The sequence below is a fragment of the Acromyrmex echinatior genome, chromosome 3 (assembly GCF_024713525.1).
Source record: "Acromyrmex echinatior isolate Ae372 chromosome 3, ASM2471352v2, whole genome shotgun sequence".
In the NCBI taxonomy this organism is placed as follows: domain Eukaryota; kingdom Metazoa; phylum Arthropoda; class Insecta; order Hymenoptera; family Formicidae; genus Acromyrmex; species Acromyrmex echinatior.
Genome location: NC_141854.1, coordinates 21,366,902 through 21,777,415, shown reverse-complemented (window position 1 = coordinate 21,777,415; position 410,514 = coordinate 21,366,902). Strand labels below are relative to the sequence as shown.

General features: G+C 30.0%; 5 protein-coding genes, 5 long non-coding RNA genes and 1 pseudogene across 16 annotated transcripts; 4 read left to right on the top strand and 7 right to left on the bottom strand.

Annotated features, from left to right (window-relative positions):
* Positions 1-31,131: 31,131 nt before the first annotated feature.
* LOC147910351 (uncharacterized) lies at positions 31,132-36,289 on the bottom strand. The gene is made up of 4 exons (XM_087404431.1): positions 34,778-36,289; positions 32,038-34,631; positions 31,536-31,986; positions 31,132-31,473 (listed from the first exon to the last, which is right to left on the bottom strand). The coding sequence occupies exons 1-4, from the start codon at positions 36,287-36,289 to the stop codon at positions 31,132-31,134; spliced, it is 4,899 nt and encodes a 1,632-aa protein (XP_087260557.1).
* A 13,222-nt stretch (positions 36,290-49,511) lies between these two features.
* On the top strand, positions 49,512-342,340 carry LOC105153748 (uncharacterized). Its single transcript, XM_011068775.2, has 13 exons — positions 49,512-52,775; positions 64,333-64,383; positions 162,571-162,630; positions 311,194-311,325; positions 325,176-325,385; positions 326,945-327,205; positions 331,487-331,603; positions 331,728-331,841; positions 332,041-332,184; positions 337,863-338,065; positions 339,045-339,196; positions 339,275-339,347; positions 340,191-342,340. The coding sequence occupies exons 1-13, from the start codon at positions 49,635-49,637 to the stop codon at positions 340,210-340,212; spliced, it is 4,680 nt and encodes a 1,559-aa protein (XP_011067077.2). The 5' UTR covers positions 49,512-49,634; the 3' UTR covers positions 340,213-342,340.
* On the bottom strand, positions 93,448-108,313 carry LOC147910350 (uncharacterized). The gene is made up of 2 exons (XR_015544650.1): positions 101,658-108,313; positions 93,448-101,513 (listed from the first exon to the last, which is right to left on the bottom strand). It is a non-coding gene; the product is annotated as an uncharacterized LOC147910350 (long non-coding RNA).
* LOC147910349 (uncharacterized) lies at positions 136,469-142,889 on the top strand. Its single transcript, XR_015544654.1, has 2 exons — positions 136,469-140,467; positions 141,047-142,889. It is a non-coding gene; the product is annotated as an uncharacterized LOC147910349 (long non-coding RNA).
* LOC105153747 (uncharacterized) lies at positions 148,119-155,840 on the bottom strand (annotated as a pseudogene). Its single transcript, XR_015544648.1, has 4 exons — positions 154,739-155,840; positions 151,011-151,128; positions 150,390-150,599; positions 148,119-149,664 (listed from the first exon to the last, which is right to left on the bottom strand). The product of XR_015544648.1 is annotated as an uncharacterized LOC105153747 (transcript).
* Positions 180,948-207,652, bottom strand: LOC147910348 (uncharacterized). Its single transcript, XR_015544655.1, has 2 exons — positions 187,824-207,652; positions 180,948-187,743 (listed from the first exon to the last, which is right to left on the bottom strand). It is a non-coding gene; the product is annotated as an uncharacterized LOC147910348 (long non-coding RNA).
* LOC147910347 (uncharacterized) lies at positions 208,317-231,528 on the top strand. Its single transcript, XR_015544647.1, has 3 exons — positions 208,317-211,721; positions 211,843-225,168; positions 226,182-231,528. It is a non-coding gene; the product is annotated as an uncharacterized LOC147910347 (long non-coding RNA).
* On the top strand, positions 285,913-294,295 carry LOC147910346 (uncharacterized). The gene is made up of 2 exons (XR_015544652.1): positions 285,913-286,464; positions 286,572-294,295. It is a non-coding gene; the product is annotated as an uncharacterized LOC147910346 (long non-coding RNA).
* Positions 342,341-346,064: 3,724 nt separating the features above from the next.
* Positions 346,065-369,648, bottom strand: LOC105153749 (uncharacterized). 4 transcript variants are annotated; one of them, XM_011068776.2, is made up of 29 exons: positions 367,136-369,648; positions 365,450-365,956; positions 364,266-364,577; positions 363,894-364,065; positions 363,541-363,801; positions 361,302-361,904; positions 360,801-361,115; positions 359,270-359,419; positions 358,745-358,924; positions 357,526-357,951; positions 356,603-356,694; positions 356,370-356,518; positions 355,858-355,968; positions 355,060-355,404; positions 354,605-354,819; positions 353,678-353,790; positions 353,459-353,600; positions 353,242-353,342; positions 352,702-352,877; positions 351,669-351,955; positions 350,244-350,451; positions 349,891-350,074; positions 349,616-349,828; positions 349,200-349,325; positions 348,694-348,858; positions 348,396-348,545; positions 347,039-347,270; positions 346,784-346,963; positions 346,065-346,432 (listed from the first exon to the last, which is right to left on the bottom strand). In XM_011068776.2, the coding sequence occupies exons 1-29, from the start codon at positions 367,202-367,204 to the stop codon at positions 346,296-346,298; spliced, it is 6,321 nt and encodes a 2,106-aa protein (XP_011067078.1). In that variant the 5' UTR covers positions 367,205-369,648; the 3' UTR covers positions 346,065-346,295. The 4 variants fall into 4 exon arrangements, with proteins under 4 accessions (XP_011067078.1, XP_011067079.1, XP_011067080.1 ...); XM_011068777.2 differs by having other exon boundaries at positions 348,694-348,855; XM_011068778.2 differs by lacking the exons at positions 358,745-358,924; positions 359,270-359,419 and having other exon boundaries at positions 367,136-369,642.
* A 3,803-nt stretch (positions 369,649-373,451) lies between these two features.
* On the bottom strand, positions 373,452-374,951 carry LOC105153752 (putative chitinase 10). The gene is made up of 2 exons (XM_011068782.2): positions 374,791-374,951; positions 373,452-373,751 (listed from the first exon to the last, which is right to left on the bottom strand). The coding sequence occupies exons 1-2, from the start codon at positions 374,869-374,871 to the stop codon at positions 373,590-373,592; spliced, it is 243 nt and encodes an 80-aa protein (XP_011067084.1). The 5' UTR covers positions 374,872-374,951; the 3' UTR covers positions 373,452-373,589.
* Positions 374,952-377,371: 2,420 nt separating this feature from the next.
* On the bottom strand, positions 377,372-382,872 carry LOC105153751 (cytochrome c oxidase assembly protein COX18, mitochondrial). Of its 3 annotated transcripts, none has more exons than XM_087404830.1 (7): positions 382,806-382,872; positions 380,759-380,838; positions 378,595-378,736; positions 378,139-378,282; positions 377,940-378,061; positions 377,712-377,828; positions 377,372-377,619 (listed from the first exon to the last, which is right to left on the bottom strand). In XM_087404830.1, exons 1-7 carry the CDS (start codon positions 382,849-382,851, stop codon positions 377,422-377,424), a joined length of 849 nt encoding a protein of 282 aa, XP_087260956.1. In that variant the 5' UTR covers positions 382,852-382,872; the 3' UTR covers positions 377,372-377,421. The 3 variants fall into 3 exon arrangements, with proteins under 3 accessions (XP_087260956.1, XP_087260955.1, XP_011067082.1); XM_087404829.1 differs by lacking the exon at positions 382,806-382,872 and adding an exon at positions 381,236-381,678 and having other exon boundaries at positions 380,759-380,978; XM_011068780.2 differs by lacking the exon at positions 382,806-382,872 and having other exon boundaries at positions 380,759-381,681.
* Between the last annotated feature and the right edge of the window lie 27,642 nt (positions 382,873-410,514).

Below are 410,514 nucleotides of genomic sequence, written 5' to 3'. Positions count from 1 at the left end.
CGCCGGGGTTTCGTCGAACTTTCCTCGAACCAGCGGGTCGAACTGATCAAACCGGTCGTTTGGCCGGGTATGTAGTTCGAAATCTATGGCCGTGCGGGAAACCCGGGCCCCTGCGGACTGATTTGTGCCGCGTCAAGACGATTCCGTGTTTAGCTCGTTGTGATCGGCGCTCACGATCAGCAGCACGTTTCTACCAAAGTGCACCACGTGGCTACCATCGAACGTGGCGATCCTATCGCAACGCAACACACCTGGAATCTCAAGGTTGGGTAGTGGCCGTGTCGCATGTTTCATCTAGGATTTACGCAAAGACCTGTCCGCTGAAATATGAAAACGGACGAAAGACCTTACGGTTAAAGTTTGCTACGGGATTGTGGCTATTCTCGAGCTTGAACATCGACGAAGTGGAACAGGCATCCGCGTTAAGGGAAACTTGATCAAAGCGTGTCACTTTTGGACAGCGGAGAATTTACGCTCGAGGGACGGTGTGGATGGACAAATTTCTTGCATGACCAATCTCGTTAACAAAGAAAATTGTTGCCATAAAGAACGTCACATGATTCTTTGGACGATCTTGTCAATGACGTTCGGAAGCGATCGGATTAAAGTTTGAATTTATTCCTAGCGAAGAGTGATTGGATGTCGAATTCAAGGGACGGATATAACGCAAATGTTCAATTGTTCAGCATCGGTTGTGGTTAATAGTTAAGTGTGTGTTATTGGAGTTACGTATTGGAATTCACTGAAGCGAATTTTATGTGTCATCGGAAGTAAGTGGATCTACTAGATGATGATGCAAGAAGCCTTGTGAAGTGAGATATAAGATCAGCAGATTTTGTGAAGTGACTGCAAAAATAAGCGTCAGTGTTAGTGAGTCGAATTTCGACCGATAGGTCTGTCTTGTTCAGTTTCTAGGATAATCGTCAGAGATCGCATATGTCGACCTATTTTGGATTACCCTGTATAAACGTCGTGGATTCGCGCCCTTCGTCGGTACAATGAGCACGTGAATCGTCCCTTAAAGTGAGAATCGATCGGACCGCTTACGTACGAAACTTCGTGGACTGGTAAGTTCACGAAGAGGTCCGCGAAAACTCGTCGTAAAGACAAACGTAAATGGGTCTTACTAATCATACTCATTTCTCAAGAACTCAACGCGATAAAAAGGAGAGTAATTTTTAAGAAGTTTCTGTCTAAAGATTACATTGCTAGCTTATGTTATTCTGAATCAAAATGTTCGTAAAATTTGGTTAATGTTCGCAAATTTTAAATATAAATTACGTCAAACTTTTCCATCTTTCTCTAAAAAGGGTTTGAAGATATTCTCATAGAGACAGAATTAAATATTTTTGAAAGATACTTGATAAGTTGACAGCTGAAAAAATGAATAAGTTATAGGGATTCAAGAGAAGAAATTTTTGATAGTTTGAGAAGGTGACTGTATTAATTGATATCTCGTCAATCTGTGTCACTTTTTGATGAAGAGAAAACATTGTTTGCCACTCATCACTGGTCGATCATTATTAATGATGTTAGTCGTCGGTATTGTTATCTGCCACGTAATAGAGGCTTGATTAAATTTAATACTTATATCATTTATAGGATATTTTGGATATATGTTATTAATAAGTAACATTATATGGAGAAAATTTAAAAATTTTATCTATATACTAATCGTAAATTAATGAGATTTATTTTTTGCTTAACGTTGTTCTTAATTATTGCTATGTAGAAATGGAATTATAAATATATAATTGATACTTCTCTAACGGCTTTTTGCTAATTTCAATAATTTTGACATTTATAAATTTATGTCGTGTTTGAAAATGCCTTAATACTGTTTATATTACTTTAAATAATTATAAATTTTATTTAAATTGAAATAAAAATTTAATTATTATATATTACAATTTAATAATAATTTATTATAATAAATAGTTTTAAATAGTAATAAAAAATAATTGCATAACTTAATCTCTAGAAGAGATTTAATTACAAGAAACCTGTCAGAATTGTCTGGAACCAATTCGATTTTTTTTTGAATTATGTTAAACAAAAATCTAAGAAATACATTTTTTTATATTGTGGCTCAATTTGAAAAAGCCCCTTAAAACTTAATCGGGATATTTTTAAGACAGGGTTTAAAATATCTAAATACACAATTATCAAGTTTGTAAAAAATATAAAATAAAAAAATATAAAATTATAAAAGTTTTGTCTAAAATATGTTTCTGTGTATCTCATTTCTCATTTCGTTAACAATTAATTTGAATCAAATATAGCTTTTAAGAGATCGTTTCACCCTTAAATTTCCCAAATTGAACCAATATAAAAAAATACATGTCTCTTAGATTTTTGTGTTTAATGTATTGCAAGGTTGGCAACCCAATAGGACAGTTATGACAGACTTCTCATAAGTACAAATGTAAAAAACTTACCATAAATTTTAAATTTTAATGTTTAAAGCGTTTTATATTATTAGGTGTTGGAATTAATTCGTAGCGTTTTACAAGTGATGGGAAGTACTTTCATTAATGTATTTTTTAATGCTCATGTGAAATAAATAACATTCTTTCATTAAAAAACGCTACGAATTAATTCCAACACCTAATATAAAGATATTATTTATTATTTATTATGATATTATTTGTCATATAGAAAAATAGTATTATTGTTACAAATAAATTAATTATTGAAAATATTGTGGCAATTATCAGTACTATCAGTACTATAATAGTCATACTCTCGCATATAATATAATACTTAAACTCAATTTCGGGTATTGAGCTTTACGTATCTCAAGTGGGGCTGAGAAAGCTCTTGTTTAGCATGGAACCACCTTCGCAAGTATTGACGCGTTTAATTAACCACTCGCTAGGATACCGTGAGCAGTATTGACTTGCAGAGTTCCATCTCCATGATAGAAGAACGTAAACGTATATGAAGAGTTTTCTTTTATAAATAAATAATTTAAATCGATATAGTGCTGTTTCAGAGAATACTGATAACGAAAACGATAATCCGGTGACAGTTCCTACGAAAATGTATAAGATTACTGCGAACTCGGAAATGTAAGAAAGAAAGTTACGCATGTTTGCGGATTCATCCTTGTTCGTTTGAATACTTTTCTCAAGTTGTCTGAATTATTTTACGCAAAACGCCACAAGGATTATGGAGGTATGAATTTTGATGAGACATGTGTAGAATGTACAGGGTTTTGAGGAAAATATTGAGAAAGTGCTAACTGTGGAGAATGGGAGAAAAATGTGGAACAACTATTTTTTGTTTGTTTTTATATAGTCAATGATAAGTATTTTGGAGATACACTAATGACTTGCAAATGAGACCATAGAGTTATCGTTTCATTAAATTTAATAGATTTTTATATATATATGTACAGTAGTAGTTAAAAATATTTCGATGATACTAAAATTCTTGGTTTTCAAATAAAAGGATTTTTAAGCAAAGGAAATTTATTAGTAAATTAAAAATTATATATCCATTTTAATATATTTTAATATAATCTTTTCTATGAAATAAATTTTATATGTCTCGAAAATTTGAAGAATAACTATTTTTCTATTGTAACCATTTGCCAGTGTTGCCAATTGAAATATTTCTATAAGTTACTTTCGAGCGTACTTATATATGTATACATATCATATTTCTGCAAGAAAAATGACACAAACAAAAAATACTACCATGTTTCAAGAAATCTTCAAGAGAGAGAAAAAAATTACGTATTTAAAAAATTAATTATTTATTAAACATAAGTTAATTTGTCAAAATTAATAACAAAATGCTTGTCTCAAGTTCTCTAGAAGTAATGTAAATAATTTTGTTACGTTTTTATACTATTCTTATATACAAACTACTCTTACATATATATGAGTAGTTTATATATATATATATATACACACACACATACACACACACACACACACACACACACACACACACACACACAAAACCATTTTTCTTTAGGAAGTATTTAAATTCAACTTGTATCATTTTTCTGATTGAAGGCCGATATACTTAGAACATAATTTGCACATAATACAGAAATTTTAATTAATTTTTTTTGAGGAATGCGATATTTCTTAAATAATTATTTTTATTTGAATTAAAATAGTATTACACGTATAACGGAGAAAAATGATTTAATAATACATAATATTAAATATTTATAAACGTTAAAAAAGCATCTATATTCGATTTAAATAAATCGAATTTTAATTATCCATTTATACTTACAGAAATACGCTTATAGTAAAATTTGCTTTGTTTAATTAGTCAATTTAAATTATTTTAGGTTTACGATTACGCTGAATGCCGTCGAGAAATAACAACAATAAAGAATTAAATATTGTTAAGATAAAAATTATATTTAATGATATATAATTAATATATTGAACAAAACAATTACTGGATAAAAATTTTGCGCTGTGTAAAATAATTAAATAAACGAATGACAACGGAAAAACATAGATTAAATTTAAAACATGCATGCATTAATATATTATTTATAGAATATTTCACTATGGATTAATGCATACATACATGTGTATGTGTATGTGTGCGTGCGCGCGTGGACGTGCATGCGTGCGACATATATACATATGTACATTGTATATACAACGCACATATGTGTGTGTGTGTGTGTGTGTGTGTGTGTGTGTGTGTGTGTGTGTGATTTGTATATATAAGGTGTAAATAAATACGTGTCAAATATTCGAGGAACGTATTTCCATGCACTAAATTAAAATAAATAAAGTTTATATAAACAGGTCCAAAATTCTCATTTTTTGGGATAAGAGGAATTTAATTTAATTTTATTTTATTTAACTATACTAAATAATTAGTAGGACAAGCTAGTAATGAACATTTAAACATTTTTGAACATTTGAATATTTGCACACTTTAAATATTTTATTACAAGAATGATTCAAAACGCAATTCTTTTAATAGCATTATAGCTTTCAACCTTACACGTATGCATGTGTACAATATCGTTAATAATAAAAATAATTAGATAAAAATCAGAATAATGTTAATTATATCGCTTCTGGTATTTAATGTCCAAAAATACTTAAATGTTTATTAGCTATTACATTAGTTATTCAATACTGTTAACAATATAATTTTTCTCAAAAAACTTAACATTTCTAGATCCATGTTTATATGAACTGTTTTAAATATGAGGGGAAAATATAAACGTTTTTAAAATATTTGATACTTACTTATTTACACCCTGACAGATTGAGAAAAAGAGGGGAGAGAAAAAAGAGATAGAAAGAAAGAAAAGATGGTCGTATCGTTTGGTTTATCGATCGTTTATTTCGAATGTATGTGAACGTTCGTGCGAAGCGCTTTATTTGAAATCGTCGCGTGTCGTACGGCCTCGGAAAGATTTGCGCTACTATTTGAACGGGGCGGGGCCACTGGATGTATTCGCGACAGAAAGGAGCATCCGCACCTTTAATTAAAGCCGTTCGCGCTCGAAGACGTCATTGGCGAAATTGATTATCTGTAATTAGGGCTTGACGTGAGGTTCTCTCTTGCACGGCATAGCTGCTGGGCTCACAACAGCAACGACTCGACAGCCTGTATCGGAAGTCGACGTCAATAAGCCTCAGCGCAGCCACGCTGCCATACACAGGCGATCAGGCGGATTACAATGGCCGGCCTCACAAAAAGCGATAGCGAAATAGAAACGTAGAAATCGGATGTGGCAGCCCGGTTATACGGTTGCGAATATTCCAATGTCGTTACATCTGTTCTATGAATACGATCACAAAAAATTCAGTGATTTCATATCATCGATATAACGAATACTGTTAGATAAAGTTTCACTTTCGAGATGAACTTGCATTATTTTTTTGGCTATTAAGCAAATTTTCATTATACCATGTACTACTACATATAATTCTATTTAATTTTGTTACATAAATATTTATGAACAAGATAGTTCTGTATTTTAATTATACTAATTAAATTATATGTATAACTAATGATTTATTAAAAAGAAATACTTAAATGTGCAACATAGTTTTACTGGAATAAATAAGTAGTTTTGCAAGAAAATTTGTTTATTCTTTGAATTAAACTGGAGAATTATTGATTTAATATATTATGTATGAGTTTTTATCGGTTAGGCCGCGTTGATATAACAGCTAAAGAGAAATAACGAGATTTATATCAGCTAATAGTTATCATCAATTTATCGACTTCAAGCATCGTGGTTGGTGTGCGTTCGATATTGAATTTGCAAGAGAGGCTTTTTACTGGGTTTAATTTCGTTGATATTACTATATCTCGGCACTGCCGTCGATCGTAACGAGAGCATTCATACTCTGAAAGTCCAAGAAAATAATGAAAGTATGAGAGATGTGATTGTTTTTTGACCGGAAATACACACGACATGAATCCAGAGATAAACTGTTTACAGATGGCTTAGGACATATCTGCATATTCTGTCAATGTATCATAATGTTCAGAAGGAGAAATAACACGTTTTTATCAACATAACTGTAAATTGGGAATAACATCTGATAAAAAGACGATTTGTGTAAATTCGATATTTGTGTAAGTTCTTAAATTGACTTTGATTGCATTTCCTAAATACATTGTATCTTACATTAAATCAACGAGATTTAAATATTTTAATTGCATGTATTTGTAATATATAATACAAAAAGTTGTTAGAAAATATTGATATTGCAATAACATTAAAATGTATTTTTCTTTGACAAAACATGTATATTTAATAAAAATAATTGATTAGAAGCAATACATTTCAACATTCCAGTCGTCCATAAAAATAACATAACATCAGCATTGTAATTTTGCACTGAATATAAATGTAAGTAACATAATAGCGTTATTATACACTGTTAGAAATGTTCTTAAATTTTATTAACTTTTAAGTTACACAATTTGAATTTAATTTTATGATATTACATTTTTTATATAAATTTAATGTATTTAACTAAAAAGTATATTTGTGTACATGTACATAAATTTTACTGTATTTTTCATGAAAATTTATGAAATTTAATGTATACTTTCATTTCATTTAAGTAATTACTGTAATTTAATTTTCAGTTAAATCATTCATTACTTTTAATTTCATGTAAAGGAAGCTCATGTTTACATTTCTAACAGTGTATGAGGAACGAAAGTACATCTTTCTTACGCCGTTATTTTATCATTTTTTTGTTATAATAACAATTTGGTAATGATGTTGCAAATTTTTTATGACGCAGTAATGGTAAAACTAGAGTTGGATGAGTTAAACGTTACTTGTAATGGATTGGAGAAGTCACTTATTAAATATATATATTATTAAAAAAAAATAACTTTTTATTTGCAACATAGTTACTTTTATTTATTACATGTTAAATTACGAAAAAAATAACTTATCGATGCGTTACAAGTTACTTATTATTATTTTTTTAGTAAATAATGACAATTATGACATGTTACTTTTTAAAGTGACTTTCTTAATCTTAACACAATCTTTAGTTATATTTTTTTTATTGAATATAAAATTATAATATTAATGTTATGTTACTTTTAATTGTGTCAACTGGGATATAAATTATCTTGAGTGATTTAGTTTTTTTTATATAGTTTATATTACATAAATGCAATAAACACATTATATTTTTAGTACTTTCTTTCAAATGTTTTTTTTCTGAAATAAAATATTCTAATTTATTAAATTATTTTATAGATGGATATTATGCAGCCTCGAAATTAAGTTACAGTGATTCTAAATGGGCGCATTTATAATGATATAAGAAAGGAAGATGGTACTTTCTTGAAAAAAGTTTTTATGACGTAATGGCATATCTACATTCGACTTATACACATTTTAAATCGAAAAGGAGCACTGTTTCAAATTAGTTAGAAACACAGCTGTCTCTCTCTGAAATGAGATGAGATACGATGTTGCGTTGCAAAGACTGTCTGGAAAACATATTATTTCTCCATTTACTCATGTCGTTGCATTCTCCGTTTTCTATGACCTTCCAGAAACATTACGAAGTTTCGTTCTATCCCACATGTCCGGAACATTTCCAACACGTTTCACAGAATTTCGGTTATAATATTACACACAGTTGCTTGACCTGCAAATGAAATTTACTGCCACGAACGCAGTAACAAACACCTCTCAAAGCTTATGTAAAATCCTTCTCGATCTTTCAAAAACGCGTGATGATATATATGCAAAAATTCGGCCACAGTTTTCATGTAAAAATGCTCTTTTCCTTTATAATATTCGTTTGAAATTCTTTGCGGCTGTATTTGAAATTATTGTAGGATTGAAAAAATTGTCATTTCTTCCATTGCTTATTATTTTTCTCACATTATTGCTCACGTTGATAATTATAGTACAATACAAGTATATAAAGAGAATCTTTTCAGGTTTATTATATGTATATACACATATATATATATAATACACATAAATATGCACACTTATAGCTAATTGAAGGGTTTCCACAAAATGAAAGTCTATTTTTAAATCTATCTTATAGTGCTAAATTGATTTCTATTAGTAGTATCATGTCGTGAACAATTTTGTTCTGAGAATTGAGACTAAAACAGAAAACGGAAAATATATGTAAGAATTTGTACAAAATATTTTTACTGCGAGCAATTTATCAAATTTTGTAAATAAGAAGTGAAAAAATTATTGCTTTAAATAATTTCGTCTTTTTTATCTTTGTCATTATTAATTACAAAAAAGATAAATGTAAAATAGAAAAATGAGATAAATAGGTAGAAACAAGTCTAGAGGCTTTTTTATTTCTTTTAAAACGAATCCTTAAAATAAATCAAAGCCTATTAAGACTTTGTTCTTATACTTATTATATATTCGAAAAAAACTATACCTACACCCAATTTGAAGATAAGAAGTTTTTCTCGTTTCTTGAAAATTTAATTTTTTGGTCTTATTTTGTAAAAAAACTCCTCAATTTCTAAAGTATATTGTTTCCCGATGTTTTTTTTTGCGTGAATAATTGAAAACTACTCGTCTTCCGAAATGTACTTGGGCGCAATAGAAAGAAATATTACGTGTTAAGATATTTAGAATAGAAAATAACTAATCTTTACATAAAAATTGTAAATATTCGTGTTTGTACATATTGTAAAATCTTTTCTACTATTTCTTATTCCCTGTACTTACGTACTCACAAGGATTCAATTAGAAGACAAGACTCTAACGATTTAATGTATTCCATGTTCAATGTAGCGTGTAAATGAAGTTAACCATTCGTGAAAGATGGCGTAGTTGAATAGACCCCACGTAACTTAATTGGAAAAATGGCGCAAAATAAAGAAGATGATCGTAAGTTGATTGTACATTGAAACGTACACTGAAATGAAAGTTTACAGATTCAAATATGTATGTAAGGAAGATTGCCAGAAACTTATAATTAGCTATGTTCATTATTTTGAGAATGTTTGAAACAAATTTCAGAATATTAAATCGCGAGCCTGGATCTAGAAGAAAAAGCTTTACATACCCTGAAACAGAAAAACAGATTGTTCAGAAGAAATTTTAATTTATCTTTGCATGTGTGATGTGGCAAAAAAGTAAGTATAAAATAGGTTCAAGTATATAAAATGAGATGTTTGTGGTACACCTATTTTTTTCGTCATATCGTGCTAAGATAAATTGGAATTTATTCTGAATAATTAAATAATTGACTGTTTCTCTGTCTAAAGGCATGCACAGCTTTTTATTCCTGATCCAGGCCTATAAATATCAATAGTTTGATATTTTGAAAATAGTTTGATATTTTAAGACATCTGAAACAGTGATCAATTGTAGCTTTATGGCAATCTTTTTACAAACATATCTGGATATCTTCATCAATCGTGTGTGTGCAATTAATTTACAAATATCTTCTTCACTTTGCGCTATTTTTCCAATTAACTCTATTCTACCACGCTATCTTTCACGTATACCTATTAGTTAATGTGCCAAATATTCTATATACATTTGAAAAAGTATTATAAGCATTTTCTGCATATGGATTTTTTTGAGCTTTAGTCTTTCAATATTATTCCTTGTCTTTCCGATTACTTTCTCATTATAGAAGAATGCTGTGCCGAGTGTATGTTATATCGTGCGAGAAGAAAGTGGGATTTGTAGATTTTTATATTTCGTTTCTCTGTTCAAGTTTCTTCCAGATAAGACTTTTTCTATTTATTTGTAGTTGGGGGTCAATATAAAATGCTTTTACATGATAATTATTCTTTTCACATAGAATTTTACTTAGGCATTATTTAATATACGTATAAATAAAAAATAGATTAATATTTTAACATTATTAAAATTAATTTGTTACCTTTACTATAAAAAACAATTTATATAAACTAGCTAAAACATATTATATAAATAAATTTTTTAACATAAATATGTCAAGCTTACACTCTAATCAACAACATTTGTTTTATATTACATTTTTAATGATTTACTTGAAATTTAAAAGTATCGTATCTAGCTCGTAAAATAGCTTTGCTGCTAGATTATTATAATGATGCAGCATCCATCTTACATGACCATAAAGAGACGAAAATTGACACGAAATTTTTACTCCAACGCGCGAGTTGATTCATTTGCTAAAGTAGGTACATTTAATTTTAATGAGTAATTTATTCGAATGTTCGGAATTCTCTTTAATGCATTGCAGTTTTATTGAAATGTTAATACGAGGCAACGTATGCTTCCATCGAAATTTACTCGGAAATTGTGAATAAACTGTTATAAGCACGTTATTCTATTTGAAATCTACATATATATATATATATATATATCAGTATGTAATACATATGTGTATAAATCAAGAAACATCGAAATGTTATACAAGCAGAGAGAGATTATTTAACAAGCATCCTTCTCGGGCGTTTGCAAATTGTCACACGTTGTTATCATGTATTTACTGCATGTTGGTACAAAGTTAGTAAAAATCATACATAATATCACATTCGTTTTGATTTTGCAAATGATTACTTCGTTTTATTTTACGCGCATATACATTTAATGTTTTTTCGCAAAAGTGGAGAATGTCCACTCTTCGTCTCGTTTACGTCGTACCATCGCTTGTTCAATAGTAGCAGTTTCAGCTTGTGCTGCTTGTGCTGTTATATATTTAAACAAACGCATTACGAACGTATACTTTTTGTACTTATGAGACATACTAAAGGATACACGTGTTTCACGTACGTTTTGAAATCTGAAAAATTCGGGAAAATGGCGATTTGTATCCTACTTCGATTATTCGCGATATATCCGGAGTTGTGGAGCGGAAAGCGCCTCATCGATCACTCATCCCGCGGGAAGTCTTACAGAAATGTATACGTACACTCTGGTGTATGCTTTGCCAACTGGCATCTACTAGCGTTGATGTATGCGTTCCATTCCTTCTTACTTGATTCACATTGCTATTATTGATATTCGCAAAGGACGACAATGTTCAACCCTCGTGAAAGCAAATGATTACTTCATTTTATTTTATAATATATACATTTTATGTTTATTTTTATATTTAATCACTTTTGCGATATTTATTTGCGCTTGTTAACTCTATTTGATGACTGTGATATGGATACGACACCAACGTTATCAGACTATCTTAAATTTACTAGAATACCCGATCTACTATACGTTTACGGTGGAAGTTTTAAACCGGTCAGTTATCCTGAAATGGAGACACAAGCGGACAGTTGGGATCGATGTTCAGTATTAAACGCCACATAATGTGTAACTTTTTTCAGCGCAATTTATCATTAAATTTACATTTTATTACAATTAATAAAATATATCAAAAGAATTTATTTTAGAAATTGTATATTTATGGACTGTTTATATTAATTTACAATAAAAATTTAGAAATTGCGAAGATATTTTTTTGTTACCGCAATTTCTTATGATCCTGAAATATTATCAATGCTGCACAGGAACTATTCCATCTCAAGTTTTGAAATAGAATATCTTCAAAGTAAGAGGAAAAAGTATATCTTAAAGTAAAGAAGAAAAGTACATTCCAGAAGAAAAATCTCTCTGTCTAGAAGAAAGATAATTTGATTATATGAAACCAAAAGTGGTTTTTCTTTAAAATTTTTTCTTTCTCTCTTATATATTGTAAAATACTTAAGATTTCTGGAGTTTGAAATAAATTATACGTTTTATGCGGTTTTAAAATGCGGTATAAAAATATGTAATATATTAGTTTGCAAAATCAACTTACGTAATGCAATATCACGAATTTATGATATTATGTTGCATTTATATTTGCGAATATGTAAAAATATATCGCGAGCTGTATTTGTATTTACTTTATAAAAAAAATGATGGAAAATTGTTATTTTTCATACGATGTAAAAGATTGAATTCTGATTTGTTTAGTAACTTTGTCAATATCTATGATATCGTGTTTATACGATTTGATTTTTCTTTAATTACATATGTCGTAATTGTAGATTGTGTTAAGCTTTTCTTCTTACGCATGAATAGAAAAATCAGACAATAAAGATTTCCGAGGAAGTGTTTCATCGTGTAGCAGCATTTAGTACACATTGACGTAGGTATAGTATATACTTATATATAATAGTAGAGTATCGATGTTATTCCTTTCGCATCCCTATCGACGGAATGAGATGCTTTCGTCATAAATTAGCCGAGTTCGATGTAGTGAGAGACATTTTGACGTTGCGACACTTTATTTGGCACATTATTCGCGCGGTATTGTGGTTTTGCTAGATGTTATGACGAATATGTCACTATTAATTGCTAATAATTGATTTATTGTGCATTAGACAATGCTCTTTCTGTTTTAATTAGTTACTCTGATTGAGTTAATTGATTTAATTAATCAGCTACTAGTTCTCGCACAATGAACTGAATTCAATCGGAGTATCGTCGGTTATTATATTCATATTCGATAGTTAATTATTGTGTTTTATTAAAAGCAAGGAAAAAAATGATTAACGATTTTAGTAAAACGTACGTCTTGATTTTTTTACATATGTATATATATATATATATCTTTAAAAAGTTATTTACAATAATTTAATTAATAATTTAACTTTATTCTTAAACTTGTGTGTTATTTAAAGAGCATGTATTACATTTTATATTTTGATTCATATTTTGAAATTACGTTTGTCTACATTATAAGTTATCCATTTTGTTACAATGTATTATTGTATGTAAATAATATTAAGAAAGTCTTTCCAGTAATTAACAAACTTCTATTAATTAATAGTAAATCAATATAGTCACTAAAACAAGAATTATTGTTTGATAATTACGAATATATATACATATATATAAATATAGGACCAGCGTTTATCGTGCCAGTGTGGAATCGTGAAGCACTCCACACCCAAAATTTAGAGGTTTAGTGTGGAAATCTGCACCCAGAAATCCAAGAATTGGATTAAAAATCAATTATGATATAAAAGCAACTAAACAATTTACCCAACTTGATCGTACTATCCAGAAAATAACGAAGAACATAAATATTTTTGAAGCAATGAATGAATTCATTGGCAGGAATTGACGGAGAGCGATACAGAATTTGCAATTGAGAACGACATTACAGATTACAAAGAAAATAAATGAAAAATAATAAAAGATCATCATTTTGTAGTTTGATCATCTATTTTGCCCTCTCTCTTTCAGTCAAAATTTCTATCCACGGGCAAGCCGCATCTGATAATGTATACTCAAATATATAATATATATTTATTCGCAAACAATACAAACCACTTTATCAACCAATATTTTTTTCGGGTGGGTTTACTTTTTCAAATAAATGATATTATTATTTTGTGTGCTGTGTGATAATTGATTTATTTTATAAAATATATATGTAGAGGTGTGTGTGTGTGTGTGTGTGTGTATGTGTGTGTGTATTAGATTGCCAAGGAAAAAAAAATTTTTTTTAAATTGGTCACTTAACTCAAAAGCTTCCGTTTCATGCCAAAAGAACACCCCTAAATTTTTATCAAAAAATATTAAGATTTAGAGATCGCTAGCAAACAATTTTTAAATCAAAATTTTGATTTTTTCATTAATGTTTAATTTGATGCAAAAATAGCTTAATCCGGATTTCAAATGTGATACTTTATGTTTTTTTAATAGTGGCCGATTAAAAAAAATTTTTTTTCCTTGGCAGTCTAATATATATATATATTTACATATAATAATAATGGAGAATATTTCAAATACTTTTTGGAACATATTATTTTCTAAATAAATCATTAAATGTTCAAACGCTTAAATTTACAATCAGTGTAATTAAATTGAACGTGACAACACAGAGGATTTCCAATTCCTCATACCTGATTTCCAAGCTTTTTCCATCATGTCAATCAAATTCGGTTAAAAATTAAATTAAAATGCACTCTCACTCGCGATCTGTAAAATTAAATGAAGTGCACGTAGAGTACGCGGTATCTAGTCTCGCTTGATATACATTTCGTGAACGCCGTAAACGGGATGTTTTATCACAATCCGACGTACTTCAACGTAAAACGAACACGCGCGCCGATTAGGATATTATCACTATGAAGCCGCATCATACCACGCTATGCTCGCATCACTGAATTACTCGGTTTACGTAGTAGCTTTACGTAATGCTTTTGTAGAGTTACTCTACCTATAAATTAACGATATAGCGAGAGAAACGTCGTGCATCGATGAAGAGTACTTTTGCACCGCGATATTTTATCATCGGAATTCGGGTCTGGTCGAACGCTGGCTGGCCAGGCGTGAGTTGTCATTGCCGCGGAAGTAATTGACAAGTTAATTACGCCGTTGTCGCGGCACATTGCGGGGAAAAAAAGAGGACAGGTGAAAGTGTAATTGTTGACTGCTTGATTAAAGCCTATTTGTAATTATGGAAAGATCTGGCTATTTATTTAGCCGCGATAAATATTAAGGAACGCTTTTTTACCGTTCCGCATATATTATTGCAAGGAAAGATATACATTATTTTAAATATAATATAGTGGAAGAAAAATGCACGAATACTTGCAAGATATTCGTAATTTTATTTTTCTATCAATGACAGAAATTATAAATAAAACGTAAAATAAATATGCCAAAATTACACATGTATGCATATAAATATATATTATTTGCTTGTACGCAACAATAAACAAGTACAAATAAAACAGCGCAATTTTGTTTATTATATTAGCGTAATAATATTATGTGTACTTTTAAGCTTAATTTTTGTTCAATTTACATTAGCATTGCATAGTAGTAAATCAGCGTTAACGCAAATATTTACAATTGTTTACATGTGACAATATGAGTGTAATTATTATAATTTATTTATTATAATTTTACAGATTATTTCCGCTTTTGCACGTGATGCATTTAATAAAATAATCATATAGGTTGCGGTTACAGTCTTTAGTAATTAATAAACAATGGAAAAGCATCATAAATGGTTACATTATAAAAAACATATTTGTGCGTCAATGTGTTTGATTTTTTCCAAATATAAGCGAAGTTTTTTGCAGGTCTTATAAAATTATAAAAACAAAATATCAATATATATCAATCCATTTTTCAAGAAAAACATTTTGTCGCGGGAGTATTTCTTCAGCTTTGTCTGTTACTGCGTAATAGAACAAGATAATGATTAGAATAATAAGGCGAAATAATAAAACTTGTAAAATTTAACGATAACATAAAATAGAATACACATAAAGTTAAATATACGTATATGACTATTGAGTGTGATCTCAAAGGTATTTTTCATCTACATTGCCAATATAGATACATTATAACTTTTGTATTTTTAAGCACGACACAAGACCATTTTTCTCTTTAACTGTTTTCTAGACCATTAGCTTTACAATCGGCGCCTTTTTTTTGCGAATCGAGTCATGTCGCGATGTAAGTTCGATAAATTCAAGCCGGAGGCGCCGGCAATATCGATGGGTTTCACGTTTTGCTCCTGGTGGATAAGCGACGGTTGCGATTAAGCGAGAGTTACGTATGCGAATTCGCCGATCTGATGCGATTCAATTTGCCAGACAATCTGCAGGAACGTCTGTTCTGTTTATTCTAGAATAATGTCCGATCCGTGCAGAAAGTTCGCCTGCTTCCTCTCGTGTCTAATTAATTATTTCTAAATATAGTTATCTGTTGTGGTCATAATTTTTTAAACAGGCATTCGTAAACATTTTGATCAAGTATGTGGTACAAGACATAACTCTGCTTTTTAAGAAGGGATTTACGTCCTAGAAAAATTTTATATTTTAAAATTTATGGATTTTCGTTTGAGGAAGAAACACACATGATATCGTTTCTTTATAATCATTCCTCCCAATAATACAACTCGAAAAACGTGATTTTTGAAATAGTATTATGAATGATTAAATAAATATTAAATACCTTATTAATAATAAAAAAATGAACTTATTTCATAAAAAATCATCAAAATTATCATAATTCTAAAAAGATGATTAAAAAATCATTAAAATAATTACAACTAAAAAAAGGATTGTTTTTAAGATTTATAAAACAAATATGACAAAAATGACAAAAATTTTTGTTTTAAGAATATATTTATATCGATATTATTTGATTAGTCAATAATTTTTTGTCAAATTGAAAGATAGTTTTCTTCTTTTTTTGGGAAACTTAATTTTTTGTGTCATTTTTAAGGGAGCTATATATGAATGACTTCTGTATTAGCTTTTGATAGAGATTTTGATTGTCAATATGAGTGGATCGATTTATATTGTGACGTGTATGGCATATAAAGGATGAAACGAGGGCATAGTCGGTTTAACTAAACGAGAATAGCATAGATTCGTGCACAGCTTTCGTGACTTGATTCGTAAAACATTTTGTCAAAACAACAACAACTTGACCGAATGAGAATCTCGATGAGAACGATAGGTTACGAAAAAAATTTCATCAAACGCTAATGAAAACATCAAAAACGACCGATGCACAAATAACATTCGTGCCACTTCAGTAATTGGCACATTCTTACTTGTTCTCGCACTTTCAGAGAATTAATTGTTTGTAATTTGTGAATATTTTTTTAGAAATGGAAAAACGAAAGCGAAAAAGAGTGAAAAGAGAAAACAACAGAAAAACATTTCTTGATCGAGAGAGATTCTCGCTTAGTTTTTCAACGTTAATTAACTTCAGCTCGTTTTTGCTGTAACGCATAATTTTTTATTCTCCAATATTGAGATACATGAATACTTCAGTTTTAATTAAGGTGGTCATATTATAATTTTTAGATATATTAAATATTAAAATGTGGATAATATGATAATTTATTGAAATATTTTCTATTTTTGCATACGTATAAAATAAAATTAAAAACCTATTCGTATTATTGTATTGAAAAACCGTATATTTTTATTTTTGGTAAATAAATAAATAATTTTAAATTTTAAATTTTCAAAGATACAGAGGCGGGAAAAGAAAATATCAAAATTAAAATCTATTATATCTATATGATATATATATATATATATATATATGTATATGTGTATATTTAAATATATATTTTTTAGACACGTAATCTTAGCATTGCGATAGTAACTATTAACAAGTGAATAAAACATTGACGTAAATTTCACATCTTGTCCAAGTTATATCTAAAATGACTTCTATCAAAACAAATACATTTTAGAATCAGACAAGCTTTGTCATGTTTAGTTTCGAGGAAATACTGGTTACAGTATGTTGCAAACAAGAGTGTACCATTTTGAAAGTGCAACGCATGTCAGTCGTTATCATTAAATGATCATGTCGGCATAGTCAGATGGCAAATGCGATTTCTCTGCTGCTCCGGCAGTAATAGATGTCGGTATAAACTTCCGATGAACTACTTCTGGACCTCTAGTTTCGCGGACAGAATCGTCTCAGGTTCATAATATATGCAATGGTTATGACTGCTCACGAAATATAGTCAGTGCATCCCAGTTGAATAATATCGCAATGTTGACCTGCAGTTGTCTTGCAGAACAGCTTGGCTATAATAAAATTGGTTTTGTATATACGCAATGTTATTGTATTCCAAATTAAATGTAAATGGTGCAGGCAGTTGAGGATTAAATGTTTTAGTGAAACTTCTTTCTGAAACCACAAGAGTACAGAAACTATTTATGTTCATGACACTTCCATGATCTAAGGTTTATGTCAGATGTGCTTTATTTTGTAAAATCGGTGTTGTAAAAATTAATTGCTGTAATTGAATTTATCTTCCTCTCTCTCCTTCTCTCTTTTTCTCTTTTATTGTGTATATAAGAAATCTTTATACAATTGTAGATATGATTTATCTTTTTAATTTTTTGGAAATATGAAAGTTGCTATGATAAACAAAATTTTATTATTCTGCATTATATGAAAAAATAATTAAATATAGTAAAAATAGTTAACGAATGAAATTTTAATATAAAATATGTGTATGCTACCAATGATATATTTGGAGTTGGAGTTTCATTTAGAGCTGGCATTTTATTTCTCTATTACGGAATATATTTATAATAAAAGTCATTGATGTATGTCTCACAGAAAAATTAAAATATTATGTACGATATGTAATGAAAAAAAGTAAAATTATATGCATTCAATTTATTCACAAACTTATATTATATACATGTACTATATACATAAACTCTAAGTATGTTGATGTTGCAATTAATTTTTCTCAAGAATTTTTTAATTTTGCTAGATATAAGATAATATTAATTTATTATCATTTTTTTTAGCTTATGTCACCCTAAAACTACCTACTACTACTTTCAAATGCTATTTGCAGAATGTGGCATTAACGACACAAACGAGCTATTCGCGTAGAATTTCTGAAGATACATCTGTCGCGAGATTGTGGGCACACCAGCACACTGAAAATTGGCATTAAGCTGTCCATGCATCAAATTCTGTCTACAGAATTGAGCTTGACTCGACATGAATACCAAGTAGACGTGGTCCAGCTACGAAACGGTCAAAGACGGATGTTCGCACGCATTCGTCGTGAATTCCAGGTTTCCCATTTCCCATTCCATCTTAGAATTTCGAGGAAATTCTCTACCTGTCTGTCATACAGAACTATCTATTATTGCACTCTGAAATTTTCGCGTTTTAATAGCAATATTGTAATTTAATAGATTTTCCTATCGTGAATTTTTTCCTTGATAATCTGTCTATTATTGCTCTCTGAAATTTTTGCGTTTCATGAGCTACCTCAGTTCAATAGACCTTTCTAGCGTCGATTTTTTCCAATCAATCTGTCAATCGCGATTCTATTATATTTCATAATACAATACAGTGTACAATACATTATATGTACATATATACATACATATATTACATATATGTATACATACATACATAAATTGTACATCCGACATTCGCTCATACAGATGGTTATGGGATATATTAGTTTTGCAACTATTAATCTAAATTTTGCGTAAGTTAAAAATTAATAATTAACATTGATGCACTTAACATTGATGTTTTTAAATAATCATATTTCATGAACTTGAGGGTGATTTTATTGTGATACAAAGTAAGGTAAAACTGAAAATGCTGCCGTCGCACAAAAATCGCATCGCGTGTTTTCTCGACAAGATAATAAGGACTATATATAATTACACATGTGACGCTACATAAATAATTCATAATATCACGTGTATAATTTATTATCACTAGACTATACTGCATCGTTTAACATCTATGTCATGTTTAATTTGAGTGAATATCGATTCACTTAAATTATTAAACTAAATATTTTATTATAATGAAGCATTTAAACAGTCAAAAGAAATGTCTTTTTTTTTAAAGTTAAAGATTACGTTAATTTTTAATTTGATTTGATGGTAATAATACGAATATACTGATGAGAAAAAATAAAAAAGATGGAACACACACACACACACACACACACACACGCGCGCGCGCGCGCGCGCGAGCGTGTGTGTGTGTGTGTGTGTGTGTGTGTATATATATATATATACATATATGCATCACGTTATAAATGTTTTCAGATCTTTTTTTTCAACATTGATTAAAAATCGTTTGGAATTATTTGGAACATATTCATCGATCGCACCGTTGTGATATATCAAAGTAAAAATATTTTTCGCGTTGATGGGTTTTTCTTTTCGTTACTTCTATTTTTCTGTGCCTCTTTATATTCGCAGCCTTTTGTCTTAAGTCAAAAGTATAGCCGCGCTTTTATGATACAGACAGAGAAAAATTTGTTGTACCAATGTAAAATACTCTCTGGATGAGCTTTTATATACATTTCATCTGAAATTCAGTTCTCATTTCTCTATAAGACAGTTGTACATGAACGTGTCACATATCAGACACATAAGAATAATCACAAGATTAAGATACAAATAACAAGATTAATCATTTTTTATCCTTTAGCCATGTTTAATATGAATGAATATCGATTTATCTGATTAAATGTTCTAATATAATGACTAATGAAACAAGCAATCGAAAGAATGATTTTTAATTTTGTATTTATCAGCACGAAGCTTTTAAATCTATTAGGTATTCATTAGATTAACAAGTGCAAATTTTATAAAAGTGATAAGTTGTATTTCAATAACATAATCCGTATTAGTACGGAATACAAACAATTATCTAAAAATTCTGACGAACGTGAAAAGTTCGAATGGCGTTAATGCATTTGATCGTACACAGTCGAATTATTTTGCGAAAAGTAAATATTTTCCTAGCGATTCGTTTCCATTCAAACGTGTACGTTTTGAGTCCATAGAGATTTAACTTCAGATCTAACCAAATTTTTAACGTATACTTTTTATCTTATTCGAAAATATCAATGTGATGATGTCGTTTTTCTCTAACCACAAAATTGCATTTTTGTGTTTATAGTTTATAGATTATTATTATAAATATTACGATGCAACACATAAATGTTATTTTTAACCAAAAATTACACTAATATAAAAATGTTTTCATGGAAATTTTATATGAAATATTCTTTATAGCTTATTAGCACATTTCTTTATTAGTGTATGATTTCAAAGAATATATTAAGAATTTTAGAATATTATAAGAATTATATACATATAATTATTTAACTGATATATTACCAATATTACCAAATGTATATTCTACCTTTGATCACATTATTTAGCTGTAATTTACGCGTGTATTCTTGTTTTGAGAATACGAGTCAGGAAACATTGACAATTATGATTCATAGAATTGATGAGGTCGTGAGATAGATTATTGGCAACAAGGGTAGTATAATTAGTCCAATGCTGCTTCGTGTCTCGCTCGACCCTATTGTTCTAGCAATGCGATCTTCCATTCTAATCGCATATTCTATCGCGAACATCTATGTCGTTTGCTAATAAATATACAGGAACACGACGCGATGCGACGCAACGTGATACGATTCGATGCGATATGATGCGATTCGGGGGTAACAGTTGCAGGCTGTAGATGTAAGCTACTGGATTCACGATTAACGACCGGCGATGTATCGTGGCGCAAATATCGCATCTGCTAGGTGGAGATTCTATTAGCGAAACGCCGCGTCGCTAGTTAGAAGCAAGGGCTTAAGGCAGAATAATGCACTTATGCAGACACGATTAAGTCCGCCGACTGATTACTTCGAGTTTAAAGGTAGCAATTAATGCAACGCTCACTTTTAGCGAGTAATAATATCGCAAACAGAAATATAATTTTGGAACAATGTTGTTCTACAAGATACGTTAAAAATATTTTACATATAATATAGATAGATATCTATTAAAATAATCGGACTTTATATGGCCTATAAGCTTTGCGATTTAAAAAAAAATTTTTGCTGACAATGAATTGAAAACTGATCGTCAGATTCAAAGAGCAAATATTTTTGAATACATAAAAAAATATCGAATGTTTTCATTTAATACACAATATCAAATTTTATTATCACTATTGTTATATTACTATTGTTATAACACTATTGTTGCAACACAAATATTAATTTTTATTATTAAGTAAAATATTTTAAGAACATTTGCAATAAAATTATTTACAAGTTTTAATATGTTATTTATCAAGATCTTTTTAAGATCCCTAAGCATCAAATTATTAAATTGTTAGTTAATTTAATTTGATATTACTACAGTAGTTCAATCGGATTTGCATCAAGACCAAAAATTATTTTGGCGCACAGTTTAAGGGATTACATATGTAGTATATAAATTCACACCCGCGAATTACCTTAGCACTTAAAATCCAGATCCATTAAAGACTTGATTTCATACTGGCTGTGTAATCACATTTACTGAAGAAACTCTTTGTTTAAATATCAAATTGTTCTACGTATCGCATTTATAGTATTTTCAAAATGAATAAAAAAAATTTATTATGTTTATTTTATTCTTGAATGGAATAAAAACGAAAAACTTTCTTTTTACGTTCTTATTCAACTCTCATAAATTACATTTTAAAGTCAAGACAAGATAATCTACTTTAATCTTCATTTTTATTACCTTAACAAAAGTTTTAGAAAAATTGTTTTAGAAGTTTGTGTAAATGTAATTTAAAATGCATATACTTTTACTGTAATATTACATATTAATTATATATTAAAAGTACAATATTTATTACAGAATTTGCAATCATATGTTATTATTTGTATTTATTAAGTTAGTAAAAATTATTATAACCATTAATTAAACTGTAATAACTTTAGAAATATCTGCAACAATCGATTTAGCATTATGACGGAGACTAGAAGATTCTCATTTAATAATTCGCATATTACAAATTAGGTAACACATTAATGTATGACTGTTAGTTATGACCCGCTTGGATGGGTCACGACCGTGATTGGGACTGGTGAATTTATGTCCTACAATTTATCACGTTGTGCAAACATCTGTTTAATATCATCCGCATACGTCAACCGTCGACAAATTATTTCCCTCGAGTCGCACGGATTATTCGCGAAATCAAATTCTATATCCTGAAGTTTAATGCGGTGCTCACAAAACTCGTGACTTCGTTAAGAGCGAGTTTGAAAAACAATTGTAATAGTTATATAAATAGTTCGCATTTAGCACTTTCTAGTGCTGTTGATTTAATAAAGTTCTTTTGGTTAGAATTTATTTTTACTGTTGTTTTCGAAAGATTTATTTTACTACCCTCGCATTTCGCTTTATTCTTCTCATTTTTAAATGCAATATTATCATATTAATTATATTTTTAGCAAATAGTGTTTTTAACAATTATTTTAAAAACATGATGATAGTGAACAACTGTTATTTTATGAAAGCTCAAGTATTTATAATTACGAATATCCGATACTCTTATGCCATATTAATTTCACATTACATTACTATTATCTGTTCATAAATGAGTTCATATTAATATAATAGTAGATACCAAATTTAACGAACTATGCAATGTAATTATCATTGAATTTAGTATGGTCAGCGTCTAATTCGATGATGAGCTACTAATCAATATAAAGATTAAAATGTTAATTTGAATTTCTACATTCTAGTTCTCTACGTTCTACTCCTACATTCTGGTTTTCTTACTCACTGTATAAAAGATATCATTTCGGAGTTACGAGTTGGTATGAACGCAATACGCATTAAAATCTAAAGAAATTCCATTTTTAAGGAATTTAAAGAAATTACATTACATTTCTAAGGAATAATTTTCAAATGCGATTATCATAACGCTTTCCTTCTATTTTTGATAATTCTGGGACATTTAAAAAAAAGGGGAATACATACTTTTTTGTTAAAATTTCAATATTTGACGCTTCTATCTGAAAACAAAACTGACGTCAGAAATAAAACTTTTTTTTAGATGATCGACGTAGTGGAGCAAGCGATCGCCGAGAGTGATAATATACTCGATAGACACTGCTCCGCATGTAACACCGCGGGGGATTGAACCTTGCTCACGCGCGCTGTCCTCTCTAACCCCCTTTGAATCTGCATGAAATTAACGCGAAGTTTACCGACCGAACCCTACCCGGTCCGTAGACAAAGTTTCCGAAGAGCTTACGGGGTTGCGAGGATAAGGGCGACTCTGATGTTAACGTGTGCACATGTACATATATAATCATGTACATATATGTATATGTGCACTAAGAGCTAAATGTAGAAGTGCAATAATCTTGTTAGAGAGTATGTTAAATTCGAGAAGTCATAAAGCATCGTCATATTGAACTCTGATTGAGCCACAAATTGCTGAGATGCGGAATCGTTGAACTTAGAAAGTGGCGAACATCCGTAGACACACATATGACTATAATTCCATCCGTAGATCTGTTTTACAATTGTTAAATAATTTCCGTCCTAAGTAAATTTTAACTCATATCTATCTTATTATTTCGTAAATTCGAACAATATTAAGTTTTTGTTTGTCGTAAAGTTGCAAATTTCAGGATTATTTAATGAAAGAATTTTGTTAATTATGTCGAATTTTGTTAATCATTCCGAATCGAATCAATTCGATTTTGTGAACCTCATAAATACGTCAAGGAATTTTATTCTAGTTGAACATTTTATCGAGTTTTGTAGTAAAAACAAACGATGCAGACTACGTTTGTATTAATTTCCCATCTTCATTTTCATAAATCTGCATGAAATTATTGAATATGTTTGATAAAGGAAGATAAATTTCTCATGGGGGACTTCTCGTGTACGCTAAATATAATGAGAGGCGCGGTGTCCAAGCTTTATTTTATATTATCATTGACTAACTTCTCAAAAAGAGAATAAAATTTCTTTCTAGAAAGTTATAACTTAATTAATTGAATGTAAGCTTGTCTTCGATAATCCGTTTCTATCTAGAATAACAAAAGTATCATTATTGAATATTTAATGAATTTATGAGGTGTAACTTAGGAAACATTATTCTAGTTGCCATTAGCATTGTTTAAGAAAGCGTTTAAATTACAATTATTCTGACGCACATGAATACACATTTAAATCGTTCACACATCGTTTATTTAAATCGTCAACACATGCATTTATTGCATATTCATACAAAATTAATGGAATGTTTTACTTGGAATGTTAATTTCGGTTATTGTGTAACATACTTTGCCAATAAAACTGTAGAAGGGATACCTTTAATATATCTTTCTATGGTTACACTGTACTTTGTAGTTATAAAGGCTTGCAATTACAGCTATTGACTTGTTTTTTTTAATTTTGTTATCACGTTATATATTATTACTTTTAATTTTTATACTTATATTTTTATTTTATTATCGATATTTTTATATTTGAAATAATTAATTATTTGCCGTTCTATTATAATATATTTGCTGCATGCTCACACGTTACGAAAAATCATAAATTTCCATTCAGATAATTTTTTATTCTGACATAGTTTACATTAAAGCGTCTCCAAACAATATGGCCAATGTACAGGGTGCTGTACCAAAATCCGAACAAATCAAACAATTTCTTTAAACAAAATGTTTTTAATAAAAAATTAAATATTACAAAAAATCGTTTTACATGACGCTTGGGGGATCCTTGTAGAACACAATTATTCGATATATCCTCCATTAGCTTGAATGATGGCCTCTATTCTTGGTCTGAAGTTCGCACGCACGCTATAATGTAGCGCATGCCGAAATATGCTGCCTTAATAGCGGTCCTTAATGACGTCACATTGGGATGCCGAGACTTGTTTATGACCCTTTCAACTACGCTCCATACGTAGTAGGGATTTAAATCTGGGCTGTTGGGAAGCCAGAATGGGAGCCGAGGCGAACAACTCGGCTTGTCCTGACAGTCTCAGAGATACAGCAGCACCTGTTGTATCTTTAATGTATACGATTTGTATCGAAAGTCCTTCTCGGCAATTTCGATGCATTATTGGTTTGCTTACATCACAATCGACGCTAATTTTCGCAACGATTGCCCTGGGTCATCTGAAATTAGCGCTTGAGCTCTTTCAATGACTGCGGGGGTCTTTGTGGTGCGTCCTTTCGAGTGACTCTTTCTTGCTGGCATACTGGAATCTTCGTTGGAAACGAAGTTCTGTTCTAAAGCCATATATTTTGCCCCAACGTCATAAACGATTGATCTCGGATATCCAAAGAACCGAATTATTTCCATTGCTGAGCGCCCAGTGCAAAGATTTTCGATGATCATGGCTCTTCGATTATACGCCGCACTTGGTTTCAATATCGCGGCTATTTTGAGAATATGACTGTTTACTAGAAGCATCAGGCTTTCTTGGACGCCAACAACCTCTGGCACAATATAGCGGAAAATTTGAATTGAAATTTGTCCAGATTTTGATGACGCACTCTGTATAGACTAACTTTGTACATTTGTTAAATATTGATAATTCAATATAGATAATTATATATGTCATGTGTATGATATTTGCTAATGTTGGCATATCTTCTGGAGGCACCTTTATATAATAGAGATAACGTTAGAATAATAATTCTAATTGTTTTGTTTTTTGATCCAGAAACAAGCTTTTTATTTATAAGAATTATCTGTTTGACATGAGTATTTCTCTCTCTCTTTCTTTCTCTCTTTTCCTCACTAAGGTACAGTTCTACAACTCACGGATAACTTTTAACCGAGAAAATAATTCTAGAATTGAAAAGAAATGAGAAATAAGTTGAATCTTGGTTTAGAGTTAACCGTGAGTTGTGGAACTAAGCCTGAATAAATTATAAGATTGTTGTTTGCATGTATAATCCATTGCATATTAAAAATTTTTTCTGCAATAACATAAATTTGTTACGAATTTTTAATATTTAAATATTAAGTACTCCATGAAATTTCACACGGAAAATCTTATATTTGTGGGTACACTTATCTTCATTGCGATTAAGATTTTGTAAAGATAAAATGTATAATTTTCAAACAAACATGCTGATTAATTATCTATATATATATATACACACACACACACACACACACACACACACACACACACATATATATAATGTTAATTAGTTACTAATTAGATAGCACGTTGTAGATATCATACCTGCAATGCTAAAAGCGTGAAGAGGATGAGTAAGTGGAATTACTAGTATATTAATTCCTTTATATACGATATACAATCATCGTGCACATTCATGTTTTGGATAGTGTGGCATATAATGGAATTCAATTTTAACAACATGGAAACATATTTCGAAATCCCACGTGACCGCGACAATAGCATTAATATCTTTTGAATAATTACATGTCATGAATTATTAAATTATTGATTAATATTATTAAACAAGCTTGATATAGAAATTACATTTTCTGATCTTTAAAATTAAATTTCTAGGTTTAATCTGATTTTATTTTTTAAATTATGTTCTTTTATACATTAATATTTGATTAGTTTTCCTTCTAGTTTTATTTCTAAATTTTCTATTTAAATAAAATTCTTTATGAAGAATTAAAATTTCGAAAGTTGTTTAATTGGTGAATTCTTTTTTAAATACTTCACATATGCGGATATACACATATATCTATCCTATAAATGCATTACAAGGTAATGAAAATGTCAAATGTCATTCTGTCAAATTGTTTCACCTTGTTGATCGCAATTGTCAGAAACATGCCTTTATGCTTGCCTCTCTATAGCTCGATGCACATAATCGTTTTAGATCATTGTATTAGGTACAGTGCCAATGCCAGCATATAATCTAATATTGTGTTGAACTGGAATGCTTTGACGTATTATAGCTTCGTTAAAAATATCAAGATTTATTTTATCAATGCGTGAGACTTAATATGTCAAATTAATCATTGATCGAATAAACTGTGTTGTGAAGCGATCAATTGGTTATTTTACTGATTAAATGTTCGATAATTCGCTTTGTAACACAATCAAAATGATTTATAAATTACAGTGTTATTGATGATAAAAATTCTTCAACATATTTAATAATTTTAAATATAATTATTGTGATTAATTTTAATTATTGCATCATTAAGTTTCTTTATATCTTTCTCAGACATAAGAAAGTATCGTGACATAAGAGAATAATATTAAATTGTAATATAAATTACGATATTTGTTTACATTGTGAAATTTAACGTTAACATTATGTAAATTAATTAATGTTATTAATATTTGTGTTCTCATAATATGTAAATTAATTAATATTTTTATTGCGCAGTGCGCAACAAAAAAAAAGGAAATTTATTGATTTGAGAAGGTGGATGAAATGCAAACTAAATCTGTCTGCTAAAACGTGCGTTAATGCAATTTGCTTCAAATTTCTGGTTTTCCGATGCATCTGACAGCAAGCGCGATGTGGGATGGTGAGCCACCTTGTACATTAATGTAACGGTAGAGAGCGTACATTGCGGTGCAGTAAATAGACCATGTAAATGGCGAAATTGTATCACAAGCGTGAACATACGAAGTGCATATCGGCCAGAGAATTTCGAAAATGTTCAGATATTATTCACTTTAATGCGGTCATTGATTTTCAATTAATTTTTCTTAAGAAGTTTTATAATGATGTTTTTATATTCATTAATAAAACATCATCTCCTAGTTTTTTTAATGTCCCAAAAGAATGAAAAAGATAAAATTTTCTTTAAAAAGCTTTTTTAGATCTCATGAATTTTAGATATATCTTTAATCATCTTCAACAAATTGTTTTCGTGTTTAGGTAGGATTTGCACGTTTGTAACTGCACATCTTAATGTGTTTTCTCCGCAAGCAACCCGAGGCAGAATTTCCAAGTAGTACTACTGTTCAAGCTAGTGTGTAGATTCGGATTCCACGGCAGTGTCTACATTACAATTATGTTGCATCTATGACCGCGTTATAAGATAGATGTTTACGATTTTAGTATTATGCAGTATCATAATAGTAAAAACCATGAATTGTCATGAGAGATTTTAATCATTTGTAACACGTTTACAATGTTAAAAATCAAGCATTTGTTTCTGTTTTTCCATAGAGTTATGAAGACATTCAATTGTACAATTTAAATATGTACAGTTGTTAATTTGTTAAACTAGATAAAAATATATAATTTAGATTTTTATTTATAAAGAAAAATGTCTAATACCTACATATTGATATGTGTATTGTATTGGATGTATAGTTTCCTATAGCGCACAAAAAAAGCAAAACAAAATTTATTCAAAATACTTGTAAATGATATAATTTTTATATTTTATGATAGAAAAAAAATATAAACGTATACATATGTATATATATATATAGCTGGATAGACTGCTATTTTATTTCTATTAAAAGTGACTAAAAATATTTAATGTTTTTGTAACTTATTTTGAATAACGTTAAATTTTCTCTTCTCATAGAAGTTTGATATTTTTGACATAAAACCATTTTATATTTTTCTGTTAAAATTATGCTTTTTAAAAAATTTTTTATATATTTTAAATAATATTTTTAGTTTACTTTCTCGGATCACTGTTTTTGCTTATTCTTCGGCAATAATGAATACGTCAGAAGCGTTACTAAATTGTTTCATATCTTGTCAAATTTTTGCATAATGTTTGCGTGGTAAAGAAAAAAGAAAGTTATTTATTGAACCAGTAGCACTCTATTTTTACTTTCCTTATTTATACTGATTAGTTACGATACACGAAAACTTAATTTCTGTATACGTAGTTATTTTTTATTAAATTCATGTTTTTATTTTGTAATATGATAGTGCTGCTAATGAATGTTTCGCCAGCGAAACTACTGTTTATGTGTAAAAATTTTTTTAGACATGGTTAATGTATCCATTACGTTATACTTGCATTCGTTCTTGACTGCGATCACTATTATATTTTAAATATATCTTTGTTAAAATATGTCGTAATATATAACAAAATATCCCCTAAAAATCCCCCCAAAAATATAGTATATATATATATATATATATATATATATATTAGGTGTTGGAATTAATTCGTAGCGTTTTTAAATGAAAGAATGTTATTTATTTCACATGAGCATTAAAAAATACATTAATGAAAGTACTTCCCATCACTTGTAAAACGCTACGAATTAATTCCAACACCTAATATATATATATATATGTGCGAGAATGCACCGCGCGGAAAGATTCGAGTGAGAGAACGGCACAAGGTGATGTGATGCACGACAGTGAAGAGAACTCCGTTTCGTTTAATTTAACAAAAGAATTTTCTTTAATATAATCAGTTACAGAGTCAAAAAATATAATTAATTAAAATTAGATTAACAAACTTCAAATGCGGTCACCCTTTCCAAAATTGTATTTGGAATCGCGGTGATGGAAAATCTCGGCGATTTTCTCGGAAAGAGTCGTTTTATCGCGTTTTTACTAAGCGGTTAGCACGGCGATTTTACGAAGCGGTATAGCGAGACTATGATTCTAAGAACTCGAAGAACTTTTAGAAATAAAAACTCTGAGCAGTCTAAGAATTCTACGCGGTGTAGACGGTATAAGCGGTGTAGACTATTTCCGCAATCTGCGCAATCTGCCTTTAGAACCGGCGAGATCGAAGCATTTATTACTTCCGGTCCGGGCTTTCTTCTTGGGAGAAATCCAATTAAATTTTGCCACAATCGTAATTATCACGTGGCATTGGTTGTACAAAATTGATTGGCGCTTTCGATTCTTTTCTAGCGACGTTCAACGTAACAGTCATGCGCGACAGAAAATCCGTACGCGGGATTGGTGACAGCGCGTGACGTATTCGTCGGAGCGCGGCGCTCGCGTGCGCGAATCGAATTGTTCTAGAACTTTCGATGGTCCGTTGCCGGTGCCTGTTTGCGTGTACCGAATTGTTTTGAAAGACTACAGAACAATGAATCTCTGACTTTGATGAGGCTTAAAGTCAGGCTCGAGATGAAATCACGAGCTCGCCTTGTGCGTGCGTTCAATAACAATTACTGTCGGTCGACCGAAGGAATTCTTACCTTTTTTTTGAATTACCGATCTCAAACATCCCGCCCGCCTCGTCATCTCCGTGACGATATATGTATAAGGTTACGCATAGAGATTACAAAAAAAGCAGTAAACGCGAAAATAAAACAAGCGATACAATGCAATGAATTCGTGGAAGAACTTGAGCCGTAAACGAGAGTTATCTGATAAATAACATTGACGAAATGATTCACGAAAGTACACGCGATCAATTCAAGCTCTTCTTTACATTTGATGCACTGGAGTGCGAGATAAACGCGTTAGCCTCGTCTGGCAATAAAACTAATTTGATCAAAGGACGAGTTAATTCAGATGAGGCGGTTTTGACTGTGACCACCCGCACTACGCCGTCGTCTCCAGGATGTAGCTGCGTGATTCGCGCCAGAGGCCACTTATTTGGTGGTGAGAGCTCGGAGCGAATGATGCATAGCGATCCAAGGCGTGGTGGCAAAGCGTCCTTGGTCCATTTCGGTCTGGTAGCCAGAGCTGTAAGTACTCGCGTGACCATCTCTGCCAGAAGTGGTCTCGCATTCGCTGAATAAGTTGCCACCTGGAAAGAAAATTTTCCCTCTTGTCCGACAAGGACGGCTCAGGAATGGCCAGCAGTGGTGCCCCAATGAGCAGGTGACCCGGTGTCAGAGCCGTGAGGTCGTCGGAGTCGTCCGAAAGTGCATACATGGGCCTTGAGTTCAGGCATGCTTCCACTTGTGCGAGCAGGGTGCTCATTTCCTCGAAGGTGAGCCTGGTTTCGCCGATGGCTCGGCGCAGGTGATACTTAGCCGATTTCACGGCTGCCTCCCAGAGACCACCAAAATGAGGTGCCGAAGGAGGATTGAAATGCCACCGGATCCCCTCCGATGTAGCTACGTGTGCGATCTTTTGTCCTTCTGCCGAGGAGGCTCGAAGCATTTCTCGAAGTTGCCGATCGGCGCCCAAAAAATTGGTGCCGCAATCCGAATAAATGTCTGAGCACAGTCCTCGGCGAGATGTGAATCGACGGAGAGCAGCCAGGAAGGCGTCGGTGGTGTACGCTGAAACAGCCTCGAGATGAACGGCCTTGGAGCTAAAACAAACAAATACGGCGATGAACGCTTTGTGAGCGCTGTGCCCACGCCCTTTGCTCGTCCTGATGAAAATAGGCCCGGCGTAGTCGATGCCCACGTGAAGAAATGGTCGCGCTGGCGTCACTCTTCCTGGAGGAAGGTTTCCCATCTTTGGTTGCGGAGTGGCAGCCCTCCACCGTGTGCATGTCACGCACTGATGCAGCCATCGCTTGACCACCGCTCGGCCTTGTGGAATCCAGAACCGGAGGCGTAGCAATCCCAGGGTCATCTGGACTCCTCCGTGGAGAGTACGGCGATGGTAGGCTTCCACCAGCAGGCGAGTGAGCCATGACCCTGGAGGCACGATGATCGGATGTCGCTCGTCGAACGACAGCGCTGCGTGCTTGAGACGCCCTCCAACTCGCAGAATTCCGTGCTCGTCCATGCACGGGCTGAGGGTTCGCAGATGGCTGGATCTGGCAAGGTCGCGCTTGTCTTCGAGAGCTGCTCTCTCCTCTTGGTAATGCCGTGACTGCGCTATGCGTATCCACCTGATGAGCGCCGCGTCGAGTTCAGCTGGGAGAAGCGCCGACCCGTTGTGCTGACCGTTCACAGAGCCGACCGCGCGACCGCGGTGACGCCAACGCACGCACCAGGAAGTCGCTCTGAGCAGCTGGTGAAGCGACGAGAATCTGAGCAGTTCTTCCGGATCGAGGTTGCTCCTGACGACTGCTGCGAGTGTTGCGGCCCGCCGCTCTGGTACGTCCTTGATGGGCTCGAGGTTGACGCTTGGCCATAGCGACGAATTCCCGCTCAACCAGGCGGGGCCCGTCCACCATAAGGAATGGCTGAGGAGCTCACTTGGTGTCAGACCCCGAGAGGCGCAGTCGGCAGGGTTGTCCTTGCCCGGGACGTGACGCCATTGAGCCTCTGGAAGCTGCTGCTGGATTCGTGTCACCCTGTTGGCCACGTACGTTTTCCAGCGCGAGGCATGACCTCGAATCCAGTGGAGCGTGACCTTGGAGTCGGACCACAGGATCACTGGCGTTGTCGCCAGGTTTAGCACAGAGCGCGTGTGCACGAGCACGCTTGTAAGCAAGGCGGCGGCGCAGAGTTCGAGTCGCGGGAGAGAAACGAGCTTGATCGGCGCGACCTTGCTTTTGGCGGTCAACAACAGAGTCTTCGTTTGGTTGTTTGCGGTGATACGGAGGTACACCACGGCGGCGTAACCTCTTTCGGACGCGTCCGCGAAGCCGTGCAGTTCGAGTTGAGAGCTCGTGTCGCCGGTGCCGAGCCAGCGGCCGACTCTGATCTTCTCAAGCAGTGGAAGTTCTTCCCAGAGCCGCTTCCACTTTCCAGCGATGGTTGACGGCAATGGTGTGTCCCACTCTAGCTGCTGTAGCCAGGCCGATTGAATCAAAATTTTAGCTTGAATGGTTACTGGAGCCAGCCATCCGAGCGGGTCGAAGAGTCGAGCGGTCTCCGACAGCAGACTTCTCTTGGTGAACGTGACGACGGTGCGAGGAGGGACGGAGAAGGCGAATTCGTCTCTAGTTGGATACCAGCGCAATCCCAGCGTGGAGTGGTTCTCTAGGTCCCACGACCGCGAGTCTCTGGTGAGACAGTACTCAGGCGGAATGTCGCGAAGAAGTTCCTGACAGTTGGCGGCCCACTTTCGGAGAGGGAACCCGCCCGCCATGCAGAGGTTGCGTAGCTCGACTTGGAGCGCGATAGCGTCGTCTTTATCGTGCGCTCCGGTTACGATATCGTCGACGTAGCAGTCGTGTCGTAAAGCACTCGCGCCTCGAGGGAAACGCGGTCCGTCGTCATCGGCGAGCTGACGCAGCGTGCGAATGGCGAGAAATGGCGCGCAAGCGAGACCGTAAGTGACAGTTTTTAATGTGAACTCGCGTACAGGCTCATCAACGCGGTGTCGCCACAGGATGCACTGATGTCTATGGTCGTCGGGATGCACAAGAATTTGCCGATACATCTTCTCGATGTCGGCCACTAGCGCGTATCGGTGCCATCGCCACCGCAAAAGCACGTTCGCGAGGGGTGGCAGCAGGTTAGCCCCAACTAATAGATGCGTATTGAGCGACTCACCAGACCTTGTACGCTGCGATCCGTTGAAGACGACTCTGAGCTTAGTCGTGGTGCTGGACTCACGAAGGACACCGTGATGCGGAAGGTAGCACCGATCTTCGCTGGAATTCGGAGGTTCTGGCGCCAATTCCATGTGCCCTTGGTCCTCGTAGTCCTTCAGGAAGGCTCGGTAGAGATCGCCGAATCGTGCGTCTCTCTCGCAGCGTCGCTCCATGGCGACTAAAAGTCGTTGCGCAGGTCTTCGCGTCTCAACTAGCGTCGTCGGCGGAGATGCAAAAGGTAGTCGCACTATGTATCTTCCTTCGGCAGTGCGTTGGTGCTGCAGCGCGAAGATGTCCTCGCATTGCTGCTCCTTTGGCGTGAGAGCGACGGGAGCGGGCACTTCTCGCTCCTGCTCCCAGAAGCGGTGCACAAGGTCGGCCAACTCGTGATCTGCTGTGCACTGAAGCGAGTGGCGTTGTGCTGAGTTGTTTACTCGGTCGCAACCTCCCGATAAGATCCAGCCGAGCAGCGTCTTTTGAGCGATAGGCGCTTGGGGGCCTCCCTTGCGGAGACCATCCTGGAGAATGATTGAGCATACTTCCGCTCCAAAAAGCAACTCAATAGCGTCGTTTGCTGTGTAGTCGGGATCAGCCAGTTGGAGCCCCTTTAGATGTGGCCACTCAGTTCTGATCCTTGCGTGAGAGCCTTGATAAAGCGACAGACGTGGCAGAACAAGGCTCCGACGGTGAAGTCGGTCCCTGTTGTTAATGAGGTCACCTTGAGTGTCACCTTTCCCCTGCTGGGCCCGGAGCTTTTGCCGCTGATGCCGATGACCTCGATTGAGGATCGAGAGCGTGGCAAGCGTAGGCGTTGGACCAGAGCCTCGGAAATTAGAGAAATTTCCGAACCTTGATCGATGAGCACGCGTGTGGTGTGCTGATTGCCGTGACGATCAGCGATGGAAACTCGCGCCGTTGCGAGCAAAATGGCCTTGTGGTTGTTGTCGCGTCGCACCGCAGACAGTGAGCTGACTTCTTGAGGTTTCGGTGAAGCGTACGCGTCGTGTAACATGGAGTGGTGACGAGACTTGCACGTAGCACACGTCTTCGTCGAATGGCACTTCGCGAAAGCATGAGAGCCGAGACAGTTAAAGCACAGCCTGTGAGTTTCGGCGACGGCCTTGCGGTCGGCCGCGGATTTCTTCTTGAATTCTTCACACGCCATCACGTGGTGCTTACTCTTGCATAGAACGCATTGAGAAGACTCGGTGTGTTTCTTGACGTGATGCGACTTGGCGGATCGCGACGGGTTGTCGGAGACCTTGAGCGATTGTGGTTTGGCGGCTGTGAGAGTAAGTGCTCGTTGGTTTATGAAGTTCATTAGCTCTTTAAGAGTGGGCATGTCGCTCGAGGCGCGTGAGAGTGACTCCCACTCCAGGCGAGTTTTTGGATCGAAGAGCTCGACGGCAAGATGAGTTAGTAGATCGAAGCCATGAGAGTTGATAGGCCTATCAATGTTCTCCTGGCCGTTGACTACCCTGGTCAAGGCGTTGAAGACGCGGTTGAGCTCCTCCGCACTTTCGCTCTTCATCTTAGCCACGGCGGTAAACTTGGAGAAATTGGAGCGAGATAACTCTCTCTTATTTTCATACCGCTCGTTTAGCAGCTCCCATGCGCGTGGATAGTTGTCTTCGGTCATCGCTAATGGTTGAATCAGTTCCTTGGCAGGACCCTCCAGACAAGTTTTCAGGTAATGAAATTTTTCGATTGCTGAGATTGATGAATTGGTTCCGACAATAGATTGGAAGAGGTCTCGGAATGTAGGCCAGTCTTCGAATGCGCCAGAGAAAGAACTAATCTTGAGGCGAGGCAGCGACGGTTTTCCGGAAGACACATTACTTTCTGTTTTGGAAACTGAACTCGGTTCCTTCGCCATGAGTTTCGTCCGGTACTCGTCCAGCAGACTTTGCTGCTGCACGTACGTGATTTCGGCGGAATCGGCAAATTGAGACGTATTGTACTCACTCTGATCGAAGGCTTCCTTGTAATGTGCTCGAATAAGCTCGTGGTGCCTTTCAAATTTCGTCCACAGCTGGTCGAGAAGCGTCGAGCGGATTTCGACAGCGCGGAGGGTGATGTTGGCCGTCCCCATTTTCTTTAAATTGGTCACTGACCTGGCCATGCGACTATGGATATCACTCTGGGCGGTCAGCAAGGCGGTTATTTCGTCACTCATGATTTCACCTGCGAATTCTTCTTTCTCTGATTTTCTTGATAATGCGCGCACTGGACGCGATACACTCGACACTGCGGATGCCGGCTAGAATCCGGCTCGAAGGACCAGAAAATGTGCGAGAATGCACCGCGCGGAAAGATTCGAGTGAGAGAACGGCACAAGGTGATGTGATGCACGACAGTGAAGAGAACTCCGTTTCGTTTAATTTAACAAAAGAATTTTCTTTAATATAATCAGTTACAGAGTCAAAAAAATATAATTAATTAAAATTAGATTAACAAACTTCAAATGCGGTCACCCTTTCCAAAATTGTATTTGGAATCGCGGTGATGGAAAATCTCGGCGATTTTCTCGGAAAGAGTCGTTTTATCGCGTTTTTACTAAGCGGTTAGCACGGCGATTTTACGAAGCGGTATAGCGAGACTATGATTCTAAGAACTCGAAGAACTTTTAGAAATAAAAACTCTGAGCAGTCTAAGAATTCTACGCGGTGTAGACGGTATAAGCGGTGTAGACTATTTCCGCAATCTGCGCAATCTGCCTTTAGAACCGGCGAGATCGAAGCATTTATTACTTCCGGTCCGGGCTTTCTTCTTGGGAGAAATCCAATTAAATTTTGCCACAATCGTAATTATCACGTGGCATTGGTTGTACAAAATTGATTGGCGCTTTCGATTCTTTTCTAGCGACGTTCAACGTAACAGTCATGCGCGACAGAAAATCCGTACGCGGGATTGGTGACAGCGCGTGACGTATTCGTCGGAGCGCGGCGCTCGCGTGCGCGAATCGAATTGTTCTAGAACTTTCGATGGTCCGTTGCCGGTGCCTGTTTGCGTGTACCGAATTGTTTTGAAAGACTACAGAACAATGAATCTCTGACTTTGATGAGGCTCAAAGTCAGGCTCGAGATGAAATCACGAGCTCGCCTTGTGCGTGCGTTCAATAACAATTACTGTCGGTCGACCGAAGGAATTCTTACCTTTTTTTTGAATTACCGATCTCAAACATCCTATATAAATGTTTAAAAGTTGCTGCAATAATACGTATAAATTATATCTCATATTGCCATAAAGAACAATTCATCGAATCGTTTATTACAGTTTGCACAGCTTTAATATCACCGCGTTTGTAATTCGTTACCGAAAAATAAACACACAAAGTTCAATTGAAAAATTCTACTTTTGCAATTCTACTACTGGATGGCAATTACATCACCGACTGTTTGCGATATTTTCTCGAGCTCGTTATTTTCTCTGTAATCCCGAGAAGTTCACATACAAACTGGGCAAATTTTCCAGCTGTGCTAATCTTGGCATTTCTTAATGAATCTATTCGTGGTTTATTCCATGTGCTGCAATGGGAGATCCTTTTCGATTCGCTTGTTTATTTGTCTTCGGGCTCCACGTATTTTCGTGAAAGCACCTTGCCAATATTCTTATTCATGAACCATCCGAGCTGTGCCCGGGATATTGTCAGAATTTACTTATTTCTAAAATGTTTTTGAAGGATTATAAATGCGATTGTTCATTTGTATGTTGAAGATGGTGTCAAACGACCTTTGTGATTCGCATATCGAAAGTTTTGAATGGTATTAACCGATTCTTATCGAAAAATTACGTAAATGTAATTGTGCTATACCTATTGGCTTGTAAAGAGCACAATCATGAATTAACTGGTTGAATATTTAAATAATTCTAACAAAGGATCGATTGTTTAGAATCGATTTGATTCTTTACAAATTTAAGAGATATATTTTTTTATATATGTCAATTTTGAGGTTTAACGGGTAAAAGACTTTTCATAACTCTTATATATGGTTCCAAGAAACAATATTGTATTTTCATAAATAATAAGAAAAACATTTTATATAGAAATTTTATATGTGTTTAAATACGTATTTTTATACTTATTCTATATATATTAAATACGTATTTTTAAATTTTCCAAAAATCTAATATTTAATCAAAACACTGCCCTTATTAGTTCTATGAAATTATACTTTTTCAATTAATTTCAAAAATTATATATGAAATAGTGTAAAAATATTAAAAATAATGTTTTATATTAACGATTTTGTTTATTAACAATTATTTTTCAATTATTTTTCAATTTATTAAGAATTATTTTATATACATTTATTTATAAAAACATCAGGACATCTATTTTTTATCTTTATATAAATAAATGAAGCTTTTTATCTTTCTTGAAAAGGAATAATTCAATAACATTTGTGAGATATATTATAGTATTAATGTAATTTATATCTATAATATGAATATATATTTATTATTATGAATATATATTTATTAAGCTAAGTATAGCATTTTCTGAAACAACAATAAATCAGAAAAAAGTTTCCATAACGCTATTGCCATAGATAATTTAATACATTATGGCTTCAGGCAACCTTCGAGTAATATGCTCATTACATGCAATCTTATATGTAGATATTATATTTCGAGATATATTATACAGAAGAAAATAATACGTAAGAGAAGAAAAATTTTCAAACAGTTTGCAAATGAAATTGCATATTGTATCAATAAATTTAATTAAATTTGTAGATATAATTATTTTTTGTAATTCAATGGCAATATTTTTATTACTTTTTCTTGCACGATTTTTTTCAATTTCTTTTAAGCATCCGCGGAATAAAAAATTAATAGCAACATTATATCAATATTATAATTTCCCATTCAATAAATACAATATGATATATGTTGTTACAGTTACACTATTAGAAAATTGTGGCATTGATGTAACGTTACTATTAATTTATGTTTTCTGTAAATACTTAAATGTTTTATTTGATATTTAATTTTAACATTTTTATTTAGGAACAGAATACAAGAGAATAAGAGTTTACGAAAATGCGTTTAATATATTAACAATTTATGTTTCTTTCTTCAAAATTCTCTTGTTTCTTTCTCCCTCTTTTTTAACGAGTATATTTCAAGATGTGAAAAAAGTCTAAACAAGAAACTCACATACATCTCATGTATAATAGCTCAAGTTGAAACTTATGTGAAGGTATAATCAAGAATCCACCCACGTCTTTATGCAGTTTTTATTACAGCAGGTAGTTGCTGGCAGCTCTGTGTGGTTGGTGTTGAGCCGCGCGTTACGCTATTTTTATTATTCTTTCGTAACATGCACCACTTGTAGAAGAAATCGAACGCAATTATGGTATTCATGTATGCTAATCGTAAACATTAAGCCTGCTTAAGTATTGGCGCATCGATGGTCGATTGATATCGATCCGTCGCTCAAAATAAATTGTAGTGCGTACGCGGCTCTGAAGATTTGTAACTCCGGAAGGTAAATCGAATATAAACGATCATGAGATAAATGCGAATAATTGTGTTCATATAAGCTTAAATTAAAGTTTCGCAATAATATATATGTACTGTCGCCATTGTCGCTGCCACTGCCGCCGCCACTGCCATCGTATGATGCCGCGATTCGCTCTGTACTTTTTTAATCACGACCGCGTTTGGAATTCCGGACGCGGGGCTGAAAGGAAAATCGACGACTTCATTCCGCCGCATGGCCATCCGTAAATTTTGCCGGGGGGCCCTGCAATTTATCGTTCGATTCATTCGCTGTGGGATTCCGGAGCGTTGTATAACCGCGGATATAAATAAAATGTGCCGCAGTAACGGAAAGAAATTTTCATTGTAATCTATAAAGGGCAAAAATTGCTCCGTCAATATCGCAACTACGGAATTAACCTTTGTAACACGTTTGTTTTTGTGAATTTCGCTGTTATTAACTTTGCTGTACGGGCAAGTGCTAGTTTTTGTTGCTATGTGGCTATCATGGTGTGCTGGAACTGATGATATTAACACAATCATATTCAAATTTGAACATACAAATTTAATTGATTAAATCGGCGCGTGCAAATAAAGGGAACATATATATGTATGATCGAAACATAACGGAAATCGCGTTGGCTAGCTATTCATGTCCAGTAATATGTCTTGTAATTCGAAAATGTACAATATTTTGTTCTAATTTTGAAATGCAATGTATTACAATTTGATGAATGTTTATATTAATGCAAATTGATGAACAAATATAAACGCAAACAATATAGAATTTTATTTGTGTGTGTGTTTAAAAATTAAGGCATTTTTTCAACGCCTTAAATTTCTATAGTTTTTTTTCTTAATTGTTATGTGATTATCACATACATACATATATGTATATACAGAGTGTGGATCATTTTAATGTCATCCCTAAAATCATTTTTATTTTTGATTTTAGAAAAAAATGGAACGGTTTCGAGAGAGACATATTTTGGTCATATTGTTTTTCTTTTATAGATAGATAATATCAAAAGATATGAAAGTCTCCTCCACTTTTAAAAATGGAATTGTATGATTTTTTTACATAGTATAAAATTTTTAAGGTAGAAATATAATATAAAGAAATCAATAGCTTATAAGATATTTTATATTTTATATTAAAATGTGCCAGAATTAAAATATAAAATATGTCGTAAACTATTAGTTTTTTGATATCTTTATCTTAATACTTTTATGTGCAGAATAATTAAAGGAATCATACTGTATAAAAGAAATCATAATACCATTTAAAAAAGTGGAAGTGACTTTTATATCTTTGTGGTACTTTTATATAGAAGAAAAAGGGCATGACTAAAATACATCCCCTTCAAAACCGTTCTACTTTTGTCTAAAACATTCTTTCTAAAATCAAAAATTAAAAAGTTGTTGAGCTGGAACATTAAAATGGCCTACCTTGTTATATATATATATATATATATATATATACACACACACACACACGTGCCTCTTCTAAAATGAATGAACTAAGAGAATAGTATTTAACATTTTAATATTCATAATTCACTAAAAAGGAAGTTTATAGGAATAATATTATTCGTAAAAGTGAAAGCAACTGTACTGTTATGTATATATATATATAGTACTGTATGTACACATGACAGAATTGGAAGATATTGAGAACTATATTACTTTTGAATTTTGTAATTATTATAGTGTTAAAAAAAGATTAAAATTATCTATCAATATTAAATTTTTTGGATGTATAATTAATTATATTACATTATATTGCATGATTATTTGAATATTATTATTTGAATATTGTTTCTGAAAAAAAAAATATAGAATAGATTTTAGGCAATGTTTTTCGAACCTATAGATGTTGTTCTTCTATTGCGTGCGATTCTCTTGAATAATTCTCTTGAAATTGTATTACGAACTAGTATATTTATTAGATTAGATCGTAATACCAGGATTTAAATGTAAACGATTCTATAAAAACGGTACTACAGATAATATCGATTTATTCTCTTTTTTATGGTGTAATTATGCGATGTAATCCACAACAAGACGTATGGAAAGATAAATTAGACAAGCACGATATACGTGTGCATACGTGTTCGTGACGGAGAAAACTCAGCTAGACGAGAAGGGTGGCGGGTTATATTTTATTCGGCGGTCTCACAGAATACACGTCTGCTTGAGGCACAGCTCACGTATCTCGGTACCAGCTCGACGGATTTAAGCCGGTGTTACGACGATTCAGAAATAGTTCCCATTCTTGTTCGTAATTATATTTTGTTTCACTGTCATGGAGAGCATATCCATACGGGGACATTTTTCCATGTCGGACAAAAACGAAGAAAGAGGAATACATTTCTTATTGTAAATCTAATTTTTAAGTTTTTATGTCGGACATCGCAATAATTAATAGTAAAAAATACATCAATAATGGTCTTTAATACGTTCTACTTTTTTTTCATATATCTGAAAATTTTATATTGATAAATTCGATTATAGATATAATTGTCCATTTTGCGATGTATGTATATATTAGCATTCTAACTATGTTATTTTTTAAATTTACAAAATTTGACATTACTACTTTGCAAGCAACCCAAATCTTGATAAAATTATGATTATTGGATAATTATGTACAATAGTAATAATGCCACATCAATAGGCCCTTGTGTACAAGGTATCCTGTGATTCGTAATGGATCGATCACTCTTGAATCAGTTTGTTCACTGCATGGACTGACATTAATTAAAAGTTGCGGAAAATACAAATATCGACTGTTCGTACGGTACGAAATGAAACATCACTGTTCGTTTCATATTAAGTGACAACATGTTCATCATCAAAATCAAAGTGACATTTTTGAGTATTATAGTCTTCTTAATGGATTTCTCGTTGCATTCTTTTTGTTGATATAAAAAAACGATTGCAATTAACTATAAGTCGATTAAACGTACAGTGAATTAAATTTAAAAAATTGTTAAATTACAAGGTACTTTAATAATAATTCTGTACCAAAGAATAAAGTAATATTGTATTTTTTACAATATTTATTACGCTTTCGTCATGGGACTTGCATTTGAAATTTTAATTAGCATTTTATTTTTATGCGACACGGAATAAGTTCTTTTAGCTTTTATTTTTTATTTTAATAGTTTTTATTATAAACTTACAGGCGTTTTTTGGAAAATTATAAAAAATATTAATCTATTCTAAAGATACAATTTTGTTTTTTATATAAAATTAACATTGTTTTCGCTTACTATTTTTCTTCTTTACACGTTCACCAGTAGAAGGGCATCCTTTGCTCAACGAAGGGTTTTACAGTCTCCATGCGCACACTTCATATATTACCGCCCCCTGGGAGTGCTTAGCATCAGACCGGTAATTTTTCCAAGTTCTAGAATCCTCTCAGTAGTGCTTTTGGTGAAATTTTTGCGTCAACTCGTGTAATAATATACACAATTGTTGGCAAAGACTTAAGAATAGAAAATGTTACTTTTTATTTCATAGACTCGTAATGTATTATATACATATATCCGAAAATGATTTTTAACAATGAAATTTTTTATAAAGTTTTAGTTTTATCTGCATCTAACATGTATTTAACAAAAAAATTTGTTTTGTTTTAAAAATATTTTATTTATTTATTAAAAATAACTTATTAAAAATAATTAAAAATAAAATAAAATTGTTATTATTTCATATTTTTTTCTTAGAACCGGGTTAAAATTAGCTATCTCTACGAATAACGTGAAACAATGATATATATCATTTTAATAAATCTGACAAGTTTTACTACAATATGATCGTGTCTATTCAGATACATTAAATAATACGCAAAACCATATCTTAATTTAACACACATAGGAACGCATATAATCTATTGTTAGATTATAATTAAACAGTGACAGCAGGTTGGAGAAATAATGCTACCATCCATCTTCCTTAATTTTCCATAGTGACAGCGGAACAAGACAGTTCCAGCGGCTGAGCTTCCGTTCGCCCAGAGGGAGCGAGTTTCTGAGTTTGGAACCAAGTTAGTGCAGAAAACTTTTGACGCCTTTGATAAATATGGAAATTAGAAAATCTTGGGTTAACTAGGGTTGTCTAAAAGAAAAGAAAAATACATATTAAAGATGGAGAGTATGGTATGCGGTTTTACATCACAAAATTTTAAATAAATGCTTTGCTTATTTCGCACATAAATTGTCCTCTTATAATTTATATTTATACACACATACGCGCGCGCGCGCACACACACACACACACACACACACACACACATATGTGTGTATTTAATAATTATCTACATAACGTTCATTTAATATTTAAAATTTACTAAAATTTATTCACTTATATATAAAAAATGATATAATAAACAGAATTAAGAATCTGAAGCGTGACAAAATATATATATATATATAATATAATATATGCAGGCACAGAGAGGAAAGAAAGTTATGCTTCTTGAAAAAGATTTATTATGAAACATCAATTTTTATACGAATTTAGAAATGGCATTGTGATTAATTTTAATCGTTTAAGTTTGAAACAATCCGAAAAATTTTTTTTCTAGAATATTTCATTACCGCGTTTGTTGTTTTGTTTTACAAGTGAAGTATGTTTTGTATATGTGAGATAAGATGATGTGAGATACATTACCTCTGGTTCTGTCTGGCTCTATCGCCTGGTAACTCTCTAAATATGTCTTTTCGCGACTAGGTCGAGATTATATTTAGAAGTCAGTAGACAGAAGAATTTAGTTTTGGCTCGCTCGTGAACATCAAATAGACGTCAATGACCCATTCAACCTATCGACTAACAGTGCTATTTTCGATACTTTTTCACATCTCATAGAAATTAACATTGTTCGGACCATGTCTGCGATTTTCAAACCAAATCGGTTCTTCGCTGCTGAATACGATAATTAGTCGCCCACCAATCGCATTGTTTCGAGGATTCAATTAACCTGAGCGAAATGAAGTCTGAGAATGTGATCGACTTTATACAAGGATATAAACTTTCGTATTTAGGTTAGAGATCTAGACTGACGAAAACTTGAAATTAATCGATGTAAGCAGAAGGGAAAATAGCTGCGAGAGAAAATGCCAATGGGCGAGAATATCAAGCACAAGTTGCAAAAGTTTTTTAATTATTGACGCATATTTTGCTTTTATTCGATTTTTTTTTAATTCAGCTATTTCTAAGTTGCATAAATTAATTTCTTAGCTGTTTTAGCAGATTATTGGTTTTGTTAACAATATTATAGAACTTGCTGAAACGTAAGAAGAGAATCAGAAATAGATTAAAATATACAAAACATGATTTGACAGAATAGCATGTTTTCTATTTATATATAAAAAAATAGTATATAAAAATAGTATAAAAAGAATTAGTATGCAATATATGTATATATATTTACTTATAGACACTCTCGAAAAACAAAAAAAATTCAATTCAAAGATATAGAATTCGCATAAGAATAACATTTTAATATCCACGTGGATGCTGAGAAAAATTGTTATTTTCTAGGTCATTAAAAATGGCCAAAAACCTTATTTTTTGTATCTTCAGATTAGAATATTTTAAAGATTTGACAATATTTTTGAAACCATATTCATAATTAGCGTATCAAAATCTACCAGAAACAATTTTAAGGCTAAAATAATGCCGGCCAGTGTTATTTATATTATTAAATTAAATACATTTTTAATTTTTAAATCTAAATTATATATATCAAATATATCAATGTATTATTAGATTGAATTTAAAAATTTATTAGATAGTTTAGATAATTGTGAGTCGGTCAATTGTTTGTGTTTCTCTGAATATATCAATATTCGATCTGATTTGGTAATTTGATTTGGATGTAAAGTTAGTTTTAGAGTTTGACCATTATTCTTAGGTGTTGATTTGAAACTGATGAATGTGATCTACATCGTAATCTAACGTCATGCAATACTAACCATTTCACCGGGATGGAAGATCCATAGGTATTGCAGTTCTTGCACATATATTTTCAAATTTTCATTAATATATAGAATTACAAAATTTTTTTTATAGCAACGTAAAATTTGAATTATTTACGAATATTAAAAGTATTAGATAGCGATGTGTAACAAGCATGTGAAAAGTTTTCAATATACGTTTTTGCGTATATAAAGTTAAATTAGATTTTATTTATAACATTTTTTTATGAATAAAATAAAATAAATATTCTTTGTTCAGTGCTTAATTCCGAGTTACGTTTAAATTGAATTTGTATTACAAAAAGGGAATATAATCAAACAGAAATCGAAAATAGATTCTGCGTTAAAAAGTAGTAATAAAAATTATATGATTTTATAATATTTTAACAGTACGACTGATGTATAAAATATGTAACAATTTATTAAATTAGCTTATCAAATAATTCATAAATAATAAAATAACTTTATGAAGTAAACTGTCTATACATATAATTTTATATAATACTAACTAAATGCAATCATTGAAATAATAATTCGTATTAACTGCGGCAGAAAGAATGCTGTTGTCTTATTTCGTATGTATTATAATTTATATGAACGAGTAAATTGACGATGTAAATAATAAAGTCTTACATATCGTATATTTTACGCTTAACGTGAAACGATTTATGTGACAATACGTATTTTCTGACAATACGTATTTAATCTGTAATTCGAGACAAAGAACGATTACTATACTGACGAGTAACTCAGTGAAAATGGTGTTTCCATAATAGTTCGACATTGTGTGACAAATATTACCAACATTAGATGAACATTATTTGAATCAACTTGTGAAGTTTGTTTCTTTGCATTTTTTGATTTATTTAAAATTACTATTTTATTTTTTATATATACAATTCATATATACAATTAATTTATACAATGTATACAATTACGTGTATATGTATATAATATACCATTTTATATATATATATATATATATATATATAAAATCAGTTATTAGTATTTATATACTAATACAAAACATAATTAATTTTTTTTAGTGAGAAAACCTCTGAAATAATACAAAAGCATTGCTTATTTTTCTTTATACTAAAGTTGCAAGAGGTAGATGGTAACTTCTGAACTTTTATATGCGCGCCAACGAGAATAATTCAGTTCACATGCGCTCGATTTTTCACGTAAGCACACAACTGCACATATGGCTCTATATATATAATAGTTGAAATATTAAAGATCTATGGTATACAAATATTTCGAGAGAATATAAACGTATAAATATAGATTTGCTGCAATTCTACTTCACAAACACTTAAATTTTGATGTACTAGTAGCGTAATGTAAGCTAATATAAAGATGTACTGATGTACTCGTAATATGTGCTTTGTGTATTTGCAGAAGAAAAAGTAGAACAGGGTAGAAATATGCAAAAAAGAGTGAGAAAAACATAATTTTACATTTACATATAATAACAAATTATAAAGTGCGATATTATTTTCTAGATATATTTGCATTTTATAAGCTATGCTTTCTCTTATTGTTAGTCATGTCTAGAGTAATTGTATTTATCTTTTCTGGAGTACATATACGTGTACAAAGAAAAAGTATATGAGTTTGTAATATAAAATAAAATGTAATTGTATTCAAAGTGTTGCTCAATTACAAGAAAGTGAGGAAGACAGGAAAAGAATGCTAAACTAATATTTAATCAGAATAGAACAAAACAGAAAAAATGTTATTACTTAATGATAACCATATTGATTTTGGCCGTCAAGAGAAAACAATTATTGTTTATATAAAGAAAGTATTATGGTGTTTATATAAAAGAATGTGTGTGTGTGTGTGTGTGTGTGTGTGTGTGTGTGTGTGTGTGTGTGTGTGTGTGGCGTATGTGCTAATTATTTGAAGAATATAGCATAATTTCTATATTTTATAATTTCTATTGAAAATCTAGTGTTATTCATTTCTTGGAACAGTTAAAAAATAGTAAGTAAGTTCAAAAAACATTATCTTTGTACATGCCAATTATTTTGTACATCTTTTGAAATTATTTTTCAAAGAGGAAAAAGGCAGTTAAACTGCATTTCTCAAATTTTTAATACTTGAATTATTAATTCTCAACGTACCAAAAATACGCGAAATATAGATGAAAGATTATTTCATTACTTTACTTCTAAAAAGTAATTCTAGTATTAAATGTAAAGCACAAGTTGTATGTACAACATTATTGATTATTTAATATAAGCTGACTGAGAGTAAAGGAATTTTCAGCACTTTACTGTTACTAATATTTTATCGGTTAGCTGCAAGCCGATGAGAACTTTTCATCGCCGCTATTTCCTGAGAACTAACTTTCTGGCAGTGAAAGATGGCTTTGTTCGTAGAAAATACGATGATCACGAGACGCTTGGGAAATCGAGGAAACAATTTTCTGCTTTTTTTGGAATAAAATAAATCGTAGAATAGAATACCGACGTAATTAAACCTTCTGTGTCATCATTAAAAAAATTTTAAGTTCAGATTTTGAGTTACAATCTCGATTAATTATGTAATAGCTATGAATTATAAATAGTACTCAAATAAAATTATAAATTTTTGGTTAATAATAGTTAACCACAATAATAGTTAAACACATACACAATGACATATTTTTTTAATAAATTTGTATTCTGAATTAGAAAAGTATTACTCTCCTTTTTATGTAAAAAAATGATCAATAACATAATACATTTTAAAACAAGAGAGCTTCTATGTCTTTTATATTAGTGAGGGCAAAAATCCACGACAAGGAGCATTGAAAAGCCTCCGATGCATTTTAAAATTATATATTTTCAGATAAGTTGGATGGAAGCAAAGTTGGTGCAAAAATATGTGAAAACTGGACAGACATGCAAACTTTATTATTAGTGACAACGGGTACATTAATGAAACGATATTTTCATAAAGTTGATAGGATCGGGACATTTTCCTCTTCCTTGTTAAGTTAACAGCTAATTGTGATCTAGATCACCACGAACAAAAACAAGAAGTTTGCTCCTAGAAAGTTTGAAAGAAAATCAAGACAACTCAATCAAAAGATGTACAGAGGAGTATGGAGGAAAGATCAAAGCGAAATAATCGTCGTATATAACGTTTGGAAAAATTTACATATAGCTACAGTATTCTCAATCAATATCGAGATAATCAAAAGTCTACGTTTAAAAAAATATTAGAAATATATCTCACAAATATAGATAGAACTGTATATATACGCGTCTTAAATCGAGATGAAGATCATCACTGTTGGAAGAATGAGCTGTTTTAGACTGCTATCCTGAAAAGTACTCTTATAACTGAGATTGAAAAGTACTCTTATAAGTGAGATTGAAAAAAAGAAGATAAATATGTAACGACACTGTTCGAAGCAAATATTTACGAAAGAGTACGTGAAAAAACAAGAAAGAGAAATGTCTTACCACTGCAATCTCATTTTGTCGTAGAAAGGCAAAACGAGCGAATTAACAATTACAGCAAAGAATATTAGTAGATTTGGCGATTTTCTCTCTCCTCGATTATTTCTTATTAGCCTATCTGTACATATAACATCATATGTATATATATATATATATGTGTGTATATATATATATATATATATATATATATGTACATAAATACATTAATTACCTCTAAACTATTATTTTATGGAACAAAAATAAACCAGAATACATAATTCTTAAAGAATTAATTAATAACTACCTCGCTTCTTTTGTAAGCGATAGACGAATAATTCTATAACTGATATCTTGAAAAATAAGGAACAAAAATTCAAAATAAAAAAAAAACAAAAATTTTCCAAAAAATTGGAAATATTGTTTCCAAAAAATTGGAAATATTGTCTCTGCCTCAAATCAAATTAGTGCAAGTAAAAAGGCATAAAAACTGCAGTGGCAGCGTTCAAACTAGCGTTTAGATCTTTTCAGCAACGTCATTCACTAAATCGTCACAGTGTGCGGATTGGGGCGAATCCTCGGCTACATCGGCGGACGACCGTCGGTGGGGGCCACCAGCATGTCGCAGTCCGGGTCAGGTGGACTGAACGACGCTCAAGGACAGAGCCAAGCTGGACAAACAATGGACAGTCAACAGACAACTTGCCAGAACGGTCGTGCTGAGCCACTTGCTGACACCATAAAGCAGGATTTATCTAACGGTTTTGAGAATCGAACGATGGATTACGAGAGATTTACCCAAGAAAGGACACAACATACTTCAGTTACTGGGCAAGTTCAGGATCAACAGCCACAGTCGGTTTCACAACAGCAGCAGCAGCAACATCAACTAGCGCATCCGATAGCACAGTATCCGTCAGGAAGAAGGCAATCCGTAGGATTACCGGAAGATAAACATCCTTCAACGGGTCAACTACCGCCCCCACAATATGCTCAAGATAAAAGCAACGCGGATAGAACTCAGCACGTGTCTCAAACCAGCACTCAGACAGTACCAGTGCAAGTGCAACCGCAGTTTGCACCTGATTATGATCAAAATCAATATCCACAGATACGAGGGCAATTTGAGAGGGGGTCACAAATCTATCCGCAAACGCAATATTCCGATAGAGCTGGTTACGTAACAAGAGATGTCACTTATCGTGATCCGAATCTTTATAGTCAGAGTGGTACAACGAATCCAATGTTCACTGGACAGGGTCAATACGTAACGGTTCAACATGGCTCACAGATACCTTCGCAATCTGCTAGTCCGCAGCCACCTTATTATTCGGGTGTAGTCGTGCCACAGCCACCGACTGGTTATGCTCAATTCGGTACTCAGCCACAATATTCTTATAGTCAATATCCGCAAACGGTCATAAACGCTGTACCGTACAATCCACACTCCGGTATCTATCCGGCTCAGCAATATCCTGGCCAACAATCGCCGAATCCACAGAGATTTTCGCAAGAAATCGGCCAGTATCAGACGCAACCGATCATTCAGCCAATCGCCCAAAACGTGACCCATGGAATCGCTATCCAGACGACGGAGCGACCTTGCCGAGGACCGAAACCGATGGTGCCGCCTCGTGGCAATTCTAAAATCACCACTCATGATCCTGGACATAGAAAGTCTGCTAGCGTTGACGTACCAGCATTACAAAAAGCAAAGTATGAGTCAAACCCAACTGCTCAACAGGATTCGATTCATCGTAGCGATGGCGCCATTATTGTAACGGGCACATCAACCGGTCCAGACGGTTCGGATAGAAGATACTTAACCACGATTAATCAAAATCCTAGGACAAGACAGGATGGTTTATACGTGGATACTAATGGTGATCAGCCAGGGAGAGAGAAACTAGTCGATACAATTGCCACCGAATGTGGTTTATACGTTTCCAGATCGGAACATAGGAAATCTGTATCTGTCGATGTGACTACTAGCTTTCAAAGACGTAACGATACGATAACTTTTACATTTCCTGGTGATGGTAATCAAGAGATTATGTCTGGAAGAAAAACTACGACTGTAGTAGATGCAAAGAGAATCGAGACTAATCAAATGTTCCCCGCTGAACAAAGAAGATTGGATGCGAGTCTGCGTGTATCACCAATGGCGTTTGATTCGAGACAAGAAAACAGGAAGAGCATAGGAACTGATAGAAAATCCGAATGGGGCAATGTGAGTCCGAATCAAAGAAATGTCATCCCCCCAGAGAATAGACGCTCGGATTATTTTGAGGAGCACCGAAGATCACCTATGAATTTAGAAGGCAAAAGAATGGAGGATGTAAGGAGATCGCCTATGCCGTTCATGCCAATTCGTGAAACGTCTGTTGATCGTGCTGGACAGAAAAGTCCTTCTTTTGTTAGCCAAAACTTTGAGAAAACTAGACAAGAGTTAGCAATCTGGGCAGAGCAACGTCAACGGCAAGAACATGAAAGAAACATAATACAAGGTCCAATATTTACGACAAGTCCTCGTTCTCGTAACCCGTCAGAGGAAAGAAGAGATATCAGATCAATTCATCCTCCGGATGATCGCAAAGAATCTAGAATGTCTCAATCGGCCTTTCAACCTCTTCCTAATATTAGTCAAAGCACTATAATGGAGCAACGTCGACATCTAAGACATGTTAGCGCCGATCTGACAAAACATATGGAACTCTCGAGAAAAGATTTTGACGAGCAACCTATTACAGGTTCTGTAGTAAATCTTGGCTCGGTAGTCAGTACTGCTTCATCACAGAGAGCTAGTCCGAATCTTTGCCATCAATACCCAGCTCTCAGCGAAGCGAAATTGGACACAAAAGCCATGTTAACTGTAGTAACTGATTTTGGCGAGTCGACTACCAGCAAACCAATTGATCAAATAGATCATATAATTCACAGTCACCGTAAAAGTCATAATACCTCATCTAACTTGCTCACTCATAGTAAGAGCCAAATGGAAAGCTTACAGAATACATTAGAGAATCAGAGTGAGAAAACAGACTCTCTTCACGCTCAACAACAACAATTACAGAATCAACAGAGTCTCGATTTAATCTCTGAAAAGCTAAGCCAGTTTGAGCGTCAGCAGAGTGATCTTCAAGCTAAGTTGCAATGTCTTCAGAATCAGAATCAGATTTTGGACAAAGTGGCGCAATTTCAGCATCAACAGAGCGATCTCCAAGCTCGATTTCAAAGTTTACAGAATCAAAGTCAATTGAATGATAAAGTTCATAAAATACCTAGCGATTTTGTGCAACTACCGTTGACAAGCGATACCCATCAGGTTCAAGCGAATCCTCTTTCGAATAATCAAGAACAGTCATCAGATAAATCTTGCTCAACTCATCAACCAGCACATGGTCTTCACCAGACGCTTCTAACTACGTACTCACAGAACACCACTCTTCAAGCCTGCCAATCGTCTGTATGCGAGAAACTGACGTCTCGCGTACAACATGACATTTCCGATTCGAATTCCATTCAGATTCCAAACATGTCGCAAATGCCGTTACCATGCCTTCCGCAATTCGATCGTGCCGACGTGTCGCGTACTTCGTTTTCCCAGTTTCACCGACTTCAGTGCCAGATCGAGAGCCACGAGAGTGCTTCAACGACGAGTGCCAGTCTACCTGCTAGCTCCTTTACTGGTACACTAAAGAAGATACCACCGGAGAAACCACCACGGACGTCCTTGATAGTGCAGTCACCAGAAGCCGAGGTAACATTTAAAAATTAGAAATACTTCTATTTGTGTTAACTGTTAAAAACAAAAATTTTTTCAATCTACACGTTCATTATTTTATATTTTATATTAAGCGAGTAATCATGATTTGCTAATTGCAATCACAAATTCTAATCGAAGTGTAAATAGCAATCCACTTTAACGTTTGTAATCTCTTTTGTAGTTAGATTCAAAGTCTTTATGCGAATTTTGTTTGGATGTGTGTTCACGCACGCGGCAAAAACTTTCTTTATACTATCTAGAATGTTGGAGAATATAAGCTCGGCTTGTGGCTGAAGAGATTGCGGCGAGTTGATGACAACGGATGGTGGAAGATAGAGATCTCCACTTGCAGTTTTTGTCGAGCCAGCCAAGTGGAATAAACTTGTTAGATATCAGATCTGATGTTGTCTTTGAAAACTTCGTTACGAGTCCTATGTATTTTTCACTCCATTTTCCATGTCTGGTTTGTAATCTTGACGTTTTTCACAACTATGAAACTCACCAGCATCATCTGACAGTATTGTTATTCGATCAATCACAAATATTGAATAGCGAATGTTACATTTCCTTGTTTTGGATAAATTGACAAAATGGTAAATGGACATATAAGTTCTTTTTAGTTTTTGAGTGACTGCTTGCTGATAAAAAAATAAGATTATCTTACTTTTACAGTGAACAGAAAAAAAGTTATTTAAAAATAACGTAAATAAATCAGATACATGTTCAATAAATCAATAATAGCTATTATTGATAATATATGATAATATGATATATATATATATATCTTTATAAACCTAGATATTAATCGCAATTGAATACTTAATTACGAATAAGATTTTTATTGATTGTTACTGTACAAAATAATAGTTCTTTTCTAAATAGAATAAAAAAAATATGTTTAGAGAACAAATTGATTTTTGTATATAACATAAAGACAAAAATATTATTACTTTGTATATAAACAAATGACATTAAAATTAGTTAGAACAATTATATTATATTTTGTGCATTAATTGTAATTTGTTCCTCTGTTAAAATATAAGTGACTATATTATATTAATTAACAATGGCATGTACAATGACAATAGACATAGTACATCCATAAATGTATCTTAGAATTGTCGTTTGATTATATTTTTTTCTCACATTTGCTTTCTTTAGTAGTGAGTAATTATTTACAAGAAAATGCATACTACAGAAATGATATGTAGAGTCCCAAGAAACAATTTCATGTTTTGAATGATGTTATTTTAAGTATAAAAGAAAAGCTTTTTTTAAAGAAATATATCTGTAATATCTGTTTTATAAAAATATTTTATAAAAAAGAATAGATAAACATATATATATATTCTATATATATAATAAAATTGAATTACTATAGTGAATTGATTTCACATATATGAAAAACTTCAATATTTACGAAAATATATCTTTTGCTTCAAATCGCAAGCTAGACAATAAGAAATTAAAAAGAATTCATGTTTCTAATTGTTACTGTTGTAAAAAATTGTCTTATTTAGCACCTGTAAATTATTATAAAATTGTAATATGTTGCCACACATCATTAACACTTATTTCTTTTCTTTGTACTTTTACTCGATTAAGTAAATTGCAACAAAATTTATTAATAAATAATATGCAATGACAATATTGATTTCTGTTACTGAATTGTTTATTAATAATGCAAACAAATTTATAATTCTGAGATTCTAACACGTTTGCAAATGGATACTCATTTTTTTTTCAGGTAATATCGAGGACGTATGTATGCGCGTGTCGAGGTATTCTCTCTCTATCGAATTCCTTCCATACCTTCATTTCTATCTAACATTCCACCATACCCGTAGCCTCCTTCTATGTGTAGGATGTCAGTGCTCCCTGCTTTCGACCAACGAATGGAAATTCTATACGGTTTGATACATTCATCTCTCGACCAAGCTCGATTCTATGAAAGCATCGTTATCGAGGAGCAGGCTTTTCAAAAATCATTTCTTCCAGGAATTTATTTACACAGACTCGTTTCACATTCGCTGACATATAAATCTGGTTTTACAATTGTCGAATAACATAGACTCATATGTTTGAGTATTTCAATATATTTTTACGAAATCATGTAAAATTGCAATAATATACTCAGTTATCGAGATATTATACTCAGATATTATACTCAATAATATACTCAATTATCGAAATATTTATTATAAAATATTTATTCTTGATTATTTTCTTACACATTAAAACCATTAACTATAATGCAATTTTTTAAAATAAATAATAAAGGAACAATTAGGAGAGAGTGAGAAAATTGCGAATACGGAATAAACGTGTGCAAATAATACATTGTAATAGTATGTGATAGATAATCTTTTATTTCTTGCATCCAACAATAATCTCATATGTATTCAGTATCACACTATAATACGTGATTGTGAAACGTATTATATGCTATTTAAGATAAATATTATTATATGTTTTCGATGTTCTTGATGCAAGAGACGTATGGGACACTTAAGTGAATACTTAAAGGAAAGGTTAAATAAAATTGACAATTATTTATCAATTATACAAGTCTTTAATCTTATAAAAGCTTATTTTATAACTTTTATAGCTAAATAAGCTTTAAACTACAATAATTAACATTCATATAATATTAAGGGGATCCTAAAATTGTCTATTAGCGATTAAATCATATAATTTTTGTTTATGAATTACTTTTTTTCTCTTTTATTGATTCGAAAATTGTTTTTCAAGATTAAAGTACGAGTACACGTATTAATACGTGTCTGTGAAATGGGATTTCTATGAGAACAACAAAAAATTTCAAAATTGAGATCTTCTTTATCATTCTTAGTCTAATATCTGTCACGTGACATTTGCTTCATATAAAAGCTGCGCAATATGTATTTACGAAATAGTAGTCCGTAGACTACATATAATAGTGCACGAAGAAACAACATCTCTCTTTAGGATCCTTTTAATAACATAAATTATAATTTTTAAACAAAAAACAAAACCTCTACCGCATTTTTCTTGCGCGCGACGGATAATTCTGAACCGAGCTTTGCTTTTTTTTTATTTTTGTTTAAAAAGTTATAGTTTATATTCATAATATTTGAATGTTAATTATTGTAGTTTAAAGTTAAATAAGTGAAGTATTTTCTTTAAATAAAGACTTCTTATGTGCAATTGATTAATAGAAATTATCAATTTCATTTAATTTGTCCTTTAGGTATTAATTCTATTGAACCGTTTATACATTTTATTTTTAATTGTTAAAATGATGATGAAATTTATTTACATAAAATATAAAAATTTATTTATAAATTATTTTGTAAGCGGGATTGATTCAATAAAGAAAAGAAGATTCTTGATGAAGAAAAAATATTTCGTTTCAGGAATGTGATGATTTACTAGACTTTAATTGCATCAAAGTTAAATCGGACAAAATTATTTTAAATACCCCGCCTTAAACTTGTACTTTTTAAATCAAAGATCAAATTAAGTGAAGAAGTACTATGATCAACGGTTTATCATTAATTAAATATAAATTGTTTGTCATTAATTAAATATAAATGGAGTTAAATATAAATAGACACTTCGCATGTCGTGTATATCAATGATGAAACGATTGCAGAAATAAAATAGTGTTTAGAATGTTAAAGATAAAAGGATGAAAAAATCGAAAATAGACAATGAACTTTCCCGTACATAAAAACTGAAAGCTTCGATATCTCTTTTATAACATACTTCCCTTTACGATAGTATTATACGGGACTTTATAAGCACCTACGAACTGGTTAACACGTATTCTCTGTGTTTCTCTGCTCGTGATTAAAAAAATCGGGGACAAGCGCAGCGGATTGTTAAATTACATGACTTTAAAGTATGTCAGCCACGTATAACAATTACAGTACCGCGATTGTATCCTAATACCTTTGTTCTGAAAATACTATTCCTCGAATATAGAAAAGCATACAATTGAAAAACTATGTGGCATAAATCAAATAAGATCAATGCACTTGAAAATTATTGAAATTTCTTAAAAATTAAACTTGCACAAAAATCTTGGCCTAACAGTCACCCAATAATCAAAATGTATTCTTGTACTGTGCGCGACCATAGAGTTTTCTGACATCCTGAACATGTGATGTATTATTATATATTATTCGAACGAAACAAATAGAAATTTTGATGAAAGTCAAACTTTGTCCTGATAGATCATGTTGTCGTCAATTTTGCCAACGAGCGTGTATAATATTTGTAAACTCCTTTTTGTTTAAATTTTACCTTCCAATTTTTGTTTCTATTACGTGATCAGTCTTGTTGTGCTTTTGTTTCGCCGGGGTGATCGCTACACCAATCGGTTGTGCGAGCTTTTACAATTCTGTAGTTACTCGTTAGCGAAGTTTTCGCGAAATTCCGAGCGTAACTTTTCATCGCCACTTAGCGCAGTGCTTATAAATTGAGACAAACGATCCCGGTTTATTTGTGCCATCAGGTATTTACAAGGATCATTCGTGCGTGCGTGCGTGCGTGCGTGCGCGCGAGTGTGTGTATGTGTGAGAGGAGGAGAAAGTGAAAGAGAGAAAAGTATACTTTTTATTCTACATATCTGTGGCAGAACATTTTAACTATAATTATTTTATTCCGATCTCAGATTATAAAATCGTGTGTATACGGATTTGGCTTGAATTTCTTCTCTACGCAATTTCACGGACGGCCATGCAAATAATCCTCATCATAATTCATGATGATCCGATATAAATGTGTCCTTATTTTTTAACCACAATTCGCTCTCTCTCCCCTTCTCTCTCTCCCTCTTTCCTTTCCCCTCTTCTCTCTCTCTCTCTATTTCTCAATATTGTGATGATTTTACTTTCTTCTTCTTCCTCTTCTTACATTAGGCCTCTGGTCTGTATTACACTTCTCTTATATGCACGCTGAGTATTCAATTGCCATGAGTATATAGGACCTACAGTTTTTAATGTTAGTTCCAAACAGTGGAGATGTTTCTGTAGGCAGGTTTTCGAGAGATATTTCTGTAGGCAAGGATGCTTTTGGAAGGTTGCCGGGAGGAGACACGAGCGTAAATATTTTGGTTCCTACGGGGGTTGAACCCGGGATCTCTGGTATGATAGACCAATGTGCTGTCTACCATGCCACGCTCGTGCTCTTTTATTTTAATATGTGCAGTATTTTGAAACGCGTATACGCATGACTAACGACAATTTTACGAGAAATACCTCGTAATCGTTGTACTAAAACTCTTTGCTTCATAACTCCATTTCAATGACCTTTAAAAAATTGTCATCGAAAAACTGCAAAATCTCTAGTAAGATCAAATATCACCGAAATCCTAGTTTTCAATTCATCGTCATTTGAATCAAGAAACATGAGTCTACATTAGTACATACAAAAGCTCGTTACGTAAAAGTATTACGGATGAGAATTAAGCAGATTTAATGCGACATATATACAGGGATGAAACTTGGTTTACGTACGAAGTAAAAGAGAAAGTAATAATACTATGAAATTCTTGTACGAGATTTATTTTCCTTTGAACTTTATTTTTTGATTACAAATTTTTCAAAATTTAATTAAATATGGAACGAATAATTATTGACTAAAAATATAATTTTATAGTCTTTTTTTAGTAATTTTCTTTTTAAATAATTTATTTACTAATAATTAAAAATACAAGATAATTGTAATGCAAGTGCAATATATACTCTTGTGCAATGAAAACCGAATAGTATTATCAGTCGAAAATTTAGTCGAAAATACGCAAAACAAATAAATCGATTTGTGCTTACATCAATATTATTACAATTGATGAAACGCAATTTAATGTTGTGAAACAATAATGCAGAAATTATAAAGCAATAGTATGTATCTGTGTATTTGTTATATTGAAAATTTAAATAATGAAGAACTGCAGCAAATTTCAGAATTGTATCGTCAGAAAAGTGCCGCGAATGTAATATTATTATTAATATTGTTACTGCTAGTATTGGTTATTATAAATTATCGTTATTGATATGATCAAAATGTTTCCGGTTATTATGCTAAGCAGGAAATATAAAATACGTGATCCTGTGAGTTAATTTATTCATACATTTGAAAACATACATGCAGATTGACACATTATTATTACATTCAACAAATTGCAGATGTTTTACAATCAGCACGTAATGATAAAATATCATGTTTTTTGTCAGTCTTGTATTATTGCAATCAGCATTGATCTTTCGCATTTTCCAACTAATTTGTTTTCTGCGTACGCTCTTGGGAAATCGACGATATCGCCAGAAACGAGTGGTATAACGAAAACACTAATTACAATTGCGGAACCACAAGTCCGAAACAGTAGCTTAGCAGGTGCAATCGCGAGCATTGAAGCGCGTAATGGATTAATCAGGAAATTTGATCAAAACTAGGGTCAAGTCGATTCAGAGAATAATTAACCATGCATTTATTGTCTTTCGTGTTCAATAATAATCATCCTCATTTCCTTGATTGCCTTTCAAAATTTTTAATTCTCGTAAGTTTTCTTTACTATTGCAAGAAGTGAAATGTATATATATGTATATATACACACACATATATTGTATGTTAATATACAATATATAGCGATATACGAGTAGATGAAGCAAATAAACTGGAGTTATAGTTTCATTGTTGGTTTAAATCGTGTAGTTTAAATAGTGGCATATATTTAATCGAGAATTTATTGCTTTTCTGTCATTGCACAACGCATAATTTAATGAAATTTTCAGTTATTATATAGAGTTCTGTCTTAATTTTCAGAAAAAAGTCTATTTTCAAGAAAATTATCATTTATTAATGTTTATAATAATTATAATTTATTAGTTCATTGCGAAATTCTGTCTCTGATATATATATATATATATATATATATATATATTAAAATATAAAATTTAATTATGTTATCATTTCATATTAAATTACATTTTTTAAATAAAAAAACTACAAATTAAAATATTCTATTAGAGAGAACAAAATGTGCAGAATATGTGATAGAGCGAATCACATTAAGCTCGACGAATTGATATTAAACAGAATATGAGTGTACGTGAATGCGTTTCTCTTGTCTAGAATCAAATATCATCTGCTTTCTGTAGTCGCCTAAAGCGTTCGCTGTAACTGAATAATTATCCGAATGGCACATCGGAGACGTCAGAGGCTTCCTCCGCGAAATGGAATTCCCGTTTCCTTTGTACGTGACCCGCCGATGGATTTTCCCGAGCGATACCCAGAGCTCTCGTGCCACATTTCATTCTGATTGATTTGTTTTCAATTCGAATGCTGCTGGCTCTGGTTCAAGGCTGAATTAATCCTAGTAACGATATAGTCTAACCAATTCTTGTCTGTCAACCAATCGGTAATGGATTTTACTTGCGGCTAATGTCGAAGAAATGTACGCTGATAAGACTTCGTTAAATAAATTTATTGTTGATGAACAGAGAGAATGGTATGTACGTATAAAGATATTAAAGGTATTAATCATGCTTGTAATAGAATTAAAACATCTGTTCTATACTACGTAACAATCATTTGATTCTGATTATTTCTAGTATCTTAAATAAATGATGACAGTGATTGTTGCCTTTCTCTCTTTCTCTCTTTCAAGAATTTTTTTAAATATACTGTAAAAAATAAAATGTTAAAATTAACATTAAAATTAACAAAAATGTTAATTTTAAATTTTTGCACAGCTTAGAAAGTCCATTATACTTAAGTTAAAATTAATATTTTATTTTTTACAGTGTATTTATGTTAAAATATAGTAACAATATATTTTTTTAACCACTTTATGTACATTTTCCTATTTCATTTATAACATTTTATAATTATATATTCTTAATTATATTTTTAAATATTGTCATTATTTGTTTAATTTACTTGCTCTCCAAAATTATTAAATATATCTAACCTGTACATTATTTTTCTATGAAATATAGTATGTTGGATTAAGTTCGCTATTAAATATATCGGTAAAAAGGCATTTCGCGCAAAGTTGTCACGTAATCTGGAACGTGTTCAAATAGAAAATAATTATACGGCATATCAGGTATCGGCAGGTCGACTTAATGCCATTACGAGTTAATAGACCGCAATGCCGATAAATTCGCCGGTAAACGCCCGTCGAAACTTCTTGTACGAGTCAGAGACTGGTAAGTGAGCAGAAAAAGTCAACGGAACTCGAGTTGCAAGATGGTGTTTGGCTTCGTCAAAGTTCCTGTCTTATTGTGTGTCTTCTTTTTGTTTCTTCACGGTTTTATCTTTTTTTTTTATTTCTTCTATGACGGTTTTGTGATGCTTTCGACATTAATCGTATCTCGACCATAGATTTCTATTTTATGCTATTAAACTGCTAAACTCTTTCGAAAAAGTAACTTCAATTTTGATATACGCATGCGTAATCTGTGACGCACATTTGTACATGCGTACATATACGCATCTTGATAAGCTAATATACTTAATCTAATATATTTAATCAATGGGCGAGTTCAAGCCAGCAAAGCGACTAGGCATGCTTGTCGAGCGAATGAGCATGATTCTTTTACCTCTGTATTTAACCAAACGTGTTTAATTGCTCGGCGAATAGACCTAATCCTCGATCCCCATGTCGATTCCCTTGTCATTTCTCACTGGGAATTGCTTTGCCAATTTGAACTCGCTATTTAACAGTATTAAGATCTCCAAGCAAGCAAGAAATTACGTCAGGAAACCATGATTAACCACTCAATTTCAAATTTTTAAGGTGACGATATTCTTGAAACTTCATTCATACGTAGAAGAACGCTAGTAAATTTCAATAGGTCTTGAAATAATTTTGGAAGCAGCACTATGTGTGCTCACTAGATAGCCATGGACAGAATTTAAGATTACATTTGCCCATGAGATTACATTTACCATATGGAGTGCGTTCTTCATGGGAAGATGCTAACAGCGCTGTTTATGTCATTCTATCTTCATCATTCATTAAACATGAAACAAGGAAAGAATGACATAAATAATGCTAATAACGTTTCTCAGAACGTATCCATGCGACCATGGTGCGCAGGATGTAGCTGTTGCGTTCTTCCGGATTAATATTTGACGCATGCGCAGAAACGCTATATATTAGGCACTCATTTTTTATAAGCTTGTATTAAGGAGTTAGCATTCTAATAGTATATTCATGCAGGGTGTTTAATTTATAAGTGCAACATTCATGGGTAGATAGAGCGGACTATAAATTGAATTGAAAAGTTTTCTATCATTTTGCAATTTTTTCAACAATTAACGAGATATTAATTTCTAAAGATCATTGAATAAGTGTGTATTCATCCGGCAAATTCTATCGTCAAATGCAAGCGCGCGGCATGATAGGATTGTTGAGCACAAAGAGACATTTTTTTCGCTGCTCATGCGTTGTCGATTGTTATAAACATTTTTCCGCATGCCTAGCAACTTATGACGGTCTTGCCGCGCGTTTATATTTGACGGTAGGACGTACTGTTAAGTAATTTTTAGAAATTAATATCTTCTTAAATATTGCAAAAATCGCAAAAACTGCAAAATGAACTTTTGATTCAGTTTTATTCGTTCTACTTATTCATAAATGGGATTACCTAATATTGTCAAACACCCCGAATAAAAGTCTGTTATCTCGGTAGTCAAGTAAACAGGAAAAGAAAAGCAAATAGTAGGGAACATTAGAGAACGAGAGTAAGTTAAAAAATAGGTTAAGAAAATTGGACGATTCAATTATTTGAAGTAGGTCGAGCTATTTCAAATTTTATATTCGCAATGGAAAACTTGGAGCAGTTACGAATGTTATAATGGTAGTCAACGACATTGCCAAATTTATCATCATCAATAGGAGGATTACATCGAAGCATGCCAAGTTTAATTCTTTTCATTTGAAAATTTCATCGTATACATATTTTTCACTTCGAAAAGTTAAGACTCGTAAGTTTGATTAAGTATGTAATTTTTACGATGGAACAGCTACACGAGCGTGGATCAGGAAGATTCAAATTATCCTTGCGTTTAATGCGAGACGAAGCTAGGCGAATATTTGGCTGTGTAATTTGTGCTCGTCGGTCGCTTATTACGTGATAAAATGTAAATGACGGTTTAAATTGGGCAGCGGTTCCAAGTGGAAATGTAACCAGAGAAATGCTCAAGTCCGGTTCCGTCGGCGTCCTCAGTTTACGAGGCAATTTTCGAGATTCAGAGCGACCGGCAAAATCCGTGAGCGTCGCAGCTATAAGGGTGTCGCAATTGTCGCGGTTTCGTCGTCTGCAATTGCGGGTCCAAAGAGTAAGGCCCCGCCATTCATGCCATACTGCATTGGGTAGTCGTAGCAATTGGACTAATTACCAAGCGCAATTATCCGGAATTAATCGAGATAAACCGCTTAATTATCAAGTCTCGTATAATGCTCGTTTGTTTCTCTGTATCTGTTAGCCGATTTTGGACAAGTGAAATGCCGTTAAATGCGCGCTAATTATCATTAACGTGGCATCGAAGCGTCAAAACTGACGAGGCAAAATGTCTCCGTTTCTGCCCTGAACACTGTAGGAAGTTGCAATTTAAAGATATTTAAATGTAAATCCGACGTAATCAACGTATCCAGTATGAATTATGTTCGGAATTTTTTGAAAGACGTACAAAAATGTTTCAGTAAATATCAAATTCTTGAATACTAATATTTTAGACTTATAAGTCCGTGCATAGACTTTTCTTTTTAATTAGAGCATATCTTCTTAATACAAAATAGATATATATAGAGATATATATGCTACAGTTTTACAAAAGTTAAATTGTACACATTTTATTTTTTATTATATAGAAATAAAACGCGCAAAAAACCACAAGAGAACAAAAACCGAGGAATAAATGCTTTGTGAATATCTATAAAAAAGATGAAACAATAAGTTACAAATATAACGACAATCAGTATAAAAATGCATATCGATTCCGAAAATATTTTAATTGATATCGGAATATATAGTGAGTGTGATGGTTTAATTAATTCGCCGCGAGATACGTGATTCTGTTTTGGACATTTCGTCATTTTACCAAGATAAGTTCTTAACGGAAAGTTATTTCGCCCGGCTCATTCCATCGTACGGTATCATTCATGATGTGGTTGCGACACGAAAGAAGCGACCACGTTCCGGCAAGCCAATTAAGATTTACGAATTTCAAGCAATGACGGGCATCCATGACGATACCGTTTGGACCGACGTTTCGCCATGAATTTATCGTTTTATCGTTTGTACTGTCGTATCAGCCGCGGCGATACCGTGCAAAAGGCCGCTTCGACGTATCCGAAGCGGATTTATTTGCACCCGGAAATAGCCATGAGTTTGTATTTTGATGGCGTATTATACGACAATAATTTATCGCGGTCTACTTCTTCACTTTCAGGATTAAAAGTATCTATCGACATGGCATGAACAATATGATTTATCGAATTTAACATCGATTATTATAAATTTATTGTCTTTCTGTACAGTTTCATTTTTTCTTGCAGAGTAATCGCAGCCAACCAGCCATTGGACTGAAACAGACGCCGAAAGCGCGGGTAAGTGTTTGTATACTTTTTATATATAATGTATGATTATTTCTTGCTTGAATCTATATCCATATTTACTATAAAAATTTATGTTATTTTTGTTGCCCAATATATTATTTTATGTTGTAACATATAGTAAATTTTGATATACTTACATGCGTAATACATACTATATCATATTCGTTATTACAATTAATTCTGCGCTTTTAAGAAAATTTCTATAAAAGTATATCAGGAAAGCAAATAATAAACCTGACTGTAGAAACAACAGTACAAACCTAATCTAATAGAAATTACTGTACACATTGTAGAATTTTCCACAGCAAACCTTTTACAAAATCTAAGTTAACTAGGGTATATTAATCATACGAATAAGCAGTTATTGAATAATACATATTGAGTTCAGCGATAAACGTAACTACATATTACGTGAAAACTTAAGTTAAAATTTAACCTCCATTGCTTATTTCATGGTCTATTTTTTTACGTGATAAAGAAATAGAAAATAGGGTGTATTTATCTATCTGAGATATATTATTATGAGAGAAATATTAAAGTAGGGTACATCTGATGGCACGTATACTTCAATTTAAAAAGAAAAATTAAATTAATGAAGTGTATATACTATATTTTCAGAGTTACACATTTTGTAGATTATTGTATTTAATTAATTATTTCTATTATTGTTGAAATAATAATATTGATAATAATACGAATCTATTTTTTTATGACAGTAATCAACTATGAATGAAAAAAATCTATTTTCTCCCCCCGCCCTCTCTTTCTCTTTTTCTTGTTATAGATTTTTTTTGTTCATTACTCTTTCTCTTATGTATTTTTTCACCTTCTCAACTCGTCCCATTCCGTCAGTCAAATGAAAGTCGAAGGACTTGGAAAAAGGGAACGCTGGGAATGCACGGTAATGTCGACGGAACGACATGAAATCGCGCAGTGCAATTTCGTGAGATTGCTCGCGGAGGCAACTTGCCGGGAGGACTATCTTCGTGAAAAAGAGGTTCTTGGAAGGGCACGAGGATGCGCGTATTTTTTTTTTTGCATGATTTTAAGGTGTATTTTGTTAAAAAAATAAATACGTAATAGTAGAACTTTGTAGATGAGTTCTAAATATTGTTTATATAATATTTATATTATTTTCTCTTTCGATAAAAAAATTTTTTATATGAGTGTATACGTATAAAATATATATACGTGCTTAATGAGCTGAATAACTTTGCATTAGAATACCTTTGCATTAGAATACCTTTTCAAAAATTCAACTATTTTCGGGATATAAGCCAAAATAAGTCAGATCATCATCGATATGAAAATACAAATAAAAAATACTCCTTCCCATTAAAAAAAATTTTTTTATTGATAGTATGATAACCTAACCTAACTTAACCAAAGATATTTAAAGTTACTCAAGGTTATTAAAATATGTCCCCTCTCGTTATTCTACAATTTTGATTACACTTGAATTGTGATTACACTTTATGAGCTTGGATTGATGCATCAATCGACTGCATCTCATCAATTAGTAATTATCATGGATTGAGGGCTTGATCCTGTAGTTTAATTTGACTTGGTAGGATAAGATTGTGCCCTCGAGGTTATATCATCGGCATACATAAGGCGTCTCTGAATGTATATATATATATATATATATATATATATATATATATATATATATATATATATATATATATATATACGATAACATAAAGATGCTAAAATATTTGAAATATTTTCGGATTTTTACGTATTTATGCAACCTGCATCATAATTTACAAAAAAATATTTTCTATAGAAATAAAATAATTTACATTAATATTAGGTAATATTGTCTAAATCAAAGATTTTATAAATTATTTAATACATTTGATTTATTATAGTTATATAGTTATTTCATATTGCTTATAATTTGTTGGAAAATTTAATTTTTTATATTGAAGTTGTAATTTAAATTTTTCTAAATTTATAATTTTTTAATGTACGTATATTTGTAACGTTAAATAATTGTATGCAAATATAACACAAATCCTAAAATATTTTATATAGATGATGAATAAATATAAAGGTTTGAAATAAATTATTTTGTTTCTTCGTCGTAAATGTAAACATCTTACAAGATTATTATATTTTAAAGGATCGTATATATGAGAAATACAACCTATAGAAATCAATGCTTTAAACAGTTATTATTTTTAATGTCATTTGGTCGTTCTTGCTCAAGCAGTTATAAAACATTATTTACAATTAATCGGAATTGCAATGTACTGTCTTATCTTTTTACAGCTGTACAAATTTACAATACAATAATAGTAAAAAATACGATCTCTTCCATTTGCTTTTGTATTCTTTTTTATAATCGAAAAATATTGAAACAGATTGAATAATTTAACTTCTTTTACAACACTGATATTTATATTATGTTTATAATGATACAAAACATAAATCAATGGAAAAACAAGAAATTAATTTATATTGTAGAAACATATAAATATTAAAATATTATATTATTTCCATATAGCTTTTTAAATCTATTGTATAATAAAATTATAAAATCACAACTTATACATGTATACATATAATTCTATTAATTTGTTTATATGAAAAGCTTAAACATTTTTTATACATATATATATATATTAGCGAGTGATTAAAAACTTATAAGTAAATAAAAAAATAATAATATTTTTCACTTTATGAGATATTTTATCATTTTTTAGGTAAAGATTCGAACAGAAGAAAAGATATGTTTGTTGAAATTAAGTTAAAGTTTTGTACAGCTTCTATACAAAATGCGTAATAGAAAATAAACGTGTGCAATAAAAATAACTTACAAAAATGTACCTAAAACGTCGCTTCATATATAACTATGTTTTCCCAATTTTCTACAATTTTTGTAACGCTCTGACGTACTATTTTCTTCGATTTCACGTCAGAAAGTTGAAAACTATCACAATACACTTTATTTATATCTTATAATATTTTATATAAACATTATTTTATATAAACAAATAAACCGTGAGAGAGAGAGAGAGAGAGAGAGAGAGAGAGAAAGAGACATTTCTCATAGATGTCTTATCGATCAATCAGATTTATAATTACACACATTTAAAAACATTATAATAATGACATTAAGATAAAGTCATTTAAAAAACATTCAAATCTTTGTCTTATCTGAAATAATATTTATCACGGTATTGACCGTTAATGATTTAATATTAGTGAATTAAGTTAATGAATTAATCGACATTGAAAGTTTCTTATTAATAAATTCTATAGCATATTTCTATATATTTAATAATTGAAAAAATATTATCTTAAAAAACTTTATTTATGCGAATAATAAATAAAAAATTATATTATTTGAATTGTCCTCATTCTTCAACGGTTTGTTTAACAAACCTCGCGGAATGTAAGATTGTTATGTTTATAATCTCAAACGACGTAAAGTATAGGATAGGATAGTCCGAGAGATAAACCGTGGAAATTAAGAACAACGGCAGTTAAACGCATACTCACTACTAACTGTAGTTTCGCTAACACGTTCTCGTATTTTTCGTATGATGCGCGTCGCAGCCTGTCGCAGTATTTTTTCCCAGATGACAACGGCTGACATTCTCGAGCCGTCCAGCATGTTTCATGATCTCGTAAATTTATTTCGTTCTATTCTCTGACATTTACCGAGATGCGCTTGACTCAGCTCGTTATGTTCAAATCTCAAAAGCGATTCAGCTCGTTAGTTCGAGATTTTCCAATCTAGGATAGCTTATCTTATTTCTTATTATTGAGAAAGAAGTTAATTTTTTTTTAATACATCTTTATAAAATATTTTGTAGAATATATCTTTATTTTTCCTAAAATTATGTATAAAATAAGAGATGCACCGGATATTCGACTAGTATCTGGTTTCCGGCAATATATATATGCCTCTGAAATTTTATATTGAAATGAATATATTTTTTAGAAATGTAACAGTAATAATAAGTTTTCAAGATATTCACACCATGATGCGCATTATTTTAATATAAAATTTCGGCCGCAAATATTGCCGGAAATCAGATACTAGCCAGATATTCGATGTGCATTCCTATATAATATATATTATATAAAATATTCTATACGTTCTATATATTTTTATTTAAAATTCTTTGATTAATGTAAAGAAACTGAATGATTTAATAGCTACGTTCAGCAGAAAAAGCAGCTTTGCAACTGTTGTAAAATTCTTTAATATGATTAACTTTGCTCATAGTATTTCACTGGATCTAAATGTACAAATCAATCATATTCAAGAATTTTACAATAATTGCAAAGCCGCTATTTCTGCTAAACGCAGCCAATCTTACAATTAATTAAAATTCTTTGGACATTTATTTATAAATTTTTATTATTCAGTTTTATTTATTTATAAATTTTTATTATTCAGTTTTATATTGTAATGGACTTAATTTCAAAGTATAATTCTTACATTTTTAATTTTATATATATAATTATATTATAATAATAAATATAATAATTTGTTATTATTTTATTTATGCGAAAATTTGTTGTTGGTACAGATATTTATACATGAAAAAAGATATGGGAAGCTTTAGACATCGTGTATATATTTAATCTAAAAATATATCTGAAGTCTCTACAAGAAATACTACGAGGTTTTTGCATTTTCTTGTGTCTCTTTTCCTTGCTCCGTATTTTTCTTCTTTTGCGTCGACAGAACTCCACGTTCTACTTTCTCGTTATTAGATCTCTTTTCTGCTTCTAATGTATCTCGTGACGAGATGCAATGATTTGTCGTATACATCAGTGCTTATAATGATTAGTGTTTGTTATGTTTTCTCTTATTAGATTCCGTATCTTCTACAGTTAAATAGCATACTGTGCATCGTATATTTCTTGGTAACGTAATAAATTAGTTGGTTTGCTAATTACAATTACAAATGACTAGGTGATCTTTTCGCAACCTCACTGAGTGTCGCTATAATGGTTTTGCCCCTCCAATAATTTACCCTCCTCTCAAAGTACTTACTCTCTTCTTCTATATGCACTCATTCTACATATATACTCCATCACCTCATAATATGCAGGTAGCCAAGTATGTAGAATATAATTTTACAGTGTTAGAATCGATTGAGTTTCCTATATTATGTTCAAGCTTGTTATACTTGGTCATCGTTCGCACGCAGAGTCACGACTAGAAGGGAACTTTGAAACTGTGAATTTAATCTGGCTGTGCGGTACATCGATCGTCAGAGCTAAGGTGATCGAAACGTTTCTCGAATGTTTACATAGAGCTGCATTCTGGCAAGTCATATGTATTCTCGACACGTGAAATTCGTAGTATCCGTAGAAGACACAACGTTGTGGAAATCACGGATTGTATTTTGTGTTTGGTTCGAAATTCAGCGAATACATACACAAATCAAAGTTATTTCTTCGCTCGTATTTCGAGATAAAGTCGTTGACGGTAATTGTTGTTTGTCTCAGGAAATGTCAAATAAACGAGTTCTGTTACGAACCTTTTAAACTAGTGTTTTCTTTAATTACATTGCTATAAAGTAGGTAAAAATATAACTTTTGATACGGAAATTGATATATGTATATTAGTTAATTAAAGTTCGAAAAGACTATAATATAGTATATATGCAAGTACATATATAGTGTATATTATAATAGTAATTCAAGACTAAATTATTTAAAGCAATGAAGACCCAGCTTTGACTGTAATAGGCATTTTAAATTTCTATTATTGATTGTGTTTCTCACATATGCGGTTTAAAATAAAGATTCTTAATATTGTTTAGTTAATTAACTTGTAATTTACACATATATATTAAACAACGATATCATATTTTCATAGATCAAGTATATCGTGAAACTATTTGTTAAATTTTTATTAGAGTTTGTAATTAAGCTGTAATTCTTTAATTTCTTTTTTCAATATTACACAAATTATAACAATTACATAATTATAACAATTACTCAAATTATTTATGAAACACAATTTCTCACATTACACAAATTATAACAATTGCACAAATTATTTATTAGAAATATTTATTACCTATGATTAGTGATTTATTTCAACTTATTTCATAAGAACTCTTCAGAATAATTCATTTACGAGAAATCTCGTTACTTTTTAGCAATGATGCATGCCATTTTATTATCAGAATAAAATATCCATATAAACAAATGTTGAATTATGTTTGTTTTTGTTTCTTTCGGCTGCAACAGCTATGAGAGAGAGAAACATTCAACAAACTTAGCTTCTTACTTCATCCTACCGATGAGAGTTACTAAAACGAGCTCGTAGGAATATATTCTTTAGCAGGATTTTTTCTGGTGCAAACTCTACAGTATTCATCTTTGTGAATCTGTTTGCACTACAAACAATATCTATCACAGTTTTCCCGACACAGCAATTTGCAGAATAAAATTTGTTCTGTTTACAGAAATTTGTTTTATAGTATAGAGAATATAAAATCGGTCATCTATCTATTCTATATCTTTGCATTTATACGTGTATTAAAATAGAAACAATTTATTTATTATAACTTTTAAAACAACTAATTATACTGTAATTGAACTTTTTACAAGAGATTGCGCAATAAGAGATTTGCTAATAAGCGATGTGTTAAAAGCAATTTTACTGAGATAAACTTTCATTATTTACTTGAAAGTAGCTAACTTTTCAGCTAACTATTTGCTGTTTTATTTCATTCTATATTTATATTTAAACTTTGCCATGAGAAAACATACGTCGGTTTCCGTTAACTTGTCTGATCTTTCTATTCTAGATGACAAGAACTTTAAGAAACGAATGTGCGATCTCTTCCTTCCGTGGCGCATTCATTTTGTAACATGCTCGTTCCTTTCGTTGTATTTTACGGAGTAGCCCCAGCTGCCGGCCGAAGGAAAGGCCGATAAATCTCAACCTGCAACGGCAGAGACCGTTGTAATAAACCACCAGAGCGACGAAAGCCGTCGGCACTAGCTCCGTTTCCCTTTGCGGGTATTAGGGATGCAAAAACGTATATTTCAAAATTCACGAAACGTTGCTCAAGTTAGAGCACAACACTAGTCGTGTTTCTCGAAACTGTGGAATCTCGCACGACATAAAGAAAACTTCGGAAATACGTTGTACAAACTGAAACTTCTTTCTTGACCGTAGCTAGTAAGATCCTGTGCTTTGGAGAGAAAAATACTTTCCGATTACAAGAATTAAAAAACTTTTTCATTAGTTGAAAACTCTACTATTAATAAAGATCATGGACTTTATTATCAATTCCGTATTGCGGATCCAAATCCATAAAACTCTATTTGTATTGCAATTTTATTCTTACACAATCAAAAAACTCACATGGGTAAAATATAAACAAAGCTTTCGTACACTTTCATCAAGATATATTGTTTAATGCTTCTGTTTGCTTTATACGTGTCCTATATTTTCGTTGTTGAATATATCCAATAAAACATACCTACAATTGAATTTTATCTCGATTTACCGTGAAAAACTTTGTTATGATTGAGAAAAAAATGTATCTTTCTATTCATTTAGTGCTGTAACTAATTGAAAGATATTTTAAAGATAAATATTAAAACAAATTAAAATGATCAGCAACAAGGATTTTCTTCTTTTCTTTTTATTTTTCTTCTATATAATTATTTATAAAAATAATAGTTCGTTTAAAAACATATTCAACACCAAATGAGAAATCTTTTTGAAAACTTTATGTGTTTAGAGGAGATAAAAGAGAAACTATATATAGATTTATAATAAATTCTTTCACGACGTACAATTTAGCTCTTATTCCAGTTCGACGATCACCTCCTTTATCGAAGGATTAAATATTTTCTTCTTACGAAGAAATTCCCAGCCGTCTTTTGTACGCCATCTTTGTTGCTCCTCCTCGAGACGTTTCCTGATCCTCGAATTCCCGGTTTTTGTTTTGCCACTTTCCGAGTTTAGATCCGCGTTTTCGTTTCCGCTGTTCTATTTCTCACTTCTTATTCTTTGTTCATTGGATATTGTCTTCTTTTTCTAGCTACTACTCTTTCATTGCTTTTTCATGAAGGAAGAATTCAAATAGTATCGATTCTTCGATTCTACCGAATAGTCTTCCTAGATAGTCGAGGTTTACGTTAGAGCGATAGGCATGTTTAAATTTTCATTTAAACGAATGCAATCATTTTTATGATTCGTTATTTCACATCAACGTTATTTAACTTTCAACATTATTCTAACGTAATTTATATATTTTACGATTATAAAATTTGTTACTTGTCAATGATTTTCAAATTGTGTATAAAATTGCTTCTATTGCCCGTTTTTCTAAATTTTCTTTAAGATTTAATTTATAAATGTAAAATTAGTTTCAAAAGAAAATGGCAAACTGCAGTGATACATTAAATTAATATAAAATAGTTTTTAAATCAATCAAAGCGCAGCTGAATGGAAAACACTAATTGCATCGGCTTATGGTAACTACATTTAAATGCACAAGTATTTCTTGAATACTCAAAATAATCCATTTTGCTATGAATTATTGCATAATTTATGATTGCTTTCTAAAGTTTAAAAATAATATTAATTAAAATATTAGAAAAAATATCTTTGATTAAAATTTGAAATCTGGAAAATTCATGTATATGTGTATGTGTCTTTAGTTAAAAAGAAGAAATTTTTGTTACAATATTTTAGTTCAATATTGCAAGAAAAATTGGATAGCACCTAAATAATATCAAAAGATTTGCAAAACTTTAAGAAATTATACTCATGTTATTGAAATTCATTTAAAATGTAATAACTGTGTGTATGTTTCTGTAGGAATACAGTTTTACTTCCGATTTATATTTGTCAAATTGTTTAACATAAATTTTATACATAGATAATAGCAGAATCATTAGACGGCGAAGGGAATTTTTGTCGAATTTTCAGGAATGTCTTTTATACGACCAATTTTCACATAAATGGAAGCTCCAGATGGTCCATAGCAATACAAACAAATAGCAAGAATTGTTTCTCGCGCAGCTTGCAAGTGTCTTCGAATAGACGTATAGCAGTAAAAGGTCTGCAATAAAAACAATCTTATAGCCATTTTTAGATGCGAATAGATTACGCAAAGGAGAATGATATTTCAATTAATGGGTAGTTGTTGATACAAAAAAGTATTTCTACTTCTATTCTTGCAGTTGATGTCTCTGATATTATTTAATATTATAATTTTAAATATAATTTTCTATATATGCATCTAAAAAGTGTACATGTTAAATAGTTAGTTGATTGTCAATGTTGTTTTACTCTATGCGTGAGAGGAATATATCAAAATTATAATGTTTATATATTTTAGTTTTTCAATAATGTTTCCCTCGATTTTATTTTGAAAATTCCAATATTTTATTTACGCTCTACCGCGTATGAGCGCGTTATTGGTTTCATACAAGTACATATATATAAAACGCGCTCGATTTTAACAGGAAAGCAACAAAATCGGAATTCTATGAGTGGGGCCATAAATTTTTGAATTAATAAATAAGGGCTATGACAATGTTGATTGTGATCGCGGATGACAAGGTGCAGTACATCTAGATTATAAACTATCATCACTCGACATAACTTAACTAGTCGTAGATGCACTAGCTGACTAGCGTGAAGTGACTGCGGTTAAGAACCGACCTCGTCTTGATGGAAAGCATGCTGCGACAATGAATATCCGTTGTGATGTGTGAGAAATGAACAATAATGTTCAAAATAAATTTCACGAGATTGCTTTATGATTCAAATGCATCAAGTATTTAATAAATGCAGTCAGATTTTGACGTAAACAATTTCATTTCAGAGCTTACTATATTATTTTTAACTAGCTGCTTATTTTAACGACATCTAATCCTAATCAAGAAACTTTCATAGATGCGGCAACAATTAAAGACTTAGAAATTTTTGTTTCTTTACTGTCTAAATTTATTTAACTAATAGTTATTGTCAGTCGTAAATAAAATATTTTACAAGTGTTAATTATTATCTTTTAATTATTATTAACAATTATAATTTTTATTTTACGTTGTATTCTGTTTCTCTTTTAAATTAATTGAAATTTTTAGTCTTATTTTAATGTAATTTAATAATTAATGCATTTATGATCCTTAACTATGAAACGGTTATTGCGTACAATAAAAATTCTTTTTTTATTAATAACTTTTTAATGAATAACAAACGGCAGAAAAGGTTAATGATCTTGACCTTCTTGAGGGTCAAAATTTCTATCAGTTATTCATTTCCATCACTCACGCCTTCGTATACTGGGCACTAAAGATCACGCATACCTCTGCGCTTGTTTACGTTGCGATGAAAAGTTAAGAGGCTTGGATGTTGGCTTTCCAGCCGCGTCGAATAATCAACTTTGCTGACCTAGAAAGTCAAAAGGGCTTTGCCGTTTTCCCTCACTGATGGGTTCCGTCTTATCCTCTTCGTAGCTTTCTCGAGAATATACTTCTTTTTCTGTCTGTCATTTCTCGTTTATTCGCACGTTTTCTCAATATCGTTGCTTATTTTCGTCCGTCTCCCCATTTTCAGCTTTGCAGCGTCTCTGTACTCACCGGAACAGCACAGTATCAGGATCCAGAGCGTAGATATGGTAGTATAGATAGTTAAAATCGCGCGCACGGGCAGTGACTGAAAACTTCAATATTTCGGTTCTTGCACCGAGAAAAGGAGACCGGAAACGAGTGAAAGATATCGGCAGATGTTAAGAGATCGTATAAATAGAATGGAATTGAAGGTCGTGGAATACTTTTGGTAGTGCAACGTGGAGAGATGTTGTGTAGCTTTTCAAAGTCATCTAAGTTATGATATCGTACATCGATTACTTTCGTTCGAACTATCATTCCAAGAAAACGAGTCAAGTATATTTACTTTTCAAGAATATTAATTGCTTCTTCTTATAAAATATTATCGATATGTCAAATAATGTTCTATGTTTAAAAAATTTTCTTGTTCGTCAATAAAAAATTTATATTGATTGTTAGTATTTTCTCAAATATATTAACGATCATGAAAATTACTATTGGTTATACTTATTAAATTATTGTCTTTTTATTGGACAAGTACTAATTATAAGAAGAGCAATTTCTAAATCTGCAATTGAATTTATAATATGCACGTGGCGCAAAAATTAATGAAGAAATTTCTTTCCCTTCGTCATTTTCAACGCTTTAAATATTGTAAAAGGACCATTAATACTACTAGCTTAGTTATCATTGTACCATCTCTTACCACCATTAGTGGACTTCTGTTTTCATTCAACTTTTATGTAAGCATCTGTCCTTTCTTTCATCCTTTTAGTATTCTCTATCTTTCTTCTTTTCTTCTAGAGGCAAGTTCCATTTCACTCTTCGATTCTTTGACTTAATTATCCAAGTAGTAATTTTTCATGCTAATTTATTTGCATTTAACAAAGTGGAAATGGTGTCGATAATGAATGTAAGGAATTATTCTGACTGATTAATAATTAATAAGTCAAACTTGGATAGATTTACAATTGTGAGAATTGCATTTAAAGAACGATATGAAAGGTATACAAATAACAGTATTAATAATACAATAATACAAATATTAGAGAAATCAATGGTATTAATACTGTAATAAAAATGTTTTGTATAAATTGTATTATCTTGAAACAAGTAAGTTCTAGTTGACATCAATTAAAAGTAACTTAGCATCTATGTTATAATTTTGCACTCAGTATAACTGTTACGAAACATAATGTAAGTATTATATTACATTTATACTGTTGAGTGCGAAATTATAACATAGGTGTTATAAATCGTTATGTATGTGTTATTTTCAATTGACTGAAACTGATGTTGACTAGAATTATTTATATTTTTATTTACACATTAAGATCGCAACGCGAACGTTGATCATAATCGGATTTATACGTAGAAGTAAGAGTGGTTTTTCTCGTAAAGATCAGCTTATCGAATATCTATGACTATTTTATTGGCGTGAGGAATATATCGAACATTATTGGCATTCAGCGAATATTGGAATAAAAGAAAGTAAATTTTTCACAGAAAAACCGTCTGTAAACCTTTAAGTCAGAAAAACCTTTAAGAATTTAATCGTTCTCCTCGTCTCTGTCGCGTTCATAGACATCACTAGGGATTTATAGTCCGGACTTTTCCGGACTAAAACGGGTTTCGTGCATTACCTGGCACGATAGACGAGGAGCACGAAGTCAAGGGTCCCGAGCTTAAATCGAGTTTACTCCAATATCGAATTTCGCTGGAAGCAAAGTCTCCGGTGTATTGTCTTGAAAAACCGGAGACACAATATCGCTAGAGTTACTGGTTGAAGGTATTATATAGTTCACATTTACTTTACAAGAGCCAGCGAAATTTTGTCACCGTTTGATGAGAACAACGATCACATCAATCGAATTTTCAAGTCGAGTTATTTTATAACATTCACCTTATCATTCGTACATTTATAATTTACGTATAGCATAAAAGTTTAAAGGGCATATAAAATTATAATTTATTGCAATATCGGATAAAATGAGATGCAGGGTGGATAAATTTTGACAACATAATTTTGTTAACGCAATCTACAATCACATTACATTTAACACGAAGTTGAGTAGTTGGCAAAAGTTACGATAGCTTGCGTCTTTTCATTTAGTTTGCAATAATTTAAAGTTTATGTATTGTTGAAAAGAGGAACAAAAAGAACCAAATTTACATTTAATTTTATTAGAGACAAATTCATATATGAAGAAAACGAGATTCTTTATGTTCTTTATGATATTGCCATCTCGTGACTGAAAATAAAGCTGCAGCATACACACGAATACATCTGCGTTTTGCTAACGATTGTAGAGAGCAGGAATCTTCTGTATCGACATCCAATGCATTTTCTGCTATAGATGCTTCAAGGTTAGAAATACGAGCTTACTTGTGCCGATAATTCAGTTCTCTAAATCATTGTATGTGTATATATGATTGTTTTAAATTAAAAATCATAATTAGAAATGTCGGATATGTCACACATTGATCTCTTGAACGTTTAATATTGTTACTAATTTGATTAAAATTTTAATAAACATAATTTTCTTATAATTCTGAATATTTTATTTGTAGTTTTTATTTAGTGGGAGATCTGTTGTGTCTCAAAGTACTTTTAAATTTTACAAGGTACTTTACCACTTAACTCACACCGAGTTAAATAATATTCAATTAGATAGAATTGAGAATTAGGTGGACATAAAATTGTTTCAAGCATATATAGTTCTTTTAATACATTGTTTTAATACGATTATTACATTGTTTATTTCTTTGTCACTCACCTTATCATTATACATATCATTTTCGAATCTAAATATATAAATTATATTCTTTGATGTATGATAGGATCATGTATTTATTATTAACGGAGGGATATTTTATTCTTAAATCCAAATCTCCTATTGTGTGACTCCTTAAAGCAAGGATATCGTTATATTATCGTTGCAGGTTTCATATTATATTGATAATAAAAAGCTACACAACAATATATAACAATATATAACACTGTTGTTAAAATCACAAAATAAAGATCTAAAATAATATAATCTTGGACATCAGTTTTGTGTTAAATATTATTATACGATATTATTAGCATTGTGCGCTACGTATATAACATAGAAGGAATAAAGATTTATTTTAAACGTATAAATATACACACAATGAGTTTACATATGTTATTCTTATCTCAATACAATACGTCAATGTTATTTAATTCAAGGGAGGAAAGTAGAAATTATTGATTTAATATTAATATTGTTTTATTTTTAATTGCTTAAAATTGCAATTAAGCATGTGAAAAATATTTTTGTATTGTTAGAAATCTTTTTTAAAAAGATATGTTTGTTCATGCAATTATTATTATATAAGTCTTTATCGTAAATAAAGTACATAAGGAAAACGTTGGAATATTATTACTTTTATTCTACTATTATAAACGTTGTAAAGATGTAAAACGCAAAAATGATTAATGCGTACCTCCCGATTCTTGTAGATGTAGATTATTCGAAACACGCAACGTAGTCACGTCAACCAAAGTAGAAACTGAAACTGTGTGATGCTTATCTCTCTCCTACATCTATTATGCGCATATATTTAAAACTATCTTGCTATGTTTATTCTTCTTCGCATAAGAAGGTATAATCGTCCATTTTCCTGTGCTTGTCCTTGAGCTTTGGTCTTGAAATAGTTTCTAGTCGTATATAGCGCAAAAAAACTTTTTGAGGTAATTAAAAATTCACTCTCGTGTTCTTATTGGTTATAAATTTGAAAAATAAATAAAAAAAGATAAAACTTTATTTTAAATAAATTAGATTTTGATGCCTATAATATGTTTTGTATTACAGTAATCATTTTATTCATTTTATTATTACAGTTCTCTGCTATTTATTGATTAAAACTAGGATTCATATGAAGCGAAATATGTGAAATTCGAATTATGTAAACTGAATGCGTTACTTTGCAAACATAACAATATTCGAGTAAGAAAACAAGAAATTTCAAAATAATTCCGTATTCATATGTTCTTTTTCCAAATAATTATTTCATTCTTTTGTAGATAGATGTTCTAATTTAATATAAAACAAGAAAAATAAAAAATCTAATTGCAAATGTAACATTTCAAATATTTGCATATTCTAATCATTAAAAAATAAAATATTAAAATCTTTAATAATTTTATGTCTTAGCATTCTTTCGTTCGTATATATATTCCGTTATTCATACATATTATTCCAATATTATTTTATTCTTTTGTGTTAAAATAAAATTCCTTTATTAATTGCATATGAAAACGAGATAGAAAAAAAAATATATATATATATATATATATATATATGTATTGATATTTTATAAAAATCTGATAAATAACGATTTATAATACGTACGCACATAAAAATATTTTCTTTGTACAAATCATATATTATTATTTACGTTTTACGAATATGTGTTGAATACATATTTTGATGGATAATGGAATTTTCATAATAAATGTAGCAGAATATTTTAAAACTGAATTTGATTGAGTTTGAAATAAAATGCGAGTTATACGATACATTTGATATATTAATAAATTTCCAATTAACAATTATACGTGTAATAAAAGCACACTTCAATATAGTATTTAAATATCTTTTTTCGTGTAATCTTATCTGACATGTATGAATATTACACGTTTCCTCATGTAAAATGGTAAAAGATAACGTTTACCATATTCTATAATAAACAAGAGAAATGAATTAAAAAGGAAGAAGACATAGATAGAGAGAGAGAGAGAGAGAGAGGAATTTACGTTCGAGTATTCGTCGTATGTATTATATGTACGTTTGGTTTGGAGCAGGAGCGTTTGGAGCGGAATAGCGGATGCCCCGCTCTGGCCGCGCCGCAGGCAGGCAGAGTGAGGGAGACGGAGGAGGTGGGGCGCGCCGCGCCGCGCCGCGCGTGGGGCTGCGCTGCGCGGGTCACGGCTGTCACTTGTCAGTCCGTCTCGAGCGCTCGCGTCGTGAGATTCGTCTTATTCCGTTCTTATTCGTATCGTCCTCTTCTACGTTCGTCCGCTTCTACGAGCGCATATCTTTGAAAATTCACATTAATGTCACGCCCGTGGAACCTTGGGAAAGCCGCGCCGCCGCGATTTGTCGCGGTCTACGTCATACGGCTACGTCGATTCTCGCGCGATTCCCACTTTTCGTTTGGTGCGGTATAATCACCTGTCTCGACGCGCGCGCGCGCGCGCGCGCTCGCGCGCACGTTACGTGGCTGGCTTCGTATGTGTGTGCGTGCGTGTATGTGTGTGTGTTTGTGCGTGTATCCGTTAATGTGTCGTGTTTCGGTCTCAAATCCCTTGGAAATTCGTAGCCTATTCGTCTTGTCGGCTGCTTATCAATAAGTGCGTGTAGTGAGAGAGGAGCGTGTTGTTCTGCGTGTCCTTTGGATTACTGGAAGCGCATTCAGCGAGAAGTTGTCATTTGAATTCGCAACGCTCGAAAACGCAGGTACGATTCGTTCGAGAAGATAATGGTTGAATTTCTCGTTATTGATACTTAATGCAAAATGAGAGCGCAGTGGATAAAACGAAATTTTATTTTGACGAAGCGCGAGTCACTGCTCCGAAATGGAGTTGTGTTGCTTTTTCTCTCTCTTTCTCTCGTGTTCCCTCGCGTCTCGTCGTGCACGCCTTGCGCTTCGATGATCGTGAGAGTCGCGCGCGTTTTAAAGCGAGCACGTTGCATCGAAACGTTATTTTATACGATTTTATTTGACGATTTTCACAATCATTGCATTCGTTCAGAACGTTCTGTTTCGATAAATACAGGTCAATGCCATTTGTTTCTGCGAATCTCGTCGCCCAGTTTTAACTGCGGTATTTCACGTGTCGATACTTTTATGTTTTCTTTCTGATATCATCGACGAAAAAAATGTCGATACTTGTTAAACGATTTTTATAAAATATATTGTACTAACTGTAACTTTCATCTACCCATGTGACTCACGCGTTTCTGTAATTGTCAGTCATACATAATAAGTTTGCAATGCATTTTTAAAAATTATAACTGATGCTTTTATTATTTTTGTATTATCGCATTGTTTAGAATTTGATATTTGTATGTATTATCATAACTCTGATATTTATGATACTTTTTAATAAATTTATTGGCACTTTTATGAATTACATGATCTATATTATATCGAAATATGCCGATATTTTTTTGAAGGAAAACAAATATATCTTATTTAAGAAATTTTTGTTAATCTATCGCGCATTTCATTTTGCATTGCGTATAATGTTTAGTCTCAAGATTTTTCGACACAATCGTGATTCTATTCTTATAGTTATATATTACGAATCCAACATATCTTTAAAAAAAAAAAGTTGCTATATTTTACGATTATTATTTGCGATAAACTTTTAATTCGATACACGTCGAAGCTCCCGATACGAATTCTCGTTAAAAATTTATATTTTTTACAGATATTTTTTAATAATATATTTTTGACAATATCTGTACAAATTTGAAGATTATGTACGTGTAATAATTAAGCTGCATTTGTTTAATATTCATATGATGAGATTTTTTACGATTTCGTGAAATTATTTTTTGCGATTATGGAGCTTCGGCGAAATCGACGATTTCTTCTTGGCTCACATATCTTGGCAAACGCACACGCCTAGAAAGTACGACGTCATAGTACACACTACACATGCGACTCGCGTATCACTCGCAGATCGCGCGCACCTGTTGTTTCGTTCTTTCGCGCTTATACGCGTCTCAACTCTCAACTTCAACTTCGAGCGTCGCGATTGAGGTAGACCCAATGGCTGCGCGTAAATTATACGGGCATGCCTGCGCGCGCGAGCACATTACTCGTTTAGTCGTTAAGTATGTTCTTTTAACATTCGCGAGCCATGTGAAGGACGGGGAAAGACGGGATCCATCACGAGCAACGATGACCTAAATGCAACGAACGGCCGTCAGCGCGTTCTTCGCGAACGCTTCGAATGCCATACTTTTTTGACGAGTCTATAGATTAATCGGCTGGAAATTGCAAAACTTGCGAATGCAGATATATCCTTGAAACGCTTTTTACATTGTCATTGTTACGATAAAAAATGATCGAGATATGGAAAATGACTTTCTACGAGGTAATACATACCTAAGTAATATCGAATAGTGAGGAAAACTTGTATTTATTTTAAGAAAGTTATGCGATTTATGGATTAACCTTGTGTTTCTCTTGATTGTTAAATGCTAACATTATAGTTTACCTTATCAGGGCGAGTTCATCAGATTGCTTCTCTGATGAAGTGAGCTGCAATAATCATGAAATGTATTTAACGGTGTATCAAGATTAACTCAAATCGAATGAACTCAAATCGAATAATTTCTTTGAAGAAGAAATCTCAAAAATATTATTTAATTACTTTTTAGATATTTTTCATAAAATTTGTTCGATTGTACAAAACAGTAAACATATTGAATTAATTGAGAGACAATAATAAACAAGTTGAAAAAAGTCATTGATGGCAAAAAAACATTATTGAGAAAATCGGAATATTTGCGTGAGAGATTATCATTAAGTATTCGTTTACGCTGCTTCATAATGAAAGTGAATGGACATAATTGGAAATTTTTATTTTAATTACTTATTCTCGTATATTTATTTTGTTAATTGCCTTGGTCAATTATGAGTACGTTTAATTAATCGATAGATAAAATTTATTTATAATTGAAATGTTAAATACCATGTGCATATCGCTTCCTTATTTCAAAAGTGACAACTTAAATAATTAGTTTCCTAGGAAAAGGAAAATACTATTTTTATCTTGACAAAAAAATATACAAAATATACTTGACAGAAAATTATTGATTAATCAAATAATTTGACAAAAAGAATATATTCTTATGAAATGTTGTTTTATTTTTGTTTTGTTTCACAGCTCTTAAAAAACCTGCACTCTTTTTGAATTTTGTAACGATTTCTTTCAAAATGAAGTTAAATTATTTTACTTTTGATAATTAATAGAATAATGTTTACTTAACTCATTCATGACACGAAAATCATGCATTTTGAGTTGTATCAGTTTTGAAGTATAAGAGAGCGATAGAATCTTAATTGTCATAGTCATGACGGTGCCGCACCGGTCGCTATCTGAACGTGCTTTTCGGAGCGGATGTAGCGTCATTTGTCGGTATATAATTGTAGTTAATTATCTTGTAATTTTTTTATGGTATGACAAATGATTCGCGTGATCATTAAAGGCGGAGTTCACGCGTTCATTGTAAACACGTCACTTGGAGAAAGCTTGAAATTGCGCTATTCAACGTACGTTTTTGTAAAGTCATTGTACAGAAAAACTCATTATTTTCTTATTGATTTTTTCATCTTTTATACATATTTCCTAAAAATAATTTTATTTATTTTTAATGTTTATAGGTAATTTGATTATATTTCTTGTTCGCAACGGTGACTAATGTAGCAATTCAAATCATCTTCGTGTTGCGAAATCGTCCATCGAACAATCGTTGTCAATTGAAATGTAATTTATGGTTCAAGACTTAACGAATGTGTTGAAAGAGAAAGTGAATTGCCATTCACTGTCCGTTCACTTTTAATATAAAGCAACGGAAGTGGTAATTTGTCATACGAATGTTCAAATCAATTGTTTTTCCAACGGTTTTTTGTCGTCAATGAATTTTTTTAATCTATCTTTTTATCGATTAATTAAATATATTAATTGTTTTGTATAATCAAACAGCTTTTCATGAAAAATTATTTTTAAAAGATGAGAAAGATGATTACGTCGTTGACACGCGGCGTGTGCGTATGCCAGTTATGTATAATATAATATTATTATACATAGATATTTGAAAAGAATTAAATAGATAATGTAGCTATGGAATTAAAATAGAATAAATTACAGACATCTCGTGCGAATAAGTTAACAATTACATAATTATTAATCCAATTTATATGTACGATATATATATATATATATATGTATATATATATATATATATATATATACACATATATACGATTTAATAGTTATATTTCATGAATTACTTAATTTATATTAAGTGCAAAAGAATTACTTCAAATTTTATTTTATTTGACGTGAAATAAAAAAAGTATAATATAATATATTATTTTATATTAAATTTTTATAAAATATTAAAATATAAACCTTACGTGTAAATTAAATTTACTATTACTTGTTTGATTAATTAAAATACATTATTTTGCGAGCTTTTGTGAGCTTTATTCTTTCTACAATTTTCTTTTGTTATCGAAAATTATCAAATGCATTTTAATAATAACCAAGATATGCTACCGTTATGAAACATTCTAACCAAAGCAGATGTCATCGGCTACTATATACATATGATTCATTTGCGATAACATAACGATGCGAAATGAAATGAAAGTGCACTCTACTCTTATTATTCTTTGTATCGCATTAGCGTAGCTTGATTTTTAAAATCGTATATTTTTCGATACTTTACGGAGCATTTTATTGTCGGATCGGCAAAAAAAATTTACGCTGATATTCGTGTCGAAAATTGCCAGTTACGTTCTTTTTCTGGGCAAGACCGCAGCGGCGAAAAAATAACGGGTGTAATTTCCCCGTGATGTGTGCCACGCTTCCTCTTTTTGGATGGCGAGAACGAAATGGCTCGAAGCATTTACCAGCCACGGATATCCGGGTGCAGCGCCTGGATGTCTGTGTACGGTGAGCATAATTAATAATTTTGGAGTGCGCCGTATGGCTGGGCAAGCAGTCCTTCATTTTTTTCTTCCGCACTACTTTTGTTCGTTGAATAATCGCCTAGCGCGTCAAGGTAGAGTTCGAAATCACCTGGCCGAATCGCGCTGTGTGGGGTTAATCGTTAGACAACCCGTATTGTAACTCCCATCTGTTCGTATCCCTTTTAAATTCAGCCATTTCAATCCCCTGTCCCCTCTCTCTGTCTGCTTATCGATTTAAATCAACCTTTGAGAAACGCTGTACTAGATTTCCATCGTTGCTCTTGTTCTTGTCGCACTGTGTGTTTAAACTATTTCAACTGTATTATACACATATATATATATATATATATATGTATATATATAATTTGTATTTATGATATATGCGTATATTTACGCATACATATATTATTATTATATATATTGTTTTATTTTGTAAGAATTACATTTTTCGTTCAAGCTTTCACACCTGCAATTTTTACAAAATTTTCTATAAATATGCCAGAGCTATATCAATCAAATAGATAATAGTTATCTATTATTATTGGCATACTATCTTCATCATGTTCAAATCGAAACATGATTTCCAATACGCCAAAACTTGGGAAGGATAACCAAAAAGTTTTCATTTAAACGTACGATCGTTGTATGCATAGTAATAACCAATCGAACGGGTCAAGCGAAATATATGTGTAATATATGTGTATACACACGTGATAGTAGTCATAATATTCGATATTGTTTTTAGTTTTCTCTCACGCAATACGATAGAGGTGTATTTGAATTTATCTGAGCATCATTCGGTACAGAAATGGGATGGAATACAGACATGCAGAAAATTAATTAAACTCCTTTTTGGCATCCTATCGTGTATCCTTTGAGGATCAATTTGATCAATAGTGAAGAAAATCTGTCATATGCAGATTTGTGTCTTTGAACTCAATAACTGCATTAAAAGCACATGAAAATTTCGATACATTCTTTTTATCGTAAAATTATGTAGTAAAGATATTCGTGGAATTAATTCTACATTATTGCAGACGAAAATGTAAGCTGCTTATTTTGAAAAGTAATGAAAACTTAATATTATGTAACTTTAATGAAAATTGAATATAAAATACTTAATATGTACTCGTGGTTTTACGAATTTTCTGAAAAATTATAAATCTGTTCCGCAATAAATGACTAATACACATTTACAAATATATGTATTGTAAAGTATGTGAAATTGCGAGAGAGAAATTTTAGTGGTTTATATTAAAATTATGAAAATTTAATGTTTCTCATTAATTTTATCAAAGAATGTTCGAATAAATAATACATATTAATATTAATTTCACGATTTATTATTAACGAGATTATTAAGTACTAAATTTATTCAGAATAATTATGTATTATCATTAAAATCGAATAATTGATAGTTCTTTTCTGCTTGGTCATTGCTATCACATATCATGTTGTCTATGTTGTATCCATTTTCCATTGTACTCGTATTGCTTTTATATTACGCGATATGTCACTCGAATCTTTTGATTAACTAAAGTTAAGATTACATTGATACTTACGTATACGATTTTACGATCATCATTTACCTGCAGTGTGTTGCGTCATACGCAACAAAGTAGTTACACTGTAAAAAAATTACATGTAAAATTACATTATAACAATTATAATGAGTAATTTCAAGATCACTATTAATGTATATTTATCTGTATTTAAAGTAAAGTCACAACTTATAAATTACGTAATTTTTACACATATTATTTATGTAATTTTACATACTTTTTTTACAGTGTATAAAACGCTGACGAGTCTACACACAGACACTCGGTGTAGAATATTTTCCTGAAATATTTATGCCAGCTAATAGAATAGGGACAATTCGTATTTTTTTATTAAAAAAGTAAAAAAAATTATAAAAAGCAATAATATAAATATCTCGTTTGATTATTTTACTTAGTTTGCCTAAAATGATAATAACTTATATCATGCAAGTATTAGATATATTGCAAGTTAACTGTGATTAATGACTGTAGAATTAAGTCTATACATTTTGATTCTATTTGACACGTCTGCCTTGCTGTCCCCTCCCCTATATTAAGTAGGGGTGGGGGAGGGGGAGAGGAGAGGCCAGCTAGATGTCCATTTGACTCATAATTAGATTGATGAAGAATCGTACGATTGGTATCATCCGCATATAATATATTGCTGTACTGAGAACAAGCGAGATTTGTTTTCTCAAAAGATTGCAGCGCATAGTACAATCATGAGCGTTTAGGTTTATGCAATTCATAGAAGCTGGCCTTAATAATCGAGGCTATCTATGAATATCTCGTGCGTGTAAGAGACAGATCAAGGTCAACTCCATTTGCGATCGAACGCGGTGGTTATTAGGCCTCAGATATTTTTTAATATTCGTTTATATACACACATATGAGTGTGTATGTGTGATCGTCAGTCTGTTTCGTCACTTATATATATATATATATATATATATTTTTTTTTTACATGATCTATTCTTGTACATATCGCTTTCTCAATTCACTTTACGCTATGTTTTCTTATCACGTGTTGGAATCGTTGACTTGTCTTTTATCTCTATTGTTTCAATACAGCTATGTTAACGTGAAATAACGTATATTTGTTCAATAGTGGATGTTTCTGTCAAAACCAAAGGTTAAAAACCTTGATATCTCAATACTCTTTGCAGATCAATAACCTTTCTGGGCGTCTTGCAAGTTTCAATATACATTCGTGCCTTGATTCGCGCAAAAATGTAGTTGGCTAGTTATAAATCTTCTTTCATGTAAGAATGATATTATAAGGAATTTTCTTTTACGTTAGTAAGAAACTGAATGTAATTCTTTCTTTTTATTGTACATATATTATGTAAAATAAGTAGACGCTATCTATTCTAAATAAGTAAATTATAGGCATTTTTTAATTACAAAAATTATTGAAAATTATTTTTTCAAAGAAACCATAATTAAAAAAGCAGGCTTCCCGAGACTCTGTTTTATGAATAAGAAAATATTCATATGTTTATATTTCTTAATATTTATAATAATAATATTTTTATTCTTTATCGATATCTTTTATCAAAATAGATGAAGCTATGTATTAATCAAGTAAGCGTTATAAATGCTTAATGTAATATTACAGATTGATAATGTATATTCGATTCGCTGTTTGCATCATCCGTCTTCACACGCAACCTCGTCGTGATCGGATCGCTTTGAACCATGATGCGGATGTATGTGCGGGTCTACAGAGTGGTAATTTGTTTGTAATTTAGTAAGGCAGTGTGGTCGAAGTTTGGTGCAGAGAATGTAGCACAGCACTAATTCGTCACTGCCGTTGGGTACTGGTTTCGAGAAGCCCTTTCATGGGGCGCAAAACCGACCCAACCAGTGGTACAGTTTGATCAGAAAAGAGCATGCATGGCATTTTACTGTCGATAAACCTTGAAATATAAAGTGGAATATAAAATTTTTGTGATATAAAATTATATGACGTTTATCGTTATATTTTATATTAGTTTCAAAAATTATCTAATAATTCTTCAAGGAATTCCTATTATTCGATAAATATTATTTGTACTATATTTTATTTGTTCTATATTTTATTTGTTCGTCTCTTTTTAGTAAATAATTCATATATTTATTAATATTGGATTTATGCGTATTTGCTGTGTGAAAATATTTGTGTTAAAGCCACATAAGTTTTTTATATATAGCTTTCTTTAATCTTTTGAAGTACTGTGTTACAATTTGTTTGTTGTAATACTTATTATAAATGATTTTCTTATGGTATATATTTGTATCACACTTGCTCAAGTAAATTGATTCTTTATCTAGTAAATCTTACCATGCTAAAAAAAATCTTATAAATATTTACGGGTTAATAATTAACAAGCTGTGAAAATGATTTTACCATATTTCGTTCTTAGAGATAATTTTTTATCATATTTATTATGAAAGCAGGACGGATTTTTCGCTTAATAAATGACATAATATGAATAGCTATTTGCACACATTTATCCGTACTGACGTTACATCATTCACGCAATATAACGCTTAGAGGGATTACGCAACGCTATGGAGCCACATGTTAAATTTACGGAAGAAAAAGAGTATGTTGCGGATATCGCTACGTGCGTGCTGTAAAGCGATGTTAAAAGCGAGATTATAAAGCGGCGACCCAACCGAAGCATACAATGAAACAAAGTACCTCGATGAAAATTTTAATAATTGAACCAAAATGTCACATACTCGACATTATAAAGCAAATTTATAATGCATGCAAATCATTAAAATCTCAAACTCGCATGACATTCGCTGAATGAAAAGCAACAGAGAATAATTACTCTATGTTCGACATTCGATTGTTAATTGTGACAAAAAAAAATTTTAGGGGCGTACTGTTCATTTGAAATTTGTTCAAAACTATATGCTTGGTCCAGTTATTTTATTAGTTTTCAGATTACATATTGAGACGAGTAAGAATATGTAACTTTAATTTGGTGAAATTTTTGTGCAAGTTGCGTAATAAATGTAAATGTCAGGTACGAAACGTTGGCGAATATGCTTGTATACACAAATTATCGAATAATATCGTACACTCATGATATGTCGTGATTGTATCGTTACACGAATTGTACTAAAAATATCTTTAAAAATAATATAATTAAATGATACAGTTAGGATGATAATTAAGTTTTCTAGATGAAAATGTTATTAAACGAAACGAGAACTTTCCTTGCTGTATTAAGAATTTTTTAAATAGAATTTTTTATAGATATATAAAATTGTAAATTTTGCGTTTATGTTAATTTACATTTTAAAACATTTTTTAAATAAAATTTTTTAATTAAAACTTTGCTATTTGAGAAAAATGGGCTTATTTAGGATTAAACTGAGTAATTAAAAAAATATATATTTGAGTCATACATAGTATAACGATATAAATTATATGAAATTAAAAAATCTTTTTTGCAATATAGATTTTGTTTTTGATAAAGAAATTTTGTGACGATGAGTACTCCTAAGAATTATTGAATGATGAGTAATATGAAAAAATATTATAGTTTGCAATAACGTTTGATTAATGTATTCAATATATGTATATTATTAAAGTATTCCAAACTGATTTGATGTATCAAAATACGGAGAATTTAAGAAAAGAATGAAGGATTTGGCCAATTACTACACGAATCAGATCAATATGCTGGAAGTCCTTTGTTTCACGAAATCTCTTTTATAGTAGTTTCTTCTTCGGCCCACCAGCTATGTTTTACTCTCCTTTTATTCTTTTTGCTTTCACGTCGAAATCATAACTTGTTCCTTTTGTGTTAAGATATCTATCCTTACAAATCGTCCTTTTCTACCTGGGCTCCGAACTTCGTTAGAGGTACATTCAATATAAAAGGAAACAATTGTGTAGTTTTACGGAATGATTTTGTCGGATAATTTAAGTTACATGTGTACACATTTTTTATTAATTTTTATTATTTTAAGGAAGAAATATTTTTTATTTTTTATTTCATTTTTATATCATAATTATATTTTGTGTGTGTGTGTGTGTGTGTGTGTGTGTGTATAGCTCTCTCAGAAACACAGATGTAATTGCTATGTATACATATACATAAATTACATCATTTACATCTATGTTATGTAGCATTTTTATTCATAGTTTGCTGAGATTATATGTATATGCTGTTCATTGTAATAGTCCGCATGGCTTTTGGGAGATTTCTGATAATTTAAAAAAAGTTTGAAACATGAATTACATATTCAAATGTTTCACATAAGTTATAACTTGCAATTAAAAAATTGAAAAAAAATTTTAATAAAAAGTTAAGGTCATCTTGAATTTCTTAAATAGCATCAACATGCATTTTTAAAAATATTGTATTAATACGGTTTTTAAGATAAATTCAACACTATCTGGAATGTCACTTTTGTTGACGCTTTCTTGATTTAGTATTAAATTTGCAGTATTATTTTAAATAGCAATATTTAATAAGCTCTGACTAGAAATGTAAATATTGAAAGCTGTCTAGGAACTATTTTTGCATTATAAACATACTACCTATCATAATATTCGTAAAAAGAATGATAATTATGTAAGTAAAATGGTATTTACGTAAGCAAATATTTTAATTGTTTGCTTTCTTTTGTAACACAAAGTTCTTTTTTTAAAAAATTACTATAGCCGAGCTATAATAATTATTATGTGTTTACAATGTGAAAATAATTCCTAGACAGCTCTCAATATTTATGTTTATATTTCTAGTCACAGCTTATAAGTATTGTTCTTTAAAATAATGCTGTAAACTTAATAAATTAAATATCAATAAAATCAATAAAAAAAATAAAATTTTCGACAGTGTATTGAATTTGTCTCAAAGTCATCTACAAAGTTGTAAAAAATTTGCACGGTGCTATTTAAAAAATTTCAAAAAGATAATCTTAATTTTTTATAAAAAAAGTTTTATTTCAAATTTTTGTATTGCAAGTAACTAAAGTAGACGAATAATATATTTCAATCTTTTTTTTAATTATGGAAGCGTCCCAAAAATTATGCGAATTATAAAACTTTATTCCTTACGGTTCCCTGTATATCAATTTTATTAATTATTTTACTAATTGTTGATCTTATCGAGATAATTTCTATGCAACTCTTGGTTTACGTCAGTTATTATACAATTTTTCACACCTTTAGACGCGTTGTTAATACAGGAATGCATTCATCCTGTGCTTCCGTAATGATTAATTTTGATGGTGTAAAAGAACGATTGTTTTGAAAACGAGCCTCATCGTTTCATATTCTTCGCGTTACAACGTATTTTCCGGGTGCCGCGGGAAATTTATCTGATTGCAGTATCGTTTTACTCTGAAGGAAGCACGGCTCGTCGGCGTAAATCGTAAAATTAATCGTAAAATTAATCAGTCGGTGGAATTCCTAGATGAAGCTGGTGTTTCTAGCTGCCATCCAATTAATGTGCGTACTAATAAGATGTTTCTGTTTTCCGTTTACGATGACTAAAGCATATACATTTCTTAGATATTTCTTAATACTACAATTTGATCGTACACAACGTACTTTATTTAGGATTAATTCTCAACCAGTTTTCAACTTATCACTGTGTGTTTATCACATGTGTTCATCTTTCATGATCAAATTATATTTGTTAATTTTAATTTTAAATAGAAATGTATTTTTTTTCTATATTAGTTTCTTGATTTTTTTAAAGTTCTCTTATTATCACTGTATTCTATAATCATGCGACTTACAGTGATTATATAAAACAAAAATAAAATTTTTTGTGAAAATCATTGTAAAAGTCATCGATAAAGAACTTCTTTTCACATTGTAACAAGAAAGTCGCTTGAAGTTTTGCCCAATCTACTTCTAGTGGTTTGAAGAAAGAGAAGTAGCTCGGTGAACTGGAACGATTTAATTAGTCGTTTAACGAGGTCCCTTTGGCTTTCTCCTGAGAACGCGAGTAGAAATCCTTACAGAGTAATCGTTGAGTGGACTGTGCGCGAGTTTTACGATTCTCCAGAAACTGCCGTTCCTTTAGTTTGTATGTCCGCCAAGATAGACAAACGCTCGAATCTTGCTGTGTGAGCCAAATAGAGAGAGACACGATATCTATTTTTGGAGCACTTGTTCGTTACGCTACAACTTGCACGAGCATGTATGCACAACATTTACGTGTTTGCCATCGTGATTCGTTACTCCGCATACATTGGGGATCGGCAACCTCTGGAAGCGCATAAGATTATTTATAATACCAGTCACTTTGGCGCGCCGCTTCATTTTAAGTCTTGCCCGAGATATTCGATTATTATCGATCATGTGCAATTAACTGACTGTTCTTAAATGTCTGTTCGAGACCGTCGGTCTCAATTTGGCATCGCTTTCTTTTTTCATTTCCTGTTATTTTGTTTCTTTGTTGAAACTCGATATCTTGATAGAATTATTGTATCATAACGGTATTTGAATCGATTTTTGATTTTAACCGATTTACGTTTGCAACGGCTAATAAAGAGCCATTATAAATTTGATAATAGTTATATTTTAGAATATTATGCTTTATTTTTTATTCTCAATTACATGTTAAAAAAAATGTAAAAAATTCACAAGTCTTAAAAGAAAATATTTTGATCGTTTGATAAGCATTCTTTTCAAGATTAAAAACATCAAATTCTGTATAAGTAAGGCTATTAATTGTAAGTAAGGTTGTCTCTTGTACATTATTATCATTTTTATATTTCTATTAATAATTTTATAATGTGTTTATAAGTTTCATAATACACTGAGGTGAACATTTTCATATTATACATTAACTTTAAATAGTAAATACAATCATAAGTATAAAGTACTCTTAATTTATTGCAATTTCTTGAAAAAGGTTGTGATAAAAGCCAAAGGAAAATTAACACAATATTAAAATTATTATGAAAATAAATAGTGTTTTCTAATAAAACTTTTTAAATTTGTTTTTTCGTTAGATATAGAACATTTACATTTTATGGAGATGTTTTATATTTATGGGCAAGAGCAGGCAAGACTATATAATATAATATTTTACAAAAAGACAAAAGAACAAATAATTCAAATAAAGAGAAAAGAATATAAAAATTTCGGCCTTCTTCTTTCAAGGCCAATTGTATGTGAACGCGCTTAGTCTCGTGCAAGTTTCACGCGTGAATAAACGACAGCTGCGTAGGAGAACTATGCCAACTGCCAACTATTATGTAAGACGTCATGACTCTTTCGTTTATTTCTTCTGTTTCTCATATTTTTTTGTCTCTTTTGTTGCTGATCTTTTTTGCATAGTCGCGTGTGTCCCTGTTGTGATATTTTAGATAGAATATTCACACCTAAAATATGTTTTCTCATTGAAGAAGACAAGAGTAAAAAAATTTATCTAAATGAATGAGAGCTTTTTTCAAGTAAACAAATAAGATACATAATTGTAAAAATAATTATACATGTTTTATTCCGATTGAAAATAATTTTCAAAAAAAGGTTGACAGTTTAGTGTAATACAGTTTATATAAAATTTTTAATTTTTTTACGCAGTTATCTTCTGAAGATAAAAAACTCATGTTTGTATACTATCGATTAATAGGATAAAATAATATATAAAAACAATAGATAAAATAGGTAAAAATAATAATAACGAAACTCAACATGAAATTTGACGAGTTTTTATTGTTCATCAGAGTTTTATGAGTTATCATCTACGTGAGTGTTTGAAAAAAAAACGTATGAAAAAACGTATTTTTAGAATTTTGATGTCTATTCCGTTCCGAACTTCATTCTATTCTATATAATATGTGAAAATAACTTGTTTATGAATTCGGTTACGTGACTCAGTATTACTAACTTAGTATTACTGGTTTCTTTTATGATATATATCATGTTTATTAGGCAATATAAGATGTTAAGATCTCGAATTGCTTTGGCTGTTCAACAGTTAAGCTGATGGTATTTTAATTAACAATTTTTTAATTAAAAATAATTAAATTCTAGTTCAAAATTTGTAATAATATTTCTGTTTTTAGGAAGATCTCAATTAAAATTCTTATTTAATTTCAGATTTTTTTATCAGTTAAAGGATTAAAGAAATAAATAGATAAGAAGTTAAGTTCTTATTTTTTTTTAACAGAAACTCCTTGTATTATATTGCACAATGATTGAAGAATCCTAATATTAGATATTTAATTTTCTTTTAAGTCTATTTATGATGAATGTAAAAAATATTTGTACAGGGGAGATTTTTGTAAAAAAAGCCATATTTGTAAAATATAAAAATTAACGAATAAGTATTAGTTAGTAATTTATTAACAATAAATACAATGGATAGTATGTTTCTTAAAATTATATATTATAAACAAAGAAATAATAATTTAAATATATATCCTATAGATTATCTTATATTGTAGAATTATACATATTATTTTGCAAAAAGTATTTGTACACTTTTTTAATTTGGATACTAATTCAATATACAATATTTTGTAAAGGTTATATCATTGGTACTAATCATTCATAATTGGTGAAATAAATTCCTATTCTTTTCGAAGATCGGTTTTAAATCTTCTCGATTAGAACATAATATATTTCAATTGTTGTCTTTTTAAATAAAATAATTTTGAGAACTGTACAATCTGTTCTGTTCGTCATTAATAAATTATTAATTAATGTTTACTCTTTTTTTTTTCTAAAAATAAGATTTAAAAAAAATAATATTTTCTCTGTTACTATTAATATTTTCTCTCGAATACATTTACTATATTTAGATTAAGCGTAATTGTAATAGTAGTTCTTTTGATTGTTTTACGAATTTTCTGTTTTCTTTTATATTATATTTTTTTTATTTGAGTCGATGCTATAACTCGAATACAAGTTCATTGCCAAGAACCACCAGTCATCCAATTTTTCCTTGCATGTAGGAGAATTGTTGCTTCTACGTAGGAAGGTACGAATGGTAGTTGTGCTTCTTTCCTCTGCTGTTCTCTAAGAGTATCGACCGCGTCTATACACGCCCACTTCTAGTTCCTAGATATTATAGAGGTTGTTTACCGTTGCGAATTGTTCTCCGTTTTGCCTTTTTGCCAGATCGTGACCAGATCTTGTCAACATTACCTCACAATTCTGATTGCTCAAAATAGTTTTGTTTTACAGTAAAAGTTAAAAATATAAAAAAATTTATGTTATAACAATATATATAATATATATAAGATGTATAATATATAATATATAAGATATATAATACATGTAAGATATAAAGATCATAAAGTTAACGTTTTTGTATAATTACAGGAAGTGTTTCTTACTATTGGTATTATGTGAAATTTTTTAATGCTACTTTTATTATACACACACACACACACACACAATATTTATATTATATATAAATTGAAAATATTTGAATCGTATAGTATAGATGTAGATCTTTAATCTTAAATATTTCTTTTATGCTTATTATTCATTCGACATTTCGTATTGTTGGCCATATTGTGATCATATTTACCTATCATGCACCTAGGAAATGAACAGAGGAACTACCGGTTTTAACCACTAACTCGTCTGTTCGCTCTGCTTGACGATTCCTTGCCCCGTGGGCGCACTTAATCGGATCTCAAATCTAACAATGTGTTGTATGCATGTGTGCACGCACACGAGCATAGGCGAGCGAGACAGATCGTTAGGGAACATGTCGCGCAAACTGGTTTTTGATCAAACGATCGGACCAGTCTAGTAAACTAAAAGAAAACCCTGATCTTTATATGTATAAGCTCTAAGAAGTAGAACGATAGGTCAGCTTGTCTAGAATTTTCATGTTTTTCTCGAGAAATTTTTTAGTTTTACTTCTACAATGTCCAATGTTCCCTCATTTTTTCTTTTGCTCTTTTGTTTTGTCATTTTGTCTGAAGCACTCATTTTCTGCAACCAGGAAGTTGCTTTTTCTCGCAGGATGGAAATGCCATAAGTTTTAATGGATATGATTATCTCGAGTTCTATAACCGTCTGAATTTTAAAGTTTGATTTTTTTTTGTTTTTTTTTGTTTTTTTGTGTCGTTTTAAAGAATGCCAAGGAGTTTTTTTCCAAAAAATACCATAATAATATTAAAAAAAACATATGCGATGTTTTTTTAAATATTATTATGATATTTTTTGTGACGTGTACATCGCGAATTAAAATATGTACAATATATATTTCACAATTTTTATTGCTTTGATGATTTTTTCGCTTATAGGTGCAGATAATATAAATATGGTCCGTAGTATTTTTGATTTTTTTGAGTATCATAAAAGTTAGGAATCAGATATGAGAATCAAATAGAACATTTTCTGAGTACGCTAGGTCGAACCATATATATTATTTACGTAGGTCTCTATGGCACTCTATGGCGAGACCGTCTTTTCTTGCCGATGCAATGTAGCGACACTCATTTTTATTTCTTTATATAATAGAAACGAATCTTCTCTCTTGTGCTTTACTTTGACCCTTACAACAGAATAAAACGTAGATATACGATGTAATAAACAAAGAAAAGATAGAAACAAGTTTATACGACAATGACGTAACTAAAAACGTTGGGAATAAGTTAACTTGTAAGTTTCAAGTTCTTCTCGTATAATTTTCTTTTTAAGATAATTAAATTGATATTTCTGAACTTAAAAATACCTATCAAAATAAGTATTGAGGAAAGACCCAACTATGTTAGGAAAGTAAAAGAAAATTTAAATAATACGTACAATTTGTTGCAAAATTTACATGAGAAAGATATCTATTTTTTATTAAAAAAAAAATTAAAATATATACAGAAACATATATGGCTGCGATAAATAATCTTTACTAATGTAAAACAAATGTCACAACTAATTAAAAAAATCTTCCCAAAAAATTAATTTTATCTTCTTAAATCTTGGAGAGGCTTAAACAGTGATACATGTTCAACTTGTGTAACTACAAGACATTAACATAATAAACAAACTTGTGAACTTTTCTTATCGAGCCATGTCAATCATAGACAAGTAACGAGACGAGATGAAATTAACGGAACCGGCAAGCGTATTATCGATCGCAAAGCGTCTCTCTTCCTTTATCGTGTCATGCATTCACGAGACGGCCATCTTCGCTCCTGATGCATGTTTACACTCTTATCGCGCGAGAACATAGTAACATTCGTGAACAAAGCTTGTAGCTGTATCCGTGACCATGTAGATTTAAAAAAGAAAGAGAGAGACAAAGACTATGACAGTCTGAGGGTTGTCAAAGTGGAAGAAATGTCGAGGAGAAAGAAGTAGTGCATTTGTGAACATCACGTATGTGCGCACAAAAGCCGTTACATGAAGGCGAGGATACTGCTCTTTTTTTATACAAAGAACCAATCTGCGTCCATCCGACGACGGGCAGAAGCTGAATATCTCTATGCTAGTCGTGCAACGAGCTTTTCGCGTTACTATGAAAGCCCGAGAGCGGATGAAACGCCAAGTGAAAGTAAGCTTTGACCGCAAATGCAAGATATTGTGTCACGCCATTTTGTTGGCGGACGATTTACGTGCATATGTACATATGTATATCGTGAATATTTTGAAATAATTGTATAGCACATGTTACTACAATCCACACGTAAAAAAAATATTTTTCTGTTATAAATATAGTAATGCCAATTAGGTATACCTTGTCTAATTATTATCAATTATATCATTAATTTAATATCATCTAAGAATCTTTATATATGTATATAAATATTATATCATAAGATTTTATGTAATTATAAATGAATTATTATTCTTTAAAAATTGAATTTTTTTTAGGAATATAATAAAGTCAACTCTTTTATAACGTGTTACACTATTTTGCAAAAATACATACTTATTTAGTGGAATTAAAAAAAAATGATCGAAATTTTCTAAATATAAAAATGTAAATTATAACACGTATAGTGATAACTTTAAAAATTTTATACTATTTTATATTACTAAATTTTATTAATAAATAAATTATTGATCGTTTGTTATGATATATTATTTATTTGGATATACTTCATAATACTGATAATAGTTTATTCTTTTTCATGTGAAACAGGAGCATGGAATTTAGTTTTTTTTATGTTTTCCATTTTTTCTTTTTACTTAATTCTTTTTTTGCGCAAAATCAAGAAAGTCTTGTGTCAAACGGAATATATCGGAATATGTCGGAAATCTATTGTAATTTGAATGAGAATGCAAAGCGGGATCTTAAACGGTGGAAACTAGCGAATTTATTTGTAGGAAGCTTCCGGCCGATGGGATGCAATGTTAAATTGTTTCCAGAAACTTGTTCATAAAACCAGGATTAAAATTTGGATTAAAATTTTTTGACGACTTTGTCACAACCATGATTTTTTGCAAAAGTATAATTATCCAATAGTAACGGGTTTGTTGTAAATTGAAGACTTTGTGTATTTTTTAATATAATACAGTACAGGAATGTTATGTAATTTCCTTTATGAGAGACTTTTGGTATTTGATGCGTAAAAACGATGATTAAAAGTTATAGATATTATTAACTTTACATAAGTTTATTTAAAATTTGTATATATTTTTTATTTAAAATATTAGTTTTATTTAAAATAATAAATTAATAAAATATGAACTATTCTATCAAATATTATAAAAAATTACTTAATAATTTTTGCATAATAAATGTATTAAAATTATGAATTTAATGTCGACTTATAAACTTATTGTGTTTAAAGTTATTAAATTTAATTTTTATTTGTTTTATGTAATATTCTTATCACGGTCATATAATTCTTTTTATCAACCTTTGAGATTACATCCCTTATCGTGCCGAAATTTTTATAAGAGAGATGACTCATCTCTACGATCGATTATCTCAACGTGAGAACATGGTCAAGAAAATGCTATCTAAACCCACGCCTTGTTTCCTGTTCTATGCACAATATTTACTTGTGAACCAGAAAAAATATCGACATTAGGAATAAGAGAAAAAACACGATAATTGTTCTTTTAAGAAAATCTCTCTTGTTTGAGTCGTAATAATTCGACTATACAGTCAGAAGAATATTTTTCTTTTGTTATGCAATCTATTTTTCGTAATGGATTAACTATGAATTGCATGCGAGTTTTTATAATCGCAATAATACTTTTTTGAATATTGGCACTTTTATTTTACGTGATTAAATTCTATTAATTCCATATTGCGTTCTGGATAATTATTGATAACAGTTTACTCTTTTTCGTGTGAAAGTGATAAAAGATATAAATCATTTGTGAATCTGTACATTAAAATTTTCTCTCTCTCTCTCTCTCTCTCTCTCTCTGTCACAGGAAGTAAATATATTTGTTTTACTGCGTTACTAAGCAATTTTGTTTCTGTCAAGCCACTGAATACGTGCGTATTTCAAAAACATGAAAGGAATAGCAAGAGCGTATGGGTATTCACCTCTCGTTGCACTGTTTTTGGAACATTTCGAAGCTCCGAATATGACGAGCGTGGAAAATCATCGAAAGCGTTTCGTCGCTAACAGGAGTCGTCGAGGATTTTACCGAGTTGTGTGGACGAACGGGAGGGAGTTTGGTCCGGAACGAGAGAGGAGAGGCCGGGTTGCGAAGGGGATGTACAAAGGGGTAAAAGCGGGCAGGGGTAGAAGTGAGATCGATACCGCAGGAGAAGTCTGGCGATTCCCGCCATTTCATCACAACTCGCGCGATTACATATCATTGCTGACAGCAATTATTAGCATTGTTGTTTTTGAAAGAAAATATTAAAAATTAGTTTTTCAAATAGCCGCCATAATTAAGGGTTCGTTTTTTTTTATTTCTAATTTTATTTACTAAAGTTGTTTGAAAGGTAATTAATTTTCTGTTTTTTTTTTAATTAAGTAGTAGGATTGACAGTGTGTTATAGATAAAATAATAAAGTTAATTACCTATAAATAAAATTATATTGATGTTGAAGTAACTGATTATAAATTGGTTACGTAAATGTCATATTATCAGATTTTTATGTAAGCTATTGTATTGTGAATATTATCTTCCTTGCATATTTTTCTTGATTCGTTTCATAATTATAAGTTTTCTTCGGAAAAATTTAAAATTTAAAAAATCTATCTTCAATTTTTTAAAGAGTGAATATAAAAACGAATTATTGATTAATAGTAACAATTTATAGACATAAGATTATATGGATAGATACGATTACATATTGTCAATGCATATTTTATTAGTAAATTGTTTGCATTTCATTATAAATGTAAAGAATTTTTAAGAAAACTTTAAGAGAGAGAGAGAGAGAGAGAGAGAGAGAGAGAGAGAGAGAGAGAGAGACAGAGAGAGAGCTCTTTACTCCATTTTTCTAAGAGAAGTATTTTATTTCTTTTTAGATGTTTTATATGTAGTCTAGTGGTTTAATAAATCATTTATCCCATTATTCCGAGTGTATCGTTGCATCCGATCTCAACTCAGAACCGATAGCGAGCAGCGACAAGCAGGATATTGAATTTCTCTTGGAGATTATATCCCTTTCTCGAGAAAATATCGTACTCTTGTATCTACTCGACCACTTATTTTAAGAAAAACGGTAGTTCTTTTCATGTTGATAATTTAGGTGAAAGAATCTGACATGGCTGTTCAATATATGAGTATTATAATTTACTTAATGTGCAAGTATAAGTATCCGTATTACGGGAAGAGCATAGGAGTTAAGCTGTAATTCTTCTTTATAAGAAATGTTTGGTATCTTTTCAACTCGCAATATTTTGAAAATTTATAAGTTATGAATATACAACTAAAGTTTGTAAACTCCATGAAATAAATGAATCTACCTAATATATTCAGTTGCAAGTATAAAATTCGCGAATTATCTGTGCTAGTTTATGAATATATTATAGTAAAACTTCACCCATGCTGTTTCTCAAATAATCTTACATCAAAATGCATCTAATTATACATAGAAAACAAACTGCGAGCTGTTCTTTGAATAGTTCCAGATTATTTTAAATAATAAAAGGATATACATATTATACATCGTGATGTATGATGTATATATGTATAAATAAATGTATCTATTTAAAAATTTAAACGAAATTCTGCAAATATTATATTAGATACTGTTAATATCTTATGATTAGTTATTATTGATATTGGTGTTTATATTTAACATATAAAAAGTAAATGAAAAATAAAAGAACTTGTTTCTTCTAAGAATTTCTTAATCACTTAATTTTTATTATACAATAATAAAATATTTATTATTAATTTTAAAACATTAGTCATAACGCAATATATACCTACATTTAAAATGTATTAGGTGTTGGAATTAATTCGTAGCGTTTTTAATGAAAGAATGTTATTTATTTCACATGAGCATTAAAAAATACATTAATGAAAGTACTTCCCATCACTTGTAAAACGCTACGAATTAATTCCAACACCTAATATATCTACAGCTAAAATTTAATGGTACTATGTGTCTCGAAATATTACAAATATATTTTGAGACATAGTATCATCAAATTTTAGCTTTTTATAAACCGTGTCATGAAAAAATACGTAAAAAAAAAAAATAAATTGTCTGTGTGCATGATCGAATCTAATGAAAGCATTTTCGGAGATGTGTATATGTCAATGTGGTCGATACTCACGAATAATACGAAAGCTCGGATGAATGACGAGCTCTCGTATTATGCATGATGACTATGGCGGCTTGATAGAGTGTCACCCCTCTCGGAATAGAGTCTATGGCGTGGATTCATCCATCAAACCCATCGCCGACAAACAGTATTCTGCTGAGCGATCAGGAACGTTCGGCGGATGATCGTGCTGCCGGTTTGTAGACGCTCCTCCCACATCACGATCTATCTACATAATTCATGAATCTCTTCGGAAACGCCCAGAGCGATACTCTCCGCGGTGGGTCGCGTAATTTCGGAGAGTACGGTGCTTTATCAAAGTGCAGCCTTCTTGGAAAATGTTCAGTGGATAGTCGTCGCGATTCACTTCGATCGAAGGAAAATCTGCGGCATCGATCATCTTCAATAGCTTACCCGTTTTCATCGTATCATCACGTGCACTTCTTGCAACTTTTTGTTACTGAGTATTCATCTTGGAAAGGAAATTTCATTTTCTTGCTAATATGTGCGTATATATTAGAAGATTGTAAATGGAAATAAAGATCAAGTAAAGGTCACTATTATTTATGTAATTCCACTTTTGTTATCCATTTCGCTGCTCTCGATTTATTTATTTGTTTATAAAAACGTATTAGTTTCTGAAGTTTTCTTACAAGAAAAAAAATTTATGCTGTGAATATTCGTGTGAGTAATGTGAATTCTAATCATCGTTTTCTTTCTATCTGTTGGAAGATTTATAAAGCGGCAAGGAAAAAAATCGTGCAATTATCAAAATTATCAGGATCATATAATTACAAATATAATTACGATCACTTACTTAGATTCGATAATATGGAAAATTTAATGATTATGCTGATAGAAATGTTATTAAAGCTGCAATATTATGAAAAAATTAAATGTTCCATAATTTAAGGAAAGTTAATATTCTTAATTAAAATTTTTGTATTATTTATCGTGTTGATTGTTACATTTTTACGATCAAAATTATTGTATTAGGTGTTGGAATTAATTCGTAGCGTTTTTTAATGAAAGAATGTTATTTATTTCACATGAGCATTAAAAAATACATTAATGAAAGTACTTCCCATCACTTGTAAAACGCTACGAATTAATTCCAACACCTAATAATATTTTATGAGAAAATTAATTTAATTTTCAATTAGAAATTTATATAATTTTACAACATTCTACGTATAATTTTTGTAAGAAATAAAAAGAAATAAGTGTAAAGTTATATTATTAATTTCTATATTATTAATTTGCTATAGATTTATGATTATTGTAGTTAGAATTATTATTTTTAAATAAATATTTTGCAATACTAAGCCATTTATTTAATAAGCGGTTTGTTAATGCACATTATTATTATCGATCAAAATTATTATGACATTTTAACAAGTGCAACCGACTGTGGTTGCATAATGGTTTTCAGACAAACGATTCAATAATCAAAATAATTGTATAAATAATTAGTTGACGTTATTTATCTACATGTAATATACTTAATTATCAATCTATTGGCATTCATATAATATAAACATTTTAAAAGTATGTTGACAATTTTATAGTTATCAAAAATATTTTTAGCGAATAATTTTGATGGTTTAACACGTTTAATCACGATATAAATTTTTTTGAATCAGTTATTGACTGCATTGTTTTTAATACTCACCATCAATAATGATTCAATAATTATAATCATGATTACATTTTTACAACACTTAGAGTCGAAAATTTGAATTTACATATAAAACTTGAACTTACATATAAAATCGAAATTGAAAAGAGATTATTATTCGATAACTTGCAGCATCGATTCATGAGCATTTTTAAAAAGAGATTATTATTCGATAACTTGCAGTATTCGATTCATGAGCATTTTTTAAAGAAAAATGGACGATTCATTTCATAACATATCGACATTAATAGGAATAGCCTCGAATGTTTGTCTAATAATGATCTCGAAATGCGTCATCCATTTACCGGGGTGGCAATTTAATCGGTAAACATCTCGCAAACTGGTTCTAGCGAGCATTCATCTCGATTCATTAATAGGAAACTGTGTTTAATTACTTTGCGCCATTGCACGGATAAACATGGCTCCAGAGGTTCATACTTACGCGCGTCGTTCAATTTCGATTATCGATTAATTTGTTTGACGAGTTCTATTGTGTTCAATAACAATTTGTATGTAACAGTCAACTGAAATAATTATACAGCTAGTTCGATTCGAGTGCTATATTTAACTTATAATCGAGCTTAAAACGAAGTCAATTTCTTTATATGATATGAAAATGTGATACGATACCTATAACGTACGGCACATTAAACAAATTTAATTTAAATATTAGAATTGTAAAAAATTTTTTAAAAATTGATTAAAATTTTATTTATTTATTTTTTAAATATACATGTATTCTTTTCTAAAATATTTATGAAAGATATTTAGATATACAGTAAATATAACATACAGATATTTACACAATATGACAATAATAGACACAATATGATATACAGTATATTTTGTAATAATATCTATCTTTTTATACGAAGATTTAAAATTGCTAACATAATCATGAATTAAAATTGGTATATATATATATCGGTATATTATATACCGAAAAGAAATTTTAGTTTTATTCATATATCTAATACTGTCTACGTACTATTTTATATAATCATAATATTTATAATTTCTTAAGTACTAAATCAGAAATAAAGTTCAAAACATTTTGAAATATCTATACGAATGTAATGTGTGAATATGTAGTATATCATCATTGAACAATGAATGATTTTGTTAGTATATGAACATGTAAAAGAAGAACCAGTGAACTCGAATGTAGAAAAAGCAAAAGTTCTAGAAACATTTTAGACAACAGTAAATTATAGCTTATGGATTACGTCAGGTCCGACATCGACAAAAAATAAGCCTTGAGAATAGAACATTGTATGACTGTATCTTTTTACACGTCATATTATGTATATATGTACGATACACATAGATGTTATTGTAGTGAAATTTTTTAAATAATAATATGTAAAAAGTTTATTTAATTTAAATCATGTGATTATACTTTATATCTATGTGAATCTTATAGAGAGAAATAAAGTCAATATAAACGAGCAGAAAACGGTGCTTTTTTAAATTAGTATTATGAATTTTATGTAAATATACTATATGGAACGTTTCGTCTATCATTCCTCCTCATCATTCATCAGCTGCAAAAATTGAATTAATATATATTCAAAAATACAAATAAAATCCGAATTTATATAATTTTGTCGGTAACGCAACATATGATATTTCCTACGTCATCATTTAGAATTAATGTATCAGGAATAGAGTAAATTAATATTCTGTGTCGGTAATAAACTATAGTCCTATAGATGTAAAAGTGGTAATTTGTTGCATTGACCGTATGTAAGGAATCAATTAAATATGATAATATAAAAATATAGGAGTGTGTGTGTCAATTAAATCACTTTTATGATTACAACATCGCTATGTTTTATTATCGACACATAATATTTATTTATCGTATTGTTATATCATATTAATTCTTAATGATAGCGTAGGAAGTATCATGTTATGTGTTTATGACAAAACTAAATTCGTAATTTTATTCGTATTTTATATATTTGTATTTTATGACATCCTCATCAGCTGCAAAAATTAAATTAATATGAATTAATTTTATTTTTGCGGTTGATGAGGACCTTGTTAAGTCAAACGTTCTGCACGATATATTTGTATAAAATACATAATATTAATTAAAACAAGAACATCATTATTGCTCATTTATGTTTCTTTTTATTAATGTCATTTACAAACTACTGGCCATAACTTTATTTTGTATCTTATATTATTGCATTCTTTCATCTTTTAAGATCTTTGTAATGCAATTCACAAAATTGTTATTTGTATCATAAATAATAATACATATAATTACATTGGTAACAATTGCGCAAATTTATCGTAGTAACTATGAAGAATCAAGAAAGTTGTAAGAAATGAAAATGTAAAATAGTGTACGAGGGAGGAGATTATGTAGGATTAAATTTACATATTAATATATGTAATATAATTTTTTGTATTTTTATACGATGTTCTTTTTACTTGTATAACTTCTGCAGTATTTCTAGATTTGTATATGCGTACATGACATGTGAAAATCATAAAAATTGACATAAAGTATAAAATATAGTTGTACGACATGAGTTCGAAACGGATGAGACAAAAGTGAAGAAAAGTCAATAATTTTTATCCGCCAGTAAATCTACTTGCTACAAGTTCGTGATTACGACTACAAATGTTTCCTTCGTTAGCTTTTTTCACTGTTGCATATTATGTTGCATATTTTATTTATATTGATACGTTAACATGTATTTTCTTCAGCTAAACGCTCTTCCGTTCCTATGAAATATATTAGGTGTTGGAATTAATTCGTAGCGTTTTTAATGAAAGAATGTTATTTATTTCACATGAGCATTAAAAAATACATTAATGAAAGTACTTCCCATCACTCTCAAAACGCTACGAATTAATTCCAACACCTAATAGTTTATTTTGTTTTAATATCCAAAAGATTGCGTTAATGAGTAGACGCGTTACAAGTGCCATGAAAGTAGTGTTACTGATGTAGATATATATCATAGATGGTAATAGACACGACGTTTACATCTGCATAAAGGTGCACGCGCCAAGAGAATTAAATCGAAATTTGACGCGAATACTGATATTCGCGATATTTTGAGATTTGCTGATCTGTTGACGATATAAAATATTTATCTTATTTACAGGAAATATTGAAAATTTTTTTGATATGTAACTAATGGGTTTTTCGAAGTCTCTGATTTTTTCTTATTATCTTTCGAGGAATGAAATGCATGTCTAGACGGTCTAGAATCTGTGCCAAGTCTACTAAACTCTTGACCTGTTGCATACCTTTCTCCAGTTTGTAAAATTTATAGATCATCCAATCGGAAGAGTTCTTGTATTTTTCTTCTATGATTAAAATATTCTTTGAATTTTAATTTTTCATTCTTTCTTAGATTAATTCATTGAAGTCTAAAGCTGAGCGTATAAATAACGAGTATTTTACCTCCTTTAATCACAGAAAGGATGAATGCGCTTAGTCAACTTTCTTTGATATTTTTTGTCGTATGGCATGCGTCAAAATAATAATACTCTTCCAAAATCTTTTGACATATAATAAATTTTTATATTATTATTGTCATAACGTATACATATACCTACATATATATGTATATATAGGGTGTTGTATCTTATCAAGGAATAAATTGACCAAAATGGATATGGATTAATTCACAGTTCTCAATTAGGCAGACGTATTTCGGGGGATGTTTTTCCATTCTCCTCTGAATAATATAATGAGTCATTCAATGGGAAAACGATGGAAATCCGTCATGAACGCGTTAATGCGCAAACTGATTAAAAATACCACAATTTCGAAGGCTCTTTCCTTATCTTATTCTTGCCTAGATTAATATCCATTAGTTGAATTAAATCGTTTTTTGAATCACTTGTTGTATCCATCTTTGTTCTCAATTGTTTTCAATTTAGTAAAAAAAAAGATTATTAAACGATAATTTTTACATTATTATAATATTAGAGGAAAGGCTATTATGAAATACCGAGTTTATTTTGGGTAAATGCTAGAAATCTATGGGCAGAATTTAAAAAAATAATAGGTCTCATCGTTTTGAAGGAAATTTAATAAGCTTTAAGATAATGTTATGTAAAATTTAATTCAAATTTTATTTTTTTTATAAATTAAAGAAATGTAAAAAGTGAGCAAATCGCAAAGTCAAAAAATTGTGCTCTTAATATGAGATGTCCCGAGAAATCGATAATAAAACGCAAAGTATATCAGTATTACAATTAAAAAACTTTATTTAATGTTTCTAAAAAAACACAGCCAGTGCACGTGCAAAATGAATATGCGATTGTACCTAGTTGACTTGTCTTCAGATAGTTGGACCCAAGCATCGCAGAAATAGGCACTCGATGTTTATTTCGATTGTCCTTTTTGTTATTGTACAATAATATTTATACTTCAGCAACGATTTTTACTATGATATAGGAGCATGGGTTTCATATTAGAAATACCTTGGGTATCTCATATTACGATTTCCATACCTTACGTTTTACGATCATCAAATCTAACTTCTATAATTAAACAATTCAACATATCACATATTTTTCCATTAACGATCTTGCTCTATCACCACATGAAGAATTTATTGCCAAATATTTACTTATTATTATTTAATAATAAACAAGATTTAAAAGCTCATCTCAACGAAAGACATTCAAATTCTAAAATCTTTTTTTTGTAATGACTACAGGCACGATCTAATAATGAATTTTTCACTAAATAGTTTTCAATCCAAGAACAATAAATTCATGATGGAACTAATAGATAGATTAATTAGTTTAGCAGAAACGCCGTTATCTCATATTAGGCTTCTATCTTATAATAGAAGGCTTTCCTCTATATATAATATATAGAATTTTATAAAACTATATAGAAAATTATTATATTTTATATTATATAGAATATTATAAAATTATATTATATATATTTGATTGAATAAATCGAAAAGTTTCATTCTTTGAGATATAAATTGATGATAGTGAATATTGCGCATGGCTTCTATATAAATGGATGACTCGTTTGATGAGTCACGACTGTGTAGGGCGATCTTTCGAGTTAAGCTATGGGGAGATTGGCGAGGGTCATGTTACGAAGAACGTGTATTGCGAGACGATACTAGTGTTTGGAACGCCAAGGAAGTCTGATATGCAGTTTCTCGACTGATCCGAACAAAGCATAACGAGAATTAATGATAGTCGTTTTGATGTTTAATATTACTGTTATTTCTCTTGTTGTAATGGATATTTATTCATTATAGTAAGTCATTATGTGGATTTACTGAAATAAATAGTCATTTTTTGTCTTTTTATCGAAAATTAAATAATTATATAATTTATGAGAAACAAAAATTTGATAATTTTATAGCATTATTATGTATTTGATATGGAATTTTTATACGTTAATTGTTTTAATCTTGATTAAATGTCGCGATTGACATAATTTGTGTGATAGTATCAATTATTTTTAATTTAGATTAAGCTATAAATATTGGCAACGTTATGTTAGATGTTATCTGATACAATACAATTAATCGAGTAGTATTGCAATTGTGATGCTATAAGCTAATTTCAGTATATATATTTGTTTAATTGATAGTTGCACTTATGTTATTAACGAATTCGACTACCTCCTCTTCCCTTTTGTAGCTAGTATTATATATATATTTCTTCCTTTCTTTTGTCGTTGGACCACTTTACGAGGTGCAATCACACAAAAGATACGCATAAACGAATCAATACCGACAGCGGAAGTTCATGAAAATGAACCCCATAAAAGTCCATTACGTTAGATTGTATCGAACAAATTTTTGCATGCCAGTATTGACTTGTTACAATTCGGTAATTTTATACTTAATTTTATGCAAAATACTAATTTCTCATTGTACTAAATTTTATTTTTACCAATATATACAAAAAGACGAAATTATTGATAACATTACTTATTAATGTATAAATATTGAATGTCACAAATATCATCGATACGAAATTTTTTTTGACATAAATATTTACTAAAAGTTGATATTCTGGAAATTAATTTTTAGTTAAATTGTTGAAGCCGTTTTAAGATATATGTACCTACTAATTTTTTTGAGATCAATTTTACATTCGAAATTAAAATTAAAAATTTTTTTAAATTTAAATTTTACTTAAGAAAAAATTTGTGCCTTAAATTTCACACGGTGCCTTTTCTTTCTGTGCGTCACAGAGAGCTGTATTAGAGGGTGACTTGATCTAATTCTAGGATGCAAATTTGATTTTAATTCCGCAATGAATAATTCTTAATGATTGGTGTTCTTAAATTCTTAGGATAGCTACGTTGAAAATTTTAAAACATTCCAAGAATTCGCTTAACAGACTACGTGAAATTTCATATTTGATCAATATCTCATTGAGATTTCTCTTTATCTCGTTGCTCTTTCAGCAATGAATTTCGAAGATCATAACACCTATATTGCGGGAATTTATTTGTTTTAAATCATAGCTATTTTGTATTCTTGACTAAATTGTTGATAATTAAAAGCTATAGTCTATACTTTATTTTTAATAGTAATTATATTTTATAATATATTCAAATAAGTAAAAGTATAAAATTTATATATAAAATTATAGTTACTTTTTATTTTTTTTATTACGCAAGATTATCGAAATATCTATCAAAAAATCTATGATTTATTGTGAAATAAAAAGAAATAAAAGTTTGCGCGCTTGCATGCGGGATTACAAATGAGACGTTCTGTGATCTTTTTTTATACAATTGAAATATTTGTCGTCGCTTGATTGAAATTTCGTGTAAATACGGAAAATATAGGAAATAAAAAGCGAACGGCGGAGTAATGTAGACAGGTGAACCGAGGCTTTTGATCGAACATCGTGTTAGTCTTTTTTCGTCGGACGTTAATTAATGTTATGGTTCCACGATGACGTCGAGCTAGAGGCGGCTATAACCAGCGAAATTCCCTTTGTGACCGAAAGCCCGATATTGCGCGGCTTAATCACGCTTAAATACGCCGCTCTCCACCCTCGAATGGCTTCGGACGTCCTCTTGCTCATATAGCCTGTACCACATTGGTTTCTCTTGACTGGCTCGTGGTACTCTCATATCATTATTAACGAACCAATTAGCGCTTTCCATTAGCGGCAGGGCCAGACATGATATTTCTGTATACTCCATCGCAATGTATCTTTGCTGACAGAAAATAAACTTTCTCGGAGTTTCTTTAGATTTTCTATAGTATTAATTAATCATCAATCAGATTATAAGTCTTCTTTCTTATTATTTTTTCTAATTTGAAAAAATACATTATATTTTTATTTTGGATACTAAATCTAAGCATATTCAGGCCTATAACAGTCGAAGATCTTTCAATGCCTAAATAATTCATAGTGAATTATATACATACTATATATTATATATACATGCATATACTATATTTTGTAGTTTTTCGCAATTAAACTACTGAAAATAAGTTTGTAAGTCCGGAAAAATTTCGGTGCGCAGTTTGAATAACTACAAAATATGGTATATGCATGTACATATATAGTATATATATATATATATATATATATATATATATATATATATATATAATTATATTTAATTTCATGTCGATCTTAATAAAATCCTTTGTTATTGTTTTATATTTTGGGATATAATAATTGATTCATAGTAACGCTATTACAAATAATTACAATATAGTAATAGTTTGCACACTGTATTTTAGTGATATCGATCAATTTTTTTTTATTTTATCAAAATCTGACTACTATGTAGTAGATAATTAAAAAATTTTAATTGACCTTTGACATGAAAATAATTACTGAAGAACTGGAAAGGATACGGGCAATAGGAGTCAAGCGCAGAAGACGCAAATAATATACCTATGAAGTGTGAAACTTCTTTATTCACTAAAACGCGCTTACATCAAACAACTTTAAGATTATAATTAATTATCCAGCAAATATATTATAATTTTAAAGTTGTTTGATAAATTAGTTCTCCATATTCTATTTTATGATATTTCCTAATTTCTTTTTTTCTTTATCCTTTTTCTTTCACTCTTTTTGATTTTAATTCCGACATTTAAATTCTCGATGTAAGGGAACTCACCATGACAGGATAACTTTTATTCATAGTTTTTATACATGTTAGTTTATGCTGTCTTTAATGAAGGCTCAAAAGTGAGCCGAAACATGTAAGGCGCGTTTTAGTGAATAAAGAAGTTTCACACTTCATAGGTATATTATTTGTACGACGTTTTCTGTGCTTGACTCCTATTGTTCGTATCCTTTCTAGTTCTTTGATTATAAAGAGTCTTGGTTAGTTTGATTTGTTATACGAAAACAATTACTATTCTACATTTTAAATATAAGTATTATTCTCTAAAATAAAGTATGATGCAATTATTTCTAAATTTTACACTGAGGATGCATGAATAACATGAAATAGTTAATATAGATTCAATTTTTGCGATTTTTTTCGTTCGATATCGATTTCGTACAGCGATGTGTGTAAATGCGCGGATGCAATTGCAGTGAGCCATGAACGGAGAGTTCGTGGCATTGTGGTCGGCCGCTAAATCGTTTTCGACCGCTTCGACTGCTTGTGTGGTCGATCTCCACGCTCGTCAGATGTATTCGACGTATTTTCGAACGATTGCTGATTTTTGCGATATTTCAGTAAAATCCTATCGGAACATGCAATGGTAGCATTGTTGCATACAATTCCTTGATGAGATCTTGCTGCTGCGTTTCTAATGTTCTATAATATTCTATAATATCTTTTATTTTGATCTTTATTTAAATTAATTATGACAATATTGGTTCTTTTATTTTGACCTTTATTTAAATTAATAATGACAATAATAATAGTTAAACGGAAAATCTCCATAATTTTATGTGATATGCACTTCTAGTTGTTGTGCCACAACTTCAATAATGTTTAATCGCGCGCTATTCTGGAGTTTGCTTAATTAAGTTGCTTGATTAGTTTCGAGAGAGTTTTTACGCACGCGTGCAGCCTCATGAATTACGTATTGTATTCAGCGTTGATGTACGATGGCGTATTTACATATTTCGCGAAACTTCGAAATGCGTAGCGTAAGTAGCGGCAGTTGCAATTGTCTATCTAACTTTCCTTTTCGTGAAACTCATCTTCTAAAACTCGTCGAGATCTTCGTCTATTGTACTGTAAAGAACTTTACGTCGAATGGCGTACAGACATAAACGCGGATATAGCTTTCGTTCAAGGGCTTATTCTTTGGGTTTAATCCAACTTGCATTGTTCGAAGCTGTCTTAGAAAAAAACCTCTTGCAGTTCACTGTCCGCCGCAGATCGATTTTCTGTCAAGCCTTCCTATTTAGAAAAGTGTCCTGGAGTCTTCCGCGTAAATCCTGTTGTTTGCGAAATTTTTTTCCGTTTGTTAGCTTAATAAAGTATTATGCTCGTTATCATGCTTGCATTTCATGTATTCTTGGAAAATAGAATGAGATTTTTATGACGTTTTAAAGAATTATTAAGTTTCATTTCTCTTCGATAACATCGAATTTGTAATTGATATTATTTTAGGCGTTTTAATTATATTTTGAAAAAAATGTTATTATCTTTGCTATGATTTTTTATTTTCTTGTAATTTTGAATGCCGAATAATGCTTTTATAAAATATTTTAATTAAATTTTAAATTGATTTTTAATATTTGTAATTAAGAAACTTGGCTTCTCTCTCTCTTTCTGTAGTCTTTTTTTTATTGCTTTTTATATTTTATTTTAATTTTATTCTTTTTAATAATACATATAAAGAAGGTTAAAAAAGTGTCGATTTTCAAGTTACATCTAAACAAATGTTGAAAAATCATGATTTAGATCTTCAAAAAAGAGGAAATAACAATCAATGTTCGAGAAATTGTGAGAAAATTGATAGAAAAAATTTAATTGAATTTATTGATTCTTAATTTTGACTGTTTGTGACACTTTTATCAAATAAATATAGTGAAAAACTATATTTAAGTGAAAAGCTATTGTTAAGCTGATCATATTAAAGAGTCAGGAGATTTTTGTAATTGCGAAAGAATCTATACATAGTGAAAAAGTATGGAAACCCTAAAAATTCTCGAAAAATATGTAAGATACCGAAAAATATTTCGCATGAAACTGGAATGCTTTCGAGGAGGATGTATGTTTTTACGTTATTTTCTTTCTAGATAAAGAGCCAAAAAGATATAATGATCACATCCACTTTTTTAAATGGAATTATAAGCACAATAAGGAGATGAATTAATTGGTAAGAAAACACATAGTTAATTTAAAAAAATTATGATAAAATGGATAATTTTATAAATAAGCAACTATGTGTTTTTTATATGATTTATTCATCTCCTTATTCTGTTTATAAAAGTATTAAGATACGATTATCAAGAAATCAAATAATTTTCGAGATACAATATTTAATTGAGGAGTAAACCGTTAAGAGCATTACGGGCATTACTGGGCATTATTGGGCATTACTAGGTATTAGTGTACAAGATTTTGGTCAGCGGTTTACTCCTCGTATTTAATATTTTATGTCAATATATATGCTAAAATAGAGTATAAAATATCTCATAAACTATTGTTTTTTGATATATATCTACCTTAATACTTTTATATAAAAAATAATTAAAGGAATTATATTATGTAAAAAATCATATAATTTTGTTTAGAATATTTTTATTTGATAAAAGTAACACAAACATACAGTCAAAGCTGAGAATTAAGTTCATGTAAATCATTCTAACAATGTTTCCACCACTTCTCGGACAAATGTTATTTCCTGTTTTTTGAGGACTCAAATAATGATTTTTTTCTATACAGATGTAAATTGTGGGAGCGAAAGTTGACACTTTTTAATACTCTCTTTTATATAATTATGTTTTTTTCTTTATTTGAAAAAGTCATTCCTTTTTATGCAAAATTATAATTAAATTATACTGAATATGTATATTTTTATTAAACTGACTGGCGATATTTTGCTACTTCTTTATTCTTTGATTTGCTTTACTGGTTTATTAGGGATAGTTCAACATGCTTCAAGAAAACTTTTTTTTTCTGCAACACAATCAGTTGCTATATAAAATGAAAGATTGCATTTAAATTTTATTATTCATAGTTCTTTGGAAATTTTGTTTAAATGTTGGCGTAAAAAAATGTCTTACTATAGTATAAAGTTTGCGCTGCAATATATGCGATCAATTAACGCGTTCTTTCGCGATTAAAGAAATAAAACAACGTAGGAGAGAATGATTTAAGATCTCATTTGAATTTTCAGAGTTATTTCTTCTTTCATTCAGAAGAGCAAGCAAACCACTTCACAAAGGACAAATAAACTTTAATCAAGCTACCATTTACTTAAACGTTTTATTGATAATTTTTTGAATATTCTCTCTGTAATAAAGTAGAATAATTTCCTTCTCATTTCCTCTAATTTTATTCTCCACGTTAATTGATTTTACATAAAAAATAAAATGTTAATTTTAACTTAAAGACATATAGTGGACTTTTCAAGCATGCAAAAATGTTAAAATTAACACAAAAATATGTAATAGTTAGTTTTGAATACTTTTGTTATTTTAGAATATTTTTAATTAAGAAAGTAATCTCATTAGGAACACACATCGCTTATACTTAAGACATAATATACTTAAGACATGTATTTAAACGTTTAAAATAATAATTACCATATATAGGTATATAGTATATACAATAAATAACGTGATAATTTATTCCAAAGAAACATGTATATAAATTTTTTTATAACACGATCAAAATTAAATTAAGTATAAAAATTTATGGTAATTTTTATGAATTTATATGTATACATATACAGAGTGTCCCGCAATTTTTTGCCAAGCGCTTTTGTGTAGATATAAAACGGACTAAACTGAGTTGGAAAGTCCTCTATCATTTTGCAAATTTTTTAGTAATTAATATCTTAATTATTGCGAAAATTATAAAATGCTAGAGAACTTTTCAACTCAGTTTAATCCGCTCGATCTACATAAAGGCGCTTGATAAAAGATTCGGAACACCCTGTATATGTATACATATATAATAAATTCATAAAAATTACCTTAAATTTTTATACTTAATTTAATTTTGATCGTGTTATAAAAAAATTTGTATACACGTTTCTTTGGAATAAATTATCACACGTTATTTATTTATTTCCTCGTTTATTTATCCATTTTGGCAAGACTTGATGCGCGCATACGCGATTCCTGTGGGATCGATATCTCCGCCATTCCAGGCGCGTCACAACCGCGGCGAAAGTGTGAGTTTTCCAGGAAAATTGAAACACGAGACAAAACGAGACGTTGCAAATAAATTAAGGCAGGACTAATTAATTCTTCATTCCGTAGCAACTAACTAGTAATTGCAATCAACTTGAATACGAATATTTATCGAGATTAAAATTTGACATATTTTAACGTTTTCTGCAATACAAAGGAATTGTTCTGAATTATTGTAAATCGTTTCTTTCTTTGACACGAGTATATTCCGTGTCTAATTATACGGTATCTTGCTATCGATTATTAGCATGGTTTCGTATTTGACATACAGATTTAAGCTTGTGGGTAATGGCGTTGATTAAGCTAATTTCTGAGATACACGTTTAATACAATTCTATATATTCCATTATATATATATTTTATTATTTTATATTTTCCATTATATTATATATATATATATATATATATATATATATATATATATACACATACTTATAACAAGCGTTTTGTACTATTATGTTATTCTTGACACATAATTTTCTCACATTCATTCATCTAAATAATCTATTTATTGTATACTGTTAAATTAAAAAGAGCTTAAGTTTGAATGTATAATATTTTAGTGAAAATAACACATTTATAATAAATTTTACAAATTCTATATTTTAAATTATTTCTCTCTCTCTCTCTCTCTCTCTCTCTCTCTTTCCCTGCCTTTTCTATTAACATTTATTTATATTTTGTTATTATTTAATAAAGATTTACTTGACATAAATTATCTAAATATTTGTGATAAAGAGAAGCTAAAACGTACAAATTGATGCTTTTTAAAATTTCAGATATTATAATAAAAGTTCTTGCACAACGATTTCGCATGTACGCATATGCGCATATACATTTTATTATGTTTATTATAATAACGGAATATTTTATGTACGAGTACTAATATTTACATATACATATAATTTTGAATATTAATTATTTCTTATATTACATTTATAAATTTTGTTTAATCAATAGTGCAATATTAAACAAAATTTATGCTAAAATTTCTCGTTATTTGTTCCGATTTATTATATTGATGTAATACATATATAAGTATAACATCATGTATTTCTTAATTTTTGGAACGAAATTTGCAATGAGCAACGAGATAACGTTATCATTATTAATGGTTTTGCTTTTCTCTAGCGTTTCTTATATATCATAAGATCTTATCACGATATACTCTATATAAGGTAACTCAAGAAAGAAGAACTTCGGCTGATAGAAAATTACGAGCTACGTATTTTCCATTAGCAGTTTTGTTGTAAAATTTGTACATTAAATTTTCTAATTTTACAGACTGAGATAAAATTATTGAGATGTTAAATTTTAAAATTCTTAAATAAAATTTGATAATGTAAGTAATATCAAATACTTTGTTAATTTTTAATTTTAAAATCATTACAGATATTATGATTATCATCAATTTAGAATTTATATGTTTATAGAAATGATACAGTTACAAATTTAGAACGATGTATTTATCATAAAAATGGAAAAATATAATACTTGAAATGTACTTTTTTTTTAGATATTATTTCTAATTAAATATACTTTGATTAATAACATATAAGTATAACATTTACTTTATTTTTAGCTTTATTTTTTAGCAACAGTTAATCGAGATATGTAATTGTATTTGTTAAGATACGTAATTCGAATTCAAATTAATTGTCGACATCCATAATGTAGTTTTTTTTATTGATTTCTTAAGCGAAACAAATTGTTAGGTAGTCTTTCTCTCGGTCTCTCTTCTTTTCTCTGAATATACATTATTTTTCTTCTGCAGTATACTTTGTAAAGGATATCCGTAAACTTTTGTCTCTTTTATTGTTAATGTACGATCTATTTGTATTGCTTGCACTTTTTTCATTCGATATTTTCGCTTTCTTTCTTTACAACGGCCGAACATACATATATTTATCTGATTTTGAGTACATACAAAAATTTGGAGGATTTGAAGCAATCAACTTATTTTCACATTATCGTGTTCTCTTAAAATATAGCTATATTGATAATACAAATATTTTCTTAACAGATCTGTATTAGTTTTCATGTTCTCGATCTTCTCAAGCCTTAGATTGGAATGTTACTCTAGTCTCAAATGAAATATTTGAGATCGAAACTATATTTGCAATGTATATCTCCTTCTAATTAATTTTATTCCAATCGTAGCCAATGTTTAATTTGTTTAATACATAATAAAAATTTTAGAAATTATTTTCAATTTACAAATAATTAAATCGTGCATAAAACGATGTAGTTAATATATTATATTATTAATATACGTGTATTTAATATATGAATAACAATTTTTAATTAAATATATGTATATTCGGCCGTTGTTCATTTGTGAAGACTAAAATGGAACATTTTATTTAAATTATTTATGTTTTTCTGTAATGCTCTTTGTGCTGTGAAAAGGGTTTGGCAAATTCTGATTAAAATTGTGGCCGGAATAGCTGTGATACAGGAGTGTCACAGGAAACTGCCCGTATTGTATTCCTTCTACCAAGAGCGATTGGTGATTATGCTGTCGAGTCCTTGATCGACATGTCGGTCTCGATCGAATATCGGTGTAGGATATTGCGAATTCTCTCGCTTGATATCGGAATTGATTTCGAAATTAACAACAGCAGCTGGTCGCTTTGTTCTTTAGAGTGGCACACGATCGTAATTTAATTGCATGTTTTCGAGCGTGACGATACGGCCGATTGATTTCTCGCCAAAATGCCTCTGGGACCGACGATCTTTTGCGGCACTATCTACGTGATATTGAGTCTAACAACCCTTCCAAGTTTACATTTAGGGAGATTGGATAATACCTTTTGCGTTCGGATAATTTTTTTAAAGTTACATCTACGACATCGAAGTACCGCTACGATTATTATTAAAGGCATATGAATAGAACTCAGCCATTTTAAAATAGATCGAGGAAGATGTAGTATTATTCCATTGATTTGTGAATTAGAAACATACTCGATGTGCGTGTGCGTGTGCGCTCTCTCTCGCGAAATTGGAATGTCTCGCTCTTGCAAGATCATTGCAATTTTCATTGATATCATCTGAGCAACGAGCGTGAAGCCGGGCCTGTTTCCTGTCCGGAATCAACGGACCGATTTTGGTTAATCGTTATCAAGCATGTATGTACTTCGTTTCTCTTGAATTATTTTTTTCTGTCACGATGTTAGTTCATTATGTTGTTTTAGTTTTTAATGCTATGTGTAAATTCTTCTGTCAGGCAGATCATCAAGCAATAAGGCTACTTCAGATTTGTATCGCATCGTTTTTGGAATCAGTATAAAAGCGATAATTATTTGGTTGGATTTATTGTTTAGCCTGTATAGAAATTTGTATCAGATGTAGTAATCATCTACAATGAGGATATGTGAGAGACCAGCATATAAAATTACTGCCTAACTGCAGATATTATACTCTAGTTTCTATTCTCTAGTTTCTATCCTCTAGTTTCTACTTCTTTCACTTTGCTTGAAAGTATATAATATGCTTATTATATTTTTTATTTTTTATTCAAGAAAACGTTAATATTATCATTGTTAAATAGTTATCTACATAAGTATATTCTTTTCCTCAGTCTCACTTATACAAGAATTAACTCAATAACTGTACTTATTTATTTTTATGTTATTGGTGGATAAAACATGACTGAGATTAAGGTTGATTCCATTACTTCCGTTATGTTCACGTGAAATGGGTTAAGGCGTGCCGATTTGAAGTGTCTCAGGAGAAACGCAAGCGATAACAATCGTATGTGAAAGCAGGATTAACGTTTATGAAAAAAAATAAGGCCTATTTTGCGATTCTTTATACTTTCTAAACTTTGGACCAATTTTAGGCTCCAAGGGGATTTTAATGACAATGATTCAAACAAACGAAGCCGAAAAATCATTGAAAAAAATGTAACATTATGATATTATAATACGTAAAAAAGAGTTATCTTTGAATTGTGATGTATATTTACAAAATATTTATTTATTTGATTTTGTACCAGCTTTTTAATTAAAAGATATTATTTTATTAATTTATTTATATCTCATCTATCTTGTGTAAATATACATTAAAATAGTTGAGGTTTGTTTTAGAAAAAAGTATAATGCTAAGAAATATTATTAAAACTATACAAAGCTGAAAAGATATATTTTCTTTATTTTCTAATTTATCTGCTTTAAAAAAGTCATTGTATGTAAGAGATCTACAACATGTAATTACGTGTTCATAATTCCGGAATATAGGTCATATTTATTATAATTCTCGCCGCGAGACACTTATAATCAGTTGCTTTTTTGTTTTCTGTGACGCAAGTGGCATCTTTCTGTCGGAATGTTTCTCACCCTTGTGTTGTTTTATTTACGAAAAACTATAGCGGGATAACAGAATTGATATTCGCGTATTATGCGGTTTAAATGATAACACTAAAAATGACTAAAAATATTAAATAAGTTAATTTCTTTGCCCCTTTATCTTGTCTACTATCTCTTCGAGACGAGATTCTAATATCGGTATGTATATAAAAAAGTGACAGCTATTTATTGCATGATATTCTATGAATTCTGTAAGAAAATTAATAATTAACGATGCTGTGCAGATAATTATTCAAAAGTAAAATAGTTGATTTAGAAGTGTTGCTCTTCGGATAGTTGGTTTAAGATAATATTAAAAACAAAATGCTATTAGCATGAAAATTTGATTACTATAAAAGTCAACATAAAAGTCATCCCATATATTTTTTAAAAATAAAAAACTATTGAAAGCACTGAAATTAAAAATATGTATACTTATATAATATTTAAAAAAGTAGCTTATTTATAAAAGTAGTTTATTTATAAAAGTAGCTTATTTATTTTTGTTTAATTATATGGATGTAAATGACAACAAATTGTTTGTAATCTTGTCTTATTAATGAATGACAGACGACAAGTTTTACGCGTGCAAAATAGACTGTCAACTATCGATTGCATAGAAAGTTATAGATTTGTTAAACACGCACGGATTTAATAGTAGATGTTTCTTATACTAAAAAAAGCGATCTTGCAGTTATAGCGAAAATTATCTAAGTTATTTAATGATAAAAAGCTAAAATAGATAAATCTAGCAAGTACTGCGATATTGGATATGTATTGTATAATAATCTAATCATATAAATGACAGAGATAGAATTTAAATTTGTACTATAAATTTTATGCGTATGATACATAATTTTGTATCAGATACAAAAACAGCTATAATTCTAGTTGAAGCAATAAAAAATTTTTTGGCGTGTACATAGATTTTCATCCGACTTTTGTTACGTCCCATTGACTTGGTCAGCAGCGTAGAAATGTTAATATTCGTAGACATCGTCAGATCTCTCTGTGCACGTTTCGCTTACGAGGATTTTTCGTTATCACGGAAGCGATAATTATGATCTTTGACCGTGATAATTTATCACGGTAATTTGGTTGGTTTAACGCTGAGATCTATTAAATTAAGCTAACCAATGACGAAGAAGCGGCGATAACCGAGAATATTGTGATCGTTCAGGGAACGTATTGCTCCCGCAATTTGATGATTACTGTAAATTGCTGTAATTACAGCATTCGCTCGATTATTTATCATGACGATTTGCTGGCTACACGTTGAAAATGAAGTCTTTTATATCGTTGATTTTGATTGTTGATTATTTTTCTAAAAACCTTGAAAAAATGACCACCAATAATCAGCACGCTTAGCAAGTTTAGATTAGCAAAATGCCATGCTATTGTTTAATTTTACATAACTTGAAATATTGTACAGCCAAGTAAAATATTAAATAACGAGCAGTACATTCAATGATTCAACATATATATTCATTGTACGGTCAAATTTAAGAAGAATAAGGAAGTATGTATAGTTAAATTTTAAAATGTAACTTTTCGAATTGCTTGAAACTAAAAATACATTATAATGAATGCTGGCTATTGTGTATTGGCATATTAGCGCAATAGAGTAACTGATTAGTGAACAAATGATTCATAAATAATCATTAAAATTTGTTATCTAATAATAGCGAAGATATCAACAAAATCCATTATATCTACAAGAATCACAATCAATGAAACCATCCTCTTTTCTAATAATTAATTTTATGTAACCGATTTTATGATTGTAATTCTTTGCTTTTGGTATCAAATAAAATGATACCAAATGATGTCACGGTATTGAAAGTTAACAATACTTATATTAAAGAAAAATTAGAAGCAAAAACCGACAGTTATCGTTAGCGTATATTATTTACATATACAATTTTAATATTTTAAATTTTATTTACTCTATGCATTCTATGCATTTCTATTTTTATGTATATTTAATTAATCTCTACGAATGTTTCGGCTTTTTATCAAGCCATCCTTAGCGCGGTTGTACAATACAGTAAAGATAAGATATACTTCTAATGAACTAGGTAATTCTACACTTTAAAATTAAGTCTCATCTTGATAGTTATATGACTGATAAGATCAATTTTAAAAGTTATATTTAAAAATTATATTTAAACATTATATTTGATAATTGCTATTTGGTATAATGTTATAATTATGATGCGTGATATATTAAAAAAATAGAGAAAATTTTAAAAAAGTTACGAGATATAAGAAATGGAATAAAAACCAATAAATCTTGACGTTTTAATGAATTGCGTGTTTGTGATTATTAATCTATTCTATTTTATTTTCCATCTTGGTATTTATCATCTGTCTTGACATTTCAACCTAGAGGCATCTCCTACGATATGTTTTTTGATGGATTCTATGCAGTACACTTTGCCATATGCTAATTTACTCCCGATTATATATGTATATTGTAACATTAAAGATGTTTATCATCTATTATTATTATAGCATGACTGGAATGAATGATAGAAATTATGCAGTTGTTTATGCATTTTACTCTGATATCTTTGCTACAGTGAATGCAGGAGAATCATAAAAACGTTGAAATAAGCTTCCGTGCATTGCGATCACGTAGGTGCTGTTTGTACTCACTCCCCTGTTTACGCGATACGCTTGCACGCGCGTACATCGACTGGTAGTAATGTCGGGTCTACGCTTCGTTGCGGAAAAAGAAATAACATGTACAAAAAATAAACGTTCTTGTTTTAAAAATTTTTTCTTCGCTTGGTGTGCGAAAATGTTGACAAAAACTAATCTATAAGAATAAAATGTAATGCTTTTATTTTAGTATTTTTTTTTCTCTCGTACTTGTCATGCATAAATACGACGTATGTTTCAATGTAAATTCATAGTATCATAATATGAAATAAAAAAATGCATGACAAAGAATTTTTAAAAATAAGTCTGCAGTAAGAAAAAATCAACTAACATATAATCAACGTGTATGAAGCAAAAAGTAAATAGAAAAATCGTGTCATTGTGAATTTGCGTAGTAAAGACTTGAGAAAATATATCATTATAGGTGTAATTTTTTTAATGCTGACGAGAAAACATTATTAATCTTATGCATTCGAAAAAGTTGATGAATACTATAGCCGGTATTCGTAATCCATTCTTATATTTAAGATCATCTTAAGTACAGTCTTAAGATGTCATGAACCAATCAGAAAGCTACATTAGCACCTTAAGACATTATTTAAGAAGGTCTTAAAATAAGAATCTATGAATATCGGCCTATAAATATTATTATCTTTACTTTTATTATTAGTTTGAAAGATGTTTATTTTATAGAATAGAATATAAATTTTGGATGTAATTATTTACAATTAATAATATTTGTAACAAATATGAATGAATTGACTATAACAATGTTTGCATTTACATTTTCTGAGTTGAAATATCTCCATTTACAATTTTCGGACTCGTCAGTATGCAAGAACCTCTTCTTGATATTGTTCGTGATTATCTTAACTACCTCAAATGCATTACATCCCGTAGACGGTTGCTCAAATGCATTACTACGGCAATTTTCATCGCTTGTTCTTGACACCAATTATTTAACACATTTTAAATTATTTCTTTTATATTGTAGCGTATTATTATTTAAAAACGAATATGCTTTGTTTATTTTGCAGAATTCTTGTACTTATGTAATTAAATTACGTAAAATTTTATTTAATATTCTTTAATAACTTCTGTAGTGTTAATTAGTACGAGTACAATTTATTCTTTAATAATATATGTGAGACATACATAAATATATTTGTGATTACGTTATTTGTCTTTTAATATTTACTTTTCTGCAATTAGCTTTAACTAATTAATCTTTGGCGTTAACAGCACGAATTAACATCAACAAAAGATTAACACATCATTTATGAAACGAACTTTGCTCAAACAAGAGGTTCAGTTATAATTCATTGTTTTACAATTTCAAAGGCAAATAGCCTCTATATAAACTTTACTCAACTTTATTGTCCTTACACCTAGGTTTCCTAGTTTGAATGAGTTTCAAACAGTTTAGAATAGTTTGCGGTTTCTAAAATAATTGAATTTACAATGTAACACATACGTGTATGTACAAAACACACACACACACACACACACACACACAAATATAACGTGAAAATTATCACGTACTTACGATGCTAAAATATTACCATAATTTATAGTATAAATATATATATATATATATGTAAAATTCAGAACAATTAACTCGGGCGTTGATAACTTTAGCCGAGAGTTATAAAGGAGAAAATTGAAGAATAGAATAAAACATTCGAATAAAGATGAAACTGCGATTCAGACTTAAGATTAACCAAATTAATATGCAAACGAAAGATAGGCTTCTGATCCGACGGAAGTGTGACGATCAGCCTCGTTAACATTGCAAATTTTCTTCGCGATCTCTTTTTACATAGTTAATTTCACTTTGCAATGCAAATCTATCCCTTCGTATCCTTCTTGGCTTAATGCTCGAACGTCGAGATGAATTCGCAAAAACGGAAGAGCGAATCGCTGATAATGTCGGATAGAGTATTAATTATCAGAACATGTATTTACACCTCTAATTCAAAGTTAAATTTTTCATTCACCAATAAATACTTATACATTTGAAATTTAACACTGTTGTCATCAATATGTGTTATATAGTTTTATAGTTATGGATTTTTATAGTTATGCAATCAATAGTTTTATATATCATTGTGAAAAATATGGATCAAAAGGATAAACACATAATAAGTGTACATAATAGCACGACTGACATTTGCGTATACAAACATAATCGGCGATAATTATACATGTTAATTTATGAAACGAACGACTTAGTTTATACATTGTACGACGCAGATTAAAGAAATAATCGCAATCACATTATGTAATTCTAAATACACAGTTTAAACAGTCATTATCGTTAATGAGATTGGAATTCAGTCACCGTAGTCTATCTGATTAGTTGAATGTTACGTAGAATTTCTGCCTATGTGACACGGCAAACGATTGATGGATAAATAGTAGGTATTGCGCGCGCGCGTGAACAATTGCGCGTATGTTTTATTTATGTTGTTTTGACAATTTGTATCGATTGTGTCAAAATTTGAAGTAGTCTGAGAAATATAACGGTAATAAATTTTTACGATTTTTTAATTTTATTTTTAAATTTCTGAATAGAATTCGTTCAGAAATTACATCAATTTAATTCATTAACTTATATTGTTATTTATTTCTTTATATTTATTTCTTTATATTTCTTTCTTTATCCTTTTAATATGTATTATGTGCGATCATTTATTATATTTACTTGATTTAATCAATAAAATATATTACTGTTTAAATAAACGATGAATTGTTTTATAAGTGACGAAAAAATACAAATAACTAGCATGGTTGATTCCTAACGGAAGGGCAAAAGAGTGCATGTGCCTCTTCCCAAACTAGTAATTTTCGTCTTGCGAGCTGCTGTGCGATTTACACAAATCATAACTTCTAATCATTCAATTCACGTGGATAATAATAATTATTACAAATATCCATATACATATACATATAATGACAAAATTATTTGTAACAAACCTTTATTAACGATTCTTCATAATGGAGAAACATTCGTACATTTTTATAAATATCTTTATTGTTCACGTTTGCAACAGAATGATTTGAAAAAGTATTAGCGTCAATTAATCATAATGTAAAATCATATTTTACAATTTTTAAGTTTTTAAGTTGTTAATTGCAAAACTATCTTTTATATATACTTGTAACTTTTTTATTAACATCTGTATATTTATCATTTTTGAATGAATTTGTGTTAAGTTGTTTATATTTACCCAGACAAAGTACATTTTCAAAAAGGGGACATAAGACATTTTATAGATGTCTTGAGGATATCCTTATAATATCATGTTGAAAGACATCTTGATGACGTTTTCAGGATGTCCTATGCTCGTATTTTGAGCATATTGTTCTCTAGTATGACACTGTATTGATATCTTTTATTTTTTTTTAATTTATATGTATTGTATGATGGCAAATAAACCTAAAGTAAGTAAACATTATTTCCATGTGACATTGATGTTGACTATGAATATTTTTACAACTTCAGTGCAACATCACCAGCAGTTCTCTTATAATTCATTTAACATTTTACATGTCAGTTTGTGTTTATGTAAATTTTGTATTAATACACACCGTTAGAGATTTGCACACAATCTCTGTTTACATGTTCTTTATCAAAAGATCTCTCTTGGCGCACCATGCGTGAGCTCGTTTAACTCATGTTTACGTGACAAAAGTCAGTCGAGCAATTATGATTAAATCCTTCAAATGATGACGTCAACTACGATGTTGTGAGATAACATTTTGAGCGTGTTTTATGTTTTAATTAGTTTGCTAGAAACTAATTAATTGCTTCACGCCTATATGTTCAAGTCGCTCGTTCGTCTAATTTGATCGCATGAAATGTGTGATGCTGAGTTTTAATTGAATCTTTTACTCATTTAATCAATCAGACTTCGGAATCACTTAAATTCCTAAAATTGGTTTCGGCAAAGTGGCGAATAAATGTCAGTATTTATAGCAGAGTGAGAAGATTAAAATCACTTTGCAATTATTGTTCACTGAAATTCATTTACGGGAGTTAAAAAGATGAAAGGAGATTTTGTTAATTACTTTGGCCACGGAATTACAAAAAAAAGAATTTCACGACATTTTTGCACAGTGAATTTGTCTAATAGTGATTGTCCGTAAATTTCTTCGCAGATCTTCGTGACAAATGCGTTATCGTAATCCTTCATTGGCAATGACATCATAGCAATTAATTAGCTATTTAATATCTATCTCCACGAATAAATACATTTTACCCTTTTAGTAACATTTATTCTCTTCTATTTTTCTTCGGCCCTATAACTATGCCAGTTTTGTCAGAGCTAAAAATAAAGAGATCGCCGCTTCTACATAGCAATCGAGACGACGCGACGTCCGGCATGCAGACTGAGCACACCTCTGGACAACGACTTTGTTCCGTTTTCCACCTACCCAGATTCAATTAGCTTACTAATTGAGTTCATTATATACGTTCAATGAGCCGCGAAAATGAAGCTGGGCTATTCAATGTATAATATGGATGACTCTTGTTCTAATCTGTGAGAAGAATTGCTTTAAGTTTTATATATGATGATTATATATTGTCATATTAAAATCTTTATTTATTGAAATTTTGATTAAGTAGAATATTTGTAAGTATGTTTAATAAAAAAAAACGATCTTTTTGCATATTATAAAACTATTTAATTAAGTAGTTAATAATTGATCTTATTTATTTCGCACTATCAAAATAAAATCTGAAATTAGATTTCTACTTCAGTACGATTATCTACAGACTTATCATAAAATTATGTGTTTAGGATAATTTTTATTAATAATTTACATTAAAGAATTTCTTATTTAAATATTATTGATAACTTTTAGATTTTTTTTGATGCATTAAAACGCATTTTTTTTTTATTATAATAGCTTCGTTAATATATTTCTTTAATGCATATTATAACAAATTTATTAAGAAAGTGTATTAAGATTAAATATAGAAAAAGAGGTACTTCCTACATAATAATATATTTAATAATAGTTGCTTTCAAGTCTGTATCGTATTAATGATTAATATTTTTATATATTATAGAAACAGTCAAAGTGCATATATGTATACATATATCTTTGATTTAGAATCTCTCTATGTATACATATTCCTGCACCTTCGTTTATGTAAGCAGCTCAAGGATATAGAGACAATGCGATGTTTTTACGAATAGCTCTCGAAGTTCTTTAGGTTCTTTAGAGTGCATTGCAACTTTTGGTTGTATTTGCCACATTATTTTTTCATATTTTATCATTTATGCGTTAGGACAGAGAATAAATATGATTATTGCTATTAAACCTATATTTGCAATGCACATAGCTGTATTTTGCTAATTACTTGCTACAATTAAATATCTAATTCATATGATGTAAATTACTGCATTTTAGATAACTGTCTTTATATAGAATATCATAAGTGCAAATATGTATATAAATTATGAAATTTAAAATTTCTCATAACACAATTATAGATATTTTTTGATTAGGTTTATTTAATTATATTATTACTATTAAGTTAACAAATTTTGAATTTGTTTCATGCTGCTTTATTGATTCAGGTGAACGTTTTCGTGTCTATAAAAAGATATGTGATCGTTTATAATAATAATAATCGTACTTTTCAGTAATACGCAGTAAATTTGAATAATGTGTGTTTGTGAGAATTACTTTTGATATTAATTATCTGTTATAATTAGCTGTATGAGAAGAGACATAAGAAATTGTACAATCAGATATTCTGATACATTCATACGTTGTGCGTATACGTGGGCATGTCTAATTGTGAAAACAGAGAACAGTTCCACGAATAACCATTGCTTTCTGCAGACTTCCTGATGATGATTCCTTGTCCTTGACCTTGACGTATATTCGTCTTTGTACAAAATTACTCGGATTAAATGTTAGTATGAATAAAAGTGTTATTAGTAATAAAAATTAATATAACAATATATTAATGCGCTGTTACTTGTGTGACATATTTTTGATATAATCTTTAAAATAATTAATAATAACATATTTAGCGTATACATAGTAACACATTTTGCGTATTATATTGTTTTATTATTTTTTATTTTTAATAAAAAGGATTCTTATTAGTATCGATATTCTGTAAGGATTGGACTACTATTGGGCTTTATATTATCAATTGTCAACTATCGTTACACAAGAATTAACCATTGATATCTCTCTACAGAGAGATAAGGCTATCTGTATAAGAGTGTTCGTAATGCATTACCTTACGTTAAGTATTGAATCGTAAATTGGAACCTGTATATAATAATAAGCTTATATTAACGTACAAAGAAAATAACAATGTTTAACGTAATGTTATGTTTTTTTTTGTGCGTTGATGTATAAAGCTTACTGTTATGTACTGTTATATAAGCTTTAGTTTATATGTTCAGTTTACGTACTTAATGTAACGTAATGCGTTACAGACGTTCTTGTGCAGAGTCTTACATACGCATCGTCACCTCAGCTTGAAGAACTTTTTGTCGCTAGATGTTCGTTTGGTGCTGCTTTGCAAACATTTGTTTGTTTGAAATCGTCAATGCAGTTTACATTGCTGCTCTTACATATCCGAACTGGCAGACAGGGAATCTTCTTCCTCATCTTAGCGTTTCTAGCTAGTCTTAAAGAATGTACTTAAGAATGAAAACAGAAACGCATTTATAGCTCTGCACATTCATTTGTGCACGTCTTTCGTCGCACCCGAGATCGTTCTCCTTGAGATGTAATTCATGCAGAGGTGCATTTATCTATGCAAGCGCATGCAGAACGGCGCCGTACCGTGCATTGGAATAATGCATTTCTCGTATCATCGACCAGCAATGTTCCCCACTTTGTTCATGACCTACGTTACCAGGGAAGTTTTTGATTTATGTCGTAGCATGCTCGTTAGCTGATTATCGATCACGCGAGAAAGTATTGCTCGTTGTTGTATGATAAAATTGTAAAAGTATTGCATATCGTAAAGAAAATTTATATTGGCTTGTATCTATGAATAATAATTACACAAATATTGAAATATTAATAGATATTGAAATTAATATTAAATATAATAATAAATGTATTAAATATACGTACAATTGATAATGAGAGTCAACGAATTGCATTCTGTTCAACAATTTTAATAAATGAAGATTCATTTTTACGAAATTAATTTAATTAATTATATTGGACTTTATTTATTAATAAAACATGATTGCAAATGTTGTCAAAAGCAATAATTCGGCGTATATTAATGCTTTGACTAAAACTTTTAAAACCTATTACTATATTAGTTTGCTAATTTGTAAGTTATTTCAATTTAAATTTCAGTACACGGAAACGGAGGAATTACGTTAGCAATTGTTTGACTTGAGAGAAACTTTTATTGAATCACTTAAAAAAATCTCTGCACAGTACCTACTGAACAACTTTATCTTACAAGTCGATGCAGGTGCGTAGCGCCGCCAGTTCCGGGCAGGTTCAGTCAAGTTTGGTTAGTTCAGGTGGTCGAATGGTAGTGCGCACACCTTTTGGTATGCAAGTATAATTCTTTCACAATTCTATTCTTCACGAATCTGACAGAACATTAATATTTGTACGATTGGCGTTATAACAAACAGTCGTTATTGCGTGACGCACACTAAATCTTTCGAACATTCTCTCGATATTATAGAATTAAAAAATATATTTAATTTTGATCTTAAATATAATAATTTGCATCTTAGAGCACAATAAATATGAATGAAGTATAAATTATTCAATATCCGATTTTCGCACGAGGTGTCAATAATAATAAAAAAAATAACGAATACGAGAAAGAGATGTACATTCTTAGGAATGGATGACCACGAGATTCAATCCACGGTGGAGTCTATACTCGGGCCTGGTGTCAAGGTCGTGGACTGCGAGAAAAAGTCCTGCGTGAGAGAAGAGGAAGTTCTACTGATAAACGGTGTACCGATCCCTCTCGAGGGACCGGACGGAGTCGCTATACGAGAAGCCATGATAACCGGCCAGGTCCCACCGTGCGATCTTCTCAACCAGATTCTTGTCAAGGCTGGGATTCTAAGGTAGCATTGTGGATCTTTTCCTACTGTGCATATTGTATTTACTCGTATATTTACTCGTATTTTTCTTTCTTTTCGATCGAATAATATTCGAGAATTATCGTATATGAAAATATTGGTTTTTATAATTTTACGTTAATGTAAATGACAATTTTACCGTTTGACGTGTATCTTGTATTTTGATTTATTCGAGTTAATTAGAGATTATATTTTATTGTTATATTTATGTGGATGGTATATAATACGATATTGTATTATTTTAATTATATATTTTGATGTAAACACTTACTGTGATTTGTTCCTCGCAAATTCATATTTTATTCGAAGTGCACATTTCGTATAAAATCCACACTGCTATCTTGTAAATTGACGTGGTTGACGTCTAAAGGGCCCCAGTGCGACTCGAGACATCCTTAAGCGTAAAATCATCTATTGTGACGAAGGAAGAGGTCACCGTCGCTCGTGGCGGTAAAGTTGTTGACGAGAGAAGTCGCGAGACCAAGGAGAACAATTATTACGCGTCGTCGACCAGTGAGATATGGGAGCCGGTGGGAATCATCCATCGACCGAGAAACATTAAGCCATTTGACAGCTCCGACGACTCCAGGCCAAACTCGAACGCCAGTTCCGACCAAGGTTACACGACTAGCAGCAATCATGTCCTCAGAGAGCGAGGCGGTGCCTCCACTGCGGGATGTCCTATCTGCGAGGACAACGATCCTGAATGCACCAGGAGATGTCTTGGAGGGCTCACCGGTCTCGGGAAACAGAAAATTTCTGGTGTTCGGGCAACTACATCAGTGGTAAGCTAATTCTATCAAGTTTTAAAATCAGCACGTTTCAATGAGCACGAGAAAAATTCAACATTTGAGCATTATCTCAAGAACAATATGCAAAGATATTAGTTTGCAGAAATATAATCTTATTGTTTTAGTGAAGTATGATTAAATGACTCAAGATACACAAAGATATTAGTTTGCAGAAATATAATCTTATTGTTTTAGCGAAGTATGATTAAATGACTCTTTTTTAAAAAGTTTTTGATAAAATTTTAAATTTAATATTCAACGAGATGCGATTATTTACGAATTTGCGAAGTGATTAATTGCAAGGTTAATAAACTGGATTAGGCATCTCTCTTGCCTAATTTGGTAGATTCTTGGAGAGTAAGTAAATGGAAATAGAAAACAGCTCTTCTAAAACAGGTTACCACTTAAGTTGCCATATAGCTTAAGCTATGTCATTTTTATGTATCTCTGTCGCTGGTCAAAAATTAATATATTTGTTATATATATATTTTTTAAATTGTTATATATCGAATTTTTCATTTTTATTAATTCTTGACTTTCATTTATATAAACTTTTTATTCAATATTTACTTAATGGCTTTTCTTAAAAGCATAATTTCATGATTGCGTACAAGATACGTGGTAAAACGTAATTTTAAAGTAATAACCTCCATGCTATGAAAAAGTCAATGCACTCACTTGTCATCCGAGATACGCAGTGCGACAGGATCTTAACGACCCAAGTTTTTTCCCTTGTCGTCAAAGTGCAGAGGTGACTTGATGATGGGTAAGAGGTAGCTGGCTAGCAAAAAGTTAAGCTAGCTCGCATCTTAACGTTATCCCCGTCAATAAAACACCATGATTATGGACGTTTATATCTCATGATTCTGATAAATCTTGTTATCTACAAACGCAAACACAAAAAAATGGATAATAACATTTTTCACCTCGTTTAACACTTATTAAGCAGAATACGACATCTCGTGCCATTTCATAAATTTCATAAAAATATAAAAAAAGTAATTATAATTTTAGATATAATTTTAAATTCTAAATGAATACAAATTATCTAAACAATTAAGGATTAAAGAAATCGAGCTGCAGATCTATTGTGCTAATACTTAATAAAACTTGCTCTTTAAATTTCAATCGTTTCGATCATTTTATTATGATTCTCTTCAGTGATGTACATAACTTTCCAATTTGTATAAATGATAGAAACAATTATTAGTTTATCATTATATCATCTTGTTTAACGTCGTGAAATAGTTCTTTGTCCAAATCATAGATATTATGTGATTTTTATATTTTATATATACATCAGTAGAAAATTTTTTTTTAATATTATTTTATAGTGCTTTTAAATTAGTTCGTAATTTCGTTTAATATATAAGAATTGTTCCAAATAATGAAATATATTGAAATAATTACGCTCATAAATAAATATATGACATTTATATGAATAATTATTTGAAATTTGTATAAATAATTATATGAAATTTATATGAAGATTGCATGAAATTATTTAATTTTTAAATATTTTTCTTCAAAAGAGATTATATCTTTTTTAATTTACATAATAGGTTATGTATATTATAAAGACGATTGAATATATGATAAACTATTCTATTCTATATTAAACAAGGAATATCTTAAAATCAAACATTTATATTCTATTTATTATGTTTTGAAATAATTTATCGGTTTTTTTTTATGTACATATTTACTGAAAAGTATCTGTGTACTGTAGTCGAATAGTTGCATATATGTGGTAATATATCGGGATGTACAGCTAAGAATTCTCTCTGCCGCACCTTTTTAATTTACATAGAATTGATTTCTCTACTCCCTCTGTTATACTTTCTTAGGTAACTATTATGTACATACACGTATTATTTATAGAATAATACTCTTAAAGTTTTTTCTTATTAAAAAAATATATTTCGTAAATTTTAAAGTAAAAAGAATAGTTAAGTTTTATATTAAATTTTAACACTTAATGAAGCTAATTATCTAAAAAGTTAATTGTTACTATTTTGCTTTTTATTTATGTATCTTCTATTTCTTCATTCGGTAAGTAATCTATAAGCAGAAATTTTTGTTTGTGTATAGAAATCTACTTTACCATCTGCAGCTGTGTTGAAGTGCTGCAGATGGTATTGTACCGACTACTGATAGAATATTATTCATATTGATTATATCTGTCTCTTCTTTATCTTCAATGAATATGGTAGAAATTATATTTTTGGCAATTGTTAAAGATGGAATTATTTTTATTTACGTCTAAAAATTTTATTAAAAATTTTTCTTTTTATGCTTTATAAGAATATTTATGAGCGAATAAAGCTGACATGTTTCATCTAAGCTTTTTTTGGAGTAAAATATTATATCTATTTTATTTTAACTATTTTAAATGGAAGGAAAGCCCCCTATTATGAGATAGGCGCCTAATATGAGATAGCGGCATTTCTGCTAAACTAATAAACGCTATTTATTGGTTCCACCATGAATTTATTGCTCTTGGATTGAAAACTATTTAGTAGAAAATTCATTAGATCATGTCTGTAGTCATTGTAAAACAAGATTTTTTAGAATTTGTATGTCTTCAAGTTTCATTGAGATGAGCTTTTAAATCTTGTTTATTATTTAAAATAAACCAAATAATTTTATTATTTATAATAAATGTTTATTATTTAAATAAATATTTGGCAATAAATTCTTTATGTAGTGATAGAGTAAGGTCGTACTAATAGAAAAATACGGGATATATTGAATTGTTTAATTACAGAAGTTAGATTTGATGATCGTAAAGGCGTAGAAATTGTAATGAAATAATGAGTATTTCTAATATGAAATAACCATGCTCCTATGTTATAAAAAATTGCTAAAGTATAAATGTTGTTGTACAATAATAAAAAAGACAACCGGAATGAATGTCGAGTGCCTATTTCTGCTTGATTTCAACTACCTGAAGACGAGTTTTGGGTACAATCTATCGCATGCTCACTTTTTGCGCACTTTTGGCTGTGTTTGTTTGTATTTTAGAAACATTAAATAACATTTTTTTTAATTACAATACTGATATACTTTGCGTTTTACTATCGATTTCTCGAGGCATCTCATATTAGGAGCACAATTTTTTGACTTTGCGATTTGCTCATTTTTTACATTTTTTTAATTTAAAAAAAAATGGAATTTGAATTAAATTTTATATAACGTTATCTTAAAGCTTATTAAATTCCTTTCAAAAAATGATCTATTATTTTTTTAAATTCTGTCTATAGATTTCTAGCATTTACCGAAAATGAACTCATGATAAGGGCCTTTCCTCCCCTCCCTTCTCTCTCTCTCTCTCTCTCCTCCCCCCTCCCCCCATAATTTATATATTTATAATTTATATGTTTAAATTTATTGCTCTTCGTAACTAAACATTAAATTATTATTGAAATTAAAGCCAAACCCATTAATCCCAAATTAGAATATGTATTTTCATTTTAAATGTTTCTTTATATTTCTATCACTTTATTTTATACACACATACATGTAGATATATTATTTTCTATTTATTGAGTATACATAATATGTATATTTGTGTATCATATTATTATTGATTCTTTCAACGGCACGTCTTCACTAAGCAAACGCATCGTGAAAACTACAAGTGACAGTTCTCAAATTTCGAACTGTCAGAAACATGGCAATGTTTGAAACGTATCAGCCTTCTTGACGAGTTTATATAGGATTTTTGTTTATTTTTTAGGAACATATGATACATCCATTTCAATAACTTGACATTCCTTGGATTTCCTTTCGAAATATTTCCTCGACTTCATAATATACTACTACTTGAATCGATATGCATATTGATATTTATTTTAAATCGCATATTGGTCTTTATCTTAAAGTACATTCTAACATGATTACAAATAACATATGTGTGTGTGTGTGTGTGTGTGTGTGTGTGTGTGTGTGTGTGTGTGTGTGTAGCATATAAATATTCGTAATACATGTATTTTTATGTGCATTTCGGAATCCTTTATGAAGGCAGTTTAATATATCCTATATTTTTATATATATGTTTTTTGCATTAAACGTACAATTATATTGACTTTGACATTACGTTTGATCAGAGCATTATCGCAATGAAGAACATATAACAATGGCCTAGTTTTCACCGGAAGGTTTAAAACCGGATCAGAATATAAGAACCAACCAACTACAGTCGAGTATTCCCCTGTTACAGTCGAACGACAGGGGAATGCTCGACTGTAGTTGGTTGGTTCTTATATTCTGATCCAGATTAAATCCTCAGTGGGAACTAGGTCATTGTGTGATATTCTATAAATTTTGGCATTGTGTAATATTGTTGTCAACTTTTGGAAAATTTGCATGCATAATGCAAATGCCCCAAATTCTTTAGCCGCTATGCGAATGGATTTATGCGGTTTCGGGATAAGGTAAATCGGTAAACGTATATCGTTTGTTGCGCGATGAGCCAGCTTAGGCTATCGGCATGGCTATTAACGTTTACACGATCTTTATAGGCGCACACTGTCCATGATCAAGCGAATGGAAAATCATCGGTTGTCGGGCTTACGACGTCGATTATACCGATTGTCGGCGAATTTTCGCGCTGTTCGCTATCGGTGCAACGGCGTCATGGGATCACCTGCAACTGGGGGAGGGGGGGGGACAGGGGGGGTGGAGGGGGAAGGAAGGTGCAACGGGGACGTGCTAGCCTCCAATTGCCGGGACGTGCGGGAATGGGAATGAGAAAACCGATCGATAAATCCAATTAAATTTTGTTACGCCATCGTCAGTAGTAGCAGCAACAGCAACGACACGGCGTTGATGGTCACGATGGCCTGACATCAGCCAAATTGCATTTTATGCGCGAACATTGATCTGGAGTTCGCAAGATCATCTTTTGGCTATAAAGAATTGAATAAAAATTTTTTTCCTTATTCGATAGACCTGTCACTCGTAATATAATTTTACACGAATTTGCATTAAAAGTTCGTTTACTGCATGCATATTTTTATACAATATTTTGAGTTAATTCACTAGTATAATCTTATTTATTCATTCTCTTATTACATTTATTTCTATTTATTTTTACCATGAAATTGCACAACATATCAATGAGGTAGCAGTGTTACTGTATTATATTTTTATCGCCACTTATTTGCACATGAAAAGTGTATTTATTTTACTGCGTTGACGCTCTTGGATAATGAAAAATTTAAATTGAAAAGGCGATTTCACTCATGATGAGATTTCTTTTGAATGTCTTGTTGATTGATAAGTAGAGTCAGCAAATACAAATGAGTACATTATAAATGCGTCATAAGAATGTTAGCGAACATTGAATGTTGTTTACAAATGTCTCTATATCACGTCATTACTGCGACAAGCAATATGCTCACTTTACAATTGAACTATCTGATCATGAAAGAGTAGCCACAATAATAAGGCCATGTGGATTGTTCATTGTAATTGAATTTGAAATTACTATCGGCACATTATTTACTTTTTTGCATGTGTACGTTTGTCGATATCCGCTGTAATTATCTCGCTAACGTTATAGGCATTTGATAGCATTATTGCATTTGAATCATCAAAGTGTGGACAATCCGATGCTGTAATTTGATAATAGGTGATAATTGTATCCTACTTTATATTGTAAATTTATATATTTCCGCAATATTCTATGTCCATACGCGGATTAAATTTACGTGTATAAACATATTCTTATATTTTGCTGAACCACATGATCGATATGTTTGTGGTCTTTCTGGCACTGATTGATACCATTCGTACATTTGTTAAAGCAAATGAATCGGCAACTGAATCCATCTTGAGTATAGGTATCTTGCACGTCCGTTCGCAACCACCATCGGTCTGTCTGTCTACTCGTCTGTTCTCTTCGCACATTCTGACCACCCAGATTCCGTTTCTGTTGGACTATTAATACGCGTTTCCGCATCTAGCGCGTCTGAGAGTAACCAGAAACGCTAGCCAAACCTAGAAACCAGTGGCCGTTCGTGCTTTGTTCAAAAGGTGGAATTTTACACCTCGACCTCCCGTTTTCCTCGCGAACTCACCGACGGTGATCGACCGGCAATCGTACGGATACGGAATCTTTCCATCCGTCTCGCTGCCAAGTGAACTTTCAACTGTCAAGAGAAAGAAAAAGAGAAAGGAGAGAGCGCTTTCCTTTTCGATGTCACCGATGATTCTCTGAGATGGATGCCCGGAGACGGCTTCATTGTTGGAAATGAAGTGTGGCATCGTTGGTGTGAAATGACACAAATGGGTCATTGCAATTTTGATCGGTCTTTATAATCTTTAACTAATCTGATCCATTTATCCTCGATGCGTGAATCTTTTATCCACTTAATTAATAGACGCACCGTTGAGATAATTTCAAAATCTATTTTAATCTCAAAATATGAAATGTGAATGAAAAGTGCAAAAATTTTTATAATTTATTAGCAAAACCGTGTAAGTATATTATAAGGTAAAGTGGATCCATTTCTCGCGATAATATTTGTGTTTTTGAAGTATATTGATTATTTAAAGGTTGTGCTTGTATTATACTCCAGGAAAAAATATGATTATGCAATATAGCTGTAAGCATGTCACTGCAAAGAGATATTTTGATTGCCATCGTAAATTTTCATATTACTTTAAAGTTGAAACTGACGGAATAGTCTCGCTCTATTTGCATTCACACACACATACACACACACACACACACACACACACACACACGCGCGCGCGCGCGCGCGCATTTACATATACATAATAATATACATATAAAAAGTTATTTTATATTACTTTATTTAGTAAAATTATTTTCTTGTCATCGATAATATTTATAGATTTATAATATTAATTTAAACGTTTATATATAAAATAAATTAATTAAAAGTTATGTACTTAGAGAAAGTTATTGAGTAAAAAATTTGTGATATCTGATTTTGTTTAAGAAATATTTTTTATGAATTTTGAAATTTTGATGACTGCGCGATGACGAACGATGTATAGAATAAACATTTAATTGTATCTAAATTCAATACTTATTTACCGCCGTTTTTAACTTTTTCCGTCGATATCATAACTTTTGATTAAGTTTCAAACTTTATAAGTTTGCAGTGGAACGATATCATATAAAAGGTTATTTTCTTTACAATCCGGAAAAAATGAAAATTTAACAAAAAATATAGCATCATTTAAAAAAACGCTCGTTTCGTGATGTCGAGTGTTTCCCGCGTTAGAAATTGCATTCGATAGGCAACCACTATAAATCTTTCCCTTGAGAACTCGACGAGAGCCGTCTTGTTTCTTCCTCCGATGTCTTCTCCGCTTTTCCTCTATCGTCCCTTCCTCTTGTTTGTAGCTCTACTCGTGTTTCCTCGTCGAACGCTTTTCTAGCAAATAGCTGCACCAAGGGCCAGATTTATCGATATACTCTTACCGAACAACGGGCACTCGAGTTCTTATTTACACACAGCGAATGCACCTCGACGAAAGAAATATTCGGGACTAGGACGATCGATTGATCGAAATTAACGCAACGTACATTCCTGTTTTGTGCTTTATTGAGAAAATCAGCATGGAGAAAGGACAATGCGTTCAAGATACTTTACCTATGATGTACGGAATAATGATAGCATTTCTCACATGCTTGGTCGGTTATGCGTTATGGGTAAGTGTTAATTATAATGATCTCTTTTTCATCATGATATATAACATTTAGAATATCTTTAATAACATATATATGTTGATTAATTCATTATGATATTAAATTTTTCTCTCTTTTAACTCTACGTTTTTAATTAATAAATTAAATATGGATACTTAATGATTAAAAAATATGATGTGTTTATTTATTTATTGTTTTGTTTTAGAATTACTTTTTAGAATAATGCAAAATTTTTCTTTTGAATCTGTACATTTATTATGAAATAGAAGTATTGCTTATTAAGGATATATCTCTTTTGATCTCTCGCGAATAAATAATGTTCCTTTTTTTTTTATGCTGAAAGTATTTAATGTTATTATAGTAATATATACCACTTCAGAAGAACTAAGAAAGTTAATATACGCGAGTTTATCTCTTCAAACCATTTAGCATTGTTGCGATAATTCTAGTGGAAAAATGCTAATCTCCTCTGGGCAGTAAGTTCTGAGTAATCAACTTATTTTCAAAAGAGCAAAGAAGCAGGTTTTTGAAGAGAAACGTTTTCTTCCGACTGCACTCACAACGAGCGAATTTATTCGCGTAATTAACCAAGCTTAGCATTGTATTGTATGCAGATAAGGCATCATCAGAAGACGCTATTGCATAATCGAAAATAAACGATCCGCTATATACGACGCACGTGAACGATGCACGTTAACTCGTTGTTATTTCCGCGTTTGAAGGCAAAGCACAGTTCCGCTTATATTAGAGAAGTGAGAGCAGTGAGAACGGTAGTTGTCGTGGCACTCGATATCGTCGGCATTGTTTGCCGTAATCGTCGCTCGCAGGACGAACTATAATCCGCAGACCCGCATACATTTCGCATGGGTCGAATACCTGTTCGAGGACGCGCCGACTGCTAAATTATGGCCGCGTAATTAAGATGCGAGCCGATTGTTTCATACGGGGAGTCTAAGCGAATGGAGACGACGAGCTTAACTTAGCTCGTAATATGGACGCCGGAATATTAGCTTGGTTTGTACCTACGGTATTCACGATTGTGCAATTCGATACATCACAGACGAATTCCGCATATGTCATTGCGCAATATGTTTGTGGCAGCGGTAATGAAGACTATAATTTCCTAATTAAATGTTAAGGACATTTGAGAAATGTTTTCTCTCTCTCTCTCTCTCTCTATTGGAAAATATATATATATATATATATATATATATATATATACTATACATGTGTGTGGTGTGTAATCGAATGGAAAAAGAAATAAAAATTTATTGGCATATTATATTACTGTGCGATAATTTTACTTGTAGAAATGTTTCGTTGTATTCGGAGAGAATAAAATGTCACATATCTCTCAAAATAAATCAATTTTTGACGTTTGTAGATTGTTGTAGATTGTTGATACTTATGACAAAGATGACATTATGAAAATGACACCATATGATATGTATTAATTGCTACTTTAATGATATAATAATATAATATTACGGTCTACGTTATAGGAATCGATCGTTTGCCACATATAATTATAGATCGATATTAGCATTATCAGATGCATATGCAAGATATGATTATTATCGCTATTTGCCGCAGGTGTGCACATGGACAAATATGCAAAGCGTCTTGGTAATAGCTGATCCACATCAGATACACATGCAGAGTACAAGATACAGATGTGGATGTGTGTAAGACAGACGTAATTGATTTTTTTTTCCTAGAAATTTAATTGTGTTTAATATTTCTGTTTTCATTTTTTGGATTGAGGTTTTTTAATCAAAAGTAAAATATTTACGATTCATATTTTTAAATATTGAATATGATTATTTAATTTTTTTTATTTATGATACAAAATAAAATGATTTTGTTGAGGTATCTCTCTTCGTTCATCTTTGTTAGTGATGTTATTATTAGTCCGCTACATTACACACACACACACATACACACACACACACTATGGTTAAATGATGTTTAATTCTAATTGACCAATGCGCAACGTTATTCCGCGTCAGTCAACAAGTCATTCGCACGAGATTTGCGCCCTATGACCATTATAGACCATAATGCTACGAGAATAACAGGATGTTGTCGACGAGCGTAATATTTGTTTTTCTGAAGCCGATGCTACACCGCAGGAAAATGAGAAACGATCGTTTGCGGTGCAATTATTGCGTTAAAATGTAAAAGCGAGTTGTTAATGTCATGCACCAAGCTGTCATAATTGGCCTGCATGAACCAAGCCAGTAGTAGAACTCTTTTTATAAAAACCAGGCGCAATTGTATTTTATATTACACAAGACAAGCGCACATTTATGTGTTGTTTGTTTGCCTCTACTTTCGATATATATATACATAATTATGAACATATGCGTGATTCTAGAATGGACTTACCATTGTATCCCTGAATCATTGTATCAATTGTTATATCTACATGTTTCAAGATAAGTTACACTATTTAAAAAAAATCATATTGTTGGTTAAAGAGAATTCATTCTTTTTATTTATTTTTATCATGCATATTTAATATATTAAAATATTACACACACTCCACACACACAAACACACACACACTTTGCGTGCATGATATATTATTTGTTACTTAATTTAACGAGGAATAAATACTAGTGAGTTGAGAAATATGAAATAATATTAGTAAGTGAGGGATCAGACTTTTCCAACGAGTTCATGCTCATATTTCGCTGATCTGTTCAAAAGTGGCCGTTCTATTTCATCTTCAAGCTTTCAAGATCGATGCTTCCTATCTGTAAATAGAATACTCGTAAAAGCATTCAATTTTTATCTCTACTTATATATAGGTCTTCTGATTTTCGAAGCTCTCGGTATTTATTTCAGACATATAATATTGCTGACAATCTTTTATAAACGCAACATAGATTACATCTTCCTAGTGTATCCATTTTATTAACAATGATAGTAAAAATTATTATTAAATTATTAATAAGAACAAATAAAATTATCACAAAAATGTATCTACTAATTTTTATACGTGTCATTATACTAATTAATAATTTTCTAAATAACAAGTAAGAAATATTACATACAAAAAAATATTTTACATTTACTCAGGACACGTAATATTACTTCGCAAATATTCTTGTTATTTGTGATATGAATTCATGAGTTAGTTCAATGTCGTATAGACGCAATTGGCGAGGTGCGACGTAAAGCAGGAATGTCACCTACGTTTTGATATAGAAAACATATTTTGGAAGAAGCTGCTTCGGAAAAATATATCTTCAACTCCCTCTTTACGATTGAACTTTGACAGCAATGGAAATTTTATTTATTTTATAGTGTAACGTTAAACAATGATTTTTTCAGTTTTTCCACTGATACTCCTTTTTATTCTTTTTCTTCGTTTTGTAATAATTAATTTCGAATAATCTTAATAATTTCTTACATTTAAAATAGGCGCAAATTTTCTCATTTGATTTTGATAGCGCATGAATTAAAATATTTATCGGTATGAATATGTAAAACGAATATTTTAAATATATGATAAGTTTTTTTGCAATTTTATGTTATAGAATTGCAATTTTTTGCGTTATTTATATTTCTATTAAAAAAATATTTTAATGGAATAAATCATACTTCATGTATTTCATATTCTTTTCTGAGCAATATAATTTATTCTGAGCAATATTATTTCTCGAAATAAAATGAGGTAATTTTTCTTTCAAAGTTTGATGTTATTTGATTTTTTGCGGTACATCGGTTAGTGAAGATCTGTAAACATCCGTTAGTTACAAGTAAAACGTACAAGAACATCCGTGTAATTTTAATTGGAGAGCGTTCGCGTGATAGCAAGAACTTTCTGCGAAAAGACCTGTAGTTTTCTGCTATCTCAGAATCATCAATTGCTTTTTCACTCTTTTTATTTTGTCTTATCTTATTCATAGTCCGTTTTCTTGTTTTTAAAAAATAATTTTATCAAACATTATTTTCTCTTTGGCCGAAATGAACAATTAATTAATTTACATCTTTATTTTTTATAATTTAAATGTTATTCTCTCTTTAACCGTGACATGAGCAATAATAAATTTACATATCAAAACAACAATTTTACCCATATCATATTCTCTAATGTAATTAAATCGATCTATTATTATTCGATTGTTTTTTGTAGAGGAAGTAAATGAGTGTGGACTAAAACTGTAACTAATGAAATTATACACACACACACATGAATTAATATTGCCATGAAATCAATTATAACAATATTGATTTTTAATTGACAATAGAATACTTGAGTTCACTTGAAAGGTTGAATAGAAATAATATTGTCATACCTGCGTTAATATGTAACTTGCACAATTTAAACATTTTGAATTAATCGATTTTCATGCTGAAATAGTATAATTTTACATGTCAGAACCTGTAATACTACTCAATACTACCAATCGTGCAGCCGATCATTTTTGTTAGTTCACGTAAAAGCTCTGTCGTGACGTTTGCTCATTTGAAGCTGCAAATTTGTGCTTTTGAATAAAAGATGAATTGCGATCTAACATTTCAGACAATGTAGAATATAACCATTAATTTAATGTTCGCGAATTTATTCAGTATGATTTTTCTCTATTTTATTTATATCAAATAATTATGATCTTTTAACTTAAGAAAATTGTTTCTGTTTTTTTTTAATTTTTGCTATTTTTTGCTCTTAATATTTTGAAATTTTTGTGGGATAGTATTGTTATAATCTTCAATCATTAAAATTATTATCGGAGAACAATCTCATAATGACTTTTGATATTGACTTTTGTACATTATATAATTACATATCATCACTGCAAGTCACCAAAATATAAAATTAGTTTCGAACTTCGTATACCTATTACATGCTGGAATGAATGGTTTATCAGAAATTAAAACATTCAGAAATTTATTTGACGAGATCATTTAACATGAAGAATTTCTACATGCATTGCATTAATAGTTGTAATTGATTGTAAATTAGAAATGCTGCTGATGACAGAATAGAGTTTCTAATAATGATAGAAGATGATATTTAATGATTGATTTTTATATCATATATTTATGCATTTTATATTTTAATACTTTTATTTTACATTTTCACGAATATGACTATTGATAAAATAACAAAAATAATAACATCACTCTAAACCTTCATGTTAAAAAAATTCCTTAATACACACAATTATTTAAATAATAAAATATATTGTAACATGTTTATTATACAAGTTCAATTTTATTTTATAAAAAAAGTCTTTTTAAATTTATCTTTAAAATTTGTATATTTTTATTATCAATTTTGTATGTATGAGATTAAAATAATATAAAATAATCGAAAAGTAAATTATATTATAATTTTTAACATAACTGAAAAGTGTCAAATATTAAAAGAAATAAACAAAGCAATGAATTAACTGTATAGTTGTATTTTTAAATATTTGCTGATGCTTTTGTATATAGAGAAAAGCATAATAATGCAACAAAAATATTGGACATAACATAAAATAAGTATTATTTATGTAGTATTATTTGTATACAAATATTCAACAGTATAGTTGTATATGATAAAAATCTAACGATGTGCAGTTTGTCATGTATTTTTAACTTTGCGGATTTATTACCATGTCCGAGAATTTCTTTCCTATGGATGATTCCCTTTTTGGAGCTTATCCTAGTGGAATGTCATTTTATTTTCTACATATTTCTTCTCGACGACTTTTATGTTGCAACAAAGAATGTGACGAAAAAAGATATACGCAACCATAGAAAGAACAAGAGATATTATCAAACAACATGTCTATTTGTTCGATTAACGTGGGTACATAAATCAGGATTACATGATTATATGATGCGAAGTTCTAAATTAGGTATTACGATATCAGGATGCCGCAAATGTCAACATGCTGTTTTAATAGACTGATTATATTAATTTATGGTTATGCCTAGGAATTACTTTATCTCGTATTGAAAAATTTAATTAAATATGGAGCATAATAATTTTTTCTGATTAACTTTTTTTCCTCTTGCATTTTTAACAATATTATATGATTTTTTAGAAATCTTCTTACAATAAAAGTCGATACATGGTCAAATTTTAAAATAACAAATTTCTTAACGATATACATTACAACGCGAGATGTTCGCAGCTAATATTTTATATTTTAATCACATAACAATTAAATAAATAGATGTGTCGACTTTAAATTAGGTCATCTTCATTATTACACAATTATTTATTCAAATTCGCACATATAATATATTATTGCACAAAGAGTTCTCGCGTTATAACTTGTAAAAATGACAGGACAATGTTAACAATAAGTTATCTTTTCTAAGTAGAATCTTAAAAGAGAAAGTAGTCGAATATTGTATCGTATTATAGAGAAATTATCTATTATTAAATTCAGTCAATTACTCCTATCGCTCATCTTTTTTAGTTATTCCACATATAATTTCCAGATTCTAATGGAATGAATATTCTTACATTAATAATAATAAATTATAATTATAAGAAACTACAATAATATCATACCTATGTACAATAACTTTCGTGAGTCTTATCAGGATGTGGTGAACTTGTTGTAACGAATCAACTACTAAAGCCTGTATGTTAAACTCAAATCATGACAGTCTATTTATAAACAATTTCAATAGAAAAGCTGATGGAGAGGGTAACGCTGGAGTTACGTGGGAGAAGTTATATTAAGCAAAGGAAAATATACTTTGGGTAAACGCTCTGTATCATTTTGTATGTTAATAGCATTAATTTATTTTTTAATGGATATCATTTCAAACGTGAGTCTTTTTTGAAAACATGACTCTGAATTTAATAATGAAATATTCTCCCAATCAAATTCAATGTAATGTGGTATATAAAATAAGCTGTCTCGATTTTTGTGACGTTTCATATAGGCCAGATGAAAAGGAAAGTTAAAACAAAGATAAAGGAACATATAGCGAATATTAAGAACTCCAAAGATTTGCGCACAATAGTATCAGAGTATCAGTTAGAATATGGACATGAATTAGATTGGGAGAATATTTCATTATTAGATTCAGAGTCACATGTTTTCAAAAAAGACTCATGTCTGAATGATGATGCTTTAGTAGTTGATTCGTTATAACAAGTTCACCATGTCCTGATAAGACTCACGAAAGTTATTGTACATAGATATGATATTATTGTAGTTTCTTAATTATGATTTATTATTATTAATGTAAGAATATTCATTCCATTAGAATCTGGAAATTATATATGGAATAACTAAAAAGGATAGGTAGGAGCGGTAGGAGTAATTGACTGAATTTAACAATTTCTCAAGAGTATAATACGATACAATATTCGACTACCTTCTTTTTTAAGATTCTATTCAGAAAAGATAACTTGTTGTTAACGTTGTCCTGTTGGATTATTTTTACAAGTTATAACGCGAGACATCAAACTGTTTGTTACGATAATATATTATATGCGCGAATTTGAATAAGTAATTGTGTAATATTGAAGATGACCTAATTTGTGTGTGTGTGTGTGTGTGTGTGTGTGTGTGTGTGTGTGTGTGTGTGTGTGTGTGTGTGTGTGTGTGCGCAAAACACAATATTATTATTAGTTTTCCGCGTTAACAAAATTTGCACCTCTTAGAAGGGCTTGTAATCTCTAAGCGCTCCCCTCAGAAACGTCTACTTCCATGATTTTCTAATGACCTTTTTTTAACGTCGCAATTTTCCATGACAAAACCAGTGGAGTTGCAAAGACCACTTTTTCAAAGTAATATGTAATAGTACCGACTTCTTTTTTAAAACAATTATCCAAACTCTTTATTATTGTTACCGTCATGAAATACAATATTGCCTACGTCACACATTGTTTTTACAAAATAGTGTTGCGGGACTTTTGTTATTTTTAACGCAAGTTTCATTATCGTTATAACGTCATTGCGCTGCTTTTTTAAAATGAATTTTCATGATAAAAAAACTGCGTTACGGTATTATAACGATAACGAAATTTTCGTCAAGAATTACAGAATAGATTTGCTGGTGAAAGCCTGAAGCTTTGACCTTTTATTCATTTAACTACTATGATACGTGTGTGTTTAGGAACAGGGACAAGTTATTATAAAAGTATTGCTTAATCTTGGGTTTACATTTATTTTTAAATTGTCTCCAAGCGCCTCTGACATTTTGGTGTCCTAGGACTCAAGCCTCAAAAGCTCATAGGTTAACGCGATATGTAATAAACCAGCTGCTTATCTTGCTTTCATGATGAAAATTACCTGTACGGATATTATAATATATATATTATGGTTACACAGTATGGTGGCTCTTTATTAAATATTTTACCATTTTGTGTATTTTTAATAACTAAAAAAAAATTAACTGGTAGTTTTTAAGTGTACATACAAGAAAAAAATATATATACGTTAACTATGAACATATTGTACGTTTTATTATAATTTTTACATAAATGTCGATATATTAAAAATGCTACATGAAAAAGTCAATGCACTTTTAGTATATGAAAAGATATATGAAAAATTATTTTTTAAACATGATAAAATGAATTTAAAATATATGTTTGCACATGAGAGGAATATTATTATAAAAGAAAAATAATTAATACATTTATTATTTAACAAAGATATCTTTATTAAAATATCATTTTAAATATTAAAGATATCTTTAGTCAATTCTTAACGTGAACGAGTAAGAATTTAATTAAATCAATATGCCCATACTTTTAGTATTTTTAGATGATTATTATTTGACAGTTATGTTTAACAGAGTAATTATTCAAGTTCAATTTTAATTATTTTATTTTGAATAATGAAATGAAATAAGTACATATTAAAGAATATTTTTAAATACGGGATGAAGCATTTGAAATTCGTATACGACAGGACATTGGTATATCTATATCATCTTGCCAGATATACGATCGCAAAGCTTGTAAAAATCTCAAAAATAAGCCTTTATTAATATCAGCATTTGGATAATTATTCCAATAGTTGGGACTTGAATATCGGGAATAATAATTGTTTGGAACTTTTTCAGATCCCGCAAGTTTCTTATAGGGTTTGTCAGTCATTAATTTTTGAACTAGAGCTGTTTCCGAATTCCGACGATTTTGATGAATTAGTGGTCGATCCTTCGATTGGAAGATCCTTCAATCTCATTCAGCCTTGACCCTCTTTTCGTAGAAAAGCGTTTAGTTCTCGATATGTTATGTCCTCGATACATCAAGATGTCCTCGAAGAAATCTTTCGGAGGTAAGACGACGCTCACCAAACATATAGTGCTTTTCGTCTGTCTCCGTCTGTTCCTTATTTTTCTGATGCTTCGATCGTCGAGGTATATCCTTTAAAAATTCTATAGGTGGCGATGAAAGGTGGCTCATGCCCCATCTATCAGAATGAAATGATTTTTCGTGATTTCGTTTTTCTGTCACATCCTTTCCTCTCGCGTCATCTTTCTTTTCCTTGATCTTCCGCTCCAACGATTTCGCTATTATAGTCTTTTCGTTATCTTTTTTATTATTCTCATTGATTTCCTTGTCATTTTGAGAGAAAAGTTTGGAATCAGTTTTATGATTTAAATTCCTTCCAGTTTCTGAAAAAGTTTTAAGATTTTTATTCGTGCGACTGTTAGGGACATGTGAAGTTTTTCGTTTGTTGTAAAATTTGACTTTTCGGAATGCAAATGTACATTACCTTTTTTCTTGCTTTCCTGCATCAACGAATTTGTCATTTTCTTTTCATTTTCTTTATCATTGTTGTTGTTTTCTGAAAATTTCATAAAATTGTTATGCATACTTATATTATTTTTAAGAACATGTGAATTTTTGAATTGTTATGGGATCGATTCTTTAGGATATAAATTTTTTATGGAACTAGTACAATCTTCCTCAAGTTTGTTTTTCTTATAATCAGTAGATGAATTTTGTAAGAACGGATCTCTTTTTATGTCGGATATTTCGTAGTCCTTATGTCGTTGATGAATTGTTTTCCAAAGGAAGTTTTTTAGATAAATTTTTCATCTCTGTATTCCATTCGTTGCTTTTGAAATTTTTATTAGATGCTTCATCGATATTTGTAGCCGAGGATTGTTTTAAGTTTGGCCAAGAAAAGAAATGAAATCGATCGCTAGAAGAGCCTTTCACGTCCGCATTGTTTTGATCCATTAACGGATGCTGTATAAATGATTTTGAAGTGGTAGGATCAAGCTGTTACATATATTGTATACATGTATATATTTATAAGCTAATATATTTAATATATTTCCATACTTTTAATGTTATTTTTAGTGAGAGATGTATGTATATTTATATTTTATACAAATAAATTTATATATAATATTATGATGTTAATATTGATTAACATCATAATATGATTAATAATAACAGATTTAATAATTTTATTAAATGAATAATTATTTTATTAAACTTTAAAGATATTCTAGTAATTGACTTTAATTTAATTTTATAGATGTAACTTACATCTATATTTGCTTCTAATGTTTTGTTTTTTTTAAGTAACTTTATAGGAAGTTTTGATCTTTCTATATTTTCATATTTTTCGTTTTTTGAAAACATTGGTATCTATAACAAAATATACTTTTATTGGAAGAGTATTATGGTATACAAATTTATAATATATTAATAAAATATTAATAGTTTCTTTTTATTAACTCCCAGGTTAATTTACAATTTGTCGTAAGAGAATAAATAAATAAATTTGTTTAAGCTGTATAGACTTGTGGATATTTCCTCATATTGGTCCATATCCTTATTACCAAATTCAAGTTAAATATTAAAATTATTGTTGAATATTGAGAATTAATAATTTAATCATGATTTTTTTAAAGATTCTGTATTGATGTATAATAATGCCAAAACTGCTGGTTAATTTAATGGCTCTTCTAGAAAGAACAATTTTTGTGTGTCCTTATCAGGATCGATTCGTCGTTCGTAAGTTTTCCTGCTTTCGTAGTTTCTTCGACATTGTCGAGGGTAAGTTTCACGTTTCTTCTATACGTTGCCCATTTTTCTCTTTCCTGTCGGCTTATCTCCTGCATTTTCTTTATCCATGGATCCGTCGTCCTTTGTTCCGGATCCTCGGGTTTTGTAAATTCCATCCCCAGGTTTTTCTTTGTCAATTCTTCCCTGTTAAAACGGTTGGCTTCTTAACTTTATTTACAATAAGTTATTTCACGAATTTTATTACCTAAAAATTTATTTACCTATAAAAATATCTATTTATAGATAAATATGTATTTATAATTTAAATTTATAATTTAAACCTTTTTATTTGTAATTATTAATTTTGTAATTATTAATTTTGCAGATATATATTAACTTTTGATATTCTTTATATGAATGAGTATGATATTTTTTTAAATAACTTATATAATTCTTCATTTCTTAAAGAGATTGTTTATAATATTTTATAAATTTACTTATTGTTTACAAGTCTAAAGTGTGTATAAGACGTTTGATATAACAGAAACTAAAACAGGAACTTTATGAACATCCTGTATTATCAACGTAGTGACTGACTGCGGTTTACCGGAATACCTCGGGCCATAGTACTTGTCAGGTGGTTTCCAGTTGTAATTCGGTAACCGCTGAATATGGTTGTATATATTCCTCGGAACTGTGAGGTTCTTCTCGAACTGTCTTGAGTCGGTGTAATCTGCAAACAAGACTGACGCTGGGTATCTGGTTCTTAAAGACGAGACTTAATCACCACTTGGTTACATTTTGAACATATAATATGAAATAAACCGAAGTAGGTACTTGAAATCGAGGGTTCTTGTCAAAGAGTCATTTAATGTCTCTTACCATACATTATCGTCCCTGATTTTCTTGTTTATTAAACTTGTGGTTAAATCCTGGGGATATGTAGTTTTGTACTAAAGTAGCTACATCAACGATTATCAAAATCATTTTCTTAACAAATAGATAAATATGTACCTTTTACAGCAACCGTATTTTTCATTTGTAATTCATAATTATTTGTGCTCTGCGTGTGTGTTTTATATGTTATTTTAAAAATATTTATCAATGTCTTTTATAAAAGCATTTCTTTTGTCAAATATATTGTTTATTAATTCTCCTTTCCAATATTCTGCAAAGTTTATATTTCTGTTTGTTATCAATTTTATTTTTCTCATAAAATAATCTGTTCTTTTGATTATAATCTCGTCGTTGACTAAATATGACAGCAGTATAAAAAGATTATATGCACAGTAAAAGCGCATGAAGGTGATAAATGCTTGAAAAGAAATCGGTTTTGAATAACGCATATGAGTTCGTAACGTACAATGAAACAAGTCGCTTTGGTGACATAGTCTGAAGTTGCATGCTCTTGGCCACAATCGGTACAATTTAACGATATTTAATTGCTAGCGAGGCATGGACAGTAATTGAAAAAATAAAAACGTAGTAAAGCGTTACAGGAGTTATAGTCGTTTCTTGCGTGGAATCCATTTACCGCGCGATATTTACTTTTGATTCGTCAACTGTCAGACTACTAACTGTACTCGCGTACACGCCCATACGGATGCATGTGCTTGTCACCACGGCTATTTTCTACCATTTTCTTTTTCGTCTGTATATTTAGTTTTGCTGGGAAACTTTTTAGCAGTCGTTATCACTTTGACGTTATAAAAAATTTATCTTTAGATAATTAATTTCGACTAAAGATTCTACATTCGACAAAATCGAGATGTCGCGCTTAATTCTGAAAAACATATGATTTTATCATTATTATAGTTATTGTTATATTTTAAAAGAATACTGAAAATGTAAAAAATACAATAGAATTCACAAAAACATGATTAATAGCTGTCATTTTCTTTTAATTTTCAATAAAATTTAAACACAAAGTAATCTTTAAAATATCGAGTTTAATGTGTGCGTATGAATATATTTTAGATGTTAAATATATTTCTCTCAGATATGAAAAAAATAAAATAATTTATGAAACACAATTTATAGACGTTATTATCAAAATATTTTTAGCCAAAGAGAAGCGACACAGAAATTCATGACGCTAATAAAATGCATTAGTGCGAAATTCGTGCGATTTCGATTAACTTAGGAACAGAAAAGAAATTATGATTCACATTAATTCGCCAGTGGGCAGCACTTTTAGTAGAATTTAATTTATTTTGTGACGCATAGGATATTCCGCTACTGACGATGGAATTAGATTTTGGGTGCGCCAGCTTTTGTTGGGGAAAAAGCAACTTTACCCTTTGACGCTGGAGTACGACACGGAGTAAACTGTAATCTACGAAGTTAGCACCGTATTTTGAGCGGATCGATATAACGAGCAGAAAGTATCCGACAGCCTTTATCGCTGCACGGAGATTGCATTTGGCCACGACTTTTATGCGAAACGCTCTGCGACTTTAGCCGACGCGTTACGATCGCGATACGAACCGCGACAGAAATAGAAAATCGATGTTAACCATTTCGAACGGATTCAAGTTTATCTGCGAGATTGACGTCAGGGCTTAACCTAATTGTTCGAATAGATTTTCGCTGAATTCCAGTGAATATCAAATAAATGAGCTGTCTTTATCTCGTGACAAAGTTATTATTGTAGATAGAATAATAGTATAAGAGAGAGAGAAAGAGAGGGATGAAATTCTTATTTGATTCTACATCCTACATTTAACATTAATGTAATATTATATACATATAATATTATATATAATTCTAACTTCTTTGTCTCTCTTGCGATGATCGCGTATATTCTGATTTCTTTTGTTATGAGCTATTAATCAATTTGGTGTCAGTTTTTTCTTAAGAAAAAATTAGAGAAGACATCATCTTTTTTCCTATCACTGTCTAATATCTTATTATTAAATATATCTTATAACTACAATATATATAATCCATATAATTAAAATTTCACTTGTAAGTTCGTTTGAATGTGCGAGTAAAAATAAGATCTTATTGCCTCCATGTGATAAAATTTTATAATTCTAATTTCAAAATTTCATTCTAAATTCTAATTTCATTCTAAATTCTAATTTCATTAGCATGAACGCACGCATACACGCACACACACACACACACACACACACACACATATATATATATATATATATATATATATACATTGGTAACACGGATATACTAAGCGAAAAATAATTAAAGTCGTTTATTCACATAATAGAATTTTTTAACAATTTAATCTATAGTAATATTGTGAAAGCTAAAATGGTATAAAAAAATTAATGGAAACAAGCATTTGAAAAAAGAACGCTAAGAAGATATATTTAATTCATGGCACATTTGCCGGTGTCCGAGAGAATGGAATAAAGTGTAAACAGGCATGTACAATTTACCATTTAACCAATACGTTTCTCGATAATTACTCGTGTCTGTGAATAATCTGATTGAGACGCTAGCGTGAAAATGGCGATTTTCAACGGATTCAGACATAGCGAGATAAGAGTTAAATGAAATTATCACGAATCAGCATAATCTCGACAGCGTGCCGATTAATATACATATACATCCTTAGCCATATCAAATATGATTCGTTATGATAACGGTGACATCAAAGGAAAATTGAAAAAGATCGTAGGAATCTTGTTGTCAAGGTGAGAGACTTACAATTAGTCTCTTTCCGATCTTTTTCTTTTATAATTGCAATCGCGTTGGTCGATCCGCTGAAGCGGATAGAGATAAGGATTCCGTATTACATCAGTTATAGAACTCAAATTGATTTTTGTTTTTCTTGTTTGATTTGTCGTATCTTACATAATAAACTATGGTAATAGTGTAACAGTGTAACTTATTGTGGCATTTCCTAATAATTTCTTTCTGTATTCGTATATCTACAATACATTAACTTTGTTTGAAATCACACGGTCATGTCATTCAAGTTTTATAAAATATGTCTGTGTGGATGTACTTAAATTAAATTGCCTAAAAAATGTCTAAAATTTATCAAAATAATACTATAATTTTGTAATGTTTATAGATATATGTATATAGTATTTATTATATAAAATTATTGATAAATTTCCAGTGGTTTTAAGTGATTTGTTCAATGTTTCAAAAGTAATCATTTCAAAATAATATTTTTCTGAAAATTACGGAATTAAAAGTTTAGTAAATATTTTAAAAGTTATCTTCTTATGTAATTACAAAATTCATTGCTCCAAAATGTCAAATAAGATACAATGTTGACAGTATTATCGATTGTGATAGCGAAATAAGTGCAGTTTTTTATCGAATGTTTATTTGTAAAATTGTTATGTACAATAAAATCAGTTGCTTACTGTATGAATCCGAGACATGAATGGTAACAGAAGGCAGAAGACAAATGCCACAGGCACGAACAGGTGGCTACTGTGGCTGATGGCTATTTTGTCCGGTAGCATATGATATACACATCATGTATGTACATATACTGACCGATTGAAATGGAGATTTATTATCTATGAACGAATCCCGTTGCAGTAATTTTCCACCCATAATCATCCTAGAACTTTTCGAAGAAGGATTGACATATACTGATTAATCGCGATCTTTTTCAATTCAGAACATTGTAAGACCGTGATGACTACAAATATTAATAAAAAATAACGATAATTAATAAAAATTATTGTAAACACACATTTTCGAGAAAATGCTAATTCTTTTCAAAAACAGAAATAAATAATATAAGTAATACGAATTTTTTAAAATTTAAAATTTGTTTGTAACTCTATTTTTTTTATTAAGATTAGGTGTTCGCGCATATAATCTTATTATTATTAACTTATTGTGACAAGTAGCTTATACAATTTTAGAAAGGAGATGTGTGATATCTATCTTTGTTTACTACAGTGGGTCACACACATCATCAATCATAGTATTCATATCAATATGCTTTCGCAAATAACACGGAAAATCGAGAATGCCATGTCCGATTTCGATACGCGTGTCGCTTGATCGCACTTTATTCGTCTTAAGAAACTACGTGTTCAATCAAAGCAGCGTTCGTGGCCGATTAATTTTTACTTTTGTTTATTTAAATGAGACACTTTGTGAATCTGTATTATTTATTTTTGCAGATATTATCGAGACATCTATACATTAAATACATACCTATATGTATAAATCAATTCCAATTTTTTCTCTTTTATCGATATGGCTGATATTTGCTCGATCTCTGATATTTGAAAGGTAATAATAAAATATGGCATGATGGCAGAAACTAACCAGTTGAGACAAGTAAATACAATATCATGTAGATGTCAATTCCTTGAACGCAATTTTTATTTACCGAGACAGTTATATTTATGTTGTAACAATATCGTAACATTTATCAATTAAAGAAAGTTAATATTTCTAATATTGGATTGTTTAGAAAGTTCCGGTATTTTATTAGCTCAAAATATAGACATAATATCTTTGTATATATAATATCTTTGTCAAAAATGAAATTTAAAAATGAAAAAAGAGTTTTAAAGCTTGAAATTTCTATTTTTAAGCAACTATAATTCTTGAGTTTATGTGAATTTGATAATATTTTTACATATAGAAAATTACGAGGCTGAAAAAAGAATTTTTTCTTCTCGCTTTGTAGGTTGTCATGTACAAAAAAAATTTTTGAATTTATTGTGAAAACTTGAAGTTTTCTCTACAAAATCGTTTTTTTTTAAATAAAAATAATCCTATTTTTTTTATATCTTCGTTAAAAATTATCGCTTTTTTATTTAACGGTAACAAACAATTGTAGGAACATTTTTTAAAAACGAATTTTTGGGGAAAACTTTAAGCTTTTACGTCAGATTGTAATTTTGCAACAAATATATTCTAAGCTATACATAATTTTGAGTTAATAAAATATCGGGCAACTTTCTGAACAACCCATATATTGTAAGAATTAACTAATTTTATACTTTTTTTGCATACAAATATGAGATATTTGAAATAAATGTTTATCAAAAAATTTATATATCACAAAAGAATATCACTGCAAAATATAAGTTTGTTCTACTTATTAGATCAGAATTAGAATTCTTGATGTTAGAATTCTTCGATGAATTACATGAAGCAATTTGTGAAGTATTAGCTGGCAAAACTATATTGACATTAAATCTCTGAAATTTAATTTTCTTTCATTAATTTTTTACTCTTTGGATTATAAATACGGTTTAGTTAAAAAATCCCTTGTTATCCCTTGTTTCAATCAATACCGACGCATTGAACCAATACATTTGCCGTGATACCTACATTTTTTAACTTTCTGCTGTGATATCTGATCTGCTTGTTTAAAACAGTAGAATCTAATACCTTTTATGTTGAACATTTTATTGATCCATTTTTATTTAATATTATTATAATTTAAATTTTTATTAATTGGTAGGTTTTATCATGTTTCAAGCGAAAATTCTTGATTTTTGTCAAACAATTTTCTTTAATCGAGAAAGTACGTTTTGATTTAATCAGCTTATTCAAATTTATATTGAAATTTAAATTCTCATGTAAGTATTTTAAGCGGAGTTTATCAATTTTTGTTGATGTGATTTTCGTGATGGAAACTTATATTATAACTTATATAACTTATATAACTTATATAACGGATAATTTATAAATAGTATTATTTATACATAAATAAATATGGAAATTATGCGTGTGATTATCCCCTTACAATTATAATCTTTTCTTTCAAAATAATTCGAAGAAACCCCTTCAGATTTTTCGAAAAGATTTCGTGATGTCTTCGAAACAATAGTTGATATCGAATGAAATTTTCTTCTCTCTGATTTTTCTTTATTGAAATTTTAATAAACGTATATTTGATTTTGTAGATAAGTAATCGTTTTCTCTTCGGTGTTTCTCTCGCCTCAGTTAGATTCTCTTTTCCGGATTTATTCATAAAATTAACTTTTCTTTTGAATTAACATTTCTAATTTTTTTTTAAGTTTGTATGATCACAATTATTTATATTATAAATTGCATTGACATTAAAAGTTTCTTTGCCTATTTAGCGTTTGTATCTAATGAATTCTCATATTTTCTAAGCTGTCTTTTCCTGGATTCGTTTCTTTATTGGACGATGCCTTTTGACTTTCAAGAGAATTCCCTCGGTATCTCACATGGCAAGTCCATGTGAAATCATGCCTGTCACGACTCCGTTTCTTGTCTTTTGCTATCAGCTTTTCGATTTCGGTCGCATCCACCTCAATATCGATAACAATTTCCTTGAGTGAGTTTTTATGGACACGACAAACTCATAGCAATCTATTCCTGAACTTGATCATTTCGATTTTTGCAATTGTCTTTTGAATTTCGTTGATCAATGCTTATTCTTCGAAGCTACTTAAAAAAAATTTCATTATTGAGGTACGTCAAATCCATTGACGTTTTATTTGTCGATTCGATCAACATATACAAATTACTGAAATATAAATTTGTAGAATTTCATTATTATTATATTTATTATTGGAAGATCTTAAATAATATATATTAAAATCTTATGTCATATGTATAATATATATAAATATATGTATATTTTTACATATGTATATGTATATGTACAATATATATAATATATATAATATATATGAATATATGCATACATAGAAATATTACAAATTTTTTTTCTTATTTTTATCACGTAGAATTTTATATATAATCTAAGAATATGAAATAAACAATTTTATGAATAAATTTTTATTTTATTTATATTTTGTTCTAGAAAAATTTAGAAATTTATCTACGTTTTTTCCATAAAAAAATGACAGCTATAAATAATGATAATATAAAATATTCACACAAAATTATGACTTTATAACATATTTTAGGAAACTCATACATATATATATATATATATATATATATATATATACACACTCATATATACATTGTATATATGTATAAGTGTATAAATACTTATTTTTAAAATATTGTTAAACCGTAGAAATATGGTATAATAAAAACAATATCAAATTATCTATATACCTCTAATGAACCAAAGCGAGTTTGATACACTGATGTTAACAGTATAATTATTAATTTATTAGAAGAATAATGTTATAATAATAAAAAAATAATATATGATTAAATATACGCATACTATTATTCTTGAAATAACATTTGAATTATGAATATAAAAATGTATAATTTTTAAAAAATTTAAACGAAATGATATTAAAATAAAAATTTTATCCTCAATTTTACATGTCTAATTGTAAGTTACATTTTATTATAATTACACAATCCCATATAAATTATTATGTAAGTATAAGGCAAATAGAAACAATAAAAATCTTTCTTAGATTATTTTTATGAAATAAATTTAGTTTCGAGAATAAGCTGTCACAGTTTTTGTTTGATTATTTAGTACCGTCGAAGGAAAAGCTCCTTGCGCGTGAGGATAGCCAAGTAATTTTGCTGCCTCGATTTTTTAGTGAGATATTGGAAGTTTCTGCTGCTGCTGTCGGTGACACTCGATTTTGCGGAAGCAAACTTTCTATCTCCGCGATGCAGGAGACTGTAAATTTAAATTGGATTTCATTGTAATGACACTCATTGAGCCTAAATAAATTAAAAACACGTAGAGGATAGACTTTTAGTAATATAGTTAAACGAAAGATTAACGTATAATGGATCAGTATACAGTCACGCGTAGATAAATTTCTATTCATATTTTATGAAACAATCTGAAATTTTAAATATATAAGATTTCATAAAACATTTTATGCAAAATTATTTTATTTAATTTTCTTAAAAAGTAATAAGTGGAAAATCAATCAATTAATACAAATAAACGAAAAAGTAAAGGCCTATTTGTTCAAAGCGGATCTTGATGCTTCATTAATATCAGTATTATTAAATTGCTTGTTTATTTAATTTGTTTATAGTAAATTTATTTACAGTTTTTCAACATATTAATGTCTTTCTATTGTAGAATGCCTGATTGAGCATCAAATTATTCAAATTGCTTGTCAATTTAATTCATGATATTACTGCAGTAGTTTAATTGCGTTTATAAGTCCGAAAAATCAATTCGACGCGTAGACTTGTAATTTGTAGTCAAATGACTACAAATATGATATATATACATGTACATATAACAATTCAGATTGAATTATTTAAGCATTAAAGATCTAGCTTTGACTGTTATGGTCATTCTATTTTTTATTGTTGAATTTTCAAATGTACGGTCCAGTAAGATTCTTATTGTTTATTTAATTTGTGATATTACATACTTGATAATATTATATAATATACAATATATACATTTGTATATTGAATACAAATTTCAGTTATTCTTTTTGTATTTGATATATATAGTAGCATTATTATAGTTTTAATATGCTAAAACAATCGTCGAAACAATATTAATTTCCTGAAAATTATATCATACATGTCACGATTATTTGGTCGTTCGTGGTCGAATCATTTCGCAACGTTAATTTTGGCAAATTATTACATCCGATTCCATTAGACAATTTACGCATTTAACGCGCCACATATTTTACACGATTATCATTTACAAATTTTACCGTTGAACTGTATTGGCAACAAAACCGTCGACTGTTACTCGATCCACTCGCTTAATTTCAGATCAGCCGAGCTACAGTCAATATTTTATGAGGCTTAATGAAAACTGTCAACGTGACGACAGCTTTGATAAATAAAGCCAGTTTTTACACCCGACCGACGGTACTAGTGGACATTCTCTTCAAGTTTTAATGCATCGCCCGTTGCAACGAAATTAAATCGCTCATACGAAGTGAAGCTCTAAGTTTCTTCATGTATGTGTAAACTCGATATCCATATGTATACCTATATATTTATAGATTATATGATAAAGGGAAATATATATAACTATTTCTGCTGTACCCTCAAGAAAAAAAAAATCAGAAGTAACATAAAAAAAGTGGTACATGATTCTCTCTGAAAACACTTTTATACATCCATATGAATTAAGTATTTTTATTTAAAAAAATAATGTAAAATATAATCTAATTTGCAGCTTGATTGCCTGCATGTACTATATTCTTTACTTTGAGAACACAAATTCTGTTCAAAAATACAATTTTTCTGCTTTAAAAATATGAATTATCTGTTTTAAAACAAATTCTCTTTAAAAGTACAAATTATTTTCTTATTTAACTTAATCTTAATTTTATATTATATTATTTTATATGTATAAACCCGATATCCATATGTGTACCTATATATTTATAGATATATATTATAGATATACTGATAAAGGGAAATATTGTGCACTATTTCTGCTGTACTCTAAAGAAAAAAAAAAAAAAACAAAATTAGAAGTAACATAAAGAAAGAAATGATACAATAATTCTCTTTTAATAAACACTTTTCTACATCCATAAGGATTAAATATCCATTTCAAAAAATAATTTAAAATATAATTTAATTTACAGCTTGATTACCTGCGTATACTATATTCTTTACTTTGAAGACACAAATTCTGTTTAAAAATAAAAATTTTCTGCTTTAAAAACATGGATAGTTTTGAATTTAGATTCAGATTTGAATTTAGATTCGATTTAGTAAAATTACATTGAAATGACTATTGTATTTCATTTACAAGAAATAATAAAAATACGAATAGGAAATTAATGGAGAAGAAATTAAGTTTAAGTTAAGTTTTTTTCCTTCGGAGAAATAAAAAAGTTATTTCTTAATTTTCTTAATTTTAGTATTTTATAAAATCGGCAGATGGCATCAAAATCTATCTAAATTCAAAATCTATCTTATACAAGTTACACTTACAAGGAAAGACAGAGAAGTGTTCTTCTTTGATTTTAATATTTTGTAGTTTAAACTAAAATAAGGGACACGCAATGTTTTATACGTGGTTTAATCAATTATTCAAAAATTTGTGTAGCAACTATAGAAATTGCATTGAAAATTATGATACCAATTCTCTACTTGATGTAAAAAAAACTTTAAAGAAAGAAATATTTCATTGATTTATAACTTATATTTGATACAATATGAATAAGGATAAGTCCTACTCTTAAAAATCCTGAAATTTAAAATTGCGCCATTTTTGTTGAGTAAATTTTTGAACAAATTAAATTATTATTAATACAGTTTGTTATAAAAAAATTCTTCGATATTCCTTACAATATCATTTAGGTACATCGGATGACATTTTAAAAAATACCAAGATTTAATATTTTTGTCCAATTATCTACGCTTTGTCTTATGAGTTAATTATATATTGTATTGCGTTTTTTATTTATTCTGTTTAGATGCTACAATGTATCGGTTGAAGCCAGTTAATGGCCAGTCTGTAACTATTAAATGAGACATCATCTCTGAATTTATGAGATGTCGTGATTTTACGGTAATATTTTGTAATTTGCAGTTTTATGTGATCGCATTCCTGACAATTTCATGCAAATTGCAATATTTACCGTCAGTATCAGATAGTTATTCGTTAGCTACGTCTTATCCAACTACAATAGTTACAAGATTCTTAATCTAATTTATTACGATTACATATAAAAATTGAATAAAATAAAAATCATAAATTTATAAATTTTTAAAAGATTATTTGGTAAGCTATTAATGAGAAATTAAAAATAGTTGTGTGGACATAATTAGTTGACTATCGTATTAATTATCAACTGACATTTGCATGCTCATTAAAAAAATCTGAAAATAAAGATTTGCACAAAACTGAAATTATTTAGATATTATTTGTAATTATTAAAGTAAAAGTATTATAAAATAAAAACACAATTTAATCTAGATCAATGATTTTTGATAATTTATGCAATGTTAATCATGTAATTGCGTTTGCCAGTATTAACTAATTTTTGTTATTATGTTACAACTATTTTATCAGTTAAAATTTAATTATAACTATCTGATTTGATTTTGCATAAACGTATATTAATTGAATTTTATACATTTTTTTATTAATTACTATATTAATAGCTCATACATTATTACGAATATATTTCTAGCAATTATTTTTCTAATATTAATTCTTTTTTAATTTTCTAAAATATTGTTAGTAATCACATGAATATTTTAGTTGTTATAAACATCTGTACTATTCATACATTTTTCTTTAAATATCTTATTATGAAATTAAAGGATTAACAAACATTATGAATTCCTTTTTCAGCCAACCATTTTTGGAACAGTAGCCTCGGACTTGAACCCTAAAGATGGGAACAGCCGAAAGGTGAGTGTTACTTCCAAATATTTTTCTTTGTTATTTTAATGGTTGTATAATAACTATTATTTTAAGAGGAAACGATTTAAATAACGATAACGAGGATTGTTTCTATATCAGACGTCATTTAAAAAGAATCCCAATAAAAGAGATTTTCATTTTTTTACTCTGTATCATCCTGGGGAATCATCTTTTTGGCAGTAATGAGGAAAAATTGCTGTTAAGTCTCTGGCTCTGTTCCGCTAATCGTTCCGAATAGAGTGGCTGCTCTAATTAAAAGTAACAGCGCTACTAAGTGGTCTACCTTATCCAGTGGATCTCTCTCCACGAGGTTCTAACAATTAAACCTAGCAAATTTTCCTTTTTTTAGTCGCTTCGCTTATGTGGCATTTCTCATGATCGAGGAATCATGTATTTGTATAATATAATAAGCGCTTGCGCAACTATAATATGCCTCTATTAAAATATGCAAGTTGAACATTTAAAATTCATTGTCATAATAATAATTAATAGTATTCTAGCAATAATAGTATTCTAGAATTATTGCTACCTCTTTTATCTATAAATTTATTGACAAATTTCAAATTGATATTTTATTAAATTAATTTTAATATAACCAAATTTGAATGTTTGTCATCGTTTAAAAATGAATTATTTATTTGATGGAACAATGGGAGTATTTCATGAAAGAATAAATTTTTTGAAGAAGAGACTAAATATTTCTGTCATTTCTATATAATATATAATATCATTTATAACAAACGTTCTGCATATCGAATCTACTACGTTATAGTGTGCGTAATAAATGTTCATAAAGATGATAATATGATTATAATAAATGATTAATATAATTATAATAAATGAGTAATAATTTGTGTATATGTATATTATTACATCTCGCATGGTAATTATGTAAGTCCACTTTGGACAGTAATATTCAAATACAGTAATTATCAGATATAGCGAGATACTACTAATTCTCGGATATACTGGTTATACTTAATACTATGTTATTTATTAGATTAATTAGGTTTGTTTCACTAAATGTTAATCTTAGTGACTTTATTTTCTCTGATTGTTTGATTTTCCAAACGTATTCGAAATATCTGTTGTTAATATCATATATATATATATGTAACTTTAATAACATATAAATTTTATCATAAAAATCTTTTTAAAGCGTATATGCTATGTTCTTTTCTGTGTAAAAATGTTTAAGATTAAAAACGAAAAGGTAACGGTCTACAATAGCAATTTTCAATTATAAATCACAATTCCTAAACGACAGAAATAAAAATGCACTACTTAAATCAAAGTATTAATTAAGACATTAAGACCGCCTTCTAATTTCTATTCTATTACGCTGAAAATTATTATATATATCCATCGCTTCATTGTGAAGTACATATTAATCGCACCATTAAACATATTCTAGTACGACATGCCATATTTCTTTGAAACAAGCTACGAACATTTCGTGAGCTTCATTGGATGGAAATCATCCGAGATATTCAATTACAGCATTAAAGGCATGAATATATCTCGGGGCATTTGGAGATTACATGGCGTATGATGTACAATATTATAAAAAGTAGATTCGTAAAAAAATTGTTGCGCGCCAATTCTCTCACTGTGCACATCTTGCTACTGATGTAGCAAATCGTTTTGGATTTACATGTTCACATACTGTGATTACATCCACGACACAGTGATACACCATTACGATATGTTCGACGTGATGGAAGAGCAAGCACGTCAGTGGTCAGACGAGCGCACGCGGCACACCACGATTAATACGAAACTGCCAACTAATTTGGAATTTAGTTAACGCAACCGAGCGGTGTCACGTAGTGCGGAAAAATTTCCAATGAAAAAAAAGAAACGTGCGATTTACGCATGATACGTTTGAAAAAGTAATGCCGCTGTATTTTTGCTCGTTATTTAATTGTGCGTCCCTCGTGTTACCACGTGTGAACTCAATTTATTAGCGTACAGGGAATACTTTGGACTGCGTTGCACGTCACGGACGGGTAATTAATCGCAGCTTCTGTTAATGTACCTGTATTAATGTGCATGCCAATTAAATTCGGTGGTAGTGGTTCGACATACACACACACATGTGTGTATACAGCGAAATTAGGTATAAATCTACCATAAGTTATGGAACCCATGTAATTTTCAGTACACTTGCGAATGACTTAAGCAATACGAATCGATATTTCATTCGTCATGTGTGTTTTTGAATGTAGAAAATTATATTATGATAAAATATAATAAAAGTCAAAATACTTCAAATTAGATATGAATCTCACATTAGCAAAAATAAGGAAGATGTTTAACTCAGAATTTGAAATAAACTTTCTCTCTCTCTCTCTCTCTCACTCTCTATCTCTCACCCGATTAATCGTTCAATCTAATTGATCTATAGGATGCCATGTTGGACCATTTCAAGTCACTAACACTTTATTCTCATGTGATTGCAATTTTCTCTTTTGCGACCCATGCAGCGAATTTTCGTTGTCGACGATTCATCGTGCGCTGTTCAAAGCGCTTTTCACTCGCGGTTGCACTAGGGTCTCTCATGTCGCGAAAATCGCGTCAGTCGCGAGGGTTCTTTTATCCTTGCAGGTATAGGCATGAACGAGATTGTCGCGTGATGTTAGATGAAAATAAGAACGAGGAGAGTAGAACGAGAGAAGAACGGCGAGAAGGGATGAAAAGAAGAATAAAACGTGTGCCGAGTAAGGCAAGGAATTGAATGAAAGATTTCTGTCATGTTTACTGGCGGTAAATATTACTGATGGCAGAAAAGAAGTACCAGCGCTTGTTTGATCATGAATATAAATGTCTTTCTTACTTCGATATCAGATTCATGTACGATAGAGAAGCAGAAAATATATATACACAAGTTTTGTAATTGTAATGATGTTTGAACGATTAGTTTCGCCTTCTATAAAAGATAAAATATCAATTCTTTTTTGAACTTCTGATAAAGTGTTACATCTTGATCGTAAATATCGCTAATATTAAATATTTTTAGTTTGGTAAATGTCTGAATTGTATATTTACAACTAAAAAAGGTATAGACATCTAATAACATATTAGAAAGATGAAAGAGAGAGAGAGTAGGAATGTACTTTCTTCATTTCCTTTATATTATACTTGTACAATACTTTATACCATCTTCCATATGTTTCTCGTGATTTTTTACATTAATTTAACGAATTCGTCAAACTCTTTGACGAGAATAAACTCCCACAAAGTCAATTAGTCTTGTTTGACTGTAGGTAGTTATTAGTACTTTCAGCGGCACTTTGATATCCATGTAATTACGCAGTATGGGCTTATAGACGGAGCAATTTAGAACTTTAGAACGTTAGAAAGTCTTTTTAGTAAGTGCTATAAAGCATAGATGATTTAAAGCAAGTATATCTTTGTCAATTTAGTTATTCTACTATATTATAATATATCAAATTTATGAAACAAATTGTTACTTTACAATTATTATACTTTTCACATTTTGTAATTTTATAGATATTAAAAATACAATTTATTAAACTTATTACATAAATCCTTAAGTCAATAATATATAAAGTATTAAGAAATTGCAACGTTTATTACATATTATTAGGTGTTGGAATTAATTCGTAGCGTTTTACAAGTGATGGAAAGTACTTTCATTAATGTATTTTTTAATGCTCATGTGAAATAAATAACATTCTTTCATTAAAAAACGCTACGAATTAATTCCAACACCTAATATTATTCCATTATATTGATATTCATGATATTAAAAAATATCGTGACAATTAATAATAAATTCTTTACACAAATGAATTTTTTGCGGTAGCAATTTCTCGTATATTTAAATAGTTAAATGATTCAGGATGAGTTCATCTTCAAATTTGCATTATTTTAACGCCCGACAATCATAAATTAGAGGAAAATATAGAACTGGACAATGCTAGAAAGTTCAAGGCATTCTAAACGAAGATTCCGATCGTGTAAATGGATCATAAAAGACGCTATTGTCTACCGGGATACGTCTATTCCTGCAACCGCGCGACTGGCCAAGTTATCTTTATCTCTTCCGTCTGATAACGACTTGGTATGCTCTGGAATTAGAATGGTAAACGTTGGGAATGATAAAGTGAGCCTTTAACGCCATTAACGAAAAATATCCCTACGTGGCGTAGCAGCGGGTTACATCGTCGAATGGCATACGCGAACGACAACAATAGTACGATCCCATAATGTTAAGAGCCTTTATGATCTTAAGCGTAGAAATCGGATAAGCTGACATAAAGTAACGAGTTTCCTAAAGATCTCCTATGAATGGAATGCTTCTACGTCCGCTTACCAGCCGACTAAAAAGGATAAAGTGACGGAAATGTTGAAAATAACATTGTACTAGAATGATTAGTAATGATGATCACGATTAGCAAACGCTAATGATTAATGATACTACATATTAGATAAAATTAAAATGTCTTTATAAAATAGCATAGAAGTATCAAAATAAAAAATAGAAACCAAGAACTTTTTTTCATGCACTGTATATTTCATGCTTTTATCACGTAATAAACGGATGAATGAAAGATCGATGCATCGATATGTTCTTGGTGTTATCACGCGCGGACAATGGCCAGATTGGGTGAAAAAATATGCAGCTTGCTGGAATAGTCGTGTGCCTGTAAATTTTCGCGCTAGCGATATAAATTCGCGGGATGTCGAAAGCGGCGCAGTCTCGTTGGCTTTTGTGTGCCTCATCGATTTTTATTTAATCTTGACTGCCGTGAAAGAAATGCACACGTTGTTTTTTTTTTGCACGATTAAATCATTGCGCAAAAATTTGTCATCATTTTTGATTTTTACGTGCATATATATTTTTTTTATCCTGAGAAGATATTTTTTTTTAACCAAATCGAGGGGCATATGTATTTTTAAAAATAAAAAATATTGTAAACATGCATTTTTTGCGCATTTAAAGAAAATCGATTATGTCTTATCTTCGGGCATATTTGAGATATAGGTTGCTCGTTAAAACATTGAATTACCTTGCCTTTTAACGGCAGAAACGTACAATCCTCATAATCGATTGTGTGTTGACCCAGAATCATGAGAATGTTAGAAAATAACACAATATAAAATATATGAACGTACGACCGCGATCAGTTTTTGACTGGCTATCAGACAGTACAATCGATATTTCTCTTAACACACTCATACCATCGGATCAGCGCCAAATTCTTGTTTTGGATTCATTTCACGCTTGTGCGAACGAGAGACCGGAAGGTCGTTCGAACTTAATCGCACAAACATACGCCGGATAATTCAGCTTCTCTACGTTGTTACACGCACGATGCGACTGCAAGCGTATGATCATGGTGGCCCGATGACGATGGTTGCGCCGACCGGTTTGGCTACGAGAAACGAGATCGTGGGTATGGAGCGTCAATCACTGCGTTTGATATCATCATTGCCGGCGGCGACCTAGGCGCTAGCTGGCTCATAGATTACAATGCGCCGCACATATTGTACCGCCGATAGAGAACCGGAGAGAGGTCCATAGCGCGATGTTGCGTGTAGACTGTAGCGCGGGGCGACTGACCGGAATTGGATGAGAAAGGGGCAAAGAGGGATGTCTGTTCTCTGTGCGCATATTGTGCACGACACTAATAACGTGCGCTTCGTAGTGTCGCATGGCGTATACATAGCTGACAGGAAAGTTTTAGTTATTATCAGAAGGTAGCCCGATGCCTCGGCTCGGCATGACTCGAGCATGTTTCTCGATTGTCAGAGTATTGATCGACAAATTATGTTGTATATCCAAGAGTGACATGATAGCGGGATAAAGAAAAAAAAATGATAGAAGAAAAAGATCGATGAAACTGTATTTCCAAGCAAATCCGAGCAAATTATATTACACGTGCTTGCAAGCCTTTCATGCGTGCATGGCGAGCGCGATCATTTAACGGACGATTACCTACAGCCTCGTCATTGCGATACTCATTTGCAAGGCTCTTGATGAATCTCACCATGAGTCAAGCTCAAGTCCGATTATATTTCTTCTAATTCTAATTACTGTGATCTCTCAATTAACCGTTACAGCTCACAGAATTTTATGGAAAGTTCAAAAACTATATATCTATATATAATTTAATTCCTAACTCAATATTTTTCAAATACGTACATAAAAAAGATCATTTATTCAAAATACCACAATTTCAACAAATTTTTACATACGAATGGCTTAAGGAGAATATGAATGAAAAATTTATCTGTTAAAAAACTATTCAATTTAAGATTTAATGCCTTAATTTACGTTTGATTTTAAATTATTTCATTATTATTGGATTTTAGAATTTCGTATTTTTTGTGAATTAATTATTTTTGTTTATCTTATATAAAAATTGTTACTTCACTACTTTTTAGTACTTTTGAGCGTCTTTCGTTTTATTCTCTCTAATTTGACGAAACGCTTTGTTTTCAATAAATAATATCATTATCATACTTATCATCTTACATCTTTGTTATCATCAATATTAATAAATTTTAAAATATTTTAATTTCCGTCAAACAAATTTTCGAGAAAATTAATTCGCAAAACTTTTACGATATATGTAATCCTTCCTTGCTTTTCTTACGAACTAAAACGGTATTTATCTATGAAGAATTCGTAATGTCAGCACATAGCATCGTCCCATGGGAAAGATAGATTCCAACAACGATATAACTTCTCCGTTAGTCTATCCATCCGCTTTGAGAAACGAGCTTCCCCATCACGCGAGTAATTACGAATAACCAGTCTGGTCGTAGCAACAGCGGGACTCGAGGGTGGTATGAGTGAGTGATAAATCGAGCTTGACGGAGAGAGCGGTGTCATACGTTGCTCACTGGAGCGTTTGCTAGCTGCGAACGTGTGTGTTGCGTAGACATATGACACATTTATACGGACCGGAAGCGCTCGACCAGAACACAGTCGTCGTCGAAAGGTTATCGTTAGTCGCATGAGCTGACTGGTCGCGCATTTAACGCGACGAAATGCCGACGCAACGATCGGTAGAGTTTAACCCCAGCCACGAATGTGCTGCGCTCGATATCGTTGTTGTAACGATCTGTTAGAGCTTTTAGTCAATTTTAGTGCATCGTTAAAAGATACAGACGACACGCTGTGGCTGGTCACCACCAATGTGACTGTATTCTATGTGACCGTAACACACGTGACGATATGCAGGGCAGTTTTCTGCACGATGTAGTTTTTTTTTTTTTCAATTGATTTTGTAAGTTAATCGCTTCGAGTTAAAGCTTGAAGTTCGAAGCGAATTCTCTCTGCTAGCTATTCTTTCTTGTTGCAGAGCTTGTTGTACTGGTCTTGGGCGTTAGTCATCTCTTAAATCGTTTCAAGCTGTACGCTTTTTGCACAGCCATAGAAACTTTTGGCTGTATCGAGGACGTATAAAAGGCGTTACAAGTATCATCTCCGTCTTTTCATACGAAGAGCGAGTCTTCCACTTTCTGATCCTATTCTTCCAAGAATTCAATCGGATCGAAGATACTTCTAATCTCTTCCGGTCTTGATCTTTGACATTTATCTCAAGCTCGATAAAATTTTATTTTACGATTGTTCTGAACAATTAAAAAAAACTACATATGTGCAATTTCGTTTATTTATATTATTTTAAAATAATAAATTGGTAATAAATTGATAAATCATCACGTACGAAGATATCATCATTTCAACATTTAGTTCATCTAATATGCCAAGCAGTTGACATAGTAAAAAAAATTGTGCTACACAAGTGCGCAAGTAATTATTCCAGTGATACACCTTTATGCCACACATATTTTTACACATATAAAATACTTTGCAGCTTACTTCATTCACTAATTATTCAGTAATAACATTCAAAATTTATGTATTTATGCTGTATATTTACCTCACTTAAAATAAGCGAAAGAAACGTATTAAATTTTTGTTTTAAGAAAACATTAGGAATAGTTATGATAAACAATTAATTAATATTACTTGCTTTGGCAAATTGTTTATTAGATTATAAAATCACAATTTTTTACAAACTATTAATTATCGAATAATAATTTAAATATTAGATTTCATTATTTAAGAGATTCATTTATAGAACACATATGAATTTTGAAATATATTAGCATATTAAATTTTAGAAGAGAGTTTACATCTCATATCTATCTTAAGATCAAATAATTTTTATTTGATATTTTGTTAAAGACAGAAATAAAAGAACTCCATTCGTAGTTCGATAATTATAAAATACTAAAAATATATATTATAAATAGAAGTTTATGAGAATAATTCTCTCATTTGCTCTTTATGTAGGATATGAATGTAGGAAAGATTCGATATTTGTTCAATAAATCCGATAACTCTAAATGGATGAAAAATGGCTTGTTCCAATGATCATAAATTTAAAAATGACTCTTATCTCTTCTAGATTTTATAATTTTGTAACTTTTATTAATTCTATAATTATCTACATTTATTGTGACAAACAGACAAACCAATAATTTTTTATTATTTTTTTGTGCAAATCTTGTTTAAGAAAATGTAATTTGTTAAAAACAACTAGAGTTTTTCGTCCATTATTGTGCAAAACTATAGGACGGTTACTAATATTACATACAGGAAGGTTACTAATATTGTCATACTATTTTATTTCTACAACTTAATGTATATAAAAATTTTTAAAATTTTTTCATTTTGACGTAAAACATTCTTTGTTGATTTATCTGCATACTTTATGCTTCGCTTTATACTGTTTTGTAAGAAACGTGTAACGCGACAGTTTTTTTGAAGGTTTTTCCTATAAATTCAGAAGCACTTTTATTTTTAAATAAAATTTTATAAAGAAATTAAATAGAAAAATATAAATATTATTTTAGGAAACTACAAATTATTTAATTTTTACTAAGTCGAAAATTAAAAACTGATAGTTAGTTTCAAAAGAGGGCACATTTGTAAACATTATACAAGACATTTTCAAATATTTACATAAATGCAAAGATTTTAAGAAAAAGTAGCATTTATGCCATACATTTAAAATTTATTAATTGAATACATTTAATAAAGTTTATTAATGTTAATTAAATATTTAGTTTGCAAGAGAAGTAAATGAGTATCTCTTCAAAAGGCTTACATCGGCGACTTTCTTCTGATACTTTATCTTGCTTTTAAATTAGTATTTAAAAAATAGAATTATTCAGAATTATTCTTCGCAAGTCAAGATTTGGATTTGAAAGAGTTTCCTGTACGAATAAAAATAAGCCAATCTCATTTACCAAATCTATTCGCGGTATTCGAATCGCTTGACCATCGGCAGAGTCGCCAAAATCACATTTGCGGAAACGAACATCCGTACGATTCGTTTTATTCACACGTGATACGCGAACGGACGGAAGTTCCGTTCGCGAGTTCGTCGTTGGGCCGTAGAGAACACGAATGGTACACACCAAACCGTAGAGAACGCAATGGTACGCTAACTGTGTATCTGCCAAGCGTGCCGAGCAGCCCGTATCAACTGCATCCGCGATTCAAACGCGGGGTGCCACGCGCGTCCAGGTAATTTGTCACCACCACCACCGTCGCCATCGCCATCGCCATTGCCGTCGCCACTGCCGCTGCTGCTGCCGCTGCTGCTGCCGCTGCTGCTAACCCCGCGGCGATACGATGGTAGTGATACCGGTAGCCATTCGCCTGATGAGCTTAGATTAATTACTCATGTCTGGAATGCGCGTATGGTCAGGTGTTACAGCTTACGCACGACGCTCGCTAAATCATCGACTCGACGATTTTCAAAAGCTTGATTACGAGGAAAGAGAGATGATAAGATATCGTACACCATGTTCAAGACATTATGATTGTAATAATGTAGAAAAAGTTACGTGATTTTATTATATATCATTTATCTTTCTATAAACGTTTTTTTTTTTTACTAAAATTTGTATCGGTAACGTAAAAGAATTTAATCTTACTGACGTGATCCATTATTTAAAAAAATTTTGTTTAAATATTTGGAAAAGAATAAGTTAGAGTTAAATATTGCTTGAAGGGATTACGTATGCAAACTCAAAGCGTTTAATGAAATCTCAAAAATCAAGCTAGAAATGTTGCTCTTCTTTTTCTCTTTCTTTTCATTTTCTCTCTCTCTTTTTTTCTTTCTGTTTTTTTTCTCAGTCCATGTCACTAGTTAAACATCATCTAATTAAATTCTTTTAAATGGTCTAATTCCGTAAAACTGTTCAAATAAATACACCATGGGTAGTTACACATTGCGCATCTATCTCTTTTCTCGACGTCCTGTTTCATCCATCGTCAACTGCCCATGCTGCTGGTGGACACGGAAATTGCCCGATCTAATTTCCTCTCAAACGTGCTTCCACCTTCCAAAGCTTTTCAACGTGTCGCGGTACGAAACGGTTTTCCGTTGGGCCGATAAATAAAGACCGATTCGATGAGCGCTTGCTAACTATCGTTAAATGGTTGCCGGAATGCACTTCAGCGAACGATACCCTTTAACTAATACTATTTCTTATTGATTTTACATTGAGTTAAAAACTATGACATTTTTAGTTATAATTTTACAGCATTTTTGCCATTAAACATTGATACACGATCGCTTTTTTTATTATCAATAACGAAACGAGAACAAAATAGTCTTAAATTAAAAATATATCAGGAATTTCATAAGATTGAAAAATGGACTATATTTATATAATAGAATAATCTATCAGAAACTCTTTTTATTATTGAATTTTTTTGCAGATTCTCATTATAGTATTCTAAGCATGCTGATTATTAATATACAGTTGATCTATTGTATCATTACTTTTATAGATATTTGTACTTTTAATTGCACGTTTATTATATCATTTAACTGAATCTGATACATATGTCGGTTATTATGAATCATTACCGTGAAAATTTCTTGTATGTCTTTCGCTTCTGAAACAATAGCACAAAACTTTCGCTGAGAATTCGAAGTCAAAGTTTCATTGCAAGAACCAAGATCGAAGAGGCATCTCAGTTTCACTTCATTATTAACTTTACCCGGAGCAAAGTGACTAAACTCCATTGATCTTCGAAAGGTGTACCCGATACTCTTATATTTTCTAAGACCGTTTTGTAAAGACACAAAAAAGATTAGATTTATTTCATAAAAATTATAGTTCATCAAATGTTATTATACAATATTAATATTTTATATACAGTGGAAAATCGGAAAAAAATTTTTTATGCAAGGTGAAATTAAAGATTTCTTTATCATTTTCATTATTGCCTGTTTATACGCTTAATTTATAAGATTTTTCTAACAACTCCAATTTTACAATGACAATTGTTTCATAATTCATAAAAGCAAACACAATACGTCTTATGACAGAGGATATAGTATATATTTAGTATGTCTTATATAATATTATATATATATATATATATATATATAGAAATGTTTTATAGTTACATGAATAAAACAAATTTGCGACTGTTCTTTTGGTCTACTAGTTCTTTGTCTATTCTTGGACACGTGTGCTCTAGGTGATCGATCGAGTTTAAACACGATACCTATGAGTACTCATCCAAATGTACGCCCGCACGTCTACAAGATTAACTTGCTTTCAGACGCCATCAAATATTTATCGACTGGTTTTCCGAAGCACGGTATGGTGCAGTGAGTTCGTCATCCGCTTCGTCGTGCTTTACTCTTGACAGTCAAGACTTTGTTTTTGCAGGCGTTATCGTTCCATTTTTTTTATTCTAAACTCGCGCCGGTATGGCACCAAGTGGGAGGATCTGCTTCGTGGTTTCGTGGTGGTTTGCAACTTCGGAATGATGCATGACCGACTATTGGGAGAATGCAAATTGAAAACCAATATCCCTCAAACTACAAGGTATGAAGGCGTGTGGTACAAGCGTCGATGGTTGAACGGCAAGTAGAACTTTCGAAACAGAAGAAGAACTCTCCATGTATTTCTGCGTGTTCCCCAACGTCGAGAAGAATCTTTTGCGTCTACTTTTGCCTCCTCGCTTTTCGTCTCGTCTTCTTGAAGAAGATTAACAATTAAAAAATAAACTTGATTTTGTTTGAATCAAAGATACTAAATCAATTGGATTTATTAATTATTTGAACATAATTACGACTTGCGGAACGTTTGCTTATGTTTTTAAAAAAAAATAATATATGAGAGATTACTTTTTACATCACATATATCTAACTTTTATCATTAGAGTTAAGAGTTAAGAGAAAAGGAAACAAGCCATTTTCTATTGAGCACGTTTCGGAGCTCCATTTTTCTTGGGCAACCAATTAAAGGTTAATTCTTACTCGATCTTTTTCACAAAATTCTCTTTTTTGTAGCTAAAAATCTCTTTATTATGTCTTCAATTGTTTTTTATCTTGAAACTAAATAATTTTTTCATAAAATATTTTTCATGCACACTATCTACCTGTAATATTTGAGAGTGTGATATTTAACTTTTTTCTAGGAAGATCATATATTCACGAAGTTGTTTTGTTTGTAATTTTATTACGTACCGCAGAAACGTAATCAAAGTGTAAAGAGTCATCGATAGTTAGAACGAAAAGTTTTGAATCAAAAGCGAATTCGATTTGCTCTCAGTACCTAGAAAAATTCTTTCTTTTTAGTTCTTTTCTTTCGTTATTTCTCTTTCCCGTCATGTTTCTTCATACTCCTAGCTCGATCACGATTCTTCTTGTTTCATCATTACTACGAAAGAATATAAGTCAAATATAGATCAATTCGTAAAGAACAAATTCAATTAAAGAAAATACGTTATATTTTTTCCTCGCTGGCATAACTTTTATGCACCATGAAATTATTAAATTAGGAAAACGATGTAATTAGTTGATTTATGACTAGTAAAATATTTTATTTTACATTATTATGATATGTTAATAAACACACAGAAAATATTAATTTATATACTAAATAACGTTCTAACATATGAATTTGTTGTTGACATGCTAATTATACGGGATCGTAATATTTCAAACAATTAATCGATTTTTTTTCTAACAAAATGCAATAATAAAAATTATTTTTATTATTATTTTACAAAACGCCGTTATTTGTAACGTCGTTTCTTTGTTGATCGTTATTTTATAATAACGATTTAATAATGATATTGTGAATTTTTTATGACGGTAATGCTAACATTAGAGTTAGAAAAGTCAATTGTTATTCGTAACAAATAACGAGTAAAAAGTAACGCGTTACTTGCCAACCCTGCAATTTAATATAATTAATGAAATATGTACATTTCGTAATATAAATCATAGATTTACCTTGAATATTAGATTCAAAATGTAAGTAGCAATAATGTGCATACATGAATGATCTAGAACTAATTAGATAAAAAATTCAGAAATGTTAACGACTTTGCTAATTTGATAATTGTTTCTGCTAGTTCATTATCTGGCTTTTAACGAAATTATATTCTGGAATTTATTAATCGCAATTCGTTATTTCAAAGTTTCCTTTTTCTCTATAATTTATGTTGTATGACATATTTTTGGCTGAACAAATGATATAATTTATTTTACGAGGGTTTTATCGATCATCCCGCTTTACAAATTTCTTTTTCGTTGCACCATTTGGAAAGTTTATAATTGGTAAAATAATACTCTTGTGATTTTTGTAAAACAATATTTTACAAAAATATCTTTTTATATTCTCTTTTATAATATTATAAATTTTTGTAACTCGAATATATATTTATATGCACAAAAAGTTATTACCGCATATAAAAGTAGATTTTTTTCAATGTTTTTCTTGAATGTTGCATGCAGCGCATAGGTTATTTAAACAACTATTATTTTAATAAGTGATTAATAAACTTTTCTTCGATAGAGTTTTATCAGCGTCAGATTCTAGCGGTAGTCATTATGAAATACGAATAGTTAACTGCAAGATTGCGAATTATAGATAATACCTTTCGATTGATCTGTTCTAAGCGAAAATCAAAGAAGCAGATGGACAATGTAATAACATCATAATCAAATACAAGAGAGTTTTTGGCAAGGATACCCTTTGTTGTTGCAATTGTTTATCTCTTATCTCTTTTAACTTCCCGAGTGTGCCGTTTTTCCATGCATTAAAATAATCGACTCAAGTTCCGCCAACAGTTTGTGCCATTTCGAGAATTTCAAGAAATTCGAGTTCCGTTGTTCCTTACTTTCTTTATCATATCCTTTATACTTTATGCTATTTTCTTCGTCGTTTGTTATGCAATTATTACGCTTCGTTAAAAATTGAATAAGTTTAGAAAAAATATAGTACATGTTAAAAACAATGATAGAGTGAGAAACATTTTTATATAAATGAAAAATGACAATATTTATTTTGCGACAAAAAATATTGTCTTTCCAATGTTTTTTTTATTACGGTAAAGTATGCAAGGAATTCCACTTTGATTCAACTTTTAGTCGAACCTTCCAAAGACAAGTACAGAAATTCTAGCAAAGCTCTTCTAACCATGAACTTATTATATATCTTTCAATACTTTATTATATCTTAAATACTAAAAGATATGCAAAATAGAATAATTTTGTAATAGAATAATTTAATTTTTTATCTTTGTTCCTTAAATCGATTACACAGAATGAAGAGAACTAACGATAATGACAATAACGATCAAGACTCAAGAGATTGAAAACAATACCGCTCAATGAAAAAATGTCAATGAAAAAAATTTTAGCTTTCTATTTTGCTAAAACATTGCTTAACATAATATGTATTTTCAGTAATATTTTTGTGTGATGCGATAAATGAATACAGAGATCTTAAGATTACAATTTAATATTACTTTTATCTAATTTAATTTTATCTAATTTAATTTTATCTAATTCTCATTTTTTATTTTTGTGCAAATTTTATAGATATTATTTATACAAAAAGGCTATTAGATAAATATTGTTATTAGATAAATGTTATTGACTAAAATGTGTAAAAATAATATGATTAAACTGTGATTGTAAATTAATACAAGCAGTAGATTTTGGCGAAAAGATTTATATGGTTATTCGCTAGTTTCCACTTTGTTTCGCTATCTCGGTGCATTGGACGTGACGGTGAATCTAGACACAAAATTGCTCCGTTGCACTTTCGGAGGTTCACATTGAGCTTCAGAAATAATTTCATGCCAGAATACGAGTAACTTCTCCCGTTTTGCTGGCGTTTCGTACAAGTTTTGCAACTGTTCGCTGCGATGTACAGTGGATATTCCATGGTCTCGTACATAGTAGTTATGATAGAAATTAATCCAGACTAGCCAGGTTGTGTATGTATATGAAAACATATTTACCGTAGATAAATATTATATTTGTCTAATGTACGTTAATGAATATTTAAGTAGTCACGGTATACTTATAAAAATAGTATATGTAAAAATCAAAAAGGATTGGAAGGATAAAAAAATAACTATAAAGTCAACATTTATAATTGTGTTGTGTATAATATATATAAAATTTATTTTCTATAAAATAACATATGTAACAATTATTTGATTGCGATAAAATTTAAAAATTATTTAAGATTTCTTAATTTTGTGTGTGTGTGTGTGTGAGCGCGCGCATATATATATACATATAGTTAACTATGTAGTATATATATATATATGTATTGTATATATTTTTTATTTTGAACAACTTTCACATTTATGTTAGCATACTCGTGAATTGATTTAGTAATTGTCTGGGGGTATATAAGTATGTATATGAGAAAAACTTGAATACTTTAAAACAGGAAGACCTCTGGGATACATGAAGGAGGCGAATATAAAGTTTGGCAACGAATGGTTTCACAGAAATTTCAAATGCTCAATCTGATCTCAAGGGATAACAATCTCATCTCAGAGGTGCGAGTAACTTTGTCCATTTTGTCACCAGTTTGTGGAAGTTTCGTTACAATTTGTGGGAGACTATCAACTCCTTTCTCCCGCATCGACGAACCGTTGATAATTTTGCAATTTTCAAAAGCTCATGAAAATTTCTATTATTTTGAATTTAAACTTTTATTGATTATATTTATTGTTCATGATTAACGGATAAAGATGGAGGTCATCGTACACATAAAAAAGAGTAGGTAAAAACAAACAGTTATATTGATAATATAAATACAGCTATATTGATAATATTATCAAATTAATTCTAAAGTGATCAAATGAAATACAGCTCTGTTTTTCTGTGCTGTTTTTAGCTTTTTGCTGGAAAACATTGAATATTTTTATATAAGAATTTTTTTAAATTAAAAGATATTTAAAGTTCTTATACTTTTCCGTTTTTAATAAAATCTCCTTTTAAAAAAAGGTATTCTATTGTTCTTTATGTCTTATTAAATATGATATTATAGTGAAAAATATGAAAAGTGTTAATAATATTTAATTATTGAAATAAACATTTTCAATATTAATAAGTAATTTATTAAATTGTTTATTTTTAAAATGTTTTTTATTTTTTTATTTTAAAAAGTAATAAGAATAATATTTTTGAAGTACTTTTTCTACTAAAAATATTAAATAAGTGAAAAGTACAAGATTATTTACATTATATAGATTATTTATTTATATAGATTAGAAAATTATTTATACTTAGGTGAACCGAGTCATTTAAATTATATTTGTAAGACTCTAATTAGAAATTTTATTTATATATATATATATAATTTCTAACATATATTAGAGAATTAGTTCGAATTCGAATCGAATCGAATCACAGTGGATTCATTTTCGGATCTGAAAGATTCGAAACCGATAAGTTCGAAATTTCGAATCATCAGTGGTTTGATTTTAAATCACCTCTTGCTCTCTCTCCCTATCACTAATCTCCTGTCACCAATCTTGTATCAGTGCATATCGATCTTCGTGCATGCGCGTACGCTTATTCATCGCGTCAGTTATCATTGGACTCTATTAAATATTTTCATCTTTCTGATACGAATGCGCAGTCTATGGCCGTGTTTCGATATATACCAAAGACATAGAGAATGGACTGTGTGATCCGTGTGTCAAAATGATCGATAAAAGTAAGAAAGAGGGACCATGAAAGACGGTCATTTCTATCTCTTTCCATTCAGTGGTGTAATGGGAGAGAGAATGAGAGGGAGATTGGCCATTTTCCACAGTCCCTCTCTCTCATTATTGTCGACTAATTTTCAATATACAGATTACCAAAAAAATATGTTTTTAAATTTACAATATATTATTAATTTTTAAATTTTTTTACTTGTACATTAAAAATAAATTTTTTTAGCTTTTAATTTTTTTTAGCTGATGTCAGTGTGTAAAAATTTGATTTGATTTTATTCGTTTTTGATAAAAAAAAATTCGGTTCGATTCAGCGTAAAGATTTCAGATTCTAGAAGATTTCAGAGATTTTTATAGAAGATTTAAATTTTAATAACAAAATGTAAACATGTATTTTTCTTGGTTGCATATATAAATATATGCGCAGTGAGTAGTCATTTTTTGAAGATTAAATCTTTAAATGATTTTCAATATATAAAGATAAATTTCTATTCTGTTTACCCGCGGTTTTTTGTTTGTTTTTTGCAACTTAGAATCTCGCCCATAATAACATCATTTTACAACATGTTCCATACTCCAAGAAGGCATAGATAAAACTCGGCCAAACGTCGAGATGACGTGGATAAAATGCCAAAATTGTTTCGCTTAAGCCATCTTAAGTGAAGCAGCCGTCGTTTTCACGCGCACGAAGTAGCGTGGACTTATACGTGCGAAACTTTTCGCGCCAAAAGTAATACCGCGATGTTATATCACGAATTCTTGCCTCCCGGAGAAACGATATTTAACTTATGAATATTTGCCGACGTACGATATGAGGTTTGCGCTTTTCAAGCACTAAGTATGACAGCAGAAAGAGGAGGTAGATGGAAACGGTAGATGGAACGAGGAAAAAAGAGCAAAACTTATGTTTCCTGCAAAATACAAAAAAATTGAAATGAAAATATACGTACATATGTTTTGTATTAGATGCGTTTAGTTATCTTTAATACCAAAGACATATTGGTATTCAACAGGAGTGATGCTGTAAAATTATTAAAGTCTTATTTGTGTGCGTGTGCGTGTGCGTGCGTGCGTGCGGGTGTACATTGCTTTATTCTTAATATACATCAAATTTGTATACTCACGCATTAAGGATTTATTATATATATTTTCAAGAAACAATTATAGATTATTCTAAATCGCAGATTTAAAAGTAATACAAAAAATTTTTAACGGTATTTTTTTTATCTATGCTTTAATAAAAATGTGTGTGTGTGTGTGTGTGTGTGTGTGTGTGTGTGTGTGTGTGTGCGCGCAGTAATAAAAATGTAATAAAAATAATTATGACATATAAGAGTCGAGCGCCGAAATTGACATTGCAAATATAAGTATGAATTTTAATGCAATAAAATTTCCATTATATACGTCAAAACTTTCAAATTACATAAGTTAAATTTTCTAAATCGGTAACATGTTTTGGATACATTTTTAATAATACGTTTTTGCGATCTGAGGATGGCTCGTAGATGTAGCGAAACATATTATCGACTTGAAAACTTTAACTAATTTGCAAGTTTTAACGTATGTAATAAAATTTTATTACATACGCATTAAATTTTGTATTTATATTTGCACGAATTTGAATTTTGGCACTCAATTCGTATACGCCTTTATAAAAAATAATAACAAATAATAAAAACTACAAATGTTGTTCAACAAAAATAAAATATTATAAACACAATTTTATATGTATAGTTTATTTAAAAAATAAATCTTAGGTAAAACACATACACACACAATTGTAGAAATGAAAAATACGTCTTTAAATTTCTAAATAAAGATATGAAAAAACTTCTAAATAAAAAAAAATATATATATATATTGTACAGGGTGTCCTGAATTCGAAGATAATATTATTACAGCATGAAATTTCATGGAAAAGTAAGTTGAAAAGTCCTCTACCATTTTGCAATTTTCGCAATAGTTGACAAGATATTAATTATTAAATGTCATTGAATATTGATTTTCAATAATTTTTTACTCAAGTATTGTCAACTTTACAGAAAACAACAAGAGACAAAAATTGTTTATTTTTTTCTCGTAGAATTCTAAGAATTTTTTCAAAATTTTTTATTAATTTTTCAGTATTACATAGTATTACACAGTATTATTTATTTTCTAATTGGAAAATTGCGATAATTGTAAAATGGAGGACTTTTCGACTTAATTTTTTACATAATAATATTGTCTTTGAATTTCGGGACACCCTATATATATGTTTGTAAGTAACAAATAACACTAACAATAATAAAATATTTAAATATATGAAATCTATGTCTTCAATGTTGCATGGACTCTCCTATGAAATTGTATCAATAGCAATTATTTTAAAGTTTGAAGTCAATATATTTCAAGTTCTGATCCATTTCAATTTTCCTTTCAATTAACTATTTGCTTAACTGTGACAAGAATGCGAGTGCTAAAAGTGTTAGAAAAATATTTCGCAATTTGAAGAGAAAGTCATAATGGATGAAAGAACACGGCGCAGTAGAAAATCATGTCGCCGATTATCTCGAGCGGTTCTTTAAACCTGGTATGGCTCGCCATAATCCTTTCAACGCTGAAAATTTCCCCTACCATACCTATTTTAGCTTCTCCCTTCTTTATTCTTCTTTCCTTTTCTCTTTTTTGGCAACTTTTCTTACTAGCGCCCGACCGATATGATGCCGCGAACGAAAAGGGTCCTCCTTAATAGAGCTTTTCTTATTTCCTTGCACCCTCTCGCGTTCTCCATTCATCTTCAAATCCCCTCTTCTCTGTCGCCTTGCAACTTAACGGTTCGTTCTGCTTTTGTTTCTTTCGCCGGGCTTCTGAAAAATTTCACGCTGACTTTTGTGCTTGGAAGAAACTTGCGACGTAGTGGGAAGGACTTCTTAAAAAAACTCTGTAGGGCTCATTGGAGCTATCTCTATAGAATTTTTCATGAATACCTTGTTATATTAATAATTAATGTCTATAATAATCAATCTCTTTTCTTATTTTATTTATACATAATGATACTTACATTAAATAATTTATATATAGATATACTTATAGTTTAAATTTATTATTGCAAACAAGACCAGTAAATGCTTGTATATACATATAGATAAATCGAGTTATAATTTTATTAATCTGTTTATGATTATTGTTAAAAGTGAGCTACTTAGAAAGAACAACATACAATTATGATTAATTGATCAGTCATTTAATGTATACATTTTATACAATCAATTAAAAAGACATACTTGTATAAATTTTTTTTCTATTGTACTACACAGAAGTGATGTCACATAAATATTCTACCTTAGGTATTTCGGTTAATTTTGAGTAAAGTTCTTTATTAATAAAAGCAGCGTAAAAGTCCGCTATTGGACCTACTAACCATACCATATAACAATAATAAGCACTTATTGGACTACAGACATTTTGGACTAGATCCAAAATGGCGATTGAAATAGCCAATAGGAAAGTTATCAGCATTTCTGCTCAGATCAAAGAAATTCATTACTTTTATTATTATCGAGCTTTAGTTTTTAGAGTTTTAGCTCACTATAGATGACTGTAACTAGCTCTACTAAAGATATTTTAAAATTGAGTACGTCATTTGAAAGACATTTCAAACATGGACATTTCTAGAAATGATTTGACACTGGTTTCGTGTATTCGTAAACCATAACCGTACTTTTTAATATGATTGAAAATGGAAAATGATGATAAAGAGAATCTACTACTCTACTGCTTTAAAGAAAACGGCTGTTCGATTTATCTCAGAAACTTATTCTGAGTCTACTCCATTAGTTAAAATGTGTGAGTTTGGTATCGATGATTTAAAAGTGATGAAATTATTTGAAAGACAAAGAAACGTTCAGGTTAACCAAAAAAGTTCGAAGATGCCGAATTGTAGATATTGTTGGAATAACAACTTATCTCAAACGCTTGAAGAATTAGCTGAAGCATTAAATGTTGGTAAATCAATCGTTTCTGATCATTTACACGCAATAGGAAAGATTTAAAAAGAAGGTAAATGGGTTCCATATAAATTGTCTGAATTGGCTATTCAAAATCGTTTAACCATTTGCACTTCATTGCTTTCTCTAAAAAGAAGTAGTTTTTGTATCAAATAGTAACTGGCGATGAAAAATGGATCTATTATAATAATGCTAAACGTAAAAAATCGTGGGTAAATCCGGGCCAACCATCGACATTAATTCTAAAACGCAATATCTACGGAAGTAAGATTTTGTTATGCTTATAAGTTAAGATTCTTCTAATTAAATCTCACTTGTTAGACAAATGCGCAGATGCCAGCGCCGCTGTAAACGTAAGACCTTTCTTAAATGTCTTTGCATTTTGTTCCTTAAATTGTTTTATTGATTTTATAATTCAATTTAAAGTAAAACTATTATATATGTATTTCAGACAATTTTTTTCCATTATTTTTGTAATTATTATTAAATTAAGATAAAATAATTTAAGATATTGAACTTATGATGTCTGTAGTTCTTCAAAAATTTGATTGACATCAGTGAACTTTTTCAGTATTTAATGAAATACATGCGTGCGTATGCATGGATGCGTGCGTGCGTGCGTGCATGCGTGTGACAGTTTTGATATTCTATTAAAAGTCTGTGAAAAACGGCAAGTGTTCCTATAATCCATCAAGTATTATTACGTGAATACATTACATTTTTAACTCTCTCGTTCGACCGTTTTGACGTAATATCAATAATGGTTATCGTGCCACTGATATACAGATTGACCGAATGAAATTCATTTAAATCTTTTGTCAATAGAGGTATCAGAACTTGTATCAGACACGATTAACTCTCTGATATGCTATCAATTTTTACTTCTTCTGACTATTAATATAATTTAAAATAATATATGAATTTTTTATGTTGTACGCTACATAATTTTATTAATAAAAGGAATAAGAAAAGACTAAAGAATAAAGATCTTGTTAGATTATAACTTTAAAGTTATACATATAATAAAAGAATTCTAGCTAGATTAGATTCAATTTGTATTTAAATATTAATATTAAAGTATTAGTTTTAATTATTTAATTTTAATTTTATTAATAAAAAAATTTTATGAAATAATAATATATATAGATTTGATATAAAACATTGCATTATGAAATAAAATGTACAATATTTATATATTGAAAAGAATTAACATAATTTAAATTCAATTTTATATATAAATGTGAAATAAATATCTTTTTATAAATTAATAAGAAAATGATCGAATTATTTTTAAATAGCTTTACTTGGTTGTTTCATCACACTAAAATTTATGTACATCAATGAAACATAATAATTGTTAAATATTTTTAAGCATGTACAATTTCTGCAAAATTTTTTTCTTAGATCTAATTTTTTTTTATAAAATTGTTACTTTTTTTATTTGTTTTCGTGATCGCTAACGGTGTTTTTTTTTTGTATTATTGAAAGACATTCTATGCATCAAAGTTATACAATATAACACGTTTTTCGCTCTATTTAATCATCCATCTTTTTAAGTACCCACCAATTTCAAATATATAATTCAACACGTTAGTTAGTCGAGTAGTGTTGTTGCTCTACGGGCAATAAATGGTACATCCGCTGCGTCGGTACAACAGATAACAAGCTCCATTGCAATGAAGCAGATTCTCTACTGCAATGCACCTATACTCACAACTATATATACAGTTCTGTGTTCTCACGTGTATGATCACGGTGTGTTCGTGAGCGCATACGCGCGTATCCTTGTATAATGCAGACAGATAAACGGTTCGCAGTGCTGATCATGCCGACAGATCTGGAACCTAGCGAATGTCCTGGGGTATTGTTGATTGTGGGCAACGATCGGAAATGAACCGATCATCCGGTGCACGGCGAGCTCATCGTTTGGCCGTGACGTACCATGCCATTGATAGAAATCCAGTCCCTTGTTTTCTACCCGTCTCCTCGTTTAGTATGGCTCTTCGATTTCCTTCATGCTTTTTTCTTTTTCATTCCTTTTCCTTCTATCACCTGTGTTTCTTTTGTTTCTCAGGATAAGCTGATGCAGATTATACTTTAATGTATGTGAATTCTAATAACATAATCGATGTATCATAAATATTACGAGAGAAAATCTTGCTTTTATATATTATAAATATTGCACAAAATTAAGAATGTCGTCATTCTGATTAAATATTGATAAACCAATTGCAATTTTTTAAATAAAATTGCTGTAATATTTAGAGAAATATTGCATACATATTGCTATAACATTATGCAATATTTCAATAATTATTCTAGTTTTATTAATTGCTAACATATTATTGTGTGTATTTAGCATCATATTTTAAAATACATATGATAAAATTATGATAAAAAAATATTTAGGGGTCTAGAAAGCACATTCAAAAAAGGTTGAAATCTCCAGGAAAGTTGTTAACTCAATTTGTATACTCCTTTTTATAAGATTTTTGAATGTTTTTTTTTACGAGAAACGTAACCGCCCTTTCGTGGCGGCGTACTTATTTACTAAATTATAATATTGCAACAATATAATATTGCAATATTTTTTACAAAATATTAAAATTACAATATTTTGCAATATTACAATATTTCCAATAAAATATTAAAATTTCAATATTGCTGCAATTTTTGTAATATTGCACACTATTGAAATGTTGCTACAACAAAAATATTCGCGTTGTAGATAATTAGATATCATATATGAAACGTATATATTATATATTAAGATAAATCAAACATATTAATAAAATTTATAATATTTATAAATGTTTATCAAGCAATTAAAAAAAAAATATTTTTAATATGCGTCGAAAATTTTATTGGATGTATTTGTACTTGATGTAATCATTCTCGTATTTGATTGCAAATATAGTTCTGCCTGATATCTTTGCACACACACACACACAATAATAATTTATATATCTTACGGAACAATTAAAAAGAACAGTTTTTTTATCTTTCTTTTTTCGATATTTTGCATTAGTGTTCTTTATTAATGATAAAATTTTATTACACAAATTTATTATGCTGTATATTGTGCTATAATGTATGATGACATATAATGTAGTGCAATCTGAATATTTATTATAACTTATTTTACCATTCATCTTTATACAATAGTTTCGCTATTTGTCCATCTATAATCTATATGATAAGAAATGTAATCTTAAGCAATGTACTACAAGACAATACAGGTTAATGAAGCGATCATGCAGAATACTAGCGACCCATTCCTTTCGACCCACTATATCTTATTCAGAAAACCCTCTCTCTGGGTTTCTCTCCACTTATCTGTCCGCCTCATTCATCTCGTGGGACTGAGTGCAGTCTGAAACCGTCGACCTTCCATTACACCCACGAGCATAATCTTAATCTATTCACCGATAAATACAACTTTGAGGAATACTTCGCGGTGGAGTTTGTACCAGCCTTCGCGCGTTCCACGAGTATGCTTTAACCTTCGTTAATTTATCACAGCTGCGACGTTATTCTGTCTTGGTGTTGCTTATAGAAGCAGAACAGCATTTTATCTTTAATATTTGCCTTGCTAAAATCTGAAATGTTTCATGTTATTGCATGAAGCATACGGAATACTTGTAATAATTATTCACACATAGCAGGTTTTATTTGTAAAATACAGTAATTTAAAACAGAAGTTATAAAAGAGATGATTAATTAAGGTATATAATTTAAATTATTGCTTAAATATATTTTTAAAGCACAAGCGCAGCTCATTGACGACGCAACTGCACCGAGATCAAAAGCTTGCAATATTTTCCATCCAATTGTTCCTTTTTATCCGGGGAAGAAAATATCCGGCTAATAAAGTGATATCGACTCGTGACATTCTATTTCTTTTCATTCTGTTCGACTACTTTCGATACTGTTGGAACATTCGAGGAGAGGAGAAAAGAGAAATAATTCGCCCACGGCGAGCTTGGATAAAGAAAGTTCGATTGGAGGAGTAACCTCTTGTTCTCGTCGCCGTCCCACGGTTGGTCGGCGTAGCCGACGCTGCAGGGAAATAATAAACAAAAGTTTGCGTGAAACTTTGGTTTTAAAATGATATTAGCTGGCGGGTATCGGATACGAACCCGTTGCGGAGACGCGGAGTTTTCCGATGTACGAGTACAAAGTAATGATAAACTTTCGTACAAGTTTTTTCACCAACTGTTCGCGAATCCTGCCTGGTCTTTTTAAGTCTATCCTTTTCGTCTGTCTTTTCCTTCATCTTTGTTATTTCTTCTAGCTTGTATAATGTTTCCATATCCTTTTGTTTCCTTGTCTTTTTGATGTTCTCTTATTTGTACTCGATTTGCTGCAACAAATTTTATCAGTCATCATATTTAATATTATCAGGTTTTTCTAAAATTCGAAAATCTCTCTAAAGAGAGATGTATTTTCTTTTTACTGATAAAGTATTCTATTGAAGGTCTGAACTATATGAATGATCGATATGAATTACCGATAATCACTCAAGTTACTAAAGGTATTATAAACTTCTCCTTCTAAACTTCTCTTCCTTTTTCTTTTGCTATTTTAATTTTTTTATTGTTATTTTTCATATATTTTCTACTTCATCGTCTGATACTTCATTTTCTGATGAAATATATAAACTGGAAATTTTATTCTATTATATTTTTTCTTTTTTTTATTTAATATTTTATACGAATTCATGTAAGAAACAAAAGTTGCCATTGCCTAAGTTTTTTGAATCTCTCTATCTCAATAATAATATGAAAAATTCTATTAATAATGAAAACTATCGAGATAACAACTAAGGAAGAAACTTCGATGATCAGTCGATAACTTTAATACGACTACAACGAGATGTATGGAAAATGAATTTTCAAACTTTGTGATTGTATAAAGCGGTGATAAACTTTCAAGCGTACTTCTTTGTTAACTACATCTACGAATTCTATTGTATTTCACATCCATCTCTCATAATTGTCTTCATTTCTTTGTTTCTTGCTTTATTTATCATTATTTGGAACTTCTTTCGTAGTGATATAACGAAGTTTTTTCTAGTTTGACTTTACTGAAATTGATGTTTTCCAACTGGCGTTTTATCATGCTAACCTATTAAAGACTTCATCAAATAATATAAAACAAAAAAACACAGCCATTTACTGAAGTAATAATACAATTCTTTGTCAGGGGATATTAATTTTTTTACATATGATTTGAGTTATTAACAAATAAAAAAACATTGAATTTATGTGCCATAAGAGTTGTAATTTTTCACAATTTTTATTTAACTGAGCAATATCACTTTTTTTCTAGCATGAAAATGAAAATAAATTAACGTATTATTTTTTGTCAAATTATCTTCTATTATCTCAAATTATTTTATTATCTCAAAAAAGTGTAAACTTACTAAGAGGTTCTATTAGCAAAAATTTAATACTCCTTATTCGAAAAGTAACTAGCACAAAAAAAGTATGTATCACAATCGCTTTATTAAATTTATTTATACTTTAGGAGAGCAGAGAGCTTTTAGCTCTTGGAAATCTCACGGTGGTCAGTCCTTATAGGATTATTTTTACTGTATCCATTATTACTGTATCCGTACTGGATATTCGAGCGATTTTTCTTGCTAGGTTACTTCTCTCTCGAAATCCAATGGCTACTAAGCTTGCTGAATACATTGAATGTTAAACATTTTGTTGTACATGAAGCGTGCATAATATTGTAAAAATATAAAGCAAACCTTGAATAAATTGAACAAAATAAATAGAGACTCTCCAGAAAGTATAGTGGTAATAGATTATATAAATATGAGATTGAATAAATATGAAAATTAATGAAGCACTATATATAATTAACGAACGGAAATACAGTTAAGCTCTTTATTGCCGACGCGAGTCTCATATTTTATCACTGGCGTTTACGCTAACGAGATACCTCGACGACGACTATTCCAGACAAAATCCCGTCAGACTTTCAATCATTAGTCGTGCGTATTCGTCGGACGAATGTCGGCGACGTCGACAATATGTAATGAGTAATGTTCCTGGCACTTTGCTAATTGCATTGTATGGGTCGATAGCGGGTTCGTTTCCATCTCACATCGCACGACGTCGTTCCCGTGAAGAATCAGCGTTGCTGATATTGTTAACTTTTCAGTAATGTAAACGATATTTTCATTCGTTCGTGTAATACAGGCTACTTTTCACGATGTTCCAACGATATTTGAATGGTGGGCTTTTTTCATGGGGGATTTACACTTGTAAATACATAAATACAAGGCAGATACGGGCGATTAAACATCGACAATGAAGCTGATTCAAAAAATAGAACTACCACAGTGTGAGGTACGACGCAATTTCCATTTTGATACAAACATGATGTACATCAAATGAACTTTTGTAATTGTTTTGCTAATTGGACCGCGTCGATATACCATATAACGAATTGATCGTATCGAATTGTGGTACAGTATTTTTTTTGTTCATAGTTTGTAAAAGTAGTAGTTTCAACATTTGCTATCAATTGCTTTGTAATTTAAGTTGAAAGTTATTTCTTCTATCGAATTTATTTGCGCATTTATGCGCTTTTGCAAGGAATTTTCATAAAATTTTTAGTTTATTGAAATTTTAACTGATCAAAGCCGATTTTAGCACGGATTTTATCAATATAGTTATTCAAATAATAAGCTACAATAATATTAGTGGCTATAAGAAAGCATCTTAAACTTTATAAAATAATTCAAGAAGAACTCGGAAATTAATTATCATAGAATGGATTTTTCTCTCAATACGATTGCCAGATCATTGCCAATGTCTGATATGTTTTACTTTTGCGTTTATAATATTTTCACGTTATTTATTATTTTAGTTTCTGTAAATGGAATTACTTCACTAAGAAATACTAATTGCTCTTCGCAAGAAACTTATATACAATTAATTTATTCAGTCATTGTATCTTATTCCATTTTACGAAATGAATTTCTGCCAATAATCTATTAACAATAAGCGATAAAATGTGTTGTCAAAACGCGTTCGATCTTTATGTTAATCAATATGATCGACAATACTTGTTTTTCTCAAATGAAAACACTCAGAAAATGTAACTTTGCTCCGAAATTTCATCAAATATTGCGGGTTTTGTAAATATCGGGATAAAGTGAATGGCATGTAAAGGCAATATATACTCAAGGGCGCTACTAATTAAGAAACTTGAGTGATTAAACGTGGCTAGGTCGAAGATTGTCTCTGGAGGCGATCTCCCATGTGATCTGCTTTCGGTCTATCTAACCTATCGTGAACTCGTCCCAGATTCACGCGATCCGTTCGCTTATAATTTTGAATTACGATGTTCCGTGACGTTGCGGCCGCTACGTGACTGTGAAATTACCCATCATGAATCACCCTACGGCCCTCCTGCAATTCGCTAACTGCGTTCGAGCGTCGATTGGAATTATTCTGATCGATTTGTAGCGCGAAACTCATGGAGCGTCCATTACCAAGAGATTTCCGTCATGCTCTGACACTCTTGTGCCAGCGATATTTACGAACTCGATCATTTTCCTTCGAAATATATTTACGATTTTTATAAGTTATATTTTTTTATCATAATAAGGAAAAAATAATATCTTCCGAATTAGTATTTCGAAAAATTTCTATCACAAACTTCCGGCGATGAGAATTTTCGACGATTTAATTATTAAGAATTTCATGCGATTGTATGTACGTAGATAGACTTAGAAATTTGTCGTAACTCGAGCCACAGGTAAGTGGCCTCGGTAGCAATATAAGTTAAAGCCACTTTTAATATTAAAAGGTCTGTAAAATGATTATGAAGCTGGCTCCACTCGGTCACCGATTCCATTCTCCTTCCGCGGATCAGTTTCACGATCGTTCCCGAGAACAATCTAAAATTCAAAACGTTTCTAACTTGCATCGCAAAATCGTATTTTCTCTTTCGACGAGACCCTCGCAATCTTGAGACGATCGATTGCGGCTACGACCGTCAGATTTTGCACTCTCTTGAAGATACGTCGGCGTAACTTAAATTGCGACACCCAAAATTCTCTCAAGTCTCTGCCATTGCACCTCCAAACTTTTCATCGATCAGTCTTTCGTTCGATCCGTATATACGGCACGCCGCGCGGGAGCGATCATGTCGTCGGTACATAACGGATGGAATTGAATTCCTGAGAAGCGTGAAGCGACACGACGCGCGAGGCGAGGCGAGGCGAGGCGAGGCGAGGCGAGGCGAGGCGAGGCGAGGCGAGGCGTCGCGACGCAACGTCTTCGTGCGCGCGTTCTCGCGCAAAGTCTCTTCGCACCGCGTCACGACGCTCGAATAATATATCAAAGTAAGCTTATTGATCGCGCGCGGTCAAAATTGTGAAAGTTTCGCGGCTGCACCGAAACCCGGCCGTTCGCTCGTGTACACGTGCGTTACTTCACAGCGTGCGCGCACAACCACGTATGTACACCCACGTTTCTGATCGATAGTATATTTCTGACTGGCACACGAAACCGCTCGTCGACGTGAGACGTTCCACTTTTCTACGTTTCCCACCAGCGATTCCCTTACGCCCCAGCCATCCTTCTCGCCAGTTACCACCGAAATTTTCTATGTCGTCTCTTTTTCTCAGCGTTGGCTCACCGTCGTCGGTCGGCTCTCTCTCTCTCTCTCTCTTTCTCTCTTCAGTTATCCGTCTCTTTTTCTCTTTAAACGCGGAAAACTTTTCCGCGGCGAGCAGACTGGATTGAACCAATAGAAATGCGACCGATGTAAAAGATCGATGAGCCTCAAACTCGAGATGGACTGGCATAAAAAGGAAATTAGTAACGTCTCATTCGAGGCATTTAATTTCAAGGAAAGGCATCTTTCTTTGATTCCCGCTCTTTTAAGAATATTGTATTTTTTTCTCACTCAATAACGTTTGGTGCAATGATTAAATGAGTTTGTTTTACATCTTTCAGAGATATTTATAAATGAAAAGAAAAACGATCTCAAGTGTACGATGAATTTATTTATAAACGTTATGAATTATTTTAAGCGTGTGCTAGTCACGCTATTGGCTCTATCTTAATGGAGTTATCATCATCGATGGTTCATCATGTTCGTCGGCGCTAATAAATCGCAATGGCGCAAACGTGACAAGCCTGCAGCTAAGGCAGCTTCCTTGAGCCATCCATCCTGTTTGATTGGAAACTCTGGGGTCAATCGGCAATCTTTCCTTTGTTCGTCAATTCGTTGGTTAATCGACGGAGACATTAAGGACCATATTTCTGACCATATCTATCTCAACCAACTTCTCGATGAGATCGTGTTGTTAGCGATATCCCGATCGCGTACTCTTTAATTGTTTTGCTCGCCAGTTCTCGACCAGTGCAATAAACTTTGAGTAGTCGCGTCAAGTAGAGTATTTTCATGCTCCCTAGTATGTCGCGGTGTTTCTTTCATAGAACTAAATAAACTCGTCGTACGTGACAGGACTCGGCTATAAGTCCATCTTGCAAAAAGCTCGCACGAAGAACGGACGGTCTCCTCAACGAACCGACACACGAACAATATCCGGCACTTTGCGATGCGACGTAATTGCGACCTTACGTCAGGAAAACTAGCTTGCGACTCACAAGGATGACAATCGGACTTTAATTAAAAACCTTAGAAAAACCTATCCTTTTTCAAGAATTACAACTAAAATAATGATTAAAATTCAATGGCTTTTGTTGGGAATATTCTACAGAAAGCGTTTCTGAATTTATGTGATCAGTGATAAGTCAATCATACAATATCGTTACACCAATGTTGTTACACAGCATAGTAAAATTTTTATAAAAATCGATAACGAGGTCTGTTACCGGACGTGTTTCGAGATTGGGACAATCCAAAGTAGCCACAATACAGCGGTTGATTCATGATAGGTGGAGCAGGACATTGGTCTACCTGACGTAGATATATCGTACGGCCTACATTTGTACTCTGGGAATTACGTTTCTGTTCTGTTGGCTGCGTTTCCGAAATATGTGTTCAAATTTACGCGAATATGTATTCCGCATTGCTTTGAGATATTTGCGTGTACGTTTAATTCACTTGTGTGTGAAATATATGTACATATTTCCAAGTTTAATATTGCGAACTTTACATGCAATGTAAGATTGAACGGTTTTGATATATCGCATTATACATACACGTATACATATATGTATACGAAAAAAATTGATAAAAAGAATTGATAATTTGGTCAGCAAAAATTATTAAAAGGAGATCAAATCAGAGCAATTCAAGAAACGGCGCGGTAATTAGTGTGCGCTATTATATGAGTAAATTATACATCCAAATTGAACTACAAACTGATTGTTGTACTTATTTTCAAGCTACTTTCAGCAATGCTTTTAAATTTAAAAAATTATTATTCGTAGTCCGCACATAATGAAAATAGATCATGGTATGCAATACCAGTGAGCCTCTTTTATAGAGAAAAATGTAAAGTAACATACACTCGAATTCTAATAATAACAAAAAATGTTTTGAAAATTATTTCAATATTTGGATGAGATCTAGTTAATTTTAATTTCATGAGATCATCTTTGCTTTAGGAAAGTTTATCAATGTTATGAAATAAAAGATCAATTAAAAAGAAAAAAAGAAAAATCAAACAAGCAAAACAAAAAGAATAACTTGATATGTATTATTAAAAACGTAAGATTTAGTAATTTAGCAGTTACGAAGCTTAGTAGCAAACTCCTTTTTTTTACTCGTCTTTCCTTTTTACTCGTCTTTTTGAAAGTTCAAGAATCTGATCGATCTTTTAACGACGCAGATTTCAAGCTTCTGTATTCCGATTCGGGTATTAACGAAAGAATTGACAAGATGTAAATTTTTGTAATTTTTTTGTTGATCATTTACGATAAATAAATTATTTTTACAAAAAGTTAAAATTTTTATTAAATTTTTTTGGCAATTTTTAAGTTAAAATTTGAAATTATATTCAGAATTTATCTATGAATTTATAAAAAGAATTTTAATATAATAAAGTTATATTAAAAAGAATACAACGATGAAATTTCTTTATTCAAAATTTATTGCTTTTTCATTTTGATTATTCTGAATTATTAGGCGAGAAATGTAACTATGTAAATTAGATTTATTTGCCAACAATTTTAATTTTAATTACAAATGTTACATATCTTTTTAATGATTTTCCAATTGTTTACTATTAATGATTGTATTATTTTGAATGTTTTAATGATATAATCAACAAACTCTCCCCAAACAATTTTTCTCTATTGTCATGTAAATGTCTTAGAAATGGATGAACATAATTTTTTTACTTGGTAAAGGAAAAGGGGAGTAGAAAGATACATATAGTACAAAAATGCAGTATGCTCTTGTGCTCTCATAGAGTTTGTCTTTCACTGTATTTCTAATGCTTCTCCTCACTATCTTCAGAAGAGCATATCTTGTATGGTGGCTTTAATGTCACACTTTCCTATGAAAGGACAGGACTTCGTACACTTCTCTCTTTTTCGTTTCTTCTCACATTGTACGTTCTTTCCTTCACAACGATCTTCTTTCTTTTCAATTGGCTCGTCTCTTCTTTTTTTTCTTACAGGCCTTTCCTTATCTGAAAAGAAAACGCAACGTGGTTCTCCTTGGTATTTCTCCTTTTTCATCTTCTCCTATGTAGTCTTCCGCACTCATCCATCTCTCTCTTTCTTTCGATGCTTCTCTTTTCCCCCGTTCAACTATCTCCTCCTTTCGTAGACGCGCAGTGCAGTCGTGCTCTAAATCACGGGTCTGTTCTTGTTGGTCTTCCTCTATCTTCCTCCGGCTTCTCTCTGTCTTTTTCTTGAGAGAGGAAGAGAGAGAGAGAGAGGGGGGGGCGGGAGAGGGAGAGAGAGGTCCTGACGTTCTCTCCTGTAAGATCTCGCAGAATCGCAGGAAGGAGGACAAAGTAAAGGACGAAGGACGTGGCCAGGGGAAAGCGCAGATCTGTCCTACCTCAACGTTAACGATCTGCGTTACTCTATTCTTCCTCTTACCTCTTGCTACCCCTTGTCACACAAAGACAGTAAGGTGATTTTCAAAGTCCTTTGTCAAAGAGCTTACGCATACTTGTTCTGTCATATTCAATTCTTAGTTTTATCTGCACCATTTCCAAAAACTTTATTCTGAGCTATTCTTAAAAATTTTATTTTAGTGTAATGATTTTATGTATTATTCTCTTTTTGTATTATAATTCTTACAGATGAATACCGTATTTTACATGGCTTCATATTTTCTCACTAATTTGTCGTTCTTGAAAGCAAGCAACATGTAAGGCGATTTTCTCAACAGGCTTCTTGCCAAGGATTTTAGATGCTCTAGGGGATTCTCATGATTAATTACATCATTTTTGTATATTATTTGAATAAACAATTTAATTTAATGATAATTTTATCGGAATAGATTTCTTTTCATAAAGATTGTAATCAGATCAATATTAGTTTTCTTTCGAACTAGAGCGTTCATTAAACGATTCTTGTCGCTATCTTTTCCGCTGGTATAATTTTATTCAATAACGTTCACTTTTATCTTGAGTAAAGTATCATCGTCTAAAATTAATTTCTTAATTATACGCGTCGTATTTTATGAGTCTCGTTATGCATTGAATAAAACGGACCTCAAAGTTCGTATCGTTATGATAAATAGCTTAATTTTCATCATTAAATTTTTATAGTTTGCTGTATACACGTATAATTTATAAAAAGATCCTTAAAATATAATGAAGGCTTTTTCACGTGGTAGGGAAACCGTTTCAATAGTTTCCATGATTCCCATCAGATAGCTACGCAGTCGGTTTAAAAGATTAAAACGAGCCAGCAGTTGGCTAAAAGTTACGATGACGAGGTGACGCGAGAAAAGTTTAATGGAAAATGTCGTCCTGGCTGAAGGCTTCCTTTGCCACCATCTCTCGCCATCGAAACAGTCTGCGCGAGAAGTTAATTCGGCTCAGTGAATGGCCACTATCTCTTCCACCTTCGAGGGTGGTTAAGTCGTCGATGAGGTTGGGGATTTAACGATCCTACGTACTCGAACCTTCGACTTTCCGCTTATACCAGCCAGGTTCGATCGTACTGAACTGGCAGGATCAGTTTCAGACATTTGTACTATCTCGATATATACATAGATGAAAGAATCTTCACAATTAAAACCCTGTCGCCTTGTATATCATTCTTTGAAATTGCTTCGAAATTTTATTTGTACAATTTCAATAACACGAATATTTCATACAAACCATTGTTCTGAACTATGATAAACTTCAATATTCCAGTGATGAGTAAATTAGAAGTAATATGATTTTTTTAATGATCAGTATATATGTAAAAATTAAAATTATAGTAGTGCATTAATATACAAGTGTACATTAATATAATTCGAGTATACAATTTTTTAAATATCCCATCGGGACTCTTAATTATCTCGAGTAGTGTGCATCTTTTTTGACAATAACAATTAACAATAATTTTTATCACACATAATCAATTCCTTGGTATTTTCAGTTATTGATTGATGACATTGAAGAAGTGTAAGGAATAAGTTTCGCATTAGGATAATCAAAGACGGCAAATACAATTAATTAAGCTCGATTGCGCATCGTTTCGTTAAGTAATGTTACCTAATGAGTGAAATCATTAGCGGCATGAAACAAAGATCGGACAGGCTTGCTTCCAACCCTGTTCGAGATTTGCTATCCCATCATTTAGGACATAACACATTTATTTCCAAAATTATGTTCAATTACACTAGACTTAAAGTTTAACGTTAAGTTTTATTGATGTTTGACCATAAATCATTTACTTTGCCATTAGACGACGTCATCATTATATCACTCATTTAACTATTCTTGTGATAATTCAAATAATTAATGTTCAGTTTAAGCAGAAACACGATCCGAGGAAAAATACGACTGTTATATGAAATATTTTCTCAATGTTATAATACGGATAATTTTAGTAGATTATGAATCATTTTGTAACTTTTATCGTAAAAGTTCTTTTTTCTGCAGTTCTCATTTATAAACTGTAAATTAAATGTTGTAAGTTTTATAATTTCGTTTTTTATTCGTAAATTAATGTAATATTCAGTATGTACACAAATTTAATTTTACAGAATTAAATATACAGGCATGTACATTGTAAAATTTACATTTTTTAGTTTGCGTGAAATTGTAAAAATCGAGTTTTTCAACACAATAAAGATTGAAGCTACGAAGAGACTTCATCGCAAATTATGCCTTATCATTTTGAGAGGCATATAAAACTTTTACGATCTTTTTCTTCAGCATGCGCGCTCCAGAAGTCATTCAAGTAGGGGCACGGTTTTCGCATGACTTTAGAACGATTGCGGCTTCAGATAATGACAATATCGATCATAAATTGATGTTACGGTCTTAATCTTTTAAAGAACTTATTTTCAAGATTTAGATTATGACAAAAAAAATAATCTTTAACTGCCAATAATTGCAAAAAGAACAATTACATATATATATATTTGTATATTATATAATTAAACATTTACAAGTTATTATGGATAAATTAGTTTAGCCGACCATAAAATAATTTTTTAACTCACCACTAAACTGAATGATTATTAATTCGAATTTCGGTGAGTGACGTTTATGTTTATTTATATCCATTGTATATCCATTGTACTTTTACATTTTTTTAATTATACGACAACAAAGATTAGATTGTGACAAATTTACGACGATAAGGTACGATGTCAACGTCGAATGTCGTCAACGTGGATGATAGAAGAATTCATCAGGCGAGATCAGTTCGACATAGTTCCCCTTTGCTATATACTGTGGCAATCGAATTAATCTGCAACTTCCGTAAGTTATATCCATTGACAGGAAGAGACATTCAGATATACTAGGGACTGTCGGTACCAGATTTATAAACTTATATAGATTTTGTAGTGCAATTATTATTATTAAATTTGATTCAATATATGTAGACAATCGTATATAAGTTTTTTAATATTTCTTCTATGAAAAATCAAGTTCAATTTTTCATTTTATTATTTTGTTGTTTCATGAAATATTTCTTTCGTGGTATCTAAGAATTCTTTCCGAGTGTAGATAATTTTCTTGCATCCAATGTATTACGATTTCTTGAAACTATACGAGAATTTGCTTTGGAAATTCCGCGGCGTGTATCCAACCAGAACTCAACCGCGAATTACACGTTCAAAGAGCGATGGTTGATTCGAGCAACCTTCCGAAATTCCGAAACATCCTGTGATATAGAACTTCCGGTTAATATCCACCGGGCGTAATCTCCATTGAGAAACGTAGATATATTATGCAATGGATGAGGACGGATCACTTTACTACCTCCCGATTTCGTCATGTCACATATAAATCATTACGCGTTGTCTCTCCATAATAACGTAGACACTTCAATACTAGTTTTTAATCTTGATCTGACACAATTTCAATGAGAATTACACTAATAGTTGTTTTGGATTTCAATCTTTCTATATTATTATTTTGATACGTTTACGTTTTAAAACTTAGACATTTGCGTACAGTCATTTATAAAAAAAATTGGATATCTTTGTAAATTCTGTTTCAAATTTTGAGAGCAGGTTTTTTTATAAATTCGAAGATTTTATATACTTGAAAAGGAAATTGAATTAAATACAGTTTGTGAATTTTTATCATTAAATATTTTAGCAATTAAAACATAAATAAAGTTTCTAAATAAAAAAAGTCAATGCATTGAATTGAAAAGCGATCTTTTCCTTTTTTTTTATACTTTTTAAATAGAAATTCGTCAAAATTATTTAATTTTTCCACAGTCAACTCTAAATATGTTAGTACAATCCTTACTACAGTAGAAAGCTTTCTTAATATAGGTCATGCAAAATTAATTGACATAATGAGAAATGTGAAAATCGAGGTTCCGCACTCTAATATGTAATTCTAAAGTTAGCATAACTATCTAGACTTTTTTCTCCAAGGGCTCTCAGACTTGCAAAAACGCGATTAAAAATTTCTACAGCGATTCGTTTTCCAGCAGTGCGTTTGGAGAGTGTGCATTTGCACTGAGTACTCTTCGTTCGATTCGAAATTTATACCGAACAAATTTGCGGTTACATGGTCGAGGAAGTACGGTAACCAAGCAACCGATAGGCACGCACTCGATCCATGCTCGATTACATGATTTTCTCTTTCCCTCTCTATCTTTTTCTCTCTCCTTCTCTTTTCTTCCTCTCTCTCTCTCTCTCTCTCTCTCTCTCTCTCTCTCTCTCTCTCTCTCTCTCTCTCTCTCTCGGTTCTTTCTCTGTCTCGCAAGTGAAGCGTAGAGTTTACGATACAGTGCTTTTAGTGTCCGGTCTGCCAGCAATCACATTAGTCGTTCGGACCGTCCGTTGCCATATTTAACGGTTGGACCAAGTTCGAAAGCGACGGATGTCCAAATCGTTGAACCAATCACACCGTCTTTTCGCCCCCAAGCGAAGACCTTCCATCTACATGCAATTTTCGCTCTTCCAGGACACTATTTCTCATTCGACTCGACAATTCTAGGTTTCCTTCTTTCTCTTTCTGTTAATTGTCTCTGTATTGCGCATCTCGTAAATTTGCTCAGTAAAGTGTTCCATTGCTATATACCTCATGGACAAAGAGCAATTGTACTTCATTAATCAATATCAATTAATTTTAACAATTTGCAATTTGCAGTTCTCTTTTATTATAAATTCTTGAGATCGAAAACTTATGTAATTAATGGATGTTAATTATAATAGGAATGCAGTTTATTTACACATGTACATATATGTATTTATCGATTGATAAAATAAATAAAATATTTAAATTAAAATAGATGAACAATATGAAGCGACGTTAGACCGATATGAATAAATCAAATGTTAATTAAGAAAAAAGAATCCTATTTCGGTCGAAGCGGATCTCAGTGCTTAAATACATAGTTCTTGTAAGTAGAATATATATAATATTATTTGAGTTGTTTTATAATTGAATGTTTTATATTTGAATGTACATTCTGCAAGTTATTTATCATCTCATAAATTCTTTTTATCACATTTATATTTTTTATACAACTGTTTATTTCTTCAAGTAATTGAAAATCTAGTACTTATATTAGAAAAATGAAATACACATTGAAAACATCGAAATATTAATCACTTTCTCTACAGTACAAAAGTTGCAACAACAATACTGCAACATTGCAGCAATATTGCATATTGCAGCAATATTACAACATTATTGCAACGAAAATCTCGGTAAGGATTAGGTCTCTAAAGGTTTAGGACACTCGCACGAAATGCAAGAGATCCCGGTTCGACTTCCGGGCGAGATAATATTTTTCGCAATAAGAATGAATTATTTACAGATTTTAATATGTTATTCAACATTATTAAGATCGTTTCGAAGATGCGAATAAGCATCAAAAATTTGTTAAATTACTAGTCAATTTAACTCGTGATATTACTGCGGTAGTTTAGTAAAGTTAACAAGATCGAAAAATCATTTCGGTGCGCGTTTCTGGGGACTACATACGTAGTCCCCATATAAATTCACACAAGAATCATACAAGCATTTAAAATCCAGTTAGACCGTTTAAGGCTTCGATTTCTATAGTTTATGTTATCAAATATAAATTTAAATAAATTATGATTTCATTATTGAATACGTTTACGAATAAATTAAATTAATGAACTTAACGAAAAAAAAAATCTTGCTAATTGCAATATACTAATTTAAGTGAAATAATTATCTGTGTTCTTAAATTGCTGTAATGTATTATTTAGTTGTTCTGACATATTGGATAAACATTTTTTGATATAACGAAGTAGAAATTAAATAAATTAAACTGGGAATATGCTTAAATATGAAAAGATATTTTGTACGGAGATTACAATCATCCATTATTAAATCTAATATTATTTTGCCTTATGAAACTTTAATAACGTTAATTATATCAAATAAAATTAATTATATTGATATTATAAGATTTGAATATCTTGATATTAAAATTATCTCAATATTAAAAAACAAAAACTATTATGATGTCATTTTGCGATGTATTGGAAATATTATCTTTTAATTAAGTAGAATTTAATTTGAATATGAAGCGAAAGAAGTAGGAATTTATTGATCTCAAAAAAAATATTTAAAGTCAATACATTAGCAAGCGATAAGAAAGATAAGAATTGAAAAGAATAGGGAAATTCTTTTCATCGATTTGACTTACTCTCAATTTTTTCGATGTGATTATCTTTAATGTAGAATAGAATTTTATTATGAAAAGAAGATAAAAATTAGGATTTTTATTACATTTAAAGGTTTGCGCAGTGAAAATTAGCAATTAAAAAAAAAACAAACAGAAATTGTGACAAATACAAAATTATATTGTTTAATTTAAACAATATATTGTTTAATTTAAACATATTTCTATTTAAATATGTAAACTACTTTATTAAATAAATTAGATATGTAGAATAAGCCATGTGTCACGTAACTTTGTCTCCAGTTGAATAAATTGCGCAATTAAATACAACATAAATTATTTAATGAGGCCGATGGGCATCTCTCGTTGATGGAAAATGCATTCATAAGGTTAAATGTGATGGATGAATTTGGCGTTAAATGAATTCCGAAATTTTTATTATCTATTCTATACACATAAATATATTTAAGCTGTAATTTGAACTTTCAAATTAATGTACTTATGCTATTAATAAATAAACTTATATTGTTTTTAATAAATAAGTATAAAAAATTATATTGTTTTAATAAATAAATATAACAAATTATTAATAGAGTTTTCAACAAAGGAAATAAAGAAATGTAACCTTTGTTATATTTATTAAAAAATGTATCTTTATATTTAACAGATCACCTATGTATATATAAAAGATAAATCACATATGTATATATAAAATTAGAAACTTAAAAATGTAAAATTTAAAAATATTGTGTTTTCATAATATTTGATATAATATATACTTTGCGTTTTAAGGTAAACATCTTCTGTCACACAAACGCGTAATTTTATGCATTCGTCGACCGTATAATATTTTAACTGCGACAACGCTGGAAATATGATAATATGGAACTTTTGGTTGTACTGGACCATATGGTGGATATGCCTTAACTTTATAGAATAAATGAAATTTTTCTCTAGACTACAATATGTTGTGCAATGTAATGTTGCGACTTGCGACCACAAAAGCACCAACTGCCATTGTGAATTCCCGTCGCGAATCAAATGTTTGCTCTCTTATTCCCTTGGCTAGTCCTTTCCGCACACTTCCGACCTTTGCTTACCCTGACCTTCTACCTCTAATAGTACTGATAATGCAGTAGTAGTGAAAGCAGAAAAGGAATTTCTTTTTTCTACTTACACCGCATAACTAAGTGACTATTTTTATAGACGGCAATAATAATTATTTGACTTATATTTGAAAAAATGCACTTAAAAGCTCATTTCTTTTCTGCAACCACAAAGTAATCGACTTATTATAATTTATGTGGAAGACGCTATTGTATTTGCTAATAAGAATGATAAAAATACAAACGAAATAATCCAAATAGTTCCAAATAGATCCAAACTTTTTACATTTTTGCTACAGGGGAGATCGGGACTCATTAACACAAGAGGCAAGTTGGCATTGTGTTCATATTTTATGTAATAAGTTTCCGGTTATGTTATTTATGACGAAAGAAACAATGGAAAAAATCCCGCAAAGTATTTTTTTTATAACATAGGTACTTTTCCTTAAGTTTTATTAAAATCAAACAAGTATTACAATAGAAAAAGAGAAAAAATTGACTTAAGAGAGGACAAGCAAATCTTTGAGCATTTCATAATTTCGTTCTTCATCAATGTTCTTCGGCTTGAGAAAGTAAATCTAAATGATGTATTATTAGTTTAAAAAAGTTTCTGTTAGTATATAATACGTTATTTCCAGTAATGGTAATTTGTTATAATAAAATGATAAAAATTAAACGTTTGCAGGGATGAAGTACGTTGGTTTATATACAAGAAAAGGTTAGGTTGACTTACTGTACCGTATGTGTAAAATAATTTAAGATATCTACATAATTTTTATTAAGAAGTACATATTTACTATCTGATTTTTATTTCTATTATTTTTTTATTACGATTTTTCATTTAATATAATATATCGTAGAGGCAACTTACACCATAATGTATATCAATTTATTCCACATATCGGGACAAGTTGATTACAATGCAACATGTTTGTATTTAATTTATTGTTAAAAAATTATATAATGTATATAGAACCATTACTGGTATGAAGTGTTGAGAAAGATTCTCTTTATCTTATTAATATATTATAATCGTAATAATTAATTGTTTAAAACATCTAATACCAAAATTATGAAAACTGCCCACAAGTCCCAATCTCCCCTATTTGTGATTAAAGCTTATTATTATTATTAATAACTCTTTCCCCCTCCCTCCCTCCCTCCCTCCCTCTCTCTCTCTCTCTCTCTCTCTTTCTTTCTCTCTTTGTATATGCATGCGGTTACTTTAAATGATATGAATAACACTTATAAAATATACACTATACGTATAATAAAACTTTGTAAGCAAATTAGCACACAGAAAAGATTAAGAGATTAAGATTTAAAGAATAATTAATGAAAGAAATATGAAAAATGCGTTATCAAATCTCTAATCTATTCATTCTTATCAACTTGTATAGATATTAAAATGAGATAAATCTTATGAATATCATAAACGAGATCTTTTAACACACCGCTGTTTGAAAACGCGAGGTGGCTTCGCGGATGTGACTGCTGCCATAAATTCGCCGATAATGATCGCAGTACGTCTGTGTCCATGGGATCTACGGTTCGCTATGGGACCCATAAGTTATCCGTCGTCGTATAGACGCGCCGCATGCCGTTTCTGTATGCACAGTGATAATGTATACGCAGCACCTACATCTCATATAGAACAAATCTACGACGGATTTATGAAACGAAAACGAATCGAAATGTGTGAGTCATTGATGCACCTCAACCGAGATGAGTGCCGCAGATCTAACAGGAAGAATGTTCTTAAAGCACAGAAACTAAACAATTCTATGTCTCCTTATTGTAAAAGAATAATAGAATCTATTCTATTAACAAATTACTCAATTTAGAAAATATAAAAATATGCTTATTGGTTTATATATTAGGTGTTGGAATTAATTCGTAGCGTTTTACAAGTGATGGGAAGTACTTTCATTAATGTATTTTTTAATGCTCATGTGAAATAAATAACATTCTTTCATTAAAAAACGCTACGAATTAATTCCAACACCTAATATTTATAAAGAAGAAAAAACTAAATATAATGTTAAATATTGGATTTCTTGTTTGGCATATTAATTCCAACACCTAATATTTATAAAGAAGAAAAAACTAAATATAATGTTAAATATTGGATTTCTTGTTTGGCATATTATCTATTCAGCACGAATTTGATCACACAGATTTGATTATTATATGACATATAACGTAAATATACATTATTTATATATATTATATATATGTTGTGCAACAGTTATAATTTGCTGGGTATATATATTTTTATTACCAAACAAAGAAAAAAGTAAATTGACTACAATTTTTTTTATAATCTTATTTTAGTAAAAACACTGGAAAAATCGATGCAATGAATTATGATATATACATGTATATTAGACTGTCAAGGAAAAAAAATTTTTTTTTTTTAATCGGCCACTTAATTAAAAATTTCATGCCAAGGCTGTATTTCTTAAGACGTAAACGTATTTCTTATATCGTAGGGTTAAACTATTGCATCGTGTTTAGCAATTAAAAAACATACAGTACCACATTTGAAATCTAGATTAAGACATTTTTGCATCAAATTAAACATTAAGGAAATTCAGAACTTTGATTTAAAAATCGTTCACTATCTCTAAATCTTTTTTGATAAAAATGTAGGGGTTCTTTTGGCATAAAATAGAAGCTTTTGAGCTAAGTGGCCAATTAAAAAAAATTTTTTTTCCTTGACAGTCTATGTATATACGTATGTGTGTGTGTGTGTGTGTATATATATATATATATATATATATATATATATATATCTTTTAACAATATTTTATTGTTTTCTTATTGATTGTTTTCTTATATATGATTATTGTTATCTGTTTATATTGAAACACTCCTATGGTATGTGTTTAACGTGTATAATACAGTTTCTATTTAAAAAATCGTTTCTCAACATCTCTCCCGATACATCACTTTCAGATTTGCTTAATTAGTTTGAACGTTCCGAATGTGAAGAGAAAAACACATCAATTTTCGCATTATCTTTTTAGCGTACGTTGCATTTGCCGCGCAATTAAATCTGCTTACGCGCATTAAATTGCGGTGCAAATTGCGGTCGACATATTTTCTCATTCCACCAACATTCGAAACTCTTGATATTTCCGAGTGTAACTGTGATAAGTCAAAAGCTGAGTGACACACATATTATTCAAAGATTGTGTTATATATGTTATATATGTTGTATATACATAATGTGTAGCATATGATAAAGCATATAGAAAATTCCTATGTGTATAGAAAATGATTCTTTTAGAATTAAAAAATTTCCGCTTTCGCATCGATAACGAACGTCTCTTACACGTTTAATTAGATTCCGTTGACGATACTTTCAAAATTGAAAGATTATTGTAAATCTATTAAACTGATAAAGGCTCTCTTTTTTTGTCATTAATATTGTCTGAATGAAACGTATTTTAATTATTAAACTTGAATACTCATTAAAACTATTCTTTTATGCATAATTCATGCTAATAAATTAATGCATTATAAACTTGACATTCATGTTGATTTATTTCATAATTTATTGTTATTATTGCAAAAATATGAATTGATACACACATTTGATGACTCAATTAATCTTTATAAATATTGTAAATAATTTCTTATATTTTTATATTATACATTTTTATTTCTTATATTATACATAGATTATTATTTTGGTAAAAGGTTATCTGAAACCTCGAGAAGAGAGAGAGAGAGAGTCGAATATAATGTAATTTGATAGATTCTGAATATTGATGAATTTAATAATTTTTGTATTATTTCCTATTGTTGAAAGTTTTTGTACATTATCATTTTATATACGGATATACAAAAAAAAGCGACAACAAATGACATCAATATCATCTGTCTCAGTTACGGAATGAAATTGGTCAGCTTTTTCAAGATTATTTTATGAGAGAATATTTACTGGATATTGATTTGTACAATATAATTATTTTGACGAGTTTATATAATATATTAAAAAATACATATATACTTATATTGTAATTATATGTATATTCGATATATATTGTGAGACATTTTTTATTTAAAAAAAAATGCAAATGGGGATTAAATGTAAAGAAAAAAAATAAAAAAGTCTTTATGAAACAGAATATAAAAGGAAAATAGTTTTACCTTATAATCAAATAATTTAAAAAATAGAACTATAATGTTCAAAATGTATTAGTGTTTCCAGATCAACTCAAACCTATACTTACTGTTTACATGTAATTTTAACACATTTTAGTGCGTTAATTAAAAAAAATTCGTTGTTTATGATTAACATATACATGGCAAGAGATTATAATGTAATTATAATGATCGTTCGTAAATTTCCTTTTTTATATAAACTGTTTGCTATAGATTTTCCAGTTCAAACTACGATGGATACGAGAAGGTAATATACAGTATTCAATCTTTGGGACATTGATTAGGAAAATAAAATATTTATGAAAATTATTTTTACAATCTTGACGTACTTTGTCTAACATATATGAAGTTTCTTGTCACGTAATATTTATGATCATGACAATTTATGGAGTATACATGTATCAGCATGAGAATACAACGAATCTAAGTTGTGCAAGAGAGAGAGAGAGAGAGAGAGAGAGAGAGAGAGAGAGAGAATATTCTTTAGAATGAAATTTTATCCTGAAGAAGATAAAAGATTAAGAAGATAGTTCACAAAGTTTGTGAAATTATCTTCTTAAGCGCCTTGCAAGATGCTTTTCGAATGAATTCATGTATACCAAGAGTATTTTATAAGCAGCTATTGTATACTTTCTAGTTTTAGGACCTAATACATTTTTCTTGACGAATTGTTTTATGACGAATTAAAATATGATATACATATATATCGATATTGTTTAGAACTAATCTTTATTAACTTTATTTTCTGTTCTATTTTGTAAATATAGATAAACGTAATTTAAAATAAAAAAAAATAGATGATATATAATATACTATATATGTACATATAAAGAGATATTTTTATTATAAGTAAATTAAGCTATAAGTAAAGCCAAGTAAATTTGATATAACGATTTTAATATTAATACTAAACGCTTATTTTAATTTAATTAACATAGTTAATTAATTAACTATAGTTAATTGATATTAATTTATACATGATAAGTAATTAGTTAACTAACTTAATTACGGCTTAAAAGAACTGTTTATTACTATATATGTGTATATGTATGTGTGTGTATATACATATATATATATATATATATATATATATATATATGTGTGTGTGTGTGTGTATATAGCAACAAACGAAAAGCAGAGTGTACAACATACAATGCGTTATACCCATTGGAATCCACAACACAACTTCTAATTTATTGCAACAAGCTGTAATGTTAGCATCGCCTCTTAGGTAAGCGTAGGTCAGTAATTTCCAGGAATCGTGTTAGCTAGCTGCCCGCTTTTGCAGTCAAATTTCTCTCACGCCACTACTCGTCAACTCGAATTGTGAAATTGATTACATTGCTTCCTCGATAGAAACATCAGAATCCTTCCTCCAAATTGATGAGCATCTTCTTATTATCCTTAATCTTACTACTAGGAAGATATAAGTAACTACACTTACCTCTTTTACGGCATAAGTAGACAATATCTGCGATAATAATTATATCGTATTACATAACGTATTACAAATTGATCACGTGACTCTTTATATTACTGATTGGGTAACTTTCTGCTCGGGGTCGTAAATACTTGGCGCTTTTCTCTTACACATGTATTAGACTCTCTACTCCTATTACGCCTTATGTTTCTTAGTTTGAAATGTAATGAAGCATCATGGTAGTACTATGTAGTTCTTAAATAATTGAGAGTATAAAAGTACAATGATTGAATTTTTAAACGAGATAGTATGATTTATTAAAAGCTGATGCGATTTCGGCGACCTTATCCTATTTAAGAGTAATATTTAATCATGTATTAGACTGTTAATCATTTGCAAAATAATGTTATGAATATTGTTTATCGATACTTTAGCAGTCATTGATAGTACAATATTCTCTATTAACTATTTGCGTTAAAATACGAATAATGAAATAACAAAAGTTACATTACAAATTTTTACGCATTGTTAAATATTTTTTTCAAAGACAATCAATTTTGTACGAATAATTTTATTCGCATGTTAATTCGCACAAAAGACATTTCAAATAATTTCTCCTCTTTCAAATAATCTCTCTCTCTCTCTCTCTCTCTCTCTCTCGGGATACGTTATATACGTAATATTATATAAACATCATATAACAAATAAAAAAAACGAGTTTTAAGTTTACACAAAAATTGTTCCACACGTTTTCTCGTTAACAATTGCATAAAAAATAATATAGAGTAAATAGTAGATAAGGAACAATGTATATAACTCTGTAGTCGATTGATCGATTATCTTTGACATTTGCTATTTTTCTTCTCACACGTTGATTATGAATGGCTTTTCTGATGTGCATGTCAAGGGAGCGGGCGTCATGTGATTGGTTCCCTCGTATGGTTACGAAATCGCATTAACTCGGGGTTAATAACCGCGGATATCGCGGTCTCGGATCACCGGTCAATTATCCTAGTCTCGTCAACGAGCGTCGACGAATCACCGATGTCAGCGACGCAAAATTTTCATCCTCGGTTCATGTAGCTTTATCACAATTTTCCGCCACGTAAGAGCGGACCTTCACACGCAATTTTCCTTTATACAATCCTTTCACGAATTTTTTCTGTGACAATGTCATATTGACAATCCGGCATAGCTACATAAATTAACATAAAGTAGCAAGATTGCCATAATTATTCGATAATATGCCAATCTATTTTGGTAAACAATATTTTCTAAATATAAATTGATGTTAATATTTTTAATATTATTGATATTATTGCTCGGTATATTTCTCAATGTTTATTTGATCATGCATGAAATTAAACTTGTTTGATTCAATAAAGCTAATGATGCAAATTTAATGTATATACGTACATATTTTCTCGTGATTACAGATAAAAATTACCAATTACATTATTAATTTATTTACATATACAATAGTATTTACATGTATAATTTATTTACATATATATGTACATAGTTAGCTAAAATTAAATATTTGTGTGTTTAGATATACAAAAAACCTATATTCTTTTATTTTTGTGTCAATATCCTTTTTTTGTTTCAAAATATTTATGTTATCTGTTTACTCGCACCTTTACTTACGTAATTATTTATTATTGACAGTTAATTATATTGACTACTGTTATGATAACAAATTGACTATCGAAAATGTGAACATTCAGCGAAGAAATTATTGTTTCGATAATTCGTTACAAATAATGTAGGAGAAAACGGTAGGCAAGCAAAGGCTACGCTGCGATATCTATCTACTGTTGCAACATCTCACAATCAGTGCGTGCGCGCATCTATTGTAAGTAGAGCGATTTGAGATAGAGAGTAGAATAGAGAGAGAGAGAGAGAGAGAGAGAGGAAGGGGGGGGTGTAAACGACGGGCTGTTATTATGTGTTTGTTATGTTAATCGCTCTCTCGTGACAGACCCGTCGTGCCGTATAGGTCAACCGTTATGCTAACATGATGCCGAGAATGCACGTCGCGTGGCTACGAATTTGCACGAAGGACAGTAATACAAGATGGAGCACAACGAATATTAACCCATTGCTAGACATGTTGTATATGCATATGACTGAATTATTTTATGCATTTTTAATACTTTTCCAACATTTCTTAAATCCTATTACACAAAGTGTTATTCTTCTCTCCGACGAAATCGTTTTTTCTTCAATGATGGACCTATATAAAAACCTTCTATCGACTCATCAGGACTCGTTTTGTGTGATAAAAATCACTGAGAAATCAGTGATCATTTAACACCGCAACACACTGTGCTATTTTGCCAATCGTTGTTAATTATCCGCGATTTGCACCCCCAATGGCGGCCACTTAGAGGTGTACCACGCACCCCGGAACACCGAGGATCTCCGCTGGCTAGGCGAACGCCATGAAAAAATGCAGGTCATTGAACAAAGAGGGACGTACAGATCATCCCCAGCCACACGCGGGGGCGGGAGAAAGAGAGACACGAAGATAGTTATATGCGCGCAGGAGCGTAACGCAGGCGCGATGGGCCACAGCCCCATTGCCGAGGGTGGCAACCCTCCGGATGAGGTGGCCGCGAGACGCTCAGTCCCGTCTCGCTCTTCTCCGGAGAAAACTGAAAATTAACACCGGTCGTAGTCTTCGTGCGTACTGGCGGGAAAGACTATCTGTGCATATTCGTCGTGAGTGTACGAGCCCATTTCTTGCTTGTGTGAAATTTTTCTCTTGTTTCTCGATCGCTGAATAACATAATTCCTTCAAATCATAATTCTGTGGGAACTCTTTTTCTCGTGCGTATGTCGCAAATTGAGAGTATTCTGGTTTAAAATAATATTTCATACACGAAATTCTAGAAATCGTGATGGATGTTGAAAAGTGTCCAATGACGTTATTTCTATAAAATATCTTTGCACGCCATTTCCTTTGTTAGAACTGTCAGATAGGGTGAGAGCGAAGGATATAGAAACAAATAGACGAAGAAGAAAAAGACGAAGAAGGAATTAATAAACAAGTGAAGAGCAGAATAGTGATTTTTTCCGGTGAAGGTTGGTCTCCAGATCCACGATTATATATATATATATATATATATATATATATGTATATATAAATTAATTACATTGTTTCACCGATGGGATTTAATTTATCGAATGTCACTTTTGTTTGAAGTGTATTAAATAGTGATCAACAGTGACGAAAAAAATCTTTCTACTGTGTTTATTTTTATGTCAGAATTTATGTGATGAATGGTACAAATCCTAGCTTTTATCATGCAAGTATAATAACTTATATGCACGTATTTAAAAAATATCGCTGAAAGTATAAAATAAATTTGTGTTCTACGTAATAGAAAACGAATTTGGCGAATACAATGTCGATTAAAATTATTTCCACTATTTTTCTTTGGTGTGATTCCGCTGATTAAACATAATTTTACAAATTCAAGAAATTTATTTTGTTATATTTACATCTTGTTACATATTCTGAAGATGATGAAAATTTAGACAAAATTTTAATGAATTATAAACTTATAAAGATGCGATAGGTATATAACGCAATTTGAATAATTATTTAGTATATTATAGACGTTGTCAAAAATCTTGTTTGCAAGCTATTTTATGCTTAAATATTCATAATTGTATAACGGAATCGTTATACTTTAAATTTGCAATATATTTTATTATATTTGTAGTTGATTTGAACATAATAATAGCATTCCATGCCTCTATTGATAATTAACGTGTCACGAATAAAAAAAAATAATGTGATAAAAAAGCATTGTTTGTTATATTTTGAATAAAGTTTTTAAAATCACGGGAAACTAAACAAACGATTAAAATTATTATAATTATACACATGATACACAAAATAATGCACATATTATTATTATAATTATTATGCTGATAATGACAACAATGGATATTATTTATAAGTTTATTACATTTAGTTATACTTATAGATATTTTTCTATTTATACATGGTTTATCAATTCTTTCTTAGTGAAAACTTATTTAAGATCTAATATTAAATTTATTATTTAACAAATTTTAGTTTAATTTCTATTTCAAGATTCTAATTAGAATTATTAGTGGTTTCTCCAATTAAATTTTAGTTAAGAAAATGTCAGTTCTCCTAGTAGATTACGGAATTTGCAACTTGAAGGAAGTGTGCAGCTTTTGATGTACTCTATTATATGTTATGTTCAGTCGTATATTTAACTCTTACATAACGACAAACCTATGTTCTATATTTGAAGTTGAATTTACGTTAAATACATAGTTGCAGGTTGCATATCGATTTATTTCGTTTACATGCTTTTTAGTAATATTTTTATTAAAAATTGTACTTAAAGCATTATTTGGTCAATATAACAATTTATTTAACCAACTAGAAATCATCTATCAATTCTGTGCGTATCGCTAAACGAACAATATTATTTTACGATATTTTTGATAATTTAAAATACAATATACATTTTTGTATCAAAAATTGAAAATGAGAATTAAATTGTGATCGTGAGTTGCAAGAGCAATATTTTAATAAACTGTCATTGATTTTAAAAGTGACTTTGTTTTAACGAGATGTATTGTGTATAGTCGTTATCTCTTTGAACTTTCGTATCGATACGTGATGAAACTCTGGTCGATTTGGTGCACGATATCTTACAGCTGTCATTATCTTACGTTTCTCCCCGATTCCGACGAACACAAACGATGTTTTTCCGTCACATTTTATTAAGCATATTTATTGAGCATTCGCGTTTTGACAATGCTAAAAATTACACGATACTTCCAATCTTAGGTATTGTTTACACGTTACTTGATATGTAATCGATAATAATAACAATGCAATTATGGCAAGCGAGAAGAAAGTTTGCACGTGAAAAAAACAAAGAAGTGGAAGGAAAAAAATGATGGAAAGGATGAGAGAAGAGAGAGGCCGAGAAAGGAAAAGTCACGCGATGGCGAGGCTGCCATCGACTTAATCTCCAACAAGAGACCTCGAGAAGCAAGGAGTTAGTCCTGTTTGAAATGCAGCCGGCGCCCGTTGGCGAACAAACTCCCCCCCCCCCTCTCTCTCTCTCTCTCTCTCTCTCTCTCTCTCGCTTTCGCTCTCGCTCTCGCTCTCTTCCTTCATCTCCTTCTCTTTTTCTTACTTTATCATCAACAGTCACTGTCACTCCATCGGTTCTCATTCTAATAAATCCTTCCTTCCTTGTTGTTTCAGGAAATCAATGTACTGTTGAAACGACGAGTTGCTTCAACTTGTCTTGGATCTTATTTCTCTCTTTGTCTCTTTTTCTCTTTCTCTCGTTTACATTTGTCCACTTCTCATGTTGAATCTTTATCCCGCGCTTTTCATCCGTGCGTCTCTTTGTGACTTTCTTCTTAATAGATTATACATTTTAACATCATAACGCTACAGTCGCAGCAGCAATTGGTGACTGTGATTGTCTGCTTTAACGAATATCGATTGGTCTCCGGAAGCGAACGATATATTTTGGCCAATAATATCCGAATACTAAATTTCCAATTGTACGTCAAATTTTAATAATTCCTAAAAATATAATACTATATTACCGTCTTTTGCAAATCTTTAATTTGACATTTGAATTATAAATGTGATTAAGGAGTCAAAAACTAACTTTAAATGACCTATTTTTTTTCTCTACTTACAATACAAAGAATAATAGATAATAATAAGAAGCAAACGAATTTTATGCTAATATTTCATTTGTTAATTCGGATATTTATTTATAATCTTAAAAATTTTATCTTAAAAGTTTTATTTTTTCGATAGAAAATGTGCGGAATTTTAAATTAAATTTTTTATTGGAATATTTCCTCCGTTAGTATATTTCTCGAATATGTGGAATGTAAAATTATATTAGTCCAAAATAGGATGCTAAAATATAATCTCAAGGATAAAGGTAAATATATAATTACAAACGTGGTTTTTTAACATAAAAATAACAAAAAAAGAGCATAAAACTACAACAAGATGGTCTTTGTGATATTTAATATGTAATTAAATTTATAAATTATTTAGACAATGGCCACAATCTGGCCATCTTCAGTAAATTTACAAATATAGATGAAAAATGCAGAATTTACATAAATTTAACATTAAAATTCAACAGTCACAAATATAATAATAATAATCGCATATATATATAATAATAAACGCATTCTTTCTTCTTGTACGAGTATATCATAAAACGTGATTGCTGAGCCAATTATCATATTGCAAATTATTATATTTAGAACGAGAATTGCCAGATTTTAATTTAAAATAATTATAATGTCGTTAATATTTTCTAGTCAATTTTTTAAGAATTAATGAAAAATGAAAATTATATCTTTGTGAAACAAAAGAAAAAAATCTACTCAATGAAACGCAATAAATCGCGAGGATGTTAACTGTCATATTGTATAACAATTTGTCTTCGATTTACGGGACAGATTCACGTATGATGCTATCAGAAATTTGTATCCCCCTGACTCAGAATTGAGAGAGATTTGACGGATGTGTTATAATTCTATATGTGTACGCATGTAAGAGCAAGTCTGTTTTACGAGCTCGTTTAACGTTCACCATACATCGGCTCGGTATTCTGAATAAATTAGCATTAACATATAGCCACTCGTACTTGCGACGTAACCACCTTGCAACCCCAGATGTGACCCTCGCCTCGGCAGATCCCGGGAGACACCTACATGCTAAGGTATCTGACTTGATTCCGAAACTCAGCGAAGGAAATAGATTTATACGGGCAACTTTACAGGTTCTCTCAATGATTAATGATATTTCTATATTTTATCTGAAAATCGTCAGTCAAACGCGTGTCTGGAAAATTTTTTTATTTAAAAGATTAAAAAGTTTATTTTTTTTTGGCATTAGCTTAAACAATTTTGTGTCATATAATAAATTTTTTACAAGAATATTATTAAAAAATAATATTAGTTTATTATAGAAGGATAATTTTTATACATTTTTATCATTATAAATAATATAACCGTGTAAATTAATTTTTTGTATAAATAGAGAGAGAGAGAGAGAGAGAGAGAGAGAGAAAGAGAGAGAGACGTGTCCTCTCAATAATAATGTTAAATATAAAGAGAGACGAACAAAATATAATTACAATTTTTTTTAAAGTTATATTGACTAAATATTTATCTGCATATGTTTGAAGCACATTCGAAACTTTATTTAAATGGACATAACATATATAGATAAAAATAAAACCACGTATTTACAATTACCTATAAATCCAATTTACATAGATACTGAAATAATAATAGAATTTCCTATACAGTTTCATCGCCTTTGTTGAAGTTAAATCAAGCTGTACATGTATGACAAGAAGTATTAATTATTTTCTATATGATATAATATTAACAATTATAAGCTATAATTAAATATATGTCATGTTGTCTCTGCTATATTTAATCTCTATAAATTATTTAAAGCATATTAAAAGTTATATATAATTTGAAAAAATGTTCTAAAATTTTTGCTTCTCAATTTTTGCTCCTGCAATTCATGTTGCATTAAAAATTTTTTCTGATTGAATCGGCGAAATGTGTAGACCGTTATCATATTTTACTCTTATTTAATCTTTCCGGAAGTGAAACCAGCCACGTATTATCGAGCACCCGTTATCGACAACGTTATTTACTGCTTCAGCCAGTTTGTTTCCATTTAGCACTTCCCAATGCGATATGTAATACGTTAAAATAATACCAGAAAAATTATTTAAATTTAATTATTATATTTAACAAAAACGTTTTATCGTAAATAGGGTAGTAATTACATCTCTGTTACTAATTTAATCGAATTTGATTTTTTCAATAGAAATTTATTTTTACAATAAATTTCACGCGTACATTATATCTTTAATAATAAATTTGTTTAATAATAAACTTTTCAAAAGTTAGATATAATAAATAGTTGAAAAAATTGTAATTGAGAAAGAAAAGAAAAGAAACTATATCAAATGGTTTTGTATAAAGTAGCTTTGTGACATTTTTTTATATTTTATATTTGATATTTAAAATTTTCTAGATAATTTTTTTCAATAAAAAATTCAGTCTTGAGATACTTGTTTAACTTAAATACAAAAGAGTGATTGTATATCATTTGTTTTAATTAAACTCGCTATGCTACTTATTAATACCTTTGCATTATTATTGGTTTAGCAAGTACTGCATTATTAATCACTGAATGGAACTATTTTATTCTGGAAAATCATTCTTGTTGCGCGAAATGGAATTTGTTAAGTACTATCATCATAGTATAATAATAAGGCGCATAATACGATAGTGCAAAGAATGCGCACGTTATTAACGCGAAGATTACTAGCTCCGTTGTAAGGTCGCTATCGGGCGATTTTAGCGATTTTAGCGAAGTGCATAAAGGGCGGTAATGTAAAATACATAGAGAGGTGTATACCGCACGGCAACATTTATGACAAGAATCGATCGTTAAGGCACAGCTTCAGCGACTTTAATTAAAAGTACAGCGAGCTGTTCCGGGTTTAGGTCTACGCCACCTATAGTTTTATAATCTCGCGCGATGTATTTGCGATGCGTGCGCAGATAATGCGTACGATAAGGTGCAAATAATGCGGCCGCTCCTCGCAACTAAACGCGCGTAAACGCACGGCATGATTCGATAAAGCCAGCCTACCTCATAGCGCTCGGTTTTTACTATTTTTCCGTTTAACCGTGGCACTTTATCACGTCACGGACAGCGTTTTACTCTTATTCTACCATATTAATCTTTTTATTAAAGGCAGCTTTCGCGTGCAAATGTACATTTACGATGCAAAGGACGCGTTAGCGCCGATGAGTTTTTTCGCGCGGTTGCGTATATCTGCGAGTCATTTACGGTCAATACGCAATTATCATCAAGAGAACGTTAAAACAGATAAAAAAAAAATGGAAACGTGATGTGATTCGCGTGATACGCATACACAGTTATACGTAGCCTAACTTTACGGTGTTTCTCGATGATGCAATGCAGATGCCAATCTTTTGCTCGCATTTGAATTGTTCATTAAGGTAGACAATTGCGTCGAAGCACAGCTTCCTTTCTTTTTGCTCGTAATTCGGTTAATGCCGAGAAGGAGAAGCGCTCCGTACAAAGGACGCGTGTCGCTCGTTTCAGAGAGTGCATCTTCAAAATCCCATCTCACGATGAAAACATACTTTAAGACGGATAATTATCTCGATGGGTACCTTCCCTGTCCTCGTTGTGATTCACCGTAATTCCAAGACGCGCCAGATAAGCTCTACTTGCTTTACGGTTAAAGGACTGATACGGCTGGCGCGACACGATATCAAACCACTGCAAACGAGGCTGCATAGTGACAGTGCACGCTCTGCAGAGAAAGACTTTGACGGCATAAACCGCAAAGCACAATCTGCAGGGGCAACAGACCGACTGCCCACGTCGTTTTACAACGCGGCGCATTCAGCAGAATCGGCATCGAGTCAGTCGATACTACCTTTAACGACTTTTAACTTCAAAATAATTGTCAAGTTACATAAATCTTGACAAACGATGAGATACAACAATTGGTGCAGTCGCAATTTCCACGCAATTGTGAAACGATTTCTTCAATTGAATCTGAAAACTTTCCATTCAATATAATGATTTACGTGATTGACTTTTTTAATCATTTCTAATAATAATTCTATATAATAATGCGATTTTTTTCTGTTATATAAAGAATATTTCCTACAAGTGAATCATTTTCACATTGTAATAGAACAAAATTAATAAAACACTACAACATTCAGAAGAAAGTGTAGGAAATTGATTGAAAGTGCATTGGGATGAAAATTATAATTATGTATTTTTTATTAAATATGTGCGCCGCACGTGTTTGTATTATTCATCTTAATTAACTGACATGGATAATAAGTATCAGCGGTAATATTAAAAAGAGAAACTGTTTTAATAAATTATTTTATGTCTGTAACACAGAATATATTATTTTTGCAATTGCAAGAAACTCAATCGTGCAGAATAACATTGCATTCTGCCCGAGCCACTATAAATTTCCAATCTTCCCAAACATCTCGTGTAATCAGTTAAATCAAATATTGAAATGGTGGATCGAAGCGAATTATATAACGACATTATATTGATGCATGCGATTCCTAGGTATTCTCGTTACATATCGATAAATACGAACTGTGTTTGCGTATGCATATGTGTAATAGTGCGTGTGTTATCGTTTAGAAGGTAGAAGCTCTGTGGATACCCAAAATCGAACAAGCGGAGCTTTTACATTGGCAAAGGTATTACCGACTTACGGGATTACAAATGATTGTATAATTGCTATGATGCAGAAATGGTATGATGTTAAAAAATTTAATTAATTTGCTAAATGCTCGCGCAATGTAGAGTTTTCAGATAAACGGAAATTTGTATATTACTAAAGAGAATTAAAAAAATATCATATATTATTTATAAATTGCTTAACGATGATAAATAACGACACGTCAGACAAAATTTAATTAATAAAAACTCTGTGAGAGAGAAATATAAAGATATTTTATAATTGTACGTCATGTTTTCAGGCTGATTTTACAGATAATTTGAACATATGTATAATTATAATTTATGATATATAGAAACTAATGACGCGCAATGTAGAAAATTACATCTATGTTGAATTAATAGCGTTGGTTAATAATCCGCTTTACATTATAGTTAATCGATGCGATAATTCAATTTTTTTATTCAATGTAATGTTTTGCATACATTCAATTGTTTTATATATTTATATTGTTATACATATATAGGAGCTATATATTCGTAATAGTGATGCACGCACCTGCCTCCTTACGATTCTAGCTGTATTATACAAGTAGTTTACATATTTTGTAAGTCCCATAGCATATGCATGTATGGACAACTGCCTACATATCTTGGAATAGCTCCAAACTCTTCGAAAGCTGACTGATACATAAGCAACAAGTCTGTTCGTACGAATGGAAATTTCTTGATGCATCTTTTTGCATATACGAAAAAGAAAAATTGCATAGGAAAATTTAAACTCATCTTAAAAAAGAATTATATCTCTCTGTTTTTTTATATTATATTTAAAAAATTTTAATTGATTTTGTGTATGACGTATTTTTCGTGTTAAAATTTTCAAAAATGGATATAAGTACATATGTTACATATTTTAAATATGTGCCACGTATATTAATGATTTTAAAATTTTAGTGACATATTCGGTAATATTACGAGTATTATAGAATTTCATTGATTACGAAAAATGATAGTTTATGCGCATTACCAATATACGCAGATTTACTGGAAAGAGAATGAATTAATTTCATTTGCACAATATTTGAAATGAATCCGAGCAATAAAATTATTTGATAATTAATGTAAATTTAAATATTACGTATATACTTTTTATTTAATAACAGAATACATATCAAAATATTATAGCATAACACGCGTAAGGCAAAAGAATTTTATTAAATTTTTTAGTGAATTTTTTTTCATATATTACGCTATTGTATGACAAACAAACAGAGCCGAATAATTTATGACAGTAAAAAAACGCACAACTACACAAGATCATTAGATAAAAACAAGATACAGTGGCTAAATAAATAAATAAAATTGTTAAATAAATAAATAAAAAATAGAAATAAATAAATAAAAACCTAAATAAATAAATAAATAAACTGTAGTCGACACAGATATTGATGTGTAAGTAATTGTTTATTATTACAATTAGTAATGCATTTAATTAGCGCAAATATTTCATTGCCATAGTTTGAATCCTTTTTAGTGCGAATATTACAAATTTCAGAAAGATTTTACATCAATATTAATATTAATGTCACAATATCTCTTTTTCTCTTATGTTGGAACTCATGTGGTAAATAAATTTTTATAAGAAACTCATAACTATCGGTTGTTATTGTTGTTAACGATAAGCTCTAACTATAGAATAATAAAGGAAAGATTGGATCAAGAAGAAAGCTCGGTATAGCGCAGATTGATTTGATTGTTTTTTTTTAAATGTGATTATATCCTAGATATTAATCTCTCGTTTTGTTTTCTCTAATCAATGTTATTCCAATCAAATTCATCAGAATATACAATACAGTGTTTTGTAATTATAGACGTTTATGTTGTATTTCTGTTGATGTGGTTTCTATGTTCGGTAATTCGGTTTTTTAATAGTTTAGAAATATGTGCCTGACGTAAGATTACAATTTAAACAGTTAATTCTATAAAGGAAATTGGAGCATGAAAGTAAAGATATGTAGTATGTCTTTATGTATTTTGTACCTTGAGTTTGATAGTATCTGTAAAAGTCGAAGCTAATTAATTTTTATGGCTGTTTTGAATTTCTTCACAAAGTTCGATATAATACGGAATGATAAAAAAGAATTTTGTAAATTCTTCTAGATATATTCTAATGATATATATTAAGCTATTGAAATTTAAATTTGAATTTCTTTTTAATAATAGAAAAGATTTAAGAAGTAATCATTGTCTAACTAAATATTAATAATTAATCCACTCAAAATTCTTTTGATGAAATTCTTAATAGAATATTGTCAGTATTCTATCTGTTAAGTTGATATTATGCTTTTTATATTTAATTGGGTGGCAAGCACTAAAATTCAGTAATGATCTGAAAATGTTGATTTATATTCCAATAAAAAATTAAACATTTATCTCTTTTTATAGAAGAGTTAGATCTAAAAAAATTGAGAGTAATTAAATACACTTCTAATTGCAACAATATATGTACACTATTTATGCAACAACTATATCTGCATCAGCTATATCAGCTCTAATAAGCTTTTATATCGTTAATCATAGTCATTTCTCAGAGCCTTTATGTGTAACAGTGTAATTACCAAAAATGAAATATACGTTCATAAAGTCGTAACATCCATCGTGATATTTTATGAGCACTTTATTGTAGCTATTGATCGCGTGAAATCAAGTAGGTGTTGATTTATTCGATTATATTAACAAAACTCATATAAATAAATATATAGAGAGTAAATATTTAGTGCAATGAAAATCGATTGTTTGAGTATTACAGACTTTTATATTTAGACTAAATTCAGTAACGTTTTTAAGGCTGTTAAAATTTCGGTGCAAAGATAAAGTTAAGAGGAGGAATCTGGGCATTACTATTATTTCAAGGCAATTCTTATGTAATACAGATCTGCAATATTGCAACAAAAAATTCATAAATGTTTACCACACTCTGAGGCCTGCAGGAGCCGGTGATTTCATGGATCCCAGGTTTTTCCGGGGGTTGCAAGGGCTCGCGAAACTTGAGGCCCGTCGCGTTGGTATGTCGCACCAATTGCTCTGTTAAAAACGTCTCTGACTATATTTCAAAACATCTTCTCCAAAAAAAATTTTACTAATATGATATAATATACGTTATGGGTACTATATATTTTGAAACGAAAAGGAACATTTCGAAATATAGCCTTAGACTGCCGACTTCATCGCCATGTTTGAAGGCCCCATGTTCAAGTTCACGTATTCGGGTATATATATATAAATCACACGGACGATATCACACGGGCAATATCACAGAGACAATATCACGGACAATTCACAGACAATATCACATGATATGTTCACAGACAGGATGTATACATGTGCATACGTGAACTAAAACAAGAATAGTACGAAATCAGGTTTATTTCTTTTTATCACATGTGAGTCAACAATCTAAAAAGTTAAAAATCTATGTATTGAACTCAACAATATTTTTGTTAAAAAGGTATGCTTGCTGCTACATCATGTGTCATATATGTTTTGTGTGTGTGTGTGTGTGTGTGTGTGTGTATGTGTGTGTGTGTGTGTGTGTGTATATATATATGCATATAGATTACAATTACAGTTACACTTTCCTGTATTAATATGCAATCCGTTGAGCGTGTCCATCTTTCGTCGCAACAGAATTTCCACGTCGACGTAGCTGGAAATTTATTTTCCCTGGGGCAAGGAACGATATTGCGCCAACTTGGAGAAACCGTGCAAGAAGTCTTTGAAGTTTAATGCTGGAAACTCGAAAACATAATACGTTACCACTGGAGAAAATTCCACGGTTATTTCTATTCCTGGATCGATTTCTTTGCTATTACAGTTTTCTCACAAATTTTTCAAATTGTATGAAAGAGAGTCGACGGGTTTCGCGAAATATAAAATCACGCCAAGTGCAATGACTGCACGATTTCAAAAGCAACTTGTATTTATCGTTGGTAACTTATAACATATATAAAATTGAATTAGGAAAGTATAATAAAGTATAGGAAAGTATTAAGTATAATATGAAATTTTTCTGAATCTTTATTAATCAAAATTATTTAATTATTTAATTTTTGTACTAATCACTGTTACCATATAACAGTCAATATCTCGATATTGAAATGACATTGTGAAATTTTTATCATTGATTTTATCATCTATATATTTGTTAGGAAATCGCGCACACAATTATTGAGGTATCCTGCATACATAAACTCATGTAGTTTCGCACAGTTTCTCATACGCATATTATATGGTACGGGGAGGGAAGGTGAAAACTTGACAGACCCGTAACTAAAATTCACGATAAACGCAGCCGTCGCCGCTGTGTTTTATAACAACATGCGGTCCAACAGGCCAAAGGACGGAATATATTACGAAAGGAACGACATAGACGCATAGTTCGTCGCCATCTGTCGACATTTGCGGATACGGTCTGTAGGTGTGGAAGTTCTAAACTTTGTCATGTATGTGATATGATATTAATCTCGATTTTGCATTATTTATTACTTTACTGAATTTGTTAGGTCTGTTTAAGTAGACACTGAAGAATGTCGCATGCTCAATGCGAAAGTAATTTTCGACTCGTCGATTGGTGCTTTGGATAAATACACACTTTCTTAGTTTTCGAGTTAAATGTTCTTATGCACGAAAAAACTTAACAATTCAATGGTTTCATGATGCAGTTTGTGGAACCATTACAGTAAAATCGGAACAAACGTTCAAAATTACGAAATTATACTCACGTATATATTCGATATTTCCTATCTGGCTATTCAATGTGAAACAATGATATTACGCTTCATCAATGTATTTCATGCGAAAGCACACTGAAATTAGGAAAATCGCGAAATCGTGAATTCGCTTAATTTAATCTTTATAACTATCCATTCTATAGTATGATGATGCATGAAAACAAAAGAGTAGAAATTGTTTTACAAATTTTGAGGCGCAGAATATTAAAAATCGACAATTTAATTCGTTCATACAGTTGCGAACGCGGAAGAAATCTCTTCCATCACTCTATTTCAACAGCCAACCGATATATCTCTACTTCGATTACTTTCATTTTGAATCTGTACAGTTGGCCATGCAATCGTTACTATTGAATATTGCACGAAATTTATTGGAAAGAACATTTTCCATATAAAAATATATTCTCTACTTTCATAAATTATGAAAGAATTAAAATCGGTACATATCATTTCAGTAAATCTAATTTTCGGTGCAATATATACTGAAACATGTGTGTTTACATTAATTACTAGATTCTTACTATCATAAACAAATAATTTTTATATTTTTAATGTTAAAATCTTTAAATTATTAATATTCTATCAATTTCTAGTTCTGAAATATCTAAAAAAATAATAGTTTTTAACAATTTGCTGCTCAACGCTACAACAACGATAATAAATAATGAAATTTATCTTTATTTGCCAACACGATATTTACTTTTGAAATTTCTGTGAAATTTTGATATACAAACTATACACGTACACACACTAAGCCACGCGGAAATATTAGTTATCGATGTACTCCCGTCTCGTAACTGAATAAACTGGAAATCGATTTGATTGAGTCATGGTAGCCACTCAGTATATCCAGATATGCTGAGAAGACATCGACAGTTGACGGACTGGCCGCTGACGTAGCTCCTACTCTACAGAATATAGTTAGTTGCACCGGCCGTACATCTAATCTACTATTCAGCAATGGCGATCAATTACTGATTGATATTCTTTCTCTCAAAAGTTCTTGCATATTTTTAAATAACTGAGAATGGATTAAAAAAAAGTTCGTTGTTTCTGACTCAGTGCACTGAGAAAAAGGTCTGGTTTAAAATGGACGAATCAGACGCTTCTGATTATATCAATTAGAATTTCGCGATCAGTTATCTTAACTAGAATGCTAGTAGATTTTTCTCAGTGTGCAAATAACATAACAAATCGCAAATGTGCAAATGCACTGCAAATGTGTCCGTTGCAAATGCAAGAGGTGCAGAGCGAGGGAAGATTGCCTTGGCTATATTGGACAATAATATTCCAGAGTGTGCAATGGTCTCTATTGGAGGTGGGTGGAAGTAGCATTTCGATCTCTGTAACCTGCATTACTTCCTATCCGGAAACGGATGAACAGGCAGGCTACCAGCCAGCATCGTGTTTCCTTTCTGTGAGTGAGAAACTCTGTGTTCGAAATTGTAATCTTTCCACTCGCGGCGTGGATAGTCATATCTTCGGAAACTATGAACTTGGGATCGATTTAATTCCCAGATAAGCTGTAGTAGGGTCGTTATATTAGCGAGTACTGAGTTTCAAATTAATGTGATTCGCTTAATATTCAATATAATAAGTAATATTATGGAGATTGAATTTTATTTAAATTAAGTAAAACTTAATGATAAACTTGTTTTATGATTTGTGTTTATAGAATTTTTGGAAAAAAATTAAAATTATTCAAAACCTTTTGATAAAATTATAATCTATGCAAATAGAGAAAACAGCTATATTTTTAATTTATTATTGTCGTTTTTCTTTATTTGTATAAATAAAAAGAAATAAACAGTATTACAATATAACCAATAAAGACACTCTGTGAATAAATGCGTGTTCGCATAAGTATGACTGCGCAGCTTTTATTTTGAGCCGGATCCAATAAAATGCAAGAAGACAGGATCATATATATGTATGCACAAGTATACAAATGCCTAGCCATGCCCTTTTTGTGACTTCCCATTTCTTCTCATATCTTCTACTTCCTTCTTGTACCTTTTCCGATACGCGTGCGACTTCGGATGGCTAGGCATAGTGGGCATTTATGTATCCGTGTACACAACAATTTTACAAGTAGACATCTCTGGAAAATAGATAGGATATTTTCTTCTATTCGACCCTGACATTCAAATAGCGAATGATCACGTAACTTGTACATTGAGATCAAAGGTGCCGACACGAAGTGTCCCTACTGCTTATACTGTGATATTCATATATATTCTTTTATCTTCAATTATCTATTTTATCATTTAAATTTTATTATCTTATCAATTTTATCTCCAAATTTTTACGAACTTTTTTACAATATTAAAAGATTTGAAGACTCTGAAAGACCTGAAACCAATTACAATTTCAGATTTAATCTAACAAGAAATTGAAAGTACATAAAATATTTAAATTTCTTGCTTTAAGATGCTAGAATGACGCACGAAAGAGCACCATCGACATTCGTTATGCAAAGGTACTGGTCGGCGTCGTTGCTGAGATAGACATGAGAGAAGGCAGACTCAGAGAGCACGAAAGGGAGCAAGGAATGCGGTTGGTGGACTGCTTTGGACGCTAATGGCTTTTCCAACGCAAAGCGTTCATAGCCATGCTACGTACAGTCATCGGGAGTAATGTTAGTTATGTCAGCCCGGGACAAGCTGCAGAATTATACCCAGATCTAGAATTCTCCATTTCGTTTTCTCTCTCAGGCCCCAGGACACGCATATATGTGCGCGTGCGCACTCGTACACGCATACAATATTTTTCGAAAGCTCAAAGATCGCGATGACTTGTGCAATTAAATTATTATCGATCATATAAGGTTTTACCGTTTATTGTCAAGTGGATCATTGATTTTATTGACAAAATAAACGTTCATTAAATTATCGGCTTTATCGAAATTTTATATGTCAAACTATATGACATTGAAAAAGTGGACGACTATACAATATATCCGTGCCTTTCGAATTGAATGATCAAATAAATTACGAAACCAAGTCATTGTTCAAATTGTACACATTATTCAGCAGTGTCATTTAGATATGTTGAATGTTACCATATTACAATTATCTCTTTAATTAATGTAAGCAATTTATATCGAAAAACAATTAAATTATTTGGGACATAGTTATTATCGTCTTTTATAATTAATAGAAACAACAGTGTTTCTATAGATAAGGCCTTTTTGTTTCATGTACATGCGTTAAAGGTATTTAAAAAATCAAAATAAACCCTTCCCATTATAATGTTTGTGACTTTTACATAAATACAGTGCGTGTATGTAATGATGACTTACACATAATGTACATCACTTTATCTATCTTTCTCGTTCACGATGATGTAACCCATTGAGACTTTCGACGTGTTAGTGGAGGATGAAAGCATTCACGATAGACGATCAGACATCATATACAGGGTGAGTCACCTAAAGCCAGCCACCCAAATAACATCCACAATTTTGAAGATAGGAAGAAATGTTTTAGATTAAAGTAGAACGGTTTCAAGGGAGACGTGTTTTGGTCATGTTGTCTTTCTTCTAGGTGTCAAAAAGATATAAAGATCATCTCTACTTTTTTAAATATAATTTTGTAATTTATTTACGTAATATGATTCCTTTAATTATTCTGCATATATGAAAGTATTAAGGTAAAGATATTAAAAAACCAATAGTTTACGAGATATTTTATATTTTATTCTAACAAATATGTACGCAAAATGGATAATTTTTTAAATAAGCAGCTATGTGTTTTCTTTCCACTAATTGATTCATCTCATTCTGTTTATAAAAGTATCAAGGTATATAAGATTATAAAAAAATTAATAGTTTACGAGTCATTTAACATTTTGTGTTACAATAAAGTATAAAATATCTCGTAAACTATGGTTTTTTGATATCTCTACCATGTTATTCGGGTGGCCGGCCTTAGGTGATTCACCCTGTATATGAATGCTAGTAAAAGGAAAGAGAGGAAGAGCAAGAAAACTGAGAAAGAGAAAGAGAGAAGCAAGAGGATGATTCTGTCCGTTGGTCGTCGTTCATCGAAATTCCGTTTAATCGCTCCACCAACTGCGCCAGCGCGCTTCTATTCTAAGGATGCTTTTCAATGTCCAAATATCGTAGCCGTCAATATTCCAACAGGAATATCGATCCATCATCCGCCCGATATTATAGTATCGTTGATTTTTTTATGTCGGATGGTGTTCTGCTTCTTCTTAATGTCTTGCATTGACTCATTTGAAGAGATCACACTTATTACATTTAACATTTATTTATTTATTTATTACACGTTGCTTCACCATTATACTTATATTATTATTCCGCATCTGATAATAGATTTAAATCTAAATAATATTTCTTGAAACAGTAACTTGAGCAATAATAATCGTTCAAACACTTTGATAATGCGCGCATTTAATTAATCTACGATATTATCACGAAAAATGAAGATATTATAATAAATTTAAGATCTCATTTCGTCCGTCGCTACTACATTATAACTTTATGGCTTCGCAATTATTCAAGAGAAAATTGAAATACGACTCTTTGTACAGACCAATTTTCTTTTTATCGATCTGGCCCGTAATCTCGTGAAACTCAACACGAAGGAAAACTTTAACATTTTCATAATATTGACTCGTAAACACAAGAAAAGATAAATCTTTCATATCGAAGTAGTCGATCTTTCATATCGCAGTAAATCTGGCATATCGAAAACTATGTAATCAACCAATACCTCTTTTCGATTGATTAAGTAAATAGATTTTTTATTGCAGTTTCATTATGGCTTTCATAAAAAAATATTTATGTTGCTATTGTGTCGTTTATATTTACAAAAATTGGCATTACATTATGTAATGCCAATTTTTGTAAATATAAACGACACAACAGCAACATAAATATTTTTAATGCCTTAATAAGATTATGAAATAATCTAACAAAGTTATTGCAAAGCACGAATTTGGTTAAATGAAAATTCGTGAAATTCTCAGAATTATGAGCGAGGAAATTCTCAAGATTAGAGCAGTCTGTATATCCCTATTCAATGGTGAAACTACTCAAAGCAAACTTTGACTGTCTGAGATAGTAAACGACTACGACAGACACTTGATCTTCACTTGAAGAGCAGAATTGAAATATGCGAAATAGTTTATTGTTAGTTTTTGATTTATTGTAATCTGAGATTTGCTTTGATTGTAATCTGAAATTTTCGTGTATCTTTTGATAAAATTTATTGCGAAAATTTATTTTATGATAATTTTTTAACATAGTTTGATTTATAAGTATATAAAATAAATTAATTCTATAGTGGATGTTTTAAATAAGGAAAAAAAGTGTTTGATATGTTGTATGTAAAGGAATAGAATTGTTCAAATTTGATTTCATAATCGTTGAAACACATTAAAGAGACAAATGAAAGGATTTATCTGCTGAAAGCATCATATCAAATCGTGCTTTCCTCACTCGTATATGACATCGCGGTTCGATCACGATGAATATGATTTTAATGTCTCTTTCGACATGAGTCCCTCTCACGATTGCATTTCCAACACGTGATACGCTTCTGGAAAAGGATTAATGGACGAACGAAAAGAGGCAACTATTCGTAGATTTTTTTTTAATTTTTTTATTTTAATAACACATAGTGTTATTAAAAATGATATAGTGCCATTAAATGTGAGATCGTAACGGAAAAAATTATATATGATACGATTTTTTTTAATATTAAAAAATTTATCAATAAACAATGTTTCATCTAACATATAAAAGGTTTGAACTTGATACAAAATATACTCATAAACATTAGCAGAACTGAAAAAACAAAATTAACAATAACACAGTTATTGTTAATTTTCAACACTTTTTTGGGATCTGAATAAACGAAGTGGTTTCTGATAGATTTTTGTCCGCTAAAAACGAATCCGGCTACGGAATTGGTTTAATGTGTCAAAAAAATCGAAAAAATTGAAGTTAAATGTGCCAAAATTAGCGTTTTTGATTTATTGCGGCTAAAGTAAATTTTTTTTCGATTTTATTTTCGCTATTTTAAAGTGCTATCTTTTACTTATAAAATAGATTTATATTTAATAATATAATCATATTATCTATTCAACTTAATAATTTATAATGCTAATTATGCATACGAAAAAAAATCATACTATAATAAAAATATAAATTTATATTTTGTAGGTAAAAAATAGCACTTTAAAGTGATATAAATGAAATAAAAAAAATTTACTTTAGCCGCAAAAAAATGATAAGTTTGTCGCAGTTGTCCAGAATTACTCTATATATTCTTTATACAATTTAATATTTTTTAGCGTGATAATAATTGTTACATCTTTATATTTCTTTATTGAATACTTGCTTTATATATATATATAATCATATTGCTTTATACATATACATATATATATATATATATATATATATATAAAATACACACATACACACACACACACACACACACACATATATATATAAAACATAAAATAATTTAAAAAATTTTTAATTATATTAAAAAACATAAATAAATAAAAAATAATATTATAAACATATTTGCTAACATTAAAAATATCCATGTATCTAATTATGTAATAAACATTAGCATATATTGGTAAAAAGATTAGGTTTCTTTTCTGAGTTAGATATAGTTTCCAATATTACTGTTTACGTCAGCAGAATAATTAAATATAAAAATGTTCGCAAAAAAAGGAGATTTATCTTGTACAATAATCTTTACACCTGATAAAGATTAAAAATCGAAGCTGTTACATTTAGAGAGCGTACAATGGAGTATTTCGAAAACAGTTGATATTTTATTTTTCTCTAAATAGTTCTTCAGCGAGAAAGAAAAAGAGAAGAGAAAGAGAGAGAGAGAGAGAGAGAGAGAGAGAGAGAGAGAATTATTCAAATGTCAGAATTATATAAAGATGTCTATATAATTAAAATGCCAGAATTATATATAGATTTCTATTTTGTAAAAGAAAAAATAACAAATATTTCATTATTTTTATTAATGTAAAGTTAAATCATATATTTTAAATCACAAATATCATATTATATATTTCTGTGCAAAATGATAATTAAACTTTTGATTAGAATTTCAAAGCATTTTCTATAAAGGATACAAAGAACAGAATTTTTAACAAAATTAAACGAAAAGATAATAATTCTGAGCTCATATGTTCTCTTTATTTCATAATAACTTCGTTCGACTAATGTAATTTCTAAAATCGATAATTTTACTGGCTATTTGCGGCATGATTCACGATCAGAATGGTGGTAGTACTAAAAGCGGTGCTTTGGAAGGACCTGAGATAGAAACGACTGAGCCGTGAACAGGACACGAAACTTCAATATTGACTGAGACAATCCTTCCGTGTTTATCCTCGGCGCCCTTTCCTTTATCGTCAAGGCACGAGTCGCAGGTTTCCCTGGTATTATCCTTCTAATCCAAGATTTCTCTTTAATGTATCTTGCTTCATCGTAGATAATTGTTGAGGAGTGATTTCTACCTCATCTTATTAATCACGAATCGAAATAACTCGTCAAGGAATCAAATAATTAATGATGAAAAATCATAATATTGTATAACGAATTTTACAGCAAAAATCACAATTACATCAATGATTATTAAACAATATAAAAGCTTCAATTTTTTTATAATGCTAAAAGTAAAAAAAGATATTTATTTCTTATGTACTTAATTATTGTACTTATTTTTTATGTACTTAGAAAAATAATATATATTATTTTGAATATGCAAAATAATTCTCTATTTAAATCTTATTTAAATCATACAAATTCAGTGTTTTGCAGCAGCAAAAATTTAATTCAATTTTCATTCAAATTTGCGAATTCTAAATTCTCTTGTGTGATTTATTATGGCCGCGATGAAGGGATCAAGTTTTCCAGTCTTTATGATGAAAAATTTTCGGCACTATTTCATTTAGACATGTCATTGCGCGAACTCACTATTCGTAAGAACGAATTTTTCGTCCTCAAAGAAATTTTTCTTTCGTCTGTTAGTAAGTTCATTGATTCAGTATATTCTTTTAATTTACACATATCATGACGGATAGCCATATGAGATACTCTATGAAAATAATTACAATGCGGAATAAATAAATATTACGAATATGAATTTAATTTGATAATTTTATTTAGCGATACAAAAGCTGTGTAATATGTATATCAAAATTAACGGATATATGTATACATATAACTTGCGTTCGACGAGCGCGCTATCAATGCTAGTGTCATTTTATTTTTATCGTTTATTAGACATAAAACAAAGATAGAATGATGCAAATAGCGTAGATTGCCGCGCTCTTTACGCAACCATATACATAAATATAGGTATATCAATTTTAATATACATTTATAAAGTTTTTGCATTGCTAAGTAAAACTATATTAATATACATGTGTACACACACACACACACACACACACACACACACACACACACACACACACACACACATAAATATATATATATTTTATAGAGACATAACAATATTACATGAAAGACAGACTAAAAATGCTTCATCAAAAGAAGACAACTTTCTTATTGCATGTAATCTTGGATGTACATATAATAAATAGTAAAAGATGCATTACATTAAATAATTACTCAACTCTTTACAACTATAAACTTAATTATTGCTTTTTGAATAGAACGTGAAGTCCCAAAATAAGTCTACTCAAAAGTATCAATGGCAAAGTATCATGACAAATATTAGTGATATGATTTTTATTTTCAAAGAAAAATTTCTTTCTTTTTTAAATAAAAGTAATACTCAGAATTAAAAATACAATTTAAAATGCATTTAAAATTCAACTTGCTGTCGACTTAAAAATTTATAATTACGAATATAATTTAATCATGTTCAATAGTTTGTTAGCAGTACCTATTATTGACATCGGTAGAATGATTGTGATGTAATAACTGAACACTGAATAGTATTTGCCGAATTTGTGGTAGAACAAGTCAATCAAAAAGTAATTTACTTTGCAATCAGAGCAAGTTTATCATGTAATAATTTCATAAATGCGCACAATGTATATACTTGCGCGCTTGTATTGTACAATAATATCATATCAATTCTTTGTGTCAATTAAATGAAATAAACATAGTAGTAAATTATTTTTGTATTTTTATCAAAATAATTTTTTCTATAATTCTGGTTTTAATCGTAATTTGTCGGATGATTTAGGAATATTCAATCAAATTTTTTTAACTTTCATTTCATATTTCATATTTATATGTATGAACATTTTTAGACTGTATATATAAAAACTAAAAATCATTTCAAAAGTATTTTAAATATTTAACAGAGTTGTGTTTGAAATTGTATAGAACATTGTATAGAAGAATTTATGTATTTTTATTTTGTTCAAATATTTATGTTATTCGAATTTCTGCATCAATATTTAAAAAAGAATCTTATATTATTAAAAAACGTTATATAAAATGATATTTTTAATGCCTGATACTTTTCAGTTATAACATACAATTCTCTTTTCTATCTTAATATCTCAATTTCTATCATAATATCTGAAACAATATTATTAATTAATTTGAATAATCATTTGATTCTAGTCTATCAATTGCATTCTCATAACACCATAATAAAAATAGAATTTAATTTGAGCTTTTTCGTGTGTAAAATCTACACTTGTTAAAGTACAGCGGTTGTACAGCGCACATGTTATTATCATGAAGGACTATCAAGAAGTAACGAGTGTATTATTCTGTAGCATCATTATAACTCTCAACTCGAGCGTCATTTAGTTGCTTTTATCGAATAACATTCAGTCACGAAATGACAAATACAAATTTTTCATTGCGAGTAGTATCGTGTTAAAATTAATTATAAGAGCGATCACAAATATCATACGTGTATGGAATTCAAGATGGCAGCCACACCGCTATTTGCGCTTTCGGCGGATTCGTACTCGAATTTCTGAATGTACGCTCTCAATCCGCGTGCTTGGGACTTTGTTACCTTTCTCATCCCCCTCCCCCCTCCAAATACGTGAGTAACGACTAATTCGTTACCGAAAGGGAGGGATTTTAACATGTTGCGCTAATTAGTAAAATTGAGCGCGCGCACGCATTGACGAGCGTTCGTAGCGCCGCCGATGAGGCGTTTCGTAAACAGTCGAAACGTGGCTAATAAATGCGAATATGTATCATTACTGAATGGATAATCATTACCACACGGAGAACCACTTCGATTAATTAATCAACGCCATTAATCGGCCATGAGACAAGCGGCGACAAAACATTCGCATGCGTATTCGCGCATGGCACGTACTCGCATTCGCATCTATCCTCCCCCGTAAGATTAACATATCATGGTGCGAATACGAATCGCTATCGGAAGTCCTCTGGGATGGTGCGTCATTTCAGATTGTTTTGACATTTATCCGCTTGCATGTCGACATAATTCGTGCACTGGCGCGTTGCGTGAATTTGTAACATAGTTAATGCGGTTATTGTTACTGATATCGATCGCACAATTACTTGATACCGAGGGAGATATATGTATATGCGGTGTACAACTACAGAACTGTAATCGCGTCTATATCGCGATAATTTATTTCTTCATATGCCGGTAGTTATAATGTAATTAAGAATATGGTGCTTTAGTTAGCAAGGAAAAATAACGCGCGATAATGAGCCTTCGCCGGTAACCTTCTACATGAGTTATTTTTGCGCTTAATTGACCGACTTTAATCGAGATTTAACGTTTTACGTGGTTTTTTCAATGTGCAGCATAGAATTACAGAACTGAGTTGCTCATGTGAGCTATAGGCTCGACGCCCGCAGGCATGCTAATTCAACGTTAATTAATAGTAACCCTCTCGATAACTCGATGAACCCTCGAATCTCCTTTGAGAGGGCTGACTAACCCTCGATTCCTCTCAACTACCACTCTCCTCTCTCTTTGTCCTGAAGTTGCGTTACTAAAGTCTGTGCTGATACGAACATCAATGATAGACATCGTGTAACTAATGAAAAAATTGAGCCATCAACATATTAGGTGTTGGAATTAATTCGTAGCGTTTTACAAGTGATGGGAAGTACTTTCATTAATGTATTTTTTAATGCTCATGTGAAATAAATAACATTCTTTCATTAAAAAACGCTACGAATTAATTCCAACACCTAATAATTATGCAGACATCATTCTATTTGACATCAAATAATTTACCATAAAATTGCAATCATTTTTCATATTTATATACATGTTATTATATAATATTGTTAAAATATTTTTATCTGTATATACAATATATTTGTGTATACAGACTTTTATATGTGTGTGTGTGTGTGTGTGTGTATGTGTGTAAATTATTTCAAAAAGTCTTTAGCAATAAGTTTTTGCATAAAAATTATGTATCTCTACCAAAATTTTCCGAGGATAATCTTTCGTTAATGAATCTCTTCTTTTATACTTCTTTTATTTTCTTTTTTCATAATACCAAACAATGTCCGTGAAGCGCTTGGGTGATTTCGACGCTCATTGTCGTGGCGGGTTCTTGCCGTGCGATTTTCAATAACGTGTCTAGCAAGCTACAGTTTTTGCCGAGTTTCTGCGCACACACACACACACACAAACACAAACACGCACACAACACATTGGTATACACACGAGCCCACGCATGAGAAAGCACGCGACGCCAAGCGAACAAGGACGGTTGAATTTCCAGCGACGTTTTAATGCTCGTCGCTTCGTGTGCCTGCAATTCGTTCAACTTTTATAGAAGGAAAGATTTACGAGGATTTTAGCACAGTGGACGAAGCCGCGCTCCTATACATACGTGAAATTCTTGCACACGTAGTCACACAGGTGACACGTCTGAACATGCGCGATACGCGTCATAAACAATCCTTTTTCTTCTACCCTGATATTGGCCAAAAGCCTCTGCTTTGACACTCTATTTCGTTACTCTCTTATTTTCACTCCGGTAGTTGTTCAACGCGAATTTTCTGAACGAGAAACGAATCCTAGCATCTTTGCACGGTCATATCACTGGATGCGAACGAAGGATTTAAACGGAAAACACTGCCACCAATGGGATTTTATCCGCGTGGAAAATGAAAAATAAAAAAGAGAAGCATCTTTTCTTATCTCTAAGATCATGTTGCACTTCCTCAGGCTATCGAATTTTTCATATATTAACTGACACTTTCTTACTAAAGTTTTTTTTCCAAACTTTGGATACTATGTATGAGATCAAAATTATAATAGTTTTCATAAATTTATAGCTTATACAATTACCGGCATTAATTTTGAATTTATTTAAAATAAACGAAAAAATCATATTAGGTGATTATTGTGTTATATATATTTATTAAATTATATAGTTGTTATGTCAATTATATACTTTTCTATTAATCTTAAATAAGATTTGATGACGTTTGCAATAAAATGTATGCAATAAAACGATTAGAATGAAGAATTGTTTTAGAGACAAATAGACAATTCGTTTATTAAAAAATTTAAAATATTATAATTTTGAAAAGATAATTAATTTTAAGCAGTTGATAAATTTTAACTTATTTAGTAACACCTTTTATTAAATTTTATAGTTGTTCTGCAATCGCGCAGTTATATATTTTATCAGAAAAATTGTACATATATTATGCGTTCATTCTCTCTTGAATGCTTTATTATATATATATATATATATATATATATATATATTAGGTGTTGGAATTAATTCGTAGCGTTTTACAAGTGATGGGAAGTACTTTCATTAATGTATTTTTTAATGCTCATGTGAAATAAATAACATTCTTTCATTAAAAAACGCTACGAATTAATTCCAACACCTAATATATATAATATTTAAAACATATATATAATATATATATATATATATATATATATATTATATATATGTTTTAAATATTTTTATAAACTATGCTAATTTTTATCTGGAACACAATCTTTACAATCAATTTGAATTCTGGAGATTATTGAAAATATTAAATATCTCTATGTCCGCATTTTTATTATCAATGAATGGTTTCTATAATTTATATATTAAAATATATATTATATATTAAACTATATTAAACCAGTTGTGCCTTTCGAAATCTCAAATGTGACTTAAATATTTAAGTGAAAATTATTGATGAATTTTATATGTACGTGTGTGTTCAGACTACTCTATTATTAAAATACAATAACTATGGAATACTATAATTATTGATATAAAATCTTTTTATTAATATCCATCCACAATCGTCAATTTTTAAAAGAAATACATTGCAGACTATTTGAATGAAGTATTGAACTATTAGAAAAGTACCACCAATTGTATCATTAAGAAGATACTTCGAACACACAAGTTTCCAAGCATTTCGCCGTCTACGATTGCCAATACCGTCCACATTTGTAATCGCGAATTTCAGTGCGTGAAATTTCAGTGTGAATGAACGATAATTTAACTTCTTAAAGTTTACGTTGGAAGAAACGTCGGTGCTGCTGACGGAGAAGCTCCGATGAACTCACTGATCGACGTAGATCTTGCATTTTTGTAATTTGCATTCGGAGTTCGGATCTTTCGAGCAGCTATCGCGTTAAACGAACTACCGATCGTCATCGCTAACGTCAGTGATGACAGCAGTGAGGTGGCGATCAGGCCGTGGTGTTAAGCTCTCGCCGGATAAATGTGCGCAATGTACTACTACGCCAGCAAGCTGACTGCGGCGGCTTTAAGCGGCGGTGGCCTTATCGGGGGTGGTGGTGGAGGCGAGAATGGCAGCAATAATGGAGATGGCAGCGGGGTCTGTCGATGCCACGAGGCCCAAAAAGAACGCTCCTCGCCGAGGAGAACAACGACCCCCCAATCGACTCAGCCGACGCGGCATCATCATCCGTCGCGCCCATCGCGTGTCTATACTCCTACTCTCAGTCCCACCACCACCGAACATGTCGTCATTGAGCATCCTCGACCTAATCATTATCATCGACATAGGACCAAGCACAAGGTATGTAAACGAATAATTGCGAATGTTCTTTGTAAGTTTAGCTGCATAATCTAAAAATAGAGATAAAAAATTAATGTGCGTGCACAAAAACGGATTTAATACAAAAATTTAAGAGTTTAAGGATATATTAGCTATACAATCTTAATAAAAAGTGACGTGTATTGAGAACGTAATAATTTTTAATACGATAAAGAAAGACAAGTTCAAAGTCGATCAAAGTTGGATGTTTTAAATAATACATTATATATTCTTTTATTAAATCAATTTATTCCAGATATGATTGCGAGCCGATAATTTTCGGTTTCAACACAATCATTTTGAAACGCTAATAATCCCTCTCCCCCCCCCCCCTCAATTAGATTATAGAAAGAAAGAAAGAAAGATGTATTCACACATACGGTGCTTAAAATTCTTAAATAACAATTTTCACCTTTTTAACCTTTTAATACATACATTTGGATTTCATACAATCATTATTGATATAAAATTAAACTAAGGTTAGGGAATCGTGATATTTAAATTTTTTGTGAACGGAAATTGGCTGTTATACGTTTCTTGTGTCAAATAAATTGTAATGCAGTCCAGTGTAGCGACAAAGAACAAGCCTTAGTAACTATCATTAAAATAACTTTTGAAAAAGCTTGTAAACCGTTTTAAAACTATATATGTATATTCATATCTATTTATAATCCGAGCTAAAATCTAATCTTCTAATGTAAGTAAATCTTTTAATATTTCAGCGCACATTTGAGATAATTAAATTTAAATTAAGAATATCTTGTATTATAACACCTAACTTTGACCGATTATTGGTGTTTTCTACCATATTTATGTTTATCATTTACACGATCAAACTTATTCTTAAATCTTTTAAGTTAATTTCATGAATTTGTCGTTACTTACATCATTTTTATAGCCAATACAATCTTAATGAAATATATAAAATATATATAAACATACACATTATGTTGATATTTTCTTTTAGAGAAAGGTATTTTTTGTATCAATGTCTCAATCACATTAATGCTATATCAGCATCTATGAAAATATCTATTGGAAAAGCATTTAGTTTATTGTTTCAAAGAAGTTTCAGAAGTTTATAAATAAAGTTTAGGAAGAGTTTGTATATTGGAATTTTAATGCTGCTGAAACTTTTAAATACGAAGTTTAAAGCTGATGTATTAGCTGATGTAAGATACTATAAATCGACCATTTATTCAGCAACATCATCTAGTCAACTCATGTTAACTGTTGTCTTTTCAATGAGATACGAATATTTATGTCTGCTCGTTCTTTATTTGCAATCAATTCATAAAAGCATAATTTTTACAAGCTTGTGCGAGAATTAAATGAAAAGCGATCTAATCACTCTTTATAGTAAAACTTTCAATCTACGCACATGATTCGAATAATTATCAGTGAGTTTGAATAATGAAGAACGTCAACTGCATATTGACTCTAATCCATAAAATGCTATGGAATTCTTTGAACATCTTGTATAACTATAAGAGTATCAAGCTTCAGCTATTTATTATCAACGCTCCATCTCGATATTACGCCATCGATTTCCTAACTCCAAAACGCGTTTCTAATCGGCAAACTTTCGCCGCTTACGTCGATCAGAGCACTTTGCGAAATTCGAATGGTTCGATTGTCTGGCTTGATCGAATTTGCGTATATGCCCGTCGAAAAGTTTCCACGTAATTGCGCTTTATGCTTGTGTCTTCGAATTCGATTAACGGCGAATGTAGAATGCATGATTCTTGAATACTCTACTTTGTATGAAACGGCGATCGCATGCTCGAAATAGTCGAAATACACTTATTAAAATGTAGGTAAGAGGAGAGACGCATTGCATTTGGACGCGCTAACGTAGTTAGAGAGACCACTAGATCAAAACTGGAGATTGCTCATCACTATCTAGAGTTAATCTACACCGCGTCGCGGACTCTGATAAACTTGGTTTGGAATCCTCGATGGAAATAACACAGATGCTCGGTGGAAATTAATCTCTCAGGCGAGGTCAAGCGATCGCAAGCCTGAAAGCCGATAGGATGCCTTGCAAGGCCGAAATAGGAATTCTATCAAATTTCGAGTTTATTCAAACTTATGAGAAGAGCTAAAATATCGATATCTCTTGATATGAAGTTTGTACGAAAATGATACAATATCGTTGAAAAAAAAGATTGGTTGCAACAATTTAGATAATAAAATATGGCATAGCATTTTTTTTATATGGCTACAGCAACCAATTTTTGGTTGTAGCAGCAAATTTTTAGTTGTGTTAGCCTATCCACAATGTCAGTATATGATTTCGATAGGCTAGCGCAACTAAAAATTTGCTGTTACAATCAAAAACTGATTGCTGCAGTCATATAAAAATTGTTGCAGCAACCAATCTTTTCTTTCAGTGTAATATTGTCTCTTTGTAGTAAATATTTTTTTATAAATAATAAGAATCTTATTTTTCTTATAACAATTATTGTTTTAAAATTACGACACGTGACACTTTCCATGAATTCTGTTAACAAAAATGTTTTGTATCTCTTATATAATTATGATCACAGATTTTATAATTTTTAATAAGGAATATATACCGTATGTTGAAGCGCCAAATAAATAATATAAATTTACATATAAAATTGGAGAATAAATTTTTCATTCATTAACTGCTATAAATGAGAATATGAAAAAGGCCACTTTTTTTGTACTTATGTGAAACTTAAATCACTAGAAACTGTTCGTAGGATTCTCTAAAAATAAAGACCAACATTTATTTTTCCATCAGGTTCGGGGAAAGTCATGGAAATCGGATTTATTATTGATTACTGACATAGTCATGTGAGTGTCTTTTAAATTTTGGGCCTTTTGAAATAAAATCAATTGCACATTTATGTGTTACAAGATGAATAGTAAATAATATAGAAAATGTAATTGTTTGGTTCACATTATAATGTACGAGTTATTCCATTTTAAGTATTCCAAGCAAATATTTCGAAAAATATGCTAGAATACGGTATAAAATATCTTGTAATTGATTTTTTGATCAATTTATTTTAATACTTTTACATGTAGAATAATTAGAGGAATCATATTATGTTAAAAAATAATATAATTCTATTTTAAAAAATAGTCTTAATACAACTTTAAAAAAATGTTTTGCATAATTTTTTCTGGATTTGGTGGACAAATAATTGTCGTTTTAGAGATTTTCAATGATTAATTTAATATGTATATTCCTTCAACAGTTTCCAATGATTAATTTAATATGTGTATTTCACATCTTCTGTTGTACCTTGCCTAATAAATATTATACACACACACACACACACACACACACACACACATATACTATATTAATTAATCATACTATATTTATCAATAGATTTATACAGATATTGTTTAACGTTAGGAGACATTTGATTAAGCATCTAATCGAGAGACAAGTTTATGTCGCACAAAAAAAAATTATGTCTCATGGAATAATACAGACGTTAAACATTAAATGACAGCATCAAACATTTGTAATTAGGAAAAACGATATCGATCCTTTAATCTGACGTGCGTAATAACATCCGCCAGGCATATCACTCCACATTTTCCTACATTGTTATACATCAAAGTAGACCGAATCTATGTCCACGCGATATTCAGAATACTATCCGCTTGATGTCGCGATGAAATTTTTAATTAAACGCCATTTGACATATTGCATGTCATTACGTTTGCTATTATTGTCGCTACACATGTTGCCATCTTCACTTATATCATAATGTAATCATTGTAACGCAAAATTACACGAAATGTATCATACATTTTCTCATGCTGTCACTTTCCCTTATTATCTTCATTATTTTATCGCAAGTTTTTAATGAAGTACTGACAAGACATTTTTTTTGCGATGGTCGCAAGATCAACGGAAAAGTTTTATGCCTTTCGTGGTCGGAAGATGCTTTTTTTGAAAGAATGCGATTAGCGCGGCTTCAAGGCAATTAATTTGAATCGCACCTTCCACGACGGCCTCCGTTAATTTTAATTTTCACAGCCCTTGGTGCTCCTTCTTTCGTCCTGGGGTTGGATTATGTGCAAATGACTGGAAAGATAATAAAAAATTATTGAGCTGAAAATAAAGCAGCAAAATGAATTTTATACGTTACAATGATTTTTTGTTTTCATTATTATTATTATTTCATTATAAATCCAATTTCTTTAACATTTATTTATCTAAATCATTGTCGCAAGTTATGAATGTCGAAAGACAATCCATTTGAGCAACCAAAGTTTATAGACGGTCTGAAGAAGAAATTTCTGCAAATGCAGGATTGTGTAGTTAGGCTTTTGTGAGAGAGCTGGATTTTATTGTGCTTCAAATGTAGATCAAAAGTCGTGATCTTTATCTCATGAACGAACAAATTTCACGATACTGGGGATCTTATTTATTTCTTTATTTTTTTTATTTAACCCTTCTTACTAAACATCTTCTACTTTGTGCGATTCGAAAACGCAATTCGGTCAAAATTCTAATATAGTACGTATTTCAGATTTGTGATACGATCAACAGTTTTTCTTGTGTATCTCCTACGAAAATATATATGTATGGAACTGTTCCACTTATAGTAAAAAATATACTTTCTATATACAATTAAATGTATGGATTAATTTTAAATGAAAACAAAATAAATTAAATTAAAGCATCTGTTTTTAATTATTTTGCTAATATAAAGATATAATAATTAAAAAATCAATGTGTCTTGGAGATACTTACAACAGGGATAAATAAACTGCTGTACATAATTTTTATGACGAACACTATGAAGTTAATTTTTCACAGTTTGCAATACCTACCGAGATTGATGTAGATGTTCAGGGTACGCGGTGACAAATTAAAAACGCTTTACAAAAATATTTTGAATAGGATCGAAGCGATGTTACATCGCAATATGATTAATTTGTAGATTACTATCATGCGCTGGCAAATCTTTTGTGTCTCTAAACTTTGCGTACGAGCTTCACTATTGATTCAGAGAAGCGCGAACTGGAAACGTGAAGCGTAGAATAAAATTCAATGCAACCGCGTTTTCCACGGCTCGTCATATTGAAAAGTCATACTCGTGGTACGTGGAATGCGTAGCTGCGACGTTGAAAATACGTCGTTAAAACAACACGTCTAATGAATATCGACTCAGTCAGATAAAAATACGTCATATTCAGATACAATAGTAAAAATATAAACAATACGATATAACAATATGATATGCATATAAATACGTATATATGTGCGCATGAAGTAAATGAAAAACTTTTTCTCATTTAGATAATTTTAATGTATTATGTTATTATTATTAACTCTCTTTATATTAAGAAATCACGCACAAAATTAATAAAAATTTCTCAGCTATTTAAAAATATGGGACTATAGTGATTATGTAAGTGATAAAGAACTTTTTGACAATGTATGAATTATTTTGTTAGCTTTCGTATGTTATTTTGTCGAATATAATAAATTCTTGAAATTACACAAATATTAATATACATATACACACATGTTATTATTGTTAATTTTACATTAATTCGGATATCATATTTGAGAATTATTATTTTTTATACATAATAGCTCGGCATTTCAAATATGAGACATATTCTGTTGACACATTGTGAAATATCAATGTCATGGATCGTTTCGTTACTGAAACGTTACGCTCACGCCCAAGTACTCACCGAAGCTGCTCAAGTACGTCAGAAACTACACAAGTGTGCACACTGAGTGTATAAAAGTTTTAAGCCGAGACAGACAGGTCGGTCGACGGAATATCCGGTCTCTAGCGGCTGCTGCTGTATCCTTGTTTCCGTTTCTTTCACTCTTTTATCTCTCTCCGTTTTCTCGCAAAAGAACAAAATTTTTTTCTATACATATATGTATTTTTCTACATATGTGTGTTCCATATATACGTACGACTGCATCGCTGCATATACGATCTACAGAGTGTCTCGGAATTTAATATGAGAAGAGTGAACAAAAATAGTCTAATAGTGTTTATAATGTTTATATTGATGAATAATTTTCTCTCCTGCGGATTTATCATCGCGTAAAATTAATTTTGAAAATGATTGGCAATACACGAATTGATTGTAGACTTTTTTATATAATTTACAGTTTAAGAATTATTTATTTATATAAAAATAGAAATTCGCGAATCACACGGTGAAATTCTATGCTACATTTTTGTCGTATTTTCTTCGGAACCAGTTTCCTCGCCGGGTAGCGTCGAATCAAAAACATCCCGCATGTGGTGCGCGTACCGGCGCGTGTACTATGCGGAAAAAGCACTGGGAAGATAGACTCATACGAACTGGAAGCTCTCACAATGGCATCCCGGGCACAATGGACACAGATCGCGAGAAATCATGTTTTCTCGTTGCCGCGCCGCGCCGTGCCGGTTCCTTCGGCGAGTTTCAGCGGATATGTACGGAGCGTCTACCACGCAACTTCACTCTGTAACTTCTCTTTAGAGAAGCTTTGTTGAAAGATGTTTATCCATTTTCATTTTTCTCTAATTTCACTAAATATAAATTAAATAACGATTAAACTTGACTACAAAATTTTTTTTTGTAATATTTAATTGAAACTATCTGAAGTAATCTATCTACACTCTAGAAATTCAAACGTACTTTAAAAAGTATATTTTTACGTAAAATAATTTTCATATTGATTGAGTTTCTTACAAATCTTATAAATCTATTAGGTGTTGGAATTAATTCGTAGCGTTTTACAAGTGATGGGAAGTACTTTCATTAATGTATTTTTTAATGCTCATGTGAAATAAATAACATTCTTTCATTAAAAAACGCTACGAATTAATTCCAACACCTAATAATAAAACTTTAAATAATAGATCTCATAGTAATAGTAATCTCTTAGTAATTTCTAAGAGAAAGTTTCATAATAGATATAAGAAAAACTTGCTTAAATGTGAACATTACTCTAATTATTCATATAAAGTCCAAAGTTATTCAAAGAGATATATCTTATTACCCTTGCGAAAGTTGTTGCACTTTATTACAGTCTGCGTTCATAGGCGCGTATACGCTTGCGTAAGCACATATGTGTACGAACGGTATGTATCAGCGGTACCGGGTCGATCGAAACATCGACTGAATTAATTGCTGGCTCGTTAATTACTCGTCTGGATTTAGCCAGGAAGTATGACGGTGGATATAGCAGGGTGCATCAATTCTGCGTCGGAAGATCTAAATTCATTAAGCTCGATTAAAAACGGCGAGAATAAACGGTTATTCCGGCGAAATTACGTAAGAGGTAATTAACGCATCATGGTCGACGTAGCACATTTAGGCACTAATCACCGATTCTATTGTTTATATGGATATTAAGGTCTTTATATATATGCAAGCCAAAAGCGTAGGATGTAACGTAAATGTTTAATTAATGGTACTTAAATAAGATTTGTACACATTGCGTTATATCAACGAACAAAACATTCATTATTATTATTGTTGTAATGTTTATATCGATTTTAAATTGGATATATAAATGTACAATCGAAGTTAGATGGTGTTATTATGGACTAGAGATAAGTATTATCTCACAAATTATAATAATATCGAAATCAAATTGTGACGTAAGGATAAAAATGCTTCATTTGTTATAATATTTTATCATTTTGATTAGACATATGCAAATAATTTAGTATCCTTATTACACAAAATAGAGATTTATATGTAGCTTAAAGTTTATATAACATAACGTTACTTTATGTTGAGAAAAAAAATTTTATTAATAGACTGATGAATTGACGTAATGATGAATAAAATGTTTTCGGAATTACGACTACTGTATTGCATTGATCAACAGCGACTTAACGATTCATCATTCGATGACTGTTCACGAAAAATAAGTCGAGTAATTGTTAAGAAGAAAAGGAAAAACGACGACTAATAAGGTATCAGAAACGGTACGCGTTCTTCTTCCTCGTTATCGTTATTACGCCGATAGCAGAGTGGAATCGAAGTAGTAAGAGGATAATAACGAGTTCTAAAGCCCACCGATAAATCGTTCCGACGTTTCTTACCGTCGTCGGCCGCTGGAAAAAGTTTCAGGTCGACGACGATATCGTCGGCGAAATTTTCCTTCAACGTAGTACTGGAAGTTACATGTCGATCCAATTCATGAACCAAAAAGTATTGGCAATTCCTCTTGGTACCTGTACAAACGACTCATGTCCGACAAAAGTTTGTTGAATATATAATCATGCGAAAGTTTATTGAATAATGTTTGGGCAACACAAAATGGTATGGTTGAAAACTTTAAATGAGAAAAAGTGTCGACGAATCATAATTGGTTCGTGTTTCTAAGAAGTTTTGTTGCCCGAAACAAAGTAAAAACAAATGTAAAGCGGATCCTAAACAATTTCGCTTATAATGCAAAAAGTAATGTAATAATTACGGTCTGTCTGTTAGACAGACATGTATTTTAATTGTGAGTATGCTAAGGTATATAAAAATGGCCTCGAAATTATAGCAACTTAATAGCTTTGTAGAAATTTTAATATCGATTTTTTTCTTAATGAAAATTTTAGTAAAATTTATTATTTTGTATTATATTCAATTATATATGTGTATATGGTTGATATGTGTAAAATATTACATCAATTTATATATTGAAATTATAGATTTATTATATTAAGAAAAAAATCTATTGAATAAAAGAAGAAAATTTTGATATCTGCTTATATTTAAAGCTAAACTTTTGTCAAAATAAAATAAAATGTTTGTTTGATTAAACTACCTATTCATTAAATTATCTCTAAAAAAGTTATCATTTTTATTTATATACGTTAACATGTTTATTATTGTTTTTGATAATACATATTACATATGTTTGAGAAAGCTGCAATTGTATAACTTTCTTACAGATCTTTTTGACGAGTTTACTTCATTATTTATTTTTAAATTTTGTGTTAAAATTATTTTTTATCTCTTGTTGATTGTTGGATATATAAATGCAGCTCTTACATGATTTGCACTTTTCCACTTCAGCAATACGTTGTTCTTTAAGCTCCAAGTGAAAATGGAAATTTCTATTCCTGTCGCGAATAAATATAAAAAAAAAGACGAAATGTTACAAGCGGCTGACACGCATACTTTCGTTCGTTACGTATTTTTACATCAGAATGTATGACTAAATTAAACACGTGGTTTCTAGATGAGAATGTGCATATTCCATTTTCAGAATATGTCATGAAAAAACCTTTAAAATAAAGGAATTATAAAGTAAAAGATAAATGTAGAGATATTTATTTTTTAATAAGATGTCATCTGTAGTAATGTGCAATGCAAAAGATACAGACTACGTGTTCAAAGCATAAAGAGTGAAAAAAAATACAATTATAATTCATAAAAGCACAAAAGATTATAATATTGTATTAATTAAAGCCATGAAAGCGAGAAGATTAACATAATCTGTGTAATTACAATACTATTTTTTTTAACAAATTGTAAACTTAGATGTAATTGTATATTATTATGATAAAATAAAATGATATTTCTCTTCTTGATACACTGTTGTAAAAGAACATGTTATCTTGATGCATGGATAGGACCGCATGTGTGCAACTTGCAAGTGATCGCGATAATTGCATAGGGATATGAACGAGGTTGATAGCGACTGTGGTACAAGTGAGAGAAGAGGAGAGTTCCTTTGAGAGCTCGTTCACAGATACGACGGCCCTCGGGTAGTCCGCTTTGAAGACAAGTCATTATAATCAAGTCGAGTGCAACTTAGTTAACGGTATCAAACCCTAGTCTCGATGGCGCCTCATATATTGGCGCGAGAATGCTATGAACGAGACAACCAACGACGCGACGTACGTTACGATGGGCGATGCAGCGAGCAGCTTCGCCTTATGGCAACGAGGCATCGGTCGCGTGCAAAGTTTCGCCATTATCCTGAAGCATCCTACTGACGAAGTGTCTGCACAAAGCTCGATCCCGTTATATGTCAATTTTGACGTCGGTAACATCAGATCGCCTTGTCCACGAATATATGACAACGGATCTTATTCGGACAAATTCTAAGTGATCATCACAATTTCTCTTTGCAATACGCAATCATGTGAAAACGTGTCGAAATTTAAAGTCTAAATAAAAAAGTAAAAATAAATTCTTTTGTAAATTCTTTTATTCATACAAGTTTTATTTAGCTTCTTATTATATTACTCATTACAACAAAATGATGGAAATGTATGAGTTTAAAATATATCTCTATCAAAAGTATATCTCTGTCAATGAGAAAAATTTATAATAGAAAAATAAGATTTTCTTATTTTATTAGCCACAATTTTCACTAATATTAGTTGATACTTGACAATTCGACAACGGAAATTAACAGGATAATTTACGGTACATATTGTAATGTACATTGGAATAAAGAACTTATTTTTTGTTAATTAATATCTATTAATTATAGTTGGTATAGAAGTTAGACATTTTATCAAATAAATTATGAGGATGACAGATATAAATCTTTCCTTCAATTGCCATCTTTCTATCTTTTACTTTTTTTTATTAAATAGTAAGTACCAATTAAAGATTAATATTAAAGATTCAACATTATCTCGACAATATCATATCGCATGAATTGTTCTGAAAATTATGAAACTTGGAATAATTTGAAATTGGGAATAATTTTCAATAATAAAATAATGACGCAAAATTTATTAACTATCTCAACGAGATATTAAAATGCGAAATATAATCGATATTGAATCATTTTTACCCGCATCTACAAAAATGCTTAAATGTTTAATACTTTTAAATTAATTTTGCACAAAAGAAAAATATTAAAACAATTCTAAAATTATTTTTGTCATAAATACATGAAGAAATAAAAAAGCGAATAAAAAGTATTTCATACTCATTTAATGGGTTTTTTATTTCTATTTCTTACAAAAAAATTGATATCTTCATATATCGAGCGAATCTCAAATATTTTATATATTAATTTTAATAATGACAATTTTCATGATGCCAAAATAAATATTGATCCATTTGTGCTCCAATTCTTTTATAATCATTGTTTCATCCTGTCTCCTTCGTTGAGGAGAAAAATCTGTCCTGCTCAAAGGCCAACTTCTTTTCCACTACCTTTTATCAACGACGTACCACTGTGAAAAACGACGCTACGACGTCAACAAGATTTTTAATCTACCGCCAGCGTTCAATTTCAAACATTGATGGCGTAGGTACAAACCAAAAAAGAACGCTTTTACTGATATTATTGCTTTTGCTATTAAATATATTACTATATTACTATTAAATATGTTATTATTAAGTGATGCATTTTGATCTTATAAGATTATTTTGTAATTCGATCTGCGAATTTTAATCATATTAAGTAAAAATGAAGATGAAACAATTGGTACTTTGCTATTGATACCTTTTCAAACTAGAATATTCACTGAATAGCGCTTCTTTAATCAAAATAACTATTCTTAATTCCGTTTTCCAATTAATATAACGATTTATTTGAAATTCAAGCATTTTATATCTTACTAATTTGTAAAATTATAGCTTAGAAACTATTCAGTTGGACAGAATATGTTTTTATCATTGTCTTATTTTCTATAAAAAGATAAAACAATATGTTAACATTATATGACATCCTATTGGTCCGTACGACTGGACGTATGCACAATTTTCTCTACGTAAAATCAAGACCACGCTGTTCATGTTTCATTAATTTATATTGTGCTGAACTGTCGGCGATATTTCGACATATAAATTATTGGATTTACCTCGTTTTGTGGAAATACGAACCGGTGAACATTGTAAATCAATGTGCATGATCGATTGTGCGATCTCTCATCGCATAGTGCCGAATTTTGCAATTCATATTTTAACCACCTGTATTTTTTTACGATAGAGGGGGAAGTAGAGGAAGAGGAAGAAACACGGAGAGAGAGAGAGGGGGGGGGGGGAACGAGGTAAAAGTTGGTTTATTATTGGGTACAAACACAAATATCATAGCAAAAAAATCTGTTACGAGCAATCGCGCGGCAGTTAAAATCGGAGGTGATCGATCTTGTCACTGACTACCGGTCGATTTTATGAATCGGATCGTAAATATTTGTTGTTACTCGAAAACATCGTTGCACGATAAAAATGTAGGTGTACGATTGTTTAGGACAAAAACTCTGACGTTGTGCGGAATTGCATATAGCTTTCCAAATCTGATGAATATTATTTCATTCGTGACGGGAACGGCGCCCATTGAAAGACCGAGCGGAATAATGAAATGCGAATCATAAATGAAAACTGTCCCGTGCATCCTGAAGTTTATACTCAATCCCATTAATTTGCCGCAATTACTTGCCGAGCTTTTGTTTCGTAGTACAAGAACAACCTGCCGTTCAAACAATAATGATGCTTATTGTTATTATTGTTCCCAACACGTCGAGAAATATACAATGCATATCTATCTATATTAATTAAATATTACAAGTCATTTAATATTTATTAATATATAGTTAATGGCAATACATTACAATTATTTATACGAAATCATGTCGTCCCAAGAGATATGTAAACTGTCAATCATATTTTTATATAAGTTTTTCGTGTAATAAATATTGACATTATACCCATGTCAAAATATATCGATATAGCTTTTTCAGATTAGCATGAGTTTAATGTCACGACGATCGATCAATCTTCTGACTAGACATGATGACAAATGAATGTCTTTTCAATAAGATAAGAGGAAAAATGATATGTTTAAATCTTTGACATTTTATATTTTAGAAAACCTTTTCTCTTGGACAGGATATTATTTAAAAGACTCAAAAGAAAGAGACATTTTTGAAACAGTGTATGATAGGCGGTTTCGAATTTCCATTAAGTCGAATTTATTTAATTTTTTTCACAAATCAAAGAAAATATCAAGCTTTTTGAATGTTAATTCTTGACTTGACGATCAGGGATGATGACTTAACGGTTTTCTTTGATAATAAAAAGTGTATTTTTTACAACTTATTGTAATTCTATAAATTATTCTTCACAAATAATTACAATAATATAATATATTATGAGAGATAAATATATTTTACGTTGTGATTTGTATGCGGAAGAAGAAGTGCGTGATAGATAATTTAATTTATTCGATGCAAGTTGCGGATAGATGCCAAGTTAGCAAAAATTTTTTTGTTATTATTCGAATTGGTACAGCATAATAGATTTAATGCAAATAAAACACTAATTTTTATCAACATCCGTCCGACTAACTACGAGTTTATTTTAGCTGCAAACGTATAGCAATGAATTCTTAAGGGGAGAGAAGGTCGATCGATAAACGCGCCAGATGAATGCTTTCTACGCATAGGGCGGCGCCGACTCCTGAATCTCGATTCAATGTAGTATTCCGATCGCGAATAAGAAACGGATGACGTGAGCAGGTGATCTATAATGTTATTTCGAGATTGGAAATGCGACATGAAAAAGAAGGAAGTGGCAAATGGTTTGAATACGTTTGCGCTTCAAACATTATTCAAACACGCTGTTGCATTCATAAAATTTACCATAAAGTTCTTTAGTAGTTTTTAAGCTTTACGTCTCTGTTGAAAATTTATGATGAAGAAGACATCCTGCCAAATGAAATGACGATAATATTCACAAGAAGTTGGTAATCAATATAATGTGGACAAAATAATGCTAACTTATATAATAATAATGCACATTTAAAAACTAATCTTTTAAAAACAAGAATTTTTAGTAAATTAATGCACTATTACTGTAAATATTATTTTATAGTACGACAAAATATGTTACTAATTACTCGTATATATGTATACCAATTCATGATCTCAAAAAAATAATTGCATGTTAATTATTATATTTACGCAAATTCAATATTAATTTTTACTCATATATTTGTAATTAAATAATATTATGGCAAAATAGCATCTTTATGCCTGATCAGATCTTTTATTATTATATAACTGTATTTTTATTTTATAATACTGGAATTTGTACAATCTATATAGCTGAAGTTTCTATATGGCTGAAGATAAAGTTTGTACCATATTGAGTAAGAAAGCTGCAAAGTTGATGAGTGAAAAGAGGCAATTTTCTATGATCGTCGATGTAACGTTTGTTTGAGCAACGGAATGATAAGAAAAGTAGCTATTAAGAAGGCCAGAGGACTTTTTTCTCGTAGCAGCGGAAGAGCTGCCGACATTACTTACCTATCAAGGTTTAAAAAAGCGAAAAGAGGCTATCAGAATTGGGTGGATGTCAGAGAAAGGCTGTGCTTCTATCGGAAATTAGGGTCTGCTAGGGAGGAGAGAGGTTAATAGACACGTCAAACTGCCTGATAAATTGCAGCAGCAAGGGACTTTATGGTATTCGTATATTCCATCTTGTAACGCCACACAGATATTATTGCTTTACACATACTTGCATAGATAATAACTTCATTATTTTCAAATGTATTTTTTTATTCGATATTGCTTTCCTATAATAATAATAATTATAAGTTTTATACTTATACTTAATAATATTATACTTAACTTATAATTATTATTAATAATAATCAGATTTCTCGATTCCTTTCTTATTTTTGTTTGTATCAGTTTTATATTCCACTTCAAAAACTATTTGTCAATAAATGTCATAATTACCTGTAATTATATTACAATTGATAAATGTAACATTTATTACAATTTTATTTTAATTTTGTGTTTACAAAATAATGCCAATGTGAATTATTTAATTATTAATTCTATGATGAAAAATTAGATTAAAATAACAATTATTAATTGTTAGATTATCTATCTTTATCTAGCTTCCACTTAAATTTGTTTTTACATTACAATATCATTCATCGATTTTGAAATTATTTTGTGATCGAGATTGAAAGACAGACGACGGACTAGTCACTGCATGATAAATTACACTTCCCTAATCCGAACTGCGAATGACTATTTCGCGTAAAATCGAGCACTTCCGAGATTCAACCTCGCTCGTGAAAGCTCTCGTGTTTGGGTGGTTCTATGCGAAGTGGTTGGTCGTGTCACCGTGTTAACGATTAATAAGACGTTTCGTGAAACTCAACTCTCAAATGTTACATTGAAAGCCACATTCTATTTGTAACATGTTTTATTAGGTCATTCAAGTATTTTCATATTGTATATAGTTTTACAAATTTTACAAATTATAAGCCATTTATAATTTTTCAAACACATGAGATTGTTTACAAGTTCAGAAAAATATAGCCTTCAATATAATGTTTGAGTATTACACTCATCGGGTGGCATCTCTTGGTATTTTGTGTTAACTATTAACTGTAAAATGAAATTGTATCAATTAATTTTAATTATTGTTATCTATTAATCGTGAATTGTAAAACTCGAATGTTATTTGATTAATTTTTAAATAATGATATTGTAGATATATGAAAAATGTTATAGATATCTACATATATATTATACTTGTATATTTATTAAATGTAACATTGAAATATTAAATAATTTTCATATTTCAATAAAGAAAATATATAAATTTTCATTATTTTAAAAAGTAAGGCAGAATAATATTATCATAAAAGAACAAGTGTTTACAAACTATTTTTTTGAAGAAATAAAAGAAAGTTGTATAAAAGAAAAATAACCTTCCTGGTTCTTCGCTTTTACATTACTTGTACATTACTTGTATTGTGAATGGCTAACGAGTACTATTCAATCCTATGCTTACAATTTGTTATACAAACAGATTATTATACAAACGTATTTATATGCTGTTACATAATAGAGTGTCTTTGCCAGATATAACTGTTGTGTGTTTCGCGGGTTTTCTCCGTGTCTAGATCCATTCTTGGAATGCCAACGTTTCGTGAACCTTGCAGTCTACTTCATCAAGGCGAGAAGCAGCCTGATACTGCCAGATAATTGCCAGATAATTGCGAATCTTGTTGTAAATATGTATCTTCTACAAATGTCTTGTTTAACCATAAAAATTTTTTAGTTAATGTCTTCTTGAATTATTCAAAGATTATAAATATGACAGTGTGGTGAGATGAAAGAACGCTCTACGTAATATGTATTATTATATATATATATATATGTATGTATCGATATGTCATTGTGATAATCTATTACATGTTCTTGCGAGCATTCTTTACAAAGGAAATTTCACATATGCAAATAATTTCGATTCGTAGCATCCTTATCGCATATCCTAGGCATCCATTTCCTAAGGGATTAATTCATCAAGTCTCTCAAGAGTGCGCCTGGCATGTAACAGGCGGCAGGCGCGATACCTATACCATTATAGAAAAATATGCGAGTGAATTTGCATAGCGAATCTTTATTGCCCGAGGAACGCCAGGCTTTATTATCGCTATAGAAGCTTGAGGTGCCGTAGCCGCGTTGTACTCTTCTGCCTATTACTCAGACTCATAACACAGCCAGGGAACAAGTTGAAATATGCGGTCGGTCGCGCCTCGTCCACGTTTCTACCAGATACACGCGACGCCCGCGCTGCAAACGAGGAAATTACCTCTAACAGACCAATTTATTATCTATGTATATTCCCAGGGATCTTCCCGGGTCATCTTTTTCTACACTCAATGAACTTAGCAAAGATTATTATTCTTATTATCTTGTTAAGTAATTTTTATTTGTTTGCTAGCAAATTATCTTGTATGCACGCAGTATCATAAATTTTTCCAAGTTTTATTTCGCAAATGATGTTTTTATTTCTGAAGATAATTAACTTCCTCATTGTGTTTCCATGCGTTTGATGTCGTCACCACGCGTGTACACGTAATTTTTTGTACCATTATTTTTCATAATTCTTTTTTGTGTATAACATATGTATCATTTTACACTTGTTTCCCTTATATTTTTCATTATATTAATAGATTTTATTTTTATAACGTTTGCTCAAAATTTAGGAAAAAGAGGTGAAAACATTAATGGGACAAATTGTTGATATAAATGCATTTTTATTTTAAATGGAAACAGAATTTTCTTAAACGTTACAGATATTTTTTTAGCAGCAAAATAAACTTTTGCAATAAAAACGCTTTTACTTTCCTTATCAAATTCATTAATATTTTTAATCATTTTTATTTTTCAATTAAATACGCTTTTTTGGTATTACATTATGTAGGAACGTTTGCCTTATTAAATGTCGCACCCTTGTTTTAAAAATAATACAATTAAAACAATTAAATTTCTCAGTATAAAGAGGAAAATATATTCTTTAACTCGAAAGAAAATGTGTGACTAATCAAACAATATATCGATTAAAAGAACATACTTTTTTAATCAAATGCCATTTTTATCATTTTCATTTCACAAGCCTTTAAAATCTTTTTAAGGATGAGGATTTTGATATCCTTCTAATACACAGGACTGAATTATTCTAAAAACATAAAGTTATAAGACTACAAAGTTACATTACTCTTTCGGTGATTGATAGGGTAATATTTATCTAACTCATCATGGTAACAACTCGAAATTTACATTTTTTTTTTTAATTGTGTCACTTTTGGACCAAAGATGCGATATTTGATTTTATTGTGTTTTTAATTTAACGTATCTGTGTTTCATTCTGTTTTAAAACTTTTCCAACTATATAATCATGTAATGTTCATCGACCCTTGAAAAAACGCGTAGAAAAAAACAATCTCAAACATGATAAAACTTTTGTTATATCTTATTATGAGCACTAGTATTTTAGATTATTTTTTCAACGAATACTTATACAATTATTATCTAACAAATCAGGATAAAATATATAATATGAGAGTATATAATATGATAATTAATTATTATACAATATATACACATTTATTTATTATATTTCTCGAATGTGTACAGATACAAATAATTTTAAACTATTGTTAGACTATTAGTCACAATGACATTCGCGAATTACGTTTCACGAAATTACTCATTTGCGAGTTTGATATATTCAGCTAATGCGTATTTGCCTCCGAATCTTTATACGTGCGATATTCCATGCGTAATACTCACTTTAACATATGACGCATCGTCGAGGACCAGCAGGAATCATTTCCAATGGAGATGCTTTCAATCCGATTGGCTCGGCATTTCTCGACATGAGCATTTCAGACAATTCAGACGTTCGAGTTACTGAGCCGTGATTAATATCGTGTTCTCTTGTTTCGCGAAGATATCGCAAAGAAAGAAATTATTGTTCGAGGAAAACTGACCCTTAGTGACACAGTTAATTTCAAAGAAAATATTATTTTACTCTGCCGAGAATTTGTTGCGTCTCTTTCTGCTTTGCACATTCGGTTCTTTTACTACTTTCTTTTTTTCTTTCTTAGATTGAGTTTTGATACATGCATCATCAATGTAACAAACTGCAAGAAATCTTCGATATTCGATTATGAAGTAACATATATATTAATTATCAGCGTTCGCTCGGATATGGTAATTTAAAAAGTTATTCATGAGTATAATATTTCATTAATTAGTAATAGCACCAATTGCCAAAAATAAAAGTTAACCTGTTAACAATTGTTTCTAATACGAATTTGTTTAACTTATTAACTTGTATGATCCCACATTTTGTGTAGACAGAGTTGGTTAAGAATAAGTATAAACCTAAAAGATTTTACAAGATGATTCCTCACATTAAATCAAGATGAAAACTTCATATATCCGATATGATTTAGTTTCAAAGATACAGGATGTCAAAAGTTGAAGAAAAACTTTTGTTTTTTTAATAAAAATGTTGACATTTTATGTCTTTGAAACTAAATGTTTTGAACATATAAAGTTTTTGTCTTAATCTATAATATGAGGAATTATCTCTTAAAATCTTTTAGAGTAACTTAACTACCTCCTATATACGCGTTATATAAAAATTTTGAAAGAAATATAAACATATTATATATATATATATATATATATATATATATATATATATCTGTAATTCTAAATATATGTATACCTTAATGTATGAAGTATGCAAAAGTAATTTTAATTTGAAAACGTTGTATATTTTAAAATTTTTATTACTTTTCTCTCTAGTAGGAAAGTTTATGTTTTTTGTAATTTTTTTTATTTGTTTTATAAAGCTTTTGAAAATACATGATTTCGAATCTTACAGTACTTTACATATTTAACATCTTTTGAGAAATATCGTTAAAATTTTATTATTAATAAAAAAAGGGAAAGATTAACATACTAATTTTCATATAGTAATTATGCTTAAGTTGATTGTATTGAATGTCACGACATAAAAAATTAAATCGGCTCATACTTAATAAAGAAAAGAGGAACACTTAATCTCTTATCATAAAATAATTTACATGTTCCTCTTTGACTCTACCTTTCATTACTATTAATGATGTTATTAACGTTATACTTGAAAAATAAATTGCGTAAAGGACCTCCGCTTTGAAAGTGTATTTCATGTCCTTGCAGATTTTTATATCTTATAAAGAAGGGAGCAACCGTACAGCCGCTAAAGAAATGAGAAAGGTTTTTCACGATAGTTTCATGTAAGGAGTAATTTACTTTTTAAATTAATCCGCATGTCTTATACATTTTGATATTTCTTTCATTTTATTGTCGCTATTTTGCATTTCATTTCGCAGCATTTATTCTCTTTTTGATTTCATTGAATATGTCCTTCCGATTAACTAAAAGTATCCGTTTATGTAGATTTGCCAATTGCTCTCTACTCTTGAATTCATGAGAGTTCAAAGTTAGTGTCACTTCGTGTTAACTGTTTCATTCGACTCACCTGAAGATAAATCTAAATAAGTATTTCCTTAGAGCTTTCCGATCTGTCTGAGTTTATATAAAGTCTGATTGTGAGTTACATTTAACTTTGACATTCAAAATATCATTTGAAGTAGAAAAGAAATATTGACTAATTTTATAAAGATTATGTGTTTTTGTTATATTTATTTTTACTTTAATTTCACCTCCATGTGTCGTAATATTCTCAATGTTATAAAATATTTTTAAGATTTTTCAATCTTAAAAATGAATGATATATAATTCCAGTAATCAGAACTACTGTCAACGCAATAAAACATGTTTTCTATTATTCGTAAAGAAAATTACAACACAGATAGTATGCTCGAAACGAAAGTATCTGCATGAATTTAATGCAATAAGCATAATTTCTCATGCAGTGTGCGCTTGCATGTGGAAATTCCCTCGACGAAAAAACGCGGCGATAAAACGCGTAAAGAGTCAACTGACAAGGAACAAAGCTTTACGACTCGCGATCATTTCACGTCCTCGTTTAGTTTGAGGCAAGAGTAGTAGTGCAGTATAACGAAGAAACGAATAAATGACTTGTTTATGTGCTAGAGCAAAGGAAATAGGAAAAGCGAGGGGAGGGTAGATTTATCGTGCCCGAGAGAAAACTCTAGATATTAGACAAGTTCCAATATTGTTTTGTTCTCTGATGAAACTGATCCGCGCGTTCGAAGTACGGTTTTCTGCGAGTTTTCTTTTTATACGAGGAAGGTAAACGGTAAACGTGGACTGAATAAACGATTTAACGATTTATTTTTAAATTGTATTAAATAAAATTTATTAAATAAAAAAAATATTATTTGATTGCGTAGAGGATTGAAAAAGTCAAGAAATGAAATTTTTTAATGATGAAAATTTTTTCTTAGTTTGATTTATAGTAATCTTAAACCGATGTAAATATATCTTATGTAAAATTATCTTATGTTAAATTATATTGTCTCGACAAACGAACAAAGTATTTATAAAAAAATAGGTATTGTGCAACACCTTTCGACACGTAACATTTCAGGTGCGCGATGACGTAGCTACAAATTTTTCGCGTAATATCGTCGAGATTTTTACGACTCTCGATCGCGCTTAATGTTCCGATCCAAGCACGCTACGACAAAACGAAAAATACATACGAACAAATGGCGCGGCTTTCATGTACTATAATAATACGTCGGAGGACCGGAGGTTAGTCGAAGAGATGACGGGGGGAACACGGATAATATATGAACACCCGGTGTCACCCTGTTTACGAGGGTAGGCAATGCAATCCTACCGAGGAAAGAGGCAGAGTAATACTGTTAAATGAATTTGTAATTCATAAGACTTTCCGAGAGATGAACCGATGCATCCCTTCATATTTGCGCGATGGTACCTAAATTGCACGGGCTGTTCGCGAGAAGGCGAGAACAGGATAACATCTTCTCGTTGCATAGCGCGCATATACGCATACGAAGATGTAGCTTTGTTACGAAAAATTGCATTATGATAATGTCGCGGAAATCCTTCCCTCGCTGCTGAGCGAAAATCGTGCGATTTGCATAGCGACCGCTATGTTTCAGCCCAGACACGTCGTAAGAGGTAATGTGCCACCGTTTTGCATTATCACAGACAAGGATCGCAGATTGCATGTATTCGATATAACGCAATGTCATTCTCTTTTTCGTTCTTGTTTCGCAACGTGGAAATTATGCAGGCACCGTAATTACAACGAATATACGTTGGTATGCACAGCAGTTTTCTTGCACCATTCCGTCGTTCGAAGTCACGTTCTCGCGTGATAGAAAAACCGGCATTGAATCGTACCTTGATATGACATGCAAACTTCTTTCAGCTTCGTGTTTTTCGCGATACGATCGGTAATATTAATAAATACCTCGAGCAGTCCATTAGTCTTCTTTTAATTGTCGAGTAACGCCTCAAAGGGAATAGATTTGTTTCGATGCAGTCAGTAAAGAAGAGGCAAGATCGAGCTTTGTTTTGCTCATAAAGATTCGCTATCGAACAAAATAATGAAAGCAACGATGGAGACTTATTATAAAATTATAAATCTTCCCAGATCTGAAGATTGCGCGCAATAATATTCGCGCGTTCGTTGGAACTTTAATTAAGTCACACAAAGAGTTCCGCAGTTGTCGGACGCGAGCAGTTCAATTTTATTACGTCTGATGAAAACTCGACTTATAACTACTTTAATGCAGCACCTGTGCGATAGATGGACAATGGGAAGATTCGATGAGGACGCTGCTTCTTAAGCCAGACAAAGTACGTTAAAGAACCGATCGCACTTCGGACACTTCGGACGCGTCGACTTTCTACGGTGATGAATACACATGAAATGGAAGCGTTAAAGAGCTTTAAAGCTCGTAGCTGGATCGAACTTCATTTGAAGAGAATGAGAGCTAAATTATTTAACCGACTTTAGACGAAAGCTCATGGCAATGCGTTTAACGAGGAAGCGAAGAGGATTGCAGCTTCTGCAGAAACCTTCGGTCGCCGCAAAACCTTAAGTAGGTTGACGAAAGATAACGGGATTCTCGATTTCGGATATCTCGATTTTAGATGGTGCAATTTTGTGCTCGATTTAAATCATTCAAGTGATAACTCTTTTTATAATAATTAATTGCTTGCAATATTTTCCCGGCATATCTAAATACACACAAGAATGATTGCACTTCCATAATGAAATACTTTTTCTCTTTTTTTATTTTTATATAAATAAAAAATTATTTGAAAATTATTTTTTATTTTTTATTATATACATCTTTCTTATAATTTTAAAATATCATATCATTCATTTTCGAAAGTTACTTTAACATTGAAAGAGAAAACGGAGAAATCCGTTAAGATTTATGTGAATACTTTATGATTTTTTCAGTAATCAATCGCTATTTTTCCATATATATAATGCCATCAAATTTTTATAAAATAATTAACAAATAAATTTCTAATTGATTATAAAAATTCGCAAAATTCCAGTTAAGGATCCTTTTTCATTAAATACATAGCGCTAAACGCCTCTTCTTTCTATATAGAAAGCACGTATAAATGAGATGCGTTTAGTGTTTGTCCTCTCACTCTGATCATGAAGGTGGTAGAAAAGCTTGATCACAATGAAATGGTACGAAAGTGTGAGACGGAGAAAAATAGAAAGATACGAGGAAAAAACCTTATTCCAGTAACGGAGTCTGAGTGCCTGAAAATGCTGACGACACTAGCTCTCTTATCCTTTGGAGAGGTGCCTTTTGCACGTAACGAGAAGAGCATTCTCGAAAAGGGATCGAAACGAAGGAATTCCGCAAGGCATTCTTATCATCGAAACTCTTCGTAATTTTTATTCGTTTTTTATATAATTGCATATCAAAAAGTGCAAATTGGACACAATGATATATTCTTATTTTGTTGTTATAATTGATCGTACATTGCTGCTTTTTACATTTATTTGTATTACATGATTTAATGAAGAAATTAAAAAATAAGTTCTATTCCTCAATAACATTTTAAACAATTATTTATATTACTATACGTTAATATATCAATGATAAATAACATAATTATAAAAAGATATGTATAAAAAATAAGTATAAGTAAACATATTGAATATGAATAAGACATAATAAATAAAATGTGATTTCCATTTGAATAATAGTAAAGGATTAAACATATATGAAAGAAGAAAAAAAATTCGTAAGACAAGGAATTAATGACTAGGCGCATTATTAAAATATGCCGACATATTTGAATATTTATTCAGAGAACATAAATAATTTACTTGTTAAGATTTAAAGTGAAAACAGAGAGCGTGTACTTTTTTTCAGCGGTCTCTTTTTCAGCGGTTCGTCATTGTAGTTTCGCGATAACAGTATCTCTAGTGCAAATCTTTTCGCCTCAATACTCACGACAACATTACATGCCCGGTATAGTCTTATCATTTTCCCAAATTGTTTTTCCAAGCGCAAATTTCCGTTCGAGTAACCAATCAACTATCCAGACGCGTCCCATTGTGCGCTTTATGACGCTTGTTGATCGGAGTATATGTATTGTTATGGTTACGATGCGGTCTCATCTCATTCCATTATTTTCCAAGTTTCATTGAATGCGGCGACCTGCTGCGAAGAAAGAAATTCTGAAATTCTTATTTCTTGAAATCAGCACGTGTGCACTTATTGTTAGAAAAAGGAAACAGTAATACGCTCGCGCCATCCAGCAAATGAATGCAACTAATGCGATTGCGTCGCAAGTATAATGCATCTCTTGCTTCGTACGCATAAGGACAATGCGACAGAAGATGGAGAAAATCTTGTCTGCGACCTAACCTACGACCTACGCCTCCAACCTCGGCAAAATAATTCACGTCTCTCGCTGTACCATCTTGGGAACAAATACGCGCCATCGTTTTTCGCCGCATGCTACGTTCTTCTCGCTCAATGGTGCATGAAACTTTCACGAATCGTAGTATATCAAGACCGCGCGGATGAGTCCTGGCGTTTGGAACGATCGTCGAAAATTGCGATGCTTGAGAGAACACACGACAAGAAATCGGTCCTCTAAACTATACCGTTGTTTCATTTTGCAGATAGATTATTCACAGTGTTATACGAGAAATTGCGTAGATTATTTACAGTGTTATACGAGAAATTAAGGCTGAAACTTTATTCGCAATTTATATATAATGTTTATATTTTTCATTATCTTGTATCATGTTTAATATCATTTATTCATGTTTAATATTAGTTTAATACGGAATATGCCATGGACGTATCTAGGAAAATGCACGGATGCATTTGTATACGCCAAATGTCTGCAATTTTACACTCTATCCTTGACAATGCAAGAGATAAATGAGAAATGAAACAAACGTGAAATATCATAGGTGCAATACCAGATGGAAAAATTCAACGTATATATATATTTATTAATAACGAAAAGATTATTGCATCATACAACTAGAATTATTAGGTGTTGGAATTAATTCGTAGCGTTTTTTAATGAAAGTGTTATTTATTTCACATGAGCATTAAAAAATACATTAATGAAAGTACTTCCCATCACTTGTAAAACGCTACGAATTAATTCCAACACCTAATAAATTTATAGCGATAATATATATTAAATCTTTCTTTCTTCTTTTTTACTTTTCTTTTCAATTCATCTCAATTCAAAAAAGTCATCTCATCTTGTCATCTCATTTTGAATTTTAAACGCATGAAACATTTTTCAAGAAAAAATGTTTCAAATCAAAATTATTTGTGTTTTAATGTAGACTACAGAAACGATTGTATAGATTACCCCCATTTATAAAGTTACACATACACTTTATGCTTTAGTTAGGAGAAATAGATTGTAATCAGTCTTGACATAGAATTGAAGATCCCCTAAAACCTAAGAAATTTGAAACCAGGACAATTAAAATTGATCAAATAGTTTTCAAAATATTAAACTGTAACAGTCAGTTATCGTAATTTTGTAAAAGTTACCAGACGTTCTTCTGTTCTTCTTGTAAAGAGATTCATATCTCTTGATCGATACGCTTTTTATTTTTCATCCTACACTTCAATTCCGTTTCTTAGTTTGCTACTCATGGCTTCGAGAAACAAATTGTTCGTGTTATTGGACAAATTCGTAAGCGCGATACGCTCTGCTTACAGATGTGGTAATAAAATTTGTCTTCTCTCGCTATTGTCGTATTTTCAATCTTTGCTTCACCTTTCCAACGTTCTTCCACCTTCTTTCTTCTGACTTGCTTGACACTCTCTCTTCTTTCTTGCTATTTTACCCGAATCTATCCACGAGTTTTGTCTCGAGAATTTAGCAATACGAAAAGTAAAATTAATTGTTTTTCTTCGTGGCAGTCACGCGATTCCCGGATCTCCGTCTGCACGTTTTGTTTCGCTCTATTCTCCGACCGATGTTTTCTCTCGTTTAATCAGAATTAATCGTAACCGATCGCAAAAACAATTTGCGAGCGTATATCTGACGGTCGATTAATTTCAAGGCGCACGACCATGCAAAAAGGAGTCAATTGTCATCAGAAACTTTAAAGTAGTTTTTAATATTACATTAATATTTTATTGCTAGGACTTACATATATAATTTAATTTATTGCAATAGCAAAAGATTATACATTTGCTAGTTGGTAAAATTTATTATAAAGCAGAAGCAAAGCAAACAATTGCATTTGTCTCCTTGAAAAGCTGATTGTTTACTCTTTATTATTCTTAAACTTGCAGCAACATTGCTGCAACGTTTGCAATATTGATAATTCTTGTAATTCTTGTCGTGAGCTGGAGTTTTTGCTCCTTTCTATTTACTATTTCGGTCTCTAAAAACTAAGAAGTAGGAAGATATAAGTTCTTTTGTTCTTCTATTTTATTTTAACCCATAATACCAATCGCAATCGAACGGAATCCATTGCGCTCACAGCAATTTATGGAATTGCTCAAGACTCTCTACCGACACAGTCATAAGAGTGATCCCATTATCTTGAAAGTATAACTTTATCGTTCACAAAGCCTACATCGTCATCGATTAAATCCTGTGGTTTTCTTACGTGACCGGCATCGGTCACTGATCTTTTCCTTTCTTTTACCATTTTCTCGATTTTTTCTTCTCGTATTCGAGAAATCTTATTCTTCTTTTTCTCGAGAATCTATCAGGATAACCTTACATTACGAAAGAGTCTCATGTATTATTTAAATTATTGTTAATTAGTTAAAGACTAATCTAGATTTGCTAAACCGATATATTTTTTTTAATTTAAATAAAGTCCTAGTTACATTATCTTGTATTTATAGAAAATTTTAATTTATCTTATAAAAAAAAAATATTCAGCAGTAAGAACGACGATAAATAATATTGAGATTTTTTAATATTATAACGTATGTTTCTCGTATAATTCTTTCTTATTGGAATTAATATATTACACTTTTAATATAGTTTTGAAAAACAAGATGAGAATTTATGAACTATGTCAGTTGTGGCTGTCTGCACGGTCGAAAGATTTCCAACGGCAGATGGCGAATGTCGACACGCCATGTTCGAGCAATAAACTCCATTGCGGCGCTATAACCGCGTCGGACTTTCGTGGAAATTTTAATTCAATTAGGAACATTGTGGTCGAGGGTTAAGGCGAAAGTCGGTATTTAACATGGAATTTAGTTAAGGAGTTTCCTTTAACTCGGTTACAGTTTTCAAGCAGACGCTCGGCGACGTACTTACTGTTTGCGACATTTTGCACAAAGACGCTCGAAAATGCGCATACGCAGAGAATCCTGAATGATATTAATATCGCACAATATAGATTATCATAATCTCTGTAACTTTAATGAGCAAAAATTGTATCTTTCATAAATTAGAAATACTTAAAAATAAAAAAAAAACTGTTATTCTGTAATTCTTGGAATATTTTGAAAATAATTTTGTTTTATTTTCTATTTATTAATTCTATTTTCATCGTTTCTGTTGCGGATGTATAGGAAAATTCACTCCATACACTGTTTACGTTTTCCAAAATAGTTTATTATGCATACTCGAAAGAGATCGAACTGGCCTCTTTACATGAAAGGATACGATGAGACGATTGAGTCCATACAAGATCCGACTTGTTACAGAAAATACTAAATAAGATACGACTTGTTTACGCCAGTTCACGCAAGACTCGGCTCGCAGTTGTTTTCTCAATTCGTTAGAGATCGCTATCGTTTCGCTTCTGATTCAGAAAAAGTTCTGACCGTGAGTTCTGACGTAATTTCAGACGCGAGTCGTTGATAAATCGAATGCCGTTATAGATATAATAGATTGAACGCAATTCTCGCTCGATGAAGCGTAGTGAGCCCACCATGTTTACTCGTTTTTCGTCGTACCAGTTTCTATATGACGTGAATGTTATGCTATTAATATTGAGTAATATTCTAAATATATTTACAGTAACTTTTACAATTAATATAATGTATGGAGAAATCGTACTTTTTTTATAAAAGATTTTTTATCTTTGATTTTAATTACAAATCATTTAACTATAATACACATTGAGAATAATTTTAATTGATTTTATATTTCATTTATTCTGAATTAACAGCAATCTGACATATTATATTGGGTTGTTATATGCGACTTAGTGCAAGCATAGATCATAAATGAGAGCATCAGAAGCAAGACAGATGTAATGCGGCAGGAGGAATCAAAGGACATCCATAGCAATTCAGGAAGAACACGAAACAGTGGAAGGTAGATTGATAGAGAGTAGGATACACACACACACACACACACACACACACACACACACACACACATAATATACATTATAGCATCGAGAGATTCAAGAGTGATTAGTTACGTTAGGTAATGCGAATCCGATCTCAATGGCCTTGATCCTACTCCTCTATCATCGTAATTTAAACTTGCAGACTATCAGAAATGCATTGCATATGGAATCATGTCCGCAGTCGAGTTTGTCGCAATAAAGGAAGGATTTACACAGTAACGCTTGCAGAGAAATAGAAACGATTCGCGAATGTGAATCCTATGTAGTGTGTGATAATATAATATATTACGTTACGGTAAAACGTTTCACACAATTTTTGCCTATGCATATGTCACACAAATGTTTTTTATTAAAATAATTTTTTATTAAAACGTAAGAACTGAATTAAGTGAGTTAATACGGTTTTTCAATAAAATTTGTTGTACCTGAGAAAATTATTTCTGTTTAATTCGGAATATAACTTATAAAATTTATTACTCTCTACTTGATTTGCGCGGTACAAATTTATTCCATAAACTCAGAAGGTTTTAAAGAAATTACAAAATTAGAATAATTACTAAACTGATGAATTCATCATCGTTTATCGGTAACATAAAAACATTCGAATTCTATCAACGTAAAAGCATTCATTAATTAACGATTTGATATACAATGGAAAACTTTAAGTGCGTGAACGAATCGTTGCTGGATTGCTGGATTTATTATGTGCATCGCAAGTCTTAAGGTATCTATATATAAAATTTATTGAAACAGCGATAAGTTCATAGCTTTGTTTAAAAAAAGTTCTTGTTGTAGATGACTCGAAATAATTGAAAATTTAGTAAAGCCTGTAAGTATATTAAAAAAAGACATTATTTGCAATCGTTTTAAGAATAAAATTAAAACTATTTATATGTGTAATTTATTTAAAACAATATACTCTAAACAAGAATAAGAACATAAAATATATATAGAATTTTTAAAAAAGTTTATCATCTTTGAGATATAATAAAAAATTGCACATATATAGTATAGTATATATTAGTAATCAAATTAAATTATTATATTTAAGTATATTGAGTACGTATATTCTATATATACAGTAGATATATTTTATATCCATTATTTGTAGAATACGGCTTAATAATAAAATTACCTTTGCGATACATCAATGAATGAGTGATCGTGCCATTCGCTTTCTCATTGACAAGCCACATTTGCTGCGTAAATCATAAGTATCGTTTTTGTTTTATTATTATATCGTAAGCACAAATAAATATTTAAAGACGCAAAGCGAAATTTCTTTTCTCACGCCTCACTGTTTCTGCGTTGCTGTCGATCACGTTCACATCAATGAATGAAACAAAATCTTTTTTTAAAAAGCCTCGCTATAAAACGGCTCGGTCACTCGATGATTTCACTAACCATGAAATGCAGCTTTGGCCGAGTTATAGTATTTCCAACTTTTATCTTCTACAAAGGATGGAACACAATCGGGCGATATTTCGCATATTAACTGGATTGCGAAACGCATTGCGGTATTTAATCCTTTAACATAGTATTTGTATGCAATATAGATATGTACCACATTTACTCTAACTAATGGAATTAATTCTAAACAAGTATAGTACAACTAAAATATCAAAAGCCGATTTTTATTTTACAGATCTAATTATAACGTAATATGTATTAGGTGTTGGAATTAATTCGTAGCGTTTTTTAATGAAAGAATGTTATTTATTTCACATGAGCATTAAAAAATACATTAATGAAAGTACTTCCCATCACTTGTAAAACGCTACGAATTAATTCCAACACTTAATACATATGTGGTATATGTAACGATTCAATTTTAACTAATCGCCTAAAAATCTGATTGATCCCAAGAATCATAATTTTTGTCTATACAAGATTTTATTATATAATCAAAATATAATTGGCAAAACTAAATCTTATTATATTTAAGCTAAAAAGAAACGGAAGAAATCTTAATTTCTACATATAAAATGCAAAATCCAAGTCTACGAGTTAACACGTTATATACAATACATAAACGCAATATAAAACATTTTGGTACGGAAGCATAAATTCCCTGGAAAAACGTTTGTTTCACGAGCGATGCACAAATTTCTCTTGCTTACTGCAACGTTTGTCTTTTACGGAGACTGGAGTTACCATGTTGTCAGATGTGTGCTTGAAGATATACTTTTTCAACAGCTTTATGAAAATTCCTCTTTAAAAAAAATTTATATGTTCTGAAAATATATCATCAGTTTGTGATCTTCAAAATAAGTAATACAATTAGTACTAAATAAAACAAATATTTATTTTTTTTGTGTTTTTATTATTAATTACTGATTTCTACTTCAATGGGTTCTACTATTATAGTTTCCTTTAAATCAAATTTCTTGAAGAATTAATTAATGAAATCTTAATTAATGAAATTTTCCAATATTCTTCCCTTTCTAACGTAATCATTTTCATAAAAAATTTATTGAATTTAAATTGTTTGTTGGAATATTTTCAGTCTAGCAATCTTGAATAAATATGCTGCATATGTTAAGAAATAATTGCTTTTTACGAAGAAGCAAATTTCAGAAACTTTGATAGTTACTTCGCCAGTTATCTTTTCGGCACCGATATATTTCTTCGAACATAAAGGCTGCTCTCGCGATACCGGGTGTCCAGAAGCAGACGATGTGTACGATCCTGAACGGACAATAGCCTTAGAATCGTAGATTTATGGGAAAACTTCCTCTTCGACTGTGAGGACCACCACCCTATTTCCTTCAGTTGGCGGAACTCGTCACAAAGAAATATTATTATCAAAGCATTGCCTGCAAATATGTTAAAACGTGCTTCCACTTCCGATCACGCGTGTTATCATAACAATGCGTGGCAGCATTATATCGTGGACATTTATTATTGGCGAACAGCCCGAGTACGAAGAGGCCCTTTCTCTTATGCGAGAAAGAGAGAGAGAGAGAGAGAGAGAGAGAGAGAGAGAGAATCAGAGAGAGTCAGATTAAATTCAGCCATTCGTAATAAATAGCCTAGTTAAATACGCGCATTGGAAAAATTATTAAACGCGACGTTCCAGATTATCGCGGAATCCTCTTTGCATTTATTTCATTTATTGAATAAAGGGAAATCGTGTATAAAATAACGGCTATTATTAATATATAAAACACGACACAAATAGTAGCGAACATAAAAGCATTATTTAATGTTGTTCTTTCATATAAGCTTTCATTTTTTAATTGATTATGCAAGAGTCTACAAATATGAAAAGGGTACGACGTGTCTCTATAAACGATGACAACTAATCACAAATGTTTATTAATTGAAATTAGAAAAGTTCGTTTCTTAATTGCACATTCGAAATTAAAAGCAAAACTTTTAATAATAACATCATTCTGCTTGTCATTAATGTCACGAAATACAACATGATTTTTAACTTTCCCCTTATTTGTGTAACAAGCAATTTCTATCATACAAAAGATCGTATCAAGAAATATTCTACAAAATATGCAAAAAATTACATTGAAAGCAGCGATATTAAATCGGTAATGTATGTTAAATTCATATAATTATATATCTCATCGTGATTGAAATATTTTATGCTTAGTATTTTATCATCACATCGCGCATAAAATTTTTCTTAAGCAAAAATTAAAATAAATAATAATTACCAAAGAATAAAGATTTATTCTTGAATGTTGAGATATTCTTAAGTGTACAAAAAACAAAGAAAGTTTATTTGTAACTGTAACTGTTTTAGATATAAAATTGTAACATTTTTAATTTAACATTCTGTTAAAAGTTGAAAACTGATTAATTCAAGATATTACAAGTTTTTCCAATCGTATAAATGTTCGTTAGAAGTGAGAAAGAGAAACGTTTTGAATTTCAAATTACCAAACTGTAAGTTATATTATTATTTATGAATAATATTGTATTATTTATTATTTATTGTATTTAATATTGCATTATTTATGAATAATATAATATAATATCACGAATGCCATTCTATTTAACGTAAAAAAAAGGATTTAGAGCGTTGCTAGATATATATCTTTAATTTTACATAAACTGTAAGGATAAAATGTCGAAAAAATTGTTAAATAGTGTACGTTTGATATGAAAACCACTGATTTCTAAGAGAACTTGAAATATGTCTCTATCAATGTTCCTCAACGCCTTGTACGATCTCGTATGAATATTTTTCCCCTCCACATTTAGAATATTTCCGCATGTTGGTGCATCAATTCTAATGCGAAAATTTGTCATAAAATAATACGTAATATACTCGATAAATTTTAGAATCCGTCAAAAAGGGGATAATCATCTTTTAATAAGTAGTAAAAAGTTTTTGGCATAAGAGCACGCGCGTTCACTTTATGACCGGAAGAGAAATAGGGATTAAAATAACGCCAACGCGCGTAATAAGCGCGTGGACATGAAGAGGAATTAATATCGCCGCACCGCTTCTAATTATATCCAGAGCACTCGATTCTCTGATACGCATAATACGTAAACATGTATCGTTTCAATTGACAGCGTTTTTAATCTCGTTTATAACGGATGCATGAGAACTATTAATAATACTCTTGACATTTATTAATGGTGACATTGTAGCGATGGTAACAACGACAACAACGGTCGATGACTTTCTAACGAAAAGCAAATACTCAACTGAATAATAAGCTACTTTCGATAAACCCATCGACGTTTTTATCTCCATGCATGTATTGTAAATACACACACGTGGTCCCAGATATAATAAAAATAATGAATAAAAATTTATTAGACTCTTTTTACGATGTAATAAACGAATCACAACGCGTTAATTCGATGGTCTATATTTTTATTATACTGATCTTCGTCCAGTCAACGATTATTTTGCCGTAATGAGGTATCGGAAACGCGTTATCAACGACGGATAAGGGCTTGTTCAGTAGAAGAGAAGTCCATTCCATTTTGATAGCCATCGAGTGGCTTTTAGTTTGTGGTAGTTTATGAATCACAAAGCGATTTCAATGGCGTGACTGTCATGCTACATGATATTTCGTAAAAACAAACAATCGTCTGATATGCTCGATGAATCGCCGGCTTGTTAGTTACTCGATAACGGATAATCGACCTCTAGCAAGTACGAAAATACTTATTTCAAAAGAACGGTTGAGCAATGAAGAATCACACCCACAACAACTACCCGTGCCCTTTATAAATTTTACGAGACAAGACTTGAGGAGAGGATTTACTATGCATCGTCATAATACTTTAGATAAACGCGCACCTATACGACGCCACACGTTTACGAGTTTGAGAAAATTAAGCAGGAGAATAAGGTGCAGCTATTTTGTATATCAAATTTTTATATCTCTGATTTATAGTCTGTCTCGTCGATAGAACGAATTATAATAGTCCACGGGAAATTAGATTTTTCGGAAAATATAATTATATTTTTTTTTTTTTTAATGAAAGAGAAATGCAGGATTTTTTCAAAAATGGAGACAATTGAATATCAGGTCATATACGTACACACATGTTCTCAGAAGTACTATCTCAAACCACCAATACACCCCTTTTATCTCGGAAACAGAGCATTTTAGAAAAAACATCAACGTTTCAAACAAAAGTTGTGGGGTTCTAAATGATCTATTTAGTGATCTGATCAGTTTGACCTTAGGTGGCGTTACCAAGGTCAGAACAATTTGAATTTTTTAAATGGAACTCCTTATTTTTCATTGCATATTCTTATATCTCGAGAGCTTTTCAAAACACTATAATAAAATAATTTTTTATGAAGTATTCGAGTTATAAGGCTTGAAAGTTACAATACCGCCGGCATTAGCACTACGCAAAGTGTCCGATCGATAACTAAAATCTCTTGAATGTCGTTCAGGATCATGTCCTGACATTTGTTAAGATTAAGGTGATTGGTGATTGTTTCTTCTATTTTCATTTTTACACTGAAAATTCATTTTTATGTACTTCATGAAAAATTATTTTATTATAGTGTTGTTTCTCGAGCTGTACTATAAGAATATGCAATGAAAAACAGGAGATTCTATTTAAAAAATTTAACAATTTGACATTGCTCTGACTTTGATGACGCCATCCAAGGTCAGACTGATCAAATCACTAAACAGATCATTTAGAACCCCACAACTTTTGTTTGAAACGTTTTTTTCTAAAATGCTCTGTTTCCGAGATAAAAGGGATGTACGAGTGGTCTAAGACATCCTGTACATGTAGATCTGTCATTTATTCCTGCACTAGAAATCTCTTTCTCAAATATTTTTGTCAAATATTAAATAAACATATATATATACTTATCTCACTTTAAATTCTAAAAGTGTACACTAGTTTAGCCATAAAAAAATAGACTCTAGGTCTGCATTTTGTCAGATCTAATTTATAATTTCATTGTTTAGGCGAAACTTAGAAGAATATGATAAAGCGAACGTAAGAAACAATACTTGATGGTACGAACGTGCATCGTATATATATCGCATTTTATTGTAGGCACATGTTAGATCGTACAAAACATTAGACATTCATTCGTTATTTACGCTCGATCGTGCGCATCGGTTCCCGATGGGATCGTTTTCTCGATCTTTAAACATCGTTTGCCCATGAGAAATGACTCATAAAACATCGTTGTGCGAATAGCACGTTTTCAACGTGCCTTTTGTAGTTTGTGTGCTTTCCGTCCTCTGATATTTCTGGATCGGATATAATCGCAGCTTCGAAATATATACTTCGAAAATGTTGCCTAACGCTATAGAGGCAAGAGCAGCAGATGTATTTTAAATGTTTCTTATGTAAATATAGTTTGTGAAGTAAGTTATGCTTGTGGGGAAGTACAGGGCTCAACCGTTATTCTGGTCTGCAAGAAATTTAACGCAAGTTGGATGGATTTATTAGGGAGAAGGATTCTATGAGAGAGAGAGAGAGAGAGAGAGAGAGAGAGAGAGAATTCCATTTTAATAAGTTTACCTAATATCTTTGATAAATTCTTGGTAAAAATTCTTTTTTTCCTTATTTCATTGGAGAAAGTAAGATGTAAACAGTAAATTAAATAATTATTGAATCGTATCTTTTCTATCAAAGCAGATTTTTTTCTTGGAATCATCCTTTAAAAAGCATAATGCTTAACATATGTATATTCATCTTTGTTTCGAATTAAATTATCCTTATTTTGATTAATAATTTATCATTGAAAGCTCCGGCTTTATATTTATTACGCACGTTATGTTTTAGTTAATATTATTTGATTTTAAAATTAATTGCTACTTCCCTTGTCTAATAATTGATAACATTATACGTTGAGAAGGCATCCAATATTATATTAGTTTCACAATGCTCGCACGCGCATATGCGTGTCGCAATATTATTTATAAATTTATCAAAATTTCCAAACACTGGCAACATTGCTCAATATACAAGTATATTATAAATTATAATATCGTCAATTAACAAATATAGGTATGTATATCTATGTACAAATATATACATCATGCAATATGTGCATAATATAAATAATTAATATTGTCAACATTGCTATTCTGCCTACGAAATACATGCATTCTTTGTCAATGCTTTTCTGATTTTTATATATTTTATATTTAAAATTAATTGCTACTTCCCTTGTCTAATAATTGATAACGTTGAGAACGCATCTAATATTACTTATATTAGTTTCATAACTCACACGCGCATATGTGTTGCAATATTATTTATAGATTTATATTTAATTATTATTATATTGAAATTATTATATTAATTATTATTATATTAATTTTTTATTTATAGATATTTAAACTTTTAAATTTATATATCCTTAATCATGAGTAGAATTCGTAATGTACGATCAAAATTTGTTATTTATTTATATACCTCTTTTACTTTTCGAGGGAGTGAAAACTAATGAACATGTTGTCATATCTTTTATTCTCTTAACGGAAGATAAAACAATTTCACTTTTAAATGCAATATAAAATGCAAAGAGTATAAATAATCGATAAATTATTTTTTTTGCGATATACAATTGTTAATAATCATGAATGTTTGACATAAAGAGACAAAGATTCGTAGTCTGCATGATATTTAATTAAGGAAGGAAAATGGAGACGTTTATAATTATTAGACTACAGAATTAGCAGTAAATTGTAAAATCAAATGATAATATTAATTGTAAAAACATAATGAGTGTAATAAATATAAAGCCGGAGCTTTCGGTGATGAATTATTAGTCAAGATAAAGATAATCTAAATTATTGTTTTAATAAAACTTTTGTATGAGTTTACATGATTATAATATATATTTATTTATAGCATTTTTAAAAATAGTTTATAAGAAAATTTTTCAAATGTAATTATTTGTAATCGATTGTCTTATTTTTATGTTTCAGGTAAGCTCCATCTTGATTTCTGAAAGTAAAGATATACTACAAAGAGTGAGTGCAATATAAAGATAATATTCTATGCTAATTTTTATTTTAAAAGTGCGTAAAACAATCAAGTAAAATATAAGATTTATGGATATATATATATGTATATTTGCTCATCAATCTGAATAATATTTCATAAATCTTAAAATCAAAGCATATTACAAAGATGTACGAAACGTTAGATTTACGCGTTCGTTCATACCGATCTCTATAACCGGAATCTTTATTATTTTATATTTTTTATTTCAAAGATTCACATGGTCTTACTTGTACGGTCTCGTGTTTCGTCCAGAGATTCCTTTATTTCCCGTTTAGATAGAACACGAGTGGAGTAAGTGGATCGATCTCGTTACACGTTGCCAGGTTCGCCTCGTCATTCCGCCGTCACGGCTGTACGTTTTGTCGAGACAAGTGTCTCCGGGAACGTGACTGGACGACAGAAGGAAACGTCCAGGAAATAAAGCTAGTGAAGGATGGAACAAAAACAAGTCCAACCTATCTCTCATCGATGTCATCGCTATCCGCTATCGCCATCATCATTGTTGTTGTCGTCATTGTCGTTGTTCTTGATGGCCTTGTCGTTGCTGTTGTCATTATCATTATCATCGTCGTATTCATCTTCGTTATCGTCGTTATTGCCATCTCTATTGTTTCCTTAATCGTCGTCATGTTATTATAGTATCGTTATCAGTATGTTGTCTTCGTCCTTCGTCATTATTTTTTATTATTATTATTAATCTTGGAAAACATTGTCCGAACAGATAGATTTGAATTATTAGCTGAATACATTTAGTTAATAATTCAATTTAGTATTTTAAACATTAATAAATATTTTCTTATTGTAAACATTTTTATATATATCTACTTATACATATGTATACCTACTTATTTTATATATTTTCATGTTTTGTTTTATTTTCCATTTATACGCGTACCTAAAAGCAACACAATTGACAATATTTTACGGACAATTACTGGAAAAGATATCTTATTGTTTATTATTGAATTTGTCATAACATCCCTTACAAAATTGTAATAAAATAGATATATTATATAGATATATTATATATAGATATATTCTATTATACATATAAAGAAAAATAAAACTTTCATTGAAACATTTAAAAAGATAAAATTCTCGTTTAAATCATTATATTAATAGGTCTTCTTAAACAGAATAACTTTTATTCGACAAATTTTTTTATAATTCTATTATTTTAAAAAATAACAATATGCACACTTAACCAAATACACTGAGGTTATATATGTGATGATTCACGACTATTAATACAATGTTTATCGTATTTATAATTATAATTTACTTAATTATAGTTTACAGTTTATAGTTTATTAAATGAATAAATGTAGATATGTTTTCTTTAAAATTCTCGCTAGGTTTTAATATAATAAAAATTTCAAGTTTTAATAATTGAAATGCAATCAAAGGTGACTTGATAAAATAATCGAGATAGCTAAAATAGAAAGATAATTAACAAACCAATTCTTTTTTGTTTCGATTAGAATTGAATCGTTATTCTTTTTCTATGAGCTTTCTTTGAATTTTACACATTGCTTCCATTAGACATTTCAAAATGCGAAATACTATTTATACTTCAAAATGAAATGAATTTTCAATTCATTTCATTTTGAAGTATAAATAATATTTTTTCTCTTCGTACATATTTAACTATTATAGTATTTAACTATTATTGATCTTTTTACAATATTTATTTGTTGCAATTGTTGAATAGCAATAATATTTATGTATTGTATTTTTATATTTCATACACATACAATTAAGTTTAATTTTTATATTAAATGTAAAATTCGAGGTCGTGAAAACACCGTTTATCGTAATATCTTGAGAACTTTTGTAACGAACTGCTTACCTTAACTGGACGAGTTGTCTCGGCATTTGCTTAACTGTTTGCTTGTGCTACAGAACAACGGATGTTCAGACAGATAACTGGAGACGCAATATATAACTTGGATCCCTTTGTCGTTTTGCTTGAAAAGAGAATAAGAATAGAACATCATGCAGCAAAATGAAGTGATACAAATAAAATACGAACAATTACATGTAACTTTTCATATAAAATAAAATCATATAATAATCTCATATAATTGACAAGTAATTGTACTATCAAATGAATTTTTCTTGTATTCAATTCATATTGAATATTTAATTAATTTAATTAATTTAATTAATTTTATATTTAATTTTACTCTTACGTATTGTACAATAAAACGTATTTTATTTAAGCTCTACACGATAAATTTATATATATATAAAAGACTGTGCTGGCGACACATTGTAAATTGGGCCATCAATTGTAAGTGATAGGACATATCGATGTGCATGATTCGACAACTCTACTGAATAGAGTCGAAATGTTAAATTCATTAAATGTATATAAAAATATTCTATTGAGTAGCGAATGTACACGATTTCATAACGTCACAAATTTATTTACAATATAGATATACAACGACGAAACATTTTCATTAGCATTGTTATTCTATAGAACTGCTGAATTATGCACATCGACAACTTTATCCCAGCATTTAGTAGCGCGACTTACAATTAGATAATCAGATAATATGGTTTTAATGTTTACCGTTTCCAAATAAATTGAAGAATACGTAGAAATTAAACAGCACTTCGAACGTAACAAATTATGATCTCCCGTATGCAGGTATGCACGAAAAAAGTTAGTCGATAAAATCGCAGATATCGCGGCAACGAGTCGAGACACGTGCTTTTTATTCTGCGACGAACCGTTTTACTCGCGATGTGCTCTCAGGAAATTTACCGTAGATCGTTTCTTCAATAATGTTAAGGGAGTATAAGAGGGTAGGGATGGTTGCAGGGTCTGCAACGAATCGTTGTACCGGCAACGAGACTGCGCTCAAGAATTCATAAATTTTTCTCAAGCCTTTTAGGAGAACATGCTCGTAACTTTATTAAGAGATCATGCCGGTTTCACGGAGTAACGCACAAAAAATTTGCGAATTGATTAAATCACGAATTGTTGCCAAATGCGAATTATTGACTTTATTTACGTTTTTTTAAAATAACAAATAATATTTATATGTATTTCTATTTATGTATATTTCTATTTTAAATTGATCAGTCCAAAGATTTCACTTTTTTCCATATTTACGGAACAATGCTCTCATGTCGTGACGTAAAATAATATAATAGACAGAAAAATGGACAGACAAACTTTGGATTAAAGATAAGAAAACTGATCTGAACAGTATTTTGATCTTCTTCCTGCAGCTAGGTCAATGACGAATGAATCTTTTCATTTCTCGAGCATAGTGGTTTAGTGAAACCACAGGAAGCTGCTATGTACGAAGCTCACGACTTCAGAAGCACTTTTTCTTTATCGTGAATATTTCAGGAGTTTCACTCGTTGTGGTGCTTTTTCGCAGGATACCGGAAGAGCATGATAGTGCATGTCGAAGCGGAATATGCCAGACGTTCGTTCAACGTCAAAGCAACGAAAGAGTCCTTGACCCTCCCTGTACTGCAGTCTCGTTGGCTTTGATTTTTTATTGCACCGGCTTTGATTTTACTTTTCGCGTATCCGCGTGCAGGGATCAGACTTTTCGAGCGCTTTGCCTCCGACTTACAGCAAGTATCCTTCCTTACTCTCCGTGTAAGCTTCGCAAGGTTTTATTTGGAAGGCGGATGATCCTGTTCAAGAGTCGAAGATTACTCTTAGATAGAATATGAGCTTTTACGTATAAAATTGAGAATAAAAGAAGTAAATAGAAAAAGAATATAATTAAATTCCAACACTTGTTCTAGATGAACAAATAAAACTTATAAGAAACATTTTACTTTTGCATACAAAATTAAAACAGAAATATAAATTATAATATATGTATTAATTCAAATATGTTGAAGTTTCAACATAATCTTAACAATTAAAAAGAAATGATATACATGAAAAATATATTTTATTACATTTATAAAACAGACCCCCCTCCCATTCTTGAATATATAAATTAAAAAGAATTAATTAAAAAAAATTAATTTTCGACTCATCTTCTAAAGTTTATTGATTTTATTTACTAAATAATTAAATTTGCAAAGTTTTTTCAGATAAAGGAAAAAAAAAAGATAATATTGTTACATGAGCATATAAGTGCTAGCCTACATAATTTTCAATAAAATGGTATATTCTACTAACAACAAATATTACGATTTCCCTTACCATATTACATTCAGTAATAAGCCGGACGACTGAATGTCACGAGTGACTTAAGGAAACGTCAAGTAACTCACTCCCCTTAATACGATCTACTACTATCAGAATAGCTAATTCTTGTATCATCCCTCCTCGGCATCATCTAATACTAGCTCTAATTAAATTAGAGCTAGCTAGTATTAGCTAAGAACATTCAGTTAAGCGGCAATATAACATCTAAGAAGAGAAATATTTCTAAAAATCGATTCAGTTCACTGAATTCTGACGATATGTGTTTATGTTAATGAAACAAATTCGTTCTTTCCTCAAAATATTATACAGATCACATACATACTTTAAATTTTATTATTATTATTATTATCAATTATTACAATCATGGCCATAGTTAACAGTTATTAATCTATAGTCTGTATAAGCTGTAGCAACATTTGATTGAAATAAATTATGACAATATAATACGAATTGCATATCTTTGATCAAACTAATGTCAATATAAAATCTATAAAAGTATCTCTCTCGATGTCGTTTCAATATAAAATTTATACTTTTTTCTTATCCATGAGCACAATAAATTTTAACTTTTGCTTTATTTATTTCCATTTTTTTTAAAGATAAGTTAAAAATAAAGATATTTAGTTAGAGACAGTTAAAAACAGTTAAAAAAGTTAAAGACAATTAAAAATAGCAATTTATTTCTAACTTCAAAAAGTCCAACACATAAGTAATAGAAATCTTTAAAATGATAAGAAAAATATATTTTAAAATTTCTATGAAATAAAATAGATATTAAACTTTATCTTAAATATTAAATGTATTTATTTTTAGTACGATATGTGTCTTAAAACAATATATAATCGCACATTACATTAAGGATCATAAATAATTATGCTGTTTACATTATGCATGTGTACAATTGCTTTTGTGTTACTAAGCAACATTTTATATTTTCATCTATAACTACATGTACTAATAAGATAGATGTATTTATATATCAATAAATTGATATTTTTACATTATTGACTATACCATCAATGGATCGCAAAATATTATACATAACAATAATTACATTAATTACTATTAATTATTGTTATGAGCGTTATATAACTATAAATATTTTCAAGAAGTTACTGTTTCTATTATAAAATGAACAGAAATGATAAAAAATAATTTAAAATGATGAACTCTGCAAACAATTGCAACATGTCGTTATATGATTATGAATACTGATACGCGGATGTAATTATAAAGTTCTGGAGTTTCTTGCGAACATTGCAAGATTAAAAATCAGATAATAATTTCACAGTGCTTTCGTACAAACTTAAAATTAAATGATCCTAGTGCACCATTGCAAATTTTAGGTGCAATCTCTTTAACATACAGATACATGTTTACGAGAACACTAAAGACATAAATAAATCAATCTCTGTCGACTTAAGCTATATGTATTTAAGAGCACTTATAATGATGTGAGGGAATATATAACTCGCTGTTAAAATAATACTAGCTATAACTTAAAGAGCACGATATTTAAACGAATGATTACGAATATCAAATTGTTAGTTATCAAATAAGAATCTTTATTTTATTAAATTGATGTTTGTCCTGAATTATGAAATAATACTAAAATAATTTAAAATTGTCTTGAATTGTATATTGCTAATGACACGATGTTATTATAAATTATTGGATTGAGATGTCATTTAAATTATTTAAATTTTGATATTACTGCACTGAGAAAAAATTAGTTAATTTTAATAAATATTTAGTTCAATACTAACTACTTAACTAAACATTTGCTTACACTAAATAAATAAATAAATATTTATTCAGTAAAAAAAAAGATTGTTAAATCAAATTAACATTTTTTGTTTCAAATAAATAATATATCTTTATATTTAATAAATATTTAGTTGTCAGTATTCAACTAAATATTTATTAAAATTGACTATATTTTTTCAGTGTGTAGATTATGACGTATACATTTTTTGTCAATAATTATTTATTATATTTATACTATGTAACTCTGATAGAAGGATGTATTTATAGAATCATCGTATTATATCCTTCGGATTTTATGTTTTACGTATTGTCATATTCGGCACCTTTTTTCGACAATGAAGAAGAAAAATTTGTGATCAGCAATATTGAAAAGTATAAAGAGACTTTCAATTGCAGAAGCTTTTCTCACTTCGTCGCCCACCGCGTTGCTATTCACCCATTCGTTCTTCTTCTGAGTGTATCAGTGTATTCAACTTCGATACACTTTCTTTGTGTCCGAACTTTTTTTTATTTTACCTTGTAGTGATGAATGTCCATCCTGTCACGACAGAAAAGATTAATTCTAGTCATTTAATTTTTCATGTAAATTATGTGTGCGCGCAATCATAACAATCTTCAATCGTTTTATATAAATTCATACATGAGCCGCGCGTATTCATAATTTAAAATCGTTGCCATGGTAATCGTGTAAATAAATTAACAGAGCTTGATTAAAATTCAAACTCACGAGTTCGAGTTTCGACAAATTCTGTTTACGATGCTGCATCGTCGCATATTTTGCTTTTTTTTGCGTGATAAAAATTTATAAACTGGAACGATTAATTACATCGTGTTCACAAAACATATCTTACTAATAAAATTAATAAAAATTAATGAGCGATTTTTATGAGTAGAAACATCGATATTTCATGTACTAGAAAGTGCTTGTGACAGAATTAAAATTTTAATACAATTTATAATTTTTATTTTTTTTTATTATCTCAAGACATTGTGTTTTTGATTTATTATTATTTTCTTATATTTTTTACAATATTTTTAGTAAGATATAGTTCCAGTAGCTTTACTGTCATGTATACAGCTTAATCAACTAAACTTTAAATCTACAATCCTAGAGAGAACTCGAGAGAACTGCATAATACGAACAATATTCCGCTTGTGACGTCATAACCTGCTTTCGGTCAGAGCAAAGCGCCGCTGGGCGTCAATTAATTCAATTCCTTTAGTCGGCGTAACGACCGCATTGACCGTCAATGACATTGGAACCAAATCGTTGCAAATTGCTTTGGTCCGAGGTAACTCGAATGATTACATTCCTATAGTCTCTTATTGTTAAATAAATGCAAATTCTCATAGCTATTATAATTACGAATATGTAATTATATGTAATTGATTTACATTTAATATAAAGATTTCATTCTGCTTGTGTATTCTACTGATACTTACATGTATATATTGTATTTGTAATGTATTTATAATGAAATTATACATTCTCTCCCCTCCCCCCCTCTCTCCCTCTCCCTCCCTCCCTCCCTCCCTTCCCCCTCTCTCTCTGTGCATGCGTGCGTGCGTGCGTGCATATGTGTGTGTGTGTGTGTGTGTGTGTGTGTGTATTACGCAAATTTTTGAAAAAATAATTTTCTTAAACATTCCTCTCTCTCTCTCTCTCTCTCTCTCTCTCTCTCTCTCTCTCTCTCTCTCTCTCTCTCTCTCTCTTGATATTAGTTTACAAACTTTTATTAAATAAGTGTTGTTGCTATATCATTAATATGTTTTTATTTTTATTACACAAATAACTAATATCATCTTACTTATTATACAACTTATTATTCTATTCTCATTCCCTCCTTTATTTATGTATTTGCGATCACTTTTGTGCTGATCTTTTTAACTCATCAACGATGCGCAGCTGCAACTGTTGCAAGGGAAACATAAAAATAAAACAAATGCAAAAAGAATAGCCTCGGTTGACCAACGAAATGAAATCGATAACAGGTGAGAAGTGCCAAGCCATAGCTGGAGACAAATCACTGGTTCTATTTCGAGTTATTTGTGTTGCGATTGTGAACGGGCGAGCGTCGCATCCCTCAAACCATAAACAAATAAATCGCTTTGTGATTTTATTTTATTTGCAATTCCATTGCACATCTTTCTACAAAAATTATATTTCTACAATTTCGATCTCGACACTTGGATATTTTTATCTTTCAAAAATAGTTTGCCTTAAGGTATCTTTCAAGCATCAGAGCATGTGCAGTGATACGAGTATGTTTAATCTTTAGTACACACGTCTAATTCGTTGTTCTATCCATTTCATTTCTTTTTTTTGAAATACTAAGAGCACCTGCTCAAACACCAGTCTTTTTTCTGTTGCTAAAAAAAGTTTGGCATTTAGAGAACAAATTTTGTGCGTTAGCAGCCTCAATTTGTGCGTACCCTTTAACTGACATAATTCCAAAGTTCACCCTCTGGGTCACAAATGACCCAAAGTGTACACAGAATGTACATATTTTCTGTAACTAAAAAAATGTTTTTTTTTTCTTTAAAACTTCAACTAATTCTTGGTTGTATTGCGAGAATATTTCGCGAATTATTAAAAAAAAATTTAATTCTAAAATAACATATTAGCCCTTAATAAACGTAATTTTTGGTACTTTTATTCTAAATATTGTTAATAATATTATATATCTGTAATGTTATAAAGAACATTTTCCTAATAAATTATAAGTTTTTATCACAATAGCAGTAATAAAATCCATTGTTTTAAAATGTAAGTGCAATCTTCAATTATATCTTCAATTTATAGCCATTTATGTATATTAAAAAAATATCATTTTCAGGTTACTCAATAACTAAACTTTTTAGACAACCAACACTTGAACTATTTTTTTTCTTATAGTTGAATATCAATTTTAAGATACTGAATGAGGAATGAAAGTGGAATGTCAATTTTAAGATACTGAACCATACTTTTGCTTTAAACATTTTTGTTTCAGAGTTTCATATTTTTATATAAAATAGTGCATTTTTTTATTTTGTTAACTATATTTAGTTTCAACAATTTATCTACAATTTGTTATGAATATATAACTGCACAAATACTTTCTAAAAATGTCAAAATATATATAAAAATTTAATATTATATATAATAATTTATATATAATTGTGATGAAATTTAAACCAAGACACGAATGACCGGACGTGTGTATTAAAGATAAAATTAATGTGTGCAGTAAGGATTAATAATTTTACTAAAATTGAATTGTGTATGAGATACACTAATAGTGGAATCTTGTAGTTTACACTATATAATGTAAATAAATACATATAAATTTTCAGCATTATATATTAGGATAGCAGAGTGTATATCAGAACATAATCTTTCACAATTTATCATTTTGCATCAAGAAGCTGGTCAGAAGATAATTACGCAGGAGATTCAAACTTCTGCGCAATAATCTTCTGCGCAGATGCTCGACGCTTGCATATAATGACCTTTATATATGTATTTTGAGAACTCTCGCCATATAATAAGATACTATATCTAAGCTATCTATATTTCAAAACAATAGCCATTCAATATATGTAATTAATACCTCATGCAATGCTAATTAAATATCACAATTAGTTTTTTAAGTTATCCAATATTTAGCAACATAAATTTAATCTTTTTTAAAATTTTAATTTTGTTTTAGAGACGTAGAATGCAAAATTATATCTATCATGGAATTATATCTACCACTCGAGCATATCATATATGTACGTATATAATGCTAGTAGCGAAAGCATTAAATATTTTTGACATATAGCTACACGCTACGAACGAATAATTTATAAATGAAACTCGACAGTTTGAAATAATTACGTTAACTTCTCGACGGTAAAATGGTACTGATATAAAATATGAATCTGAAGCCGATATAGTCGGTGATGTAAAAAGACTACATAAAAAAGATTAACTAATGTTAGCAAGAGCAAAGTTATGACGATATGTGGACAGATTTTTGTTTTCTACATACAAATCATAAATATCGAGAATATGTGATTTGAGTCGTTGATTCAAATCGAATTATAGAACTTTGAGATTGACGTTGAATCTACGTTGGAGATGGCATTGACAGGATCTATTGATAGCATCATGACGTTTTTGTATATATTATATCTTCAAATAATTACGCACGAGTGTACAGAGAAGATCTTCCTTCTTTCTCTTCCTTTCTCTCGTTTTAGAATCTTTTTTCTCTGATTTCTTATTTTCTTTCTTTCTTATTTACGCAACTATATAGTATATATACAAATTTAATTCAATGTTATTAGCAAAATTATATCGTATATTTCAAGATTACATTTACATTTTTACGTATTGTTTACACGTATCTTTTTTATGTAAATAGAAGCAATGTAAAATATGTAAATTATTACAAATTGGATAACACAATACAAAAAGAAATAATTTGTAGATTATTATATACACGTAAATATCTTGATTATCAGTTTTGAAGATGATAATAAAATATATTCGTTGAAAAGTTAAATTGCGTGAAGTGATAAAATTGTTACTAATTTTTACATGACAAAAATGTGAAATTTATTTTCTATATTTCTGATGTTTTATAATTTACATCACTGATATTCTTTTCGAAACATATTGTAATCATTAAAACTCTCTGGAAAAGAATCGAAATTCTTATATCGGAATCAATTATATCGGATTTCTGAAAATATATGGAGTGAATAATCTTACAGAGATGGTATTTTCCTGCATATCAAATGTCGAATATTCTACGAGGTAGCATGCCCACTCTGCACGGATCACATTAGGAGTCCAATCGCAGCTGGGTGTAGCCAACCACTTTTGGATGCATAATGCAGTCTCTCCAGTCTCCGGGTTGCTCTGTCCTCCATGAAAACCGCCTCATGCTGCAACCTATCGTGTCGTGACCAGGCTGTGAACTAACAGCCACGGCTTATATCCGCTCTTACTCTTTATTGCTCGAACCACCCTTGGCTCACTGCGATATCTCGAACCTGCTCTTTACTTTCAGCCGCCACCTATAGCATTACCATCATGTTGATTTCATAATTCGTATGTAACATATGAATTTGATAATAGTTTAAGTCTTGTCAATAATCAACATAGTTGAAAAATATTATTCCAATTCTTTTAAAGGTAAAGCATTTTTTTAAATTAAAATTTAAGATTAAAATTTTTGTAATTATTTATTATTTAACGAAATCGAAGAAAGAATATATAAATACCTTTTGTCTATATATATAATATATAAAACATTCATATTAAAACTTGTTTTTTTCGTAAAATAAAATATGTACACATAATATTATAATCATAATATTTTGAAAATTTTTATTCTCAAATACGATGTCTTTACAATTTTTCACTAATTTTTATAAACAACAATACTTATTTAAACTCTTAATTAATTCATTTTATATATATATATATATATATATATATATATATTGCATTTTATTCTTATTGTTACTAATAAATAACTTAATATAAATATACTAAGCTATAATTAGTTTAGTATAATTTCGAGTAACTAAATGATATTATTTATAATCATGTAATCTGAAAAGTAATAGGATAAATAGAATAATAGTATTTGTAACATTATATTTATTTGCAAAAAAAAACGAGTTATTATAAATGATTTCACATGAAATTAATTCGCCTATCTATTTCGCTGTGTTTTTGGGCTCTCCCTTGTAGTCTTCCCAGGTTAATACGAAGAATGGAAGCAGTAATGCGTGCATAGCACATCGATGACGTACACGTCAGTCTTCATACTGTAATGTCGGTCGTCGATAGGACATGAGGATGAAAAATGACCAAAAGTTCTCTCCAGGCTGAACGATGCAACGCGGCAGGGGTTGAGGGAGTACAGAGGGAGGTGCGCGAAAGGGAGGTGGGTTGTGAGTGCTATTGATTGCCCATCGCCATTGTTGCCGGCCGCGAGGACCAGAAAGGGTAGGAAATAATGTGATATTACCGAGCAGAAAGCGGTGATAAATTGATATCTAAACCGCGGCTTTTATGACACCAGTCGTTCCATGAAATTTGCATTAAGCCACTACTGTCAAAAGAGAATCCAGCGTCTAGCTGCTAGAGGAGGACAGTAAGTCAACATCAATTTTTGGACGTGCCTGATCGGCTGCAATATCCAACTGTAAATATTTAGAGTTTCAAATAACGACAATTTCTATCAGCAAATATATAGGATTATAATAACGTGTTTTGTAATAATGTAATTAATGTGAAATTTCCGTCATACAGCAGGTCTATAAAATAAAGGGATAATTGGATTTTAACACTATATCAACTATTATATTAACTATTAATGTCAACTTATCAGTGATAAAGATTGGAACGAGATTTAAATCGATCCTTTTTTAAGGAACAAAACGTGAATTAATCAATGTTACTTTATTTTGTGGATCGTCAAACACAAAAGAGGGTCTAATGGATCCGACAAACCGTCGTATTGACCTCAAGTTAGTTTTATTCTATTACGTGAATTCATTCATCTTAGATTTTTTTCATTTTCTAGAGAAAAACGCGTGCTTTTACACATCTAGAAGCTTCCTACTTCAAGGAGATAAACGATGTTCACTGTTACAGTTTGATATGGCACATGTTCCTATTTTCTGCAATGTCTCAGTGGTTTCGACCAGCGATCTATATTTTAACTCTCTTATAGCGCAAATTTGTTACATCCATGAAAGTGACATGTAGGAATTGTTTATTAACCTTAGAGTCTCCAGCGCAACATTCTAAATCGAGATTTTTTCGCGTTTCTAAATTTTTTTTTTCTTTGAATCTATATATTTCGAAGTTCCTTAATTTTATCGACTTTTACACATTATAAGCTAGTTCCTTAATCAATTCTTCATTGATTGAAAAAAAAAACTAATTGAAATATATATCTATTTTAACAGAAGTTACGGTAACAAATATGGAGTCCCAGGAACCCCAGTGTGTACATCTAAAGTATAAAAACAAATGTGTACAATTAGGGTTAAGAAATAAACAAAACTACAAATTTGTATTGTGTTTAAAGTACTCGTGGACTAAGTCGTTGTGAATTTTTTAACAATCATAGATTTTATCGACACGAGAATTATTGAATCTGAAAAATTCGTTTATTTGTGCTGTGATGCTGTAATATTACGTGAATGCTCTCGTGGACGCAATTATGATAAATGGAGACATGAACGATGATTATTACTAATCAGGTGCAAAATTATGTCCTCTCAGTGATTTTTTAAAATCCGATTTTATTTAATAAGTTTTAATATTGTCTAATATTTTTTATATACTGTATTAATGTAACAATGATGAATTTATTAATTTCTATTTCCAAAGTTATTATATTATATAAAAAGAAAGCGAAAGCACGTTGCAACACTCATATATTATATATATAAAACTTAAAAAATTTGCTACCTTATTTTATTTATCATGATATATTTTAAAACTCAAATATATGATAACACGTAATACGTAATGCAAACTCAATTTTTATCGAAAATTAATACTTTTGTTGTTGCGTTGTAAAAGTTAATGGAAATTTGCGGTATATATATTGTTACACAGGGAAAATTCGCTCTGCGGCGAACAAGTCTTTCAGTACATTTGAAACTCTATTCCATTCTCCAGTAACCGTCTATAATTTTGACTCTGAAACAAAGTAACGGTAATTCTTTATTCGATAATGGTAACTCACTCACACACACACACACTCTCTTTCTCTCTCTCTCTCTCTCTCTCTCTCTCTCTCTCTCAAGCATCCTTTAAAATTGTAATAAAATTGTGACTCTTACTATTCAGTTGTGCAATACTGCAATGCAAAATGTAAGAAATTTTTCGATAATTGTACGAATATTTAAAAAATCGAATGTAAAAATCTAGTTGACATTCCGTGTTATAAAATAACATTCCATTGTTATAAAATATTTCCATTAAGTTTTTTTGATTTAAAAAATACATTTATCAATATTATAATATTGTAATCTCTAGATCAAATATATGAAAATTTTATTTCTATCTATATATTTTATTTGCTTAATTATTTTGCAAAAATGCAATAGCAAATAAAGATCTTCTAGCACGTGTAATTTATATCTAAACGTAATGAAGTTTATATTCGACAATGTGCGACAGTGAAACTGCTTAATAGCGAATGGGTTTGATTGCGGTGCCATGTAGGTAATATATATGCGAGAATCAATTTTGCTCGTGAATTCCAAACAGCGTGTCGTATATACGACGTCGTTTTCAATCACAAGCAAATCACGGAACAGCGGGGTGATGCGAGAGGTTCCAATTACAAGAAGATTGCGAGACACGAAGTGAGAAGAAACGGCGTGGCGCGTGCTCGAGCACGCGCAACTCGTCGAGGATATAATCCACGGACGAGACGCATTCTTCACCTTCAAAAGTGTTGGCAGGTACTCAGCACAATACATATTTACAAAGACATAATTGCTGGAAAAAAATGAAAGACTTTTGAGTATGCTTAACTATAACAGGCTCAAAGTTCTAATATTCGTTGCCACTATAAAGAGTTGTACCTTTTTAAAAATGATTTTATCAATAACATTCTTATAACATATATTTATATACTCAATCTTTTATTATTTGTTGCTAAAATTCCAAATATTAAACATAATTTTAAATGCAAAAAAATTTTATTCTATTTTAAAGGAATAACCTAAACTGAAGACTAACAACCTCTCCAACAGCATCGCTGTTTTGCCGACAAAATACAATTTATACATGTACGAACATCGACATATATATATATATACCTTCACATATCCTTGTATACTACTATATCAATATCGCACGCATACATACGCATAAGTTTTTGTAATACATTTTCATGTCGAATTAAGTATCCAACTTTTTTTCTAATAGCGAATTTGATTGGACACACTTGTGCACACTGAGTGCATGTTAAAGCCGTTATACACTGATTTGAATGTAAAAGTGAAATGCAAATATTTATGAAATGCGAATTATAAAATACATATACTAACAACATAATAAAGTGTATTGAGTATTTTACGATTTAACCGTATTTTACGGTTTTTATGTTTATAATGAACATGTAATTAATATATCTCTATTAATGTATGTCAATTTATGTATTTACGACGACTTTAATATGCACCAATGCACTAAGTGCATTCAATCGAATTTACTATAAGAATTCGACATTATTTGTGTAACTTACTAGTGACTAGTCTAAGGACTACAATTTTTGTAAATACAGATTGCAAAGCTTTTTTTATATCAAACAAATGGCACGACTTGCCAGCTTTAGATTAAATACATTGAAAGAAAAGAGTTAGCTGTTGCAACAAATTAAATGGTAAAATATGGCATAGCATTTTTAATTAGCTGCACACACACACACACACACACACACACACACACACACACACACACACACACACACACACACACACACACACACAGCAGCCAATTTTTTGTTGCGTTAGTCTATCTCCAATGTCAGTATAGAATTTCGGTAGACTAACGCAACTAAAAATTAGCTACTGCAATTAAAAATGCTATGCTATATATTCAGCCAATCTTTTTTTTCAATGTACTAAAAAAATTTTATAAATAATTTTTGTAAAAAAATATGTATATATACGAAAATATGTCACAAAAATTATATGTGTTTCGTCGGTAAAACAAATTAGAATCTTCTTAAGACAAATTTATTTGTTATTTGAAAAAAGTTGGACGTAGTGAATATTTAGAATAATTTTCAACGCTCTTCTACGAATATTATATGAGTTATTTTGTTTGCAGCTGATGTTACCAAAACTTCAGTCTGTGGTTAAAGATATCATTAAATAATATAAAAAATCGTAATTTACGATCATAATTTAAAAAATACACAAAACAATAATTTATTAGTGTTATATACTAATATTTAAACTTTACTAATATTTAATTCATATTCTCAGAAGGGGCAAAATATCGAAAAGTATTTGCAAAAAATAGAAAATCCTTCAACAAGTGAGAAAGTAATATCTTTCTCTATAGAAAGCGAAAAAGGATAGAATTAATTTTTGAAAGAAACACTGCTCCAGTTATGGCTTACGTGACACCTATCTCACTTTTATCTCGGCAAAATTATTTTGCTCTATTCACATTATTCTTGTCTTTTTTCCTTTAAACTTTAGCGTATCAACATTTTTATCCTTATTCTTCAACTCATCTCATCTCTCTTCTTCCACGACCTCGGTCGTATCGTTCTGATGAACGGTAAGAGCGATTCTCGACTCCGACTAAACTGTACTATTAATCGTAATCTATGCGCGTGATATGCAACTGTGTCGAGTGCAATAGATCGTCCTTGGCCTAAATACCAATTCTTGAAGACAATGTTTAATACGCAGATTTTATCGCGTAGATGTTGACTGTCGTTTATTTCGCGTTATTTGTTGAAAAGAGATCGTAATTGATTATTCCAGTTTATACAGTTTGATGTAACAACTTTGTAGTTATCTTATAACATTATACATATATAAGAAAAATATATTACTTGATAAAGCTTAAGCATACTGTTATCATGAATATATCACGCAAAATATACATACGTTTCGATATTACATCTGTCTAAAGACACGATGTTCGACTAGTTTAGAACAGTCGATTGCACAAGATATCTCATTATCGACAACGTCGGAACGGTTGGCTGCAGCATCTGCTTACGCCATTGATTCGTATTATACGAAAAAAATGCGGAATTTATGAGCAAGCTGTGATGCCTTCCAGTTCTAACGAAGATTGTTGCATGTATATAACGCTATTTCAAGATATTTATGATCTATCTTGTAGCAATTTACTTCACCTCTATTTCTATGGCGGCGAGAGTTTCCGTCTTGCCTCGTACTCCATTTACTGTGTCGTACCGCACGCTTTCTCCTGTACAAACATGATGCTATTCCTCCGGAACACCCGCGTCAAAATACCTCCCAGTCATGCTTTCACACATATATAACATGTGAATCAAACCGGCCACATGCGTACATAGGCGACGAACGTGCGTTGCACCCTTAATAATCGCGATACGAACCAATTGGATGCACCACACGTTCAAGGTACCACGCGAAATACATATGCACCTACGCAATTCAGTTTATCCGTGTTGACGAAATATCCATGATTATATGTTTGTGTCGTAAAGTAAAGAGACATGATTTAATATTTGTCTAATTTAATGAACTAACAATAAGTAAATTTTCAATTAGAAGCTCATTCATACAAATTATTTGTTAAGACGTATTTTAAAGAATTATTTAGAAATACCTATAATACGTAGAAATATATTTGAATGTACGTGTGGAGGACAAATAGATGTTTACGCAAAAAGATGTTTTCTTAAATGGATTAAGATATTTTTAACATGTTTTATTCTTATACTTTTCCAAGAAATTTTCCAAGAATACCAAATTGAATTTAATCTTTAATTAAGAAAGAAAAATATCACATTTTACACTCGTCGTAAATCCTAAAGAAACATACTATCAGTAATTGTTATCTAATTTTTATCATTTACTTGTTATGAATTATACGTATATATATAGAGAAAGATCGAATTAGATACCTTAGATTTATTTTGTTAGATGGCAAAAATTAAGTGTACCTTTTTAATTGTATTTTTCTAAAAATAAAAATATAACCAAGATTTTTACATTTTTAAATATTTTACGGTTTTTGTAAACTGAAGAGTGATTTTGAACAGAAATATTTTTAAAAAATATGTTTATTAGTCACTAATTTTCAATTAAAAATTGTTATTTTTTATTTTAGCTATACAAACTTTACATTCATAAAAAAACATAAGCTCCTTCAAGATTGATACAATTTTTATAAGTTCAACCTTCACAAACATTGTACTAAATCCAGTTTTTATCAAAATTTTTTTCTGCAAATAACGCAATTAGTCTTTTCATTATTTTATTCATTGTTTTCTTTAAATATTAATGTTTTTTATGGCATTCGTCGATTTTGTTTTTTTTTTTATCCTTAAGTTGTCTAATACCGCCCGCCATCTCATTGTTCAGTACTACTCGAATGACGCGCAATAAAAACAACATATGAAACAAGCAGTCTTAAAACAAGAAAATTTTTTAATTTACAATTTAAAGAATAATAGATATTTATATTAAAAACGATATTTTAAACGACTTATATTTAATGATGTTATTGTTGGTAAAGTTAACTCCATGCTGACGTAAATAACAGTTACACAACATAACATAAACAATACTGTCTCTATATTCTCATATGTCCTAGCTCTCACATATAAGTGGATTTGCCAGTGCAGTGGTTTAATAAATGATGTCACATGCGTTTAAACAATCCTTATCCCATACCAGCCGCTGTACAATGTTATTCGACCTTCTTTTATGCTGTATAATAACGCATGTTATCTAAATCTTTCTACGATTTCCTTCATTACCTTCTCTATCTCTCTCATACTCTTTCAGCTTATTTGGTTCTCTCAAATTTGCTATTTTGATTGTCATATTGGTAGAACACGCTCATGGCTTAATCGAATTTCGACCTCTTGAATGTTCATTCTGTTGAAACTATTCGTGATTACCTTTAATCGTGATTATACTCGCTTGCCGCAACTTCCATTTTGGTAGTCAATTTAAGAAGCTTGTAAAAGAAAAGTACGTTCTGACTGTGCAATGCAAATTTTTTGAACGCCAAGAAAATTGTACTTCCTTTAAGCTGGTGCATTGAGTATTCGTTGTTCGATAAAAAAATCGCTTTTTTGTCTAAACGATACTAATTTTGAATATATGTTCAACTAAGCTTAATTATACATCGAGGGTATGACTGTTCATTTTTTTTAATATGCAGAAATAGGCGAAATATTCCCAAAATAGTGTTCTTATTTTAATTCACATTCAATTTTTTTACACATTTCAATTATTTTACGAAAATTTTACTGAATTCTTATTTAAATAAAGCGTAAATAAAGACAACATTGAAATCGAAAGTAATAAATATAGTCTTTTGCTAAAATTAAATGCAACCATTCATGCAACGTTTCTTCAAAAGCGTAGGAAATACATGAAAGCTAGATCACAACTCATGACTATTGCAATCTATCACGAATCTCAAATTCATTCGTAAAACTCGAACATCGAACGAAAATCCTCGCGCTACTCTCTTTTCCTAGTGGTTGCTCAGTTTTCAGAACAGTGTTTCGCTATCTATAACCGTATGTAATTTGTTTGTGTACGTTCAGACGAGTTTTCTGTACCCATTTCGTATCTCTCGACGTAGTTTCGGCGCCCGCATAATCGTGGTGAAACTTTTCTGGCTGGCACGACGCCATTCTCTTAGTGGACAACATCCACATACATATGCACATACGGCAATATTTATGCTGACGATGATTTTTTGCTACCTAGTAACACTCGCTCCTCGTTACGTTCTTGTCGTCTTGATATATGCAAAATTTGGAATTTTTATTATTGCGGAATATTTTTTTAGTACAAATAGTGATGAAGCAACGATATGCATTAGTCAATTCAAAATATTCTTATTGCAATGATATTATAATTGATAACTATAAATTTAATACTTTAGATAAATATTTCCTATAATTTGGAGGGAAACAAACCAGAAATCTATTTAATTCCAAAATGCATATTAGAGATGCAGAGTAAAATAATCGTAATGAGAATATTTTGTTACCAATATTGTAACTGTAATATTATTATTAGTATGTAATGATATCATTTCGAAAAATACAAAATTGATGCAGACTCAATGCAGATTAATATCATAAAATATAATATAATTGTAATGAAGAGACAATTTTTAGAAATAATTGCGTGTTTTTTTTATATTTCAAAATTATCTTACCATAAATGTTTTTTATACATTTTATTTTATTATATCCATGACATATTTTGATTAAAATATTTATATAGCTGCGAAAATAAGAAAAAGAATAGTACGAAACGATGCTTAAATCTGTGCGCTTTCGGAAAGGCATATTGCCAACTCGGAATTTAAATCCCACTGTTCAATTAGCTTTCTTTATCTTCTTGGTCGTATTTATGATCTCGAAATAGAATAAGGAATATAAAGAATTCACATAAAACATATTGTATCTATATACAGAATGATTTTAACATATTTCGTCACCCATCATGAGCAAGTAAAATAAATCGAGCTAAGTCGAAAAATTCTCTACCATTTTGCAATTTTCGCAATAGTTAACAAGATATTAATTATTAAAAATTGTCAAATCTTGGTCTTGAATAATTTTTTACTCAAATACTATCAACTTTATAGAAAAGTTGCAAGAGATAAAAATCATTTATTTTCTTCTCAGTTCTAGGAATTTTTTCTGAATTTTTTAATACCGTATTTTCTCATGTTGGTAAAAATAAGAAAAGAATGCAGTACTAAAAAATTGATAAAGAATTCTGAAAAAATTTTTAGAGAAGAAAATCTTCTCTATGAGAAGAAAATAAATGATTTTTGTCTCTTGCAGTTTTTTTATAAAGTTGATAGTATTTGAGTAAAAAATTATTCAAGACCAATATTTGGCAATTTTTAGTAATTAATATCTCGTTAACTATTGCGTAAACTGCAAAATGGTAGATGACTTTTCGACTCAGTTCGATTCACTCTATCTGCTCATGATGGGTGACGAAATATGTTAAGATCATCCTGTATATACATTTGAGGATTATACATCTTAATTATTTTTGTTACATCTTTAATACGAATGCTATGATATCTTGGGATAGAATTTCCTATATCTCTGCTGCGATTATGCAGTAGATATTTACAAATTGCAAGATTATATTTGTTGATTTTGATAAAACTTACAAAGTACTCGTTAGAATCCAAGCGAAACTAATTTGCATTTATTATAACTTAAAAGTCAACAAACGATCGCTTTGTTCACGATAAGATAAATAAATTATTATTTTCTCTCATTTAAAGTTTATTTATATATTCATATTGTATGGAATAAATTTATATTTGCATATTTTATATAAAATTTATAATGGAAGAAACTATCTGCCATATATATATTACTTATTTTAAATAATAATGCATATATTAATAATTTGTGTGCGAAATTTAATATACATTACCATATGTTTTTGCCATTATGTAAATTTTGTAATACTTTAATAATACATATTATAATCTGAGACATATATGTAGTTTAGATAGAAACATTTGCAATTTAAAAAAATTTTGTTCCCATTTCTCATTTTCCAGAAATATACTGATTTTATTCTTTTTAGAAGAAATTTTAGAAAATCCTGTAAGTTATAAGTGATGACAGCATTTATTCTCGGTAAATATAGTATTAAATACGTAACGATTTTATTTTTTATCAATAACGGATGGTGAAGGAGGAAATGATGGCTCGTTCCATTCGATCCTAACTGGTCGCGCCGTAAACCGATGGAATCGAATTAACGTCTTGACGTTTCCGATTGATTTCAACGTAACGAGTACCCGAGTATCCGTCGGAAATCATTCGCCACACCAGTTCATAAAAGAAAGGAAGGGTACATATGAAGGGTAGAGATGAAGAGCTTTTAACGTCCTGAAATCTCATTAAGATAGAAAAAGTCACTTCTGAATCACGACTCGACTATCTTTTTATTATAACGTTCGAATGTATACATGTTACATATATAATCTTGATAACATATATACAATATACATACTTAGATATCTGTTCTATATATTATGTATTATGTATATATATCAAAGTCGATGAATCCGAGTATTCATACTTTGCAAGAATCATGATTTATATTCGAATCGAATACATAAAATTTGCAAAAGCTGTAAAGTTATAAAATATATCAAATACAATAAAAATGCCAAGATGAGCTAGCGTTAGATCTTGTGTGTATACATAAAATTTATCGTCTAAAGATATAAATGAATAAAAGAGAGGTAACCGTTTCGACTTTTTGTTTGAGTCCTTTTCAATACAATTATCAAACAGTAATTATCGAATTAACTATAAAATTATACATTAGTAAAAAAAAATTCTGTAAATTTTACAATCAAATAGAATGAGATGCTCTAGTTAAATAATAGTTGCGCATCGTAAAATTATTATCGTGTCATAAATGTATTATATGTCAATTGGTTAATTTTATCTTAACACCATACATGTTTAATCACATTAATTTTGATAACTCAAATCTCTGCGGCTATATACTTTTATATTATAATGATCTTTTCATTATTTTATTTCTGGATAACTAATTTTACGAAATGCAACTATTTATTTAATTATGTATTTATTCTATTTGAGTTCTAGTGATTTATAGAATTTTTTACTGTAATGTAATTTTATGGTTAACTCGACTCATACAATTGAGGTTCCAAAACAAAAAGTTGAAATATACATTTTTCTTTACATTTTTAGATATAACTTTCATGTATTATACACCTGTCCATCTAGTGTCGGCTCAGATTGGCATTTTTATTTTTAGGCCTAAAATATTTTAACTTGTAAAATAATAATAGTAATAATTTTAGTAAAAAAAACCATAATATCTAATTCGCATGTATTAATTATCTTATTTTAGATGATTAAAGTTTTATCAAATTGTAGTTTGTTTTACCTACATGTCGTGATTTATTTTCTATATACGTTAAATTCTATACGTTGAAAAATATTACAATTAAATAAAAGTAAAATATGAATTTGAGTATGGTCTAGAATAAATTAATTAATCTTATTATAAGGGAAAATCCGAGCGATTAATTCAGAAAGCTGTGCAGACGTTCGGTTTGAACTTTATTGTATTAACTCCTTAATTCATACCTGCTGCTATACGATTTCGTATATCGCGGCTTACGGCACGACGGAGATACCTTTCTTCGGAGGCGACGGATATTACCCGACTGAAGCAGTTTCGTATCTGTCTCCAACGAGCGGACGACAAGACGAACGTCTCTTGGCGCTGTTCTGAATTCGCAATGCGATAAACGCACAACACGTAAACCGGGATCCATTAATACGGCTGTAATATGTTTCCAAGTTTCTCATTAAAAGCGATGTAACTTTGGAAGTAATCTCTTAAAAGTAATATAAAAATAGCGTAACTATTCTGCTTAATAATATAAATATTCGTAGAATATATTTATAATAAATATTTATAATACTTATAAGTACAACATCGAGGATGCTTTTTAATAATAATCTGTTTTATAAATTATTCGTTGTCATCTTTTAACAGTTTGCAAAAATCACAAAGTGTTTTTATTTCAATACTTTTGCTATTATAATTTTTTTTATTTCAAAACGTTAGCTTCGCCACATTCTTAAGCAAAACTATCGGCAATATATAATATTAGAATATATTTCATATAATTTTGTTAGCGAGAGACTTTCAGTACCACATATATACATATATTATATAAATAATAATTTCACGCTGCACGCAGTAGTGTACAAAATGCTAGTGAAGTTCCGCAAACACACACAATACTGAATGAAGATGAGGTACGTCGTAGCATGAGCGTATAGCACGACGAAGGGTGAAGAAGAGATGAATCGAGGAAGAAAACAGGGAGGAGTTGGCGGAACACGTAAGAGGGTGGGTACTCGTCAAGGGTGGATAAAGGGAGTAATTTTCGCGGGTACACAAGCTGTAATTATTAATGAAACGGATGGCGGTGCGGGCGGCGTTGTACCTCGTCGCACTCGAGCTTAGCAGTCGACTTCCCCGTCTTCGGTAACACAACGTGAAGCTTTCCGGCTCCATCTCTTCACAAGACCTACATTTATAAGGACTCATTTTTCATTTCACGTGTCCGCTGGAATAATATACCGAGGTTGCTCTATCGTGCTCACTTAAGAGGCGTCGCCATTTCTTACTCTTATTCCCGTCGTCGTTCTTACTTTAATCCACGTCTGCGAAAGTATTTTCGCACTATGATTCGGCGGTTTTACTATAATTGTCTGTTTTTCAAACCGCGATAGAATGTTTGTAATGTGAAATTTCATGATCCCCCTAAAACGAGCCATGGAATTTCAGCAACGCGATGAATCATTCTTTACATAAGTTTCTAATAGATCTATAAATCACGTAACTTTTATAAATTATATGGTACGTATTTTTTGTGAGATTATATTTTCAACTTTTGTGACATAAATTTTAGCTTCCATTTTATCACAATTTAAGTTATATGAACTAATTCCATCGAATAGAACATTCGCTTTTGAAAATTAAATTCAGCGAGACGGTACCAGACATATTTTGACAGATGGAACTACTTCTGGAGAGTACGTAGCATCGTAATTACAAAGCTTTCATGCGAATCTGTCGTTTCTAAGAATAATATATGAGTTCTATAATAATCTCTTTCATCTTAGATTATTTTATTAGACTATTAGAGAAAACGTATAAATACCTTTCTATCTTATCGTTTATGACAAACCATTTTTCATTTCACATCTTACAAAATATTTATTCTTTTATTTTATTATACATATATATTCTATTATATTTTATATTTTTGCCTGATATTATATGTATAATGCAATAGAAATGTTTAAATCCAATTTTATAAAATTTATTATTAAAAAATATGTAATATACATAATATTGTATGTGTATCTAATCTTGTATATGTAATATATATTTATTTTAATTATAAATGTTAGAATTTAAATATATATACAGGGTGGGCCATCTATTGGTACGTTTTTGAATTTCGTCGTATGGCAACACCGAACGAGCTACAGACCCGAAATTTTGACAGTTTATTAGTCATACCGTCCGCGGCACGAAACAACATGTTTTCTCTTGAAGAGTGTTTTGAAATTTTAAAAACTTATTTTCAAAGTCAGTGCTGTGTCGCCGAAACTGTACGAATTTTGAAAAGAAATATGGGTCGTGATAGAGCACCCACCGAAGGAGCTATACGCAAATTGGTGAGGAAAGTTCGTGAGAAAGGGATGTTAGTGGATGACATTATATTACGACTGTTTTGAGTGAAATTGGCGCCGAGGTAGTCCAAAATGTCATTAATAATTGGGGTGACCGAATGGCATACTGTAAGGCCAGTAGAGGGAGCCACATGAACGAAATCGTTTTTCATTCTTGACGCGGATACTTTTAGCTTCACAACAAAAAAAAAATTAATAAAAAATATCAATGTATGCTCATTTGATCGCATTTTTAAAAATGTACCAATAGATGGCCCACCCTGTATATATATATACATATATATATATATATATATATATATATATTTTAGTTATTTCCATATTCCTCCAAGATTAACAAGATCATAATAACGGTCACCAAATTTAAAAACTATTCCATACCCTCCCTTCACTTAAAAATTTTCCACGCAAAGTGGAGTCTACCTTATATACTTCATCGCTGTTTAGGGATTTTCAACTGTCCGTTATAAAATGTACGCGTGGAAATAGTATATTTTCTTATAGAAGGGGGGATAGACTGCGTATAATGCGCATAAATGTATCGTTTTATTCTTATCTTTCGCCGAGTGTCAAACAAGGATAAAATCATACATCATGCACATTATGCGTGAAACGAAACGCAACCATACTATATTCACGCATACACTTTGCAACGCAAAGCGAGAGCCACTTCATACCAAAATGTGGATCGGATTAGATTAAAAAATTCAAATTATATATATTTATACAATATAAACACACGTTTATATAACTTATATTGTAATTTTATTTATTTTTTAACAACATTTTAACGAGCAACGAGCGATGACTAAAATCTATTGGAAGTCGCTTAGAGTCATGATAACGTGTATTACATAATATACGTTTCGATAATATAACGATTGATGAGTCTTTAGACTGAGTCTTTCACTCTGTCAACAATAGTTGAATTAATTTTTATTGCGTCCAGCAATAATAAGAAAATTTCTTATTAGAAAACAAAAATTAATTTTTACAATGTAGAATTGTTGAATTCTTCTTTCTTTCTTTCTTATCTAGCAATTGCAATATTAAACTGTGATAAATGAAAATTTTAATTGTTTATTTTCAATATTTGTTTTTATTAATTATTTTTGTAATATGATATATCAAAATTATGTTAATAAAAACAAAAAGGATTGAAAACAGAAAGATTGACATGAATAAATAGACGCGCATATAATATATGAACGATTCCTGTTCCTCATTATGAATATTCAATTAATATGTAAAAAAAGATATAAAGAAGACAGGAAGTCCTGAAATAAATTATTGTCACATTATATGTATCTTTACATTCGTACAAATACACAAAAAAAAATCATCGAAACAAATATTTATGTATTAGGTGTTGGAATTAATTCGTAGCGTTTTGAAAGAATGTTATTTATTTCACATGAGCATTAAAAAATACATTAATGAAAGTACTTCCCATCACTTGTAAAACGCTACGAATTAATTCCAACACCTAATATAATATAAATATATGTATAATTATAAATGTCATATTAAGGGAATGTGATACAAGATCAGGGCGAGTAAAAGCGAGTACCTATTCAAACTTTGCGTTAAAACATGTTAGATATTCACAACGTTACTGATTGAACGTTATCTTGTACAGTGACTCATTTTCCCCTACATATAAGTATTGATTTGTAGTAATAATTTGAAAAGATTAAATTTTCTTACGTTTATAATTATGTCTTTAATGTAATATTTTATTATTATGCAAGAAATGATATCACGAAATATAATCTAAATCTCTATACAAGATATGACATATAACACAAGTAGCACATGCAAATAAAATCAGCATAAAATAGATGCGATTACAGTGTAAAGAAAATAAACGCTTTGTAAAGACTTTTATAAAGAAAGCATTCCTGTGATTTACGGAAAATGACAAACTTGTCGCCACGGAAGAAGATGACTTATGGAACGTTATGCATATAATATACTCAATGTCGTCCGTTTATTTTTCTACAGTCCAAAGACTTTATTCTTAAATTTAGCTTATAAACTAAAAGAAGTATGAGTTTCTTGTATTGCGGACATTAAGTAAATTAATGCGCACCATCTTTACTGTCGAGAGTCGAGAATGGCAAAGTGGGTGGGAGATGCGAGGTAATAAATATCAAGTAACTAAACGTTGCTACCGAAGGTAGTAGAAACTTCAGGCAAAACAAATGAATGCAGTAGTAACTACGTGAATCCTATTCTACTAGTCATATGATGATGGAAGACATCAAAACAGACTTATATATGAATAATTTCCTTTCCCCTGAGATGCTCACTGATTTCGTGAAAAGTTGTTCAATTTCGCACAGGCTATTTTTTTAATAAAAAGAAGAAGTTTTTTAACTTTGTTCATGATATTATATATTATGTATTTTACTAATTACCTACTAAATAATATGAATTTGACGTATGATACACACAGCGCAATACGAATTAAATTGTAATAAAAAAATTAAAATTAATTGAATTTATAACACAGTATGCGAAAAATATTTTTACAGGAAATGCGAGTAATGTGATACTCACTGAAGTGCTGAGAGAATTAACGTAAAACGATCTTGAGAGCAGAATGAAGGGCTGGTAACGCTCTTCTTACTACTTGCACCAAGTAAATTCTAGTTTGCGCGTGCATTATCTCGACTGTTTAGCGATAAATATTTCACGCCAGTGTTTCGCTCCGCACTTGCACGGTACATTGGAAAGCCATTATGCTCGGTCTTACCCTTTCTCTTTCTCTCATATGTATCCGTCCTGTTCACGATTTACGCATCACTGCATTCTGCCGATGCACAGTAGCTGCGTCTTAATCTACGTAACCACCAAATTGCTGCCTCCTTTGTGATCATTACTAGTCGGCGAAGTAGACGATTGGAAATTTTATTATCGGGAATTTATTGAGAATAATTATAAATAAAAAGAAGCTTTCTTTATTTAAAATTTATTTTAAACGTATGAGAAATAAAAACAATGACTACAACTGAAATTATTTTCGTTGAGTTTAAATTTTAACATAAAACTCACTTATCATGTATTTTTTTTCATTAAAAATTAAAATCATTGAATTTATATGTACTTCCGCATAAAATCATTTTTAAAAACTCTTTGCTTGCTGTTTAATTGTAAATAAAAATGAATATATCAATCTCAAAATTGTTCAACTTGTATAAGGATAATCTTAGCACAGATTTTTGTTTATTCGGTACATCGTGATATATACATATAATAGGAACATATGTTATTCCGAAAATCTGAGATACTGGCTGAAATTTCAATTTTACCACTAGCAAATAGAACACGCTTTGTTTTTCACTTGATCACATTGACGCTAAATAATTAAAATTTAGCAATAGTGTTATTGTAAGAGAAAACATGCTCTGATTAACATTTTTACACCTTTTTATCATATAGAATTAGTTACATTACTTCTTTGAATTTGTCTACAAAACAAAAATATTATACTATAATTATAACAATATAACATAGAATTTCAGCCAAAGTATCTTAGTTTTTTGGAATAATGTTAAACATATTAAATCTTACATGGGTAGTTCAAATACGAATGAAACTTTTTTGTGTGAATATAAATCAACATTGATAGATGTACTTATACTAATTGTAAATAAAAGAAGAGAATGTCCGTTCACGTTTTATATAATTGTGATTTTGCGACATAGTTCTTTGTATAGTCGTTGTTCCAATTCCATTCCATTTGAATAAATAGTGGCAAATGTCGTTGCATACTTGTGTTTTCGATGAACGTCTTTTCTTTAAATTGTGCATACAATTTACGCAAAATTTCGGCTTTAACATTTTCATTCGCAAGGAACGTGAGTGCGTTCCGAATTACGCATAAAGTGCATGATGCATCATTTATCCTTGTTATTCATCATCAAATAATAAAGAAGAATAAAACGGTACATCATGCGCTTCATGCGTAACTTGGAACATACCCAATAATCAACGCATGAACAACACGTTTTACAACGACATTCGATACTATTTATTCGGACATCGCAGCAACGAGAAATAACTACTGCAAGTTTACAACTATGTAGAGCATAAATAAATTCGGTCCTGTTAGTCATTGTTAGTACATCTTCCAATGTTGATATCTATTCATACAAAAAAAGTCTTATTTATATTTGTGAACCATTATTACTTATTTATTATTTTCAAATAAATTTATAATTAATTAGTATGAAAAACAATGTTAGAAATTAGTAGCGGCGAAAGGACTTTGATCATTTATTTCTTAAAATTCCTTTTTGTTATCACAGAATTTTCAATCTTTGTTGAAGGAGAGCTGAAGATGGTTCGCATGTTTACAAAATAAACATTCTGCAGGGAGAGGCAGAATTGTATAAAAATCCAGCCGCGAGTCTTGTGATCAAATCTCAAGTACTTTCCGTTGAAACGTTCCTTATCATTATTATCGCTTAATTACATGTGCGACTACCGTTGCGCGAGTTCGGCCGGAGCTTAGGGTTGAAATTTATGCGAGTGATTCGCGACGGTCTTCGCTCGAGTTCTCTTGCAGCGCATCGCCCGCGGAGATGCAATTTTGAAGGCAATTTAACTTGAGCCACAGGAGCAAGCGTAAGCTATGGGCAAATGTTTACTGTGAAAATCGTTATAGTCCTTCCGAAAGCTTCCGGATCGTGCTCTCACAAGTGCGCTTCACTCCTCTCCCTCTCACTCTTTCTCTTTCTCTCTTTCTCTCTTGGGAAACGAAAATGTCTCATACGCATGGCCACCTAATCCTTTTATTTGCTGGCTCTTGTCCCGTTTTCTACTTTGTCGAAATCTTTTTATCTTTAGAAGATTTTCCTTATACCATTCTCTTGTTACAATATAAATGATTTCGCAAATATTTTACAGCAGCTAATATAGAGAACCATAAAATTTTTAATAACCAGCTTTTATCATAGTCTTATTTCAGTTGAAAACTATTACATGCAATTGGAGCGCTTTAAATAATAAATTTGAAACACATTTGTGTATATGTATACAATCAACGAATCAATTTACAAATACGTCCAAATACATACGTATAACATATGAATATCATGATACTTATATCGTTATGTATTACGCAATTTAGAATTTTTTTTATTAAAATTGTAAAGTTACTAAAGTTCCCCAGTTCCCAGCAATATTAGATATTTATATGGCTACAAACCATTATCTTTAATAATAGAAAAACGCAAATATCATCTCTTTTCTAAAAAAATAAGGCGTTATGTTAATAAAACCTGAATTGAAACCTGAAGTAAAATAAATTTATAAGATAAATTCTTAAACATTGTACCATTATGAATATTTTAAGAGAAATTTTGTATAGCATAGGTAAAAAAGTTTAAATATATAAACAAATTCAAATAAAAGATGCTATATTCTATATATCGCATGAATGCGAGATTATGATATATATACATATAAAGAAAAATTAAAGAAATGTATATCGAAAATGCTAATTAATATTTTGTGACCAAATGTTATGATTATAATGTAATAAATAGAATACTATATTAGTAATTTAGTATATTAGTACAATCGTAAATTTCTGATACCAAAAATTACAAATTAATATTAATTTTTTAAAGATCCGGATTCGATTTTCAGCTGAGGTAATATTTTTCACAATAATAATTAATTATTTACAGATTTTAATATGTCACTCAGCATTATTAAGAGCGTTCTAAAATGTGAAAAAGCATCAAATTTAATTAAATTACTAGTCAATTTAACTCGTGATATTACTGCGATAGTTTGGTACAGTTTGAGTTTCAAGACCGGAAAGTTATTTCGACGCACATTTTATTACATATATAGTATATAAAATTCGTACAGAATACAAGCACTTAAAATTTAGCTAGATTATTTAAGGGGATGCTGGAATTACCGACGGAACGCTCATTCCGTACTTTTCCAACCATTTCATTTTTTTTTATATAGAATAAAAAATTTTTCAGAATAAAAGAAAAAACGCTAATAGCTTTGGGAAAGTACAAACCTGTATGAAAATCTAAAAAAAATTGTAAGTTACAGTTTTTTGTTATTACGTAAATTACTTTTTTACATATGTAAAAATGAATTCAGGTATATATATCCAAACAAAAAGTATTTTCTCATATTTCAATAATTTATAAGAATATTATAAGATAATTATATCTTCAAATTAGGATTTTGAAGTTTACAAGAGAAATGGCAGGAAAAGTACGATTTGAGTGTACATAATCTCGTGCGATATACAGGATACAGCAAAAAATGTAAATGTAATTTTACTTAATGGTTTACTTAATATATGTAATGTTTTATTTAATATATATATAATGTGTTTTCTTGATATATGTAATATTTTGTTTGGAATTACAAATCTGTTTTATCGATAACGATTAAGTTCAACCGTCGCTCCTCTTAAGACATTGATTTCTATATGATAGGTTGTGTTTTTCACATATACTATAAAATATATTATTGTTAATATTATTTGTTACTAAAATACGCATAATTCTGTAAATATATTTTTAATAATTACTTTAAATATATACTTATATATATTTATAGAATAATCATTAGAATATAAGTAATTATACATTATTTATAGACAGCACCTTAATAATATATCAAAACCAAATTTTGCTATTGACAAAATTACATCTTAATTATAGAATTTATTATTATAGCATTTATTATTTCAAGAAAAATATAATATATTAACGCATTGTCTCCGCATCTATTGTTTGTATATTGGTAGCAAAAATCATTTCTATTATATTTATTCATTTTGATTGATTGAAACGAAGTCTAACTCTACTTATTTCTTTTTTCACTGATTTTGATTAATTTTTATTAATTTTATCGTAATATATAATATTTGTTCGACTATTCCGCATCATAAGCGAAATATTTTATCTTTTGTCGGAACACGTATTGAGCTTCCTTAAATAATAGAGAAATTCCTGAGTTTCTCGAGTAATAACAGTCAAGCATTCCGACTCTGTAATATCGCCCTTCCTCTCAGCACCTCCACTCTACCTTACATTTTACTCGCCTTTACTGTAGCACCTTCACGTCTTTTGTCAGTACTCTCAGTACTCTCGCGAATACGCGCACACTCACCTTCTTCTCGTCATAATAAAGCCTTTTGAAACAGGTTTGCAAGAACGAGTCTTGACAAAGCATACAAAATATCGTTTTTCTAGCTTAAACATTACGATACATTGAATAATCAATAATGTTGCATTTTCCAAAGTCTTTCTGCGTTCTCCTTCCACTTTTTATTCCATAACATTTACTTCCTTATTTGGCGAATGAAATACTTCTGTTCGAAATAAGACTGGTATTGTATACAATGTACGAAATAAAATGCGATACATCTCTTCTATAGCTCACGACGTAAACGAGATTTACGGCACCACCTTCTCATTCGCGCCAAATATTGAACCGTCTAAAACAATAAAAACAAGATTTATGACGTACGATAAATTAACCATCTCTACGTGCATATCACCTCACTACGAAAACTCTTGCTTATACTCTTAAAACATATATGAAATCCACGCTTTATCCTGCCAAAAAGGAGAATATGAAGATATAAAATTCATAAAATTTTTTCAATCTTCAAATTCTTTTCAATAAGATACTTTATATAATATTTACAATATATCTTTTTGAATCACTTGTTTATTAAGTTTATTTACGAATCTAAAATGGAGATAATATGCTACATAGTTGTTAATGAATTTTATTCTCATTAAAATATAGATACATATACATATAAACATACATATAATTTAATTTTTCACATGAAATGATGTAAGAATGCATTTCTCATTTCCATAAGTCCCGAAACACAATAAATGTAGTTTAAGCCGTAAAATACTGGTAATTACATCGATACAGTCGAATTGATATTTTATCCGTTGTCGTTCTTAAAGATGGATAAAAAATGTGAACTAAAATGTTTAAATATATTCGGTGAATGTTGTAATTCCATAAGAATTATATTCATTTAGAGCACTAATTATTCGTGAGTAATTCAAAATGCAAAGAAAACTTCTGCGTGTCGCACTTATTAGTTTATTTCACTTTATTTTAAATTATGATATTCATAGAGTACTGTATACGTACAATCGCATATTTAAAAAGAAATTTACAATTTAAAAATATACAATTTAAAAATTATTTTTAATAACAAATTTTTTATCGAGTATGATTAATTATAAATAATTTTTTTCTTAACATCAGCAACTTGATTTTTAATTACGAATCTTATAATTTATATATACACAAATACAAATTATTATAACTTATTACAAACACTTTATTATAAACAATTATAAATAATTTAATAGCATATATTGAATCAGTTTTAATATTCTTATTTTGTGAAAATTAACAAACATTTTGATAAAACAAACTTGAAATATGAATTATTTAGATTAAGTTATTTTAATCGTAAAAATATTTTTATACATTCAACTAAAGACAATTTAAAAGATTTTTTTTTATTAATATAACTGTACACTGACTATATTTATATTTGAAAAAGCATTTATTCTTAAGAAGAATTATTTAAAAAACATAAGTACTCTAGTACATGAATGAAAATCAGTAATAAAAAAAGTATAATTTTGAGACAAAGTGATAATTTTTCTACTTCCAAACGATTATAGATGATGAAGTATTTTCATAGTTTTCTATTATTCATGAAAGTCATAAATCATAATTATAACAATGCATCGCAAACATTTATTACTATCATCTACTTTTTTATTATTTTTTTACTATTTTTAATTAAATGCAAAACCCAATTGACTATTCACCAAGCTATTCTCTTTGGATATTGAAATTCTTTGTCTATTCGCGCTGTATTTTATTTCGCAGAAGTCTTCTTTGCATTTTGAACTACTCACGAATTCTTGGAACTGCGTTAGTTGCTCTTTTATGGTGCACTTTACTTTGAGAAGAAATTCAGTTTTAGAAGAAGTCTGGGACTGGTGATTGTGCGAAGCACTATCCTTTTCCCTTCTGCTCTTTGCTCATCAATAAAGTCGATGCAAACGAAATGATTTACATCGACATAAAATTCCTCGAAGAAGCTGCCTTCATTATGTTTTATATCAAAAGATTTTTCTAGAAAATTGAGAATTCTGTGTATCTGTTGAAAGATAGAAATTACAGTTATAAAATAAATCTTTTACTCATCATTCTTTTGAACATTAATTATAAAAATATAAATGTAACATGAATTAACATGAAATTAACAACAAGTAAAACAATGTAAAAAATGTATAAAATATTGGATTATAAAGTATAAATAAAAAATATTTTATATTAAATAAAATTATTTAATTTTTATCAGACGACATAAAACTACACATAAGAGAGTTGGTTAAAATTAGACTAACAGTCCGAAATTTATTATAGAATCTAACGAGAACGCCTATATATTGCATCCACAAGATCGATCAAGAGACGGGAATTATTTTCCCTTTAATCACCGTTCAGATATGAAAATAAAAATGCTGCGGTCGCAGCGACTGCCTCTCGAGAGAATTTCTGCCTCGCACACACTTTGGTTACTTTTTTCCTCAAGTCGTACGGAAGCGAATCGGTTCGGAAAGGTGAGAGATATAGTAGCGTGCGCGCGTGTTTTAGAGAGTAAGGTGTCCTTATAAAGAGCGGTTGTAAAGTGCTGAACGTCGCTTAAAGGGTCGTCTTCGGGCCGCTATTACTTCGAGAAGAGCACTTTGCACTATTACCAATACACGAAACATGACGATGCCAACGAGAAATAGAGTCGAAAGGCGAAGACACTAGCTATCTTTAAGTCGGATCTCTCCTATATGAACTATAGGACTATAGTCAATCTCGTCTCCAAAGTTCAACAAAAAATGTTCTTCCTTGTTTTACTCGCGGCTGTTTTACGAGGAAACTCGTATCGAAATGATCCGTACTTTGTCGCACAAAGACACCACGCTCTTAAAAATACTCTATATAATATCATTTAATAAAACATATAGGATTTAGCGAATATTTGATTTCAAAGCACTTTGATACAAGCATTTCTTTTGATGAAAAATGAATTTCTGCACTTTCTTATTAATACTCGCTACTTTAACTTTTAAAATATAAAATGCGACTGATATATATTGTTTTTCATTTTAATGTTAACGTTTTGTTTTTATATATATATTTATATAATTTTGTTTACACTCATTTAAAATATTTGTAGAATTTCTTTTATTTCTAATCCTTTTTATTTCTAATATATTTAATTTATAAAAAAATAATTTATTAAAATTCTATTATCCTATTGTATGTATATATTAATATATATTGCCTCTCTGAGCATCTTAGAGAAATAACTATATTTTCAATCTCATTGCATTGCAAGAATAGACGACGTTTATATTACATTGACACACAAAGAAGAAACAAGTATGTTTGTCTATAATCTACATACACAATCCAAAGGAATACATGGTTATGGATCACAACATTCTTATAACATTTATTTTGTATTAAACGATATTGTTAATTAATACTGCGATTCAAGAGCGAATTTCAATTTTTATATATCTTATCTATGTAATATTTCCACTATTATTTTTATTTACATTGATCCAACAGGGATCGAAACGTTTGGTTTTGTTTTGTTTGTTACCGGCAAATTAAAGTTTTATATTTTAACTAAATGACATGTTTATTTATTAACAGCTTCAAATTTTAATTTTATAACGATTAAGCTTAGGCTCGTAGCCCTTTGTCTTTCTGTTTTCTATATATTAATAAGTGTTAATTTTTTCTACAATGAAATTTTTGACAAAGTTTTTTAAGAAAATATAGGAAATGATATATATAGAATATATGTGTGTGTGTGTGTGTGTGTGTGTGTGTTATAAATCGATAATTCAAATCCAATTGGAAAATTGAAATATGAGAGTTGTACCTTAACTTGCCTTAACATGTAAACGAATGTTTGGATAGATATCTGCTTTAAAAAAATAAATCAATCTTACTTAATAAACAATATCGTATACTTTGCCTCGTGAGTGTTGGGTAGATTATTCAAAAATTATTGCTTGTCACTGGGAAGTTACATCGACTGGATTCTACATGAAAGTTTTCGCGATGTTTCGGCCTTATGCAGGATATGGATGGCAGGCGATCAATCCTGATGTCGGAAACTCGAAGAGTTCTATCACGTTGGCGAAATTGATTTAAAGACCGTGTCGTAATCCTTTCGTTGAGAAAACCGTTGTCGAGTAGCTTCCATTAATGTATAATAGAATAGGCAAAGTCCCTACATAATGTTGTCGCGCACATTTCCTCAGTGCATACAAATTGCTTTGTCTTGGCGGCTATTCTTCTCGCTCCGACCAGAACGATCGAGGCAAATACGTTCGACGGAATTTCCCTTTACGACCATCCTTTACACCATCTAATCCTTCTCGTAAAAGCCAACACTCGTGGCAAGGCGCAGCGTCGTTTCCTATAGAATGCCGCAAGGAAGAGTTTGAGAAAAGCTTCAAGATGTTACGAATAAAAGGAAGGATCTCATTGAAGTTGAGATGAGATTTCACACGGATTTGGGCGGAAAACAAATCGGGCACTGTTGCGTTATTGAGCTTCTAATAGTATTTTGATAGATCGTTCGTCGCAGCAGTCATTTTCAAATTCGATTATAGAATACATAACGAATAATATTTATATTTTGAGTATATATCGTAACATTTATCTTATTTGCTGCGACAGCAAGTAACATAAATGACACATTCAACAAATTTTCAAAAAATGTCGTTCAATATCGACGATATTTTTCAGTATTGTTGAAAAATAAATCTCTTCACTTTTCAGAGCTTACCACAAACACCAGCTGGTGGTGCTGGTGGAAAAGCAAGTGCAACCGGTTCAAGCGCTGGAATGGTCAATGGTGCTGGTGTCGATCATGAAAACATCCGGGACGGCGCTGGAATAGATACAGAGCTCGTAAGTATACAGTTAGATATATTTGTATAATCTTACGCAAGTACGTATTTATATTGGATCATCTAAAAAGTATCCGCGGTACTTTGTCACTAGATATATGACCATCAACACACATCTAGTGACAAAAAACCGCGGATACTTTTTAGATGACCCAATAATTGAATAATACGTGCGCGCGCGCGCGCGCGCGTGTGTGTGTGTGTGTGTGTGTGTGTGTGTGGGGGTATAAAATTATATCATATCGCAATATATGTACATCGAAATCTTAATATTTCCCATTAAAGTTGTCTTTGAAAAATGAAATATAACAATCAAGAAAATACATTGCGCACTTTATAAATCCTTCGCGCAATAACCAGTTGCATAGTTTTTCAAATTTTATTTTTGTAATATTAAATATATCTATTATAGATGTTATAATGTTACTCATTGTACATATTTCTATAACTTGATTCGACAACTGTCTTTAATTGTTCGGTTAAGTTAATAAATTTCAAAATATCATCATCCAGTAACGAAATAAAAATAGAACAAACCGTTTCCTTCCTTTGTCGATAAACTCGGAAAAGTTTCTCACAAGTGTGCCACCGCAACAAAAGTTTTATCATGGCAAAAGAACCGAGCAACAAAGCGGCTGTTCACTGTGCTAGGTGCTATTGTTTATTTCATTCTACTTCAGTTCGAGCGGACCTTTTTATTGCCACGTACGTGTACGAGGAATCGTGAGACTTCATCGATTAAAAAAAAAAAGAACTCGTACCAACATGGAAATCATTGTCATTACGCTCATTAGCTCGTCAATATGAATTTTTCTTTTTTTAATCTTAAATTATCCACAAAAAATCTATAGAAAAACTTTGTTGGCATTATATATATGTGTGGATACGTTGCATTTTGTTATTAAATTTATGAACCTTATGTTTTTTTTCTAAGATTCAGAAAAATTAGTAAAAATTCCTTAAGACACAATATTCTTAAAAAGTTATATGTAAAAAGGATAAATAATATTCATGTAGCATTCGAGGAATATTGTGTGCTTATAGAGTTTGTCCTGAATTAATATCAGGTAATAAAAGCAGAATCACGTATTGGTAATGATAATGCATATTAAATAGTATAAATTTGCTCAATTTTTATCCTAAGAGAAGATATAATCTGTGCATGAGAGAATTAAAGAATACTACGTTCTTATACATAATAAAATAAGTTAAAAGGAAAAGAAAACAGCAAGATTCCGGAAAGTGTGCAATACGGAATCTAACCAGACAGTAGGAGCTAGCTAAAATTCAGGAATTAAGCGATTACTTCCGAAGTTAACCATTGTTCCCGGCAGTCCATCAATCCGCCTCTCTGACGATTCTCCCTGCCGTTTTTTCGCACGTCGATCCATTCGTACGGAATTAAAACCGTTATCTGCCTCCCTCCACCCGCTTCACCGAGTTCCGAAAAGCAGAGAGATGGGCAGTAAAGACTGGATGAGGGTTGAAATTCATGGGCGAACATCGAACAAAAGGGGTGCAGACAGAGATGGAATCGACTGGTCCGCAGACTTTGTTACTTAACGATGTTTATGAGATTTCACCGATACATTATTATTATTATTATTACTAAATTTGTTTTTTTTTTAGTAATATGTCTGACTTTTGTTATCTTTATATTATTTATATTGACCTAAGATTAAAAAAATATGTACAAATGTAATTTGTATATTAAGTGCAGTTTTGCAAATAAAATATTGCATTTATATGAAAGTAGTTTTGTCATAATGTTTAGTTTTTTATATAATTATTTAAATATTTGTAATTTTGAGTTTCTCTCTCTAATATTTCGCGTGTCTTAATTATTAACAAAAAACTATTTTAAGGAACATTATATGTATATAATTATAGAGGGCACAACTAATGTACTGTTTTAAAATAATTTCATCTTTTTAAACGTAATATATACGTAATATATACGTGTAACGAAGCTATTTTTGTAAAATCCAAATAAATTACCCGGTCGATATTACTAGTCTAGCTTTATGGATATTTTTAATCAAATTTCCGCAAAAGCTCATGCCTACCGTGATTGTTCGTTCCGAAATGTCAGCATAACGATAGGCGTCAACAATTTTTTCATCGCTTTTCCCATTTTCTCCATGCTCTTCCTCTTTTCCACTTCGGTCGGATTTTTTACAATTTTTTCGTCTATCGATTTACATGCGCCAGCAAAATCGACAATGCTTACGTCGTTTGCTGCAATCGTCTAGCAGTTTATAATCGAAAAGCGGTGGTGGGACGGTAGGTCAGATGAAGTCGGGCAAGTTTTATTGTGCTTACTATGATTCGTCCTGTTTTCTAGATGCTCCGATATATCAAAGCATCTCGCCTCTCGTGGCCATCTTTACGTATTTGCGTATTCATCTCTTCTTTCTCATATGACAGAAGTGAAATTGGAAATACGATATACTTAGATCTATAACATTTATATCTCGCGTCGATATATATTCTCATGTCGGTACATGTAATGCGTAGCATCCAAAAATTGCATTCTTCTTTGCTCTCTTTCAAATAAATAAACATAATATATGTATAAGTATTACATGTATTTGAAAAAAGCCTACACTCAGAAAAAAAATAATGATGGCAGCTACAAAAGTATATATAATATATTAATATCTTATGTAAAATGAGTGTACATGGTTAAATAAATTAATGCACACCGTTGAAACTATATGTATATACACGCGCTTAAAAAATGGAAGAAGAGTTAATATATTAACATTTAAATATTCTAAACATCTATATATATTTCAATTGTAGTAATATTAAAATATTTTTTATAAATGTAAAAATGTAAAATATATATTACATATTTTTTGTACATATGAAAGCGTTTACGTACAAACATCTTTTCAGTATCACAGTAGATACTAAATTATACATATAGTGTCCGCTTTAAATAAAGACTTATAAGACATCTATAATTATTATCGCTTTTTCGTGATGCTAATTGGTTCTCTCGCTTTACTTACTTTGTGCTGCAAAAATAATTGTCCGTGCAAAATCATATTTTGAGTTCATGAACATTAAGTAATTGTTATTGTATGATTAATAAGTATATATACTTAGTCTTTGTAGAAAATAAAAATCTAACAATAAGTAAAGCGCATAGCACACGTCTTTGATGTTTAATACCTAAGAAAAACAGGCCAGTTGCCGTACAGGGTTAATTGTCAACGTGTTTATAACTCAGTATATAGCAGAAAAATCTCTTTTTTTACTAGATTACTGATATAATATTAATTTATTGTATAAAATGTTTTGCATCAAAAAAGCGTTGTGTATATCATTTACAACGATTTTTAAGAAAGTGAAATTGATGAATAAATTTTTCTTATCTTCTATTTTGTTGTTTGATAAATTTTGGGCATTATCAATCGCAATTTTCCTGTAAGGAAAATGGCATGTTTTAGAATATTTTTGCCGCGGTTAATTAATCATTATTCTGACAAAAATACAATCTCGTTTATTAAAAACATGTAGGATAGATTGGCCAAAATGAGTTTGGCCAATTAGATGATACTCAATTATGATCTTTTTAGAGAGAGAAGATCAATACGTTTTTAGAAAATATGTTTACAAATATAATACTTCATATAGACATACATGTTTTTTCATTTTTCATATAGGAATTATAATACAAAAACACATATTACGATTAAAATAACTTTTACTTATATCAATAATATAATTATTATTATTTCTTAATATATAAAACTAGCATTAACCTTAAAATTTTATATTTTGTATGCTTAAAAAATACATATGTTACTATCAAATCTGGATGTGTGACAATCAATTCTGAGTATGGGACTAGTTGTTACATTTTCTCAGCTTTATTTACAATTAAATAAATTATTTATATTATGATGATGTATATTCAAGAATAATATTTTTTTAATACTTAAGGGATTTAATACTGTAGGTATATAATGTCTCAAAATCTTATACTTTTTTCTAAAAATCATTATTCAAAAATCTTAATCTCTTTTACATAAAAATATTCTTAAAAGTTATAATAAATAATTTATTACATAAATTTATTTATGTTACAATTCAAATTATCATCTACATATCTTTTTAAAAAAATATCTTTATTGAAAGTTATTAAATAAAGATTTTGGAAAATTGTTTGAATAAGTTTACATAAAACTGGAAATTTGAGTATTTACTCAATAAAATAATAATATTAATAATATTACGGAATAATAATATTACGAAATAAAAATTTACGGAATAATAATGTGTGCATATTCTTTATTCTGTTTTTAAATTGGAAGTATTTATTATTCAAATAGACAGAAATTTATGCATTAAGTCACTTCGCGTTTCTTTTTTGTTGCACGAATGGTTATGATAATAAAAAATCGGAAAATTAAAAATAACTTCCGACATTTGAAAACGGCATTGCATTCTGTTGTTTTGTTTCAATCCACTTGTAAACCTTTACAAAGAAGAATAAATTTCATAATTGCAATCCGAATCTTTTTGAGGACAAAAAAGGCGAAAGAAGAGTGTGATACTTTTTGTTTTTCATATTTCTTTATGAATTAGAGTATAATTCATAAATTTCTTGCGTTAACTTTGTGATATGTAACACGTAATTACTAACTGAATTATATTATTAATATTGAATTATATTAATAGTACTATTAATATATACTATTAATAGTTACTCTATTAATACTGAATTATAATATTATATTATACGTTTATAGCAAGTTGCAAAAAGTTACTTTAAATTTGAATAATGTATACGACAATAAAAAGTTTTCTTATATAAAATCATTTTAATAATATACACAGATAAAAAATATTCTCTTTAATAGTTTCGATTTAAAAAAAATTAATAATTATAATAAAAATACTAGCTATAAATTCTCGAAATTAAAATAATATAAGAATTCAGGCAAATGAGAGTTCGGTGTGATATTTAGTGCACAAATATTGATGAAATGTATAGGAAAGTTATATTTGATAAAACGTTCGAATGTAAAGCACAAGTCAAATATAACTTACCTATACATTTAATCAATATTTGTGCACTAACCGCGCCGAACTCTCATTTGTTTATATTATTAATAATTATAGTTAGTTATTTTTTAAATTGGAACTGTTTTATTCTTTTTGTAGATCGACGGATCTTGTAAACGTATTTAGAGAAGACACAGACGAATCACAAGCGTAAACATCTATCCTGTATGTCTTGTAGCAATTCTCTGCAGTAAAGAAACCAATTCTGTTGCCATTATGCTGCCAATTTATTTTCTGTCTTATCTCAAGTTATACTAATCTTGAAATCTCTCACAAAAGCATTATCGCTGAAACCATATATCTAACAATAAATGAAACAATTATTCGTAAATATCCAATGTGACTTTTTAAATTGCACATTTTGTTTTTCCGATTTTATTCTAATTTGAGGAGAAAATAAGGACAGGAAAGGAAGAGAAATTATCATTGTTTGTAATATTTGTGCAGGCAAAGTTGAGAAATCTTATGAAGATACGTATAGTACATTCACAAATGCGAATTGTTCTGGCACTCGCATATTTGCTTAATTAAAAGCTAGATTAGAAATGTCTGGTTGAAGTTGCGATTAACAATACACAAGTATTGTGATTATGCAAATTTCTTTAATTTCTTCCGAGCCATCTGCGACGAGCGTTAATATTGCGTAATAAAGAAACTGTGTGGAAATCGAGTTGTGTGCTTCTTGCACTATTTCTGTCAAAACATTTTTTAAACTAAAAAGCCAGCAACTATATATGAATTAATGAACATTCAGTGTGTTATGTAAAAATATAATCAACAATAGTATGTGTATATATCTACATATTATATATAAACAATTTTTTTGAAATATATTATATTTAGAATCAAAAGAATTTGTTAATACTGATCCAAAAGTTTTTTATTCTATTATTACACACGCGCGCGCGCTCACACACACACACACACACACACACACACACACACACACACACACACACACACACACACACACTCATATATATATATATATACACACAATAAGATAAATTTAATATTTGGATATTTTATACATATGTATATAATTATAATATTTTATACATATGTATATAATAGAATGAACTTAATATTTGGACCAGTATTAACAAATTCTTTTGATTCTCCTAAATATGTTTTACTTTAATTTTTTTTTTTAATAAATCTCTTAAGATATATTTTTCTTTTGAGATGTTAAAAAGTGAGAACATAAAACTTAAATATATTTTTAATTGTTTTACAAACGCTTTATTTTATGAATACAGTTTTACTCTCCAAATATTTTCGTAGAATTAATTAAATTAATCTGTTTATCAAGACATAAACGTATCAGATATACACAGATATTTTTCCAAAATTGCTTGTTTTATAAAGTTTTCCATTTAAAAATATCGACATATTTCATATATCCTCGAAAAAGTAAAGAAAAGTAATTGTATAAATAAATGCTTGATGATAACGATGAGGGAAACGTCAAACATTTTATTAAGTCGGATATGTAAAAACCACAGCTAGCCAATATAGAGGAATAGAAGCGCATTTTTGTCGAAAAAAGAAAAAAATATGTAGAAGATGAAAAGGAAGAGCAAAAAAAAAGAGCCGCGCGCGGCTCTATAACAAAGAAACGCTCAGTAGCGGGGGCTTTGAATTCACAACCCTTCTCTCTGCCTCCTTCGTTATTTTCTATCTGCCTAGCATTATGCATTTTTCTTCACCTATATTACGAAAAACGTTGGTAAAACGTTTCATACTCGCATTCACAAGTGGCCGCGAATCCGCTTTATTAAACCCTTCAAGCGCTCAAAAGCGCGCACGCGAATTATGAGTATTATAACGCGGTAACATGTGAAATAGAAACGATAAATATTATAACATAGATAAAGAAGATATTTTTATTAAAGCGGAAATAAATAACGAGAAATCGAACATCAAGTTTTTAAGAAAAAAAAAATTAAACAAGTGCATACAACATGATGTAACTGTATAGTATATAGTATATAATATATGTATCTACGAAAAATTCTTTCACTGTGTAAAAAAGTTGTGCAAACGTATATGTTATAACATTATTCGATTTGCTACATTTGCTAAATATATTTATCAAAAAGATCATGCCATAGTAATTTGTAAAATCGTTTATGAACATCGTTTTATGTTTCTAATTAAAAATTAGTTATTACGATAGAAAATCGGCTCGCAATATGTAATTTCTACAGAATAAGATCATATCTCCTTTCTTTTGATTGATGGAGCATCTATTTTGAGACCTTCGTCTTAAGACTATCGGATTATTCCGTAAGACGATTTACATTCTGCAGTCATTGCAAGGGATAATGTTTCAGCGATGTAATACTATGCTAAATACACTTAGTAACGCTAACATAATCCCGGGATATTCAGATCTTGGAATAGGAAGAATGTTTTAGATTGCCAGAGAAACAAACCTTTTGTTGTAAGTAATATGCTTGAATCATAAATCAAGGAAGTAAGCCATTTATAAACTCATCCTTGTTTCATATTTCGTCTACATTATTTCAACATTCTCCTGGCTCGAAGAAACCAATAATCTTTACAATTTTTTTATTTGACGTAACACCACTATTTGTACAAATTCTTCAAATTTTCTTTTGATTCTTTATTAATTTCTTATTAATGTGATATTTAATTTTTTAAATAACATAAATAATAATTAGTTCGGTTATTGCAATGATTAATTTACTTAAGACTATCGGATTATTCCGTAAGACGGTTTACATTCAGTCATTGCAAGGGATAATGTTTCAGCGATGTAATACTATGCTAAATACGTTTAGTAACGTTAATATAATCCCGGCTAATATAATTATTTATTTATTTTTATTAACATTAATTAATCTTTTTTTTGCACGTGCGCGCAAATAAATTTATATTAGTTTTAAATTTGTACTTATTTTGAACTACCCATTAACTTAAAGTTTTATTAAGTCTGTCAACGATATATAATCTGTTATTAAAATTGTAATATTATATTATCTATCTGTTATAAATAGTTTATGAAAGAAAACTTAATTAATTACATTATTAACGTTAGTGTAATTTTATTTTACTTTTTTCTAATTTTTATAGTAGTGCTATGAGCACTACTAAAATTTAGTTGCCAAAACTTAGATGATTATATTTAAACAGCTTTTATATATTTATTAATGTTATGAGTCATTTCTCATATATGTTACCGCGTTTTTCTAATAAGTAGATATAAGTTCTACGCATTTCATCAACTTATCATTAATAAGCCACGTAAAACGAGCGAAATTGTACCATAGATGTTAAAAGCTTTGTTCAAAGTACAAAGGAGCTTCTGCGGATGGCGTGCGTTTTTTTTTCTTTTGTCTGATTAATCCTACTTGCAAAATGTTCCCGTACTTTGTTGCTTAGGCTTTTGCATTTCTGTCTGGTATGGCTTTAAGAATTATTATATATATTTTTTCCTTTTTTTAAATAAAATTGAGTTAAACTTCCCATCAACCTACGAGAAACTTTATCCTGTCTTTTTTGGTCTTTCTAATTTTTCATCAGCCTTACGATTAGTTTTTACGAGAACAGCGTTGCCATTTTAAGAGAAGTGCTCTACTTAACTTTTTATAATGTCTGATTTTTCTCATGTAAGACCTTTCATTCATGACTCCTTGATAGTTGCTATCTAATTGCGTCGTCTTATACGATGCATACTTTATTATTGGAGGATCTTTCCAAAAATTTTTTTAATCATTAAACAGTCAGTTATTATATTTTTATCATTATAATCTTGTAAAGAGAATAAGAATTGAAAAATAAAGATATTTATTATGCATTGGAGCTTTATATAAAAAAAATAGTATTGGAATATTAAATATAGAAAATGTGTACATAATATATAACATATAAATGTGCACATATATTCATTAAAAAGGAAAAAGAAAAAAGATGAAATAACAAAACAAATAAAAATTTATATAGAAAAGTAGATTTGTGTAAATGCAACGCAATAAATTAAAATGTCAAGACTTTTTTAATTTATTAATTTATTTAAAAAACGAGCAAATATAGTTAATTAGTAGAAATTCCTCTTTAATTGAAATCATATAACGCTATAAATTTCAAACGTTTCGACTTATAAAGTCTTCATCAATAATAATAAAGAAAGTATTTTTGTAATCCCATCCAATGTCACGAACTAACATATGATACATAGTAAAAATTATCGCTCTATACTAATTTTATTTAATTATTCCTGCGTTAAGATCTTACGGATTAAACTAAGTATTAAGTCAGAAGCTTGAAAGTCCTTAATTGTAAAACTGTGATAGACCAGTTCTTCGGTTGTTATCGAGAATCAACTCAGTTTCACAATTTCATATAAAATGTCATTCCGAACGAGTCATCTCTTCAACGACTATCATGTATTCTGTACAATTAAATGTCAATTTCAAATTTAAAAAATCATGTATTTTATTTAGTATTGATGAGAATTTTACTTACGTTAATTAATAGACGCGATAGACAGCGTCATAAAAAGAAAACTAGAACTACATAAATTTCCCATAAAACGGGTCACAAAAATACCTAAGGTGGAGTTTGTATAAATGCAATAAAATTTATACTAACATCTACATATTTCACATTCAAAAAAGTCATCTACAAACAAACTTACGATACGCCTATGGGCTCCCCTCTATCACCAATTATTTCTGATATTGTTATGGTTGATTTGGAGGAGAGGGTTTTGAATTCTCTTAATTGTGATACCTCTGTCTACTATAGATATGTTGACGACATATTTATGATTGCTCCGATTAATATAGTTCCTCACATTGTAAACACATTTAATAGTCAACATGATAGAATAAAATTTACAGTTGAATTTGAGGAGAACTATTGTTTGAATTTTCTTGAACTATTATCAACAAAGATAACAAGATTATTATTGATTAGTATAAAAACATTTTCAGGTAGATATTTGTCTTTTTTCTCTAACCATCCTACTTGTCATAAAGTTAGAATTATATTCAGATTAATGGATAGGGCGTTGTTGTTATCCAATCTATCTTTTTACAAAAAGAACTTAGAACTTGTTATTGAGATTCTATTGAACAATGGTTATTCTTTGAAAATGATTTTTGATCATATCAATAAAAGGATAAAAATCTTAGCGGTTAACAGATCTAATTTGATATATGAGACTAATAATTCTAATATCGAGAATAAAGATGTGACAATTAAAAACATGATTATATTTCCTTATATTAGATCGATCACGAATAAGATTACTAATGTAATAGACAAATCAAAAACGATGATAAGGTACCGATATCTCCATAAATTAGACAAGTTTATAAAAATACACAAAGCTAAAAATCAACTAGATAATAATAATGTAATCTATAAAATTAACTACAATGATTGTGATGTAACTATCTCTTATGTCGGACAAATGAAGAGACAGCTTCGAACTAGAGTGAAAGAGCACCGTAATAATGTAAGATTAGATCAGTCTAAAGTACTCAGTAGTCACAAAATATATTATTAGCTCCAATCATAGCTTTGACTCGGAAAATGTTGAAATTTTGGATTATGAGACAAATTTACGGAAAAGAAACATTTCCGAAATAATTTATTAAGGGGCAAAATAATGGTATAAATTTAATGAAAGATACTGAAGTTATTGGATAGATCTTATTTTAACATACTTGACGACATACGTGAGTATAAATGTCACATTTAGAACATACTTGTTTATTTCGCGACACATCGATATATACTTTATGACTCACAATATTCAGTCCATTCTACATCATCTGACAATCTACAGCGTTACAGCTAGACATTTTAAAATTTTATATGGCTGCGATAATTTTGAATTTCATATATATAATAGTAGACTGTTATTAATCAATTAGTTTGTTTTTTTTTTATTAACAATATAATTTGTAGAAATAAAAAGAAAGAAATGACTTTATTATTTGATATTGATGAAGTTGTTTAAAGAGATTATGCAGTTTAATTTCTTTTTGAAAGCAAACATAACTCGAATTGAGAATACAGAAAAGAGAAACCAGGAACAGTGTTAGAGCATTCACTTTGTTACTTGCAGTTACTGGAAAATAGGTGGCACGGATGGAAACGCTTTACGACCTGTGGAAACTTCGTAATAGTACCGTATCGTTACGACCTCCTGCCCTCCGTTTCAATAAACTAATTGAACCTAAAACTTCTCAAAGCCACGTAAAGTCCTAGTCGAACAATATTCATCCGCCATCATAAAATACCACATTACAAAGTTGAAGTAAAGCTAGTGACATTTATTAGAAAATGATTATGAATAAAGGTTTTAAATAATATCTCTACATCTTTTTAGAGAGAATGACATTCATAAAAGCTAACAAAGTTATTGTAAAAGTTAATAAAAGAGAATACAAATCTAGTGTGTTATTAAATTATCAAAATAATAACCGTCTAAAAAAGTCTAGATTTTGTTATTCGCTAATATTAAAGTTTCATTTAAATTTTATTTTAAATTTAAAATTTTTATTAATAAAAGTATATAGCAATTTGAAAGTTTCTGAAACACATAAAAGAGAAAATATGAAATTACAATAGTTTTATTTTCTTATCTTCTGAAGATTACACAATGCTTTTGCAACAAAGAATTTCTAGCGAATACGCGCGTTAATTGAAAACGTTTTGAATTAAAACAAGTTTGAAGAATAAATGCATGAAACAATCAAATTACTTTGAATCTCCATTTAAAGAGTTTTAAAAAGAGAATGAGAGGAGGGGAAGAGAGAGAGAGAGAGAGAGAGAGAGAGAGAGAGAAAGACAGAAATTTAGGATAATACATGTGCGGTAATAGATGTGAGGTAGATTTTCACATTTTCGCATTAACCAATGTATTCTAATCGACTGTTGGCGTTGAAAGTTTCTATACTTCGAGTTAAAGAGAGAACGTTATCCCGCCAATATTGCATTAACGAAAGTTAAGCTTAAATCTTTTAAATCTTTTATATGTGGATTACACAAATTTATATCAGTTACAAATGTTTTTAAAATATATCGCGATGGAACAAATATACAAATACTAATAGCACGTATATACTTATAACGTGAATTTAACATGCAGAAAAAGAAGACTCTTTATCAATTATAATAGTAATCAATTTACATTGATCGACAAAATTTCACTTTACTTATGTTACAATAAATTAATGTGAAGAAGTATTTCTTTTATAGTATTTTTTCTTCTAATTTCAAATTTGTTTGCCAAATTTATGAGAAGAGCAGAATTTTTGAATAACGATAAGTAAATAAATAGAAGAATTTTCGAATATTTTATTAAAAATTCTTTTTTCTGCTTAAACCTAAATAATTTTATATAACATGATTTTCTATTCATTATAAAAAGCTATAAATAAAAATAAATCATTTTAATTAAGAAAAAGGTCCCGGAGGTTAACGAGTTATTGTTAGCAAAATGTATAAATTTTTAATACAAATGAGTCGATTACAAAATATTGGAGTCTGTAGAATAAATTTTAACCTTCTTTTCAAAATCGGCATAAAAAATACATAAGAATCAGCCAAAATAACATAATTTAACAAAATTGTTATTTTAAAGTGTCATTTATTGCACTTATAAAATATTTGATTTTAAAATGTCATTTATTGAGCTTATAAAATATTTAATATCAATCTTGTTAACCATACAATTGATCGATTATTGAGGTTTTACAAGGTTATACTTATAGTAATATCGTATAATAAATATGTCCATAATATTTTTGTTCATACATCTGTCATGTATACGCATTTCTGGAATGATATTACCGATTACCGAGATAATCGGATGCGGCAAGAACTTGAACGGTCGTGCATAGTGGAAATATTACCTCGTCAATGTCGTATTAAGACGCGATAAGTTTAAGTTGGAATCCAATTTGAATACCCGACAGCTTGTTAGAGCTTAGCCCAGGCTATGAGTGCAACTTTGACGATGCGCAGATTTAGCATTCGCCAAGTTTGAAACGATCTAACTCAAAAGCGCGTTTCGCGAAGGTATTCGACGGTATCTACCAAGCAAATTCTACATTCCGCGCACGTATTTATTCGTGGATGTCCCATGTACGAAAAATGTAATGCAAAATTGCACGATGGAAAAAACTTGAAAAGTTCCGGAATTATGCATTGCTAGCTCGTATAATGTATGTATTTATTATATATATGCATATGTATAAATATCATGATATGAATTATCGGACATTGATTATATATGTGTACGCACGCGCGAGCACACACACACAAAATTATATAATTTATATACGTATTTCTAAGTATAAATTTATAAGAATCAAAACACTTTAGTACACTATTTATTAAAAAAATGTTTATAATCCCACAACAATTAGTGAAATAGTCTATAAAAATTGCTTTTATATGTACAATATATTACCAATTGTAATTTTTCGAGAATATGGTATATATCTATAAGTCTGTATTTAACTGGAAGATAAATTTATATTGACAGGAAATTTAAAGATAAGAATATATTGTAATTTAAAATATTTAAGAATATTAAAAGTTTATTTTAATAAAATGAAAATTTTTTGTATTTAAAAATATCATTTAAAACATTTTTATTTTTTGAATTATTAGTATTATTCATAAGTTAATCATTATTATACCAACTCTAGCAGATAAGTGCACTAAATTCGCAGCATTTTGTGTTATCGCATTATTACTATATACCCAACTCGTATACTATTTCAGGCTTTAGTATACAGAGATGGCAACCTCGTCTCAGGCTCGCTTGAGGCATTAGTGCAGCACATGGTGCCTACGGAGGAATATTATCCTGATCGGGCGTATCTCTTTGCCTTTTTATTGAGCGCCAGACTCTTCATCAAGCCACATGAGCTTTTGGGCGAAGTTTGCGCTCTGTGCGAACATCAACAGAATCTGAATGGGGAGGGCGGTAAGGTAAGCATACTTTCAATTATACTTTCGATTTGTGAAACGACATGAAACACTTTGATATCACACGAAAATCGTTGTTTACTATTGTTTCATCACAAAATCGTGCGTCTGATTATTCATATTATTTCATAGATCTTATACACATGGGTGCGTCTTTCCCGTTAGATAGAAAGAGAGATGTTGTACTCTTCATTGTACCAAATGTATATACGACATGCATATTTGAAATAATATGAGAAATGAACAACAATTTTAAATATAATTTTTGAAATTCATTTAAATGAATATATATAATAGTTCAACATCTTAACATTTAGACCGTAGTTTCGTATTTAAAGTATTTTTAAATATATCATGCAGTGACATTAATCGGTAGATTATAATCGACCAAGTCTTGTAAAAATGGTAAGACGATGTGTGGTGTATATTCTCATGTATATTGGAACTATGTGGTAGAATTATTGAAGGAAGAATGATATTTCCTTTCTCATTCGCGTAAGTACTTAATGAATGATTATGCTTCAAAATATAATAAAACATAATTGAAGTTTATACCTACATATTTATATGGCATTGCGCCTGAGTTTGCGTAATATAGTCTCATTCATATAAAAAGATTGAAGTATTGTTACGCTCGTACGATCGAATCGCAAGTCCATAGGTGCACGAAATGAAAAGACACGCGTTCGTTAAGAAAGAAACAAGAAGCTTTATTCAGAATACACACATAAACAAAAACGAGCGTGTACGGCGGAGAAACTGAGAAGTGATCGAAGCACGTTCGAGCATAATTAACGTCCCAACATTCCCAACTGCAAAAATCTATCAATCTGTCTAATCCGTTAAACAGCTGAGCTGCTGCTCGTCCCGGTAACGCGATCTTCATGTTTCACTCGACTCGATTTGCTCGGAGATGATACGGCACGAGTGTCGGCGTCGGCACAGTGCAGTGCGGGCATAACAATATTAGTACACTCTCGCTTTGTCAACTCGATCCCCTTATTATAGCCACAAGGAGTATCCATGTTTATAAGATCTATGATACTTTTCTTCTCCTTTTACATGCGCAATTTGTTGCCTTCCATTTATTACGAAATACAAAAAGTACAAAAAGTTCCATATACTTAGCCTCCCTTCCCCTCTCTTTCTCCCTCTCCTCTCCCCCTCTCTTTCTCTCTCAATCTTTTCTCTCCTCCGCTATTACTTTATATTTGAATAGAATAAACTCATAGTAAATTTAATTATTAAAATCTTTTTTTTTTTCAAGATTGAGTTACAAATATTTAAGTACTCTTTCATACATAAATATTACTGCGTTATTTTTTTCTATAAGTTAATTTCTGAAGTATACATATATAAACAATATTATTTTGAAACTAACATTGCTATTTCTCCTTTACGTACCGTATATTGCTACTATATAAATATTCTCTTGTTAGTACGCTAATCTCGTTTTATCACTTTATTCACATTCTGAAATATATTTTGCGTCCTGAAATAAAAAATCATCTTTGTCATTTTTTTGGAAAATGATAAAGTACGTGTGTACGTGTGTATTCCAGGAACGATTACATCGCTTCGTGCCGCGGTTGGTGCAGCTGCTAGCGGAATGGACGGAAACATTCCCGTACGACTTCCGGGATGAGAGGGTGATGGGTCACGTTAGGTCCATCACGCAGAAAGTCGCTGCGGTCGACGCCGCGGCCAGACAGGAAGTTTCGGCGCTGCTGCAAAACTTGCTTCTACGACTGACGGCTCTGGAAAGGTACGAGGAGGGCCTGGCCAGACTGGCGACCGAGGCAGCGACGGAGCAGCTTACACAGGTTCGTGAGTTTCGGTACAAGCGCCCATTTGCGGCCGTCAGCTTGCATTTCGCTGTCCCGCCTCGGCTTAGTTAGTGACTCAGCGCGACATTTTCCAAACTATAACATCGCCGATCTCTCTGAGATTGTGCGTGCAAAATGTATATATGATGATATCCGCCAATTTGTGTTTTAAGAAAAACAAAGACGTGATATAATAATGTTTGTCAGCGATGCACAATCCATTTGAATAATACAATTCAATGATAACGGGGCTGTCTCTTCACCGAGAAATTAATCAAAATAGTGCATTCGTAAAAATGTCGATGACAATTAAGGCATGATTTGCTATGCTAACAATTTACACAATTTTCTATCGAGTTAGAATAACATTTGTTATTTGTAGAAAATAACTCTTGTTTCATATATAAGTCAAACTTACTTATAATTGTATCAATATGCGTCCATTACATAATCGATCTCATTGTTGGATTCAGCAAATTACTTTCATATTTACAAAGATATGATTTTCTATGTAATTCACATTATGGGGCTTTATAAACTCAATCTAAGGTAATAAAATAATAAGAGAAAGAGCACTAGTGTTCGGTCAATCACGCATTGTTCCGGACGCCGCATTGTTCCGCAATTTCAATATAGATTTTACTCGTGTAACCTGCTTGCCATGTTGCAAAGCTCGATTATTCGGTTTACCGTAATCGTATATCGACCCTTCGAGGACTTTCAGCATAATGAAGCGATAATATTCTCCCTACGGGTAACACTCCGCCCCTTATGCTTTTCATTCTCTCTCACTTTGACCGTTCCACACTTGGAACATTGCTATATCACGACTGTTATAACGTTTATACGCACGAATGTCGGGATCCCGTTTGCATCCATGTATCACACATATACAGGTATGCATCCCGATCGAAATACACAAACTTGAACATTCACAAGCGTACACACGTGCACTTTGCGCGGTTAGTCCTGTTAGTGCAGTTTCCATGCCGGGAGACGTTAACCATTCCGTTAATTTGATTATCGCGTGCCTATCTGCCGCTTGTAATGCCCGCTAATAGGCAATTTGCAGCTACATTAGTTAGTTAAATATACCGGACGGTGTCACGTGCGTGCGCGCGTGCGTGCGTGCGTGCGTGCGTGCGAGCGTGCGGGCGTGCGTGCGTGCGTGCGTGCGTGCGTGCGTGCGTGCGTGCGTGCGTACAAATAACAAATTAAGCAAAATTTATACTAAACTGACGTATTCAATAATTCTGAATTAATTTCGTGAATACAAAATTACTAAATAACTATTACAATACTTACGTGCGGGATGGGAGTAAAATTAAGTATTCATACGTTTGAAACGAAAATATTTATTGAATCTACGAGATGGAATTTTCGGCGAGTTTACTTAAAGAATATTAAAACGATAATATTTGTCGATTATATGATAAATGTCATGGAGTTTAAGAAAATGGAATACTTTTAAGAACTCACAAATTTTCGGATAACCAGTTTATGTTTTCTAGAAATCCTTCATCGATATATATATATATACATTATGTAAAAGATGCAATAAATATACGATAATAATTTATATTATCCTTTATGATATTATTTTTTCTATGTTATTTACCGAACGCTTTATGTAATTCTTGTTTCTTTTAATACTGTTTCTTTATAAAGAAATAATAAATAACAAGTGATATATATATAATTTTGTAATCAAAATAGCCTGATTTATTTGACAACAATGGTGACATTTGTTAAAATTTCTTTTGTCGTTACACGTTGAAAACTTTTATACTTTGTACATAAATAAATCCCATGTGATCGTGATTACTTTAACGGTTTCTTTAACGTATGTGATTTGTAATTTGTGCGAAAATTACTTATCTCAAGCTCCAAGATAAGAAGAGGAAAGATGAGAGCTTGTACAAGTAAAAAGAGAAATATTAAAAAGAAGAAAAGAAGGAAATACAAAACAGGAAAAGCAGATCGAGTTTTCGCGAAGCTTCGGCTTATTAAACAGCAAATTCGCCTTCGCGCATTTTTCAACTTATCTTATACATGTTACAATGATAGCAACTTTACGTAGAAAGGAGTTACAGCTCTCGAGTCCAATAATACCTACCTTAATATCTTATTCTCTCTCTCTCTCTCTCTCCCTCTCTCTTCCCCCCTTCCCCCCTCTCACAATCTGTTTCTCTCCTTTTTATTTTTTCGTTCTTTCAGCTTCCTCCTCTCTCTCTCTCTCTCTCTCTCTCTCTCTCTCTCTCTCTCTCTCTCTCTCTCTCTCTCTCTCGTTTTTATTTCTTATTATTTTATTTTTTCTAAAACTTTAACTGAGTTTTGTGTACTTTCTTCAAGAATTTACATATATTTCATTCCATAAATTATAACATAATGCAATATTTATTATTGTTTAACAAGTGTCATGTATTATTTAATTATAAGATGCGAAAAGATATACTAAATTCGTTACTTAAAAACAATTTTTATACTAAATATAGATTTTAATATATAATTATGTTGTTTTTATCAACATAATGATACAAATAGTCCCAAGCGTAAAGAGTTGAATTATTAGTTTGTCAAACTTTCGCAACAGTCGTTCATTACGTGTCATATGAGAAAAAAGATCATTTCTTTTTTTAAAACGAGGAGTAACTTATGAGACCAATCATGAGTTTTTGATATTTGTTTTCTTTCGAGCAACTTCTAAGTGCATCCTATATCGAAAGTTAGTAGAAATATCTTGAGTTCATGATTGCATCCTTTTCGCCTTCGTCAGATTTTATTTTTAACTTTCAATTTATTTCATCCGTCAATTCAGATGAGTTTCGCTCTTTTAAAATAAAACTGCATGAGAAAGTGTGAAGTGTGCACGTCATTCTTTGTTATAAGTTATCTACTCAACACACTTTTGTTTTACCTCAAAATTGTCTTTGTTGGGCATTTTCTCAAAGAAAGCAATTTCTTGATATTGAAGAGATTAAAAACAAAGAATATCTTTATAATTGAGCACTTTTTCTTTTTTGTAGCATATTTATTATTTATACATTATCTAAAATCTTGACGATGAAATAATTAATTAAAATATATAAATTTCAGGCGACGTGAATAAATAATAATATTATAATATGTAAAAAGAAATGTATTTTATTCTTGTCCCCATTTTTTAAACACTTAAAGATATTTTAGATTTAAACTTTTTTAATAGACAAAACACTACGTGTTTGGATTTAAAACGCTTATCTAAATCTTAAAATTAAATACTTTTTTTTCAGTGAAATGATATTGTAAATGAAAGAGTATTATGAGACATTAAGAGCCTTAATTGAATGAGGCCACTTATTGTTTATCTGTAATTTATTATCATAAATTAAATTAATTAAAAGCAGCTAAAATATATTACAATACATAATTCAATGATTAGAAGTTAACTATGAACTACTTATTAATGATGCACTAGACTTGTACCAATGTAAATATCATTTAAAGTGTAAGGAAAAGTAATATCATATTTAATGAATAATTTATTCTAAATTTGATTTTTTGCTTTTATTGAAATAATTTGTCCGGGATCGATTTCATGACCTGATTTCTATGAAACCGAAGGACCATGGCATTTCTGCATTATGCAATTTCTTCTTAAATGTTTTCCTCCGCCAATTTCTGCATAATATTTTAATGAAAAAGTAATTAAGAAAATTTACCTCTAATCATTCGATGCAAAAAATCACGCAAGTTTCACAATACAATCTTGCACAGAAAAGAGAAACTATACTTCCATGATATTAATAACATTTCTTTAAACATTGCGCCGAATATAGGTACACACACGTGCGTGCGTACGTCTAACTAAACTTTATTATAAGCACAGTGATTACTGAGAAAAATGATTTATATTAGAAAACGAAGAGATATGCATAATTTTTGCATAATAAAGTAAATATTTTGATAATATAATAAAAATTGTAGATTCTAACAAGTGCAACGATGTATTCAATGAACAATTTTGTATTATTTAAAACTTGTGATTTCTTACATGAATTTATGTACCTAGATTGAATTGATTAATTTCAAAGATAATATAAATTCATAATTTTCAAGAATCTATAGTAAATAATAAAACGTTATAGAAAAATATTTTACTTAACTACTCTAAATTGAATATTTTTCTGTAACACTCGTATTTTATGAAAATATGGCAAATTAATATATGTTTGCAATATTATCTAAAAGTATTATTTTAAACGTGTCAGTATAAAATTATTATTTGATCATTATTAGGTGGACATTACTGAACTCTGCCCATCAGCTACTGTACTAGCACAACAATTGACACATGTAGAACTTGAAAGACTGTCTTACATTGGGCCTGAGGAATTTGTGCAGGCTTTCGCCAAAGTAAGTTTATTTCCAAACAAAATTACAATTTTCTTACACCTGAGTTATGTTATAAATATTTTTATAGCAATTTAATATTTGTATCACAATTATATATTAAATATTATTTTTATTATTCTATCAGGAGTCACCGCATTTAGAAACATCTTTCAAAGATATGAAGAAAACCCGGAATCTCGAATCGTATGTTCAATGGTTTAATAGACTGAGCTACTTTGTAGCGACGGAAGTTTGTAAGGTAAGTATGATAAAGCTTTATAAAATTTATATGAATATTCATTGCACATTTTGTGTATAATTTTTATTACTTATTATTTAATCTTATTTTTATTACTTAATCAAAATTTTTTAATAATAATCCAAAAATATACTTCTTAAATTTGTCAAAAGGAACAAAAAGTGCTAGATATTTTATAATAAGTTTCTTCCTTTTTCAGCACGCAAAGAAGAAGCAACGCGTTCGTGTCGTCGAATATTGGATTGAGACTGCTCGTGAATGTTTTAACATTGGCAATTTCAATTCTTTAATGGCGATCATCGCTGGCCTCAATATGTCCCCGATATCTCGCTTGAAAAAAACAGTAAGAGAGGACATATACATTTCTTTTCAATTTTGATAGTAATATTTATGCTTATTTTGAATATTAAAAAAAAATACACATTTATAGAATATCTTATATTTTTATTAAATCGTATAATAGGAAATTATAATAGGAAAGTATAATTGTGTAAAGACAATTCTAAATTTATATATAGTTACCTTCAACATTATAAATATTTTCTATAACCAACATATATGTATATTGAATTGACGTAATTGCTTCACAAATTTTATTAAAATTTTGGAGTGACGAGTTCCATTGCGTCCGGCAAATTGAAATCGGTATCGATATATTTTATTCGCTCGGGACAATGCATGCATATACAATACATGTATGTATCTCTCAATTTTTCGATCACCTCAGCAAAAGCGTATTTGAAAAGTGCGAATATTCGTAAATGGTTAGCGTCGACGCATTTTTTGTGTTAGAATGTAGTGTCAGGAAAGGAGGGAAAATAATGGTGAAATGACACAACCAGTATATCCATTCGTTTACACCTCTTTGGGATTGCACGTCAGAGCAATAAACGCTCTGTAATCCTCGTAAATCGAGAGTGGTGCACTATGATGTTTAACATTGAGTATAATAAAATACCGAAAGTTAAATTTTCGCACTATTTCTCTGCGAAGAAAAAAGCTATTAAGAGCAAAGGAAAAAATTATTTTGATTATACACTTTTGCATGTATAATCGACTTAATCCAAGATAGATAAACCATTAAATAAACTCTTGTCTCTCTTGTATAATATAATAGTATTAGTTTTAGTTTTCGAATGATAATTTAATTTAATTTTAATTTTTGCACTTCACAGAAATTAGTTCTATGAAGTTGTTTCCAGTATAGATACCACCGATAAAGTAGATGTTAGACAATCGCTGTTGACAAAAAGAAAGCGAAGGCAGAGCAATCGAATTAGCTTGATTGAATTTTTCCTATTGCGATTGGCCATGGTACCGCAGAAAAGACCCGAAATGTAACTCGCGATTTGAGTTAATTAAAAAGTTTCAAGTCAAACGGCGTTGCTCGGCAACGTTGTCCTCGCGCTATTGCCGTTCCTTTCGCCTCGTTGGGAATTAGCTAATTGCCCGAGCAGCGTTCCACGTCCACGGGGGAGGACTCGCACTATTACGTATTCTCGATTTCCACGCGGATACACTCCATCCTTTAATCCAGTCGTCGTTCCCAGCGGAACGCTCTCTCGGACAACGCTTCCGAAAGCTTCCATATATTTAATATTTATCTCGACAATAATGATAGAGCAAGATGTATTATTTTACGAGAAGAAATCTTTAAGAAGAGAGATCTTTAATAATGGTTCATAATTACATAATAAGAAAGTTATTATAAAAAATGTCTAATATTTGCATAAATTGAATAGATTATACCAGATTGAAATTTTTTGGTATTATAATTTTAAAATGAACATGAAAATTACTCAAACAACAATGAAACTAAGCGGCAAATGAGAATCACGCATAGGTATTGGAGTGCATATAACAATATCATTCAATTTGAATACAGATTAAATTTAATAAAAAAGAAAACAATGTAATAATTTTAAATAATAATGATAGTAATATACAATATATTTAATATTTACGCAGATAAAAAAAAACATCTTTGCCTGATGTTCATTGATAAAAATATAATTTGTCATGATTTCAAAACAGTTTATGTTAATAAAAGTGAACTATAAACATCAGATTTCTATTGTGTATTGTATATGCAAATTAAAGTAATCAGCTATATCAGAAACTGTAAATAAATATAATTACAATAATTTATTATATCACTAAAAGAATAATGAGAAGCTAAATAGAAATTAATTAAAGCATAGAATGAATGACTTTGAATCTTGCAATAACAATTTGCAAATAAAGAGAAATTCGGATTGGGAGAACAATCACAAACTGATGTTGTTTCTTGCATTATTATTCGTACTACTGTCATCGCAATTTTACATTTTTCTTTTAGCGCCATCGACATGTTATTAAATTCGAATCTATTTATATTATCGTAGAAAGTAATTTTATAACTAACCAAATAAAGATAAAAAGAAACGATATTACTCATTTCGATATTACTCGATGTGAAACGAAATGACGCCGGCGAAAAAAAAAATGTCTATCACGAGTGGGAAATAGAAGAACAGACACAACGTGAATTTTTTTTATATCTCTCATATGATGAATAAAAAATAATCGAAACACGTATTATTCGTAGAATCTCTCGTTCGGAAATGCTCCCTTGTCATTATCGTACTATCCTATTCTAATTTATTTTCTTAATTTTATCTCAAAATTTATCTGTATAGCTTTTCACGTTTACACAGGGGGACATGATATTGAGAATAATCGCATTGGCGAATAATTTTTCTGAATTCATTACGAATGGAGCATTGTAATAAATCTTGCATTTTTTTTTAGAGTTAGAGCATTTTTTAAGAGTCAAAGCTTATTGTTGAAATTTTAATAAATATTGACAATGAAAATGTTTTATAATTAAAAGATAAACATACTTATAAATATACCTACAAAAGAACCGGGTCACTGTAATGGTTACAGTTATCCATTTTTTTTGTGCAAGTATATTTTTATAGTGAAAAGAATAGAAAACAAATGTTTTTCTTGCTAAAATTTTAAATTAAAATTTACCGAAAAAATTAAATTAAAAATAAAATACGATAAGCGCCACTTGACGGTCAAACTTAAATGTTGAACTAATACTTATACGTATTCTTATTTAAATAAATTTATTTCAAAAATATGATTGTGCACCTTACTATCGATCTTCCAACGCAATCCATTTTAATAATTCCCCAAATTTAATCTTGAAAAATTGTAATAAACTTATTATGAAAAAGATTACTTCGGGAATCGAACTCGGATATCTAGTACGGAATGCTAACAATATTATAAGAATACGTATAAGTATTAATTCAACATCTAACTTTGACCGTCAAGTGGCGCTTCTTGTGTTTAAGCGATGTATTCCCATAAAACGGTTTTAATTCTAATTTTATTATTATATGAAAATAAAATATTTATTTAATTTTGAATATTTTAATTATTGTAAAAATTGCAAAAAATCAATCTGAAAATCTGTGAGTCAATATTTACATATAAATGATGCATATTTTTATAATAAAATACTTATATAATAACATCCCAAATACTTTTATATATTTCTTACTATATATTTCTTTATTTTAAATAAAAATAGAAATTGATAAATTGTTACACAATTCATAGCAAGAAATAAAATAATCCTCTCATCCTCTTTTTAATAACACAATCACGCCGCGAATCGAGAAAAATATCGAACTATGGAAAACTATTTTCTCATTTTCAATTACAAGTTTATAAGTTATAGTAATTATAAGTTTAACTAACCGTTTTTCCTTTTCTTTTTATTTCCTCCCTTACCTCCTTTCTTTTCTTCTCCCTCCTTTCCTCCTCTCTCTCTCTCTCTCTCTCTCTCCCCTCTCCCTCCTCTCTTTCTGTCGGACGTATAATGTTTAATATAAGCCTCTTGTGCTATTTACAACATTTATTTGATTCGTTTAATTGATTTATATAGAAGGTGAGCGAAATAATTGTTAAAATTTTCAACAAACAATAGTACTGTCAGTAATGCACAGGATTTGCTCGATAATTTTCGTTAATGAAAATTTAACGCTCTCTACTTTTGTGCGGCATATGACTGGAATTCCATTTATGTACAAAAGCAACTATGAAATGTTTCACGGTAATTGGATCGGCAATTAATTAATTTTTATATACACGCAAGATAATTGAGAATAACACAATTATATACCTTAAATTTTCAATTTTTCTACATAACACAAATATCTTTATTGAAAACAATACAATTATCTTTATTGAAGATTATGTTAATTAAAAAAATTTTTTCGCTTCTCGCACGCACACATACATAAAAAATTAGTAACATTTGTTCACGATTTGTTCGATTTTCATCCGTTTTATTGTTTCGTTTTATTGCTGAATATAACTTATGTTTATAATTTTATTTGTTCAATGATGAAGTTTTTACATTTTACAAATATTTTTTATACTTAAAATCAAATTTAAAACTAAATTTCTTAAATTACAAAAATTTTTAATAACATAATTTAAAAATTATAACTATACAAATAGGTGAAAATGATATAGACGATTGCTTGAAAAAAATAACAACTCAGAGAATCATAAAATGTAAAAATTTATACATATAATAAATCTTCATATCAAAACTTGTCCTAAAAGTAAACATTAAAATATTTTTTATTTTGTGTATTATATATATTTTTATATTTATGCACATTATATTATATTACATTATAAATAAAATACATTTTATTGCACAACTTATAAGACTGAAATATATTGTATATCGGATATTACACATTTCAAAATACCAATATACTTCTAAAAAATAAATACTATCAGTTTTAATACTTATAATATTTCTGTTGTTTTTATGAATTAATCTTAGATTAGAAGATTCCGAAATTATTTTTTGTATAAAACTGTTAATACAATTATATATTAACAGTTTTATACAAAAAAATCCTTCTTTGATGATTTGTTAATCAATTAGATTTTGCAAACTTCAGATTTTTTACTAGATTTTGAAAAAGCTTTTACCGAAAGAAATTTCTTTTTACTTGCATCCCGTTTGTCCTATTATTCCTGTTATTTTGCTGATCTTTTTCTGCAAAAAGATTCTATTCTTTTCATACGATAGTATTCCGACATCCTTTCCGGTGCAACCAGTTTCAATTTACCGGATTTGGCAGAAGTCCCTGATTGCTACTGTTTTTGCTCTAGACGAACATTTCCGGTTGAGTCGGACTAAGAAAAATGGCTCTCACGACAAGCAGGCAGAAGTCTCTGGAGATCAAGTATCTATGAGACACGGATCAGAAGTCAAATCTTGACGGACAAAATAAGATTTTGAAATAGAAATTTATTTATAGGGATAGACAATCCACTAATTATAAACATGCGTTTAAATTTGAATTTTTTACTTAAAAAGTATATATGCACAGTTTACGCGTAATATTTTCAAAATAAAAGGAAAGAAATAAAAAGTGAAAAAATTAAAAATATATTTATCATTATCAAAAAGTTTTTGAAAAATAAGAAGCCTAGGAAAGAATAAAAACATTTCAATCATAACCTTAAATCTAAAAATCATTTGAATCAGCATTATCTATTATATAACTATCTATATCCGTGACAATATTTTTAAACGAACAAAGCTTTACATCAGAGGATCAATTATGTAATATTTTCCTTAGAGCGGAAATGAAATATGAAAATTTTATTGTATGTATATATTATGTAGGTGCATACATACATACACACACACACACACACACACACATATAATTTTTACTTTTCACATTTCCGCTTAGGAAAAAAAAATTACGTAATTAATTACAATTAAATCGATAGAAATTAAATAAATTTGAACCTTGAACAGCTCAGATATATATGTTATGCTGCACAATACTATCGTAATATAAAGACATATAATAGAATAATTGCATGCAATTGTTCTAACTTGTTCTATTTTTTCTATATAATATTATTATATAAATCCTCGCGCGGCGTAAATACCGGAGTTTTACCATACATTTTTATAATTTTCAGTGGTCAAAAATACAATCTGCCAAATTTTCGATTTTGGAGCATCAGATGGACCCAAGCAGCAATTTTAGTAGTTACCGTAGCACATTGAAAGCCGCAATGTGGCGTAGTGCTGGCGCTACAGATGAACGTCAGCGAATCGTAGTGCCCTTTTTTAGCCTTCTCGTTAAAGACTTGTACTTCCTCAATGAGGGTTGCAGTAATAAGTAAGTAATATTAAATATATTGCAGTCTATTCGTATAATTTTACAGTATAATTTAAATTATGTACATAATATATATATATATTTTTTAATTAATTATAATTATAAAAAAACCTCATATACATATATCACAGATACATATAATAAGTAATTATATGCTGTACTTTTATGCTATTTAGTGTGTGTGCGTGCGTGCGTGCGTGCGCGCATGCGTGCGTGCATGCGTATACATATACGTATATAATATAAAATACGTACGAAATGCTTATCGTATAATAGTTTATATAATTTTTTAATTTTTAAATATCAATGAATTGGCACTTCCAGTAGTGTATGGAAATCATCATGTCTTTCATAATATTAGGAAAAAATCTTGTACTATTTAAAATAATTAGTTATTTTGAATTTTTCATGAAAAAAAGTTTCGATTTTTTAAATCACAAGTTATATAATTTGTATGAAACAGATAAAGATTATCGATATAACGCGTCAAATGTAATATGTATCTAAACAATTTTTTTTAACTAATTAATTTTTGTAACTGACTGTATTTGTGATTTAATTTCGGCTATTGCAATATCAACTGCATCGTAATAATTTTGAGTCTATTCTAACAATCAACGTAGCCTATATAAGCGATTATTTTGATTTCTGGAATCAGCGATAATATATATGCGACGAAAGCATGAATGAAACATTTTTTTAATTTAATGACCTATCAAAGATAATAATTTAAAATAGTTTTAATATTCATCGTAACGATACTGTGTGAAGATGATCTAATAAAAGGTCGAAACATATGTTTATATATGTTTATATATGTTTATATTTTTATTAAAAAGCATTAATTTTTAAAGATTGTTTTTTCACATCAAGATTCTGTGCTTTTACGCTCCTATTTATAAATAATAATTTGATTTATTCATAAAGCCATTTTAACTTATATTAATTTTTTATGCTCAAATTTAATTATACGTTTCAGACTGCCAAACGGTCACATCAACTTTGAGAAATTCTGGCAATTAGCGAAACAAGTGACCGAATTTATCGCGTGGAAACAAGTTGCCTGTCCATTCGAGAAGAATCCGCGCGTCATTGCCTTCCTCCAAGCGAGCCCCGTACTCACAGAAAATAGTAAGAGATATTCATTCTGTTCCGTTGTGGAAATGCGAAGATATGAAATTGTTTCATTTTTAATTTTTTTTTCTACAGCACTTGCATTAGCATCTTTTGAATGTGAGCCGCCCGATAATAATCCAGAAAAAGAACGTTATAAAGCTTTAAAGTGAGTATGTATAATATTGAAACATTATTATTGAAACATAACATTCTTTTGGATATAACTGTTATTATAACTGCTTTCATAATTGTTTTATAATTGTTTGTGTATTAAAAAAATATATATGTATACATACTATTATTATATACTTATATATATATATATATATATATATATATATATGTGTGTGTGTGTATACACAGGATAGCCCACATAAGCCATTTTAATTTATATAATATATCGAAAACTATCAATTTTAATCGTTCCGGTCTCAAATTTGAATTCTGAAAGAATCAGCTTTTAAATCTAATGTCAAAACTGACTTTCTACATAATAATTTGATGTGAATTTATGCATATATTGTCTATGTAGTTATTTAAATTGCACACTGAATTGATTTTTCGATCTTGATGATCTAACGGTGAGGATACTCAAACGGAATATAAGAGATTCGGATTTAATCCCCGGCTATTTTTTACAATCAAATTATTTACAGATTTTAATATGTTATTCAATCTTATTAAGATCTTTCTAAGATATCTGAGTATTAAATTATTAAATTGCTTGTCAATTTAATTTGTGATATTATTACTGTAGTTCAGTTGGGTTTGCATCTTAAGACGGAAAAATCAATTCAGCGTACAGTTTAAATGAGGTAGTATATAATTCACATCGAACTATTTAAGTACCTAAGATCCAGCTCAACTGTTAAGGGCATTTATTTTCTATTAATTCTGAATTTTAAAAAACTCATTCTTATAGAAAAAATAATGTAAAACTTTTGTATTGTAATTAAAACTTGTATTATGGAAGCAAGAAATAAGTATTCTTTACAATTGTATGTTATAGGTCTGAGATGAATGCCCAGTGAAAGCAAGCTATGTCGAAATATACTGAATGGGAACGATATTGATATGAATATATATGAAGATACATTTATAAATATTAATATATTCGTAATTGTAGTTAGTTTATATGCAGAGATGATAAGAAGAAAAATGAAAAATGGATGATAAAGCAACAGTGGATTAAAGTATTACTAGGGCAACTTATATGAAATTAAGTATTTCTGTCTTGCGAATTTATCGTGAGGGACAAGAAACTCTCAATAACATTAAATCTCAATTTGGCATTTTCAAGAGTATCATCTAATCGATCAGAACAACTGCACTAATTTTTCTATTGCATTTTTTCAATTATATATTTGAAAAAGAGAAAAGCAGGAGGAGAAAGGGGAAGAAAAGTTGATTTGAAAATATTACATTCTAATTTTGATTTTTTAATGGTCAAATTACTTCAACCGTTTGCAAATATCGAATTATCATGACATCAAGAAACATTATCTATGCAATACAAAGGTGATGAATTTCATTTAAAATTTAATCAACAAGATTGTTAATCAATTGATCTAAATGTTTGCATCTAAATGTTAAAATGCTAATTGTCAATAAATGAGATTGTACATCGATCGATTTTGATGAATATTCGTGGATTTAAAATATCGAATTTGATGATTTTAATGAAGTTTCGATCATCTTGGTGACTAAAAGTCTTTATAATTAACATGGCGTGAATATAAAGTTGAGGACATCTTAAAAATGATTATGAAATTCGCTTGACAATGTCATATAGCTGTAAGTATAGTTCCTAAGCCTTTGGCTCGTCGGAATCGTTTTTCTCGAGCGGAAACCAAACCGCGATTCTTTATTTTTTCGGGTAATTCCGGATATAAACCGGAAATTCTTGGATTCGCTCGAAAGAGACGCGATCGGCGCGTTGAACTTTTGTATATAATCCTTTTGATATACGCTAACAGACTCTTAGATATAAGAGGTAGGGTCGTTCCTGTAGAGTAAGCTTGTAAGTAAATGATAAGTTTGAAAGATATATCGTAAGGATCGTCGTACACGTACTTAAGAGGATGAGAAATTAATTACGAGGACGGTCAATCGAGGCTAGAAAAATAAAAAAGTAAAAAATTTCGGCAATACACACGACTCTACCATGAACTCGAGTTGTGTTTGATGTATTAATTCTATACAAATAATAATCACTTTTTTTGTTTCTCCTGTGACGCACGCGAGTATAACCTGTGAATTAAAAATTACGCGAACATAGAGCTATATGCGGTATAATGACTGAAGTATATTCGGTTGCAATAATCTTGTATACATTTTCATAAAATATCTGCAAATAAAATTGGGAAAACATGCTAAAACACTTAACATACTGTGGGCATAAACTATTCTTGTGGATTATAATATAATATAATTGCAGATTTACGAAAATTTACGTTTATTTTCCTTCAACATTTATTACTATAATTTACAAATGATTAATTAAAAGATGTTATAAATTTAGCAATGAAATATATTTATAGATGTGAATCAAAGCACATCTGAATGCCACAAAAATGAAATTATTGTCAAAAATTAACAAAAATTAGCTTTTCCCTGGATGAAATTTGGGTTCGGCATTAATTAGCGTGATCAATAAATGTAAATGTAAAGAATGCCGTGCCTTCAATTAAATATAGCAGAAATTAATTGGATGCACAATTTACAAATTATGAAATATTATGAGATATAATTATGAAATATTGAATGTCAAAGATGTGTTCGTAACTCGTGCGTCGCTGTTTGTCGCGAACTCATGTAATTCTTCTATTAATTCCTAATTCTCTCTCTCTCTCTCTCTCTCTCTCTCTCTCTCTCTCATAATTATATAAATTTATAATTTATTAATCTTTATATTAACTATCGGAATTGATAATTGAATTATGATTTTACTATAATATATTATAGTTTTGCTATAATATGCTAGATAAAATTTCTACTTTTTTTGTATTCAGGTAAATATTTGCTCAGATAAATTCGAAAAAAGCAGATATGTTTCCAAAGAGTTATAGGGACCAAGAATTCATTTCTCCTGGATACGTAAATTTATCTATGGCATGACAAAATGCCGAGAAATGATACGTTTAAAAAAAAGAAATAAAACGGACTGTTTTGAAATTCACTCACTGCGTGTTACAACTTCACAGCCTGAGAGAAAAATTGTATATAAATTGAAATCACGATCTCATTTAACTGAAAGAGATATACACGTATTGCTTAAAGAAATAATAACGTTGTATGATGATATTTAATGCAACAATTAATTTGTCGAAACAATATGTTACGAGATGAAACATTTTTTCGATTTCCTTCGTTCCTTATTTATTTCATTTATTTCTATTTAGTCTTTAAAAATTCATATCCGCTCTCATTTTTTTCGGAGGTCAATAAAATAATCGATATTGATATGCTCAATTAAAAATATCAGTCGTAGTTATTTTTCATTGACGAGGATTCTTCATATTGCATTTTTCATACACATTATCGAGGAGATAATTTTAATCTTTTTTTCTTACATCTCTCTTTCTCCCCCCCCCCCCTCTCTCTCTCTCTCAAGTAACGTATATTTATGAAAGTCATATTTTAATTGCATTTTTCTCTCGGCATATGAAGTAAAAAATAACAAGCATATACGAAAAGCATTTTTATTACGAATATTTTAGTACGAAGTGTATAAACAGATCGCATAACAAAGAAAGTATCATTTATTGATCGAAACGACAAATTAATATTCACTCATGTCACGAGTTATTTATGAAGTGCGATTATTCATTTTATCTGTATAATTTCTCTAATTAATGTTTTATTGTATATCTTTTATAGATATACATATGTAATCATCAATACTTGACTTATTGAGTCATTTTTATTAATGAAAGCCCTTGCCATACACAAACTTCAATGTACGTCTTTTATCAAGAAATGTTTTTAAAATTTCCTATAAATAATGTATATTAATAATACAATAAAACATAATATATGTATAATAGATTTAGATAAAAAAGAAATACATGAGCATGCGCCGAAACTTGTTGTTATTAACAACATTTTTTTTAACATTTTTACAAATTTACAAGAGTGACCGATATAATCCGTCACTATTTACTTGCCATTTTATAAATATTTTACTCTATCTCTTCGGCCAATATTATTCAATTATTAATAATTCATGAATTCTAACGAGATCTGATTGCACCGCAAGTTCGTAACACTTTTTTCGATAAGTATAAAAACTCGACGATTACACATGTACGTTATCATAAATCAATTATTAATGGTAAGATTATATATTGTATCATCTTAAGCGGCATGCGTGTTACATTGTCAATATTTATAGCGTTATATCACGATCATCATTCGTCTTCTGAAATTCCTATTTCTTCTAATCTCTGTTAATACAAACATATTCGAAATTATCTCCGTTCATTTTTTCAGATAACATTATGTTCTTGATGAATTTTCTAGGATATTATTTTGTACGATTTTTATAATAAATTCGACGCAATATGTTCATCAAGTAAAAATTTGTTGCGAATACATATGATACAACGATGCAAAGCTGTTTCATAATCGAGCAAAACATTTTCTGGTTATTGTCACAGACTATTTCGCTCTCTTATAATATTTTATCACTACCTTTCTTTTCGAAGACACTGATGACATTCTGTAGTTAACAGCACTGTATATAAAAAGATGATCATGTGTGTGTATATACAATTATACAAGTATCTGTACTTAGACTTAAATTATAGCCGAAATTAGGCCATAACCGAATTTAGGAATCAGCGCAGCGAAAACGGATTTGTTTCGCATCGAGATCTACGATTGATATCGATGATCATAATCGCGGATCGATCAATCCGAAATTGCCTAACGCCACTTAAATACACGTACGTTCAATTTATTGGGAAACGACGATTTTGCTTAATATCTAGTCATTAAATCGTTAGTTTGACCTGAATTTGTGTCATTACAATAATGGACCAATATTTAACAATTTTTTAAATTAAAATTATTTATATTATTTACAGAATTCTCTTCACTTGAGATTTCGAACTTCATCAGAATGCATGTTACATGAATGCGCTATTAGTTTTTGCAGCTTTTTTTCTATTGCATAATATTTTAAAGAAGCTATTATTTAAATATGTCGGAAAATATATTTTAATATTTCATAATTTTATTATATATTTTGTATTTATTATGATATATTTTCTACACAGATACAGATTCGGGTCATTTTACGCCTAAATTAAGCATATTCAAGTTAGATTTAACATTAATTTTATGCTAAGCGTGTGAATTTTTGATCAACATTCCCTTTTAAGTGATATAAGATCGTAATTGCACTATACAAGAAGTAGGATATCTCCTTTACAGAATTCTGTGAGCAATTTACACTCCTTGTGTGTTATTTTATAGCAAATACAATTGATGTATATATTTTCTAATTATTTTTTTTTGCATACGTACTGAAAAATATCATGGCAAATTTCAAATGATAAATCTTGTAGGAGATTGTTATTTAATACCTAATTTTTTTCTAAGAAAAACAATCATGTATCTAGTATGATTTGTAAACTTCTTTTTATTCGAAAACATTTGTAAACAAGACAAAATTGATATTACGTATGTTATGATATAAATATACAAATGTTTACAAATGTGTAACATACGCTAAAAATATAAAAATTGATTTTAGTTCTACAAAGATTGCACCGAAAATGATGATTATCGATCGTTACTATAAATAACAATAGCAATAAACTGCATATAAACTGTTTAGCTTGAATTCTATTAGCATTGTCGTATTGAAGATGGATATTGAAGATGAATTTTAAAGCTGAAACAAACTTTTGCCGTTCTAAAGTATCTTTAACTATAGCTAGAATCTTGGTAAAATATATTGATCTAGTTAGAGATTTCGCAGGAAACTAAAGAAATATTCAATGTATATAAAATTATTCAATGTAAGTTTTCTGCTTGTAATTCCTTAGATTTTTGCAAATCAGCAATCATAACTTTCGGTACAATCTTCGTGTTAAGTATAACAATCTTTTCAAATTTTATATTAAATTGATTTTATTAAATTGACATTTTGTTTTCTGATGTCATATTTTATATAGTGATTATAATGTTCTCATTATTAACACATTGTTCTTTATATGTCTTTTCACAGAAAATCAGTGCTGTAAGAAGTATTTAATAAGTGAATAAGTTATTGTTTGATTAGCTACTCTGATGATATCAATAACAATAATGTAATATTATTATATATAGTTTACATTTACCATTACAAATTACCATTTTTTTCATGACCATGTTCAATGTGTATAAATGCCATTTATTGAATTGTCATTTTGAATTGAATCGGATCAAGTATATTGAGACTATGTATGTGCGCATGTGCGTGTGTGTGTGCATGGCGTGTGCGTTGCGTTTGCGTTTGCGTTTGCGTATGCGTGTGCGTGTGCGTTTGCGTTTGCATATGCGGGTGCGTGCGTGCGTGCGTGCGTGCGTGCGTGCGTGCGTGCGTGCGTGCGTGTGTGTGTGTGTGTGTGTGTGTGTGTGTGTGTGTGTGTTTGTGTATGTGTAAAATAGGTTCAATTATATAAAAGCCACAGAAAATCAGCAATTATTGTAGAAATGAAGATGTCTTACAAAATAAACTACAAAATAAACTGCAAATTAACAAAATTACTTTGACTGTTTTATTATTATTATTTCTGTATTTTATGATTGATATTTACGTTTTATTTTACAAGTATATCAAAATGCACGTAAATACCAGGATAAATTAACAAAAGGATGAAAAAATGGTCATGTATCATATGACAAAATAAGTATCTTATTTACAGATAAACAATTACTTACAAATAGAGCATTATCATTTACAATTATTGTTAATACGGTTAATATGATTCATTTATCAATTTAAAACTAATTTTTAAAAAAATGGCGTTTTCTGAGGAACATAATTAGTTTTTTGTAAAAGAAATAATAAGATGCACAAAAATGTTTATGTGTGTGTGATTGCAAATTTTATAATTTCGACATTTTATCTACCTACTAGCGATTCCCTAATTTTTTTATCAATCCAGCGACGATAATATGCTATACGAACGTAAACTCCAGGTCTGTTTGCTTTACCGCAATGCTGACCCCAACTAGTAATCCCGTACAAATTGAAAGCTCCTATTATAAAAGGAATATGAATTTTATAATAATACTATTATTGCAAGTACTAATTGAACATAACAAGATACAATATTTTTCATTTTAAGATAGAATTCATAAACTTTAATTTTTGAATAAAAAATGATAACTAATTAAACTGTTTTTTGGATATAAAAAGTTTATATATTAATATTTTCTGAACTTTACTCTATTATCTGCCCATCTCCTATATTACATAAATTTTCTTTTATAATTTTGATTGCATTCTTTATTATTTAAAAAAATTCTATTGTTATATGACCCGTTATTGTACGATTCTTTTACTAATTTCAGTAATTATAATTAATTTATTAATTATTTCAACATTACCATTGTGATAACATGCTAAAGGACCTCCGGAATCGCCATCGCATGTATCGATACCTTCATCAAGATATCCAGCACACATCATTCCATCACTTATGGCACCTTCACCATAAACATAACTAGCTCGGCAAATTGATTGATCCAATAAAGGCACCCAGCCATATCGTAAATTTTTCGATTGCGCTGCAAAAGGATTTACTACATCTTATAATATTCTTATAATACTTAAAATATTTCTCTTCAGTATTTAATACCTACTCGTCTTGCCCGTTTCAATACTGCCGAATCCACTAATCGTGCAATTCAGTCCAGGCGGATATTCGGCATTCTCAGCCGGCAAGCAAATTGGCATGATATCTTTGCCAAGCGGGATGCCGAGACCTTTAAGTAAAACCAAAGCGATATCATTGTTCATTCTGTGGCCTTTACGAAATTCCTCGTGTACGTAATAATCTTCGATGTTGGCTTCTATTTCCGTTCCTTCGTGAATCTGAGGATATCAAATATGATTTAAAGTGTAAAGTGTCACATATTTAACAAATATATATAAAATGCCTGGTAAAAAATTTTTTATGCATAAATATGTATAAATATGTACAAACATACACAAATATTCTTAAACATGTTCATTCATATCCATAGAGAAAAGCCCTTCCTATTATGAGAGCCCCCCCTATTAGGCGCCTAATATGAGATAGCGGCGTTTCTGCTAAATAAAGAACTAATAGATACTATCTATTGGTTCCACCATGAATTTATTGCTCTTGGATTGAAAACTATTTAGTAGAAAATTCATTATTAGATCATGCCTGTAGTCATTGTAAAAAAGATTTTTAGAATTTGGATGTCTTCAAGTTTCATTGAGATGAGCCTTTAAACATTGTTTATTACTTAATAAATAAATATTTAGTAATAAATTCTTTATGTAGTGATGAGTAAGGTCGTACTAATAGAAAAAGTACGGGATATGTTGAATTGCTTAATTACAGAAGTTAGATTTGATAAATCGTAAGGCGTAGAAATCGTAATATGAAGTACTCAAGATATTTCTAATATGAAATAATGCTCCCATGTCATAGTGAAAATCGTTGCTAAAATATAAATACTCATTTTTCGCGCACTCTGGCTGTGTTTGTTTGTATTTAAGAAACATTAAATAAAGTTTTTCAGTTACAATATTGTATACTTTGCGTTTTACTATCGATTTTTCGAGGCATCTCATATTAGGAGCACAATTTTTTGACTTTGCGATTTGCTCACTTTTTACATTTCTTTAATTTAAAAAAAAATGGAATTTGAATTAAATTTTATATAACATTATCTTAAAGCTTATTAAATTCCTTTCAGAATAACATATTATTTTTTTAAATTCTGCCCATAAACTTCTAGCATTTATTCAAAATGAATTCGGTATTTCATAATAGGGATCTTTCCTCTATATATTCAATCTTAATATATACAATCTTTCTTTTGTAAAATTACTTTTTAGTGTAATAGATATAATAATAGTTTATACATATTTATACATATTCATGAAAAACTTTTTACCGAGATGTAGTAAATGTTCTTAGAAATTCAATGATAATTTTATTAGATAATAATTACGTTCACTTACATCCGTATTATAATCACCCGCACGAACAAAATATGTGCCTTTGTTGTAACCTTCTAGACAATGTGCTGCTGTTAGCACGTGTAGAGGCGATATAATAACAGCACCGCACCAATGATTTGATCGACTGTGCCCTCGAACTCGAATACTAGCCTAAATATTATTTAACAATCTCTTTTACCATCAATCTCGCTGTACATCTGACGCAATATTTATTTTAACATAATGAATATAAAATAATGATAATTCTTCATTAGTTACTATAAAAAATCCAATAATATTTCTTCTAAAAATAATTTACCTGCCAAGGATAAGTGCCTTTTGGTGCAATGGAGCCATGTACTACTTTCTGAAATATTAAATCTTCATCGCTATCGAAATCTTTGGCACGTTGGCCACAATTTGATGGAAGCAGCTCGTTAATGTTTTGTTCCGAATGTTCTTGGCTGTTTATCCAGTATGACTGCTTAATAAAAGTAAAATTAAGAAATAAACAGCAAATCATATTAAAGTTATGAAATTTTTGTTTACTTTGAAATTGTTTTAATAAATGCAATCATTACAACTTATGTCAAGTATTTATATACTGTGTACATATTTAGTACATTGTTACGTTATATTTTACTGTATATTAAATAAATTGAAATATTAATTTAAATAATTAAGCAATTTACATATACTTCTTTGTACAAATATGTTAAATTTTAATATTATTGTTCAATACGTAATCTAACAAATAAAATAAACTTTAATATAAAAAAATATAATAAAATAAATTAAGATATAATAATTATTTGTTTTATTTACTTCGGCATCGTTAACATCTCCAGGTGAACAAATTACACCTGCGTCCTCATTATGATCGCAATTATGTTGACCCCAGTGATTATGCTCACATCGATATAATTGCGATTCATTTCCATGACAGAAAACCTTTTTTGTAAAAATTAAGAAAATTTTCTTAGAATATTAATAAAATAAGACATACAGTAGATAATATCGTAGACATACAGTAGACTATATGTATATTTTATATATTATTATTTATATCAGCCATTATCTTCTTCATTAAATTAATTATCACGAAATACTTAAAATATATTGAAAATATGTTAAATATGTATATTTAAGAAAATATAAAATATAGTAAGATAAACAAAAATTTAAAAATTAACAAATTTCTTTGCAAGAAATCAAAATATTTTATGCTACAAATGTAATACCTCATCGAGCCATATTGGTCCTTGGCCAGGTCCAAAGAAACCGTTTTTCTTAGCTATTGCGATACCACCGTATCCTAAAGATCTACAAATGACTACTGCTGTAGCATTTGTAAAGTCATCATCGCACACGGTACCCCACACGCCATGATGACGCACTTCTACTCTTCCTTGCAGAGAATTGCTACCATTCGCCAAGCGCAACTCAAATGGTGCCTAAAATCAAAGATAATAAAAGATATGCAAATCTATTTCTACTTTTCTTCCAACTTTCTTACATCGCAATATTCTGAACTTTCATCGGACTGATCTGGACAATCGACCACTTCGTCGCAAATGAAAGGAGTCGGTATGCAAGTTGGACTATTCTTACATTTCCAATAACCTTCCTGACAAGTATTGACTGCGGTCTTACATACGATTCCAACAGCCTCTTCCGGTTGACAATTATGAACTCCCCATCTAAAAACAAAAATATATATAAATAATTCAGTTACATCGTGCCAATTTTAATTGAATTATTATAAGCAATGTACATCCGACGCGATGTAACGATCAATTTCCAACATTACAATATTAAAAATATTTATATGTTTACAAATTTTAAATAAAATATAACGTCAATTTTTACCCGTTAAAATCGCATTCACGTAATGTAGTTTCATTTCCACGACATTTCAATTGATCTACCATAAATCTCGTGGGTGGATCGAGATTTCCGTAAAATCCACCCGGTCTAACTTCCAAAGCTCCAAGATCGAATCCAAGCTCTTTGCAAATAACACCAGCATTGATCATACCAAAGCCGTCGTCACATACCTGGCCCCAATGTCCTAGAACTATTCAACAATATGGACATTGAGAAAAAATATAAAATAAAAGAAAAGAATGTGTGTGAGAGAGAGAGAGAGAGAGAGAGAGAGAGAGAGAGAGAGAGAGAGAGAAACCACTTTGCTTCTAAAATATTGTACATAGTAAGTTTTCGGTCCAAAATAGAAGAAACGTTGAAAGAAAAAAAACGGCGATTATTGTTTTTCAATATCATTTCTCTTAAATTTAATATACTTGGTATATTTCCATGTCTTTAAAAAAAAACTGTTAGTCTCAAAATGAGTCTCGACGGCTATTTAAAGTTCTTCGTCGGTGTGAAATCTCCTCCCTCGCAAGTCTGATTTCAATTTCGTGAGTAAACATAGTAATCGCTCGGACTGTAGACCTTACAATCCATATTTGGTTCCGAGCGGGGACAAATTTTTCATATATAAATATAAATGGTTATATAATTATATATATATATATATATATATATATATATATATACATATATATAATATGCCCATATAGAATTATATATAATTATATGTACATAATTACGTACAATTACATGTAATTTTATATATATTTATATATAATTATACATATATGGATAATTTTTTCCCAGGCGATTACTATTATTTTTTAAGTGCATGAAGATACATATATCAAAGTGTATTGAACTTAAAGGAGGTTATATTAAAAAACAATAATTGTCTTTTCTTCTTTTAACATTTCTTCTATTTTGAGCCGGAAATATTTGAACTTAACTGTTTATTTCATCATTTCTTTACAATTTAAAAAAAAAACATATGTGTAGATTTTATTTTTACATATCGTATAATTACTTACAGAAAAAATTTTAAATATGAAATAAATTGTTAAAAAATTAAATTTAAATGTATGTGACATAATTAAAAGGGAGCATTTAAACTAATAACACAAATGAAAATAATAAAGTCTTTGTTATATTACGTTAAAATATATGCTACATTATATACTTTACTTTTTATGTAATTTGTTTACTTGAATACTTTTTATGTATTCTTGCAATTGTCTCTGATAAAAATTTTTTTTATATATTTTCATATAATTTTTCAAAATTTCTGTATAAACAAACAACGAGTGCCAACTGAAATCTATTGGAAATCATGACCTTGTCAAAATATAGAGATCAATATGATCGGATTCCTCTAAAGTGTATAATTAAAGCCGATTTTTTTATCAAGGATATAATACTTACTTTTGACTTCTATTCGACCTTCATAACTTTTATTTGCACCAGCCAAGCGAATACCGTAATCAAAATTTTCAGCTGTGCAGATATTCTCATCGCTGCGATCGTTGCAATCATTTTTGCCGTCGCAGACTTTTGTTTGATTTATACACTTGCGATTATTGCAAATATACATGCCATCACAGTTCATGCTTCTCTCTCTCATTTCGTAATAATCGAACTCTTTGTCAGGTTTGAGTGCACCAGTCAAGCCGATGTTACTATTACTCAATAAACACACGTTACCATTCAATCTAAAACAGAATATAATATCTTTGTAAATAACTGTACATTATAAAAAGAAAATAATTAATCTCAATGATCACAATGTAGTTGTTACGAAAAAAGTCATTTTGTTTTTATGCAGCGATTATACACAATATAACTGAAATAAGAGGACAAACTTTGAGAGCGAAAAAAAGTTCATATATCGCAAACCTGTTGTTACAGCTCAAATGTTTATATTATTAGTTCATGACACAACATATTCGTGCGTGTATTAAATAAAGATTGAAGATACTTTGAACATTCGTTGTAATTAAAAATGGAAAATAAATAATATTAAATATGTATAATAATAAATATTATTTTTTCATTTCTCATTAATAAACTTTTGTTTGAGCTGTATCTTAGTAACAATGGGGGTTTGCAGATATACATTTATATAAATTTTATATAAATTTATATATATATATATATATATATATGTATTTTACATGTTTGATGTAGGGATTTCATCCCAGATGTTTATCCTCCCTTAGTTACACTTTATATAAATTACATATCTTTTATAGATAACTTTTATAAAATATACTAAATATACTATTGATATTATTTATCATTAGATAAATGTTAATTAAATAAATTTACTAATTTAATATTTAAGTAATGAAATGTTCTTTTTCTTAATATCGCTTCTCATGAGATATGCGTTGCATATAAATCAATAATTAAATATAAATTAAATAACTTAATAAATAAAAATAACTTTTAAACAAACTTATGGTTAAATGAGCGACAAATAAAATCAGCTTCTTTGCATCTTAATGCACAGGTTTTTAAAGGTGTATTTAACCATTTTTCGACATCATAGCCTTCAAGTTTATGTTTTGTAGATTTTTCAAAGAGATTCAGATCCAATACACATTTTCTTTCGTCAGCCCCATTTGTACAATCCTAAATAACATTATATTAAATGTTATAATAATTATATCATTAATCTTTACTTAAATAAAATAAACACAATGATAAGTTTATTAAAAAGTTAAGATTCTTTTTTTTATCATAGAAGTTTTATAAACATAGTTTAATAATTGGCAACGTTAGCAAACATTTGATTAGTTGGGTAGACAAGTTAGGGGAGAGGAAAAACTATGTAGAGCAAATTTAGAGATCAGATAATTTTAATTTAGATAGGTAAATAAAGTGCGTGTAGAAGACACAAAAGGATGAGCAAGATTAAAGTAAAAAATGATGAACTAAGTCCCTTTCTTGGCTATATATGCTGAAGTGAATAAATATATTCTATTCTATATCTCACCTCCTCTCCATCACAAACCCATGGAGATGGAATGCACTCTCCTGGCGTACATTCAAAATGTTTAGGTTTGCATTGACCAGTCAACATAGATCGTTTTGAATCTAAAGAAAAAAAAAATTAATTTTATGTAGTATTACAATCTTTATTTTTACCCCTTTTTTCACAATTTTATTGAAAAGATTCGATATCTACTGATATATTTTAGTCAAATAGATACCAATATTTCCACAGGCAGGAATATCGCAATATTCACGCTTTCCGGTTCCTGTAAAGCACCACGGTCTCGATTCTTTTATTGGATTAGGATTTCTGCAATAGTTATGCATTTCCAGTTTGTCTCGAATTTCTTTATTAACAACCTAATGATAAAAATTAAGTTATTCTTTGATTTAATGGAAAGCATATTTTTAATATGTATACACATAAAGGCATCTACATTTATACGTAATTGATGTACTATTCTTTTATCGGCCCACGAAAGACATTCATTTCCTGATATTGTTACATTAGCTTTTCCAGTGTATTGATTTCCTTTCCCATAAACGCAACCTAAACAAATAAATAAGTTTATAAATTGTCTTTTTGTATTTAAGATATTTATCATAATAGATATACATATATTACAAAGTCATGCATCACTTTATGTCGTATATTTGTATATTTCAAATCAAATTAAGTAAAATTCGATAAAGCATAGCAACATTATTTTTATAGTACAAGAGACAAAAGATATTATTAAAAATAAATAATTTCTCACAACTTATTTGTGTGTCTAATTTCTCATATACATCTATATACCCAGCAAACGAGAATGAATTAAAATGGATTGAAATTTTTTTCTATTCGAATGCGTATTTTAAATAGCATTCTTTTTCTTGACTTTAATTGGATTCAATTGGATTCAATTGGATTCAATTGGATGCAATTGGATTGAAAAACTTTCCTATTCAAAATTTTGAATTGAACAGTATTCACAGTATGCACAGAAAAAGTTAATATTATTTTTAGATTGAAAGGTATAGAGATATGCTCCTACAAATGACATGCAATTCCTATAAATGAATAAAAATTCAGGATTGAAAAGTATTCATTTTGACATTCGTGAATCAATATTTTTGAAAATCTGAATCCATTTCAATTCATTTCAATCCATTCTCGTTTGCTGGGTATTTTAATATATATTATTATATTAGGTGTTGGAATTAATTCGTAGCGTTTTTAATGAAAGAATGTTATTTATTTCACATGAGCATTAAAAAATACATTAATGAAAGTACTTCCCATCACTTGTAAAACGCTACGAATTAATTCCAACACCTAATATTATATATTGTTTATATATTCAATAATTCTTTAATAATACCAATATCATCATAAGGCCTTTTGCAAATAAAAGAATGTCCTTTGGAAGTAGTTGCACAGTCTTCAGTGTCCCAGAAGAAGTAATCTGTGTCACAAATCAATTCAGATCGTTCATGACACGAAAATTTCCTCTTCATCACAATACAAAGAGGACGAGATCCTACCCATGGTGATTGTTTCGTATCGTTCATCCACCCAGGCCACCACTTTGTAAATCTAACAAAATGTTTCACAAAAAATTCAAAAACATAATAATCTTTTTAAGTTTATTTATTTTTAATAGGATGCAAATAAATTTTTCATCCAAAGAAGTTATTATTAGCTTGATAGAAAAACAAAAGAATATGTTTTATTATATAGATAAAAATACAAAAATATAAATATTAATAATAAAAAAATGAATTTAACATTTTGTAACAACTTAAATAGAAGCTATAGGTATTCTAAGAATCATACTTAAATTTGGCATGAGCAGAATTCGCCCAGATCCATAAGGTGCGACCCATGCTAGTAAAACCGAAGCCAGAAGTCATAATTGAGCTAACTTCCGGATACGATTGCAATAGCCATTCCGAAACAAAGTTATTTTCCGCCTGATTAGTAATGTCAATGAGTCGTGCATTCCTTCGTTTGCAATATTCCAATGCTTCAGCGTGATTAAATCCACTATCAGGATCAGCTAAGTAATAGCATTGACCATTATGAGGTATTTCGTCCTTGTAACAATGTGCGATACGATTAGGAATACATCGCACACCAATTGCATCTCTATCTATATGGCACTCTTGATTATGTGTGAATCTAAATTATTATGATTAATTTTAGAGTAAATTTATCACGATAAATTTTAAAGTAACAATTTTTATTACAATTTGCGTCGACAAAAAACATTACAAATGAAAGATAGCCATAAACGTAACAAAAACCAAAGGTATTAATTATAAATATTTTGCTATTATTATGTGCATAAGAAATCTAGATTTTGTATAAAGATTATGCGTTTCGCGGGTTTTCTCCGTGTCCAGATCCATTCTTGGAATGCCAATGTTTCATGAACCTTGCAGTCCACTTCATCAAGGCGAAGAGCAGCCTGATATATGGTATCACGAAATGTTCGGAAAACTCGTGAAACGCATAATTTTTATATAGGAAGTATCTGTGGAAGCCTCAAAAATATTATCAAATCTAGATTTTAATGACCATCTTTATTCAATAAAAGGAATATTTATAAATCTCTGATAGCTCATATCTTACTTGCATGATTGAAATCTGGTTTCATTGCCGAGACATGTTACAGTATTTGCAGCGATCCAAGTTGGCATATTATTATGATTGTTTCTGCCTTGCCAAGCCATTTCTGCGCCTCTATAATAAATAAAATACAATAGTTTGTAGAATATTACGTTTCCCATTGCCAATCATTTTATATTTTCATCTCAAATAATGAAAGTTAATAATAGATAAAAACATCTTTAGAACATTGGAAATCTGTGCTGTATAAGTGAAATTCAGATTCATACTCAACGTCCAAAAATTAAGAGATATGACTGGTTTCGTTCTGATTTTTTTGTTAAACAATGTTATTACATCTAGATAAGGAATCTATTAAAAAAAGATATACAAAGCTACTATGTCATTAATTGTCTTTACAATCATTTAATGATATTGTAGATACTTACTTATTGTATATAGCTAATGTATAATAATACAGATACAAATAGTTTCAACACAATTTTTTAAATAGAATAATTTTTCATTTTACATACCTGCTATATCCGAGTTGTCTACATAAAATATGAGCTTCTTTTAAAGTCCAACTATTTCTAGAATCGCATACAATACCCCAACCAGGCAGTTCACCTTGTATCTCAACATAACCATTGCTTGGCTCAGAACCACCTCTCAAACGAATAATCTATTGATATATTAAATAAAATGCTTTTTGTTATTATAATTAAGATTAAATTTTTTAAATTTATCTTTATGTAAATGTTCTCACCTGACCAGATATAGGCGTTAGTCGAACGGACTTTTTTGAATGAGTTAATGGATGCACTGGCGGCACGTAATAAACTGGGAATGACGGCTCTTCTACAATAAAATTAATTATTGTTAATTAAATTGTTATTAATTAAAATTAATTAATAATAAATGTTTTATTTACTTATATTTTATTTATTTATTTAGCTATCACTTATTTGTAGATCCAATATAGAATATACAATATGATTTATATTATCATGTATATTTGATATATATTTACACGAATATATTTTTATATATAATACTAATTTTTCCCCAAAGTTATAATTAAGTTAATGTCATGCGGAAGCACAAAAAGCGAATACATGCAAAAGGATAAAACCAATTAAGTTAGCTAAACAAATTTATGTAAATAAATATAATATATAATACATAAATTTAATACATAAATTTAATAATATAATGTGTAAATAATTCTTATATAATGGACAAGTATATAATATTAAAAATAAAAGTTACATTTTAACTTTTTAGTGTTATCTAATATCCATGAATAATTATTATGTAAAAAATGTTGCACATAAAATACATATTATAAATATTTTAATAAATAGCGATTAGTAAATAGAAAGATTTAAGTTAGCACAGTATTGATTTTAATTATCGGCTTACAAATCTCATTGCAATATTATTCTTTGCGACAAAGAACGATATATTTTTTTCCTAATTCTTAATCTAAAGTAAAACAAGTTTATTTCGTTATTGCATCATATACTTTGAGTGGCATAACAATGCGCAAGAAAGCAATTACGAATAAATCCATGCAAAAAAATAATTAAAGAATAACTTACCAAAGTTTATTTTTTACGCACACATGCGAGCACTCATTTTATAGATAAAAACACATAAATTTATATAATTTTTAAATCATTAACTTACCTTCTTGAAATGGGGCTGTTTCTATATTAAAAAGTTCAATATCGGTATTTTTCGGACCGATTTTCATAATGACCGATGAAGCCGTCGTTGTCTTGGTCTTATTTTCGAAAACTAATCTAGGCTTCCAGATATTTTTGTCTAATACATCCACATTGTAATCACTTATTTCAGGTTCTATAATATTTGGAGGTCTTAAATTTACATTACTTGTTTTCGTATCGTTACCACTCCAGTAATCATCTTCATATTCAATTGATGCACTGGATAAATTAAAATCATTTATGTTATCAGAATTATGCAACTCTTTTTCTTTCGCAGTATTTTCAAACTCCCGTCCTCTTCTTGACAACTCAAGTTGTTTATTGGAAATTTTCTCTGTTGTTGTCATCAGCGTTGTCGTAAACAAAGTATAATTATTTTCAGAATCTATTAAAAAAAAAATATGTAGTTTTAATAAAACATTTAGATGTAAATTGCAAAATTTGAATATATATATATATATATATATATATATATATCACAATTATTATACTTATTAACAAAATTATAGCATAAACAATCAATCCAATGATAATCAACAACTAGTTTATAATGGTCCCCAATGCACATTACATTAAGTGATAAATAATAACCGTTTTTGTCGATAGAGAAAGAGAAAGAGAGAGAGAGAGAGAGAGAGAGAGAGAAAGAGAGAGAGAAATTGTTTATTTTCCTTTCATAGAGCTTTAAGAATTTTTTCAGAATTTTTTATCAACTTTTTAATACTGCATTTTCTTATTTTTATCAACATGAGAAAATACGGTATTAAAAAATTCTGAAAAAAATTCTTAGAGAGATCTATGAAAAGAAAATAAACAATTTTTGTCTCTTGCAGTTTTTCTATAAAGTTGATAGTATTTGAGTAAAAAATTATTAAAGACCAATTTTTTTGATAATTTTTAATAATTAATATCTCGTTAATTATTGCGAAAATTGCAAAATGGTAGAGGATTTTTCAACTCAGTTTAGTTTCTATCTACATATACTCTATTGCAGAAATCTTGCCGGACACCCTGTATATAGAAAATTTTTAAATTAAGAATTAAAAAGATATAATGATAATATAAATTCAAAACAATTGAACATTAAAAAGAAAATCAGCAAGTAATGTAAAATAAAATTAATTAAAAGTAGTGTAAGTTGAATGACCAAATAATATATTTCAATATAATAATTGTACTATTAAAAATGTTGTTCCAGTTGATAGGGTTTTGAGTACTATGTGATTGATGGCTCTTTGAATGCTTTTGATTGTCCTCAATTTCTTTTGTGATGTAATGACCTTTTATGCCATTTGCATTGACATATATTCCATTTGGATAAAAGTTTGATCTCGGATGTTCAGTTGTATTCGTAGATTCTAAATTACAAAACGTTAGAGAGTATAATTTTTAAATAATTTTGAGACAATATAATGAACTAAGTATAATAAGTATTTGAGCTATTTTAGTATATATGTCTTGTATATATCATATATATATATATATTAGGTGTTGGAATTAATTCGTAGCGTTTTTAATGAAAGAATGTTATTTATTTCACATGAGCATTAAAAAATACATTAATGAAAGTATTTCCCATCACTTGTAAAACGCTACGAATTAATTCCAACACCTAATATATATATATATATAAATTTGTATTTAATATGTAATTAGCATCAAGCAAATAAATGAATAAAAATTAGAAAGTTACACTTACAAACCTAAATTTATTTGATTCTTTGAATTTGACAAGACATTTGTTTTTAATGCCCACTGTGCGGTGTTTGCATTTGTTTCTTTATCAACTGTGCTTTGTTGATATATATTTTTGCCAAATTGCTGTTGCAATTTATCATCTTGACTGGCCATACCTATGAAATATTAAACTTTCTCATTCATATTTAGTTAGATAATAAATTTTGTGTAAAAAAAACTTTTTCTTAATAATAATAAGCTATGAATACACGAACATTTCGAATTTTTTATGTATATAATTTCTGATTTATAAATTTAACTCTAAACATATACATGAATTTCCCAAACTCAATTGAAGTTTCGTTTGTTCCATATACGAAGAAAAGAAAAGAGAAAGTTCCGTGTTTTGTAACTTAATATATAAATCCTTTTGACATTATTATGCAGGTTCCTAAATCTCAAAACTTTAAAATAAAAAAAGGTTTTAAATATATTTAATTTAAATCAGAGTTACAATCTATAAAAGTTACAATCTATCAACACACTGGATCTTCCAGACCCATAGTGTGTTTTCGAATTTTTCAGCTGTATGTGTGTCTAGAATTAATTATTTATATAATATTCACAACATTGATCCATAGTTGATTAATATGTATTATATAAATTAGGGATATACATCGTAAAATTACCGGATACCGGATATTCGGATAGAATGTAACATCGGATTAACCGAGGAAATATCTCTTAAAAAAAAAGCTTATAGAGAAAAAGATATTATATAGCATCATGAATATTCATATTTATTTTTAGAACGTTTATATAAGAAAAAATCAATAATTTAATGATATCAAATTTCAACCGGATATATTCCGGAATACTAATATCCGACTATCCGGTTGAATAGTAAAAAAGTGCCGGATAATACCGGCACCGGATACTTTCCGGATATCCGGTGCATCTCTAATATAAATATTTTATTACTTAAATGTATATAATGTATTTATTTACTTATCTTACTGTATACATTTTTAATTTTTCATGAAACATCAACATGCAATATAATTCCCATACATATTATTAGATACATATTTCTTGCATCATAACTACTAAAAAGCAATATTATATTTGTATATTTGTATTATTTCAATGATATCATGCTGATAATAACTAAATTTTATGTACAATTCACAAAGTTAATTCATGCAGCGTGCAAATATTCGCCAGTAAAGTTTGCAACAGCACATTATTATTAATTTGTACTATTATTATTTGTACAAGTGTACAAGTATAAATGTACTAACAAACTTTTTAATTTAATTGAAAATAATAATATATATAAATTCAATGAAAATATCTAATAAATTTAATTAAAAAATTAATCTAATCTAAATATACAATAAACAAACATAAATGAAATATTTTTACATAACAATCGTAATCACGAAAATATTAATTAAGTATCATAATTTTATATACATACAATTTTATATAAAAATATGTAAGTAAATTAATGATTTATTAAAATAATAAACAAGTTTAACATTAATTTTTATTTACCTTGATCCCACGAACGTGTTTGAATTTCCATCTGTACTTTCTGTTGATCATGCCATGTACTCGGGTTGAAAGCAAAAGATCCATTTGATTGATTCCAAGTCGTATTTTCTTGTCCTATCCAAGTAGGAAGTAATCTATCTTGTCGCGATTTATTCTGATTTGAATTTTTAGTAAATTTATTATTATTACTATTATTTAGCAAAACATTTTCAGCGAATGGAAAAGTATAATTAGAACTAGGATAATATAATCCTGGCATCGTCCAATTATAATCTTGCTTAATCGGATGCAAATCATGATCGGTCCTTTGACTATCTAATAAATCAGAAACGTTAGAAAACTTTGTTTCATTATGTACATTAGAAAACTGACTGTTATTTTCATTGTATTCTTTAGAAGGAAAATATGGTTGATGTCGTCTTTAATTTGTTTCATTTGACGCAACATGTTCAAAATAATGATGATCGTAATGATTAGAATCAAAGTGCCAATGACTATTACCTGCATTTGGAGTATATCCTTGGTATCCTTGATCATATTTTTGATCACCAATAAGAGTAGTAGGATTACCGACGTTCCAATTTGGATTTACTGACGGATTTGATGTAGGTCCATAATTATGATAATGATGGTGATGATGATGATGATGATGATAACCAGGAGGATAATATCTATGATCATAACGATGATTTTGATTCCTATGCTCGTATGACCACGATCCTTCTGGACGATCGGAATGATAAACTGGTTGTGGATTTTGATCAATTCTATGGTTTTCCATCCATTGCCTGTCTTGAAACTCGTAATTGTTATCAAAGGATTGTCTCAAATTTCCATTACTTGGTTTCCATTCTAGATGTGGTCCATAATCTTGATATTGACTTTCTCTAGGTGTATGATCGTAATCATAAACATGATGTTCAGAACGATCATAAAACGGCCTTGGAGTTGTCCATGTTGATATCCAAGATGGACTTGAAGATGTCGTAAATGGTTTCCAGGTTGATTTAAATGTTGGATTTTGATTTGATCGTGATGTAGTAGAAGCAACAAGTGGAATCCAAGTAGTATCCTCCATCCTGTGTACCTTATCATCAAATTTACCTATAATTCAAAAAATATGAATTTATTATTAGAATTTATTATTTTTAGAATATTTTAGAAAATATTAATTAATAACAGATCCTGTTAAAAATAATTTATAATCGTTTAAATAACGTATTCCACATTGCGCAAGTCACCAAACTATAATAGTGATAGACCGCCCGTTCAAACTGTTTGACATTTTGGTTATAAAAAAAAATGTAATTATAAAATACTTTTCAATATCATGCATGAATGCATACATTTATAATTATGCTACGTGTATACAGAATGGTTCACTTAAACCAAACACTTCGAATATTTTACTTATTTCTGATGACAAAAAATATTTCAAATGAAAATGGAATAGTTTTAAGAGACGTTCACGTTGTTTTTTTTTATCACTTCCATTTTTTTAAATGAAATTATACAATTTTTGTACATGGTAAATTTCTCTAATTATTCTCCATATAAAAGGAGAAAGAAAAGATATATAAAAAACCAACAGTTTACGATATATTTTATATTTTATTTTAACATATGTTGATATTAAATGTTAAATATCTGATAAACTATTGATTTTTTTTTAATATCTCTACTTTAATATTTTTATATGCAGAATAATTAAAGGAATCACATACTATGTAAAAAAAAATCATATAATTCAATTTTAAAAAATGGAAGTGGTTTTCATGTACTTTATTGCCTCCATTTAAAAGATAAACAACATAAGCAAAATACATCGAAATCCACTTTCACTTGAAGTATTTTTTCGTATTTAAAAGTAAGTAAAATATTCAAGATTTTAGGTTTAAGATGTTAAAAAATGTATAGTTCCCCTATTTATAAATCATAATTTTCCAGAAATTTTTTAACACTAACTTTTTAAAAGAACATGTTTCTATCATGTTTATAGGAAAGTTTTGTTCAGAATTAAATTTCCTGTAAAATTTCAAAATTTGCTTAAAACGTTTACAGTTTCTATATAATAAACACAAATAAGAATATTGCAGATTACTTGGTATTTCACGTAGCATATTCAACAAGTCACTTAAAATCGACATGATACAGAATATATCAATGATCGTTTAGTTCAATCTAATATTGATTGTTATGAATAATATAGAATTTGTCAACACATTGACTTAATTACTAATATATCTACATATGTATATCGTACATATTAAACTAGTTTTCTTAGAGATAAGTTCTATTGAAAAAGATCACGTCACAAAGAGAGTTAACAAAATCATATAATTAAGACACGTAAAAACAAAATCATATAATTAAGACAAGTAAAACACTTTATTGTTTCAAATCAGTATGTGATTTTTTTTAATTATGTAATTTAAAAAGTCATGTAATGACATGTTTTTTTATTCTATTTCTATTATTCAATTCTTTAAAATTCGATAACTATAAGATCACATGCGATAGATAAAATTATTTCTCATATGATTTTTCAAATTACGTGATTTAAAAAAATCACGTATTGATTTGAAACAATCCGTTACGTGATTTATTTATTTTAGGTTTCATTATTTCGTAACTTTGTGACGTGATCTTTTCTACTAGAGAATATAATTACAAATTATTTTAACAAAAATGATAAATTGCTAAAATTAACAATTTGCATTATTTGTTGCAATTAATATACCTGTTTTGCAGCTGGGTACGTTATGTGGCCAATCACAAACCGTTGTAACAGGATTGAAAGCTGTTCCAGGACCACAGTCCATTACGTGAGTAACACCATTTGCACATTGAAGGAATTTTTTACACGTCTCCGGATGAGGCAATAATCCGATGAAATCCGCAGGACATGTAATTTTCTTTGCTTCGATATATTTCGCACTATCATACTCAAAATTAAAATTTGGAGATGCAGATGGTACTTTTTTATCAGATTTAAAAATATCTATATATAACAGAATACGTTTAAATAAAACTTCACATTATTTTTACGATAAAACAAATTATTTTTTACACTAACTAATCATTTATTATTACCTTCGCAACCCTTTACATTATGCGGCCAATCACATGTACCAATAGTGGGATTGAAAACTGTTCCAGGGCCACAACTCATAATATAAGTTGCACCGTGTGCACATTGTACAAATTTCGTGCAATCTCCATGATGTGGTAATAAACCAATTAAATATGGTGGACATTTTGGTTCCTGTAAAATGTCAAATAAATCGATAAAGTATGATGGATATGCGAAATGTATATTAAAAAATATGTATATTAAAAAAGAAATGTTTTGTTTAAATCACAATATATTATCAAAGTTAATAAATTTGAAAAATAAAATAAAATTTTAATTTATATTTAAATTTATAATAATTTATAATTCATAATATATTGTTAAAAACGCACTTGCAACTTCTGTAATTTTCGATTAATTTGGAATACAGAATCTGACTCTTTGAAATACGCAGGTTCCTCATAGCATTTTACTTTATGCGGAAAATCACATTCCAAAGTATCAGGATTAAAATGAGTGCCTGGAGCACAAGGTTGAACAAATGCACGACCCTTCCAACAATTGACGAAGAATTTACAATCTGGTGGATAAACAAATTGCCCTGTGGAATTGTTGTCAGGACATTCAACACCTAATCGAGGATTATATCGGGCTATTTTGTGCTGCGATTTTCGTGAAAGAAGTAAATTTCCTTTTCGTGGTTTCTGTAAAAAGATAAAACCGATATTATTGTAATGCAAACAAATACGTGAAATAAAAATTGAAATAAATAAGAGACTTTTAAAAGCTCTTTAATCTTAAAACTTTAAATTTTAAAATTTAGCTTTATAAACTTTTTTTATTTAAAACGTTGTACATCAAAGTTTATTATATATGTACTTTTCAAATTTGTATGTTATATATTTAGAGAAGTATAAAGAATCATAAAAAAATATGTATAAAGGTTTTATATCTCAGTAAAAATGTTTTGAAAATAAAATTATTAGATATCTTGTACAATATCTTGAATATTGATTTAGTTTTTTGAAGGTTTTGTCAAGAAATGGCATTAATGTCAGTGTTGTCGAAGACATTCCAATCACAGCAATTATTTCTTAATGCTTTAATATTACTCTATGATATTTAATCATTTATTGACAATAGATGCAATAAACATCGTGTTTATACCATTTAAAAAATGGAGCTTCCTAAAAACATTTTCGAACGTTGCTTTTGTTTTTTAATCAGAAGAAAACGGCGACTGAAGATCATGGAACTCTGATAGAAATTTATGGTGTTGTATCAATTAAAACATGTGAATATTGGTTATATCGATTCAAAAGTAGTGATTTCAATGTTAATGATAAAAGTTGAAAAATGCAGTTTGCAAGCATTATTGGACGAAAATCCAACACAACTTATCCACGTCAAAACTTATCAAAGAATTAAATATTGATTGTGCAACAGTTATTAAACGTTTATGTGATATGTTGTTTAAATAAATTAGTTAGAAAAAAAAACCCTCAAAACTAAATCACACTCCTAATACAAACGATATTTAATGAATAATTCTGTTTAGATATATAAAAAGAATTACCGTGCTGTCAATATCTACACCTTCATACAAATCTTCATTCTCAAATTCTATCTGCATTTTTTTGTTCTCATCATTTTTCAATGATTTATGTTCAAAATCAATCTCGTTTTGAGGCCGAATGCGATTTCCATATTTTGATTCATTCTTAAAGTATCCGTAATTTTTATCAAATTCTGTAAAATCTTCGTACTGAAAAGGAAATTTCAGACTTTCTTGCTGTTCCAATTTATCAAATTTGAAATTACGCTGTTGTTCTGGAACTTTTTCAGAAATCTGTTCGGGAATATCAATTTGCGTTCTTTGTTCAATTTCACTACCCGAAGTCTTCCGCCAAGGGCTCCAATTCTTTGTGCCAGATTTGGATGTAATATTATCCCACAATTGATGCCATATTGGAAAAGGAGATGTTGTTTGAACACGCGAGTGTATTTTCTCAGTTGAATGCCAAGGAAGTACTAATTCACGACGTTCTGGCGGTTTTGTAGTTGTTAATCTTGGATTATAAATCTGCGATAATAAAAATTGTCAAAATAATATTAGGTGTTGGAATTAATTCGTAGCGTTTTACAAGTGATGGGAAGTACTTTCATTAATGTATTTTTTAATGCTCATGTGAAATAAATAACATTCTTTCATTAAAAACGCTACGAATTAATTCCAACACCTAATATAAAAAATAGTCTTGATTTTTATTATTAAAATTCCCAAATAGATCAACATTTATATCAAATTTCTTCGATTTATTGTCGTGAATAAAATATACTTATATACTTTAAAATTAATTAATAAATTTGATTACAGTAAATGCAATAAATTACATATCAAGTAAGTGAATAAGATATATTTAATAATTCTTTGATAATTGCTTATAGTTCCCCAGTTTTTGTTAAAAAGTGTATAGGTATCTAAATTTTATTTAACAAATTAAAATTTTGACAATTGCTACAAATTAGCTACATTTATAAATATTGCACTTTGTCATCGTATTATTTTTGTTTATATCAATATATACAAGACTATAATAATAATTACTTAATTATGTTGTGTACACTTTACCATAAAAAAAAGCTTACACATAATTTTAAAAAATTTTAGCAATGTAATTAATAAAGAGTATTTTAAGAATAAATGACAGAAATTTTAAGGAAATAACACACGTTTTCAGTCTTCATCTAATTATATGTTTTTGCAGTCTGATTGACATATCTGGTAGTAAATTTACATTACATTTCAGACATATATTTTCATATAACAGGCAATTGATGGGCGCAAGTAATATTTTACAATTCATCAGATTCTGATTTCCAAACATCAGATTATTTATCACATACTAAGTATTATATTATTATTACATTGATAAAGTACATCATTATTTTTATCAAACTTTTAATTTAAAAGTAAAGTAAATTTTTTTACTTCATCAATTTTAGAAAAAAAGAATAAGACTAAAAATTTTGCATTACAAATTTGTATCTCCATACATATTATTATAAATAATAATAAAATATTAATACTTTTAGTGACCAATCAAGTTTGCCATAGTCTTTTTACTTCAATCTCAGTTAATGCAGTCTAGTCTGCATTCAGATTATAATTTTAAACATAGTGTCTCTTGTTTAAGATAAAATTGAAATGGCTACGTAAATCACAAAAAGTCACTTGTAAGTAAACAATCCCATCACATACCGCGGTAGAAAAAGCAGCTATATAAAAGAGGCAGAGAGCAGCGAAGAAATAATTAAAACACGACGTCATTTTCGATACTTCCACAATACACCGAGCATCATATTATACTGATCTCCGGCTCCTTCTAAAATCGTGGCGCCGAGCTTGAGTGCTGATCGGCGTCGCTTTATCCAGAAGCAGATATTGATATACTCGAGGAAACAAGTGCTCTGATTCATGAAAATCGGAGAGTTATCAGCTAGAAGGGTTAAAGATCATCTTAACAAAAGATAATGAAACGAAAAGAGAAAAAAGATCTCGATTTGAAATATGTGCTCACGCACACGCATATGTACATAGAACAGAAAAAAGGATGCCGGATGCAAACACGAGAGTCGACACAACAAACAAACGACTGCAAACAGAAATATTTGCCAATTGATGGTGCGCGAGCAAACTTCTGCTTGTTGATGATTATTGCAAGCTAACCTTATAAAGAGACCGACGCGAGGAACATGGATAACACGGGATGAAAAATGAATAAAATTGCTATTTCATGCGGCCTTTTATTACAGTCTTTAGAATCTCATCACGGAGACGAAATGTATTTACAATTTATTTATCGATTATTTATTTTGACTAATTGTTGAAGAATTTGAAGTCGTAATTGATGGACTCACATCAGTAAATGCAAGTTAAAATAATTGCTTCGAAAACATATATAAATGTGCTCGTATTATAAATATAATATAGGCTCTCTGCTTTCAGCTTGCATTTCCATCGCTGCACGTCACATAATACAGTATCTGATAATACACTCCTCCAAATTCGGGTACATTGTGTAAGATTTTTCCTGCGCAAAAAAATAATATTATCTGACACTAATTTTGTCTTTGGCTTGCAAAGTATCATTTCCAAAGTATTTTTTGATGTTGAAAACGATGCTTAGAATTTATCTACCACGTCACATTTCTTAGAAAAATTAGAGTAACATAGGCAAGAAATTACAATTTTAACCATATTTACAGTAGTATTAAGGAAATTTTATTTTGTCAATTTTGTCTACACTAATTTGAAATGTTTTTACTTTGCTCTTTTATAAAAAATGAGTTTTTTATTTTTATTTTTTTTGTTTTTAATTTTTTACGAGAGTTACGTAAGTTTGAAATTATTACTGTCTGATTTATTCGAAGTCGAGAAAAATTCGTGATGTGACGGAATAATAAAAATAAAACAAAAAATAAAAAAAGAATACAAAAAAGTAATAAAAAATTAAATAAAAAAGAATATACATAAAAAAAGAAGTGTAACAAAGATCATCTTCACGTAATATTTTCCGAAAATACACATATTGTGGTTGAATAATCTTCTAGCAAGTGTCATACTATCCTCAGAATGGCCTAGTTTACTTACTTGTGTACTTGATATGCGTATTAACTAATAACTTTCTATTAAAATTCTCTTAATTTAAGCAATGTATTTAAAGATTAATATACTAAATTTATACAATATGCATCAAAATGATTAATCAAACACACATATTATATACATGTTTACAGTGTTTACACATATCACTGAAATTAAGACAACTCAATAGAAAGTTACTAATTAGTATCCGTATCAAGTGTACAATGTAAACTAGGGCAATAATCAAGAGGCAGTAGTATCTCGTACAAAGTAAAGGCGCAATACGATAGCGCCAAACAACGTGTATACCTAACTTCAATCTTATGTAACTCATAAAAAATCATATAGAAACAAAAAAACTTATTTTGTATATAAAAAATAGTATTTATTTTCTTAATCACAATTCCATTCTAAATATGATCAAAATCATCACTTTTCACTATATTATACCAATTTTCTCAAAAATGTGACGTGATAGAACTTTTCTGTGCACGGATTCAAACTAGCGACTAAAAATCTTCGAGAAATGACATTTCACGTGTCAAAGACAAAAAAAAAGTTAAATTTTATCAGACAGTATAATGCATAAAAATCTATAAAATAATGACAATTACAAACCAATAGGAATTATTGACAATTGCAAATTGACAATTTCTCCGAATTAGCTTTATAGATCAAATCTTTTTACACAATAAAAGCACAAAAAAACGCACCACTCTAACGAGAAAATCGGAGAAAAAAATAAAAATTCACTTTATTTCAGCTCTTACAACTATCATCTCTATATTTCCCTTATAATTATAGTTATAATTCCTTTAGTGCAGAAATTCTATAAGTCATACGCGCGCGCGTACCAAATAATATATTCCCCGGAATCGTATGACATGCACAAACAATTCTGAGTTTGCAAAATTATGATCGAAGGTCTAACAAAAGAGATATTCCAAAATTAAAGTCGTGTATATTATTGACTAAATCATAATTTTTGTATAACAATTACTTTTTCCTCTTTTACAAAGATTCGAAAATCCTTTTCCAGCATTAATATGTGTTTGTGAGATGGATTTTATGCCGAAAAAGATAAAAAAATTTTCTTAAAATTTCAATTTCAATCGAAATTTTTTGTCGTTCTTAACATAAACTTCAAGTCACAGACACGTATTAATATTTTAATTCCGGAAAAGGAATCTGTAAAAGAAGAAAAAAGTAATTGTTACAAAAATTATGATTATTGTCGATTATAGTCTATAATATGGACAGCTTTAGGATGAGAATAAATCAAATAGAGAAATAAACCTATTTTCAGTCAAAGCGGATCTTATAGAAGTGTTTAAATATTTTGTACGCGGAGCGAATTTATACTCAGCACAGAATATTTATGATAAATATTATTCATTATTATTATTCATCTCTTAAAATGTTATATAAATATTTTATACATATTTTATATAAAGCTTTATTCGAATATTAAAAGATAGACTAAACTATTTAATATAATATTTATGATAAATATAAATAAATATTTCTGGTAGTTTTTACTTGAATTATAATGTCTTTTAAATATTTCCGTAGCATTTACTACAAGATTTGCAGTAAATATTTCATAAATATTGTGTGTTGTCTGGATATACATATCCAATTCTGTAAATCGTGTGCCGAAATCTTTTTCGATCTTGAAATGCTATCATAAACAAAACTAGAATAACAATATCATACTCAATTACTTATCAATTTAATATGGAATTTACTAATTGACCGAATCCAAATGGTTTCGGTTCGAGGTTATATTCAATTTTCAGTTCTGATTCCAATCCTTTCATCGGTGATCGTAATCATTTAGATTTCGGGTCTTTTTCGGTTACCCCGCAGACAATAGGAGTAGTAGAGTAAGTCTTAAGCTTTAAGGAATTGACCAATCTTAGTCTATTATTCTTCTCAAATTTGATTGTGATTGATCAATTTCTTAAGGCTTAAGGCTTACTACATTCATTGTGTATATGTGGGATAAGAAAATCAACTAATCAAAGTCTTTTATTTTATACTCTGATTGGTTAATTTTCTTATATTTTATGTGTTACCCCGCAAACACAATGAGTGTAATAAACCTTAAGCCTTTAGAAATTGATCAATCACAATCAAATGTGAGAAGAATAACGAGTATGATTGATCAATTCCTTAAACTTAAGACATTACTATTCCTATTGTATTTGCGGGATAATTGAAAAAGCCCGAAATTCAAATGGCATCGACGAGATGTTATATAAGAATCCTGGGCAAATTTTCGTGACTATTAATGAGATCCCGATGATCTGGAAATAATTGAAGAATAATAACATCGACAATTGATATAAATTTGCGATTAACATAAATATTTGTATAATATTAGGTGTTCACGAGATACAGATTACTAAAGCCATCTATTGGAAAAATAATGGATTTCTTTTTACTATACCTAATGCATTATTTATGATCTTTTATTAAATGCTGCATAAACATAAGTTACATTCACAAATTTCATTTTGGTCCAAATATTTGAAATGCGTAAAACATAATTATATTACACATTAATTTTTAAACATGCTTTTTTAACATAGAGTTCTGTTTAACATAAAGATTATAATATTATACTCTTGATTTATTAAATTATTTATTATTTCATTTTACTACTATATTGATAGAAAGTAAAATTTATACATATGTATTAATTTTTCTATCTAAATTTTTATTAGTCTTCCATATATGTATCTTACATTTCATGTAATATATTAAGCTCTATAACATGCTTTTCAAAGCAGAAACGAACAGTGCAGTAATACAGAATGGCTAATTTTTTCGTTTTAGCAAGTGAAGTGCTAATATATATATATATATATATATATATGTATATGAGATTCGATTTGACATTCACTCTATTATATAATCAAATAAAAAAAAGAACCGTAACATTATTCATATACTTTCTTATGCATTGAAAGCAAAAAGATTATGTTTAATAAAGTTTATTTTTTTTACTATGTTTTGTTCTCTACATTCGTTTAAAAATATTTTAAAAATAAATCATTACAAATCAAAGTAGACAAAAATATTAATTAGAAATTATTGCTTTTTGTTCGTTTTCAAACTTAAAGTATTATTCTATTTTTGTTCTTCGATTAGCTATTGAATACGAATTCGCAAAAAAAAAGTTATCCAATGAATATACTCAAAATATTTTATCATGACAAAATCTTTATCACGATAAAAACGTGCTCAAAGCAATAAAATATCAGCATAATGTATTTTTAACAAGAAAAAATGAACGCAGCTAGAGAGCCAGAAAGTAAAAAAAATATATTTTAGTGAAGTACAGTTGCTTTTGCTAATTTTTTGTTTTTTATTTTTTTTGTTTTTTATTTTTCTGACATTTTTGTTTTTTTTTTTAATTTTTCTGTGACATGTGCTTCTTATTGTATATGTATATCATAGAAAATGACCACTATAGGCGTGGCACGCATACCACAGTTGGCCACCTTTGTAACACATTTTCGAGACTAACATGCTGTGAACTTTCATGATGAATTGAATGAAATCAATCTTATTATTAGTTTAACTAATTTTTTTTATCTTTTCTTTCAACTTTAATACAATAATATAATAATGGTAAAGAATTAAATAAATAAGTTAATAAAATTGATTTGAAATTGTTCATGCGATATTTTTTTAAACATATGACAATAACAAAAATTAATAGCTTTTACAAATTAAATTATAAAATATCTAACAAAATACAATTATAAGCAAATATTTGCTTTTAAAAGTAAATATAACATTGTTTGCATGTTTTATAACACAATATACAAAATATTTTAATTAACTTCACTCAGCGATAAGATAATATGGCAGAGGCAATTAAGTCAGCAAAAATGATATTCTTACATTATTCTGAAAAGCTAATCAGGTAAAATTACAAGAACACGATCATAAAATTATGATATTTATTGTAGGTTGGGTTCCTAGTAAACACGTTGTGCGTAATTTCGGAACATTTACATAATACAGTGTATGTGATTGTTATAGAACAGCACAAAGACGTAGCAGGACATATCATTGATGTAAAAAGGTTATAACTATATTATGTATGACCGTGCTGTCACTGTTTCGATGCATAGTAAACGTAGCATTTACGTAATTTGAATAACATAAATTTTCATTGTCTGAAAACTACGTAAATGTTACGTAATTATAATAATATTACGTTATTTATATGTAAATGTTACGTATATGTTCTTCTCTTTGTTCGACTTTATTGCGCGAAATATAATTAAATATATGTTGAATATATGTTAAATATAATAATCAAAATATGTTGACATTTTGATCTGAAAATGACGTAACTGTTACAGAACAGTGAAACATCATTCCGTAATAACTAAATGTTATGAAAGGATATTCACTGTGTTGGCGTGCGCAGTCTAGTAAGAGTTTTTTGCAATGTTGATCATTACCGCAAAAACTGCGTTTAATTTTATCGTGGATGAGTTTATATAAAATTGTGAAAAATCGGTTATCTGCATGAGATGCATACAAAGGTCATATCTATATCGCTGTAATATTTTTTCGCGTTCATTTGTCAAATATTAATTATTGTTTGATTGTTGCTTAATTACCACTGTTCTTCGATTGTATCGATATATTTATTATTATATGAGCGATGATGTTAGTTTACCGCTATATTTTTATATTTTAATAGTTACTCCTAATGATCACAAAATTACAATTTCTGCAGTTCGCCGTGTTATTGCAATTTACGTGCGAAAATAATTCATAATAAATTAACAATTTTTTAATTTGTAATTATGTTATTTGTAATCTTATTATTTTAATTAACTATAAATGAGTTACTTGTTGTAATAATAGCATAGAATTTTAATAATAAATAGAATAAACATAATTTAAATTAATATTATAATTTTATTTACACAATGTAACAAGTATCGATCCGATTTAAACAGGAATAAAATATTTAAAAATAACTCTGCAACTTTACAATAACTTCTAGTGAACTAATTAATCTTTAACTAAATAATTCTCATCCACGATTATTACATCCCGTACGGTCCCTCAGAGGATAGTCACAGGTACCTATAGCTGGATTAAATTCTGTTCCTATACCACAACGCATCACAAAACAACCACTTGCATCGCATTGTTGATATTTACTGCAATCGCCCGGATAAGGCATTACATACGCCTGTAAATGAATAAATTGTCCAATTTTATTTCTCAGTGCCACAATAAAGAAAAAAAAAATAGATCATGAATAAAAAAGGAGCATTTCCTTCCAAAAAGCTGTAGCGAAAGCTATGAAAATAGAAAAAATATAAATATGAAGAAACATATATTATCTGTAAAAGTAAATATATTAATAGTAAAATCATAGCTCAATCATACATTCATTTTTACTTATTTGCTTAATATATCGTATGTTTTATTATTTTGTGCTGTATAAAGTTCACACACAAAGAATTTCACAAATCGTATATAACAATTTTATGTATGGTTACATAATTGTAATTTATAATAACAATTAAAAGACAAAAACATTTACAAGTATACTTTAATTATAATATTTCGAAATATATTAGGAATTGTATTTTGTTAATGAAAATATAATATCAAAAGAATAAATACAAAATGCAATCCTGGTAAAAAATTTTTCATGCACAAATTTATATAAATATATATAAACATATTCTTAATATGTATAAACATCATAAACATATATGTATTGTATATAAATAATATATGTATATATGAAATATATTCAAACATGACAATATATATCCTTCTTTCTTTTGTAAAATTAATGTCAAGTGCAATAAAAAATAATAATAATAAGGAAACATAAAAAATAATTATAAGAATAATTTTTGTATTTGTTTATTTTAGAAAAAAATCAAGTTTGGAGAAATGTAAAAAAAATTACTCATATACAATTATATATAATTTTTAAGAAAAATAACTTACTTTGAAAACATCTTTAACTATAATAAAAAAAATATTTGCTTTATTCTCATTCATATGACCAATTGATTCTCAGACTCAATTTTTCGTTTTCTGGTTAACTAGTGATTAGGCTTAATCTTGATGTTTTATACAATTGGCTTCAATATGTGAAACATCGAGTTAAATTTAATCACAAGTTAATCAGATAATGAAAAATTGGGTCTCACTGACGTTAATCTTTCTAAATTTTTTATTTGTAACTTAACTATTTACATAGTACTCACTTGTGATTGTGTCATTACGAATGGTGATGTACATAGTACCAGGCATAACAAAACTGTGCAAGACTTCATCTTGAAGATCATTCTTTGATCGTGTTAATCGTCGTTTAACTCAATCAATTGCCTTACTTTACCAAGAAATCGACCTTATATACAAAATCTTCTACAGATATGATAATTATAAGGAAATGTTATGTTGTTATCATGCAAATGCGTTTTTCCTAATACATTTCTTGTATGTATTTTCGTTATCTTTAGTTCATATAAAAGGGTAAAGGTGACGTGAATCGACATTTCTCAAGTACATCAATAACTGCAATGTCGAACGGAAAAAAATGCACTTGCTGTTGCAATAAAATTCTATTTGCTGCTTTACATTTCTAATAAAAACGCTAGTGTATTTATTATTTGCAATTATTTCAAGTAATTAATAATATAATAAAATATAAATCGTAAGATTATGCACACAATAAAAAATATTAAGAAAACTTACGAATAATATACATTAGATAAATTAATATATTAAAGAAATAAAAAATTAAGAATATATAGAGATTAACGTAATGCACAATACATACAAATTAATAACATGACATATATTAGTCTTTACTCCTAATTTTTTATTTCGCTAATATTTAATATTTATTCCTAACGTTTCTTTCATTGTGCGCAAAGTCTAAACTTTCCACATAATAATTGAGTATATTTATTGATATAAAGAAAATTAGTTTTAGAAAACTTTTTAGAAAAATTCTAGTTATTTCACATATTTTCTTTCAGTTTAATAATTTTCGTCTTTCTACCATACATTTTTTACTTCTATTGGTGCGTTCGAAGAAACGCTATTATTGCTACTTCTGTATTCTATCTTCATTGTCATTATTAATGAAAAACAAGGATAAAATGACACAAAAAAACGCATCTTATATAGGTAAAAGTCCAGACAATATGTAAGATACGTACCCATGAAGAATAGAAATCAGGAGAATTAAGTCTGAAACACGATAAGCACAGGCAATAGGAACAGGGAATAATGAGTCATCCAATCAGAGCTCTGGAATTTAAGTTTGATATTATATCCCTGATTGTGGACAGCTTGTTATTCCCTGTGCTTATCGTGTTTTCAGCTTTATTCTTCATATATATGATGTAATGTAATAAGTATATACAATTTTTTTGCAAATTGAATATTATTCTTTTTTCGATAGTCTTTCTTCTATGTGTTAATGTATGTAATGGTAATGTCCTCGTTACATTCTATTACTTTATGAAATTACTTTTTGTTCCAGAAATTAATTAAAAATTTTTATTATGGTAGAAATACTTAGCAATAACAAATTTATATATATATTTTTTTTATACATATATTGTGAAAACAAATTTATAAAAAATAAAAAAAAAATTTTTAATATTATAAACAAAAATTTACAATTGTTTATTGAAAACGCCATTGTTTTTTTTTATTACCATTTATGCAATATTTTATTTTATATACAATTATATTATTTTAATTATACATTTTATGTTGTATATTAAAATGTGTGTCAAAATTTTGGTAGCATGTTATAGGGAATCGATAAACTATAAAGAAAAAAAAAACGTAAACACAGTTTTCACCAAAAATATTATTATTTTTAGGTACGATTTCAGCAACAATAATACTTCAGAGGCAGTGCGAGAGACGATGAAACAACTACATTTGTTTTTTTTTTTTTGCGATTTTCTCCAAAATGGTAAAAATGAGCATATCTAAAGGATTTTTTTTCTTAGTTCGATCCCCTACACATTCCCGAAGTTTTGACATTTAAATTTAGAACACTGTATATTATTTTAATTTTTGTATATTTTATTTGAGGGTTCCTTTTGCTCACAAACTGATTGCCTACAACACCATTTGCCTACATCTCATTTACTTACAGATTGATTACCTACATGTATTATTGCTTACAGCTAGATTGCCTACAAGCACTTTTGCGCACAAATTTGTGTTTTTAAAACAGAGAATTTGTTTTAAAAAACAGAGAATAGTGCTTGTAGGAAATCAATCTGTAGACAATAATATAAATGTACGTTTGTTTCTGAAATTTTTATTTGTGTGCAAAAATGCATGTAGGCAATCGATCAAATAAGATATAAGCAAACGGTGTTGAAAATTTAATACCGGAATTTTTTAATACCGTATTTTCTCATGTTGATAAAAATAAGAAAATGCAGTATTAAAAAGTTGATAAAAAAATTCTGAAAAAATTCTTAAAGCTCTATGAGAAAAAAATATAATTTTTGTCTCTAGCAGTTTTTCTGTAAAGTTGATAGTATTTGAGAAAAAAATTAATGAAGACCAATATTCGACAATTTTTAGTAATTAATATCTTGTTAACTATTGCAAAAATTGCAAAGAGGACTTTTCAACTCAATTTAATCTGCTCTATCTACACAAGAGTGCTTGGCAAAAAATTTCGGGACATACCTTGTGTATATATATATATATATACATATATGTATGTATATTACTTAAATTTTTTATGAGATATCAAAACATTATCAAAAATATAAGTTTATACATTATGAAAAACATTTTGTAAAATTTGTATGCATATAATTTATTTGTGTAAGTGATTAACTCACAAAACATGTTTACATCTTCGGTGGAATTTCCACTTTTTTTTTTAAACGATATTTAACTGCTATCTTATTACGCAATATCAAGTATGGATGTGGTGATTCAGATGTAGTTATAGGCACTTTTGCAAAACGACGTAATTTCGGAGACAACAAAATTAGATTTTGAAAGAGACCAAATGCACTACTAGTTGCCCAGTACAAGCTTAAACACTGTAAAAAATATATTTCAGATTATATGTTTTGTATAATTAAATTATATTCTTATGTATATATATATATATATAAACAAATTTTGAACTTACCGATGGTACAGACATAGCAATAGGAATCATTCCAATCGTAGCAATTCTGCAGAAATTGGTTAAGTATCTTTGCCATTTTGTCAATTCTACGTTTTGTACTTTACTCATACAAGTTATCTGTAAAATATTAAAAATTAAAGTGATATAAAGACTCAGGATATAAATATTAATTTTTCAAGTTCGTTTATAATATTTATAAACCAATTAGAAATTATATTAAAAATTTACTTCTATAATAGCTAAATTAAATAATCCCATTGATATGGGAAGTACAAACGGATCTGCTGTAGTTAAGTTAGACATCCAAAGAAATCCGTCAGTTATAAATTCCTGATAAGTAATGTAAGCATCTGACAAAACAAATATGTTAAATATGTACTAATTTTTATTTTATTCAAATCATTATTTTATTGTCGTTCATACATACTAGCATCTTGTTTGGGTAGCATATAACATAAATTTCTAATAGACATTGATAATGATATCCACAAAGGTACTTGTATCAGTGCTAATAGACTAGTTTTAGCTGGATGGCAATTTTCTCGAACAATCAATTTATTCCATTGTTTAGCTGTAATAAAAAAATGGCAAATATTTAACCCTCTTGTCAATACCCGGGTACCCGGGTACTCTTTTTGATTTTAATTAAAAATTTTTTTAATTTCCTGGTAAAATACATCTTAACCCGGCCAGATCCTCATTATTTAAATAATTTTATATCGATTTGCGCGCTTTGAGCTAATTTTTTATAAAAATTTTTATAAAAATTAAAGAAGGAAATCTGGGTATATTGACAAGAGGATTAAAGATAGAATATTCCAATCAAATTTGATTGCTTTTATTAATTCATTAACTTGGAAGCTTAAAGTAAACAAAACATTACCTACAGAGTGATTGTATAAACGTTTGGCATATTTTTTAGACCAATTATATTTATGTATGCCATAATTTATCTCTTTCTTCATCTCTTTAACTATCTCATCCATTTCATATTTGAGATTTTCCAATTTTGCTAATATATATAGCTAAAAATATCATGATAAAAATCATTAAAACCTAAAAATTGCATTATATAATACTTTAAAATATATACAAATAATAAACTAAAAAATATATTTAAAAATAATTTTTAATATAATTTTGTATTAGGTGTTGGAATTAATTCGTAGCGTTTTTAATGAAAGAATGTTATTTATTTCACATGAGCATTAAAAAATACATTAATGAAAGTACTTCCCATCACTTGTAAAACGCTACGAATTAATTCCAACACCTAATATAAAATAATCTAATTATAACTTTTCATGTAATGTTAATTAAATTTATTTAAAACTCTGAAAAAAATTAATACACTACTCAAAAAAAAATTAGAAACACTTTCAAAACGCATAGAATTAGATATACAATTTTCAAATCACTGAAACTCGGCAAAAAATCATCGCAGACAAAAAAATAAAAAATAAAAATTTTAAAGTTTAAAAATTTAATATGTTTTTGACCGTTCTTCAAAAAAACTTTCATATTTATTCTGTATCAAAAATCACATTATTATGTTCTTTAAAATTACATTCAACAGTCTGCAATTTGATAAAAATTTTTTTTCTCAAAAAATTAATACTTTTACAAAAAAAAGTTTTATTTATAAAATGCTTTTTAAAAAATTTTCTTACAATTTTTCTTGACCAAATTACATGATTTTAAAGCTAATCTGCATTTCTTGTAATCAACGTTGAATGGAAAATCATCGCAAAAGATTAAAAAGCATTCTCTAAAGCTTAAAGCTTATACTGTAACATGCTTTGATGAATTTTGTTTTTAATTTAATTCTATAGAATTAAGTCAAAAATTTTGGCGATTATTTTTTGTAAAACCTTTCTTTTTAATTTTTACTTTTTGCAAAACTATTCTATTTTTTTAGAAAAAATTTTTTATCAAGCTAAAAACTGTTGAATATACCACATGTCATGTCAACATATTGCAATGGTTAGCATGTCAAGTTATAGTGAAGGCATTACATTTATAAAATAGCCGATATTCTCACAAATATATTGATGCAATATGAGATACAATTTTGAGGAATATAACAATGTGATTAACAAAAAATAATAATATTAAAATATACACGGCTGTGGGAGTCAATGTGAGAGTTAATTTATTGTGAGAGTCAACGTAGGAATTATTTTATATTTATTTAGTCTATTAATATATTAGTTAATATATTAGTTTACATAAACCTTAACGTGATTTCGATGAGCGCAATACAATAGAAAATTGACGTTTCGATTCCTCTTTGAATCAACTTCAAAAAGAATGATCCATAATAACAATGTCTTATTCCGCAATCAATTTCTTCATGTAATGTGTGGATTTCCCAACAGTTGGCAGATTATTGGAATCAACTAAAAACCGAATACGAATTGGAAAAACACACATACATTCATCAATTATAATTATTTCTTAAAATTATTCCTCCTACACTCACCATAAACAACTCACCATAAATTTACATAAATAAAATACTTAGATAACAAAAAATTTTTTAGTAGACAGTCATACTAATAAAATAATGATAAATTTCGAGAATAAACATATAATATATGTCTTGATAAAACGGTTTCTAAATAAAAACTATGAATCTTTGTTTATAATTTGAACTAATGTCGCGCATTAGAGTCAAGGTATAAAGTTAAAAAACATATTTAATCGTTATTGAAAATTGTAAAATACGCAGAGTCTAACTTTTATAACAATGTGATCTTTGTTAAACTGTAAAGATAACAATTTTTTTTTAACAGCCAGAAGCATGCAAAAGAGTTTCAAGCTTTAAAATGCTCTTTCATTTTTTTGTGCAATAATTTTTCACCAAGTTTCAGTGATCTAAAAATTATACTACTTTGTGTTAAATTGTTCCCTATTTTTTTATTGAGTAGTGTATAACATCATACAGGAAAAGAAATAATTATTTCATGTATATATGTAAGTTTTATAATTTTGCTTGTCAAATAAATATATATTTATAAGTTTAGTTATAATGTTTACAAACATACCTGATACAAGGATAATGGTAATGTTACTGCTGTTCTCATCATAATGGTGGTAAGTACAATGACTGACCACCATGGTAAGCCTGTATAATCATGTACCAACAGTAAGAAGTCTTGTGTGATTTTAATAGGTGCACTTTCAGATATCGCTTTAAATATGCCATTAAACTGCATTGGAACTTCAACTTCAGTAATAGAATCAATACCAGTATTTGAAAGATATCTAACATTATAATATTGACTACCATAATATGATTTATATCCAACACATTTTCTTTCAGTACATAACATTATATGCGAAACAATTCGAGGATGAGACAGAAAATTCTGTATTTTTGAACTATGTTTAACTATAACATTATTAAACATGGATTGCTGATTGCTAAAAGTCGAATCTTTTGCAATGTTTGTATTATAGTCATTACAAACACTGTAAGGTAAAGCAGTTGATAATGTGTTAAAACAAGTGGTATTACTAACTACAATTTTGCTGACTCGTTTGAGACGCCACAAGAAAATATCCAAGTTTATTATTTTCATAGCGAACTTTGTTCACAAATAGTAAAAAAAAATATTAGAGTCCAATTAAATGTTATATTTTTTTAGTGAAAAAAATATTAAATTAGACATATGCATAAGTGTAAATTTTACTTATTCGTGCTACACTTTCTTTTTTATGTATTTATTTATTATTTATTTTAGAAATACATCCAAATAGAAAACATTTATAGTATTAAGACAGTAGATTATATTATGAATACAATTATAGTCATGAAATCTATTTTTTGCTGTTTTTATGGCTGAACTAGTATATACATTTTTGGAACTTAAAGACAGATTTATAGGTTATGTTTGATATTTGTCGAAAACGAGAAAGTTCTAGTGCAGTCTAGTGCAGGAACAGAAAACAACAGAAAATAGACCAATGGCCACTGATGAGATACTTAGGCTGAAATCACACAGTGAAAACGACTGCGGAATAAAGAAGGCATCATAGAACCAATCAGCGCTATTCCGCACTTTTCCATAACGCAAGTTTTGTGTGCTATGTTCACATGATGCGTCAAAGATGTATCCAACATGAATATAATATAAAAAATATTAACTTTATGTTAATAATTTGCTTATTAAAATAAAATTTAATATTGCGGAATAGCGAGTGCGTCATAATTATATTTCATTTCAATAAGCAAATTATTAACATGAAATTAGTAGCTTTTCCTTTTATTGTGCGGAGCCTTTTACAGTCGAATGACAAGGAAATGCTGGACTGTAGTTCGTTGATTCTTACATTCTGATCCGGATTAAACTTTCGGTGGAAACTAGGCCAAATATAAGGATATATAGTAGGGACAAGCAGCATCGGTATCTTTGATCTTTTTCAGACAAGTTTTCAGAATCCGCCATGTTTTTAGTAAGCAAATAGCGTATCAATAATATAAGGAACCACCGCTTATACTCAACAAAAAAGGAGATAAAAAATCTTAATTTTTCGGAATCTTCCACCAAATCCAATTCTAATCAAGTATTTTCCTTATAACTAATATAGAATCGGCTTAAGGATATAGAAATCGTAGACGATCGCAGAGTCTTAAGTCGTAGGAAACTAACCAATCAAATATAAGGAGAATATTCGATTAGAATTGGTCAGTTTCCTACGACTTAAAATTCCACGAGTCTATGACTTCTATGTAAAGGATCCTTTATTATCATGGTAAAAAACATAGAGAATAGAAGGCCGAACTAGAGGCTTTGAAAAATGTGAAAATCAAATTTCTGAATTGATATTGGTTCGATAGCCGGCGTTCGAATCGCAAAATTTCTCATATTCGCTTACGCACAATCGAACATATAACCTAAGAATAGAGACGTTATTCTTTAACATGTTGCTCTGACAGTAATAGGAAGACGTAAATTGTCATTAAAACTGCATGAAGAATGGAACATTCTCAGCGTTTGCCGACGACTATCCATTCAAAGAGATTCTAGGCAAGTTCCCTGAGATAACTAGAACGTCGATCAACGCACAAACAAACTGCGGGCAACTCACCGGCAAATTGCGCAAAAATTTGTGTGGCCTCCATGATTAAGAACATTAAAGAGTGGGCCCGCACTTGTCTAGCATGCCAGAATCTAAAATTCATCATCGGCATAACCATACCTCGCCTACCAAAATACCTGTACCAGATACCCGTTTCGAGCATGTACATATCGATATCATCGGTCCTGTACCTCCATCCAAAAGGGTATTTATTAACATTGATTTACTCGTTGGCCGGAGGCTATTCCATTATAGGATTGTACAGCAAACACGGTGACGAAGATATTTTTCACTCACTGGGTAGCCAGATTCGGAGCTCCACGCCTGATCACGACTGATCAAGGGTCGCAATTCGAAGCGCAGCTGTTCAACACATTAACCAAACTCGTCGGTTCTAAACATTGTCGGATAACTGCATACCATCCAGAATCTAATGGCATCATCGAACGATGGCATCGCTCTTTAAAAACAGCATTAATGTGCCACAGCGAAACTCAATGGACTGATACACTGCCAGTAGTACTATTCGGACTGAGAACTTGTCTCAAAGAGGATCTAGGTGCTTCTGTAGCGGAATTAGTTTATGACACTACGGTCAAAGTACCGGGTGAATTTTTCTCCTCTGAAGAAATGCCGAGCGATCCACGAATTTTCGTCGAGCATTTCCGCGTAATTATGCAAAAGTTGCGACCTAGACCAACCTCTCATCACATTAGACCTAAGCTATTTTTCCATAAAGACTTATATAACTGCTCTCACGTCTTCTTCAAAATAGAAGGCAACAGACGTCCTCTGGATCAACCATACACCGGACCGCATAAAGTATTGGGTCATCTAAAAAGTATCCGCGGTTTTTTGTCACTAGATGTGTGTTGATGGTCATATATCTAGTGACAAAGTACCGCGGATACTTTTTAGATGACTCAATATTAGAGCGCATTTCGGACAAAGTCTTTGCTATAGAAATCGACGGCAAATGCATCAACGCCACTGTCGATAGACTTAGCCCGCTTATGTAACAATTCAAGACTCAGAAACTACTCCGTCCACTGCGTCTCCGTCTTCAACTAACATTCCAAAGCAAGGTGAACCGAAGACATATCCTAGTCCAGCAACCAAGCGAAAGACTATTAGTTTTAAAAATTAATTCGCGCAATGTTACGTTAAGCAAACGACCAAGTCGGAAGTTAAGGTTCCGAATCACTTTGTGTTCACTGCGAAATCGATCACCGCTCATGCCTTGTGATAATTGTTAACATCGTCGGATAAATACTCAGTGTATATTTTCTTAATTTCTCATATTCTAACCTAGCAACGCAATACCGGTATCCGAACCGTCTTACGCACGTCTCTATTTTTATAATCTATATTTGTTAAATAATTAGTCAAGTTTGTATTAAACCGCTTTATGGCATAAGAGTCAGAATCAGCGAGTAGGATTCATTCGTAACCTAACGATTTCCCGCCAATTGTCCTTCGCCGTTAGTTGGTCATCGCCAGCGCTCAAACACTCTCGACACCATATTGGGCACAGCAGCCGCACCAATAGCCACATGCTACCGCGCACTACTGCCCTCTGACAAAGTGGATGTAAACTACATAACAACGTTCAATTTTCTTAGAGTACATTATCCACTTTTTGCTATGTAGTTTACATCCACTTTGTCAGAGGGCAGTAGTGCGTGGTAGCATTTTGCAGTTACAAATTTTGGACTGTCATATCTTTTCTCTCTGATATTATATAATGTAAGAAAAAAATCAAAGATGTCACTATTATCAGCTTTAGCGTAATCTTAACTCGAATTTTATAGTGGTCAATTTATAATCACCCATACTCAATATTTGTTTAGTTTTTGAAGATTACTCGTATGTACATCTTTTATACATTTCAAAAGGATATAAATTTCGAGAACTGCCTCTTCTTTTAAGTACTGCTGTTTTACTTATTTACCACATTATTTATATGCGAAGCATATAAATATTTTTCGTTATACAACAGAGCGCAAGTTCAGAACGAATCATGATCAGCCATGATCCCAAGAGTACATCTATCTAAGAAATTAAGATGTCTCTCTCTCTCTCCCCCCCCTCCTCCCCCCTCTCTCCTTCTCCCCCCTCCTTCCCTCTCCCTTTCCCTCTATATTTCTCTTTCTATGCTTTCCTTTTGAAGCTAAACTGCTAGCTATAAAGGAAAAGTAATAGGAAAAGTAATGTGATATCGTGTATAGGTGAGGTTAGAACTTGAAGCAGATTACCTACCCCTTGCGGAACCTTAGATCCGAATATGACACTGCTAGGTAGAAGTATCCGCATCCGGGTTATTAAAAGCGGCTTCTCTGAACTTTACTATGCAATACCAATACAATACCACATAATGAGAATAATATGCTCTCTATTTACAAATTAAAATATTCAATTTCAAAATATTAATTCCGCTCGCACTATCGCATCAACACTCGCATAGTCTCATAGTCTGGACTGTTTTGAATAAATATAATTACGAATTTTGCGTGGCTATATTTTAAAAATTTTAATATACAATTAACAAAAGTATGGATTTAAAATAATATAATTGTAATGATGCACAATAAGTTTTGGATAAAAAATACATTTAGGTCTTTTCACAGAGTCACATCATAACAAATCAACGTAAAAAATTTTTTTATGAAGAACATCAAAACGATTTAAGGAAATACCGGAATCAATAGAGACAACACACAAAGGACTGAAAGTCATGTTTTTGAGTAACGGATTTTTGCAGTTTTACGGTATGTCTACTCAATTTCGAAAATATATTGTACTCGAAGATACTCACTGTTTTTCGTACAATTTTTTTACATAATGGAGAGATATTTTCAACAAAAGATAATACTCTATCCTTTTTTCTGCTTAACTAAGTAAAAAAGCCAATACTAATGTAAACTTTTACAATCGAAAATTTTTTTAATGGTATTTTTTAAAAGACAGCCTAATCTAACAGAAAAAGTAAAATTTTGTTATCTCTTCTCGAAAAAAATTGGATTACATTGTTTGCGAGCATTGCAAAAAATCTAATAAGATTTTCTATATTATTTTTCTAGACATTTTTATTTTTAACATATATAAAGCATAAAATAATTATTTACTTTTTAATAAAATATTTATTTATTTTTTTGCTTGCACAATAAATAAATAACGTTTTTTAAACTTTTATTTGTGAACAAATATATATTTGGCAAAAGAGTAATATTTATTTATTCTCTCTTGAATGTAACTTTGACTTTCATACGATCAACATCGTTTGTCCAAATTAATTTAATCTAATTATTTTAATCGCTGTACAATTATATAACTAGTTTCCACATTATTGACTATCCAAATTATTATAATTTTCAATTCCCTTTGCGAGATCTAGGCCACTTAGTTCGGCAACAGCAATACATTCATTTCTTTCCCACTTGGAGTTTGAAAAACAATTCTTACATTTGTTTACTAAAGATGACTCGGAATGAAGCCGAGAAAGAAACGTTTGATATATCTCATTAAGGATGTTTTATATATATTTTTAAAATGATAAAATTATAAAAAAATTATACAGATTATTTTAAATCACATTTAAAAGTAAAACGACAAATTTGACTTACTATTTGGATTATAGGTTATTTTAATAAATAGTAATATTTTTTAAATGATTTAATCTATGCTCTAATCAAAATGTATAGAAACGTGTTATAAAAACGTATGACAAAAATCTTAATTTTTTAAAAATATAAGTACATAATGTATTCAAGATTATTTATGTATAGAGTTGGATTGCGATGCATGAACTAATTGCTCAACAAATAAACAAAATAATATTTATTTGTTCTCTCTCTCTCTCTCTCTCTCTCTCTTCTCTCTCTCTCTCTCTATATCTTTGTAACTAAATTAGTGAATTGCTATGAAACTTTGCATAAGTTACTTTTAACACTTAAAGAACTTATTTAAAAAATTGAGATTTTTGTTATCATTTAAAAAATTTTAGATATTAACAATAGAAATAATAAATAAAATAAATAAACGACAAAAAAGTGTTATTAAATAAAAATATAATCTTATTTACACAACTTTCTTATGTATATTTTAGTTTATTTGAAGTGGAAGTATTAAACATATTTCCAGATTTAATTTTCTTTGCAGGAAATGTACATGTGATACATCCTTAAAAAGAATATCTACATATAATTAAAAAATTGCGCTTCAATTACCGCGCTTAATTCTTAGTTGTCCGATTTATTCCTATTATTTTTTCTTCTCATTCGGCAATATATTACCAAGATGATTTCCTCCATGAATATGAAAAAGTTATTTACGAATATTTAATATTCGATCAATTACGATTACAATCATGATTACAATTACGGACGGACAATTTAGTTATGATACCTTATCGACACCGTAATAAGGTGTCACGCGATTATTTCACGGAAGCATAAATAAACGAAGAACAAGTTGGATGTGCATTTTCACGATCCACCAACACAAGTCTGACAATACGACATAACTGTCATTTCAGAAGGATACAATAAACGCGGACGAGAGCCAAGCACTCGTTAAGAGCAGGCCCCGAAGGCTCTAATTAAAATAACAAACGGAAAATCCGCGAGAGTTTCTGCCGCATTCGCAGAAACTTCCCCCACACATCCCGTAACATAACCACCCCTTTCCATCTCTCGACACGCGTTCCGCTCTCCTCGAAGAGAACCGGCTTCGCATAAACGGTAGCAACAATTCAGCTCTCGGCGACTGTGTATAAATGTTTCCGTATTATATCGTATTACACAGTCGATGATGATGTTACTACGCCAATAGGGGTTAAAGACGGAAGAATTTATTTATCATAAAGAGAGAGAGAGAGAGAGAGAGAAAATGCACTAAAAAAAAGAAGCTAAATTATTATAAACGAATTATATATATTTATATATATATATATATATATATATATAAAACCCATATATTATATATGTGTGTGTGTGGATATATATATATATATATAAATTAGATATGAAAATACTTACATCAAGAACAAACGTAACTATATATAAAAATATATCAGGAATATGCATTTTTTGTATTAATTAATAATAAAAATATAAAACTACATCATTACATATGTTATATTAAGAAAATAATAGATACAAAATATGCAAAAAAATGTATAAAAATAATTGCAACAGAAATTAAAAAACTGTAAAATAAATTAATATCATGATTATTGATTTAATTAATATGCTTTCTATATAATAATTTGTGTTTATTAACTAAACTTGGGTTATGAAAAGTTGAAGAAAAACCTTATATGAAATAGCGCACGTTGTACAGAAGATGAAATAACAAAAAAAACAAAAAAATTGGTAAGAGGAAAAAAACATAATTATAGTGAAAATAAAAAGTCGGAAATGGAATGGAATACATAGACCAAAAATGTAACAAGCGTTTAATTGCGTGAAGAAGGAAAAGATGGAAAGATTTGTGCGCGAAGGAAAACATTGGAGGAAAAGAAGACGATAAGCAGAAAATACAAAGAGGTCGAAATGCGGGAAGGGATAACCGCGACGAGGGGTAAGTGAGGAAAAGGAACGAGTGAGACTAACCACGAAGAGGGGTTGGCGTTTCTATTCGGAAGGGGGTTGGTTCTGGCGTCTCGTTACAGCGGTTGGCTGGCGGAAGCGCGGATAACGCGGAGGGGAAGAGGACGAAAATCCCCGAGGGGTTTGAAGCCGGTCTCGCCGTGTTTTTCGCCGATTGAATCAATTAAAGAGGAAAAACTCCCGGGGTAAAATATTCGAGACGTGTCCTGCTCTTCGTGCACGGTCCCATGTACATACGTGCTCGTTCGTTCGTACAGATCGAGAGATCGACAGTACGGTTTGCCTTTCGGATTGTCAGGTATCGAGGGATCCGGTTTTTCGTGATTTGCGAGCTAAGATCTTGATGTAGAAAACACACGCTGATGTATGCAGTTTTTAACAGTATAGCATCTTTCGAAAATTGTAAATGATATATATAATACGTAGTTGCAATTGAAATATACATATATTATAATATTTGAGATATATAATTTTATACATTTTTGTATATTTTCTATTAAATTAAGATGCAACTTTGAAAATAAAATGTTAACTTGATATTTTTTAATATGCATTTGTGAAATAATTACTATAAAACATTATAATGTTGATTTTTTTTGTGGTAAAATTTAACGATTGTATAAAGATAATTGCATATATATATATATGTACATGCCACTTGAAACCGAATAGTGATATAAAATGGGAAAAATAGAATATATGTGTTGATATCAAGATTGAAAAGTTAAGGCCATGACACATAAAAAACTTAAGACTTAAGACTTAAGGAGTAAGTGAATCGACCAATCACAATAGAAACTGAAAGACCATAAGCGATCAATAGCGAATTCAACATGTTGATTTCTTTACTGCTTTAAGTCTTACGTTTTAAGTGTTTGTATGTACTCCAAGGCTTTTACTTGTAACGCTGTTACCGTTTTCATTACTTTTTTTACTCAATAACAATCGTTATTTTTTTTCTGCAACAGTCGTTACATTTTTACAGTAATGGTAACGAAATTAATTCAGTTATTACTTTTATTGTTATTTTAGTCGCTTATTATCTTTATAACTATATATTCAATAGATCGTATTATTTTTAATTGTTAAAAATATGTTATAATAGAAATTTAAATATCAAAAAATGTTTCATATTTTATATCTTGTAGCATTTTTTCTTAGGATGCACTGGGTGTAGTCTTGCATCGTATCAGTTGCGTGTGAGCTCTGCATTGCATTGGAGTGGTGTACACTATTTCATTATTGCGCTAAAATCCTGCTGCCAGTTGATTTCCATTTTCAAATTTTAAATGTCACACTAGCACTACACTATCCCTTTGAGACATGTAGGCAAAATCCCACTTTGTGCATAAAACTTGCACTACTCTCACGATGCACTATTTGCATCATGCACTACACCACAGCCACGGAAATAATACAATTAATACACCGAATGTTACGCGCCACAGTCATAGAAACACGCTACACTATCTAAATATTGCACTAATAGCCAAGGGAAAACGCTATTAGGCCCACTTAAAACGTTGTATAATTTGCGATATAATTCGAGACAGAAATCTATATATAATGTTATGTATCTCGTAATACAGAAAACATGTGAATAATCAGAAATATAAATCTACAACTATAAGAGTCATCACACACAAAATTACATAAGCTGCATAATCATAGCATAAAGTCCCTAAACCAATGAACATCTTATGTAAATCAACATAGCGTTCTTTATGTTGGATGCTTATTGATTCAACGATCTTATGTTATGATTATGGAGTTTATAATTTTGTATGTAATGGTATACCCTAAGGGTATATCCATACAAACTTGCATAGCTGCATAAACGTATATATAAAGAAAATTATCCAATCGCATTTCTCTTATAAAGTCACGTAAAATGTGATTGGACAATTTTCTTTATGTATATATGTTTATGTGACTATACAAGTTTATATAAATATATCAAAATGCTGTATTTTTATAACTATAATAAAAGTTAAATCAAAAATCAAATATGCGTAGGATATAAATATCCGTGGTTGGTCAATTGTATCTAATGTAATGAAAATTGAAAATCTGTAAGCGCTGAATAGAGTCGTGTTCAATTGGCCAAATCAATTTTATTTATATATGACTTAATGTTTAAAAACAATGTTTAATTTAAATTTATATAAGTGAGTATTAAAAATATTTATATAAGTGAGTATTAGACGATATAAAGAATCAGAAAAATTATTAGATAAGTTTAATATAAATAAAAACTTGTTCCATATACTGATTAAACAGCATAAATTTAAATATTAACTAATTTAAACCATTAAATAATTTAATATGCACTGTTTATAATATATTCTTTCTTATTGAAAAAGTCTTTTATAGAGCTAGATATTTTTTTTGAACGTAAGAACAACATGAACGTTTACTCGCGCAAGGTGTTTCGTGTTCACTCTGTAATGCGATCAGGATAAAAACTACGTATGTGTAGTTGTCATAAAGACTAAGAAATGGGAGAGGAGAAACGAGAGACAGGGACAGTGTCAGGCAACAGGATTTAATCTCTTAATTACCGGAGAATAGGCTCGCACCACGTGCGACCGTGCTAAAAACGATGCGGGGATTACCAGTAATAGTACTCTCGTAAGTCTACCATCCGGCTTGTTTGTTAAATAATATCACTGCTACCCCGATTAAGCTTGCACAACATCGTCTCATTGGATCTATATTCTTTCAGTTGACTGTTACATTTATAAATTAAAGCATGATCATAAGATAAAAACAGTTTCATCAATTTTATTTAGCATTTTTATTTAGCATTTTTTAAAAATTGAACCAATTCACACCTATGTAATTAATTTTTTATAGTTTACAGTTAAATAGCAGTCACGTAAGGAAACCTATAAGTAAATTCAATCACGGATTTTGAGATCGCGTGCGATTATCAGCTTTGACATTTTACAACAGTTACGAAAATGGTGATTCAGCGGATATTGGGAACGCCCGCGCCCGACGGATTCCTAATTGACAGTCTCGCAGTGTGGCGCCGCGATTCGCCGACATATCAGTTGATCTGCGATCGTAAGCGCAAAATAAAATAGAACAAACGGAAGTACGACGAAATTTGATAAAACAATCGAAGATAGATACATATAATCGATACGTAAAAAGTCTGCTCATTTTCTTTCATTTATATATGAATTCTTGTGATTGTAATGTTTTCAGAACATTCTATTATTTTCCTAGAATTACAAAGTTAATGTATATAATGTGAAAGATCTGGTAGATTGCGTTACAATATTGTATATGTATTAATATACTCTACAATGACATTGAAAACAACATGCACTATAGAGTCTATTTATACATATACAGAAAATTAGAAAGGAGATGCTGTAACATTGTAAAAATTAATCCGGAAATTATTATTCCAATCTTAATTATTTGTACTTGTATGCTATATGATTTTAAACTTAAAACAAAGGCTATGCCTTCTTCAAAAACCTATTATACTTTTTGGATCTTTATTCCAAGTTTAAACTTATACAGCATATAAGCACGAATAGCTAAGATTGGAGTATTTATTTCAATTCCACAATGTTATAGTCTCTTCAGTTTGCTGTATATAGGGAGATACAAACACACAGTGCTTGTTTTCAGAATCTGTCTATTGTAACGTATTTTTTTGCATCGCATACATTTGTATAAATTTTAGTAAAACGACAAAACTTTTTTCGTTAGGTGCTTATACAAAAGCGCAGATATAATGATATAAAATTTATCACGTGCAAAATATATTATTTTTGTATGGGTAACCGCAAATTTCCAATAGAGAATAAATATAATTTTATATGTATTGAAGACTAATACTGTAATAGGAGCAAAATGAAATATCCCATTGAAAAACGCACGTGCTCTCACTTAATGCCATTAATTCTCGCGATTATTATTATTATGAGATTTACCATATTTATTATTTCAAATACATAATTGCTTCTCTACATACAGAGAAGATCAAAATATTCGATAACAATATCGAAGAAGTAAGAAAAATTATTATTAATATGCATACTTACATTCTCTTTTTTTCTCTCATTCTTTGCGCACACTTATATGTGCAGATATCAAATAGGCAGATAGACATACGCGCGCGTATATGTGAAAAAGAGATAATGAAAAACTTAATAAAAAAACAAAGATATAAATTAAAATATATAATAATATATATAATTATATTACGTAATATACAATTACATTATATTATCCACACAACTAATACAATTTATGCATGATTACCTTATAATATATATATATATATATATATATATATATATATATATATTATATATATATATATTTATACTTATATTTAAATAATACATCTATCTACATCACCATTTATATCATTTAAGTAATATATGTACATAATTACAATTTCTTTAATCGCAATTGGAATTAATATCGATCTTTGTTTCACTGTGATAAAAATCTATCTATTTCACCCTGTTATATAAATTATTTATTTATAATGTCGCAACGTACTCGTGTTATGACATGGATCAGGAGCAGAACGCCAGCACGCATTACTTAGATCATAGATCTTTTATGGTATCGCTAGTGTGTGGTCCATCCATATGTAAAAATTTCTTGCAGGGGCTTCTCTGTGCTCGCGAGAAAACTCGGATAGGAGGTGCCTAGAGGCTTCCTTCGTTCCTAGTCTATTTTATGTAACCGAGTTTATATCATTTGCCCTTCGCTGATCATTCGTGCCGTACGACAGTGTTTTATATAAATTCTTAATTTGATTACATACAAGCGCTACCCGAACACCTATGAGGTCTCTTGCATAGAATTTATGAGGAAATGACTAATGGCTGCTGTGTCGACACTATCGACTTTGAATGATACATAGAAATATTAACAATTGTTATTTAGTTAGTTATTTACTTGCAATGAAATAAAGAATATTTGAATGCACTAGCAATTGCAATACTGAAAGAGATAAATTTTAATATTAAAATAAGTTATCAATAGTAATAAACTTTTAAAAAGGCAATTCATTACATTTACAAATAATGAAATTTTTAATAACTTTTATTAGAATTTTACAACAGTTGCATAATATTGCATAGTATTGCAATATTTCAATAATTAATATTTCTCTACATATTGCAATAATATCGCAGAATATTGCAGTAATATTTTATTTTAGCGGACATTAGAATATTGCTACGATATTGTAGCAATTTTATAAAATATTGCAATCTTTCAAAGTAATGTTGCTACCAAGTTACTGTAATATTTCGTATTAGGGGAAGTTTCAATTTTAACTTTTTTTATTATAATTATACCAGGTGTTCAAATTAAAACATTAAAAATTTTTATCTTGAAAACATGGCATTATTAAGAAAAATTGTTCAGACAAAAATTGTAGGGTTTAAAAAGATCTATTTACTGATCTTATCAGTTTAACCTTGGATAGTGTCGCCAAGGTCAGGTTACATTGATTTTTTTTAATGGAACTCCTACACCCTACTTTTGTTAGAATTTAATGTCAAACTGATGTTAAGAGCTTTCCAAAACTCTATAAAAAAATATTTTTTCATTAAGTATTCTTTGAGTTCCAATGCTTGAAAGTTGCAATACCGCTATATCTTTTATTTTCATTTTTACATAAAAATGAATTTTTAGTGCAAAAAAGAAAATAAGAGGAATAATTTTCAATAGCGTTGATCTTAACAAATATTATCCAGAATATGATCCTGAATAACATTCAAAAGTTTCAGTTGTCGGTCGGACATCTTAGGTAATCGTAATGCCGCCGTAGTATTGTACCTTTCAAGCATAACTCGATAAGTATTCAATAAGAAATAACTATTAGATTCTGAAATCAAAAGTAGGATGTTCGATTTTAAATAATCGACATGATCTTGACTTGATCTTGACGACGCCACTCAAAGTCAAACTGATAAGATCAATAAATAGATCTTTTTGAACCCTACAATTTTTGTTTGAACAATTTTTCTCAATAATGTCATGTTTCCGAAATAAAAATTTATAACGTTTTATTTGGAACATTCGGTATATATAATTTTGTTTTATAATAATATCTATTTACACAATTGCGACTGAGGACTTAATAAGTTAAACTTGTTTTGCTTATAAAGTTTTCTTTCTAATCGACTCTAGTCGACACAGATCCAACTTTTATTTTTCTGTAGGCCGCTCAATCAATAATAGAAAAATCTTCTTTATTTCTGAAGTAAGAAAGTTAAAAAGAAATTTAAGAAAAGATAAAATAAAAGGTAGATGATTATTATCTTTTATAATTATTCTCTTTTTGATTGTGCTTTGTTATAACAGGTACTGCATTTTTTAAACTGCAAATTTAATCAATAAAATTGTAAATTTAGTTTTAAAAATGTAAATTTAGTAAAAATAAAATAACGCAGTAAAAATAAAATAACGTATATAAGATATTTTATGTATGTGCAATGTGTAATAAAAAAATAGATAGCCATTTACTTGAGAGTTAAATTCTTAGCACGATCGTATAAAAGAATACACATTGCTTAGATGTTTTCTGCTATTTGTTTAATTTCTAGTTTACATAGAATTTAAATAGAATTTTTTTTAACAAATATTGCAGATTTACTATATCTATTTTTGAAAATATTCAATAAGTTAAAATAATCGAACATATATATATAAAACAAAATATTCGCGATTAAGTTCTTGTTAAAGTTATAAACTACTTTATACTTAGAAATTTTAATATCACTAGATTGAACTACGAAAAATAAAAAAATTAAAAGCAATTAAAGTTATTGGACCTAATATGAACGTGTACTCAAAATGCTCTATTTACTGGACATAGATATAATAATTACACCATTGATTTAATAAATAGTAGTAGTAATTTAAATCGATTGTCCATTTGACTCGATTATATCAGTTTACTCATCTTGTCAATTTATTCATTCTGTTATCGTCAGTAAAATAAAGAATGTTGTAATTTAATATTTCGTAGGTAATATTGTTTTCTATAATTACTAAAAAATAGTTATTAATTTCAGTAGCTCATGTTATTGTAGCTCTGTATTCGTATTTTACAACAGTTTATATTTTCATCGCAATGTTTCGTTTATAATTAAAGAAAGAAAACTACAGTAAATGTAACCGACCTATAGGCATATTGTATGTATCGATTGTAATGTTTTTTTTTTTGGTACTTTCATTACTATTCTTATATGTCAATAAACATGTCAATATATTAACTTAAACTTATAATCTTTTAAAAGTAATTTTGAATCACTTTGTTTTCCATTTTTTCTAACATTCTTTTACAATAAAAAGGGAAATATACACATATATATATTAGGTGTTGGAATTAATTCGTAGCGTTTTACAAGTGATGGGAAGTACTTTCATTAATGTATTTTTTAATGCTCATGTGAAATAAATAACATTCTTTCATTAAAAAACGCTACGAATTAATTCCAACACCTAATAATATATATATATATATATACACATGTGTGTGTGTGTGTGTGTGTGTGTGTGTGTGTGTGTGTGTGTGTGTGTGTGTGTGTGTGTATACACATATATATATAATATACTTAGTCATATTGAGTACACATATGTATGTATAATATGCGTGGAATGCTAATTTTTTAAAAATGTTTTACAGCATCTATAAATTCAAATATAAATATTTGAAAATATTTCCTTTTCTTTTATTAATATTCAGAAATATTCTCTTTTTTGAATGTAACCACTAATTTTCAATTTTGAACTGATTATGAGTACAATATTAGAAAAAATGGCAAAGCTTAGTAAGTGCTGATTATCTTACATGTACAACAGATAAGTTTATGTTGCATTTGCAAGTATAGTATGTTCCATGAGCATAATGAGTATAATATTTAATATAAAATATGCTAAAAATTTCGCAGAAACAGTTGCAGGGATTGATAAAGATATTTAAAATTTAGAAATGTTGTGATACTAACTAAAAAAGCAATTTCTATTATGAAATAAAAAAGTTACTTTAATTAAAAATCTAATAATATAATCATATTAATTAAAAATCTAATAATATAATTAGTATTAATCTAATTAATATTAATATATTAATCTTTATCATTTAATTATTGTCACACACTTGCATGGTATTTAAATAAAACACTTTTTATTTAAACTTTTTAATAGGAAAATTGTATAAATCATATTTTATATTGCATAGAAATTTGATGACAAAAAACGATAAAAATACACAAATTTTAAAAAAAGATCTTACTATAGAAAACATTTGTAGCAAATCAAGTGATTTATTATCCAGGCAGAAGGCTAAAATGGTCTAAAAGGTTCAAAAGGACGATGTCCCAGTAACCTACATATTTTGAATAGAAAAATTGTAGTGGCAAAGTGACTGCCTGACACAGTTTAGATATAACTTCTTATGTTTCTTTTCACGAAAAAGCTCAAACTCTTTTGTACCAGAAGCGACAAAATTGATTTGTTCTTTCTTCTATTTTTTTGGCTCTGTTTGAATTCTATTTTCATTCAGAGGATAAAAAAGTTATTTGTACAGTTAAATAAACATCAAAACATAAATCATTGTTGAAAGGGCATTCGAACCATTCAACTGATCTTTGGTTCTCCGCACAAAACTCAACAATAAGAAGAAAGAGGCCAAAAATATTAAGATAGAAAGATATAGCGCTAGTTCGTATATAATATATTCAAGTTACACACGATCATCAATTTGACCGATTTCAATAGCAAATAACGATTAATCAGAACTAAAATAAAAAAAACTCATCTTGTTTAGTCGATTAGTCAAATGTTTTGACCGAACATTCTTTTATATTGAATTTATTTTCACAGCATAAATCTGCATGTTGTCCCATCTATGAATGAAAAAAAATTGAATAAGCTTTAATAAATAAAAATTTAGTCATTTTTCAGATTTAAATTAGATAATGAGTTTGTCATTATCCAATTTAAAAAGGAGCGGTTTTTTTTTATCAATTTTGTTTATTAACGATAGTTAAGTCTTTAAAATAATTTTTTAATAAACAATTATTAAAATATTATTTCATGCTTCTAAAAATATTTATATTCATATAATATTTATTAATTTAAAAAAAAATAGAATTCTATTACTTTAATTTTTTACTTGTAATTAATTTTAACTATATAGCTTAAAAAAAATTTTAATTAATAAATAAATTACAACCTAGAAAAACTTGAAAATTTCTTCGATAATTTATAAAAAATTAAATAAAATTTCTTACACTCAGAGTTAAGATATTGGAGTCGGTATTCATAGTCGCGATTTTTATATTTAAGAATGTCTTAAGTACAATCTTAAGATGTCATGAATCAATCAGAGAGTCGCATTAGCATCTTAAAATATTACTTAAAACGCTTAAAATAAGAACAGACTATGGATGCTTGATTACAGATATTTCTCTTTAAACATATAAATTACACATTTAACTATGTGTATGACTAATATACATAAGTTTAAAATTATATATATAATTATATATTATTCATATATATACCTTTTGTTTTAAGTTATAGAGTTAGTATTTTAATTATAAGTAAAATTAAAGTGATAGAATTTTTTCTTCAAAAACGAAAATAAATGTTATGTATTAAACATTATGAGTATAAATATTACTAAAAAGATTTTAATAATTGTTTATTAAAAATTTATATTTTAAAGAATTAATTGCTGTTAATAAAACTATGACAAAATTAATCTTTATTCAGAAACTTTTATTATTCAATTTAAATTTAGAATTATAATATTTTATCTCTTATTTTATAAGGCTTGTTTAATTTTAAACATAATATATGTACATATGCCCTATACGCGCGTGTACACAAATAATCTAAACGATTGATGGAACTGTAGATGGAATTATGAATCGATTCGAATGAATGAACTAAGCCGTGTCGAATTCATAAGGGTTTACGAACTAATCCGTCGATTTTTCAGGTGGTACGCATTAACACGACTTGCTCTACAAATCCGTCAATGTCTAATACCTTGAATAACATCTTTTCTTGAAACATGGGAGAGCCGACAACAAAACTGCCAGCAGCTTCCGACTCATGAGAAGCAATTGATAAATTTCGACTGCTGAAAGTTTTTCATGAAGAAATAGAATTGTGCGCGAAGATAAATGCGGTTTTTTGATTGACTCGAAGGGTTAAAGGCTCTTTGAGAGAAAAAAAATGGTACTAGCAAGACGATACAAAAAGGTTTTTAATCAAGATAATGTGAAAAAATATTTAAAGACTGATCCGCTCCAAGTTGTATTAATCATGACTTATAGATGTTATTTCTTATAAATGTACAATCGCATTTAGAGTTTTTTAACTTTTTTCTTTAATTGTATTTTTTCTGAATTATTGGAATAAATTATATTGAAAATTTCTAATAAATAATTTAAAAAATGCATTGAATTTATTAATTATAATAATATTTAAAATATGCAATAAACGTCAAATTTTATTATTTACCAAGCATATTTTGCAATATTTTTATGAGAATAAATGAGAAAAGTGCATTTTTTATTTTTATATTATTATAAATGCTATTATTTTACAATAGAAAATTATCTATAGTATGTTATGTACAAATTATGTACAAAACATAATTAAACAAATTATTTGGAACTATATAAATAAAAATTTTAAAAATATGTAATACAAAAAATGTTCATATATAGTCAGAATTTAAATTATATATATAATATTATAATTTTCCCATATAATATGTTAAACATTATTATTCTGTTCAATTCCAAAATAAAATAAATTATACATATATAAACCACGGTTGAGATAATATTTTTCATTATATAATATATTTATAATATATAATATTATATATATATATATATATTAGGTGTTGGAATTAATTCGTAGCGTTTTTTAATGAAAGAATGTTATTTATTTCACATGAGCATTAAAAAATACATTAATGAAAGTACTTCCCATCACTTGTAAAACGCTACGAATTAATTCCAACACCTAATATATATATATATATATATATATATATATATATATAGATAAATTCACACAGAAATATTTAAATACTAAGATCTGCTTTGATCGAATATAAGATTTCTCTGCTTAGATTTATTCTCTTCTGTTTAAATTCGTATATATTGTATATATTATGCATGCCAATGTGCTTTTTAAATCTAGAAATAGATTGATAAAAGAGAAAAAAATATTTAAAAAAGAATAGTACGCTCTTATATATACAAATGTATAAAAAAACCCTATAAACGAACAAAAATTAAAATTCACTTACTAAAAATCTTTATTATTATATAATACAGAAATAATCATTTCTGTATTGTATAATAATCATTTCTATACTGTATAATAATAAAAATTTTTAGTAAATGAACACCTTAATTTTTGCTCGTTTATAGACCTTTTCTTATTTTATATTATAGGAAAAAAACGTTAGCAATATCTATTGATTTTTAGAATTAATTTTATTATCCCAAAAAAATTAGTTGTAATATGTTCCATATTGACATATTTTAAGGATAGTTGCATACGATAAAATATAGAAGAAGGTAATACTTATCAGTATTTTATTTACGTCCGTTTCAGATCTTATACGGGCGCATTTACGCCGTCGGCGCGCAATTTCGGTACGCGACGTGTAAATACGGACGAATCATTGGACAACAATATACCCGTGGGATTCGAATCATCACTGCAATGTCAACGACCAAACCGTTCATTCCGCAGGGTCTTTTTCGACGCTATTTCGTGGCCGTGCGATGAGTAAATTATTGCTAAACGGTGGACCGGCGGATGTCAAGATGCGGGTTCACCTCGGGTGGTCGTGGGATCTACTAACAAAAACGGTGGAATACAAAATAAAATCAAGTATTGTTTTGATAGAAAAATACAATTTAATTAACAAATTTATTTATTTCATTAGCAAAAAGTAAACAAATTATGAACTTATAAATAATGCAATTGAATGAATAATATATAAATAAAGAAAATAATATATCGAACTTATGTATACATTCTATATGTACTGAAAGATTTCAAAATTCAAGCATTTTTCAAAAGATTAGAATTCTCAAAAAATTTTTATTAAACATATAGTATAAAACTTTCTTTTTATATTAGAATAGACACACACACACACACACATTTTATTTATATATATATATATATATATATATATATATATATATAATATATACATATTGTATGTTTCAATTATTCATATGATAATCGGCAAATTACTTTGATAATAGTATAATTAGTATATGCATATATATAATATTTGAGAAAAATTTATAGTAAAAATACTATTATTAATTTAACGAGTTTGAAATATTCAATGCGTTTAGATAATATAAGAGTCGAATAATGTTTCACGAATCTATGTTGCATTAAAAATATAATCTTACCGAATATTTTACACCATATTTCTTAATTCACCAAAATAATCATAAAATTTTATAAATTTTATAATTTAATTTCATAACTTCTTTATCCTATAATAAATAAACTTTTTCTTCGCTATTTCTTTCATTATAACTGTACATCTTATATAGATATCAGTACAATTGTTTTTTTATTTATTGTTAATGAAACTTATGAAATGTTAAAAATTCTTTGAAATGTTGAAAAATTTAGCTAATTAATTTTAAGAATATAAATAGTGAAAAAATATAAACATGAGTTTGTTATATACAATACATACTTATTTTATTTTTTACAATAAATTTAATTAATATTAGATGCTGGTTAACATTAAAATTAAGAAAATGATGATTATATCATGAAATAATTCAGAAAATATAAATTCTTATACTGATAATAATTCAGAAAATATAAATTCTAATATTGATAACATCTTTTTAATATCTTTTTTGAAAAGGGTTGTGTAATACTCGACTTTTTTCAAATTCGTTGCACTTATTGTTAGATTTGCACTCACGTGTGATTATATGTTTCTGTGCAAATAGCAGAAGCTAAATACGATTATAATCAACTAGGGTGTGGGTATTATCGTTGTCACGTAATAAAGTAAAGGCTCCGAATTCATGTTGAGTGACACGTGACGAATCGTGTCCGAGAACAAAACTGATATCATTGTATCGTTATACATGCCACGTGACTACCACTTAATAAACGTATACTGTGCATCTCTATCAGTCGACAGTTTACTTTTTAAAATTCTTGATCAATATTCCTTCGGAAAAACGTTTTTTCAGATTGATGATGCTTAATTTTGAAGAAAAATTGTAATTTAATAAGTTTATTTTATTTTTCATCACACTGATTCATTGCTGAATAACACTAAGATTAGGTTGTTCTATCCTTTGATAAATTTCAGCTCACTGTCTTACTCTTTTATTCTTTTATACTCTTACTCTTTTATTCTTTTGTTTATCTAATAGATAAATTATCATAATTAATTTGAAGATGGAACAACCGGTCCTGAGTAATTCCGTCAATAACTTAATATTATATTAGGCAATAATACATATTAATGTTTTATTTAAAAAAAATAGAAATAAAGACTATTATCATATTCTAATAGTACGTTAAAAATTTTTAAAAAAGAACATTTAGAAATCTCAAAAAAGTGTTTATTTTTACGAATTTGGAGAGGGGAACTATTAATTTTATTCAAACAAGGTTTTGACTAATATTTTACTCGTTTAATAATGAGTGTTACTCAGAAATCATAAAAATTTTAATTAAAAATATTAACAAATAATGCCGAGCTAATTCCTAGTAATAGTGATTCAATCATCATAATTTACAATATAAACTGAAACAAAAAACTTTATATAAGTATTTTTATAAGTATTTAAAATGCTTTTGAACATGTGCATGCGCGTGCCTGCGCACGCACGTATCAAAAGTATACGTGTATACATGCGTGTCATATAATAAAATGGAAATTTGAAAAAGTACTATTATAATTTTGAAAAGCTAATCTTGTAATACATAATCTTAATATATATATATACTAAAGGAGCGAAAAAAATTCAATTTTACAATGTTCTGTTTTTAACATCACGACAAAATTTGTTTGAATAAGCTTTTTCTCAAGTCTAAATAATTAAGTATTTAAAGCACGTCAACAAATTGAAATAGATCAACCTTAAATTGAGAAACAAAATATACCATGGTCCTTAAGTCGTGTATTGTATGGAAGTGTCAATTTGTAGTGGAAGCCAGGTCGTTCCTGTTTGTTTCCAGGAGAGTTTTATTTGTAGTACGCAAGGACCACGTCCAACGACTATCGAGGGTCGACGCGGCGCGGCGGTCAGGAGATGCGGAAAAGTGGACGCCTTGCGTTATAACGACGTCCTGATGCCAGTTTCTTGTTTCAGCAACGGGAAAAAAAGAACGATAACGAGGTGAGGCAACCGACTGGTGAAACACCCGATTCACAAAGCCGAGAAAATAGGCTAACGTCGTGCACGGCTTTTGTGTCTCGCTGCGAAAATAAGCATTCGTATCTGTTTTCGAAACTGGGTACGCCCTCGCAAGGAAATGTAGGGAGTTAGTGGCAAGTGGATAAAAAGTTCATATTCCCAATGTACCGAATATTTCATAACAGTAAAAAAAATCGTCACAAAATGTGCAAATATCGATGAAATGTTTAATATGTTTGAATATTGATCACTCTTTGTATATATCACTCGCAAGTGAACAGTACACATCTACGCACATCTACGACAGAGTTGCAGTGAAGAGCATTTACTCGTAAACAAGAATCACCTGGGAGATAATATAAGGTGATGGTGTGCGTAGCATTTTGTCTGTGAAATGAGCCCTTTATTTAAAAAAATTAAATTTATAGGCTTGAAGATAAAAGTACGTGAAATGTGTTCTTCAACTTCATAGTAAACTTTTGTTTAAAAAGTGATTCAGGAATAACTGGACCTGGAATTTCTGAAAAAATTAAAATTTTACGGAATGTATGTATATGAAACATTCTCGGAACATGTAATGATATAAATATAAATGGTTTTTAACCGATATTGTTTTTACATTTTATAAGTATTTCAGGATATTCCGGAATACTTTTAAACTGTTTTGGGGGGGGGGGGGGATTTTAGAATCTTTACGAATATTTCAAGAATATGTAGCGTTAGCTGAGTAATTAATGGAACATTATATTTTTATAATATGATTAAAAAACTTTTATTAATTAATTTTTTATAAAAGTGATCCATTTAACATTTAATATGTAATTGTATGTTATTAGTGTTATTAATAAATTCTGTTACGCCTCATGTAAATGCATTTCTTTTATCTCTTTTTACATAAAAAGTTAATGCTTTTTATCAATCTTTCTTTCTATTTATCTTAAGAATTCAATATTTAATATTCTTTTTTTAATATTCTTTTACATACTAAAAAGAATCGAAACCTCCTATTGCTATGATTACGAGAGATAAAAATATGTTTAAAAAATTATACAATCAAACATGAAAACTGTACTCATCGGCCATTTTGAAGAATAAATAATTTGAGATTGACGAATGGCGATCGAGCGATCATACATATATGAAATCGTAGTTGTTTCGGAAGCCGCAAAGAGACAAATCATTTACTGCAGTACGAGAAAGAGTGCTGGTAGTCAGCATAGTTCAGCAGAACAAAGAGACGAATGGTAGAATGGAGGGGAAGAACAAGAGTAGCAAAGCACGTGTGTCGTGTTACGCATGTATCGAGTGTAACCGGGATATGCAGCCCCATCAACAAGGGCGAGAACACACCGCGACAACATGCGACATCCGGACCAGTCAATTCCCAAGCTTTATCATGACACGTAACCCATTCACCCCCCGTAGCGCAAGCATGTTCCTCCCTCGTTCTAAGGAGCACTGTTTTTTTTTTCAAAAATCCTTTTCTCTGTTCAACAATTAATTTTAATTCTTCTTTTAATTTATTCTTTACTGTCAAATCTTAGTAGGCTTCTCGAAATAGACACATTTAACGGGTTGTACATTGACGATAATTTAATATTTTTAAACTTTTACAAGAGATACGTAATCAAATTAATTAATAGCGATATTTAGTAAGGAATTTGGAATCATCAGATGCTCAAATAATTCAGACAGTTCGAATCTAAAGTTCGGACGTTAAATAATTCGGGCAATTCAATCAATTCGAGTTTAGACAATGATCGGTAAGAAATATTAATTATATCGGTAAGAAATATTAATTATTAGTTCTGTCTGAAGTTCGGATAGATCAAATATTCAATATATTCGAATCTTTTGTCTGAGCCCTAATTCATTTGTAGGTATTTTTTGTACAGATGATTCCTGTCTGAGCTCTAATTCATTTGTAGATATATTTTGTACAGATGACTCCTGTAAAAAAAAAAGTAGGAAATGTTTGGTATTATTGTCTACCGTATCCAAGTTTTGAAAACTATTTTGTCAATCATTTTTGTTTATCTTAAAAAAGTTAATAATTGCAAAATTGCATAAAGTATTACAAAAATTGTTGTATTATTTGATAGATGACACTTTCTTTATTTTTATATTTATGTTTCTAAAATTTTATTTTTAATTTTTATTTAAGAAACATTGTTCAAAAATAAAGTGGTATATCGGTATTGGTAACTTTCCTCTATTTATATGTACAAGATATCACATGAATGCCTATTTTAATAAATATTAAAATAAAAATTCCATTCTATAAAATTAACGGTATTATGATAAAGTATCAATATAAATAACAATATTTTTGAAATATTAGATAATATTTTAAGCATTTTTAATACAATTTATTGTATTTTCTAATTAATTTTATTTTTGTGCTTCTCTTTATATACAAGATACTTAGTATCAAATCTATATTTTCTTTGTTGAGCAAAACAACATCATGGAAATCTTCTACAAAAGCATGAATAAACTGCAGAACTTGATGAAATTGAATTTTAAAATAGTTTGAAAATTGATTATATTTACTTTGAGAAATTTGCTTAAGTTCTGAATATTCTTATAAAATTAATTGCAATTGAGTGAAAAAGAATATTTAAGATGTCAATAAAAAATTTCCAATAATGTAAAAATAATGCTGAAGTTAATAAATTTCTCAAAGTAAATATAATCAATTGAACAAAATTTCATCAAGTTCCGTTGTTCATGCTCTTGTGGGACATTTCTATGATGTTTTCCTCAACGAAGGAGAGTATAGATGCAGAAGATTGTTCTCTGGGAGACGCAGAACACACAGAAAGAGAGAAAGAGAGAAAGAGAGAAAGAGAGGGAGAGGGAGGGGGAGAGAGAGAGAGAGAGAGAGAGAGAGAGAGAGAGAGAGAGAAGCTTTTACCGCGACTGCTGTAACAGCATCACTGTGACGCGAGACGCGCGTATCGGTAATGTAACCAATCACGAGACGTAGCTCCGTCTATTCGCAAGGCTTGGTTGCCGTTGGCTGGTAGATCTGGCTACGGTCTGCACGAGAGAGTTATCCCGGACGAACAGAGTTAGTTTGGACTCGGGTTCGCGTAACGAGGAGTTTAATGACATCGTCGACGTCCACGTCGGACACGTGGACACACCGAGGGTCGCCATCTCTCTTCTATTTTGATGTCTCCTCGGCTCGTGAGATTCTCTTCTGGATCCACGCGTCTTTATTGCCAAGAAACCGGAGGAACTGATTCGTTTTCTAGTTAAGTTTATATTAGTGTTGCGACAAGATTATTCTATTTGAAATAACATGCAGTACATATAAATCTTACATAATTTGATATTGAAATTTATCTTTTTTTCACTATAAGATGATATTGAATAACTTAAAATAGAATTAAAATTATATCTTTGCTTGACTCAAACATAATACCATATTTATCATTTTAGTTAAAAAGTTGTTCGTCAATTTTTATTTGTCTCAAGTATCATATCCCGAGGTTAAATTTCTTGGACAGTGACATAGAAACTATAAGCAAGTTCTGATTACGCGTGCAAACTGTACCGAGATCGGTGGCACGTGACTGTTCGGTATCCCGTGGCTAAAATAGTAAAGGGATGGACCATGGACCAAGTGCCACGTGGCTCTTATTGCAGTTGCAAATATGTGCATGAGACATGCAGGGAGGCTACAAGCCAATGATGCGTGCTTCTCCAAATCGTTAGCATCCAGACTCTGTTATTTTTGCATTAAAATCACCCCCGCATTATTCTTCAGACATATCTCGTGTTTTCCATGCTCGGGCGAGCGAGCGATAGTTACGTTAATTGTTCTGGAAAAACGAAGGGGGTTGGATCGAGATTATGTATTTCCAAGAGCGACATAATTAGATAAAATATTGTGTTTCGTCACAATTGCGTTAAAGTGTAAACTTTTATTGTTTCGTTTGTATTGTACTATTCCGTCTGTTTTCCACAAGTATCTAAAGACATAAATTTCTAGATGAATCTCATTAGTAACTCTTAGATTTATTTTACGAGCCATAAATTTTAAAATCAGTTAATGAAATTTTAAAGGCAATTTCTTGTTACAATCTCAATTTAAAGGATGAATAAAATGAACTTTTTGTAAACAGCAATTTAAAAAAAATATAATCTTCTCTTTATGATTTCTTTTATCTATTGTATATTTTTCTTATATGTGTAAACCTGTCCGGAAAATAATTTTAGATTAGTTTTTATCTAATTAAAACAAGAACTAATTTAAGATTATCACGTAAACATTTATAATAATTTTAAATTCTTATTTTTTATGAAATCAAAGTTTTATTTTAATAAAATATTATATAATTATATGTGTGTTATGAGTGTAAATAAATACTACATATTAAAAATTTTACGCTCTATTTGAGAAGTTTTAATTACAAGTTTGTGATAAATCGTAATTAAAATTTTATAAGATTTTTTTTAAAAAAAATAAAATTAGAGCAAATTAGTGTAATTTTTATACCAATTGTATACTGTAAAAAAATTACGTGTAAAAATTATAATAATTACAGTGAGTAATTTTGGAACCCACTATTAAAAGTATATATTTACATACACTTAAAGTAACAAGTTACAAATAAACTTAGAAATAAAATTATTCTTTTTTATTCAATAACTAAACGCACTTTACAGTAATTAAAGAATTTGCAAAAAATAAATTTATAAATAGAATTAGGTTTATAAAAATGTCTAAATATTAATTTGTCAACAAATTATGTATAATTTTTTTTAAACTATTAATGTGTACGAATATAAAAATGCAAATAAAATATTTGTGATATATTATGTTATATATATGATATTATATACATGTGTACGTTTACATAGAAACTATAAATTATATTATTATAATTTTTATCTATAATAAAAAATTTTTATCTATAAAAAGCTATATTTACTACACGAATAAAGATAAAAAAATTAATTTTTGTAAAAACGCAGAATTTTATATATTTCAGAATTTTATATATAGTTATAAATTGTATAATTTTTACAAATATTATTTATATAATCTTATATACTTTCTTTACAATATACACATATAACTGTACAAATAAATGCGCTTTTGATAAATTTATGGATATAGGCAATTTTAGTTTGCTAAATCTTGAAAAATAGTATCCATTTTTTAGTTCTCGGATTATACATGGATATGCATTAAATTTAACGATCTCAAATAGACCAAGGGTCACAATATATTAATCTCCAGACATTTACGACTTAATTTCTACAAATTTCTTGACACATTTAAAAGCCGCGTTTTAAACAACTCTGTAATTTCAATAAATCAGTAGTATTGTAGCGCTCTCATTATTTCTTCTCGACAGGAAATAATGATCATAAAATTTGATTAACTATAAGCACGTGCCTGCTGAATACCGATTTATTACGAAATCGATAATTATGTATTCTCCATTTAACGAAAAAATCAAATACCCTTTTTTTTACCCGTGTAATAAGTAATAATCCCATTTGAACTAAAGTAATTTATGTTCTCTAAAATTAATGTTTATAACTCTCAAGTATACTGACCTACACAACCCGCGGTGCGGGATAGTTATGTATCCTAAATTTTGATTTAGTTCTAACTAAAATAAAATTTTAAAAATTGATATTTTTTTATCTGGTATAATAATTAAATATTAAATATTCTCAAACTAAAAAATAATCATTTATTACGAATGTAATAGAAAATAAAGTTTGTAAAGTTCTAAGTAACAAAAATAAGGATTTTTTTCTAAATAACAGTAATCTTAGATTACAATTCAGTCATATATTTCAATCAGTCGTTTAATCAATTTTATTAATAATAAAGATTTATTGACAAAAATTGTAAAGAAAAAAAGTCATCAGGAAGAATGCGGGATACAAACATACCTTAACAAATGATATCTCCATTTACAAGCACTTGTCCGCGTGTCTTTCTGGTGTGAAATGGGGAAGCACTAAAATACAATACATAGAATTACGGCAACATTGCCATGTAAGAAATATTTGCTTAATTGTGTAGTATACAGTGGGGTACCTTTGTACCTCGCCAGTGTACTAGATAAATATAATCATGCATTAAGAAAAATAATTTGTTTATATCAACAAGATACATGACATGTATATAATTAAACGCATTTTAGTTAAACCAAGTAAAATTTCTGATTATTCCCAGCAAACACTAGTTACATGTAACGTATATGTTAATTGTAATTTTACTCAACAATATAACTATAATACAATACACGTGCGTCAAAAGCTCGTTAAGCTTCCAAACTTCTCTCTGTTGACCAAATCATCATGGGCAGGGAAAGAGAAGATGGACAGGTGCGAAAACGCATTTGTTAAAGATCATTTGAAATATGGCTAGCTTTATGTTCTAGAATGGAAGGTGCACGTGCGGTCATTTTTATGATTCTTTCGATTGTGCGTTTCTATATATATATTATATATATATATATATATATATATATATATATATATATATATACGTGTTAGAATATATGTAGAAAACACGTGCTAGGATACTCGTAGGTATAAGAGTGATCACTCACTATTATATTCTTTCAAAACCGTCTTTTAAAACCGGTTGACAGTCAGCATAGTTAAAAAGTAAAATATTATTTCATCAAGTAAACTATTCCTAAACACAAATCTTACATCTCTCTCATAGATTTTTAATATCATTGAGATTAACTCGTGAAAAATAGTTGAGCTTTATCAAGTTGCGCACAATCTTTATTATTGTTAGTAATTAATTCATAATGTGATTCTCTCTTTGAAATATAGTAAATATATTATAATTTAGATTTTCTTTATTTATACATTTACGAAATATAAATGGATGAAATGGAAAAGAATAATCTGGAAAACAATAAAAAATTACCTCAACTGAATTGATTAATGTAATTATAATATTAATGCAATTGATTTTTTTTAATTTCTTCTATTGATGTAATGTCGTAATGATTAGTTTAATACTATTTTTATATCACGAAAATATTTAAAAACATCCAAATATGCGGAGGTTCTATAAATCTATGCGTCATATAAATTTTTATTCCTCTTCGCGAGGCTCTCAAGCGATAGAAACGAGATTGACCGATTACGATAACATTTGGAATACCTCATTATCGCGATAAAAAATGCGGACGTGCCGCTCCGACAAAAGCTGTCGCGAAGGAGAAAGGGAGGCGTAAAAGTCGGACCCGTCACCCCTCTTCGGGTCAATTACAACACGAGACAGACCTCCCATCCGGGGGATCATTATCGCGAAATTGTGCGTATCGTGCTCTACCACTGATGTAGCCCCGTACAAGCGCGGAATTGGATTTCGAAATGTGAAAATACGAGTCCGCGGGGGGAGGGGGAGGGGAGGGGACAGACAGTAGATTCACGTAGTGAGACATCTGTCGGACAACTTAACAACTGTCCGTCTCTCACTCCGATCCCGCTACCCCTCATATAAATCGTATATGTATATAATGTAACTGCAGGACTACATCCCTGAGACACCCCGTCGTTCCTTTTCGCAGTTACATACCTCTCGCCTTTTTCCCCCGTTTAACAGACAGCACAATGCGAGAACTGCGGGGCTAGGCACTCACGTGCATCATGTTTTCATAGTCA

Bases quoted from the DNA above. Each gene is read 5' to 3' on its own strand.
- LOC147910351 (XM_087404431.1), bottom strand. From the start codon at position 36,289: ATGAGTGACGAAATAACCGCCTTGCTGACCGCCCAGAGTGATATCCAT. The intron at 31,987-32,037 runs GCGTGGGCACAG...TGTTTGTTTTAG, and splicing joins TTCATCAGGACGAGCAAAGG to CTCCAAGGCCGTTCATCTCG. The intron at 31,474-31,535 runs GCACCACTGCTG...TTTTCTTTCCAG, and splicing joins CGGGTCACCTGCTCATTGGG to GTGGCAACTTATTCAGCGAA.
- LOC105153748 (XM_011068775.2), top strand. From the start codon at position 49,635: ATGTCGCAGTCCGGGTCAGGTGGACTGAACGACGCTCAAGGACAGAGC. The intron at 331,842-332,040 runs GTAAGTATGATA...TTCCTTTTTCAG, and splicing joins TAGCGACGGAAGTTTGTAAG to CACGCAAAGAAGAAGCAACG. The intron at 339,197-339,274 runs GTAAGAGATATT...TTTTTTCTACAG, and splicing joins CCCCGTACTCACAGAAAATA to CACTTGCATTAGCATCTTTT.
- LOC105153749 (XM_011068776.2), bottom strand. From the start codon at position 367,204: ATGACGTCGTGTTTTAATTATTTCTTCGCTGCTCTCTGCCTCTTTTAT. The intron at 357,952-358,744 runs GTACAATTATTA...TTTTTTTAATAG, and splicing joins CTGGAACAACATTTTTAATA to ATTCTGAAAATAATTATACT. The intron at 348,546-348,693 runs GTAAATTATTTT...AATAATATTTAG, and splicing joins AAGGCACTTATCCTTGGCAG to GCTAGTATTCGAGTTCGAGG.
- LOC105153752 (XM_011068782.2), bottom strand. From the start codon at position 374,871: ATGATCTTCAAGATGAAGTCTTGCACAGTTTTGTTATGCCTGGTACTA. The intron at 373,752-374,790 runs GTGAGTACTATG...ATTCATTTACAG, and splicing joins TCGTAATGACACAATCACAA to GCGTATGTAATGCCTTATCC.
- LOC105153751 (XM_011068780.2), bottom strand. From the start codon at position 381,295: ATGAAAATAATAAACTTGGATATTTTCTTGTGGCGTCTCAAACGAGTC. The intron at 378,737-380,758 runs GTATGTTTGTAA...TGATATTTTTAG, and splicing joins TACCATTATCCTTGTATCAG to CTATATATATTAGCAAAATT. The intron at 378,062-378,138 runs GTATGTATGAAC...TTGTTTTGTCAG, and splicing joins GCTACCCAAACAAGATGCTA to ATGCTTACATTACTTATCAG.